The 576,716-nt window shown below is 47.9% G+C and overlaps 8 protein-coding genes, 2 long non-coding RNA genes and 3 other non-coding genes across 37 annotated transcripts in view; 7 read left to right on the top strand and 6 right to left on the bottom strand.

Moving 5' to 3' along the window:
- LRSAM1 (leucine rich repeat and sterile alpha motif containing 1) overlaps positions 1-25,951 on the bottom strand; it is a 33,841-nt gene extending 7,890 nt beyond the window's left edge. The window contains exons 1-20 of one of the 4 annotated variants that reach the window (XM_005213212.5): positions 25,903-25,951; positions 25,355-25,590; positions 23,659-23,762; positions 23,092-23,148; positions 22,561-22,605; positions 21,275-21,352; positions 20,139-20,207; positions 18,961-19,045; positions 17,843-17,964; positions 16,914-17,004; positions 14,192-14,322; positions 11,163-11,192; positions 10,752-10,874; positions 10,252-10,391; positions 9,139-9,183; positions 7,022-7,092; positions 4,405-4,504; positions 3,008-3,095; positions 1,944-2,018; positions 83-163 (exon numbers count right to left, since the gene is read on the bottom strand). In XM_005213212.5, the coding sequence (XP_005213269.1) occupies positions 83-163; positions 1,944-2,018; positions 3,008-3,095; positions 4,405-4,504; positions 7,022-7,092; positions 9,139-9,183; positions 10,252-10,391; positions 10,752-10,874; positions 11,163-11,192; positions 14,192-14,322; positions 16,914-17,004; positions 17,843-17,964; positions 18,961-19,045; positions 20,139-20,207; positions 21,275-21,352; positions 22,561-22,605; positions 23,092-23,148; positions 23,659-23,730 (1,503 nt within the window). In that variant the 5' untranslated portion in view covers positions 23,731-23,762; positions 25,355-25,590; positions 25,903-25,951. 4 annotated transcript variants of the gene reach the window in all.
- Positions 25,952-26,046: 95 nt separating this feature from the next.
- RPL12 (ribosomal protein L12) lies at positions 26,047-30,208 on the top strand. Of its 3 annotated transcripts, none has more exon segments than NM_205797.1 (7): positions 26,082-26,174; positions 26,713-26,786; positions 28,395-28,493; positions 28,805-28,886; positions 29,462-29,548; positions 29,888-30,000; positions 30,159-30,208. In NM_205797.1, coding segments are annotated over 7 exon segments (498 nt in total). In that variant the 5' UTR covers positions 26,082-26,137; the 3' UTR covers positions 30,165-30,208.
- On the top strand, positions 29,249-29,377 carry LOC112448918 (small nucleolar RNA SNORA65). Its single transcript, XR_003037377.1, has one exon. It is a non-coding gene; the product is annotated as a small nucleolar RNA SNORA65 (small nucleolar RNA).
- A 1,655-nt stretch (positions 30,209-31,863) lies between the features above and the next one.
- ZNF79 (zinc finger protein 79) lies at positions 31,864-47,543 on the bottom strand. 2 transcript variants are annotated; one of them, XM_059891584.1, is made up of 5 exons: positions 47,171-47,543; positions 40,374-40,462; positions 38,260-38,386; positions 37,641-37,736; positions 31,864-33,315 (listed from the first exon to the last, which is right to left on the bottom strand). In XM_059891584.1, the coding sequence occupies exons 1-5, from the start codon at positions 47,184-47,186 to the stop codon at positions 32,144-32,146; spliced, it is 1,500 nt and encodes a 499-aa protein (XP_059747567.1). In that variant the 5' UTR covers positions 47,187-47,543; the 3' UTR covers positions 31,864-32,143. The 2 variants fall into 2 exon arrangements, with proteins under 2 accessions (XP_059747567.1, XP_059747568.1); XM_059891585.1 differs by lacking the exons at positions 38,260-38,386; positions 47,171-47,543 and having other exon boundaries at positions 40,374-40,455.
- Positions 47,544-51,416: 3,873 nt separating this feature from the next.
- On the bottom strand, positions 51,417-60,447 carry SLC2A8 (solute carrier family 2 member 8; the record flags this gene model as incomplete). The annotated part of the gene is given in 10 exon segments (NM_201528.1): positions 51,417-52,023; positions 53,558-53,703; positions 54,052-54,225; positions 54,955-55,063; positions 55,162-55,305; positions 56,023-56,222; positions 57,654-57,753; positions 59,578-59,784; positions 60,039-60,201; positions 60,297-60,447. Coding segments are annotated over 10 exon segments (1,437 nt in total). The 5' UTR covers positions 60,353-60,447.
- A 438-nt stretch (positions 60,448-60,885) lies between these two features.
- On the top strand, positions 60,886-63,444 carry LOC100847606 (uncharacterized). The gene is made up of 3 exons (XR_003037281.2): positions 60,886-61,141; positions 61,250-61,359; positions 63,256-63,444. It is a non-coding gene; the product is annotated as an uncharacterized lncRNA (long non-coding RNA).
- GARNL3 (GTPase activating Rap/RanGAP domain like 3) lies at positions 62,433-229,088 on the bottom strand. Of its 3 annotated transcripts, none has more exons than XM_005213214.5 (30): positions 228,883-229,088; positions 208,835-209,005; positions 182,141-182,210; positions 153,095-153,169; positions 139,443-139,542; positions 137,721-137,839; positions 129,038-129,102; positions 126,609-126,672; positions 125,606-125,632; positions 115,417-115,492; positions 114,679-114,777; positions 113,511-113,614; positions 106,992-107,100; positions 104,805-104,850; positions 103,708-103,814; positions 102,575-102,690; positions 100,301-100,405; positions 99,071-99,145; positions 96,444-96,555; positions 87,575-87,673; positions 87,103-87,219; positions 86,368-86,543; positions 84,710-84,868; positions 78,440-78,506; positions 72,795-72,902; positions 71,462-71,580; positions 68,955-69,093; positions 67,722-67,937; positions 66,142-66,268; positions 62,433-64,224 (listed from the first exon to the last, which is right to left on the bottom strand). In XM_005213214.5, exons 1-30 carry the CDS (start codon positions 228,972-228,974, stop codon positions 64,047-64,049), a joined length of 3,237 nt encoding a protein of 1,078 aa, XP_005213271.2. In that variant the 5' UTR covers positions 228,975-229,088; the 3' UTR covers positions 62,433-64,046.
- On the top strand, positions 144,228-144,300 carry TRNAG-UCC (transfer RNA glycine (anticodon UCC)). Its single transcript has one exon. It is a non-coding gene; the product is annotated as a tRNA-Gly (tRNA).
- On the top strand, positions 159,700-159,806 carry LOC112448963 (U6 spliceosomal RNA). The gene has a single exon (XR_003037412.1). It is a non-coding gene; the product is annotated as a U6 spliceosomal RNA (small nuclear RNA).
- A 1,898-nt stretch (positions 229,089-230,986) lies between the features above and the next one.
- On the bottom strand, positions 230,987-533,619 carry RALGPS1 (Ral GEF with PH domain and SH3 binding motif 1). 14 transcript variants are annotated; one of them, XM_059891505.1, is made up of 22 exons: positions 533,389-533,619; positions 528,289-528,424; positions 520,165-520,243; positions 500,595-500,716; positions 496,833-496,940; positions 484,737-484,787; positions 430,121-430,204; positions 414,610-414,699; positions 411,655-411,747; positions 392,901-393,027; positions 285,703-285,840; positions 283,262-283,355; positions 278,725-278,792; positions 260,098-260,224; positions 258,685-258,842; positions 256,493-256,544; positions 244,314-244,397; positions 242,907-243,012; positions 241,027-241,119; positions 240,743-240,848; positions 240,060-240,151; positions 230,987-232,437 (listed from the first exon to the last, which is right to left on the bottom strand). In XM_059891505.1, exons 4-22 carry the CDS (start codon positions 500,649-500,651, stop codon positions 232,264-232,266), a joined length of 1,902 nt encoding a protein of 633 aa, XP_059747488.1. In that variant the 5' UTR covers positions 500,652-500,716; positions 520,165-520,243; positions 528,289-528,424; positions 533,389-533,619; the 3' UTR covers positions 230,987-232,263. The 14 variants fall into 14 exon arrangements, with proteins under 14 accessions (XP_059747488.1, XP_024854941.1, XP_024854932.1 ...); XM_024999173.2 differs by lacking the exon at positions 528,289-528,424 and having other exon boundaries at positions 230,987-235,586; positions 533,327-533,619; XM_024999164.2 differs by lacking the exon at positions 528,289-528,424 and having other exon boundaries at positions 533,327-533,619.
- ANGPTL2 (angiopoietin like 2) lies at positions 338,215-374,179 on the top strand. 2 transcript variants are annotated; one of them, XM_005213249.4, is made up of 5 exons: positions 338,215-338,597; positions 351,507-352,372; positions 367,909-368,102; positions 369,740-370,010; positions 372,476-374,179. In XM_005213249.4, the coding sequence occupies exons 2-5, from the start codon at positions 351,556-351,558 to the stop codon at positions 372,673-372,675; spliced, it is 1,482 nt and encodes a 493-aa protein (XP_005213306.1). In that variant the 5' UTR covers positions 338,215-338,597; positions 351,507-351,555; the 3' UTR covers positions 372,676-374,179. The 2 variants fall into 2 exon arrangements, with proteins under 2 accessions (XP_005213306.1, NP_001103284.1); NM_001109814.1 differs by lacking the exon at positions 338,215-338,597 and having other exon boundaries at positions 351,535-352,372; positions 372,476-374,178.
- Positions 411,746-420,543, top strand: LOC132346503 (uncharacterized). Its single transcript, XR_009496328.1, has 2 exons — positions 411,746-412,302; positions 413,366-420,543. It is a non-coding gene; the product is annotated as an uncharacterized lncRNA (long non-coding RNA).
- Positions 533,620-549,873: 16,254 nt separating the features above from the next.
- On the bottom strand, positions 549,874-576,194 carry ZBTB34 (zinc finger and BTB domain containing 34). Of its 3 annotated transcripts, none has more exons than XM_024999581.2 (2): positions 576,094-576,194; positions 549,874-564,525 (listed from the first exon to the last, which is right to left on the bottom strand). In XM_024999581.2, exon 2 carries the CDS (start codon positions 556,514-556,516, stop codon positions 554,891-554,893), a length of 1,626 nt encoding a protein of 541 aa, XP_024855349.1. In that variant the 5' UTR covers positions 556,517-564,525; positions 576,094-576,194; the 3' UTR covers positions 549,874-554,890. The 3 variants fall into 3 exon arrangements, with proteins under 3 accessions (XP_024855349.1, XP_005213224.1, XP_024855350.1); XM_005213167.3 differs by having other exon boundaries at positions 549,874-556,421; XM_024999582.2 differs by lacking the exon at positions 576,094-576,194 and adding an exon at positions 573,057-575,946 and having other exon boundaries at positions 549,874-556,421.
- Between the last annotated feature and the right edge of the window lie 522 nt (positions 576,195-576,716).

Here is a 576,716-nt window from a genome sequence, read left to right as displayed (position 1 = left end):
AGAGGGGTGGGGCACCAGCGGGAGGTCTCGTCAGTGGGGGTGTAGTGGGGGGACAGGGCAGGCCAGGGAGCCCTAAACGTACCTGCAGTGCCTCTGTGTCCAGGGATTTCCTCTTTAACTCCAGCTGTGTCAACTGCAATAACTCAGTTTCTATTAACTTAATCTAAACAGAAGACGAGACAGGGGTTTTTAATTCACGTTAACATGGTTCAGTCCTGCACTGCTGCTCCTGGATGGCCAAGCGGACCTAAGAATCCTTTCTGGGGGGGCGGGGGAGGCTCTGGAATAAAGGGGACTGAGAACCTGGTAAACCTTATCAGCGGGGCTTTAAACAGAATTCATTATCTCACGGGCCTGAGTGCTTATCCCGGCCAGAACTGCTGATCAAAAGCCAGGCACAGGGCCGGCCCAGAGGGGGTGCCCATCAGGGTGTGTGGGACGAAGGGGCTTCCTTCAAGGTGCGGGCCAGAGTGAAGAACAGACACGGAATTCTCAGAGCCTCTTGCCAGTCCAATTCTCTTGCTTCCTCTAGACAGCTGTACACAGAGGCGAGCGGAGGGGAATGGAAGGAACTGGATTACAGTAACAGTAATATGCTGCTGCTGCTGCTAAGTCGCTTCAGTCGTGTCCGACTCTGTGTGACCCCATAGACAGCAGCCCATTAGGCTCCTCTGTCCCTGGGATTCTCCAGGCAAGAATACTGGAGTGGGTTGCCATTTCCTTCTCCAATGCATGAAAGTAAAAAGTGAAAGTGAAGTCGCTCAGTCGTGTCTGACTCTTAGCGACCCCATGGACTACAGCCTACCAGGCTCCTCCGTCCATGGATTTTCCAGGCAAGAGTAGTGGAGTGGGGTGCCATTGCCTTCTCCGGACAGTAATATAGTTGCCGACATTTATAGAGATGGCACACGCTAGGACTGTGCTGGGCACTTTTTACGCGTCTTTGCCATCGCTTCTCCTTGCTGTTGGAGGTATTACTACCTCCATTTCACAGACAAGGAAACCGAGGCTCAGAGATATTAAGTAACTTGCCCAAGGACACACAGCGGGTAAATGAGTGTGCCTTTTCCTTGAGGTTGTCCCTGCTTGTGGTCTCCAGAGGAACAGTTGGCTTGGTGGGTCAGAACCACCCATAGTGAGAACATCTAGGGGATCACCACATACCTCCAGGGTGTGAGTGGGGGCTTTTAGTCCTGGGGGTCAGACCCCCCCAGCCAGTGACTTCTCTACTCTGTGCCTTTGACCTGTGACCTTTGCCCTTATGACCCCACCAACCCCTGGTCAGAGGAATGAGATTCATGTCCGGCAATGTAGGGTTGAAATTAAAGGGGAAATAAAAAGGTAAGTTGGTTTTGGCCAAAAAAGAAAAGAAAAAGAAGAAGAAAAAAAAACCATGCAAAATGTGAAATTGAAAGTGTGCTGAATACGACGTGATGTGCGTCCTGTAGCCTGAAAGCTCGCTTGTCTCCAGCCACCCTGCCACCTGCCCAGGGAAGAGTAGTGAGCCAGACACAGCCCCGCTGGGCAACGGCTCACCCAAGGTCACCCGGGGGTCAGCAGCGGAGGCCACTCGAGAGCACGTCCCCTCTTCAGGGCTCCGCCCACCCAGGTGGGGCGTCACCTGTCCCAGCTCCTCCATCCGGGCCACAGGACTCTGCGGTTCGAGCCGGCTGAGAGGTCCTGCCTGGGGTTGGTCAGCGTGGGGCTGCCCAGCTGTCAGGGCCACCCTCCCTCAGCTCTGGGCATCGTGACAAGTGGTGGGCACAGGTCCCACCAGCCAGCACCCACAGTGCTGTCTCAGGTACCTCCAGACACCCCGAGTAGGTGACGCCCCGTGCTGGGGAGACCTCCTGCCGGCCTGGCCTGGAGGAGCCAGGACTCAGACCTTAACTGCGGCCTCTGAATGCCCACAGGGCGGGCCTGGGGGGCAGGGCCGCACTCACCTGCTTCCGGATCTGCCGATGCATCAGGTCCTTCTTCACCTGGAGAGCCTCGAAGGCTGCCTTCTGCATGGCGCTCTGTGACAGACAGCATGGCCGCTCAGGGGGCCCAAATACAACCTGCCTCAAAGACACCCTAACCTACGCCTTTTCCTTCTTAGACAACAACTTTTCAGCTCACTTGCTTAATGTTTTTTAAAATAATACTTATTAAGCACTTACTACCTGTCGGCCATGTGCTCAGGGCTCTCCCTGTGGTGCATGTGGAACGACCGATGATGGGGGTCGGGAGAGGCGCCTTCACTGCCCCATTTCACAGATGAGGAAAGTGAGGTTTGGGAAAGTGAACTGGCTGGCACTAGCACGCAAGTCTGTCCAGCTCAGAGCCTCATCTTAACCCCAAGGCCTGACATCCTCTCTGAGAAATACAGCCTTTTCCTCAGACAATCTTGCAAGGACTAAGTCCACAGCATCGTGGGGGGAAGAAGAGAGAGATCAGAGTTGGGACGGAAGGAAAGGGAGTGATGGGCCCGTGATGGGAGGATGACGTCACAGAGGGAGAAAGGAGAGGAGATGAGAGGGTGGGGGACCCCTGACAGGGTCCATGGGAAAACCTGGGGCTGAACAATTTGGACAGAGGAGGGAGGAAGTCAGGAGGGGTCCTTCCTGGGCTGGTCCACACAGTAGCACCTGCTGTGCGCCCACTAAGCCCAAGGGAGAGCAGATACAGGGCGGCGGGACTGGAAGGGATAAGTCAGGGGCTCGTTCCGACTCTGCAGGGGAGGTGGGGGTGGGCACTGCCACCAGATCCTCAGGAGGGAGCCCCATACAGCAAGGGGAGGGGGTGCCCGGGAAGGACACCTCTCCTGACTTCAGTGAGCGGAAACCACCACCCAGAGAGCCCTCTCCCTGCCCCTCATCCTGACGGTCTGTGCATTTCTACTCTCTGAGCATCTTGGTTCTTACGCTCTTCAGAACAACGCCTCCACGTGGAGTTGAGCCGCCCAGCTCTCGGCTCCCTGCGCCCTTCCTGTGCCCCCGGCCCCATGCCCTGGGCAAGGGCTCACCTCCTGCAGGATCTGGCTGATGGCTTTGTTCTGATCCATCTGTTGCCATGACAGAATCTGCTGGAACCGCTCATCCATGTCAGCCATGCTGCCAGAAAGACAGCAAATTCACTCACCCTCTGAACATTTCCTGAGCACATACTGTGTGCCAGGCACCTTGGAGGAGATGGAGATAAACCATTTATTCACTCAACAAGGCTTATGGAGCACCCACTGGGGGCCATGTCCTGGGCTGGGTGGACATGGGAGTTTTGTCTGAATCCCACGGCCCTGGCAGGGCGGTGGCAAAGTCTGTGTCTCTGGAGCTGGGGAGGTGATCTCTGGGAATCCTCTCTGCGACACCCCCCTGAAGTGGTGGCCTGGCTCTGCCCACCCACCCTCCACCAACGGGGAGCTCACGACCTCTCAGGTTAACCCCGCAAGCTGAGAGAAAGCTGTCCTTCCCAGCACTAACATCTCACCCTCCACCCCCGTGTTTCTCAGCCTGGCCGTGGACCTGCTCTCATCCCCCTAGAACAACTCTAATGGCACAAAACCCAAAGCCTGCCACTTTAGTATGTCCATTATTTAGGGACAGTCTTGGTTTCGAGTTTGTGTCATGACGACAGCTGCTATCTATTGCACCCTCATGTGCCGACATTATGATCACCAAGGTCCATCAAGTCCTCCAGTAACTCTAGGAAGAGATACTGTCATTTATCCCCATTTTAGTGATAAGAAAATCAAGGCTGAGAGAGGGAAAATAACTTGCCCAAGACATCACAGTTAAGAAATAGAAGCGGGATATGAATCCACATCTGTCTGCCCCGAGTGCCCAAACACTTGGGGAAAACAGACAGTGCTCCTAAAAGCAAAGTCACATCACCTAGAAGGCAGGAGAACCCCTGCCTCTGCAGGAACGCGGGGAAGGCTGGCACGCTCCAGGTGCCCAGTGGGAGGAGAGACATAAGAGCGGTCAGAGCTGCTGGCCTGTCCCTGTCTGGGGCTCCTGAGCCTCGAAGGCACTCTGCTCACCTGCTGGGCACTGCGGCTCCTCCAGACACAAACACGGTGCCGGGGTGAACTTGGAGGGCCAGGCCCAGAGTGGCTGTCGGCGTGAGACAACCCGCTCACCATAGCCTCGAGTGCACCCCGCTCCTGACCTGTGACCTGGGAGACCGAGTCGCGCAGTTAAGAGTGCACTGCCTGGGTCAAACCCCAAGCTCTGCCACTGGCTGGTGGTGCTTCCTGAGGGTCCAGCGAGAAAAGCCACACAGACCAGCAGTCACTTACTGCTGAGGACCTGGCCCGGGGTGGGGTGGCCCACGCATGGCAGGGGATTCCTGCCAACGCTCACTCCACAGCTCTGAGCCAGCTCCCCCAACTTCCTCATTCGGGAAGCCCCTTCTTTATCTTACCTGGAACAGGCCTGCTGGACCAAGTTCTGCCTCTGAGACTCGTAGGCCATCTGGATGAGCCGGCTCTTACAGCTTTCGGTCAGCATCTGCTGCATGGCGGCTGAAGAAACACGTTGGGGGTGGGGGGCGCAGGGAGGGGCAGGGCTGAGCAGCTGCTCCTGGTGGCCTATGGGGTCAGCTGGTCACCCACCTGACAGTCACCCTTGGAAAAAAAATCTTTTTTTTTAATTATAGAAGCAATTTCAGCTTAAAAGGCTGATGAGTTGTAAGAGACTGAACACACACAGTCTTCTACAGTCTTGTCACCCAGAAATATTGATATATCTTCTGGTCAATTTTTAATGTATATTAATGGATTTAAAAAATTTTTAATGAAAGAATTAAAAGCAGGGACCTGAATATTTGTATACCCATGTTCATAGCAACATTGATCACAACAGGCGAAAAAAGGTAGACACAGCCCAAGCGCCCATTGATGGATGAATGAAAAAGCAAAACGCGGTCCAGGGACTTCCCCAGCGGGCCAGTGGAAAGAATGCTCCTGCCAACGCAGGGGACACGGGTTCGATCTCTGGTCCAGGAGGACGCCACACGTCATCAGCAACTACGCCCGTGTGCCACGGTTACCGAGCCTGCAACACCTAGAGCCCGTGCTCGGCAACAAGAGGCCACCGCAGTGAGAAGCCCGTGCGCCGCTACCCGAGAGCAGCCCTCGCTCGCCAAAGCTAGAAGGACAACCTTGCAGCAACGAAGACCCAGCACGGCCATAAATATCATTTTTTTTAATGTGCTCTATCCATATGTTGTAATATTTCAGTCTTAAAAATGAAGGAAATTCTGACATAAGCTACGACACGGATGAACTCTGAGGACGTTATGTGAAAGAAACTAATCACGAAAAGACACATGCTGTATGATTCCACTTGCACATGGCCAAGAGCAGCCAAATTCAGAGAGACAGAAAGCAGACTGAAAGTGGAGTGGTGATTCTACGGGGTCTGGGGAAGGGCGGGATGGGGAGTCCCTATTTAGTAGGTGTACAGTTTCACCTTGGGATGATGAAAAGGTTCTGATGGTGGTGATGGTGAATAATGCACCATCAGAGCTATGAATGCCACAGAACTATTCATTTACAAGTGGTTACAATGGGAAGTTTTATGCTTTGTATATTTCACCATAACACAAGAAAATTAAAATGCTTATCACATTAAATACACCTCCTTTCTCACCTTTCATGAATGCATCCCTATATCAACACAGCTGTGTTAATAGCTACGGAGTGCTATGGTGCATGGATGACCGAAAAGTGAAAGTGAAAGTTGCTGAGTCGTGTCCAACATTTTTGTGACCCCATGGACTATACAGTCCCTGGAATTCTCCAGGCCAGAATGCTGGAGTGTGTAGCCTTTCCTTTCTCCAGGGGACCTTCCGAACCTAGGGATTGAACCCAGGTCTCCCGCATTGCAGGTGGATTCTTTACCAGCTGAGCCACAAGGGAAGCCCGTGGATGACTGAAGTTTTAAGATAATCCTCCGTTTCATTGCATCCAAAGTCTTCTTGTGATTATCAAATGGTACTTCTACAAATATCCCTGCTCAGACATCTTTGGGCACATCTCACTATTTGATCATTTCCTAGAATAACTCTTAGAAGTGCACAGGTTTAAGGTCATGAATAATATACACACGAGTTACCCTTTCTGCCCTCCAGAAAGATCCAGCCAATTCATACTCCCTCTGGCAGCACATGGGACAGCCTGACACCACATGCCCTCCACCACTCTAGGTTACTGCCTTTTCATTACTTTTGTTGACCTTTTTCAGTTATAAAAACAATACAGGCTTTTTTTTTTTTTAAGCTAACTAATAGGGAAGTTGGAAAAGGTGAAAACAAAAGCCCCCTAACACTAAGCCTATTTCCAATCAGCTATTTGATAAACATCCATCTGGCAATACAAACACAATGCTTCTCTATAACTGGTGGACGACAGTGACCTTCAAATTGGGAAATTAACAATATGACACCTCACGGGGCAGGAGTGGGATGAGACGGTGTACAGGACGAGCCGGTCCACCGCCGGGCACGTGATGAACCTGGGCTGAGAGTGCACAGACATCCCATCTTATCGCTCAGGCTCTGAAGAACGGCGTGGCACCCACCGCCCTCGCTTGTGTGGACAGTGAAGCACCCTGGGACCCCTCGGGGAGCAGCAGGAAGGCGAGCTCCTAGGACCACGAGAGGGGCCGCCGCAGCTCTCAAGGCGAGCAGCCCTGACAGCCATCGTTTATGAAATGCTCGCTCTGCGCCAACACGATCTTATCGGACCCTCGTAATGACCTGACGAGGCAGATTATTACCTTCTTCCCCATTTTACAGATATGAAAACTGAGGCTCGGGAAAGTCAGGGATCAGTAATGTCCCTTAGGTCATATGGCTATGTGCCTGAGCTAGGATTTTTTAATCCAAGTCTAACCTGACCCCAGAGCCCATGCTCCACGACAGGATTTGACGGACCGTCTTGAGGGGCAACTTCCCAGCGCCCCCTAAATGTGACCAACAGGGGGATGGGATGGCTGTCCCCTCTGCTCCCAGGACCCCGCCCTACCCCAGGACTCACAGGCAATCTCGCGGCGCCGCAGGTTCTCCGTCTCCTCCTGCGTTATGGACATCAACTGTTCCATTCTTATTCTAGAAAGGAAGCGATCCACGTGCTGAGCAAATATAACATTTCCAATAGGAAATCTCACCAGATGACCACCACCTCCTTCAAGAAGTCCTCCCTTATGTACCAAGCTGGATGCGCCCTCTGATATGCCCGTGGCATTATGCACCTCCCCTAGGGCCCTGTTAACTTTTATAGTTAAGAGCTTGTGGCATAAAAAGATGAACATTCCCTTAGAAAAACAGGCCAAGGATGCAAACAGCCAATTCACTGATACTTAAATAAAAGTGACCTTAAAAAAAAAAAAAAAAAACACACATGGAAAGATTCTTAATACCGTTAGTGACGAAAAAAGTAAAACTTTCTTTTCACGTGTTGGGTTGGTTGAGCTTAAGAAAACTAGATAACCGCTGGCAATGGCAATGAAGGTGGAGAAATGGGTACTTCATATACTGCTGAGGACGTCAACAGTCAACTGTGCTTTGGAAGGCAGTCTGGCAATACCCAGCTAAGTGTTCCTCCAACACCTCCTTCTAAAACGTTCACCCAAGTGCCTAAGGGTATATCTAGAAGACATTTACTGTCATATTGTTAGTTAGAAAACACTGGCAGCCACTTGAATGTTCAGAGGGCTAATTACGATAAATTACGATATAATTATAAAGCTATAGTTATTACAGATAATGAGGTTCTGGCATGGAAATACGTCAGTGAAGTGAAAATAATAAAAGTAATTGCACGTGTGTGTGTGTGTGTGTGTGTGCATGTTGCCTGTGTGTACACTATTCCCCACCTCCCCGCCACACACACCAAACTGGCGCCGTGGTTGGGAGGCGGACAACCTTCTTTACATTTCTTGCAGGGTCTGACTTCATCAGAAGCAACACGAGTCACCTGAGCACTCAGCCCAGGCCACAGGCTGCTCAAGGGAAGACCAGCCCTGCTGCATCCCTGGAGCCCAGGCCCAGCCCAGAGGGCACCAGCTCAGTGTGCTGAACAGTCGATGCCGCCAGCCACAGCTCAGCTCGGCCTTGACCACCCCCAGCTGCCACAGCCCCCGGCCGAAGCGGGCAGGTTGGTGGGGCCGCAACCCCACGCGAGCCCCCGTGCAGGAGGCCTGCCCAGGCAGCCAGGAGCCAGGAAGGCTGGGCCCGTGGGAGGGGCTCCCCAAGCGCAGCAGCCAGGTCCGCACTGACACTCTGGGGTCCCTGAGGACCAGGAGGGACTCACACGAACACCCCAGCGAGTGGGGGGCGAGGCCACCCCACCTATCACCTTTTCTAATGACTCAAGTGGGCACCTTAACACAAAGGGAATGAAACAAAGTTCATCACCTCCAATTCCCACCACTCAGAGGTTCAGTGTAAACATTCGGGGTGGGTCCTTCTACTTTTTGAGCAGAGATACAAGTAGGTTGTCTTTAAGAAATGATACACTGTAGGTACCGCTTTTCCACCTAGCAATATAGTGCTTTCCTTAACAAGAATATTCTTCTATAAGACGTTTACTGCTTACAGATTACTCCTCTGTACATAATTCGTGTACACAAATTTTTTCTTTCCAGAAATTTCTTTTCTAACTATTTACACTAGAAATACAATTGGACATTAATATACATACATTCTTATTCATGTCTGAACTTTTCTCAGCATGGTATGTTTTAACAAACTTGAAGGCAGCGATTCTTTTTAATTCAAAACTCTGTAAGGGGGTGAATCTCCTCATGATAAAGTGAAAGTGTTAGTCGCCAGCTGGGCCGACTCTTTGTGACGCTATGGACTGTAGCCCCTCAGGCTCCTCTGCTCATGGGAGTCTCCAGGCAAGAATACTGAAGGAAGTTGCCAGTTCCTTCTCTAGGGGATCTTCCTGACCCAGGGATCGAACTTGTGGGTCTCCTGCATTGCAGGCAGATTCTTTACCATCTGGGCCACCAGGGAAGCCTGAATCTCCTCAAAACTCTAGGAAATCTTTCTGACATAGTCCTCAAGAATCACAAGACCTTCTCTCCCCAGGTCTGCTCACCCACAGGAAGGCAGGCAGTCATTGAGAATGTGCTAGAGCAAAACACTGACCTTTCGTTTTCCAGAGACTTCAGAATCTCGGAACTTTTCTTCTGCCTGTGAAGGAAACCATGAACAGCCGGCAGTCATTGTTGGGTCCGTTTCCAACAGAACTGCTGAGGGCGGCTTAGGAACTGGCCACTTAGGGCTGTGTTCTCAGGCCAATTCCTCAACCACTCCAAATCCCAGCTCCTCATCTGTGAAATGGGAAGAATAATTTTTTTAAAGCTTCATGGAGTATTGGTAAAGTGTGAACAAGAAAACAGACAGAGTACTTCACATGTAAGAAGCAGCCAACAGAGGGCAGTTTCCTGGGTGCCCCCGGGGATGGGCACGCTGCGCATGGCAGGCCAGCCGGCTCCCTCTGGCACTCAACCGCAGGCGAGGGAGGAGAAGGACTCGGAGGACAGTGGACAGAAGGCTGGAGCAGCAGGGGGTGTGGCAGAGCCTGTTTCTGGAATCTTTCCCCAAGAGACCCCCAGCTAAACTTTCTCAGGCTTCTTGAGACCTCTATCCAACCTGCTTTTTCCCATTGGAGCTTGATCCCTGTGGCTCTGGCCTTGGACAGGATCTATTAAGGCAAATCTCACTGTAAGGCGAATGGCTGACCTCAGAGTGACATGTGACTGGAAAGCCAAAATATTAGAGCAGGATGTGATTTTAACTTGTTAAACCCACTCACTTTACAGATGGGAAGCCTGGGAGGCAAAGATCCAATCAGTAGCAGCCCCAAGAGGCAAACCTGGTCATCCCTGGATCGGATTCTTTCAAGTGTGTTAGTTGCTCAGTCTTGTCCAACTTTTTGCAACCCATGGACTGTAGCCCATCAGGCTCCACTGACTATGGGATTCTCCAGGCAAGACTACTGGAGTAGATTACCATTTCCTCCTCCAGGGGATCTTCCCAACCCAGGGAACAAACCATGTCTCCCATGTCTCCTGCATTGCAGGTGGATTCTTTACCCGCTGAGTCATCAGGGAAACCAGACTCTCTTAAAGTCAGTGCCAAATGCAGCACCGAGACCTTGGGTAGAATCAGAGACGGTGAGGGAGAGATTGAGCCCCACGTGGGCATCATGTTAAGGGAGGTCTCTGGGTCTGAGGACCGGAGAGATGGGAGCCTGACCTCTGGTTCTCCTGCAGGAGCTTCTGGATCCGGTTGGAGATGTTCTGCTCTGTCTGCTTCAGCTGCTCCTGCAGCCGCCGACGCTCTGCATCCAGGAAGCGCTGGTGCTCGCTCAGGCCCTGCTCCAGCCGGGACTGCTCCTGCGGCAGGACAAGCAGAGGTCTGGGGTCTGCTGGGACCCTTTCAGGTACCGCAGAGCAGCCAGGGGCCCAGGGCTGAGACGAGGAGACCAGGTTTCCTCTGTCTTGCCAGCTCTGTGTTGACTTTGGACCAAGTCCTCCCCTTGCTAGGCTTCAGGGTGTCCACGCATGGGAAGAGCCTGGACTAGGTGATCTGTATGGATGACTCCTCCCCAGCCCTGTGTCCTGGAGGGTGGGCCTAAGAGAGGTCACCCCACTGCCTTCCCACATCAGAGGGACCGGAGTCAGGAGTCAGCCTGAGTCAGGAGGCCCCTGGCAGAGGAAGCAGACAGGCCTGACCCCACTTAGCCGCTCACGAACCTCCTTGACCGTCTGAAGGATCTCATCTTTCTGGCTGTTGCTCTGCTGGAGGAGCTGGGCGTGCTCTCGCTGCCCGAGCTCCAGGCGCCGTTCGAACTCAAGTTTCTCCAGCATCTTCTGTTCCTGCAAGAACGGAGACCCTGGTGATGCTGGCACAGGCTCTGGGGGGTTAGGACGTGAGAGCTGCAGGGGATGGGCTCAATCTCTCTGAGCCTCAATCTTCTCATCTGTAAAGTGGGGACATCCTCCCACCCACCAAGGCTGGGTGAGACCATGGGGAGGTGATATACGTGGGGGCAACTGTTACTTCACCCCCTGACTTAGAGGCTGGAAGAGCTCGTCTCCTCAAATGTAACAGTTGAGATGTTTAATGAGAAGAAAAGTGACAGAGGACAAAAGACATTCTCTTACCTTCCTCTTCTCATAGTCTGAGAACCTATTCTGGGAGGCAAAAAAAAAAATAGTGGTTAAGAGAAGGTGGGCAGCAGGGGTTCTCACTGGCCCAGAATTCCCAGGCAGCCTGACAGCCCTCAGATTTGCAGGTCCATCCAGAGGGACTGCCTTGGAGGGCTGGGTAGGGGGTGGGGGATGAAGGGGCTGGCTGTTTGATAAAGGGTTCTGGATGGTTCTGATGGACACCAGGGTTGAGAATCGCGGGGCTTGGCTTAAAGAGCTTCAAGTCTTAAGTTCTGGGGATGCAGCACAGAGAAGGCACGGGTGTTCCAAAAAAGAGACCAAGAAATGGGTGTCTGACCCCTTGTACGTCTGCACAGCACAGCAAGCTACCAGCTCCAGCCCCCAAGACAACTGCAAATGCACCAAGGTGTGTGTGCAAGTTCCTGCAGAATTGTTCAAAAGAGTGAAAACACTGGAAATAACTCCAATGCCCATCAGCATGCGATTGCTAAGTCACGGTTCATCCACACAGTGGATTATCACACAGCTGTCGAACGACGGGGCAAACGTGGGTGCAGCTACAGAAGGGTGTCTGCCAAATTCCACTGTCTGTACAGTGCGATTCCTCTCTTGTAAAAGCACCACCACCAAAACTCAACTCCCAGCTCTGGAGGGGCTGAGACAAAAGCCACGAAGGAGAGCCATTCATCAGTTCACGGCGACTGCCTCCAGGCGCTGGGACTGCAGGGTGGGAGGGGAGATGCTTACTCTGTATATTTCTGTATTGTTTAGATTTATAACAAGGAGCATGAATTACTTTTGTAGTCCAACATCAGCGCATGCATGCGCGCACACACACACTTTTTTTTAAAACCAGCCTTTCTATTTAGTTATTTGGTTCTGAGATCAGGATCAAGTGTTGGAGCTATAAAAGCAGCATTCTATAAAGAAATAAGATTTTCCCTATGCTAAGGTAGGAGTAAAATTTAAGCTTATCTTTAGTTATATAGATAATACCTGACTATATTCTCCTTGTAAAAAACTAAGCAAGGCATATAAAAGTATCCATTGACCACTCTCAGGCCTAATCCTTGTTCCCTCCCACCCTCCCTAGCCCTGCTCCCATGTAAATATCATTATCAGACCTAAGTCCATGCATCTACCTACCTACAGTTTGTGCCTTTAGAAAAAAGATATACGTTTGTATGTGTTTCCATATATAAACATATTTTTTAATGAAGGTATAATTTATATACTGTAAAATTTATCTTTTTAAAGAAGTGTACAGGTCTGAGTTTTGACAACTGCATACAGTCATGTGACCATCACCACAATCAGATGTGAAGCCTAGCTGGCTACAGTTGGTGCCCGCTCCCAGCCTCAATTTGTGGGCTCCCGTGGAGGAGCATACGGGTAGGGGGTGGGGCGCAGAGGTGGTTTCTGTCTGGCCTCACCGTCAGAGGCACTCTGGTTACTATGGACAACCCTTGCTGAGCTGCTTCCTGCAGCCCTGACCTACTCTAGGTCTCCCCCAGGGACCCAGGGGTCCACTCTCCTCAAGCTCCATCAAGCAGGGAGACAGGAAGCAAATCCTTTCTTAATTCTTCATGTAATTAGAGCTGTGGTTGTAATGGAGCAGGGCCCTGTGGGGCCTTCCCAGGACAGATCCCCTCCCCCTTCACAATGTCCTCCACCTGCCTCTTGTCTGTAGAGATTTTAGCCAAAGAAGTAACTTAAGAGAAATGAGAAAACACAGAAGCAAAATAGTCAAGCAAGACAAAATAATTGTTTAGCCATTAAACAAAGGCAAGAACCTTTAGTTCCTCCTCAAAGGCTACAGATAATGTTCTGAGTCGTATTACTCAGCTGTTTTGCAGATACTGAAACCCCCACCAGGTGGAAGAAATGAGCTACATGATGACCAGACTGCAGCCATGACATAAACTGCTCCATCTCACACAATTCCCAGAACTGGCCTCAAAGAAATGGGAACAAACCGACTCTGGAGTTACAGATAAACTGTACCCAAACGATCAGGATGGTGCTGATCAAGCAGCTGGACGACCAACTTCAGATGATGCTCCGCACACAGCCCCCTCCTCTGCCTCCACACCCCTGAAACCCCCCCTTTAAAAACCCTTTGCCCCCTGACCCACAGTGGGAAGTTGGTTCCTGGGGACGTGCATCCAGCTTCTCCACAGGATAACTAGCTTCCCCAGTAAAGCTATCCTTCCTTTCAGCCAACACTTGTCTTTCAGTGTTGGATTCTTGAGCCATGAGCAGCTGAACCCAAGTTCAGCAACACAGGTTCTCCCAGGAAATGCACAGGGTGCTCTGAGAACTTCCATAGATCTGACCTAGGCTGCTGTGTTGTGGAAAGCTTCTCAGAAAATGTGATGTTTCAGCTGGGAACTGAAGGATGAGACTGGAGCAAACGGGCGCAGAGAATCCAGTAGAGGGAACCCCCTATTCAAACACCCCAGACATTCAGGGACAGAGAGGAGTGGGATGAAGCTGGTGCTGGTGAGTTGGTGCAGTGAGGCCGCCTAGGAGGCCTTGTGAAAACTTCTACACGTATCTGCTTGGCTGAGTCACTCAGCTTCTGGGATCTCAGCTCCCAACCAGGGATGGAACCTGGGTCTTGGTACTGAAGGCCAGAAATCCTACCCACGAGGCCACCAAAGAAAGAATCCGCCTGCCAAAGCAGGAGACAAGGGTTTGATCCTTGGGTCAAGAAGATCGCTTGGAGAAGGAAATGGCAACCCACTCCAGTATTCTTGCCTGAAAAACCCCATGGGCAGAGGAGCCTGGTGGGCTACAGTCCACGGAGTTGTAAAGAGCTGGACATGACTTAGTGACTAAACAACAAGACCACCAGAGAACCCCCCGCGAGTCCGTTTGAAGGGAGGTAAATTCTAGTTTGATGGAGAAATCTGGGGGCCAAAGCTCTGAACGCCCCTGCGTGCGCAGAGCCCTTGCGCACACACCCTGACCCTCACCCTCCCCGCCGCCCAGCCCACAGGCCAGCAGGCGGTGCGCCTTACCTGCCACTCCTCCTCCTCCCTGCAGAGTCTGTCGGTGGGCCCGTCGGGGCTGTCCAGGGAGTTCTCAGCCCCATCCTGCTCCAGGACCGGCAGCAGGTACTGAGAAGGGGGGTAGTACTCCAGCCCCGACTCTGCGAGAGACGGACACAGGCTGACCAGGAGGGAAGGAGACCGCCTTGCAACCCAGAGCAGTCCACCGCTCCCCTGTGATGCTGGCTCTCCTGCACTGCTCATAGGCCTAACGCCCGGGCCGTAAATGTGGCAAGCACTCAATAAGCGTCAGCTGAGCGAATAAATCTTCCCGCCCCCTGCCTCTTTACCATCCACGTGAGAATGAGGAGATGAAAAATGCCTGAGCTTTGTAGAGAAGCCTGGGTTCAAGACCCAGCTCTATGCACAATTTCCTGGGTAGCTGCCTCCCGTACATTTGAAAGGATTCATACACTTTCCCCATTTGGCCTTATTCTTGCTGATTTATAAGTGCTCTTTACATATGATAGTTAATAACCTTGGGTCTATAACATATGTTGCAGCTATCTTCTTCCAGCTTATTTTTTAACTTTTTTATTTTGTTGTGTGTGCATGCTCTGGAGAAGGCAATGGCACCCCACTCCAGTACTCTTGCCTGGAAAATCCCATGGATGGAGGAGCCTGGTGGGCTGCAGTCCATGGGGTCTCGAAGAGTCGGACATGACTGGGTGACTTCCTTTTCACTTTCATGCATTGGAGAAGGAAATGGCAACCCACTCCAGTGTTCTTGCCTTGAGAATCCCAGGGATGGGGGAGCCTGGTGGACTGTGGTCTATGGGTCGCACAGGGTCGGACACGACTGAAATGACTTAGCAGTGCATGCTCAGTCATGTCCGACTCTTTGCAATGCCATGGACTGAGGCCTGCCAGACTCCTCTGTCCATGGAATTTTCCCAGGCAAGAATACTGGAGGGGGTTGCCATTTACTACTCTGGGAGATCTTCTCAAGCCAAGGATCAAACCAGGGTCTCTTGCATCTCCTGCATTGGCAGGCAGATTCTTTACCATTAGCACCACCTAGGGAGCCTGTCTTTTTAACTCTGATGATAGTATCCTTTTGAGGTAAAGGTTAGATGTTAATGTAGTCAATGTCATCCTTTTTCCCCTACCAAAGGATATAAATAGGCAATTCACAAGAAATACTAAAAGTGGACAGTAAACATGTGAAAAAGTATTCTAATATTCAAGGAAATGACATTAAAATAATAATGTTGTCATTCAGTCACTAAGTCGTGTCCAACTCTTTATCACCCCATGGACTACAGCACACCAGGCTTCCCTGTCCTTCACCATTTCCCGGAGCTTGCTCAAACTCATGTCCACTGAGTCAGTGATGCCATCCAACCGTCTCATCCTCTGTCACCCTCCTCCTCTTGTTTACCCATCAGGTTCAGGTCAGCTCAGTTCAATCGCTCAGTCGTGTCCAACTCTTTGCGACCCCATGGACTGCAGCATGTCAAGATTTCCTGTCCATCACCAACTCCTGGAGCTTGTTCAAACTCACATCCATTGAGTCAGTGATGCCATCCAACCATCTCATCCTCTGTCATCCCCTTCTCCTCCCGCCTTCAATCTTTCCCAGCATCAGGGTCTTTTCCAATGAGTCAGTTCTTCACATGAGGTGGCCAAAGTATTGGAGCTTCAGCTTCAGCATCAGTCCTTCCAGTGAATATTCAGGACTGATTTCCTTTAGGAGGGACTGGTTGGATCTCCTTGCAGTCCAAGGGACTCTGAAGAGTCTTCTCCAACACCACAATTCAAAAGCATCAGTTCTTCAGTGCTCAGCTTTCTTTATAGTCCAACTCTCACATCCATACATGACCACTGGAAAAACCATAGCTATGACTAGATGGACCTTTGTTGGCAAAGTAATGTCTTTTCTTTTTAATAATCCATCAGGTTAGAAGACTTTTAAAGATCTCACCAATTGTTAGCGAGGCTGTGGGGAAGAAGAGTCCTCAGATGCTCCTCATGGAACTTAAACCGATGGAGCCTCTTCAGAGGCAATACAGAGCGCCTGTCCCTGTCCACCTACCAACCCTGCTTCCCTCCAGGGGATGCTCCCAACATGCCAGAGAAGTGTAGGTTAAAGCGTTTGTTCCAGGGGCAAATGGGAAATAACTCTCAGTGGTTCCACTGGGAATACTCTACAGCAGTTTACAACAGACAGAGCCACACGTCATGGGACAGGAAAGGCCTGGGACCTATTCTTAAGTGAAAAAGGTAGGGCATAGAATTGCCTGGTGCAACATCTTCTGTGGGTTTTTTAAAATGTTTTTAAGACAGCAAAACCAAAAATTTTACAGACACATTTATACATTTATACCTGCTGTGCTGTGCTGTGCTTATTGCTCAGTTGTGTCTGAGTCTTTGTGACCCCATGGACTGTAGCCCGCCAGGCTCCTTTGTCCATGGGGTTCTCCAGGCAAGAATACTGGAGTGGGTTGCCATGCCCTCCTCCAGGGGATCTTCCCAACCTAGGGATCCAACCCAGGGCTCCCACATTGCAGGCGGATTCTTTACCATCTGAGCCATCATACTTCCTCACGTGACAATCATCTTCCCTGCTCCTCCTGCCAGATCTGCAGAGCTCTGGGCAGGCAGGGACCCTCAGCTGCCTCATTGGCACAGAGCAGCCCAGGGGCCATGGTTTGTGCTCGCTCAGCGAAGGAGGTGGGCTGCCTGGCTTTACCTTTGCAGAGGAACTGCTGAATGGCCTCAGTGCCAGCACCGCACACCTCCTGCGGGGGGTAGACCATGGACAACGCGTCGAGGCTCAGGGTCTGCAGACACAAGGAGACCCCTCTATATCTGTCGTTCACTTCACTGCTCAACACAATCAAGACATAAGATCTTTAAAGAGGTAATCAAGTTCAAAACAAAGTCACCAGTCTGGGCCCTAGTCCAGCATGAACTGGTGTCCTTAAAAGATGAGGCAATCAGGACTCAGACCCATTCCAAGGCAGGAGGATGGGAGGACACAGGGAGAAGACGGCCGTCCAGAAGCCAAGGAGAGAGAGGCCTGAGAAGAACCAACCCCACCAAGACCTTGATCTTAAGGCCCCAGCCTGAGGCGCTTCGTTAGGACACCCCCGGGAGACAACACAGTGCCCCAGGTGACCGCCTTGCTCTCCGCCCCCAGCTCTGACAATCACGGTTTCTGCAGCTCTGAGCTGAGGCTGCTCCCTCCCTGCCAGCGCCCTCCAGACACAGCGCCTTCCAACCACATTGGCTCCCCTGCTCCTCCCTGAACACGTCCTGGGCTTTCCCATCTCCTGCCTTTTCCCGAACTGTTCCTCCACCTGGAATGCTCCCATGAGCCCTGTCGACTTCTCCAAAGCTTTCTCCTCTTTCAAGATCTGGCTCAAACGCCATGTCTTTCACAGTGTTAATGAACCCATCAGGATTCAGCATGAGCTTTTCACTCTACTAGGAATATGCTTTGCTGCCTCCATTATGACAGCAAGTCACCTAATTACAGTCATTCACACTGTTCTCTCTGTGAGCCCCTGAGATCTCCTTGACCCCTGTATCCTGTGACCAGGGCAGGCCTCCAGGAATGTGGGAGGGGAGCGGCGGGCAGGCCAGGCAGGCCCCCAGGCGAGAGCACGGCCCACCTACCTCCAGGGTTCGGACATGTGCCAGCATCCGGGGCAGCCTCTGAATCTCGTTCTCACTGATGTCCAGAGTGCGCAGGCTCCGAAGCTCCCCCAGCGTGTCCGGCAGCTCCTTCAGCCTGTTGTCTGGAGGGGTCCCAGTGGCACAGCTCAGCACCCCACGGCCCCTTCACCAGCTTCTGGCCTGACACCCGCCAGGACTGGGCGGAGTTGGGTGCCTCCCTCTGAGCCTGGGGTATACCTCTGCTCCATGAGGAAGAGCGGTGGAGTTTCAATGACCCAGGTTCAAGTCCCTGCTCCACCACTTATGAGCTGAGTGACTTTGGAAAACTGATTTGACCTCCCTGGACCAGTTTCCGCATCAGTAAAATGGAGGTGCCCACACTATTTGGCCTTATAGGAATACTGAGGGATTCAAAGAGATGATGCATGTGAAAAGGTGCTCGGCACAGGGCCTATCACATGAGGTACCTATCACAGTAAGTGATCAGTAAATTGGGTGCTATTATGTTCATCATTAATTATATGTTACAAATGGGTAAATTATGGCATCCTGTGCAGAAAGAACTGGAGGAAAAGAAGAAAGAAGAGAGCTGGGGGTACAGGGAGGCACGTGTTAGAATTTCAGCTCAGTCACTACCGCACTGGCTGGTCTTGAGCAAGTCATGGCTCTCTGAGCCTCGTTTTCCTCATCTGTAAATTGGGGATAAGACCTCCTTCCTCTCTCACACACTTGTGGCACCCCCGAGTGTGGAAGCGCTCCTCACTGGGTGGGAAGGGATACTCAGAATAGCTCTCACCCATTCAGTCCACACTCTCATCATGCATCGCCCATGGCTCTAAACACGAATGACAGAGTCTTGGGGGCCTTGCTGTCAATGCTGTCTGCTCTCCTCCCTGTAAGGCCCCGACAGGGAGGAGCTGCAGGAACCCTCCAGACGCCCTGTCTCTGGTTACCATGGAGATACACCGACCACAAAGGAGGTCCAACAGTTTGAGTGACACGTGGGGGCTGGCTGCTCTTGTGCTCAATGGGTCCCAGGACAAGCACCCTGGGGACTCTAGCCGGGTCAGCTCAGAGCAGACCCAGGGTCACGTGGACAGGGCTTCCTGGCCCCCTACCTTTCACATTGAGGGTCTGGAGCTGGATCAGGTTCCCAATGGAACGTGGGAGATAGGTCAGTTGATTCCTTTCCATGTTCAAGACCTAAGAGAGAGGGAGAATGCCATGAGAAGGCACACACACAGACAATAACGCCTCCCCCTCTTCTGGCCAGCCATCATCCGGGCACCACACCCACATCTTTATCTCCTGACAGCCCTGTGAGGAAGACACCAGTTGTCACGATCCCATCTGAGAGATGAGAAAGCTGAGGCTCGGAGTGGTGAGGTCCTGTGTCCAAAAGGCAATGCTAGACTTTGAACCCGGTTCTTGCTGAGGCTGTACCATTTATACTGACCACAAACACCTGATAATAAGGGGATCCAGGTGAGGGGGCACGTAATGAAGCCTTGTTACCCTGGAGTGAACAGAAGGAAGCTGAGCTGCATACAGGCAGTGGGACCTGCCTGAGGCTGCGGGGCCAGCAGCTGGTGGAGCGGGGATTGAATCCTGGGCTGATGGGTGGCACCGTGAGGTGAGCAAGGCCGCCAGGATGACACATAAAGTAACCATTAAAAATAAACTGATACGATGGGAAGGCACACACGTTAAAAATAACGTGGCAGATGAACATTCGATGAACCAAAGGATGGCTGTAAGTTATTCTTATCAGGTATCCAAAAGTTACAGAACTGTGAATGCACCAATTATACAAAAATTCATGTGTAAAAATGGACGGTCTGTCCTTCTCGGTGAACTGGGGATGATGCTGATATGTGTTCAAAGAGGGGCTGTGAGCAATTGGTTGACGATGCAAGTGAAATGCTTAGCTTGGTGCTGGCATGCAGTGGGCGCTCGATAAATGCAGGGGCTGCCACTGACAAGAAGCGGAAGTGAGACACTGAGCCAGAGAGCTGAATTCATCACTTGGAAATGGTGGACTCGCTGGGTGCTCTTTTTCTGTAAAGTTGTGGAAGCTAATGATGCAATCCCAACGCACATGCCAAAAATTCGGTGGAGAGATGCCCACAGCCCAGACTGCAAGGCTGACGCCACCCCTGGGCATCTCAGTAGTAAAGGTGGAGAAGCCAGGGGCACCTAAGCCCTGGCTGGAGCATGACCAGAACATTCTGGGTCTGTGCGGCTGCAGTTTCTTACTTAGGGGGTCAGAGGTGGGTTGTGTCTCCTGCAGCCGTACCTGCAGGGCCGTCAGCTGCCCTATGTCATCGGGAAGGGCTGTCAGCTGGTTATCATGAAGATCCAGAACCTGCAGAAGGGAAACAAGTGGAACACCCGAAGTCCCTGACTGAGAAAGCCCCCGTGATTTCAGGCTCCAGGGAGACAGGGTGTGGTAGGGGCGCCTCCGTGCCTCTGGTGTTCAAACCAAGAGTACCAACCCCTTCCTCCCCAACTAAAGGACCACTCCATCTTTTTTTTTTTTTAAGTATTATACCATTTAATTCTTATTTATCCAGTATGCATACATATTCATGTTGAAAATTCCTCATAGTCTAGATATATATTTGCATAGTAAAAGACTACCAAATATGCAATAAAATATTGATAGCAGTTCTCAATCAAAATCAATCTCAATCAATATCAAAATATTGATAGAGTGTGAAATTATGTTTTTCCTTATGCTTAACTGTATTTGCTAATATTTTAACAGTGAAAATGAGCAAAATGGAGTAGGATATATATACATAATATATATATATGAAATACAAATATACATGAATATGAAAGCTTTTTAATGTTATCTTTCTTCTGCTTATAAAAATAAAGCATGTTGGACCAGAACAATAAAGAGAAGTAAGAACTACCCCTAGTCCCTACACACCAGCATTAGCAATAAAAATCACTTTGATGCCTCCATTGCCAGTCTCTACACTGCCACGTGCATAGCCTCGGTCACAGCTCAAGTTTATGGGGAACAGCCCGGGGGTCCTGCCTCCCGTCCACTGTGACCACGTCCCAGCCTCTGTCCTGGGGGAGCTGTTGGGAGAGAGTCACTCAGCTCACCGCGCCTCCACGCACTGGCCACACGGTGCCTGGCGTGCCTCCTCTTGCTTCTTGTCTGGGCCCATCGGTCTCCCTGTTCTCTGCCAATTCGCTTGCTATGAGTTTATGGTTTGCCTTTCCACCTAGCGGGTAAGCTCCCTGAGGGCAGGGCTTGCAGCTGGTTCTCTCTGCAACCTCACCGCACACAAGCCCAGACCATGCTGATCATGCCCAGAGTCCCGATGACGTGAGGCACATCTGGCATAAACTCTGACAGCCGAGACGTGACTGGAGGGGCGTGCTGGCTGCCCCCTGGGAGCAGGGCCCCGGTACCTTGATGGTGGCGAGACTCAGGAGGCTGCAGGATTTAGGGAGCAGGGAGGTGAGCACATTTGTGTGGACGATCAACACCTGCGTGGGAAAGAGTTTCGGCATGTTAGGCTGAAGGAGAGCTGCAGGGAGGGGGGCTGGAGGCGGGGCAGCTGGCACACACTGGACACCAGCAGTCAGCCCGGCCCAGTGCTCTCTCCTGTGGACATCACAAGCGACGTTTCCAAACACGGGAAAACCAGATGACCTTAAACTCTGGAATCTCAAGACTGAAAGGGACCTCAGAGGTCTAATTCTTCCTTCCATCCTGAGAAGGGATCCCCTTGCAGCTGTCCCGACCTTAACGTCCCTCAGCTTCAGCAGCATCTTGTGGAAAATGTTGTTGATGTTGTCTAGTCTCTCAGTCGTGTCTGACTCTTTGTGACCCCATGGATTGTAGCCCACTAGGCTCTTCTGTCCACAGGATTCTCCAGGAAAAAATATTGGAGTGGGTTGCCATTTCCTTCTCCAGGGGACCTTCTTGACCCAGGGATCGAACTCTGCATCAGCAGGTGGATTCTCTAGCACTGAGCTACCAGGGAAGCCCCTTGTGGAAAACAGAGAATGATAAACTCCTGCCTCTGAGGGCTGCTAACAAGCTAACAGACAGTAAGCACTCAGCCCAGGGCTGGGACATGGTCAGACGCTCAATCAGAGTCACATGCTACTATTTTTGTTAGGCGTTGACACCTGCATGGATACTTCCAATGTCAAGCCACTCCTGTTGGCATAGAACACATTTTACCTACCTGCTCTTAGACACTTCATTTAGAATACTGTTACCTACCTGCATTCAAGGCTGCAATGCCTTTCTGAAAAATCATTCATTCCACTCTTAACCTTCCCTAATTGACCAAAATGAAATGAGTGTGATTTTTACTATTAATAACAATGTGGTTATTCAGTGTCCACTATGTGGCAGGCACTCTACTCAGGCCATTTACATCTTTATCTCTACCTCCCTGTCACTCGTTTAATTCTCATAATAGCTCTGCGAGTGGAGAACGACGGATGTCTTCCTTTCACAGATGGAGAAACTGAGATGTAAGAGTGTAAGGAAGTTGCCCAATTCAGGAGGGGCCCAGCCAGAGCTGCCTGATGCCAGGGCCTGCTCCCCTGTGAGGACACCTGCTGCAGGTGGAAAGTGTGCCATTCAAAGAGAAGAGGGATGTCTACGCCAGGATCCCCGCCTGATTTCAAACAAGCAAACATGCCATGAATAATTTTCTGAAAACGTAGATCCGTCTCACCTTCTTCTGCAGAACTTTACATGTTGCAAAAGCCCCAAATGGAATCTAAAATAAGATAAAGAAGAATCAGTGCCTCCCCTCCTGCCAGTGTTTAACCTGTTGAGTGGCAGGAAGAAGGGACAGGAAGTAAGTAAGTCTAAGCCCTGGGAAGGCTGGGAGGAAGCCGCACCGGGTGGTCACCCCCTCCAATCAGCTGTCGGGTGACTTTCCCAACTACCCACCCCATCCCCATCATGAACTCCGAGGGGCAAAAGACAGATTTCTGATGTCCTACAGAGAATCCCAGGCTCTCCCAAGGCCTCAGGAATCTGTGGGTGCATTTTCTGGACTCTGTGACTCTTGAAGACCATGCTGAGGCCAAAAGATCATCTCAGTTTTCTTTCACAAGAACAAAAGCTAAGGAAACATCTCTTGACTAGAGCTTCTGCCTCTTAAAAGTCTCAGTCCACATCTATCGTTTCCCAGGGACAGCAGAGCCAGAAAGAGAGCAGATCAAACTTCACAAGCAGAACACCAACCACCCCACTTTACCTCGGAGAGTTCACATTTAGAGATGTCAAGAATGTCATCTGCTCCAGCTTCTTTTGCCTAGGGATAAAAAGAATTAAAAAAAAGCCGGTGGGGGGCAGTTTCCAGGACTTTACTGGTAGTCCAGTGGTTAAGACTCCGCACTCCCAATTCAGGGGGCCGGGGTTCAATCCCTGGTCAGGGAACCAAACCCCACATGCCACAACTAAAAGAGCCAGCGTGCCGCAGCTGAGACACAGTGCAGGCAAATAAATAAATAGTTTAAAAAAGAAGAAGAAAGAAAAAGAAAAGGGTTCGAGCAAAACATCCTTCCAGGGTGCACAAATCAGGCAAAGAAACATAGGATTAATGGCTTCAAAGAATCGCAGACACCCTCCTGGTTCAGCTAGTCCATTCTGAAGGTGCACCAACGATCCTGGCTTTAACTGGGCTTGAGGTTCAGCAGGGAATAGTGTGAACAAGTCACACCAAGTGTGGTCAGTCTGCAGAGGGGAAGTGCAGCATGGAGCCCTGCTGCCTGGGGCGGAGGTGGAGATGGGCATAGACTGGGAGGAAACCCATTTCCCTCACCAGACACATCTGGTACTCCAGGCGTTTCCGAGCCTCATCGCTGGGTTTCCGCTTCCGGAAGAAGAGTGGCATCCTTCCTTTTTTCTAGAGCGATCTTCACCACACTAGGGCGGAGGAGAGGGGTGAGGGCCTGGGGCATCTGTCACCGCCCCCCAACACCCTGGACAGGGCACAGTAACAAGAGCACAGAGCTCATCTGCTGGATTATATGCTCCTTGAGGGCAGGGCCATGTCCATCTTGACCATCCGTGCCCCGAGCCTGGCACAGTAGGTGCTCAATACCATTTGTTCTTTGTTGACTAAACAAGCAGCAGCAGGATGTAGAAAAGCACAACAGCAAGCCAGGTGACCTGGCTTTGAGCCCACATTTGCCCCTAACCCACTGTGAGCCCCTGACATACCCATTCCTGTTCAGGGCCCCCATCTCTCCTCCAGGTTAGACAAAGGGGTTGATCTGGAGACATTTCCTCAGGTCCTCTTCAAGGAGGCTCTTTGAGGACTCTGAGAGCCTTGGCTAATGAATCACTTCTAACCCCTGAAACACTATCAGAGTGGCATCAGCAAACCACCAGATGCTGCATGGCTTTAGCCACCTCTGTCCTTGATCCTGGGGAACTCAACTACATTGTAACCAAAGAGGTTTCTGAATTATCAATACATAAAAATTCAAAAGCAATTCTCAGGTAATTTGCCACTCTCCCAGTTATTATGATCCCATTTGATTCTCACCAAAGCCCTCTTTATAGTAACAAAAGTGATGCTCATCAAGTTCAGCTATCTGGTTATACAGCTGGACTGTAGTCCAAACCAGTCTGGAACCTCTGCTCTTTCAAGTCCTGATTCCACGGAGTTTGCCCAACTCCTTGGTGCTTCAGTAACTTAGCACACACTGAGTACACACGGTCCTGAGCTCACTGCCTGCCCGGTATCAGAAAATGTCAGCACTTGATATGGAACATCAGTGGGTCAGGATGCACTCATACACAGAAGCTTATGGCTAACAGCATGGACTCTGGGATGATTTTGTTTGTTTAACTGTTTTTGAATCCCAGCTCGGCCACCCACCAGCCATGTCTGCTTGGTTTACCTCTCTGAGCCTCAGTTTCCTCATCTGTAAAGTGTGAGTAATATAATGTTCCCAACACCTGGTTCTATTTGGAGGCAGTGATTTCCATATTTGTAAAGCCCATAACACAGTACCTGGCACAGTGGTAATCACATACCACCACACATCTAACAAACATTTATTCAGGGCCTAGGACAGTAGAAAGAGCCAGGCAGAAAGGGACCCGGGTGGAGATGCAGTTGAAGAAGACATATACCTCCTCCTCAGGGGAGTGGCAGAGATCACAGGTCTCTGCCAACAGAGGCGTGGGCTGTCTGGGGATCTGGCCTAGCCTGCAGGGCTGGCTCAGGCCCCTCTTGTCGCCCCACCTGTCTGCAGGGATGGGGAATAATTTAAAACCAGCCCTCCCCCATCTCTCCTTAATGACCAGCTCTTATCCTTCTGCTCTCCAATGACTAACCTTCCTTCACTTCCTCCCCAATGGCCACCTCTCTTCCATCCCTCCTAGAAGACCAGCTCTTCCCTATCTGCTCCCTGATGTCCATTTCTCATCCATCCCCTCCCTGACGTCCAGCCTACATGGGAAGAGCCACACCCGTCCTCCCCAGCCTGGAGTGGGCAGTGCCCAACCTTGCTGTGCAGATAAATAGGTCCCTGATGGTTGTTCCCTCGGGTGGACCTGAAGGCAGGCCGATCACTCGCAGGGCTTGGTCATGAACGTGGGGTGGCAGGCCACTGGGCACTGCACATCCCCTGCTGAGCAGAGTCTGGTCTCCTCCAAACGAAGGAACTGGGGATCGAAATTCAGAATCTCAGAAAGTCATGCAGACCAGGATGACGAAGTCTGAGACCGAAGACCGCAGAATCTTAAAAGAGTTAAGAGTTGGACCGGATTTAGACTCTTAACAAAACTGTTCTAATAGCTAAAATGCATACATCACGAAGGAATTAGAAGGTGGTCCGAGATCGCTGTGGCCGAGAGGTCTCGGAATGCGATGCGGACCCTTAGGAGAGGGGCGGGGCTCTGGGATTGGGTGACTGGGACTATGGGGTGACCCTCAGGATAAGGGAGAATGGGGAACATTGGGGCCTAGGATCTCGGGAGCAGTCCTCTGTTGTCTGCCTTCTCAGGGACAACTGCCCCGAACCCCTCTTCAGACCCCCTAGCCACAGCTCACCGCAGTGCCGGGTTCTCCAGCCGCTCAGGTGCCTGCCCACAAGCAATATGGCAGCAAGGGCGTCGGTGGAAGGTTGGGCGGAGACGGCAGTTCTCGCGACAGTCGCGCTTTTGGGTTATATCCGGCGCAAAAGTCCCACCTTCCGGTCTTTCGGCTTTCGGCTCGGGGGAGGCAGAGGTGCAACTTTCTTCGGTCGTCCCGAATCCGGGTTCATCCGACACCAGCCGCCTCCACCATGCCGCCTAAGTTCGACCCCAACGAGATAAAAGTCGGTGCGTGCTTTAGATGTGGCCGGGGCTTCGGGATGCGGCATCCCTCCCCGTATTCCGTCCGGCCCGCGGCCCCCGCCGCTATGGCCTTTCCCACGTCGGGCCTCAAGGCCGCTGCCTCCTAGGGGCCTGCCCTCTGGTGCTGCGTTCAGGGCGGTGTGCGGTCGTGGTCGAGTCTCTTGTTCTTTCTGGGCCTCGGCTTCCCCACGTATAGATGGGGAGGGAGGACCGGACGGCCTGTGGCGGCTTCGCAGCCCGCACGCCTTAGGGTAAGGTTTGTCTCCGGGCGCTTCTCCCTAAACTGGGTTGGCCGGCGGCGGGGCTGCCCCCAAACCGATGTGGTGTGGGCTTCGGCAGCGGTGGCCGAACCCAAGGCCGCCGTCCCACGTGGTGCTTGGAGCGGTTCTCGCCTTGGCGGGAGGGGTGTCGTGCCTTGCTTCCCGCTGAGGCTCTTGGCATTTTTCCGCCAAGAGGACTGCGGAGGGAGAGCTGTGATTTGGGAGCCCCTTCTGCGGAGGCACTAATTCTTTCTTTCTTCCAGTGTACCTGAGGTGCACCGGTGGGGAAGTCGGTGCCACGTCTGCCCTGGCCCCCAAGATCGGCCCTCTGGGTCTGGTAAGTCAAATTCGGGGGTTAGGGTTAGGGTTGCCTCTGAGGTGCCGTTGACAGGGACAGATTGCCATCCCTTACTAGGCCTCCAAGCCACTGAACTGGCACCAGCTGCCGCAGAAAGGTTGTATATAAAGGTGGAATCTGATACTTTGAACCTGTAGTTTTCCAGTGTGTCTTAGTTGCTGCTCTGAGGGTACATGAGGGATGGGATAGAGGAGGTTTTTGAAGTCAAGAGTGATAACTTGGTCTGTTTCTTAGGGAAATAGGCATATGGCTGCTGGAGGATTGAATGGGGTATGAAATGAAGACCTTTGTGAACGTTACAGTGAAGTGAAGTCGCTCAGTTGTGTCCAACTCTCTGTGACCCCATGGACTGTAGCCTACCAGGCTTCTCTGTTCATGGAACTTTCCAGGCAAGAATACTGGAGTGGGTTGCCATTTCTTTCTCCAGAGGATCTTCCCGACCCAGGGATTGAACCCGGGTCTCCCGCATTGTGTGCAGCCGCTTTACAGTTGCTAGTATTAATTCTGCTTTCAATCTACTGATTCATACTCTTGGCTTTACCTACTGTCCTGGAGAAGGAAATGGCAACCCACTCCAGTATTCTTGCCTGGAAAATCCCAGGTGAACTACAGTCTATGGGGTTGCAGAGAGTCGGACACGACTGAGTGACTAACACGTAGGGTTGGACTTAATTCGTCTCCTTTTTTCTTGAATATAATTAGGTCTTTATTTCTTGGGCAGTGGTCTTCTGTCAGAAAAGTTATCCCATCATGGTTTTGCTTAAGCAGTGGCCGCCTTGTCCCTTAGCTCAGCTAGCGCTCACTGGACACATCTCTAGTCAGTTGCTCAGTCATGTCCGACTTTGCGACCCCATGGACTGCAGTACACCAGGCCTCTCTGTCCATCACCAACTCCCGGAGCTTACTCAAACATGTCCATTGAGTCGGTGATGCCATCCACCCATCTCATCCTCTGTCATCCCCTTCTCCTCCTGCCTTCAGTCATTCCCAGAATCAGGGTCTTTTCAAATGAGTCAGTTCTTTGCATCAGGTGGCCAGAGGATTGGGGTTTCAGCTTCAGCATCAGTCCTTCCAATGAATATTCAGGACTGATTTCCTTTAGGATGGGCTGGTTGGATCTCCTTGCAATCCCAAGGGACTCTCAAGAGTCTTCTCCAACACCACAGTTCAAAAGCTTCAATTCTTCATTGCTTAACCTCCTTTATATAATTCTCCTCTTCAAGGAATTATAAAGTGCACATGCCCAGACCGCATCCTCATAGGTTGACTAGGATTGGTAAGACACCAGGAACATGGTATCTTTAAAGATCCCCTGGTGATCCAATGTAAAAGATACCACATAGATCTTTAGGAAAGGGTAGGTAAGGGACCTGGCCCCATTGTGGCCTTAAACCTCAAGGTTGCAGCCTTGGATAAACTAAACCTCATTTTTCCAGTTTAATTATGGTGATACCTTGATTAGGTAGGCACAGTTAAACGTGTTTCAGAAAGCCTTCTCGTGTGCCGCCAAGTGAGAGGGACTGGGTAGATTTTTCAGATCAGTTTTGGTTAGGGCACAGTGTGATTATATACCTTTTATTTCTACAGTCTCCAAAAAAGGTCGGTGATGACATCGCCAAGGCAACTGGTGATTGGAAGGGTCTGAGGATTACAGTGAAACTGACCATTCAGAACAGACAAGCCCAGGTACTTGGTTTGAGGGAAGGCAAAGGTGGGGATACCTGGGAGGCAGGTGCTAAAAGCAGTTTTATTTGTGGGGAGGGCTGTTTTAAGAGCATGGTTTAAATATTAACTCTTCTCACTTTTGAGACACTGAGCTAATCAGCATTTTCTGGGGTAGGGTAGGCTGTGTTTCTGGTTGTGAAAATTAGCTTGAATGTACATTTGGTAAACAGTGTCTGGCCTATGGTTCCTGAGAGCGAAAGTGCTTGTATTACTGGTTCTTTCTTGTTAGAGGGTGGCATAGGGCTTATTCACATGGAGAATCTCTTCTGCAGATTGAGGTGGTACCTTCTGCTTCTGCCCTGATCATCAAAGCCCTCAAAGAACCACCAAGGGACAGAAAGAAGCAGAAAAACAGTGAGTGGTTTTTCCCCCTGGTAATTTGTGGGTGGTGGTGTGTCCAATGTAAAAGACAGCTGTGCTTGCTCCCTTTAAGGAAACAGGGATGGCACAGGTGTTCGATGTTAAGCTGTTACAGAGCCAGGCACTGCCACCAAGTGCCCTGTGGCTCTCCCCAGTTACTGGCGTGGAACAGATCCCCTCAGAATTTACAGGAGGGAACTGTCAAACAGGGTGAAGAAACAGATAACCAATAATTGGGGAAGGGCAGCTTCCTAGCTGGATGACATATGGACAGCTTTAACAAACCTGTCACTTTTTTCTCTTCAAAACAGTCCCTACCATGTAAGGTTAGCAAAACTTGATTTTGTGTCTAGCCACCCGCCACTGCACCTGACCAGTTTTCTGTTGGCTGGTGCAATCCAGTGGTGAGCTAAAAATAACCCCAGCTTAGGAAACAGGGTTGTTCTTCATGTGGATGACTCTGTGCCGAAAGCATGGGAACAGGCTAGAAATGGATGAGGGAAGATGGACTGTGGTCTGCCCTGGCCTCAGGTGGTAACAAAGCTTTTGGTCTTTTTTCTTTTCTGCAGTTAAGCACAGTGGAAACATTACTTTTGATGAGATCGTCAACATTGCCCGGCAGATGCGGCATCGGTCTCTAGCTAGAGAACTTTCTGGTAAGAGCAGAACAGTTTGGGGCCACTTTAGTTGTAACTTGAGATGTATTCGTTTGGTGGCTTTTTCCCAATTAGAAGGGGATTTTTTTACTCTGTAAGACCTAGAATTGGAGTGTCTTTTGGTTTGAGTCTGGGTATCATGGGATCTGTGGCCAGTTTTGCACTTGGAGTTTTTAAATAATACTGAGTGCTGAGTTTTGGATTAGGGGAGCAGTAATAATTATTCCTGTAATCCATAAAATAGTTATTCCTTGTTCTCTCCTCACCTTTATCCCCTCTGTTATCTGAGAATAGCGAGGGACTGACTTCCCCTCTGATTCTACCTTTTCTTAATGACAGGAACCATTAAAGAGATCCTGGGGACCGCCCAGTCTGTGGGCTGCAATGTTGATGGCCGCCACCCTCATGACATCATTGATGATATCAACAGTGGCGCAGTGGAGTGCCCCGCTGTAAGTTACTTCTGCACTGATATGGTTAAAATTAAGGTGAAGACTGGGGGTGGAGCTAATGTATCCTTTGAGATACTGTAGAAAGTTCTAGAAATGCTCAATAGTGGGGATAAAGTTTTTTGTCCTGTTATTGAGAGGTTTCTTTTTTTTCCCCACAGAGTTAAGAACTGCAAAGGAAAAAGGAAAATAAAGGACCATTTGACAACCAGTGGACTTTCTGATGTAGCTTCTTCTTGGGGGGGAGCCTAGCCTTTGTGGTCACTGGGGCCAACGTGACAGATGAAGCAGCAGCCTGTTGATAACAGAATTCTGTCCTCAAGAAAATACTGTTGGGCAGAAAGAAAACTTGGGAGTTGAACATAACAGAAAATATGTGTAGAAGGAGCTCTTCCCAAACCAGTTTACTCAGTTGGTGGGTTGCAGGCCCAAGGCTTTGCTGTCCATCCCAGCACACAGCTGGGGCTCAGAATTACTGATGGGACAACCAAAGAACCTGATGTTTATGATCCTTGATTGGTCTCAAGTTGATGTAAAAGTTTAAGTCTACTAATGTAGTTAGCAGTTCCTGGTTTAAACCCTCAGGGTTTACTTTAAACTAGTAACAGACTTTTTCCTCAAGCCTCTCCTTTGTCTTTCCCTTAGTTCTCTTTGATTTTCTATCTAGAGCTCCTCACTTGATTTGATATGCAACAAATGAACATCAAACACTAAGTTCTGAGACAAAAGTTTGAAATAGCAACCTGGAAGGGGCTTCTTTCTGGGTACTTAACTAAAAGGGGTTAGGAATGGCAGCCCTACGATCTTCATTTCTGTTTGCTTTCCTCTCCCATTTTTGTGTTTTGTGTGTGCACTCAGATGCTTTGCAGCCCCATGTACTATATGTGGCCTGCCAGGCTCCTCTGTCCATAGGATTTCCCCATATAAGAATACTGGAGTGGGTTGCCATTTCCTTCCCCAGGGGATCTTCCTGACCCAGGGTTTGAAGCTGGGTCTCCCGCATTGCAGGCAGATACTTAACTGTCTGAGCCACCAGGGAAGCTTAGGTTTCCAAGCAGTTGTGGAAAACTTCCTTTACTGGAAAGGACTGAGATCTCTCAAGTGAGGAAAGGTTCCAAGACATGGGGCAAAGTTACCAAGGAATCAAAGCTGGAGGCCTTGGGTGATAACCATCTTAGTAGACCACTAAGGAATCAAGCATCCCTATCAAGAACACCAGGGAAGCCATTTATAGCAGCTAGGATCTACACTGCTGGCACAAAGGAGAAAGAAGCAGGCCAACAGGCTCAAGAGCTTGATCCAAGATAACTGGGCTGTCAGGAAGACGGGAAAAAGAAAAATGACCCAGGACAGCATGGCTGCCATCAGATGGCCCGTCTTGTTAGCCATCCCTCTAAAGTGAAAGTCAGTAAATGACTATTGTTAACTATACATATTACAATATATATTACAGTTAATAGCCTTAGGTTTATCTCCAGGTGGAAGAAGATAACTTTTATTTTGTGTCCTGGGTAGCCGTTCCTTCAGGGGAATCTTCCCAACCCAGGGATGGAACCTGCATTGTAGGGAGCTTCTTTACCAGCTGAGCCACCAGGGAAGCCGTCCCTCCCACAGGGACTGTGCACCCTCAACCTGGCTTTGACAGTAGTAACTAAACACTTGTCAGTTCCCTTGAACAGCTCAGGAAGTGCAGGCTGTGTGCATCAGGGAGTCTTCCATCCCCATTCTAGCAACAATTGGCCCTGGGATCCTCATCCTCACATGACTCCACTCCCCCACTGATACCTTAGTGGCCCTGTTACAGGGAGTACTTATTCCCAGCCACTGTTCTTGGTTCATTCAAGCAGAGATGACTACGACAGACCATTGCAAGATACCTGGCCTTTTAAGTACAAACCAAGTCCTTCACTCATGCTGTATAAACCAAGGTTTCTAAGTTAAAGGTAAATCTTGAAAACAGTGTAATTGGAGCTGGGCAGTCTGTGCTTACCAAGTGTTGATAAAGGAGCACCACATGCAAGGTGTAAAACAGTGACTATTACAAGGTGCTTTTGCGTGTGGCTCTGGGCTAAGCCTCTACATCAGATGTCCCCAGATGCCTTCGAATTACTGGTCAGGTCCCCATCCACTTCCGTTATGTTCCCAGTTACTCTCCAGCATGGAGTCTCTGATGTCTAATGAAAGCTGAACTACACCTGAAGGCCTTCCCACACTCTCTACATTCATAGGGTTTCACACCAGTGTGAATTCGCTGATGCTGACTAAGGGATGAGCTCTGGTTAAATGCCTTCCCACACTCATTGCACTCGTAGGGCTTTTCTCCTGTGTGAATTATATGATGCCGAATAAGGGCGGAGCTCTCACTGAAGAATTTCCCGCAGTCATTACATTTATAAGGTTTCTCTCCAGTGTGAGTCTTTTGGTGGATTATAAGGTTTGTACTTTGGCTGAATGCTTTCCCACACTCACTACACTTGTAGGGTTTCTCTCCAGTGTGAGTCCTCTGGTGGTTTGTGAGGTTTGCACTCTGGCTGAAGGCCTTCCCACAAGCGTTACATTTGTAGGGTTTCTCCCCCGTATGGATTCTCTGGTGCTGAATAAACGCCGCACAGTAGCTGAAGGCCTTCCCACATTCTCTGCACTTGTAGGGCTTCTCCCCTGTGTGAGTCCGCTGGTGGTTGGTAAGATTTGCACTGTGGCGGAATGCCTTCCCACAGTCGCTACACTCATAAGGCTTCTCTCCAGTGTGGATTCTTTGGTGCTGAACAAGGGCTGAACAGTCACTGAAGGCTTTCTCACACTCGGTACATTTGTAGGGCTTTTCTCCAGTATGAGTTCGCTGGTGTTTTGTGAGGTTTGCGTTCTGGCTGAAGGCTCTCCCACATTCACTGCATTTATAAGGTTTCTCTCCGGTGTGAATCCTCTGGTGCTGAATAAGAGATGAACTCTGGCTGAAGGCCTTCCCACATTCATTGCACTCATATGGCTTCTCCCCAGTATGGCTCTTCTGATGCTGAGAAAGGGAAGAACAATAACTGAAGGCCTTGCCACATTCGTTACACGTGTACGGCTTCACTCTGTGAAGTTTAACTGTACCTGCATTATTCCCAAAGCTCTCTGCGTGTGTGTCACATTTATGGGATCTCACTTCTGTAGGAACTCTCTGTTGTGGAGAAAGGACTGGTCTCATATTGAGGCTCTTCCCCAGTTCACTGTTTCTGTGCTCTGATACCCCAGAAGGCATCTCTACACTTGGATCTTGGAATGATTCTTCAGAAATGTCTTGCTCTGGTGGTGATTCAGATATAATCTTCCAATCTGAAGAAAATTTAGAAAAGTAATTTTAAAAATTCTTTTGGCAGTAGAAGATACTGCAATATGAAGGCTGAAGGAGCTGGGCTAAGCCTGTTTGCGGACTGGTTCCATGCTTCACCCCCTTCACCCAGGATGCGTATGTAAGTGTTAGTTGCTCAGTCCGACTCTTTGTGACCCCATGGACTGTAGCCCGCCAGGCTCCTCTGTCCATGGGATTCTCCAGCCAAGAATACTGGAGTGGGTTGCCATTCCCTTCTCCAAGGCATCTTCCCGACCCAGGGATTGAACTTGGGCTGCCTGTTTTCCAGGCAAATTCTCTACCACGTAAGTCAGCAGGGAAGCCCCAGGATGCTTCTGTTCTAAACTGTGTGACCAGAAAACTTTTCAGAGACATGAGCACCCTCTGCTCCCTTTCCTAAACAACAGCAGTGGATCCTGAGCCTGCCCCAGACGCACACCTCTCCTGTGCTTTTGCCAAGTCCTGGGGTTGTCCTGAGCTATCTTCTTACTCTCACAATTCTCAGTATGGTTTTGGGCAACCTACTTTACCGGGTTTTGATAATTCACTTTAAAAAGCTTATGACTGATGCCAGCAGGATGAATGTTTTCACCTTATCAAATCAGCAAGATTTCAAAAAAAATGGTTAATCCTAGAGTGCTGGTAAGGGTGTAGCAGGTGGGATGTCACATACTGTGTGGCTGCATAAACAGGGACGAGCTCTCTGGACAGCAATCCACTTGTAAGAACCTATCCTGAGGAACGAATGAGAAATCACACAGAGCTGCACTGACATCATTTGTTCTCAACACTGCATTATTTGTCAAATGAAAAGCAAATACCTAAATGTTTAATAACAAGGAATGACTATAGTATAGCCAATCAAGAGCCACTATTTAGCAGTTAAGTCATGTGTGTAATCCGTGCACTGTAATTCCTTTTGTAGAAAGGTATTTATTGAAAAAACCCTGGCAAACTATATAATGTGAAGGTAAGCTGTGTTGTCTTTGGGTTGTTTGGGACCACATTCATTTTAAGAGAAAACTTTAAAGTGTGAGTTAACGTATAATATTTGGCAAGCGTTAAAACTAATTGAACCCTCTGGTCCCAGACATCTCTGTCTGTCTCCATAGGAGCTTATAGCTAAGGGGAGTGGAGTTTTAGGGAGGGCAATAGAGCTTCTTTTCTCAAGGGTCAATTTTCCTGAAATGGTTCTTCCTGTTTCTACCTTATTTAAGAAAACAGGTTAGTTTCAGGTGCCCTGTATTTGAATTTCTATAGAGAACCTCGACCCAGGCTGCCTGGGTTCAAATCTTGGCCCTACCTCTTACTATTGATACGACTTTGGGCAAATTACTATACCCTGGATTTATTATCTGTGAATGTAGCTCTCTTACAGAATTATGAGAACTAAATAAGCTAAAACACAAATGACCCAGAACACACCTGAGAAACAGCAAGTATTCTATGACTGCTTGTTATTATCTTGAACCTCTGTCTTGTAAAAGTGTTTCCCATTAAGCAGTTTTCCCTGTAAGCTGCATGTGCATTTGAAGCCCAGTCTACCAAGAGCACAGAAGTCCCTGTTTCGGGTTGAGGGTGTCTCTATGTCGCTTGGTATTAGGCCTTAGATGGCTCTGACAGCTCTCAAAAACTGACTGTCTTATCTGAGTGAAAGATGGAAAGAAGAAAATTGTAATAAAAGAAACAGTAGGAGAAAGGAGCAATTAAGGTTAGGTTAGGACTAACAGGTTAGAACTGTGTTTCCATTGCAGGGGGCACAGGTTCGATCCCTGGTTGGGGAACTAAGATACGGCATGCCCGGCCACAGGGACCAAATAAAAAAGACCATGTGATGTTCATGAACTGTCTTGCCTCAGCTCACCTCTTCCCTGAGTGCCGGCTCCTGTATAAGACAGTCTAATAATATATCAAACCAAATATACCCAAAGATAGAAGTGGTGATTTTCCCTTTCTAGTCAGTGACTTAGTCAGCGACTTAGTCAGCCTTTCCATTCACCTGCTCAGACCAGAGTCACCGTTAATGCCTTGTCTCTCATATCCAATCCCTAGTGAGTCCTGTTGGCTGTAACACCAAGTATGCCCTGAGTCCTGACCCACCACCATCCTCTATATCCTAACTGATCTCCCTGCTTCTGGTCTTTAACCCTGAAAGCCTAGTCTCCACAGGTTATCTTCTCAAACACAAATCAAACATTATCCTTTTTGTGCTCAACACCTTCAGTGGCTTCCTATCTTCCTCCTTGGATAAAACCTGAACGTCTTCCATGGCCTCTGAGTCTTATATGATCTGCTGCTCTGCCCAGCACTCTCTTTTGTTTACTGAGTCCTAGGGTCTGCTGATCCTAACACAAGTTAAAACTCATTTCCACTCAAAGCTTCAACACACAGTGTGGCCCAGGATGTTCCTTATCCAGAAACTCAAACAGCTGGCTCATTCTCTTCCTTCAGATCTCAGCTCCAATGTCACCTCCTCAAAGTGGTCTTTCCTATTCATCTAATCTAGAATAGCCTTCACTAGTATTCCCATTCTTACAGTACTCACCACTATTCAACATTCTACCAGTTACTTTGTTTACTCATTTTATTTATGTTCCTCGCTAGTATATAAGCAGGGACTCAATCTTCTCCTCTGTTGCACCTCCAATTGCTATTAATAAAACAACCCCAGGCATGGACCAAGGAGTGAGGCAAAGGCACATCCAAGCTCTGGGTCTGTCTGTTACTGTGGAAGGCTGGGATGGAATAACAGGGAACCCTGAACCCGCCTATGAGGCTCGGCGATGCCCAGGTGCTCTGTAGGGCCTCAGAGCAGAGGTGGAACACCCCCAGGGGCAGTGTTTTAGTTACTCTAACAGCTGGATTTAAAACCCCTCCGATCACTTCACTTACCACAGAATTAATACAGTCCTACACTGTCAACAGCTTTTTCATATGTATTAGTGTGTCAAGTAAGACAGGTTTTGTTATCCACATTTTTGAGATATAGAAACAGATGACCACAATTTAGTGATTTACTCTGAATCCATGTACTTGATATGCAGCAAGCCAGCTCCTGGAGTATCTTTCATGGGTCCATATCCAAAGTTGCTTCCACACTAGTACTCTACTCTAATACCTTAAGGCACAGATTTTTCATGGTAACACCTTTTCCCAACTTTTGTTTCTCGTAACTTGGTGATCTGAATCTTCTTCAGAACCCCTCTGAGACTGAAGAAGCCCTTTCCCAGGAAAATGCAGTTACTGCCATAAAACCCTGCATTCCATCTCTGAAGTTCTATACAGGGTCTCAGGACTCAGGGGAAAAGGTCCTGCCTAAAAAGGATGGTGAGCTGGGAAGGCGTGTGGCGAGGGGGAAGGAAGCAGCAGGGGAGTCAGGCTCCCTGTGAAGGGAAGTATTTCAGCAAGTGTGAATGGTGCCTGCAGTTACAAGGACTGAGGTGACATGTGACAGGCTGCTTAGAGAGAGGCTAAAATGGGAAGAAGAGAGTGCAGATAAACCCTGTGGAAAATAAGCCAGAGGCTTTGTTTTGTTTTCATTGACTTATAGCAACCATAATCAGATATAAAAGCATTAGGCTGAATTTTTAGAAAAATTTTAAATTTTGTCACCTTAAAGCTGTTAAGTTCATTTGTACCTCTGATGCTTTAAGTTTCAAAATATCAAAAGTAGCTGCCCTGCCACGGCTGGGCCTGACCACAGGCCCTGCCAGAGGTCATTCACCTGCAAGGGCTGAAATATGAAGGTGAGGGTGGAGTGAGCAGCCTTAGATGAGCAGTAAGACATAAACATACATAGAAACCATGGTTTCCTGTGCTTTTGTTTTTCCTGAGTCTCTTAGTGTCAGCTCTTTAGAAAATTCCAGCATGGCTATGAAGATGGGGTGCAGAATTCAATAAAGAGTCAGTCAGGGGAGCAGCAGCAGGTGTCACAGCTGAAGGATGGGTAAAGGTGGGCACCTGAGATCCTCAGTGAGGTGAACCTGAAGCAGGGAATGTGCTGGGCCAGCGAAGATGACTCTCATTTCCTGGGGGCCAGCAATACCACCTGTGCTTCCAAATACCTCCCAGCTTGGGGAGACTGAGGTGATGGTATGGAACAGAGGCCTTTGGAGTCTGATTGGTGTTGCTTCAAACCCAGCCTGGCCACTTTCTAGCTGGGAGGCTCTGAACCAGTGAGTCAGCCTCTCTCAGCTTTATTTTCCTCATCTATAAAAGTGAGATAGCAATACTTACCTCCCCTGTTGTTAAAATTTTCAAATTTTTTCAAAGGGGCTTTTGCTCCTGAGACTCTGCCTTGCTCACTCACCTGGACAGGCGTTCCTTAGGCCGTCTCTCTCGAGCATCCATGAACCTTCCCTTTGTTCCAACTGGGAGTTCATACCAGGTTGGGACACTGGAAGTCCTATTTAAAGGGGAAAAGAAGTGGACTTTAGAGATCTGCCCTAAGTATAAATAGCTACCCAGAACTGGGGGAGATGAAACAGGCCATTCATTTCATTCACTCAATAAATATACTAAGCACTGACTTGGTGCTGGGCACTAGGGGACACAGCAGTAAATAAGACACATGATGGTGCTGGTCTTGGTACAGCATTTCAGAAAAGAGATAAAGAAATAGCCTCAAGGAGGGGTCAAGTCAGAGAGCTAAGCAAGCCCATAATACAAGTTACTTAGGAAGGTGGGAACTTACTGACTATGGAGGACCCCTCCTGGGAAGGAAGAAAATGTGGAGGTACAGCCTCGAGGGGAAACAAAATGAAACTGCCTCTTTCCCAACCCAGAACGCAGAGACCTTTCATTAGTGAACGGGGAGGAAAAAACACTGTCCCTCTGGTGCATCAGAGCCACCCAGGCTCACTCAAGACTGGGAAGTACCACAGATTTTCAGAACTGAACAAATTCTGAATTTTGAATGGTTTCCTTACCCAGTAAGACCAGGTTTCTGGAATTTTCTGGCATCCCTTCCTCGAACCTGTCCCTCGGAGCAGGGGCCAACTGCCTCCATCCCCCCTGGGTAAAATCTACAGTCACATTGCTGAAAGGTGTGGATCCCTGAAAGAACAAACACAGTGTCCTTCTTGCCCAGAGCCCTTAGAATGTGAGGAGGGAGGGAGGCTGGCGGCTCTGGGTGTGGTGGTTAGTGAACCTATTAAAGGTCTCTGAAAGGACTTGGGGTAGTTCCAGAAAAGCACCACTGATCACTTCCTATATGCTTAACGCTATACTGGACACTGATGCATGAAAATAAATAACAGTCTCTCTGTCTTCAATGTGTATTATTCTTGTAGACTTTATATATAAATAGAAAGAAATATATGTATATTATGAGCAGTAATGGGGCAGAAACTAACAGGTGCTCAGGAATTAAAAATACCAACATAGAGAAAACAAAATTAGAATGTGTGACTTTATGTGGCAAGGAATCAGCTGCAAATCAGCAAAGAACGTGAATGATGAATGTTTGTGGAACGTTTAATAAATATTCCCATGAACTCAGACATCTTACAGTAAGCAGGAGAGCCAGGCATGTCTGCAACCACCTGTAACAATGTGTGAAAGAGAGGGATATTCTAGTTACTAGGATAATGGAAGAGGAATCCTAGTTGGAGGGCAGGGGTAGGACACTCAGGGAAGACCACAGAGAGAGAAGGCAACCACCAAGTTGGCCTTGAAGGAGCAGGTTCCTCAGATGGAGAAAGAAAAGGCTATCCAAGGCAGGGGAGGCATCGTGAGCACAGGCGTGGAGGCGAGGACATCTTTATCTATTATCAGCTTAGGAAATGGTACCTTCATGTACCTTGCTGGCCATGTCAGACACCTGGATGTTATCTTCCCGTTCCCTGCAGTTCCCCACAAGTCAAATGCATGTTCATTCTTCCTCCCCAATTGCATGAGAATTCACACATTTCTGTCCACCCCCCTACCACTGCCTTGTTTTAAGCCAGTAGCATTTCCCAAATCTTAACTAATCTCCTGATTTCTAATTTTACCTGTCCTTCCAATACATCTTCACACTGAGAAATGCTTTAAATGGGACAGAGGGTCATTTTTAAAAACAATGAAATATTTAAAAACATGGGGGGTCTTTTTATAGAAATCAAGAGTAAAATCCACTATGAAGATATAAGGGTTATGAACCAAATAACAAATATATAATTCATAAGGGAAAAACTGTAGGAAATACAAGGAGAAACTTAAAATATGACAGCCGTGAGAGATGTTAAATAGCTCAGTTGCTGACAGAGTTAATACAAAATAAACCAAAAAATAAAGGTATGGAAGAAATGAGTAAGTTAATAATGTTGAGCTTATAGAGTTGTAAAGTCCTACACCCTGCAATTACACTATACCTGCATGTTTTGTGTGGAGAAGAGACACAAACTTTATCCTCCATGGGGCACAGACCAGACACATGTGCAGACAAGAAACCAAAGCCACAATTTTGGCACATCTAAAAAAATTAAGATCACAGCCAAAAACATTCAATATATCTGAACAAAAAAGGAAGAAAATAAATTATGGATTCAACTCAAGAGGTTAAAAATATTAATTTTAAAATAAATCTAAGGAAAGCAGAAGCAAAAAAATAAAACTACTAAAATTTTTTTTTTAATAAAGATTGGAATTGATGAGGAAATCCAAGAGCAGACTTTCTAAAAATGAAGACAGACCAATTCCTAGTCAAGAAAAAGAAAGGGAGAAGATAGTTCTTACCTTCACAGAAGGACTATGAAATGGAGTTTATTGGAAATAATTCTGTAAAATACTCTCAACGAAATGGGGGAAATATTAATAAGCAGGACAAATCGTCTCTGGGAAAACAACAACAAAAAAAGTATCTAAAAGGACACAAATCAAAATGTTAAGTGTTATTTCTTTGTAGGAGTAAGAGTGACTTGGGGGGTGGGTAGTATGTTGTCTACATTTTCCAGGGTTTCTACAAAGAACATGAGTGCCTTTTGTAGTCAAAAACCAAAAGCACCCTTAGTTTTTTTTTTTTTTTTTAAAGATTGCTTCTTGGAGTAAATTTCCAACTTACTTGGGGCCCTGCTGTGAGGAGACCAGCTGCCATTCCTTCCTCCTCTGTGTCTTCCTCTTGGAGAAGGGCAGGGTCTGGAGAAGGTGGTTCTGGAGGAAGAGAAAGAAACCAATGAGGCAAAAAAGTTCACAGCTCACCAAACTAGAAAGCCTCACATTCTCACTCTGAAGAGTGTGTTCAGATGATATTATAGGTCCCAGGGCTCAGTGGGGCTGAATTTGCAGAACTGCAATGGGGTATAAATTTTCGCATTTCCTTTTCCAGCTCAGAAGTTCCATCAATCCACTCAGACACAGAGAGGCATTAAAGCGTAAAGACTCGCAAGCATTCCAGATCCACCACTTTCCAGCAACTTCGCTATGTGATCCCTTGTAAAGTTCCTGTGAAGATGCAAACGCAGACAGAGCAGCTGACACAATGCCTGGAGTGTAAATATACAGCTTACAACTATTATCAATTAAGTTCTTTGGAGAAAGTGGCTCTGCAAATTAAAGACATTTGCTTAATCAAAAGAAGAGGTAGTGACCAGGTGGGATTCACCCCAGGAATGCAAGGTTGCTTCAGCACAGGAAAAGCAATCTATAATATACTATATTAATACAAAGGTGGGAGGAGGGGATCCCATACGATCACCTCAGTAAATGCCAAGAGGCTATTTAAGAGAATCTGATACCTTTTGCTATAAAATACCTCCAATAAACCAGGAACAGAAGGGGACTTCAACTTGATAAGAGCCATTTCCAAAAAGCCCAGAGCTAAAGACTGATGCTTTTCCTCTAAGATCAGGAACAAGACAAAGATGTCACCTCTTGTCAGTTCTAGTCAGTGTTACACTGGAATTTCTAGCCAGAGCACTTAGGCAAAATCAAGCAAACAAACAAACAAATCAAAGGCATCCAGATTGGAAAGGAAAACTTAAACTCTATTTGTGAATAGCATGATTTTGTACACAGAAAATCCTAAGAATCAACAGGAAAAACTAGCGTAGCTAAACAAGTTCAGCAAGCTTGCAGGATACAATGTGAACAAACAATAAACAGACGACTCAATTAAAAATGGGCAAAGAATTGAATAAATAGTTCTCCAACTATATTTCTATAACTAGCAATAAACAATCTAGAAACGAAACTTAAAAGAGCATTAAAAGAACAAAACACCTAGGAATAAACTGAATATAAGAAGTGCAAGACATTACACTGAAAACTACCAAATTTTTTTTAAAATCTTTTGTCTGATTCTTTAAATAATTTTTTAAAATTATTTATTGAAGGATAACCGCTTTACAGAATTTTGTTGTTTTCTGTCAAACCGCAAAAGAATCAGCCATAAGCATACATATATCCCCTCCCTTTTGAACTTCCCTTCGTCTCCCTCCCATCCCACCCCTCTAGGTTGATACACAGCCCCTATATGAGTTTCCTAAGCCACACAGCAAAGTATTTTTAAAAATAGCTATTTTAAAGATGGTCATGTAAGTTTTATGTTACTCTCTCTCCATATATCTCCCCCTCTCCCCATGCCATAGGTCTATTCTCTATGTCTTTCTCCACTGTTGCTCTGTAAATATATTCTTCAGTATAATTTTTCTAGATTCCGTAAATATGCATTTAGAATACAATGTTTATCTTTCTCTTTCTGACGTACTTCATTCTGTATAATAGGTTCGAGGTTCATCCATCTCATTAGAACCAACTCAAATGCATTCCTTATTATAGCTGAGTAATATTCCATTGTGTATAAGTAACACAACTTCTTTATCCATTCATCTGTCGATGGACATCTAGGTTGCTTCCATGTTCTAGCTACTGTAAACCGTGTGGCAATGAACAATGGGATATATGTGTTTTTTTCCATTTTTTTTCCCTCAGGGTGTACACCTAGGAGTGGGATTGCTGGGTCATATGGTGGTTTTATTCCTAATTTTTTAAGGAATCTCCATACCGTCTTCCATAGTGGCTGTATCAATTTACATTCCCACAAACAGTGCAAGAGGGTTCCCTTTCCCCCCCACAATTTCCAGCATTTATTATTTGTAGACTTTGGTGATAGCCATTCTGACCGGTGTGAGGTGATATCTCGTTGTAGGTTTGATTTTCATTTCTCTAATAATGAGCGATGTTGAGCATCTTTTCATGTGTTTGTTAGCCATTTGTATGTCTTCTTTGGAGAAATCTGTTTAGGTCTTTTTCCCACTTTTTGATTGGGTTGTTTGTTTTTCTGGTATTGAGTTATATTAGCTGCTTGTATATTTTGGAAATTAATCCTCTGTCAGTTGTGAAAACTATACAATATTTTTAAGGGTACTCTTTCTGCCCCCTTCTGATGCCTATGTCAGAAGCTTTCTCTATCTCCTTTATACTTTAATAAAACTTTGATTACACAAAAGCTCTGAGCGATCAAGCCTCGTCTCTGGCCCCGGATTGAATTCTTCTCCTCCGGGGGCCAAGAATCCCGGTGTCTTCGCGTGATTCAACAACAATCTTTCAACAATAGCTTTAGAGGTGCAGTTGTGCTTCCAAGTATAAAGACCATCAGTGGTTCCTTGGCATTCCAAATCTCTTCATGTCCCAGCTCCTTCCACGTTCTTACACAGTCTGGAGACTCACTGAACTCCTAAAGTTAGAGGTCTTTTGCAATTAAAGGTCATGGCCCTGGGGCCAGTGTACATGCTGTTGCCTGTCTTCCTCATCACTCACTGGGCAACTGTCACCTCGTTGGCTCTTAGGACTCAACACAGTAGGTACCTCTTCTTGGAACCCTTTCTCAACTGCCTTTATCTGCCTTTTCTCACTCTCCACTCCCACCCAGGCTGAAGTTGAAGCCTGTGTATGACTTTTCATGGTACATATCACATTATATTGAAATCACTCAAGGGTTTGATCTTTTTTCCTCACTGAACTTGAGTTCTTGGAGGCAAGGCAAATTTTTATCTTTGGTGCTTAATTCAGTGCCTGGAAGCTGGTCAAAAATTAAGTATTGAAAAAAAAATTAAGTATTGAATGGATGAAGGAATTCAACACAAAATATCTATTGATTGAATGTCAACTCTGTTCAAGCAGCTGTGGATCTGGGCACCTGGGAAGACAATGGAAAGCAAAAACTTAAAAAAAAAAAAAAATAAATAAATAAAATAAAATATTTTTAAAAGAAACTACAGAAGATCTAAATAAATGAAAAGCCATTCCATGTTCATGGACTGAAAAACAATAATCCTGAGATTGCAAAATTCACTAAATTAATTTGGAGTCAAGGCAGTCCTATCAAAATCCCAGCTGTTTTGTTCAATAAAAATTTAGGAGGTGCTCCTAAAATTCATATGGAAATGCATGGGACATAGAACAATCAATCTGGAAAAAGAACAAAAGGTGGAAGACTCATATTCACGATATCAAAACTTTCCACAAAGCAACAGTAATTAAAGTAGGGTGGTACTGGTAATGGATAGACAGATCAGTGAAGAAGAACTGAGAGTCCAGAAATAAATCCATACATTTATGGACAACTTATTTTCAACAAGAGTGAAGAAATTAAATTTCTCTTCAACAAAATAGAGGGGGGACACCTGGATATCTACAAGCAAAAGAATGAAGCTGGACTCCTACCTCACACCATCCATAAAAATGAATCCCAAATGGATCAGACTTAAATGTAAAAGCTAAAACTTTTAAAAGAAAATATAAATTTTCATAACCTCTGATTAGGCAATAGGTTTATTAGGCATGATATCAAAAGTACAAGGGAAAAAAACTGAGTGGGAGTTCATAAAAATCAAAAACTTTGTGCTTTAAAGGACACTATCAAAGTGAAAAGACCTGCAAATCATACAACTTCTAAGGGTCTAATATCCAAAATACATACAGAATTCTCTATATTAAAAAACTCAACAAAGAAGGACAAATAACCCAACTTAAAAATGAGCAATGGATTTGAGTAGATATTTAATAAGATACAAAAAGCTAGTAAGTATATGAAAAGATGCTCAACATCTTTAGTCACTGGAGAAATACATATCAAACCACTGTAAGATACCACTTCACATCCACTAAGATGGCTAAAATAAAAAAGACGTATTAAAATAAAGTACTGATGAGGATGTGTGAATGCCTATGTGCTCAGTCACTAAGTTGTGTCTAACTCGGAGACTGTAGCCTGCCAGGCTCCTCTGTCTGTGGGATTTCCCAGCAGTGGGTTGCTATTTTCTTCTCCAGGGGATCTTCTGAACTAAGGCTCAAATCCGTGTCTCTGGCATTGGCAGGGGATTCTTGACCACTGAGCCGCCAGGAAAGCCTGGTGAGGACGTACAGAAACTGAAATTCGCATACACTGCCACTGGAAATGATCTTAGTTTTCTGAATGTTGAGCTTTAAGCCAACTTTTTCACTCTCCACTTTCACTTTCATCAACAGGCTTTTTAGTTCCTCAGAAAGTTAAACAGAGTTACCATAGCTACACAGTAATTCCTCCTTTAGGCATAAACCCGCAGTTCAGTTCACTTCAGTTGCTCAGTTGTGTCCGACTCTTTGCGACTCCATGAATTGCAGGCATCCCTGTCGATCACCAACTCCCGGAGTTCACCCAAACACATGTCCATTGAGTTGGTGATGCCATCCAGCCATCTCATCCTCTGTCGTCTGTTTCTCCTCCTGCCCCCAATCCTTCCCAGCATCAGAGTCTTTTCCAATGAGTCAGTTCTTCGCATGAGGTGGTCAAAGTATTGGAGTTTCAGCTTTAGCATCAGTCCCTCCTAAGAACGCCCAGGACTGATCTCCTTTAGGTTGGATCTCCTTGCAGTCCAAGGGACTCTCAAGAGTCTTCTCCAACACCACAGTTCAAAAGCATCAATTGTTCGGCACTCAGCTTTCTTCACAGTCCAACTCTCACATCCATACGTGACCACAGGAAAAACCATAGCCTTGACTAGATGGACCTTTGTTGGCAAAGTAATGTCTCTGCTTTTGAATATGCTATCTAGGTTGGTCATAACTTTCCTTCCAAGGAGTAGGCGTCTTTTAATTTCATGGCTGCAATCACCATCTGCAGTGATTTGGAGCCCCCCAAAATAAAGTCTGACACTGTTTCCACTGTTTCCCATCTATTTCCCATGCAGTGATGGGACCAGATGCCATGATCTTCGTTTTCTGAATGTTGAGCTTTAAGCCAACTTTTTCACTCTCCTCTCTCACTTTCATCAAGAGGCTTTTTAGTTCCTCTTCACTTTCTGCCATAAGGGTAGTGTCATCTGCATATCTGAGGTTATTGAGATTTCTCCCAGCAATCTTGATTCCAGCTTGTGCTTCTTCCAGCCCAGCGTTTCTCATGATGTACTCTGCATATAAGTTAAATAAGCAGGGTGACAATATACAGCCTTGATGTACTCCTTTTCCTACTTGGAACCAGTCTGTTGTTCCATGTCCAGTTCTAACTGTCGCTTCCTATATAAACACTAGCAAAATGAAAACTGTCCAAAAGAAAAGGTTTGCATGCATGTTTATAACATTATTCATAATAGCACAAACTGGAAACCACTCAGATGTCCATCACCTGAGGCACAGATAACAAAAACATGGTATAATCCATGTGATGGAATATTTTTGGCCATAAAAAGGAAGTACATTTCTTCATGTTACAACATGATGAATCTTGAAACATACTACATGAAAGAACCCAGACACATGTACTGTATGATTCTACTTCCATGAAATGTCCAGAACAGACAAACTCATAGGGACGGAACGATGACTAGTTGGCCAGGGACTAGGGGGAAAGGAGACTGTGGAGTAGTGCCAGTTTCTTTTTGAGATGATGAAAATGTTCTGGCATTAAATAGTGGCGATGGTTGCCGAACTTTGTACACATAATAAAAGCCACTGAACTGTATACTTTCAAATTGAATATTATAGCATGAAAATTATAATCTCAATTAAAAAAAAAAAAAGAGTCTTAGTGTAGTCCTCAGAAACCACTCTAAAAAAAGTAAACAAGTCTGAACACTGGTCTTAGTACAGACTTCACTTTACTGAGCTGTACCTATCCATTGTACTTATTTTCACCTCTGGTACCATGTGAGGACGATAACCATCCTGCTTGTGTTCCCGGGTCTCTGAGGGAAGACAACATGAAATGCTGGATGCGAAACTGCACTCGGTGAGTGACAGACCAATTCTCGGTCTAGCGGAGGACGGCAGTGCTCCGTGGTTACTATTACATACACATTTGTTCTGTAAAGCACTCAAGGTGCTTTCAAAAGCATCATTTGATTTGATGCTTACAGTTCTTAGAGGTGAACGAGGTAGTTAACGTCATTTTACCTTTCCCTCAATGAAGAAACACAGGTCAAGAGACCTGGCTGGTACCCCCCAGCTTAAACAGGAATCCTATCCTTCTGATTCTAAATTCCCAGGATTCGCCAAGATTTCACAATCCAACTGGGTTGAACCCACCCTCAGTATGACGGGAAGACAACAGGCTCCCATTCTGAGTATCCCTGGTTGCTTCAAGAGGGCTGGAAGATCAGAAGCAATAGAGGAGGCCCTGAGCACGTCCCCCATTTTCCTTTCCAGGGCCCACTTCTACTTTTTAATGCCATAGGTACGTCCACAAATCAGAGTCAGGAACAGAATACTCAAAGAGAGGATTCAGGACTGAGCTCTTCAAATTTTTTTGACCCCATAATTATTCAAAAAAGGACCGTCCCCAATTACTTGTGGAAAGGATAACAGCTGAGTTCGGAACCGGGTCACACAGCAGTATTGGCGCGCAGGCTGGAAGCCACGAACCGCTCCAACACTCCTTCTCACCTCCTTCCTCCAGCATCTGGGTCCCAACTCGCGCCACCACCTCCCAGCAGTTCTCTGAGGGTCGGCGTCGCTTCACTGCGGGCCCAGCCCCGCCTTGGGCTCTTCTCTCAGGCCTCTCCCCTCAACGGCCGGATCTGAGACTGCGGGGCTGAGCCGGGTCCGTCCTGTCCGGCGGGTCTTTCATTGTCTCCACAGCCACAGCCAGGCCTCGGCTGGGGAGCCCGTGACGCAACCGCCGACTCGGACTCTAGCGGAACTCCGCTTGAAAAAGCCCGCTGCCCTCTACGTGAAAAGGCTCCAGGCCACGGCTACTGCTTGGAGCTCAGAAAATGCGGTCGCAGACCCGCCTCTGGGCCAAAGAGGGACGCGCCTTAAAAGCGTCACTTCCGGACATGAGCACATACCTCCTTGCGCACGGGACTCCAACTCCCAGAAATCGCTGCGCCCTGTTGCAAACCGATGGCTTTTTCTCGCTCTAGGTACAAGGCTGTGACCCACACACCTTCGTGGACCGTATTTCCTTCGTGACCGTATTTCCTAGCTAGGCTTCCGGCTGTTCCTGCTCCCAGAATGTGTTTCCCGTCACGCTTTGTTGTACGTGCCATGCAGAGGTCCAGCCACCGAATCGAATGATTCGGTCGTCTTGGATAAGGAAGCAACTTGGCCGCTAAGGCTCCGGGAGCGGTGTTTTTAGCGCAGGCGCTGATTCGCTTCGTCGCTGAGCGCCTGGTTTCTCCTCAATGATTTGAAGTGCCCAGGACTGCGGCTCAGCGAGGTCCTCTCGCTAGTCCTTCAGCTCAGGGCCCAACCCCAGCCACCTTCACTGGTCTTCGTGAGCCCTACGTAGAGTTTGGGGGCGGGGGATTAAAGGAAGTGAGGGCCCCCTCAGTGTGAACAGGGCAGTCACAGGTTGGCTTGGAACACTCAAAGTATCCATCAGCAGGAGGGAACGTCTTTCAGTAATTTCAGGGGCAGGAGCACACTTAATAGAGTTCGACCAGAATTATGGAGGGAGGAGTTTCCTGAATAGGCCCTTGGAGGCTTCTGTGCTGCCAAAGGGGATATTTCAAAGTGGGCTTCCTCAGAGTATTGATGAAAATTTCCCACAAGCCTGTTGATCTTCACTAATCAAGCAATTTTGTAATGGTCAATTTAGTTTTAGAGACATTTTTTTGACGTTAAGGAGATAAGAATGTATTACTTGGGCAGCAGAAATGAGTTTGGGGGTCCTGAACCTCTTTCCGTTTTGTCTCTGTCCCTCTTAATCACCGGTGGTAGTGTCTTTCCCAATACTAACTTTGTGGGGTCTTCTATGAACTTACTGGGATTCACTCCATGAGACAACTGACACCCACATATCTCTTTGAGATAAGCCCTTCTCTACCTCAGGCTTTCAGTGTCATATCTTTTTGGCTTTTCCTAGTGTTGATGTCATTCTTAAGAATACTGAAGTGGTTTGCCGTTCCCTTCTCCAGTGGACCGTTTTGTTAGAACTCTCCTCCATGACCCGTCCATCTTGGATGGCCCTACACGCAATGGCTCATAGTTTCTTTGAGTTAGACAAGGCTGTGATCCATGTGACCAGTCCATGGGGTCGCAAAGAGCCAGACACTACTGAGCAAGTAAACTGAACTGAACCTTAGGCTTGTGTGATTTTTAGGCTTACAACTTTGGAGATCAGAAGGCTGAGATGGATCTCCCTGGGATAAAATCAAGTTATTTTCCGGGCTATGTTCCTTCTGGAAACTCTAGGCAGAGAGTCTCTTTCATTGCTTTTTCCAGCTTCCAGAGGCTGCCTGCATTTCTGGGCTAATGGACTCTTCTAGCTGATGTGTTCTGCCCATGCCAGAGGCTAAGTAGGTGCTAAACCCCTAATAGCCACTGGGGGGTAGCAGAGGGTTTCCTGCCTTAGTCTTGCAAACCCACCTGTGGCCACTGGGAGGTAGCAGAGTGCTTCAGGTCTCTGTTTAGTCGCTCAGTCCTGCCTGACTCTTTGGGATCCCATGGACTGCAGGACGCCAGGCTTCCCTGTTCTTCACTATCTCCTGGAGTTGGCTCAAGGTCAAGTCCATTGAGTCGGTGATGCCATCGAGCCATCTCATCCTGTTGCCCCCCTTCTCCTGCCCTCAAATCTGTCCCAGCATCAGGGTCTTTTCCAGTGAGTCCGCTCTTCACATCAGGTAGCCAGCCACAGTATTAGGTCTTCAGCTTCAGCATCAGTCCTAATGAATACTCAGGATTGATTTCCTTTAGGACTAACTGGTTTGGTCTCCTTGCTGCCCAAAGGACTCTCAAGAGTCTTCTCCAACATCACACTTTGAAAGCATCAGTTCTTTGGCGCTCAGCTTTCTTAATGATCAAACTCTCACATCCATTCATGACTACTGGAAAAATCATCAGTCATTGCTCAGTCGTGTCTGACTCTTTGCAACCCCATGGACTGCAGCATGCCAAGGCTCCCTGACCATCACCAACTCCCGGAGTTTACTCACTCATGTCCATAGAGTCGGTGATGCCATTCAACCATCTCATCCTCTGTTGTCCCCTTCTCCTCTCGCCTTCACTTTTCCCCAGCATCAGAGTCTTTTCAAGAGTCAGCTCTTCACATCAGGTGGCCACAGGATTGGAGTTTCAGCTTCAACATCAGTCCTTCCAATGAACATTCAGGATTCATTTCCTTTAGGATGGACTGGTTGGATCTCCTTGCAGTCCAAAGGACTCTCAAGAGTCTTTTCCAACACCACAGTTCAAAAGCATCAGTTCTTCGGCATTCAGCTTTCCTTATAGTCCAACTCTCACATCATAGCTTTGACTACATGGACCTTTATTGGCAGTGATGTCGATTCTGCTGTGTCCACTGCATGGCGTTAGGGAATTTCTTGCCTTAGGTTCTTAAAAGCCAGGATCCTCCTGAAAATTGTTCTGGGGGTGCTAGTGGGTGATGGGATGGATGTTGGCTGGCAGCACACTTTTCTATCCCAGGCTAGGTAAAGCACAGCTTCTTCTGCACCTGTCCTCTGGGGACATTTCATCCTGCCCCACTTCTCTATGGACGTGTGCCGGATGGTCCTGGACTAGGTTCCTGTGGCAGATACAGGACTGTCAGCTGGGGCTGCCTTAGTCCCTGAAGCATCTCGTGCTGTCATGGGAAGGCCTCAAGGAATGTAAGGGGACCTCTGAAGAGTGCGTGTGTCCATAGTCCTTGGTACTGTAAGAAGGTGCTTGTAGCAATCAGAGGTTGCTGAGGGAATAGGGTAAAAAATAAAGAGAAAAACTTACAAAGACTTCAAATATTCTCCTATGAAGCATCCTTTGAGCCTCATATGCCGCTTTTCTTCTCATCTCCACCACAGCCTCCTACCCTCACCCGCACGGTCTCACCACCACCACATGAAACTGATTTGAGCACTTATTCAGTGCCATCCTCGCATCTAAGTGCTTTACATGATCATCTCCTTTCATCCTCGTAACAATCCCACAAGGGAGGTAGCATCATTGTGCCCATTTTACAGATGGATAAACTGAGGTTAAGGGAGGTTAAGTGACTTGTTCAGCTCTCTCCACTGCTCTGCCCTGGACCACTCCACGCTTCCATTGCCCTTCTCTCCAGTCTCATTTGGTCTCATTTAAACTTAATGTGTCAAGATGGGCACATGATGGGGGCTGCACAACCTGAATAAAGGGAATAAAACAGGTTCTGGAACAAAAAGACCCCTTGTGTGTAGTGATTCTGGAAAGAGTGTATGTCGGGGGAGAGATCTTTAAAGACAGAACCAAATTCTAAACAGCGGTTCTGTTTGGAAAGGTGCAGGTGTGAATTTTTTTTATTTATCTGAATAAAGTAGTTAATATAGAATAGTGCCTAGCAGATGGTTAACTGCTATAAAAATAATTATATTAAAGAAATCAGTGTTTTCTAATTTTCCTATAATAAACGTGTATTATACAACAGACAATATAAGTAATTTGAAAAAGACTTCTGGCTCCATTAAAGTTAATATGAAGAGAGGAATATTTTTCTGCAGGAGGAACTCAATCAAATTTGCTGACTAATGGTTCAGGGGGCTGAACCCGAGGAAGGAGTCAGAAATGACCTCCAAGTGCCAAAGGCAAGCCTGGCTGACCACGAGGAAGCTGATCCACAGATGTTCTTGGCAAGACTCAGTTCATGGGAGGCCTGCTTTTATGGAAGGGGCAAGAAAATGCCCTTCTTGACTGCAGCCCACACAAAGAGCTCATGACCTGATTTTCTGAGTCAAATATTTATTTGGCAAAGTTCCTCCCTGATACTGCAGCCACATGACAGGAGAAACCACAGGCCATCACCCAGTTGCCAAAGCGTGTCCGAAAACCAGGAACCAAGAGCCCCCCTCCTCCGCTGTCACGTTCATGTCATGATGGAGCCGGCATGTGGAGGACTGACCACAGGACAGTGAAGCGTCTCCGAGATGTTCCTTCTCCCAAATCACAGGGCAGCAGTAGAAACTGGACCCAGCAGCTGGGAACCTTGTCCCCACGCTTCACTGGGCAGGAGGGAGGGACCCCAGAGGACAAGGCTCCGAGGGGCTGCTGTCCTGGCTCCTGACTCCCTGGGGACAGCCAGGGGTTCCAGGCTCCCAGCTGAGGCTCGGTTTGGAGTCACAGGTAGGCTCCATCCCCTCCAAGGCTGAAAGCTGGTCCAGCAAGGACGGGCAGTCACTCACAGGAAGAAGCTGTCATCGCCCCTCAAAATGGGCTGTGATTTGCTCCAAAGTCTTCCCTTTGGTCTCAGGGACACAGGCCAGAGTGAAAAGGACACCGAAGATGCAGAAGGCAGAGGCCAGCCAGAAGGCACCGTAGGGCCTGAGCACCTCCTGCGAGGACAGGGGCGAGGCGTGAAATGACTCGGGAGCCCTCCTGGGTCAGGAGCCCTCCTGGGCCCAGGAGCCGAGGCCCCACCCCGCCACACCCAGGCTCAGGGATGTGGAGGAGGGCCTGGTGGGCTGTCCAGAAGCCCAGCTGAGCACTGTCCAAGCGTGTGGATGGTGTGCGGTGGGGACACTGAGCTCACTGTGACAAAGTGACTGCCCCCAGGTCAGAGGCCCACCATCAAGTGACAGCTGGCCTCCCATCCCCAGGGTCCGACTCCAGGGCCTAGAGACTTCCCTCTCCACTTGGTCTGGCCCTGCCCTCTGTGGTCCCTGCAGCCTTAGGAGTCTCTCTCCTTGGTGCCAGAGGAAATGGGTGAGCTCTCAGGGGTGGTGATGGGGCCGTGTGCACACATGGGGATACTCAGGACCCATGAGCAGAGGGGAGAGGCAGCAGTGGCCCGGGGTCACAGGCGGTGCACCCTCCCCACCCAGCCCCTGTGTCATCCCAGCTGCCAGAAGCAAAGGCCGCCCGCTTCCAGCTCCTCTGCCTCGGGCACCTGGCCACCCCGCCTCTCCCTCCTTGAAGCCTTTTTCTTGGCCTCTCAGTGATGGCCAGATCACTCTTAGGTCCCTTGCCGCCATCCCCTCCTTGACTGTCGGTCCCCTCCAAGCTCCTGGAAGTCACCTCCTCTCCAGGGTTTTGCTCTGGTCTTCCTGATGAGCTCCCTGGAGCAGTGCAGGCCCTGCGGGGTCCCGACCAGCCCCAAGCATTCACGCCAATCATGACTGGCCTCCTCTTGCCCCAGCCCAGCCTGCTGGTGGTTCATCGTCCCACCACTGGCCACTGTCGTGCCAGCCCTTGTCAGAAACGGGTCCCTGTCCATCTCATTCACTGCTGCTCTGGCGCCCTAAACAGGCCTGGACGTGGCAGGTACCAGGAGCCCTGGGGGGAGCGGGGGGAGAACGACTGAACAGACGGCTTGACTGTCTGCACCAGAGCGCTGCCCGCATTGGACCGGAGGCCTTGAGGCTGGGACCATGTGTGCATCAGCCCATCTGCCAGCTGGTGGCAAAATGTAGAACCGAACTGATGCTCCCATCAGCTCTAAGAGGGAGGCACTGTCCCCCTTCTCCGCTTTGAGCCAAGGAAGCTGGATCAGAGAAAGGGAAGCAGCACACTCAAGGTCACACAGCAGGAAGTGGCCAAGGTGGGGACGGGCCAGGCCTGCTGACTCCAAAGGTGGAGGTTCTCACGCAGCCTTGCTTCCCAAAGTCCCCAGAGTCCAGGGGGGAGGTCAGTCCTGCTGTCCTTCCACCTCGACAGCCGGGAGGCTCCCCAGTCGTCCCCAGACAGCCTGGGTTCCTTGACTGCCCCAGCCCGTCTGCTTCCCTGCACCCCCAACTAGGATGGGGTCGCAGGCTGGTGGGGCTTCAGCCTGCAGGCAAGGCCGCCAACCCCGAGTCTGTCACAAGAGTAATTCTGAAAAGCACTTTTCTGCCGCTGTGGCAGGGGGAGCCCGTCAGGGCCTGCACTCACCATGAGACTGCTGAACTCTTTGGTCACCAGAAAGGCCATGAACCAGTTGGTGAGGACGCAGACGCCGGTGGCCACGCCCTTGACATGCAGAGGGAAGATCTCAGACATGAGGAGCCACGGGATGGGCCCCCAGCCCACAGCGAAGCCTGCAAGGGCAGGAAAGGCCTCAGGTCCACGGGGCCGGGCGGTGCTCGGCTCGCCGAAGACCGCCCAGGCTAAAGTGGGGCCCGGATTCAGCCTGGGGACTCAGGTCACTCCCCTCACTCCTGACACATCAGGCCTTGGCTCTACAGAACAGCACAGGAACGGGGCCTGCTCGGAGGGCACTTGTGGGGATGACGTGAAAGGAGCAGAGGGGGGCTGAGCCGGTGCCCGGCACACGGTCAGAGCTGTAAACCCAGGGGTAAGGCTGAGCAGGCCGGGACTCCTGGGAGCCACGGGAACCTGGCAGCGACAGGGTGGCCCCCTCAACCTCCCCTCAGCACCCCACTCACCGGCGATGAAGAGGCACATGCTGCCCACTGCCAGCCAGGCCAGCCCCACGTTGGTATCGGCGGCCTCCATGGAGATGAGCGCCGGGAGGTCCACGTGGGAGGAGTTGCTGGGGCCGCCCTCGGTCAGCTTGAAGTAGGCACCAAAGGCGCTGGTGCTGAACACCATGACCACACCTGCGGGTGGAGGGCAGCGGTCGGCAGGGCAGTGGCAGGGCACGAGGCGGCAGACCACAGCCTGGGCACGGAGCTGTCAGGGGACTGGCGGTCAGTGCATGGTGTCCCCAGCAGGCGGCCTGGGCTCCTCCATGAGGGGCAGTGAGCGGAGCCCCACCGGGGCACCCTCGCCCCAGCCTGGCCCTCCCAGTCCCAGCTTGGCCCTCACAACTCAGTCAACCCCAAGAAGCTTCTGGAAGCAGACCCTCCCTGGCTTTGAGGAAGAAGGAGCAACCACCAGCAGCCAGGCCCACTTCCCCAGCAGCACCGAGGGCCCAGATGCCCACGAGGAGCCTCCCTCACATTGTGTGCTGATCCTCGCCTTGGCCTGCCACCACCTCCACCTCCGTTTCAGAGGGGAAGCCGGCTCAGGTAGTTACTTGCCCAGAGCGGGCCCAGGCTTCAGGGCCTCTTCACCCCCAGGCCGTCAGTTTCCTCACTGTTAACCGGGCCCTGGAGGGGCCTACTCCTAGGTTCTGCCGAGGTCAAGGCATGCCGCAGCAGAGCAGTGAGCGCAGGCCTGGCCTGGAGCCAGTGCTCCCCTGAAGTCCTGCCCGTGCCCTTGGGGACACTCAGCCCTTGTTCTCCTCCACAACGTGGTGACCTCAGCAACGGCCCTCCAGCCTGTGGTGGGAGGCTGGCCTGGGCCTCCAGTCCTGCAGAGGGCAGAGCCATCCCGTGGGGCCTTACCTGACAAGGTCAAGAGCAGCCTTCGCCCAGCTCTGTCCATGATCAGGGCCGCCGTGGCAGTGAACAGCACCTGGATGACGCCCACGACGACTGAGGCCAGGCTGCTGTCCTGGGGAGACAGGCCAGGAGGGTCAGGCAGACACCCTGGGACCGGGCCCCACCCACACTGTCTCCGGGTGAGGCAGGCCGGCGTAGAGGCCTCTTTACCTTGAACTTAGCCTCCTCAAAGATGGTCTCCGCGTAGAACATGACGGCATTGACGCCTGACAGCTGCTGGAAGGCCATCAGGGAGATGCCGATGATGAAGGGCTTGTAGACACCAGGACGCCGCAGCTGGGCCACGTGGAAGTCCTGCTCAGATGGACACCGGGCATCAGGGCTTCTCTTTACTTCTCCTAAGGGCACCCCGGCTCTGAGCTCCCTCCCATCCTGGGGCCTGCTGGAGCGAGGGAGCCTCTGCATTTTGTCCCAGCCCCACCTGTAGCCTCTGCTTCAGGTCCCAGCATCACTGTAGCCTCCCCATTAGTAAGGTGACAGGATCCTCCCCTCCTCATGTCCCTTCCTGATTTGCTGGGGGATCCACGGAGATGCTCTATGAGCAGAGAACCCAGGGTTCCCAAGTCCTACCAGCCTTGGGTCTGGGTCTGGGCCAAGTACCTTCCCTGGCCCCATTGATCCTTACCACCACCGCCAGGCACGTGCTATGACCCCACTTTACCAGGGAAGAAACTCAGGTTAAAGATGGGACGGTCACACAGCAGGTAAGAGGCAGAGACTCAACATTCTCCCTGGCCCTACAGCTCCCTGTTTCAAAATTCCGAGTCCTCCAGTCCCCACCTGCATTCTCCTCTGACATGGCCCAGCCCTTCTCTTCCAGGGACAGGGAGATTGGGGCTCAGACTTGGGTCTGGCCAAGTAGTGGTCCACAGGACATCACTCCCAAGTCCACGGGCCCTCGTGTGTACGTGTGTGAGCACACACGTGTGGAGCTGCGGTGCCGCTCTGTGTTGACCTCAGGGGCGATTCTCCCGGGTCCCCCTCCCCGCGCGCTGGCTCCCAGCCCCTCACCTGGTGCTGAGCCCCAAGGGGAGGCTCCTCCCAACCCTGGGCATAGCCCCACAGGAACTGCATGGCGGCCATGGCCTCCTGGTGCTTGTGCTGAGACAGCAGGAAGCGAGGGGTCTCAGGCATGAAACACATGAGCAGCAGCATGAAGGAGGGGGCCACACAGCCCAGCACGGCCAGCCAGCGCCACTCGAGCACCCAGCCTGAGGGTGGGGTGGAGAGATGTCAGAGTGGTGTGAGCCAGCCCGGATCTTCTCGGGGAGCGCCTGCCTCCTGCCAACCCAGGGACTCTGCTCAAAGGTGGGGACCCTAGTGTCTTTGCAGGACTCCCCAGGGTTTGTCATTGATGTTGTCGTTTTATTGCTAAGTGTGGAAACGAGGCGGGGGGGCGTATATCAGTGAAGGTTTATGCAGCCACTAAACAAAGGTGCTCGCTCTGTACTGCTGAGATATACGTGATATACGGCACCAGGGGTCTGACAGGGAGGGGCGGCAAGAGACCATGTGTGCACAGGCCTCCACCCGGTGGATGGACTGAGAAGCAGGCAAGGCTGGCTCCTCCGGGAAGAAGGGGGACAGAGAGGAAGGGGGCATTTTTCACTGAAAAACGTCAATCAGAACTCATAGAAGCTGAGCAGTTAAAGTGTGGCTTATGATGACTTGGAGGAAATCCTATAGATGTAACTACACCCACGTGACCCTGAGTATCAGTGTCTACACAGTGGCTTTCGGACACTGCTGGCCCCACAAGGCAGCTAGACTGCGGCCAGGACTCTGAATGACAGTCAGGATGCTAAGTGGGCAGAAAGGAAAGACCACGGACCTGCATGTTGTCCACTCTGAGGAACCAGAGGACACATGCCCCGGGCCCCGCCACTGCCCATCTGGCCCCAAACCCCCATTCCCACATGGTTCTCAGGCCATCCTTTGACAATTCTTATCGGGGCCTGCTGCTGGGCACTTTTTACAGCATCAGTTAATTTAATCCCTCAGCAGCCTTGGACTAGGTAAAGTTAATCTCCACGTGAAGACAGGGAACCTGAGGCTCCCAGGGGCAGTTGACTAGGCCAAGGTCACACAGCTAATAAGTGGCATATTCCCCTAATCCAGGGCTGTCAGATATGAAGCCTGCCTTTCCTCTACCCCAGTTCATTCCAGGGTGCCTCTGGAAGCTTCCTCTTGCTTCTGGAAGCTTCCTCATGCTGGCTCCAGCTGACCCTCGGGTTCTCTGGAACCTGCCGCCTTCAGGCTGCAAATCCAGTACTGATTCTGAGGGAGACACACATTTGCGCCCTCCAAGCTCTTAGGCTAAAGACTTTCCTTCCAGCCCCAGAATCCTAGCTGGTCACCGCACAGGGAGCTACTGCTCTAACTCGTCAGCCCTCCCTACACTCCTAGAATGGGCTTCTGCTCTGGGGAGATGAGGACATCACCTTCTCCAGCTCTCCTCAGAATACTGTCTCAAGACCCACACGACCCAGGGTTCTCAGGGAAGTGGTCTGGGAAGGTGGCATCTTGGGCAGTGGCTGTGTGACCTTGGGCAAGTCCCCTGACCTCTCTGAACTTCAGTTTCTACATCTGTAAGATAGTCAAACATCCATGAACAGTCACAAGAGATAATAAGAAAACCATACCTGCCAGGTAGGCTAGGAGGATGCCTGTGACTACCATCAGCTGCACACAGGAGCCGAGCAGCCCTCGCACCTCAGGGTAGGCAATTTCAGAGATATAGACCTGTTGGTAATTAAGACGAGAGTGTACATGGGGTCCAGGAGTTCTTAAAACTGAAAAGTCTCAGCCATTCAGAGCTGAGGAGAGTCTCGACTGGGGTACTTGCAGGCCCAGGGGACCCCTAACTGCAGGTGCCTGGACATCAGAGCTCCCCACCATGTAATCCACAGCACATGTTTGAAGGGTACATATGTGGACACTGTGTGTGTGTGTGGGGGGGGGGGGGTGGCACAGAGCTTTTCACACTTTCATTTAATTGTATACCCTTGACAAAAAGCAAATTCTAACATAGTAGGTGTGTAGAGCTTCCCTGGTGGCCCAGTGGTAGAGAATCTACCTGCCACGCAGGAGATACAGGCTCCATCCCTGGGTGGGGAAGCACCCCTGGAGAAGAAAATGGCAACCCACTCCAGTATTCCTCCCTGGGAAATCCCACGGACAGAGGAGCCTGGTGTGATATAGTCTGTGGGGTCACAAAGAGTCAGATACGAGACTTGGCAACTAAACAACAACAGATGTGTGGTGGGCCCACAATTCCGCCTGTCTAACCACCTCCAGGAGACACACAGCTGCTGACCCAAGGACCACACTTTGGGTGGTGCCCTTGGAGTGAAAGCAGGAACTCTCTGCCTCAGTCACCACCAGTGACTGCCACAGCTTCCTCTGGGCTCAGGAGCCAGAAAGCGCTTGCCCACGCTTCTGTGTTATTCCATATCTTATGTCCACGACTAAGTCAGGTGTGTTTTTGCGCAGTAAAAAAAAAACACCAAAAAAATCCAGATATAAAATCCAACCTAGCTGCTGCCTATTATCCAGCAGATGCAGTTGAAATGAATGGTAGGTGCAAAGGGAGGGATTCTGAGCTACTGCTTTTAGTCTTGATTGGTTAGGGTGTGGGTGGTGGTGGACCACTCAAGCCCACGACCAGGAGCAGGTCACAGGACACCCAGCAATCCCAGCTGCCAGGGTCCAAGTCCTTCCACCGGCCATGCCAGGGCCAGGGCTGTGTGTGTAGGCTCTTGTGTAGGCATGGCCTGAGCTAACACCGTCATTCCCACCTTAAGGGCTCACAGAGGTGCTCTGCCCAGGGCTGCAGTTTCACCCAGACGTGTCCAGCTCCAAAGGCAGCCTGGGCAGTGCTGGGTCAGGAGGTGGTGAGAGAGGAGCAGGGGGAACGCCTGGAGGGCCGCTTTCTGAGCAGTGAAGGGGCGCACCATGTCCCAACAGTCTCTGCCCCTTGGGACAAACCACAGTGGGATTTTCCTGCTGAACTGTAGCCACTGGTCTGAAGGCCAAGGGGGATCTAAGCCATCGTGCGAGGCTTCTGTTGACCATCCACAGAGGGCACTTCATTTGTAGAGCCAAAGAGAGGCCCTGTTAAGTGCCACCACCCAGGGTTCAAGAAGTAGCATCACCACTGACTTTGTGCTTAAACCAAGGACTTGTGGCTCAGCTGGTAAACAATCTGCCTGCAATGAGGGAGACCTGAGTTCGATCCCTGGGTTGGGAAGATCCCTTTGGAGAAGGGAAAGGCTACCCACTCCAGCATTCTGGCCTGGAGAATTCCATGGACTACAGTCCATGGGGTCGCAAAGAGTCCGACACGACTGAGCGACTTTCACTTCACGTTCCTTTAAGCTTCATCTGTAACCAGGGATGGATAACAACAGTTCTTTCCAAGGCCCCATGGGAGTGTAAGGAAGATGGAGCAGGGGAGGGGCATGGTGTCAGGCACTCAAGAGGCCGCAGCCAGGGAGAGAATCAGGCCCCGAGTTCGGCCCCTTCCCCTGGGTCCCAGGGCGCCAGACTGGGGGGAAACACACTCACCGGGGCCACGAGCGAGGCAATGCCGCAGGCCAGGCCGGTGAGCAGGCGGCCTCCGAGCAGCATCCACAGGTTCTGAGCCGCGGTGATGACGGCGAAGCCGGCCACGAAGGGCAAGGCGCAGAGGACTAGGCTCAGCTTGCGCCCCGCGCGGTCCAGGAGCCAGCCGCCCAGCACGCCCCCGGCCGCGGCGCCCAGGGTCACGATGGCCTGGGGGCGGGGAGACCGCCGGCTGAGGGAGGGGGCGCCGGGGGCCCGCGGCCCAACCTCGCCCTCCACCCCACCCTCAGCCGCTGCGGGGGCAGGGGAGATGGGCGACCCCTCTCAGGGGAGCCGGGACATACTCGGCGGAGGGTCTCCGTGCCCGCCCGAAGCCAGGCAGCGCGGGGAGGGTCCTGGCACACGTCTTAGGGGTGGGCGAAGTAGGGTCCCAGGAGGGCAGGAGGGTGAGCCCGAGGCCTCACCCCGAACCAGGAGGCTGCGTCTTCGTCGAGGTGCGGGGCCGGGGGCGCGGCGCGCCTCAGGCTCGGGATGGCCGGGGAGCTGTAGCCGAGGGCGAAGCCGAAGCTGAGCGGTCCCAGGGCAGCGGCGAAGGCAGCGAGGAAGACGCGGCGGCCGCGGGGAGCGCTGCGGAGACAGGGGCGGTCGGTGAGCCGCAAGGCCTGGGCGCAGCGGATGGAGTGAGGCCGCGCCAGCGGACCCGGGTTCCCCCTACCGCTCACCTGCCGCCGGGCGGCCGTAGGAGCGGCTGGGTCTCCTCTTGGTCCTCAGGCGTCATGTCCGCGATCAACGCTTGCTTTTAGGGCTCTGACGCCTTGAACTGCCACGGGTCCCGCGAGTGCGGCCAGCACCGGCGTTTCAGCCAGGGCAACCAACAGACGGTGAGGAGCGGCTCCAGGCCGGGGTAAGGGAGCAGCCAATGGGAACGCAAGGCGGGGTTAGCTTCTGCTCTAGGTGCCGCCCTTCAAGTGAAAGCGGACCAATGGAAGGAAAGAGCCTGAGGGGTCTCTCACTGGAACCGTCCCCAGGACGGCCATCCAATGTATAGGCAGGGGAGGAGCTTGTATATGGCGGGGGCTCACACAGCCACCCAATAGGAGGGTGACGCGAGCTCGAAGGCGGGGTCATCTAAGAAACCGCGACCCACGCTGGCCAATGAGAGTGGAGGGTGGGGATTACATTTGCGCCGGGAACCGCCTCTTAATCTAGCTTCCACCAATGCAGCTAGGAAGCCGAACGGAGGCTGGGCACGTGGGTGGCGTCCGGGACTGCCCTCCCTCTCTTTGCGCAGCGCCGCTGACCTCCCTGGTTAGGGTCTGCAGTAACTGCTCAGCGTTAACCTCTGCTCTGAGGCGTGGGCAGCTCTGCCCACAGAGAGCCGCAGGGTGGAAGGTCTCCAAACACCGGTTATGGGCTGGTCTGTTCTCGGATCAGCTGTGTTTTGGGAGGCGTGGTCCTGGGCGCCGCAGCCCAACTCTTGTGCTTGTTAAGACTTGGAGTGAGGGCGGGAGAGCCAAGGTTGCTGACTGCTACGGAGCCACAGACCGATGACGACCACGACCTTCGGGTACTGAGAACCCGTGTTGGGCGGGGTCCCCCATGCCGCATAGCTGTGACTGATCTGGGCCTAAATGGTGAGCCCCATGGTCTCTGTTAAATTCCGCTCACTTCACAGGTAATCCTGACTTTGGAATCTTCATCTTAATACTACACCTCCCAATTTTGAGTCCCCTGCGGATGTTAATAGCGTCTCTCTACGTGTGTGCACCCTGGTCATTGGTGGAGGTGAGTATGAAGAAGTCAGGGCGCTGTAGAACGTCGCGATTTGTATGCCACATTCCCTGGGTGCAGGCAGCTGCGGTGGAGTGCTGTGTAATTCTGTCAAGAACCAGGACTAAGAGAGTAACAGGCTTAGCTTCTAATCCCTCTCTGGGCCTCTTTCTCTTCTTCTCTAAGTGGAAATGATAGTATCTATCATTGCAGGAGGGTTTGTTGTAGGGGCAAAGTGAAAAGACCAAGTACATTCCAGATAACTCAAATATTAGGCAGTATAATTAGTGCAGTCACCAGATTGTATTATCTTTCAAGACATAGGCAACCATCCCTCGGTTCTTCCTCGGTGTCTTGTGCTCCAATCGTAAATTCTTATTACAGCGCTAATCATTGCTTGTGATTCACCTGTCTACTTCTCTCCCTTCCCCAATGGACATGATCTTCTGCTCCAGACAGTGGGTACTGGATGTTTGCAGAGGGGATGGATGCTTCAGATTCCAAGGGCAAACTGCTGCTGCTAGACAGTTTACTTGGCAGTTCAGCCTGAGGGGTATGCAGAGAGGCTTCTGTAGACATGGTGATCCAGTGAGCCTAGCTAAGGCCAGTCAGCCCTCCAAGCCATGCGTGTGCACTAAGTCGCTTCAGTTGTGTCCAACTCTTTCCAACCCCACGGACTGTAGCCCGCCAGACTCCTCTGTCCATGGGATTCTTCAGGCAAGACTACTGGAGTGGCCGCCAAGCCATGAACCGTTGCAAACCTGCTCCTGCCCTCTGGCTGGTCATCTCCCTCCCCATGAGTGTGCAGCATTCACTTGGCCTTTGTAAGCAGACATTGCTGCCAGAGCAGACTCCCGCCTTCCTTTTATAAGCTAAGTCCATCAAACTGTTTAGTAGTGCCCACCCCTTGCCCATTCTACATCCACTCCTCAGATCTGTGACTCTTGCAAATCATGGGGTGGCTCTGATGCTGCCAGTATCTTTGGAAGAATGGTCTAAATAGCCCTTGGTTTTTCAATTCCAGGCTGAGAAGCAAGAAACTTCAGGGGAAAGAAAAAGATGACAGGAAAAACACACATACAAGCTCATGAGGCTTACAAATTATTTTAACACAAAAAACACCAGCCAGATCCAGCTGACACAAGGCACTCAGCCTGGCTCTGTAGGGTGGACAGGGGACAGGGCACAGTTCTGGGGTCAGAGCACTCACAGGTTCAAATCACTACCCCCTTTTGAATCTCAGTTTCCTTATTTGAAAAGCAAACATAGTAAAACCCAATCCATAAAGCTTTGGGTGAGGTCAAGATACAGCATGTAGTTGATCTTGCGTTTTCCCCTCTTATATGAAAAGGGCATAACAAAACACAAAAGAACAGGAGCACTGACGCTGCAAAGACTGTGAGGAGGCTCCTTTGGTTATGGACCCACCTGGGTACACTGAAGAGGCACTGTCTTTAGCACTCTGACCTCCTGCCTTCTGCTGAAGGGGACCAGGCAGCCTTCAGCTCAGATGTATCATGTGGGACTCTCTGAGCCACAGGTGGAGAGGAGAGCTCTCCCCACAGTATGCAAGGCCCACAAGGAGGTAGGGTCTGAGATCTATCGGATGGAGTCATGTCCAGCACAGACCTCTGCAGTAAGCGAGAAGACCTGCAGAAGAACTCCTCAGAGCCACTTCAACTGGGGAAACGACCTCGTTTCTTTTGATGGGTAATATAGGCAAGACAAGATATAATAAAATGGAATCTGTTAGACTAAAGCCAAAAGTAAGTTATCTTCTTTACACAGATTAAAAAGTTTACAATTGTCAGTGAAACTCAGTTTTCCTCCTTTGATCTCCCCTGGCTAGAGACTGATATCTCACTGTTTCCTTCAAACTTGGCCAAACTCACATTTTCTTCTCTCTTTGAGGATGGAGCAACAGAAGGTGGATACATGATAAGAGGAAGGCTACTCATTTGATTCATGTGAGAGAGCAAAGCAGACCAGAACAAGAGGAGGGAATTTGAGAATGATAATTTTGAGGATGAAGTGTAACTGTTTCTAGGTTGTATGATTTCACAGTAACAATAAAACAAAACAAAATCTTGAGACTCTTAACAGGCTCCTATACCTTATTTTTTTTTTTTTTTGTGAGACACAAGGAGAAAGAAGCAGGAGTTTCTAAGATCTAAAAATTCAGCTTTTCTCAAAAGTCTATAGGCAGGAATGCAGCTGGTTCCAATCACAGTGAACTGAAACAGCAATAGGGGCCAGAGGTGCAGAAAGAAAACTTATTTATAATACATTTTTAAAGCAATGGCTTTTCTTTATCTCAATAAAAGAAACAAATTATGTGACAAAACAAAACTGTAATGAAAAAATAACTTTTCCATCTAAGTATATAAAATATAAGAGAAGGTTGCAGTAAATAAGAATGAATATTTTTGATTTATTCAAAGTTTCAATCTAAAACCTCAATGAAATCTACCACTTTATTACAAGGGAACTGATGGTTCCTGAACAGAAAGAAATAAAGGTCAAGAAAGATGGCACCGGACATTGGAGAGTGACCCAAACAGGCCAAGGGTGCAGAAGGTTTGGTCCAATAGATCATGGACAGGCTAAAAGCCACATTTTGTTGAGAAATGATGTCAGAACTGGCTAAAGAGTATAAACCTCTGTAAGAAAATTAAACATGGCAAACTCGATTGGGACTCTGTTTACTTCAAGTCAATCATGTCTTCATCCGAGAAAGCGGTGAGCTGAAAGGGGCAGCTGCCCCAGACAGGGCTGCCTTCTTGCTCGGCCACAGGGTCTGGGTCGGAGCTGGTCGACTGGTAACGCCCATTGGGATTGGCTTCGGAAGTGGAAGGACTTTCTAGGGAGCTCGATGTGATCCTAGAGGAGAAAAGTCACAGTGAACAGATCCTGGGGTGCACCACTGAGCTGGCTACTCTGTTTCCTCCTCCCCTAAATGCGAAAGCCTGTCTTTCCCACCCCCCACCATTGTGAGGGAGAGGTGGGCACATGCAGGTGGGTGATGCCCGCCCCAACAGAGCTTGTGTTCTGCAGGCAGACTGTCCGATCTCCTGGGTTGTTACGGGTTTTAAAGGCCACTTATATGAGATACCTAGAATAGTCAAATTCATGGAGTCAGAAAGTAGATGCCATTGGTATTGTACATTGGTAGATGCCAGGGGCTGGGGTAGGGCTATGGGGTGGGCAGATGGGGAATTAGTGGTTAATGGGGACAGAGTTGCAGTTTAGGAACGTGAAACATTCAGGAGACGGATGGTGGTGGAAGTTGCACAACAATGTGAATGTACTTGGTGCTGCTGAACTGTACAGTTAAATGTGGTTAAAATAGTATGTTTTATATTATCACCATTAGAAAAAAGAAAAAAAAATGGGAAAAAAGAAAGGTCAGTGGTGACACATATGTGTTTGTGAGGCAAATTGGGATAAACCCTCCCCTGGCTCCCCATGGCCTGAGGACAAGGCTGAAACACCTGTCCACAGGCCCACAGGCCCCACCCTGCTGACCCCTCTGGCCTCCTCCCAGCCCATCATTGCCCTCTATTTTCTCCTGCACTCAGGATGCTCACACTCTCAACACCTGCAAAACCAGTTTGACCAGGTTTTGATTCAGGGAGTTCCTCCGTTCACCAAGGACTCATGTAGCCTTGTAAAAGCCCGAGGTCCAGCCTCTGGTTGTTCTTGACCTCACCTCCTTATCTGTGCCAAGCTGACCCACTTACTTCCTTCTCTCTCTCTTCAGGGCTTTTGCCCCTGCTGGTTCAGCTACCAGAAGGGCTGTTCCCCCAGCTCCTTCTCATTCAGAGCTCAGCTCCATGCCACTTCCTCCAAGAAGCCTTCCTTGACTCCCAGCCCCCACCTCAAGTAGACCTTCTATCCACCCCACCCCCATCACTTTGTTTTAAACTTCCTTGCAGTGCTGGTCACGAAAGGAAGTGATAGAAATTGCTTACTTGTTCACAGGTTTATTGTCTGTTTCTCCACACTAAAATGTAAAGTCCATGAGGGTAGGGGCCTGGTCACACGGTAGGAGCTCAGTGAAAGTGTTGGATTAAAGCCTGAGTGAGTGCCTTCCTCTCTGGGCCAGGCTAATGGTTGCTTGATTTATGAGATTTGGCTCAGCCTTTCCTGATGTTTGGGACCCCTCTACCCCAGGCGTGGAATGAATGGCACACCTCATTCTTCTGTATCACCTGCTGCCCTGGAATGGTATAATTCTCTATAATTCTGGGGAAGGTTGGCCTTCCCCACCAGCCCATGAGCCCCTGAAGTTCAGCTCCATGTCCCCAGCTCAGTGCCAGGTGCTCTAAGAATTTGTGTTGCCTGAATGAATGGAACCTGAACACATGCCCCCTTGGCCTCCACAGAGAAGCAGGCAAGGTGTTTTATGAGGGACACAGAGAACCTCAGGGGACAAATCAGTGGGATTCAACAAATATTCATAGATGTGTGATACTGAATGGCCATCCAGAAAGGATCCACCAGAAGTACTGGAGAGCACTTTGTTTTAAAAAAGTCTCTGTCAATTTGGTGAGCAAAAGACGTCTCTGTATTTCAGTGTGCATTTGTTGGGTTGCTAGTGAGGTTGCCCCTTTGCCTGGGCCCCTTCCTGGCAGGCTGTGCTCTCTGGGGGTCCTCAGAGAGGATATGGCCGCTGAGCCTCTGCTGCAGCTGGCCCAAGGGGCTGGCCCACGCACCGTCACCCAGCAGAAGGGGCCTTGTGGCTGTCCCATGACTTGAGGGGCCACCACCCTGAGCAGGGGCCACGTCCCTCTTTACCTGTCACTGCTAGTGGACCGCACCGTCCCTGGCCTGGGGCCTCCTTGGTTTTCTTCCAGCCGCTTCCGGGCCTTTGACTTGGGCTTTGGTGCTCCTTCTGACCTGGATCCACCGTCATCAGAGAGGCCTGGATGGGAGGGGAGAATCACAGGTCAGAGGGTCATTACCATCAGACTGCCAAGAGACAGGAAATGCCCTTTTTCTCCTGGTTGGGTATTGGTACATTACGGGGATGGAGGCAGGAAGAATGATGATAAAAGTCTGTACTTTTAAATAATTGATTTTCTCATTGTCTTGTTGGTAAAAGGTCTTTTGTTTCTGATTAGAACGAATATATGTATTGGGAAAAAATGACTCAGAAGAGTTTAATGAAGGAAAGAAAATCTACAGTCCTACCACTGGAAATTGTAATTCGCCAACTCAGAGGTCCAATTTCTGAAAAGCACAGTGGTTTATACAACAATAGTTGGCAAGATCAAGCTTTCTTAGGGAATAATGGGTTAAAATTAGCAATACATACATTTGAAAAGCTCAGTGAAAGGGACCAACTTCAAGAGCCAACCGATTTTGCCAGTGTCAAGGTTGCCCTGTCAGGGGATCTGAATCCCCTTCTCCAGCTGGTCAGGAGACTTGGCCAGAGGACAGGTGTGTGTCCTCATAGTTTTACACCATGCAGATGCCAATTCAAGTTTTAAACCAGTTCTTACTGTTTTGCCATAATGCCTCCATTTTTCCTCATTTTGTTTTCACAACTCTGAACAAAAACCTTTACAACAGTCTAGCCTCTTCACGATTATCATGGTGCTCTTTATGTCTCTGGTCTGGTCTCTCACCTGTGAACTGACAGGAGGGCATAGCAGGGACCTGACATTGCTCCCATCCCCACAGACCTGCCTCCTGGCCCAGGGGCTTCGAGAGGGGATGACTGAACTGCACCACAAATATGCAAAAAAGGGAACAAAAATATGCAGAAAATCCCAGACAGATTTACATTTTGGATATATAAGTATGAAATGTTATCTGAGAGCTGCAGGCTGTAAGCCCTTCTAGACACTTTTCTAGGATTATACCTATTTAGATTACTTATATTTAAAGAACTGTTATCAGACTAGACAGACTGTTTTACAAACTGCCTCCCCACCTGCCCTTCATATGGTTTGCACACTTTCTATACCAATAAGTCTAGATTGACACATCATTGTTGGGCAGACTGTACAGTATTCCTTGGTGTGGGTGCAAGTTTATAATTTCTTTATAAATCCCTTATGATAGGGCTCTTTGCATTTGAGGATAATTAATATCCATAAATGGGCTTCCCAAGAGGCACAGTGGTAAAGAATCCCCCCTGCCAATGCAGGAGACGCAGGTTTAACCCCTGGGTTGGGATGGTCCCCTGGGGGAGGAAACGGCAGCCTGCTCCAGTATTTTTACCTGGAAAATTCCATGGACACAAGAGCCTGGTGGGCTACAGTCCATGGAGTCACAAAAAGTCAGACATGACTAAGCACAACCAATATGCGCAGATAAAATCAGCGGGTATCTTTACAAACATCACAAACACGAGAATGGACAGCCATTACCCAGCAGCTCCCTGCGGGTCCTGCTTGCTATTTCTTTGATCTCCATGCGGGACAGGGACAAGGAGTGAGTGACAGGAATGGCCGCGATGCCAATGCCGATGGAGGTGGGTGGGGTGATGACCTTGGAGACTAAGGGCGATTTCAGAGGCCGCTCGATGCTTCTGCCCACCAGGTTTCTGAGTGGAATCTTGTACAGATTTTTGGACTGAATTTCACCTGAAATAAGTGTTCAAAAAGAACATTAGGACTTTAAGAAGAGCTCATGTTATTCATGAGAGAATATTTCCTGGTTCCTCAACATAATTAGCATTAGCATGAAAGAAGAATTTATGTCACAGGCTGACGCCCCCCCCCCCCCCCGCCCCCGCCCCGCCAAGTTTCATTAGGGGCAATAAAGTGGTGGCACTCGCTGGCTCTGTCCTCTAACGGCATCCTGTTCATGGGTGAACGGGACAAAACACACCCACTCCTGGTTATGCGTGGGCAGGAGAAAGGAGGTGGCAAGAAAGGCACAGCTGTCCTGCTCGGGAGCTCTGAGCTCTCCTGGCAGCGAGCCATAAGGACGACTCATGTGGTGAGAAGTTAGGAAAAGCGTGAGGCAGTAACCACAGCAAAGGTTTGTGGGGTTCAAGGGCGAAGCCAGACGGAGTGAAAGCTGGGTGCTGAGTAATGTGTGGGTTTTATGATGATATCCTTTTAGCTATGAAATTCTATTATATCCTTAACATTCCTGAAGGGAGGATAACTTGCTGGGGCCAACTGCAGTCTCTCTAACCCTCAACTTCCTTCTCCCCTTTGAAACAAGTGTTTTCCTAATGGGAATTGTTTGGGGGTGGGGATTATCACAAGGTTTCTTAAGAATGCAACCACACTGCAAGTTTTTTTGTGGCTTCAAACAGTAATCACTGTTTGTTTCCTTCAACAGTAATCACATGTCAGTATTTGACAATGAACTACAGGGGCTTCCCTGGTGGCTCAGACAGCAAAGAATCTGCCTGCAATGTAGGAGACTTGGGTTCAATCCCTGGGTCAGGAAGATTCCCTGAAGACAGGAATGGCAACCCACTCCAATATTCTTGCTTGGAGAATTCCATGGACAGAGAAGCCTGGCAGGCTATGGCCTATGGGGTTGCAAAGAGTTGGACATGACTAAGCTACTAACACTTTCACCTTTCAGAGAAATCAGAACGGATCAAAAATGTCTATCATAAGACAGTAAAAACTAGACTTCACCTTCCCCCAGGGAAGAAGGAAACACTGGAGTATCTCGGCTTGGGGGTGTCTGAGGAGAATTGTGGGCACTGGCCCCCTTGGAGCTGCCTCCGGATGAGACCTCGTTCGCTGATGCAGTTGCTGTGAAGTAGATATCCGACTGGAAAGAAAGAGAAGGCGTTTCTGAGGTGTGTAGTTTTAAGGGCCCTGCACCCACCGGCCCTCCTGTCATCACTGCACAGACCCCCAGCTGTCCCACGGGGTCTTCGGTGCAGGAAGGAGCCAGGGAGGTGGCTGCCAGCTCTGGGCTCAGAAGGCTCCTGAGGGCTCAGTTCTCCCTTCTTATCTACTTGTTGACACAAAATAGAAAATAGTCAATTTCCCACACGCCTTCCACAAATACAGACACAATACACTTCCCTGAAAGGGAGCTTGGGCACCAGAGGTTAGAACTGGGGAAGGTTTGGAATCTAGTTATGTCTATGTCCCCGGTGGGGACATGGGTCCTCACTCACGATTCAGTAAATACTCAAGCCCACCCGCGATGGGTCAGCTCTGGGGCAATGGCGCTGGTGTGTGGCTGGTGGTGGGCGGCTCCTGTGGACTCAGGGCACTGAGTTTCAGGGGTCTTGCAAGCTGGCTGGTAAACATGGCCATTATTCAACTTAAATTGTGTTAAAAGAACAAAGGAACTAAATGTCAAAATTCAACCATTCCTCATTATTTTACTACACTGACAATTCTCCATACTCTTGAGGTAATTTATACAGTGTCTGTGTGTATGTGTGTTGGGGGGGAGATTGTGTAGTAGTGGCTCCTAATGCATGTGCTGAGGTGTCACACGGGAAGCTTGAGATCAATCATGGTGGGACTATTTACACTGTGGAAATCGGCAAATGCTATAAACCAGAGGTTGATTTGTTGTTTTGTTGATGGTATGGACTTCAAGTGATGGAGAAAACATTAATAATGAAGATTAAAATTAACAGTATGTTGTCCAGTGCTGAAATTGAAAGAAGTTTTAGTTTAATGACTTGTATGAGGGTGAAAAATAGTTTAATAGATCACATGTCAGATTTAATGACAAAAACTTGGAAAAAGAATGAACGGGTTGAGATATAATTCCAGCTGTAAAATTGTGGTTGAACTGCAGCCAGGGGTTGGCTATAGATAAAGGAAAATCAGTGAAAATTAAGAGTGGGACATGACTGAGTGACTAATTCTTGCTTCTTCTTAGTGAAAACAAAAGTGTTTTATGAGAGCCAATTGGCTAAAAGGACTTTGAGATAAAAAGCATTGTATATTTTATTTTTAGTTATAAATTGTAAGCTATTTATGTTTTTATAATCAGTAAAATTTAAATTTTAAAACATTTTAATCAGAGGCTTGCTCTACAATGTTGTGTTGGTTTCTGCTGTACAACAATGTGAATCGGCCACAGGCACACACGCGGCCCCTCCTTCTCGAGCCTTCCTCCCACCCTCCCCCATCCCACCTTCCAGGTCGTCGCAGAGCACCAGGCTGAGCTCGCTGTGTTATACGGCACCTTCCCACTAGCTCGCTGTGTCTCACACGGTAACGTATCCATGTCAGTGCGGCTCTCTGACTTCATCCGGCCCTCACCTTTCTCCGCTGTGTGCACAAGGCTGTTCTCTATGTCTGCCCTACTCCTGCCCTGCGAATAGGTTCATTGGTGCCATTTTTCTAGGTTCCATATATAGGTGTTAATACACGATATTACTAGTAAAACTTATAATCAACTGATGTCCATACATATATATGAGTGTGTGTATACATGCATACCCGTTTTCCAAAGATTAGTGGTTGCACACTTACCAGCACTCTACTGGCACTACGTTAGTGCAGAAGATGCTAGGGTCTGTCCTCACAGAACTGTCAGTGTGGGGGTGGGGAGTATGCAGCCTCCCACCACCAAATGTGATGCCCGTTAGGATGGAGCACCAGCTGGCCTGGCAAGGCCACGGAGAGGGTGTGGGGTGACCCAGAGGAGGGAACCAGAACAAGACCCAGTGGGTTATGCGCCTGCGGTAGAAGACACCTGGGAAGATCTTTGTTCCTGCATCCCTCGGTTTTGCTCACATTGTCACTAGGCATGAATCCGTCTGTCAGTCATGTATACGGGACACAAGTTCAAATTGAAGACAGACAGCAGCAAAGGAAGAAAGCACTACCTCAAGCTCTTAACTGTTCTAGCCTCGGACTGTCCTTCTGTGACCAGCAACCCAGGCTCACATGGAGGATTTCCGTTTTTGGCTGAGCACTGCTCCCCCTGCTACCACCAGCAGCGATGACTCTGAGCGCTAAGGAGGGGTGTTTTGCAGCCCAAGGTGCTTTGAACCCACATAGGAAAACTCAACCCAGGACTGTTTCCAGCTTTCTCATCTCAACACACATATGGTGCTGTCATCATCAGTCTCGCCCCAAATGTGTCCTCACCTGCCTGAGACCTCGTGGTGCTGGGGGCACCCGAAGCCCCTCAGACAGAAATAAACCCCAGCTCTACTCACCCTGGAGGCCACGAGCTGTAGCTGAGGCACGACGGCCGTGTGGACCAGGTTCCCGTTCACCACCAGGCGGATCTCCATGGAGTCGGTGGTGAAGGCCAGCAGGTAGGGGAACGCACAGACTGCAAGGCAGCGGGGTGTCAGCGCCCAGCCTGGGCTGCGGCTGGGGAGCTGCCGGGGCCCTCTCACACCCAGCTCGCTTCTCTGGCGGCGCCCAGCTCTCCCCTTCCTCCGCTGTGTCTGTTCCTTCGGGGGCGCGTGTCCCCTTGTTCTAGGAGAGCCTCCCTCAGCCACTGAGCACCTGCCCGTGGAGGAGTGCACTGTCCCGGCTTCCCCCACTGCAGTTCCCCACCTCATCTTCTGGGCACACTGCCCATCCGGGTCCCCAGGACCTTCCCTCTGTGGTCCAGACATGCCCTCTACCCACGTGCCTTCTGTCCAGGAACCTGGCCTTTACTCCTTCATTCCCTGTCCCTGAGTCACCCTCCCCTACGCTCCTCCTGTGTGTGTCTGGGCGGGGGCTGCGTCTTGTTCCTGCTCGCCTGGTTTCATCTGTGACTCTTCCTACTGCTCCCACGCCTCTAGCCTTGATCTGTCCAGTGGGTCCCCAGTGCTGTGGCTCAGACCTGAGACCCATTTCTAACCCTCCCCTCTCTGTCTTACCATAACTAATCTGCACCCGAGCCAACCCAGTCCTCCCAGTACCTGGCTCCACCCCTCTGCTCTTCAGTTAAAACTCTATCATGTTTACCTATCAACAAATGCTTCTACTTTGAGGACAATAATGTTAATATATGTGGCTCTGATCTGACTCTCGCCAGGCAGATTGTCCAGCTGTGGATCCTGAACCACAGAAACGAAGCACCACCACGCATGTCCTGACATTTCAGTGGCAGGTCAAGTACCAGGGTTTCTGTGACTCTAGACTTTCAAGCAGAATGTATAAGAAGGCTGCTTGAGTGCATTATGCTTCTCTCCCAAGTCAGTCAGAGGTTCAAGGATGGAATCTTTCTAAATTCTCATATTTTAGAAGTCAGAAAGTGAGGCCCAGAAATGAAAGGGTACTGCAAGATACCCAAGTACTGAAAACTGATATTTAATTGCTCGCAAAGGCTCACATCCTCAGGCACTGAGGAGACCTGGGAGGAACAATGAGAGACAATAGTCCCCGAAGGGGAGCAAAATGAAAAACAGTTACAGAAGAAGAAGACTGTTTACACTCATTATACTCAGAGAATTCATAGAAAATCTAGTGGTAAGCCAGCGCTCACATAGGATGGAACAGTTCAGATGAGTCTTTCTGGGGGAAGACCAGGATGACAAAAGGTTTCCTTACCAATCGCACAGGGAGCCTGGTTCCAACAGAACTGGAAATCTGACGCAGAGGGTTGAACCAAAAAAGAGCCACCATTAAATGGGCAAACCTTTTTGTAGATGCAACTGTCTGCAACGAAACAACAGCGACTTATTTTTGTTAGAGACGACACTCAGGCAACTAATCAGATAAATGAGACACAGGCCACAAGAAGAGCATCCTATCTACCTGTTCTTTCTGAAAGCCAGCACAACCACTGCCATGCTGCCAGATTCTCAGGGGCAGGAGGCAGTCAGAGCCAGAGTAATATTTCTGCCACATGTCATAGCTTCCATTTTGGGAGAATTTACTATGTGCCAGGTGCCGAGCTTTAAAACATTTTCCCATTTAACCTGTACGAACTTATGAAGTAGATGCTGTTATTATGCTCATTTTGCAGATGAGAGAATCAAGGCAAGGGGCGGTAAAGTAGCTTGTCCACGGCCTCACAAGTCCTGCATGGGGGACAGTACTGGTTGGTTTGCAGACAAGAAGGGGCACTTGATGGCACCCCTGGATGGAGGAAGCTCTCCTACAGGGGATCATTCCCCAAACCTCAATCAGCAGGACAGATGTGGTGGGACTCATACACTCCCAGAAACATTTTATAATGAAAACTTGAAGCCATATGCCTGTATGCCAGCATTAGAGTAAGGCCAGGGTAATTCAATTATCAGGTTCTTGGCCTGCTCTGAGCTCTAAACACAAGTCCAGGTGGTTCAGACCCTTGTAGAGTGAAAAAGTTCACCAAGAAACCAGTTCAGTTCAGTCGCTCAGTCGTGTCCAACTCTTTGTGATCCCATGGGCTGCAGCATGCCAGGCCTCCCTGTCCATCACCAACTCCTAGAGCTTGCTCAAACAAATGTCCATCCAGTCAGTGATGCCATCCAACCATCTCATCCTCTGTCATCCCCTTCTCCTCTTGCCTTCAATCTTTCCCAGCATCAGAGTCTTTTCAAATGAGTCAGTTTGTCGAACCAGGCGGCCAAAGGATTGGAGCTTCAGCTTCAGCATCAGTCCTTCCAATGAATATTCAGGACTGATTTCCTTTAGGATAGACTGGTTGGATCTCCCTGCAGTTCAAGGGACTCTCAAGAGTCTTCTCCAACACCACAGTTCAAAAGCATCAATTCTTTGGCTCTCAGCTTTTTTTATGGTCCAACTCTCACATCCACACAAACGGAAAAACAAAGGCCCCCTTTATTCCAAAAGCCTGCCACATTTTAGCCATGCAAACTAGTTTTTCAATTATTTTTAAAAACAGCTTTACTGAGATATAATTTATATACCATAAATTCATCCATTTTAAGCATTCAAGTCAATGAACTGTAGTCTGTTTATAGAGTTGAATAACATCACCACAATCTGATTTGATAACATTTTCATCACCCTAATGAGAAACTTCAGGCCCATGAAGCAGTCTCTCCCTGTTCCTAGTGTCAGAATTAACAGCTGTGGCCCCTCTGTGAGAGGGGAGAGGTCACAGAGCCAGAGCTGCTGCGGAGGCCTTCAGTGTGGGGCCAGGCTGGGGCGGTGGCCGCGGCCATCTGAAGCCCTGCCTGTCTATCCCTTTTGGAGCATCCTGCAGGGCTCAGGTGGAGGAGGCAATGGCACCCCACTCCAGTACTCTTGCCTGGAAAATCCCATGGACGGAGGAGCCTGGTAGGCTGCAGTCCATGGGGTCGCTAGCAGTCAGACACGACTGAGCGACTTCACTTTCACTTTTCACTTTCATGCACTGGAGAAGGAAATGGCAACCCACTCCAGTGTTCTTGCCTGAAGAATCCCAGGGACTGGGGAGCCTGGTGGGCTGCCGTCTATGGGGTCGCACAGAGTCAGATACGACTGAAGCAACTTAGCAGCAGCAGCAGCAGGGCTCAGGGGCTCTTTTGATGAGACCCCTGTGCCTTGTAAAGCAGTTTCCTTATGCTGTTTTATCATAGTTCTTCTAACAGAGTGAGTTATTAGGACAGAAATTCTTATCAGCGTCAGTTTTTGGTTTTGCTACAGTGGACTCACTAGGGGAGGAAAAGAAACCTCACTCTCAAAGACCTTGCTCCTGAGAAAACAAGTGCCCACAAAGGACGCCCAGGTCTCCAAGCAGCGCCTTCGACCTGCTGTGCGAGGTCGGCTCACCCCTCTCCCCTCTGTCTTATTTTCCCTTCTCCAGCGGATCTTTCCCAACAGGCTTAGGCATGCTGTTTATTCAACGTTTTAAAAAACAAAACCCTTTGCCCTTTCTTCCTCCTCTAGCTGCTGCAACCTTCCTTATTCTTTTCCCTTAAAGCAAAATTCTTTGAAAGGCTTGTCTGGACTCCCCAGCTCCACTTCCTCTTTCCCAAGCTCTCCTGACCTGTGCAATCAGGCTTTTGTCCCAGCCCCTGCCTGCCTCAGAGGGGGTCACGCAGGCCTGGAGGAGGTGACTGGACTGCAGTCCAGAGGTCCTGTCTCCCCCTTTTCCAATGGGATCCGCCCCAGGGAAGCAGAGGGGTCTCCCTCCCAGTGACGAGAGCTGGTGGTCTCAGACCAGCAGGTCTCTAATTCAAAAAAGAAGCAAAGAGTGTTTCTTGAACTCCAGAGCTTGCAGCCCGTTCACACCCATGCACAGGCACCCATGCGTGGCTGGCCCCAGAAGGGTGAGCTCACTGCATCCCTGGCAGTGCCTTCCACTGTTGTGTCTCCAGAGCCTGACACGGCCTGGCACAGAGAGGGCCGTCCCTTGTAGTTAAATGGGCCCTGAATGGGGATGAGGGGGACAGGAGTCTAAGAAAGTCACTGCCCTGGAAGCAGCTCAGTCTATGATCTTCCCTACTTTGACCTTCCCCATCCAGCTGGTGAAGAACAGTATGTAGATTTTAGTTTTAAAACAAATTTCTCTGAAGAAAAGTCCCTTTCGGCACGTACAAACGTTTTTAACTTATCTGAGAGAAAAATTTATGTATAGAAAACTCTGGGTTTCTGGAAGTTATATTTTAGAAAGAAGCAGACTTATAAAATTCAGCTTCAAACTTGGGGAAAACAATCTCCTTCCACAGCTCCTGGCTAGAAAGGGCCTTTCCTGTGGGTGTCAGTGACCAAGACAAGAACGTGGACTGAGATGAGCAGATGGGTGTGCACTGTGTGGGGGACGAATTACAGAAGTCAGCTGGTCACTGGGAGAAACCAGCTCATTCCCTGGATCCCCAGGTACCTGCCAACGTGCCAAGAGAAAGACAGAGATGGAAACTGAAAGCCAGATGCCTGACCCAAAGCAATGGAAGGAAGTGGCGAGGTCTGGGGAGACTGAGTCAGGTTTGGGGACCCCCCTGGGATTGCCAAGGCCTGACCCACCCGAGGTCAGAGATCATCTTCTGATGGCCGGTGGGTCTGTGAGAACAGATACATGCTGATCACATCCTGAGATGAAACCAGGGCCTGTAGCCAGGAGGTGATCAAAGCCCGAGGAGGTGGAACTTTTAAGGGGCTCCAGGAGCCAGAGGCCCAGTGTGGGACCACCCCCTCAAATCCCACCCCCTACCTCAGCACTGCCTGCTGACTCCGCTTCTAATTTTGTGTACAGAGCTTGCCATCCACATTGTTTCCATGCCCCTCTTTCATTATGGGACTCACGTTCACAGTCTAAAACCTGCTCTCTTTCTGTTTTTCTTTACCACCTAACATCACCCCCAGTTGAGCAGCTGGAAGAAAGAAGTATTAATATCTATATCAGTTTTTAAAGCCATATGTTTTTCAAATAGGTTTTTCAATAAAGTAAAAAGACCACACTTTAAAGAGATTAACATATTATAGAAGTGACCGCACACAGGTGCGCTCCTACTCTGCTCGTCCCTGCAGACCTGGGGCGGGGAGTGGCAGCAGCTGCAGCGGCCCAGCCCTCCGAGCGCCAGCAGCTGGGCAGCGAGGATCCACGCTGGAGCACGTGGCCTGTTGCGGTCACCCTATGTGTGGCCCTTCTCATCAGATGGGCCATAAAGACCTGCTGTTTTGAGGAGGGTTTTGACAGACCTGTGGATGAAATATCCTAAAAGAGTGATTCATTGGTGAAGTTCTTTGCTGATTCCCCATAAATCTCGAATTTTGAAAGAGGAAGTTTACCCAATAAATTTCTCTATGGAAAATTCTTACTAATCAAAGATTAATTAATTAATGTATCTGCCCCATGTGCTATAACCAGCATCACCACTCAAAACTGATACAATTCTAGGCTGAAAAAAAGGTTTTATTTAGTTAGACTGCATAGCCTGGGTCCAAGAAAATACCTCACTATCTTTAGCTTTAAAAAGATCCTTTTTTATTGTGGTATCACATTAGCTTTTGAAAAACTGCAAATCCTTAAGTCCTATTTGATATCTTTGGTCTGCCTGAAACCCATCTGCCACCTGACCCAAACTAATCCAGCTGAGGCCAGGCATGCCAGGCTGAAGCTGATTTCAGTAACATCTAAGAAATAGCAAAAAGGGGAAGAGTAACTTTCGGGGCACTGGAGTCAAGAGGGCCCCAAATGTCAAGAGAACCTGGGCTCTGCCATTTGTAGCTACACAATCTTGAGAAAGTCTGTTCACCACTCAGGTGCCTTATCTCCAGATGACAGACAGTAACAGAAACTAGTTTTTTTTGGGGAGGTCCAAAATCACTGGAAATGATGACTGCAGCATGAAATTAAAAGACGCTTGCTCCTTGGAAGAAAAGCTATGATCAACCTAGACAGCATATTAAAAAGCAGAGAGTTCCCCATCCGTCCACTAAGTGGCAGGGAGGGGGTACCACTGTCTACCTCCCATGCGTGTGGTGAGGATCTAAAAAAAAAAAAAAAAGCAGAGACATTACTTTGCCAACAAAGGTCCGTCTAGTCAAAGCTATGGTTTTTCCAGTAGTCACTTATGGATGTGAGAGTTGGACTATAAATAAAGCTGAGCGCCGAAGAATTGATGCTTTTGAACTGTGGTGTTGGAGAAGACTCTTGAGAGTCCCCTGGACTGCAAGGAGATCCAACCAGTCAGTTCTAAAGGAAATCAGTCTTGAATATTCATTGGAAGGACTGATGCTGAAGCTGAAGCTCCAATCCTTTGGCCACCTAATGTGAAGAACTGACTCACCAGAAAAGACCCTGATGCTGGGAAAGATTGAAGGCAGGAGGAGAAGGGGACAACAGAGGATGAGATGGTTGGATGACATCACTGACTCGATGGACATGAGTCTGAGTAAGCTCCGGGAGTTGGTGATGGACAGGGAAGCCTGGCGTGCTGCAGTCCATGGGGTCGAAAAGAGTCGGACATGACTGAGTGACTGAAATGAACTGAACGGAAACTGAGAAGTCAGTGAGCAGTGCCTGGGGCTGACGGAGCCCAGCCCAGTCACGTGGTAGGGGTTCCCTAGATGGAAGCCCCTGCCATCACTTCCACGTCCCAGAGACACCCCAAGGCAACTGCTGTACCATCTCACTGAGAGGTCTGGGTATTGGGAGATCCAGGTGGGAAGGCAATTTTTAGCTGCTCCCTGGAGTGCAGTTAAGGATCCAGGAACAATGCAACAGATAAATCTAAAGCTAAGTCCCTGTACATTGTCCAGAAAGAAAAAAACAACAGTGGATTTTAGCAAGTGGCGATCAAAACACATCCCTTACTTACAGTTGTAACACAGGAGCAGACCGGCTTCCCCGTCTTCGTACACATCAATAGCTGCAACGAAATTAACCTGCAATGAGAATGGGCAATGGTAGTGGGCAGGCTGGACACTGACACTAGGAAAAGATGTTCTCAAGTTTCTGTAAACTCAGGCACGACCGCAGTCCATGGTGTGGACATTCTCATCATCTTTTCAAAGCCTTAAGAAGCTCTATAGAGGAGAACTCTCCCTATTGGCAGGCCTCCCATTTATAGAGCAGGCTCCAGTCCACCAAGCTTTTCTCGCGGGTTATTCCTTTCACTTCCACATCAACCCTGGAAAGTAGATGGCATTCCATCCATTTTACAGATGAGGAAAGCGAGGCTTAGAGAGGTGAGTCGTGCTAGTCCCTTAGTGAGGAGGTGCCCCAGCCAGGACCTGCACCAGGTCCCTGGTTCTTTTCCAAGCTCAACAGCCTTGCACTTCAGCCACACTGCCTCCTGCCTCAAACACAGTCTCTGAATCTCCAGACCACCATGTCTGCACTTCTTTTCTCCCTTTTTTACTTCTTTCACTTCCTGGGAGGCGGCTTGACAAGATGCAGAGGGTGCTGGAAGCCCCAGCTCTGTGGCTTTGGTGAGCCTCGGTTTCTGCTTTTGAGAAGATGGTTCTCAAGTTTCAATCAAAATTCAGAGCCTCTAAAAATCTCCTCTTCTTTCGCTGCCTCACTTGTCTTCTCAGCCCTGTAGTCTGGCCTTCTGTACCACCAAGGACGCTGCCCTCTCTTAAGTTCCAAGAAGTTTTCCTTCTCTCCAGACTGAAGGCCTTTGACCATGGCTCATCTCTCCATCCATATCTTCACAACCTCTGACAGGGGACAGCTCCTCCCTCTGGCTTCTCTCCTACTTCAGATTCTTCTTCCATTTCTTGGCTCTTCTCTCATTTAGAAAAAGCCCCAGCTTGATAGCTTCAGATTTTACTCTGCTCAAAATCTCTAAATCTACAACCTCAGGCACACATTCTGAGCTCCAGCCCAGGTTCCTAAGTCTTTTGTTCTCTCAAATGCAGTAGGTTGAGAAGAACTCAAGGGGCTGGGTAGGGGAGCAGACGGGAGCAGGTCAGCAGCTCCCAGCTGCCAGTACCACTTGCTGCCTCTTGTGGTTTGTGGTAAACGGTCCTCTGGCCCCAGGTCTCCATCTGTAAACTGGTATAACAGTAATCCTGACACTGCTGGATTGTCATGAAAATTCCATGAAACAAGGCAAACATTGTTGCACAGGGCCTGACACATAATCAGCATTCCATGGAGGTCTCACATGACCAGTTTCCTTTCAAGCCTCCTCCTTTCTTTTAGCAGAGCTACCCTCAAAGTCTCGGAGGAGGTCCCTTTCTCACCCAAGTTCAGACCATCCTCTTCCTCATCTCACCCCTGCTGCACGCCGGGCTCGGCCCCGCCTCCCGGGCTGGGCCCCACCTCCGGACTCGGCCCCACCTCCGGGCTCGGCCCCACCTCCGGGCTCGGCCCCACCTCCGGGCTCCTCCGGTGTCTCCGTCTGGCTAGGCTCTCTTCAGCCCCTTCCAGCCTCTGGGCTTCCCCATTTCCCACCCCAGGCTCTCTGCCCAGCTGGCCCTCACTGCTCTCACCCAAACGCAGCCTTCTCCTCTGAACAGTCTGGCATTGTACGAGTCTCCATTAAACACACAGAAATGAAAGGACAGGGTTTCACCCCTCAACAAAATGTCAGAAAAGCTTACAAGTACATAAAATAAGTCATAATGGAGCCCATACCATAACCATGAGTTGCGGAGGCTCTGTAGGGGTGGGAGACAGTGAGTCCTAGAGGCCAAGGGTGTTGATTCTAGGGTCAGAAGGACCTGGGAGTCAAATGCCAAATACTTCCTCTGCCGCTATGTGTCACAGCCTCTGTTTTAATTATCTGCAGGGCGTGCACTGCCGTCTCAGATTCACTTGCTTGCTGGCACTCTCCTCCGTGCTGGGCTCTCAGCTCCATGAAGCAGAGGCCTTGCTCTGCTCATGTGACCCCCTCAGTCCCTGGATCAGGACCTGTCAAGTACCAGGAGCAGAAGGCATGCTACCTAGAGGCATGACCATGTAAATGAAATGCCAGCCCTGCCACCCGAGAGCAGTGGGCACGTGGTCGGGGTTTTAACCTCATGGAACCTCAGGGTCTTCATCGATAAAATGGGAGAGGCTGGAACATCTGCCTCTACGGGGGCTGAGGATTCCAGGAGGTCACACAGGGCCCGGTAAATGCTCCATAAATGTCAGCTGCTGGCATGACTTGGCTCTGGAACCCGCACCACTGGGGTGTATCACGGGAGGGAACAGCCCTTGGGCCCTTGGAGGGAACCCTCCTGTCCGTCCCCAGCACTCTGACTTGAATCACTTCCTCCTCAGTGTCCCCAGACTTGTCAGTTAGATAACACTGATGTCAGCCAGCGGCTTCCAGCCCTCGTGGGTGCTGCTGTGTCTGCTCTGCACTTTCTGAGGGAGCGGCTGAGCACCACCAGCTGTGTAACCTGGACCTGCTCTCCTCTTCGGGCTGTGACGGGGCTGTGGCTGCCATGTGCTGGGTTTGAAGGCGCAGTCTTGGGAGGCAGGCAGTCTGGGCTCAAGTCCTGCCTCTGCTACTTACTGGCTGTGTGGTTTGGGATAAATAAGTGACTTCTCCTTTCTGAGCCTCAGCCTCCTTTTCTGCAGAAACCGGGGAGAGAACAGCACCTACCTGTCAGGGCTATGGGGCTGAAATTTGGGGTCAGTGACCATAGCATGGACTTAATCACTCTCTCCTCAGGCCCTCAATCGCATTTCATCAGACCTTCATTAACACTGAGCATGGAGAAGCCCAGTTCACATGTACATGTTACATGTACAGATGTTGATATAGATGTTGGTATAGATGTTAGCTCCCAGGCGAGGGGCCTCAGAGGAGACATTCATGCAGGAGACATTCTTGACCAGGCAAGGACCTGAGAATTCACTGGGAGAGCTTTTAAAAGATACATATTCTGGGTTCTTGCTCCTGGACATCTTGATATATAGTAGGTCAGGGTAGGATAAAGACATTCACCTTTCATTTTTTACTTGATTAAAAATAGTTTATTTTATTGCATTTTAAAATAATAAAAGTAATATATGGTGGTGGTGAAAATTCGAAACACAGACTTGTAACAGGTGAAAGAGGTTGGCACTGTGAGGTCAGTGTCCAACCTTCCCACATGATTCCAGGGTGAGCTCTCAATGAAGACCAACTGGGGTCTGGGCAGACACTCAGGACGGGGACCTGGGCCTAGTGAATAAGCCAGAGATCTGGATCCTGTTACCCCCCTCTGGAGGAGGCCTCTGTTGGGGAAGGAGGCCAGAGCTGGCTGTTGGATCCAGGGCAGTACGTCGGAGTTGGCCTGTTGGTAGAACAAACTTGGTGTTGACTTTCAGAAGGCTGCTCTGGTGCTTCCTAAACAGCTCCTCTCTTGAGCTAGGATTGTCTTGGACCCTGAGGTGGTTTCGAAGCCTGCAACGGGAATTGAGGGGTCTTGGCTGAGACGAGAGGAGGGGCGGAGGCAGGAAACCAGGCCAGCCTGGCCTGCATGGTGGCGCACGGAGGAGGTAGGCATTGAGGGCTGCTTGAAGCACTAATTGGCGGTGAGTCCAGGAGGGTCAGCCTCTCTCCTGCTCCACTGAGCTCAGGGCTTGTCCTGCAGGAATGTCTTGGTGAGAAGTAACCCTGTTTCTGCAGGCCGCTTCTACCCGCTCATTGCTGCTGCTGCTAAGTCACTTCAGTCGTGTCCGACTCTGTGCGACCCCATAGACAACAGCCCACCAGGCTCCCCCCGTCCCTGGGATTCTCCAGGCAAGAACATTGGAGTGGGTTGCCATTTCCTTCTCCAATTCGTGAAAGTGAAAAGTGAAAGTGAAGTCACTCAGTCGTGTCCGACTGCTAGAGACCCCATGGACTGCAGCCTACCAAGCTCCTCCGTCCATGGGATTTGCCAGGCAAGAGTACTGGAGTGGGGTGCCATTTCCTTCTCCGACTCGCTCATTAGTTTGCTCATTTCTCTAGGGCGTATCTTTCCAACCAAACAGTAAATTCCACCCAAAGACAAGCCACTGTCTCAGCACCTCTGCCTGCTCAGCAAACATAGCCACTGAGGATTAACTCAGTGGGAATATACATACTGATTCACTGAAATCCCTGGGGTAGTGCTTAACAACACAAAGATGTTTTTAAGTGTTTTTTCTTAGAGAAAAGCTTTGCATCTTTGTTTTACAAAGCATGTTGAAGAAAAGACAGAAAATTTCTCATACCTTCCAGCAAAACAAAGCACAGAAGTCATCAAAGAAAACTGCTTTTAACTCTTTTTTCCCTGGATCTTCATGAATCTTAACAGAAAAAAATCCACAGACACACTCATGAACTATCAAGGTATTAAATATAAGTAAATAACAATAATTTCCAGGAAAAGCGGGTTCAGTCTTAGGAAACTAGTTGCCAGAGAAGGATTGATTCAACAAAGATCTTTTAAGCCATGCTTTTTCTGACTCCTACAGTTGGTTGTACAGATTGTATTTTTTAATTAAAAAGAATTTATTTATTCATTTGGCTGCACCAGGTCTTGGTTTTGGCACTCAAGATCTTCAATCTTTTTGGTGGCACGTGGGATCTTTAATTGCAGTATGCAAACTCTGAGTTTCGGCCTGTGGGCTCTAGTTCCCTGACCAGGGATCAAACCCAGGACCCTCTTCATTGGAAGGGTGGAATCTTAGCCACTGGGCTGCCAGGGAAGTCCCTGTCCAGAGTTTTGAAAAGCAAGAAGGGGCAAGAACTTTTAAAGGCCAGATTGGGCTCTGAGTCCTCAGAAGTCAGCTGCGGGAAGAGATGACAGGTTCCCAATTGCTGGGATGGAGGGGACCCTCCTGACCTTGCTAGGAAGAGTGTCAGGAGAGCTTCCATCTCTTGGGTCTATAGTAACATCACCTGGGGGAGACTTACAGTCTGCTGATTCCCATCCCATACACCCAGGACTTCTGGTTTAACTGATCTGGATGTGTCAGAGCACTGATCTGTTTAAAGCTTTCTGGGCAATTAGAGCCACAGTTGAGGAGCAGTGTGTACCAGTGGTTCCCAAATTTGCCCACATCACCTGGGGGCCATCCCAAAATTCTAAAGCTCACGTCACACCCAAGGCTGTGAAATTGCTGGGGGGTGGGACACAGGGCATCCGTAGCTTTGAAGTTCCTCAATGACTTCAACAGCAGATGAGTTTGGGTGCTACCAGTATACACACATGAATGGGCAGACTGAGCTGTGATTGATAACAGCTGAAGATAAGTAGGCCTCCTAAGTATATCTAGATGTTTCTTTTTCTGATTTTTCTATTTCTTCAAATTTTGCTCTCAGGTGTTTTCTTTAGAGTAATTAGCAACTTTAGTGAATATTTATGTAGGGCTGGTCCAAATTTAAATTGTATTTTTTTAGTTCTTGTAAAACATAATTAAATTCCTCACTCTCTGACACATCTGAACAGGACTGGGGGAAGCTCTCATCAGGAATGACACTCTCCCTGGGCGACATCCTTGTTCTGCCCTGTTCTCGTACCTGAGCTGGAGTGCTGGCCCTGCACCGTGCAAACCTCCAGGGGCTCAGCTGTCATCAGGCCTTGCCCTGGTTCCCAGCGATAACTGGGCTGAAGAACTCTGTGAGTTGCTTGTCAGGTTTTGTCCAGATCCAGCACATGGCTGCCCTCTGTGCGGCTCAGGCCAGGAGGTGTAGACCCCCCAGCGCCGATCTGCTTTTCCTCTCTCTCCCAGTGGTGTTTCATCCCATCTTCCTTTCCTAATGCGCCTCTAAGGGAATGCAGACTTGGGCTGTGCCCTCCCCAACCTTCCAGCCCCGTGCTGTGGGTCTGCAGGGCCTCTGAGGGTAACCCGACTCTCCAGGGGCCCTTCTAGCATGAATTACCAAACAACTGTTCTCATTACTCAGTTATTTACAGTGAGTTTTGACACTTCATTCTTCTTCTGTAGGGAAGGATGGAATGGCAGGAGGAGGTGTGGAAAAGCTAAAGAGGGCAATGGGCAGTTATATGATATTGAACCCATTTGACCTACAAAGATGGCAGCTTCACATGGTACAGCCTAAATATGTATCACAGGTTACAGATATGATAAAGAGCGCACAGTTTTAAAGAAACCCTCATCATGGTCTCGCAAAGTTAGAAGACACAGCTCCAGTCTTTTTGGTTCCCGTTCGCCCCCACGTCCGTCGACTCACCCTGCTGGCCTCCACGTGGTGCAGCCTGAAGGCCTCTCCCGTGCTCTCGTTCACCACGTCGAACTGGTGCCGGTAAGCCACACAGATGAGGTTGTCGCTCTCCTCCGTTGGCCCATCTACCAAGGTCATCACCGCGGGAGAGTCGGACAGACAGATCTCCTGTGTGGTGGACAAGGATGGAGGAGAAAGGGGTGAGGACAGAGCAGCCACCCCACTGCCTGACCCCATCCAGGAAAGGCCCCCTTGAAGAAGGAATTCATAGGGCCTGGGCTCCATCTTAGGCCTGTTCATGCTGATCATGCTCGGCCACTCTGTGTTTAGTGCCTATGAAAACAACAACAGAAGAGTAAGACCCCTTCTAGACAGGGGAACCTTGAAGATCGTATCTAGGTTACTCATCGCCTAAGAGAAAACATACACTAATTACCCCTTCCTTCAGATAGGCCATAAATTTTTCTGTATCTATTGGAGTGTAACCTTGGGTTTATTGATCATTGGCTAATTGTTTGACTGTTTGAGTACATGAGCGTATAGCATGTGAATGATGGGGTTATTGGGATTGTATTTTCCTTGGTTTATGTAAGTCTCAAGGAATTTGGAGTGGTGGGTTCAGACATGTACACATGGGCTATAAAAGATTTTCACAGATGCTGGTCGGGGTCCTTGGCCTAAGAGGAGACTCTGCCTTGGGCCCACCGGTGTTGTAAACTGCACTCCACTATCTGCATTGTCCTTCTGAGTGAGTTTGTTTCCTGGAATGCGTAGCTACAACACCCTCACTTCCTCACGCAGCCACCCCCCAGGCCCTCTGCTCCTGCAGAGTCCTGTGCCAGACTGGGGCAGGGAAAAGAGGGGCAGGGATGGGTTAGACTGCTCCTTTCTGCAGTCTGTCCTCAAGGCTCAGACCTCTGTTCACTGCAAAGAGGAGAGGTCAGGAGACAATTTTACAAAAGGGATTCAACAGTGTGGTCTGTGTTAGCTCTTAGAATGTCCGGTCCTTGTCTTGAGATTGAATAATAATAATAATGAACATTTTGGCCAACCTAATACATACATCATGAAATGATCATCACAATAAATTTAGTGAATATTCATCATCTCATGCAGATACAAAATAAAGTTTATTTCCCTTTGTGATAAGCACTCTTAGAATTTACTCTCTTAACTTTCATATGTAACATTCAGCAGTGTTGATTATATTTATCATGTTGTATATTATACCCCTGGTACTTATTTATCTTATGATAGGAAATTTTTACCTTCTGACCACCTTCTTCCATTTCACCCTCCCCTCAACCCCTGCCTCTGGTAACCATGAATCTGGTCTCTTTTTCCGTGAGTTGGTTTTTGAAGTATAATTCACTTCATGGCTGTGTTAGTTTCTGGTGCCCAGCATGATTCCAAGTTTCTATATTTTTCAAAATGATCCCCCCTAGAGCAGCATCTTTAGGTGTTTACTATGTGAATGAGCTGGATGGAGTCGGGAAAACTCTGTTCGCCTTAGTCTCCCGGGGTAACCAGGGCCACAGATGAGGGCTTCCCCAGTTAGTTACTGAACCGCAGGGCAACCCCAGTGAATGACACACCCTGGATGGAAGGAGGGGGTCTGCCTCAGGCACCTGGGCCAGGAGTGAAACAATTTGAAGGAAAAAACCTACCCTGATGTACTGGAATTCTTCAACAGGTGACTCTGACAGGGGAGATAACAGTGCCATGCCAGTCACCCCACTTGGCTTGTTGTGTTTCCTTGTGATCAGAAGCAGTTTATTCCGAATGGCAACGACAATCCTCAGCTCTTTGCTATGGTGAGTGTTGATGGCATACAGGTGGCAGCCTAGGAAGAGAAAGGAATGATGCTGAACACACAAGAGGTGGGAGCCCTCAGCTTTGACAATCTGGTGATATTTTTAAGAACCCTGGAAATTAAACATGAGACAGTGAAATGACTAAGGACGTTTTTGCCATGAGGCAAAGTGGGGACTTGAAATAAAAATTAGGTTGAGTTACAGAAAAATTAAGGAAGTCATATTCCCTCTATTCTAGAGTTTGTGGACTTAGATTCACATCCACTACACGACATGAAGTAAACTGAAAGGTGAGCAGAGTTCCAGGAACAAAATTCTAAAAGTTTCTTTTCATAAGTTTGCTCACAGAGCTTAACTCACCTCCCAAACTTGTCAAATAAGACCTAAAACTTCCTCTAGCCCTCAACATGTTTCTCTATAACTTAAGCTTCTCTTAGGGAACAAGTGATACTACCTTTGTGATGTTTCCAAGTGAAAAAACAAATCAAATAAAATTCCTACTCAAATTTTTTTTTTTTAGTAAAAGCTTGGCAGTCTGAGAAAACGATTAATTGGATAAAACCAGCAAAATATGAAGAATCGAGTCACCTTTTGTTTTCTCGAGCTTGTTTTCTCTACAGTCACACTTGCCCTTCACGGCTTGCTTGCCCTCGATGCCCCTCTGCACAGCGCTCAGCCTGAAGACAAAGATGCGGGCATCTTTCCCTGGTGGGATGAAGCAGATGGAGGAGATGGATGGAAAAGTAAGATGACCTGGAAGAACTGAAGGGGTGGACTGTGTAGAAAACTACTACTCAAGAAATCAGGATTTGAGGTGTTCCAGAACTGGGGAGAAGCCCTGCATTGCCTTCACCTAACAATGTGATCAGGGATGCCCACCCCTTCTCTCCCTCACCATCCCTGCCTCAGAGAACAAACAGGCTACCAAGGACCTGAGCCCTGGGCACCAGAAGAAAAACCTGGCACTGGTGATTCAGCCAGAGCCCCGAGACCCTTGTGTTGGCCATAGGCTACACGCTCCCCTTCCTCCCAGACAACATCCCTCGAGGAGGAGTAGCACCTTTGTCTGCTCTGAGGATCAGAAGGTCCAGCGCCTCCAGCACATGCATCTGCTTCACGGGCAGAGTCTTGTCAAACACGGGCACTGATGGGAGGTCGTCTGGAAAAGAAGCCTGGTTACCCAGCGCCACACCCAGCTCACACTCTCTAGAACCTACGAAAATGTGCCTATGGGTAGTTCTGGACCCCGTTTCTCCCTAGGTGAGGAAGGAGGTCAGCTTCTAGATCCTTCCTAAGGGCGACACAGAAAGTTCAAGCACTAGTCCCCTCTCAGCTCAGGGAGGACTGGCATTTCTTTCCCAAAGGCATTCACACCTCGTACAGGGAGCGCAACAGCAGGGTCCCGAAGCTAGAGTCTTCTCCTCGATGTTCATCCAAGAAAAGGCAGCATCTCTCAATCCCAATTTTGGCTGGGATTATTCCAAAGAACCGAATACCAAGTTTTAAAAAGTGCTAATACACTTAGTCATTTCTTTTAAATATTTTCTGATTTTTTTTGTGTCATATTTGAAATCACATCACATCTTAGGTTATTTTGTATACTTCTCAAGAAAGTAAAATAAGAATTTCCTTTTGTATTTAACAAACACCCTATTCCAACATGGCCTATGTCTGAATCAATAGTAGTTTACCTATCATTTTTCAGTATTTCTCCATATAGGAATAGGAAATCTTCTTTTTAGACAAAAATAAGAGAAATATCGATTACATTTCCAAAATAACATGAAAAAACTAATTTCCGTGGAAATATCTGGGAAGATCTCAGGGAAATGGATGATTTAAAGGATTTTTTAAAATATTATTTGGCTGTATTAGGTCTTAATTGTGGCACACAGGCTTAGTTGCCCCACAGCATATGGGATCTTAGTTCCCTCAAACCCATGTCCTCCATTGGAAAGCGGGTTTCTAACCACTGGACCACCAGGGAAGTCCTGGGTTTGTTTTTAAGCTTACTTACTGGGATCTTAAATTGTTAGCAATTACTTTGCTGCTTTGGATGGCATCACCGACTCGAGGGACATGAATATGACAAGCTCCAGAAGTTGGCGATGGACAGGGAAGTCTGGTGTGCTGTAGTCCATGGGGCCGCAAAGAGTCAGACCCAACTGAACGACTGAACTGAACTTTGCTCTTGGGAGTCCCTTGGGCAAAGAGGACTTAAAGAATTTAGGCAGTTCCATAAGCAAAGAGCTTCCCTGGTGGCTCAGGTGGTAAAGAATCAGCCTGCAATGCGGGAGACCTGGGTTCAATCCCTGGATCAGGAAGATCCCCTGAAGAAGGGAATGGCAATCCATTCCAGTATTCTTGCATGGAGCATCCCATGGACAGAGACGCCTGGTGGGCTACAGTCCATAGGGGAACAAAGAGTCGGACATGACTGAGGGACTAACACTTTCACTTTAAGCAAAGGGTCTGTTCTGAGCTTGACACAGAATCAGGGCAAGGCAAAGATGTCCCAGGACGTATAGACATTTTAGGCAGAAGTGTCTAGGTGATTCTTTACCTGATTCTTTGAAGACACTTAGGTCTTCAAGTGTTCTGCTGTGGGTTTGGGTGTTTCCTTAATTATAATTTAGGTGCAGGAGGCCCTAAGGATCTTGACTCTTCCAGAAACCTGTCTGTCTGGGAGTTTATCCCTCCGTGGACGGTGCCCAGGAGGCGGCAGAACTTTCGTCATTAGGATTAGTAACAACCCCTACCCCTCACCCCAACCCCGGGGAAGAGTCTCCCGCTCCTGCAGCCCAGTGAGAACACTGGATTTGTCAGAGCACAGAGCCTGATAAGCTCTTATGAAACAGATGGCTTGTCTCTAGTTGTCCTTCATGATGGGGGCAGCCCATCAAACACTCTCCTTCCTCTAATACCTCAGGCTTTCCCAAGTGGATTCATTCTGAGGCTCTTTGTGCTTCTGTGGGGGCAAGAATCCTTTTTTCAAACCATGAGATGATCATTCATTTCAGTGCCCATCTCTGCATTTGACTAAATAACTATGATTATTTCATTAAGGCCAGGCATTTATGCCCTGGGCTTCCTACATATCAGGCCTTAATGTAAGTGTTGTAGGTATCATTTAATGTAAATGTCCCACAATGACCCTATTAGGTAGGAATTTCTAATATTCCCATTTAACAAATGAGAAATCCGAGGCTCAGAGGTGCTAGGAAATTGTCGAAGCACATGTCCTGAACTTGTGGAACTCAAGTCCATGCAAGGACAAAGTGTGAGCTCTTAGCTGGTGTTATAACCTAAAAACAGCACTGCATGCCCATGGACTGATGGGGTGAGCAAGGGAACAGCCCTGATGTTCAGGTGGCTTTGTTGTTGTTCAGTAGCTCAGTCATGTCTGACTCTTTGTGACCCCATGGACTGCAGCACATCAGGTTTCCCTGTCCTTCACCATCTCCTGGAGCTTGCTCAAACTCATGTCCATTGTGTCAGCGATGCCATCCAACCATCTCTCCCTCTGTCATCCCCTTCTCCTCCTGCCTTCAATCTTTCCCAGCATCAGGGTCTTTTCTGAGTCAGTTCTTCACATCAGGGGGCCAAAGTATTGAAGTTTCAGCTTCAGCACCAGTCCTTCCAATGAATATTCAGGACTGATTTCCTTTAGAACTGACTGGTTGGATCTCCTTGCAGTCCAAGGGACTCTCAAGAGTCTTCTCCAACACCACAATTCAAAAGCGTCAATTCTTCGGTGCTCAGCTTTCTTTATAGTCCAACTCTCACATCCATCCCTGACTACTGGAAACACCATAGCTTTGACTATACAGATCTTTTTCAGCAAAGTAATTTCTCTATGTTTTGATATGCTGTCTAGGTTGGTCATAGCTTTTCTTCTAAGGAGCGTCTTTTAATTTCATGGCTGCAGTCACTATCTGTAATGATTTTTGGAGCCCAGGAAAATAAAGTCTCTCACTATTTCCATTGTTTCCCCATCTATTTGCCATGAAGTGATGAGACTGGATGTCAGGATCTTAGTTTTTTGAATGCTGAGTTTTAAGCCAGCTTTTTCACTCTCCTCTTTCACCTTCATCAAGAGGCTCTTTAGCTCCTCTTCACTTTCTGCCATAAGGGTGGTGTCATCTGTGTATCTAAAGTTACTGATATTTCTTTCAGCAATCTTGATTCCAGCTTGTGCTTCATCCAGACCAGCATTTCTCATGATGTACTCTGCATGTAAGTTAAATAAGCAAGGTGACAATATACAGCGTTCACGTACTCCTGTGGCTAGATAGGTTTATATATGGCACAGGAAGGAAGAGGAGGCAAGGATATGAGAAAGTGATGTGGGTTCAATGACTGTTTCAAAACTGTGGATTGCTTCTTGTAATCTCTTTATGAAGAAACCATCTTTTAGATGATCTGGCTTTTCTATTACCAAAACAAAACAAACGGTGACAGCATATTTATTCAGTACTTGGTCTCCTTCAGAGCAGGTTTTGCTATGCTTAGAATGCAAAGAATTTTTAATAGTGACCTTGAAAGGAGCAGACTCTCAAGGGGATGAGTCTAATGAAATTAAGCAGAGGCTAATCGAATAGAGTGGAACTTGCCTTGAAACGAAATGGGAAGATTCACTAATGGAAACAATTTGTAATAGAATTAAGTGTAGGCAAGACAGAGTAAACAAAGAAATAACAAGATAATTATGGCTTAAAAGCACAACAAAGAATACAAAGAAAGCCTTAAGGGTTATTCTCTTCTCAGCATAAGCAAACAGGGAAGCATTACTGCATAATCAGGACATGAAAGTAATAATCTGACTAATACAGGCAAGCTGGTGGTGGATATATATGGCTACCACCTGCATAGACAATGTTCCTCAAGTTTGAAAGAACAGGATTTCCTGGCAATCACAATAATCCTTATTATCTGACACTTCCATTACATTTTGTATCCATAAAGATGAAAATTTCATAAAGGGACTTGGGTAATCTTGGTTTGGATTTTATATTTACAAAGAAGCAACTCAAACAGAATTTTTTTCTGTTTTTAGACAGGTCTTACAAATAATCATGAAATTATTTCTCTTTCCCCAAAAGGCAAACAGGTACAATTTGGCATTCTTTTCATCATAAAAATTTTCATAATTGTTTGTCCAGGACCATGGTTTTGGAAATCTGTATCAAGCTAAAGATGGTAACATTGGTAGAGTTTAATTTAACTTTAATAAAATGTAGTTGGCTAAATGGAGAGAGCACTGGACGAGGAATCACCTCTGGGTTCTGGTCCCAGAAATGCCACTAATTAGCTGTGTGGTCTTGGGCAAGTCACATAATTTCTTTGAAAGAAAAGTGAAATTGAAGTCGCTCAGTCGTGTCCGACTCCTTATGCCCCTGTGGACTGTAGCCTACCACACTCCTCTGTCCATGGGATTTTCCAGGCAAGAGTACTGGAGTGGGTTGCCATTTCCTTCTCCAGGGGATCTTTCCAACCCAGGATTGAACCTGGGTCTTCCACATTGTAGACAGAGCCACCAGGGAAGTCCTAATTTCTTTAGGCCTCCTTTTCTTTATCTGCAAAACTAAGAGATTAGACTAAGCCTCCAAGGTCTGTTTTTGTTTTGTTTTTAAATAAATTCTTTTGTTTGGTTATTTGCTACTATCCTTTAGATGTCCAAGGAGCAGTGGCTGCATGGGTGCAGGAGGGCCGAGAGGAGCTACTCCATGTTCAAGGTCAGGAGGGGCGGCTATGAGGAGATACACCTTGTCCAAGGTAAGGAGCAGCAGCTGCGTTTTGCTGGAGCAGCCGTGAAGAGATACCCCACGTCCAAGGTAAGAGAAACCCAAGTAAGACGGCAGGTATTGCAAGAGGGCATAAGAGGGCAGACACACTGAATCAATAATCACAGAAAACTAGTCAATCTGATCACATGGACCACAGCCTTGTCTAACTCAATGAAACTAAGCCATGCTTTGTGGGGCCACCCAAGACGGGCGGGTCATGGTGGAGAGGTCTGACAGAATGTGGTCCACTGGAGAAGGGAATGGCAAACCACTTCAGTATTCTTGCCTTGAGAACCCCATGAACAGTATGAAAAGGCAAAATGATAGGATACTGAAAGAGGAACTCCCCAGGTCGGTAGGTGCCCAATATGCTACTGGAGATCAGTGGAGAAATAACTCCAGAAAGAATGAAGGGATGGAGCCAAAGCAAAAACAATACCCAGTTGTGCATGTGACTGGTCATGGAAGCAAGGTCCAATGCTGTAAAGAGCAATATTGCATAGGAACTTGGAATGTCAGGTCCATGAATCAAGGCAAATTGGAAGTGGTCAAACAGGAGATGGCAAGAGTGAATGTCGACATTCTAGGAATCAGTGAACTAAAATGGACTGGAATTTAACTCAGATGACCATTATATCTACTACTGTGGGCAGGAATCCCTTAGAAGAAATGGAGTAGCCATCATAGTCAACAAAAGAGTCTGAAATGCAGTACTTGGATGCAATCTCAAAAATGACAGAATGATCTCTGTTCATTTCCAAGCAAACCATTCAATATCATGGTAATCCAAGCCAATGCCCCAACCAGTAACGCTGAAGAAGCTGAAGTTGAACGGTTCTATGAAGACCTACAAGACCTTTTAGAACTAACACCCCAAAAAGATGTCCTTTTCATTACAGGGGACTAGAATGCAAAAGTAGGAAGTCAAGAAATCCTGGGGTAACAGGCAAATTTGGCCTTGGAATATGGAATTAAGCAGAACAAAGGTTAATAGAGTTTTGCCAAGAGAACGCACTGGTCATAGCAAACACCCTGTTCCAACAAGAGAAGACTCTATACATGGGTATCACCACATGGTCAACATCAAAATCAGATTGATTCTATTCTTTGCAGCCAAAGATGGAGAAGCTCTATACAGTCAACAAAAACAAGACCAGGAGCTGACTGTGGCTCAGATCATGAACTCCTTATTGCCAAATTCAGACTTAAATTAAAGAAAGTAGGGACAACCACTAGACCATTCAGGTATGACCTAAATCAAATCCCTTATGATTATACACTGGAAGTGAGAAATAGATTTAAGGGACTAGATCTGATAGATAGAGTGCCTGATGAACTATGGACGGAGGTTCGTGACATTGTACAGGAGACAGGGATCAAGACCATCTCCATGGAAAAGAAATGCAAAAAAGCAAAATGGCTGTCTGGGGAGGCCTTACAAATAGCTGTGAAAAGAAGAGAAGCAAAAAGCAAAGGAGAAAAGGAAAGATATAAGCATCTGAATGCAGAGTTCCAAAGAATAGCAAGGAGAGATAAGAAAGCCTTCCTCAGCGATCAATGCAAAGAAACAGAGGAAAACAACAGAATGGGAAAGACTAGAGATCTCTTCAAGAAAATTAGAGATACCAAGGGAACATTTCATGCAAAGATGGGGTTGATAAAGGACAGAAATGGTATGGACCTAACAGAAGCAGAAGACATTAAGAAGAGGTGGCAAGAATACACAGAAGAACTGTACAAAAAAGATCTTCACGACCCAGATAATCACGATGGTGTGATCACTCACCTAGAGCCAGACATCCTGGAATGTGAAGTCAAGTGGGCCTTAGAAAGCATCACTATGAACAAAGCTAGTGGAGGTGATGGAATTCCAGTTGAGCTATTTCTAATCCTGAAAGATGATGCTGTGAAAGTGCTGCACTCAATATGCCAGCAAATTTGGAAAACTCAGCAGTGGCCACAGGACTGGAAAAGGTCAGTTTTCATTCCAATCCCAAAGAAAGGCAATGCCAAAGAATGCTCAAACTACTGCACAATTGCACTCATCTCACATGCTAGTAAAGTAATGCTCAAAATTCTCCAAGCCAGGCTTCAGCAATACGTGAACCATGAACTTCCAGATGTTCAAGCTGGTTTTAGAAAAGGCAGAGGAACCAGAGATCAAATTGCCAACATCCACTGGATCATCAAAAAAACAAGAGAGTTCCAGAAAAACATCTATTTCTGCTTTATTGACTATGCCAAAGCCTTTGACTGTGTGGATCACAATAAACTGTGGAAAATTCTGAAAGAGATGGGAATACCAGACCACCTGATCTGCCTCTTGAGAAATCTGTATGCAGGTCAGGAAGCAACAGTTAGAACTGGACATGGAACAACAGACTGGTTCCAAATAGGAAAAGGAGTACGTCAAGGCTGTATATTGTCACCCTGCTTATTTAACTTATATGCAGAGTACATCATGAGAAATGCTGGACTGGAAGAAGCACAAGCTGGAATCAAGATTGCCGGGAGAAATCTCAATAACCTCAGATATGCAGATGACACCACCCTTATGGCAGAAAGTGAAGAGGAACTAAAAAGGCTCTTGATGAAAATGAAAGAGGAGAGTGAAAAAGTTGGCTTAAAGCTCAACATTCAGAAAACTAAGATCATGGCATCTGGTCCCATCATTTCATGGGAAATAGATGGGAAACGGTGGAAACAGTGTCAGACTTTTTTTGGGGCTCCAAAATCACTGCAGATGGTGACTGCAGCCATGACATTAAAAGACGCTTACTCCTTGGAAGGAAAGTTATGACCAACCTAGATATCATATTCAAAAGCAGAGACATTACTTTGCCAACAAAGGTCTGTCTAGTCAAGGCTATAGTTTATCCAGTGGTCATGTATGGACGTAAGAGTTGGACTGTGAAGAAAGCTGAGCACCGCAGAATTGATGCTTTTGAACTGTGGTGTTGGAGAAGACTCTTGAGAGTCCCTTGGACTGCAAGGAGATCCAACCAGTCCATTCTAAAGGAGATCAGTTGGGTGTTCATTGGAAGGACTGATGCTAAAGCTGAAACTCCAATACGTTGGCCACCTCATGCGAAGAGTTGACTCATTGGAAAAGACTCTGATGCTGGGAGGGATTGGGGGCAGGAGGAGAAGGGGATGACAGAGGATGAGATGGCTGGATGGCATCACCAACTCGATGGACATGAGTTTGAGTGAACTCCGGGAGTTAGTGATGAACAGGGAGGCCTGGAGTGCTGTGATTCATGGGGTCGCAAAGACACGACTGAGAGACTGAACTGAACTGAACTGATCCTTTAGATCCTTTATCACTCATTAGGAGTCTGGAAGAATCCAAGAGACCTGCTGCAGTCTTTGTCTCTAAATTAAATCCCCACCCAAAGTTGAATTCCCTCTAGGGCATGCTCTCCAAGGTCATGTCCTACTGGCGACTGATCCGTGGTGACAGGGAGTTGTCTGCCTCCCTGGGGCAGTTGACCGACCTGGCTGTGAGTTGAGATCTGTCTTCCTGTCAAAATCTTTTTCTTTCTCTATCCATCAAACAGGTTATCTAAGATCCTTATTGTTTGTTTTAGATACTGAGTATGTTCTGAATTAGAAAGCTTAAAAAAAAAATGTGCTTTGAGAGAGAGTATATCCCTGAGATACCATGTGCCCTTGTTGATTTAAAGTCAAACATTGGAATCACAAGTATTCCTGCAAAGGAGATTCTCCTTGCAGGTCGTTTGATGTGCTCAGTGTTCAGTCATATCTGACATTTGCAACCCCATGGACTGTAGCCTGCCAGGCTCCTCTTGTCCATGGGATTTCTCAGGCAAGAATACTGGAGTGGATTGTCATTTCCTTCTCCAGAGGATATTCCTGACCCAGGGATCGAGCTCGTGTCTCTTGCATCATTTGATATCCACAGATTAATCAGAGATTTGAGGAAGGGATGAAATTGTCATGGGTGCCTCCCCCTCTGGCTTGCGAGTTGAAAACAATGGGGTAGTTTTGTAAGGGGATGAGAGTCCGCTAACCTCACCGCTGAGGACACATGTATCCAAAGGGAGCCGACCAGTGGTCACCCATCTTAGAAGTATGACAATTCACACAGAGAGACAGCTAAAGGAGCAGCTACTCACTAACCATCCACTAGCAAGACGCCGGCATCAGTGGAAACCAGCAAGGCCTGGCCCCAGGGATCCGCACACACGGCCTCATGAGGGAAGTTACTGCAGAAACACTGTGGCTCCCAAGGCTGCGGGGCAACACAAGCGTAGGAAGGTTAAGAGCACAGAGAGAGCACACCGGCCCATCAGGGGGAAACGCACACATACCACCCGAAACGGTAGCACAGATGCCCCCAAACCCCGGGAGTTAGATGGGCTCTGACTCAGTCACCTTTCTTAAGAAAAAAATGTCTCCTTCCAGAAATCTATGCAACAGGAAAAGGCTGACTCACGTGTTTCTGGCACCGTGACCTGTATTATAATGATGCCCTCAAGGGCTAGGGAAGCACCAATAATGTTTTCTAACCAAACGTTTCTTTTTAATACTTAGAAGTTGGACCAATTGGCATCTATTCTTTTTTGGAGGTTTCACAATAGGTCTTTATAAAAGGAAGTCCCACCCAACTCTCTAAAAAAAGTCAGATTCCTGTGCTGCTGATTCGGCAAAACTATTAAACCATACACAATGCAAGAGGTTGCTATCATCTTAACATGAAAAGGCTTATTGACCCACTTATGGCTATGAAATCTTCAAGAAAAAAAATAATGTCTGTTCATAGGAATATGTCGAGGGCTCCAGTGAAACCTACTCATGTTCCCCCACTTGACACGTTCATGTCATGGAGCCTGCATCCTTGGTTTCATTCTACATGGATGGGGCAGGAATAGTTGGTACTGCCTTACTGCTCCCTCGGAGCTGTGGCTGATGCCTGGAACCATTAACTTCCCTCCAAAGCATGTGGCTTGGCCTCAAAGGACAAGGATGTCTGTACAGATTCTCAGGGATGAATTGAAGTCCTACATCTTCACTTTTACCTGATGCTGTACAAGAGCCTGTGTGCACATGTAAGGTGTGTACATAGGTGTGTTTGTAAGTTCTAAGTGAGCACGTGCTGGCACACTCAAAGTAGGAGTGATGGCTCTGAGGTGACCTGCCAGGGTGCTGTTTGGGATGAGGGTAAACACTGTGTGAATTATTCCTGTCTTGGAAAATCATGCTATACCTTTATGAAACCCACCAGCCTCAAAATGAGCGACCTCATTGCTGAGATGAGGTTTGGGCTGTTGTGAAAAGATCACACAAAGGACATGAAGATATTTTATAAACTGAAAGAGGGCTGCCCAAGTGCAGGTCATTACTTGGAGTGGCATTTCCCTAAGAACTTTTTAAGAAAGTTGCTGCTGCTGCTGAGTCGCTTCAGTCGTGTCCGACTCTGTGCAACCCCATAGACGGCAGCCCACCAGGCTCCCCCGTCCCTGGGATTCTCCAGGCAAGAACACTGGAGTGGGTTGCCATTTCCTTCTCCAATGCATGAAAATGAAAAGTGAAAGTGAAGTTGCTCAGTCGTGTCTGACTCTTAGGGACCGCATGGACTGCAGCCCACCAGGCTCCTCCATCCATGGGATCTTCCAGGCAAGAGTACTGGAGTGGGTTGCCATTGTCTTCTCTGTTAAGAAAGTTACTAAATCTTATTGGAATGTGCTATCTATGAAGTCCTTGACAACACTACAAATTCTACTATTCAAATGAATAAGCAGATAGTGGGAATTTTGGCAACCTTTGGAAAAGATACTTTGCCATCAGTTTTGTCTTAAATTGGCTGTGGGTTTTCAGCACCAGTTGTATTTTGAGCGCATAATTTTCTTGAAACCAGACTTTCAACTGTGTAGGTTCTATAGTTCAGATATAGATCATCTATACCTTTAGGGCAAAAATAGATATATTCATAATTCTTTTGCTTTTACAATGGCCACTTCTCCAGTGATACACTGTGGAGTTGTTCCATTTAATTATCTTTTACATATTCTGAACATAGATATAATGAAGTATGTAGGGTATGACTTTACAATACAAAATAATGCAAACAATAAGTTGATACTGTGATTTGTTTTTATGTTTTCTCTTCAATGCTTGATGACCACCTAGTTCTTTTTCCACAGGAAGTAGAAATGAGTAGATACACAGGCCATGTTGTAGAGGAGGCACTGATTGCTCAGCTGTGGTCCTCTGACCCACAGCATCAGCATCGACTTGAGAGAAATGCAGATTCTCAGGGCCCAGTCAGACCTACGGAATCAGAGGTTCTAGGGGGTGATTCTAACCCACACTGAAGCTTTAGAAGTACTGCCCTAGAGCCTTGCTGTTGAGCGTGTCCATGGTCAGCAGCACAGGCACCACATGAGACCTTGTTGGGAATACAGGATCATGGCCCGGCTGAAGAGCTGTTGATGAGAACCTGCATTTGGTCAGGATGTCCCAGCGGTCTGTATACACACAAGGCTCGAGGCGCGCTGCTGAGCTCAGTCTGCCTGTCCAGGCCTGGTCCAGCAGCTCTGCCCCTTTAAGCGAAGGTGCAGGCACACCATGGAAGCCAGGAGGCTCTCACTAAATGCTGCCCAACTTTACCTGGGGCTTTGTCTGCAGACTCTGCCTCAGACAAGCTCTTCTTCCTCCTGCCCCACAAAGCTCTTTCTAAGAATCTCAATAACTTCCCCGAAGACACAGGACATTCACAGTTGGACATGAAAGCATCAATAACTCACCTCCTTTTTACAGATCCCTGATGCCACCAAGCTTGATGGAGCATCCCCTCTCACGATGGATTTCAGCTTTAGTGCCTTACAGAACAGAGATCTCTTTCAGTTTATCAGGCAGTAAAAGCATAAGAATCAACAGTTATGACTTGAAAAAAACTTTTAAAAATGAAACAGGAGTAATTTCAGGCTTGTTTCAGGTTCCCACGCTGCCCTATCACTGAAGATAAGGAAAGGAGTCAGCTGGATCTAATGATGTCAAATGCATTCTGTCATTTCAACTGATCAGTATATCAGTACAGTGATTTCCAAACCACCAGTACTGAAAAAAATCCCCAGGTCCTTCCTCAAACTTGATGAATCAGATTCTCTGAAAGTAGAGTCGGGGTACTATCTTTGAACACGGACCGAAGTTGGAGGCCCCGGTGACACGGCTCCTGCTTTGGGAAAAGGTTATCTTTGCTGCTAAGCTTTTGTGATTGCCTTGCTGATTAGCTTCCACTTTCAGGTCAGAATCTTGTCTGCAGCAGACAGCTCTTCTCCTCCCTCTTGTGACATGGGACCAAGGCAGAAGGCTGTGTCACCTCCAGAATCGAGAAACACTAATGTCACGAAGGAGCCAGGCAGAGAGGGAGTGGCTTCCTCTAAAACCTGGAATAAGGTGATGCCTAGGAGCCACATCCCTGTGATGACTGCTTTCAAGCGGTAGGGGGGAAATCCGGGTCTCCTGCGAGGACAGCCCCCTCCGTGCTGACTCCTGCCAGGGGGCAGTTCAAAGTGCTTTCCCTAAATTGGCTCTCTACTCTTCAGAAAATCCCCAGGAGTCAAGCAAATGGTATGTGCTCCCTTGACAAGAGGGAGCAGGGACTGAGCCCTGTGGCCTCCTGCTCCCAGCCAGCATCACCCCTCCTCATATAAGCAACAAGGTCCTATTGTACAGCACAGGGAGCTATATTCAATATCCTGTTATGAACCAGATTGGAAAAGAATATGAACAAGAATATCAATATGTATAACTGAATCGCTTTGCTGTACAGCAGAAATTAACACATTGAAAATCAATTATACTTCAATAAAATTAAAAAAAAAATTTTCCTTATGGTTCCACAATGACCCTAAGAGAAGTGACAGAGCTCCTCCAGGAGTGTGCAAACATAACATTCTTCGCAGAAGGGCCAACTGGTTTGGATGGACTCACAACTCTGTGTCTTGCACAACAGATGTCAGAAAAAAACCCACCTGTCCTATTCTAACGAACTCTGCCTGGCGGGCCTCTTCTTTCTTCCTCGCTGACTTGGGCGATTCCGGTAAGACGTCACTGAAAGATCGTCTATTAAGCATGTTCTGAAAAAGAAAGACAAGTTATGAATTCCAAAGATGGTTATCAAATCTCATCTTTGCCTTCTCTTACTCCACAAACCTATTTGTCCAAATAGTCCTACTTCTGCCGCCTCTATTCATTCACTCAATAAGCATCTATGGAGCACCGCTCAAGTGTCCGCCCAGGTCTGTGTGAGCCGCAAGGGATTAAGGAGCCAACAGGGGGAGAGACAGCCCCTGGAAGAGCCAGCCCCTGGAAGAGCTGAGAGCAGGGGCTCAGAAAGCAAGCAAACCAGCAGCTCCACTTACTAACCGCCTCCCAGAGTGACTGGCCGCTACGCTGCACAGCTCCAAGGATGCCGTTCTCAGAGAGGGTACCCCCAGAACATGACACACTCAATTCCATGTGAACAGGGCCCCTGGACTTGTCAACTCTGTGGTCTTCTGGGTAATTTTGGGCAAGGAACTTAATTTCTGAGTCTCAGTGTCTTTGTGTGGCTAATACCTGTCTCTGAGGTGTGTTATAAGGACTAAGGAAGGAAATGTATGGGAGGTGCTTGAGTACACACTCAGTAAATGTCAGTTTTCTTCCAGACAGCAGTCAGAGAACTGGGTGCATGCTTGCAGTTAGCACGTAGTGGCTGATCACCTATGCTCTGCTGGATCTGGGCAATGTGGTGGACACAATCTCTGTCCTCATGGAGCAGAGTCTACGGGAAAGCTAGATTAAGTAACTGACTACACGACTGGCACATGGATAACTTCTATGAAGGGGAGGTACATAAAGCATCTGGAGGCATTAAACAGGGGCACTAGGCTTCAGCTGGGCTGGGGAAAGCCCGTTAAGGCAGTGATGCTTCAGCTGAGACCTGCAAAGACATCACATACTTCTCTTGGTACCCTTTCTTCATTGGAAGGACTGATGCTGAAGCGCCAATACTTTGGCCACCTGAGTCAAAAAACCAACTCTTTGAAAAAGACCCTGATGCTGGGAAAGGCTGAGGGCAGGAGGAGAAGGGGGCGACAGAGGATGAGATGGTTGGATGGCATCACCGACTCAATGGACATGAGTTTGAGCAAACTCCGGGAGATAATGAAGGACAGGAGAGCATGGCGTGCTGCAGTCTATGGGGTTGCAGAGAGTGGGAGATGACTTAGCAACTGAACAACAATAACTCTCTCTTCATCCTTCTTTGACCTTAAGGAAATAAGGAAATGGGCAGATTGCCAATTATGGCTGGCTATTTAGGGCCCTGGGGTTGGTCTGGCCCAAGCCCTGTAAGTAGCTGGGTGTAGAGACTGGCTGGAAATCAGGGGCACCTCTAAGAGGGCGGTGGTCACTGTGCTGAAGGGAAAGGATCACACGGTTTGTCTGCACCAGTGTGTTCTGATGTTCTTCGTCTCCCCAGGGTGGGGGTGGGGGGCACTTGAGACCAGACGCTGCATTTATGTTCACATTCAGTAGCAACTCCTGTGGCTGGAGTTTGTGGCCCCACTGATTCTAGGGGAGTGTTCCCACTTGTTCTGTGTTCTTTGTTAAATACGAGAAATGCTTCTAAACAATGATGATTTCATTCCGCATTAATACTTATTAGCCACCATGACACACGGCGATCTTGTACTGAGTCCGGAGGCCTCTAAAGAGTGTGGGGCCCTCGAGGTGCTGGGTTCCTCAAAGGAGGTGCTGGGTCTCATCAGTGTGGATACACCTTCAGCCTAGGAAGTGTCTGGCGCAAAGTGGATTTTCAGTAAATGCACAGGCATATTTCAGTGCCTAAATATGGTACTCGCCAGTAAATCTCCAGAAAACCTTAAGAGAGCGTAGTCTCTCTCCCAAATCAATACTTTGCCTGACCATCAGCTCCATGGCACAGGCAACACTGAGCGGTACTCCAAGGCCAGCCACCCCAAAGCACTCTACTGCCCCACGGACTGCTGACTGACACTCGTGCCCCAGCCTGCATGGTGACCTCTACAAGATTTTTATGAAAATCGCACTCCTTTATATGGACATTAAACGTCCCCTCTTCCCATGGTATCCACGAGAGAGCCCCAGCCCATGGCGGCCACAGTCCAGTGTTGACAGCAAGGATCAGGAGATGTTACACTCTTCTAACCAGGACTCATCACAAGGACTTGTGTTCTCAAGTCAGACCCCATGGGAAAGAAAGAAGACCATGGACCCAGGGTTACCTTGTGCAAATCTGGCATCAAATCCTGGTATAAAGATCGAATCAACATATCCAGAGTTCGTCGACGTTTCTGGGCGAATGTTGGGGTTTCCAAAGTGGCTTTTTCACCGTTAATTACTAAGATAAATCAAGTTACAAAGGGAATTACAAATGTTAGGTTATTGAAGAATGTCCTTCTCAAGGAAACTTTTCACAGTAAATGCCACCCATTTCCTAATACTGTTATTACCCTCCTTTCATGGAAGAATCCTTAAAAACTTGCTAAATTTCTCTGTACAAAGTCATACTCCATAGGTATATCTATCTTGCCTTTCCTGTTGGATTACAAGATTCCTGAGCAGAGGGTATAACTAATTACTTGAAGACCTAACTCGCACCCAAACCTGCCCTCATCCACCATTCCACCCACCTACTCACCCATCCACTAATCCATCCATCCATTAATCCACCTACCCACCCATTCACCCATCCATCCAACACATGGGCCAAACCATAGGATGCCATTCAATGGGATTAAATATATATTTGATGGATTGTGTTAGAAAAAATAACACCACCATTGCCCAAGCAGAGTACTGGAATTCTTAGCCCAATGAAAGTTTCTTCTGGAAGAAAAAGCTGGTGGTTTAGTGGACTACAGACACTGAGAGTCAATGAAGTGGAATGTCCAGTTACACATTAGAGCGCAGAATGCAAAGTGTGCAGTAGTTAGGAGCTTGAGGCTGAGGCAGTTATGGGTTTGAATCCCAGCTGTGCTGCTGTCTGTGCATTCTTAAGCAAATTATTTAGATCCTTGGGCCTCAATTTTCTATTATGTAAAATGAATATAACCATATTTCCTTATGGGGTTGTAAGAACGTGATAGAACACATAAAAGAGCACAGAGCTAGGCCTATTGAACTGAATAAATATTAGTTATTTGGTGGCTAGGATGCTAGGTATAGATGAGAACCCAGGAGAGACCTCCAAAACACCATCAGAAAACTAAATACGTTTCTCATGAAAAATTAACAGAACGTGGAATGCAATCAATGCTTAAACGATGATATCTTCTTTACAGTATCTTGCAAGAATTAGAAGAAATGTATTTTGATGTAGAACAAGGTACAAAAACATTTCAAAATAGAAACTTACATTTCACTAGCAAAAAGTCCCTGAATTCCTGGTGGTCTGTAAACACTGGTGGGGATGGCAAGGGTGGGCCAAAGAGTGGTACGCTTTCCTCTGAAAATATTTTCAGCCTGCGTAGAGAACATTGTAGAGTTAGTTGGTTTTTCTTAAAAGATCATCAACATCTGGATCTTAAATTTCTCCAGTTGCCTATGTGATGTCTTAGGAATACTTCCACAGGAGGAAGGCATCCTCTGTTCTTCCAGAACCTTGGCCACCATGCAGCAGTCCTATCTGCTTTAGGGCAAAGATCAGGTCTTCCTGGATCCTTCATGGTCCAACCCACCAAGCGGCGGGCAAGGTCACCCACTGCAGTAATGACAGCAAAGACCACCACTTGCACCCACTGCACAACAGGGAGCATACTTGGTATTTTAAGACATAGTATCCACTGATTCTCAGCAGCCTGCCAAAGTAGAGCTGTTACCTTCCTTCCACAGACAAGCCTGAGGCTCCAAGAAGATAAACACTTTTCCCCTAAAGCTTCCAAGTTAGTAAGCGACAGAGCTGGGATTCCAACCCAGGTCTATTTGCCTCACAGTTTATCCTCTTTTCACAATATCATGATAGCTTTTAACAGATTAATTTTTGAGAAAAGCATAAACAGGCAAGGATGTAGCCTAGGAAGGAGGGTGCTCTGGGCAAGATCAAACATATCACATTTGTGCCCTCTGTGGAGCACAATCACATTCCAAGCTAGCCCTGACCCTCGGGTCTACTGCACAGAGCAACACTATACGAAACAGGGGACTTCCCTGGTGATCCAGAGGCTAAGACTCCACGCTCCCAGTGCAGGGGCCCAGGTTCGATCCCTGGTCAGGGCACTAGATCCCACATGCTGCAGCTAAAGATCCTGAGTGCTGCAACTAAGACCCAGCGCAGCCAAATAAAAAAACCCAAATCAAAACAAAACACTATATGAGACAAGCTTTTCCTGAAGACACAGTCTTTCAAGTCAATCAAGAAACAGGTAATAAATCAAGAGTCTCATAAAATGAATGCCAAATTAACATGTAAACATGAGGATTAGAACAAGCCATCAAGATAAAGTTGTTACCAACCTGTAATTGTCCTTTTGCTGATCATACCTCACTAAGGCAAAAATATCTGTGGTGATGGTTAAGGAAATCAATTAAGGACCCGATGCGCACAGTCAAAAGCTTGTGTTTGGTAAACCCCGGGTACAGGATCATCTTGGACCTGCTCTCCTGGGGTCAGGGCACCTGTCACCCTTAGGTTGAGATGGAACTTTGTCTTCTATAAAAGAGACAGCCGGGGGAGACAGGTTTGACCTCTGCATGCTCGTCCTTTTGGGAAAGGGCTTCACCTACAAATCTGTCAGAAAAGCAATGTAAATAATGCTATGAAACCACTACAACAAAGCAAAACCAGAGCAAAAAGATCAGTTCCCTTGCCTGGAAATATATACAAGATCCCCAATGAAATTAACCAGATATGTCGTCTCAAACATTTTGAAAGGAAAAGCAGTTTAAATGTATCCACTGTATACTTTCCCTCTCTCTCCTTCTGGCTTTTAGTAGACAAAACAAACCCAAACAAACCAGTGTAGCTGGCGGCAGTCTCTAGGCAGAATCTACTTTGCTCGTGTTGGGCATGTTGAGTCTAAAATAGTACCACCTCCACCAGCATTTTTTTTCTTCTCCCATTCCTCCTTTTCCCCCAGCATCTCCCAGCCCTAGCTTCTCTTAGCTAGGGTTGAAATACCACCCTCCTCAATCCCTCAGAGTGCTCCCACTCTTAGATTTGTCCCTTTGGAGAAACAAACAAGCCCAGTCCCAAATCTAAAACTCATAATGAAAGGAAATTCTAAAAATAATGATGATCTCTCTGTTACTCTGAGTCACCTCCCTCTCCCTCTTGGAATTTTCTTTCTGTTCTGTAAGAAGAACTGCTGCACAAAAGGGGAAATATTAGTCCTCCATGCCAGTGACCAGAATAAGATATCACTTATTATTAATGTGTATGTGCATACCTGTTTTATTCCCTGTCCTCATGGCAATTTTCAGCTTTTAAAACTTACATACTGGGACTTCCCTGGTGGTCCAGTGGCTAAGACTCTGCTTGCAATGCAAGTGGTCTGGGTTCAATCCTTGGTCAGGGAACTAGGTCCTGCATGCCACAACAAGGATCAAAGATCTCGAGTTCCACAACTAAGACCCAGTGCAGCCAAATAAATAAATGTGCTCAGTTGCTTCTGTCATGCGATCTCATGGACTGTAGCCCTCCAGGCACCTCTATCCATGGGATTATCTTGGCAAGAATACTGGAGTGGGTTGCCAGTTCCTCCTCCAAGGGATCTTCCTGACCCAGGGATCAAACCCGTGTCTCCTGCAGCTCCTGTATTGGCAGGTAGATTCTTTATCACTGAGCTACCTGGGAAGCCCCCAGATAAATAATTTAAAGAAAAACTTACATTCTATAATGTTAGGACATAAGCGAACAAGCTAGAGGATGCAGAGCAATCTACTTGTAGATGTCATGAGTCACAGTGGTCCTAGCTCCCAGCATCTTTACTGGGGTCTCCAGGGAATATGAATAACTAGACCAGAATTTATTCTGAAAAACACCTGTAGGTACTACTACTTGCCTTTACTTATTATGGCCAGCATGACAGCTGGGTCTCACTGTCATGGCCAGTAGCCCAGGACAATGGGGCCATGGTTGGGGATGTGTCGGGCTGGCCATGCTCATGCCCCAGGCCTGTCTGAGTGCACTGAGCTTGGGCATTACTGAGAACTTCAGGTCTTTGGTGGCAAAGTGAGCTAAAGATGCACGAGAGGAAGTGGAGGGAAAGCAAATAAAAATAGGATTAATTCTATCACTTCTCAAATGTTAAGAGATGGTAATACAGCAGCCATTCCCAGGACTTAGAATCAACAAAGGCACATTATTTTGGCTTTTTATCTCAGCTTGCAAGTTTTTTATACCTAAAGCAAATTTCTCAGAGGATTCACTACCTATAATTCTTCTAATTCCCTTATTATCAGTGGAAGGTAGGAAGTTCCCTTCATTTCATAGATACTTGAGGAAAGGAAAAACAGTTGTGAAGTGAAGAATTCTCTGAGAATAAATAAGTCCATTCATCGCTGCAGTGGACAGAGAGAGTGGCTCTTAGGGTCTAGCAACCAAAACAATCAGCACGTGCCAGTCCACCATGACATCAGGCTTGAGGGTCATTTAAGGTCCAGCGAGGCTAACTTGGGAGGGTTCACTCAGGCCCAGGATACGTGTGAAGTGGGAGCGGATCATGGAAGGCTTGAAGGCAGGAGAAGGTTCCTCTCCTTCCTGGAACACTATGGTGACGATGTCGTTTCCAATGTGGCGCTTCCTTTCCACCTGGATGTAAATGAACAGCATCACTGAGAAGGCCGCTCACACACGGCACGTTCCCAGAGTTAATGCACTAACGCAGCAAAACAAACTCCAATGCTCACAGAGCCCTGAGCTTCATTATCTTTGTCTCCTTGCCTCCCAAACTTCTCCAGCCCATCTCCTGGCTCATCTGGCAGTCTCCTCCACTCCTCTTCCAACTCAGTCCTGCATTTAATCTTCACTACCCTCCCCCAGGAGCCTCCAGTCTCCTTGCCTCTATTCTTTCACACTTTACTGCTCTGATCAGGTTCACCTTCACTCCTGCTTCATCTCCTTAGCCTGGAGTTCAAGGCCCCTAGACCAGAGGCATTGCCTCAGAATTCCCTGGGGACGGGCTCAAATATGCATATTTAAAAATATAAATGAATGCCTTCACTCGTTCTGAAGCATATACTTGATGAGAATAGTGCCCCTATCTAATCTGACCCCAGCTGACCTTTCCAAAATGATCTGCTAGACCTAGGGCCAATAAATCTTTTTTAAAAAAATTATTTTTTAATTGAAGGATAATTGCTTTATAGAATTTTGCTGTTTTCTGTCAAACCTCAACATGAAGCAGCCATAGGTATACATATATCCCCTCCCTTTTGAACCTCTTTCTCATCTCCCTCCCCAACCCACCCCTCTAGGTTGATACAGAGCCCCTGTTTGACTTTCCTGATATATACAGCAAATTCCCATGGCTATCTATTTTACATATGGTAATGTAAGTTTCCATGTTACTCTTTCCATACATCTCACCCTCTCCTCCCCTCTCCCATGTCCATAAGTCTATTCTTTATGTCTGTTTCTCCATTGCTGCCCTGTAAATAAATTCTTCAGTACCATTTTTCTAGATTCTGTATACATGCGTTAGACTATGGTATTTATCTTTCTCTTTCTGGCTTATTTCACTCTGTATAATAGGTTCTATGTTCATCCACCTCATTAGAACTGTCTCAAATGCATTCCTTATTATGGCTGAGTAATATTCCATTGCATATATGTCAGTAAATCTTTTCTGTGAAGGTCCAGATTCTTGGCAGTCCCTTGTACTTCAAGGAGATCAAACCAGTCAATCCTAAAGGAAATCAGTCCTGAATATTCATTGGAAGGACTGATGCTGAAGCTCCAATACTTTGGCCACCTGATGCGAAGAGCAGACTTGTTGGAAAAGACCCTGATGCTGGGAAAGACTGAGAACAGGAGGATAAGGGGGTGACAGAGGAAGACATGGTTGGATGGCATCACCGACTCAATGGACATGAGTCTGAGTAAACTCCAAGAGTTGGCGATGGACAGGGAAGCCTGGCATGCTGCAGTCCATGGGGTCGCGAAGAGTTGGAGACAACTGAGCGACCAAACTGAACTGAACTGAGCAACTGAATGACAACAATGAAGGTCCAGACAGTAAGTATTTTGGGGTTTGCAGACCATACTCTTTACAACCATGCAGCTTTGCTGTTGTGGCAAAAAGCAGCTGTAGACAATTCATAAATCAACGGGCAAGACTGTTTTCCAACAACACTTTATTTAACAAACCACGCAGTCTGCTGGATCTGGTCCATGGGCCATAGTTTGCCAAGCCCTGTCCAAGAACTTTGCACAACTGGCCAAGGAGAATGATTCACTTTTCTCCGTGGGTCTCTCATGTGTCCCCTATTTTACATTGTAAGCTCCTGAGAACAGGATCTCTACCTGACCCATATTAGATATTACTCTCATTTTGCAAGTAAAAAAAACTAAGGCTTAGAGATGCTCTGATAATTTCACTTCAATTCAATTCAACTCAAAAAGATTTTTGGCAATTACTTCTTAGATATGACACTAAAGGCATAGCCAATGAAAGAAAAAATACATAAATTTGACTACATTAAAATTTAAAACTTCTGTTTACATTAAAAGATACTATCAACAAAGTAAAAAGACAGCCCAAAGAATGGGAGAAATATTTACAAGTCATATATTCAATCATATATAAAGAACTCCTAAAACTCAACAACAAAAACCCCAAATAATGTGATTAAAATATAAGCACAGGACTTGAATACACAATGCTTTAAAGAAAATATACAGATGGATAATAAACACAAAAGATGTTCAATATCACTAATGGTTAGAGAAATGCAAATAAAAAGCACAATGAGATATCACCTCACACCCATCAGAATAGCTATTTTAAAACAACTCAAATAACAAACGTTGTTACAAATGTGGAGAAACTGGAACTCATGCATTGCTGGTGGGAATGTAAAACAGAGCCACTGCTGGGAAAAATATTTAAAATTAAACACAGAACTACCATAGGATCCAGCAATTCCAGTTTTGGGTATATTCTCCCCAAATTGAAAGCAGAGACTCAAACAAATATCTGTACACCAATGCTCTTAGCAGCTGTATTGATAATAGCCGAAAGGTGGAAATGACTCAAGCATCTACCAATGGATGAATGGATAAAGAAAATGTGGTATAAAAATATGGAATACTACTCAGCTTTAAAAACGAAGGAAATTCTGACACATGGTACAATATGGACGACCCCTGAGGACACTGTGATAGTGAAATAAGCCAGACAAAAAGGAAAAATGTATGATTCCACTTACATGAGATTCCTAGAATAATCAAATTCATAAAGACAGAGAGGAGTGCGGTGGTTGCCAGGGGCTGGGGGAGGGAGGAATGTGGATTTACTGATTAATTGGTACGGGCTTTCGGTTTGAGAAGATGATAAAGTTCTGGAGATGGACCGTGGCGATGACTGCACAACAATGCACTTAATGGAATTAATGGCACTGAACTATAAATTCAGAAGTGGTTAAAACTGTAAATTTTATATTAAAATGAAAATAAGTAAGTGCTCATCCATCAGTTGATGACTGGATAAACAAAATGTGTCTATAAAATAGGAAATTATCCTGCAATAAAAAGGGATGAAATACAGATACAGGCTACAACATGGACAAACCTTGAAAGCATGCCAAGTGCAAGAAGCTAGTTACAAAAGACCACACATGACGTGATTCCATTTGTACAAAGTGTCCAGAATAGGCAAATCGAAAGAGAAAGCAGGTTGCTAGTTACCAGAGGCTACGCAGCGGGGAGTGGGAAGTGACGGCAAAGCCGCGAGAGATTTCTCTTCGGGGTAATGAAATATTCTAAAATTGACTGTGATGATAGCTGAATAACCATGTGAACATACTTAAGTGGGTAAAGTGAATGGAATATGAAATATGTCTCAATAAAGCTTTTATATATTTTTTGTAAAGTAATTATTTAGCTTCTGCTCTATATCAGGAACAAAACAGACAAAATTCCTGCCTTCATGGGGCACACACTCTAGCAGTAGGCACAGAAATTACACAGTAAACGTAAACAAGTGTTCTAAATAATATGTGTCATGTTAGGTGACAATATGTGCCATGGACGAGCAGGAGCTGTGCAGAGGGGCCTGGGGGCGCTGGGGGCGCTGGGGTTGGGTGGGTTGTGGCTTTAATTCAATCATGGGGTCATTTTAACAGCTGGCATTTGGGTAGATCTGAGGGTGGTCAGTGAGTCAGCCAGAAGATACCAGGTAGGAGAGAGTTCTAGGCAGAAGGAAGGGCAGCTTAAAGCCATGACGTGGAGCAGTATCTGGTGACTTGGGACAGGAAAGGAAGACGATATGACTGGAAGGGAGGAAACCAGGAGAGCAGTGGGTGGGGGGACCAGAGAGGTACGGAGGTCACTAGGGGCCTTCAGCCACTCTAAGGATCTGGCTTTGACTCTGAGTGAAGCGGAAGGCACTAGGGCTTTGGGAAGAGGCTGACGTGCATTTCTAAGGATTGCTCTGGCCAGTGGATTGAGAAACACTTTGTCAGGGCACCAGGGAGGCTGAGAGGAACTTATTCAGCATGGTAACTGAAGTGTGACAAAAGCTCAGGTGTCACCTGAAGGTCGAGCCCACAGGATTTCCTGACAAACTGAATATGGGATGAGAAGGAGAGACAGGAATCAAGAATGATTCTAAGGTCATTTTGCCCCACACACAGGAAGAGCAGAAGAGCCATCATCAGAGATAAGAAAGACTTTGGGAGGAAGAGGTCTGGAGGAGAGTAGGGAATTCAGCTTTGGACAGACTGGGTGTGAGACGCTGAGCCCAGGGGAGGCGTCAAGAAGACTGCATATTTGGTCTGGAGTTCCCCCTAGGCTGGCTGGAGATGTAAGTTTGGGTGTCTGGGGCATGGGATGGGATATGAATGGGTGTGTGAGTATAGAAAGAGAAGAGAAAGGAGCTGAGAACTGAGCCCTGGGGCTGTCATCACACACAAAGAGTCCAGGATCCCAGAGCCACTTTGAGGCAGAGCTGGGGCTGGGCCCAGGGCTGACACAGAGCCTGTGCTTTTATCTGGTCCTGAAAGCTGTAGTCAGGTTCTGGAGCACTGGGAGACTGGGTGTTAGGGGCGAGGACATCACAGATGTTAGGGAGAAGATAAGCCCCAGAAAGACAAATATCAATACCCCCTTCCTTGCCCCCACTGTGGTTTACTTCGGTGATAGAAGAAAGAGATGAAGGAGTTATTGTAAAACCAAAATCTACAAAATCTTTGTGAAAGTTTGTTTCTTTACATCAGATTTGGGATGTGGCTCAGACTGTTCCACAAGTGTTTTAGATGTTAGGAGATCAAAGAGCCACCAAGATCTTATGAGCCACCAAGATTTTCTGACCGTTACCTTAGGCCCCAAAGAGACCATGGCAGGTACAGAGAGAGGCTTGCGGTTACTGGTCCTTCTCTGCACCGAGAAGGTTCACTGTCATTCTGCACTTCTTTGGCTCTCTTCCCCACTGCTTTATGTTTCTGGTAACAGAGAGAAGGTTCATAGTTGTGATTTTCTTCACATCTACTGATGCTGGGCAAGTGGAAGGCCCAAGCACTACCCACAGATCCAGCCAAGATGTTGAGAACACCAGAGTTCATCTGGGAACATTTCAGTGCTTCTGGTGAGCCTGTTTTCTCTTAATATGCTAACAGCCCCTTCAAAAAGATAAGGTTAAAGTCTGGAGCTGGGCAAAGGTTGAACTGTCACATTCATTCCTCCTGTCTCCGGCTAATGCCGTCATTTGTCACAGGACACAGGCTATTTTAGTGAATGTACGGGGCTGAAAAGGTCAGGGTTGGGGGAGGAGGAGGGTTATGAAATATTTCAGTGGAATTTTTTCCCTAGCATTGTTGAGATGTAAGAGGTCAACATAATTCATGATGAGTTGGAGGGTCAGCTTGGTCTCTCTTTTCCATGTGAACCCAGGGTCCTAAGAGCTTCAGCTCCTAAGAAGTGGAGCCTGGTAGTGATAATATAGGTCACCTCAGCCACACAAGGGAAGAAGCTTGCAGAAAGGAACTCTTAGACACTTAAGCAAGCCTACTGGGCCGAGGCACTTCCTGCTTACGCCTGTCACTTGCCAGTTAGCCTTCTAAAATCAGAGCAAGCTTAAATTCTCCAGAGGGTCTCCACTGCCTGTAAGACAATCCACCAGCTCCTTATTCCAGGCCCCAAACCATCAAACAGAACTAGCTCTTCCTGAGCCCACCACCTGCATGTCCCCAAAGCATCGCTATGTCTCATGATCATAACATCACTTTTTAGCCCAACCATCTGCTTTGTGTCTTTCTCCTACTGGAATCTCATTGAAATAAGGATTATAAGTGTTTAGAAAAAATCCATTTTAGCACTCACGTACTGGCTCTAGGTTCACATTTCTCGCAAATCTTTGCTGAACAACTGTCGATTCATGTTTGTGATATTTACTTACACAGATGCCTTCAATGTGTAATAAAGGGATAAGAATCTCATACAAAGGTAAATGGAACCCCCCAAATCCTTAAAAAACCAGCAGCATGTATTTTTGTTATATCTGGATTTCATCAAATGGGCAAGTTTTCTCTGGAAACGGCCAATCTCTGCAGTGGCAGAGTGTTCTTAGGTAGTTTTTTCCGCAACGGGGCACAGGCCACTGGGGAAATGGTCAGTGTTAACCTCCTGCATTAACCTGAAAAAATGCTTGCAACCATTCTGACAAGACACAGGCACGTGGAGAGAAGTCACAGGATGCGTATATGCAAAACCGTCTGTCAGGGGTCTAGAAAACCACACTCACACACAGGCACACACACATGGTCACACAGACACACAGGTGCATGACTGTCTGAGCCTTTATCTCCTGAAGGGGCCAGCACCAGTAAGGGTAGTTCTTCCTAAGCCTTGGTGAAACTGCAAGCAAACAGACTGGAAACAACATCCCCAAACTGGTCCTGAAATTCGGCTCGTGTATGAACATCCACAGTCTCGGGTTCTATGAAGTTAGCAATGCGCTCTCCACACTGAGGTCACTGCTGAATGTTCTGCATGTTCACACGTACCTGCTGTTTGTTTTCTTTGGAATACGGCAACATGGTAGAAACATGAAACATGATCTCATGCCCTTGGTAGATGGTATAAACAGAATGAATCCCTGTGGTATCATCTGTAAAAATACAATACGCATTTAGTGGGCACAGGGAGTTCTGAGGCCGTAAGGAAACAGTCTTTATTTGCAGGCTAGAGGAATACAGAACAGTTAGCACATTCCAAAGATCCTATGATCATCCACCTGAGTGGAGGCAACAGTACGGATCCCTCTCCAGCTGAGGCAAGGCTACTGCCCACGTGGGGGCCTCTTCATCCCCCTCTAAGCTCTCTTGCTGTCTCATTCATGCCTTGCTTAGAGCAGAGGAGATCATGAGAAGTCTGAGCCCCAAAGGACAGCATGTTACAACTCCTTGCCTTCTAGTTACTGCTGGTCCAGGCCAAAATGAACACAAGATGACATACAAGTAATTATCATGTCCATAAAACAAAAGGAGCTATATCCCTGGCAGCATTGGATACTGACTAATAGCATGGAGTTTGGAGTTGGGCAGACTCAGATTCGAGTTCTCATTAGCTATGTTCCTTCTGACACATTACCTCACCTTTCTCTGAGCCTCAGTTTCTTAAAATTTGCAAATAGAGATAAAAGTAGTGTCTAACTCCTAGGGGTGTCTATCAGATTATCCCAGGAAAGGGAAATGAGGCTGATGGACTCCAGGAGTGACCATGGGCACACAGAGCTTGTTTCGGGGTCATGGGAGTGGGAAGCTGGGCCTGACCACTGGGGCTGAATACTTTATCCCAGCATCCACCAGTTAAGGTGGATAAGGAGAGCTCAGGGCAGCTCTCACAAACCGCCTGACCTTCCTGTATTCAGAATTTGTGAAGTGACTTCAGCATGGGCTGGTGGAGAGACGAGGCCCCCAGAGGCTCAGGACACCTGATTTGAAGTTTATCAAATTTAGGCCAATGAGCCTCACATCACCTGCCTGGCTTACCTCCAGGACTGGCTGTGAAGAGCAGATAAAACGACAGAAGTGCAAGCACAAGAAAAAACCCATAAATGCTGTATAGTTATAAGACAGCACACTCCACCCTGGGTATACATTCAAATTCAGATGAGGCTGGCAAACAAAACTTCTACAAAACACAGCAGAATGGAGGAGGAGGCAAGCTTACTTTTGGTGTCCAGACCACCACGGTAGCCTGTCCAGCCCTTGAGAGTGATGGTGTCACCCAGCAGATTTAAAAATTTTTGAAAAGCGTCACTTCCGATTTCTGTAAGAAGAGGTCAAGTGTGAACAAAGTGCAGTGTCCACAAGGTCCTAGTTTCTAGCTATGTACTGAAATCCTTTGAAGATTAACTAGGCTCCACGGATATTCCCTCTTCTGGAGACTGTGCAGGAGGCCCACAGTTCCCAGAATCTGAGGAAAGGAAAAACTACAGAGTCAGTCTAAGCAACCTGAGTGCTGCCAGGCTGGGGTCACAAGGATCTAGTAATGCAGAAGGAAAACATCATTACTACTCCTGTTAATAAGGAACAGGCCTCTAATATGAAAAGTGCTAAATAACAGGAAAAGAGGGCCATTTTCTAATTCTCTTAAGCATAAAAATCACAGAGAAAAGTTTCCCCGTTGCTCCTGAGATAACAAATCCCCATGTAATTTTCCAGTTACACTGAATCCCCCATGCCAGTGCTTGGCACAGATTCAGTGACCAGTGAATATTTGTCAAATGAACGAAACTGGGAAAACATATGTCCTACCAAATTTACCCTGAAAATTTACCCTTCAGCTTCATAAAAACTACTGGCTGTTTCTTTGCATTAAAGACTGAGCGGGTAAGATGAGTTGCAATTGTCTAAATTGTAATGAGGCGGGGCAGGGTTTCTGTTAGAAAAAGGGGGAGACACTCACCGTTGCTGAACATGTCATCATCTGTGAGCTGGCCGTCTTTGGCAAAAAGAACCCCGAACTTGAAATTCACAGAGCCCTTACAATGAGACAACAAAAGGTGCTGGATTTAATTTTCTCATCAAAGCAGACACAGTTATGCGACGTGCTGGTATTTAGGGACCCTACAGGGACCTCAGTGGCGACTTGCTGGATTACTTCCTCCCCTCCATTTCAATTTTGACCCATATTAACAACAATTATTTGTTGATTTTTATAGATTTTTATAGCTTACGAGGAAACCCTGTGTTCTTCTGTGAGGTCACTGGAAATTTCATTACCAATGGAGCCTGCAGGATGCCAGGTCCATTCTGCAGCAAAACAGTGCTCAAAGTAAACAGACCCCAGGAGCTCACAGGACTGGCACCATGCTCCGATCAGCCCAGCAGTGGCAGTCTGGAACCCAGCTAGCAGAGAGCTCAGGGTGATTCAAAATTTAACCCAACAATCTCAGGCTAAAAACTCGTGGACTATTTTAGAAATAGAAATGGAAACTGAAGACAATGTGGTCTAAAAGCTCATTTGCCCCAACTCCTAAAGCTATTTAATCTCAAGAAGTCACAAAACAGATGTGGGGAGAAAAAAGCAATCAGGAAGTAGCCAGTATAAATGTTCAGTCTACTATCCTCAACATTAAATGTAGGATTAAAATCAGATGCTGTGGGAGTGATAAATACCAAATGCAAGATGGCAGCTTCTACAGGTAAGAGAGAATAGGATCAGGGAGCTCAATTGTATTTATTTATTTTTTGGCTGTGCCACTTGCCTTGCAGAATTTTTCCTGACCCAGAACTGAACCCGGGTCACCACAGTGAAAGCCCAGAATCCTAACCACTAGGCCACCATGAAAGTACTGCAATTGTGTTTTTCATATAATTTTTTCTTAAACTGAGTAATAGGTTCATAGGTCTTCATTATATATAGTCTATGCTTTTTTTGTGTGCCTGAAATATTGCATAATTTTTTTTTTAATATTGCATAATTAAAACAAAAATCTGAGGTTGGAAAAGACCAACTTTTGCAAGGCTGTCTGATGAGGGGATTCTCAGTTGCCAGTTAAGGAGCCAACAAAGAACAAAGGTGAGTAGAATACTGCCGGCCGTACGGGAAAAAGGCATCCTTCGATGCCTCTGCCATTTGACCTCACAGAGATGGTTTCTGAACTCAGAGGTCGCTTCTGGAAAATAGGCCCTAGAGAAAGAGCGCAATTCTTAGGTGGAGGAGGGAAGGCCATTTGTGATTCCTCTTCTCCAACCTGTCACGGGCTTAGGCAAGGGCAGTATGGGCAGACTTGGCCTTGGGAATGTGGAAACTATTGAGACTGTAGAAAAACTAGCCTTGTAGATTGTTGCTGTTGGAAACAGCTAGGGAGTGGGATCCATTAAGATTAAAATGTTCAAAAATGACACATTATTATAGTGATTTGGTATTAAAAGAAAATTAATATCAAAAAAATTAATAACCCTATCCTCCAAAAAAGAAACTATACCCCACTTGGATTTTTAATGCAAGCCATTTCACTCCTGAGGCCTGGGAAGCAATCAGGGTAAGCCCAGCCTTTGGCAGAACCTAACCTACTTTTCTCCTTCCCAAGCCTTTGCAGGGGATCTCTCAAGTCATCTAGGGGAAGACCAAATTTAGAGAGGTTTAGTCCATTTCTCCATCAAGGTGTTCCCCTGGAGAAGGAAATAGCAAACCACTCCAGTATTCTTGCCTGGAAAATCTCGTGGACAGAGGAGCCAGGTGGGCTGAAGTTCATGGGATTGCAAAGAGTCGACGCCACTTAGTGACTAAACAACAACAAAGTATTGCCAATGGGTCAGAGGTGGGTGGGTCATGGCAGAGCACAGAATTCAGGATGGCTGGTCTGGGAGCATTCAAACTCTGAAAAGCCAAGGGGCTAAGGCTGTACTTCTAAACATTCTTCTGTCCCCAGTACATCTGAAGGACAGATACATACCCATCAGTAGTAATAATTTTCTATCTAGTGGTTTTCTCTGTAGAGTGAGGAAGAGGGAGGTAGCTTTCAGGATGGTGCCTCCACCCAGGGCTCTTGCCCACCATGCGGGTCTCAGCTCACTTGTCAATTCAGAGAGGACTTCCTGATCTCCTAACATGGTCACCCTCCCTGCACTGTTATTCTCCTTCATGGCCCTTTGTTTATCTTCTTAACAGGCCTATTCACACTCTGTAATTCTTTTTATTGAACTTGCATATTTGTCTGTTTCTACCACTAGAACTTGGGCTTCTCTGGAGGCTCAGTGGTAAAGAATCTGCCTGCAGTGTTAGAGACGAAGAAGACCTGGGTTCGATCCCTTGGTCAGGAAGATCCCCTGGAGTGGGGCGTGGCAACCTACTCCAGTATTCTTGCCTGGAGAATCCCATGGACAGAGAAGCCTGGCAGTCTAAGCCTGGCAGTTGCGAAGAGTCGGATGCGACTGAAGCGACTAAGCACGCACACACCACTAGAACTTAAGTCCCATGAAGGAGGGATGGTACATATCTTGCTCTCTGTGGAATCTCCAGGGCCCACTACCATGCTGGGTATTTTGGAGAGGGTTAATAAATATTCATGGAACAACTCTGTGTGTAATAAATGAGGAAAGAAACACAAGTGGTCAGATACAACTTATTTTCCACAGTTCAGTTCAGTTCAGTTCAGTCGGTCAGTCGTGTCCGACTCTTTGCGACCCCATGAATCGCAGCACGCCAGGCCTCCCTGTCCATCACCAACTCCTGGAGTTCACCCAGACTCACGTCCATCGAGGCAGTGATGCCATCCAGCCATCTCATCCTCTGTCGTCCCCTTCTCCTCTTGCCCTCAACCCCTCCCAGCATCAGAGTCTTTTCCAATGAGTCAACTCTTCACATGAGGTGGCCAAAATACTGGAGTTTCAGCTTTAGCATCATTCCTTCCAAAGAAATCCCAGGGCTGATCTCCTTCAGAATGGACTGGTTGGATCTCCTTGTAGTCCAAGGGACTCTCAAGAGTCTTCTCCAACACCACAGTTCAAAAGCATCAATTCTTCGGCGCTCAGCCTTCTTCACAGTCCAACTCTCACTGGTCCAACTCTCAGTGGTCCATACGTGACCACTGGAAAAACCATAGCCTTGACTAGACGGACCTTTGTTGGCAAAGTAATGTCTCTGCTTTTGAATATGCTATCTAGGTTGGTCATAACTTTCCTTCCAAGGAGTAAGCGTCTTTTAATGTCATGGCTGCAGTCACCATCTGCAGTGATTTTGGAACCCCAAAAAATAAAGTCTGACACTGTTTCCACTGTTTCCCCATCTATTTCCCATGAAGTGATGGGACCAGATGCCATGATCTTCGTTTTCTGAATGTTGAGCTTTAAGCCAACTTTTTCACTCTCCACTTTCACTTTCATCAAGAGCCTTTTTAGTTCCTCTTCACTTTCTGCCATAAGGGTGGTGTCATCTGCATATCTGAGGTTATTGATATTTCTCCCAGCAATCTTGATTCCAGCTTGTGCTTCTTCCAGTCCAGCATTTCTCATGATGTACTCTGCATATAAGTTAAATAAGCAGGGTGACCATATACAGCCTTGACGTACTCCTTTTCCTATTTGGAACCAGTCTGTTGTTCCATGTCCAGTTCTAACTGTTGCTTCCTGACCTGCATACAAATTTCTCAAGAGGCAGATCAGGTGGTCTGGTATTCCCATCTCTTTCAGAATTTTCCACAGTTTATTGTGATCCGCACAGTCAAAGGCTTTGGCATAGTCAATAAAGCAGAAATAGATGTTTTTCTGGAACTCTCTTGCTTTTTCCATGATCCAGCAGATGTTGGCAATTTGATCTCTGGTTCCTCTGCCTTTTCTAAAACCAGCTTGAACATCTGGAAGTTCATGGTTCACGTATTGCTGAAGCCTGGCTTGGAGAATTTTGAGCATTACTTTACTAGCATGTGAGATGAGTGCAATTGTGTGGTAGTTTGAGCATTCTTTGGCATTGCCTTTCTTTGGGATTGGAATGAAAACTGACCTTTTCCAGTCCTGTGGCCACTGCTGAGTTTTCCAAATTTGCTGGCATATTGAGTGCAGCACTTTCACAGCATCATCTTTCAGGATTTGAAATAGCTCAACTGGAATGCCATCACCTCCACTAGCTTTGTTCATAGTGATGCTTTCTAAGGCCCACCTGACTTCACATTCCAGGATGTCTGGCTCTAGGTCAGTGATCACATCATCGTGATTATCTGGGTCATGAAGATCTTTTTTGTACAGTTCTGTGTATTCTTGCCACCTCTTCTTAATATCTTCTGCTTCTGTTAGGTCCATACCATTTCTGTCCTTTATTGAGCCCATCTTTGCATGAAATGTTCCCTTGGTATCTCTGATTTTCTTGAAGAGATCTCTAGTCTTTCCCATTCTGTTGTTTTCCTCTATTTCTTTGCATTGATCGCTGAGGAAGGCTTTCTTATCTCTCCTTGCTATTCGTTGGAACTCTGCATTCAGATGCTTATATTTTTCCTTTTCTCCTTTGCTTTTCACTTCTCTTCTTTTCACAGCTATTTGTAAGGCCTCCCCAGACAGCCATTTTGCTTTTTTGCATTTCTTTTCCATGGGGATGGTCTTGATCCCTGTCTCCTGTACAATGTCATGAACCTCATTCCATAGTTCATCAGGCACTCTATCTATCAGATCTAGGCCCTTAAATCTATTTCTCACTTCCACTGTATAATCATAAGGGATTTGATTTAGGTCATACCTGAATGGTCTAGTGGTTGTCCCTACTTTCTTCAATTTAAGTCTGAATTTGGTAATAAGGAGTTCATGATCTGAGCCACAGTCAGCTCCTGGTCTTATGTTTGCTGACTGTATAGAGCCTCTCCATCTTTGGCTGCAAAGAACATAATCAATCTGATTTCTGTGTTGACCATCTGGTGATGTCCAAATGGTCACCTCTTCCATATAAATGTATTTTTGGTAAATTTCTTGGGATTTTGACAAGGATCTCTGTCACTTTGGGGTTCTTTTTTTTTTTTGTAGCTCTTCTTTCTCTGTTTTTGGAAATGATGATAGCGATCATATGTCTCCATGACTCTGACACCTCTTCCACTCTCAGTGGTCCCTTAACAAGCACCTACAGTGGTTTGGGGTCTGACAGATAACCTTCTTAGAATAACAGCACAGGGATTAAAGCAGTGGTTCTCCAACTTGAGCAGGCATCAGTATCAGCTGGGAGGCTTGTTAAAATAAAGATTGCTGGTCCCAATCCCAGGGCCTCCAATCCCACAGGTCTGGGGTAGGGTCCAAGAATCTGTATTTGCAACAAGTCCACAGGTGATGCGATGCTGCTGGCCCAGGGGCCCCTGTCTGAGAATCACTGGACTGGAGGACCCAAACAGCAGAAGCAACCAGCTCAGGGTCATGTCCAGCTGGGACGACAGCTAGCAAGCCAAGGGCAGAAGTACTGGGTCAATGACTGAAATGATGAGCCATGAACTAACCGCCCTATGCTCCACTGAATCCACGCTTTCACTTTACAGACAGGACAACGGAAGCCCAGGGAAGATGCAATGTGCCCAAGCCTGGGACTAAGTGGATGGCAGGACTGGAGCTGGAAGTCGGGGCTCCTGACTTGCGATGCAGTGCTCTTTTCAACACAGGGCCACAGTCTTCTCAGGATGGTTTTGAGTTGAGTGAAGCTGAGAGTTACAAGCAGAAATAGGGTCCATTGCTGCCTGATCACTGACTGAAGCTTTGGAAAGTTTTTCTGGGGCTTCTCTGTCATTGGCACCAGCATCCTTGCTGAGAGGACCCCATCCACTTCAAGTTCAGTTTAGTTCAGTTCAGTTCAGTTCAGTCACTCAGTCGTGTCTGACTCTTTGCAACCCCATGGACTGCTGCACGCCAGGCCTCCCTGTTCATCACCAACTCCTGGAGTTTAAACTCATGTCCATTGAGTTGGTGATGCCATCCAACCATCTCATCCTCTGTCATCCCCTTCTCCTCCTGCCTTCAGTCTTTCCCAGCATCAGGGTCTTTTCCAGTGAGTCAGTTTTTTGTATCAGGTGGCCAAAGTATTGGAGTTTCAGCTTCAGCATCACTTCAGCCTCCACTTCAGGTGGAGGCTCCCAAAAGACTGGTGTTGCAAGGCCTTGGTAAGCACTTGAAATTACAGAGTCTCATTTAGGTAATTTTGTTTCCAGGGCTTCCCAAATGATGTCAGTGACTAACAGAGTTGTCTCCTATCTCCAGAAATCAAGGTATCACTAAACAGAATGCACGGTATTTCTGGAGGAGATAGCTTTTATGAGGGGCTATTTGAGGAGGGCATCACTTGACTTGGGGCTACCTGACCATCACGGGTCATATTTTAACAGCGTTGAACTTGCTGTCATCAGTGCTTCATGAGGCTGGCTGCTATATGCAGCAGGGGGCCTTGCGGGATGGCTAGGAGTGCAAAGTCTCAAGACCATACCTGGGCCCCTGGAGGGAGGTGACTGGTGGAGGGAATCGTGGGAACTGGTTTTCTTGGGACTTCAATCCTGCTCAGACACTCACCATAGAGATAAGGTCATATTTGTAATTCCTACTTGTATGGGACTTTACATTTTTAAGTTCCAAATTTTATGAGACAAAACTCAACATGATTATAAACCAACGTATAGTCACATTTTGGGGAATTAATAGTATGCTAGGAATTATATTTCTTCTGAGGAAAGTGAAGTATGAGAGGGAAGAATAAAGGAGGAGATGGGGACAACAGAGGACGAGATGGTTGGATGGCATCACCGACTCAATGGACATGAGTTTGAGCAGGCTCTGGGAGCTGGCAAAAGACAGGTGGTGTGCTTCATTCCATGGCGTCACAAAGAGTCGGACATGACTGAGTGACTGAACAACAAGCCCCACGGATTCCAAAAGAATATTTTGGAATCAAGATATGATGTCTTAATTCAGCACTGGATACCCTCAGCTCCTCGTTACTCTTGTCTGGGCAATGCCTCCATATTTCCATGTTTCACATGTTCCTACACATCTGTCAACCCCTCCATGTGTGTTGCCTGGGACACCATGTTTTCTCTTGCCGGGGGGAGAGGAGGCTCTCCACACAATGGATTTCAGGACACCAACAACACTTTACCAAATAGCCAACCGTTCAGCAACATCACTAGTGTTGTTTATTTTTTCCCTGCTCATCTTTGCAGCTGATTATCACTATAATTGGGAAGAACCGGGATAAATTCAAGAAGCGGGTGAGATTAAAGAAGAGTGCCTTGGCCACACAGCTCTCAGGGAGGCTGCGAAGGATGCTAATCACTGGTCACACCTCCTCAAGTACATTATAATGAGTGCCCTTGGTGCTGCTAGCAAATATGCCCTGGTAAGGAAATAAAATTGAGAAATAAAGAGATGAGCTACTCCTTTTTCAAAATTTGGGAGGTTCAAAGATAAGTACGAGAGAATAAACCAAACAGCAACAGGGGTTCTTCAAGAGAGGGTGGAAGTGGTGAAGTGGGGGAGCATTCGTGTTTCCCACTGACGTGTATGTGTGCTTAGCTGCTCAGTCGTATCTGACACTTTGTGATCCTATGGACTGTAGCCTGCCAGGCTCCTCTGTTCATGGAATTCTCCCGGCAAGAACACTGGAGTGGGTAACCATTCCCTTCTCCAGGGGATCTTCCAAACCCAAGATTGAACCCAGTTCTCCTGCATTGCAGGCAGATTCTTTACCGTCTGAGCCAGCAGAGAAGCTCCTTCCTGTTTTCCACTGATACATTTCTGTATTGTTTGTCACAAAGGGCAGGTGCATGTACTGTGTGGGTGTGCAGTAAATATTTATGAATTAGGAATTTTGAGACATAAAAACTATACATGCATGCGTGCTAAGTTACTTCAGTCGTGTCCAATTCTTTGTGACACTATGGACTGTAGCCCTCCAGGCTACTCTGTCCATGGGATTCTCCAGGCAAGAAGACTGGAGTGGGTTGCCATGCTGTCCTCCAGGGGATCTTCCTGACCCAGGGATCAAACCCACATCTCCAACGGCTTCTGCACTGCAGGCAGATTCTTTACTGCTGAGACATGAGGGAAGCCTAAAAACTATACATGGTATAACCCTAATCTTAGATAAAATATAGAAAATATATCTCAAAATGTGATACTCTACCAATACTAGTTTTCTCTGTGATTTTAGGTGATATTTTGCTTATATCTTTTGTTCATTTCTGCATTTTTAAAATGTTTATCAGAAATGTGTATGACTTTCATCTTTTGCCTTTTACAAGTTACACATGGAGTTCATGGATTCTTCAGCAACAAGCATGATTGTACACGGATAATAGGTAGATTACAATGTAGATGTCTCCTTTTGCCCATTCTCTGCCACATCCTGCCCGACACTTCCACTAACCTGCCCATGGCGACTCCTGCCAACAATGTGGGGGGCAGCCGCTCAGCCTCCCTCCTCGACTTTACATTGCCATGTTCAGGAATCATGAGGTGTCGCTGCCTCAGAGAAACCTTCTGTTTGGCCAGTGGGTAAAATCTACTCCTTATGCTGTGTTACTATCTTGTTTACTTTCCCCAGAGCTCTTGGAATTGTCAGTAGGACTGTGTTTATGCTTGTTTATTTTCTTGCTTAGTTTGTCTCAGCCCAGCAGATTGTAGCTCCATGAAGAAGGGACCTTGCCTTGTTCATCAATGTATCCCCAACGCCTCAAACAGTACACAGTCAGAGGTCAGTAAACATTTGTTGAATCAAGGAATGAATGAATATACATAGAAATCTTTGCCTACAGAAACAACTAGGCTTATACTGTATTGCCCCACAAATTGTTTTTTCCTCGGTAAGTACTACGTTGTGGAAATCTTTCCATGCCAGTAAATAAAGATCTACCTCATTTCTTTCAATGGCATCATACGATTTCATTATTCACTCAGTCAGTGAATAATTCACATATTCAACCAAATATTTACTCTGTGTCCTCTATATGTACTATCCTAGGCTCTGAGGATACAGCAGTGAAGAAAAATGGAAGAAGTCCCTGTTCTAGTGGGGGCAACAGATAAAAACTGAATAAATGAAATCCATGTGTTAAGAAGATCAACAAACAGTATAGAAGGGCAGTGGGTGAGAGATATTTTAGTTAAGGGACTGGAAAGTCCTCCCTGAGCAGAGATGCCAATCAAGAGAGGGTGTGACCCAGGAGACGTCTGGGACGAGCATCCCTGCAGTGGGAGTAGCAGGCTTCCTGCAGACGAGGAAGCAGGAGGCCAGTGGCTAGTGTGGAGCTGAGGGTGGAGCAGAGGATGGCCTTATTACACAGGCCCTAGCAGGCTGCAGTGAGGACCTTGGGCTTCATCTGAGTGGGATAGGAAGCCAGTGAGTTGTGAGCAAAGGGAGCAGATGGCTTACCATGTTTGGATGCTCTATGAAAACTAGAAGAGAGGGCAAGAGAGGAAGCAGGCAGAAGAGCAGGAGGCTCTGCAGAATCCAGGTGGGAGATGGTGGGACTGGTGTCGATGGACTAGAGTGGTGGTGGTGGAAGCACTGAGAAGCGTGCGAGTCAGGGGTATGTTTTGAAACAGTGTCATCGGAATGTGCTGATGGATTAGATGGGGTGTGAGAGACAGGAGGTATTAAGGATGTTTCCAAGTCTGGCCTCAGCAACTGGACAGGTGATACTGCCGTTTACCAACAGGAACAGTGTACACACACTCTCATTGAGTAAATACTCAACTGTTGAGTGATAGTATTTCAGATATTTCTCTACGTTAATCATGCACTTGTAAAACCTAACATTCTTTTTCAAGTGGGACAACAGGGAATAGAAACATGCACATAATATGGCATTCTGAATGTGCTAACAAAGTACCTCAGCTTTAATTGAACGAAAATGAAAACCTCATTCCTCACCCTGATCATGGGATTAAAATTTGAATGATTCCAAGCAGATTTAAGCAGCTTGATTGTTTCTCTATCTTTATGGCTAGCTGCAAAGAAAATTCTGAAATACACCGGAGAGAATATGTCAGTCAAGTCTTTCAGTGATAAGAGACTCGCTGTGCAAATCCACGGAGAGGTGTGCCTGAGGGAAAGGCTGTGTTCCTGGTGAAGGGGAAGCTCATTGACAAACATCAAGGTGGGGTAGCAGGACCCGGCATCTCGCAACACTACTTACCTCTTGTTCTTCAAGGACCAGCAAGTCCTGTCAAATGAAGTTCAAAAAGTCAAGTCCAGGATTAATGGTGATCATTTTATGTTGACTTTCTGTGAAAGCCAAGCTTCATCTTCTGTCACTAACACCACTTTTCTCCACCTCAAAATATTCCATTTTTAAGCTAAAGTTTACTTATACTGTGTACTTTTTGGATCCAGTGATTTGTCAGAACTCTTTTCCCTATGCTGGAAGCTGGTTGCTCAAGCTTCCTAAGAGAAACCTACAGACACCTGATTACAACAGGGGAACTACTGCTGGTAAGTTTTACACATGCATGCATACACACACACACACACGGACACACACAGAGGATAGAAGGGAAGCTCATGAGTGAAAGGGAGAGTATGACAGTGTCTTTGGTGAAAACAGGCATAGAGGTATGACATAAATAGGCAGAAGGTTGCTATATCTCATTTTCAGATATTCCTCTGCAGGATGATTCTACTGGCTGCCTGCTGCCTCCCGGACAGAACCCAGCCAGGCTGCCTCTCCAACCTCTTCCCATGTCACCCCGCCTGGCAGGCCGGCTCCTTGAAGCTCAGCTCTGACACACAACTGTCACACTGTTAGTGATGGCTGCATTTATGAGTTTCAAGGGGAGAATTTAGAAGCGAAATTGATTGCAACTGCGAGACAAAAGTCTAGTTGCCATTCTTCTGATGGACCATTACCTTGATTATGACTCTAAACATTTTTCTCCCAAGGCAGACTGATTTCCTTTAACAGTAAGTCCTAAGAAAACAGGACAGCTTTCTGGATGCCTGCTATCCTCTGAATTTCTGAAAATGACAGACTCCCAGCCTCCATCTTAGTCAGTTCCCATCGGACTCTCAGGTGGGAAGTTCTTCATGATGAGAACCACTGGTGATTCTGGTTGGGATCCTAGGCTAAGAATCACTGACAATTTGCCATTTCTAACACTGTGGGCACATTATACAATACGAAGCACAAAGTTCTGAGTTACCTTTTGTATCTCAGGGTGAAAAATTTCCCTGGGGCCTTTCTCGAATTTGTCCAGATTCATGGCACTGCAATAGAATGGACAGAGTGAGCTGCAGTGTGGTGGAAACTTAAATAATGTGGAGCCAGTCTTAGGTCCTTAGAAAAGCCAAGTATTATACCCTAGAAGATCATAGCTGGATTTCTAGAGGGGCCAAAGGAGGTAGGAGCCAACAAGGAGCGATCAGTGAAGGAACATATCTGAGTAACCAACCTCAGAGGCTGCCCCTGAGCACACTCACAGAGAGAAGGGAGAAGTGGGGAGCACCTGCTGTAGGCAACCCTGGCTAATCTCCATGATTCTTACCTTTATTTACCAAAAAAAGAGATCCATTGACATTTACATAGTAATGAATGATAAGATGAAATGTAATTAAGATGACCTGACATGTCTTTCTTCCTTTGGTAATTCCTCTCTCACTAAGGACAAAAGGTTGTTCTTAACAAGATTATTCTTTTATGTTTTGCTTTGACCAAGCAACTTGAATTTCCTTGAGCTAAGTTCCTCTAGGACAAAACAAGGTAATTGAACAAAATGATCCCTGACCTCTTCAGCAAGAATCCTCATATCTGTAAATGAAAGGTAAAGCTAATAGCTATATTTACAGAGCATTTACTATATGCCAGGCACCCTGCTAAATATTTCACGTGGATTATCTCATCCAATCTCTATGAGGCAAGTACTATTTTATCCTCACGTTGAGGATGAGGATATTGAGGCACAGTAGTTAAAGAACTAGTTAAGGATAACAAAGCTGTTAAGTCATGAAGCCAAAATTTGAACTCAGCTTATCTGACCCAATAGTATGTATATTTTAATTTTTAAGTTTTCAAGTTGATGACTGTAACAGAGAATATCTTTTTTTCCATTGGCAGCAACTGTAGAAATTTTAATCTTTGCAACTTTAAAATACTTTCTTGCTGCAGCTTGCTGTGGCTATGAGTGGTGGGCCGAAAAGTGAAGGTCTCCTCAGATAACTAAATGAAATTAAAATTCATTGAAACCCCCAGTCTTTAAATATACAGAAGAAAGGAGCTGGAGAAACATCATTTTAGAAGAAGAAAATAAAAGGATTTTCAGAAATTTAGGCCAATATAATTCAAAGTATGACTCTTAAAGTTCAGATTTAGAAGCAGCAAGATACTTCAGTGCTCAACAAAAAGGTTAACCTCTCCATGGAGTCATTCTTAGCTCGGGCTTCAGACTGGCCAGGAGAAAAACCAGGGGGCCTACAGCAGAGGGGAGATGGTCTGCAATTCAAAGACAAAATCAAGCTTGAAAACAAGATACAAATGTTTTATTTGTTAATCTCAGGACCCTTTCATCAGGCAGTTGCAATCACTAATGGACAGTCAAGTTCATCACTGTAAGAGACATGCTGCCAAGTAACAGTAATAGGTGGGAACATGGAAAATGCCATCTCTGACCACCACCTGGTTGCAGATGAATAGAGACTAAACTACCAGGCCACTGGGATAAGCTCTCAGAGTCACACAGGACTAGTGTGTGACATTAGTGGTTGACAGCCCAAGCCCTGGAGTCACACGGATCTAGGTTTAAATCCCAGTGCTGTGGTCTACCAGCTGTGAGATCTCTGTAAAATCCCTTCACCTCTCTGAAGCTCCAATTCCTCCTATGTAGAGTAGTGGTAGTAGGTGGTAATAATAGATCTACTTTATGGAGCCGGCTTAAAGATTTCCTGACAATGCTTGTAAAACATTCAGCACAGTGCCTGACAAACAGAAGCTGCTGTTACTGTAACATCTTAGCTGGTGACAAAGCACCAGGCTGACCTGAGTGGCCACATTGCCAAGGGGAGGCTGACACCCAACATGGGGGAAAGAACAGAGGGAGGTGGAAAGGTGGGGGCATGAGAAGCAGCTGAGTGCCGAGAAGTGAGCAGTTCCTTCCATTCATTTAGCTTTCTGTTTGGTGAAGAAAAAGCACGTTCTTCTCTGAGAAGCATTTGCTGACATCTGAGTTTCTATTTCCAACAAGAAAAATGAAAGGAAAAAATATTTCTTGATTTTCTTTACAAAATCAAAGTATTTGCACACGTGCAGGGAAGAAACAGGCAACATATGCAGGACGGAAATGCTTGACAGCAAATTTCAGAACCAGCCAGACCTGGACTTGAGCCTCAGTTCCACTACACAGCAGCTGTGGCTTTGTCCTCTTAGGCCTCCATTTCCTCACCAAAAAATGGGATAATAGTACTACCTGCCCTACAGGGTTACTGTGACTACTGAATTAGGTACTGTGTGCCAAGTGCTTAGCAAAATGTTTAGTATATAGCCAAGGCCCACGGAAATAGCAAGCTGACATCAGAAAGTTCATAGGATAAAACCCATTTATGATTGCCTGCTGTTGGGTTTCTGCTCACACATACTCACCTTAAGATGGACTTCACAGAAAGTGTTTTCGTGGGGCTGTAGGGAAGGCATATTTTCTGAGTACCCTAGAAAGTCAAAACAGCAAACCAGTGAGAAGCTTGGCAATTTCCATCCCTGGAAGAGTCTTACCTCGTCACATAAAAGAAACCCATGACTAGTCTTGTTCATGTTTCTTTAAGAGGCACATATATGAATAAATGTATCCTACGTTGGAAAAATTCTTAATCAGGCTCAACAGCACAGGCTCAACAACATCCCCCATCCTTCCAACCCCTAGGCATTTACGCTTTAAGCATCTGGACTGCTGGTCTCAGGTGTCTCTGGCATTGTGATGAGCAGATGAGCTGCCTAAACCAGAGAAGGGGTTTGGTCTCTGAGCCAAGAACTGGATCAGCCTCAAAGATCAGAATAAGAAAACAGTCTCTATGTGTTCAATAGGACGCAAATATGATTCCTCCAGGTCAAAAACTTTTCAAACTAGAAATCATCTGGCGCTTTCCAAGTTTTCATAATGTATACTTTGATATTTTTCTGTGTTTACTTATTTAAAGTCTGTTTCTTCCTCTCTGAATGAGTACCCACTGTGACTATATCATAGAAAGTACTCAGTCAATACTGGCTGAAGGAAAGGGACTAAAGGAAGGCTTGCCTGAATGGTTCAGTCCCATGTCTAAGCACCCAGGACAGACAAGGCTAGCCTCTTTATAATCTCCCAAAAGTGGCAGCCACGCGGCACTGGAGCAGTGAGTGACGGAGAGGAGATACCCAACGTCCAAGGTCAGGAGTGAAGGCCATGAGGAGATACCCCACGTCCAAGGTAAGGAGCAGCAGCTGTGCTTTGCTGGAGCAGCTGTGAAGAGATAACCCATGTCCAAGGTAAGAGAAACCCCAGTACTGAGAGAGGGCATCAGAGGGCAGACAGACTGAAACCACAATCACAGAAAACTAGCCAATCTGATCACATGGACCATAGCCTTGTCTAACTCAATGAAACTAAGCCATGCCATGTAGGGCCACCCAAGACGGACAGGTCATGGTGGAGAGGTCTGACAAAATGTGGCCCACTGGAGAAGGGAATGGCAAACCACTTCAGTATTCTTGCCTTGAGAATCCCATGAACAGTATGAAAAAGCAAAAAGATAGGTCACTGAAAGATGAACTCCCTAGGTCGGTAGGTGCCCAATATGCTACTGGAGATCAATGGAGAAATAACTTCAGAAAGAATGAAAGGACGGAGCCAAAGCAAAAACAACACCCAGTTGTGGATGTGGCTGGTGATAGAAGCAAGGTCCGATGCTGTAAACAGCAATATTGCATAGGAACCTGGAATGTTAGGTCCATGAATCAAGGCAAATTGGAAGTGGTCAAACAAGAGATGGCAAGAGTGAACGTCAACATTCTAGGAATCAACAAACTAAAATGGACTGGAATGGGTGAATTTAACTCAGATAACCATTGTATCTACTACGGTGGGCAGGAATCCCTTAGAAGAAATGGAGTAGCCATCATGGTCAACAAAAGAGTCCAAAACGCAGTACTTGGATGCAATCTCAAAAATGACAGAATGATCTCTGTTTGTTTCCAAGGCAAACCATTCAATATCATGGTAATCCAAGTCTATGCCCTGACCAGTAATGCTGAAGAAGCTGAAGTTGAACGGTTCTATGAAGACCTATAAGACCGTTTAAAACTAACACCCAAAAAAGATGTCCTTTTCATTACAGGGGACTGGAATGCAAAAGTAGGAAGTCAAGAAATACCTGGAGCAACAGGCAAATTTGGCCCTGGAATACAGAATGAAGCAGGGCAAAGGCTAATAGACTTTTGTCAAGAGAACGCACTGGTCATAGCAAACACCCTCTTCCAACAACACAAGAGACGACTCTATACATGGACATCAACAGATGGCCAACACTGAAATCAGATTGATTATATTCTTTGCAGCCAAAGATGGAGAAGCTCTATACAGTCAGCAAAAACAAGACCAGGAGCTGACTGTGGCTTAGATTATGAACTCCTTATTACCAAATTCAGACTTAAATTGAAGAAAGCAGGGAGAACCACTAGACCATTCAGGTATGACCTAAATCAAATCCCTTATGATTATACAGTTGTCATGAAGTCACTCAGTCATGTCCAACTCTTTATGACCCCATGCACTGTAGCCATCAGGAATTTTCTGGGCAAGAGTACTGCAGTGGGTTGCCATTTCCTTCTCCAGGGGATCTTCCCAACCCAGGGATCGAACCCAGGTCTCCTGCATTGCAGGCAGACGCTTTACCATCTGAGCCACTAGGGAATAGCGACAGACGATTATACAGTAGAAGTGAGAAATAGATTTAAGGGACTAGATCTGATAGACAGAGTGCCTGATGAACTATGGATGGAGGTTCGTGACACTGCACAGGAGACAGGGATCAAGATCATCTCCAAGAAAAAAAAATGCAAAAAAGCAAAATGGCTGTCTGAGGAAGCCTTACAAATAGCTATGAAAAGAAGATAAGTGAAAAGCAAAGGAGAAAAGGAAAGATATACCCGTTTGAATGCAGCATTCCAAAGAATAGCAAAGAGAGATAAGAAAGCCTTCCTCAGTGGTCAGTGCAAAGAAATAGAGGAAAATAATAGAATGGGAAAGACTGGAGATCTCTTCAAGAAAATTAGAGATACCAAGGGAACATTTCATGCAAAGATGGGCTCAGTAAAGGACAGAAATGGCATGGACCTAACAGAAGCAGAAGATATTAAGAAGAGGTGGCAAGAATACACAGGAGAACTGTACAAAAAAGATGATCACGATGGTGTGATCACTCACCTAGAGCCAGACATCCTGGAATGTGAAGTCAAGGGCCTTAGGAAGCATCACTACTAACAAAGCTAGTAGAGGTGATAGAATTCCAGTTGAGCTATTCCAAATCCTGAAAGATGATGCTCTGAAAGTGCTGCACTCAATATGCCAGCAAATTTGGAAAACTCAGCAGTGGCCACAGAACTGGAAAACGTCAGCTTTCATTCCAATCCCAAAGAAAGGCAATGCCAAAGAACACTCAAAATACTGTACAATTGCACTCATCTCACACACTAGCAAAGTAATGCTTCAAAATTCTCCAAGCCAGCCTTCAACAATACGTGAACCGTGAACTTCTAGATGTTCAAGCTGGTTTTAGAAGAGGCAGAGGAACCAGAGATCAAATTGCCAATGTCCGCTGGATCATGGAAAAAGCAAGAGAGTTCCAGAAAAACATCTATTTCTGCTTTATTGACTATGCCAAAGCCTTTGACTGTGTGGATCACAATAAACTGTGGAAAATCCTGAAAGAGATTGGAATACCAGACCACCTGACTTGCCTCTTGAGAAATGTGTATGCAGGTCAGGAAGCAACAGTTAGAACTGGACATGGAACAACAGACTGGTTCCAAATCGGGAAAGGAGTACGTCAAGGCTGTATATTGTCACTCTGCTTATTTAATGTATATGCACAGTACTTCATGAGAAATGCTGGGCTGGAAGAAGCACAAGCTGAAATCAAGATTGCCAGGAGAAATCTCAATAACCTCAGATATGCAGATGACACCACCCTTACGGCAGAAAGTGAAGAAGAACTAAAGAGCCTCTTGATGAAAGTGAAAGAGGAGAGAGAAAAAGTTGGCTTAAAGCTCAACATTCAGAAAACTAAGATCATGGCATCTGGTCCCATCATTTCATGGGAAATAGATGGGGAAACAGTGGAAACAGTGTCAAGACTTTATTTTTTGGACTCCAAAACCACTGCAGATGGTGACTGCAGCCATGAAATTAAAAGACACTTACTCCTTGAAAGGGAAGTTATGACCAACCTAGACAGCATATTAAAAAGCAGAGACATTAGTTTGCCAACAAAGGTCTGTCTAGTCAAGGTTATGATTTTTCAGTAGTCATGTATGGATGTGAGAGTTGGACTGTGAAGAAAGCTGAGCGCCAAAGAATTGATGCTTTTGAACTGTGGTGTTGGAGAAGACTCTTGAGAGTCCCTTGGATTGCAAGGAGATCCAACCAGTCCATCCTAAAGGAGATGAGTCCTGGGTGTTCATTGGAAGGACGATATTGAAGCTGAAACTCCAACTTTGGCTACCTGATGCAAAGAGCTGACTCATTTGAAAAGACCCTGATGCTGGGAAAGATTGAGGGCGGGAGGAGAAGGGGATGACAGAGGATGAGATGGTTGGATGGCATTGCCAACTCAATGGACATGAGTTTGAGTGAACTCTGGAAGTTGGTGATGGACAGGGAGACCTGGCGTGCTGTAGTCCATTGGGTCAGAAAGAGTCAGACATGACTGAGTGACTAAACTGCACTGAACTGAACAGATTTATAATCTGCAAAGGATTTATACTACACGTTTATTTAGCAAAAGAGATTATGACGTGGTCCATATGTAAAATTCCCTTTTTAACTCTAAAAGAATCCGCCTGTCAGTGCAGGAGATGCAGGAGACACGGCTTCCATCCCTGGGTCAAGAAGATCCCCTGGGGGAGGAAATGGCAACCCACTCCAATATTCTTGCCTGGAGAATCCCATGGATAGAGGAGCCTGGTGGCCTATAGTCCACGGGGTTCACAGAGTCAGGCATGATTGAAGTGACCAAGTGTACAGCACCATGGAATAGGGAGGGAGGATTCAGCCCAGCCTGGATGCTGGTAACATCACCATAAGCTGCCAACACAGATATAAAGCCCAGGGCTCATGGGATTGTGCCTCTATACTTTTCTTCATGACAAAGAGGTAAAGCTCTTCTTCCCCATCACCTTTGTTTTGTGGCTTTCCGGGGTCACTCCAAGAAAAAACACCTTCCAGTCTATGTTTTCAGTGGAATTAACAAACGCACGGGAGAGTCAAGTACAAGTGCATATCCGGCTATACTAAGTGAGCACAGGAGGATACATGCATGTGTGTCAACATCAATCCATTTACCTAGCCTGGGTGTGTGTGTGTGTGTGTGTATGTGTGTGATGTCAAGAAGGACACTGCAGTGATTATCTCTGAGTACTTGAATTTTGATCCTCTCCTGTTTTACTTGCTGTATTGTCTGGATGGAATTTTTACAAGGGTGAATCATTTTTTTCCTTTGCATTTAGAAGGAAGACATTCAGAGATGCGTGAGACAGTTTCGAGCAGGGTTTAAACATTTAGCTGTGTTTCTGTTTAACTGGAGAATGTGAGCTCAAGGGAAGAGGGAGGGAGCGCTGAGTCACCTGCATCTTTGGATTCCCCACAGCCTCCAGCACTGGCTCTGGGCCACCAGGGGCTCAGTAACTCACCCCCATGCTGACATCCTGCTTTGAAATGTTCAGCTCCTCACTGCTTTGCAGTGGGCAGCGAACACCTACCCGGCCCTGCAAGATTCAGGACTGAGAGAAGAGTTCTGGATTTGGGCGCTGGCACTACTCAGAGGGGGTTGAATGCTCTTTCTGCCCATCCTAACTCCACAGTGGTCCCAGGTCTCAATCCCACCTCCCTGACTTCTCTCACCATCCAAGAGTCGTCCCAGAAGGCTCCTGTTCCTTCTGACTGCCCCCCGCCCCTCCCTCTACTCTCTACGTGGCCAGTTCCCTTGCATCCTCTGGGTCTCTTGAACATCAGCTCCTCAGGAGACGTCCCTGGACGAGCTTGCTTTGGCAGCCTCCCATATCATTCTCTGTCTTCATTTCCTTTAAGCGCTTACACAACTTATAAGGTAATCTAGACACTATCTTTGGAAATTAAAATAAGCAAAACTTTCCCGTGCATGTGCCCTACTCTTCCTCCGCAGAACCTGGCAACCGTCCAGAAAGTGAAGGGACAGTTACTTCCTGAGGGAAGAAGACCGGATTGAGAAACTCTCATTCCAGACAGAGGCAGCGGCAGTGTGGCACGACCCCTGGCTCCTGAAAGGGAGGTGGAAGGAAGGCAGAAGGAAGACAGGCAAGCTGAGGGGTTAGGCCCTGGGGCCCTGGGTGCCTGCCTCCTGAGGACAGACCTGGATGGGGGTGGGGTGGAGGGGCTGCAAGGACATCAAGGTAAGGCCTGGAGGCACCTGGACTAGCAAACTTCCCAGACATGGCCTTCCAGAGGATGTTCAGGTAGAACCTGTTTGAACACCCTGAGGGGTAGCTTCAGGCATGGCTGGTCAACAAGATTAGATATTGGAGATAAGGCCCCTCCCCTTCTGGCCCCAGGCCGAGAGGCTGGAGCACTTCCAGCAACTGGCAGAGACCTGGGATCAGGTCAGAGGCTTCCTGCATTTGGTGACTTCACTACAAGGAGCCAGTGGCCAGGACAAGGACTTCACGGACAGGCGTTCTCCAATGACCCCCTAAAAGCCAGGAGATTAGTTACATCTCAGAGGTTGCTCTTCTACAACAGAGACCAGAAAGAACCCAGAGGGTCCTGGGTGGACCTCCGGCCACTGTGAGGTCTCAGAAACCCTCTCTTATTGCACCCAAATATCACCTTCAAGAGGAACAGGGTTAGTGGACAGAAATCCGAAAGGCTGATTTTGTCCAGAAGAGATAGTCATCCAAGGAGAACGTTTAAGCCAGAAGAGACTGGAATACTGTAGTAGGCAAGCATAAAATAAGTCAGTGGAGGAGGGCAGAAAACAGTGTTTTTCTGCAGAAGATAAGAGGCTTTGGATGAAGGCACCCTCACTTCTCAGTAGGGAGCTAAGGAGAAAGATGATCATGCACGCTCTTGGGGAAAACTGGCACATGTCCCCCAGCACTATCTTATAAAACTGTCATTCAAACTTGGTTCAAGAGCAGCCATGCTGACGGCGAAACTAACCCCGATTGCACTGGCATCGGGGGAGTGGTAAGGCCAAAATTCTGCAGGAAATAATTCATGAGTAAGATCTAACTTTATTTTATATCAGATTTTTACCTTAAACCTGCTTAAAATTTTCTGAAACATAGATGTTTATATAAATAGCAGCAACAGAGTACACTGGTTAAGCTGGACTTCGTTAGTCATTAATCATGTCATTCATCATCCCATTAATGTATTCAACAGATATTTTTTGAGCTCCTCCTATGTACCAGGCACTGGGCTTGCTGCTAGGGATACTGAGGACCAAGCAGTTAAGTCCCCTCCTTTCATGGAGATCACAGTCTAGGGAGAGTGACAGCACGGGTCAAAGAATGACATCTAGGATTAACTGGGCACAGTGATGACAGCTCAGCATGAGCCTTGGGTTCTGCCTGGTCTGCCACCTACTGGCATGTAGCCTTGGCCATGTTGGTTAAGCTCCCTAAACTGTAATAACACCTACGTATTCGGAGGACTTAGCTAGCATATGGCAAGTGCTCAGTAAGTGTTAGATTTCACTGTTATTACTATTACTATTTTTAATCATTACAAGAAGTTCCTAGCCACAGTTTACTCTGTAGTGGTTACTGGAAATCCTTTTTGAAGTTGCTACTTTATTGCTCTCTATGTATGCATGTGTGCAAAAGTGCGTATATGTATATAAAAATTGCTGTTCTTTTAAGTTTCTGTCATGTCTTTTCTAAAAAGATCTACATAGCAATTTAGATATCCTATGTAGCTGAGACAAAAATCAGCATGTGATTATTTAAATACTGGATTTCAACAAAGGTACCCATCAAGTGGGAATACCAAATAAGAGAACTAACATTTTCTAAGTGCGGTTTGTTTTATTGTTTGTTAAATTATATGCTGTACTCACCAATCCAAGAATAAAATGTTTTAACCTTCAGGCATCTAACCAGTTTAAGATTTGATGGCTTGGGACACTGGGTAAATTTTCAAGATCTCACTTAATGTAGTCTTGTTAGTACTCATCATTCTGTCAGCTACATCCCAGAACCTTCCCTACTTTACAAAGAAGAAAGTGGAGGCTCAGAGGGCATGAGAAATCTTCTCAAATCCAACCCAGATGAACTTGTTATTGAGTTTTTTTTTTTTTTTTTAACCCTACTTTGCTTAACTCCAATGCTTTGCTCTTTCCAGGGTCCATATTATCTCTAAAAATTTCTCTGAGAGCAAAGAAAAAAAGACCAAGAGAAGCAGAAAAGGTAGAAGATGAAAGACAGAGGTCAAATCTAAGAATTACTAGAAAAAAAAAATCAAAACAGGAAAGAAGCAACATTAATGAACATAAAAAAACTTTCCTGTGTTAAAGAAAGACCTGTGCCTTGAGTTGAAAGAGTCTGCTTTCAGCTCAGTGTCCAGAGCCCACCGTGGGCAGCAGGTATTTGTTAAATCTCAGGTTGCTTTTCTACCTCGTGATATTGATGAAAGGAGCTAAGCCTCTAAGAAATCCTAGGAGCACAGCTGATTCAGTGGTTGAGATTGGCTGGTGGAAACAGGGGTCCCCTAGGGACTGGGCCCGTGTAACAGTATTATACTCCACTAAATTTTATTTCTTTTAGTTGAAGGTGAGTCAGCTTATCACTTTCAGTACCAGTAACAGCAAAGGTTAACACAGTCCTGTATTCCCAGAGGGCAGAGACTGAGGGGGAGGTACATGTCTGCTTAGTGGCTTATGTAGGAAAAGCTGATATTCAACTCAGAGCATGAAGGTCTCTCCTGCGAACAGAATAATCCTCAATAGGCCCTCTCAAAAATCCTCGTAGGAAAAAAGCCAACAACGACACTGATTAAACTCTGGAGTGGTGCTGAAACTCCAGGTGCAGGTCAGACACTCACTGTTTTCCTCCAAAGGATCGCACGGTATTGAGGGACACGCTGATTGTTTTGGTCAGAGAGGGTCACGGACAGGAAGAAGGGGCTCTTCTCGGCATCGTTTCCAATGTAGTTCTGATGGACTGGAAAAGAGGAGGATTCAGAATGTGAAAACGCAGCTGGCTCCTCTGGGCACTGGGAGCAGTGGGCACTGCAGGTGGAAGCTAGCCCTTCCCACAGGATCAGAGAATGGTAATCTCCAGCCCAGCTCAGGACAGAACCTGGCGACTCTATCCTAATCATGCTTTCCAGGTATGGGCTCAGGAATGAACATATGACCCGATTCTGGCCAGTGAGACAAGGGAAGAAGTGTGTCAAGGGGTTTCTGAGAAGTCTTCCTCACTGCTGAAGATGGCCTTCCCTTTTCCCTTGGAGATGGTGTCTAGAAATGATGCCTGGAATTACTGCAACCATCTTGTAACTCTGGGGAGGGCCAGCACAGACAACATCACTGAGCCTCTGACTCCAGCAACCCCAGAGCCAGCCCTATCTCTGGCCTCTTGCTCTCTCCCTTGAAATTTAAGCCAGTTGAGGCAACTGAAGGCATCCAAACTGATGGCACCACTTTTCTCAGAAGTTCTCACTACTCCAGGCAAAGGCTTTCAAGTAATTGGGAAGATAGCAACTCTCTCTCCATTTCTTTCTTTATAAAGAGATATGTCTTGCCAAATATATGAACTTAGAATAATACAGTGTCTGATTTTTAAAAAGATATCATTTGGGTCCAATCAAATAGCTCAAGTATCACATCTTCTACAAATAAATCAATAAAAATAAATTAACGAGTTAGCCTGACAAGCAATTTCTTCAACTCATTTCTAATCCTGCCATAGTGATTACTCTTCCATTCTCACTACCATCTGTTGCTAACCATGCTCCTATTTTCATCTTTCCATGTATCATCACGTGAGTCCTTCATGTCAAAATGTACACCACTATTCATGACAGAGTTCTTGGTATGTGCCAGGCACCAGGCTTACTGTGCCTCATTGATACTTCTGTTCAAACCTCCTAGGCATATACATATTAGTAACATCTTTGCTTTAAAGATAAGGAGATTAAGACTCAGAGAAGTGGGAGTAACTGGTATAGGGTCCTATATGGATAATACCAGACCCAGGAATCAGTCTGTAGTCCCAAGGGCAGGGATCATAACTACCTTTGCCAGAGCACAGTGTCTGGCACATGGCAGGTGACAAATAAACCCTGGTCACCAGAACCTATAGCATAATGCCTCTCTGTTCTGTACTGGCCCTGGAGCTCAGGGAATCGTTTCTCTCCTCATTACCTTGAATCAAGTGTTCAAGACCCACTGCAGACTGAGTACAGGCTTTGTTGAGTCTAAAGTTTTTTGTGCCCTGCAAATTTTTCTCATCTTGCAAATCACTTATTCAGACTACTTAATCCTCTGTAACTCCCCAGGGTCAAAAACAACTGGCAAAAAATTAAATTAAAAAATTAAAAATATAAGTAATAAATTTAAAACTGAGAAAATTTGCTAGGGCTGAGACTCGGAATTGAATCCTCAAATCTATAGAGGTTACAACTGACCTTGAAATGAACTGCCCTAACCTCAGTATCCTCTAATCCAATAAGTTTCACATATACAGGGTACCAGAAATTACACTGGCACTAATTTTCATTCTGAATATCTTTTCTTCCCAACCACTGGAATGGCATAATTACCTTGTCCTAAAAAATACTTGAAATACCATCTGGTGTGGTATTCTGGGTTCTCTAAGTGCACGTCTGTCCTTCGCCAAGTACCTGGCAGAGCAGTTGCGTTCTGTAATGGAACAAAGTTATGCCATTAAGAGACTTAGAAAGTAAACAAGGTAGCAATGAACCAGATGCCAAAGAAGCAGAAAAGTCACTGTTAAAAGCTTACCAACAGGGCTGTAACCACATGTTCTTATTAGAAAAGACACCCAGTCTAAACCCACATCATATAAATTTTCTGGAGGTCCTTGGGGTGGAGGAAAAAACACCAGGTGAACCAGTGAGTTAAGCGACTTCTAACTTAAATATAACTTGAAAGTTTTTTTCCTTTCTGGTAGGAAGCTTCCAGGATATCTGGAAGCTGGTGCCCCCTAGAGGCAGGCCCTTCTGATTGTTATCCCTGTAACAGGCACATTGCACCTGGAAAATATCCTGGCATCTTATCTGTGTTCATATTTTTTGTAAAATTTTAAAAAGTTATCACAAGTAACTCAATTGATGTGGAAAATATGGATAAACATAATGAATAATCTGAATCATTTGTCCAAAAATAATCATTATGAATGACTTGATATGGTTCCTTCTAATTTTTTCCCAACATTTTCTTACCAAAATGGAATCATACTGAATGTACAGTTTGAAACTCTACTGACATCTCTGTTGCACCATGTGCCAGACTACTGGCAGATTCTTTTCGCATTCTGACATGCCTCTAGAGATTTACTAGACATTTGTGGTCAGTGGTGCTTTCTTTATCATGCTGAAGAAGTTCCCTTCAATTCCAAGTTTATAAAGAGGCTTTTCTGAGAAATGGATATTGAATTTTACTGAAAGCTTTTTTTGGGCAATGATTGAGCAAATAGGTTAAATGGGGAAAATCACAGTAATGTAATGAATTACCCTAATGGCTCTTCTGATACTGAATCGTTCTTAGATTTCTGAAATACACCCTTCTAGGTATTCTTCTGATATACTTACTGCTGGATTTTAAAAAATGGCTATGTATCATATTTAGTAGATGAATCTATAGGTTTCTTTTCTGTATGTATTTCTGGCATGCCTTCAGGGTTACATTACTTTATAATGTAAGTCAGGATGCTTTCTGTCTTGCTCACTGCTCTGGAAATACTGATATTCACGGAAAGAGCTCTACATGCCAGGTCCTAGGCCACACACTTTACATACATCACCTCCATAGTGTCTCCACCAACTCATGAAACAGAGTTGATTTTAGCCCCCTACTTTCAGATGAGGAAACTGAGGCTTAGAGAGGCTAACTATGTTGCCTAAGATGGCAGAGATAATAAGCAGTGGAGCTGAAACAAATCAAATCCAATGTCAGAATTTTTTCTTTTTTTTAATCTTAACCATTACATCATCTTCTGCATGCTTTATTTAATGTTCTGCCTTTTTAATCTACCAAGGGGTAAAAAGTAGGCTAAAATTTCATATCTATCTATCTATCTATCTATCTATATATATCTTTATACCCAGGTGTGCCAGTTGGTAAAGAATACGCTTGCTAATGCAGGAGACACAAGAGATGTGGGTTTGATCTCTGGGTAGGAAATATCCCCTGGAGTAGGAAATAGCAACCTACTCCAGTATTCTTGCCTGGAAAATTCCATAGACAGGGGAGCCTGGTAGGCTATATTTCATGGGGTTGCAAAAAATCAGGCATGACTGAACACACACACACACGCATCCACACCCATATATATAACTTTCTATTTGGCAATAATTTTAAACTTACATAAAAACTGCAAGAATAAGAAGAGTGCAAAAAGCATCTGTCTTCCCTTTACCAAATTTACCTACTGCTAACATTTTACCCAACTATCCACTTGTTCACTACTTTCCCTCTACACACACACACACACACACACACTTTTTCTGAACCATTTAAGACTAAGTTGCATAAATAATATCCCTTTATTCTTAAATACCTCAATGTGTATTTCCCAAGAAGAAGAATATCTTTTTACATAACCCACGATACAGCTTTATCAACAATTGTAAATGTAACCTTGATATAATCCTTTAATCTGTTATCTGTATTCCAGTTTTGTCAATTGACTCAACAGTATTGCTTGAAGCATTTTCATTTGATTGTCATGTCTCTTTAGACTCCTTTAATCTGGAACTTTTCCACAGGTTTTCTTTGTCATTTGTGACACTGACATTTCTGAAGAATGTAGCACACACATACCTCTTATTTTTCTTTTTCTTTTTTTAAATAAAGCACTCCTCATTTGGGGTTTGTATGATGTTTCTCTATGATTAGATTCAAGTGATGTGTGCTTGGTTGGAATACAACATAAGCAAGGATTGTCCTTCTCAGCAGATCAGATTTCAAGATGTCCATCTGTTTCTCATTGGTGACAGTAATGTTGATCATCTGCCCAAAATGTTGCCTCTCAGTTTTGACCTTCTGATGTGATTCGAGAAGAGCATATAATTGGATTTTGTTCCTCATAGAATCTCTGGCTGATTCATTGTCAAAAGCTATTCGTTTTATAACCCTAAACCACGGGCAGTGCTCCTGGTCCACAGCTCTCTTCACTCTGCCACCATGTAGCACACAGCTATGACATCACCTGGAGTCCAGCAGTCAGCCTCAGGCATCATCTGACCAGACATCGGTGGGGTCCAGCCATGGCAACTGGCCTTACACCATCAGACCCACAGTGTACGGTGTGTGTCATGGTTCCAAGGCCCTGGATCCTAGAAAGCATCAGCAGAGATTGGAGAGGAAACTCTTCAGTCACCAGGACACTTAAGCCTCTGGAACCTCCAACACTTGCATGGCTCAGAGAGCTTCTTTAGCATCCCCAGTGATTTCTGATGGGCATTGAGAATCAATGCTCTATACCAAGGGTTCTAACAGAACCCAGAGGGAGCATGAACTTGGTTGGGGAAAAAAAAATCTTTCTTTTCCCTAGCTTTCAACTAAAATTCAGCATTTCATTCAATTATGAATGTATGCAAAAAAAAAAAAAGTAGAAGGAACAGCCTTCATAACCATGTCACCAAAAAAAAAAAAAAAGAAAAATCACAGATACTTTCAGAACTCATCCCAGTGAGTGCAGATCTCTCAAAATACTGCTCAAAATTACAACAGTTATGATATCTGCTGCTGAATTTGTTATTTAATATATTCATTGAAAAGCATGTATATTACAGTATTATAAATTAGGTTTAAAAGTAATTTTTATAACTATTTCAATACAACTGTTTTATAATTCCATGTATCTTGTTTAAAGCATAAAAAAATATTATTCTGAGGAGGGGGTTCAAAGGCGTAGAAAATGTCCTCCGACTCTAGACCCTCTGCAGCCCTGAATCTGCAGACTTGCCTCCTAGTGCTCTGAGTGTTGGCACCAGCGGAGTGGTGTAATACAGGTGAGGCAAGAGGCAGCATGCACCTGGGAGTGAGAGATGGGACTCTGGCCGGTGTCACACCCCAAACCTCCATTGAGTACAAACTGTCAATTATGAGTTCTTTTTTTAATGATCAAAAAGATACCTATTTAACTTTCATCTTCACAGAATACTAAACTGGGGAAAAACAACACCCAAAAAGTTGTGAGTCTCGTAGAGCAAGACACTTCCTGTCCCTTGTTAAAAGCACATATGATGAGGTGTAAAGACAAGAGTAAAGACAAGAAAACATGCAGGAACTGACAAAAGAAATGGAGGCTAAGCAGAAAACAAAAAAATCCCTCTGCTCAGGAGCCCAGAAGAAAGACTTTGAAAACCAGTTCCAATTCCTGATAATAAGCAGCAGTAGACAGGAAAGTGCACAAGTCTTTAGTGTACAGTGAAATGATTTTCAATCGGGGAAGGCAATGGCACCCTACTCCAGTACTGGAAAATCCCATGGATGGAGGAGCCTGGTAGGCTGCAGTCCATGGGGTCGTGAAGAGTGGACATGGCTGAGCGACTTCACTTTCACTTTTCACTTTCATGCATTGGAGAAGGAAATGGCAACCCACTCCAGTGTTCTTGCCTGGAGAATCCCAGGGATGGAGGAGCCTGGTGGGCTGTCGTCTATGGGGTCGCATAGCGTCAGACACGACTGAAGTGACTTAGCAGCAGCAGGATATATATATACACATATATATATATATATATCCTTGTGGGCTTCCAAGTTGGCATTAGTGGTAAAGAAACTGCATGCCAATGCAGGAGATGCAAGAGATGTGGATCTAATTTCTGGGTGGGGAAGATCTCCTGGAGGAGGTCATGGCAACCCACTCCAGTATTCTTGCCTGGAAAATCTCATGGACAGGGGAGTCTGGTGGGCTATAGTACATGGGGTCTCAAAGAGTTGGACAGGACAGAAGCAAGTGAGCACGCATGCACATACACCCTTTGTAACTACCTGATCAAGACAGAGAAGCTTTTCAGTACCCCAGAAGGCTCCTTCATGCATTTTCCCGGTCAACACTCAATCACACTCTGAAAGGTAAGCACTGTTGTGACTTTTATCACCATAGATTAGTTTTACTTACTCTTGAACTTCATGGAAACCAAATCATATCATCTGTATTCATTTGAGTCAGGTCCTTTGTTCTTAGACCTTACGTGTGTGACATCCACTTTATCAGTGAAGCAGTAGTTCAACCTTGCCTCACTGCTACACAGCAGTCCACGTATGAACTCCAAAATTCATGTATTCACTTTCCAGTTGATGGACATATGAATGGTTTCCAGTTTTTGGTAATTAAGAATAAAGCCATGATAGGGACTTCCCTGGTGGTCTAGTGGTTAGGACTCTGTGCTTCCAATGCAGGGGCCACAGGTTTGATCCCTGGTTAGGGAACTAAAGATCCTACATGCCACATGGTATGGCCAAATTAAAAAATAAATAAAACTCACACACAGAAAAGAATATAGCCACAGTGAACTCTCTTTTCTGTTGGGTGTACATCCTGGGACCCAGAGGATACAGACATTCAGTTTGAGTAGATATTATCAACAGTCTCTAAGAGGAAGGCACCAATTTACACAATTATCAATAAATAGAAGACTTCCAATTGCTCCACATTCTCTGGTCAACTCCGAGCAATTCAGTGCTTTAAATTTTAGTGGTTCTAGAGTAGGTGTGCATGTGTGCCTGCTATGTCACTTCAGTCATGTCCAACTCTTTGCGGCTCTATGAACTGTAGCCTGCCAGGCTCCTCTGTCCATGGATTCCCCAGGCAAGAATACTGGAGTGGGTTGCCATGCTTTCCTCCAGGGGATGTTCCCAACCCAGGGATCAAACCCACGTCTCTTATGTCTCCTGCACTGGCAGGCAAATTCTTTGCCACTACCACCCTGGAATGGGTGTAGTAGTACCCAATTGTTGTTTTAGTTTTACAATAAATTTTAACCATTTTAAGTATGACCTAAATTTTAGAGAAGATTCCAAAGATATAGAAACTTCCTACAGCACTTCAAGGTGATGATGAAACATTATTTACTTGATATCAATCAAAAAGAAAGTTAGGAGGAAATATTCCGATGAATACATTTATCAGACAACCAAACTTTAACATTGCAAATACCCATACTAATTGTATCCCTTTTTAGATAATCATTTGCTAGAAGGTATTGTGGAGCAATTAACTCAAATTCTTCTATACTGCAGACTTGCCTGAACACGTCAACAGGGTTGAATGAGTCTTGAGACTGAATCATTTCTGCATTAGATTCCAAAGCCCACAAAAGCTCCTTGTTGAGTTCCTTGTTTTGTTTTGCTTAACCACATATACTTGTGGGATGTGAAGGAAGATGACTGTATATGGCCAAGATACTGTGAGGAGAACTTAATAAAAATCCATGTGTAATACACCCATTTTATCTGAATGCTCTCTAATATTTGACTTTAAGCAGGGAGTCCACATAACACAAGCACTCCGACTACAAATGAGAGCCACAGTTTCATGTGATGCCTGTCATTTTTCAGAGTTCTTTCTAGAGTGAGTTTAATTAATGAGCAAATGTTTTAAAACTGACTTGCCCTCACTTTCTAGGCTAAATTGCAAAAGAACACTGGCAATAAAAAGATGGATCTTTAAAATAATAAACTAAAAAATGTCAACTTGCAAATATAAATATAAGCTGGTTGAAGAAAGTGAAATCACATGAAATTAAAATCCTTTCTTTCTCCCAACCCCCATGTCCTAATCTACTTTCTTTGCCTATAATAACCATGTCATCGGATTGGTTTGGATAGTCTCAGGTCCTTTTATGCATTTACAAAAATGTGTTTATACGTATGCACACACATTCACACACATACATATGAACATAGACACACATAACCCACTTTCATAAGTGGGGCAGGATTATAGATACTACACTGAAACTTCTTTCACTAAGAAAAAATCTTAGATTCTTGTCAGTACCTACAGATCTACCTTGTTCTTTTTAACGATTACATAGCTTTTTAAAAAAATTAAACACTTCAGTTGAGTATAGATGCAAAACCTATGTAAACATAAAAGGGCCTAAAGTAGAAAGTTAAGGTCCTCTAACTTCTTCCCTGACCTCCCATTTCCACTCCAGAAGCAATTACTATTAAATTCTAAGGTGTCCCTTTAGAAATTTTCTTGCATATTGGCAAGCATGCTTACCTTTTTTGTTTGTTTTTAAGGAAATGGGATATCAAACAAACCATTCTGGAGTTTGCCTTTAAGTCTAGTGCTGTATGGTGAACGTTTTCCTACGGTATTACATTTACCGCTACTTCATTCTAACAGCTACTAAGCATTCCATTGTATAAATGTATCATGATTTTCAAAATCATTCCTCTACTGATGGAAACTGAGGTTGTTTCCTGGTTATTTTTTTCCTATTTTAAAACAAAGCTTCAATGCACATCCTAGCAGTAGAACTGCTGACCAAATGGCATATGAATTTTTTCTTTTTCTTTTTTTTCTTTTATATTTTGGCCATGCTATGTGGCATGTGGGATCCCAATTCCCCAACCAGGGATCCAATTCACACCCACTGCATTGACAGTGCAGAGTTTTAATCACTGGACCACCAGGGAAGTTTCAGTATATGTGTCTTTAATAATTACTAATTGCCTTCCCAAAGGATTGTACTCATTTACATGTCCCCCAACAGTGTGTAATCCCATGGACAGAGGAGCCTGGTAAGCTACAGTCCACTGGGTCCCAAAAGAGTCTGACATGACTTAGTGACAAACAACAGCAGTGTGTAAGAGAACCATTCCCGTGCTAAGGAAGATAACTGTAAAAAGCTGAAAGACTGTCCCCCTGATTCATCATATACTAATTGCTACACACAAGTGAGCTGTAAGGGAGGTCTCCAGTGATCTACCCGAGGGTCAAATTCATTTTAATTAATAACCTGAATGAGTACGCAGATGGCAGGATAAGCACATCTGAAGGTAATACAAGATTCTCAGGGGGGTAAGCCTATTGGCTAACAGATGACAGATCAAGATGTCAAAAAAAATTTGATAATTAGCAATTATGGGACACATGAATAAGATTAAATTCAGCCTGGACAACTGTAAAATCCTACACTTAGGTACAAACACAAATTACACAAGTACATGGTGGAGAAGGCCAGGTGCTATAAAGTAGCAATTCTCTCTCTCTTTTTTTTATCCAGTAGGAGATGGAGGCTCAGCAACCTTGAATCCTTATCTGGTAAGTGGCGGAGCTGAGGTCTGAACCCAGGTTTGTTTGACTCCAATACATCTCCACTGCAGCATGAAGTTGCCTCACAGTGAAATAACAGCACACATGGAAAAGACTGGGGTGGGGTAGGGGTGGGGTTAGTATACTGTAGGTGCCTAATGAGTCCTCAGGCTTCGTGAAAAGAGGAGCGTGTGCATAGCAAGGAAGAGAAGGAGTCAGCCTCTGTGGCAGTGTGGGGCGAGCCCGGAGCTAGCTGCTCATTCCTGAGCACTTCCCCCTAAAAGATCCATTAACATGCTCCTCACATGTGTCAAGGAGCAGTGGCAAGGGTGATGATAAGTGGAACTGAGTCCACGTCTTAGGAGAAAAACAGCAGATGTCCTGGAATGCTGGAAAGCCTGTCATGTGGAAGAAGGCTCAGCCTTACACTACAGGCTCCAGAAACCATAAATAGAAACTCTGAGTGGAAAATAAAGACGGATGGATGCTGTTCAATAGAAAGAACTTTCTAGCAAAGAGAGATGCAGAAAAACGTAATGAACTTTAGAGTTGTGGTACGATGGGAAATATATATTTGGTCTTTGGTTCCTGGCACAGAGCTCCTAAAGCCCTTGGAACTTCCTGAGTAGTAAAGGTGACATGGGTATCTTTTGTCCAAATGAGGCAACTCTTGGTGGGCACCCAGCTAGCTTCAGGATGGGGCTGGCAGCTCGAAAGACCAAGCTTGATTAGAAGCTTGGAACTTTCAGCCCTACGCTGCAAACTTTGGGGAGGGGAGAGGGGCTGGAGATCGAGTTAATCAACAATGGCCAATGATTTAATCAACTACACCTAAGTGAGTTTCTGGGTTGGTGTGACATCAAGGTGCTGGGATGATGGTGGACTCAAAGAGGGACAGGAGCTCTATGCCCCACCCTCGATCCCCTGCCCTCTGAATCTCTCTCGTTTGGCTGTTCCCGAGTTGTATCCTTTCTAGTGAATGAGTATGGTAAGTAAAGTGCTTTCCTGAATTCTGAGAGTCACTTCAGTGAATTACTGAACATGAGGAGGGGGGTTATGGGAACCTCTGACTTAGTAGTCAAGTCAAACGGATGTGTGGGGACCCAATACTTGACACCGGTGTCTAAAGTGAGGGCAGCTGGTGGAACTGAGCCTGAAGCCCATGAAGTCTGATGCTAGCTCTGGGTTGTCAGGGTTAGAATTGAACTGAACTGTAGGAGACTCGACTCAGTTGGTGTCGGAACTGATTGGTATCCAGAGAGAACAAAAACCTATCAAGGAGAGATCAAGTTTCCATTCCTGGAGATAGTATATATTCAGGCAGGGACAGATGAGCTGACTGTTTGCAAAGCTGTCACAGGGATTCATGCCTTGGGTGGGGGATGGGCTTAGCTGAACTCTGGAGCAGGAAGGTATGGTCCACGGACTGTGCTGATGTGCCAAGAGTCTGTGATGGAGTCGACAGCAGTGGACAGCAAGTCTTAGGGGATGTAGCCAAATAAACAAATACATATTTTTAAAAAAGAACCATTTTTTAAAAAAGAGTGAACCAGAAAGGACCACCTCTTTCCCAAAGACTTCAAGGAAGGATGCCACTGTGCTGAGTGGAGTGTCTCTGAGGTGCTGAGACCACAAGCCAGCCTTCATGTAAACCTGCAGCTCCATTCTGTATTACTTGGGTGGCTTAAAAGTCTCGAGCTGGGAATTTAGTTTCAAGGTGTCTGGCAAAAGCAAAAGCAAACCCTTCCTCTGATTCTGAGAGTGATTCTAATATGTGGTTTTTCCCCACATGGCCTGGGTTGTTTGTGAAAGTGAAAGTTGCTCAGTCGTGTCCTACTCTTTGTGAACCCATGGGCTATACATAAGTCCATGGAATTCTCCAGGCCAGAATACTGGAGTGGGTAGCCTTTCCCTTCTCCAGGGGATCTTCTCAACCCAGGAATCAAACCCAGGTCTCCCACACTGCAGGCAGATTCTTTACCAGTTGTAATTCAACTCAATTCTGACACTGTCTGCCTAGAGATAGGGTCGGATCCCGAAGGTTAAGGGATCAGTCCCACAAGACTGCTTCTTCTCTGCAACTTCACATGCAAATTGCAGATCCCAGTTGTCACCTGTGCTTCTGATTAACTGGCTGTAGGTTGAAGGTTCTGACAAATCTCCCCTTGGGTTTGATTAATTTGTTAGAGCACAGACCTCAGAGAAACACTGTACTACCTAGATTGCTGGTTTATTATAAAAGAACATAACTCAGGAGCCGCCAGATAGAAGAGACACACAGGACAAGGTATGTGGATGTGGGCAGGTGTGGAGCGCCCATGCTCTCCAAGTGTGCACCTCTTCTGGAATCTCCATTGTTCATGCATCTGCAAGCTCTCCAAACCCTGTCCTTTTGGAGTTTTATGGAGGCTGCGTCACATAGGCACAATTGATTAAAGTATTAGTCATGGACGATTCAGCTCAATCTCCAGCCCCTCTGCCCTCCCAGAAGGTTGGGGTTGAACTGAAAGTTCTAACCCTCTAATCACGTGGCTGGCTCTAGTGACCAGCCCCCATCCTTAGGAAACTTAGGGGCTTTCCTAAAGACATCACGATCACCCTCACTAGAAAATCCCAAGGGTTTCAGGAGCTCTGTGCCAGGAAGAAGCTCAAGGACCAAATGATATATTTCTTATTATTAAATTGCAGTATCACACGCTCTACCAAGGGGCAACTCATCCTACACCTTCCATTATTCCTAAAAAGTCATCTTCAAGAACAACAAACAGCACACAATGAGGCTGCTGCTGCTGCTGCTGCTGCGTCGCTTCAGTCGTGTCTGACTCTGTGCGACCCCATAGACGGCAGCCCACCAGGCTCCCGTCCCTGGGATTCTCCAGCAGCCAAGCACAAAGAGAAATAGTACACCATGAGCGTGTGCCAGGAGAAAAGTCTAACAGACAGAAGGTCACCAAAAACCTCACATATGGGAATTATCAGCCACAGATAATAAAACCATTATACTATGTTTAAAGAAATAAAAAACAAATTTGACATTAACTGAAGGGAAGAGCAAACTATAAAAAGTGACCAAAAAAACCTTAGAATAGGCAATGGTTTCTTAGATACAACACGAAAAGCACAAGCAACAATACAAAAAAATAGATGAACTAGATGTTATCAAATTAAGACACTTTTATGTTTCAAAGGATACAATCAAGAGAGTGAAAAGACAACCTAGAGAATGAGAGGAAATTTTGGCAAATCATATCTGATAAAGCCCTAGTATCCATACTGTATCGAGAACTCTTAAATTGTAATAATAAGAGGAAAATAACTCAATAATGAAATTGCTTTGTAATTTTTGTTCACCAGCTTGAAAAACTTCAGACAGCTGTACTGAGCCTTTTAAAGCACTAACTGCTTTAACAAACTCAGAGCCTGCAGGTTTGTTTCCCTCTGAGTCTCAGGTTCCTCCATGATCTTTTATCAGGCAGGGTGCTAGCACTGTCCAGCGCTTTTAACTGAAGACCAGCTTGAGACTTTTTAAACCACCCAGGTGATACAGGATGGAGCTGCAAATTACAGGAGGGCTGGCCTGTGGCCATATAAAACCAGCCAAGGGGCTCCAACAGAGCACTCACGCTCATGGCTTTGGTGGAAACAAAACATAAGACAATAGCTGAGCCTTGGTATCGTATTTCCCACAGAAGCAATCCGAGACGGGACTGTGTTTTAAACACAACAGACGACAAGGATTTATTAAATCAGTAACTCCACCAAATGGTTTCAAGGATGTTAAGTGAACCACCCAAGGCTGTACTACTGGTGAATTGTGGGGCAGGATTTGAACCCAAGCAGCCTGACTCTAGAACTACTGCTGCCCATGATCCACTATAGGTGAGTTGCAGTCCCTGACCTTGTCCTCTGGTGTGAGGCATGGCCAAGAGACAGGGCCAGGTGAGGAGTGTTTGATAACCAAAGTATGTGGTGATCTTAGGACCACATGAAGGCTCCATTTAGGTCTTTCTGGGGAGGTATGGATTTCCTCTAGACACTGGTCTTGCTGCTGCTGCTGCTGCTAAGTCACTTCAGTCGTGTCTGACTCTGTGCAACCCCATAGATGGCAGCCCACCAGGCTCCCCAGTCCCTGGGATTCTCCAGGCAAGAACACTGGAGTGGGTTGCCATTTCCTCTCTTGGGGCCAAAGATGTGTTTATGTCTGATGGGACAAGCCAATGCAGTTTGTTCATTTCAGGCTGGGCTGAAGTTCTGTAAAATGTTGGAAGCAGAAAGATGTGCTGTGGTATAGTAACCTCTGGGTTTTCTGGGACTTAAGTTCTCCAAGTAGATACTCGGTGTGGTGGCCAGTAGATTTCCGAGCACTGGATAAAGAGCACTTGAGGCTTCTTCTCCCGACTTAGCTCCTGGGACACCCTTGGCGGCTTGACTCTGTGAGGATAGGACTGTCTTGTCTCACGAGCAGGACCACCAGGCGATGGCTGTTTCCAAGTTTCAGAAGCAAATTTCCCTGGGAGTTCTTTCTTCTATGCAGGTCAGCTGACATCATTCTGGACAAGAAGTATGTGGGCAGCTACTCAGGGGTTTAGCCCAAGTGGGGACTACCCCTTCTGCCTCCCAGCAAAGGCAAGTTACCACGTCTGGGTGAAGGGCTTTGCTAAGATAAGGCAAAGGTGAAGATGAGCAACAACTTACTGAATGCTGTGACTTTCAAGTTAAATTCATAGCCCATCACCAAGAACATGATTAAGGAGGCAGTCAGGAGGGCAAGGCTGGCCACCCAGCACTATCTGTGGGATCGACAACAACCATGATTACTATTACAGCTCTCACTCACCGAACTCTCACTGTATACCGGGCAGAGTGCTAATGGCTTTACAAGCTCAACTCGCTGAATCCTCTCAACAATCCCAAGACTGTTTCCTTCTCCCAGATGAAGAATATGGGCTCAGAAGGGGTCACACAACTAGGAGACGGGGGAGCTGGCATGTGAACCCAGGCCTGCCTGATGCCAAAGCTGGGGCTGCTGAAGCACTGCAGTGGGCCACCTCTCAGAGAGGCAGCAAAGAAGAAAAAGCTGGGGGGCTTAGCACTCTGCAGTTCTGGGGGTAGGCATTTAGGGATGGAGCAGACAGTGGAAGATTTATTTATTTATGGCTGTGCTGGGTCTCTGTTGCTGAACGTGGGCTTTCTCTAGCTGCGGCAAGCAGGGGCCACTCTTCATGGCTCTGCACAGGCCTCTCATTGAAGTGGCTTCTCTTGTTGCAGAGCATGGGTGGTCTCAAGTAGTTGTGGCACATGGACTTAGTTGCTCCTAGGCATGTGGGATCTTCCCAGGCCAGGGATGGAACCCGGGTCTCCAGCATTGGCAGGTGGATTCTTTACTGGACCACCAGGGGAGTTTGGCAATGGAAGTTTTAACAGAGAAAGGCCAGTGAGGCAAGGCCCTGTGGCCTATGGCACGGATGACCAGCAGAGCCTAGGAAGAAGGCTAGGGCCTCAGGCAGTGGCAGACAGGGACGGTCTCCTTTCCTGCTGTCCTCTGAATAAAGATAACGTTTTGTAATCACAGTCATTTTGCCTCTCTCTCCTGGACCTCGGCATTGCTCACATGGCAGTGCCAAGCTGACCAGTCCAGGAAAAGGGAAGAGCTAGGGTTCCGGGGACCGTTCACAAAGGATTATGTGAATTTGTCTTTGGCCCCATTCTGGCAGACCATCTTCCTGTGTCTCCCTGGCTTTATTACAGATCTATCAAAGGGTACCTTCACCCTATTAATAGCACCTTCCATATAAAGAACAATGGTACTTTCCCTTCCAGCAAAGCTCTGAAGAGCCCTACTGACCCTTCCCGGGCTCCCCTCAGGCAGGTCTTCTGTGGAAATGAGGATCACAGGCTGCTCACAGCTGTATCTCAGGTGCCATGATCAGGTGCTCAGTGATGTACAGGCCTCCTTACCTCATCTGAAGAGCCGTTTTCCACTCGAAACCTTCCGGCCCTTTGGATGGCTCCATCGGCATCACTGGAAATAAGCTGGGGAACAAAAGAGGACTCAGTTAGGAAGCTGTTTGCAACGCCCCTTCCATCTGTCTGTATCTGCCTAGAAGTTAAGTCAGATCCGGCAAGAGCTGGAGGGCCCAACCTGGAAACTGACCGTCTCTCGGAAGCTGTCAATCACGTTCTCACACAGGTGGCCCCATAGTCTTTAGGAAGCTGAAGAGTGAGGAACACCTAGCCCATGAGAGTGGACAGTAAGAGCATCAAATCTAAATTTGAACATATTCCAACATGGAAAAGCACTGAAAGGACGCTCCCTGAAAATCAACCTTAATAAGCGTCATAGGCGGACAAGTGCAGCTCACAGATGGCAAAAGGGAAAGCCAAGTCTCAAGTTCATCTGCCTTCACAGGAAAGCCTAAAAAACAATTAATGGCTGGCAGAAACTCAAGGCTCTACTAACATCACAGACAGCTCTTGTGCTTCATTCAGTTTCAGTTTCCAAAAGGCCAATTAGCCCTTTCCAAGGCAGGCAGACTGTATTTTAGCTCCAGCAATGTGATTCTTGCAAATAGTCTTCATTCAAGGAGCTCGAAGCCAGAAAGAGACATGCTTGTGTTCAGTCGCTTCAGTCCTGTCCGACTCTTTGCGACCCCATGGACAGTATCCCACCAGACTCCTTAGTCCACGGGGATTTTCTCCAGGCAAGAATACTGGAGTGGGTTGCCATGTCCTGCACCAGGGGATTTTCCCTGGCTAGAACCAAGGTTAGAACCTGCGTCTCCTGTGTCTCCTGCGTTGCAGGCAGATTCTTTACCACTGAGTCATCAGGGAAGCCCAGGAGTTAAGAGGAAATCAGGCCTTGGGCATCATTCCTCAAATCACTGACTCAAGATTTAACTTACCTTCTCCTAAATTGTCTGAATTTCTCAGTAGCAACTTGAGAGAATGACATGTCTTTTTTTCAACTTTTAAAATCTTCCCACAAATTTGCAGCAAAGATCTGCCAACGATTTCCATATCCCAGACCCATTAGAACATGCTTGCCCAGAGGGGCACTTCTCACCACTCTAATGCAAGACTCACTCAGTGAAAAGATACAAGGTTTCTTAAGAATGATTATCTCATGTTCTAACTTGTGTTTAAGAGACATGAAGGTGTGAAAATATGTGGAAATTTTTCACTTATCTTCAAGGAAACCTGTTTGTTTGAAAATGACTGATATACTTTTCCCATCATAAATACAAAAATAATAGAATATAATATTTACTGAGAGCTACTATGTACCATATATTCCTCTGGCCTTAATATTTGAGTCTCATAAAATAATACAAAGTAGATTCTGTCATTATTCTCATTTATAAGTGAGGAAGCTGAGGCAGAGGAAGGTTAAAATAACTAGGCAAGATTACATTTAGTCTGTGGTAGGCAGGCAGTGTGAACACAGGCAGTCAGATTCCAGAAGCCTGTTCTCCCCTGACCTCTACCCTACTTAACCATCCTCCATGGAATGTCCATAATAAGGTACAGTTTTTATACTTAACCTATATCCTGCAAAATAACTTTAAAAAAAAACATGAAGAAGATTTATGTATATGTTTAGCTTTGATGTTATCTGATCATTACACTGTTGATAAACTGAAAATGGGCAATAGAGGCTTTGTAGTAAAGAATTTAATTTACCCAGAGAGAGGTCTGGGGGTTTCCCTGGTGGTCTAGTGGTTAAGAATCCACCTTCCAATACAGGAGACTCGAGTCTGATCCCTGCTTAGGGAACTAAGATCCCATGTGCCTCGGGGCAACTAAGCCCAGGTGCTGCAAACTACAGATCTGCACACCCAGGAATCCAAGGGCCAAAACTAGACAGAGAAGCCCGTGTGCCACAATGAAAGATTCCGCATGCTGCAATGAAGATCCCATGTGCTGCAGCTAAGACTCAACATAGCCAGATAAATAAATACTTTTTTTTTTTTATTTTAAAGAGAGCAATACCTTTGTTCTGACCTTTATTCTCGGCTCCTGGGAGGTGATCTCTAAGCCCTGGGAATGTCCTACATGACTGTCTGTTTCTCTGGTGACTACTGAGCCACACGAGAGAGTATGGTGGGGGCGTTGGGTCTCTCGGTATCAGATCTACCTCTGGATACCAAGACTGAGATGGGCTTCCCTGGTTGTCACTACTCCACGTGTAGATCACACACGGTTGCCAGGAGGTGTTGATGCTGACCATGACACCATGGGAGAGGACAGCTGGAAGACCTGCATTTGGACTCTCCAGGCTCTGTCCCATGCGTTTGTTTCCTTGGCTGATTTTAATCTTTTGCTGTAATAAACAGTAAGTGAGCTTAACAGCTTTCTGCACACTCTGAGGTCACATCTGGATTTGGCAAGAGAAAGTGAAAGTCGCTCAGTCATGTCCGACTCTTTGTGACCCCATGGACTATACAATCCATGGAATTCTCCAGGCCAGAATACTGGAGTGGGTAGCCTTTCCCTTCTCTAGGGGATCTTCTCGAACCCAGGTCTCCTGTATTGTGGGCAGATTTTTTACCAGCTGAGCCACAAGGGAAGCCTTGGCAAGAGGAGAGAGCCGCAATCAATTACTAACGTCTGCCACTGGTATATAAAGAGAGAGGGTGATGCACACATCCTTGCATTAGAGGTTGGTAGACATACTCCTCACTCTAGCAGCGAGTCTCATCAGGGACTCAGAAGCTTGGGAGAAGGGCTGATCATCATTCACTGATTCACTCATTCATTCGCATAACAAATGTAAAGAGTGGTGGACTATATTCCAGACACTGCCGGGCACAGGCTATGATGACCTTTTCCTTGGCTGAGATTAGAACAAGAAGCTTATTGCTCATCTTGATTGACAGGTTCAAGAAGAAGAAAGGGAGGAAATATTGAATGATTTGATGGTTAGAAAGAATTCAGCTCCCTCTGAACAATCATCACAAAATTCTTGAAGACCCTGAACTTCCGCCTCCATCTAACACATTTAACGCTATCACCGTCACTCTCCCTACCACCAACCATCACCATAAGCTTGCTGTCATCTCTCCCTTGGGTGACTGCAACCACCTCCTAACTGGCCTGAATACCCCCCACCATCGCTTTTCTCCAAACCACACTTCATACCAAAGAGCAGGGATTTTGGCATCTACAAATCTGATTGCCCCGTGATCCCAGCTCCATCCTGGCAGCCCCTTCTTTCCCACCAGAGGACAAACACGCACGGGAACCCCTCACTTAGAAGGTCCTCCTCTCCCACCTTCCCCTCGTGAACTCCTCATCCTTCAATTCCACCACAGTCCCCACTTCTCAGACCCCTTCCCTGACTTCAATGCCCACGAAAACGCCCCCAGCAAGGCTCAGGGGGTGCTCAGGGTCCTGGTTGACGTTCTTTTGTGCCATTACCAGATTCATGCCTGTCTCTCCTCACTCCCTCTGAGAAACTCAGGAAGACTATTTTCTCACCGCTGTATCCCCAGAGCTATGCTCATTGCCTGACACAGTACTGATAATAAATATTTATTACACAGGAAACCCATCAATAGATGAATGCCAAATGCTATGGAAATGACCAAATGGATAGAAGACTGGTGGCAAGAGCACTTCCAGTCCCGGAAACCAAAGAAAGTTCGTTACTCACATACACGATTTCAAAGAGATTCTACCCAGTCTGTCATGAAAGAAAGACCAAAGGGAAGGACAGACCAAATCACAAGGCTGTGCAAGGGAAAGGCAGCCTGAGTAGCAACAGTCCAACTCGGCAGGTCGGACTGACGCTGCTGAGCTCACACTGCCAAGGCCTATCTGCCGTGAGGGCAGGTGTTCAGGCAGCAGGTGAGAAGGGGACCTACCAGTCCCACTGGGGAAGTGACTCTTGCTGGCACATGGAATGGCAGCCCCAGAGCTCCCCTGCCCTGCCACCCACCCCCCACCTCACAGCGGGCTCGGGTAGCTGGCTAAAAAAGCCAAGGGTGCCGTGGAGGCTGGTGCGGATGGGGACTGGTCCAGCAGCTGACATGAAAGGCGACAGTGCTCTAGTGAATGAGAGGTTGAAAAAAATAACACCGCAGGGGAAAAATAAATCCTTTTAATATGACAGAGAAGCTGTTTCCCTCAGTAGTTATCCTTCTATTACTCCTCATAAGCCTCTGATCCGGCCAGTTAAAACTTAAAAATCTATAAACTCTTCCATTTGTTGGAAGGAGATTGGACTTCGGAATGACACAACATCTACCAGAACCCATCTAAATGTCCAGTACTGCACAACCAAGGAGCCTCCCCCGAGTCTCTCCACGTGGTACAGAGTTCTGGCTGCCACCAAAATCCATTCTCACCATCTTCCACAGTAACGGAATTGTAGCCAGACACATAGCTAGACTACATTTCCCTCAAGGTGGCCATCTGACTTCATCTCCCCACTTGCAGGAGGGTCAAAGTCTCAGAGGCATGCAGGAATCCCAGCCCTTTAGAGAGGGGGTGCCCCCTGCCATGTGCTCTCTCCATCTCCATGGTTAAACCTCAATGGTGAAACCAGAGAGATCTCCAAGCCCACACTGAAGACAGAGGGTTCATTCCAAGCCTGACTATGTGGGACAGAGGCATCTGACAACTTAAAATGCTTGGCTAGTTGTGACAGATAAATATGCTTGTTTTTAACTGCATTTTGATATTCTAAACCATCAAGGAACAACAAAGAAAAAAATAATTAAACCTATGACAAGTCCATAATTTAAAATGTGGAAACTGATCTGAGGTATACGAACACATGTTCTAGAAAATATATTAACTACAAAAAGCAAAGGAAATTTGAGGCCATAGCTAATTGTAATAATTTGGGAGGATACTTGATCTATGAATATGAAACGATCTGTGATCAGCTTTCAGATGTAAAGCACAGTTTCTGAATTCGGAAATGGAAATCGCATCTCACAGGGACTACAGTGAATTCAAAGTTAGATACTGAGAAGAAAATGCCCCCCCCAAAAGTAAATTAGAATATCAGTTTGAGATAAACAGAGAAAAATGATTAGCAAAAGCACAGAGAACATACCTGGGAGGAAAATGCAAGGAATAATGGACCCAGGTGTTATTAAGATGGTCTTTGGGTAGACAACACAAGACTAACTAAATCATTACCTAGACCAACTCTCTCTGGTAAGGTCCCCTACTAGTGAGCTAGACCACAACTAGAGAACGCCTTTATTTGCTGCAGAACAGCCTGAGAGGTTCAGACACAAAGCAGAGAGCAGGCAGCCTGAGGTCTCGCCCCTCGGAGGCCAGCAGAGAGGAGGGAGCTGGCCAGTCTCCTCACACAGGAATATATCTGGCTCTTTGTTATTCTTTGGGAGAAAGGTCCAAAAAGGACATTACCAAGCATGCTCTGACCTCTGCAAGTGCTCTGCTGACCAGTTCAGTGACCATTAAGATGTTTTTTATTGGATCAATCCAATAAAAATCCAAACTCCTGAAGGATGGAATGAGGTAGAGGGGTAAAATGAGGACGTGGATAACGAGGCGACCGGAACTCCTCCTAGAGGTCATTAGAGAAACAGCACAGACACTACAATAAATATCAGCAGGTTACTCTCCCTGATAAAGGAAAAGACTCAAGGGTTGGGAATATAAATGAAACCCAATTCGCTGCGAGAAGCAACAAAATAGAACAATACAATAAGACAATAAATTATGAAAAAGAAAGGCAAAGTAATAAGTATTCATGGTAAGTTGTGGGGAAAATGGTGAGAGAATAATAAAATCAGAAGGTAGAACTTAGGAGAAAAGTATCTAATTTTAAAAGTAATGATACATGGGTAAAGAGATCTACTCACTCCCAACATATAATAATTATAGACACTCATTCTAAGACAAAACTATTATAAATAGATGGAGTTTCTAAAGTTATAATTATAATAGGGGATTTAGTATATTTTTCTCTGATAGGTCAAAGCAAAACTAGTAAGAAATTACAGAGAAATCAAATAATAAAATGAATAAGCATGATTTAGTAGACATATACAGAATTTATCAAGGTACAAACAGAAAAGACATACCTTTTAAGGGCGTCTATTAAAGCTGTAAAAACTGACCAAATACTGGATAGAAAACAAGCATGAATAAATTCGACAATAGAAACTGTACAGATGATTTTTCAGTACAGTGCAACTAAATGAGAAATCAGTGTCAAAAGGATACGGAAAGGGAATTTTAAAGCATACATCTGAAAAAACTCTTGGGTCAAGTAGGAAAACTAAGATAGGACACTATCCAGACATCAACAATAAGAACAGTACCTACCAAAACAGATAATGGGAGAGATGCTGTATTTACAGGAAAATTCATATTTCTAAATGATTTCATTGTTAAACAAGAAAGAATAAAAACAATAAACTACAGCATTAACTTCTAGAAGACACAAAAAGAACAATGAGATACACCCAGGGGAAACAGGGGCAAGGAATCAATAAAAGATCAGAGCAGAAATTACAGATTTAGAAAGACAGTAGAATCAATAAACACATCAGGCCAGGAAGCCTGATCCTGAAAAGCAAAGAGTGCTCACTTTGGGAGCACATATACTAAAATTGGAACAGTACAGAGAAGATTAGCATGGCCCCTGAGTAAGGATGACATGCAAATTTGTGAAGCATTCCATATCTTTATAAATTCAGACTTTGTGATTAACAGATACACACTGCTGCTGCTGAGTTGCTTCAGTCGTGTCCAGACTCTGTGCAACCCCATAGACGGCAGCCCACCAGGCTCCCCTGTCCCTGGGTTTCTCCACGCAAGAACACTGGAGTGGGTTGCCATTTCCTTCTCCAATGCACGAAAGTGAAAAGCAAAAGTGAAGTTGCCCAGTCGCGTCCAACTCCTAGCGACCCCATGGACAGCAGCCTACCAGGCTCCTCCGTCCATGGGATTTTCCAGGCAAGAGTACTGGAGTGGGGTGCCATTGCCCTCTCCCAGATACACACTACTGTACATAAAACAGAGAAACAACAAATATTTACTGTATAGCACAGGAAACTATGTTCAAAATCTTATAATAATCTATAATGGAAAATAATATGAAAAAAATATATACATAAATATATATATACATAATACGTTAGGTCTGTGAATCAAAGCAAATTGGAAGCGGTCAAACAGGAGATGGCAAGAGTGAACATCAACATTTTAGGAATCAGTGAACTAAAATGGACTGCAATGTGTGAATTTAACTCAGATGACCATTATATCTGCTACTGTGGGCAAGAATCCCTTAGAAGAAATGGAGTAGCCATCATAGTCAACAAAAGAGTCCGAAATGCAGTACTTGGATGCAATCTCAAAAATGACAGAATGATCTCTGTTCGTTTCCAAGGCAAACCATTCAATATCACAGTAATCCAAGTCTATGCCCTGACCAGTAATGCTGGAGAAGCTGAAGTTGAACAATTCTATGAAGACCTACAAGATCTAGAACTAACACCCAAAAGAGATGTTCTCTTCATTATAGGGGACTGGAAAGCAAAAGTAGTAAGTCAAGAGATACCTGGAGTAACTGGCAAATTTGGCCTCGGAGTACAAAATGAAGCAGGTCAAAGGCTAACAGAGTTTTGCCAAGAGAACAAACTGGTCATAGCACACACCCTCTTCCAACAACACAAGAGACGACTCTACACATGGACATCAACAGATGGTCAGTATAGAAATCAGACTGATTATATTCTTTGTAGCCAAAGATGGGGAGAAGCTCTATATAGTTAGCAAAAACAAGACCAGAAGCTGACTGTGGCTCATATCATGAACTCCTTATTACCAAATTCAGACTTAAATTGAAGAAAGTAGGGAAAATCACTAGACCATTCTGGTATGACCTAAATCAAATCCCTTATGATTATACAGTGGAAGTGAGAAATAGACTTAAGGGACTAGATCTGATAGAGTGCCTGAAGAACTATGGATGGAGGTTCATGACACTGTACAAGAGGCAATGATCAATTCCATCCCAAAGAAAAAGAAATGAAAAAAGGCAAGATGGTTGTCTGACAAGGCCTTACAAATATCTGAGAAAAGAAGAGAAGGTAAAGGCAGAAGAAAAGGAAAGATACACCCATCTGAATGCAGAGTTCCAAAGAATAGCAAGGAGAGATAAAAAGCCTTCCTCAGTGATCAATGCAAAGAAATAGAGGAAAACAACAGAATGGGAAAGACTAGAGATCTCTTCAAAAGGATTAGAAATATCAAGGGAATATTTCATGTAAAGATGAGCACAATAAAGGACAGAAATAGTATGGACCTAACAGAAGCAGAAGATATTAAGAAGAGGTGGCAGGAATACACAGAAGAACTGTACAAAAATGATCTTCAGTACCCAGATGACCATGATGGTGTGACCAGTCACCTAGAGCCAGACATCCTAGAATGTGAAGTTAAGTGGGCCTTAGGAAGCATCACTACGAACAAAGCTAGTGGAAGTGATGGAATTCCAGTTGAGCTATTTCAAATCCTAAAAGGTGATGCTGTGAAAGTGCTGCACTCAATATGCCAGCAAATTTGGAAAACTCAGCAGTGGCCACAGGACTGGAAAAGGTCCGTTTTCATTCCAATCCCAAAGAAAGGCAATGCCAAAGAATGCTCAAACTACCACACGGTTGAATTTATCTCACATGCTAGGAAAGTAATGCTCAAAATTCTCCAAGTCAGGCTTCAACAGTACATGAACTGTGAACTTCCAGATGTTCAAGATGGATTTAGAAAAGGCATAAGAACCAGAGATCAAATTGCCAACATCAGTCGGATCACTGAAAAAGCAAAGAGAGTTCTGGAAAAACATTTACTGCTTTATTGACTTTGCCAAATCCTGTGACTGTGTGGATCACAACAAACTGTGGAAAATTCTGAAAGAGATGGGAATACCAGACCACCTGACCTACCTCCTGAGAAATCTGTATGCAGGTCAAGAAGCAGCAGTTAGAACTGGACATGGAACAACAGACTGACTCCAAATCAGGGAAGGAGTACGTCAAGGCTGTATATTGTCACCCTGCTTATTTAACTTAAATGCAGAGTACATCAGGCAAAATTCCAGGCTGGATGAATCATAAGCTGGAATCAAGATTGGTGGGAGAGATATCAAAAACCTCAGATATGCAGATGACACCACCCTTATGGCAGAAAGTGAAGAAAAACTAAAGGACTTCTTGATGAAAGTGAAAGAGAAGAGTGAAAAAGTTGGCTTAAAACTCAACATTCAGAAAACTAAGATCATAACATCCAGTCCATCACTTCATGGTAAATAGATGGGGAAACAATGAAAACAGTGAGAGACTTTTATTTTTGGGGACTCCAAAATCACTGCAGATGGTGACTGCAGCCATGAAATTAAAAGATGCTTGCTCCTTGGAAGAAAAGCTATGATCAACCTAGATAGAATATTAAAAAGCAGAGACATTACTTTACCAGCAAAGGTCCATCTAGTCAAAGCTATGGTTTTTCCAGTAATCATGTATGGATGTGAGAGTTGGACTATAAAGAAAGCTGAGTGCCAAAGAATTGATGCTTTTGAACTGTGGTGTTGGAGAAGATTCTTGAGAGTCCTTTGGACTGCAAGGCGATCAAACCAGTCAATCCTAAAGGAAATCAGTCCTGAATGTTCATTGGAAGGACTGATGCTGAAGCTGAAATTCCAATACTTTGGTCACCTGATGCTAAGAACCAACTCATTGGAAAAGACCCTGATGCTGGGAATGATTGAAGGCGGGAGAAGGGGACAACAGAGGATGAGATGGTTGGATAGCATCACCAACCCGATGGACATGAGTTTGAGTAGGCTTCGGGAGTTGGTGATGGACAGGGAAGCCTGGTGTACTGCAGTCCATGGGGTCACAAAGAGCTGGACACGACTGATCGACTGAACTGAATACACATAACTGAATCACTTTGCTGTACACCTGAAACTAACACAATAATGTAAATCCACTATATTTCAATAAAATAAAAAGCAAAGAAAAACACAAATATATGGATTGATAAATAAAATATAATTGCTAAAAAGAAAAGAGATTTTTTTAAGATGTGAGAGAATACAATATGAGACTATGCAAATATTACCAAAAACTTCAGTGAAATGTAAAATTTCTAGGAAAATACATATAAAGAAGATTATTTGAAAAAGGAGAAAGAAACCTGAATATAGTAGCAACTATAGAACTGAAGAGGTTGTCTGCCCCAAAGAGGCAGCCCTGGCTCAGAGAGCCTTTGAGGAGGGGAAGGGTCCTGTCCTCACCTGCCAGCCATACCCTCACTCATAGTAATGCAGTTTCCCTGGAGAAGAAGCAAATAGCAGAGTTCTTTTGTATTTGTTTTGGTACACAAGTTCAGGGAAATGTATTAATGTACATATATATGTATTTTTTTAATGCGGACAATTTTTTTGAATGTTTTACAATACTGTTTCTGTTTTGGTTTGTTTGTTGGTGTTTTTTTTTTTTTTTGGCCATGAGACGTGAAGTCATAGCCCTCTGACAAGGGATCGAACCCTCACCCCCTGCGTTGGAAGGCGAAGTCTTAACCACTGACTTAACCCACCAAGGGTCAGGGAAGGCCCTTAACAAATATTCAACATCAGTAATGTTAAGAAGAAAAGACAAGCTCTTTATGTTATTTTACTTTGTTTTGTCTAACGTCTCTAATCTGGTCATACACCACATACACCAAAGGCTCAGTGCTGGGGAGCACTGAGCCTAAGAGAGAAAAGGGAAAAAGCAAATCATCAGTTAGGCTCTGCCCAGCCCTGCAAGGGATTCCTTTAGAGATCCTGCACTGGCCAGTACTGGGACCACTAGCCCCATTCAGATCTAATTTTAAATTAATTAAGATAAAGTAAAAACCACTCAGTTCCTCTGTGGCACTGTCCATATTTCAAGTGTTCAGCAGCCCCAGGTGGTGGCTACACTGGACAGAGCAAATGACAAATTTCCACAGTCGTGGAAAGTTCTAATGGACAGGACTGTGTGACATGCTGGACCTTGATGCAACTCAGGGTGACCAAGATCAATTCAGTTTCTCAGGCTGAATCACCTTCAGCTAGCTGAGTACACTAAAAATGGTGGAAATTCATGTAATTTAGTATCTGCAGTAGAGGCTTTGTTTCAATCTCAGCCAAACTGATTCATTGAACACTAAACAGTGTTTAATATTTTAGATGTTTTATTTCTGGTAAAAAGTAATCTCCAAGCACTTATAACCATCTGTATGATTCAACAAACTAACGTAAAAGAAAAAATTAAAAACAGGAATAATAAAGTGGTATTCATTAAGTACTATAAATAAAAGTATTATTAGCTTAATATTAGAGGCAATTAGATGAGAATATTTCCTAAATTAATACAAATACATAAAATTTCAGAAACATAAGGCTCTTCTCTCCACTGAATTGCTTTGTTTCTTTGGGCTGGTGTCTGTTTCCACACCTACAGAAGTGCTAGGATTCCCTGTGATTCTGCTTATCACACACTGGGTACTTGACATTCAGGTATATATAAGTCACAGAAACAGTATTTTAATCTAGGGAAAGATCTTTTAACATTTATGTAAGTTATATCTTTAAAAATAAGATTTCAGATTTCTATCCCCCATCCCCAACTCCTTTCTTTGACACGAGTGGTTACAAGTGTGGATTTTAGCACCCAACTTATCAGGTTCAGTTCCACACTTACTAGCTGCGTGACCTTGGGCAAATCACTTGATTTTTCCTCCCTAAATTTCATTTTCCTTATCTCTAAAATGAGGACAAAAAATAAAATGAAGACAATGACTGTAGCCACTTCTAGGTTTGGGGAGAGAATTCAACAATATAAAACATGGAATGATCCTAGAATAGTGCCTGAACATAGGATGTGTTCAATCATGTTATAACAACATGTATTTTAATAACATGTATGGTAATGATTAATATAAAAGGCCCTGATTATTGCTAGTATGAGTAAAACATTTCAATGCTGCATTTAAACTCTTGGAAAGTCTGTTTAAATGTTTGTCGCTCTTCCAACATTATTGAGAACCTATTTCCCCAGGCCTGTACTAACTGCTGGATTTATAAAGACAAATGCAACATGATCTGTACCCTAGAGGAGCACAGAGCCTAGTGGGAGAGACAGATACACACACGTAAACAGATAAATCACACACAACCTGGTTAAATGCCACGGCACAGAAGAAAGTACGGAGCACACGGGGAGGTCAGATGCTGCAGGGATAACTGCCTGGGGGAGCTGAAGGTCTCATTGCTATCATGCAATTTATTTATTTATTTTTAAAATATGTACTTACTTATTTGCTAGGCTGTGACGGGTTTTAGTTGTGGCGCTCGGGATCTTTTCAGTTTGGCATGCAAACTCCTAGTTGTGGCATGTGGGATCTAGTTTCCTGATCAGGGATAGAACTGGGCCCCTTGCACTGGGAGTGCAGTCTTAACCACTGGACCACCAGGGAAGTCCCACTATAATGCAATTTATTCTAGAAGATGTATAGGACCTTTAAGAAATGATTTCCAACATAAGCAGATTTTAAAAACTACCAATACTGGTCAAGCAGACCATCTGCATATGCAAATCAGACATGTACACACACACACACACACACACACCTGACTTAGAAATACTCAGAAGGGAAGAAATAGATTCAAAATGTTTGCATCAAAAAAAGGTGGGGAGATAACGCCTGAACATGGGTGGAAACAGCCATCCCCTGACTGGATTCCTTCTCCAGTGACTCTTGGTCACTTCCACTGCCTGCAGGGAGAGGTCAGAGCAGGTGTTCTCTTCCTCCCACTCTTTCCTTCATCCTATTCTGCCCGTGCAAAGGGGCGGGGAAAAGACTTGGGAGGTTGGGTGGCTGGAGTGCTGAGCACCAGGGTGCATGTCAGAGTACCCAAATCAGTTAGAATAGTCTCCAACTAGGACGATAAACGTTGACTGAAGAACCAGCAGGGTCCTGGATCTGGGCTCAGACTTATCATCCACATCTCTGGCCACCATCCTCAGCAAACTCTATATCCATCACAGTAATCTCTCTGATGTCTTGAGCTCGCACCCTTCTGCTTTCTCAAATCTAATGACCTCACTTGACTTCATGACTTTGTCATCCATTCCCAAGACCCCAAACCCATTCTCACCCACACTAGTAGAGTGTTGTCATCATAGTACCTGACATAAACCCACTCTGGCTCTCTCTGGTATACATGTTAGCTGGGGATCTATGGTTATTCACGTCAACACTGCATTTACAATCCCCTGAGTCAAATCCCAGCTCTCAATCACCCCCTACTAAGTAAACTCTCACTCTCTCCTTCTCTGTTCAAAGAAACAAATTTCCATGTGGCTAGGACTACGACAAGCTCATGCTCCTTGACCATGGCTAGATCCTCACTACCACTCTCCAGTTCTTTTACCCATTTCTTTTTTACTTCCCATTATATCTCCCATCTTGGTCCTGACTTAGCAATCACCAAGTCATCACTCCAGAAACACATTTTCTTCTAAGCAGTGACTTTTCCACCTGTTCTATTGAGAAATCTGAGGTAAGTCAGCACAAGTATTCTACTCTAACCTTTCATCTCGAAGCATATCTATCCATCTTGGCTTCTTCATTAAAATAATATCTGACTAGCAGTCTCTGATACTCAAATTCCCAGTAAAATATTTGGGAAGATTCAGCACAAAAGATGACAATTCATGAATCTGAGACTGATTTCCCAACCTATGGCCAGAATATTAGGACATTTTTTACCTATTCTATGGCCAATGGAGAATAACTGGGAAACCTATTTGGTCACTGACTTTGTTAGCTGAAACAGAACAAATCTCTGGTCATCACAGAAAGCTGGATGGCAATTTATTTTCTCTTCCCCATCTCCTTTGGGCTAAGAAACCCTGGATCTATATAAAGAATAACAATAAAACACTGGAAGTCATCTTTCTACTGCACGAGCACTGCATTTTAAGGTAGCTCTAGCCACTCCAGCACCTCTTTTTCCTCTCTAAGAAAACATCCGGTTAGATGGGGGCAGGGAGAGAGACAAAGTCTATGTTAGAAAATGCAGCCTTAGGACGTCCCTGGTGGTCCAGTGGATAAGAATCTGTGCTCCAAATGCAGGGGGCCAAGTTCCATCCCTGGTCAGGGAACTAGATCCCACATGCCACAACTAAAGATCCTGTGTGCTGCAGCTAAAGATCAAAGATCTCGAGTACTGCAACTAAGACACAGTACAACCAAATAAACAGATAAAAAGACAGAAAATGCAGTCTTCATAAGTGAAGGGCCATAGGCAGGGAGAGAGACAGGAAGGGTCCTGGTAGCAGAGCACCCTGGGGGACACAGTTTTGTCAATATGCCAAGCAAGTGGTCACACCAAAGTGTGGTTGGGTATGAGGGGATTTCACCTTGGTAATCTCCAACCAATTCTTTACACAGATGGTGTCTTCTCAAGTTTATGTAAAGAGCTAGGCAAACATTAATATTCCTCTTCCAACCAGACTGCTACCCATAGCCCTCTAAGTCCTGGCTATATGTATAAATTCTAGAGCCACCGGTTCAGAGAAGCAAAAAGCCAAGCATGGAGGACATCCTATCCCTTTCCAGCAGAGCTTTACTAGAGAAACACCAACTAGACCCTGGACAGTGATCAGGGAGCTTTGAATAACCACCAGCCATCCAGACGTTTGGTTCAGAAAAGCTGCGGGACCCAAAAGGACGAGAGCTCAGGGTCAGTTGTACATTTTGTCTGTTGACAATAAAAAGTCTGAATAACTCTTTGTGTTTTTCTCAAGATTCTGTATTATAAAAAGGAAAAAAAATCACAAACATGGGAGTTATTTAAAGTAATGCTACATATGATCCTGAAAACTGAAAAAAAGAAGCACATCATTTTTTACTATGAAACCAAAATAAAAGATTTAAAAAGCAGCTGTTGTCCTCAGTAAGACAGAGGACAATTTTTACAATAAGTGGGTAAAGGTTGTGGAAGTGGGCAAGATAAATGAGGACCAAAAAATGCAAATGTAGGATCAAAATTAAAAATCCTCATTGGAGGAGGAAAGCAAAATGTTTATTGTACAAAACAGACATAGCAATATGTTTATCATTTGAGATGCCTTCCCAGAATGAAGAGGAACAAAATATAAAATAATGAGAAAGAAAAGGCAGTGATAGAGGACAGAGAAAAAGACCTTCCTTACTATTTCAAGAGGGAAAATGAGAAATAAACAAATTTACATCTGAAGAAAATATTCATCCATGACATAAGACCTGGGTCGAAGAATCACAAAGATGCAATGTTTTAGGCAAAATTGCTGAGAAGACATAGAGAAACTATGGGAAACATTTTAAAAATAAAAGAAGAAAGTCTGAGAAAGATCAAGATAGGAAAAGTTACCAAGAAAGAAAATAAACTAAACTGTCACAGGCTTCTTTCTGAACACTAAAAGGCAGAAAGGAACTGTTCTGGCTTGAACGGTGTTCCTTGTGCTCCCACCCCAATCCCCGTCCCCCACCCCAAACACCTTTGCATCCACCTGGAATCTCAGAAAGTGAAAATGAAAGTGAAAGTGAAGTCACTCAGTCGTGTCCGACTCTTTGCGACCCCTTGAACTGTAGCCTACCAGGCTTCTCAGTCCATAGGATTTTCCAGGCAAGAGTACTGGAGTGGGTTGCCATTGCCTTCCCGACCCAGGAATCAAACCTGAGTCTCCCGCATTGTAGGCAGACGCTTTACCCTCTGAATCTCAGAATGTGCCCTTATTTGCAAAGAGGGTCTTTGCAGATGTAATTAGATAAGTTAAGATGAGTTCACTGGATTAGGGTAGGACTTAAGTCCAATGGCTGGTGTCTCTCTCTCTTTTTTAAAATTAATTAATTTGGTTGCTCCAGGTCTTAGCTGTAGCATGTGAGATCTAGTTCCTTGACCAGAGACTGACCCATACCCACTGCATTGGGAGCTCGGAGTCTTAACCACTGGATCACCAGGGAAGTCCCAGCTGGTATCTTTATAAGAGAAAAGAGGGTGATGTAGATACAGAAATGCAGGCTAGGAGGCCATGTGATGCAGAGCAGAAACTAGAGTGATGCAGCTACAAGTTAAGGATGTCAGGGATTACTGGCAACCCCAGAAGCTGGAAGAGGCGAGGGACGATTTTTCCCTCAAACCTTCAGAGGGAGTGCAGCCCTGCCAACATCTTGACTTCAGACTCCTAGCCTCCAGAACTATGAGAGAATAAATTTCCATTGTTTTAAGCCATTTTTGTGTTCATGCTAAGTCGCTTCAGTCGCGTCCGACTAAGGATCTTTGATCTTTGTTGCAGCAAGGAAACTCTTAGTTGAAGCGTGTAGGATCTAGTCCCCTGACCAGGGATCGAACCTGGGTCCCCTGCATTGAGAGTGGGAAGTCTTAACCACTGGACCACCAGGGAAGTCCTTTATTGTTCTTCTTTACTTAAAAACAAAGTAGTCTCTGGACTTCCCCGGATGTCAAATGATAAACTTGTAAGAAGTTCAGTCATTTTCACAATGGAAGATTGTGGGGAAAAAAAAGCACACTATTTGGCTCGTTCCAGATATGCCAAATCAGAGCCGGAATCTTAAATAAATTCCGCAAGTGATTTTTATGCACAGTAAGGGGTACTAGAGGCATCCCAGGTGGTGCAGGGGTAAACAATCTACCTGTCAATGAAGGAGACACAAGAGACAGCGTGGGTTTGAACCCTGGGTCAGAAAAATCCCCTGGGGGAGAAAATGGCAACCCACTCTAGTATTGTCTGGAGTCTTGTCTGGAGAATCCCATGGACAGAGGAGGCTGGTGGGCTACAGCCTATGGGGTCACAAAGAGTTGGATACAACTGAGCATGCGCACATGATGATGACAACAAAGGGGCATTGGAGCACAGCTTGTAACAATGGGGACATCACAGAACTTTTAAATAAGTACAACTTACTGTGCATAAGATGGGAGAGGGGCAGGCTCAACAACTTACAAGTTGTGTGACTTTGGACAAGTTAATTCATCTCTTTGGACTTTGGTAACCTCATCTATAAAATGGGGGTAACAAAAGTATCTATAAAACTATCAGGTAGTTGTGAAATTCATATGAGTACATGTGAAAAGTGAAAGTGTTAGTCGCTCAGTCGTGTCCGACTCTTTGTGACCCTGTGACTGTAGCCTGCCAGGCTCCTCTGTCTGTGGAATTCTCCAGGCAAGAATACTGGAGTGGGTAGCCATTCTTTCTCTAGGGGATCTTCCCGACCCAGGGATCCAACCCAGGTCTCCTGCATTGCAGGCAGATTCTTTACCATCTGAGCCACCAGGGAAGTCCCATGAATACATAATACATATTTCCATTCATATATATATACGAATCTATGTCTATCTCTCTCTTTTCTCAAAAGACTGTTTGGCATTGTACACGCACATCAATGTAAGAGAAACTTAGCCAGGAAATCTATTGAGAATATAAAACCAACAGGATTTGGTAAGAGACTGGATGTGGGCTTTGGGTGATTTCCTGGTTTCTGAAATTAGCAATGGTTAAGAAGGTAAACGGAGAAGGCTATGGCACCCCACTCCAGTACTCTTGCCTGGAAAATCCCATGGATGGAGGAGTCTGGTAGGCTGAGTTCCATGGGTCGCTAAGAGTCGGACATGACTGAGCAACTTCACTTTAAATTTTCACTTTCATGCATTGGAGAAGGAAATGGCAACCCACTCCAGTGTTCTTGCCTGGAGAATCCCAGGGACGGGGGAGCCTGGTGGGCTGCCGTCTATGGGGTCGCACAGAGTCGGACACGACTGAAGCGACTTAGCAGCAGCAGCAGCACCAGCAAGAAGGTAAAGCCATTCCCTAGCGGTGTGGGAGGGTAAAGAGGGATGACTGAGTTCAGTAGTGGGCCTTTTAAGGTTCAGTTGCCCACAGGGATGTCCTGTGGGCATATGAACAGATGGCATTAGATGTTGTTGATAGAGACCTGGAAAGACTATATGGATCTGTGAGTCACCAGCCTGAAGACGGTACCTGAAACCATGAGGGTAGGAAAGATCACGAGGAAGAGCAGATCAGGTGAGAAAGGTGTCTTGAGACAGAGCCCTGAGAAGCATCCAAATGGGAGGACCAGACGGGAAAGAAGGACTCCCTAAAAGAAGCAGAGGAGGTATAGTAGAGATGCAGGAGGAAAAACACGAGAGAGCAGAGGCACAGACACTGGGGGAGGGGAACGTGTTAAGAGGGCGCATGCGCAGAGCGGCCCGTGAGCTAAAGCCTGGATGAGTCACCTAGACTTGGTAGCAGGAAGGTCTTTAGCGACCTTGGCAAGTGCAGGCTTAGTGGGAACAAGAAAGGAGAGCGTTCAAAGGCAAATTAAGAAGAGAATTTGTAGAACTATCGCAGGGATCGAAAAGGGAATTTAGAGTGGCTGAAATGTATTCCTAAAGTAATGGTAAAGTCTTCACATCTATTCAGCAAACACAGCTTGAGATTATATTTTAAAACACTGCAACATAAAGATAACGGCAAAAGACCAATTAAAAGACTGAGGCCAAAAAACATACGATCCTTTTCTTACACATAAAGGAGCCCAAAGTAACGGCTTTAATATGTAAAATACTTCAATATAAAAAAATTAGAATATTAGTTGTGGCATGAAACTGGAGGCCCTTTTTGGTAAGTTGGTCACAGCAGGTGACACTGGGTTTGGGCATGATTTTCCCTAAATTCACCCAGTGGGGGGAATAGGGGAGCAAATTTTAGACCTAACAGATCTTCTCTCTTTCTACCAAGAGAGTGAAGCTGCCACCAGGGGATGGAAGGAAGGAAGGAAGGAAACAGGACTTGCCCTGAGACAGAAGAAAGCTGAAGGCAAGGGTCTCAGCTTGGGGCTGCTGAGACTCAAATGAAGCCTCAGATACTCTGGATCCCGCAGCCCTGGGGAAATCTGTCCCAAGTTGTCTGCGAGGAGGCAGCTAATAAGTTAAAAGTTCTAGACTTAGTTCTGAGGGTCTAACAAAGAGCTATAAATGTTCAGAGACCATATGGTGAAAGGTTGGCAAAAAGGTAAAATTCCTTTTCAAGGTAATACTACAAAAAGAAGTAAAAGGGTGGCTTTCAAATCCTTGGGTGTGTGTTCATGGTTGCCAAGTACTACATCAAGAAAAAGTTATTTGGCTGCACTGGGTCTTAGTTGCAGCATGCAGGATCTAGTTCCTTGACCAGGAATTGAACCCAGGCCCCTGCATTGGAAGCTTGGGGTCTTAACCGCTGGATCACCAGAGGAATCCCAAGTACTACATCTTTGATCATGCATGCAAGCATGCTAAGTCGCTTCAGTTGTGTCTGACTCTTTGTGACCCTATGGACTGTAGCCTGCTAGGCTCCTCTGTCCATGGGACTCTCCAGGAAAGAATACTGGAGTGGGTTGCCATTCCCTTCTTCAGTCTTTGATCACAGACCTGCCTAAATAAATAAGTAAATACTGGTTCTTAAAAATACCTTCCAGAAAAGGAAATACTTTGTATTCATAAAAACAGTATTTGTTGTTCAGTCACTCAGTTGTGTCCGACTCTTTGCGACCCATGGCCGGTAGAACACCAGGCTTCCCTGTCCATCACTATTTTCCAGAGTTTGCTCAAACTCATGTCCATTGAGATGGTGATGTCATATTTTTGCTCAAGCTTAAATTTTATTTTTGCTACAACTGATGATATATACCACCAAGCCTTGTTGTACTAAAAGTTGAGGTGGGCACATGACAGGACCTGGTGTAAGGCAGAGGTCACTTTGGCACAAGTGAGAAGTGAGAGGCAATAGATATTATCAAGCAGGCACCAAGAAAGACTGGGTGTCTGAGACACACGTGAGAGTTTTCCTCCATAGTATACAAGAGATCACAGGTAGAAAACTCAATTTGCTGTGAAGAATTAACCAATAAACAGTATGCCAACAGTTTGTATCTCTGGTTACACAAAATATAAACTGTTGTATTAAACACTGACCAAAATTTGAAAGTATTTATTTGTGTTTAAATATTTAATTATTTGGCTGTTCCCGGTCTTAGTTGTGGCATGTGCGGTCTAGTTCCCTGACCAGGAATCAAACCCAGACCCCCTGCGTTGGGAGCAAAGAGTCTCAGCCCCTGGACCACCAGGGAAGTCCTGAAAGTATTTTTATAGTGCACCAGGGACCTATATCCCACCAGCTGAAGACCACTGGAGTCACAGAACAAAGACCCCAGGGTTCCAGCAGAGGGTGCAGAAGCCAGAGATTATGAGCTGAGCTGACAGTGCAGTGGCAGGAGGGAGGGTCACCCCCAAGGAGGACGTGGGGCACACAGGAATGGGAGACTTGTGTGGCCACCAGCAACGTGGCATGAGCTGCCCAGGCCTGCGGAGGGAGGGAGTGGAGCGTTTGCAGTTCTAGTTTTGAAACTAGAGAGCACACCGGTGCCAAAAATCCCTGGAGTGGCTGTTTCCAGGGTTGATTTTGCTTGGAAAAACTTGGAGGACTTGTCTGATATTCTTATTACGGTATGTGTTTAGCTAGTTGATTTGGAAGACTTTTGGACCCCAATTAACACACGGCTCAGTGCTTAAGGCAGTCACCAAATAGCTGGGCAGGGGATGCTAATTCTCCCCAGGTGTAGTTGATCCTAGGAAAATAGGTCATAGGTCCCTGATCAAAAAGTAGGGGAGGGAGGAGACAAGGGTCAAAACCATTCTGTGAACTAGGTTACCCTCAATGGGGGACAGAGGATGTGCTGTTAAGAGCTAGAAGCTGAACACAGAAAATATTTTTTTATGCTCTACCTTACTTTTTAGAAAAGATTTAAAGCATCTTACTGAGATATCTCACTCAAAGGAGAAAATTAGATACAAAACAAATTTAGAACAAGGGAAAATTAGGTGTGGGTAAATAAACTGAAAACAAGAGAATAAGATTAGGCTGCCTGTTATAGAGTCCTTTAAGGCTGTTCAAGGCAAGCCATAAATAGGGTCCTGAGCATCCCAGAGGCCAGAGCAAAGAGGAAAAAGTCCATTTATTTAGAGGATTTCCATTGCATAAAAGGTTAACAATGAAGCTGCTTTTTGGTCCTGGGAGAACTTTTCTTACAGGCTTTCTTAAAGGAGACACTGTGTGACAGACCGAGAAATCCTCAAGAGCTTCCTTGCAAGCAACACACTCCAGAGTCACATGGCTCTTTTCTGATATGCCCATCAGTGCAAGCTAAAGGCATAACACAAGGGCACAGATCAAGAAAAACTCTTGCTTTTCTAAGAGGGGCCAAGAAAAGTGGTCCCTTTAAAGTGCGGGCCAAGTGTTTGTAGCTACGTTATGGTTGGGCCTAAACCAGGAATTAAATTTAAAACATTTATCGCACAGACATTTCTTAGGTAATTTTTTTTTGAACATTCTTCTTAAAATCAAACATTTGTTAAGATTTGGACCTAAGAGAGTTTGAAATTATATATTTCAGCTAAGACTTAAAGCAGAGCTACTCTATGCTGTTGATTAAGGACAGAGATGGGTTTCCCAGGTGGTGCTAGTGGTAAAGAACCTACCTGCCAATGCAGGAGACGTAAGAGACATGGGTTTGATCCCTGAGGCAGGAAGATCCCCTAGAGGAGGGCATGGCAACCTAATCTGGTATTCTCGACTGGAGAATCCCATTGACAGAGGAGCCCGAGGGGCTGAAGTTCATAGGGTCGTACAGAGTCGGACACGACTGAAGCAACTTAGCACGCACGCATCCAAGGGCAGAGATGTGTGCTCTAACAATCAACCCAATTTCCTTATAAAACAGCCTAGGCTCATAGGCTGAGAGATTAAGTACAGGGGCTCTTAGAGTCAGACAGATCTGGGCTTAAGTGTTACCTCTACTAGCTGTGGGATCTCTCTGAGATCACCTGATAAATGGGAATCCATTCAATGTCCACCAACATTTCCTGAGCAGCCACAGTGTGTGATGAAATAAAAAACTGCCGATGGTCGTTTGGGAGAATAGGTAAATGAATCAAAAGTGTTTAGCTCATTGACTGGCACATAGTAAACATTCAATAAACAGCAAAACTAATAAACATAATAAAAGATTTCCAGTTCCATTCTAACACATAAACATGACTAAGGTCTCAAAGTTCTGCATTACTAAAAATGGTTGCAATAATTTTAGCCTGGAAAATGTTCAATGTAAGCATTACCAATCATCCACAAAGGCATCGAAATATCAAAAAGAGCACCATAGTTTCTAACCATGTTAACTCACTGATGCACGCATATGTGCAAAGTTGCTTCACACTCTTTGCAACCCCATGAACTGCAGCCCACCAGGCTCCTTTGTCCATGGTATTCTTGAGGCAAGAATACTGGAGTGGGTTGCCACATCCTCCTCCAGGGGATCTTCCTGACCAAGGGATTGAACCTGAGTCTCTTCTGTCTCCTACAGTGGCAGGCAGGTTCTTTACACTAGCACCACCTGGGAAGCCCCAGCTCATTGATAATTCCAAGATAAATGTTATGTCTTGCGGTACCTACATGAGTCAACCTGCTATCAAAGCCTTAGATATAAGCCAGTTAAATAGAGAACATCTGCCAAAATTATGATTCTAGTTGTAGAAGACAGAAGTCGTGATGTTTTGATGTTCCTAGGGGAGATATTCTGGAACCTTCACTCATTTCTCAATTTGGTGATACTACATAGAATATAATTCTCCCACAGAATGCCTCTGAAAACAAAAAGCCTACTCAACCCTGAATAGAGAACAAAACTGTGCTGTATTAGGGATGCTGGGCAGGCAGCTAAATCACTCATTAGCCAAGAATCATCTAAAACACAACAGTCCCACAGGCGTAATTCAAGTTCGTGCCTGAGCAAAAATACAAATGACTATATATTAGACTTCAAAAGTTGTCACACAGTCAAAACCTCAGATATTAAAATCTGCAGATGCCAATCAAGTTCATGACAAACCTTTCTTCTGGCTGTACTCAGTATAGCCAGGTATCCTTTGAGGCCACTCTGAGTTCAAAACAACAAAACCATGCTATCCTCACGGAGAGACATTTATACATTTCTTTCTGATATACCAGGGGAGCAGGCAGCTGGTCCAAATGCAGGCTTGACTCATTTGAGTGCAAGTTTAAAAAGGAATGGACAACATGCATGTGTGCTAAGTTGCCTCAGTCATGTCTGACTCTTTGTGACCCCATGGACTGTAACCCACCAGTCTCCTCTGACCATGGGATTCTCCAGGCAAGAATACTGGAGTGGGTTGCCATGCCCTCCTCCAAGGGATCTTCCTGACCCAGGGATCAAACCTGAGTCTCTTACATCTCCTGCACTGGCAGGCTGGTTCTTTACCACTAGTGCCACCTGAGAAGCCCAATGGACAACAAACCCTCCTCTTTTATCCTGGATTTGAAATTACCTGCAGATCGTGGCTTCCCTACAATTACCCAGATGTGGGCTTATGTGAGGATCAGCAGCTGGGCTTGGAAAGGAGAGGCCCATATGGTGCCCATACCATTCATCATTTGTAACACATCAGTTTCTTACCCACTGAGTCAAAGGCCAAGAAAAGATCAATAAAAGCTACAAATAATCTTATGCTTTTCCTGACAGATTTCGATATGAAGTGATGAAGAATGGTCAATGGGGTAATAGCTGTGCCTTGCTTAGAATGCTGCCACGAGAGACCAGACTTTCAATTCATCAAGAAGAAAAACGGCAAACATTTCAGATGGAATGCACTGCAAACTGATGAGTCTAACTATATTGGGGAGGGGGGAAATCATAGAAGCTTGTTTTTCCTTTTCTTTCTTTATTTTTGATGGGTTAGGCTATTCTCTAATTCCAACCAAACTGAACCATTCATTCATTCAATTAATTTTTACTAAGTAACTAAAGCTAAGCACTGTGGTTGGTATGAGGGACACAGTGGTAAATCAAGAGCCTTAATTCCTGTCTTTAGAGGGTTTATAATTCATATCATTGTTTATGGAATTTTAAAAAGTGCCAGGGATAACAGTCCACCTGCAGAAGATGACATTTTAACCAGGTGCTTTTAGATGGAGCTTTTAAATCATCTGCTCTATGAGGAAATATTATAGACATATTGAAGCTCCCTTCTCAGCTCATGCTCTTTGAAACTGACTCTTCCCCATATCCTTTCCAAAGAGAATCTGCCCACAAACTTTGCTGAGGGGGTCTAGGAGGCCACATTTATACCACATGACACCCCCCCAAACCACCACCCTACCTTGAACTCAACTGTTGTTTGAATCAGGGATAGATAACTGGACCTGCGGAACCAATCCATAGCATTCTTTTTGGAATTTGAAATTAGGGTCCAAGAATGAATAGACTACAGTGGACACAGGGACTGCAAGACTAGGGATAGGGTGGGGGACTAGAAATCAATTTAGTAATTAAAAAAAAACTGAATGAGAATTTAGTATATGCCAGGGCCTAGAAATCTCAAGAAAGACACAGTTTCCACCCTCCCCTCTAGTGGATGAGAGGATAGTTAGTAAACAAATATTGATTGTGATAAACACCATTAAGTAAATAAAGAGGATGCTGAGTTAGAGACCTCCATAATGAGGAGGATGACTTCAGCGAGGGTGATCGGGGAGGCCTCCCTGAGAAGATGGCATTTAAGCTGAGATCAGCGGTGAGCAATGCTGGGAAAGCCCATTCCAGGAAGAGGGAAGAGCACATGCAAAGGACAGGTAGGAACTCAAATTGTTCTAGAGAGGAAAATCAGACCACCGAAGCACAGTGAGTGAGCAGCTCGTGGGAAGGTGGGAGAGGAAGGCAGAACAGGGACCATGAAGGATCTCTTTGGGCTTTGTAAAGGGTCTGGGCTTGCACTGCAATGGGCCACAGAAGAGATTTATGAAAGAAAAGATAGTATGTTGTCAACATTTTAAAACATCTCTTGAGCACATACCTGTATACCAATGTTGACAGTAACATTATTCATAAGAGCTAAAAAGTGGAAACAACCCAAGAATTCATCAATAGGGGAACGGAAAAACAAAATGTGGTATATATACACGATGGAATATTATTCAGCCAGAAAAAGGAACGGAATTCTGATATATGTGACAACATGGATAAACCCTGAAAATATTGAAATAAATCAGACAAAAAAGGGCAAAAGGTGTATAATCCCACATAGAATAGGCAAATTCATTGAGACAGAAGATAAAACAGAGGTTGCAAGGGAGCAGGGGGAATGGGAAGTCATTGTTTAATGGATACAGTGTCTATCTGGAATGATGAGAAATGTTCTGAAAGTAGATAGTACTGATGGTTGCATAACCCGGCAAATATACATAATTGGCCTGAATTGTACACTTAAAAATGGTAAATTATATTTTGTGAATATTTCACCATGATAAAAAGAAGTATTAAAAAAAACAAACACTGCTGCTAGGAGAAAATGGACTGGAGAGAGGCAACTGTGCTGTCATGGAAGCTGGCGTGCAGAGAGGAGACTGGTACTGACATGCAGAGCAAAGTGAAGCTGAGAAACCACAGGGGCCAAGAGAAATGAGAAGAGCTGCTTGATGGCTTCCCAGTCACATGCAGCCCAGCTGTGCTTCCTGCAGTGCATTCCGGCGAGATTCTCCCACACCCGTTCTTCGAATTACATTATACTGGATCTGGACTGAGTGGATCTCCATCCCTTGCAAGGAAACCATCCCTGATTCAGGCAGGGAACACAGCTAAGATGCAGCCTGGAGACTCAAAATTTGAGGCCGCTGGATTCTAAAGCCAGACTACCTCCAGCTCCAGGAGAGCAGAGCAGTTGGCTTTTTCCTCCCCGCTCAGTGTCAGGCACCATGCCTGCCCCATGGTGGGAGCCTTCGACCCACAGCTGTTGAATTAGGGCTGAGAAACTCACCTGTGAGTCTGTAGAGTAGGTGTCTGAGCGCCATGGTCTCTCACCAAATGTATACTCAACTGAAACCTAGGGAACCAAGCCCCTGCATCCCCCTCATTGCTGATTTGAATGGTCAATTTCACTCTTCACAAGGACTTCTATCTAATTCACTGAACATGAGAAGAAGTTTATGCTAAAATTTCAATTTTACAGAATCCCAAGGACCCCTCTACAAACACCCAAGATTGACTGGGTTCCCAACAATATTCATCAAATCAAGTGTAAGAAAAATTGAACTGGCTTTCTCACGAACATAGGACACATAATATGGTTTTTAATTTGATAATACTCTGTGTTCATAGATGGGAGAAAACATCTCCTTCCTTAAAACACTGGAGTCAGAATCTCAAGAGACCCTCACACGGCAAAACTGGAACTTGCTCACTGCATCATTCCCAACCCTTGCAACCTCTATTGTTGTTTAGTCACTCAGTCATATCTGACTGTCTGTGACCCCATGGACCGCAGCACACCAGGCCTCCTGCCCCTCAACCATCTCCTGAAGTTTTGCAACCTCTAGTACACGTCATTTCCAACTTGGGAAAACTAGAAATGACCTGATTTTACATAGGGAGGAAAATGGTTCCACAGATCATTGTTGATCACCTTACTGGTCTATCTATCACACATGGATTAAAATGGTAACTATATAACAAGAAGATACTTATAGAACACAGTTAAATGAAAAAGGAGGCATGCAAGAGTAAATATATAATTTGATTACAACCATGTAGAAATAGCACTTATAGCTATACAATTTGGAAGGTATCAAAGGCAGGTGAAAATACTTGCTGCAAGGTGGTGAAATTATACATAGAATTTTAAAATGTATTTAAAATTTACTTTAAAATATTTAAAAAGTCAGTTATAAACACACACACACACACACACAAAAACTGAGCTGGTCAATGAGCTGCCTCATCAAGCTGGGGATAACTGATGACCAGTTGGAGATTCTGTAAAGCAGGGTTTTTCCAAGGGTGGTTCTGGCAACAGTGGCATCAACATTACCTGGGAACTTGAGTTAATCCCAACTCACTGTATTTGAAACTCTGGGGATGGGGTCCAGCAATTTGTTTTAATAAGTTCACCAGGTGATTCTGATGCCTGTTCAAGCTTGAAAGCACTTCTCTCATGTATGTTCCCAGTCTGATATTCTGTGATTTCCACAAGTCTATAAAGGGTCCATCCTACACACCTATGTTGTCTCCCCCAAACACCACTCTCACTATTTATAAGCGCTCCATACTACTTACTAGATCAGGTTCAAAGTCTTCACCTGAGAGTCAACATCCTACTTGTGCTATCAAATTTCATCTTTCCTACTTTGGGTAGTTAACAGGGACTGTGCTTCTGTGCATCACCTCATACAGTCCTCCTGACAATCCTATAAAATAGATAATACTAATAAACCCCATTTCATAGATGAGAAAACTGAGGCCAATCATACAACTAGTAAATGCTGGAACAAGAATGACTTCCAAGCACAAACTCTTAGGCACCACTGAGGTTCAGCGATGTTTACAGAGATAATAAGTAAGGGAACTGGTATATGAAGCCAGGCCTGTCTGATTTCAAAGCCTACCTGCTGTGTAACCACTGAGCTCTTTAGCCCTATACTCTCTGCTGGGCAGGACCATGTGCTCATTGCCCTTCAAATCATCGTTGCCAAGAATCATGCTGTTTGCAAATATCCTCTATCTTCCTTGTCGCCAACTCACATCCCACAGCCTCCAGAAGGCCTTCCAGGCTGCTTCCCCGAGATGCCTAGCCAGAAGGGGTTGCTCCCTCCTTCTCCAACCCCCACCAGGCCCTGTCTGTGCACTTCTCACAATATTTACCAATTCTGAATTAGTTATGCACACGCTTCTTCAGTAGAGGTGGTGTTGGCATGGTATCACCAGTGACTGACATAGAACACACACTAACCAAGTCAACCAGGGTGTCTTTTATGTGACTAAATTCATTCTTTAGATATATTATGTATCTTATCTGCCCAGCAGGAGGACAGTAGGAGCCTTAAAAACAAGGACCTAATCTTTTACTTAATGCATATTTCCAAGAATATACCTGGGCCAGATACACAGTCAAATCTGTAATATATAGTTGAATTCAAGTAGAATGCTACTTGTACATGATTCCGGTACATAAATTTTTCTACTTTTTAAACCTGTAATTAATGTAGCTTATATTAATACTTTACAAATGGATCCCATCAACTCAGTTTTTGTAAATAGACAGAAATAATAAATTTAATGTTTTTAATAGTTAAATATTAACCAAGAGAATTTTATGAGCATATTTTCCTAAAAATTAGTTCAAATTTCCATGTAACTGGGGAAAAAACTCACAATTCTGTCTTTTAAAAAACTGAGGCTATGATAAAAAGAAAATGAGGCTATGATATATCTTCACTATTCCTCTTTTAAAATGAAAGCATACCCTTTTTAAAAAATCATAACACAAACCCCAATCTCTCTCATTAAGAAAAATATGAATATTTTCAATCCAGATATCTATTACCTACACAGACATTTATCTAGTCCAACATATATACTTGTAACAGGGGGGGAAAAAAGAGCTCACAGATATTCTAACTCCTATCACATATCCAGAGATGAAGGGTACAGAAAAATTGGAATATGTATTATAATAATATTTAAACCTCAAAAACTAGATTTAGAAACTTTTAGGAACAAGATAACATAAAAGCTAAATGCTACCTTTCCTAATACATAAATCATTTTATTTAATTACATAACACCATGAACAGGGAAAAATACCAAGCCACAACATATTTTTAACACACTGAAAGGCACAGATTAAAAGTACGTAACAGTAAAAACACAACAGATAAAGATGATCGATATTACAGCCTTTCAATAGTCATTCATTCCCATCCAGCCCTTATACTGTACCCACATGGTCTAACGGTAAATATACAACAAAAGATCTGAAGAGCTTGGCGATCCTCTCTAAATCGAAATCAATGTACTACCACTGAACAGACAGTGTAAACTTACCAGCTCCACAGATCCATAATGTTTCCTACTGAAATCCCCACGTCTACAGCCTAGGTCTTCCGAGACAGAGCTGGAACAAAAATGCTTCATCAGTATTATACATAGCGATCTGGCCACAAACCTTCTGCAAAAATCCACTACCATTTGCAAAAAGGGCTGCTATGGAACAGGCTTGCCCAGCTCCTCACTGCAGGGGAGCCTCCTTGCAACAGACACAGTCCTCAGCAGCCATTGCAGAGCCCGGCTTTCATGGAGCCCTCAGTAAGAAGAAAAACACCCGAGTCATCCTTGGAGGTATAGGCAATGATTGAATTAAATATTTAGTCATTTGGAATCGATTGACATTTCCCAGGCTACTGGTGGTTTATAATTTCATTTCTGTATAACCAGAGGGGAGAGAAATCCTGCAGTAAACTTGAGGCAAGAGACAAAGCTTGCAATTATCTTTCGTTTAGAGAGAGCCTCTTTGTCCCAAATATTCTGCATAAAAATAACCAGCATTATGGGATGCTATCTAGGAGACATAAACTTTAAATAGGAGGAAAAAAAAAACTTCAAAATTCTGGTAGGCCCCACCCCCCTCCCCTTTATGACAACATCACAATATGGAAAAAAGACTAGGACTAACAGAAAAATCTCAAAATCTAACTTCCAATTATATTTAGCTTTTTTGATGTGGCAGTAGCTAATACTTTCCTACCCCCTCCCCTTGAGAAATGCCTAAATCAGATAAGAAAAATCACATGCGTCTTTGAGGAAAAACAATTAAAACCAGGGGCAAAATTGTTACTGCATTTGCATCTTGAATGCACAGTTACACACTCAAAAGACACATATCTTATTGAATAGTTGGTACAGAGAGGGCCCTGAGCAGTACTCATGAAACCACCAGAGATCCACAAATACAAACAGTTTTATAAGTTCTGTTCTAATATGTCATGCAAATAACTCTAATAAAACAGAAAATAAAATTTCCCAGGAATGACACATTTAATATATCCCAAATATTTGGGAGTTAACATGCAAAGAAAGGTGCATTTAGTACCTTTTCATCCTTCCTTAAAAGGTAGGCTACATTTTCTAAATTACAGCCCTTCTGGCACGTTCAGAAAGAGACTGACTCTGATGCTTCACGGCCACAGAACTGACTCTCTGCCAGGACACTGTTTGATAGGCTCCAAGAAGGACAGCATGAGAGAAATGAGATTAGAGAGTCTAATGGTATTCCGCTTCCTCCATTTCACGGGGATGGCTGAGTTCATCGTATAGGAGAGATTTAACCTTTTGTAGTCCTCACTGCCTTAGAAGAAACTGTGCAACAAATTAATGAAGGCAGCTTGGAAGGGTGTCCTAGATACTTACCTAAGCTACCTTCCTGCTGCTAGTGACATGACTTTCTACCGAAAAATCTCTGAAAGAGATGTAAAAGCTTCCCTCCATGGCCAGCTCCAAGGTTAGCTATGTCCTCTACGCCCATTTTCTTGGCCCTTTTTGAAAACCCTCCTGGAGAATATTGCTGTTGCCTTACATAACAGTTTCAAGATCCTTCTCCAGCAGCCCTGAGTTACCAAGAGCAAGTGGGCTCCTGTAAGGGGTGCATCCACGCTCTTGAACAGGGGTTGGGCACAGAGCTGATGCTCAATGGTGGCTGACTGAGAGCTGTCTGCCTGGACCTCAGCCAACACCTTCAGTTAAGTCGGGCCTGTGACTCAGTCATCAACAGAAGCAGTAGCAGCGGTTTCTAACCCAAATGGCCAAAAACATGAACAGAGCAGGGATGTGGGGATCTGGGCCCCTCCCTGTGCCGCCCTCAGAACCACAGAGGGGGTTCCGAGACAGTGCCAGCTTCCTAACTTTGCCAATGCCAACAGCCAGAAACACACAGAAAACAGGGTGATGACCCTACATCTGGAGCAACCGCCTCCTTAGAAGCCTCACTGAGGGCAGATGATGTCCTAGGAAAACAACCGAGAGAGATAAACAGAATATCTGCTGTGGGCTTCCCTTTTCCCCTTCTAATTACATTTCGTCCAGTACACCGCAGAGAGGGTGCTTGCTGATGACAGGGCCACGCACAACTGTAAGGGAAGCATTTCTAGGAGGCACTCAAACCAGCCGTAGTAGAAAACCCACTCTCTTCCCCAACTCCCTGGCCCCTTGGCATCCAGCACAAGGGTTGTGTTTAGGAGGATCACCCAGAGCTCTAAGAGGAGCTTGGTTCTCCTCCAGGTCCCCAGAGTCTGGCCCATTGCTAGGCAAAGAATGGACACGCAGTAAACGTTTGTTGTTTACTCGCACATCTTTCGGATCTCACTAGCTGTTGCCTGATAGGGCCCCTAGTGATCACTGAGGCAGGCCACCTATTGACTTTCTCCCTGATAAGCCCCTGGATGTCACTCCATCAGTCCAGACAGTCCTGACCCAAGAGGCAGATATGGCCACATGTACACCAAAACCTCCTTCCTTTCCTCTGGGACTTGTCACTGGACTTCATCTCCTAGCCCCTCTTTCAGGGAGTGTGACCATGTGACTGATTTCTGGCCAAGAGAATACAGACCCAAGTGATATGCCATGGGCTCCCATGGGAAGCCTGCCTGCCTTCCCCGTGGCCAGCAAGAGAGGACCACAAGGACCCATAGGAAGGCAGAGGTTCGAGATGGAAAAAAGCCAGGTCTCTGAATGACCAAATGGAAGGTCATGCCTCCAAGAACATCTGTATTAGAATGTGATGTGAGCAGGAAATAAACATTTAGTTGTGTTCATCACACACATTTTGGGGTTTACCTGGTGAAGCCTCTGTGCTACCTGGACTAGTACAGAAGTTGGTATCTTGCACTGGGGTGCTACCATGGCAACAACCTAAAATATGTGGTGCAGGCTTCACAGGCAGGCAGCAGCCAGGGAGGAAATGGTCTCAGAGCCTAGAGAAATGGAGATCTCGGTTACACAGTAGCAAACTAGGTGATAAAACTCGCACCTACAATAACTGAGGCGGTGGATCTGTGCCTTCTGAGCCTGCAGCCCTAAGGAATGTGGCTGGACAGGTCAGAGTGAGGCCATGGGCTGGCTCCTACTGACTGACCTTAGCAAGGCTTTTTACAAGGAAGAGATGAGCCCAGGTTAGAAGTGGATGGATTTCAAGCAAAGATAGAAGGGACTAGAGAAAGTCTTGAGACCAAGGGCCTCACAGCCTTGAGAAATTGCTATTTCAGGACCCCACGCAATGAGAATTCTGGCCAGTAAAGTATGGGTAGAAATGCGGGGCACCTCTTCCAGACCAGGCCCATACAGGTTTCCCATGAATAATCCTGGCTCTTTCCTCGTCCACTGGCTCTGAGGATGGCTGTGAGAACCAAGAAGGATGAAGCTACACTATGAAGGAGCCCAGGTCCCTAAATGAAGAACACAGAAGAACCCAAGTAGGCAGACTCTCACTGGGCTGTGAGATGAGAGGACAGAACTTGTACTGCTTTAAGTCACAAAGATTCAAGGTTTATCTGTTACAACAGGTGATTTTATCTTCATAGATATAGCTCTCCACAGGCAACAGAAAGTACTGTAAGAATAAGCCCCACAGAATGTAAACTGATAGAGCCATTATGGAGAACAGCAGGGAGATTCCTTAAAAAACTAGGAATAAATCTACCATATGACCCAGAAATCCCTCTAATGGACATATATCCTGAGAAAGCTACAATACTACAAGACACATTTACCCCAGTGTTCACTGTAGCACTATTTACAATAGCCAGGACATGGAAGCAACCTAGATGTCCATCTACAAATGAATGGATAAAGAAGGTATGGTACATATATACAATGGAATATTACTCAGCCATTAAAAGGAATGAATTTGAGTCAGTGCTAGTGAAGTGGATGAACCCAGAACATGTTATTCAGAGTGAAGTAAGTCAGAAAGAGAAAAATAAATATCATATATTAATGCATATATATGGAATCTAGAAAAATGGTACTGATGAACCTTTTTGTAGGGAAGATATGGCGATACAGAGACGCAGATGTACAGAATGGACTTGTGGACAAGTGGGGGGAGGAGAAAGTGGGACGAATGGAGAAAGTAGCATCAACATATATACACTATCCTGTGTAAAACAGATTGCTGGTAAGAAGTTGCAATATAATGCAGGGGCCCAGCCTGGCACTCTGTGATGACCTAGAGGAGTGGGATGGGGGACGGGAGGGAGGCTTAAGAGAGAGGGGATATATGTATAATTATGGCTGATTTGCACTGTCATATGGCAGAAACCAACACAACATTGTAAAGCAATTTTCCTCCAATTAAGAAGAAAAGAAGTCCCACAAAAAAGGGGTCATCAGAGGGCTGGTGGGCCAGGACAACTACTGAGGTCAGCACACTGTGGCCTCCCCTGCTGAACACTAAGCTTTACTGAGATGCAGCCACACCCTCTGGTGACAGGCTGTCTGTGGTTGTTTCCATGGTTCAGTAGCAGAGCTGAGAACTTGCAACAGAGACCTGCAGGGCCTGCAAAGCCCAAATCATTTATGCTCTGGCCCTTCCCAGAAAGTTTGCCCAACCCCTGCCCATAGACGCACGAATCCCTTTTGCTGATATCAGCTCTACCCATAAACTGTGATTAGGATGCCAATGAAAATAGCAGTGTTTATTAGAGTCCATCAGAATCCCTGGGGGAGCTTTCTAGAAATGCAGATTCCCTGGCCCTTTTCCCAGAGGCTGTGATTCAGCCTGACTGAGATTTTAATAAGCCGTGGTGGTGATGCAGGTGGTTCACAGACAGTGTTTTGAAAAATACTGCTTTTCCAGATGACTCTGGAATCCCTGGGAAACCTGTTAGCCATTCTGTGGCATTTTTATAAGGAAGGACAAGGCCTTGATCAAGTTTTCCCTGAATGGGAGGAGATGTCACATAGTGCCTCAGGGCAAGGGCCTCAGTCACAGACAGGGGTTCTTAAGCCCCCTGGGCATTAGTTCCCATGTGTATAAAATGTGGCTGATCATATCAGTTATTTAACAGGGTTATACAGAATAAACTAAAAAGAGCAGATAAAAGTTTATTCTACGCATAATATCTATTACATGAAAACTACTCAATAAATGTTAGCTATTATTATTGCTCTTTTTATTAGTATGAATTCTTCTCTGGTTGTTCGAGAGTCCTGGAAAGTGGCTGCAGCCTACATGATTACTATTAATAACTTTTAAAGAACTTAAAACAAGATGCCTGTTTTTTCCCCGCTGTGGTAAAACGCGAGATCTGGGGCCAAGCAGCCCCCTAGGGCAGGGCTTAGGGCAGCATCACAGCCCAGCAGACCATCCCCTTCCTGAAAGTGTTGGCCTAGCAGTGCGACCTCACCTAGAAAATCCTTGGGCCTGAGAGCAGGTCACCAGAACAGGCAGGTGCAAAAAAGAACCAGTGGGTTCAAGTTCCTCATAGACAAGGTGGTCTGGCTCTAAATAGAAATTCTGTTTTAGCAAATTAACGTGTGAGGATGCCGGATCATGCTTTGCAAGCATGAAGAGAGCTGAGGACCATCATGTTACGTCTCTAAAGAAGGCCTGGGATGAGAGCAAAGATTTCCAGCCCCACACAGAGGCTAGAGAAATGACCATTATGTAAATCAGGATCCCAGAAAGCAGGACAATCCCCTGCAAAGAGTAGATGTTATGGAAACTGAAAAAGGCAGGGTGGGGAAAGGAAGCTGAAACTCAGCGATATAGTTCCTTACTCAAGTGGCCCGGAGATTAGTGACTGACCCTAACAACTGGCCAGACCCCACTAATCCAGGCCTCAGTCATCTCCAGCCCTGCTGGCAGAGTTAAAGCCAACAGAAGAATGAGATTCTTCCTGGATCAGCTGAAAGAAATAGTGAAAAGCAACAGGCTTACTAACAGCAGAGCTCAATGTCAAGAGTGCCAGGGCACCACCTCCACCCCCTTGATAAACAGATAGTAATAGACAGATGGAAGGGATCCCCCTATTTGAGGGACAGAGGAGCTGAAAAATGTGCCAGCTGACAGACTGAGGCTTAGAGGGAAAGCAGGGCCTCCTAACAACAGGTACTAGAATAGCTTATTGCACATAAGGGAGCAGTTGTCTCTCCTTCTGGAGATAATGACACAAAAAAGCAGAGCTGCAATTATACATTAACTTCTAATGATGAAATGGAAGAATCTCATCCTCTTTTGAAAAGATTTCAGACACCAGGAAGTAGGAAGTAAGCAAGAGGATTTCTGGAATGTTAGGGTCTCAGAAAAATCTAAGCCCCTGGATTCTTGCTCCAGACAGCATCCTGTCCCTCCACTGAGGTTCTGGGTTCCCAGCATCACATACTCCTGATCTTAAGTTTAACATCCATTAGCAAACTCCACCAATCATAAAGTGGTCAGACATGCCTGGATCTGAATGTCAGCTCCATGGCACAACAGCTCTGTAGCCCCTGGCAAGTTACTTATCCTCTCTGAGCCTGTTTCCTCATCTGTAATATGGGCTTAAAATAATCTGTTTCTGTGGGAGGATTAAAAGATATCATAAGGTGCTTAGCACATCTGACACATAAATAAAAGCTAGCTATTCTAACTGTCAGGGACCTTACCTACCTTGGTCATGACCATGCCCCATGTGCCTGGTTCAGAGCAGGCTGCTCCATGAATACTTGTTGCATTAATGAGTTATGAATTAATGATAACCTCTTAGGGCTTCCCTGGTGGCTCAGATGGTAAAGAATCTGCCTGCAACATGGGAAACCTGGGTTTGATGCCTGGGTTGGGAAGATCCCTTGGAGAAGGGAACGGTTACCCATTCCGGTATTCTGGCCTAGAGAATTCCATGGACAGAAGAGCCTGGCGGGCTACAATCCACAGGGTGACGAAGACTCGGACTGAGTGACTTTCACTTCACTTCTGCTGGTTTTTGCTCTTGCTGAATGCAGATGGGTTCCTGTCCCCTTCCCCCTTTCCCTCTTCCACCATCCATCTGCCATTGGATATTCTGACATTTCTTTCGGTATATTTGATGCTACTTCCACCATTATTCAGCCATCTTTCTCACTTTAATCTTCATTTCTGTAATATTGTGAAATGCATTCCTCCTACAGTATTTCTGTGCCCACTAAGTTTCTAGCACAGACAGGTGTCCCCAGAACTTACTGGATTCTCTGCTATTACTAAAGTCTTGTGGTAATTCACTGCAAGTTTCCTTTCAATAATGACCTCTACCAGTGTCCTTAGAGTTCTAACTAAAAAACAGCAACCACACCAAACACTGGCGAAGACACAGAGCAACCAGACCACTCATAAACTCTGGGTAGAAATGTGCAAGGTAAGCCAAGCCTCTCTGAAAACCAGTTAGCAGTTTCTTATAAGATTAAACATGCAGTTACCATATGACCCAGCATTTGCACTGTTGGGCATTTATCCCAGAGAAATGAAAATATATATTCAAAATACCTATACACAAATGTTTACAGCAGCTTTATTCATGATAGCCCTAAACTGGAAAAAGCCTGGAAATCCTTGGAAGGGCCAACGGATAAAGCACCTGTGGTGCATGCACACACTGGAATGTCCCTCAGCCCAGAAGAGAAACACAACACTGACAGATGCAGCAGCTTGGACAAGGTCCAGGAAGTCGTGTGGAGTGGAAAGGGCCAACGCTAAAAGGTTACATACTGCTGTGATTCCATCACACAACATTCTTGAGGTGACATTCTCAAAAATTATAGAGGAGGGAGGTGGCTTATAAAAAGGTATGTGGTGACGGAGCCATTCTGTGTCTGTCATCTGTGATGATAAATAAATGAACCTACCCAAGACAAAATTGCATGTGACGCCAGGGAAATCTAAGGCCAGCAGATTGTATCAGTGATAATTTTCTGGTTGTGACTGATCCTGCACTAATGTTATTATGCCAGATGTTACCACTGGGGGAAACTGGGGAAAGGATACCTGGAATCTCTCTGTGTTTTTCTGACAACTACGTTATTAAGAATCTATGACGCTCTCAAAATAAAACGGTTAAGTTTAAAAACACGTGTATCTGAGTTGAAATTCTTTCACTCATCCCATAAACAGTTCCTGAGCACCTAAGCAGAAATAGATGCCTTTCTAGAACTCTCTTGCTTTTTCCATGATCCAGCGGATGTTGGCAATTTGATCTCTGGTTCCTCTGCCTTTTCTAAAACCAGCTTGAACATCAGGAAGTTCATGGTTCACATATTGCTGAAGCCTGGCTTGGAGAATTTTGAGCATTACTTTACTAGCGTGTGAGATGAGTGCAATTGTGCGGTAGTTTGAGCATTCTTTGGCATTGCTTTTCTTTGGGATTGGAATGAAAACTGACCTTTTCCAGTCCTGTGGCCACTGCTGAGTTTTCCAAATTTGCTGGCATATTGAGTGCAGCACTTTCACAGCATCATCTTTCAGGATTTGGAATAGCTCAACTGGAATTCTATCACCTCCACTAGCTTTGTTGGTAGTGATGCTTTCAAAGGCCCACTTGACTTCACATTCCAGGATGTCTGGCTCTAGGTCAGTGATCACACCATCGATGGGAATACCAGACCACCTGATCTGCCTCTTGAGAAATTTGTATGCAGGTCAGGAAGCAACAGTTAGAACTGGACATGGAACAACAGACTGGTTCCAAATAGGAAAAGGAGTTCGTCAAGGCTGTATATTGTCACCCTGTTTATTTAACTTCTATGCAGAGTACATCATGAGAAACGCTGGACTGGAAGAAACACAAGCTGGATTCAAGATTGCTGGGAGAAATATCAATAACCTCAGATATGCAGATGACACCACCCTTATGGCAGAAAGTGAAGAGGAACTAAAAAGCCTCTTGATGAAAGTGAAAGTGGAGAGTAAAAAAGTTGGCTTAAAGCTCAACATTCAGAAAACGAAGATCATGGCATCTGGTCCCATCACTTCATGGGAAATAGATGGGGAAACAGTGGAAACAGTGTCAGACTTTATTTTTCTGGGCTCAAAAATCACTGCAGATGGTGACTGCAGCCATGAAATTAAAAGACACTTACTCCTTGGAAGGAAAGTTATGACCAACCTAGACAGCATATTCAAAAGCAGAGACATTACTTTGCCAACAAAAGTCCGTCTAGTCAAGGCTATGGTTTTTCCTGTGGTCATGTATGGATGTGAGAGTTGGACTGTGAAGAAGGCTGAGCGCCGAAGAACTGATGCTTTTGAACTGTGGTATTGGAGAAGACTCTTGAGAGTCCCTTGGACTGCAAGGAGATCCAACCAGTCCATTCTGAAGGAGATCAGCCCTGGGATTTCTTTGGAAGGAATGATGCTAAAGCTGAAACTCCAGTACTTTGGCCATCTCATGTTAAGAGTTGACTCATTGGAAAAGACTCTGATGCTGGGAGGGATTGGGGGCAAGAGGAGAAGGGGACGACAGAGGATGAGATGGCTGGATGGCATCACTGACTTGATGGACGTGAGTCTGGGTGAACTCCGGGAGTTGGTGATGGACAGGGAGGCCTGGGTGCTGCGATTCATGGGGTCGCAAAGAGTCAGACACGAATGAGCGACTGATCTGATCTGATCTCTGATCTGATCTGAGCACCTAAGATGTACCAGGTACTGGGCCAGGTGCTAAACCCAAGATGTGTGGTCCCCACAGTCATAGCACTTACGGTTCAGTGGCAAAATATAAAGGACATTGGACTTCACAGAACAAAAAGTGTGCAAGCACATCACACCTGTGGGTAGCAAAGCTGGTAACTTGTACAACAGTCCCCTTTGTCCCCTTCTTAAGTAGCATATGTCATCTTGGGATGTGGGTGTGCAGAGCAGAAGCCTGAAGGCTTGTCATTCTGCTCAGCTCAAGCCCCACCATCCAGGATTTCCCTGGTGACACAGTGGATAAGAATCTGCCTGCCAATACAGGAGACATGGGTTTGATCCCCAAAGATTCCACATACCCCAGAGCAACTATGCCCACATACCGCAACTATAGCATAGCCCCTGCTCACCGCAACTAGAGAAAGCCTGCATAGCAACGAAGACCCAAGCACAACCAAAATTAATTTTTTAAAAGACCCACCATCCAGAAAACCTGGGAGCTGCTACTTACAAATGATTCCTACAAAGTGTAATGTCCATACGTCTGCTCCCTCCCTCTCCACTCTCTAGTGACCTTGGATTCTTTCTTATAAGGTCAAGGCTGAAGGGATTTCCAGCTGAGTATAATTTGGTTAGGGAAACACTGCTCCACAGGACACCTATACATGCATGACCACAAAGCGTTAAACAGAAACTCGTTTAAGAAGAAAAAATCAGCAGACAACATATGTTGCTGCAGACCTGCCTTGATCACCTGCAGATTTAACTTCTTTGGGGAAATCCCTCCAAAGTCTGTCTCCCTAGGTTCTCCAAGCTTCTCTTCTGAGATTGCCAAACTGTGCCTCCAGCTGTACCCAGACTCTGAAGGCAGGCATGCTGTCCAGAGCAACATTTCTGAGCAGTACCCTGGCTAGCAGGAATCCTAGAGAACGGGAATCTCCCATCCTCACTACTCAGAGGGATAATTTTCCCTGAGTTGGTTAGAAATTCAGACTCTTAGGCCCCACCCCAGACCTAATGAGACAAAATCAGCATTTTAACAAGATCCCCTGAGGATTCAAATGCATGTTGAATTTTGAGAAGCACTTGATTCTGGTTCTCAAACCTAGTTGTATGTCAGACTCACCTGGATTTCATCTGTTTTATTATGAAATGGTTTAAGATGCAGAAAAATGAATATCATGAACATTATAGATACACTGAAAACCCCTGTGTACCTGTCCTTGATCTCATTTTCATCTTTCTCTCCTTTGACACAATTTGACTAAACAATTTGGTTCATACTTCCTACTTATCTTTGACATTTGTACCATGTAGTCATAAACCATTTGCAGTATTGTTTAGCATGACTTTAAATTTTATACACTTGTATATCAAACCATGACTATCTCCCTGCAACTAGCTTCTTTGAACACTGTGCTTTTGAGGTTTGTACACGTTGACAGCCGTAACTCTAGTCATTGACTCACAGTGCTGTGTAGCCTCCTGCTGTGTCAATATCCCACTGATCCTCCATTCTCTTACAGCTGGACATTTCATCAGTGATCATCTCCCATACTCAGCCAGCCAAGTCCTTCCATCTCATGGGTCCTCAGTATTTGATGTCCAGATTCCTATAACAGCCTCATCAGTCTTCCAGCCACTTCAACATACAATTTTAGGGTGGAAGAGACTTCCAGAAATGTCCAGAGACTTTCAGGTCCAGAGACTCAAGGATCACTTGGTGTCCAACCTGCCACCTATGGTAGTGTATTCTCTACCAGATACTTTAAATATGGCTAACAAGTCTCAATTACACGCTATCGTTGTTGTTATTGTTTAGTCTCTAAGTCATGTCTGACTCTTCTGCAACGCCATGAACTGAAGCCCACAAGGCCCAGGGCACTCCATTCTCCCTGTCAAACAATTTTGTTTCTTTTTTTTTTCCTGTATTGAATTGAAATCCATCACACTTTAATTGCCACCAGTTGGTCCTACGTCTTCACCCTTTCACTTCTTCTTAATTTCCTTATGATCACTTCCACACCCCAGTCAGTGGTCCTGTCTGGCCCACTCTCTCCTCATCTCAGCAATCCAGCCACACTGCCCTTCTTCCTTTCCTTTAGCCTGCTGAGCATCTTTCTCATCTTAGGACCTGGAAAGCTGTCTACAAACTGCCTCTTCTGCTTCTTCTTCTGGACTTTACCCCTACTCCCCAGACTAGAAATTATTAATACAAAGAGGATACTGGATTAACATCTGCCACCCCTACTAGAATATAAGCATCCACAATGACAGGTTCTCTGTTGGTTTTGTTCAGTGCAAAATCCTGACATGTTACATAATTCCTGGCACAGATATTAGCTCTTAGTGGGGTTTTATTGAATTATGAATGAATGAGTGAATGAGTGAATAATAGTCAGCCAGCCAATCCTTTGGGGCCACATAAAACAAGATCACTTCTACAGGAAAGCCCTTCAAATGTCTGAAGAAAGCCACCAGGTCCCCTAGGATTTTCCTTCTTTGCAAGGGGCTGGGAGAGACACAGGAGGGTGAGACCAGCCATACGGATAGGGACCCAGAGAAGAGGCAGGGCGAGCACAGGGACCACGTCATAGCTTCCTCAAGGATCAGGCCTGGAGAGACACCACCAGGCGCTCACAAGTCCGCTGTCGGCTGCTGCTGGAAGTGAGCAGCACTGTACAGCATGTTTGTGAAATTCATTTCTGAGTCAGACCTGAAAATACTGTAAATGTTGCCGCAGGTTAATCTCAATAAATTTACTTCAGAAGTGAATACAATGCCAGTAATATGAGCAAACAGAAAATGCTGTGGGGGCCATCACAGTGAATACATTGTGACATCATTCACTAGCCATTAGCTGACGATGAGGCTGGCATTTCCTATGTCTAGTGGCTGGCATCCTTCAATAAACAGGTAATACAATTAAGTGCAACAGATCACACTGTAGCATTATAAAGTGGATCAGCTGCAGGTGTCAAACTTATCCAACTGTGAACTTAGGATTCTTGCATTTTATTGCATGTAAATTATAGTACAATAAGAAATTACTTAAAAATGTTATACAGAGTAAAAAAGAAACTCTGATCCTAAATTTAAATAAATTAACATCTGTATGTATAGAGAAATTCCATGTGCATAGGGTTGCCTGATATTTACTCAGCCCTGTGATAACCCACCACTCATTTACTGCCTGATTTTTGGCAAGAAACAGCCTTTCATGGGGCCTCAGTTCTACAGCTGTAAAATGGGGCTTGATTTATGAATTAATTCAACAAATACTGAGAAACATGGGACAGTCCTCATGGGGCTGTTGGATTTAAAGAGAAAACACACATTAGCATGGCGAATAGTCGGAGCACAACAACTACTTGAAGAGACAGAGACTGTGCATCCATGCCTTTCATTAGCAAGAAGGTATGTGCATTTGAACAATACAAAGAAGGAAAAAAAGTCTCTTTGTGGAAATCCAGAGATAAGCTAGGCTCTCTTGTGATCAAAAATGCTCTAACTTTAAGAAATAGCAGTTAGGGAGGAAAAACTTTCCCTTTACTCTTCTATGTTCTGTAGCTGAGCCTGTGAATTAAGTTGACAAAAGACAGATGAACAGAAGAAAAGGCATACAAATTTTATTTCTAATTTTACATGCACAAGGGCTGCACAGAAAAGAAAACCCCAAATAGCAGTTAGACTCAGAGACTCATATACCATTTAAACAAAGGGCAATAAATTATGGAGAAGTGACTAGACATAAAAAAGGGGGCCAAATTTGGGGATTCTGGGAGGGTCAGTCATGGGAAGGGAGCCACATGGGGGAAAGCAATGATAGATAGGGTTACTTAGAAAGGTTTGTTTATGTAGACTCACCTTTGTGCAGTCTCTGTCTCCGGTAGCAAGGGCTGTTCTCCTCCTCTTCGTAAAGAGAGGGGAGGGGGTACCTTCACATAGAGAAATTAATGCCCTGCTTTTAGGCAGATGGGGGAGGGCAGACAGTTCTTCCTATATCTGCCTTTTCTCAGCTTCCTTCAGCTCAAAATAATCTTTATGCCAAAGTGGCATTTTTGGGGTGGTGTATCTTGATCTGCTTTACAGCCCCTATCAATATGTGAAAAATTCTTAGTCTCAAATGTAGAGGTAAATGCTTGTGGAACTGACTGAATTTTCCCTTGAAATAACCTAGGAGAGGGGGAAGGCTCCTCCCACTGCTTTTTAAATGACCTCTGTATTTTATTCTAATTTTTAGGACCAATTTAGGTCCCTTGTTATTTAGTCAGTCATGTCTGATTCTTTGTGACCCCACAGACTGTAGTATATCAGGCTCTTCTATTCTCCACTATCCCTGAAATTTGCTCACATTCATGTCCATTGAGTCGGTGATGCTACCAAACCATCTCATTCTTTGCCGTCCCCTTCTTCTTTTGCCTTCAATCTTTCCCAGCATCAGGGTATTTTCCAACAAGCTGACTTCGCATCAGGTGGCTACTCCATACTTACTTGTGCTCTGTTTTTCTCCAGATACATTCAGACCATGTGCTGGAAGAAAAGCAGCTTACTCTGTGCTTTTAAGGTCAAACTATATTTGTGAAAGATTTTCTAAAATGTTAACTTCACCAAGGTACTCTGATCCTGAGACAGTCTACAAAAATGAGACTTTGAGACCAAGGATGAGAGAGTAGACAGGGTGGGCGGGGGGGTGGGGGTGGAATATTCTTCAAAGAAAGCAAAATAATAGATAGACCAAATTTACAGAAATATAGAAGGCAAAAGGATTTTAACCAAGAACATTTGTTAATATAGGAGATGACAGGAAAACAACCAGCCTCCATCCAAAGCCAAATGGGATTTATAAAAATGAGGGTTAGTTTAGGTGAATTTAGGGCATGGCAGCCTGAACTATTTCCTTCTGCTTCTTATAAGCAATGATTACAAAGAGTCCTACTATCTACCACTATTTATAGCGTGCCCTCATGGTGTACTGTACTGTACTTTGAGATGAGGTGAGCACCAAAAATGGGTTGCTGGCCCTTGAGGACTGTAAAATTTGAAAGAATAGAAAATGCGAATAGTCAAAGGAATAAAATTTTTAGTAATGGCATAACCTCCTTGAGGAAAACTGATTGCTGTTAGTGATTGTTCCTCCAGGGGATGTGGGGCTCAGTGGTGCAGCTTCCATTCCCAGAAAAGGACCAGGACATCCTGGCAGAGGGACACCATACTCCTCCCTGACTTAGATCACACAGAGCAGCAAGGCAGCACTGAACCTTAAGCCACCCTTGAAAGGTGAATGTGGGTCCACATTCGTCTCCCTTCCATTTGAGTCACTCACCTCCCTGGGGACCTCACTACTCCTGTACCTTCAAATACTGCCTCTATGCTAACCCAAAGCAAATCTCCAACTCAAAACTTTTTCTCCAAGTGCAAGTTCTGACTTCCAACTGCTGGACGTGGTTCTGTGAACCCCCTGGGAGCCCCTAAAACATAACATGCCCCCAGGCACCCTCACTCCCACTCCTCACTCACATCTTGGTCAGCAACACTGCCGTGTTTTTCCTACTCACTTGAGGTTCAAGTTCAGGGTCATCACCCAGATTTTCCCCCATATCCAACATCTAATCAGTCTCCAAGCCCCGGTACAGGCCTGCACAGTGTTGCTTTTGACTGGTGCATGTTTGTATGTGTGAATTTGTATTTCATTATTTTTAAAAATTTTAGTCATGCATATTTTTGGTGTCCTTTTTAAAATTTATTTTTATTTGGAGGATAATTGCTTTACAATGTTGTGTTGGTTTCTGCCACACTACAATGTCAATTAGCCATAAGTATACATATATAAGTATACATATATCCCCTTCTTCTTAATCCTCCCTCCCATTCCTCACCCCATCCCACCTGTCTAGGTTGTCACAGGGAGCTTAACCCGGTACTCTATATGTCATTCTTTGAAGAGATAAAGCTCACTTCCTTCAAAATTCACAGAGTCCAAAGGGCCATACAGGAAAAAGTCTCTCGTCTCCTCCTTCTTGGCCCCACCCCCCTCTCCCATTTCCTCTCCCCATCAGTAGCCTCTACTGTTTGGTGTGTGTCTGCCAGAGATGCTGTGTGCACTTACAAAGAAAGAAAAACATATATTCCTTTTTGTCTTTGGTAAATACATCAGTAGTAAACCATTCACAATTCCATTCTTTTTGTTATTTTTTCATTTAATGTACCTTGGCAAGCTTTCCAAATCAGCACCAAAAGAGCCCCTGTAATTTTTTCTTTTGGCTACATACTATTCCATTGAGTAGACACACCATATTTTATTTAACCAGTTTCCTAGGTAAATGGTTTTAAACCTTTTGCTACTACTAATAAACTGCAATGCATAACCTGTACATGCCATTTTGCACTTGAGGATATTTCCAGAATTATACCATGTCTCGTAGTCCTTTGTCATTCCTTCTCCTTTTCATTTCCTTTCTCTGCTTTAGCTTAGACCTTCATCATTGCAGAAGGCTTCTAATTGGCATCTTTGTTCTATTATCTTTAACTTCAGTTCATTCAGTCACTCAGTCGTGCCTGACTCTTTGCGACCCCATGGACTGCAGCATGCCAGGCCTCCCTGTCCATCACCAACTCCCAGACTTTACTCAAACTCATGTCCATTGAGTCGGTGCTGCCATCCAACCATCTCATCCTCTGTCGTCCCCTTCTCCTCCCGCCTTCAATCTTTCCCAGCATCAGGGTCTTTTCAAATGAGTCAGTTTTTCACATCAGGTGGCCAAAGTATAACCTTTAACTGACCCAACAAATATTTAGTGAGCACTTTCTATGTGTCAGACACTTTGTAAAGACCAAGAAGAACAAGAAATTTTAAAAATAAATCAGGGGCCTTGTTTACCGAAACTTGGTCTCACCATGTCGTTCTTTCTCTTACCTTCTGGCTGAATTATTCAGCCTCTTTTCTACACTGAATTTCCTCACTGAGCTATCCTTATTTCAGCCTCTTTTCTCCACTGAATTTCCTCACTGAGCTATCCTCATTTTATTACTCTTTATATCCTTAATTAACGTTTAATTAAGCAGTTGTTTCCTGATCTTTGCCTACGCCGTCTCTCCTTCGAATACCCTGGATCAGCCGGGGCTGGTCCCCGGCAAATCCGTATTCTGCCCCAAATCCAAAAAAATCTGCAAGGGAAACAAACATGGGGACGTGACGGCAAGCCGACACGGAGCGGTGCAAGCGTGCGCAGCATGGGGACGAGATGGCAAGCGGACACGGAGCGGTCAGGAGTGTTTGGGGCATGGCCCGGCCTCTCTGAGAATCCCCCAAGAAGATCAGTGCAAAGACTTCTCCATTTAGAACTACTGCCTTCAGCCATTTGAATAACACTGAAAAGCACTGAAGCATGTGAGACCATAGCACCCCCATCAGGGATCAAAGCCGTGCCCCTTGCAGTGGAAGCACAGTCTTAACCTCTGGACTGCCAGGGGACTCCCGAGGTTCCTTTGCATTTTAAGTTTGGGATCAGAGTAGAGGACCATGTCTTAAAAAGTGTTTAGGGGAACTTAATCTAAAATTATGCTAAGTTGGGTTGGTGGAGGGTGAGCCATACATAAGGGGATGAAAGCCCTATTTCGGGTGGGCTTGATAATAATGCAAATGAAGATGGATATGAGAAAGAAGGTGAAACAAGAGTAGGGTTAGTATTTGATGAAATAAAACAGAACAAAACTGGAAAAAAAAATAAAAATAAAAATAAATCAATAAAACCTCCTTCTAGCCAGACCCATACAAATCCTAGCCTGCCTCACAATTGTCTGAGCTTTAGGAGGCTTTTAATAAATCAAACTGCTCTCTTCTCTGTATTTGGAATCAGTTGAAAATTAGTGACAGGAGTCAGGCAAATGGAAATTGAAACATCAATTTCCTTATTATTGGAGTTTCACTGGCAAATGTGGCCAAGACCAACAGCCACCTGGGCTTCCTACTACTTCCCCTCATTTAAACCCAGAGGCTTTCTCTCCAGCTCTGTGTTTTTAAACCAAGTAGACTTTTATTCAGGAGCAAACTAGGTTTTAAATAGCTTTTGAAAGCTATTTTAGAGTGTTTAAATATGTACTGTGGTCAGTTGCTCAGTTGTCTCTGACTCTTTGCGACTGCACGGACTGTAGCCCATCAGGCTCCTCTGTCCATGGGGATTCTCCAGGCAAGAACACACAAGTGGGTTGCCACGCCCTCCTCCAGGGGACCTTCCCATGTTTAAATATGAAATTGCCTAAATTTGTATAATGCTTTGATTATAAACTCTTTCAAACATGACAACTTTCTCCAAAAGATCAACAAGTAAACCACTGCTAATTCAGCCTAGTGATGGAAATGAATCTGAATTGTACTTTAAAAAAAATCCACTTGTTGCTAGGATATTGTAACTAATCATAGGAAGGACTGATGGTTTAAAAAAAAAAATAGGCAGGGACTTCTCTGGTGGTCCAGTGGCTAAGATTACCAAGCTCCCAATCAATGCAGGGGGCCCAGGTTCTATCCCTGGTCAGTGAACTAGATTCCACATGCTGCAACTAAGACCCAAGGCAACCACATAAAGAAATAAATAAATATTTTTTTTAAAGAGTGGGCAAATAATTCAGACGGGATTAAAAACTCTTCAAACTTTCTTTCCTCAGGTCCTGGTTGACATCCTTTTAAGGCAGAATGGCCCTGAATAACCATCTTTTCTATAGGTTTCCTTTGTCTTTTCCTAATGTATTGAGCTAACGAAGAGACTGTGCCTCTTGTTACTGGTGTTGATACTGGCTCCTTTTCCAAGCGGAGGTCACAAACGTAGTCACAAAGCTGCTTCAAGTCCTTCTCCGGCAGGTATTTGCATAGCCGCACTATCTCCACGTACTTGTCCTAGTCCAGGGGTGCCATTTTAGAAATACGAAGCTCCAACGGAGGCGGCAGTATTGGTGGTGGTACTAGACACAGCAGCGGCGGAGGCCTGGAGGCCGAAGCTGGAACCCTCCCTACCTCACATCCACCAGTGAGAGGCATCCGGCCTGTGAGAGGCGTCTGCGTCTATGTATGGATGTGAGTTGGACCATAAAGAAAGCTGAGCACCCAAGAATTGATGCTTTTGAACTGTGGTGTTGGAGAAGACTCTTTTAAGAGTCTCTTGGACTGCAAGGAGATCAAACAGGTCAATCCTAAAGGAAATCAGTCCTGAATATTCATTGGAAGGACTGATGCTGAAGCTGAAGCTCCAATACTCTGGCTACCTGATGAGAAGAACTCACTGAAAAAGAACATGATGCTGGGAAAGATTGAAGGAAGGAGGAGAAGAGGACAATAGAGGATGAGATGGTTGGATGGCATCACAGACTCAATGGACATGAATTTGAGCAAGCTTTGGGAGTTGGTGATGGACAGGGAAGCCTGGCATGCTGCAGTCCATGGGTTGCAAAGCATCAGACATGACTGAGCAACTAAACTGACTGACTTTGCTTCTTGTAGGGTCGGACACAGCCCTGAAATGAGGTTATGAATGAGGAGACACGAGGATGCAGAGAGACTTGTTGTGTGCCTCTGCCCTCCCTTCCCAGCTGAAACCGCTTTCTCAGAGAAGCCCCATGGCTTCCTGAATCATCAAACTCAACAGAAGATATCGTTTTGATCTTCAAACTTTCTGTTATATTCAACACCTTCAGCCCCAGGCCTGGGTCCCACCACTACGGATTCTAATTTATTCAGTTCCACCATCCATATTTTTTAAAAAACTTCCTAAGTTATTTTTGTGATTGGTCAGAGAGCACTCTCCTTTTGAAACTGCCCCTCTGGCTTTTCTGACCCCTTCAAATTATGTTTTTCTACTTCCTGAGCCCTCCCACTGCTCACCAGGGAAGCAAGAACTGCCTCCTCTGCCCCTGGTAACAGACATTCCCCCAGAACTAGGAATGGAAATGTGACCCAGGCTGGGAAACTCAAGTCCTTTCCCAGGGTTCCTCTAACTGAAGGGAAAATATATTTTTTAGTTAATTTATTTTTAATTGAAGGATAATTGCTTTACAATATTGTGTTGGTTTCTGCTGTACATCAACATGTATACATCAACATGCGTCAGCATACATACAACATGCCATATAGCAACATGAATCAGCCATAGGTATATACCAGGGCTTTCCTGGTGGCTCAGATGGTAAAGAATCTGCCTACAATGCAGGAAACCCGGCTTCTATCCCTGGGTCGGGAAGATTGCCTGGAGAAGGCAATGGGAACCCACTCTAGTTTCCTTGCCTGGAGAATTCCATTGACAGAGGAGCCTGGGGGGCTAGTCTATGGGGTCACAAAGGGTTGGACATGACTGAGTGACTAACACTTTCACTTTCATACGTATGTCAATGGGGAAGATTTGTCCTCTCAAGTTGGAAGTCTGAGAACATACCCCACGCTGCCCAATATCGTACTCACTGCAGTGGTGAAAACTCATGGATGGTAGGAGACATGGAGGTCAACAGGCAGAAAGAAAGCAGGCTAAGGAGTGGGAGCTTGAGGGTGTGGACTGACTGCTCCTGGATCCAGTTGACCCTGAGGCACGATCTGTCCCTTTCCCTAGTTTGGTCACATGAACCCACACATTCTCCTTTTATACCTAAACTATTTTGAGATGGGTTTCTGTCACTTACAACCAACAAGCCCCTCCACAGTTCATCTCTTAGTTGGTTTCTTGGCCTCCTCACTGCACACATCAGTGAAATTAACTTTTAAAAATCAGAGCCCAAACCATCGCCTGTCTATCTCAAAAACCACTCAGTGCCCCACTGTCCTGGGATTAAGTACAACACCTTTCACAATATGTCCCCCCGTCTGACTTTCCAGACTTCCTACTACTCCATACAAGTGGCAAGTCAGGATCTGGTCATCCAGAACACCCTTCTACCTCTGCTGATTAAAATCTATTCGAGAAAAAGGAAAGAAGGAAGGTTCTCCTCCTTTTTCAAGATCCACTTCACTTTACTCTAAGAAGACTCTTCTAATAACTTCCTGCCTCCAAAGATGTAATTATATCCCTCCTCAGAACTAGAAGTTCTCGGTTCACATATTATTGAAGCCTGCCCCAACAGCAGTATCTAATGATCTCTGTCTCATTCTGTCTCAGATTCTGTGCTGCCTCATCTCAAGACCCTCTCTTTCAGGGCAAGACCATCACTGAGCTGCCAGAGTCAAAACTCTGAGGGTCACTTCCTCACCTCACCACCCATGCATTTACTAGGTCCACTCTAACTTTCCTCTTAATTATTCCTTAACCCAATCCCATTGTTCCTGCCACTCATCAGAACACTTAATATCTCTTACCCAGCCACTCCGATAGGTCTCCCAGCTGCCAACATTTTTCTTCTGCAATCTAGCTGCCCACTGATACCAGTAATTGTTCCAGTATGCAAATCTGATCATGCTCTGCTCTAGCTAAGAGAGTCAAGACCAAACTTCCTAGCAAGGCGGTTAAGCCCCCCACTGCCCAGTGACTTGGCTTTTGTCTGCCATCCCAGGCTCATTGCTCACCACTCCCCAAGAAGCACCAGCCAGACCAGACTGTTTGTGGCTCCCCTCAAATCTTGAGTGCTTTAATGCTGCTGGCCTTTGCACAGATGGTCCCCTCTGTCTGGGAACGCCTCCCTGGCCTCTGCCTGGTAAAGGTCTCATCCTTTAGGTAGTCCCTCCGCTGAGAAATCTCCTTGGACTTCCCTAGGTAACAGCACTTCCACAAGCCCCAGCTTAATCTGGAAGGAGATGCTCCCTCTGCATGCCCAGTGCCTAGAACAAGGCCCAGCGCAGCACACAGGTACTCAGTAAGTTGATTTGTGATCACTCACCTAGACATCCTGGTGACATCCAGGATGTGTGAAGTCAAGACATCCTGGAGTGTGAAGCCAAGTGGGCCTTAGGAAGCATCACTATGAACAAAGCTAGTGGAGGTGATGGCATTCCAGCTGAGCTATTTCAAATCCTGAAAGATGATGCTGTGAAAGTGCTGCACTCAATATGCCAGAAAATTTGGGAAACTCAACAGTGGCCACAGGGCTAGAAAAGGTCAAGTTTTCATTCCAATCCCAAAGAAAAGCAATGCCAAAGAATGTACTCTACAATTGGACTCATTTCAAATGCTAGCAGGGTAATGTTCAAAATCCTTCAAGCTAGACTTCAATAATACATGAACCGAAAACTTCTAGATGTACAAGCTAGATTTAGATAAGGCAGAGGAACCAGAGATCAAATTGCCAACATCCACTGGATCACAGAAAAAGCAAGAGAATTCCAGAAAAATATCTACTTCTGCTTCATTGACTATGCTAAAACCTTTGATTTTGTGGATCACAACAAACTGTGGAAAATTCTTCAAGAGATGGGAATACCAGACCACCTTACCTATCTCCTGAGAAACCTCTATGCATGTCAAGAAGCAACAGTTACAACCAGACAATGGACTGGTTCCAAATTGGGAAAGGAGTTTGTCAAGGCTATATATTGCCATCCTGCTTATTTAACTTATATGCAGAGTACATCATGCGAAGTGCCAGGCTGGATGAAGCACAAGTTGGAATAAGACTGCAGGGAGAAATATCAATAACCTCAGATATGCAGATGATACTACTCTAATGGCAGAAAGCAAAGAGGAACTAAAGAGCCTTTTGATGAAAGTCAAAGAAAAGAGTGAAAAAGCTGGCTTAAAACTCAACATTCAAAAAATTAAGATCATGGCATCCAGTCCCATCACTTCACGGCAAACAGATGGAGGAAAAGTGGAAACAATGACAGACTTTTTTTCTTAGGCTTCAAAATCACTGTGGACAGTGTTACAGTCATGAAATTAAAAGACATTTGCTCCTTGGAAGAAAAGCTATGACAAACCTAGACAGTATATTAAAAAGCTGAGATGTCACATTAATGACAAAGGTCCATATAGTCAAAGCTATGGTTTTTCCGGTAGTCATGTACAGATGTGAAAGGTGGACCATAAAGAATGCTGAGTGCCAAAGAATTGATGCTTTCGAATTGTGGTGCTGGAGAAGACTCTTGAGAGTCCCTTGGACTGCAAGGAGATCAAACAGGTCAATCCTAAAGGAAATCAGTCCTGAATATTCATTGGAAGGACTGATGCTGAAGCTGAAGCTCTAATACTTTGGCCACCTGATGCGAAGCACCAACTCATTGTAAAAGACCCTGATGCTTTCCCTCATTGGAAAGATTGGGGCCAAGAGAAGGGGACGACAGAGAATGAGATGGTTGGATGGCATAATCGACTCAATGGAGATGAGTTTGAGCCAACTCTGGGAGATAGTGAAGGACAGGAAAGCCTGGTGTGCTACCATCCATGGGTTTGGAAAGAGTCCAATATGACTGAAGAGAGTGAACAACAACAAAGATATCAGAATACTTTCTGGCAGAAAGCAGGCCTTGGATAACCATGGTACCTCACATAAGGCCCAACTTTGTGCTTGGTCAGCTTTACTGATGTGCAGTCAGGTCCTGCTGTATTCTTCACTCCACAGAAGCAAGATACCCTGTGGACACTGACATGCCATAAACACTTTGCTCTTACTTGCACAGCTGAGGTTAGGAGAGTGGCACTGGGACTAGACAGGTGCAAATCTCTGCTCCATCACTTACAGAGCAGTGTGTGTTCTGAACACGTGTTTCTAACTCTTTTGGACCTTGGCTTCCTCATCTGTAAGATGAAGCCAGCAGTTGTTACCTCGTTGGATTTTTTGGTGAAGACTAAAAAGAGAAAACACATTTGGTATGTCTGCACAAGTGCCTGGCACAGGTAGCCAGTAAATCTGTTGAATGAATGAGTTAGTGAATGAACGGCCTGTAGAATGGCAGCAATTCTTAAAGACACATCTCTCTAGTCCGTTTTCCAGAAAACCCAACATCTGGCTCCCAGTGAGTCCAGCCCTGACGCCCCTGAATCTGGGGTGCAGCCAAACCCCGCCCTCCCTGTTCCCGAGGTAGTTTCGCCAGCCCTGCGGCCGCCAATCACCAGGACCGGTCCCACCCCTAAACGTATTCTCCAATAGATCCCGGAAGGCCCCTCCTCGGGCTGCAGCCGCTGCATCTCATAGGCTTCCCGGCAGCTCTGCCCGCCCCTTTGACTACGTCATCCGCTCGGTGTACTGTGGGGCTTGTAGTATAGACAAAAGCAGCGCCCACCGCAGGGTTCACTTTGAGGGCTGTGACTCTGGCCTGGAGCTTGGGAGGAAGGAAGAGCGCCATTCCCCCATCTCACCTTTGGCTGATGAAGCCCACCCAGGTTTCCCTGCTGTCCAGCGTAGAGCGCTGGGCCTGCCTGGACGCTAGTTACCAGCCACCTCCCAAGAAACAGGAGCATTTCGGTCAAGTAATTCAGCATTCACTGAAATTTTAGATTTCAGTTTACAGTCGAGGTGACATTCATTTCCCACATTCTCATAAATGGACCTACAGGGCCACTGTGGGAAGAATGGGGGCAGCTCTGAAAAGCCAGCAGTGACTCCAGACTTCTCTGATTTCCTGGAAGAACCCACTGCAGAACTAGCAATCCTGAATTTATCCAAACCCTGTTACTCCTTGGAAGGAAAGTTATGACCAACTTAGATAGCATATTAAAAAGCAGAGACATTATTTTGCCAACAAAGGTCCGTCTAGTCAAGGCTATGGTTTTTCCAGTGGTCATGTATGGATGTGAGAGTTGGACTATGAAGAAAGCTGAGTGCAGAAGAATTGATGCTTTTGAACTGTGGTGTTGGAGAAGACTCTTGAGAGTTCCTTGGACTGCAAGGAGATCCAACCAGTCCATCCTAAAGGAGATCAGTCCTGGGTGTTCTTTGGAAGGACTGATGTTAAAGCTGAAACTCCAATACTTTGGCCACCTCATGTGAAGAGTTGACTTGTTGGAAAAGACTCTGATGCTGGGACGGATTGGAGGCAGGAGGAGAAGGGGACAACAGAGGATGAGATGGCTGGATGGCATCACTGACCTGATGAACCTGAGTTTGAGTGAACTCCAGGAGTTGGTGATGGACAGGGAGGCCTGGCATGCTGTAATTCATGGGGTTGCAAAGAGTTGGACATGACTGAGTGACTGAACTGAACTGTGAACTTTGTCTATTTCAAACTGTATTGTCGCTTAAAATGATGCAAGCTATCAGTGGCTCCCCATTGCCTGAGATATAAAAATTTATACCCCTCAGGGCTTCCCTGATAGCTCAGTTGGTAAAGAATCCACCTGCAATGCAGGAGACCCTGGTTCCATTCCTCGGTCAGGAAGATCCCCTGGAGAAGGGATAGGCTACCCACTCCAATCTTCTTGGTCTTCCCTTGTGGCTGTGCTGGGAAAGAATCCACCTGCAATGTGGGAGACCTGGGTTCGATATCTGGGTTGGGAAGATCCCCTGAAGGAGGGAAAGGCTACCCACTCCAGTATTCCTGCCTGGAGAGTTCCATGGAGTGTATAGTCCACAGGGTTGCAAAGAGTCAGACATGACTGAGCGACTTTCACTTTCACTTTAGCTAGGCATATAAGTTGCTTCATAGCTATTTTGTATTTATTTATGCTAGGAAAGATTGGGGGCAGGAGGAGAAGGGGATGACAGAGGACGAGATGGTTGGATGGCATCACCAACTCAACGGACATGGGTTTGGGTGAACTCCAGGAGTCGGTGATGGACAGGGAGGCCTGGCGTGCTGTGGTTCATGAGGTTGCAAAGAGTTGGACACGACTAAGCGACTGAACTGAACTGATGTTAAATGTAACTGATGTTACATTTAACATTTCTCAACGTTTGCTGCATATGAGAATTCCCTGGGGAGCTGTATAAAATATTGGTATCTGTGTTCCACCCTGACTTGCGAATCTTGGGTAGAATGTGCCGGCTTTCTGTTTCAGAGCTCCCAGGCTGACTTTGTGCAACCAGGGTTGCAGAACCACTGGTTTGAGAATCACTAGTTTACTGCCTGTCAACACTGCTGGGACCCATTTCCACAGATCCAAGCCTTTGCTCTTCAGTTTCCTCTGTTTCAAGTGGCTTTCTTTCCTTTTCCTGCCTGGCTGCCAGTCATCCTGACTGGCTAAGTGCAACTGCTTCTCGTTTTCCTCCCTGTCCTCCAACAGATTCCTTCCTCCTGTAGCACTTTCTACATGCTCCTTTTCTAGTGGCAATGGAGTTATTAATATTTGGTTACTTTTCTGCCTTCCTGGAAAGGCTGTCCCTGGGTCAGAATCTCTGGGGTGGGCCTCAGGCATCAGCTATTTCTTAAGCCTGATAGGTGATTCTGATCCATGACCCTCAATGGAATTTAGGCTCGCAAAAGCACCAGGTACAGTAAGCATTGATAATTTTTGTTGCATGGAATCGATGAAGTATCTCTTGTTCTTAAGGCAATCATATTGTTGCAGCTAGTTGCCTTTGATTCCCCTGGAAAGCTAAGCACCCCTGTGTTGAGGTATCCTCTTCTTCATTCATTACTTATTCATTCATCCAGCAAATAGTGTACACCCTAACAAAGCCCTGGGGACTCAGGAGTAAATTTAATAAAACATAGTTACCACCCTCTGGGACCTAGAATCTATTAATATATTAGTTATAACATAGTTATTATTATCATTTCTTCTGAATAATAATTGGAATTTTCCCCTTCTAGATACTATTTGATATCCACAGGTGAGGAGATATCTTATTTCCTTATATCCTGAGTATGTTGCTGGCACACTGAGGACATCCTGTAAATGTTTATTGAATCAAGGTACCACATTTCATTGCACTTGTCACAATTTATTTGTGTGATTATCTGATTAATGACTATCTGTTCTATGAGCTATAAATCCCCTGAGAACAGGAGCTGAATCTATTTTGCCTGCCATGCCTGACACAAGGCCTGGCCAGAGTAGGTGTTCAATGATCATGGCTAAGTAAATACACAAATGCATATAAGGCACCATTAAGAAACAGAAATGAAATCTCCCAATCAAATATCCACTCCCTTCTCCCTCCATACTCTTCCCCCCAAAGATAATTTTCTTCCTGAGCATTAGGGTTTCAAGCTAGAGTGAGCATGAGCCCCAACTGAGATGATGCTTCTCTTACTTACTTACAGGTTGACCTGGGCCTCTACTTCAGGGTCTTTAGCCGGCCACGTCTGCAGGGGCTGGATGCCAAAGGACAGAGAGGACTTGGCTTTCCACATGAGGGTCTGTGCCATCTGATTCCCGCAGGGCCCTTTCGTCAGAGGGTCCATCAGGGGGCCTGGAGGCTGCAGTGCTGTACTGAAGCAGAGGGGTTGGGAAAGGCACTGAGGACAGAGTAGAACACGGGCCAGTGCTGGCCTGTTCCCTCCCTGGGGGCCAGCCCGTCAGTAATAAGGGGTGAAGACAAGACACTCCCAAGATCCAGGTGCCCCACCAAGACTGCACCAAACCCTTACTGCACACTGTGACATCACGGCCATAGAACCATCCAAATCCTATCACATCCCTTAGCAATGAGTGGAGGCCTCCACACTCCCAGGCAGTGGAGTCGAAGGTACAAGGAGGACAGTGAGTATGTGAACCATCACAGACTTATTTAGAAAAAGGCAGCATCCGCTGGGGAAGGGAAAGCTCGGTCTGGAGTACCTGCAGAGGATGGACCTCATAGCCATCGGTGTTTAGTCCAGGAGTGCCTGGTTTATCTCCCAACTTCCAATTAAAACAGCCAAGAAGAGCCATAAAAAGAGCCTATGCTGGCAACAACGCTGTAGTCAAAAGGACCAAAGTCACATTTCAAGAGTAATGGCATAGAGGAAGTAAGCAGTAACCACTTGTTGAATTAACGAATGGATGGTTTATGGGAAGAAATTGAGAAATGCATTGCTGAAACAAGCCTGTTTCTTTCTCCGGTGACACAGTGAGGAAGGTGGGAAGGTGATTCTGGGACAAAAGAGGGCAGCTTTGTTAGGAAATGTAAGCATCCCGCTTTTTCTGATTGTAATTATTTTCTGAGCCAATCAACAGCATTCTTCCCTCATCTCTATATAAAGTGACACACACATCCAAAGCAAAGAAAATCCAACTACTTGGAAATGGAAAAATAAAAATCAATCTTAGCTAACACTTATGTCAAAAGGGACTCTTTATACTGTCTTCTCAATAAACACTGTGATGAGGCAAAAGACAAGAGCCTTGGTGGTCTTATTAGTGAGGAAGAGGCCTCTGACAGGGAGCCCCCATCCTGCTGCCGGGTTTAGATGCCAAGAGAAGTGACTCCACACAGCCTGGGTGTTTGGAGCCAGATGGGCACTACCCACTCCCAAGCTGCTACAGTGGTACCAATTATAGGCTGCAGGCATGTTGCAAAAGAAAAAGGTCGCTCTTGCCAAGTTTATAAGTGATGACCCAGCTCCCCCCATCACCTTGCCTGGGTCTGAGAACACAAGCTACATGCCTGGCCCAGACCGCTGGGTAATCTTACCCTAGCTGGCTTCAGGCCACTTCTCTTGGAAGCAGCTCGACAGACTCGAAAGGCTCAAGCCTTCCACGTACGACAAATGGCAAGGAGGGAAGGTTCTGGTATGTTTGTTGTCAGTTATTCTTTACTCATTGGTACTTCAAGTCTTCCAAAACCCAGAGTCCTAGCGGTTATGGCTGCCTTAGCAATAAACAAACAAACAAATAACGAAGCAGGGTTCTGGGTGAGAGGCACAGTTTTTCTTTGAACCCTCTATAGATTTTTCTAAATTACAAAAATAACAGTTGTATGCAAAAGATTTATTAAGAAAATGTTCCTTTCTCAATTATGCAAGGTTTTTTTTTAAAAAGGAAAGAGAGTGCTCCTGTAAGAAACCGGTAAGGGAGTGAAGGAAGCCGGATGGGGAGGTGAGGTTTCATTGTCAGGCGAAGTCCTGTGAAGGAACAGCTTCAACTCAAGTGGAGGCAGGCTGTCCCATGCAGTAGCATCGTGCCACATGTGACCACTGAGCAAGGAAATGCAGGCAGGGAAAGTAAGACATGCGCATGTGAAACACACACCGGACTTGGAAGACTTAGTACGAATAAAAAAGGATGCAGACTGTCTCAATAATTTTTATGTTGACTACATGTTGAAGATAAAGTGTATGGATTTTAATGTGGCTAGAAAATGTAAAATCACATACAGAGCTGGCTTTTCAATCTGCTTGAGGTCGGTTATGCATCAGAGCTGTCCCACCTGCGACGAGGAGCTGAGGGCCCTGGGTCGCGGGGTGGGGGCTGTAAACTCCAGGCACACGGTGCTCTCTGCACAGGTGGGCAGAGCAGCTGCAGTAAGCGCGAGGGTAGCCCACCTAGGAAGGGTGGCCACCCAGGTGTGGGTGGTAGGGCAAAAGTGCACTGAAGAGGGGAGGGGAGAAGATTCCAGAAATGGTGAAGGGATCTGATGGTATGCATGACACCCCCACTTCCGATCCCTTACCTCTCCCAGTTCAGTTTGGTATGATTCCCATCACTCCTCTGTCTACATATTCACAACTTTTATGTGACATATGTACTGAGACTATAATAGCGCTCTGTAATTTGCTCTTCTCTCTAATCCAGTCTTGGATATCTTTGTAAATCAGTAAATACAGATACATCTTTAACATGGAACATTACAGAAGGAAATACCTCCTATGTTTATTATATTCTTTTAATCTTTAAATACTAAGATTTTTTCATTGTTTTAGCATGTCTAGCCCTTTCATCTTTAAAATTATGTTTAGAAACACTTAAATGTTAGTTCTTTTAAACCTTTTCCACTGTTTAATTTTGTCTTTTTGCCTAACTTTACTCTTTGAGTTTTTGAGTTCTTTTTTTATACTCTCATCTAATTTTTTAGCTTCATTGTTTAACTGTTCAGATGCTGTCTCATCACTGTTAATTTTAATCCTTTCCTCATTTCTGTTATCTTTTCTAGTCTTAATTTTCTAATTTAAAAAAATGTACGTTCCTCTTAATCGTCTGACTTATTTAATCTTTCTTGTCTCACTATTTAAAATATTCAGCAAAACACAGATTTTACATGTGAACAAAAATGTATGATATATAATACAATTACCAATCAACTGAATCTCAACTTTGTTTGTTTCTAATTTTACTCATTTTATCTTCAGTATGTTTGTGAGTTTGTAAAAGAGAGAAAAAGGAGAAAAGATAATGGTCTAGATCTACTTAAGCTTTACCAAGTCTATCTGTGGTAGAAAAACCAGAATGTAGGCACAGATAACACACTCACTAAAACTGTCTTAAACTTGTTACATATAAAGAGCCTGAGGTAAAAGCAACAGATCCAATTATATTTAGAAATAATTAATTGTCAAATCCTGAGTGAAGGCTATATTTCAATTAAAAATAAGCCAAATACGTTAGTATATGTTCAATAAGTCAAAGAAAGTCTTTCCTGCCAGTTAACTCTATCTGGGTGAGGTCCATTAATTTTCAAAATTGAGCACTGAAACAACTTACAGAAAGCTGCAAATATTAACAAGATCTGCACGGTGTCCTCAGAGATGGTGATCAAGACCTCAGAAAAAATATTATGTGGACATCAGGAATGACATGCCTTTCTGGTTTCTTTTCTATGTGACTAGCACACCTTTAGACGTTCTTATTACTTTATCACTGTATCAGTAATTCTTAGAATCATTTTAAACATCAAAATAAAATATAAGACTATTAAGGAACAGAAAAAAAAAAATAAAAAAATAAAATATTCAGCAGAGGAAGAACTTCTTGGAAAGATGGCAGAGGAAGTGCTCATCTGTATAACTCCTTGGAACCCATGGAAATGAGCAAAAATAGCCCAATACACAGAAGAAAAGCTACTGGAACAAGAGAAGGGAGAAACTCCATGCTGTAATTCTGAAGATCTGCTGTATGGGCAAGAACGTTCTAAAGGCCGACAGTGCCTGATCTGGAGGCATGAGGCCTGGAAGCATGAGCAGCACTGGGCAGAAGGTGTTTGTTCTTTTTTCTTTTTCATGGGCTCAGCTTTCTAAAAAGAAGCGGAGGCCTAATCTGAGGAAAGGCTGAAGGAGAGAAGGAAGAGTACATCTTAAGAGCCATTTGAACCTCTCAAAAGATATTACCCAAGTACATTTGAGCCCACTAAACAAAGGCCCGTGAACCATGGGGAACCCCACTGACCTAGGCCCTCTTTGGAGGAGCCTGTTTGCCCTGAAGTGAGTAGAGGATGGAGAGCTGAACATTCAAGGGAAGACCTGCCATGGGGTCACATATACCACAGGCACAGGGGACTCTGCAGACAGGAGGACAGGGTGGGGAGAGAGTAAAACCAGACAGCATGTCCCCATTGCCTCTGTCCCCTTCCCACTTCCCAAGAAACATCAAAGCCAGACCTCCAGCACCAGCTCTGAAAGAGAAGATGCACCATCGCTCAGAGAAGCTGGGGTCAAGGTTAATCTACCCATATTATCAGTGGGTAAATGCAGACCCAGACAGAGGTGCTTCTACCCAAGATGAACATGCAGGAGAAAACTAGCACAGGACCTGTGAAAAGAGGTTTATAAAAGACAGATGAGAGTATAGATGAGAAGATTTTTTTTTAAATAGAAATCAAAGGAAACATAACAATAGCTTGGTTTTCTCAAAAAAAAAAAAAAAGAGAGACAGTAAGAACTCAAAACAAAAGATCAGATGATACCATAGACAGACTTTTCAAGGTTCTAGTAAAAATCCCAGACTGTGGCAGGAAAAGGGTTGGTTCACAGTGTGGAGGTGCTTTCTGGGAGGGGAGTGGGCCTGAAGGGGAGGAAATGAGGGTGCCTGTGAGTGAATCTCCTGCGTGGGGCTGTGTATGTGTGTGCTTTCTTCCTGGACTGGGGATGGTCCTCAGATGCACACAGCTTACAGTCTTCTCCTCTGTGACTCCCAAGCCCTCAGGACGACTCAAGCATCCGTATCATGAGTCTAAAGGGATTGCTGTTGTTGTTCAGTCGCTCATTTGTGTCCGACTCTTTGCGACCCCATGGACTGCAGCCTGCCAGGCTTCCCTTCACCATCTCCCAGAGCTTGCTCAAACTCATGTCCATTGAGTCGGTGATGCCATCCAACACAACTGTGGCACGAGTGCTGTTTCATACGCTGGGAGGTGGGCCCCTGAAGGCAGCAACGTGGCACACAAGGCAACAGCATCTCAGTTCTGGCTCCTTCCACAGGGATGACAGCTCCTTTGGTGCAGCTGCATGGGTCCCAGAGCTGCACCCATAATTCCACAAGGAACATGGGAAACTTCTGGAAGCCACACATACTCCTTTGTGTTCTATTTATTTTTTCGATCTGGGCCATTTTAAAAGTCTTTATTGAATTTGTTACAATATTGTTTCTGTTTCATGTTTTGGGGTTTTGGCTAGGAAGCGTTATGGGATCTTAGCTTCCTGACCAGGGATCGGACCAGAGATTGAAACTGCCTCACCCACACTGGAAGGCGAAGTCTTACCCACTGGACTGCCAGGAAGTCCTTCCCTTACGTTCTTGATCTTGTATCTTATTTCCCGTTCAGATTGTTGGCTGAAGACAACCTTAGTTGCACAAGTCTTCATTCTTGCTTATCGGAAAACCATGATCAGCTTTTGGGGTCTGAGCCGGCTCAGCAGCCAAAGGAGCAGTAATTCCCACAGAGCTGGGGGCCCCGAGGAGACTTCTATCCCGAAGGAAACTGTCTCCTCTCACACAGTCACTCCCCATCTTGCCACTTTCTTCCTCTGCAGCACTCAGTGCCCTGGGAGTCATCCCAGCTACTGGTACCCTGTCTGCCTCCCACCACTCCCCCCACTAAATGTTAGCTCCATGAGAACAGGGCCCCATCTGCCTTGTTCATGGTGTACCCCGAGTGCCTAGCACAGAGAAGGGCTCGAAAAATATATGTTGAATGAATACGTGGCTATGAGAAAATGTAAAAATATGTGGAACGAGTTCATTCGGAATAGAGAGACTTCGTGGGGCTGTTTTGGCTCTTTTTGAATGAGGTCACTGGTGGCCCCGGTCAGAGCGCTGTTGGGACCTGCTCTATTTCTTTATCCATCTCTGACAGGCAGCTGGTCCGTGAGGACTGTGACAAGTGCAGGGAGCAAAAGGAATCCGTCTGCCAGGCATCAACCAGGCCTGATGTATGGCACTGATGCTAGGAAAGCCTTAATGGCTGGCAGCGCTTCTAAAGGCACTTTTCTCTCTGGTCATAAAATGTGAGACAGGAATTTATGTCCTAGCTTTCATTTGTATTAAAACTATGGAATCACTGACATTTAACGGTTGTAAAGTCATCTGAGGCTTGATTTCCCAGTTTTACCTCCTCGCCCACTAAGACGGCTCCAAGACTGGCGTGCCAGCTGCGCAGCAGCACACCAGTGTGTACTACCAACTTTGGATCAGTGTGTCTTATTTATGTTTGCTGTGATTGAAGAAAGATGCTGTCAGTGGCAGATACTTCGGAACAATCGCAAAAGTTGGAAGGCTGAGACATAATTTCTTAACCTGGTTGGCAGTTTAGGGTTCTGGATGTGATTTAGAGTCCACACTCTAAATCAGAGGCACTCGTGAGAGACTGATCGGAGCTGGGCAGATGAAAATAGAGGACACAGGGCACCAGCTTGCTTTTGGAGATCATGACAGAGCTGGTGTGGTCCTAGAGTCAGCAGCGTCTTGACTCTCTGGGTTTCTGAGGGAGCAGGGGCAGCTTTGGGGATCAAAGCCGGGTTGGTTCTGCTGCTGGCTTTGGTGGCAGCTGCTTCTTGATGGATCAGCTTCTTGTTATGCAGTGGCAGCCTCCCTGGTCATTGCGGAGCACAGTGGTTTTGGGGACAGGAGTTGTGCCTGGGAGCTCAGGCTAGAGTCTGCTCTCCGGCCCTGCCAACAAGTCTGTAAGCACTTAATTTCCTGTATTGCTATTAAATCTCATTCTGCTTCTACCAGGTGGAGTGGGTTCTGTTGTCTGCAACAGATTACTGACCAATAGGCCTTACATAGTGATGTGTGTCTCACTGGGTTTTGAGCTTAACAGTTCATGTGACCCTGTGCAGAGTGCAGAGTATGCACAGTCTTCAGGTGGGAGCAATGGTACAATCTCCAGTGGGCAAGAAAAAGAGACTGTGTACTTTGAAGGGAAAACATAGGCATTTGGCCTTGAGAATTTAAAAGAGCTTGCTCACAGCACTAGGCCTTTCTGCTCCAATCAGCAAAGAGGTGCTAAAAGGCAACCAAAAGAACACGCACTAACTGTGGACACTTCTAAAGTCACTGCTACTCCAGAGCAATGACTCTGTGATCACTCCCCGCAACTTGCTTCATGTTGTCTTCAGCCTTTTCCAGGTGTGTCACCAAAAACTGTTGTATCCGGAAGTGTACCGAAATCACAGAAGAGTTGAGAAATACCAGTCTATCCTATGGGCTTGCTTCCCAGGCTCCCCAGGTAGCACTAGTGGTAAAGAACCCGCCTGCCCGTGCAGGAGACATAAGAGGAAAGTTTCATCCCTGGGTCAGGAAGATCCCCTGGAGAAGGTAATGGCAACCCATTCCATTACTCTTGCCTGGAGAATCCCATGGACAGAGGAGCCTGGTGGGCTACAGTCAGTCCATGGGGTCACAAAGAGTTGGAAATGACCGAACCAACTGAGCACACACACAGGCTAACGGATAGATGGTTTAATGTCTCCACAATAAAAACTTTACTACATCTCGAGGTCATCATGTTAGTTTAGGCTGCACTGGCCACTGGATTTGTGTATTGAATCCAGTCTGTTTTATTATCCCTTGTAGCCACTGTGATTTTAGGTCTAGCCCGGGGTCATGCAGAGAGAGGGCCTAATTCCTTGTTCATATTCAGTTCAGTCAGTTCAGTTGCTCAATCGTGTCCAACTCTCCGCGACCCCATGAACCATAGCATGCCAGGCCTCCCTGTCCATCACCAACTCCCAGAGTTTACCCAACTCATGTCCATCGAGTGGGTGATGCCATCCAACCATCTTATCCTTTGTCGTCCCCTTCTCCTCCTGCCCTCAATCTTTCCCAGCATCACGGTCTTTTCAAATGAGTCAGCTCTTCGCATGAAGTGGCCAAAGTATTGGAGTTTCAGCTTCAACATCAGTCCTTCCAATGAACACTCAGGACTGATCTCCTTTAGGATGGACTAGTTGGACTTCCTTGCAGTCCAAGGGACTCTCAACAGTCTTCTCCAACACCACCATTCAAAAGCATCAATTCTTCAGCGCTCAGCTTTCTTTACAGTCCAACTCTTACATCCATACATATTACATCCTTTCAAATGTGAGAGGGCAGCTATTATATCCTCTGTGAATTTTCTCTTTTTCAAGTAAAACACCTCCCCCTCCCCTGCCCCGCCCAAGAATCTTTTTTTCTTTACTGGATCATTCCCACCAGACATAAATATCTTTATTAAACAAAAGCAGAACACACCAAAACAAAAAACCAAACAGTTTCAACTCACACCCCCTCCGGCCCTGCAAAGAGCTGACTGGGCTCACTGTTTCCAGTTCTGTCCTTTCATTGTCTCCTGAAGCCAGTCCAGTGCAACTTTCACCCTCATTGTTCTAAAGAAGCAGTTCTTGTCAAAGGCCACCTGTGACCCACATGATGCTAAGCCAATGGTCAATTCCTGGCTCTTCATTGGATGACCCAGCAGCAACATTTGACACAGAAAAATCATAACCTCTTTCTGTTTTTTAAAACTATTTACACTAATTTCCTCCTTCCCCCAAATTAAATTAGATCGTGTAGCCATGCTACACAGTGGTTTCACATATAAGTCTCAAAATCTAACTTTTATTTGGGGCTTATGTGAACAGTTAAGCTAAGTCCATCAAATCAGAGTCATCCTTCTCACTAATAAAGTTTGTTTATCGATTCCCTTTTCCTAAAATCTCCTGGTATTCCACACATTTTTCTCACAATGTCTTTACCTTTCCCTATTTCTCTGCGATTCACAGAACAAAACAAAAACCTTGATGCATTCTTTCACAGCTTTCCCACCTGAGAGTCCACATCTGCACTGTCCAGTAAGGCACGCACAAACCATACACGGCTCTGGAGCACTTAAAATGTGGCCGCTCTGAACTAAAATGCTGAAGCAGAAAATATACACCAGATTTCAAAAAGAAAAGGAAATTACCTTAATTATTTGTAATAATGAGTATATGTTAAAATGGTAATATCTGGGGTATACTGAGTTAAATAAAATAAGTTACTGAAATTAAATTTTATTATTATTATTTTTTTACCTTTTAAAATATGGCTACTACTGGATTTCCCTGGTGGTACAGTGGATAAGAGTCTGCCTGCCAAGGCAGGGGACACAAATTTAATCCCTGGTCCAGGAAGATTCTGCATGCTGCTGCTGCTGCTGCTGCTAAATCGCTTCAGTCATGTCCGACTCTGTGTGACCCCATAGATGGCAGCCCACCAGGCTCCCCCGTCCCTGGGATTCTCCAGGCAAGAACACTGGAGTGGGTTGCCATTTCCTTCTCCAATGCATGAAACTGAAAAGTGAAAGTGAAGTCGCTCAGTTGTGTCTGACTTTTAGCCACCCCATGGACTGCAGCCTACCAGGCTCCCCCATCCATGGGATTTTCCAGGCAAGAGTACTGGAGTGGGGTGCCATCGCCTTCTCTGAAGATTCTGCATACCGAGGAGCAATGAAGCCCTCGAGCCACAACTACTGAAGCCCGTGCACCTAGAGCCCATGCTCCGCAACAAGAGAAGACACCACAATGAGAAGACCACGCACCTCAAGAGGAGCCCCTGCTTGCCATAACCAGAGAAAGTCCTTGCACAGCAACAAAAAACCCAGTGCGGCCATAAACAAACACATAAGTAAAATCTGGCTACTAGAAAATCTGAAATTCCATATGTAATTTTACATACTTGCTATTACTAGAAGCTACTTATTCCTTTTCACTAAATAACCACGAACATCGTAGTTATCTTTCCAAGTCAGAATACAGATAGGTATTAATCTTTTTAACAGATGATTAGTATTGTACTGATACATTCCTGATGGACTTTTTTTCCCCACTTTTACAAGCAATCCTACAGCAAACAGCCTTTTGCATACACCTCCTTGGGCCGTCACGCCTCATTGCTAACTCATATTTGCTTCCTGTCCTCTAAGATCCTGGCTCTGGAGACAACCAGATATGTGGTTTATACTTTACAACATCTCTAACTTGCGTGCTGCTTCAGAATTTTTTTCCCCAGGAAAACCAGCAGTGAGCCTCACTGTACAAGCTAAATCTCCTAATTTTCCTATAGCGCTGTTTGTCAGACTTCATCTCTGTTCAGATCTTCAGCTCTGGAAACCAGACAACCAAATATAATTTCTCATATTAACCCTCCAAAGCAAAACTAATTTGACTATTGTTTTCCTCCAAGAAAGGAAGCTGGTTTATATTAACTTAAACTCTTTAGTGAATAATAAAAGTTGTTTTTTCCCTTCTCAGGGGAACAGACATAATATGAAAATTAATTTTCATCTGTTGGCCCTAAGAGCTCATTATGTCAACCCGATACAAGACAGCTCTTAATAGCCTTTCCCAGGAAGACTGCTGTTTTTCCAAAAGAAAATTGACAGTGGCAGATTTATTTGTGATTAAATACTTAAGGGGCTGACATAAACAAAAAGAATAATGACATAATATAGAGGAACAAAGGCTGTGAAAACAACTCACATTAAAATGCTTGTTTACACTACCTGGAAAAAAAAGTTCTCCTGAAAAAAAAAAAAAAAAAAAATCTAAGAGTCAGGGGAAACATAAGGAAGAAGAAAAGGAGGCAAGCAAATGCATAATGGATAATTGTTCTTTTTTGATTCTGTCTTGGCCTAGAAAGCCATCTTCAGGAATAAGAAAGCATTTGTCTTGGCATCAAATTTGTTCTCACAAGGCGTGGGCTCTATGCATTACTAATAAGGAAGTCACTCTGTAGGAAGCAGTACTTGGGAAAGTGAAAAATATGTTTTCTATTTGTAATTCAGAATCTTCTGTCTATGTAGGGCTCTTTTCTCACTGTGGCTAAACTTAGTAAGCATAATTTAACCACTCAACTAAGGTAGTCTTTTACAATGAGTATTTAAGAAATGCAGAAATCCCCATTCGGTGACTCTAGGGTGACATCTGGGAATCTGTAATTTGGAAAGCTTTCCAAATTTAATTGCATTTTTTTTTTTTGGATAGGGACGCCCATCCAGTATCCATTCCCCTTCTTCTGATGATAGCACTGTGATTTTTCCTTTGGGCAATCACTTCTTCATGGTCTTTGTGAAGTGATCTAACCCCGCTCCCCACCCCCCCACCCCCAACCCTGCCCAATTCTGGCTTGGGCACAGGACCCAGGCCCAGCCAATTAGCATGTGTTATCCCCTCTGGTCAAAATGATTGATTCACAGATGAGCATAGAACCCAAGAGATCCAAAGAATGTCAAGCCTGGGGCGTGTTCTAGAACCATTGAGAAGGAGGTCTTATAATATCTTTCTGCTGGGATAGTTCACTGATAGAAAGTAAGCCTGGAATCGTTCATTTTCTTTGTCCCCAGGTGGAAAGACTTTGAGAATCAAGTCAATCCAGAAAATGAAAAAAGACTCCTGAGGACATTATTTGAGCACCTGGTTCTACTCTTTCCTAAAGCTTGGTCTGGGCTTCCCAAGTGGTACCAGTGGTAAATATGCCTGCCAGTGCAGGAGATGCAAGAGACATGGGTTCGATCCCTGGGTTGGGAAGATCCTCTGGAGAAGGTAATGACAACCCATTCCATTATTCTTGTATGTAAAATCCCATGGACAGAGGAGTCTTGCAGGCTACAGTCCATGGGGTCACAAAGAGTGGGATCCTGCTGAGCAACTAACACTTTCACTTTTTAAAGCTTGGTCTTCCCCAGCATTTTGCAGTTTCATGAGCTGATGATTCTCCTCTGCTTGCCATTTACAGCCTTTGATAATCTCAAAAAAATTTGAAAAAGTGCTAAGGTACTAAACAGAAAAAGTGTGATGTATTACTAGTCCTTCCTGTAGCTGAAGAACAACTGTTCAATGGTGATTATAACCAAGAGGCCAGGAGTACGAATTACTTGACCACAATCCAGCCACCAGTTTTCACCTGGTATCAGAGCCACAGGCATTGCTACTCCAAGTGGCAATGAAAGCAGAATTATTACTATAAATGATGGGTGGTAAGAATAGGGAGGCAAGCTTTGACTTCACTATTAAGGAAAGATAATAAAGCTGCCTGATAACAAATGTAGTTGTGGGCTCTCTGACCTTAGATGTAATAAGCAGAAGTTGGATGACCAGCTCCAAGAGTTTCTGTAGAAAAGATTCCTGTATTATCCTAGAGGACTGGTTTTTAAACATGTCCTTGGACCAGCAATTCGGGCGTTACTTGTGAGCTTGTTACAAATGCATCCACAGATCCATCCTCACCCAGAGAATCAGAATCTCAAGGGGGGATGGGGGAAGGACAGGAAACTGTTTTAAGAAGCCCTCTCTATACAGTCAGCAAAAACAAGACTGGTAGCTGACTGTGGCTCAGATCATGAACTCCTTATTGCCAAATTCAGACTTAAATTGAAGAAAGTAGGGAAAACTACTAGACCATTCAGGTATGACCTAAATCAAATCCTTTACGATTATACAGTGGAAGAGAGAAATAGATTTAAGAGACTAGATCTGGTAGAGTGCCTGATGAACTATGAACAGAAGTTCGGGACGTACCATCCCCAAGGAAAAGAAATGCAAAAAGGCAAAATGGCTGCCTGAGGAAGCCTTACAAATAGCTGTGAAAAGAAGAGAAGCGAAAAGCAAAGGAGAAAAGGAAAGATATGCCCATTTGAATGCAGAGTTCCAAAGAACAGCAAGGAGAGATAAGAAAGCCTTCCTTAGTGATCAATGCAAAGAAATAGAGGAAAACAATAGAATGGGAAAGACTAGAGATTTCTTCAAGAAGATTAGAAATATCAAGGGAATATTTCATCTAAAGATGAGCACAATAAAGGACAGAAATGGTATGGACCTAACAGAAGCAGAAGATATTAAGAAGAGGTGGCAAGAATACACAGAAGAACTGTACAAAAAAGATCTTCATGACCCAGATAATCACAATGGTGTGATCACTCATCTAGAGCCAGACATCCTGGAATGTGAAGTCAAGTGGGCCTTAAAAAGCATCACTAGGAACAAAGCTAGTGGAGGTGATGGAATTCCAGTTGAGCTATTTCAAATCCTGAAAGATGATGCTGTGAAAGTGCTGCACTCAATATGCCAGCAAATTTGGAAAACTCAGCAGTGGCCACAGGACTGGAAAAGGTCAGTTTTCATTCCAATCCCAAAGAAAGGTAATGCCAAAGAATGCTCAAACTACCGCACAATTGCGCTCATCTCACATGCTAGTAAAGTAATGCTCAAAATTCTCCAAGCCAGGCTTCAGCAATACGTGAACCGTGAACTTCCAGATGTTCAAGCTGGTTTTAGAAAAGGTAGAGGAACCAGAGATCAAATTGCCAGTGTCTGCTGGATCAAAAAAGCAAGAGAGTTCCAGAAAAACATGTATTTCTGCCTCACTATGCCAAAGCCTTTGACTGTGTGGATCACAATAAACTGTGGAAAATTCTGAAAGAGATGGAATACCAGACCACCTGATCTGCCTCCTGAGAAATCTGTATGCAGGTCAGGAAGCAACAGTTAGAACTGGACATGGAACAACAGACTGGTTCCAAATAGGAAAAGGAGTACGTCAAGGCTGTATATTGTCACTCTGCTTATTTAACTTACATGCAGAGTACACCATGAGAAATGCTGGGCTGGAAGAAGCACAAGCTGGAATCAAGATTGCCGGGAGAATTATCAATAACCTCAGATGTGCAGATGACACCACCCTTATGGCAGAAAGTAAATAAGAACTAAAGAACTTCTTGATAAAAGTGAGAGAGGAGAGTGAAAAAGTTGGCTTAAAGCTCAACATTCAGAAAACTAAGACCATGGCATCCGGACCCATCACTTCATAGCAAATAGATGGGGAAACAGTGGAAACAGTGACAGACTTCATTTTTTGGACTCCAAAATCACTGCAGATGGTGACTGCAGCCATGAAATTAAAAGACGCTTATTCCTTGGAAGGAAAGACCAAACTAGATAGCATATTAAAAAACAGAGACATTACTTTGCCAACAAAGGTCCGTCTAGTCAAGGCTATGGTTTTTCCAGTAGTCAAGTATGGATGTGAGAGTTGGACTATAAAGAAAGCTGAGTGCAGAAGAATCGATGATTTTGAACTGTGGTGTTGAAAAAGACTCTTGAGAGTCCCTTGGACTGTAAGGAGATCCAACCAGTCCATCCTAAAGGACATCAGTCCTGAGTGTTCATTGAAGGATTGATGTTGAAACTGAAACTTCAATACTTTGGCCACCTGATGCAAAGAACTGACTCACTGGAAAAGACCCTGATGGTGGGAAAGATTGAAGGTGGGAGGAGAAGGGGACGACAGAGGATGAGATGGTTGGATGGCATCACTGAATCGATGGACATGAGTTTGGGTAAACTCCGGGAGTTGGTGATGGACAGGGAGTCCTGGTGTGCTGCAGTCCATTGGGTTGCAAAGAGTCGGGCATGACTGAGTGACTGAACTGAACTGAACTTGGGTTTCCCTGATCGTCCAGGGGTTAAGTATCCACCTAGCAATGCAGGTGACACTGGTTCAAGCTGAAGATTCCACACGCTACAGAGCAGCTAAGCCCGTGCATCACAGCTACTGAGCCCATGATCTAGAGCATGTGCTCCACAAGAGAAGGCCTGGAATGACATGCTTGTGCACCTCAACTAGAGAGTAGCCCTCACACTCCACAACTAGAGAAAGTCAGTGCACAGCAACAAAGAGCCAGCAAAGCCAATACATAAATGATTTTTCTTTTAAAAAAGAAAGGAATCCTTCCTGGTGATTCTCATATATGTCAGGTTTGAGAACATTATTAGACTTGAGAGCACTGATTCTCAGTTTCCTAAGCCTCCATCCCCAGAGATTCTGATTGAGTAAATTCGGGGCTGGGCTTGGGGACTTGCATTTCTAACAAATTCCCAGATAATGCTGATGCTGCTGGTCCAGGGACCACACTTTTGAGAACCACTGTTTGAGAGGGTGACCTAAGACATGTCTGAAGTTCCGTTCAGTGTTGAGATTCTCTGATCTTGAGGACTGACGCTGCAAATCCAGTCCTACTGCACGACCCTGTTAACGCTTCGGTTCATGTGTGGTTTGGCTCCATGCAGTGTTGCCGCCAAAATGACACAGCTCAGCAGTAGAAGAGTACTTTAAAATAACTCAGGTTCATCACTAAGTCACAAAAGATAACAGATGTATTTCTTAAAATATAACTTAGAGCAACAAAAACGATAGGGAAACCTATTAGCTGCCCTCAGACAAAGTAGGTGTTTCTGTATCTGACTGGTCAACGCTTCCTAAAGGCTTTTATTTGAGCAGTCCTAACCAGTGCCCTGTGGACCCACTGTCCTTTGCCTCAGTCCTTCTCTTCCTAAATTTACTGCTTCAAAAACTGCAAAGATGCTGGGCAGGACCCTGCTCTCAGGGCAGGGGAGGAGGAAAAACTGAACAGGCAAAGCTAGAATTTTAATGAGGCATGGGAAGGAAAAGGTTGAGAACTTTCACGTAGACATTAATCATTTTTGTCCGTAACAGTTATGATTTAGTCACGCTTTGTGCCAGACACTGTTTTTAGCACTTTGCATAAATCAGTTCACTTAAAGCTCACATCAATATTGTGAGAGCGGTGTTAACTGTCATTTTACAAATGAGTTAACCGAGGCTCAGAGGGGTTAAGCAACTTGTCCAAGGTCACACACAATACAGGTGAGATGTTAGAAACCTGAACTTGGGTCTGTGTGGCTCCCAAGTCCTTGTTCTCGAACACTGCCTGATAAGCCTTCCTACCAATGAGGACAAACACATCTAGGGCAAGCGGCTTCGCAGCACTGGGTTTCCCAGCTAGCCCTTCTCACTGCCACCTGCTAGGAGCCCTCACGCCTGGGCCCCTCCTTGCTCCTTTAAATCCATTATGAGCTGTGTCTGCCCGCAGTTATTGGCGCTGATATGGCAGAGTCAGCAAAGATAGCTGACATCTTGAAAGTAATGCCTTCTTTGCCATGATATCACCAAGATGAATGAATAAATACGGTCAAACCAGATTCTGAAAGGCCCTAAACACGAGGCACCGTCATTTAAACTTGACACAACAGGAAATGAGAAGCAGTAGAGGACTTTGGAGTAGGGAAGGCTAAACCTGCAACACACCCAGAAGTGAGACGGAGGCTCTCTCCCCTGGCTTTCCATCACAGTCATCTGCATCCCACACCCCATCACCATCCTGGACTTTTGGGAACAACAGGCCGGGGGGAGGGACCCACACACCTGTTTGGTTAAGATGTTTCACAGGTGATTCTTCTGTTGGCCCTAAAAGTCCATGATGTCAGTCCAGTACAAGACTGCTCTTCATAGTCTCACTTAAAAGTGAGATGATTTGGATTACTGCATGAAAGAGGTAATTTTTTGTTTGTTTTTAAAATTTTTAGTGTTGTGTTGGTTTCTGCCGTACAACCACGCCAATCAGCCATAATTATACAGCATACCCCTTCCTCCCCAGCCTCCCTGCCCCATCCCATGCCTCCAGGTCATTGCAGAGCACTGGGCTGGGCTCCCTGTGCTACACAGCAGCCTCTCACCAGCTAGCCATCTTACACCTGAGAGTGTGTTTATGTTGATGCTACTTTCTCCACTTGTCCTCCTCTCACCCTCCCCCACTGTGTTCAAAAGTCCATTCTCTACACCTGCATCCCCATTGGTGGTGGTTTAATCACTAAGTCGTGTCCATCTCTTGCGACCCCGTGGACTGTCGCCTGCCAGGCTCCTCTGTCCATGGGGAATCTCCAGGCAAGAATACTGGAGTGGGTTGCCATTTCCCCATTCCTTCCCTGCAAATAGGTTTTATCAATACCATTTTTCTAGATTCCATATATATGTGTTAATATAGTTAATATAGTTAATATAGTATATTTGTTTTTCTCGTTAAAGAGGTAATTTTTTCTTAAAGGAACAAAAACAACTGGAGAAATTGTAGATGAACCTTTAACTGTTTTAAGGCAGGGAAGCCTTTGGTAACTAAGAATAAACAAGATGAATAAATTAATAGATTTGACTAAACTTAAAAAAATAATTGTCTAAAAGCATTGTAAAGAAAGTTAGAAGGCAAATAATGAACTATAAAAATACTTGCTACATATGTGACCAAAAAATTAATTCCCTTAATAAATATAAAGTATTTCAATAAGGAAAGGATAAATATTCCCAAGGAAAAATGGACAATGTGCATGATATGTATTTCATTTGAAAAAGAAATACAGATTATGAGTTAATGTGAGAAAAAAGTTTCATCTCACTACTAAATGTGGGAATTCAAGTTAAAATAAGGTACCACTTCGGCAAATATTTATAAATAGTAATGCCTTATAAATAATGCCTAGCATTTGAAGATGAAAAAAAACAGGAATGTTTATATGCTCTTGGGAGAACTGTAAACTGCCACAACTTTCCAGCATTTTGGCCTTATGCTTCAAAGCCTTTAAAATGTTCATTTTCTTGGGTCCAATAATCTCCATCACTGCTATGAATTTCTCTGAAGATGATAACCTCTTACAGACTCACATACAGACAAATGCATGTGCATTCCATGCGTCTTTAGTACAAGTGAAAAACTGATAATAAACTGCATGTACAATAATAAAGTGTGGCTTAAATACATTGTCCTCCAATAAATTATTTTTATAATCAGAAAAATGGTAATTGTTATTTCTAAGGTTTATATGATACTATCATGGAGTGTTAAATAAAGGGAAAAACCTCTGGAGGCTGTGAAGTCATTTCAGGTATACGGTCATGAAGACAGAGGAGGAGTAAAAGTGAGATTCCAAAGGAAGAGAGAAACTTTCTAAACCAGTGTTGTCCAATATTGGAAACATTAGTCATAGGTGGCTATTTAAATGGACTCCCTGGTGGTTCAGATGGTAAAGAATCTGCCTGCAATGCAGGAGACCCAGGTTCAATCCCTGGGTCGGGAAGATCCCCTGGAGAAGGAAATGGCAACCCACTCTAGTATTCTTGCCTGGGATATCCCATGGGCAAAGGAGATTTAAAGTGAAATAAAATTTCAAATTCATTTCCTTAGTTGGATTAGCCATATTTCAAGTGCTCAATAGCCACAGGTGGCCAGTGGCCACAGAATCAGCACAGATTATAGAATGCCTCCATCATCACAGAAAGTTCTATTGGACAGAGCTGCTCTAAACATTCTACCGCAGGCCTGGATCCAGCTTTTGACTCATCTCTTCAGCCTCATTTCTTGGTACACTTCCCATCCTTCGTGCTCCAGCAAGAGTGTAAGCATCAGAAGGGCAAAAACCATACCTGCCTCGTGCTCAGGGAAAGGTAATATCCCAGTAATTATCCTCAGTGATGTGTGGAATAGTAGATCAATGTGTAGACTGCTGAGACAGCACAGAGCTCAGCCTGGGGTTCAGGGAAGACTTCCCAGAGGAGGAGGGAAAGGCATTACCCAAAGACTAAAGAAAAGACTATTTATTCTAAGAGCATGGTATGAGTCAAGGCACAGATGAGAGACAGCACAGCATAGGGGAAGAATCACCAGCTGGTCAGGCATTTATTTACTCAACAGATAGTAAACGTCTGTGATGGGCTAGGTTTGAGCCAGGCTCTGATGACAGAGCAGTGAACAGCTACAGTCCCTGTTCTCAGGAGATTGACACTCTTATCCAGTATTGTGGGAGCACCAAGGGTGAGGTGAGGTGCCCAAGAGCCTGGCATCTCATATTCAGGGTCCTGTTGGTTTCTTTATCCTAGCTTTTCTTCTACAGGAGGGCCAGAGTCCCACTTCCTTTCTTTCTCCCTTTTCTCTGCCTCAGCCCAGATGGAGGCCCTGGGGGATGGAGAACTCTCAGGAGTGGGGAGCAGGGGTAAGGCATGGGAAGGGCAGTGGACAGTGTGGTAAGGCTCTTCCAGCGGACAGCGAGGATGTGGATTGAAGAGGTGGAAGAGGGACTTCGCTGGCGGTGCCAATCCAAGAGCGCTGGGGGTTCGATCCCTGGCCCGGGGACTAGATTCCAACATGCTACAACTAAAGACAGAAGATTCTGCTTGTCGCAACTAATGCCAGGTGCAGCCACGGGGGAAATTTTTTTTGTTTAAAATAAAGAGAGGTGGAAGAATAAAGACAGAAAAGTGTAGTTGGGGGGCTGCTAGAGTATTCTAGAAGAGGCCAGAAACTGAAAAAACGGGAGGGCCCACTTCAGCGACGTCAGAGCGGGAGAGAAGGCACTCTAAGTTAAGAAGATGCCCTCCGAGGGAAGGAATCTAGCCGGGCAGACGGAGCGCCACCGAGGCCGGCGGGGGAGCGCGTGTCAGCGGGGCAAGGTTCCAGGGAGAAGGACCCGAACACCTCAGGCGAGTTCCCCAGGGGCGCGGGCGAGAGGGGCAAGGCAGCCCTGGCAGAGGAAAGGCGTCGGCGGGTCAGAGGGGTCGGGCACGTCGGGGCCAACGGCCAGGATGGGCGGGGCCCAGAGGCAGCAGGTGTGCTTACCTGAGGGGCCAGGCGGGGAGGCTGGAGCTGGCCCGGGTCCTGGGGCGGCGCAGAGGAACTCCCCCGGTGGAGGGAGACTTTCCTCCCTTAGACGTTAGGGGGGCTATTTCCCGACCTTGTCCTTGAGCATTTACAAGAGGCGGACAGCCCGAAATCTGCATACAGCCAACGGCTTTGCTCGGGGCCTGCCAAGGGACCGACGCTTTTGGGGGCGTCTCGTCGGGATGGGATTCTCGTCAGGCGCTTCTCTGAGGCGACTCCCTCCCGCACCTGCCGCTCGGGAGGCCCAGCCCCCCTCGATTCCCGGCCGCTGGGCTCAGGCTCCTTGCCGGATTCCCCTCAGACTCACCCAGACCCCGCCGAGACCCCTCCTCGAGCCGCGGCTTCGCGGCCCTCGGTCCCCTCAGACCGCCACCCCCCACGTGGCTGGCTCCCCACTTCCGCCCCTCCCGGCCTCACCCCTCCCGGACCGCTGTACCTGGGGCTCTCGAAGCTGCACCCCCTGCGCCGCAGCGCCGCCCTCTTCTGCCGCAGGAGCGCAGCGGCCGCCCCGCCGGGCTCCGGCTCCATCGCCCCGGGCGGGGGCCGCGGGCTCGGGCGCACTCGGGTGGGCTCGGGCCTCGGCGGGGCTCGGCGGGCCGCTCGGCTACCGCGCCGCAGCCCACGCCCCGCCCCGCGCGCCTCAGCCCGGCCTAGGCCCCGCCCCAAACTTCAGTCCAGTCCGCGCCCCTCGATCGGGGTGGGGGTGGGGGTGGGTCTAGGCCCCGCCCCTGCCCCGCCCCGAGACTGAGTCCCGCCCATTCTCTGCCCCTCAGCCGCTTCAGACCCCGCCCAACCCCGCCCCGAGCTGCAGCCCCCGCCCACTCAGCGACTGTCTGCAGGGTCCAGGCCCACCCCAGCTCCGCCCCGCGCTCCAGCCACGCCCCTCCCGCACAGAATCCCGCGGGGTTCGCGAGGCAGGCTGTCAGCACCTCGTCTAGGCCCACGAGCCCAACATGCCATGCCGTCCCCAACTCCGTACGGTCCGTGGCCTCGCTGCTCCCGCTCGGTGGCCCTCAGCACAGACCCAGGCCCCACACACCTACCTTCCCACTACTGAGCTCTTGGTCGAGGCCTCTGCCCTCACCCCCAAGAATCTGCTCCTTAGAGTCTTCCCTCCACGTCCAAGAACCTCTCAGCTCTTTCTAATATAGCGCCGTCCCCCCGAGGGCCGCCTTTCCCCGTGTCCCACCCATAGGCAAGGCCTTGCCTTTTCTCTTCCAGCACCCTCCACCTCCAACCCCACCTCCCCAGCCCGGGACTGAGGTCTCCCAAATCAAGCTCTGGGCCCGCCTCACCCCAGCCCTAAGGCCCCGCCCACACCCCCGCCTACTCCCCCTCACCTCCGCGGGTACCCAGGTCCTGGCTGGCTGGTTACATTTCTGGGTACCAAATCGAAGCTCAATAGGGATTCTACTTTACCGTCTGCGTTAGCTCGCGGATGTCGCCATCCATCAAAAAAAGAGTACTGCTTGTCTGCAGGTGGCATTTGTGATGCCTGCCTGCCTGCCTGTCGCAGTGAGGCCGAGGGGCTGGAGTTTTGCAGGCTACCAGTTGTGGGCTCAAGTCTTGACTTAGTTTCCTGCACTGTCAGATGCATCCATCTCAGAGCCCTCGAACAATGTCCTTCATCTGAGGGCAGCGACCCTATGCGGGTAAAGCTGGCGGTTATCGTACCACATAAGTAGTGAGGAGGAGGTGAGCTAGGGACCCTCAGTCAGGGGGGCATGTCATAGTGAGGAAGATGTGGTCATGCTGGCCAAGAACTGGTGGAGCAGACGCTGAGGAGTGTGTGTGTGGGAAGCGTGAACTTGGAAGACGCTAGCTGGGCAACTGCGGCAGGTGGGGCCAGGGGTCCCCACAATCAGCTTGGATCACGTTACCTCCTGGTGCCCACTCCCTCAACAACTTCAAGGTGCTTTCCCAGGTCTGGACTCCTTCACTGCTGCATATTCCAGCAGAGAAGTCAGTCTGGAGAAGGCAGGGGAGAGGACAAAATGTAGGGACTTCCCATTTCTCTTTCCTGCCCCTTGAGACTCCAACTTGGTCCTCCCCTCAGGTTTCCTATGAGACAATCCTTGTAAGACAGTCTCCCCTACCCCACTTTCCTTTTAAGCAAAGTGAGAGTGGGTTTCTGGGTTTCGTGCAGCATCATGAACTTCCTCCAACATACTTTTTCAGTCTTGGAGCCCATAACACCCCCAAATCCTTGACTCAGCGATACTGGGTTGCCTGCCTCCCCAACCTTGTCCTTTTCCTTCTCCTCTTGCATCTTCCCACCTTTCCTGCCCACCACGTGTTCAGCTATCTCTGAAATGAATCTGCAAATGGCACTGCCCTCTCTCTAAGGCTTGCCGCAATTCTCTGTGTCCTGCCCCCGAGTGGCAACAGCACTAACTCTGCCCCTCCCTGAGGGCACTGCTCCTGTATGTCATTCATGTTCTAGTAATCTCTTATCTGAGTGCCCATACCTTCTTCACGTCTGTCTGGCACAGCAACTGTTGGCTAAAGGAATGCACATGACTTTAAAAAACTGAGCAATATTCATTGGAAAACACATTTAATTTCAAAGTAAACAAAAATGTTTATACACTAAAGTACTTAATTAGTGAAACAATTATTATCCGCGTAACAAGCTGAAAAATACAGCGACTTGATACAAGACTGAGGTAACAAAATACTTCACCAAAAATCTAAAGAATCCCACAGAGGGCTGATGTTCAGTGGTTACTGCGGGTGAGACAATTCACAAGAATTAGGGAAAGTCCTTACACAACTGCATGCAAGGGGGGTCTGCTGGAAAAAAAAGACAGCTCGGGAGAGTGCAACAGATTGAACAAGAAATGAATTGAAATGTAAAAATTGATTTTCAACTTACTTGGAGGAATATGTAAGAAATTGAAAACTACTCTCTATGCAACATTTTGAATGCTAAGTGAAAAACCATGCATTTTGGCACAAAATTTATTGAAGATTTTACCACACTAAATTAATCACTATTGTTACTGAATGGTCACAGTCATTCAGAAACGGATAAAGAGATGAGTGATTACAGAACTCACAGGTGCTCCATCGTTGCTGCTGCGAGCAGGGGCTGGGGGCTGCCCGTGGCGCACGCACATTTGTGCCGCACCAGTGGTGAGGTGGTCCGCGGGACAAGTTCTCGACACCCAAGGGAAAGCAGCTCTCGCTCAAGCTGTACTTGTATTTAACATTGAAATTAAAACCAAAGAACTTCTGAAGTAAATACTGTAAGCGTTCTGATGTGACTCTCTCGTTCCACCTCGGAATCCTCACTGTGTCCAGCCATAGCTCTGTGCCTGGCTGTCCTGTGCCAACCGGCCACTCGGACAGTAACTGGACTCGCAAATTGAAGACTATTCAATCTGTTGAGCCTTTCGAAGCCTTTCTGGAGGAATCCACACAGGCTCTACCCAGTGCTGGGTGGGGGTTGTGGGGGGTGGGGAGCCAGGATCTTACTGGGAGAGAGGAAATGGAGTGGTGAGGACTATTTGTTCGTTGAGAGGTCAGCTCCATGAGGGCAGGGCTTAGGTTTATCTTGTTCTCGGGCACTTCGATCCTAGGGAAGAGTCTGGCACACAGGAAGCACTCACTAGAGATGATAATTGATGGACAAATGGGTGGCTTTACACAGAGGGTCTGTTATTTCAAAAGGACTCTTGTAGTTTTTTTTTTTTTCTCTTTAAAACGTGAAATTACCCAACATGTCAGAATGATGTGGGACTGATTAAAGTGATTTACCAAGTCACAATAGGTAAGTCAGGCTGTGTTTTCAGCACTGTTCACCTGATTCTCAGCATCAGTAATGTGGGTCCAGAACTCTAGACTCTCCACCTGTGGAATGAAAGCAGAGCTTGCTTGTAAGGGCTTCCTGCTTCGTGAACCATCTTCCACCTGTCAAATGGCATCCTAAAAGACGCACTTCTTGGGCTTGGAAGGTGGGAGGAAGACAATGAAAGAAATACTGGCCACACTGGTAAGGAAAAAAAAAAAAAACTTTATAAATTCAGTTGGCAAGAGAGAGTGGGCTCTTTCATAAGCAGAACCCCTTCAATGCCTTCTGTTCAGGGTCCACAGGGGACTGGGTGACGAACTGGCTTCTCCAGGGAAGGGAGGCAGGCCGCACTGTCCCACTGGGCACACTCAGATCAAAATTTCTACAGCTTTCCACCAAATCTGTCCTCCACAAACTTTCAGTTGTCAGAATGCACTTGGTTGACCTTGAGTTACAGAATGCGTTTGACGGAGAGGAGTAAAAATTACTCCTGGGGAGAGGTGAGTGAGCCGTTTGCATGGCAACATGATGATACTAGCCATCTACTCCATGGTTCGTAGACAGCACTCTAGAACTTTCATTCAGGGGTGCCATGATTTCTTTGCTTAAAAAAAAAGATGCAACATATGCATGCAAGAGACACCACCTTCAGTGTTTTCACAGACACTTGTGCACAATGGTGAGTCAGAGAGCAAGACCCAGGAATGCTTCCTTCCAGGGTGAGAACCCACCTGGGGACTTTCCCCTTTGGGGTTTGTGCCTAGCCCTACCTCTGGCCTGGCTTGCTAAGACTGGTGGCGTGAAGGACAAACCAATGTTAGGAAGATAGCAAGCGTGGCCCTGAGCCCCTGCTGGGAGAGCCAGGAGCCTTATAGCTTCATCCGCAGGACTCTTCTGGTAAGTTCAAGGTTCTTACCAGTTCTATGGAGAGTCCAAGCCAAGAATGTTTCCAGGAGGGGACATGGGATCAATTTCAACTAGTGAGAAGACTAGACACTTTGATAAGAACTGCAATTGTGCTATTTCAAAATTGAGCTCAGAAGAAAACATTTGTGAAAGATAAAGAAAATCTGGAAAGGGCAGGGAATGATCTGATTTAGTGGAGCCTGAAATTTAAAGGTTTTTGGATTGGCTTCTATGATATCTCATGATGGAAAAACCAGGACAGTTTGAGGAGTACAGAAACTCAAGGAAAGTAGTTCAAACTTTAGACTTTAAAAAAAAATTAGCAGGTAGAATCAGAGACAATCGGTTAAAGCATTAACACTGCATGGTTCTGGTGAGAGGTGTTGGGGTGTCTGGTGTGTTCATTCAGACTCCAGATGCTAGTTTGAGTAGTTGTTGGTATGAATTAGGTGCATGCATCTGACCCCAGCTGTGGGAGGGTGTGCGAAACACTGATGGACAAGGTTTGATGGCTTCAACTTCCCCATTGGGTGTTTCTCCCACCACTAAAGTATTCTAGACCTTGTTCCAAAGGAAGTTAGTTACTGAGCACAGTAAGGTGCCATCACAAAATAAGACCCCGATGACAATCACTTTCCTCACTAATTCATCTGAATTTTCGGTAAAGTGGTCACCTTTTGATCAAAATACAGGGGTGGGTTCTTTGGCAGTTTTTAAATCAACCTATTACATTTAGTGGTTAAGGTGTTGTTTTGAAGCATCTTGCCCAGAAACTCTTTTAAGAGTAGTTTGCTGTCTGATCAGTGTGAGCTCTGAAACCACGAGACTGACAAGGACCCAAAAATCCAGTCTCTTTCAAAAAATCATTCAGGTTTCCTTCTCAGAATCAGGACACCCAGATTAGAAAAAAGAGAGAGGGAAAGAGGAGGAGGAAGAGGAGAGGGGAGAGGGCAGAAAAGGGCTGAGGGGAGAAGCTACAGTGATAAAGCTACCATAAATAAAGCTAATCTTTGTTCATGACTTTAAATAAAAATGTATTTGTGCAAAGTAAGTCACTTAAAAACATGACAAGGAGTGATAGGTGAAGGATGTTGTTCACCTGAAGAGCTCTCAGCCAAAACCAGAGCTCTGACTGTCTGCTCCCCGGGGCTTTGTTCTCTCGTCACCATGGTCATCAACTGTTGTGCCCTTGGACTTGGATGATGGAGAATTTGCTGGTGACTGTGTCTGGGGGCAAGAATGGGGGAGCTTAAGGCCTCAGTGTCACTCAGGCTCCCCAGTGTAATCAGGAATCCCAGAGGCCCCGCCCTGGCAGTGGAGGCAGAGAGATGAGGAGGGGGGCAGCGAAAGCCTGGCCCTGTGGGGAGAGGTTGGTGCAGAGTAGCTTCTGTGCAGCGGGTCAGGTCACCGCGCACAGCTGGCTTCGAGAAGCTGGCAGAAAGCGGCTCCCATGCTGGCACAGGGCAGGGTGGGGGGAGGGGGGAGGAGCAAGTGGGGGTGGGGGGGCGCCTTCAGACCCTGCGGGAGGGGGCTGGGAGGAAGCAAGCAGGCCAGCGGCTGGCCCAGTCCATGGTTCCGAAGCCGGGTCCTATCTCAGAAGAGCCGACCGCAACAAGGCCTGGGAGGGCCTGCGGGCCCAGGGAGCAGGCCTTCCGGATGAATAGCACCCATAGGAACAGAAAACAAGACACAATTTAAGGCATTGTTTGTTTACAGTAAAAGAATGCGAGGGACCCTTAACACAGGAGGAAACTGGGCTCTCACTCTGACCTTCCTCGGTGGATGAGTCTATCGCTTAAGGTGAAAGCAGGGCCTCAGAGAGAATGAAGTGTGTGATGTCACGAGTCTTGTGCCAAAATGCATGTTTCTCGGATAGTCCACGCTCGCTCGCTTGCACGCACACAGACACGGCACGCACACGCAGAGGACGCTTCGGGTATACAAAATCTGAGGCAGCCCTGTGGGCAAGCGACCCCACGCGCTGGGGTGAAAAGAGCCAGTCCCCAGCCTGTCTTGTCCCTCTGGCCCTCACATGGGGGTCGCCGTCCACTCTTTGTGCAGGAGAAAGCCCTGGGGACCCAACGTGGGCCGGGTGCTCTCTGGTCGCAGCAGCAGCTGGTGGACAGACATGGGCCCAGGCTGGGCAGGCGGGCAGGCAGGGTGTACAGTCTGCGGACCGATCAAGGCCCTGCGAGGTGGTGCTGCAGAATGAGGGGCATGAGGATGGCTGGGGATCGGCAGGTGGACCCCACACCGGCAGAGCCCTCCGGACTGTGAGGCCGTGTCCCCTCAAGCCCAGGTCTGAGTCTCCCAGCACCCCGCCAGCGGCCTGTGCCCCGATGTGCGCTTGGCCACCAGTCCCAGGCTGGGCTCCCAGAGGCCTCCGAAGTCACGCCAAGTCCTGCAGAGACTTATTCAAATGACATAAGGTTTGCAGGTACCTAGAAGAGAAAGCTCAGTCTCTTGTCAAAGTTCCGACCTTTTGGAAGGGGCTGGGGCTGGGGGGTGGTGGAGGGGTCCCTAAGGGAAGGGTTCAGGCCTCTCCTAGTCAGTCTGTGAATGAGTGGGTGGGGATGGGGAGAGGACACAGCAATAGTAACAGCCGCCATATGTTAAGGGGCCACCATGTGCCAGGAAGGGCTCTGAGAACCCCATCAGTATTGTGTCCTGTGTCCTCACAACAACCCCAGGAGGCAAGTACTGGAATTATTCCCATTATAAAGATGAGGAAACTGAGGCTTAAGGAGGTGAAGGACACAGCGGGTGAGTGACAGGGCTGTGACATCACCACCCACGCTCTCAACCACTATCCTTGGGTCAAAGCACAAGTGCATTTGCAGGAGGAGGTGACTGAGCCTGTAGGGTAAGCCCATGCCTCTGGAGAGAAGAGGGGTGGTTAGCGGATGGTAGGAGTTGGCAAGTAGAAGCACAAGCAGAAGGAGGAAGTTTGGGGATGTCAGGAACCCCAAGACCTTCCCATGCTGTGTCCCCAGGACCAGATCCCAGCTCCCTTTACTGGGGGACCCTCAGCCCCAAGATCACGGTGCTTCTCCTTCCCTTCAAAGCTGCTGACATGCCCCCAGCCCCAGGCCTCCTCCCCAGCATGGCCGTGGGGTTCCAGGAAATTTGATGAGAAGCAATTTCATCAGAAACAAATCCATCTTGGTGTCAATTTGGTCAAAATGATGAATTGGAAAAAATGCATCTCCTTGCACCAGGAGACAGTTAAAAGAATGGTCGTGGCAGCACTGTTCAAAATAGCAAGAAGCAGGAAATCCTTCTTGGGATCACGGACAGGAGAAGTGATAAGAAATTACAAACAAACGAATCACAGCTACACACTGACACAGAGGAATCCTAGGATCATACAGTAGGAGAAAAGCAAGTCACAGAAGAAGCTATGCAGTAATAGCTCTGTGAAGAATCCGCCTTGCAATGCAGGGGACATGGGTTCAATCCCTGGCCGGGGCACTAAGATCTCACAGGCTTTGGGGCAGCTAAGCCTGTGTGCTGCAACTACTGAGCCACGCAACACAACTAGAGTCTGTGCGCGGCAACGAAAGATCCCGCCTGCTGCAACTAAGACCTGACACAGCCAAATAAACACATGAATCAATGAATGAATAATGAACATTAAAAAAAATTAAAAGTGCGCCCCAGATAATGCATAAAGCAATCAAATACGAGTGCCAATGCTTTACAGCAACAGTAAACAAACAAATCAGGAATGCGGTTATGGGGTGCAAGTGGGTGGGAGAGAGAGAACTTGGAAGACCCCCCTGGGAGGGAGGTGTTCTGAGGCCTGGGAAGTCTTGCCATTAGGCTGGGTCGGGGCACATGGTTATTTGCTTTATCGCTGTGGTTTACACCTTATATACATGCCATCAGTAAGTTTAAGCGTACTCGCTATTGGGCTTCCCCAGTGGCTCAGCGATAAAGAATCCACCTGCAATGCAGGAGACGTGGATGAGGGTTTGATCCCTGGGTCAGGAAGATCGCCTGGAGGAGGGCATGGTAACCCAATCCAGTATTCTTGCCTGGAGAATCCCGTGGACAGAGGAGCCTGGCTGGCTACAGTCCATAGGGTTACAAAGAGTTGGACACGACTGAAGTGACTTAGCACACACACGCACGAACGCACATATTCCCTATTATCACAGACGATTTTAAGAAATGCAATTCCACAAAAAAGTCATTCAGGCACTGAGAGTTTCAACGGGAGAAGATGCATTTCTGTATCACCTTTCTCTGCAGCCCCTTCGCGTGCCATCGCAGGCAGGTATTGTGGCTTGTTTCAGTAATCCCCTGCTGTGGAATATTTAGATGTTGCCATTTTTATTACATACAGCAGACAGCAGGAATATTTGGTTGAAAGTAAATTAGAGATAAAAAGTATTAAAAAATAGAAGACCTTCTCCCTTAGGTCTAAAAACTGGACAAAAATACTTCAATGTTGCAAAACCTTGCTGCGGGAAGACAGCACTTGCCAGACATGGTTTGCAATCCATTTGTCCTTCACACAAAACACCTCCCCTGCTAAGTGGGTTTGACCCAGGTCCCAGCTACCTGCTGCGGGGCTGCTGCCTCCCTCAGGCTGCCCCCCAGCCCCCAGATCAGGACACAGGCTCTTGTTCAGGGCAACCATCCCGCTCCTGACTGCCCATCTCCTCAGAGCCACGACTGTCTTTGTGGGGCAGACACCGAGGAAGGGCCTGCCTCTCTCTCCGCCCCACCGACTGTGGGGCCCACTTCAGGGCTTCAGTTCTTGTCACTCCTTGGGGCCACCTGGGTACAGGTGAGCTCCAGGCGCCGTGCCCTCAGAGCCAAGGAGGGGCCCTGCAGGCACTGTGTAACCAGAGCAGAGGGGGGCAGGAGGCTCTTCCTCTCCTAAGGGGACCTGAGGTGGCACTTTGTTTATCACCTTGAGGTGACTGTCAACCCAGGACCCTGGTCTCCTCATCACGGGGACGGGCAGTTACATTTGCTTAATGTGAAAAACATGCTCTAGAAACTTCAAAAGTGTAGTCTCCTGTATGCTCTTTCACTAACGTTACGTGCACCACCATGCATAGGATAAATATGCATGTGTGTTTTAATACAAATGAGATCATCCTGACATGCATTTTTACACTTAAGCTTTCTCACATGTGACTTGCAGCAGCTTTTAGGTAATCACACACACATCAGGGGCTGCACAGTAGGGACATACTGAGGGTCAGCAAGGTTTCCAGTGGCTTTTCTTTCTCTCTTTCTATTAAGGACAATGCTGCAGTGAACACTCTGACCACAAGCCTGTGTGTGTATGTGTGAGCATGTGCCCAGGGACAAATTCCTAGCAAGTGAGTGCTGCTGCTGCTACGGCGCTTTAGTCGTGTCCAACTCCAAGCGACCCCATAGACGGCAGCCCACCAGGCTCCCCTGTCCCTGGGAATCTCCAGGCAAGAACACTGGAGTGGGTTGCCATTTCCTTCTCCAATGCATGAAAGTGAAAAGTGAAAGTGAAGTCGCTCAGTCGTGTCAAACGCAATTTATCTTGAGTTTCCCTGTGGGGCCTCAAGTTTATCCCTGTGTCAGTCTTGCCCTCCTGTTTTAGTTTGTCGAGGACTTTCTGCTAATTCTACCGTCGAGCTTCTTATCATGTCTAATTTGATCAGCTTGTCATACATTTCCACATCTATGTTACAGATGAAAATACTGAATGAGCCCACACTGAACACAGAATCACGGGACATGCCACTAGAGACCTCCCTCTGCTTCGTGAGAACCACCCTGGGGGCTGAGAAGTCTGTGACTGAGCTGCGACCAGCACCACGGAAGCCCTGGCCCTCCTGGCCCCACACGTCTGGTGTGGCCTCCGCACCACCATCCTCCTCCTCAAAGCTGCCTCCCTCTAGTCCAGCTCCGATGCTGGCTCTCTAGACAGAGGAGAGGGACCAAGCTCCTCCACCGCCACCCTCTTCCAGCTCATCCTGGGGAACAGGTCAGGGAAGTTCAGGGCCAGGAGCATTGGTTCTGGTCCCAGAGGCCCACACGCTGCCTGGGCTGGTGTGAGGGTTGGGTGGCCACCTCTCTCACAAGCCTGGACAGTGGAGTCTCTGCTTCCAGGCCTCTAGCTCGATGGCAGGAGGCTGAGCAAGTCAGGGGCCCTGGGGATGCCTGTGGTGGAAGAGCTCAGGGGTGGCAGGTCTAGACTGTGCTGTCAGGCAGGAGGGGGTGAGACCTCACTCACCAGGGGGCCCTAAACCAGGGTCAACCACTTTGTGAGCCTCAGTGACCTCAGCATAAAACGGGGACAATTCGGGAACCTACCCCACAGGGATGCTGGGAGGATTCGGCCAATTCCTACACGTAAAGCATCTCGCCTCAAGCCTGGTCCTGGGAGCAGTGGCATCGGGGTGGGAGCGAGCCTCAAGCCAGGGCCTGGCAAACCAGCAGTCCCATTGGTTCAAATATGCCAAGGAGTGGGGAGCCCCACTCACCAACAGCCATGGCTGGCTCTCAACAAGTTAGCTATTATCCTTATTCCTAAGGGCTGTGGGGGGCAGGGAGACCCTTTGGTCAGGTTGGAGGATGCCCAAAAATCAACTTTCAGGGGGATGACCTCAATAGATGCTGTAGCCTGAGCCATGGGGCAGTACCCCACCTGTCACCTGTCTCTGATGGGATGTTTCTGTGGTGTTTCCTTTAGTAGCAAAGACATGGGAGACAGGTTCAAAGTTCTAGTCTGAAGCTGGGCTTAGTTGTAAGCCAGATGGGGGGTGCCCTGTCTCATGGGGAAAAGCTGATCAAAAGAGAGTCCCTGGGAGCCTCGCTGATAGTCTCTGGGGGAAGGAGGAAGGTGTGTTTTCTGTGGACCCTTGCCCGAGGGTGGGAGAGGGTATTTCAGGTGACAAGCAGGACTTTGGTGACTTTACCTGAGGCCTGTTGCTTTTACATGCATCATCCAAATGCTTGTGCCACAGGATTGCATGGAACCGGGAGCCAGTCTGGAACTTGTAAACATTGCCTGGTGGTGGAAAGGCCACTGGTTGAGAGGAAGGTCACATGGGAGGGTCTGCCCATGGTGTGAAGATAAGCGGGAACCTGGGTGACTGCCTTGGGGAAGGTCAGGAGCAGCCAAGGTCGGGGCGCGTGGATCAGGAGGCTTCTGTGCCCCTCCCGCCCCTATCTCTCTCAACCATTTTCCCCGCCATGGTGTCTTGGGCTCTGGGGAAGCCCGTGGATCCTTCTCAGAATAATGTGTCAAATGCATAAGATAAAACAGACTCCTCCAGCTTCAAAGTCACTGCCTTATCCAGCACGATGCTATTTATTCCAAGACCCCAAAGCCACAGCTCCAGGGGAGATGGGCCCCAGCAGCCACAGGTGAAAAGGATTCCTGCAGCCACTTGCCATGCGCACTGCTCATTGGACACACCCACCACGGTCTAAGCAGCTTTTAGGGACTAATGGGACCCTGTGAACATCAGTACCTAACGTGAAGGGAAAGCAGCAGCCTCAAAAGTTCCTACTTTTGTGCATTTCAAAACGCACATTTAGCCCCAGAAGGAACAAGGCAGAGAGAGGCTACAGGCACCAGCTCTGGCCTGCCACCTACCTTTGTCGGGGTTATTCAGCTGGAATATGTCCGGGTGCTCAGGGTCGTCGGGCAGCTGCACCATCCAGCCCACGACGGAGACCTTCTTACCAGGTGTGGATTTATACTGCAGGGGAACAACAGCATAGCTGGGAGGCCCGTGCCTTCCACTCCCCTAGGAAGGCCCACCTGGGCCAGGCAAGCTTCCCTCCCATCCCCACCACCTTTCCCCACCTTCCCCCCACACCCCTTGCAGTTCACACTACATGAAGGCCCAGCACAGGGAGTTCTTTCATGGAACGTACATGTTTTCTGTCTGTGCCCCGCAAGGACTTGGCTCCGTAGTACAGGAGGGTGGATCCTGAGAGTATGACCCAGTACCTGGTCCATGAAGACAGCTAGGGAGGAAGGGGAGGCAGAGTGACAATGTCACAAGTGGCAGGGGTGGAGTCCCCAGGCTGCCTGATTAGAGACGCAGGCACATGGGCGGAAGCGTGGCCCCTTCTTCTGAGCGGGGCCAGCGTAGGCCTCCTCTTTTCCCTGCCCTCCACCCCTCGGTGCCACGCCTCCAGGGCCCCGAGCAGCCAGCGAGACTCCTCAGCAGATCGTCAGCCCCAGCCCTGCCTCCCCTCCCTGGCTCCTTTCCTCCCAGAGCCCTTCCTTTTCCCACCATGTTTAGTGCCAAGGCATAACTTCTGTGAGTTTGGGTGACCTGAACCCAAGAACGTCCTGGGGAAAAATGGACAAGTGGAAACCACAGCGTGGAAGAACTGGAACGTCTGTGATGGGCACTCTTGGCTGAGGGTGAATGGCAGCACCTCGAAAGCATTTATGGCTAGAAGGGGTGATGCCCAGCAGGGCCAAACTGCTGGTGTAGCTTTTGTTTCTCTAGGCATAAGGCCTGGAATCCCCGGTTTGGGGCTCCACTCATTGGTTTGGAAAAGCCAGTTCTGCAAAAGCGAAGCAAATATCCCATCGCGGAAGGACAGAGGTTCAGCAGACTGCCCTGCATCACAGCCTGGGGGGCTCCTCTTCACACTGGTAGGGGCCGGGGTGCTGCGTTGTCTCAGATGATGAAAGCAGTGGCTTTCAGACCTTTTTGACGACACCCCCGCCAGGTGTGTACGACACACAAGCATGGTGTTGTGTGTTGACCAAAAGAAGCTTCATGAAACCATACTTGTCTTTATTATGTGTAAGAAACTCCAACATTTTCCAGTCTATTCTGTTCAAAACTATGGGTCAGGACCCCCTGGACTGCCTTCATCGCTTTACCAGTGGGCCAACCAGCATTTGGGACAACAGTGCTTTTAGGATATTGCCTCGCTCTGGCTTCAGGATGACTGGGGCCTGGATGTAGGTACACAAGGGTGGCAAGCAGGTCTGTACAGCAGACCAGGTACAGGGCCTCACGTTGCAGGGTGCTGTGTGACACTGAGTCCAGGGGCAGAGAGTGGCCCAGGGCTGGGGTGAAGATGCTTCTCCTCATCCGAGAACTGCCTGGAACCCGAAGATGGGGAGCTTTTAGACCGGACCCCAGACTACGGGCCTGGCATCTTCACACTGGGCATCAGTGGGAGGGGGCATCTCCAAGTGGCCTCATGGGCAGTGGATGAAGGCAAACAGCAACCAGAGACGGAGAGGGAGGCCAGAGTGGACACTGGCAGACGAAGCCTGGAGACTCAGCTCACAGGCAGGTTTGTGGGCAGCCAGTCATGGGTGTCCCAAAGAATGAAAACAGAGGCCTTTGCAAGGGGCTGAGGGGTCATGGAGCCAGGGGTCTCTGGGTTTGGCACCTGGCAGCTAGTGCTGGAGCCTGAGAGACCTCTTGATCCCTGGTCCCTGTCCTTCCCACCACATGTTTCATGATGGTGCTGAGCGGGTAGGGGATCTGCACTTCCCAGGCCGTGCTGACCATCTCAGGCACAGCATCCACCCTGACTGCCGGGGCCTCCAGGCTTCCACCTGCCCTCAAGATAATCACACGGCAACGTCCACTGCCTGCTCGCTCTGTGCAGGGCCACACACATGACCTTCCTGCCCAGTCCTCCAGGAGGTAGGGACTATTTTATTCCAATTTACAGATGTGGAAACTGAGGCCCTGCCCACCCTGTGGCATAGCCAGGGCTGGGACCCTGGTTGGCCTGTCTCTGGAACCCACGCCCTCCCTCCCCTCTGCACTCACCGCGGGCTTCCGTCCCTCCTTGAGCAGAGTTTTCCTTCTCAGAGGCCCCTCCATGGTGGGGGTCGCCGCAGAGCTCCCCAGTGTACAGATACATGGACCGGTGGGGCTGGGCAGTGGGGGGAGAACATGGGTCAGACATCACCCAGAGGAGCTGGGGTCAGGCACCCTCTCACCCATGGGGCCAACAGGCCCCCCACTGCCAGGTCCAGGATGCCACCACAGACTGAGAACTCAACAGGGCTGGGCCAGGCCCGGGAGGGAGGGCTCTGTGGCCACAGAGAGCCTGAAGGAAGATGGCTCTGGGTTTGCCCACAGCTCGGAACGTGCCTCGCCCTTGTCTTTCTGAGCGCTGAGCAGCTCTAGGCTTGGGGACCACGCTCGCTCCCTGTAACCCAGCTCCTAGCGTCACCCACACCGCATCCTGCTTCCTCTCCCGCTGCGGATCTTGGGACCGTGCAGCACCCGCTCCTCCTTGTGTTGGCAGGAGCTTGGGAGGAGCAGTGAGGAAGTAGGAGGGAAGGGGATGGGGGGACCCCAAACCCCATGCCCCGCACCTTTGCCTCAGGACGCCTCTCTCCCGCCTCTGCCATGGGGATTAGGGCGCCACCTGCAGGTGAGGAGGGCCAGTGCGGCGCCGGTCCAGGCCTCCCTCCGAAGCCCTGGCTTCGGCTCCCTGGCTCCCTGGATGGCACCTCCTTCAACGCCCCACCGAAGCCAAGCTGCTATCCCTCGGCATCCCAGAATCACTGATCTCATGCCCTAAATATGCAGGACTGCCCAGCTCAGCCACCCCACCCCCCACCTTACAGCAGAACTTGGTCATCCTTTGAGCAACTTCCCGACCCTCTCCTCTGGCCTCCCTGCGTCCACTCTTGACTTCCATGCGCTCTGCACACCGCAGCCAGGATGACCTGGGTCCTGCCACTCCCTTCCCTCTCCATCCCTCACCCCTTCCATCCCCCTCCCTCATGCAACCCCTCCAGAGCCTCTGCGACCACTCTCCTCACCGCCTGCTGGACCTGGCTCTGGTCCACCTCTCTGGCCTCACCCGGCGCCCTCTCCCGTCTCTCACTTCTTACAACCTGGACTCTCCTTCACTCCTGGAACCACCCTGCTCCTCCTGCCTCCTGGCCCCATGGACTATCCTTAGGCTGTGGGTCTTCTTACCCCAACGCCTCCCTTCCCTTTATCTGGCTAGTTCCTATCACTCTTCCAGTCTTTTCTCCAGGTTAGCCTCCTCTCTGGACCAGCGGCACCCATGATTTTCTATTCCATTTCTGTCTCAGCCCCATGGACCGAGGCAGAGGCTGTATCCGTCTCGTCGGCAGCCTTGAACACAGCGCCTGGCGCCCAGCAAGCGCCCTGGAACTACTTGTCAAGTACATGATCAGATGAGTAAATGAGTACCTGTAGACGCAGCTCCGGGTTCTGGGAGAATTCCGGACTGGAACGCGCCAGTTGGGCCCCAGCGTGGCATAGAGACGTCCCCTGCTTCAGAGGAAAGGAGCTGAGTTTTAGCAACAGCCTGGGAAAACGAGTCCCTCCGGAAGAGGCGAGGGCATCTCAGACCATGTGGTCATGAGCTCCAGAAACCTCAGCCCCAACTCCTCCCCTGGCCTCCTCGTTCACACTGCAACACATCCGGGGTACACCTGGAGCACAACACCCCTGGAGCCTCCATCAGTGCGGGTCCCCAAGTCTCCAGGTAAGTGCTTCCTCAGCCTTAAGTGTTCAGCTTTCTTCCAGTGACAAGGGGATGACTAAAATCTGGGCACACCCCTCATCCCAGTGTGAGGTTGAGAGAAAACACTGAGTGAGTGTGAAAGTCGCTCAGTTGTGCCTGTAAAGTCCCAATATTCCATGGTCAATCCAATTAAATGTGTACACTTATGGACACAGAACTGTGGGCTGTCCTGCGTGTTGGTCCAGGGCAGAGGGGGCGGGGCATGTATCTACCAGCATCAGTATCTACCAGGTGCTACTGAATTCCTCCGTTCCAACCTAGATAGCATATTGAAAAGCAGAGACATTACTTGGCCAACAAAGGTCCGTCTAGTCAAGGCTATGGTTTTTCCAGTAGTCATGTATGGATGTGAGAATTGGACTGTGAAGAAAGCTGAGCGCCGAAGAATTGATGCTTTTGAACTGTGGTGTTGGAGAAGACTCTTGAGAGTCCCTTGGACTGCAAGGAGATCCAACCAGTCCATTCTGAAGGAGATCAGCCCTGGGATTTCTTTGGAAGGAATGATGCTAAAGCTGAAACTCCAGTACTTTGGCCACCTCATGCGAAGAGTTGACTCATTGGAAAAGACTCTGATGCTGGGAGGGATTGGGGGCAGGAGGAGAAGGGGACGACAGAGGATGAGATGGCTGGATGGCATCACCGACTCGATGGACGTGAGTTTGAGTGAACTCCAGGAGTTGGTGATGGACAGGGAGGCCTGGCGTGCTGTGATTCATGGGGTCACAAGGAGTCAGACACGACTGAGCGACTGAACTGAACTGAACTGAACTTCCATCGGACAGGCTCCTTGCTGGCCCCAGACGGTCCCCAGCAAACCTGCTCTGTGATCCGTTTCAGGGTCTAAGAGTTGGTGCTCCAGAACCCTCCGTGGGCTCCCATCTGGCCTCTTTCTCACCCGTAGTTCCCCTGCAGTGAGCCTTTCCAGGGGAAGGTGTAGCGTCCAGGGCAGGTAGGGAGCTGAACCTATTTGGGGGTCAGGCTTCCATCTCTCTCTCTTTGCCCTTTCCTCTCTTAGCAGAATGACTTCCTGTGTCTACCTGGTTCTCAGTCTTCTCCTGACCTCTGCAGGGGTCTGCTGCTGCTGCTGTTTAGTTGCTAAGTTGTGCCTGACTCTGTGACCCTGTGGACTGCAGCCCACCAGGGTCCTCTGTCCATGGGATTTTCCAGCCAAGAATATTGGAGTGGTTGCCATTCCCTTCTCCAGGCGATCTTCCCAACCCAGAGATTGATCCCCCATTTCCTGCTTGGCAGGTAGGTTCTTTACCAACTGAGCTATGAGGGAAGCCCAATAGGTAACTCCTATCTTATTTAAACTGTTTCACTAATAGTCTGTCCCTGGGCTATAGCCCTCCATTGGCCAAACAATGATGCAACTCAATTTATAAAGCCAGACAAGGTCCACACTCTCTTTTCAACTATTCCCTCTATTGTCCACTGCCAGTCCCAGGTTCCTGCACGTTGCCCTGTGGCATTGGACACCTGGGTGGTATGGGGACGTCCTCATTCATCACCGCAGGTGCATCACACCATCTCTGAGCTCAGGTTCCTCTTAGGGGTGGCTGCATTGCTCCCTGCCCCTCCATCCTCTGCTCAAGAAGGAACAGTTCTTGACGACAATCTTGGGTTTGCTTTCCAGAGGCCCAAGCTCAAGGTTGGTGGGAGCCTGATGGTCATCCAGGTCGACTGCCCTGGGACCCTGTCCTTCTCATCCGTCAGCCACTCCTCTGTAGGTGACAAAGAGCTGCAGCACGTGCTCGGTCCCCCAAGTCCTCAAGCGTAATGAGTCTCAGCCCTTTCCCCAGCCAACCCTCATGATATGATGGTTGCAGGCCCACCCCGCCCCCACCGTGCACTCAGAGGCCCTGGCACCTTCAACCCCTGGCCCACAGGCCAGAGTGCCTCCTCTCTTTCTTCACAACTGGGTGTGACACCATGGCATGTCACAGCCCTGTGCTTGAGCAGGCAGCGCAGGGGCTTAGAGACTGCCTCCGGGCTTGCCTCTCTCCCAGCCATGGCCAGGATTCCTTATGAGGCAGGGCAGGGTCTGACAGTGAACTTTTCTGCAGCAACACTCCTGGGCCCAGAGGATGCCCCCTGGTTTGATGTGCATTGCTGCTCTGAGCTCTAATCTCTCTGGAGTTGAGGATGGAGCCTCCCTTTGCAGAGCTGGATCCTCTGGCCCCTTCTTCTCCACATTTCTTCTCATGAATCTTTGCTCCTGGCATCCCAGGAAATGTATGACGACAGTGGACTGTTCCAAAACAGGGCCATGTGGTGGTGGGCGCTGCCGCCTCTTCTCCTCTTTTGTGAGACAATCCATGGCTGGAAGGACTGACTATTGATAGAGGGCTTTAAAGACTTCTGTCCTCCCATGGATGGAGGAGCCCAAGGCTACATTCCATGGAGTCACAAAGAGTTGGACACGTCTGAGCAACTTCACTTTTCTTTCTACTTTAAGACCTGCATCTTCCAACCAGTTTAGCCTTCTAAGCAGTCTTTCCTCCTGTTCCTCCTGAAGGAGTGAGGTGACCCAGAGTGCAGTGGACTGGTGGGATGTGCAGGGATGCCGGGGGTCACTGGGGCAGCTCGTGGGAGAGTCACTAGTGAGTGACCGCTGCTATGCATCAGGCCATTGATTATCTCAGGGGAGCTTTGTTTTAGCATCGCCGAACGGGGTCCTGAGGCTCAGTTATGTGAAAACACTGAACTGAGGCACATTCAAAGCCAGGGTTTGAACCCAGGTCTGACCAACTCTCCAGGCTCCTTCCACACTTTTCAGGGTGGGAGCCAGGCTGAGCTGTCACCTTTGGAGGAGTTTGCCAGGAGGACTGGGTCGTGTTTGGAGCCAGCATCCTGTGGGTGGCTCCCTGGCCTTCTGTTCTCAGAGGCACCCTTCTTGCAGGTTTCTGCCACAGCACACGGTGAACGGGCTCTGTCAGTGTCTGAGAGGCGGGATGACCACAGATTCTTAGACCCTGGGTCTCCTGGGGTGGGGCCACCTGCCAGGTCCATTGACCCCCCGACAGTCTTCTCCTGGTGGTTTGGGCTGCCTGGCACTTAAGAGCAGCTGCCATCGATCACCTGCTTACCATGAGATGGCTGAGTGCTCTCTCACCCTGCTCCTCCCAGTTCCGTGGGGGGAGAGGGCACTGTTCTCACCCTGTCTTAGATGAGGAAACGGGCTCCAGGAGGGGTAGCCACCTACTGGCCTGTCATTAGGGATGGGGACACATGTGCTCACAAAGGGAGGATGTCTTTCCCACAGGAAGCCGAGTGCCCCTGTCAGTCAAGCTGCTCCAAGTCGGGGGGTTGGGGGGGCGGGGGTCAGAGCCCACTCTGCCTGGAGCCTGGGGAATGACCCTGGCCTTGAAGGGCAGTGGAATGGTGACTTTTTGCCAAGGCCAGCTTTTAGGAGACTAGAGGCAGGGTGGTGGCTGGCCTTTCCGCCCAAGGCAAGCCTTGCCAGGCTGGAGGAGGGCTGTGACAGGTGGGTTGGCTCTGGCTAGGCCTAGTACAGAAGAGCCAGGATCTTCAGCCACTGGAACCAGACCATCTGATCACATCCCTGCTCTGAGAATGTTATTTGAATGTTCAGGACCAGAAAATGCAAAACCAGTGGGCAGAGGTATTTAGTGAACTCCAGAAATCATGGGACTCTCCAACTGACACAGGGAGCTCCCAACTCTAGAATCACAGACACCTTTTCCAGCAGCACGCTGGGAACAAGTGGCTGAACAGAATGCATCTCAGGAAGGCCATTCTACGGGCCCCTCTTGGGGACAGATCTTGGTGGGGTGGAGGCCTGCAGTTGGCCACCTTCCTCATGGGAAGTTTGGTTGGGGGAAGATGTGGGCTCACAACCAAGCAGAACCTCAGTTCCAAAGGGTGTTCAAGAAGATGACAATGAAGAGGAGGAGGATAAAGATGATGGGATGATGGTGATGATGGGATGATGAGTACCAGATGCTAAGCAGTCCTGGGTCATTATCCTGTTTTATCACAGCACTGAGGGGCAGGCACTGTTCTTATCCCGCCTTATAGATAAGGAGTCTGAGGCTTAGAGAGGTGGAGTAACTTGCCCAAGGTCACAACACTGGGAAGAGAAAGATGGGAGGTGCCAATGAGGTGGAAGCAGCCAGGGGCCTGTCTGGACCAAGAGTATCCTGAGAATTCAGAGCGGCCAAGACAGGTCTGAAAGGCAGCTTTCCCTCAACACACACTAGGTGTTAGGTATCTCAGGGGTTAGATTTCATAAAGCTCTGAGTCCCTGTTGCTGGTCCAGGAATGGGTAGCAGGGAGGAGCCTTGGATAATAATCACATTGAGGCCTCAGTAATCTTGTCTTAGCAGAAGTAGCACACCGCCTCCCCCGTTCTTCTATCTTACATACAGAGACCCTGGTCAGGTGTCCTGTGGAAGGGTCCACACGATGCTGTCCATCAGCAGTGTCCACCTGCACCAGCAAACCCTTGCCCACTGGGCCAGAGCTTGGCCCTGGCCACTTCCTAATGACTCATCCTCATCTGCAGGCAGGAAGCTGCCTCCCTGAGTCTGCACAGCCATGCTAAGGACCACACATGTCCTCCGGCTAACAGCCCCCTGGAGGGAATCTGCAGCAGGCTCTCTGCTCTGCAGGCTTTCTGCAACTCTCACCAAGCAGAGATGCTGAGCCCCGACACACAGGCACCATGAGATACCTCGTGCTCCCTTGATGATGGTCACAGTGTTCCCGGGCCCCTGGGGTTTTCTTTCCACGAGGAGGCACTAACCGAGCTTGGGCAAACCAGCTAAAGCCCACCACTGCCTCCCTGCCCTTCCCTGCATGCCTCCTCCATCAGCTGCTGAGCCCCAGAGACCCAGCACCAGTACACAGGCCACGCAGCCATGGCCACCCCTGCCCTTCCTGAGCCCGTGCCAGCCTGAGGAGGGGGCTCCAGCCTAGGAGACCATGAACGCCCATCAGCAGCTCCCAGACGGGCAGGGGAGGCCCGGGTGGGCTGGCATCCCCAGCAGCTCTTCAGCCCCCTCCCCATGCTCGGTCCAGCCCCGACCCCGGTGTCGGGGGCTCACAAGGTCACCCACTTGTTGTCCAGGCTGAGTCCTCTGGGACTCCCTTCCAGTAGTTTTTGTTAAAGGACTTTTGCTGCCTGGTAGTCAAATTCTTCTCTAGGCAGTGTCCCTGATCCACTGAGTGGGTCCCTAGGAGCTGTATTTGTACTGGATGCTTAAGTAAGGGGACAGAACAACCCCTGATCCAAGCCAGGTCAATCAGGTTTAACTCTGGCAATGAGGAATCAGATAGGAGAGGCTGACAGTCAGGCTCTGCAGCTCAGTGAAGCTCTAACATGTAAATTTGGAAGCTAAGAGGCATCATCCCTAATGTGATCTGAGAGGTCTAGAAATCTGGGCTGCAGACACAGCGGAGAGCACAGTAGATATGCACAGAGAAGAGTAACTTGAGATGGAAGGAGGGGCCTGCCCACCTTGCAGGTCCCGACCCTGAGGGACTTTAGGTGCTGGACACAGAGGTCGTGGGCAGAGATTTCTCAGCTACCTGGGAAGCCGTGGCAGCTAGCTGGCAGGGCCCAAGGACAGGGTCAATCAAAAGGTCAGGGGCTGTGCCCACTCTTCTCTCCCAGAGGAGCCTGAGCTCCTGGGTGGAGACTTGCTTGCCAGACTTCAGTGCCTGATGCTGAGAGCAAGGCAAGCGATGGCACCTTTGGGGGGAACCAAAAGCAGAAGCTTGGCGCATCACCCAGCTGGGCTTCCACCCAAGGCAGAGCAGCAGAATGGAGGCACAGAGCGGGATGGGCCTGGGAAACCAGACTGAGGGGTGGGCAGGTGAGGGACACGAGCCTCGGGGTGGGGCTCCTGGGCCTCAGCCACAGGGGGATGGGGTGGGGTGGGGGTGGGGCAGCGAGGCCCTTGGTGAGAGTCATCCTGAAACATCACCCTTATGCTTGCACTTCAGTCGAAGTGAACCCCTCGCCTCCAGGATCACCCCCCAGAACCTTGCCTCCCTTTCCCAACACATGGCAGTTTGGGGCCCAAGAGGCACCCCTGAACCCTGGCCCATCCCAGGGCATCTGCCAGAGTCCCCTAACCTTCTCCAGGAGGGAGAGGACTGTTTTCAAAGGCTCTACCTTGGGAGTGGCAGGCCTGGGGCTCTGCTGCCATGATTCCATTTTCCTGGGACCTCCCAGAGGATGCTGGGAGATTTCAGAGGCTAAAGAGAGTACAGAGGCTAGAGAGAGGCAGAATCTGCATTATCGAATCTCCTCTACACCCCAGAGCACCTGTGGGCCCAAGTGTCGACAGCTCCCTCTTACAAGTGCCTTCCCCACAGTTTGGTCACCCTAGAGGCTGGCAGGCATGTGGACACCTGCCTTCACTGCAGTTCATCCATCCCAGGATGACTGAACTGCCACGTGGGGGACTCTCTCTTCACCCTACCCAGTCTTAGACTCCAGGATCGCTTGCTTGCTGACAAGAGGTTCCTACCGAGTGAAGTTCATACACATCCCAAAGTAAGTTCCCTGACGGAGCAACTGCACCTACATGCCCAGATCTTCCTGTGAGCATCCTCCCTGTAGAGTTGGGGGAATCCAAGTTTCAGAGAGGTTGAGAGACATGCCCAGGGTCACCGAGAGCGCAAGCAGCCCTGACCTCAGCCTCCCCCTCCCCCAACACGGCTGACAACATCCAGAAGCCACCATGACCTCCCCCTGCAGAGGCACACCCAGAACTCCAGAGACCAGGTTCATCGCGGGCCCTACTGCTCCTGCAGAGACTCAGGGATGCTCAGCATCGCTGGGCCACCTCTCCTCCCAGGACATGGCTCAGGCCTCGCAGCCTCCTCAGGTCCCTCGACCCCCGCCCTCGAGGGCCCACTCTAGTCCTTTTCACTTGGTGTCCTTGGGCTTCTGCTGAACCATCATCTCTACAGAAGTCACCCCTGAACCCGCCGTCTGACTCGATTCCCCCTGCTAGACTTTGCCATCATGTCCTCTTCCCGACCTTCTGTGCACTTGGCGTATCGACCAAATCTGTCTCCCACCCTGGCCGTGAGCTGTGACCAGCCCCCTGCTGCAGCCTCCCCCTCCCCTAGAAGGCAGGGTTTGGGAGGGCGGGGCGGAGGTTTGTGGGGCCGGGGCGGGGTTTGGGCGGGCGGGCAGGGTGGGGCGGGGTTTGGGAGGGAGGCCGGGGCGGGGTTTGGGCGGGCGGGCGGGGTGGGGCGGGGTTTGGGAGGGAGGCCGGGGCGGGGTTTGGGCGGGCGGGCGGGGTGGGGCGGGGTTTGGGAGGGAGGCCGGGGCGGGGTTTGGGCGGGCGGGCGGGGTGGGGCGGGGTTTGGGAGGGAGGCCGGGGCGGGGTTTGGGCGGGCGGGGTGGGGCAGGGTTTGGGAGGGAGGCCGGGGCGGGGTTTGGGAGGGAGGCCGGGGCGGGGTTTGGGAGGGAGGCCGGGGCGGGGTTTGGGAGGGAGGCCCGGGCGGGGGCGAGGGGCGGTGCACTTTCCTCACCTGCTCCCTTTCCCTCTCCCTCCAGAGGGGGCTTCTTCCAAGGGCCCCTCTGCCTCCCAGGCTTTCCACCACCCGTATTTTGGCCAGTTCGTCCCGTGAGAAGGCTCTTCCTCACAGGCTAGAGGAGACAGGAGGCTGAGTATTTCGTAATGAACTTTGTGACGCGCTTTCCTATTTTACCCCTTAAAAGGTGACCCATAAGCCTTTCTGATCATGTCCTGTTTTAAAAAAGTTAAATGTTACTTTTTCCTGGGTGAAAGAGAAACATTTACCACTTGTAGAAAATTTGGAGACTACAGAAAAAGAAAATAAAAGAAACTCACTCAATAACTCTAGAAGCAGAGATAACCAAGATGAATGATCCCATGCACTTTCTCTCTCTCTCTCTCTCTCTCTCTCACACACACACACACACACACACACACACACACGTGTTCATCCCTGTCATCCACTCTGCTTTCTCTAAAAGCCTCACTTAAAATGTTTAACTCCTGGGCTGATACTCTTGTTCTACTCAGGCACAAAGAAGCAGCTGTTACCCCTTCCGGACAGGCCTGCCTAACAATCCCACTCTCCTTCCCCTTCGTGAGGATCCTGAGGTTGGCTCGAGGCCAGCCTGGGGCAATGTCCACAGCCCCTACGTTTCAATTCATCATGGAGTTTCAATTTATCAAGGACTTGCTGCGCTGAAAATGCCTTCCAGGGCCGCCCCCTCCCTCCTTGGGAAGGCAGAGGTGATGCGGGGCTCTCTCGCCTTTGTCCCACTCCCAGGATGCCTGAGGTGAGAGAACAGCAGGTCTGGGACATAAGCTGGGTCCCACGCTTGCCCCCTCCCCAGTGACTCTCTGGCCTCTGGTTCCCTGGAGCTCCCTGAGCCAGGACCACCACTCTGTCCTCATTCTGGGCCCTGACGATAGGGGAGGGTCTTTGGGGGTCTCTGAGGGCTAAGAAATGACCCACACCACCCAGGGTCTGACCACTTCCGGGCTCTCATTTCTTCCCATCCCTCCCCAGCACCCAAGCCTGTGACTCGCTGAGGCTGAGCTGGATGAGGGACAGGAGGTGAGCAGAGCTCGGAAGTGACCCTTGAACCCCCATTCCACAGGCCCAGCAGGAACAGGACCCATTGGCCACACCTGGCCCACTCCCACAGAGAGCAGCCCAGAGGGTCCCCAGGATACTGGGGGCTCCAACACGCCTGCTCTTTAAGACTGGCCACTTCAGTCCAAGCTCTGGACTGCAGAGGATCGCCCAAGGGCGCCTTGGGGCCCCGAGGCTGAAATATCCAGGAGTGTGACCCAACCCGGAGAGACACTCACAAAATGGGCCACATGACCACCCCCTTAGCCAGACAATAAGAACCATCCTGCCTGTCCGTTCACATGGCCTCCAGGCTGACTGATATGGCCTCAGACCAATGGAGGGGTATGTACTGGTGGTGGGGGGGTGGTCACTGGCCTGGGCCTCCCTGCCACGCATCCTCCCATCTGCTTCCATGTGTCTCCCTAGCCAAGGCCAAGTTTGTCACTAGGGTTGGGGGACTGGTGGGCAAGTGAGTTGAAGGTTGTACCCTGTAAGTTTCAGGGCTGTGGGGCAAGGTGCCTCCCCTCCAGCCCCTGCCTTGCCTCTGGGGACTGGAGAACTAGGACCTCTTCCCCTGTGGCCCAGCCCTCTCCTGCACCCTTGTCTCTGGTTCCGAGGTCACTATCTCCTCACGCAGGTATAAGGATGCAGGGAGAGCGCATTCTTACAGCGTCTGCCGAGAACAGCAGGCGGGGGTCCAGGAGGGGAGGCTCTGTGGGTGCACCTGCTGGCCTCTGGGCCCAGGAAGAGTGAGGTCTGGTTCCTGGGGAAGAGGGAATCCGCTCCCCTTCAATGAGCAGGAGCAAAGTGGCATGGGGGAGGCCAGGGTGGAGGGGGGTCTGGTGGGTTGGGCTCCAGGTAGGCAGAGCCCAGGGGAACTTGTGGTCACTGCACTGTGAGAGAAAGAGCAATGTTTTGCAAAGATTTCGAAGGTGAGGTAAAGCTTCTCCAACTCTCCCGTGGGGTCTTTAAGAAAGTCTCGAATGTTCACATGCTTTTGAGGGAGTGGACTCTTTCTTGGGGACATGAGAAGAGGCCAGTGCAGGACAGCAGTGGAGGCTGGAGGCTGGGCCACGGGGGGTGGGGGGGTACCTGGTGTCTGGATCATCAGGGTCACCTTGAATCTCTAAAGCAGGTGGTCTCCTGTTCCCCTCAGGAAGGAGGGGCTGGACTGAGAGCGGGGTCCCAAGTAGATGAGAAATGGGGGTGGGGTGCTGTTCTGAGGGCCCTGGAGGCAGGCTGAGCATCTGCACAGCGGGCTGCGTGGGTGACAGTGCTTGCCAGGGAGCTCTCCAAAATGACCTATTAGAGACACTCAGATGCAGAGTCAATCCACCGCTAAGCTCTAAGTTGAATCTACCGCTAAATCCCAAGTGGAAGAGAAAGAAGCGAAACACCAAAGCGTGTGGAGTTCCCCTCTGAGTGGAACACGGCACTATGTCCCTGAGGCAGGAATTCTCTCACCCCCTTCCTCCCTGGCAGCTCCCATCTCAGTCGTGGGGGCTCAGCAGGAACCGTGTCCGCCACCCTCAGAGACTAGTGAGGTGTCTGGCAGGGAGCACCTGCTTAACACACAGCTTTGAATGAATGAGTGAGCGAAGGAAAGAACAGATGAGTGAATGAGTGAGCAAATGGAGGAGTGAATGAAGGAATGAATGAAGGAATGGAGGAGTGAATGAATGAACAGATGAATGGATGAGTAAATAAAGGGATGAATGAGTGAACGGGTAAATGACCGAAGGGATGAATGAGCCATGAGCAGGTCCAGGTCTGGGTGCTATTCAGGATAACTGTCGCCTCGTTGGCTTGTGTGTGGTTGGGGAGACGCTGGGTTGCCCCAGGAGTCCCCTGACTGGCGCTGAGAAGAGTCAAACTTCCGCCAGTCAGATCTGATGTCTGCCTGCTATCTGTCTGGCTCTCGCCCCGCCGCTGGGGTGGGCAGAGAGAGGGCAGCGGGCCCACAGAGAGGGGGCCTATGCTCCCCAAATCAGAGCCCAGCAAATGTCCCTCCAGGAGGCCTGGGGAGGGACAGAAAGAGGAGCTCCTCCCCCAACCCAGCCACCCACCTAGGGTATCACCAGGACAGACAGACAGGCTGACTGACGTGGGGCCAGTCCCTGCAGTGTCACAGAGGCTCTGGATGAGGCATGGTGATGACCAGGTGGGTCCTGCAGTTGGGGGAGGTGGACGTGGGTCAGCTCTGCCCCGCAGGGGTGGGTGAGGCAGGACCACGCCACCTGTCTGCGCCTTGCTGTCCACAGATATGAAACGGGGACATCTTACAGCTAACCCCCGTGCCGGAGGGCTTGAGGACTGGGAGAGACCAAGACAGCGCCTGGCACATGGGGAGCACTCAACAAAGCTCACTGTCCCCGTATCCCATCCCTCTGCCCTGTGCCCCTGCCCTGCGCCAGTGGGCTGCACCTCCTCTCTGACCATTTATGATTGTGGGGGCTGAGCACCACGGGAGGGGCGTGGGTGTGGCTGTGTATAACTGAGGGTGTGCCTGTGTGTGCCTGTCTGTGCATGTGGACCCCTGTGTACACAGGCTAGAGGAGGGGCTACTTTCCAGGACGATGCAAGCATACCTCTGTGTCACTGGATGCCCCCCGCTCTCCCAAGAACTTGAGTCCCCACAATGCCCGTCACCATCGGCGGTGCCAAGGTTGCAGGAGCTCCCTGTTCCCAGGGTCCCTGTCTTCCCAGAGCCCACCTGGTGCATGGCACAGAGAAAGTGCCAGCATGTAGAGGAGGGAGGCACAGGGAGGACTTCCTGGGGTGGACGGACTGGCTGCAGGGAACCTTGGGCAGAGTCCCCTTGGCTCACCAGCGCCCAGGAGGGTGGGTATCAGCCCGTGGCCAGAGGGGTGCAATGCTCTCAGACCCCACCAGGCGGAGCCACATGTCCATCTCCAGACCCATTTGTCAGGCTTCTGCTTTCGAGAACCCACATCTCAGACCGTATCTGTGCTCGGAGGTCTCCTTGGCAGCTCGGCCTGAGGGAGAGGCTCCTGGGACAACTCTGGACCCGAGGATGAGGGGTCCTGCCAGAGCAAGGGGCGGGACCCACCACCCCACGCCCATCCTGTTTGGGCAGCCTCCCTGCCCCTGGGCTGCGCTGACCTATGGAGCCATGGGGCAGCCCCCGACAGGCTGGGTGAGGAGGGTGGGGCTGGTCTCCAGCTCCCTGGGCCCCCCCTGAGCGACTCCCCCGGGAGGGAGGCCCAGCCCAGGCCACACTCACCTTTCCAGCCCTGAAGACATCTCTTCACTAAACTCTGAGCTCTCACTACTGCCTGGAAAAGGAACATAGATCAGTGAGCGGGGCGGCCTCGCAGGAGTGGGGCCACTAGAGCGGCCTGTTCTCCGCCGGGCCCAGGCCCCAAGCTGCACGAACATGCTGGAGGGACACCGCCTGACCCCGGGGGTGTCAGTGTGGCTTGGGCTCTGCTCTGCTGCTGCTCTGACACTCGGCCCACCCCGTCCCACGGTTCCCAGGTGGGCCCTCCTCTGCCTTCCCTGCCCGCTCAGCGCTGCGGCTGCCCACACACCAGTCCCCTGGGATCAGGACCCTTAGGACTCTGTCTTCCACAGGCTCCACCCCTGCCCTCCAGGGGCCAGATGACAACTTCTCCCTCCAAAGGTCAGGGCTGGACTAAATGCGGGCCACGGAGCAGCTACCTAGCACTGGACAGAGGCCCCCACGGAGCACCCTTTCAGAGCCCGGGGCAGTGTGCACACAGAGGACTCAGCTTTCCCCTGGCCTGCACCCCGAGGCTGACTGGGACTCACCAAGGCCCAGCTTCAGCCACAAGGAAGCAGAGAGATGTTCCTTGGAGGCGCCTGGGTTCTGCCCTCTCTGCCTGGGCTGCCTTGCTGGCACCACAGCCGGGCAGTGCGAGTGGGGAGAAAGAGGGGGAGGTCCCAGGCCCCTTGGCAGTTCCAGGACACAAGGACCAGTTCAGTCTCAAGCAGGGCACAGGCACACAGGGCAGCGAGCTCCCAGGCTCCAGCTCCAAACAGAAAAACCTCTGAGTGTTCGGAGTGGAGAAGCTGAGAGCCGCAGCGCCTGGGGATCTCCCGCCTGGATGCCGGACAGCACAGCGTCTGACTTGGTTTCTGTCTCAGGAATAGCAAGGCTTGGGCTCAGGCACAGCTCAGAAAGTTTCCTGGATGTAAAAGAGCTGTTCTACTGCTCAGCCCAATGCTCTCGGGCCGGCATTTCCCACGCAGGTTCAGAACCCCACCCCATGGGATTCTCCAAGGAGGAGGGTTCCGGCCCAGACAGTGTGGGAACCTTCGGGCTCAGCTGCCTCCTGGGAGACCCACGATGCCCATCAGTATGGTCCAGTTTCTGGGAAGAGACCTACTGCCCTGGTTTAATCCAGCCTTTCCCCAACTCACAGACCCTGAACTCTTCTCCCCAGGCGCACCTAGGAAGCCTGGGCTACACTGTCCCGAGCTGGCAGAAATCCCTGGCCGGGTCCAAGGAGAGGATCTCCTCCCTGGACGGACAGCAGACACAGGCCTTGCTTGTCACATGCTTTCTAGGAAGTGGGAGCCAGGTGCCCCCTCGCGGCGACGCTGCCTCAGAGACTGGCCCCGTTTCACGGGATGCGAGATTCCCGCATGATTTTCCTGCCTGTACTACCTCTTCTTTCCCATGCGCTGGGGCCCTCCACCCTACTGGCCTCTGTCTAACCTGCTGCCAGCCCCGGGAGGGCTCCCTGTTAGGACAGACACATGGACACACAGACTACAGAAGCATGGCACACTGAAAGGACAGCAGTGGACAGTACACCTGTCTGACGGCAGAAATGACCGGGTGGCCTGGACTCCACAGGGGCTGGGCCTGTGACCAGAGCTCACTGCCACCCTTAGGTCTGATACCACCCCTGCCAACCCTGGCCCCAGCAGCTCAGCCTCTGTCTTTCTATTGATATAAGCACCATTTCTGGCTGGAGTTCAGACATACATTTTCATCCCAGAAGGTCAATTTTTCATCCTCCCTTATTTTGGCTTCTTGGTATGAAGACAAGCGCATGGGGAGCACCCCGGGGCCGCCTTGCTGCTGTCCCCAGGCAGAATCTCCTCCTTTGCCCTGTGGGCCAGGGTTTGTGGCTCCCCAGGGACGGAGCCCCGCGGGGGCAGCAGCCACAAGGCTTTGGCAGTCGCCTGCCAAGGACAGTGGGTCTCAGGTACGTGTCTGTCCCCTATTTCTTGCCCCTCTCAGAGCCACTGGCAGGATGAGGACCCATGGCCCTTTGTGAAGTGGAGACCGGGAAGCAAAGGCCTCTTTGGCCCTGGCGATGCCTGTAGGGAGCCCTCTATGCGGGGGTGGGGTGCGGGGCCCCCGGGCACTGCAGTGACGGACACAGACACAGACACGCCGGGCCGTGGCCCACCCGCTGCCGTGTGCAGGCCGGGGACGCTTACCGAGGGAGAGTCCGTTGGTGACGGCGGAGGAGGAGGCAAGGGCGAGGCCCCTGCGGGGGCTGCGGGGCTCTAGGACACTGTCATCCAGCAGGTGCCTCGCTTTCTCCGACGGGAATGTCGCGCTTTTACTCTCAACTACACTCAACTGACACATCATACTGGAAAATGGAAAGGAAGAAAGAAGGCAAAGCTCCTTATCTACAGAGCAACAGTGGTTCCACCTGCCCCGGGGGCCTGAGCAGAACAGCACTGCTGCAGGACAAAGACCTTCATCCAGAACCGCGGTCCTATCTCCCCATGGCGTGACCTTGGGCAAGTCACATCATTCTTCTGAGCCTCAGTTTCTCTGGCAAATGGAAGACTCACGCTACTCACCCTGCCTGACTCCTAGGATGACTGTGAAGCTCAAGTGAGTGGATGGTGCTTTCGAGTGCTGGGGCCAAACAAGCCAAAAGATGGCTGACCTCGTGGTCAGCACTTCTGCTTCTGGAGTCATAGACCTGGTCCAAGTCCTTGCTCCAGCCTTACCCACTGCCCAGGTACCCAGCACCACTGCCAGGTGCTTCCCCTGTTGGACCTCCTGGCCTCATTCTTACAACACGAATCAGGCAGGTACTCCGGAGGCCTGCAGGGGCCCAGTGAGAGGATGCTGGCCAGGCACGTGACAGTGTAGCCAGCACCGAGCAAGCCCCGAACTCTCGGAGAAGCAAGGCTTTTCTTCTCCAGGGCTAGCCTGTGCTGGCTGAGGCTTGTGTCTTAACGGTAGGAGGACGAAAGGAAGGAAGGAACAGAGAGGAGAGAGAGGGAGGGAGAGAGGGCAGAAGGGACCCAACTGCTCAGGGATCTGTGCCCAACATCCTGGGGACACGCGCACATCTGCCCAGCCATGCTAAGGACCACACATGTCCCCCAGCTGGTCAGCCCCATGGAGCCGGGGGAACCTGCAGCAGGCTCTGGGCTCTGCAGGCTTTCTGCAACTTTTAGCAAGTGGAGATGCTGAGCCATGACACACAGGCACCATGAGATACCTCGTGCTCCCTTGATGATGGTCACAGTGTTCCCGGGCCCCTGGGGTTTTCTTTCCACGAGGAGGCACTAACCGAGCTTGGGCAAACCAGCTAAAGCCCACCACTGCCTCCCTGCCCTTCCCTGCATGCCTCCTCCATCAGCTGCTGAGCCCCAGAGACCTGTCACCAGTACACGGGCCATGCAGCCACGACCACCCCTGCCCTTCCTGAGCCCATGCCAGCCTGAGGAGGGGGCACCAGCCCGGAAGACCAAGAACGCCCATCAGCAGCTCCCAGACAGGCAGGGGAGTCCCGGGTGGGCTGGCATCCCCAGCAGCTCTTCAGCCCCCGCCCCATGCTGAGTCCCACCCTGACCCCAATGTCGGGGGCTCATGCGGTCACCCACTTGTTGCCCAGGCTGTGGCTCTTCCTGTGTCTCGGGACCGGGGGTGTGGGGATGCTGCCGGCCACAGAGGCGTCCGGACAGGTGGGCCGCCGGCTGAACCTTGCGGAACTGGAGCCACTGGATGGGCCTGTGAACAGAGCACAGAGAGTGAGGCGAGGGGCTGGGGAGGCTTAGGGGAGGTGGGTTTGCAGGGAGATCCCTGGCTCGGCTGACAGGAGAGGGCAAGGTTCCCCAAGCCCTATAGCTGTCTACTCATGAGACCCTGACCCCTCACCCCCAGCTGCCAGGCACATTGTGATACACATAATAAGCCTGATAACAGGCCATCAGGATGGCCAGCATCCTGCTGTTCAGTGTCCCTGGCCCGACAGCCCCACTGCTCACGTGGAGGAGAGCGCCATGGATGGACAGGGCAGGGGTGGAGGCAGGGGTCGGCAGCCTGGCCTGTTTTCCCTGGGGTGGTACTTCTCCATGGCCACCCCGCTGGGGGACAGAGTTGAACCTCACTAGTGTGACTTCCGGAGAAGGCAATGGCACCCCACTCCAGTACTTTTGCCTGGAAAATCCCATGGACGTGGGAGCCTGGTAGGCTGCAGTCCATGGGGTCGCTAGAGTCGGACATGATTGAGCAACTTCACTTTCACTTTTCACTTTCATGCACTGGAGAAGGAAATGGCAACCCACTCCAGTGTGCTTGCCTGGAGAATCCCAGGGATGGGGGAGCCTGGTGGGCTGCCGTCTCTGGGGTCACACAGAGTCGGACACGACTGAAGTGATTTAGCAGCAGCAGCAGCAGTGTGACTTCTGAGTCCAGGTCCAGGGCCCATACCCCTGTGCCCTTCCAAGGCCAGACTCTCTTCTGAAGCACATGTCCAACCAAAAGGGATGTGTGCAGGGCTCACTGGGGGCAGTGGATTAACTGGGCGAGACAGCACAGCCATGCAGGCAGGGTGTCAGACATCCAGGCCCGTCCGTTATTGCCTGGGTGACCTCGGATGGGTTGCTTCCTCTCTGAGTCTCAGTTTCCGACATCTGAAAGGTGGGAACAACACACTCACCCTGCAGGTGGCTGGGAGAGGTCTTGGGGTAACATACGCAGAGTTTCAGTTAGTGCTCTCTCTGGTTTTATTATGATTAGGTTACCCTGTCCTCCTCAGCCCCAATTATGGGGCCAATGCAAGGTCATCAAAGCCAGGGGGTTGGGGTCACAAACCCTACTGAGCAGCATGTGCTGAGAGACTGAGCCCTTCATGTTAGCCACATTCACAGCTATTTTCTGTGGGGCATGGTCTAGACCACTGTTGTCTCTTTAATTTCTGTGGTTGTGATTTGGGAAGGGAGGTCTTAAGGTGTTACCAAGCTGGGTTCTTGGACTCGAATCAACAGAAACAGATAAGAGGTTAGACGAGGAATTCAGGCAAGACTTTAATCAGGCTCACAAGGGAGCGAAAACAAGTAACAGGTTCCCTTCCTTGCTCCCTGTGGGTAGGTGATCTGGTTCCTTGAGTGGAGTGAGGGTAGGTGCAGATCAGTGGGTCAGGCCAGAGGGGCGGCCTAGGTGGTCTGCCCACCCCCTGGTGGTGCTGCACGAAGGGATCACGCACAGTACCCTGCTCCAGGCACCTCAGTGGTGGTTGGATTTTGACCCTTTTGTTTGAAATTTGCCCCAACTGCATATGCCTGCGGTTATTTTTAGTCCCTCATAGTTTCTTTGTATCTGCTGCTCAAATGTTTGTCCAGGTGCAAGCAGTAAAGAGCCCCAGGTCCCAACCTATGTCAAAGGGAGGTGACCCCAGATGATAGCTGAGCCATAGCTACCTGGGCCAGACACCGGAAATGGGAGCCAGGGTTTCTGCAAAGGGGCTCGGTTACTTCCTGCAGAGCACATCGAATGTGGGGCAAACCAGGGGGCTACTGCCTGGCTGTGCTGGGGAACATCCTGGAGGGCCTGTGAGGCCAGAGGTCCACCCAGGGCTCCAGATCCTCCACCAGAAGATGCTGCAGATCCACTAGTGACCTAAGGGTCCCCGTGTCCCCCAGCACGCTAGGTTCATTCTTATTTTGGCGTGCAAAACAACGACCCTTGTCTGCAGCCTGTGCACTATGGGAAGTCCAGCTTCTGGCACTTCGGAGGGTTCCCGAGGCAAGGAACTCACGAAATCTCGGGCTCTGAACTCCCACTCCCAGAGATCGTCCCACCCCACTGTGCCTCCTCCACATCCTCTCCTTCACTTCCCTGAGGCCCCACCACCAAGCCCTGCACTAGGTCTCCGCTGTTCCCTTCAACAACTATTCCCAGGTGTCAACCCCTCCTTCAGCCCCACTACACACCTATCAGACTCTCTCCCCTCCAAAATGCTGCCACTCTCCTGCCACGAGAACACGGTGCCTGTTGGGTTTGGTTGCCCTCAATCGCCACGTGCACCTCCGGAGACACCGGGCTTCCTGCCAGGCCCCCGTGGAACAGGAACCTCCGACCCAACCTCCTGTTCCCTCTGAGAGTTCACTGCACCGCTTCCCCTTCTCCTGCTCGGTCCATTCCAGTTTATGCATACACTCTTAGTTTCTCACCTTCTGCAAAAGAAGGTGCCCTGGCCCAGCTCTCCTCCCAGGCACCACATGGGATGTGGAGGAGGCACAGGGGGGTGGGACGATCTCTGGGAGTGGGAGTTCACTGCACCACTTCCCCTTCTCCTGCTCGGTCCATTCCAGTTTATGCATACACTCTGAGTTTCCCACCTTCTGCAAAAGAAGGTCCCCTGGCCCAGCTCTCTTCCCAGGCGCCACACTTCCTCAAAAACCAGCTGCCGCCCCCTCACTCACTCTTCAAGTCACTAAATCTGGTTTCCATTTCCTAATGACATTTCCATTGACCTCCTTTGGGCCAAATCGTCGAGCACTCATTGGCTTCCTCACCAGCGCCCTTGGTGGGTGATGCAGGTGATGGCTCCTCGTAAGCCTCTGCTTCCTGGGTGCCTGTGATATCACTCCCTCCTGCTTCTCCCTGAACCTCTTTGATGGCTGTCACTCAGCCTCCTCTATGGGTTCCTGATCCCCCAGTGGCTGGTATTGTCTATACAAGCCTCCCTCTTTGGCTCCTGGTTCTGATTTGATTTTAACTCAGCGGGTTGGCTGATGACTCTTAAACCTTTACTGCCATCCTTTTTTGTTGTTGTTGTTTGTTTTAAAGAGCAAGGGAGCTTATGGAAATCCACAATAGTTATTTATTTTTTTAATATTTATTTAGTTACTTGGCTGCACTGGGTCTTCATTGTGGCGTGTAGGATCTTTAGTTGCAGGCATGTGGAAGTTAGTTCCCTGACCAGGGGTCAAACCCAGGTCCCCTGAATGGTGAGCCCGAGGAGTCTTAGCCACTGGACCATCAGGGAAGTCTCCAGCCATCCTTTTTTTTTTTTTTTTGAGCCTGAGACCTGCATTTCCTTCTGTTGGCTTGATCCCTTCATCTGAGCTTTCCTAAGATATCGTAAGTTCAGCCAAGGTTGAACTTGAACCCTCTTCCTGTATTTCCAGCCTTGGCTGGAGGCCCTGCTGGCCATTCAGTCACCTGGCCTGGAAGGAGCAGTCGTCTTGGCTTCTGCAAGACTGTGACTTGCCTTTTCTCGTCTTACTCAGTTCAGTTCAGTTGCTCAGTTGTGTCCGACTCTTTGCAATCCCATGGACTGCAGCACACCAGGCTTCTCTGTCCATCACCAACTCCTGGAGCTTACTCCAACTCATGTCCATCACTTTGGTGATGCCATCCAACCATCTCATCCTCTGTCGCCCCCTTTTCCTCCCGACTTCAATCTTTCCCAGCATCAGGGTTTTTTCAAATGAGTCAGTTCTTCGCATCAGGTGGCCAAAGTACTGGAGTTTCAGCTTCAGCATCAGTCCTTCCAATGAACATTCAGGACTGATTTCCTTTAGGATGGACTGGTTGGATCTCCTTGCAGTCCAAGGGACTCTCAAGAGTCTTCTCCAACACCACAGTTCAAAAGCATCAATTCTTTGGCGCTTTCTTTAGAGTTTAAGTCTCACATCCATACATGACTACTGGATAAACCATAGCTTTGACTAGACAGACCTTTATTGGTAAAATAATGTCTTTGCTTTTTGATATGCTGTCTAGGTTAGTCATACCTTTTCTTCTAAGGAGCAAGCGTCTTTTAATTTCATGGCTGCAGTCACCATCTGCAGTGATTTTGGAGACCCCCGAAATAAAGTCTCTCACTGTTTCCATTGTTTCCCCATCTCTTCTTACTTGCCACACACAATCGTCAAGACCCCTAGGTTTTCTACACCCCCTCCCTGTCCATCTCTCTTCTCACTGACTGGTCTGAGTTACCACACTTTCTCTTCTTCCTGCAGCCAGTCTAAACTTCTCAAATCCAACCATCATACAGATTCATGAAAGTCTGATAAGTGAAAAGCCTGAAACTGTCAGGGGCATGGTGCTCAAATCCTGTTATATCTGGTCATTTTGGCTAATCTTAAAATCCTGAAGAAGAAGAAAGGGACAAAGTAGTCGCAACAAATTTTGAGAAGAACAGCACAGGACTTGTCCTACCAGTTATCAGACCAAAGCACAAGACAAAAGTAACTCAAACAGTCTAGTGCTGGCGTGTGGACAGAGAAACTGTTCAGTGAATCACAGGTGAGAGTCTAGACTTCTTCATGGTGGCAGCGGCATTACAAGTTAAAAGGAAGACAGGGTCTTCAGTACATGGGTCTAGAACCATTAGGTTCCATGTGGAGAAAGATGAAGTTATTGAGTCCTTTTACCTTACATTATGCGAGTGGATTAATTATATATATATGAAAAGCAGAAATGCAAAACTACTGGAAAGAAAAAGGAGACAATCCTTATGACCTTGGCGAAAGGAAAGAAACAAAAGGCATAAACCTTCAAGGAAAAAAAATGAGGGGAGAGAGGCTCAAGAGGAAGGGGATATATGTATAATTATGGCTGATTTGTGCTGTTGTTCGGCAGAAACACAACATTGTAAAGCAATTTTCCTCCAGTTAAAAAATAAATTTTTAAAAATGAAAAAAATTTGATTAAACATTTCTGTACCAAATCAAGCCAATAAACAAAAGACAGGAAAAGCAACATTAGATGGCAAGGTGTAGTCTGAGAGAAGCAATATGTCACCCACATCACCATCAAAGGGTTACGGTTCAGATTTACAGAGAACTTCAAATACCAGTAAGAAAGAGACAAACTACGCCCCAAGAAAATGGGCAAAGGAAACAAATGGGAAATTCACAAAAGAGGAAATGACCTCGATGACCAATAACTATATGGAAAGATGCCTTAACCTCACTGGTAATAATGGGAATGCAAATTACAGTAAAACTGAGATACATTTTCAACTTATTAGATTGTTAAAAAAAAAAAAAAAGATTAGCCTGACAATATCAAATGTGAATGCTAGTTAAGGGCTCATTTGAGTGTCCAATACTTGAAAAGCAATTAGCAATGCTGAGTAAAGGTCCTTTCATGGCATCACCGTGACCTCAGGATTCCAATTCTGGGTGTCTGCCTTCAGGAAACGTGCATCTGTGCACAAGGGGGACACATTTCCTTTCCAAGGACGTTCCAAGTGGAAACAACCTGCATGCCCCTCGGTAGAGAAATGGATAAGGGAGCTGCAGTTCATTCATTCAACAAATTCTGCAGAGCAGGAAAAAATGAAGAAACTGGATCTGCAGGTATCCGTGTGGATACAATGCATATGACAGAAACATATGGTAAGCAGGCAGAGCAAGTTGCAGATGAATGTTTAGGTGAATGGCATGATGCCACTTATGTAATATTTTTAAAAACTAGTATACATTTTTATATGTATGTGCGCATGCTAAGTTGCTTCAGTCATGTCCAACTCTGTGGGACCCTATGGACTATAGACCCCCAGACTCCTCTGTCCATGGGAGTTCTCCATGCAAGACTACTAGAGTGGGTTGCCATGCCATCCTCCAGAGGATCTTCCCAACCTAGGGAATGAACTCAGGCCTCTTATGTCTCCTTCATTGGCAGGCAGGTTCTTTACCACTAGTGCTATCTGGGCAGCCCATATATAGGTATACGTGTAGTAAAATACAAAAATCCACACAGGAATAACACAAAATGCTATGGGGACAGTAGATACCTCCATACAGAAGAAAGGGAAAGGATGGGGTGTAATCAATCTGTAAACAATTAAGGAGATGTAAAGCAAATATGGCAAAATGTTCGCTTCTGTTAAACATGGGTGGCAGGTACCATAGATATTCTCTTTGTAGAAAGGTTTCATGATTTAAAATGAACAGACTTGAAAAATGAGTGGAAACTTTCTCTGTACCAGGTGCCGTGCTAGGGGCTGTGCTGGAATCCAGGTCTATCCTTCCCCACCCTGTGCCAGGAACTGGGGGCTGCATGATGGGGCCTTGGCCAGTGGGCTCCCTTCTGCCTGGTTGCCTGGGCCAGGTGGCAGGAGATAGTGCTGTCAGAGATGCTCCAGGTCTTTGTTCAAAACCCATCAACCAGGACTTCTTGGGAGCTATTCCATCCCTGGCTGGGGAACTAGACCCCATGTGCCGCAAAGAAGACCTGGCTAAGTCAAATAAATAAAGTTAAGAAAAATAAACCCATCAACCTCCACTGTTAGCAGAAGTGTCCTTGCTTAAAATTTGTCAACTCTCCCACCTCTAGCAGGAGTGAATGTAAATCTTTACGTTAAAGGGTCCAGAGATAGGAAAGGAAACCGCACACACACACAAAGAAAAAACCAGATGGAACCAGCTGGGCCCAAGATGGCGATGAATGTGATTTCCAACAGACTCTGAGTCTCCTTGTACCTCCATCTGACTACATTAGCATATTAAATGACATATCCACTGGTGGCCAAGACTGGACATTAAGGACCAAAGAAGGATAGAAAGGGGGTGGCACCCTACTCCCTTGCAAAAGCCCCATCCCTCCCCCGGGGGACTAAGGCATCTGCCTCCCCATTATCAGCCTCACCGCTCATCCCTTTGTCTTTGTTAATTTAGTTCCCTTTTCTCCATTCTTTGGCCACTGAATAAAGCTGCTGCTGCGCTGCTTTCAGCTTCTGTTCTGTCATCTGCCCACTCAAACCTGAATGGGAGTAAAACCCTCCTCTACCGAGACAGAGAGCTCAGGCTCGGGCCGAGCAGGGGGATCCAAAAGACTTAATTTGATAAGAAGAGGGGGCGCTGTCTGAGGTCCCAATTCCAGCCTGCATGTGGCATCATCTCAAGAATTGGGGCTCCGACAGACCAACCAATGACAATGACGTCAGAGAGTTGTGGCCTGGACTTCGCCAACCCTGGGAGGGTCCATGGGAGCTGGCGAGGACTACGGCTAAGCTTTGTGTGCGCTTGTACTTTCCTGTGAGGGGTTCCACGTCGCCGTCAGCTTCTCTGAGACTCGTTCTTAACCAGGGCATGTTTGTATCAGAAGCATCTGGAGGGTGTGTGAGAATCGGAGCTTCTTGGGCCCAGCCCAGGAGGGTCTAGTTCTGCTGGCCTCAGCTGGGTCAGGGGTGCTGCTCTTCGGGTGATTCTGATGGGCACCCCGTGAAGAACTTCTGCTCAAAGCACAGGGATGAAAGCAAGTTCTGTCCCAGGGGAGACATCTCGTGTAGCTGCCGCGGGAGGAAGGGCAGCGTGGAAGCACCAGGCTTTGTTTCTGTTTTGTACATATTGCTCAATAAATGAATCCATGCGGAGGGTGGAATGTGGCTTGTTTATCAGCTGCCTGTACGCAGGATCAGTCTCGATGCCTGAGTCACTCTGGCTCCCACCCCGGGCTCAGTAAGTATTTTGTAAAGGTCATATCGCCTGGCTCCTCCCCATGGTTGGAACCAGTGGTGTCCTAGCATTAATAACAGTGATAATTGAGTGCTGCGGGCCTGGTCTCTGGCTGGGTGTGGTGCTGCCACCCAGAAGGTGAGTACTCGGAGGAGGCCAGCTCTGCAGGTGAGACAGCCCATGAGCAGGACCTGGGCCCTGTGCCACTCTCCGGGAACCAGGGGAAGGGGGTGGGGCGTGGGGGGTGGCCCATGGTGGGGAAGGAGCTCGAGCAGTTCAGAGGTCAGGCATTAGGGGAAACCTGAGGAAGGGGGAACACGGCGACACATCGAGGTGATCTGATCTAAGCAGAAGGCACTTCTTGAAGGAAACGTGTGGTGGATAAACGTCCCACTGCTGCTCCGGAGGAAGGGAAGGTGAGGGAGCACCTACTGTGCACCAGCTGTGAGCCAGGCTTGTATAAACACTCCATTGCTGAGTCCAGAGACTCTCGAGCCATCAACACTCCTACAGCCGTCCTGTGGAGACCTCCCCGCCCCCAGGTCACGTGGCCGAGGGGAGCTGGGTTTGCTCCTTGAACCAGCCTCGTGTGCAGTGAGAAGTGGACACTCCGAGGCTCTTCTGGGGACCTCCCTGGCCTCGGCTCTCTCCTCACCCACTCCCTTCCCCACTTGTTGCCCAGAGGTTCCTGCGCCCTGGCTCTGACCCCAGTCAGGCTCTCCTGAGCCTCTGGACTCGCCCCTGGTCGCTTCCACTCAGCTCCTGACTCTCCCTCCAGGCCAAGGCGTGGATCCACCCCCTTCTCCTTGCTGCTTTGGATGGGAGGCAGGCCTGGCCTCAGATGGCCCTGAACTCAGCTGGGGGAAGGTGGGGGGCTGTGATCTTCCTGGGCCCAGGGTCAGAGCTGATGCTGGTCTCAGTGCCCTGGGTCTCCATCACTCCCGTCCCTGCACTGTGGACCAACAGCAGGACTTTGACGCTGAAGCAGAAGAATTTCCATTCAGCTGGGACCTGGGGGGTGTGTGTGTGGGGGGGTGGCCTCTCTGCCAGTAAGTGACACTCTGCTACTGAAAGGCCTCACGTGCCAGCCCCACCAGGCCTGGCGGGGGGAGAGGGGGCACGTCATGTGACAGCACCCGGGACACGTGTCTTCTGGGACTGGTTCGGAGCTGGGTGCTAACAAGTTTGTTCCTCTGTGTCCTCGGGGTGGGGGCGGGGGCGGTGATAATGGGCTGGGGCTCTGGCCTGCCCTAGCAGAGTGTGGTCCCCGCTGCCCAGCCCGATATGGCACGAGCAGCTGGAAAAACTGACCACGCGGCTTGACTATCTCAGAGGATTGCTCTATTTTTCCTCAGCATAATTTTTCCATGAATAATCTTTAAGTGGCTGTTTCTTTAGCAGTTTCATTGGAACATATGAGAACTGACAGTCATTGGGGAACAAGATATCATGAACGAAATCTGGTTTTCATTACACTTCTCTCAAGAAACCAACATGCTGCCCAGCAGACCACTCACTGATTGGAAGAGAAAAGAGCACAGAGCCTTCTAACAAAGGCTCTGGAGTGGGCAGGATCAGGATGATGAATGGCTACAGCAAAGAACGTGGGACCCAAAGGCAGACAGGCTCCGACTGGTACCTGCCACCCCCTGGCTGAGCGACCTTGGGCGAGTCACCTCGCGCCTCTGAGCGTGAATTTTACGTCTGCAAGACAGGGGCACTAAGCCGGCCTGGTGGCACCCTGGTGAGGATAAAAGGACAGAGCGCTGGCCTCTCTCTTTCCTAACAACACAGGGGGGGTGCGCCCCAGCCACTCTGAATTAGAGAGCTGACACTCTGCCTTCGCAGAGTCACAGTCAAGTGGGGACAGAGACAAGCATCCAGATAATTACACCCAGGAAAGATATCTGCTTTGATAAGAAAAAATAAAGAAATATGATAATAGCAGTAACTACATCACTTGGATAACTATCACAACTGTGCCAGGGCTGGCGATGGTAATGGGTGACACTCACTGAGAATCTACCAGGGGCCAGAGACTGTGCTAAATGTTCTGGACAGAGGATCTGATGTCAGCGTCACAGTAACACTGCCTTGCAGGCCCTGTTGGCGGCATCTCAACGTTATGATGTGGCACCTGCAGTTGGAAGGGTTCAAGAGCTTGCCGGGGCGAGGGGCTGGTGAGCGGTGGGAAACAGTGGCCTTGTGCTCCGCTTGTAATTCTAAAGGAAGGCAGCTCAGAAGCCACACAGTACTCTGACCTCAGCAGCCTCGGTCTCGGCCGTCACTTCCTCTTCTCAGAGGTGGCCTTGGCCAGCCAGCCAGCGCTGAGACACTGTGGGGGCCACGGGCCTCTTCTGCCCACCCACGGGGGTCACAGGAGACAGATCTGAAACGCCCCCAGTGCCTCCTGTACATTTCTCTTGGAAGAGAAAGAAATGGAGGGAAAGAACTGGAGGCCCCTCCCATCCTCAGGGGTTAAATTAGACCCTCGCTGAGATACAGAGCCCGGCGTGGTGCAGGATTCACAGCCCCGAGGGTGGGAGTTCTCACAAAGAGGGTGACACCCCATCGTTCTGGGTGCACGTGGCCCACGCCCGGCCTTCATGGCACCCGTTCATCCGAAGCTAAGTAGTTGTGCGTGATTTCCTGCTGACTGTCCATCCCCATCCCCCACCCCAGGAGGCAGGGACCGTGTCTCAGTGACCAGCACAGGGCTGGGTGGGCAGCTGGAGCACCAGCAGCATGTGCCGAGAGCACCGGCATGGTGCCCACGGCTCTGCCGAGGAGGACACGCACCCGGGTAGGGGAGCCTCGTTCCCACGGGTCCCGGCGGCATCAGAGCAGTCCTGCCCTGGGTTAGCGCTGCCCGATTCAAGCAACCTGGCAGCCCGGCCGCCACTCACGGGCTGCGCTCCAAGTCTCGCACATCGGAGATTAATGGGAGGCAGCTGTGTCGGAGGGAAACGACTCAATCTGGAGTCACAAGACTCGCATTCCATCCAGCCAAGTCCCCGGGCTGAGCAGGGAGCTGGGGTCCATTCTCCTCCTGCTCTGAGCCTCCACATCATCCCTGGAGGCCAGGATCACCACTGCTGCGATCTGGAGCTTCGAGAGCACCAGCCTGAGCATCTGGGGCACGGGGCCCACATCCCTCCCAACTGCAAGGGGTTCCGTGTCTCCCCGTTTCATTCCTGTGTTTCATTCATTCTCCATTTCATTTTGTTCCCACACTGGGGCTCTCACCGGGTCTGCCAGAGCCCTGAGCTCTCTGGGCCCCGGGGGCCCCTCTGCAGAGGAAAGCCTGTTTGTGTTGAAAGCCTTCTCTGGCCAGGTTTCCTGGTGGAGCCTGGGAGCCGGTGACTTTTATGTTCACATGCGTTCTTTGTTTCTCATACATGCAACTCTTACGGGTCCTTACTGCGAGCCAGGCTCTATCTCACACGTCACTCGGTTTGCCCCGGTTCACTTCCTTCTGAAATATGGCATCCGATCACCTTTCAACTGCAGTGAGGCCCGGACGCGTTCTTCTCACAGCCAGAGGTCCAAGTTCCCAGCTGCAGCAGGGCAGCAGCTTTGAGTCTTGGTCCCTCTGCTTGACCTTGTCCTTAAGGGCTACTAGGATGGGAGACTCCAAGGACAAAGCAGACGCGAACTCCAGAGGGAACCAGCGAAAACTGGTCCCTGTCCCTTGAGTCCCTCACCTAGGGTCTTCTACCCACTCTGAGAATATGAGGGTAGAAAGAGGGGGTCACTGCCCTCACCCATGGGGGTGCTCTCTCACTCTTCTCAACCACAGTAAGGGGTCTCCAGGCCACTCGAGGAACTTGCTATATGTCCCCAGCAGCTGGGAGACCCAGGGGACTCTGAGTGCCTCCCTCAGGCCTAGAGTCCACATGGCTGTGGCCACACCAGGGTTAGCTACACTCACAGATTCATCCGGACCAGGAGAGGTGTGGCCTCTCCTGGACCAAGGTGGTCCCTGTGAGTGGAGCTGAGGGCTGGAGGGGACTTCAAGCAGTAAGAAACGTGGTGGGCACCAGCTGAGGGCCCGTGCAGTGCCTCCCCACCCCCAGAAAAAATCTGCATCTGCTCAGGTCACGGGGCTGTGGGGTCGCCGGAAAACCCATGAAAGCACCTGTGAGAGGAAACAGCACCCGGAGTTGGCACTCAGCCCGCACCATTCTTGGCAACCAGACCCTGAGGTTAGCCAGCCGAGGAAGGTAGAGGGAAGTCCAGAATGGGGGGATGGCAACACCCCCACTCCGCAGCCACAGTGGGAAGTCCCAGACAGGGCAAGAGGAGGACAGGATATGCCAAAGCATGTTTAGGATCTACTCTTACACAGACCCAGCCTTCTGAGGACCATGCTGGGACAGCATGCCACTCACAGTGTCAGTGGCAACGTCATGGGTGCGCCAAGGTGGTCACCCAGGGCAGGGCGCTTCCTGCACTGCACCGATGATGGGGAGCCCAGGGAACTCCGGGGCCCTCTGGTACATCCTGCTTCTTCCCTGTGCTGCATTCAGGCAACAACCAGTCCAGATCCCTGGGCTCAGCAACTGGCTCTGCCCCTTCCTCCAGGTGCAAGATGGGGGGAGCAACCCAGCGCCTTCGCCTATAGGGCAGGTATACCTACCTCACAAGGTAGGTGTAGATTCACCAGGCAAGCACACGGGATGGGGTTAGAGTAGTGCCTGGCAGGGAGTACTCGCTCAGTATGTGTCAGCTATTACTATCTTTAACCTGTTTCCCTACCTGTGGACCAGCTGGTGTGGTTTGTTTTAACACAAGTCCACAAATTCTGACACTCTCATTGAGGGCTCAGTCTCCCTGCCCTCTCCTTGGGCCTGGCAGGCCTTTGAGACTGCCTTGACCGACAGAAAGAAAGCAAAGTGCCGAAGAATTGATGCTTTTGAACTGTGGTGTTGGAGAAGACTCTTGAGAGTCCCTTGGACTGTGCAAGGAGATCCAACCAGTCCATCCTAAAGGAAATCAGTCCTGAATATTCATTGGAAGAACTGATGCTGAAGCTGAAACTCCAATACTTGGGCCACCTTCACTGATGTGAAGAGCTGACTCATTGGAAAAGACCCTGATGCTGGGAAATTGAAGGCAAGAGAAGGGGATGACAGATGATGGGATGGCTGGATGGCATCACCGACTCGATGGACATGAGTTTGAGTGAACTCTGGGAGTTGGTGATGGACAGGGAGGCCTGGTGTGCTGCAGTCCATGGGGTCGCAGAGAGTCGGACACGACTGAGCGACTGAACTGAACTGACCTACAGAGCATGGCAGAAGTGAGGTTAAATGATTTCCAAGGTGGGTCACACAGATGGCATGATGCTTTGAGGACCTCTGCTCTTGGAGGGCAATACCATGCAAGAGCTCAATGACTCTGAGGCTCCCATACATCAGGGAAGCCCATGTGGGCGTCCACTGGACGCCATGTGGACCTTTGGGTTCTGCCCCAGCTGACAGCCAGCGCCACACGTGTCCCGATGGTTCCAGCCCCAACATCTAGTCCCTCTCAGCCTTCCCGTATTTCCCACTGAGACCCTAGTTGTCATGGAGCAGAGACAAGCCACCCTGGCTGTGCCCTGTCCAACCTCCTAGCCCAAAAGTCTGTGCATGTAATAATACAGCCGCTTTGTGCCACTTGGGTCCTGGAGGGGCAAGTTATGCAGCCAGAGTACCTGGCACAGCTGCTGAGTGTGAGCTGGAACTGACGTGAGGGCCCCCTGGTGCCCCCGTCCAGTGCTCCATTGGCCATGCCATGCTGTCCCTCCATCTGGTCAGCATCAGAGCCTATCTGTTAGGGTCAGGAGCGAACATTCCTGAGTGGTAAGCGTGTGCCAGGCACTGCCTAAGGGTTTTTCTGGCCCAGCCACAGTCCACGAAATAAGCCTACATGAAGTATTTATGGTGCTTTAGTCGCTAAGTCGCATCCGACTCTTGTGACCCCATGGACTGTAGCCTGCCAGACTCCTCTGTCCATGGGATTCTCCAGGCAAGAACACTGGAGTGGGTTGCCATTTCCTTATCCAAAGTGTTTAGTTATTCCTATTCCCATTTCACCAATAAGAACACCAAGGCTCAGAGGGACCACGCCGATCACCCAAAGTCCCAGAGCTAGGAAGCACTGGAGCTGGCCCTGCACTCAGGTCGGCCCGACTCCAAGATCTGCCTGGCTTTTACCCACTGGGCAACAGAAGGAAGACAGAAAGGTGTTTGGCGAGCAGTCCTGAAGGTACAGGAACCTGCGGCCAGCCTGAGCTTCTCCATGGAGTTGCTTTGCTGCCAAAGAATCTCAGAGGAAACCTGTCAGCTGGTTCAGCCACATGGAGGCGGGGCTCACGAGATCTGGAAATATCTTCACCGGTTCCAAGGCACACACAGCACCAACTGCCCTCTCTCGGGGTCAACGTTCTTTATGATTTTTGCTCTCCAGGAAAATATTAGTTCATTTATATAAGCTAAACATTACATATGGGGGGAAATGGAAAACGTGGCATTCCTGGCCTTTTTTCTCCCCAGACCAGAAACTGAGAAGGTTTCTCCACTTCCTTTCTCACAGTCTGTCCATCTGCTGGTGTGGAGCTGCTGGCACGGCCGCTTCCCGGGGAGTGGAGAAGTGGGTGTGGGGGCATCGGAGGGACGCAGGGTGCAGCTGCAGCTCGGGGGACCACCTTGATACCAACTGAGGCCCCAGAGACCTCACAGAAGGGCTGCGTCCAACACAGAGCCTGTGTCTCCCAGGCAGGGCCGGCAAGCTGAGAGGGGGAGCGAGTGTAGCCACAGAGCGGGGTCAGGCAGCTCACGCTGGCCTCCTGGGGCTGCTGTTCCCCCCACCGCACCTATCAGTTCCTCACGCTGTCTGCTGCTTGCTTCCCCAGCTAAGGCGAGAATGAAGCCCACGAGGGCAGGTCTTCTCCAGGCTCCTCAGGGGGCCTGGCTCACAGTCGGCCCCTGGCATGTGAAGCCTCCAGTGAACAGACTCTCCTGGGGCCTTTCCTCAGCAGGTGTGGGGTGCTTGCTGGCTGGAAAGAGCCTGGGACTGTAGCCCCAGCCCCCTCCTGAGGAGCTGAGGGAGGCTGTGTTCCTCCCATTCTTGGGACTGCAAGAGGCACATTCCTGTCCCTGGTCTGGTCGGGCTCTTGCCATGCAGCCCCATCTAATTGCCAGACATGGAAGACCTCCCTGGGGCTGCCCTTTGTCCTGCCTGCAAGGGACCCCGCAGGTCCCCTCTGCTGTCTGGAAGCCGAGGCTGGGAAGCCGGGATCCCTGAGTGCATCTAAAGCCTTCCAGACACTTCTGGGCCCTCTGATGGTACATGAAAACCTTAATACCCTGCTTCGAGGCTGGAGCCGCAGCTGTGGAAAGTCAGTGGCAGATGCGCCTGGGTATTGAGGTCTGCTGGCCTCAGCACTTTGCTGGGAGGAGTGTGGAGTCAGCAGGCAGCCGGAGAACCAGGTGCCCACAGGCCCAGCTGGGAGCCCAGAGATCAAGCACCCCACATGCGGGGCTTTGGGAATTCCAGGCCTGGGGAAGGCAGACATGGGACAGGGAAGCACAGAAAGCTGTCTAGTTTCCACAAGGGAAGAACCCTGAAGCACGGAGAGCTGCAAGAGGGTGTAACTCAAGGTCAGCAGGCTCTGGAAACCGGCAGGTAGTGGATGTTTTAGGTTTGCAGACCTCAGGGTCTCTGTCTCAACCTCAACTCTGCTGCCATAGCAAGCAAGTAGCCAGTGCATCCACGGCTGTGTGGCTGTGCTTGGATACAAACCAGAGCGGTCTGCATCAGAGCCACGTGTGTCATTCCCCAGTGTAACAGCGGACCTGACCTGGTCGGGGAGCGGGAGGAGAGAGAGGAGGAAAGATTTCTCCAAACCCGAGTGATGATTCAGCGACAGAGGCAGAATCATAACATTGACAGTAATAACATCATCCTAATAAAGTTACATTTGATGAGGGTGTGTTCTGTGTCAGGCACACGTGATCTTAATAAATTCTCACACCCACTCTCTGAGGGAGGTATTACTATGCCCACTTTACAGGTGGAGAAATCAAGGCTCGGTGGGCACACGGGGTGTTCTGTCCGACCCTTCAGATGAGTCCTTCACCCTACTTGGTGCCCTTGGGAGGCTGGACCCAAGAGGCATCTCTTGGCTCCCTCACCCCAGGCTTCCAGCTGGGTTTGGCTGACAGGAGGCTCCAGCTGTAGATACGGTGGGAGGGTGGAGGAGAGAGACGGCAGGGCATTTCAGCTCCGCCCTTCCCCCTCCTTTACCCTTGGCTACCACAATTCCTGCTGAGCTGACTTGTCCTCTGCGACTCAGCACTTGTTGGAGTTGGTAACAGTTTTTCTTCTCCAAGTCCTTCAGCCTAGAGGTGCTGGGGACCCCGCTGTCCTTGTGTAAAGTATTTATTCCTATTCCCATTTCACCTTCATTAAGTCTCTTCCGGTGAGTCATCTGGGGGCAATTCTGTTTCCTGGCAGGACTCTGACTGATGCTGGAGGTTAGTTAACTGGCTGGCTTCTGGTTTCACAAGGCCAATAAGGCCAATAAACACCGGAGCCAGGTGGGGATGAGGGGGGATGGGATGGAAGGAGAGTAGGGCTGAACCTCGAGGAGGCTGGACGGGGGCCCGGATCCGGCCCTGGTACCGGTTTCCATCTTAGGCAGGGCTCAAAAGTGAGTGTAGGCACTTCCCCAGTGGTCCAGTGACTAAGTCTCCACATGCTCAGTGCAGGGGACCCGGGTTTGATCCCTGGTCAGGGAACTAGATCCCACATGCCGCAACTACAGATCCCGTGTGCTGCACCTAAGACCCGGTGCAGCCAAAGACACACATATCATATTGTTAAAAAGTGAACGGAGCTCCTCCTTTCCTGCCCCAGGGCTCGGGGAGTGGTCTGCTTCTGGAGGCCCCCAGAAGCAGTGTTAAGTTTCCTGTGCCTGGCTCCTGTCTCCACCTGGGGCACTTGGAGACAGATAAATCCTCCAGCTTGTCGGGCCGTGGGGACCTGACGGCACCTGGGGGAGGCCTGAGATGTACTCATCCCGTTCAGGTGTGCTAACCGGACAGGGTGCAGGGAACTCTTACTCAGACTGATCAGGAGACGGAAGGGCAGAACCCTCTGTATCCAAGCCCACTCTCTGCTCCAGAACCCTGGCATTCCCTCCGGAACAAAAAGCCTTGAGTGGTTAGTGTTCCTACACCCCTCTGATGGATCCCTTCCACCCCCACCCACGGTCGGGTGTATGTGAGCATCGGGAAGGAACACGGCTGACTAAGCGGGAGAAGGTTCTAAAACAAGAAGGCAGAGACGAGACCAGCGCTAGAAACTTCTCTCTGGTCACTGCTGGTGGGTCATCTGCCGTGTGCAGAAGGCAGTGGACGTGAAAGGAGACCATGGGAGACAGCTTCCTATTGGGCTCATGGAACCCTGTGAGGATCAAGTTTAGGCCAGGACTCTGTCTCTTGAGGTGTAGACAGCAGCATCCCCAAGCTGTGTGGATCAACCAGCGTCTCCGTCTCTCTGCTAAGTTACCGTGGGACCCTGGGGGCGGGCTAGGGGCAGGGTCCAGCCTACACACTGGAGCCGGAGAGGCTGGGAAAGGTAAGGCACATGGAGGAAACCCCGGAGTCAGGGCAGAGGCCTTGCCTGGCGGGGCCAGTGAGAGGCTGTGACATAGCCTCCTGCGGCCCTAGGGTCCTGACACAGCAGCACCACTGCACCAGCCTGGCTCCAGAAAGGGGAGTGAGTGGTTGGTTAGCAGGTCAACAGGTCGGGGGCAGGGGCCATGACACCAGGCAGAAGCCTGAGACAGCCACCTCCTCACCACTCACTAACCGCCTGTCAGATGTATCATTTCAATTTTGATATTCCAGTGACTCTGGGATGGGAGGCTTATTATCCCCATCTTATGGGTAAGGAAACCGAGGCCCAGAGGGTGTAAAGTTGCTTGTCCAAGACTGTAGCGGCCTGGCACCCAGGTGAGTGTCACATAAGCTCACACCAGGAGGAGGAAGTACGATTGGACCCCAGCCTGCAATCTGATCCTGCCCGGAACAGCAGCAGAGAGCAGCCCCAGCAAGAGTCGGACACGACTTAGCGACTGAACAACAACCAAAAGGAAACTGTCGCGAGACAACTCTGAAGCAGCCAACATCGCGTACACGTGGGCAGAGTGCTTTAAAAGCGTGAGTGGCCCAGCCCTCAAGGTGAGAGCTGGTTCCACCTCCACTTTGTGGATGAGGCCACTGAGGATCGGAGAGGTACGGTGACAGGGCTGGAAGCAGCACAGCTCGAGTTTGACTTCAGAGCCTGGGCCTCTTATCTCTACGGGACGCCACATGCATCCCAAATATGGGAATAACACTGATGCCCCAGGAAGGTGAGCCCTGTGTGTGTGGTGGGACCAAACGCCCCAGGCAACCTGTGCACCCCTCTGGGGCTTGTTACCCCAAGCCTGGGTGGGAGGCCTGATGACAAGCATCCAGGTGACCTGGAGAGTGTCCTGGGTTTCTCCACCCAGTGCAGGCCCCCAGCTTGGGCTCTGATCTTGCCTCTGTTGGGTCTCAGACTCTCCCAGGGAACCCCCAGCCCAGAGGTGCCCTATAGGAACCCAGTGTGATCAGAAGCCTGGGCAGGCTGCGTGGGGTGGGGGAGGCGGCTGTGAGCAGGGATGCTGAGGCTGCCAGCCAGCAAACTGGACTCTGGTCTTTGGCTCCACAGGCAAGGCCAACCCTGGCAGCCACATCTGGGCCATTGGTGAGTCTGCCCCCACCCTAGGGGCTACGATACCTGCAAGATCTTCCTTGGAAGAGACTAGTCTCGGGGAGCTGCTTCCTGGTTCAATTCGGAGTGACAGTCTGAAAACAAAGATTTTCAAAGGATTAGATGGGCTCTAGGGTGTCAGAGGGGGAACTGGACATGTGCAAGCTGGGAACTGGGAAACTGGACTGCTGCTAAGGGCTATTCGTCATGGAGCCAGCAGTGCTCTGAGGTCTGCTCCAGATCACAGACACAGCTTTCCAAGGTCCCCGGGGGATTTCCATGACCAAGAAATGATGGCTAGGGAAGACACAGTAAATAGTGCAATCATGGCCCCTTATTGCCGGGCACAGATGTGTTCCTGCTCAAGACAACACTATGAACTAGGAACACCATTCCCATCCTGTAGATGAAAAAAGTGAGGGGCAGCGAGGTCACACAGCTCCCCCCAGATGTGCGGGGCTAACAATTGGCCGAGCAGGGGATCGGGGCTGTCTGACCCCAAGCCAGGGGGTTTAATCATTACACTGCATTCTCAGATGCCTCCAGAGAGGCATGACATAGTAGTTATTATTGTTTTTCTTTAAAGCATCGATTAAGAAACTTCTGGCTGAAAATGACAGAGTGAAACTGGATGCCAGAGTTTCCCTCACCCAACAAGACCAATAAACAATTACAAACACTCAGGAGTAAAAGAGCTCCCCAGCTGCTGCTTAACAAGGGAGGGGGCATGAACTTCAAGAACTTGTAGCCAGGGAAAGAAAAAGTGGATCGTGTAGCTGAACAAGAGCCATCGTGTGGCCCAGCTCCCATCCTGACCTCGGACTTCTCAGGGGGTCTGAACGGCTCCAGATTTGGGAGAGACACGGATGGGGTGGTGGGTGGACGGCATGGGGGATGCTCTGATGGAAATGAAGTCTCCATGGTGCGGCGGGGGAGGTGGGGGTGCATCATCTGAAACCTGAGGGTATCCCTTTCTGGAATGGGATTCAGCCCCCTATTAGATGGAGGAAACACTGATGAAGGCCTTTTAACAGAGTCCCCTTCTCTAGAACAGATGGCTTGCTCCCTGCCTCCAAGGAGCTGGAGCCCTGAGTGCCCCCAGGCCACACAGAGGGCAGAGAATGAGAACCCCTGTGCCTCTCAGCACAGCGGAAGGAAAACCAGCCCATCCCACACAGCGCAGCAGAACCAGACGGCACCTCCTTCCATCAGAGCCGTGGACTAGCCAGAGGAAGCCTCTCACGTGGGAGCAAAACAGAAAGAAACAGTGGGGCCAACTCAAACATCCTCACAGAAAAAGGGGACAGAGGGAGAAGAGAGCACTGTCCAGATCGCTTGGCCCAGAGGGCAGCCCCAGGGGACACGGGGAAATCCCCCCAGGTGCTTGAGACTCTGGGTTGTATAGAACCAAACCTGGAAACTGAGATGGGAACACAAAAGATGAAAGGGGAGACTGGAGACCCCAGGGAACAAACCAAGGGCAGAAACAAGAGGACTGAAGGGATACCAAAGGAGAAACAGATCAACCCCAGTGACTGAGGATGAAAGAGATGGAAATTACAGCCATTAGAAAGAAGTCCATGGAGATGAAAGGCAGATAGCATCCAGTGTATGGATTCCTGGAATGCCGGAGAGAGAAAAGCCAAAAAATGGCGCAGAAGAAGTGGTCGAAGATAGAAACCAAAAGAATTCCTCTGTGATGAAGAAAGAGCATATGCCGTTCCAGGGAAAGCTCCACTAGGAGGCATTCCCCTTGCGAGGCTTTTGAACTTTAAGGAATTCTTCCCACGAGGTAGACAAAACAAGTCACTTACAAGAGGAAAAATCTAGACTGGCTTGAGACTTGTCTATAGCAGCACCCAGTGCCAGACGGCAGTGGGGCAGGTTCTCTGTGTCCTGCGGGAGGGAAACCAAGGAGCCCAGCAAGTTAGAGGCAGATGTTTTCACGAAAGACGTGCATCAGAGTGTGCAGGACTTGAGCAAACCTACTTCACAATGAAACCCAGCTAAATAAGGGACTGAGTTAAAATAAAGACTCCAGGAATGGAGAAGCGACAGGTGATAAGAACTGAAAACGTTTAACTAAAACGATTCCTAAAGAGTAGGAATCATAATTCCTGAACATGATGTGTGTGTTACAAACTTGGAGAAACAAGAAGATAACTAAGGAGGAGTTGGAAGGTGGTACAGGAGAGGTGAAGGGGGCAGGTGGAGCTTGCTAACGAGCTCATCTTTTATGACCTAGTCAATGGGCCCTGCTCACCATGGAAATCCAGTTAAAACAGAACTTAGGGACTTCAACCTCGTCATGTTCTTGCTGACCTCTTCTGTTAATCTTAGAAGGCTCTTTTAGGGAATAATATCTATTGTGGAGAAATGTTTATCTGAAGAGTGGCAATTCCTTATGTTTTATTTCAGTTCCTTTTTCTGGTTAAAGTAAAACTGAAGTTGTTTTAATTAAAAAATAGCAAGTGCAGTATAATCCAATTTCAATAAATTCTATTCTTGCATCCATCCATCTATCCATCCTTCTCCATGTGTATATATGCACTTTCTATGCACAGAAGAAGGCTCAGAATAATGCTCATTTAATGCCAACAGTCATGCTTTTCAAGTGGCCGGAATTTGGGGAATTTTTCTTAAATAAAGTAAAATAGACGAAAGACTGAAGAAGACAAAACACTGGTTGGGCTCCTTGGCACAATGTCTTCAAGGTAAGAGGAAGCCTGTGTCCTCGGAGATGGGGATCAAGCCGCTGGGTGTGCACTGGGCCATGGGGTGTGGGTCCCTCCAGCAGAGTCACAAGCCCCAGGCATCCTTTGCCACTCCGATCCAGGGTCCTCCTACGAAGGGACCCCCTCAGTGGTCTAGGCCCGGGACAAGAACACAGCCTTCCTTCCTGGGTGTGCCCACTTGGACCACAACAAAAAGCCTTTGTGAAATCCAGGCATTAAGTGCTAGGGGTGTTCATTGTCCTTCAGAATGGAAGGCGTAATTACTCACAATTTGCAGCTTGTCCAAGGATTAGCTCATGGTTAGAAGTATTTATGGACCATTTTTCTCCTTAAAGTATATTAGTGTTAATGAAAAACTACTGTCTTTTTAATAAAATTATTGGCACACGAATGGAAAATGTTATCCCAGAACCTAACTGGGAATAATTTCCCACTCCAGGGTACTCTTTTCAGGAACAGCAAATGCTTTGTCAGTAACAATGAGCAATTTGTGGCAAACATAATTTGAATGGTCATCTCTGGCCCTGATCTATTGCTGTTACGATTATGTAACAGATCAAAATGTATTACATTCTATTTTAACAAAATATTGTACAATAACAACTAAAGGTATCACCTCTATATTTCTAAAGACAGCCAACCACTAGGAGGACCATGTGGGGAGCTTTGGAAACAAATACAGATTTCCAGGCCCCATCCCAGACATCTGGGAGGCTAGAAGGCTTCCTGGGTATCTCTGGCCCACGGCCAGGGCTGAAATCCACTACCGCAGAGCTGGCGGGGGTGGTGTTACTTCAACAGCCATTCCCAAGGGCTTGGTGAATGAAAACGGGTAACCTGAAGGTGCCCCTAGTGGCCACAGTTTCCAGCCACTTAGATGAAGAGCAAATCATCAAGCTGACCTCATTTTTAAATGTAAAACTGGAAAAGATTAAAAAATATATTGGAGAGCAGGATTCAAAGAGATTATGCACGCTTTACTGGACGCAACCAATAAGACAAGATTTAAAAGAACACATGCAAAGCTGGCGCTAAGGGGGGAAATCAATCAATTACATGATGTCCAAGACTAGCCTTGATAATAGGCCGTGTGAAAAGCCCTGAGGTTCTGAGATGACCTCAAGCTCAAAATGAGCCAAGAATGTCCAATCAATATGGGGGACATGTAAAGGTACTATACTCCAATAACAATTCAGCAGGAAAAAAAAAATACGGTGGACAGACTCAGCATGAAAAGTCCTTCTTCTCCCTTTAATTACATAGAAATGCTGGACAAATTCCCAGCTGCCACAGATGAAGAGAGAACTGAAAGCCAGAGCAGGTGAGTGGGACACGAGGCCAGAGGGCCCACCGGGGTCTTCATGGGAACTGGGTGTATTCTATATGGGCTGCGTGGAATGGAGATGGAGCCTCCACCAGCGCCAGGTGGCGAGAGTCCAGCAGCAAGTGGGGGCCCCAGGGAGCTGCCTCGTCCGTGAACAGGCTCTTGAGAACTCTGTTTGGCAGCGCGGAGATGAGTCTAGAAAGCTGCCCTTCCGCTCAGCGCTCTGAGTGGGGAGTCCGTCATGAGAACCTGGAGCATGAAGCTTGCACCACACACTGCCGTGGAGCCCCAATTTTACCCTCCCCACTGGAAAAAGCCACGCCGAGAAGCTGATGGAACACCATCCTCTGTCCAGAGGGGCCTAGGGGGGGCGGACTGGGGTGGGAGGAGACGCTCAGCAGCCCCGCTCTGGGCTCTGTGGGGTCCAAGGGCCCCGAACACTCACGTGCTGGGGTGGGGGCATGGATGCTGCTGCACAGGTGGCCGGGGCAGGGCGGGCACTCACTTGTAGTTGTCGTCCTCCACGAACTTCTGGAGCTCTTCAATGTAGCGCACGGACTTCAGGTACTTCTGCACGTGGGGCAGGGTGGTGAGGTGGTCTGCAGGAGAAGAAGACCCAGAGGCTTCAGTCTCTCCCCGTCTTTGTCTCTCCCTGTCTCTGGGCCCCACCTGAGACGGGACTGAGACATATAGGCAGTCTTTCAACAGTTGGTGATGATCCCTTGGGCCAGGCCTGGGCTGGGCACTGGGCACAGATCCTCGAGGCATGCCCCCCAGATGGCTGGGCCACAGACCCCACACCCCAAGGTCACCACGGTTCCTTGGCTGAGCAAAGATGGGTCTTGGCGGGGGGTGTGGTGGGGAAAGATGGCCTCCAGCAAAGACCAGAGCCAGATGCGTGCCCTCAAACAGGTTTCCACTGGAATAACTGGACCAGTCTCCCTCACCCACCCCACTGGCTCCATGTGACAAGAATGAATGGATCCTGTTCAGCCTGGTGAGCAACCCAAACCCAGACTCGGGTGCAGCCTGAGAGCCTGGCTGCTGCATCCTGAGAAGATGGGGAGGGGCCTCGATGCTTGAGCACCTGTTCTGTGCCAGGCTCTGCACTGGGTGATTTCTAGAAGCCATCTGGCCTCAACCTTTGTACCTGCCTCATTTCCAGGAATAAGCTGCACAGAGGAGGAAGCCACGATAACTTGCAAGGTCACTCCACTGAGAAGTTTTGATCCGAGTCACCTGTGGCCTCGGCCACACTGCACTGTTTGTCTCTCTGGCCCAGGCTGATTCATGTCAAGTGCTCTCCTCAGACCATCATGGTCACTGCACTCTTTCTGAGGGGTCCCCACACCCTCCCTGATCCTCTCTGCCATTCTCCACCCGTTGGGACAGAACTGGTTGAGGAGGGAGGTGGAGGCAGTGGAGGAGGCCTTGCAGAGGAGCAGAAAATAGGGTGGGGAAGGGCTGCTGCTTTCCTGGGGCAGGGGTGAGGGGGTTGGCAGTGCATCTGGGTGCCAAGATGAGCCTCTGATGACTCTGCCCAGTAACTGAGAGATTCTCAGCGGGTCATTCGGTTTCTGAATGTGTTCTGGTCTCTGAAATGGGGATAAGAACCCCTGTTTCACAATGCTGATGAGGGGGAAGATACAGGTACACAGAACAGCGGTAAGAGTGAGCGTTTCCTGAGCTCTGATGAAAGGCTGGGGCGAGGGCCTGGCACACACACCTCCCTGTTGTCACTGATGAGAAAACCTCAGAGGAGACAGACTTTTCAAGAAGCAGGGCTGAGACATGAAGCCGCATCTTTCTGATGCTGAAGCCAAGCCTGTAATTGCTCTGCTGGCCAGCATGACCAGTGCTGAGCCCCCAGGAAGTGGAAAGGGCCCTGGGAACTCAGGCCTTTTCCTGCGTTCTGTGCAGAAGGAAAGCTGGTCTACAAGTGCGGCCTCCCCCTCCCCCGCCCCGCAGTGTTTGTTGAGGGGGTACTCCTGAGCGAACCTTTGGGTTTTGTGCCCGCCCCCCACAGTGGCCTTCCCACGTGGAGGCAGCTGGCTTCTCCCACCCCGTGTGCTGGAGGTAGGGTTGGTCTCTTCTCCTCCTGCTTTGCTGCTTCCTGACTTCTACTCCTCCCCCTCCTGTGAAGCTCTGCTCCACGGAGACACATTACTGCAGCTGTACCACCCTTCCCCTCTTCCCTGTGACTTCTGCCACATGGTGCCCAGGTCACTCAGGCCCATTCCTGGAGGACCTGGGTACCTGACTCCTGGCTGAGCCTATTCCCCAGTGTCCACGTGGCTGGCCCATCGGCGTCTCCATCAATATCTCCTCCATCCATCTCAGATGCACATCATCAGGGTCACCCTTTGGATTTGGTCACCTGTGGGAGAGCCTGGCTAGTTGTTGACCAAGTCAATGCTCTTTTCCCTCTAGGCCCACAGCTATGTTGCATTCCTACCTTCACTGGACAGAAGCAATGAGTGCCATGTGCAAGTCTGACCCAGAAGTCCCATTCTTACATGATTCTCTCTTCTTCTGCATCTGCCAGCTGGATGCAGAGTTCCGTGGAGGACTTGGCACCGTGGGACATGGTGGAACCACATGATAGAGGAGCCCCAGAATCTGCTTGGAGGAGAGCCACCCAGGAGCTGCCCACAGAGCTCTTCATCGATGAGACCTGGCTCTGCCACTGACTAGGTGTGTGCCCTTAGACAGGTGACCACAGTATGCTCAGCCTCGGTTTCCCCATCTGTGATACAGGGATGGTAACGTCTAGTCTGCACAGTCTTTGACGATCAAACATGCTTGCAATGGATCCAGCACGCATTTGATGCTCAGGATATCAAAACGAAGAGCCTTGGGTGGGGACTACCTGGTCTCTAGAACTTTCTCACTGATAATGTGCTGCACCCAAAAGATTTCACAATCCCAACAACCAGGGGGACTAACCGTAGCTGCAGGAAACTTGTAAGTCAGCAATTATTCGGAGAATATTGTTCATCTGATTGGATCTTTGTTCGTTTTCCATGATGCTGCCTGAGGCAGGATACGCAGAATCAATGTAGATTAAATCCAGAAGATAGATGCCTAAAATCAAAGAAGATATTTAATGATGGAAGGTGTTCATTTATCAGAATGGCACAGAACAGAACTGCTCTGCTAGAAGGTACACGGTGATTATGGAAAACTGCAATATGATTTGGACTTCAATTCCAATCCCGACTACTAACTGTTCACATAAACTGCTCAACCGTAAATCAAACATCTGAGCAACAACCAAAATGAATGCTGGCAAGATTTTAGCATTTTGAGTTCCTACACTCTTCCAGCAACAAGGGTTAGTCCCTGTAACCCAGCTGGAAAATAACAGGACACGAAAGGGATGAATGAATACTTGTGTTTTACCAACCACTGCTGTTTACTAGGTCTAAGGTGTCATACCCATGAGAACACTGTTTGAATTCAGGTTTTCATTTATTCACTTAACTGTTAGTCTGTTTGTTTCTCTATCTTTCCTTACGTGCACACACACACACCCCACCCCCAAATCATAAATAAAGGAACAAAAGAAGAAATCAAAAAAGCAATAGTCCTTGGTACAAAGAAGTAAGGCTAGACAGAGAATTCTCCTGCTAAGGGTGCTTAATAAGAAAATAACATGTGATGTGGAAACATTGCTGTGATAGGCCAGTAGGGAGCCTCAGCACAGCCTCAGGGAATCACCCCAAGGGGAACTGGGGGCAAGCTGACTAACCAGAGACGGGCGAAGAGGACTGGCTGTGCAGCGTGGTCCAGCTGACTGGCTTGCTGAGGGCCACACTTCAGAATCTCGAGGTGTGCGTGGACAACCGGTGGCATGGCCTTCCAGCAGCCCCCTTCCAGAGTACTGCCACTAAACCCATAACACTGGTGAAGTGCACAAGTGCTGATGCAAAGCAGAACTGAAGGCAGAACACACTGAATGAGGCAAAGAGGAATGGCTGATATTAATTAAAGGCATAGGCGATTGAGAAGAGCTAATGATTACTATCTTCTATGCACAAAGTGATACTGCACCAAAATATACAAAGCAAAAAAGTGCCAAAAATCAAAAGTGGATTCAACAAAGCCACAACTATAGAGGTGGCTTTTGGTATGTCTTTTCCAGAATGTGTGTGTGCGTGTGTGCACATATGTATGTACATACAAAAATATATACATATACATGTATCTATAGATATATGTATGTATGTGTTCTACATGAACGTATCTAAGTAATGCTGGGCTGGAAGAAGCACAAGCTGGAATCAAGATTGCCGGAAGAAATATCAATAACCTCAGATATGCAGATGACACCACCCTTATGGCAGAAAGTGAAGAGGAACTCAAAAGCCTCTTGATGAAAGTGAAAGTGGTGAGTGAAAAAGTTGGCTTAAAGCTCAACATTCAGAAAAAGAAGATCATGGCATCTGGTCCCATCACTTCATGGCAAATAGATGGGGAAACAGTGTCAGACTTATTTTGGGGGGCTCCAAAATCACTACAGATGGTGACCGCAGCCATGAAATTAAAAGACACTTACTCCTTAGAAGGAAAGTTATGACCAACCTAGATAGCATATTCAAAAGCAGAGACATTACTTTGCCAACAAAGGTCCATCTAGTCAAGGCTATGGTTTTTCCAGTAGTCATGTATGGATGTGAGAGTTGGACTGTGAAGAAAGCTGAGCGTCGAAGAATTGATGCTTTTGAACTGTGGTGTTGGAGAAGACTCTTGAGAGTCCCCTGGACTGCAAGGAGATCCAACCAGTCCATTCTGAAGGAGATCAGCCCTGAGATTTCTTTGGAAGGAATGATGCTAAAGCTGAAACTCCAGTACTTTGGCCACCTCATGTTAAGAGTTGACTCATTGGAAAAGACTCTGATGCTGGGAGGGATTGGGGGCAGGAGGAGAAGAGGACGACAGAGGATGAGATGGCTGGATGGCATTGCCGACTCGATGGACGTGAGTCTGAGTGAACTCCGGGAATTGGTGATGGACAGGGAGGCTTGGCTGTGATTCATGGGGTCACAAAGAGTCGGACACGACTAAGCAACTGAACTGAACTGAAGTAACAATTAAAAGCTTGGTGTTATATAAATAAAAAGACAATTATTTTAAAATACTCATGGAATGCTTATAAACACTGATTATATGCTAGTCTATTAAAAATAAAAGCTTAATACGTTCCAAAATATAAATGCCATAATATGTTCTCTTTGACCTTACATCTAGGATTTAATAAAAAATATAGAAAAAAATCTAACCATTTGTTAAACACACACTCATAAGGAACTCGCACAGAAAAAATGAGAAATCTAAAATAAAAACTTTATGCAAAGACTATGCAATGACAATAAGAACACTATGTGACAAAATTTAAGAGATCAGACCAAAGTGGTAATCAGAGGAAAATTTATAGCCTTAGAAGTTTCCTATTAAACTACTAAGAATTGCAACAAATGTAACTAACCAGGTATTTAATAGGCAAGTTGTGGGTTTTCTGCATGGCTGGACAGCACTGCACTGATTTTTACATTCACTGTGTCATTTGTGTTTATAAAACCCATTTCACAGAGGAGGAAAAGGAAATGCAGAGAGCATGTATAACTTGCTCCAGGTCACACAGCTGGTAAGCGATAGGGGTGGGAGCTGAACCCACGCCTGCCTCCCCAGAGAACATGCTTCCTGCCATCATATGGACTGCTGCTGCTGGATACCATGAGTCACTCGTCTGCTTTTAAAATAGCTACACGTTTTTTACGGGAAACTGTTAAATCACAGAAACATATGCTAGTACTTCTCCTAGGAGTCGTTTCCACTTCCTTTCTTTCTAGTGGCACCATGTTTCCAAAATTTAAAAAAAGTAGAAATCATCTCCCTTGTATCGAAGCTCCAAGTTCGGAAGGTTTAACTTCACAGGTTCATGATTTCTCTTACTGTGTTTTCCCTCTTCCCGTTTGAAAATCTAAGTTGGTTACCTCCCCAAGGATTTGGCAATGGCAATCCTGAAAATTCCATTAAGGCTTGAACCACAACAGAAAGCATCCCCTAGTGCTGAGCAGGAGGTGAGGGGATAAGGGACATGCTGTGCAGACCAAACCCACTGGCTCTGAGCTGCAGAGTGAACCTCGGCTCAGGAGCAAGGCCCTGAGGAGCAGGATATGGGAGACAGGAGAGGAACGATGCTTCCTAGGAATCTGCTACAAGACGGGAACCTCCTCATCTCCTGTGATCTTCCCATCGACCCCGTGGTGAGGGTTGAGTAGCAAAGTAAAGTTCAGGGAGATTAAGAAATTGGCCTAAGGCCTCAGGAGTGTGTTGGATTCGAACCCAGGTCTCTCTGGCTCCAGCGCCTATTCCAACTCACTCACTGGTCACGGAATTAGTCACCCTTTCTTGAATAACACCCTCACAGGGAAGGCTCGCCCTCCGCCACCCTGTGAGGACCAGGGCTGGCTTCTCTGCATCCTCTCAGGTCTTGGCTCTGCAAACAGAGGCGAGGAGAAGCTGAACACCATCTCCGCCCAGCCCCTGCCTGTCTCCTGGGGGCAAGGAGAGCTCATTACTTCACAGGAGCAAACCCCACTGTACAGTTGTTCCTTACCCCACTCCACGAAACATATCCGTTCCCCCAGTCCAGGCCGAGGCCACCACACGTGAGGTGGAGAGGACCTCCCAAAGGAGGCCCCCTGACCAGACCCCAAACCTCGGCACCACCTGACAGTCTGCATCTAAACGGCTCATCACTGCCGCAACAAAAACTGCTTCCAAGCAGGAAATCTACAGTTAATACTGCGTAAGTCCAGGAAAATTCTCAGTATTGTCATCAGTCCATAACTGGCAATATTTAAAAGCCTAAACTGTGATGAAATCATCAGAATAGCCCCGCCCACTTGGACTGGGCCAGTGCTCACCGCAATTAGATACTTATTGGGACTGTTCCTGTATCTGCTGTCTGATGCCCGCTTCAGACTTTATGTAAACCTTTCCGAAGAGGAAATGTCTTGCTCCACGAGCTCAAGTCCCAGCAGCTGGAACAGAGCACAGAGGAGCTGCCTGGTGAACATCAGCTGAAAGAAGGAAGGTATGAATGCAAGCCTACTTCAGTCCACAAGATAACCTTATGAAGTACATTCTTATCCTCATTTGGGAGCTAAGAAAGAGACACTGGGAGTCAAGTGATGATTATAATCTGAGTCTGAGCACTCACTATGTGCCAGCTCCTAAACTAAGAGCTTAGCCCTGTTGGTTGATTTGTAATAACCATTCTGTTTTCAGGGAGGCTTTATTTATATCTTTCCTTGGTGGCTTAGACGGTAAAGCATCTGCCTGCAACGTGGGAGACCTGGGTTCTATCCCTGGGTCGGGAAGATCCCTTGGGGGAAGGAAATGGCAGCCCACTCTAGTACTCTTGCCTGGAGAATCCCATGGACGGAGGAGGCTGGTAGGCTACAGTCCATGGGGTCACAAAGAGTCGGACACGACGGAGCAACTTTGCTTCACTCACTCTATTTCTACAGAGGAAGAAACGAGCTGAGAGCACGGCACTGCTTGTCTGAGGCCACACAGCTGGGAAGTGGCAGAGGCAGGATTCGAACACACGTCAGTCGGTGCAGGTGGCCATACTGTCAGTCATTCTCTGACCCCAGCCCAGGTCCTCTGGAGCCCGGCAGCAGGCGAGGCAGGACAGGGCACAGCTGAACCCAGAGGCAACCTGGCCATGGCTCTCCCTGCCCGGTATCCCCCTTGTAGTCAACATTCTCCAGGAGGACTGACCGCTACAGGGTGGCCGTGTTGTCCACTCCTCCCGTGGTGGCACATCTGTCTTAGGTCCCATCGCCGGTGGCCCCACTACAGGCTGAGGGCCCAGCCAGCTCTGCCACGTGACATGCAGCTGTGGTGGAAGTGGAGAGTGTGAGGCTCAGAGCCAGGAGACTGGGAAGCCTGGCCCTGCCACCAACCAGCTGGGTGGCCTCAGGGAAGCCTTTCCACCTCCCTGACGGTGACGGGGGGCAATGACAGTGGCTGTCAGAGCCTCTCAGCTCCGGGTTGGACCACTGAGGTGCCCTTGAAGCTGAGCCTGTCTCCACGGCAAGGCCCCACTTGGAGTGGGTGAGATGCGCCCAGCTGGGTTTGCCATGAACCGTGGATGGCGCCCAGATGCTGACCGCGTGTGGCCACCCACCTCAGGCGGCCAGCTCTGGGAGCTATTGTCTCGACTGGGACAGCACAGCTGGGCTGTCTCAGCTCCTTTCCTATTTACACAGCATTACGGCGGCAGAGGACACTGTGTTGTTGACCTTGTTAAGATGGACAGTTACTGGATCAGCCACTGGTCCTGGCAGCCATGAGGCTGAATGGTGCCGGGCAGGGGGGAGGCTAGCCACCCTTGGGAGGTACAGACGCGCTGGAGGAACAACCACAAGGGTAACAGCCACCATCTGCGACAGGAAAGGGCCGGCTTTGCTTGTTCCACTGCAACCTCACAGCAGCTGGCAGGGCACAATAGGTGTACTCATTTCTTCATTTTACAGATAAGGGAATGGAAGCTTTGAGAGCAAAAGTGACTTGTCCAAGACCACACAGCTTACAAGTGGCGGGAATTAGGATCTGAATTCAGGCCGCCTGACCCCATAAAGCTTTGGGATATGGATGCTGAAAGCTGGGAGGCATTGGCTGGCACAGGGACGAGGGTCCCAGAGTCAGAGCTGGCGCTGTGAGGACCCCTCTTGTGGCCTGCCGCCCACCCAAGGATACCACTGGCAGCCAGTATCCACCCTGTGGCTTGCCTGTCTGCAGACTCGACCTCCTGGGAGATGCACAGTTACCCAGAACATGTTCTGTTCCCTCTGCCATGCCCCACCCAGGGCCTGGTGACACTGCGGTGGCTGCAACAGGGGTGCCAACCAGCCTGCTGTGGTGAGGCAGACGGCCCCGGGGGCCGGGGTGAACAGCCCTTGGCTGGCTCTCCTGTGGACGTCTCCCCAGCTGGACTGGTCCCAATCCCAGGGGCGTGTGGCCAAACCTTCTTCCTGAGGGTGAATCCAGGCTCCCCCACCGGGGGTGTCCACAAGACGCCCCGGCCCTGAAGCGGGGGTGTCATGCTGACAAAGGAGGTGCTCTCCTGAACAGACCCTTCTCTCAGGCTGACGGACACCAGGCTCGGTGGCGTGGAGCCTGCTCGGAGCTGGGTGCTCCCAGCCTCCCAGAGCCAAAGCCCGAGGCTGGCACCGGGCTTCACCACCAGCCCAGAAAGTCACTGCTCTCTTGTTCCTTCCATCGCCACCCGTCTCTCTTCCATCCCGAGTCTGGTTTTGGTTTTTCTCACACAGCTATCTATTTAATGAGGAAAATTCTGCTGCGTTGAGGGGAAAAAAACCCTCCGCAGCATAAAAATACGCCACATTTCCATCTTATGCTTTCCATTTTCGCTCTCTCTCTCTTTCAAAGTTTCAGATGAAAGACTTTTTTCCATGTTCTCCTGCTCTGCTTTGAAAAGCACTTTCAAACTTCAGAAATGAAGAGTGCTGGCACCCAGAACTATACTTGCGTGGTTTGATCACATAAACTGTCCTGATAAATTTCAAATGAAATAACAGAGCAGCAGCTCATTAGAGTTTTTGGTTGTTGTTGTTGTTGTTTTTTAAAGAGAGCCCAAAGCAATGCCATCAACTGCAAAAGGAGATCTCAGCGGGCGGCTTAGGATCCCTATCTGATGGAGAAGACTCTGAGTGTTAATTAGGGCCCACTAATTAGTATCAACCCTGTAAAACATGGACTTCAGAACAAATCCTCATGGAAAGAATATTCCTCAAGTGAAAGGTGTTGGAAGCTGGCTGACATGAAGACAAATGTTTCCTGGGTCTGCAGAAAAGGGGTAGGGCCAGGTGGTTCGTGTCAGGTGGTCAGAGACCATGTTTCTTAGAGGAGTGCGTGGCCTCGTGTGCTTTTCTTGGTGTTGGGGCTTGTGCATCACAAAGGCATGCGAGCACAGCCTTATAGCCCCTGCAGAAGTACCTGTGGCTCGAAGTCCAGTGAGGGCACAACCACAGCCCCCCCCTGCCCTGGGGACTACCTGGTGATCTGCAGGGACAATGGGATGACCTACTGTTTGCAAAGGTTCTGGAGAGCTGCGGGATTGCGTGCCATGTGCTGGGATTCTGACCAGCAGTAAAGGAGGGCAGGACAGAGGGCATTATCCTGGTGATTATTATTCAGTTGGTTTTGTGCTGGACACAGTGCTAAGTAAACTACAGGTACTATCTCATTTAACCCTCCAGCAACCCTACCGGCAGTAGAGAAGAAACTGGCATGTCTGTCTGCCTGACACCTATTCCCAGTTCTTCGGGAAACAGCCTTCACCTTTCCTTTGTGGAAACCATACCTCCCATACTTGTGACTCACATGGTAAGCCTGGGGCAATTTCATTCCATCCCTTGCTCCGGGGGTAGAAACAAAATTTAAAAGTGAACCATTTGGGAAAGGAAAAGAAACACTGCAAATAATTCATAAAAAATTATAATCACAAACTGTCTACAGATAGGATGCAGTCAAATCACCTAACTCAGATAAAAATTCATAGTCTCAAATGCTTCTATTAATAATGAAGAAGTATTAAAAAATGAATTTACTGTTCATTATAGAGAACTAGGAAGAATAAGACAAAGCAAAAGAAAGTAGAAGAAAGCAATTAAAAATATAAAATCAGAAATAATGAATTAAAAAAAAAGTCCTGTAGAGTGATAAATAAAACTGCAAGTTGGTTCTGTGATAAAGTCAATAAAGTAGACAGTCATTTGGTATGCATGATGGAGGGAAAAAAGAAAGGAAAAAAACATGGATGTGCAATGATAGGGATGTGAGAAGGGATATGATTTTAAATATGGAGAAGATGTTAAAATAGTAGTATGTGCGATTTTCATGCCAATGTATTTGAACATGGAGTTGAAACGTGTGGTTACTAGGAAAATCTATTTTCCCAAAATTGCCTCAACAAGAGGCAAAACCCCTCAACTAACCAAACAAAGAGAAAAATATTGACAAGATTAAGAAAGAGACCATGATTAAAAAGTACAACATCCAAATGGTTTCATGGAACCCATCCATTAAACCTTGAAAGAAAAACTGAATGTTATTTAAACTGTTCCAGAGCACAGAAAAAGTCAGAAATATTTTCAGTTCTTTTTATGGCTTGAGTATAACCATGATACCAAAACCTGGCAGAGATGGAATAAAAAAAGAGGCCAATATCATTAATAAAGATCCAAATAAAATGCTGGCAAGTACAACTTACCAGAGTTTTAAATAATAATAGTAGCAAATCAAATTAGCAGTATATCGAAGAACAATAAAGCAAATAGGTTTACTACAGGATTGCAATGATATTTCAACAAGTAATCTTGAGAGATGCTGAAAAGTCACTGACAATTTCAATATCTATTCCTGATAAAGCACTGAGCTAGGAACAGACTTCCTTAATATGATAAAGATACATGGTAGAAACACTAACACAAGAATACTTGTCATCTTGCTGTCATTTAACACTATTCTGGATGAACAAATCAATGAGATAAGACAAATAAATGTGGCGTATATATTAAAGACACACAAAACACTGTCATCACTTTTAGGCTATATAATTAATCATCAAATCAGTTATGTAATTAAGTAATCCAGGAAAGTCAATTAAAAAATATTACAACTAAATAACAATTAAGTTCAAAATAGATATACATCAGTTCAGTTCAGTCGCTCAGTCGTGTCTGACTCTTTGCAACCCCATGAATCACAGCACGCCAAGCCTCCCTGTCCATCACCAACTCCCGGAGTTCACCCAGACTCATGTCCATCGAGTCGGCAATGCCATCCAGCCATCTCATCCTCTGTCGTCCCCTTCTCCTCCTGCCCCCAATCCCTCCCAGCATCAGAGTCTTTTCCAATGAGTCAACTTTTCGCATGAGGTGGCCAAAGTACTGGAGTTTCAGCTTTAACATTATTCCTTCCAAAGAAATCCCAGGGCTGATCTCCTTCAGAATGGACTGGTTGGATCTCCTTGCAGTCCAAGGGACTCTCAAGAGTCTTCTCCAACACCACAGTTCAAAGGCATCAATTCTTCAGCGCTCAGCCTTCTTCACAGTCCAACTCTCACATCCATACATGACCACAGGAAAAACCATAGCCTTGACTAGACGGACCTTTGTTGGCCAAGTAATGTCTCTGCTTTTGAATATGCTATCTAGGTTGGTCATAACTTTCCTTCCAAGGAGTAAGCGTCTTTTAATTTCATGGCTGCAGTCACCATCTGTAGTGATTTTGGAGCCCAAAAAAATAAAGTCTGACACTGTTTCCACTGTTTCCCCATCTATTATATAAGTCACTAATATTCTTGTATCAGCAATCATCAGCTAGAAAATGGTTTAAAAAAAAGTGATTTAGCATAAAAATAAAACTATAAAATTCCTGGGAGTAAACTTAAAAAAACATGTGTAAGACCAATATGAATAAAACTTATTTGGTAGAAAAACTATGTAACATTTAAGGACAGAAATGGTAAGGACCTAATAGAAGCAGAAGAGGTGGCACGAATACACAGAAGAACTATATGAAAAAGGTCTTAATGACTCATATAACCACAATGGTGTGGTCAGTCACCTAGAGCTGGACATCCTGGAGTGTGAAGTCAAGTGGGCCTTAGGAAGCATTATTACAAACAAAGCTAGTGGAGGTGACAGAATTCCACCTGAGCTATTTCAAATCCTAAAAGATGATGCTGTTAAAATGCTTCACTCAATATGCCAGCAAATTGGGAAAACTCAGCAGTGGTCATAGGATTGGAAAAGGTCAGTTTTCATTCTAATCCCAAAGAAGAACAAAGCCAAAGAACGTTCAAATTACCGTACCATTGCACTTATTTCACATGCTAGCAAAGTAATGCTCAAAATCCTTCAAGCCAAGCTTCAGCAGTACATGAACCGAGAACTTCCAGACATATAAGCTGGGTTTAGAAAAGGCAGAAGAACCAGAGATGAGATTGCCAACATAAACTGGTTCATAGAAAAAGCAAAGGAATTACAGAAAAACATCTACTTCTGCTTCACTGACTACACTAAACCTTTGACTGTGTGGCTCACAGCAAACTGGAAAATTCTTCAAGAGATGGGAATACCAGATCACCTTACCTGCCTCCTGAGAAACCTCTATGCAGGTCAAGAAGCAACAGTTAAAACTGGACATGGAATAACAAACTGGTTCCAAATTGGGGAAGAAGTATGTCAAGGCTGTATATTGTCACCCTGCTTATTTAACTTATATGCAGCATACATCATGCAAAAAGCCAGGCTGGATGAATCACAAGCTGGAATCAAGATTATCGGGAGAAATACCAACAACCTTAGATGTTCAGGTGAAACCACTCTAATGGCAGAAAGTGAAGAGGAACTAAAGAGCCTCAAGATGAAGGTGAAAGGGGAGAGTGAAAAAGCTGGCTTAAAACTCAACATTCAAAAACCTAAGATCATGGCATCTGGTCCCATCACTTCATGGCAAATAGAGGAGAAAAAGTGGAAACAGTGACAGATTTTCTTTTCTTGGGCTCTAAAATCACTGCAGACAGTGACTGCAGCCATGAAATTAAAAGATGCTGCCCCTTGGAAGAAAAGTTATGTCAAACCTAGACAATGAATTAAAAAGCAGAGACATCACTTGCCAACAAAGTTTCATATAGTCAAAGCTATGGTTTTTCCAGTAGCCATGTATGGATCTGAGAGTTGGACCATAAAGAATACTGAGCACTGAAGAATGGATGCTTTCAAGTTGTGGAGATGGAGAAGACTCTTGAGAGTCCCTTGGACAGCAAGGAGATCAAACCAGTCAATTCTAAAGGAAATCAACCCTGAATATTCATTGGAAGGAATGATGCTGAAGTTGAAGCTGCGATACTTTGGCCACCTGATGTGAAGAACTGACTCATTAGTAAAGAAGTCTCATGCTGGGAAAGATTGAAGGCAAGAGGACAAGGGGACAACAGAGGATGAGATGATCAGATGGCATTACCGACTCAATGGACATGAGTTTGAGCAAAATTAGGGAAATAGTGAAGGACAGGGAAGCCTGGTGAATTGCAGTCCACGAGGTCACAAAGACTCAGACACAACTTAAGTGACTGAACAACAAACATATTAAGTCAATAGGGAAGGGATGGGTCCTTTGATAAATGGTACTAGGAAAACTGATTATTCATTTAGGAAAATGTAAAGCTGATTGTCTACTTCATTTCTTAAAATATAATAAATTCCAGATGATTAGGATTGAAATCTAAATAGTTAAGAAGAGTGCTAAAACAAAAGAGAATTTTTTATAATCTTGGGGTATACGAAGGCTTAAGTGTGACATGCAACCCAAAAGCCATAAAAGACTGACATATTGTACTACATTAAATACACACACACACACATACACATGCACACTTGGGATGATCAAAAAACCAGATCATATGCAAGGCTGAAAGTAGGCAAAATATTTTCAATTTATAAGACAGTCAATAGTCAAAATATCAAGAGCTCTCACAATAAAGGCAAACAATGTTATAGAAGATGGTTAGTAAAGACGTGAAAGATGCTCAGGCCTCATTAGTGATCGAGGAAGTACACATTAAAACAAGAATTTTTTTCTCCATTTATCCAGGTGAAAGATTGGTACTACTTAATGCTGGCCAGAGTGCATGGAAATAGTCACTCTTCAATAAGGTTGTAATTGTGATAGAAACTTTGGAATAGAAATAAGGTTGTAAAGTGATAGAAACTTTGGGGAGGAGAATGTGGCAGTATTTATCAAAAATTTCAAATATGTATTTTCTAGGATACAGTAATTCCACTTCCAGAAATTTATTCTATACCAATACTCCTGCTGCTAAGTCACTTCAGTCGTGTCCGACTCTGTGTGACCCATAGACGGCAGCCCACCAGGCCTCCCCATCCCTGGGATTCTCCAGGCAAGAACACTGGAGTGGGTTGCCATTTCCTTCTCCAATGCATGAAAGTGAAAAGTGAAAGTGAAGTCGCTCAGTCATGTCCGACCCTCAGCGACCCCATGGACTTCAGCCCACCAGGCTCCTCCGTCCATGGGATTTTCCAGGCAGGAGTACTGGAGTGGGGTGCCATTGCCTTCTCTGACCAATACTCCTACAAGTTGGCAAATATAAACAAGGAATAGTCACTGCACCATTGTTATTTATAATTATAAAAGATTTCATGGTTTAGATGAATGAATGAATATATGTGTGCATGCAGGGGAATATTATGTAGCTATTAAAAAGATTAAATATCTATTTCTAAGCACTGACATGTAATGATACCCATAAGGTGTTTTTAAGTGAAAAAAATATGGTATGAGTGACTATACATACACACACATATGATAGAGAGAATATTTTGTCCTGTTAATGGCAACCATCTTCAGAGATTGAATTTTAGGGTTATTTTCTGTTTTATACAATTATATATTTTTTTGGTCTTTAGCTATGAAAATGTACTGCTTTTGGAAGTAGAAAAGAACAAGATCACTGTCTCTCTCTTTCCTCAAAAAAGCAAACACATTTTTGGCCAGAGAAGGGATGTAATAGTAGACCCAAAGGTTTCTCAAGCATTCTAGGCTCCTGTTGAAGACCCTGTCTTCAGTTTTCGATATAAAGGCCACAAACCTTTACTGACTGCCGGCAATCTGTCTCTAGGCCATCGCTCACACTTCTTTATTACCACTGGTCTCCACCTCCAATCCATTCTGCCCTGTGATTTTCTAAAACCCCATCATACCATGCCCTTCTCCAAGTTAAAATTACCCAAGGACTCTCCTGCTACAGTGGGTAGGTGTTCATGGCTCCTGGGGTCCATCCCTCGCCTGTGTCTCTGGCCTCCCCTTCCACCCTTCACTCACGGGATCCTCCAGCTGGGCACCGGCCCCTTGCAATTCCCGGGACCAGCCCTCTGCCTCGTGCCTCTGAGCTTGGCAGAGCCCTGGACTCCCCTGGCCCACTCGGCCTCCTTTCCTGGCTGTTAGCGGGCTTCTCTTAGACTCTCAGACTCGGCACCCTTCCCGCCATTACGGCATCTATCACACACTCTTCAAGGGCCAGGGTCCTGTCTTTCCCATCTCTGCCTTCTCGGGGTGCAGCACAGAGTAGGGGATGACCAAACAGGATGCCCAGTCTTTATCTGCACATACGTGGCTCTTCATTCCAGCCACCACTATCCCACTGCTTGGTGGATGGGAGTGGCTGTGGCTGCCAAGCACCCACTCCACAGCCACCCTATTAAGGTCAGCCCTGTAGTTCTGGTGTCTCCAAGCTAAATACCCGTATTTCTCAGGACTGGAAAGGGTTTCCAGAGTAGTTAACGTCACCAAAAGGAAATGCAAGATGATTCCCCCAGTGAAAGCCTCGGAAACCTGCCTCATGTTGGGTAGAACCGAGGCTGCCCACGTGCCAAGCAAAACACTCTCCAGCTTGTCTTTCCAACCCTGGCTCAGGGACTTGCGCTACTGTGCACGGAAAAGCTCCCTGGACGTCCGAGGCCGCCAGGATCCCGGCCAGAGAGTGAGCTCACGGACGGCTGCCTCAATCACCGAAGTATTTTCCACTTCCCCAAATGCGCTCACAGCATCTGTGACCACACTTCACCTAGTCTTTAAGTATAAAAAAACAAAACAAAACAAAAAAATCATGGAGGCAGAGGCAAAGCTGTCAGATTCAGTCATTACTCAATGGAAACTGTGTAACAAAACACGACACTGTAAACCTCAATCACCAATCCCTGCATTCTCTGGGAAAGGAGCAACAGATTTGCGGAGGGCTGGCTATATCCAAACTGATTTTTGCTCTCTGAAAGCAAATTCTTTTCTGATTCTGCTGAAATGAAATACCGAAAGACTCTCCTTGGGCCCCTTGGGAAGAAAGGAGGCATCTGACTAAGAATTTATTTGGGGTTTTCAAGCCCAGGTGTTTGGATCTCTCCCTGCCTTTCATAAGGATGGAGATGTGAGGATGTGAGTCCTGTAGGCCTGTCCTGGGAAACAGCATTCAGGGAGCAGGAGTTCCCGTGGCTCCACCTTGGGGGCTGTCTCTATGGTGCCTTTCTCCAGGTCACCCTGTGTATATGATCCACCTCGGCCCAGCCAGGTCCAGGGCCAGCCAGGCCCTTCCCAGTCCTGGGCCACGGTATGTGTCTGTAGGGGGCGCTACCCCAACAAAGCCAGTGAGCCAATCTTACCCGGGCACGCGAAGCACTTGCCCCCACCAGCAGGGGGCGCTGGAAGTAGCCATGCCTTTCCTAGTTCTGGGATTGCCTGCTGGGTGGGAAGGGAGATTGGAGGGGAACGCGGCTGCCACTGGCTGGGGTCAGGCATTAGACTGGAAAGCCCACCCACATCTACTCTCTGTGTGCTGCCTCTCTCCTGCCTGCCAGACTCAACACCCTTGGGAAATGATTCGAAAAACCCGACCCCATGACTCTGGGCTCTTGGTCACCTCTATGAGACCCAGACTTCTACTCTGGTTGGTTCTGCAGCACCAGCTTTTCTCAGTCTTGCCTTCTCCTCTTCTTTACAGGGCACTGCCGTTCTACCAGGGTTTGGGGCCAACGCTGCCCTTACAAATTCAGTTGCTCAGTCGTGTCTGACTCTTTGCAACCCCATAGACTGGAGTCTGCCAGGCTCCTCTGTCCATGGGCTTCTCTAGGCAAGAATACTGGAGTGGGTTGCCATTTTCTCGAGGGGTTCTTCTCAATCCAGGAGTCAAACTGGCATCTCCTGCACCTCCTGCATTGGCAGGTGGGTTCTTTTACCACCGAGCCACCTGGGAACACTACCCTTACTGAGACATTCATTCCTGGCTACATCATCAGAGGGTACTTTTCACCCTCTGGGAAGAGAGAAGCTGAAGGGGCCCGGAAGCACATCTGCTGACAGATCGGAAGTGGTGGGGAGCAAGAAGGAAGGTGGCAGGTAGCCGTGGGGAGAGGACGCTGTGAGCGCACAGGGTGACGCGCTTTAGAGATTAGCCCACTCAGCGACGTCCAGCATGAAAGGGCATTCATGCTACAAATATTACTGAGTGCTTCCCATATTCTGGGTTTCCCTGATAGCTCAGTTGGTAAAGAATGCTGCAATGGGTAAAGAATCCGCCTGCAATGTGGGAGACCTGGGGTTGATCCCTGGGTTGGGAAGATCCCCTGGAGAAGGGAAAGGCTACCCACTCCAGTATTCTGGCCTGGAGAATTCCATGGACTATAGTCCATGGGGTAGCAAAGAGTCGGACACCACTGAGTGACTTTCACACATCCCACATTCTAGACACAGGCATATAGTCAGGCATGGTCCCCAATATCATGATGTGTACAAGTCGGCAGAAACAGTCAACAGAAGCATTAGTCATACAAATAATTAAGGGCAAAAAAGTGCTTTAAAAAATAATACTCTAGTACAGGCTTACTTTGTAATTATCAATTATCCTTGGGTTCCCATGGGAGACCCCAGAGGAACCAGTGGTATGTGAGATAGAAACAGGAAGGTCCCTGCCTTAGCCACTCTCCTCAGTTCTAAAGGATAGAAAGGACATACAGATGTGGGGGCCTGAGGACAGAGAGCTGACCTAGGGAAGGGCATCTTCCCAAGGAGTGTGTCCCAGATCCCAGAAAAGAGATCCCTCCCTAGACATACCCTGGATAAATATCTGAACAAACAAACAAACAAATTCCTGCAAAAAACAAAAACAGAACTCCCCCAAAGGAAAAAAAAAAAAAAACATAGAAGTGACCCCGACCCTTCAAGTGAGTCGTAGGGGCCCCTTTAGGTTGGGTCTAGTTGAACCCGACCTTCCACCACAATGACTAGCAATGATGTATGGTAACTGCCTGCCCAACTGCTTCCCTGCGGGAGGAGGAGCTTCTCAAAGCAGGAGGGACTGTTTATTCATGAAATGTCAGAACATCTGGTGTTCTGTCAATTGCTTTCATTTTTTTAAGAAGAAAAATATTTTCTCCTATTTAATTATGGTACTTAAGTATAAAGATCCAAAAAGAGGATATGTGATTTTGGATGCCATGACATTTTGGTCAATGCACATTTTTTCCATAAGTTGATGGGAATGTTTCACCATCGAAGACTGAGGGTAGGAGGAGAAGACAAAGACTTATGGATGAAGTGTTATTAGCAGATCAAATGTGCTCTGACCACACTCCCTCGTCAGCAGTCTGTGAAGCCCAGAAATCCCTCCTGCAGACGCTGCCCAGGGGCTGGGACAGACAGCAGGCGCCCGCTTGGTGACTTGTATGGTTGTGTCGGATGTGGAGGGTGCAGGCGAGCTCCACGGAGAATAGCCTTTCTGCGGGGCCCCGGCGGAGAGGTCACCCGCGCAGGGACTGTAACAGCACAGGCAGAGGCGCCTCTGTCAAGTCCAGAGTGCGTGTGGGGAGGGTGCTTCCTGCCGACGACTCCCGGAGCGCCTGGCACCCAGGAAGCAGGAGCCTGCACTCACCTGGAGGTGGGCTGAGCGGGAGGTGAGGGTGCTTGGGGACACCAGTAAGAAGGAGGCTGAAAAAAGCTCATCTCAGCTAAAGCAGAAAGCCTGCCTCACGGCAACAGTGAAGGAAGAATATATTGCAAATGTCCTATTTCCTGGGGGGCAGTGGGCATGGCTCTGGGTGAAGGCCCACTCCGCTCCCTCCATCAGGGTTTCCTGACAGTATTCTGGCCTGGCTCTTACTCTCAGCAAGACCCTCAGGTGACCTGCTGACGCACAGGGACCCAGGAGTGGGGAGTTCAAAGAGGCTCCTGGGACAGGAGGCTGCCTCAGGGCACAGGGTGGGAGATGGGAGCCTCAGGCAAGCAAGAGCTGGGATCAACGACCATGGTCATGAGCTCCTACTGTGCGCCAGGCTCTGGGCTAAGAGCTGCCGCATCTGCGGAATCTCAAGGAGTCCTTATTTAGCAGAAGAGGAAGTGAGGCTCAGAGAGCCTAAGCTGTTTGTCCAAGATCACACAGCACATGCGTGGCAGAGCCAAGGATGCACCCCAGGCCTCACTTTGGAGTCTGGCTCTGACAGTCACCCGTCCTCGTCCCGGCCCCAAAGGACAACGCATGAATGTGTGAAGCTTGCCAAGGTGGGGTGGGGACACTAGTGTTTGTGGGGTGATCCTGAGCCAGGCCCTGTGCTCTGGGGCTTAGACAGCTCCTCAGTTCATCTACCAACAGGGCTCCCAGGAAAGCATCATCACCCCCATCACCCGGATGGGGAAACTGAGACGCGGGATGGTAGGGTGACTCTCCAGAGGTCTCTTGGACAGTAGATGGAGAAGCTATGATTGAAATCCAGGTTTGGCTGGTCCCAATCTGTGTTCAACAGGAGGATGGGGGGATCCTCCCGTTTTGTTTCATGTCAGGACCTGAGCCCTATGGTCAATGCCCTCTGAGATTCTTAGCCCAGGACTGGAGGGCTGAGTCATGGCCCTGTCCTCAGAGGGGGCAGCTGTCCTTCTGGGAAATGGAAACATCTCCAGGCCAGAACAGGACTTAGTTCCAAGTGGATTAGCAAGGGCTCAGGCAGGAGAGTTTGATTTGTGGCCCACCAACACACTCCAAATGGCGCCTGGACCTGGGCTCCGGGGATTAGTGGTCCCCTGGAGGCCAGCATGGGAAGGTAGCCTGGGGTGCCACGCAGGGTGGGGGCTCTGGAGCCAGGCAGTCTGTGGGGAGGGCCAACTCTGCCACTGACTTGCTCTCGGTTATCTCAGAAAAACTCCTTAGCCTTTCAGCTGCTGAGTTCCAGCCTCTGTAGCAGGGGACGGGGCTCTAATGGTTCTATCATCAAGCGGAGGGCTTCCCTGCTGGCTCAGATGGTTAAGATTCTGCCTTCAATGCAGGAGACCCAGGTTCGATTCCTGTGTTGGGGAAAATCCTCTGGAGAAGGGAATGGCTACCCACTCCAGTATTCTTGCCTGGAGAATCCCACGGACGGAGGAGCCTGGCAGGCTACAGTTCATGGAGTTGCAAAGAATTGGACACTGACAGACTAACTTTCCTCAAGTGGAGGTGGGATGAACCAGGTGAGGGATGTTTATCCCCCTGAAGAAGGTCACTGCCCAATCAAGGCTGGGGTGATGTGATGACATCAGCAGAAATGACTCTGTGGCAGATCCAGTCTACAGAGAGAGGAGGACCCAGGTTGCACCTTCCACCCTTTCACATTGTCTGCCAGTGCCCGCCCCCTACCCCACCCCACATCCTGTCACCTCCATGGCAAGGGCTGAACAAGGATGGGGCCACCTTGAGAACATCTTGTTCCTGGCTTCTGCCTCCTCTCTGGCCTCCACCTCTATCACAGGGCTGTGAGGGGTGCTCTTGTTTAGGGAAAGGGAAACTTTCTACCCTTCAGAATGGTACATGGAGTAGGGAGACCCAGGTTTGAACACCCAGCCTTTCGGATAACCCCAGGTGAACCAGCTTGGCCCCTGGATCTCTCATCTCAATTGCCCTGACCTCACAGGTCCACCCAAGCATCGCACAAGAGAATGTAAGCAAGCCGACACGGTGTCCGACACACAGCGGGTGGTTCGTCTGTCTGTTCACTTGTTCCATCGTTCATTCAGTCAGGCATGTATTCATTTTTTCATTCGCTGGAAAGTTGCTGAGCACTGTTTCCACCAATCTATGCACCAGGCTCCAGGGTAACTACAGTGAGAAAAACCAGACATGCTGCCTGCCTGCCCTCCTGGGCCTGATGACCAAGCGCTGAGTGGATTCTGGGGCTCCCTCTTTCACCGAGACCTTGGATCCAGCAGGGAGCTGGCCACTACTGGACCAGCAGAGAGAGCCCCGGTCGGTGGTCCACAGTGGGAGAGCCCTTCTGTACTCGGGGATAGGACCCTAGGACGGCTGAGTAACTGTAACTTCTGAGGACTTCCCTGCTTCCCATAGAATTCATTTCTTTATTTCATGTCTGCTTTATTTCTCAGACGCGTGTGCTTAAACAGGTATAACCGTACATCACATACACTGTTCCCAGCTTGTACAAGACGACTCGGCATTTTGTAGCTACTGACAAAGAATACAGGGAAGCGGCAGGCTGTGGGCTTTGTGGTCGGGTCAACAGTTCTAGGGGACTTGGGCAAATTATTTACTTTTATCTGAGTCTTGATTTCCAGTTTTGCAAGAGGAGCATATTCCAACCTTGTTTTGAGGATCAGAGTTACTGTATGAAAGCATTTACTATGTTACCCAGAACAAGTGATAAAAAGTGAAAGTGAAGTTGTTCAGTCGTGTCCGACTCTCTGCAACCCCATGGACTGTAGCCTACCAGGCTCCTCTGTCCATAGAATTTTCCAGGCAAGAGTACTGGAGTGGGTTGCCGTTTGCTTCTCCAGGGGATCTTCCCAACCCAGGGATTGAACCCAGGTCTCCTGCATTGCAGGCAGATTCTTTACCATCTGAGCCACCAGGGAAGCCCACAGTAACGATAATTACAACACTAATGACAGCTAGCCTCTGTTAGCACTTATTATGTAGCAAGTGTTGTGTTCAGTGCTCCCAGGCATTCATTTATCCTTTTATTCAACAAACGTCTATCAAAATGCTAGATGAGATGCTAGGGAAATGCAAGGAACACACCCGAGACAGCCTTTGCTTCTGTAGGGTTGACCGCCTGGAGGAGGGTCAGACAGTCAGCAAGGAACGGAACCTATAAACTTGTCAATTGAAACTGTGATGATAAGAACAAAAAAGGAGACGTACAGTCCTCAGAGTTAATGCCATCTCATACATTTTCTAGATGAGAAAACTAGTGATCAGAGAGCTGAGGCAACTGGTCTGAGGTCACACACCTGGCGAGAGGCAGAGCTGGGCCCCGCATCTCATTCAGTGAATTATTATGCCTAGAACGGCACCAGTGCGTCGAGATCACCTACAGAGAGCCCCCTGGCTCCCAGGGCTCCTCCTCTCGTTTAAGAGCCGCTGCTCATAGCCAAGGTGGAACCAGAGCCTGAGAGCAAAATGACTTAGCTGACTCTCCGTTGTGACCTGTGGCCCTTTCCGACCCCAGTCAGAAAGGGAGGGCTTGTCCAGGGTTGGGGGCGGGGTGGTCACTCACTCCTGGGAAGGCATCGGAGGGAGGAACTCTATAGTTGACAGATGAGTTTAGGAAAGAAATTGCCTGACTGTTGACAACTAACGGTAGCGGGTGTCAGCAGTAGGTGACACCCCAACTGGGCGGCTCCCAAGGAACCCCGGGTGAGAAGATGCGGGCCGCCGCAGGGTCTGGAGCGGCAGGGGAGGCGTGCCTGCCTGGCTCTGCCGTTGGCCAGGTCTGTAACATGAGGGGAATGAGGGCACCTCCTTGGAAGGCCCGTGAGGCTGCAGAGAGACCAAGGTACGCAGACACTGAGGGTAAAGCTGGGCCCTGCCCCCGCAGCGAGCAGCTTTCAGTGATGAAACAGACCTCTCTGGAAGGTGGAGGGTTGGAGCTCTGGTTCTTGGTGTGCTTTATTTACCGCAATATTATTTTAACTTCATTTATTTACATATCACCTTCATGATTTTTGCCAGCAGAGCACATCTACAGTATAATTTTTTTTTTATTGGGGTGAAAGTGAAAGTCGCTCAGTCGTGTCCGACTCTTTGTGATCCCATGGACGACGCAGTCCATGGAATTCTCCAGGCCAGAATACTGGAGTGGGTAGCCTTTCCCTTTATTGGTGTAAGTAAACACAAAATTCACCTTGAGTAACAATACCATCACAGTATTGCACAACCTACCACCGCTGGCTTGTTTCCAGAACATTCCCTCACTCCAGAAGGAAATCCTGGACCAAGTTTACTCCCCATCCCCCGTCCTAGGCAACCACTCATCTACTCTCCGTCTCTATGGATTTGCCGGCTCTGGACATTTCATACAAGTGGGATCATACAACATGCAGCCTTCTGTATCTGGCTTCTCTCCCTTAGCATCCTGTGCTCAAGGGTCCCCTGTGTGATCCTTCTTATGGCTGAATAACACCCCACTGTACTGCTGTTGTTCAGTCACCCAGCCATGTCCGACTCTTTGCGAGCCCATGGACTACAGCATGCCAGGCTTCCCTGTCCTTCACTGTCTCCCAGAGTTTGCTCAAGATCATGTCCATTGAGTTGGTGATGCCATCCAACCATCTCATCCTCTGTCATCCCCTTCTCCTTCTGTGTCCATGTGCCATATTTTCTTATCTGTTTATTAGTTGCTGGACATTTGGGTTGTCTCCACCCTTTCACTACCGTGATAGTGCTGCTATGGACACTCACATATAAGTTTTTGTGTGAATACCTGTTTTCAGTCCTTTTGGGAATATAAGAAGGACTGGATTTGCTGGGTTACTATATATTTTTAACCTATTTTTTTAAAGTGAAATCTCGAATTTAATTTGCTAATCACACTAATAATGACACTTAGCTATCAAAGTGAGTGAAAGCTGCTCAGTCGTGTCCAGCACTTTTCAATCCCCTGGCCTATGGTCTGCCAGGCTCCTCTGTCCATGGAATTATCCAGGCAAGAATACTGGAGCGAGTTGCCATTCCCTTCAGGGGATCTTCCCGACCCAGGGATCGAACCTGGGTCTCCTGCATTGCAGGCAGATACTTCACCATCTGAGCCACCAGGGAAGCCCTATCAAAGTAAGAGGGGTTATCTACGAGCCATCTAGAATCAGGGGGCTTGGGTTCAACCCTGGTCAGGGAACTAGATCCCATATGCCACAACTAAGAGTTCACATGCCCCAACGAAGATCAAATACCCTGTGTGCCTCAACTACGACCTGGCGCAGCCAAGTAAATACATCTTTTAAAAGTTCTTAAATAAAACGAGGAGGCCACAAGCAGTGCACGTCCACACTCTGGGGAGCTCAGAGCTCATGAACCCCCTCACCTACCATCCGTGAGGCTGGCAGCTCTGGGCACTGTGGGGTGGGATCCTGGGACCTGAAGCCAGGCTGGATGCAGTGGTTACACGATGGGTCTAAAGCACTATGGGGGTGGGGGGCGCCAGCCAGGCGTCAGAGCCAGAGAGGCAGCATCAGACCTGAGAGGTAAGCCTCGAGCCCCTGGAGTCATGGGAGTACGGGGCCCAGAGGAGAGAAGGAGGTGGTCTGGGGCAGGGGGGCGGGTGGGGATGGCCTGGGATTTCAGTAGCAACAAAGATGACTGCAGAGCCGAAGCCCCAGGAGGGGTCTGGGGCTGGTCACAGGCTGTCCAGTCCTCCATTGGTTGCTCTTCAGGCTGACTCTCTGGGGGCCAGGAGGACAGGGTGAGGCCAAGTGCAGGGGCTGGCCTTGGAGCTCCCTTCAGACAGGCTCCTTCCCGGAGTCCTGCCCCGCTTGGAGACTTGGCTTTGGTAATTACGGGACCCCTAGAAAGAAGAGGTTGTTTTTGATGGGGGCTCTTTCATCTCGGACTTAAATTACACATCATGCGCTAACATTTTAACTCTGATGTCTTCTGGAATTCAGATGAGACATAAACATACTCCCAGAAGCACAGAGTCTGCATTCATTACTGGGACCACCTTAACCAAATAAGAGGTGTCACCAAATCTATTTATAGCTTAAACATCTTTCCACTGTCTTTCCCCCTTAAAATCGATTGAGGTAGTTCCCGTACAAACAGGAAGAAAGTCCAGCCCCAACAGTCATTCATTCATTGGGGATTCATGCCTGGGGGTCGCCAGCGATCAAGTCGTGGCAGGGGAACGTGCAGAAAGAGCACAGGGGCTCTGAGCAGAGAGACAGAGTGGACACAGAAATGTAAATTAACAAATAAAAGCTGCCATTTAAAATCCATTACATCATTATATTTAAAATAAGACTGATGCTGCCAGCTAGCAAGGCTGTGGTGAGACGGGAAAACCCATACATGGCTGGCAGTCGGGTATGATGGTACAACCTTTCTGCAAAACATTAGGGATTAGAAAGCCAGAAGAATTTGGATACCTTTTGACTAAGTAATCCCACTTGTAGGAACATATTCTTTAGGAAATAGGTTTAAAAGAAAGAGGAAACCTTGCACACACACAAAGGTATCCACTGCAGGGACATCTACAGTGGTTACAAGCAAAACAAAACAGCAAAAATAAGAAGCATTTTGATATCAAACTAGGGAAATACCTAAGGAAATTAAAATGAATGACAGGATAAAAATATGGAAACGTAAGTGCTGGAACTGGTAGGGTTTTCAGTGCTTTTAAAAAACCAAGAGTCACCTGGTTGTCAGTGCATTTTTAAAAGGAATGCATTCATCTGTAAGTAAGATAAAACTTTATTCAAATCACAGTTATTTATTGTCAGTTGTTGCTCACCAAAGCAACAACAAACACATGTATTTGTTATACATACATGTAAACATGAACAGTCAACAAGTTCCCTACTTTGGGGTTTCCCCCCTAAATATCAGGAGACTTCATGCCCTCCCCTCTTCTCACTTATTTAATTGGTCAACCATCCCGTGGGGCACATGAAAGGCTGGTAAGCCTGCAGTGACTCTGGGAGCTTATTTGCAGCCAGGGGCACAGAGCTGGGAGCTTCTCCTTGCAGACGGGCCTGCTGACCTTACTCCACCCTCCAGGACGGCTCCTGCCGTCCCCAAGCAGTGCCTGCCCTTCCTGCTGCCCTACCAGCCTTCACCCACGCAGTTAGGTGGGACCACTCCGCCCAGCATCTCAGGCCCACACTTGCAACGGAGGCTGGCACTCGCTCGTGAACTTGCAGAACTGCCGTTAATCAGACACTCTACTCTGGGTGCCTGAGACAGAGGCTCCCACACACCTGCATGTTGGGCCTGTCTGTAAGGACCGTGTCCTTACTGGCCCCTGAGCCCCTCTTAGAGGCCCTCTTCCACCTGCTCTGTGGAAGGTGACCAGGCCTCTGATGCTCAGCCCTGGGCTTTTGTCACTGCTAGGTAGGATGGCCACCGCCTTGGCTAGACCAAAACCCGCCCTGCCACCGTGATTTACTTCCCAGCACCTGGGGAGAAGAAGGCAGAAGAAAAGGCACCAGGCCCATGTTCTCCCAGAATGTTCCAGACGGAGCAACGAGCATTTCAGAAGGCTGTTCCCGTTTTCAGCAATAGACCTCTGTGAAGCTGGGTTTTTGCAAACAGCTGTGAAAAACGCCAAGTCCTGGAATGGGCTGTTGAACACAGACTCCAAAATGACAAATCCTTACCAAAGATACATTTACATATAAGGCAGAAGCATGCAGTAAAATTTATGTTGTAATTTTCCATATTCAAAACATTTTAACTAAAGAATTCATTTTTTTTTTAAAAAATTTAAAAAATCATGTCAGCAAAAGGCTGGAAATTATTCTTACTTGGGAAAAAAAAAATCCTTTATTCTGAGATTATGGCCTGCTTACATTGTTGGTATTAAAATGTTCTTCCTGGGGGAAACAACGATGATAGTTAATATTCTCTTTATTCGCCATCAAAAAAAAAAAAAGTTGGCAGCCTTGTGAGAGTCTCTAAGCTTTTCTTTGTGCCCATGAAATGTGAAGCCTGGACCCACTGGCATGAGCACCCACGTGCGTCTCTGGCAGCAGCAGCAGCACGCAGCCCGGTGGCTGGCTCGGAGGGTGCCCATGCTGGAAACCCCGGAGGGTGGCTAGTGATTCAGGCCACCAAGGCGGCCAGCAGGGAGGTGGCTCGTATCTTGCAGGATCTCGCAAACTTAGAAAATATTTGAAGGTTGAGTAAGAAGGAATTTCAACTTGGCACCGATGTCTCAAGCGACTGAGCTCACCTCTTTTTTCCTGTCAGAGTTTACGTACTGTTGTAGGCTTGGCACCTGAACCCCTGTCTTACTTGGGGCCTCAGCCCCGCACCCCTCCTCGACCAGGTGAGTGCAGGTTGCCCGATGCTGCGGGAGGCCCCCAGCCAGTCCAGACACCCGATTTGCAACCTCAGCAGGACCCCAGGCCCACCCCACGGTACCCCACAGTCCTGCCCCTCCCTGGTGCTTCTCTTGTTTCTTTTGGTGGCTGGCTTGCCCCAGTGGCTGCCTACCCCCAGGCCCACTGTCCCTCCCTGGGGGCACCCAGCCTCCTAAGTGAAGGCCTGGCTTCCTGCTCTGTCCTCCTTTGCCCGGCATGCCTTCTCCACCCTCCTACCCTCCACCTCTGCCAGCAGGGATTCCCAGACTGACCCCACGCTTCTCTAGGTATCTTTAATGCTCCCTATTTATACTCTTTTTTTTTTAAGGTTTAAAAAAAAAGAATATTTCATTTCTGATTAAAGGGAATTTAGGTTCATCCTAGAAAACAGAAAAGCCTGATGAGAAAAATAACGGCCTGTAACCACACTGTTGTGAAATAAGCTCTCTTGGGACTTAGGTGTGTCCTTCACATAAACACACTCCTCTATACAAGCCGACCGCAAGCCGCCCGGAGATTCTGGTGGATGGTTCTGTTGGTAGAAGGCCCAGGGGACTCATTCTGCAGTGGAAGTGGGAAGGTCCCAACCCCGATAGGCTCCGAGGCATTGTGTTGTGCTGGACGCTCCAGATGCCTTCCGGGAAGGCCCCAAGCCCCGCTGCCAGCCCGTGGCACGCCCTGTCCAGCCCAGTCACGACCGCGCCCAACATCAGAGCTACGGCTTTACACAGGTGCTGGCCCGCACCAGGGTCTGGGCGTGGACATGCACACATCTGACCCTGTCAGTCAGGCCCTCTCTGCCTCACCACCTTCTCCAGTGCTCCAAAGCCAACACTTAAGGTGGGAGGAGGAGGAAGAGGACAGACCTCCTGGGGTGGAGAAGAGGGGCTGCAGTAACCAGAGGGCCCAAGCTCCCTCCTCCTTCCCTCCTACAGGCTTATTGCCATGACGATGGGAACAACAACCACAGTGGTAACAGCCTACAAGCTGACCTGTGTTCAGAGCTCACCACCTGCCGAGCCTCAAGACCAGGAATCAACATGTGTCACGGGTATTCACCAACGTGTGGACACACTCCACTGAGGGGACCAGTGGCCCAGGCGTGGACATCTGTGTCTATTTTAGCATGCTGTAGCACAGCAGACCCTCAATACCACAGAGAAGAATAAAGCAGATTTAAAGAGAAAACTGAGCCAGAGTATTAGAAGGATTAGTGAAGATGGTCGTGGGGATACACTGTATTGTCTCAGATCATCACAGCAGCTGTTCCATGGACGACAAGGTCTGGGGAGGGTCCGGGCACCCACGGAGTGGTGACTTGGGGTTAGGGTCTGAGCCTGCATGGCCCCGGTCCCCCCCTGCGGACGCCTCAGTTCCTCCGCCCCTTCGCCCTCGCTCTGCTGACCCAACCGCTACTCACAAAGCACATTCTCTAAGCTCTGGCCCTGGAGGGGTCACACGACCCAGATGGCTGTTCAGCGTCTATCTCCCCGCAGGTCTACCCCAGTCTTGTCCACCGGAGGAGCCTCTGTGGCCAGCACAGCTGGGCACACGTCAGGTTGGGCTCAGGAGTGTTTGTATGGCGCCGAGTAGGGACCCCTCCAGGGTAGAAGGCTGGGTGGCATGGATGGGTGAATTCTGCCACCACCCAGAAGGCACAGCTTCTTCCTCCCTCGGCGGAGTGACCCAGGCAGGGCAGGTCTATAGAGTTCTCCCAGCCCCAGGCTGCACCCGCAGCCTCCTGGAGCCCGGGGGCACAGGGCAGCTTGTGGGCTTGCCTCACCAGGCCCTGCACCGTGTCAGCGCAGGGCTGTGTGACCCCACTTCTGGCCAGACCTTTCTCTGAGGCAGGACGAGTCCAGACAAGGCTCTGCTGGCCCTGTGGCCTGAACACACATCCCCGGAAGCATCACCTTCCATCCCTTGGAAGGACAGACAACTGGGGTGCAGGGCAAGGCCAGCGGGAGACAGAGCCATCCTGTGGGAATGGCTCAGCTCTGCCAGCATCAGAACAGATACGAAGAATTCAGAGTAGGTTTGAGCTACAAATCACAGCTGATAAAAGTACTGTCTACCCACCACTCACTGTGACCCTACTGCACTAATAAACTAGCAAGTCCTCCTGGCTGAGCGCCTGGTGGGTGTCCAGCACTGGGCTTCCCTAAGGGGACTACCAGCACCACGCCCCCTTTAGAGGTGTGGATACTGAGTGACAGGGGTGCCCGAGGTCACACAGCTGAGAAGGATCCAGACTCCATCCCTCAGTGGCCGAACTCCATGGGACACGCCGCTCTGTGGGCTGACGGCTGGCACGAAGGGCTCTATTTTCTGGGGCCTCTTTGACAGCCTGAGGATGGCGGCAATTTGTGAGCTTGTCAGACACCTATTGTGCGGGGTAAGCCTGCACCCAGGGTGGTCCCGGCTTCCCCTCTAGCACCAGCCTGGTATGACAGGTGCCGGTCCGCCCTCTCTCATCAGGACTCCCAGCTCCCGGGACGTGCTCCCAGTTCTCCCAGCAGCTGGATGACCGGGGTGCTCCACAAACGCTGGCCCAGCTGCTGGCCTTGGGTTCTGGGCTCCTGTCTCAGCCCTGCCCCTTCCGAGCAGCCCAGCCCCATCCCTGCAGCCCCGCAACCTCAGCTGTGAGCTAAGGGGCTGGAACTCCTAGCTCTGACACTTAAGAAGGTTTTGACTCTGCAAAGACCAGTGTGCTACATACACCGTATCATGGAGTATAAGGCTGTGGACATGAGCACATGAGCACTGTCCCCACCGCCTGGACACAATCCACTCACTCTGCAGCTTGAGGCTCATGCTGCACTCCCTGCAGAGCCCCCCTCCCACCTCCGGCTGCTCCTCTGTAACAATCAGTCCCTTTGTGATTAAAGGAGGCAGATTCCCGTGGGCTTCCCTGGTGGCTCAGATGGTAAAGAGCCTGCCTGCAGTAAGGGAGACCTGGGTTTGATCCCTGGTTTGGGAAGAATCCCTGGAGAAGGAAATGGTAACCCACTCCAGTATTCTTGCCTGGAGAATCCCATGGACAGAGGAGCCTGGCAGGCTACAGTCTATGGGTTGGACTGTAAAGAGTTGGACACGACTGAGCGACTTCACATTCCCAAGGCCTGTGGCCAGCCCTACATCACATCTTCCTGAAACCGTGAGCAGCCTGGGCTCAGAGAATTAAACAACCCGTCTAAGGTCACCTGGACAGGAAGGGACAGAGTGGAGTCTAACGCCTCATCTGCCCAACGTGCTGATTACTGGACGCCTGCCCCCTCCAGGCTCGGAGCCCCAGGGCCGGGGACCACGGCTGCTCTGCTCCACCTCGGGCACTCAGGAACTAGTTCTTAAATGAAAAAAGGTGATGAGGCGGAGGAGGGGGAGATGTGTAAGTCAGGACCCCAGTTGCAAGTGACAAAAACTCACCTGAAACCAGCTTTTAAAGGGGGAAGGACTTTAAGAATCCCAGAATGGCTCACAGGACCAGGGGGCTGCACCCCAGAATGGGTGCCGCTGGGGGCGGTGGCCTGAGTGGGCGCCTGCGGCCTGCACACAACCCGCTCTCCACCCCTCGTGCTGCTGAGCCTCAGGCCCCGGCCTCAGTCATTCAGACACTCCATGGGCCAGAGGTGAGGCCACTGGGATCAGTGGTGTCAGGATCTGACCATGCTGCAACCAGGGCAGAGAGATCCCTCGTCCCTGGCTTCAGAGAAACATAACAAGACAAACAGGCAGAAACTCTGACTGGCCCGTGAGAGCCTCCGCCCCGCCGGGCTGGGGGCTGACGTGCTGTGCTTGGACCAGAGTCAGGTGTGGGTGAGGAAGAAGCTTGTGAAAGCCCCGGGCAGAGGACAGAGCTCAGTAACGCTCCAGAGACCCTCCTCCTGTTTGCATCCCTCTCTTCCCTCTTCACCCCTCACCTCCGCTGCCAGGGCGCCCCTGGCTGGCAGTCCCAGCAGGTCTCATCCCACATAGACACAGCACCTCCCCTACCCTTCTGCGCATCTGTGGGAAGTTCAGGTGGCCAGACTGGTGACTCCCAACCTGGGGTCCTTGGATGACTGAGGTTATCATTACTAGGTTATTGCAGAACTGGAGTCCGCTGGGGTCCAGACATGAAATGCTTTATTCTCTTCAACACCCACTGCCCGACTGTGCTGTGTTGACTGCCCTTTCCAATTCTGGGCACCTGGTCCCTCAGTGAAATCTGGGCCAGATTCTATAGCTTTGCAGCCACTTCCCATTATTAGCATAGTTGCATTTCAAGATTTAAGAGTGGGTTCTGTTTATCTGAAGACTTGATTCAAACTCAATTCAAAGCTCATCTTTGTTCACTCCCTCCTCCTTCCTGGGGGCCTGGAGGGGATGAAATGGAAGGTTCAGCTCTTCCGCGAGGCCATCTTCTTTGTTTGAACCTCCTTCCCCAACACCTTTCAGACTCCGACAGACCTCCCTGGGCCCATTCTCTGCCGGGGGATAGTGAGACACACTCACGGGGTCCACCTGTCACTGTTGGGAACAGCTGGTCTGGTCTGGTCCCTCTGATGCAGGTGATCTGGCTCTCCAGCCTGACCCCTCCATGGCTGAAAGGAAGCCAGGCATCCTTACCCTGCCACAAGGGCCGTGTGTCCCGACCCTTCTCTAGGCTGAGTGTCCCACTGCTTAGTGCAGTGGTCATCTGGGTGGCCGCAGCTCCTGCCCAACTGCCAGCCTCTCCCCCCTTCACCTGGAGACACAGTAACGTCTGGGGACGCTGCTGGCATCCTGGGAGGGCCAGAGCCAATGCGAGTGGGAGGTGAACCCATCTCTTCCCAGACACCCATGTTCTCTGAGCCTGGTGATCCCACACATGCCCCCTCAAGAAACCTCTACACCAGAAATAATGGCTTCCCTGGTGGCTCAGTCAATAGAGAATCCACCTGCAATGTACGAGACCACCTGCAGTGCAGGAGACCTGGGTTCAATCCCTTGGTCGGGAAGATCCCCTGGAGGAGGGCACGGCAACCCACTCCAGTATTCCTGCCTGGGAAATCCCATGGACAGAGAAGCCTGGAGGGCTACGATCTATGGAGTTGCAGAGTCGGACACAACTGAGCAACTAAACCACCACGACCACCATCACACCAGAAACAGGCACCAGCTTCCACGTTCAGGGTGACCCGGATTTCGGGGGCTGTATGTCAATCACCCTCTTTCTCTTCTTCCCCAGAGAGGGAAGGGAGCTGAAAAGAACGCAGCCCCCTACTCTCAGCTGCCGGGGGCATTACTACGCTCCATGGTAGGCTGAGGGTTCTCACGTACCTGGTCCCTCCACTGTAGGAGGCACCTGATTTTCGCAAAGGACTCACCCAGAGCCTCCTGGTTTGGCTCTGGGGAACAGAAGCACCCGTTTCATCTTAAACCACCCTTGCTGCGAATCCAGGACTCTCCCTCCTCTGGGACACCCCCAAGAGTCACCGGGGTGGGTGTGGGGAGGCAGCTGAGACTGGAGGTGGGACCGGAAACCACCACCTCGGTTCTGTTCGACAAACATCCTATAGTTACTCCCGGCCGGCCGGCCGGATTGGAAGGGCTGGTAGAGCTTGTTAACAAGAGGGTGAGGCATTTCTTTTCACCAAACACCAGCAGCGTGTTTCACAGAGACAGCCTGTGTTGCAACAGTAAAGAAACGGAGCTCTGTGTCAGTTCTGGGGGGACAAGACCTGGCCCCCGGTGACCCTGGGCGAGACTTCTGACTCTCTGAGGCTCGGTTTCCTCATCTACATGGTGGAGATCAGAGTCATCGTGTTCATGACAAGGAGTCATGGGTTCCCTGAGGTGATAAAGAGCTTCACCCGGGACCCGAACGTCACAGTACACACGGCAGCGACGATCATTTACATGAGTTCTCAAAACGCAGAGTGAAGGAGAGACATGGAAGGGGTCCTGAGTGCGGATGGGATCCCAAGGCGGCTGGCTCGGTGTCCTCAGGAGCCCAGCCCAGCGCCGGGCACACGTGGGCCTGTAGTGTGCATTTTATGGACTGGGTGGTGTTCTCCTGATTCCAGGAGACTATTAATCTGCTACTTATTAACGAGGTGCTCTGAACACAGATTTAAACTGCATTTGGTCCAGCAACCAAAAGAGACTGTGGGTCATTAAAAAAGGAGGAGGAGGAGAGACCCCTCTGTGTGTGGAGGGTGGCGGGCGGAGCCAGCAGCTGACTCCCGGCGCCTGCTGGAGCTGGATGGCGGCCGTGAATGCTTTCTTTCTTAAGTGAAGCTCCTCTCTGTGTGTGCTGAATCACGGCATTCACAGGGGGGAGCGGGGACAAGAGCATTTGCTAAGCGGATACCAGGCATCCGCGGGTGCAGCCTGGTGGATGGGTGAGGGGGCGCGGCAGGGGGCTGGGGACCTGGCGGGGCCCAGGCTAGGAAAAGAACCTGAAACCCACTCCTGCGTCCTCTGACCCCCCGCAATGGTGGGCGCAATGGTGGGTGCTGGTGTGGAGGAGGCAGGGAGCCCACGTGAACACAGTGACCACAGACCTTGGCGGGGGAGAGAAAAGGGGAGAGGAGGCCGAAAATAGGCTGCGCGAGTCTGGGCTGTCAGCTGGGAATCGCCCCTTCCAGCAAGTCAGGGCTCAAGCATTCTGTTTACCAAATCTGCACACATAGAAACCGGCTGGTCTGGGTTCCATAGTAGAGGGGACAGGGAGGGTGGGTTTCGAGGTGTTGAAAGCTGCTCCGACAATGCCAGGGAGGAGGGCCGGGCCCGGGGGTGCCCATAAGGAGCCTGGCAGAGGAAGAAAGGCCACAGCAGGCTGGCGAGTGGGCGGGGTGGGGGTTGCTGTCCCTGTCGGTGCACCCGCCCCCGCGCAGCCCAGCCTGGCAGGTAGCGGGAAGCGGGGTGACGTCTGCCGGCCGGGCCGGCTCTGCGGAGGGGAGGGGGCGCCACCGCAGCACGCTCTGGAGCCCGTGAGGGTAATCAGAACCAGCTGAGGCGGAGCCGCGCCGCCCCGGGGCTGCCAGGAAGAGGGGTTTCCAGTGGCAGGAGCCCGGGGAGGTTTCTCCACCCAGGCACACTCCCCTGCTAATCTCTCTCCTGGGCTGTGGGTGTTGGGGGGGCGGGCCTCCCCCTCGGGGTGCGCTGTGTCTCCCCCAACCCTCGCCGCCCCGTGTCCTCCTCGTGGGGCCAGGCTGCCCGCTCCACAGGCCCTGCAGACGTGGAAGCACCTTACATGTGTGCGTCCTCGCTGGTGACAAGAACTCTGCGACATGGGTGCCTGGGAATGCCTGCTTTGCAGATGGGGACACAGAGGCACAGAGGGGTGACATGAAGTGCTCAAGTACACGGGTAGGATGATGATGGTGAAAAAATAAAGCACTTATTACATGGCAGGCACTTTGGATGCCTCATGTCATCTGATTCTCACGACAACCCAACGAAACCTAGGTATCGCTTTTACTATCCCCAGTTTACAAAGGGGGAAATGAAGGCGCAGAAGGTAAGGCACTCACCCCAGGCCATTGGCCGGGGAGGACAGGCCTTGGGCATAAACCCAGGTCCCCCTCACCCCAGCACCCACGACTGTGCCACCAAGCCCTTCACTTACCCACCCAACAGCAACGCCAACTGAGCACCCACTGCTGTGTGCTGAGCACTGGGGACCCAGGGGTGACGAGGTGACTGCCCCACCCTTAGAGCCTGCTGGGGGAAGTGAGAACACCAATCATAACAGTGAATGAACAAATACACCCAAAGTTCCAAGTGTGAAGGAAAGTGTATCTGCCCTGAGTAACACTTCAGAAGGCTGTTTTTTTTTTTTTTTTTTTTTTAATGAGGGGGGAGGGTTGTTTGATAATTTATAAAAGTTAATTCTGGGGGCTTCCCTGGTGGTTCAGTGGTAAAGAATCCACCTGCCAATGCAGGAAACATGGGTTCGATCCCTGGTCCAGGAAGATCCCACATGCCCCAGAGCAACTAAGCCCATGCGTGACAACTATTAAGGCCGTGCTCTAGCGTCCGGGAGCCACAACTACTAAGGCCCCCACACCCTAGAGCCTGTGCTCCACACCCTCCCACACACCACATCTAGAGAGTAGCCCTCGCTCACCCCAACTGGCGAGACGACCATGCAGCGATGAAGACCCAGGGCAGTCAAAAATAAATAAATAAAAATTATTACGAAAGAGTACTTTCTACAAGATGATTTTTTTATGCACCTTTATTTCCTATTCTGTACCAGCAAAGCAGTTCGAAGTCAGAGAAACATTAATAAAATTGGTCAAATGAACCCTGTTTCATAGTTCAGACACCACTTTTCTGCTTAAACACTACATTTTCCCAGGTCATTTTGGTGGAGGAGAAGGGAAGGGTGACAAAGCCACGAGCCGGCTCCCAGGAGCGGTTGCAAAAAGCCAGACCACACTCTCCCGGCGTGGCGCGTACCAGGGCCCGCACACGTGAAATGGCCATCAGAAGTGGGGATGGTCTCAGCTCGGCACCTGGACGCAACTTCTTGGCAAGCTTGTCGACCCTGAGCAGTGGTTCCCACAGTGCGGTCCACATGGGAACTTCTTAGAAATGCAAACTCTCAGGCCCTACCCCAGACCTACAGAATCAGAAACTCGGAGTGGGGTGAGGGGTGAGGCCTGGCAAACTGTTCTAACAAGCTCGCAGATGATTCTGAAGTTGCCAAAGCTTGAGAATCTCTGAGCTGGGAGGGGCTGAAATGATGTGCACCACAGACCCAGCACTCCCTGACTGCCTAGTATGTGTCGAGGATGTGACATCTCAACCATCCCAGGGACTCTGGGCACAAACAGCGCTATCCTATAAGGGAAGCAACGAGGGTTGGAGCTTCCCTAACTTGCCCATCCTCGTGCTGCTGGGTGGCTGAGAGCATAAAGCCTGTTACGGTTGTGGACTTGGGAGGCAGACAGGCCCAGATCCTGTGTGGCAGTGGGTCGACTCCCTAACCCCTCTGTGTTTGACCTATGTTTATCATTTAAAACAAAAGACAGTAAATAAAACCTCTCCTGGGAGGTTCTCTTTTTGAGGATTCAGTGAAATGCTCCATGTGAAAGGCTTCCCACCATGCCAGGCACACTGTGAGTGCATGGCAGACGCAGATGTTTTGTGAGCGCACAGACCCCGTAAGCCCTGAAGGCCTTTGAGCCCCCACAATTGCTGTGATCAAGTACAGGCACTGACTCTCATGTACTTCACTTGCAAGAGAGCTCTTTAGACCAGGGCAGCGCCCTGCTACTCTTATTTAGGAATAATCCTATTGGATTTCTGGGACATCGGCTGGCGAGAAACAACAGATCCGGAGAAGGTTGGGAGGTGGGAAGGGAAGGTGACTGCTGCCATGGAAAGGAGAGCTAGAAAAGTAACAACAAACACAGCTGCTTGGAGCTTACAGGCAGTAAAGTCAGGCTATTCAGGATGACTGAGTCACCAGGCAGAGTGTGATTAGCCAAGATTTTCAGATGCTAGTGGGCGGTGTGTGTGTGTATATCTGTTGAGGGAAGTCTGTGTGAAAAGCTTAATTGAGAATGGATAAAAATTTCAAAGCATTGGATGTTTCGACAGATAACTTGGTAGCTTTTGGTCACCCTGATGATCTAAAATGGCTAGGTCCTTGGAGCTTGGAGAGCAGAGGCTTCCCTGTGACAGAGGCAGGTCACCAGAGTCTGAAAGGCCAGGCTCCTGGCACCAAACTGCCCAAGTTCAAGACCAGTCCACCATGTAACCATTCTGACCCTGGACAAGTCAAGGAACCCCTTAAGCCTCAGTTTCTTATTTCTCAACTGAAAATTGAGTAATAATAAAGGAACCAATCTCATGGGGATCGACAAGCCCTCAGTAAATGTTACAGGTCACGTCTGCGTGTGCACATGTGCACTGCCCACGAGCCTGCTTCCCACCAGGTGAAAAGGATTATCTTCCTTGGTTAAGCAGACTTCACATGCAGGCTGCGGATCAAGGCAGGGGCAGGGAGGCACTTTCATGACAAAAGGACTGCTGGTTGCAACGCCCTGCGGGAGTGGTTCGGGACCGAAGGACGTGCAAAGCAAAGAGGGAAGACTGAAAGAGGCCATCTGGAGAGACACCAAATGACCAGCGCTCTCCCGAAGTCCCAGTGTGTTAGAAACCCAGGGTAACAGGGCTCCTTACTGAAGCAGGAGAGCCAGTATTTACTGAGTGCCCACAGTGTGGCAGGTGTCGCGCTAGGGTATCTGCACTCACACGGATCCACGTACTCCCACCAGCCATCTTGGGAAGGTGGTATTGCCATCCACAGTTTTTAAATGAGGACACTGAGATGCAGGGGGGACAGGTAACTTTCAGAAGGCACGTGGTTACTAAGAGGTGGACATAGAATTCAAACCAGGCATGGCCGACTGCCCTCACGCCATCACGACAGTCACGGTCCAGAGGGAGGGAGCTGGCCATATACACCGTCCTCACTTTCTTCCCACCCTCTCATCAACTGCTGGTACCTGCCATTGGCCAAACCCAACCGGAAACGAGAAGGCAAGGGAGCCCACGGAGGCCATCCAGACAGGTCAGCCTCGGGGCACAGGGCAGGATGCTGAAGGGCAGATCCAGATGGCAACTGGAAAATACCCAGCACAGGTGAAGCCTGCCCCTTGCCTTCCGAGGTTTCAGCCGCAGAACTGGCCCAGGGTGGGCAGGAGGGAGGGCAGTGAGGTGGTCTGCAGGCTTAGCGGGGCTGAAGCAAGCCTTCCACGCCAGCTGTCCCTACTCCCTGCAGGGCCTGTATGGGGGCCCCTGGGATACCCACCCCAAACCTATTTGCTAGAGAAATCAGGGTAGGTCTGGGAGCCTTAAGCCCAAAAAGAGGGAGAAACAATCCACCCTGATTTTCAAAGGCCACAGCCACAAGTTCTTGCCTCCCCCTGATAGGGCCTGCTACAAAGTTCCCCTTCCGGTTTTGGGGCAGCAGAGCCATGAATCTTTGCTGAAAACAATTTTCAGGAAGCCCAAGAGGACCCTGAGCTGTCCACGTCTCTCTAGACAGTAACCTCATGAGCATCTATCTCAGGAGCTACCTCAAGGTTGAAAACAAACCAGTTCAAGGAGTGGGGTAACTAAATGGACTTTTCCAGTCCACGTCAGTCTGAGGGGACACAGGATCACATTAACAGCAATTCAGACATATTTTCTAGACCCCCACGAGCATATCCACAGCACCTCACCCTCATTCCCAAGTTCCCCCAGTTATTTCTGCAGTGTCTAGGTTGGGGTCTCCTCACTCTAGCTCCTTGTTGGTATCTGTTTCTCTACCCTCCTAGAGGCTGGTGTCCAACACAACTCAGCTGTCAGAGCTGGCTGTGGTCAGGGCTGCCAGGGACAGCTGCACAGGGTGTGCACTGCCCAACTAGATAGGGCGGTCATGAGTGTGGGTCACTACCTCAATTCCCGGAACTCTATTTCTATGGCTCTTACGTAGTAAATCTTCTGGGTGCTAAACAGTGCAGCTTGATCTTTACCGTATCAGAGTCATGTGGGTTTCTGTCAGCTCTTCCTCCAAAACCTAGCCTAGTCCAACCACTGGTCACTGTCTCCTTGACTCTGCCCTGGTGGCAGGCCCCTTGCTTCTCAGCCTCCTAATGGAACCATGCTCTCAGCTCCATTCTTATTCCCCTTTGGACCACTCTCCACCCAGGCCCAGAAGGGACAATGAGAAAATACAGAACAGTGCACCTCATTTTTCTGTGTGCAACCCCCCAGAGGCCTCCACTGCAGTCTGCATCCAACCCCGAGACCTCCTCTGGCCCACAGGAGGGGCCCACCTGCCTCCCTCCCCTCTCCTACTCAGCCCCTCTGCTGGGCCACACTGATCTTTCATTTCTCAGAAGGCCAAGTTCACTCCCATCCCATTGCTTGTGCATGTGCTATTCCTTTGCGTGGCTGCCTCCTTCAGGTCTCTGGGCCTTGGTTCACGTGAGCCTCCCTCCTGGAAGCCTTCCCTGAGCACCCTGTTTAAAACAGCCTCCTTCCCACCCCCATCTTTCCTATTCCAGTAACTGGTTTTATCAGTCTGGAAATTATCTCATCTCTTCATTGTCTGCCTCCTCAAAGAGAGACGCACTCCAAAGGGCCAGGGGCTATGTCTGTCTTGTTCACTGCTGTGTCCCCAGCACCTGGCACTGCAGAGACTTGTGGAATAACTGAGAGGACGTCCCCTACGAGGGCGGCGGCCTGGCCCTTTGCTCTGCTCCGTGGCTCGTGCGGAGACCTGTGGCCTCGAGTCTCACAGTTCAGCACTGCCCCAGCCTCACCACCACTGTAGTGAAAACAGCCCCTCCTGCCTCTGCTGACAGCCCTCGCTGCCCGGAGCTCAGGCTGCCCTCTGGAGGCCAGGCCAGACTCAGGCCCTTCCTGGTGGCACCAGAAGTCCCCGTGCCTGGGTCTGTGTCTCTGCTCCATCACTTCACCTGGTACGCCCTCAGGCAGGCCACCGAACCTGCCTACACCTTGTTTTTTCCTCGGCCCAGAGCTGCTGTGAATACAAACAAGGTAATTCACAGTAACCCTGAGCTCAGCGCCCGGCACTGGGCCAACGCTCACGTCGTGTCGTTGTCTCCATTACGAGGTGCCATGATGTTGCCACCATGCGTTCCTCCCCGGACCCAACAGCAACTGTCCTCCTCATACCTGCTAGAGCAGAGATACCACGCGCCCCGCCACCACCACACCAGCAGCGCTGGCTCATCACTTTGGACTCTAGTTCTGATAACTTTAGGGTTCACTGAGAAAGAGGGAATCATGGATCTACAGAGAAATACTTAACATCTGTATCCACAGAGACGCCCTATCCCTGAGGAACTTGCTGTTCAGGAGGGCACATCTACAGTGAACACGACCACGGAGGCAGGAGTGAGGGAGGGGGTGGTGGCTAGCACTGAGCGGCGGCCCTGGGGGCTGTAAACACGCTGCCCAAATACTACACAGAACCTCACGTCGAGTCAAGATGGATTTTTACCGCCAAATGAACGTGTGCCAAACTTCTTTAAAAAAAAAAAAAAGGCTTGCTGGGTTTTTTGTTTCTTTGTTTGTTTTAGTGATTTGGGATTCTGAATTTGTGGAGCTGGGAGTGTGGCCCCTCAGTCAGGGCTGAGTTATCCATCGGGTGCAGCAGGCACAGGGCTGGGGGTTCATGACACTATCAGGGGCCCCCCAAAATGTTCTAACTTCTTTCAAAATGAGAATAAACAGTGAAGTTTTAGGTCAGAAAATGCTTCAATATATAATGTTAATGTATTTCTCCTTACACCAACACAGTCACAGAAGATGGTTTTTAGTATTTGTAGTGGGGGAGGCTCTCACAGAGTGCCCAGGGCGGGGGTCGGGGGAGGAGTTGGGTCCCACCTCGGGCACCACCCGCACAGACCCCGGGAGGACCGAGTGAGATGAGGCCAGTGAACAGACCGGCACGACGCCCGATACGTAGTGAACAATAAATGATGACGGTAATAGCAATCGTAAGGTTTTCCCAGTCTCTGCTCCTTCATCTGTGAAACGGAGTATCTGCTGCTCTCTCCAGCCCCAGGCCTGCTGTGAGTCTCAAGGGAGATAACAAATGCCGAAGTGCTTGGGGACAGGCCATGCCATGCAGAGGAGAGGAGCTAGGACTGGGGACACCACCGTCACCCACTTGGACCAGGAACTCAAGCGAGGGATGTCCCTCTGCTGCCCACCTGCACCTGGCAGGGTGGCCCTGAAAGGCCCATGGCAGGTCCTGCCTTCCTTCCTGTACCAGCCTGGCAGACAGAGCAGGGAAGCGGGGAGGGCGTGGCTGGGGCGGGGCACCCAGGAGTCACATCAGTGGAGGAGGAGTCACCCAGGACCCCCAGAGCCAGCTTGGGGCGGACCCAGGGTAGTCCGTCAGTGGTTTAGACACAGCCTTGCTATGTCAGGGCAGCTGTCTTTCTCTCCTTAGTCTCCTCCCCACTCTCCTCCTAGCGTGCGCAGTCTCTCAGTCATATCCCATTCTCGGCAACCCCATGGACTGCAGCCTGCCAGGCTCCTCTGTCCATGGGATTAACCTGGCAAGAATACTGGAGTGGGTTGCCACTTCCTCTTCCAGGACCTCTTCCCGACCCAGGGACCAAACTCCTCTCTCCTGAGGCTTCTATATCAGCAGGGGGATTCTTTACTGAGCCATCTGGGAAGCCCACCCTCTTCCTCCTAAATAGACTCCCAAATGGGGGGGTCCATGCTGCCCTCACCCCTAAGACCCTGAGTCAGGAACCCGGGATGAGCTTTAAAAGGCTAGTGTTCCCCTGCAGTCATTCAACAGACATCAATCATGTGCTTCCACACACCAGGCCTTGAGTGAGATGCTCAGGCCAGAGCCCAGACCGAGACAGCCCTAGGCCCAGCCCCCGGATCTCTCTGATGACACCAGCCCATCTCCCTGCCAGCACCAGCATCTCTGTTTAGTGGCCCCACCTGACTTCATGCCTGGGAAGCTCACTCTACCCGTCTCTTACCAGAAGCCCTCATTTATCTGCTCTGCTGCCCTGTTGGGTCCCAGGACCAATCAGCCAGGTCAGCATCAGCTCAGCGGCTCCTAGGGACGAGAATTTCAGCAGGTGTCTGTCTGTAACGGGGTTGGGGTCCTCCCCCATGGACTGGAAGGCTGCCTCCAGCCCCTCATTTCCTGATAGGACAAAGGTCCTGCTGACACAGACCACAATGCTCCAGAGGCAACTGTTTTTAAATTGTTTATGTAAGATGGGGATGATTTTAAACAGCTTTGGAAATTTTCTGTGAAGGTTCTGTTATGAAGCTACAAAAGAAAACCAACGAATGCTAAAATTAAATCTCTCCTCTCTCTGCTCCTCGGTCTCCCGTCCTGGGGATGAGCCCCATGTCAAGCAACAGGGTGAGAGGGCAGTGATGAACCAAACAAACGAACATTCCCTAAAATATCGTTATAAAGACAAGATGAAACTCGTCAACTAAAGTCTCAGCAAATTTTCTCTGGGCAAACTGACCTGGAGCCCACAGGTGGTGCTCAGATGGGGCTTAATAAGTATCTGTTGCCAAGGTAGCGGATATGGCAGGTGACGTCCTTAGGACTGGCAGGTGATGTCCAGGCCTGAGGAGAGGCGCTGCCCTGACTCTGTCCTCCGGCAGGCGGGCTGACAAGTCAGGAATGAGATGGGACTCACGCAAGCTGAAAACAGGCTCTTCAAACTGCTTTTGTAACTGAGCATGTGCCCTGTGCTGACATTTGCATAGACTGACCTGGCAAGCACTTAACAGAAACAGTGACCTCAAAGGGCTTTCCGTGTGCCTGGACAGCCTCTGTGACACTGGGCGGTACAGGAGCACTGCCTTAGAATCTTCCCGTAAATGAAGCCCCCTAACTTCTCAGCAGGAAACACACGGCTACCCTGCCAAGCACGAGGCAGCAAGTCATAGGACCCGACCCCAACACCACCAGGAGAGGAGGGGACCAGCTGGCCCACTCTCAGCTCAGAGGCAGCTGTTTCATTGAATCAGATGGATGGAGGCTTCTGGCAATTTCACAGCCTTGCCAATGCTCAGACACTCCCCTAGGCCTTCCCAAGACCAGCTGACCGGGAGACGAGGGGCCCTGCCTTTCAATCCCTCACCCATGGGTCAACCTCACGGTAGCCATGATCACTAAAAACTGCCACCTTTCCTCGAATCTGAGAAGTCATCAACCATTAAATGGGTCGTGTTCTAGCAAAAAAGAAAGTGCTGCCAATTAAACCCTGACATGCTAGTACCTTTAAGATGCCCCCTGATTTCAGAGATCTCAAAAACAAGAAAAAAGCATTAAAAGGTTAGAATCAAAGAAATGCAATTTGTTTCCAGGACAACACCATAATGTGCCTGCCTGCTGTAGTGCTCCTGATGTAAGTCTTTATCTTGGTCCCATTTCTGCCTAGCAGTGTGGTCTGCTGTGAGGAACCTCACTTTGCCAAGCCTCACTCTTCTTGTTAGTAGAACAAAATAGTAAAACTTCCCTCATAGGGTTTCAAGAGAAGAAAAAAGATACCTGTAAAATACTAAGCTTGTTACCCGGCACATCACAGTACCTACAGTCAGTTCAGTTCAGTTGCTCTGTCATGTCCGACTCTTTGCGATCCCATAGACTGCAGCACGCCAGGCTTCCCTGTCCTTCACCATCTCCCAGAGCTTGCTCAAACTCATGTCCATCATGTTGGTGATGCCATCCAACCATCTCATCCTCTGTCATCCCCTTCTCCTCCTGACTTCAATGCTTTTCCAGCATCAGGGCCTTTTCTAATAAGTCAGTTCTTCGCATGAGGTGGCCAAAGTATTGGAGCTTCAGCTTCAGCATCAGTCCTTCCAATGAATATTCGGGACTGATTTCCTTTAGGATGGACTGGTTGGATCTCCTTGCAGTCCAAGGGACTCTCAAGAGTCTTCTCCAACACCACAGTTCAAAAGCATCAATTTTTGGCACTCGGTTTTCTTTAAGGTCCAACTCTCACATCCATACATGACCACTGGAAAAACCATAGCTTTGACTAGACAGACCTTTGTTGGCAAAGTAATGTCTCTGCTTTTTAATATGCTGTCTAGGTTGGTCATAGCTTTTCTTCCAAGGAGCAAGCATCTTTTAATTTCATGGCTGCAGTCACCATCTGCAGTGATTTTGGAGCCCAAGAAAATAAAGTCTGTCACTGTTTCCATTGTCTCTCCATCTATTTGTGATGGGACCAGATGCCATGATCTTAGTTTTTTGAAAGCTGAGTTTTAAGCCAGCTTTTTCACTCTCTTCTTTCACTTTCATCAAGAGGCTCTTTAGCTCCTCTTCACTTTCTGCCATAAGGGTGGTATCATCAGCATACCTGAGGTTATTTATATTACTCCTGGCAATCTTGATTCCAACTTGTGCTTCATCCAGCCTGACTGTTCACATGATGTACTTTGCATATAAGTTAAATAAGCAGGGTGACAATATACAGCCTTGATGTACTCCTTTCCCAATTTGAAACCGGTCTGTTTTTCCATGTTCAAACTGTTGCTTCTTGACCTGCATACAGGTTTCACAGGAGGCTGGTAAGGTGGTCTGGTATCCTCATTTCTTTAAGAATTTTCCACAGTTTGTTGTGATCCACACAGTCAAAGGCTTTGGCATAGTCAGTGAAGCAGAAGTAGATGTTTTTCTGGAATTCTCTTGCTTTTTCTATGACCCAATGGATGTTGGCAATTTGATCTCTGGTGCCTTCTGCCTTTTATAAATCCAGCTTGTACATCTGGAATTACTCAGTTCATGTACTGTTTAAGTCTAGCTTGGAGAATGTTGAGCATTTGCTAGCGTGTGAGATGAGTGCAACTGTGCAACAGCTTGAACATTCTTTGGCATTGCCTTTCTTTGGGATTGGAATGAGAACTGACCTTTTCTGGTCCTGTGGCCACTGCTGAGTTTTCCAAATTTGCTGGCATATTGAGTGCAGCACTTTCACAGCATCTTCTTTTAGGACTTGAAATAGCTGAGCTGGAATTCCATCACCTCCACTAGCTTTGCTTGCAGTGATGCTTCCTAAGACCCACTTGACTTCGCATTCCAGGGTGTCCGTCCAGCTCTAAGTGAGTGATCACACTATCGTGGTTATCTGGGTCATGAAGATCTTTTTTGTATAGTTCTTTTGTGTATTCTTGCCACCTCTTTTTAATATCTTTGCTTCTGTTAGGTCCCTATCATTGCTGTCCTTTATTGAGCCCATCTTTGCATGAAATGTTCCCTTGGTATCTCTAATTTTCTTGAAGAGATCTCTAGTCTTTCTCATTCTATTGTTTTTATCTATTTCTTTGCATTAGTCACTTATGAAGGCTTTCTTATCTCTCCTTGCTACTCTTTGGAACTCTGCATTCAGATGGATGTATCTTTCATTTTCTCCTTTGCTTTTAGCTTCCCTTCTTTTCTCAGCTATTTGTAAGGCCTCCTCAGACAATCATTTTGCCTTTTTGCATTTCTTTTTCTTGGGGACGGTCTTGATCACAGCCTCCTGTTCAATGTTACCAACCTCCGTCCATAGTTCTTCAGGCACTCTGTCTATCAGATCTAATCCCTTGAATCTATTTGTCACTTCCACTGTATAAAATCATAAGAGATTTGACTTAGGTCATACCTGAATGGTCTTTGTTGGTAAAGGTACTGATAAAGGTCCATCTAGTCAAAGCTATGGTTTTTCCAGTAGTCACATATGGATGTGAGAGTTGGACTATAAAAAAAGCTGAGCACCGAAGAATTGATGCTTTTGAACTGTGGTATTGGAGAAGACTCTTGAGAGTCCCTTGGACTGCAGGGAGATCCAACCAGTCAATCCTAAGGGAAATTAGTCCTGAAAACTCACTGGAAGGACTGATGCTGAAGCTGAAACTCCCAATACTTTGGCCACCTGATGCAAAGAACCGACTCATTTGAAAATACCCTGATGCTGGGAATGATTGAAGGTGGGAGGAAAAGGGGATGACAAAGGATGAGATGGCTGGATGGCATCACCAACTCAATGGACATGGGTTTGAACAAGCTCCAGGATTTGGTGATGGACAGGGAAGCCTGGCATGTTACAGTCCACGGGGTCGCAAAGAGTCAGACACGACTGAGAGATTGAACTGAACTCAACTGAGTAGTGTAGTGGTTTTCCACACTTTCTTCAATTTAAGTCTGAATTTTGCAATAAGCAGTTCATGATCTGAGCCGCAGTCAGTTCCCAGTCTTGTTTTTGCTGACAGCATAGGCTTTCTCCATCTTGGCTGCAAAGGATATAATCAATCTGATTTCAGTATTGGCCATCTGGTGATGTCCATGTATAGAGTTGTCTCTTGTGTTGTTGGAAGAGGGTGTTTGCTGTGACCAGTGCGTTCTCTTGGTAAAACTCTGTTAGCCTTTGCCCTGCTTCATTTTGTACTCCAAGGCCAAATTTGCATGTTACTCCAGGCAAATTTGGTATCTCTTGGCTTCCTACTTTTGCTTTCCAGTCCCCTGCAATGAAAAGAACATCATCTTTGGTGTTCACAGGTACTCTAACAAGGCGTTTGAGGACACACATTTCTTTTATCTTCTAGTGCCCTGGTGGGTACACTGAGTTGAAGCAACCTACAAATTACTGGGGCTGATATTTCCCAAAAGACTCTGACAAAGAACAGGGAGGGCAGACAACTGAATTAAGGACACCCACCAGCTGGTTCGTGTATGGTAGGACACCAACAAAAGCAGGCGTACAGAAGGTTGGGTGAGAAGGCAAATTCCACTGGGATGTGGAGAGGTCCAGTTCCTGAAAAGCAGGAGTAGGTTGTATTGAATTAACCCTCTCATCAGTAACAATGATGAAAGCTGGACAATATACAAAAGACAACTGCTTGAAAGCACTTGAGAGCAATTCAAAGAAGCAACCAATAGAAGCTGGAAGGGATACGGTCCTTGAAAGACATGAAGCACACTAAGGTATTTCCCTCTTCATGATGATACACTGAGTGTTGAAACAGAATGCAGCAGTGTTACCAGCTGGGAAGAAGAGGAAGACATTGGACCCTGTGGATGGAAACTGCAGGGGAAAACACTAGAAAGGAGATAGCCACAGAACGAGGAGCTCCAAAATTACCATACAGGTTCCCCTGAATCCTTACTTGACTCCTAAATTGTACACATGGAGAGAGAGAGTTCATAGAGCCCAAAACAAAGCAGTGACTGAGAGGCAGAAAGTTCAGCAGCTGCCTGAAAGATGGAGTCTGGAGTTCAAGCACTGCCAAGTTAAAAGGGCTTAGCCAACACTTATGGCTCCCAATTTAATCCTAGAAAGGCCATGCCTTACTATTAAACCCAGGATTAAGGGTTATACTCTAGGATTACGGGCTATACTCTAGGATTACGGGCAAAATCAAAATAAACCTACCTGAAAAAAACCTAAAAACCTAGCCTGCACAAAAGCAAGGTAATACGCCAGTAATTTAATTGCCTGTCAGAACAAAACACATCATTCTGGAGAGAAAGACAGTAACATGCTGAGTCTTTTCAACATAGGATCCAAAATGTCCAGCGTATGATTTAAAAATTATAGGCATGTGAAGAAGCAAGAAAATATGATCCATGATCAAAAGAAATAATAAAATTAGACCCACTGATGACCCAGATGTTGGAATTAGTATATCCCTATATAAGGGATTTTAAAATGTGTGTATGTGAGTGTGTGTGTGGGCGCATGAGTGTGTATGTGCTGAGATTCCCAGGTGGTGCTAGTAGTAAAAAAACACCTGCCAATGCAGGAGACCTAAGAGATGCAGGTTCAGTCCCTGAGTTGGGAAGATTCCCTGGAGAAGGGCACAGCAACTCATTCCAGTATTCCTGCCTGGATAATCCCAGAGACATGCATGCTAAGTTGCTTCAGACATGTCTGACTGTTTGCAGCCGTACGGACTGTAGCCCACCAGGGTCCCCTGTCCATGGGACTCTCCAGGCAAGGATACTGCAATGGGTTGCCATGCCTTCCTTCAGGGGATCTTCCCAACCCAGGGGATCGAACTTGCGTCTCTTAGGTCTCCTGCCTCTCTTACATCTTCTGGAAGGCAGGTTCTTTACCACTATCACCACCTGAGAAGGAAGCCCCTTAAAATGTGTCAGTTCAGTTCAGTTCAGTTCAGTCGCTCAGTCATGTCCGACTCTTTGCGACCCCATGAATTGCAGCATGCCAGGCCTCCCTGTCCATCACCAACTCCCGGAGTTCACCCAGACTCATGTCCATCGAGTCAGTGATGCCATCCAGCCATCTCATCCTCTGTCGTCCCCTTCTCCTCCTGCCCCCAATCCCTCCCAGCATCAGAGTCTTTTCCAATGAGTCAACTCTTTGCATGAGGTGGCCAAAGTACTGGAGTTTCAGTTTTAGCTGAAATCCCAGGGCTGATCTCCTTCAGAATGGACTGGTTGGATCTCCTTGCAGTCCAAGGGACTCTCAAGAGTCTTCTCCAACACCACAGTTCAAAAGCATCAATTCTTCAGCGCTCAGCCTTCTTCATAGTCCAACTCTCACATCCATACATGACCACAGGAAAAACCATAGCCTTGACTAGACGAACCTTTGTTGGCAAAGTAATGTCTCTGCTTTTGAATATGCTATCTAGGTTGGTCATAACTTTCCTTCCAAGGAGTAAGCGTCTTTTAATTTCATGACTGCAGTCACCATCTGTAGTGATTTTGGAGCCCCCAAAAATAAAGTCTGACATTGTTTCCACTGTTTCCCCATCTATTTCCCATGAAGTGATGGAACCAGATGCCATGATCTTCGTTTTCTGAATGTTGAGATTTAAGCCAATTTTTCACTCTCCACTTTCACTTTCATCAAGAGGCTTTTTAGTTCCTCTTCACTTTCTGCCATAAGGGTGGTGTCATCTGCTTATCTGAGGTTATTGATATTTCTCCCAGCAATCTTGATTCCAGCTTGTGCTTCTTCCAGTCCAGCGTTTCTCATGATGTACTCTGTATATAAGTTAAATAAGCAGGGTGACAATATACAGCCTTGACATACTCCTTTTCCTATTTGGAACCAGTCTGTTGTTCCATATCCAGTTCTAACTGTTGCTTCCTGATCTGCATACAAATTTCTCAAGAGGCAAATCAGGTGGTCTGGTGTTCCCATCTCTTTCAGAATTTCCCACAGTTTATTGTGATCCACACAGTCAAAGGCTTTGGCATAGTCAATAAAGCAGAAATAGATGTTTTTCTGGAACTCTCTTGCTTTTTCCATGATCCAGCAGATGTTGGCAATTTGATCTCTGGTTCCTCTGCCTTTTCTAAAACCAGCTTGAACATCAGGAAGTTCACGGTTCACGTATTGCTGAAGCCTGGCTTGCAGAATTTTGAGCATTACTTTTAAATATGCACAGGATTTTCAGGAAATGAAGGACAGAATGAATGAGTGGATAGAGAATCTCAGAAGAGAAATGGGACCCATAAAGATAAACCAAGTGGCAATTCTAAAACCAAAAGAATATAGCACCTGATGGAAAACATAATTTGGACATTAAGAGCAGATTAAACACTATAGAATTATGGATCTGCAAACTTGAAGCCAGGTAATAGAAATGATCCAAACTGAAGCACAGAGATTTTTTTGAAAAAGATAAATAAATGGAGCTTCAGTGACCTGTGGAACAACTCAAGTGTGTTAGGGGAGTTCCAGAAGGGGAGGGGAGAGAGAATTGTACAGAAGAAATATTTAAAAGAATAATGGCCCCCAACTTCCCCTGCACCATAACACATTCCCAAATTCAGTGAAAAATACCAACCCACAGATCTGAAAAGCTCAGTGAATCCCATGTAGAAAAAATACAAAAAAAAAAAAAAAAAAAATTACATCATCATCATATTGCTGAAAATCAAAGATAAAGAGAAATCTTAAAAGAAGTTAGAGGAGAAAAGACCCCCTTTCCATGTACACAGGAAGGACTACACAGGAAGAGAGCTGACTGCTCATTAGAAACAATGTAAGCCAGAGGACAATGGAAAGGGATTTCAAAAGTGCTTGCTGAAAGGATACATCAATTTGGGATACATGAAGCCTGAAATCCTGCTAAAAGGTAAGACTCTGAGGCTGCAAGAAACAGCAAAGCCCCTTCCCAAGCACCCCTGTTTATATAAGCACCCACATCATTTGTGCACTCCTACCCCACCCCCACCCCTCACACAAGGTTATCTCAGACCATCCCAACATTCCCAACAAAAAAAAGAAAAAAACTGTAACTATCAGGAATGTGACAAGATAGAAAAACCATGAAATCATTTATACAAATTGTGGGACACAATTAAGATTGCTGGTGTTCTGCCACCATGTAAATGTCACACTCTTCTTTCATTCTGATAAAAAGTATAAAAAAGGAAAAGAAAGATTCCCTGCTCCTCAAACGCGTCAGTCACAGGACACTGGTCCAGCACACAGGTGGAAATGCAGGGATGGTGCTCACTGAGAGGTCACCCTAGTGTTTCTCCCCCACTGCATGGGACCCTAGCAACTTAGAACTGGGAAAGCAAATCTGTTTAGCAACCAAGGGACTTGGGCTACACCTATTCCCAGGGGCGGGAAAACCTAGGAATCCCCCTGCCCCAGGGGTCCCGTGGCAGAGAAGGCAATGGCACCCCACTCTAATACTCTTGCCTGGAAAATCCCATGGACGGAGGAGCCTGGTAGGCTGCAGTCCATGGGGTCGCAAAGAGTCGGACACGACTGAGCAACTTCACTTTAAATTTTCACTTTCATGCATTGGAGAAGGAAATGGCAACCCACTCCAGTGTTCTTGCCTGGAGAATCCCAGGGACGGGGGAGCCTGGTGGGCTGCCGTCTATGGGGTCGCACAGAGTCAGACACGACTGAAGTGACGCAGCAGCAGCAGCAGCAGGGGTCCTGTGGCCTCCCAGTCACCTCTCTCTCCAGAGTGTCTCCACCATTGCCCAGCGGCTCTGGGGCCTCAACTGTAGGGCCTGTCAGTCCAGTCTGTGCTCAACGCCATCATGGCCTTAAAAATAACAGCAGGCCGGAACCCTGCCCTGCTCAGAACCTTTCAGTGGCTCCTGACTGCCCCTGGGAAGAAGTCCCCCTCTGACAAGGACTTGTCCTCCACCACATTCCCCTTCTCTCCTCCAAACTGCACCCGACTCAGTCCCTCACAGTCGCTCTTGCCTCAGGGTCTGCTTCTGTTGCTACTGCAGTGTAACAAATCACCACCAAAATTCTGTGGCCTACTCACACGCTAGTAAAGTAATGCTCAAAATTCTCCAAGCCAGGCTTCAGCAATATGTGAACCGTGAATTTCCTGATGTTCAAGCTGGTTTTAGAAAAGGCAGAGGAACCAGAGATCAAATTGCCAACATCTGCTGGATCATGGAAAAAGCAAGAGAGTTCCAGAAAAACATCTATTTCTGCTTTATTGACTATGCCAAAGCCTTTGACTGTGTGGATCACAATAAACTGTGGAAAATTCTGAAAGAGATGGGAATACCAGACCACCTGATCTGCCTCTTGAGAAATCTGTATGCAGGTCAGGAAGCAACAGTTAGAACTGGACATGGAACAACAGACTGGTTCCAAATAGGAAAAGGAGTATGTCAAGGCTGTATATTGTCACCCTGCTTATTTAACTTATATACAGAGTACATCATGAGAAACACTGGACTGGAAGAAGCACAAGCTGGAATCAAGATTGCTGGGAGAAATATCAATAATCTCAGATATGCAGATGACACCACCCTTATGGCAGAAAGTGAAGAGGAACTAAAAAGCCTCTTGATGAAAGTGAAAGTGGAGAGTGAAAAATTGGCTTAAATCTCAACATTCAGAAAACGAAGATCATGGCATCCGGTCCCATCACTTCATGGCAAATAGATGGGGAAACAGTGGAAACAATGTCAGACTTTATTTTTGGGGGCTCCAAAATCACTACAGATGGTGACTGCAGTCATGAAATTAAAAGACACTTACTCCTTGGAAGGAAAGTTATGACCAACCTAGATAGCATATTCAAAAGCAGAGACATTACTTTGCCAACAAAGGTTCGTCTAGTCAAGGCTATGGTTTTTCCTGTGGTCATGTATGGATGTGAGAGTTGGACTGTGAAGAAGGCTGAGCGCCGAAGAATTGACGCTTTTGAACTGTGGTGTTGGAGAAGACTCTTGAAAGTCCCTTGGACTGCAAGGAGATCCAGCCAGTCCGTTCTGAAGGATATCAGCCCTGGGATTTCTTTGGAAGGAATGATGTTAAAGCTGAAACTCCAGTACTTTGGCCACCTCATGCAAAGAGTTGACTCATTGGAAAAGACTCTGATGCTGGGAGGGATTGGAGGCAGGAGGAGAAGGGGACGACAGAGGATGAGATGGCTGGATGGCATCACTGACTCGATGGACGTGAGTCTGGGTGAACTCCGGGAGTTGGTGATGGACAGGGAGGCCTGGCGTGCTGCGATTAATGGGGTCGCAAAGAGTCGGACATGACTGAGCAACTGAACTGAACTGAACTGAAAATAACCATTTCCTTCCCCCGTGGGTTCTGTGGGTCAGGAACTCAGACTCGGAACACCAGGATGGCTTCTTTCTGCTTCCGGTGGCCTGGAGTCTCAGCAGGAAGACTCTCTAGCTGGGGAATGACTCAGTGGCGAGGGGCCTCTTTCTCCCGTGTCTTGGGGTTGGTGCCGGCTACGAGCTGGGACCTACAACACATGTGGTCTTCGCGCGGCGGCTTCTGGGTAGTTGGACTTCTCCGGGTCCAGCCTGGCCCACGGCTCCAACACCGAGTGTGCCAGCAAACAAGACAGACTGCCTTTTTTCACCCAGCCTTGGCAGTCAGGCGGTGCCACCCCCACTGCTTCTACAAGCAAGTAAGAAACACCCGGATATGAGGGGAAGGAGCAGAGACCCTGCCTCTCAATGGGAGCAGTGTCAGGGTCTCACTGCAGAAGGGAGATATTGCCGGGACCATCTTTGAACCTGACGCACTGTTCTCTCCAACTGATGGGCCGTCGTCCTTCCAAACTCACCACCTGCTGACTCACCCTTCAGGTTTCAGCACCACTTTGTACTACGTGCCCTGACTGCTTGTTCAGGCCTCCTGCTCAGATACTCCGTGTGCCCAGTGCTTCTCATGTGCCTCAGTCTGTCTGTCTGCCTCCCCTCCTGCCTGCGAGCTTTGTGAGGACAGGAATTTTGCCTTTCTGGTGTTGGCTCAGTGAAAGAATTAGTCACTCAGTAATGTCCGACTCTTTGCAACACCATGGACTGTAGCCCACCAGACTCCTCCGTCCACGGGATTCTCCAGGCAAGAATACTGGAGTGGGTAGCCATTCCCTTCTCCAGGGGATCTTCCCGACCCAGGGCTCGAACTCGGGTCTCCTGCATTGCAGGCAGATTCTTTACCATCTGAGCCACCAGAGAAGCCTGAGCAGATTCTGAAAAAAAAAAAAAAAAAACTTTCTGGAGAAGAGAGTCAAAGAGTGAGAGAGAGAAAGAGGAGGGAGAGAGAAGGAGGAGGGAGAGAGAGAGGGGAACATGCCTGCACACAGGCTGTCAAGGGTGCCGCTCAGGAGAATTCAGGCGCATCCCAGCCTTCCTTGGCCCCACTGCCCGGGTTCCACCAGGACCCTCCAGGCCCTTCAGAATACCCACAGAGTGAGTGGCATCTTCACCCCATAGTCCCTATGCGGAGGGTCTCTGTGCCATCCAGCTGTCTGGCTAATGGGGTAGGTAGCCTGCAAGATGCTGGGGTCTTCTGGCAAAGACTCACTTTCTAAAAAGGGATGGAACTGAGAGATGGAAAAGGGAGAAGGTCTAAGCAGGACAGGAGAAACCGAGGCAAGAAGAAAAGTCTGCTCCCTGCAAAGACCAGAGTGGCGATCCCAGGGAGGCAAGGACCTCGAAGGACCCATTTGCCCTGGACCAGGAACATGACACCCTGTGCCTAGGGGTGTGAAGAACCCCATTAAAGTTTCTCTCCCAACTGGTAGCCAAATATCATCACCACCACCACCACCATCAATCAATTTTTTTAAAAAGGAAAGAAGAGTTACCACCAACGTTGCACATGGCTGTTGTCCAGGCAGAGGACAAACCAGCCCCTGGACGCCCCTTTGCAGGATTTGCCTTGGTGCCCCCCAGCAGGCCTGCCCACCCCACGAGTCTGTATCATCGCTCACTTCATGGAGTCCAGGGCTGTCTCCTTTCCTGCTCTGACCCTACCAACATTCACGAGCTCGTCTCCGCTGCCCTTGGAGGTAGATTACTCATCTCAGCTCACTTACTGATGCACGAGAGGGATGTCCAGAGAGACGAAGTGACAATCAAGGCCGCTCAGGTGGGAAGAGACAGAGCGTCTCTCTGGCGCCTCCCCACCCCCAGCCTGTCCTGAGCCACTGCTTCTCTCTAACTTCACAGCGTGGATCCTGCTGACTTCTGTGAAGACAGCCTGGGGCTCCTCCCCCAGGGTTCAGAGGTGAGGGAAGTCTCCAAGGAGGGCGGCTGATGGGGAGAGGCTGTCTGTGCGGGACTGCCCTGCCTACACGCCACCCCCCCTGCCCCGCCCCCAACACACACACCCGGGGGCTCTGCAGGGCAGAGCAGGGGACAGGAAGCGACCCAGGGGGAGGACCCGGCTCCCGGCTGCCTGCACAGCTGGGGCGGATCTAAATCCATTACCTGAGTCAGAGGGGACGCTCTCTGCCTCAGCAGAGCGCACCCGGGGCTGCCCAGGCTTTTGGGAGCGGCTGGGCCAGCAAGCAGAGCTGGCCAAGCTGCTCATGCCAAGGAAGGAGGGGGCCGGCGAGGCCGCCAAAGCAGGCTGGGGCAGGAGGGGCCGGGCCAGCTGGGGCCGGAGCTAGTGTGACATCACCGGGCGGCCCGCCTCTGTCTGGGGCTGAGGGGAGGCCCGGAGCCTTTCTGGGGCCTGGGGGATCCTCTTGCACTGGTGGGTGGAGAGAAGTGCCTGCAGCCAACCAGGGTCAGGCTGTGCTCACAGTTTCCTCCGGCAGCATGTAAAGGCTCCACAAAGGAGTTGGGAGTTCAAGTGAGGCTGCTGCCCACAGCCGAGAATGGACCCTGAGCCCTGAGCGGTGCTGCCTGAGCCCCGGACCTGCAGAGCATGGCACTGGGGCAGCAGCCTGCCCCCGAGAGAGAAGGCAGGTTGTGAGCCACACGGCAGGACCCCCAGCCAGCCCCATCCCCTGGCTGGAGCCCCGCTACGGAGCAAGCAGAGGCCAGTGAGGCAGGGCTACTTGGCGGCCGGCCGGGTTCGGTCTGTGACTTGGGGACCCCTCCTGGAGGCCATGGCCAGGCTGCCCCGCTGACGGCCGAGTGAAGCATGTGAGGAGCAGCCCCGGAGCCAGGCAGGAGGGACGAGGTAAGGGGCGGGCTCTATGGCACCCCGAGGGACAGTGGGTGAGAGGCAGCAGCTGGCCCCGGGTCTCTGGGTTCAAGAGCCCTGACCCCTCTGGCTGGGGAGGCGGGTGTTTGCAGCTGGGCCCTCCTGCTTTCACTTGGGAGCCCAACACGGCAGCTGCCAGCACAGGACCTGTGGACACCTGGGCAGTGGGGGGCGTTCGGGGGGGGTGGGGTTGGGGGACCGTGAGGTCATGGCTGGGCTTGTGAGGGCTTCATCAGTAAGCCTCACTCTCCTTCAGACAAAGAGCCTTTGGGGTGAAGGTAGGCGGCTCCCGGCAGGGCTCGGCCGCCGGGTGCGGGGTGTGTGCGCGGCTGTGAGCTTGTGTGGAGCGGTGCCCTTGACGGGCCAGCGGGCCCAGGCATCGCGGCTGGCCGGGCTGGCCCAAGGACTTGCGAAGCTGTTTTTCTGTTTCGGGTTCCTGTGCACCCTGGCTGGCAACTCTGCCGCGGCAACAGCAAAAGCAAATGCTGTCCTGCAAGTGCCAGGAGCCCTTGTTCAGAAAGGTCCCTGGGGGCTGAGCAAACTCCGCTCCCACCCCTGCCAGGGAGGAGAGGAGCTGAGGGATCCAGAGCCTGGAGGCACAGCCTGTGGCTGTAACTCCGCACTGCCCCGGTCTCCGGGCGCGTCCCAGGACACCTGGACCCTCCTCGCAGGGGGTGGGACGGGACAGGGCCCTGGGTCTCGGCGGGCTGTCCGTGGGCTGGCCAGGACCCGGGAGGATGAGGCTTTCCCGGCACCAGGCAGCGGGACAGCGCAGGCTCCGCATTCCGAGTCCCTTGAAAGCACTCGTTAGATAACATTTCCAAACAGAAATTCTTCGCTGATCCCTCCCTTCTCCTCTGTGATATGTGTGTCACGGGTCAGCAATTGCCTCTGCTGTGGATTAGGAGAGCTCCCAGAGGCCAGTTCGGTTACTTAGAGAAGGATCTCCTTTCACCGGGGCTCTGCGGAAAGTTGAGAATGCCACTTCCGAAGCTGGCCAAATGCTCCCCACATGTATTTTTCTAAATTGAGACAGAGGGAGGTAAGGCTCACAAGCTAGGCTCAGACCCTAGCTCTTCTACCTAGGGCCAAGTGACGCTTGCCGATCATTTAGCCTCTCTAAGCCTCAGTTTCCTTATCTGTAAAATGGGGTAACAGTAGTGCCCTTCTCTCAGGGCACTTACATGGCGCTCACCAACTGGTAGAGTCCCCCACAACTACCCTGTAACACAGGTACTTGCTAGTCATCACCATTTCACAGGTGAGGAGACTGAGGCACAGAGGTTAAGTGCTGTGTCCAAAGCCACACGGTTAGTGTCGGCACCAGCGTCTGAGCCAGCACTCTGAGCTACACACCATTACTCTCCAGGAGGAGCACAGGGGAGTATGACCCAGAAGGCCTTAGCACAGTGCCTGGTGTGTGGCAAAGCCTCAGAAAACCTCTGAGTATTATGAGCCATAACTATTAGAATCACAGAGGGAAGAGCAGAGACCCGGACTCTGGATATGTCCTGCTGGGGTTGTCAGGAAGTTCCGAAAGGCCCAGTCAAGGCTATGACCACTACCTCCACCCACACTGGGGGGCCTCCCAGGAGCCTTTGGAGGGGAGCTTCATGTTTGGGGCCACATGTCCAAGTCCTAGAAGTTCACAGGAAGGAGGAGTGCAGATGTACCAACAAAAGGACCTCGGGTGCTTCTGATACCACCCCTACAGGAAGAGCATCCAACCCCTCGCAGGGCACTGTTCTCCTGCCTGCTGGTCTCTTCGCCTGAACCAGTGGGCGAGGCAAGTGAGCTACCGCCGCACTGCTCCAGGGTCCACAGCAGGAGGACCAATGCCAGGCCTGTCCTGGGGTTGCAAAGGAGAGGCAGCGACGCCTCCCCCAGTCTCCATCCCAATCACCAAATCTGCCCACAAGATGGCCAAGTCCGGCCAACAGTGGTGAATCTTAGCCCATGACAGTGGCTTCCCTCCTGTGGCCCCAGAGCTCTCAGTGGTCCCTGAACTCTTGGAAGCGTTTGGAAAAGCTGGCATCGAACAGACACTTCTCCAGCATATGGCCTCTGGGGCTGTGGAAGCTGCAGGTTTCCTGGCTCAAGCCTGGATCCATAGCAGCTCACTCTGCTCTCTGGGCGTGCATGTATGCTGTCACTTCCGTCGTGTCCGACTCTTTGCGACCCTTTGGACTATGGCCGGCCAGGCTCCTCTGTCCATGGAATTCTCCAGGCAAGAATACCGGAGTGGGTTGCTATGCCCTCCTCCAAGGGATCTTCCCAACCCGGGGACTGAACCCGTGTCTCCCATGTCTCCTGCATTGGCAGGCAGGTTCTTTATCACTAGCGCCACCTGGACAGCTTGGGCCAAGAAGAGGCTCTGACTGACCTCACGGGTCTAACATGAGTGAGCTATTCATTACTCAGTAAAGGCAGGCAAAGATGTGTGAAGCACATGGTCCAGGAGGGGTTTTTGCTACAACCTACTGGGAAAAGCAACTAAGCCATCTCTTCCTCCACTCCTCCATCCCACAGTGATTTACCAAGTACCACTGGGCTAAGTAAGGCACACACATATCTCATTTCATCCTCGCTACAACCTCAGGAGGTATGTTTCAGTTTTAGCGTCCCATTTGACAGAGGACAAAACAAAGGCTCAGACACGGTGAGCAACCTGAGCACCAAGGGCATACAGTTGGTGATTCTGTGGGACTTGAACCCCGGCCGGTGTGGCTCTGCAGGCCATGCCTCTCCCCACCTCACTTCACTGGCCTGTTCAGAGCATCTCACGGCCTTTGGTTTGGCTGGTGTCCTAGAGACACTGTACCACTCCATCTGAAAGCCACGTGCTCACCTGATTCGGGTGCGCCATCTGTTTGTCCTAGAAGTCTACCTCTGAGACAGTACAGGCCTCATCACCACCCCTCTTACAACTGAGCCTCATCATGGCTACATAGCGTGCTTGCGGTAGCACAGTTAACGAGAGGTGGGAACAGATTCCAAGCCAGACTGTCTTAGCTCTGAACCCTGCAGATTCACAGATAGGTGATCTGTGTGGCTGCCCCTCACCCCCCAACCACCCTTCACGGCAGCACCATGGAACTGCACCAGTTCAGAGGGGGCAGAGCCTTGGCCCCCAGTCATCCAGGGACTGTTTCCTGAGTCTCTGCTTAGAGACTCCAAGGGCTGCAGAACCTGAGCTTGGGTCTTCACGGCCTGCACCGGCCACACTTGAGCAAAGAGAAAAGACCCGGGAGCTGCAACTGGCAGCTCCAGCAGAACAAACAGAGCAGGCAGCAGCCCCGCCCAAGGCAAGCACATTCAGCTTCTGGCCTCTCTCTGAGTCACAGCCCACTTCACCCGAACCCATCTCGATTGAGAGCAGTCAGACAGGGGAGGAGGGGTTCTGCTTGCCTGAGCCCACAGCCCAGTGGGAAGAGGCAGAAGGTGAATCTAATTCACAGCAGTGGGAGACTCGTAGGGAGGAGGCGTGTGGTGCTGAGAGAGACTGTCCCATTTTACAGAAGAGGAAACTGAGGGTCAGAGGGTACAGCGCCTCTGCCACGGTCTCTCCACTGGCGAGCCAAAAAAGCGAGGATTCAAACCCAGATCTGGGCCCATTCCGCCCCAGCCTACTGCCAGCCTGGACAAACACACTGCGGGAATCTCAAGAATGAATCAATTCATTGAATAGCATTTCTTTTTTTGTGAATTTATATAAAACACCCCAAATAGAGGGGTCATTCAGACCCTGGCAGCAAGCAGTTTGCGGTGGTAGAAGGGTCACAGCAGAACCTCGTTCTGAGGGTAGTTTCTGTGACAAAAACCACATTCCCACACAACTCCAAGCCATACGACTGCCTTAATAACAGCCTTGGGTTGGGGCGGGGGGGTGGCGCTAAAGCGCTACAATGTCCTGTTCCACGTACACATCAACTGTAAGCACACACTCTGATCACAGACATGTTAACGTGCTGGGTGGGGGGAGCCAGGCCTCTCACAATCAAGCTATTGTGTCAGGTCAATGCTCTGGAGAAACCAGCCTTTCTAGAGGCCAGCAGCCCCAGAGCCCCCCAACCTCCCCCAGAAAGGCACGCCCAAGACCACCTCAGGAAAGCCCAGAAGGAACTTGGTTCTTGTCTCTGAGAGATGCCTGAGGACCTGCCCGGCTCCAGGAATGACCAAAGTCCTGCCGGAGATGGTCCCCCTCTACCTCCGCAAGCGGACGGTGGAATCTCTCAGTCACCGCTCACCTCCAGGACCCACTCAGGGACAGGCAGGGAAGGGATCTGAATGAATGAAAGAGGGAGGGAAGGAAGGAGGGAGCTGCAGACCCAGACGAAGGAGCCTCTTGCCTCCAGCTGCTATGGTGCTCCACCCCGGCTGTGCTCCCAGTCCCCTGAGCCGCCCTGTGGGGGCCCTGATACCCAGTGTCACCAGCACCTGCTCTCTGTCTCACCTACTCCTGTGGCCCGTTGAGGGCAGGCATCTCCCTTGCTCCTGCTCTATCTGGTCCCCAACACAGTGGCTGGCACCAGAGAAATGTTTAGGAAGTTGTTCATTGAGGGAATGCCTTGAATTTCCTATTTAATAATCCAGGTGCCATCCTGGCTACTGGGTATTCAGAGGGGGAAACCACCCTGATCTCACTTTTAAGAAGCTGATAGTTTGGGCAGAGAACCAGATGAGGACAAGCTGGGTCTTGGGTGCTGTGATAGAAGCAGCCTGGGCTGCTCCTGGGAGCAGAGGAGAGAGGGGGCCCCTCCCTGAGAATGGCCGGCTTCACCGAGAAGGTCAACTGAGCAAGGAAGGCAGGACATGGGGAAGGTGCCGAGGCAGAAAGAACAGCACTTGCCGGGGCAGGGAGGCAGGACAACACAGGCTCTGCCTTCCAGCAGGACACTGACGGGGCCAGCTATGAGGTTTAGAAAGATAGGCCTGCAGCAGTAGGCAGGCCAGCAAGGCCCGTGTGGGTAAGGAAGCTGGCTCTGGAGTCAACACATCTGTTCCAAGCCCAGTTCTACTACTTCGGAGCTCTGATGTCTGGGCAAGGCTCCACCCTTACCTCTGTTTCCTCATCTGTGAAACAGGGATTCTCACGGCCCCTGCCTTTCAGAGTTGCTGGGATGCGGGACAGAGGCACAACGTGCTCATCATCCCTGTGCTGGGGATGAGCCCTGCAACAGGGCCGAGGTGGTCGTGGGGCCAAACACTCAGCCTGGCCGGAAGAGCAGCCCCAGGCAAGGTTTGGATTTCCTGGGAAGTCGCCCCAGGGCACCGCTGTCCACCTGGTCCCCAGCTGCTCCCTGCTGTCAGGGGCTTCCCCCAGATCCAAAGCTCCAGAGCACATGAGGCACGGCCGGAAATGCAGCAGCCAACTCAGGAGCTGGGCTCCGAAATGGCTTCTGCAGCTCTCCGCCTCTGCTCTGCTGGCCAGGGCTCTTGGCACCTGAGGGATCAGTGTGCAGGCTTTGGGACCTTTCAAGATGGCTCCAAAATAATGTAGTACGGAAAAGGAACAGTGGCATCCTTATCCCCTGGCAAAGGAAACCCGCTCCCCGATGCTGAACCACATCCTCTCCTAACACAATGACCTCACAGGATGACCACAACCCACCTCCTCCATGAGCTCAGCCCTGCCCCGGAGCCAGCAACGCACCAGGGGCAGGCGTGTCAGGCAGGTTCGACCCTCCACTGACGCTCTTCCCAGCAAATATGTACAGTCCTACACTTCCTGCTTCTCTGGCTTGAGCCCGTGTTCCCAGCACTCAGGACAGGCCTGGACCCTGACTATAGCAACACACGATGGCTGGTTGGCTGGGAAGACTAAATGGATGGAGGGCTGGCTGGCTGGACAGACGGCTCATTCGAAGGTCTTATGAGAGCTGGACTGGCAGGGTCTGGCAATCAGCTCCAGACCCCCTGGGTGCCCACACTGCCTTCTGGCGGGGATGATTCACAGGCTCCCGGGCTGGGAGGGGACGGCAGTTGGAGATGTGGTTATTCCCTCCCTGGCCTCCAGGCTGGCGGTGAATCACCAGGACAAGCGATGCACAGTTCCTTCCCCAGGGTTTCTAAGGTGAGGACACCGCTGCACATTCTAGATGTCCACTTTGGGGTCTCACCACTTGGATGATCAAGCAGCTGTTTCCACCATCCAACAAGACTCACCCTTGTGCTGACGTGAAAGCCATTTCTACCTTGTCAGTTAAGAATGACTAAGAGGGAATCTGCATCCCGGCCGTTAAGCAAACAGACAGGCACCTATTATTCACACAGGTTGGAGAGATGCTCTTGATCGAAGTGAAGGCACAGACCTTGCAGTTGACATGGACTTCCCAGTCCAGATGTTTCCTTCAAGGGACCTTAGGCAAGTGACCTAACGTTTCTGGACCTGGGTTTCTTCTACTACAAATGCAGATAGTAATGCCTGTCTCCTAGGTAAGGGACCAAATAGTTTATTACCCAATGAGGACACTTGTGAGAATAAAATGGGGTGCTATTAATAATTAATAAGACAACAGGCCTCAAGGCGGGCCAACCAGCATGCCCAGTCCCCTACCCATAAGGCTGTTAATGAGGTAGAGCACGGCTGAGCACACTGGTCATCTATGACAAACAAATGGCAGCTGCTATCATCTATCCCATTGGTCATGTGGTCAGCTGGGCCCTCTAGGGCAGTATCTTCTGGAATATTCCTTTATCTGGATCCCTCTCATCCCAGATTACCAGTTGGCTTGGTACTGCCTGACTGACACATCATGTATCTCATAACCAGCTTTAGCAGGAAAAACCGTTCATCAACTTTGAAGTTTCGATTTTTTTTTTTTTTCTTTTCTGTCCTGATGCTGGTTTAACATCATGATTCATGCTCGGGTCCACCAAGCTCACTCAAGCACAGCTCAAGTTCCCGGCTTCCTGTCAGGGGCCAGCTGGGCACTGGGCCAAGGGGCAGTTCCAGATGCCCTTGCTGCCTTGGCAGAGGCCCCCTGCCCAGGCCTCCTGCAGGGCCTCTGGCCTGGACTCCTACCTGGCTTCCATCTGTAATCACAGAGTGATGGGGCAGGGCAGGCTGGGGAGAGAGGGACAGGCTCTGTGAGCCCCCAGGCAGGAATTCAACATGGACTAATGATGAAACACCATCTTGAGAGCTGATTCACTTCGGGGTCAGGAGTCCTGGGGGTCCCAAGAGCTCTCCTGTTGTCCTCCTTGCCTTAGAGGGGGCGTGGCTGTCAGGGAACAATCTCTCTTGAGTTTCCCTGTCACTTTTATGCATTCAACACAGATGTATACTGGGATTCTGTTACCGACTGCTACTTGGCTAAGCTGATGACTTAGGACAAAATGACTCATGGACTTTGAATCTTAATAGCTTCCTTGCCTGCAACAGGAACAACTGTCAGCTCTGCCATTAGTCTTAAAAGCATCTTTGTGAGAATTAGAACACTGCTGTGATTTAAATATACAAAACCACAAAGACTATGAATGTGAGCTGTGCTCTCTAGAGTTGCATAGTACACAACCTGGGTCACCATGCATGGCCACCCGAATAACAGCTTCCCTCCCGGGCCTGTTGGGAGGATGAAGTGAGGCAATGCTTATAAAGTGTTTGGGTCACAGTGATAATTAGCTGTCACTATTATTTTTGAAATTGTCTTATTCCTACCCTTTGCGGTGACCTCAGGAAAGTAACTTCTGCAGCAGGGTAGGACCCACAACTCTGTCTTATGAAAACAATTCTTCCCACAGAGTGGCCCCTCACCTGAGCCGTGGTGCTAAAGGGGACGTGGACACACGGTGTGTGGCCCCACCACAGCAGGCCAAGCAGGGACGCTCAGAGCTGCCCACCGGAGGCTGGGTGGGACCCAAGCCCTTGGGGAGGTGGCCTCCCTGCGTGCAGAGCCCGTCACGTGGCTCGGTCACACCAGCCCCGCTTGTGGGGAGGGAAACCCATGTATAATGGAAACTCCTCACAATACAATGTGGAAAAGCAATTTCAAGAATCGCTTTTATTTTCCTTTTGAAGCCAAGGAAAACAGTTGGATTTGCTTTCCTCGGTTGGTCATAGGAAGAAACTGAGGAGCATCTCTTTGATTGGAGTCGAGTTCTTCTCCAGGCCTAAGACAGTTGGAATGCTGGGGGATGGGGTAGGGGGTGGAGTTCCTTCTCTTGGGATGCAATTAGTTGAATAAATACCAGGAGAGCAAAAGTAAGCAAACTCATTACTGCCCATTAAGACCTGCCAAACTTGCAAAAAACTAAGGAAGGGGGCTGGAACCTTGAAGGAAAGTCAATTACTCTAAGGCAGAGGGGGCACAGCCCTTGGCATCAGGTTGACCCCAGCTCTTGACAGAGTCAGCACTGGCTCTTGTCTGCCATGTGCTCCCAGCAAATCACTTAGCCCTCTGGGTGCTGTTGCCCGCCTTTATAAACCTGGGGAGAACCAGTCTCGCTGGATTCCCTGAGACAGTGCCCTGGTTCCTTCCCATCCTTCTTCTAACCCGACTGGCTCCGCGTCACTCCTGCCAAGCCCACGCCTCATGGAAATGTGACAGTAAGACCCCAAATTGTGCAGCTTCATGACTGTTCCCACCAGCAGCAATGCAACAGGGAGCAAGCTACCTGACACCCCCTTGGGCTTCAGTTTCCTCACCCTCAAAATGGGCAGAATATTACTAACCAGCTCCAAATGTCGTGGTGATTCCATGAGATAATATGTTACGCGAGGGGCCTTGTGAACCTAAAAACTGAACGAGTGTTAACCATCAAGTTTGGTTCTCTTTTTAATTGAACAACTGCAAGAAATGCTCTTTAAAGACTGCAGTCTCTGACTGCGTCTGCTCATCTGGAGCCTCCTCGCTCTGCGCCCAGCGCCATGTGAGAGGCTACGGACACCGTGACAACCAGGACCAGTCTAACCACTGGGCTGGGAGGTGAGGCCAGACAGACCTCCTGGGCAGGCCCAGCTCTGCTACATAGAACAAGGCCCTCCTCTGTGAAATGAGACAGCTGGTCGTGGGATCTCCTGGGCGGTGGGTGGGGGAATGGTAGGATCCAAGGAGATGGTGCACGTGCTGGACACACAGCCCATGAGTGTGTGCTGGCAGACACACACTGTCGTTCGGTCAGCTGGAGCTCTCATACGGCTATCATGACATCTTCACCTCTAGTTTCGGAAGCACTTCCGTGGCCCTCACCAAGTGTGGGAGAGGGGTTGGATCACCCCATCTCATAGAAGAGGCTCTGCTTTCAGGATCTTAAGTCCAAGGGCACAGAGCTTTGCCCAGGGAAGCCGTGTGAGCCCACACTTGGGAGGGGACAGAACTCAACGGTAAACACTGCTACCCCGCCAGGTCTCGAGGCCTGGAGCCAAGTTGTCTCCTGGGACCATGGCAGTTTCTTGGCCAAGGGGAGCCCTCGCTGGCATCCGCAGTCAGCATCACAGAGCAGAGAGAGGCAGGTGAGCCGCCCAGGCTGGGAGGGCGGCTCCTCCCCATTGTTGTGGGTCGGGTGTGGCCCAGGCACAGGAGCAGCTAAAGAGCTTGGAAACTAGGCAAACACTCACAAACTCAGCCCGGTTTCCACCAACGTCACTGCAGCCCTAACCCCACAGCCCAACCCAAACCAGAGGCTTCAAACACCTTTCTCCGCCTGGCCCAAAAGGCCTGGACTGGCCTTCGGAACCAAGCTGGGGCTTTCTCAGTCAAGTGGAAAACAGCTCATTGTGGCCCTGGGGAGTACAGGATCTGTTTTGCAACCTCCCGCTGTCCAGGCTGCCCACCAGAGAAGCCCCCAAAGGGGTCTGGGGAAGACAAAACCTTCCGGTTCTGGGTTGTGGTTATTTTAGTGTAAACTATCGTGAAATCAGAAAGTCGTGACTTTACTATTAGAAACCAGATTAAGAAAATTTCTACGTAGTCATTAAGACTTGAAGGTTTGAGTACATAAGGCTGGGGCTGAGTCCTGGTTCTGCTACCTTCCAGCTGTGTGAGGTTAAACAAGTCACTTAGCCTCACAGAGTCTCGGTTTCCTCATCTGTAAAATGGAAATAACAATGGTATCTACCAAATAGACATTGTGAGAATTCAACGAAGCAGAAAACCCTTGCAAAACGTTGAGTGCAGGGTGAGGTACACGACAGGCATTCAGGAAGTGGATGTTAGGGACGGTGGTAGTAAATGTGAGTCACGGTCTCCTGTGCATGTCCCCGCACCCTCAGGCAGTCACTTGCCCTGGGCTCCTCTGGCCCTGTGTGCCCCTCTTCCTAGCACTCCCCACTGCGTGGCGACTGTTGGTGGATGTGGCTTATCATTCAGCATACAAATATTCCCTGTGTTGGGCGCTGTGGGGGCGGGGGGTGGGGGAGGAGTGATGAAAACAGACAAGCCCCCTGCCCTCAGAGAGCTTTCATTCACAGGCATGGGTAGACAGGCACCACATGTCTGATGGTGACATGGACTCTGCAGGGAGAAAGTGGCGAGGTCACAATTTTAAGTAAGCCGGGAAAGTTTCACTGGGAAGGTGATTATTTCAGCAAAGACCTGAGAGCAGTGAGGGAGCCGCCATCAAGGAAGCGGCTGAGTGTTCTGGACTGGAGCAAGTGCAAAGGGCCCTCGCCATCAGCGAGCCTGAAGAACACCCAGGAGGCCAGCGTGGCTGGAGCATGTGAGTGAGGATGAGAGGAGTTGGAGATGAGATCAGGGAGGAAACAGGGCCAGAGCTGGGGGCCTTAGAGACCTGTTAGCTGCTTCTCCAAGACGAGGAGCCACCAGAGCACTTTGAGCAGCAGACTGACCTGATTTGACTTTTTTAAAAGGCTCACTCTGGCTGCCGGGTTGAGGACAGCCTGTAAAGACAAGGACAGGAGCAGTGAGACCAGTCTGGTCCAGGCGAGAGGTGAAGGTGGGCTGTACCAGGGGAGGCAGGGAGAAGCTGTAGGATCCTGAGAATAGTCCCAGGATATTGCTGTGATAATCTGGTGGTGACTTAGATGTGGGGTATGATGGGAAGAAAGGAGTCAAGGACGACTTCAAGTTTGTTGGCTGAGCAATCAGAAGAACAGAGTCGCCATTTGCTAACCTGGGAAAAACTGGGATGAATAGGTTGGGATGGAGACTTGGGGAACCCCAGGAATTCATTTCCGGATAAGTTATGGCTGAGATGCCCATATGTCAAAGAGGCAGTTAGACATATGAGTCTGGATTCAGAGGGGCAGGGGGAAGTCCTCAGACTAGACAATGAGATCACTGAAGATGATCACCGAAGATGATCACTGAAGATGTCTGAGGACTGAGCCCTGCCACCCCCTCCCCACCCAGGATAGGACTGGACAGGGGGTGGGGGGGTGGGTGAACCAGCAAAGGAGACTGAGGAGTAGCCAATGAGATGAGAGGAAAGGGTGGTGTTTGGGGAAGGAAGTCCCAGGAGGGAGTGATTTGCCATGTCCAGCAGTGCTGAGAGGTGAAACATCCACGTGGACCAAGAACTGAGCCTTTGGTCTGGGAAGAGAGGCCCCTGGTGATCCTGTTCAGGACACTCGGAACCGAGGGGAGGGGGCAGGCCTGACGGGAATGAACTCAAGAGAGAACTTTCTGGAAATGGTGAGGGAGGGTGTGGGTAACTCTTCAGAGGGTTTTGCTAAAAAGGGGAGCAGAGAAATGGAACAGTAGCTGGAGAAGGGACATGAGGTCAAGAGAGGATTTTCTTTAAGCTGAAAGAAATCATGATCTAGGGAAAAAGTGATCACGCCAGGGAGCTGGGGAAGAGTAGACGGAGCCACATCCTTGAGTGGGCAGAGGAGTGAGCTGCGTCCGTCCGTCCCCTCCCTCTTGGCCTGGCTTGCTCCTCCTCATCCCTCTGGGGTCAGCACAAAGGTCACTTTCTCAGGGAAGCTTTCCTGACCCCTCTGGCTAGGTCAGTTCTCCGTTCTACCCTCCCATCACATTCACCACGTCTGCCTCCTGGCACTCAGGGGCTCTGAGATGATGGGTAAGCCTGCTGAGGGCAGGGCTGGCTCTGTCCTGTTTGCAGCTGCATCTCCAGTAGCCAGCACACTCCCTGGCATACCCCAGGTGTTCCATGGATATCTGGGGAAGGAACAAGTGGTCTAAGAACAGAATTGAAACCAATCTGGTGACACGTGTCTCTTTCCTGCTCCCACCTGGCTAAATCATGTTGCGATGATGGAGACAGTGTGGGTACTGCCTGTTGAAAATAGGTGCATTTAGCAGAGCTCAGTTGTCTGCTCTGCAGCTTGGCTAACACAGAGACTGAAGCCACATGACTGGACACATCTTTCCACTGACGTTGTCCACTATAAACCGAACACGTCGCATACCACATCTAGCGAATCATTCACTTAACAAACATTTGCAGACAGCTTCCTGAGTGCAGCATCCTGAGGATACAGGATGGAAACAGACATAGTGCTGGCCATCAGGGAGCATGGATCCATGAAGAGATCACACAAAGTTCAGATTCATCTCATGCGTGATGGGTGTTACAAAGGGCACGTCCAGGGGGAGACTTAACAGTCTGAGGCAGAGGAGGAGAGAGACAGGCCAAGCTTCCTATGCCTCCCCTCCCAGCTTCAAGTTGCCTCCTATGGTTCTTGGGCTCCAGGCCAGGTGCTCGACAAGAGGGCCGTGGGCACTGGCTAGCCCCAGGAGTGGTGGGGCCTCGGCCTGCTGCCTTGCACATGCCCCGGTCCCCTCCCGAATCTTTTCCGCCTCTGCCAGGCCTCCTGTCCCCTCCTGCGGCTCCCAGAAGGGCTGCCTCCTGAAGCAGCGTTTTTGGAAACAGCTGCCCAACGAGAAGGCTGAGCTCATTTATGGCACTGGCCGCTGGCCGTGACGTAACCATTACTGAGTCTGCTCTTCTGTTTACTTTCAGCGTTTCGTAGGCTCTGCTCGCAAAGACGAACCCCTGGTGTGCAAGGACCATGAGGCCGCTGTGTGTGACGTGCTGGTGGCTGGGACTGCTGGCTGCCCTGGGAGCAGTGGCGAGCCAGAAGGATGGCTTGGAGGGCACCGAGGAGGGTTCACCTGGCGAGTTCGTCTACCTGAACAGGTACAAGCGAGCCGGCGAGTCCCCAGACAAGTGTACCTACACCTTCATCGTGCCCCAGCAGCGGGTCACAGGCGCCATCTGCGTCAACTCCAAGGAGCCCGAGGTGCTCCTGGAGAACAGGGTGCACAAGCAGGAGCTGGAGCTGCTCAACAACGAGCTGCTCAAGCAGAAGCGGCAGATTGAGACGCTGCAGCAGCTGGTGGAGGTGGACGGCGGCATCGTGAGCGAGGTGAAGCTGCTACGCAAGGAGAGCCGCAACATGAACTCACGGGTCACCCAGCTCTACATGCAGCTCCTGCACGAGATCATCCGCAAGCGGGACAACGCGCTCGAGCTCTCGCAGCTGGAGAACCGCATCCTCAACCAGACGGCTGACATGCTGCAGCTGGCCAGCAAGTACAAGGACCTGGAGCACAAGTACCAGCATCTGGCCACGCTGGCCCACAACCAGTCTGAGATCATTGCCCAGCTGGAGGAGCACTGCCAGCGGGTGCCCGCCGCCCGGCCTGTGCCCCAGCCGCCCCCCGCCACCCCACCCCGCGTCTACCAGCCACCCCCCTACAACCGCATCATCAACCAGATCTCCACCAACGAGATCCAGAGTGACCAGAACCTGAAAGTGCTGCCGCCCCCTCTGCCCACCATGCCCACCCTCACCAGCCTCCCGTCCTCCACAGACAAGCCGTCGGGTAAGTCCTTCCCGACGTTGCGGAGACCCGCAACATCTGGGCCTCGGAGCTGGGCACCAGGCCTCACTTGGCTGTGACCGCAAGCGGGGGAGGAATAGCGGTAAGCTGAAGCCGGGCCAAAGGCTGTGTAATCCCCCAGCGGTCCCTGGGGCCAAGCCGCTGGAGCCGGCAGGGTGAGAGGGTGGCTGCAGTCCTCAGATGGAAGCCCCAAGGTAGAACCAGGAAACGGAAGTGTCGGAAGACAGCAGATACTTTCTGGCTTCTGCTAGGAAAAACCCCAGGCCTGAGTTCTCTGGGCTGTGCGTGAGGTGCTCTGTGCTACTAGATAGGATGAGTGCTCCTATGAGTGTTCGTAATGTGCCTGGCACAGAACTGGCATTCAGTGAATGTTGATGGAAGAAACAACAGACCAGAGGAAGAGAAAGTGTTATCACAGCAGAAGTAGGATGAACACGTGGTAGGGAGAGGCCTACTCCCCTCCCTAGGAAGAAGCACTTTCTAAAGCCCACACATTTCCTAGAGTCTGCTGCAGTCTAGAATTTTCAGTGATGATTCCACATACTCTTAAATACGTGTTTCATCTTAAAATATGGTAATTCTCAGAATATCGTGATGGGGGAGGAATGGGGCTGTTGGTAGGTTCTGAAGCTTGACCCAGACACTGACGCTGGGCACTTCCGGTGTATGTTACCTCTTTAACCCCTGCGGCTCCTTATGGAAGGTTAACTGAGAGGATGGGTGACTTGCTCACGCTGGGTCTGAATTCAGGCTTTTCACTTTAAAGCTGGGGCTGACCCCTCTTGTGCACTAGGACCCTGGGCATCTGCACCCTGGGCGGGGGGACCACGAGTCCAGCCCCTGGGGTTACTCATCCAAGACCTGTGAGTCTTCCAAATGGGCTGGCAGGTGAGGACTACATCCATCTTTGCAGAAAGTAACCACGTATCTGCTTCAGTCAGTGACATTTGTACCACTTCGTTATATAAGCAGGGAGATATTTTTACTGAAAATATCCTGTTTTACACTTATTTCACACTTCTGAAAATAACCACCAGTACTGGGAAGAGCAGCTTCTTGCTAATTCCAGAGAGGGACAGAACCTGAGTGCAGGAGGGTGGCCCACGCGAAAGACAAGGGCGGCATTGTCTGCAGGCCCAGGGAGGTGGAGTCGGTGTCGGGGAGATGTAGGAGCAAGGCATCTTACTCACAGCAAAGCCCTCTACTGGGTGTGCAGGTTGAGGACTTGTGTTCTGGAGCAGACTGACCTGAGTTCAAATTTTGGTTTTACCACTGATCAGCTCTGGGACATTAGGCAAGTCACTTTGCCCCCCAGAGCCTCAGTTTCCCCATCTGTTAATTGGCGATGGGTTTAAATAGTGCCTACCTGAGGATTAAATGAAATACTGCAAAACGTGGTTAGCAGAGTTCTGGGCCCATGGTAAGTTTCATTACATGGCAACTATGAGTTTCCTCTGATCTTGGTCTCTTTATCTTGAAACAGGATATTGAAATTTATTAATAAAAGACAGTCTATATTTAGCTCTGCATTCTACAGCTGATGACTGGTTCATTTATTGTTTGTTGTTGTTCAGTTGCTAAGTCCGACTTTCCTGTGACCCCACAGATTGCAGCCTGCCAGGCTCCTCTGCCCATGGGATTTCCCAGGCAAGAATACTGGAGTGGGTTGCCATTTCCTTTTCCAGGGGATCTTCCCGACCCAGGGATTGAACCCACATCTCCCACATTGCAGGCAAATCCTTTACCACTGAGCCACCAGGAAGTTCCACCAGAGAGGGCAGAGTACGCTAATACACCTGATAGAACACGCAGAGGGTAAAACACACCCATGGGCACCACATGAAGGCTCAGCTGAACACTGTAATTCTGACATGAGGCAAGCTGACCTCAATGTTTATGCAATAGACCTCCTCTAGCTTAAGCATCTCTGGTTTCTGACTCAACCATCCCAAGACATTTCTGAGCTTGAACTAAGCTGGCAGATACACAGTGGAGGAACAAAGACCTAACTCTGCATCCAGGGTCTACCTTTTGCTAACTGTTTGCTCTTGAGAAAGTTACTTAACTCCGCTGAGCCTTATTTTTCTCCTCTGTAAAATGGGGACAAGAGTCATAACATCACAGGGTTGCTGTGGAAACTCAATGCAATCAGGCATATGATATATATCGTGTAGGGGCAGCCAACAACAGCTGAGTCCCTCCTCTTTGCCAGTCACAGTGCTGGACTGTGTGAAAATGACAGTCCTAACCTTCAGGAATTTAGTCTGGAGGGAGGTGGCAGATTCATGAATGCACTGGAACCCATCTGTGCTGTGTGCTGTGCTTAGTCACTCAGTCGTGTCCAACTCTTCGCGACCTCACGTCTGCTGCCTACCAGTTCTCAACTCCAAGATCAGCACCTCAGATCTTACAAGGGATTTCGCTGAGAGGGAGCACCTGCAAAGCCAACATTTCCAGAATGTTGTGAGAACTTCTGGGACCAACATAGCAGAGTACCTGAAATCAGGAATGCAGTGAAAACCATGGACTGTGCAGTCACCATGGTAGCCCTACGGGGTGCTGGGTGACCACAGAGGGGCGGATGAGGGCCTACAGCACTAGGTCTACAGTGGGGCATGACTGAGTCTGCGTGGAGTAGAAGGGACAAGTTGGACAGAGCTGGGGATGGCGGTGTTGCCTCCTGAAGGATCTGTAAGCGTTTACCAAGTGGACTCAGGAGTTGGGCAACTGAGTTACAAGTGGGTCCCCTGTGGAGATAAGTCCGTGCAAAGACCCAAGGGCCTGGCCCTATCCTAGGCCCCTCAAGTGGCCCAGCTCCACTGCTTCTTCACATGCGTGATTCAGTCCAGACTGTGTGCATTCCAAGGCTCCTGGGTGTGACCAACCCCTTTTCCTCCCACTGAAGGAAGCCCATCAGCATGGAGGGAACAGCAGTGATTTTATCATGGAGATCATCGGAATGCACTATAGTTAACTTTTTTTTTTTTTAAAGCAAAGCTCTCCCAAACGTTGGTACTGATTGTTGGTGACTGCTTTCTCGTGACTCATCTGACCACTGAGCTTTCCACATGAGGCACATCCCCCATCCTCCCCAGACTAAACACCTGGCTGCGGAAGCTGAAAGGGGAGGGCAGAGGCTGCAGGCCCTCTCCTTTCCTGGTGTTGGACCGGGCAGGAGGAAAAGGCAGAAGGTCTCTCCAGCCAATCGGCAGAGAGCTCTGAGCCGCCCGTGCTGAGAGCTTGGAGCAGGGTCTGGTGTAGAGGAAACTTCCCTCTTTGCTCTGGCCTGACAGTTCCTTAGGCCCACGGACATCACACAGCCACAGACACCTCTGCAATTAAGCACTTCGGCACTCGCGCCCTGGCAGCTTCTAAATCTCTCATTCCACAGTCTCCGAGCCACCGCCTCTTCTCGTTGTCCCAGTCGCTCCGTCCGCAGCACGCCCCTCTCTAGGGGGCTGAGGCTGCCGTGGCCACTTATCTGACGCTGCACTAACCAGCTTGTTCCCGGCCAGACAGTAACAGGCTGGCCCCAGGCCAGACCCAGGCCGCTGGGAGCCTGAGTGATGAGGCCCAGGCAAGCTCCTGGCTTCCCTGGCGCCTTACTTGGGTTTTGTCTTGTCTCTGTCTGGCCAGACCTAAGGGCATTTCCATGAGAGTGACGTTTGTGACGAGACCTGGGCCAAGTGGCCCTGCCTGTGGCCCTTTCCCCCGGTGGTGGGCGGGGGGCGGGGGGAGTCCTATGGCCCTCTGCCAGCGGAGTCCTGGGGTGGCTGCCGCCCTCCCTCCTCTCCCTCCCCGCCACTCTTCCTCACACTCACGAGTCCCTGACCTCTTCCTCACCTGCATGCCCTGTGCATGCACGTCAGTCAGATCTGCACGCCAGTCAGATCTGCACGCATGTCAGTCAGATCTGTTAAAGAGGAGGAAGGCTGCAGGGGTCACTCTCTAAAAGTCCCAGGAAAGGACAGCATGGAGCCTCGGCTCTGGCCTGTTCTCAAGGTGGTCCTGCGAGGCCTGGGACATGACCCCTCAGCCCAGCCTGGGCACCACCACACACACGCCAGCCCTCCTGCCATAGCGCCATCCTAGGTACCGAGAAGAAAAGAGAGTGTGGCTTCCAGCTGCCACAGGGAAGCCATGTCTAAAATGCATCTTTAAAAGTCAAAAGGAGTAGGCATTTCCAGCTGTTTTCTCTCCAGAGAAAAACATAATCAGCTTGGTTTGTTTTCTCAGTGGATAGAGAAAGAACCTTAAAATCATAAAATTTTGGAGCTTGTTAGGAGCTTCTCGGGTCCCCTGGCATAGCCTGCTTGTTCCGGAGTCTGTCGGTGACAGAGCCAACGCTGGTCCCAGGACTTGTAACTTCCAGGATATTAAGGTTCAGAGAGGTTAAGCAACTTAGGGAAGACTACACAGCCTTGGCTCAACCAAAGTTCAGACCCAAGTCTGTCTTAATGACTCTGGGATACTGGAAATTGCCATGGAAAGCCTGGGGGGAACTGGTGTGAACATCATTCTGTAGATGCTTGACTTGACCTCCAGTGCCAGCTGCCTGGGACCTGACGCTCCATCACAACTTCATGTACCGGGTTCCAGACAGCTCCCCGTAAAAGATCAGCTAGATTTGTGAGGTCTGTTATTAGAACTCTCATGGTTCTGATAACAGAGACATCATCACTGTGAATATAGGATAAAGGAAGTAGACCTAAGCCAGCCTCATACTACAGAGTTTCTAAAACAACTGAGTTCTCCCACAGAAAACACGAAATGCACTTGACTCACCATCAGTGGACCCAGCTGGAGCTGTCAATACCAAGTCTGGGCCAGTTTTCCGGGGTTACTTCTACTCAGCATTTTAATGCCTAGTCTGAAGTCCTGACTTCTTTAACTATGTTAACCCTAAATATATAAAATTCAGTAGGTATGATTTGTTCTTGGGGCCACAACAGGTGGCAATCACTCTGCTTCACAGAGAACACATAGAAATCACCCATCCCTCACAATGGATACTCCCCGGCCATGGAGCTACAGACAACCCTAACAAGACTGTTTTCCTAGATGGATTTCTTATATATATAAAGAGAGAGAGACAAAGAGAGAGACACAGAGAGAAAGGCCATTTTAACATCACCCTGCAGCATGTGGGATCTTTGTTCCCCAACCAGGGATCAAACCTGGGCATCCTGCATTGGAGGCATGGACTCTTAACCACTGAACCGCCAGGCAAGTCCCCTCCCTTTATATTTTATTTCCCCCTACGAGGCAGGAAATGTGTACGTTTGGTTGTGGTCTAAAACAGAGAACGAGATCGGTCACTCGTGCCTTCCATTCCTTCTGGAGGTCAAGCAATGGTCTCTCCGGTGAGGGCTGCTGGTCCCACATGTGCCGGAGGCCTGGTGGAGGGCTGGAGCGAGGCACTGTGAGGATGGTGAGGGTGTGGCTGCCTGGCACGTGGTCTTCAGAGGCACAGAGGCTGCGGGAAAACCCAACTTGGCTCTCTCGCCTCCAGAGCCTGTGCTGTTTTGTTTCTAGAATGTTATTGTTAAACAACATAAGACTCCCAAATTTATTAGTAAAGACGTCATCCAGTGATATTTCAAAGAGCATTCTTTGCTAGCTTCTTCATAAACAGATGCCACTTGAGTTCGAGTGGGGTCATCTTCCTCCCAGCTTTGCTTTCTCTGCTCTCCTCCTGGGGTTTTCCAGGTGGCTCAGTGGTAAAGAATCTGCTTGCCAATGCGGGAGACGTGGGTTCAATCCCTGGGTTGGGAAGATCACTTGGCGAAGGGACTGACAACCTGCTCCAGTATTCTTGCCTGGGAAATCCCATGGAGAGATAAGCCTGGCGGACTGCAGTCCGCGGGGTCACAGAGAGTCAGACACGACTGAGCAATTGAGCATGTGTGCTCTCCTCCTGGGGTACCTTGGAGCACAGCACCATGGCAAGCTCTCCTCTGTTACTCAGGCATGTTCCAGGGAGGACATTCGGCTAAATCCTCAGGCGGTTTACAGCCCTGGGAGATAAACCATCAACTTGTTATTGTTACAAGTGGTGAGTTGGCATCCTTCGGCCTGGAAATCCCAACAGTTTGGCACTTGGCAGAATGAATGTAATCTAGAAAATCCTGGAGCTCAGAGCTCTCTGGCCAGCTCACCAGTCACAGGAAAGCATTGCTGTGGTAGATTTATGCGGTGGACTACATTGTAACCCTGGGATGCTCCCCCAGAAAAAAAACGATAAAGGAGGCAGAATTAAGTTAGCATCATACTACAGTGTCTAAGACAAGGCTGGCTAGGTTTGTTGAACGCAGTGGGTCGAGCACTGTTATAAAAGTCCCAGTGGTCTTGGTCAGCATCGAGGAAGGAAGGCAGATGTTGAGACTGCCCCAGGGACAACGAGACTACTATCCCACCTCTCCTGCAGCACTTCAGATGCCCCTGAGATGACTCTGGAGGAAGAACACATTGGATCCTGGTCTTTCATCACAAGATGAGCCAATAAGCTGCAAGGCCTGGAATGCTTTTATGTCATTTTTTCAAATGAATAAGTGATTTTCCCAGAATAGATTTTTCTAATAATTTGTTAAAATTACTGTACACACAGAGAGAAATTTTGCTAGGAAAGTTATAGTTTAAGTGACAGATAAAATAGCTTTTTTTAAAAAAAAATTCCCAAATGTTGAAATAAAGCAATCTTAGGTGGCACGCTAGAGTAACATCCAAAAGAACAGAAAATCCAATCACCTGGCCCTAGTCATGTACTCTCATATGTGAGAGACGGGCCATAAAGAAAGCTGAGCATCTCGGATTGTGCTGGAGAAAACTCTTGAGAGTCTCTTAGACTGCAAGGAGATCGAACCAGTCCATCCTAAAGGAAATCAACCCTGAATATTCATTGGAAGGACTGATGCTGAAGCTGAAGCTCCAGTGCTTTGGCCACCTGCTGCCAAGAGCCCACTCACTAGATGAGACCCTGATGCTGGTAAAAATTGAAGGCAAAAGGAGAAGATGGGGACAGAGAAGGAAATGGTTAGATAGCATCACTGATTCAATGGGTGTGAATCTGAGCAAACTCTGGGAGATAGTGAAGGATAGGGAAGCCTGGTGTGCTGCAGTGCATGGAGTCGCAAAGAGTCAGACACGACTTGGCAACCGAATACCACCACCATCCTGAGCATGAAGTGCAGGCATCCTATTTTAGGCTGTCTAGGCTTCCCCAGAAAACAGGTTTCATTTCTCAAGGTTTGATCTGGATGCTAATTGTCCTTTGCTGTGGAGCGGTCCCTGTAACTGGATGGATTTATTATTACTGATTCTCAAGCTGGGAAAAAAAACAGAATGAAGATGACAAAGGGAACACAGCTCACGGTGGTGAGAAGACAGGAGGCAGGGAAAGGTGAGGGAGGCGAGAGGTGAACCTAGGCGCTAAACTGGGTCAGCACATGATCACTGCCCTGAGAAGGCAGTAGGAAGAACCAGGGCATGGAAGGCAGATGTGGAATCCCCACATCCTCCACTTCCCAGTCGTGGGACTGCTCCAAACCGGGCCTCGTGAGTCTAAAATAAGAGTGTGTAAAGCACCCAGCAAGTGAAAGGCTCTACATCCATGGCAGTCATCCTTCTGACTATATTCCAGTAAAGACAGACATTTAAGGCTCTATGGGAACCCCGAGGACTGAGTAGATCTTCCAGAGGTGGGGGCAGGCTTCCTGGAGGAGGGCTGAGGACCAGGCAGATAGCTCTCGGAACCACTGCCCCCATCGTCAAGAAACCAGGAAGATCAGGCTTGATGCTGAGCGGATGTCCTGTGCTCAGAAAGAGGAAAAAGGATGAAGTACTAGAATTGCGTGCCTGTGGTCAAACCCCAGTGAAATTACACACAGAAAAGTTTATGAAGAAGGGTGCATGGCATTGGGAAAAGTGAAAGGTGATCAATGAAAGCGAACAAGGTTCTCTAGGAACAAGCCTGTAAACTGATTCCCTCTCTTGGGAAGGGTCAGCAGGGTGCCCAACCATAGGAACAGGGCGCCCAGCCAGGGCCTGCGGGGTCACAGGCAGGGGTCTACAGAGCTTCTCCACAAGGTGCCCTGAAAAGGCTCTCATCGCTGCAGCCAGAGGGTCCAGAGCTTCACCCCACCAGTCTGGGGAGCCTCAAGGAGCTGCTCTGAACCCAGAGAACCCCCCGCAGCCCCTCCTAACCTGACTTCTTTTCTTTTTGAATCGATTTGAAGTCGCCATCTGTCCCCTGCCCGAGGGTACTGGTGGACGCCCAGGAGTGGACGCTGTGCTTTTCCAAGTGTTCTCTGGGAAGCAGTGCTGCTTATCTGTCTATCCTGAGGTCAAACAGGCGAAATGGAATCCCTTCAGGCTCTTCCTGGGCCCCAGGGGCTCTCGTTAGGGGAGGTCTCAGAACGTACCAAGTACACTGAAATATACCCACCTTGCACATCCAGTGTAACTTTTACTGTAAAAATTTTGAAAGGAAATTTTTTAATAATTTAGCATTTGAAAGTATTTGGCCAAGAGCAGCACAATTAATTTATAGTTGGCTCTGAGTTCTCGGCAAACATCAGGCATGTTGAGGAATTCTTGGGAAGTGAGAAAAAGCTAACCTACAAATTGTTTTCAAAAGTAATAACATTTTTGAAGACTAAATTTAATGGACTTGACAAGTGTTACACTTTGTAGAAATTTAATTATATGCTTATAAATTTGGACTTAGCCCTTTTTTTTCCCCATTTTTTAGAGTTAACACATTTTTTTAGGCCTAAAACGCTTTTCATAAGCTCCTGAAAAGCATGTCAGCCCTAAGCAGTGGGCTGTGTGTCCGAGGACTTAAAGGGCCTGAACAGCAGGCACAAGCATCTGGACTCTTTCCCTAAAAGAACCAGAAACGATCCTCAGAGGGTCACCTCTGGGGCGGGTGCTGCAGGAGCCTGGCCAAGATGGCTTTGGGAATGTACCAGCTGTTCTGTGTTAGGTCATTGTTTTGTGCTCTGGATCACCAAAAGTGGTGACTGATGGAGAATATAGATGTTCACAACCAAAGTATGGTCTCCCCAGCTGTCTGCATGCGTGAGACTTGGGCAGCACCCCCTCTCCACATCCAGGTGTCAGCTCTCTGGCCTCACCTGGGACGCAGACAGGTCCTGACACTGTGCGGGCACCGGACTCACACCTAAGCAGTCCACGTGCCCCGGCGCTCAGACGATTGATTTGAGTGGAATATTCCAGATCCAATTTCAACAACTAGTCATTTCTCCTGTTAGAAAACTGTTTTCAGAGAGTGGCCAAAAGACTTGGAGGCAGACCGTCTGTGAGGATAACGGGGACCGGCACATGGTTCTCACGTAAGAGCAGTGCTTCCTGGCGACGCCACAGAAGCCCCTCCCCAGGGCCCACGTATGGACTAAGACACCCCAGAACTTTCCCCTCAGGCCACGGGCTCCTCTGTGTGGGCTCAGGTGGCCCAGTCTGGAGACATGGGGTAAAGACGCCTGGCAGGCTGTGGGCCGGCAGTGTGGTCTAGGCCAGCTCACGGCCGGGAAGGGCTCTGCCCTCTCCCCAAGCCTCAGGGCACCACAGAGAAGAGCCACAGAGGTCTGAGGTCCACCCACGTCTCAGCTCCTGGCCTCGGCCAGTCAGCCTGCTCAGATCTTCACGGGCCGTGTTCCCCTGGTGGAGGGGTGACTGTGGCCTCAGCTGGTCGGCTGGTCAGATCTTCACAGGCCTGTTTCCCTAGTGGAGGGGTGACTGTGTTGAAAACTGATGCAGGTGGTGAGCCCACTTCTCCACTGGGGTCTGGGTGGGCGAGTCGGGCTGAAGCTGGGCTGCCTCAGACCAACAGGGAGGACACTGGGAGTAAAGTCACCTGGAGGTCCCGGCTGACTGCGGGCTAAAATCCAGCTTCACAGAGAGGCCCCGCCGTTGGGGGTGCTGAGCCCCAGATGGGCCAGCGATATGTGGCTGGTGGCTTCCTGGGAGGTGAGGAATCCCAACAAGGAGGAAGGGAGTGGGAAGGCACTTAGGGCCCCAAACCTGAAGACCTCCAATGCTCGCCAGATCCTGGGACTTGGGGGCCCGAGACTTGTATGTTCTATGCTCCCATGGCCAACATCCCTTCTCCCCGAGGCCCTCCTGACTCCAGGGCCCGTGTGCCCTCCACTCCCTGTGCTGCTCCTCCAGGGAACCACGCAGACTCTGCTCAGCCATGGCACTTCTCTTCACGTGGAATGTTCTGGTCGCAGCTCCGCCGAGAGTGTAAATATGGTCTTTATAGAGAGGAGGCTGGGGTGCTCCCTGCACTCAGAGCCTTGGTGCCGCCGAGTTAGTGTTGGCCTGGCACTCCGGGCAGGGCTGCCCTTTCAGAAGGAGTGCCAAGTGAAACACCGCTGGGCACTCTGCGCTCTCTAAGGAGAGCCCCGCCCGCCGCACGCCAAAGATGCAGCTTCATTGACAAAAAAAGGTTTCCATTCTTCATCCCAATGCTTCTTTGTGGCCCTTGCCACTGAAATTCTGACTTTTACAATATGCCTTTATGGAAAACGTCTATCAGTAAATAAGCTTACGCTTAGTCTTGGGAATCAAAAAAGCAAATCCAATTGCTTGTTTGTGGTGGACAGCTCTAAAACTACCAGCTTTCAACTGTCAAAGGAAAGGAAACTCGAACCGTCTCTGGCAGCTGCCCTAGTCGGCCTTGTGCTGGGCACTGTCTTCCAGAGACCCTCAGAACAGTAAGGTCTTTTCTCTCTGATTATAGAAGAGGAGGCGGAGGCTCAGTGAGGACCTGCTTAAAGTCACACAGTGAGGAGATGTGGCCACCAAGCTTTGAGCCGAGGGCTCCTGACTCCAAGTTTGGGGTCCCGCCGCAGGCACACAGATTTCTGAGTCAAAGTCCGACACCTCGCTGAGTCCTTCACCACGATGTCACGCATGTGCTCAGTCGCTCAGTCATGTCCGACTCTGCGACCCCATGAACTGTAGCCCACCAGGCTCCTCTGTCCCTGGGGTTCTCCCGGCAAGAACACTGGAGTGGGAGCCACGTCTTCCTCCAGATACCACGCACACGTACCAGTTACAGGTTTCTCATCAGAGGCGGGTGTCTTGACTCTGTCATTTTAATGCAGCTGCCTGACAATCTCCCTGCTGCTGTTTTCTGCTACTTTATCATTTTATTGCTGCCAACATTTTAATGCCAAGTATTTTCCCGACTAATTTTCGTCCAGCATTTAATTTACTGACCCTTGCCCTGGCGCCTTTAAGAAGAAAAGGGAATGTGTTTGAATGCAGGAGCTCTTCTAGAGCTCTGCAGGGGTGTCTGAGGAATCACTGTTTGGAATGGGAGGTCCACACTCAGGATGGGAGGTCCTCAGGGTCATGTGAAGTGCAGCACGCAGGGGACACATGGAGATCTATTTTAGTAACAGCAGAAAATACTAAACATGTCTACACTATTTCACAGTTACCCCATGACTTTAGAAAGCATGCCATACCTACAAGACTTAAAGGAAAGAATGGCTAGGTTTGCCTTTTTTTAAAGAAGAGGAGGTGGTCCAGTGGTTAAGAATCCACCTGCCAATGCAGGGGACACAGGTTCAATCCCTTGTCCGGGAAGATTCCACATGCCATGGAGCAACTAAGCCCATGCACCACAACCATTAAGCCCTCGCACCCTACAGCCTGTGCTCCGAATCAAGAGAAGCCGCCTCAGTGAGAAGCCGGAGCACCGAAACTAGAGAGCAGCACCTGCTCGCCACAACCAGAGAAGAGCCCGAGTACAGCAAGGGAGGCCCAGTGTGGCCATAAACAAATAAATAAACACAAATTTAATGGTAAAAATAAATCAACAAAAAACATTTTAAAAAAGAAAAGGAAGGCTGGTATGTCATAAGAAACAGTGAAACAGTTAAAATAAAACAGGCAAAGGACACCAAAACGTAAGCACAGAAGAAAAATCAAGGAAGATTTTAAAAGGCACAACACTTTGACAAAGAAGAACTGTAAGTTCTTATTTTCTTAGCCTGGCTGCGGGGCAACGATTAAGACAAGTGTAGGACATGACTGAAGCGACTTAGCACCAGCAGCAGGAACACAGAGAGAACTCAGCCAGGCCCCTGCCCTGCACTCCAATCTGCTCAAGGAGCAGGAAGAGGACTTCCGGATGTGGGCTCTGGATACCACCCGGGTGCAGGTACCGCACCTTCCCCCTACCAGCCACGTGACCTCGGGAGTGTCACCCAAGGTCCCATGCTCTAGTGTCTTCATCTGTGGAAGGGGGAGCCCACCTGGCAGGTGTGTCAGGAAGATCTCAGGTGTGAACGCATGGATGGGGCACGCAGTGAATACCCAGCAGTGGTGGCTAGTAGGAATATTTTAGTATTACTTTCACTCCAGTCAAGCCTCTCTTAGCTCTAAGGTTTTACAATCTGGGGTTTGGAGGTTCATTTACCTTCTAATTATCAGCAGAATTGTGTGTCTTTCTGGATAGAGGATCTGGAGAATCCTCCAAATGTTTAAAAGGACTGGTGGCCCCAAAACATTTAAAAACATGTGCTTCTTAAAAAAAAAAACAGCCTTTTGGAGAAATGTCAAAGGCAAAGCTGGAACCGCTCCTGGAACCCAGACAGGTAGCGCAGGTGGGAGCCATGAGGCTGACTGCCCCCACCCCCTGGGCCTCAAAGACTCTCCCCGCGTGGCACCCCCGTCTTCCCAGCTGGCCTCTCAGCCTGAGGATCCATGGGACCCGCTGCAGCTCTGCAGGGAGAGGAAGAGGCCCAGCTGCTCGTCTTCCGTGGGTGCTGTTCTGCAGGCTGCTGGACCTTCTGTCACCTGCTTTCGCGTCCAGCAGGCTCTCTTGCGCGTCTGACTCGGTGTTGAGCTGGGAGGCCTCCCACCCCTGCTCCGCGCTCCGCTCCAGCTGCCGGGGACAGACTCCCATTCTCTGCCTGGGTCCCTGGGGCTGGGGGCCGAACACAACCCATTTTTTCTTTTTCTCCGTCATGAATGTTCTTTCTGGAGGTGTGGGCTCCCCTTCTCGGGATGGAAGAGGCACAGGCAAAGAAGGAGGTAGCTGTTTGTGTTGTATCTGCTACAGGGCGGGTGCTTGGAACCAAGAGGGCTGGCCGGCGGGTAAATGGGTGAGCAGCCGCTCCCTGGAGGATGCAGGGAGGGGGTCAGCAGTCAGTGGTGAGTGCCCACCTTTCTTCTTGGTGCTGCTTCTCAGCACAGAGAGTGAAAAAGGCAGCCCATGCCCTGCCATCAGGTTCCAGGTGGGGATGCTCACGCAGGAAAGGCCCACCTGAGGGGTCCGACAGAGACCACCCCCAACCTCACCCTGCTTAACCATCACAGAGGACTAATCCAGCCCCATCACTGCCAGGAGGAAAAGCTACTTACACCTGCTGCCTGTGCCTGTCCACCCCCCTCCCCCACGCGCAGAAAGGACTGGATCCACGGGAACGCAGGTCGAGAGAAGGCTTCCACCGCCCAGCACAGGACCTGCTGGGCCCAGGACTCAACATTAACAGTTGCTGAACAAACAAACGCACAAATGGAACGAGACGGCGTTTCCTTAGGACTTTTGGTCTGGACCACTTTCAGTTTAGGACTGCTTTGAAGACAAGTTGAAGCTGTGTGTGGTGATATTATTTAAAACTACACAGCTCAGTGGCTAGGTCCTGAAAAATATCTGAAGTTTCCTCAGATCAGTTAGGATGCATCCAGTTTACTTGGCTCCTAGTGACTCGGGTTTGTGCCCTCTTGCGGACAGGACTAACGTTCAAGCATGGGAAACCACGGCCGGGGGTCGGGGAGGGGTGAAAGACCTCTCACAGTGACCCCACCTACTCTGACCCGGCTGCCCAAGCTCAGGGAAGTCACAGGTCACAGAACCCTTCTGGTCTCAGTTTCAGAAAAGCCACGTATTGGGATGGGCTGGACACCATCCTTAAAGCTCAAGGACCTTGAAACGTGAGCTCTGAGTACCTTGGCCCTTGGTGAGCTTGCTCTAGAATATACTGACAGAGCTAAACAGAAATGTTTTTGTTGTTGCTCAGTCGCTGAGTCGTGTCGGACTCTTAGTGACCCCATGGACTGCAGCACGGCAGACTTCCCCTGTCCTTCACCGTCTCCCAGAGTTTGGTCCATTGAGTTGGTGATACTATCCAACCATTTCATCCTCTGCTACCCCCTTCTCCTCCTGCCCTCAATCTTCCCCAGAAAGAATGTGAATGTGAAAGTCACTCAGTCGTGTCTGACTCTTTGCAACCCCATGGACTATACAGTTCTTGGACTTTTCCAAGCCAGAATACTGGAGTAGGTAGCCCTTCCCTTCTCCAGGAGATCTTCCCAACCCAGGGATCAAACCCAGGTCTCCTGTATTGCAGGCGGATTCTTTACCAGCTGAGCCACAGGGAAGCCCAAGAATACTGGAGTGGGTAGCCTATCCCTTCTCCAGGGGATGTTCCCGATCCAGGAATTGAACTGGGGTCTCCTACATTGCAGGCAGATTCTTTACCAACTGCGCTATCAGGGAAGCCCAATCTTTCTCAGAATCAGGGTCTTTTGCAAAGAGTCGGCTCTTCTCATCAGGTGGCCAAAGCATTGGAGCTTCAGCATCAGTCCTTCCAATGTTTCCCTGGTGGCTCAGATGGTAAAGAATCTGCCTTCAATGCAGGAGACCTGGGTTCAATCCCTGGGTTGGGAAGATCTCCTGGAGAAAGAATGACAACCCACCCCAGTATTCTTGCCTGGGAAATTCTATGGAGAGAGGAGCCTGAGGGGCTACAGTCCATGGGGTCGCAAAGAGTCAGACACAACTGAGCAATGAACAAAAACTTAAGTCCCCTCAAAATATCTGGAGGCCACTGTCTGAATCCCAGAAATGTCCCAAAATTTCTGGCTACAGGTTCTGGGCACCAATGGGGCCCCTGTGACCCAACAGAAGCTCACTTACTAAAAACTGCAGCAACTGTCCCCAAGCACCGTCCCTGGGAAGGCTGGTGTGGAGTCAGCCAGGCCAGGAAGGGCAGCAAGCCAGGCTCACTGGCCAGGCGGAGCCCCACAAGGTGCTGACAGACGCTGCTGCCCCTCAGCAGGCTCACATATCCTTTTGCCAATAAAACAACTTAGAAAAATCACTCCCGGAATTGCACACAAATATCCCAGCCATCCATACAGTTCCATGAGGTAAACATAAGCTGCCTCTACAGAAGGGCAAAACAGAGGGCTTGGCAAGTAAGGAAGCTCGGCCAACCACACCGTGTGGCAGTCAGGGGTGAAAGTGTGCCCAGAACCCAAGTGTCCGGACCCCCAAGTCCTGGGTTCTTGTCTTTACATCACATTACTTCTCAAACTCACAAACCCAAAGCAGGCCCTGCAGGCCTGTGGCTTCCAGCCAGAGCCCGGCCCAAGGCTGTGCTGCCCCGGGTGCAGCCGGCGGTGGTGGGGAGGGGAGGACGCGACTCGGGGGCCAGGTGACAGGGCAGTCCATGACGCATGCACACCTGTGTCCCCAGGCCCATGGAGAGACTGCCTGCAGGCCCTGGAAGACGGCCACGACACCAGCTCCATCTACCTGGTGAAGCCAGAGAACACCAACCGCCTCATGCAGGTGTGGTGCGACCAGAGACATGACCCCGGGGGCTGGACGGTCATCCAGAGGCGCCTGGACGGCTCGGTCAACTTCTTCCGGAACTGGGAGACGTATAAGGTGAGGACATCCTCCCCCCCCACACACACAGAGCGCCAGGGCCCTCGGGGGGAGCCAGGTGCTGCCCGTGAGGCCTGTGTGGCCCCGAGGAAGGAGGAACCTGACAGAGCCGCCAGGTGGGGAGGACCAGCTGCTCCTCCCCTGCCCCACCAACAACTGCAGCGGGGTACAGAGTGAGGGGTCCCGACCACGAAAGCTCCATGGACGGGGAGGGAACTTGGAACCCAATCCTGATGTGGGGAGCACTGTGGTCCCGGCTGGGGCTCCCAGGGGAAGACCTGCCCTCAAAGCCCAGAAAGGGCAGGGCCTGAGGCTCCAGGGCCCTGGGTGGAGGGAACTGCGGAGATACTGGGTCGTAACCCCAGGGTTTAGCCTCGGGGCTCCCAATTCCCAGGGAGCTGAGCGCTCCTCCTTTTGGAGGAGAGGCTGAGGGCTCCGCCCACTCCTGGCTTCCTCCTCTGAACAAAGAGGCCGATGGAGGGCACCCCCGCAGGCAGGTGCTTCTGTTCATCACCTCCTTACTCTCAGGTCAGCCCCGGTGGGGAGAGGCTGGCCTGGACCCAGTTTAGGGATGAACGTCTGCTCAGACAGGAGCAGGCAGAGCAGTGAAACACAGCCGAGGCACAGCCTCGATGCCTGCACGCAGACCAGCACCAGGACCACGGCACCCACACTAGGCTCCGCGGGCCCCACTCCTGCCCTGCTTGTCCTCCAACCCGCCTCCTGACTAGCCTGTGCCCTTTGCTTCCCCCTCTTTCTCCACTGCCTCCTAGCTGAGAGGTTCTTGAAGACTCACTTCCCTAACTCCTTCCACCTCCTTTCCACGTTCCCTTCCTCAGAGCAGTCGGCACAGGGGTTACATCTGGGCTCTTGGCTCAAATCCTGGCTCACGTGCTCTGTGACTCTGGCGTCTCTGGGCCTCAATCCACCCACTCTAGGGAGGACACTGAGAGTACCCCGCTCACAGAGCTGCCGTGAGGATTAAGAAAATAACCTATGAAACGTTCTGATAAGAGTGCTAGCACATCATTAAGTGCTCACTGAACACTAGCTATTATTATCATTAACGAATTCAGCTATTTCCAAGACTTCAAGCAGCCACCACTTGGCCGATGACTCTTAAAACTATATGGAAAAACGGTAATATATCCACTGGATTCTAGATCTAGGAGGGATCATGCCTTTGTCAGAGCTCACACCTGTGCCTTAGTTTACAAGAGACCCTTACACACAGCCCCTCCCCAGAGAAAGGAACGGAAACTCAGAGAAAGTAAGGGAATTGCCCAAGGAACTCATGTTGCAAGCCTACTGTGTGCGAGGCTCTCAATTTACCAGGTTACGTGTGTCCCTATAGCAACCCTGCAGGATGGGTAATGAAGAGGAACCCATGTTCACACGCTGCCTAGCACGAGACAGGCGCTCTCTCAGTGGTCTTGAGTGACGCCTGACTGAGGCTGGGAACATGCAGACTCATCAAGTGACAGCCAGGTGGGGAAAGCAAGGGATTATACGCAGGCCTGCCTTCTGCTCTGCCTGCTTCCAAGACCCCGCATCCGGCACTGAGCAGCCGACAGCTGGGCCCAGCTGGCTGAGCACACTGCGTATTCCTCACTAATGCTTTCCCGCATTTTCCCCAGCAAGGGTTTGGGAACATTGACGGCGAGTACTGGCTGGGTCTGGAGAACATTTACTGGCTGACGAACCAAGGCAACTACAAGCTGCTGGTGACCATGGAGGACTGGTCTGGCCGCAAGGTCTTCGCAGAGTATGCCAGCTTCCGCCTGGAGCCTGAGAGCGAGTATTACAAGCTGCGGCTGGGGCGCTACCATGGCAACGCTGGCGACTCCTTCACCTGGCACAACGGCAAGCAGTTCACCACCCTGGACAGAGACCACGATGTCTACACAGGTAGGAGCAGTGGGGTCACTGGCAGGTGAAGGGCCAGGGAAAGGGATCAATCAAAGCCCAGCCTCTGACTCCCGGGCCTGAGAACAGGACCACCCCAGGGCCCAGCTGCCCAACTCTGTTCCTATCCCCGGAAGGTCTACTCCTCCGCCCTCTGCCCACAGATCCCCTTCGCAATGCTGGGTCAGCATGGCCTTTACGGAAAGGGGAAGGTCCAGAGGTCCCCGAATGACACACTGGAGGGCCACTCTGGGCCAAGCTGGACATTGCGCTGGGCTGTGCACCGCGTCACTCCCTGCCTAAGCACCGGAGTCGGGGCCACACAGCCTGCGGACAAGGCTGCCCCGCCTCCTACACGCCTGAGCCTTCGGGTGTGCCTCCCCATTCCTCTGGGCCTGTTTCCACATCTGGAAATGAGGACATACCTACCGGGCAGGGGGTGAGAAAGGGGTGAGAAGGTGAGAATGTGCCTTCAGTGCTCTGCCTGGGACTTGGGAGACTTGGGCTCTGAGCGGGGACAGTCTCTCAGGCGCTCTGTTAGTGCAGCGTTGTGGGGACCTACTGAGAGGAAACCGGGCAGGAGGGACGAATCCACCTGCCCAAGAGTGCAGGCCTCAGGGCCAGATCTTTAGTAAATAAAAAGCAAGAGAGAAAACAGAAAACTGTGAGAAGCACACACAGCCCGGCCCCGGGGCTAGACATCAAATCCCCGCGTGCATCTCAAGGCTCCACCTCAGCTCCTGGGGACGAGGGGCCCTGCGCCCTTGTCAGGTGGCAGAATTCATGGCTCCTCTGCAAGGGGCTGAGCCCCCCTTCAGGCCGAGGCTATCTATTCTCGTGGGCGAACCTGGCCCCTTAGTCCCAGGCTACAGGCTACTCCCCGCTTTGAGGACGCTAGTGGTAAAGAATCTGCCTGCCAATGCAGGAGACTCAAGAGACGCGGGTTCGAGCCCTGGGTTGGAAAGATCCCCTGGAGGAGGAAATGGCAACCCACTCCAGTATTCTTGCCTGGGAAAATCCCACGGACAGAGGATCCTGGTGGGCTATAATCCAGGGGGTCGCAAAGAGTTGTTCACAACTGAGCGACTGAGCCCCAGGAACTCCCTGCTCTTCAGAAAAGCCCAGCTGCCTCCCCCGCCCCAGGAGGGTCCCCACCCCAGGTCCCCAGGCGGCAGACGGGAACACGCCCACACCTCCACCTACTCCCTGGAGCCGAGCTGACCCTGCCGCAGGGGCCCCCAGGAGGTGGCATGTCTGCTGAGACCGGGGCTGCCCAGGCTTCAGGAAGATATAACCCTCTGAGCTGGTCGGACACTGGGGACAGAAGGCTGGCTTACAGCCATTATCGGGAGCAGAAGGCTGCTCTGCGACCCCAACTGTCAGGCCCGTCTGGCAACAGCGTCACTGGACACGAGGCAGTGAGCTCCCTGTCCCTGGAGGCGTGTGGGGCAAGCTTAGGAGGGGCGTCTGCTGGCTGAGGGAAGGCTGGGCTGTGGCATGCCCAGGGCCCTGCCCTCTGAATCCGACACAACCACTTGGAGTCTGTGACCTCGAGTCGTAGCCCAAAGGAGCCAGAGGAGAACTCTGGGAAGACCTGGGCTACCGGGGCTCTGGGCGCCTGGCGCTGGGACTCCTCTCCGCGTTCTGCCTCAGCCAGCCTGCTCCCTCCTCACCTCACCCCACGGCAACTTCTGGAGCGGAGCTGCCAGCCCCGCTGGGTCACCAAACCCACAAACCTGATAAGGCAGCCCGTCCCCTGAGTGGGGTGCCTCCCGGGCCTGACAGTGCCATCCCCACTCCTGGGAAGGGCAATGCCCCTGCATGCCCACTTGTGCCCTGCCCTCACTTTTACTGGTGTTCCAAACTGCTTGTCCTTGGCAGCACAATCCAGCATGATATGAGGGTGCCAGAAACTTTATGAAAATATCTTGCTTTTGTGAGAAAAAAAAAAAATTTGGCTGGATGACAGGCTAGGGAGGAATAATGGAACATTTCATCTTAAACACTTCCTTTGTCACTCTTGAAAGACTCTTGATCTAATAGTTTCAACGAAAAAGGAATTCCTAAGAAAAAATCTTTGGCTCTCAACCGGCCCACTTTGGGTGATTTCCGTTTCCTGTACAAACCCGGGGTGTGGAGCCCTCCCCGGTGCTTGCTCCACAGCTAGCCCTGGGCTAGTACTCGGCCTCCTTCAGCTCCCAGGTGGGTCCTACCTACCTTGTGCGGGGGCATCGCCTCATCCTTGTTTTACAAGGAATGTTCGAGGGTTCACCAAGGTTAGGTTGCTCACCCAAGATCACAGAGCCCCAGAGAGAAGGTCTGAGCAGGTCTGAGGCCCCGTGCCCTCTCTGGCATCCTTGTTCCAAATGCCCCCCAATGGGCAGGGGTCCCTCGGAAGCCCCCCAAGAGCAAACAGCGGACACAGGTCAAACCTCCTCCCTGATCTTCTCGCTCTTTCTCTCCTGCAGGCAACTGTGCCCACTACCAGAAGGGCGGCTGGTGGTATAACGCCTGCGCCCACTCCAACCTCAACGGGGTCTGGTACCGCGGGGGCCACTACCGGAGCCGCTACCAGGACGGGGTCTACTGGGCTGAGTTCCGTGGAGGCTCCTACTCGCTCAAGAAGGTGGTGATGATGATCCGGCCCAACCCCAACACCTTCCACTAGGCTGGCCCCCCTCAGGGCTGTGAGGACCGGGACGCTGGACTCTGATTCCCCGAGTCACCGCAGCAGATAAATGCGACCGATCTCTGTCCCTACTACTCCTCTCCACCTCGGACAGCCCTTCGTGTTTCCAGACAGGACAGGACTGCACACAAGTCTTTCCTTAAGTAAATTAAGTCCCTACAATAAAAACACACCTGCAAAGTACCTTCGTAATATACACGTGTGTGAGCCAACCTCGTGCACCTGTGTGTATGCCGCGTATATATGCGTTTAGATATATACCCATGCCATATATCTAGATACATATATATAGGTTTGCCGTATATACTGAAACACGTGTATATTCAACTCTCAGACGCTGAGGGCTGCTCACGACAGCTCTGCTCTTAGGAGAAGAGCACTTCGTTTGTGTTGTGTTACTTGAGTCTGAGGGCGCGTCGCGGACCGTGTCGCTCCAGTTCCAACAGCAGGGCTTGGTGTGCCCGTGCCTGGCCGCTCCGAGGGCCGGCCACAGTGCTACCCTCTCACACCGGGCTTCCCAACCTGCTTGCTTAAGATCCTCCTTGGCACCTAACCCAGTTTCAGAATACCCTCCCCTCTCTATTTCTAGCCTTCTCCTTGTTCTCAGGACAGTTCGCCACCTCCCCAGCCAGCCAGCCGCCCACCCGCCCGCGTGTTCACTCCGCCCGGTTCACTAAGTGCCTTTTGCGCTCCAGTCCCAGCCGCTCGAGTTCCAGGCACCTTTCCTGTTCTCCTCTCCTCGCCGACTTACTCCTCACCTTTTCTGTCCCCCTGTGCTTTCTTCCCGGGCAAGATTCCCTAGGCTCTCAGTAGGAAACAGTCTGGACTCCACGTGGTCAGGAAAGGGAAAGTCAGGCCCCAAAGCTCGCTCTCGACCACACGGACAATGGTTAATTTCAGTCTCGTACCTTCCAGTCACAATTAGCCTACCTGTCATTTTAACCTCCGCAGAAGTAACAGCCTACCTTGCCAGAAGATGCTCAACTGAAGAGAAAGCATCATCCAATTGCTGGGGGCCCCAAACGGCTACAGACCAAAGGTGCCGAGCTCTCAGGCCGACTGGCGTCCACATCTCGTCTCCAGACTACACTTCCCCAGAGACCAGGCGCCTCAAAAACTAGAACTGGCCACTTGCCATAAGTTACTGAATAACCAGGGGCCACGGAGCCTTCGGTCAGCACGTTGCTGGCCCTGAAGCATCAGGCTCGGTACTGCTGGGACTCTTGCCAAGCAGGGAGTGAGGGACGAACAAGAAGGTGAGACCCTCCTGGAGGGCGCATGGGTCAGGGCGGGCGGGTGAGACGGTGGAACGTTTGGTACTGTTTGCGTCCGGCTGTGTGCCTATTACCTCAGCAGTCTCACAAGTGTACCATGTAGCACGTTTTGTGTATATAAAAGGGAGGGTTTTTTTTTTTAATATATTCTCAGATTATCCTTGTAATAACACATCTGCAATAAAAGCCGTTTGTGCTATTTGGATGTATCTATATTGTGTGTTATTGTTTTAGAAAGCCTTCCTGGGGCCTCCGACACCACAGCCTCTTTGAGTAACACCAGGAAGAGATTCGTCCACTGAAATCTACTAAATGACACTCCACTCTCCCTATCCCTGGGTGCCACCCGTGCCCTCAGGAGTCCCATGACAGAACCTCAGGCCACGAAGGCTCTCTGGAGTCCCGCCTCCTTAAGTCCAGTTGTATTCTGGATGTCTCTGATGGATACAGGCAGTGCAGTCAACCCCTAAAACACCCTTCCCCAGATCTGGTCCCATTTCATCAAATGGCACCATCTATTTAACTGCTCTGGGCTTCTCTAGTGGCTCAGATGGTAAAGAATGTGCCTGCAAGGTGGGAGACCTGGGTTCGATCCCTGGGTTGGGAAGATCCCCTGGAATAGGGATCTGGAATACTCCAGTATTCTTGTCTGGAGAATTCCATGGACGGAGGAGCCTGGGGGGGCTACAGTCCATGGGATTGCAAAGAGTCAGACACAACTGAGCAGGCATGCCTACTCAACTGCTCGGGCCAGAAGCAAGGACTCCTCCCTCTCCCTGGCCATGGTCCACCATCCCTCCGCGCAAAGCCTCTTCTCTGCCTTGGTATAGGCCTTCCTCCCCTCTCCCCTTGACTGAGGCTCCCCACCAGACCAGAAGCCCTGTGCCTTCGCCTTCCTCGTTCCAAAATGACTTCCACACAAGCTGCCAGAACCATCTTCAGTGGACAGGGAAGGCGTTTCTGGGCATGACAGGAAACCCCAAAACCATAAAGGAAAAGACAAGGGATAGGATTAAAGAAAATACCATATTTTTTGCCCTCTGACAAACAAAGCAAAATAAAACATGACCAAGATTGAAAAGCAAATACTAAATGAGAGAAAAATTTAGGATTGACATTCATGCTGTGCCAAGAACTCTTTCAAATTATGAAGAAAGATATAAACACTGTTACAGAAAACTCGGTGAAGCACACAAACGCAGTGGAAGACTCACAAGTGGCCAGCAGACAAGAAAAGAGGCCAACCTCAGTAATCGCCAGAGCGCTGCATTGAATCAAGCAGAGACCATCACACGCGCCTGGTGGACTGGCAAAGACGACAAAAGGCCAGTCTCCACGTTGACAAGGGAATAGAGAGGAAACACGTACTCCGTGTACTCTGCATGGAAGTATAAACGGATTCAATACTTTTGAAGAGCAGTCTGGCAATGTATATATCAACATTTGAAATGCACTGAAACCTTTGGACTCACCAATCTCTCTTCGTGATAACCAAGCAATGGTGCCATACGAGAGCCTTTTCTGGCAGAGCTGTTGTGTGGAGAGACTGATGCTCACTGAAGCTTACTGAGTGCTGGGAACTGGACTTGTGTCCATGTATGTGACCTCACAGCAGCCTGTGAAGGAGGGACTATTGTTCTCACTCCACAGTAGGGGAGAAAGTGGGGCTTGCAGCCAAAGTGCTGGTAAAAATGCACCTGCAGGATTATTCCAGAAGGTTCTGGGAGTCAGGCTCTAAGGAAAGAGTTCTCAACTCCCTTCTCCCAAACCCCCAGTCAGTGGTGGGGGTCACAGTGGAATCTGGACACTTCCAAGGCTCCTCAACTTTGACCCAGACCATGCCCACCCCACCCTTGGATACCTGGAGTGGAGTGTGTGGCATGCAGGGATGGAAGATAGAGGAAGACAGAGCCTAACCTAACCTGTCATTGGTCATCTGTACAAACCCCGGAGCTGCAAGCTCGGGAAAGGGGGATGAAGAGTAGCAACTTTTTTTCTCAACTGGTTGGGAATCAAACAAAAGCAGGGCATGACACCACCGTTCTCCAAGCCCCACTCACCCCAATACCCAAAGCTGTTGTTGTCATTCAGTCGCTAAGTCATGTCCCACTCTCTGCAACCCCATGGACTGCAGCATGCCAGGCCTCCCTGACCCTCACCATCTTTCAGAGTTCACCCAAGTTCCTGTCCGTTGAATCGGTGATGCCATCCGACCATCTCACCAAGCCCCACTCACCCTGATACCTAAAACTGAGTCTTGGTCAAATCATACCCCAGCTACATGGAAGGAGAGGAAGGAATAAGCGCACCAGAGACTACGAAATCCACTCTCCCTGGGGTAAAACGGTGGAAGGGGAGCAGTTTACCAAACCAACAGCATCAAAGAAGAGAACAGGGAGAGGAAAGGGCGGTGCTCAGAGCACAGCTCCTGGTGCCCCGGGAGTTGCTCCCCAGCCAGCTTGCAGCCCATCAGCACTCGGCCCAACCAAACCCACATCCACACCCCTCTTCCTCCCCCATCCCGCCCAGGGACTTCTAAGGGGACAGTCACAGGGCTCCTCCTGCTACTAAGGGCTCCATGGTAAGCGGATCCACAGACAGACCCAGGAGGAAGTCAGTGAAACGCTGGTGGATGGAGGGCACCCGCCTCCTGGACTCCTGCGGGGAACATGGCGGGAAGACAGAGAGTGATGCTGAATGGCACCCCTCCCCCGAACCAAGCAGATCTGAGCCAAGACTGAAAACAGAAACCTTTGAACTGCTGCAAACATGGGGCAGGAATCCACGACACTCATAATCCACAGGTGCTTTGTGGGGACTCAAGGGTCCCCTGATCTCCCAGGAGCACCTCATCCGTTGTATATGGTCTGGGAAAGACTCTCAGTTGCAGTAAGGGAAAGCTAGAGAGCTGGCTTAAACAGAAAAGGGAACATTTTTTAAGTGTAACAAAATGTTAAACAGCCACTTTTTCTGCCTCAGTTTTACCTGAGGCTCGAAAGGCTAAGGACAAAATAATAGCTGCCAAAGATTCCCACATTCTGGAGCGAGGTGCAGGACCATCCCTGTGAGGGGTGGCTCCACAATGGTTCTGCAGCATCAGCTGACTGCCCATCTGTGGGCTCTGTGGGAGGCTCAGAAAGTGCATCCCAAGGAGTCGGGGTGGGCGAGGGGGAGAGGATGAGTTGTCCCCATGCTATGCTCCCCACCACCACAGGGAGGGTGGGTGCTCCCCACCCACCCTACTCAAGTCTAGTGAGAGGAGCTTCCAGGGACCATTCCAGGAGCCTGGCGTGGGTGAGCGTCAGCGCTACCATCTGACTCATGTCTCAAGTCTGCAGGCCGGGGCGGGAAGCAATGAGAAGCGGTACTGCACTGCGAGCCAAGGGCAGGACCACAGTGGGGGGTAGGGAGGCCCGGACATGGGTCCTAGGAACCAGGGGGCTGCCTGCATGGAGGGGAGGGGGCAGTGCTGGAGGCCCAGGGGCCAAGGAAGGGGCACTACTCCCACAAAGGGAGCTGAGTCAGAGGTGCCCAGGATGGAAATTCTGAAGAAGCAGCAGCAAAGAGGGAGAAAGGAAAGCAAAGTGAAGAAAAGACAGAGCGTGCGTGCTGGCAATGGGCACGCGCACAGGGCGCCAGCTCTGGTTCCAACCTCAGGGGCCACATCAGATGGGCCCTTGCCTCCCCCTCGTCTGTCACGTCTGTTCCCACCCCGAGGGCCACAAAGCTCAGTGGCCCGGGGGGAGGTGGGCTCTGGTGGACTGAGCGTGTGCCTCCCCACTCCAGGCCTCCTGCCTGGCCAGGCTGTGGGAGCCCAAGCTTCTGAGCTCTACCCTGGACGGTCTGCAGGGACGTGACTGTTAACAGCAGAGAGACTTCGGGGCCTGCTGCATTCCCTGGGTTGACTGGGAAAAGAGCTAATCCACAGAGCAGGCTGGAAAGGACACTGGGGAAAAATAAAGTCGGTTTCTTCTTACACCTGATTGAGTCCAGCTCCTTTAATAAGCTGGTTACATAAGGACACGAGGTATCTCCCGGAGTCCATGAGCAGGGACGCAGCTGGGCCTCACGAGGGCCAGGAACCAGAAACTGCCTGGAAGGCCTTCTAAGAGGCCAGGCGGCCGCCTCTCGGCCTCTCTCCCTTTCCTTCCCCTTCCCCTTGCCTGCAGGGTCTCTGTTTCTCATTGAGAGGATCTGCTTTTCCCAGCACGGAATTTCTGAGCTCATGTGTCCTCCCCAACTGAGTGCCAGCAAAGACCTGAAAGCCCTCTCCTCCCCGACTAGCTCCCAGCCAGGGGACCTGACTGGTCCGTTCCAGCTGGTCGTCCACCTCACTTCTATGGACTGGGCTCCAAAGCAGAGCTGCGTGGAAGGCACACGGCTGCTGGTGCTCAAGGCAGTGGAAGGAGTAGGGGAAGTTCCCACGGTCCCATGGGAGGAGAGGTCAAAGCTGGCGCTGTACCCGAGAGGGTGTCCAGGCGATACTCCAGCTGTGGTTGGAGACTGCACTTTGCCAGCTAGATGGATTCTGTCCATTACTCATTACATCGTGTCCTACCAGCTCCTCCCCTGCGGACGCTTGCCCTCCCAGGCTCAGCTGTGTCACTAAGCATGACACACAGCTGTGCCCAGATGGGGCTCTTCCTGCCCTTCCTGGATACGCAGTTTCTCAACAGCCTCCATGGATACAGGAGGCCACGAGTCCCCTGCTGCTGGGCTCTTCCAGGTATTATTTCCTCTAGATAACACTCATGCCACCCACCACCTGTGGGCGGGTGCTTTCCATGCGCCAGGCACCATGTGCATCTCTCTAAACCTTCACAACCACCCTGTGAGGTGGGTTCTACAATTAGCCTCCCTTCGACATAACAGAACTTGAGGCTCATGGGCCCTAGGTGACTGGCCTGAGAACATGTAGCCTGGGACACTCAGGGTTTGAGCTTGAGCTTGTCTGATTTTTGAGCTCCTGCTTCTGGGAGGATTAGATCTCGGTCCCCAAAGATGAAATGAAACCACTAAGGCTCCTCCCTCACTCCATCATTGTGTCCCTGTATGTCTGAGGATCATGAGGCATGAAGTCCGCTGCCCATAGAAGCAGATGTGTGAGATGGCCGGCCAGCCTGCCTGTGCAGAAGCAGCCGGATGGACGGTAGGGCCCCAGGTGTCAGGAAGTCAGGCTAGGGCTGTTTGCCCAATTTAGCCCCATGCTGATGGCAGAGAAGAGTAAGGGCAGTGATGGAGGACATTGCTCAGCTTCCTGGGGCTTCCAGTCCTTTGCCAGGACTCACGGGGCTGGCCCTGCCTTTCTCCTTTTCTCTTGTCAGACAATCTATGGACTAAGCCTCACCCTTTGGCACGGGGAGTGTCCTGCTTGTGGCTGGTCCGGCCGTCACCTCGTGCACCAATTCCATCTCATCCAAGCCTTGGTCTGCACCATCTGGTAACTGGGTCCCCACTGTGCTGGCTTGTCTCCCATCTCCACAGCTTCAGGACCCGGGCTTGCTTGGCTAGTCTCAGATCTCACAGTGAGGCCGGAATCAGCCCCAGTCTGGGATTCTGCCACTTGTGAACACATGTCTTGGTATCTACTATCCCTGGGGCACTCTGGTACTCCCATTTCTCCTGACCTGGGGCATCCCAGGCCAGCTCACCCACACATGGGAGCCCAGACACAGATAATCCCTCCCATCTGTGCAGCCTCCCCCAAGCACTTCCACAAGCAGCACCTCCCCCGCTTGCCAATGGTCATGATACATCTGTCTCCACGGGCTGGTCAGGGGTGACCCCTTCCACCTGAGGTGGTACGTGTGCCCTCCTGGAGCTGAGGGACGTCTCACATGAGGAAGACAGCTCCCTGGGCAAGGCTGAACTGGCCACACTGGCCCTGACCCGTAGCAGAGCCCCTCCCAAGTGGCTAAGGAGTCCAGAGGGAGTAGCTAAGAGGGAATGGAATTAGAATTGCCTCTGGAGCTGTGTTTAGACACAGGCCCACACCCCAGTCACCTCAGAGAGTGGGAGAATTAGACGAATTACACAGCTTCCTTGGAGCTGGGGAAGCCGACCCAGCCCGAGGCGAGTGTGCCGGGCGTGGACGTCTGTCAGTGCCTCTCCAAAGGGCAGCGCAGAGCTGTGCTGGGGATGCGGGGAGGGGGACTAAGGAAGGACATTCAGGGCGAGAGGCAGGAAGCAGGGACAGCCGGGTGGGAGGCCGGACGGCCTGGCTGCCTAGCCCAGGCCCAGGGACCACAGCCTTGAAGCAGGAAGCAGAGCTTATCTGCACAAAGAACTTGTGGGTGGAGAAATATGTATTCAAACTACAGGCCCTCCTTCCCCTGTCATTTCATCGTCAGTCACTGGTAGGTAAAGGCCGGTGCTGCTGGGAGTGGAGAAGACAGGCGGGCGGGCACGGCTGGTGGGAGCTCAGCGCAGCCCGGAGTGGTCCTCACCAGCACCACTCGTCGTCTTCACCCAGCAGTCCCACCTCCGCTCACAGTGTTTCAGAAATGCCCTGGCAGGTGAGCAAAGACACACGCACAAAGGCGTTCTCTGCCGCAGCATCCGTCCAGGGGGAAAAGTATAAACGACCTAAGTGTTTATCAACTGGGGCCAAACAAATCGACTCATGTCCAGGCCCCAGTCTGACAGGCCACCACGTGGCCATGGGTGCCACGGAGCCACGGGGAAGAATGCAGGAGTCAGGCGCTTGCTGCCACTGAACAATACCCACTGCACTGCAAGGGGAACAAAAAGTAAGGTGCAAAACAGGCTGTTCACCCAAATGTCCCCAGTTTGGTTAAAAAGGGCAAGACTCTTTGCCCACCCCCACGTGCCCAGATACTTGTATGTGTGGATTCAAGTGCCCAGAAGGACACACCCACCTGTCAGCACTGGCCGCCTCTGCAAAGCAGAGACTTTCTAAGGTAAATAAGTTTTACAACAAACAATGTTTTACTTCTGTCATTTTAAGAGTTTGTAAAAGGATCAGTGGGCTTCCCAAGTGGCTCAGTGGTAAAGAATCCACCTGCCAATGCAGGAGATGCAAGAGACGAGAGTTGGATCCCTGGGTCAGGAAGATCCCCTGGAGAAAGAAATGGCAACCTACTCCAGTATCCTTGACTCGGAAATCCCATGGACAGAGGAGCCTGGCGGGCTACAGTCCAGGGAGGGTCACAAAAGAGTCAGATACGACCTAGCGACTGAACAACAGCAACAAATGGAAACGATCAGTGCGAGCAGAATGGCACCACTGGGCACAGCCTTCCTGGCCGCACGAAGTGGAGCTCTCGCCCCCACTGCCCCCCAGCACTCCAGCCCTGAACAGGCACTCGTGGGACACTGAAGACCTGGATGCCTTACTCTAGGCCTTTCTGAGGATAACTTCCTGGGACCTTTCGGGCCTCATCAGCTTGTCCTCAGGCACCCTTCTTGCTCACAGAGCAGCTGGAATTCACCACCTCTGCCCTAGAGGATTTCCTCCTCTCAAAAATAGCTTCTGAGAGGGACCCAGAACTTCCTGCTTGTCCCAGAGAGCCATCTGACAGTCTCTTTTCTTATTGAGTTTTTTTTTTAACGATAAATATTTTACAGCAAACAATTATTGTTTACTCCGTGTAGAAGATTATCTGGGGTTCGCTGCATGCAACAATTTTCCCTTCCCAACAACCCCATGAGGTAAATCCTGTGATTATTCACATTTTAAAGACCATGGAGGGAGGCAGAGGGGAAGCAAGTAACATTTCCAAGATTATTCAGCTAATGAGCGGTGGAGTCAGGACCTAAAAGAAAGTGGCTGGCCAGCAGGCCCCTAGCTCTTAACTACTCTGATATACTGTCTCCAAAAAGTAAACAGAAAATAGCATACATCTAAGGACTCTGAGGATCAGTGGCTTGCCCTGAATTTATGGGTTCACAGAGTCCTCTCCATAAACAGTCAAGAGCAGGTAGGAAGTAATTCCTTCCTCTTTGCCCCTGCACTAGTCCCTTGTTGCAGACATCAGCTCAGCACCCACAGCCCAAGGGTACACACCTCCATCTTCACCACTAGAAGCCCAGACCCCAGAGACTAAAGACCAGAGAGAGGGAGAAAAGGAGTCTTTCCCTCCCTAAAGCCTGCTTTCCATAGTCTGGAGTTCAGCCTGAGGCATCTGCTCTGTTTGGGAGATTGTCAACAGCAATCACGTCCTTTTTCTGGGTCGGCCCTACCTCCACAAAGGAGCAGGTCTCAGCTCTGGACTTCCGTTGATACAGCAAACCCAAAATACATACAGGAATTGCTGGCTCGCTCCACCATCATGTAGGCCGCCCTGTGGGGTAGCTCAGCATTTCCTGATTCCTGCAGTTAGAACTTGCCTCTCTGTCTCTCTCTGGCCCTGACTGTAACCTGCTCCTAATGCAGTCCCGGGGCCTGCTGTGTCTCCTGCGGCAAGTCCGTGGGCACCTTGAGGACACTGTTTTGCCCTCTGTTTCTGCAGCATCTCTTGAATTCCCATGGCGGGTCCATACAAAATATGTGTGCAATGGATGAATGAGTACACTTCAGGCAGTTCAAGTCTGTTTTTTTCAACACTGAGACCCTGACAGTCGTTTGTGTGTTGAGTTTTGCAGCTCGTTTTGGTCCAGCACAGATGAGGAAACCACAAAGCAACACACGGGAGGCAGTGACACAGGTGGGGCCGTGCACTAGTTATCCATCGCTGTGCAACGCATCACCGCCCCCCACGCCAGTTAGCAGCTACAATAATGAGTATTTGCCATCTTGCAGTTCTGTGGGTCAGGTGTTTGGGTGTGTCTCAGCTGGGTGTGTCTCTGGCCGTGTCCCGTGGGACTGCAGTAAAGCTGTCGGCCGGGGCTGCGTCTCCTCTGGAGGCTCCGCTTGGGCGGGATGTGCTTCTGAACTCACTCACGTGCCTCCTGGCAGGCCTCAAACCCTCGCCACTGGCCTCTCCACAGGACTGCCAAATACTGAGCAGCTGGATTCCCCATGGATGTGTGCACCAAGAGGGAGGAAGAAGACAGCAACACCCCCCAGAGAAACAGTCCTTTAATAACCGAAGCCTGGAGAGATGTCCCGTTACTTCCGTCACACTCAACTTGCTGGTAGCAAGTCAGTGTGTCCCGCCGTGCTCCAGGGGAGGGGCTACAGAAGGAATCACGGGGCGCTGTCTTAGAAGCTGTCCACCACGTGAAATCTCTCAGATTCTCAGGGCTACTTTCCCTCCAAAAGAGACACCCCAACGGCCCCAGGTGAGTCCTGAGGCTGGAGAAACTCTAGCCTTTTCTGCATCCCTAACCCTTCACCTCTTCAGGGCTGGCTGACCCTGGCAGGGCCCTCCATCTCCCATCTTGAGCCCCCCGTACCACATAGGAGGGTCCTGGCAACATTCCTCTTTTCCACCCACTCTCTGGTTTCCCCAGAGGGTAAAGGGCTATTAGCGGGAACATTCGGCATCTTCTGAGGTTACCAGGCACTGGGGTCAGACCGGGGTTTGAGAAGTGGTCTCACCATTAGAAAGCGGCACTAGTAAGTGGTGAAAGTTTAGTGAGTTTTTCTCAGCTTGTGCAGCTATAAATAAGTTAAAAAAAAAAAAAAATAGTGCCTCCCTGAAAGGAAGAGGAGTTGGGAAGATTAAATGAAACAATGTGTGTAAAATGTTTGGTGTAACACCTGCCACATGGTGGAAAACGTGTGCTCTAGTCTTCATTATTATTACTGTCAGCTTCTAATTAGACACTCAAAGACTAAAGGTCAAAGGAGAGCAGTCATCCTGATGACTCTAACCGATTCCTGCTAGGAAAACACACCTTTGCTGGCACAAAAATGGCCTCATGCTCTCACGGCCTTCTGGGGATCACACAAAACTGCTTGACCCAGAGAAAACCTGACTGCAAGTCCTTCCTGTGCCCCAGAAGGGACCAGTGTGACAACGTGCTCAGCTCTGGGCCACAGAGCATGGAAGAAACAAACCTCCCCTCCAGCGTGTTTTCCTCCCACATTGTTTCTCTCCATGGAGACAGAGATGATAAACAGAGGATGCATAAGTTAAGGTGGGTGGAACCCCAGCCGTGAACAAGAAGTCTTGAGTTAAACTTGGTATCCAGCTGGCATACGACTTTGGTAGGTCATAAGTGAAATTGTAGGGATTCCTTCATTTGCAAAACGGGGGTTTTAAAACACATCCACTGGCTTTTTAAAAAGTTTTAATTAATTTCTTTATTTTCGGCTGCACTGGGTCTTCGTTGCTGTGCTCGGGCTTTTCTCTAGTTGTGGCGAGCGGAGGGCTACTCTCCAGTTGCGGTGCGTGGACTTCTCATTGAGGTGGCTTCTCGTTGTTGAGCACAGGCTCTCGGTGCGCAGGCTTCAGTCATCATGGTGCATGGGCTTAGTTGCCCCTCCGCATGTGGGATCTTCCTGGATCAGGGACTGACCCCGTGTCTCCTGCATTGGCAGGTGGATTTTTTTTTTTATCACTGAGCCACCAAGGAAGCCGCATCCAATAGCTTTTTGTAAAAACTGAGCAGGACTGTGAAGTCCCAGATAAATGGTGGATTTTCAGGTAACAAATCCTGAGATTGCAAAAGTAAAGGCAAAATCCTGTCTGGAAGGGAGAGGTCTGAGATCATATGCAGCTGAGGACTAGACAAAATAATGGGAAAGGATTCCTTCTATGCAGATGCGTTGTGTCTTTGTGTTACTCTGCTGACTGATAAGCACACAGCTTTCGCCTGCCTGCTGGGCCACTGAGGGGGTGGATGCCTTGATCTGGGGGAAGAAGAGACCTGATCTAAGGCTCTCCGGGCTCAGGAGGGAGGGCAGCAGGTCAGGGCCTGCAGCTTGCGGCTATCGGGTAGAGAAGGCAAGGAGCATGGCCCTGGGCTCCAGGAGCAGGCTTTCTAGAACGCAGGCTTTTCTCTGTGGCCTCGACATCCCTTAGCCAGCCCCAAGCTGTGCTTCCCCGGCTAAGGAAGGAGGAGCCTGGCTCCACACGGGTTCAGCTGGAGAGACAGGGTAGGAAAGCAGGAGATGACTGGAGGGAGGGATCAGAGGTTTGCGGCCAGGCAGCAGGCTGAGGCTCCAGGAACGACCAGGATGGATCTGTGGAACAAATGAGTATTCCTTGGGGATTCTTGCAAACACGTGGGGTGGGGAAACTGAAGGGAAAAAAGACTGGATTTCCTGCATGTGGAATGGAATTTTTTCAATTGGGCATTAAAGGAAAGGATTGCCCTTAATGCTGACAAGCCTGGGGACAGCTGGATAACACTGTGGTCACCCTGACTTGGGAACCACCCAACTTTGGTCCTGGTGTGGCGGGGGCCCCCACCAAGGGGGAAGCAGAAGCTCTGCTGGCATCCTTCAGCTCAAGCCCTCCTGCCTTGTGGAGGAACAATCAAGAGAGCGTTATGTCCGTGCCCTTTCGTCTCTGCTTGAATGCACACACATCTTCATCCCCAAAGCCCAGGTACAGGGAGACACCATCTCCCTCATCCTGATGATGCATCTCCATCAGGCAGACATGCTCACCGAAGTCTGTTTTAGGTCTTTCCAAGGTTTTGCTCAAAAATGAGCTGCTTTCAAAAGGGCTTTCCCTCTCCCACCTCCAACAATTTCTGAAATACAGTGATGTGCCACAGGCTTCTGCATGGTCACCAGCCCGGCCTTCCCCTTACAGCTTGACTTTCTCTAAGCCGGGCATCTGCTGTCGGCCAGGAGACCCATGTTCCAGGCAAGCCCAAGCCAGGCACGCCCGTACTCTTAAACCCTCCTGATCCTCCACTGCTCGTGGGGGTTGGACCCTGAGCCTCCCACTCTCAGTGTCTAGGCCCTAAGAGACCTCACCTCCCTCTCACTCCAGCTGCTTCTCACGACCCTCCTGCCCTGTGCCCCCAGCATTCACTACTCTCCAGCCAGTTTTTCCAACAAACGTCATTTTCCCCTACTTCGAGGCTCTTGCACAAGCTGTTTTCTTTGTCTGGGATGCTCACATCCCACCTCCTCACCCAGCTCACTTATCTTTTAGGGCTTCCGGCCCCCAGCTTGGGACAGGCCCCCTTTATTTGCTCCTCTGCCTTTCCCGCCACGGTGCTCAGCTCATTTGGTTTCTAGAGTGCGCTGCCGGTGATCAGAGCTGGGCCATGAGCTCCACGGGAGCAGAACCGGAGTCCGACACCCACTCTGCAAAGGGCTTGGTGTGTGCTGCCCTCAGGCCCAAAGCGGGAGCCCCTCTCTTGCCACCTGTTCTGGGGGCTTTGGGGCATCGGGATTAAATCCTTCTTTTTGGCCAATAACTACTTCTTTTCCAAAGTCCTTTAGATATCCCTCAGTTTAGGTCTGTTAACTTTATACTCTGAATCTGGAAACAACTTGCCTTTATTTTAAACTTCAGAGTCTCTATCTGAAAATAAAGCCTTACTTTTTTAAAAAAATGGAAGGGTTTGCTTATTTGAAGGAACAGCTTAGCTTCTAGAAATGTACTTCACATATTAGAAGTTTGGGTAAATTTACCAAGAATCTAAATGTTCTCTTTACTATTCAGAACTGTCAGGATGCCTAGTTTTTGTTCCTTGAGAGAGATCACCATTTTCCACATTGCCTATAGTTACTTTTAGAATCAGGCTCTAACCCTTTTAAAATCCATTACATTCCTAATTTGATTTAGCTATTTCCTGGAGGGAATTATAGGTACTAAAAACCAAACACCCTGTAAGTCAATAAAGGCTGCTTAGAAACAAATGCTGTTAGCTACTCTTCACAGCTCACAGCCTGCTTCTGTTATTATTTTGACCCAAACTGGGTATTTACAAGGAGTTGCTATCAGATAAAATTAAGCTACAAATAACTGACTCGACTATTTCCCACCACTGTTTTTGCACTCTGAAGTAAACGGGAATAAACTTTTTGAGACAAAGAGAGTCTTATTTTTAAAATGCAGTAAGTTTTTCCCTCCGTGTTTTTTAAATTATGTTTCACGAGAAACAGTGCACCAAAGTGCAGCCAACTGGCTCTAAAATTTGCATCGAAAGGAGCTGGAACACACACCCACACGGTTAATAACAACGGCTAGCACTACATGAGGCGATCTTTACATGGAGTAAGCGACACGGGTGGGAACGGTCGGTCCCTGGAAACCAGGCGGTGTTGAACCTTCCACAGCGGTTTAAAAGAATCGTTACCAAAGGAAAACCCATACTTGCTATCAGAGGCGAATAACCACTGAAGCAGCATTCGAGGTCTCAAGCAGGAACTAAACGAACACAGCAGCTGGAAATATCAAGGACTGACCTCAAGTTCCTCCCAAAGAATAACTCCCTCTCCCCCAGGGAAAGACCTACAGTGAGGATGTTGCCAGGGGAAAAAGAAATGGTTTCAGACATTTTTTCCTATATTGTACTTTCCAGGAATTATGTAACTTTTCCTCTTTTGATAAACAAATCCATCCCTAGGACAAGCTGGGTTTTCAAGAGGAATCTAGTACTACAACCACAACCTCCATTTGGGCAGGGTCTCTCCACAGCCACAGAGGGCAGCGAGGCCCCGGCTGCCCTCAGGATGGGGTCTTGTTTCATCCTGTTTAATGAAATCGTGCACCCCCACACCCCATCGTAAACCCTCACACAGCGTCCTGAGGACGGAAAGCACGGTGGATCCGCCTCCTGTTCTTTCCATCTGACGTGTACGTGTCAGGAGTCGTTCTGGTGCAAGGATGAGAAGCGCAGCCCAGCTGGCTTAAGAGGGGAGGGAGGGCCTCGTGGGGCTGAAGGGGCAGGAGCAGGCCATGGAGCGGGACTCACTCGGGGGCCAGCAGGAGGGTCTTCCAGGAGAACAGAGGCCCACACGGAACCTCTCAGGGAGGACCTGCCAGGAAGGCAGCTGCGATGCGATGACCAAGGACAAGCAGAGGGGGCCGTCCAGAAACTCAGTGGCGTTGGACTGGGGCACAGGCTATGTGTCCGCTGGAAGAGCGGACCTGTCCTTCGGCCTGACGTGGTCACTCATGAGGGGCATCTGGCCAGCGGTCTGAACAGGGGCTCATCTGAAGGGGAGGGGTCTGGAAGCATACGCTTAGTCTGACGAGAAGGGACATGGGTTAGCAAGGGGAGGCGGTACTGGTCCAGTCTGCCCTTGGTTGAGGTCCAGTGACCGACCCCTCAGAAGCCCAAGGCCGCACGGCTTTGTGGTCCACGAGCAGTGTCACAGCAAAGTGCCAAGATAATTTATCCTACTTGTATAAAGTGTATTGATCCCACTGTATTATTAATCGCAAGTGTATTATTAATCCCACCATACTAGTGCCCGATGGAGACCATCCACAAGTCATAAATAGCAGAGGACATACAGGTGACAATTGAAAGGGCGGGTAACGACCTGAGCAGTGGAGGTGGGGAGTCGGGAGAGGGCGGCGGCAGAGCCGAGGGCTGACAGCCAGGCCATCTGGGCCGAGGCCTGGCTCTGCCGTGCTCCTGTTATGTGACCCGAGGCAACCTCTCAGCACCTGCTTACTCACTGGGCCATGGTGAGCGTTCACTGAGTTGATGCATTAAAGCACCTAGCCAAGTGCCAGGCGCAGAGGAAGCAGGGGATCAACAGCAATTCTAGTGATCATTTTATGAGAGAGAAGAGGCCATCCTTAACCCTGGAGCACCTGTGCTAGTTAAACCAGGGGTTGCCCCCACCCTAATGCCACCAACCCATTTTCAGATCGATCAGCCTCAGGCAAGGCGGGAATGGGCTTGGCAGCTGGGCATGCCCAACCATCTACATATCTGAGATGGTGATTCACCCCCATGGTCACCTAGGTGGAAGGATACTAAGTTTACAGCAAGCTATAAGATGAGAACAAAGAAAGGATAAGAAAGTGTAAAAGAAAAGAATGATAATTCAATAACATTGCTTAAGTCTAAACACACGGAAAGACTTTTACTCCCCTACTAAAAGGCAAGATCTCTCATACTGGGCCCAGCTAAATATGATTTCTGGAGGAGGGCATGGCAACCCACTCCAGTGTTCTTGCCTGGAGAATCCCACGGACAGAAGAGCCTGGCGGGCTGCAGTCCACGTGGTCACAAAGTGTCGGACACGACTGAGCAACTAAGCACAGACAAGCACACACAAATATGATTTTCAAGGATCACACTTAAGACAAGACAACTTAAAATATCAAAATGAAAAATACAGTCAAAGATTTATAAAATGAATGCAAAGGAAAAATAAATCAGATTTCACAGAATCAACATCGATGAAATAAAAGCAAATAACAAATGGAATCAAGATCATTTTGTATGGGACCCTTCATAACAAATCTGCAACTGTTAAAAACATCTATTCAGTCATTGATATCCACATGGGATTGGCTCCAGGACCTCTGCAGATACTCAAATCCAGGGATGCTCAAGTCCCTTATGTAAAATGCCATAGAATTTGCATACAACCTACGCACACCCTCCCCTATACTTTAAATCATCTCTGGGTTACTTATAATACTTAATACGATGTAAATGCTATGTAAATAGTTGCCAGCATATGGCAAATTCAAACTTTGCTTTTTGGAACTTTGTGGATTTCTTTTTTCAAATATTTTCAGCTCAGGGTTGGCTGAATCCATGAATGCAGAACCCAGGGGTATGGAGGGCCAACTGTATACAAAATAAAGTAAGGCAGAAACTATTAGAAATGTAAAGTGACTCTAACATATATTTCTGTTCCTGATCGACCAGGTTGTCAAAAATGAAAATCTGAATGTTATAATGTAATTATAAGAGTAACTTGTGAGATTACATCTTCTCCAGCACCCATGAAACATTTACACAAATTGATCTTATATTAAACCACAAGATAAATATCAACATATTTTTAAAAACCTCAAAAGCATATGGGTCATATACTAAAACCAACATTGAAAAAATTAGAAGACTGTTCTTAAAAAGCAAAGCCCTTCATAGTGGTGTTATCCACAGTAACGCAAAAGTGAAACAACTCATACGTCCCTCAAATGATGAACAGATAAATAAAATGTGGTGGGGCTCCACTGGTGACTCAGTGGTAAAGAATCCACCTGCCAATGCAGGAGACACGGGTTCGATCCCTGGTCCGGGAAGATCCCACGTGCTGCAGAGCACCTAAGCGCATGGCCACAACTACTGAGCAGGTGCTCCAGAGTCCATGCTCTGAGACAAGAAAAGCGGCTGCAGTGAGAAGCCCGTGTACTGCAACCAGAGAGTAGCCCCGTTCTCTGCAGCTAGAGAAAAACCCACATGGCAACAAAGACCCAGCACAGCCAGAAATAAAATCAATAAAGTTTTAAAGAATAAAACGTGGAGCATCCATTCAGTGGAATACTATTTGGCAATAAGAAGGAATGAAACACTGATTATGCTCTAACATGGATGAACCTTGAAAACATAACACTCAGGGAAAGAAGCCAGTCATAAAAGACCACATTGTACAATTCAATTCATATGAAATGTCCCAAATAAGCAAATCTACGAGGCCAGAAAGTACATTAGCAGTTGTCTAGGGCTGAAGGTGAGGGGGTGGAAGGGAGGTGGCTAGAGGAAAAGGAGTGACTAGAAACAGGTTTGGGGTTTCTCTTTGGGGTGATAAAGATGTTCTAAAATTGATATTGCAGATGGTTGCAGAGCTTTGTGAATGTTCTAAAACCATTGGTTGTACACTTTAAATGGGTGACACATGAATTACAACTCAATAAAGCCATTTGAAAAAAACCAAAAACAAAAAACTCAAGCCCTTGGAAATTTAAAACATCACTACCTTAAATAACACTTGCATAAAAGAAAAATTGAAACTATAATTATTGAACACTTTTAAGACTATTGTGAGCATACTATACATTTAAACACGTAGGATACAACAAAAGCATCAATTAGAGGGAAATGTATACCAGTAACTATTTTCCAATGAAAGTGGAAAGAATAATGTATACACAAATAAGCCAATAATTTGTTTACAATAACAAAACAACTTTAAGGAAAGCAGAAGAGATGAATTGTAAGAGACAAAAGAATAAATTCCATATTTCATCAAATTTAGGATGTCATCTATTACAAATTTAGGATGTCATCTATTACAAATTTAGGATGCACCATTATTTTATGTATCGTAAGGAACACTGCTGCCAATTAACCAGCATCACAGTGCTTTGTTACCACCAGTTGAAAGATGCATCCCAATTTGAGAGGTTTAAAAATGCGGAGGGAAAAGGCACATCCTAGACTGATGGAATACAGCAGATTAGAAAGCAGGAAGACAGTGGACTGATACACAAACACAGAGTCTAATCCTTAGGAAAGACCAACAGACATACCTCTGGCAAAGCAAATTAAAAAAAAGAAAGAGAAAATGAAAATGCACGCTATTAGGAATGCAAAGCAAATATAACCCCATATACACGGGAGGTTAAAATGTATAAGCGGTTACACAAAACTTTTCGGTCAAAACAAACTGAGGAAAAACTTTATGCTAATCATTTTTAAAACTTGGATCAAATGAACAATTTTCTACTAAAGTTTAATTTTCCAAATTAGTTTTAAAGGAATTTAAAAACTGAATACACAATGCTCATAGAGGACATTTAAAAGTTGTCAAAAATGTTATCTCAAAAAACTTGCACTAGATTTCTGAAAATATTAGGGGTCATATCCATAAAATCTTAATTTCCCTTGTTCTTAGTATTATTTTATATCATAAAATTAGCATAACTGTGAAAACCAAACTATAAGAAGTATTTTTCACCTGTCAAACTGGCAAAGGGAAAAAAAGGAATGATAAAGGAAAAAAAGCACATGAAGACACAAAGCATTTGTGCACATGCGGAAAATAGGCAATTTCTTTGCCCTCTAATGTGAACATAAATTGTTACAACCTCTACGGAGAGCGTTTTGAAAATATATATGAAAAGGCATAAAATTTCACATCAAGTTTTGACCCAATAATCACACTTTCAGGAATCTCTTAGAAGATAATAATCATAATTACACATAGGAAATTTATCCAACAGGGATGGCCACTGCAGAATTTTAATAGCAAAAATGTAGAGACAATTTATATGTCATTATTAGAGAGCAGATTTCAGTTGGACAAATCCAAGTGGGACTGAGTCACAGTATAGAAATGCAGGTAATAACATTAAATGTTCACAATAGAGTAAACATACAGATTTTATATGCACCCAAATGAATGAAAAGATTTGAAGCAAATAATGTTTATCTCTGGATGAGATAACAAATGATACTAATCTTCTTATCTATTCCTAATTCCTTTCAATAAACACATATTATTTTTGAATCAGTAAAATCAATAATCATTATAATAATTTCATTGAGACAAATCTTACATAATATATTATTAATGCCCAGAGAACCAGAACACAGGGGTTTGGGCCTGAGTTCCCCCAGTTCAGTCTTCCCTAGAGGCTCAGAACAGTAAAGAGTCTGCTGACAATGTGGGAGACCCAGGTTCGACCCCTGGGTCAGGAAGATCCCCTGCAAAAGGGAACAGCAACCCACTCCACTATTCTTGCCTGGAAAATCCCATGGATGGAGGAGCCTGGGGGCCCCCATCCATGGGGTCGCAGAGTCGGATGCGACTGAGCAACTGACACACTCCCCCAGTTCAGAAGGATGGGGATAGACCAGTAAGAGTCTCGTGATCCTTCTGAGCTACAGGCTGCGGAGGCTTGGGATTCACTGGGCATCTGTATCAGCAGCAGAATATCCCTTGTTCCAGGACCCTCCTCAGGAAGTCCCCATTCTCAGGGAGTCCCAACAGCCTGTTCTAACCTGAAGAGCCAACCAATCACCTTTTTATCCATGACCCATGCTGCTTTGTGGAACTTTCTCAACTAGAAACTGTAAAAACATCTCATGTAGCACTGAGTAGGTTTCTTAAAAAAACAATAATCCTATTCAGACTCCTACCTAGATAGGGAATACTGGGAACCATCTTCAGGCTTCGGATATATTCCCGAGTCCGCTTGTAATTATCTTCTTTGGACATCAGGTAGTCCAGTTTCTCAAAGGTGGTCTTATCTTTTCGATTCAAAAGCTGGTGGAAGAAAAAAAGAGTATGAGAGAGAAGGCAAAAAAACTAGAAGAAGCTAAAGAGAAAGGATAACTGTGAACAAAAACTAAAAGGAAACGTGCTAAATGGTATGTCTGTGGTCTGCGGAATCCTGGGTGCAACTAAGCATTGTAAGAAGCTGTGTCTTGTGGAGATGAAACGTTTCACAGCTCAACTTGGTCATTTTTCATAAAACCTTACACTTAGAAGGAACCCTCCAGAGCTACCGAGTCCATTGTTCTGTCCGAGACTAGAATCCTCTGCATAATGACCAACACCATGGTGCACAGACCCCACAACAACGAGGAGCTCAGAGAGTAAAGCAAATTCCTCAAGGTCACCCAGAGCTATTTCACAGCCCCATTATGTCTCTCTCCCTGGGTCCACAACTTCTTACTCCTCCTCAACATCTCTGCCATTACTGAAGGCCCCCTCAAAATGTCACCCACTTTGCCTGCACATTCTGTGCACCTAGCCAGGCCATCTCTCCAATCAGGGCTATCTCCTCCAGATCCCCTGTGGTCCATGGCTGTGTCTTATTTACACTGGCGACAGTGTTTTAGTCAAAATAACCTACACCTTTTTTCTACATGCTGTCATCTAAGGGGTGATTTAGTTACGCAACTAAAGGATAAGCAGATACCCACAGCCCAGAGATTAGAGAAGTAAGATCTTTTATGACTGAGATCTCTGGTATGTAAAGCTGGTCACCAGTTAAAGGATGGCTCTGTGTTCATAAGGAGGCTTCCTGGAAGAAAGGAATAGAAACTGAATCCTGGTTCTCCAGACCTGATGCTGTGGTCATCCCGCAAGTTCTACATCAAGGCCCAGTGCCAGAAAATGGCAATGAGGCTCCTTGAATAAAATGGCTTTGAGGAAAGGAATCTAGGCCGAGAGCAGGCTTGAAAAGAGGATATGGGAAAGGGTCAGTGGAGAGGGTTGGCTCTGGCACAGCACGTGGCTGACGTTGGAAACCCCCAAGTTTAGCTTCCAGGGCCAGTGCCTCTGGGATCTGAGATCCATGGCTGAGCCCAGGAGCATAAGTGGAGAGGGACCCTAGGCCAGGAGCATCCTTGGTGAAGTGTGGTTTTGAGACCCCATGGTCTGTGCAAGGACCAGGACCAGCCACCCTGCCACATCCATTAGACTAACGTAGGCCAGTGGCCAACAGTTTCATCATACAGCAGAGAGAAGGAGAGCAGTACTCCCCAGCATCAGGGGAAGCCAGCCTTTCGAACTGAAGCGGCCTTTTGGGTTCCTGGGACCCAAGTCTGCAAATCCCAGGCTGAGGCCATGTCTGGTGCATCGGGGAACTCAGGCTGCCTTGGCTAATTCCTTGATCCTCAGCCTCTGGAGTCACAGAGGATGCAGCTGTGCAACAGCCCAGCTGAGCAGTGACAGCTTAAGGACTTCAGAGAGGAGAGGCAAAAGAAAAAGCTGAAAGGACGTCCCCAGTAATGAAGAAGTTGGAGAATAAACAGTGAGGTTTTTTTTTTTTCATTGAGAAATTCAGGACACATCAGGGGATGCTACACAGATGCGAGGAACAACGGCTGCTTAACCAGCTTGTTAATTTAAGGCTGTTATTCATCATATTAGCAAACGGACAGGAAATAACGCCATCATCTCCCATTTGCTGTCTGTAAAGCACCAAAACATACAACTCATCTGATCTTTACAAAGCCCAGGGACGAAGATGGAGCCAGGATGACTGCCGCTATTTCAGGTTCATAATCACAAGGATTAAGTGACTTGTCAGAGCACCCTTGGGGAACTTGATTCAGTAGAGGAGAGACATGTATATTACAGCAACATGGTAAGTAAGTAAGTAGAGATAAGAACTCAGACCAACAGTAGGTAAATTATGGGCAAGGGAAGCATCAAGGGAAGATATAAAGAGAGAAGCATTTGAAATGAATGTTTAAGGATAAGAAAGTCACTAAATAAACAACATATACCCAGAACAGAACCAGATCCTCTAGTTGTGAATGGCCCCATTGTAAAGCTGAGCAGGCCCCTCACCCTCTTGGCTGGGAGGTCATCTCTTTATTAATACAACCTAGAAGCCCAATGAATCCTGTGGCAGTCACCCATGTTCATCCAGCAGTTCAACAAATCCCTATGTCGTCCTCATACACACTGCCGCTGAGCCAAACTGGAGCCTAAGTCTGCCTCCACTGGGTCTCTGGACCCAGCTGAGGGGTTGCCCATGTCCCCTGGCACGTCTGGCCTATCTGCCTAGACTGTCAAGTACCTCGATGCATGGCACCACAGAGCTGATCAGGGGGTCATCTGTGTCCTGACATGGACACGAGGCCAACATGATCACAGTCCTGGAGGATGTCCCTAAAGATCACCCTGCAGACTGACCTCCAACCAACAACTGGAGTTCTTTAGTGGAGTGGGCCGACCAAAGGCAGCCACATTTGCACACTTCCCAAATTTAAAACCAGGCTTCTCCAGACCACACCTGCCTCTGTTAACCTTGTGTCTGTCTGCACACATACTTCCTACGCAACCTCCACCCCACCTACACACACACATTCGGAATGGCCGGGTCTAGTTAACTTCACTCATCTGCTCCATTCTGTGGCCACAAATGAGATTCAGGATGGCATCAGATTTCTCAGCGGGAATGCACAGGATGTTAGAAGACATGAAAAAGAACATCTATCTCCCAAGTAATATGCATACTATTTGAGAACTTCCCCTAGCAAAATGAAAGAATAAACCAAGGACAGGAGGATACGGGATGTAGGAAACAGTGGATCCAAACTAGCAGTAGTAAAGGGAGAGGACAGATGAGCAGCAAGGCTAAAGAAAGGCTGGTCTACATCCTTCCACCCCAGAAGAGGCCTCCAGAGAGAGAGAAGACTCGACAGAAAACCCAATGGGATAGCACATTGGTGGGGTGGAGGAAGGGAATGGACATAATTTATTATGTATAATAAAAATAAAATTAAATAAAATAATTTAAAGATTTTATGTACAATATACATAAGGCCTGGTAAGATTTTATATAGTATTACATATGTTTATATGTGTATTTTACGTATACATATAAAATATCTGGTAGATAAGCAGTAGCTAGAGTAAGAATTTTTCCTTAAAAGGGGATTAGAAATGCCAGGGAAACAAAGGGATATTCCAGAAAGAACATGTTATTCACACTTAACCACTTAAGTATGGAGGAGCCATTTATGGAAAACCATACTTACACATTCCTAATAATTAAAACAAGAACACTCATTTAACTAAAGTGATGTAATTATGGTAACATGAGTGTTTTTGAAGAATGAGGGAAGACGGTTTAGGAAAACTAAACCAACATCCATCTTACAAAGAAGTCACCATATACTGTCCAAAGTGAGTGGATCGAGAAATTGCAGCAAAAACACATCGATGGAAACATGGCAGAAACCATCAGAAGAAACTGCTAAATAACTGAGTGTTTGCCTCTAGGGAGTGACTGGGTTATGCAGAGATGGACAAAGGAGTGTTAGCTGCTTCACTCAGCCTTTCAGTATGTAGTGATTTTTAAAATTCATGCACACGTATTATGCTGAAAAATTATTTTAAGATTTAATTTTTTAATATAGGGTTTGTTTATTCAAAAAGAACAGCATTTACTTGTTCTAAACTTTTATTACAAGTAGTGCCATAAACTGAAAACCTCATATGCATTGAGGGTCCTTTAGATTTTAGAGTTTACAGGAAGCCTCAGGAAGAAACCATCAGAACTACATGCAAGAAAACAACTTATCTGCTTACCTGAGTCAAACAGACACTAAAAGCATTCACATTCAGGAAAGGAGAAACAAGATTAAACAACATACAGGAAATACTCACTAAATACAATAGGCAACTGTACTTCTAGTAAATTTTAGAAGTGCTGGGCCACCCTGAGATTTTTTCCTTCCATAACATTTATTATAATTGTGACTACTTAAACGATGACATCTGTGCTTCACTCAGCAAAGGATGACTCCCATGAAGGCTGTGACCATGCTGGTTATATTCATTCCACAATACCCTGCATCTATTATGGTTCCTGACACAGAGAAAACACTGCCTAAAAATCTGTTGAATAAAAAAAAGAATAAGAAAACTAACGACAACTTAAAAATTCAATTCTTTGGAAATTTTTGAATATTCCAATAATTCTTGAGTAAAAGAATAAATAAAAGCGAGGGTAATGAACTATTTATAAACCAGAAACATAAAGCACATACAGATCATGATATGTTAAACTATGTGATGAGGTCAAAAGTGTACTGAGAGGGAAAAAATGCATGGTTTTTAATTCATATAACTAAACAATATGAATATAAATAAGCTTAACACTCAACTCAAAAAGCTATGGAAATTCGAGGGAGGGGTGAAGTAGGAGAAATTGATTAATATAGATAAAATCAGAAACCATGTTTAAAACATACAATATAAAACTAAACACTAAAACTATAGACATGATAACTAAACCCAAGAGCTAAATTTTATTAATAGCAATAAAACAGGCAAAACCTCTATGAAGTAAGGCAAAATGAAAAAATATACATTAAGATTGAGAAATGGGCGTAGCTACGTATAGAAAGTGAATTAAAATTACAAGGTAAAAATAAATCCCAGCCTTTTGATTTTAAATAATTTACATGGTGACAAACATCTGCTGCAAGGGATAAATGGCACATCTCAACCACGGGTTAAAAGCCAGGATGATCACGGATCTTGGTCAGATGCCTGAAGAAGTGCGTTGCTTTTGGAAATGCCCCTTATCATGCTGCTAGAGAGCCTGTATGTGGCACTTATATTTGACTAATGATGAAAAATTCCCCTCTTCTGGTAAGTAGGCTCCGTGGAATAAAAAAAAAGTCCTCCAAATCCTCTTTATGAGGACGTTGGTAGCTTGTTCCCTTGTCTTGAGAGAAACAGTTCTTGATACGTGGAAATGTTTTTCAACAAAGAACGTGTTGCTCCAAATATGTTAAAACTGGCTCAAAATCCTACTTCAATTCCAGTGTCTACTGTTGGTATGGAAAGAATTTTTAGTGCTGTGGATAATCTATGGATCAATGGATTCAACAGACTGAAGATGCAATGAGAAAGGAATGAAACAAGGGCACTTCAAAAGAGTAATTCTTAAATTCTTCAGATATGAACTACTGGCTTCTGAAAAACAAACTATAAAGCCATATAACTAATGTAAAATAGCAGATGCAATGGAGACTATTATAAGTAATGTGAGGGAAAACTGTGACTCTGAAATTTAATAAGTGTTCTAGCAAGCTATCCATATCTGTCTTTGACTAAGGCTATTTTAAATTCTGTACAAATAGATGTTAACCTGTAGAAAATGTAGTAATGCAAATAATTCCAGTCCATATAAAGGCAACTGATGTCCCATAGTATCCCACTGATCATCATTCTGGGAATACTAATTTTCTATCCATTTTAAAGATGATTTCAGCATTCTTCAACTGACCATAAAGTATTCTCAGTTCTCTTGAAATAAAGTTGGCTTAAAACTCAGCATTCAGAAAACTAAGATCATGGCATCTGGTCCCATCACTTCACAGCAAACAGATGGGGAAACAGTGGAAACAGTGACAGACTTTATTTTGGGGGGATCCAAAATCACTGTGGATGGTGACTGCAGTCATGAAATTAAAAGATGCTTGCTTTGTGGCTCAGCTGGTAAAGAATCCGCCTGCAATGAGGAAGACCTGGGTTTGATCCCTGGGTTGGGAAGATCCCCTGGAGAAGGGAAAGGCTACCTACTCCAGTATTCTGGTCTAGAGAGTTCCACAGACTGTATGGTCCATGGGGGTCACAAAAAGTCAGACACGACTGAGCGACTTTCACTTTCACTTCACTCCTTGGAAGAAAAGTTATGACCAACCAGACAGCATAGTAAAAAGCAGAGACGTTACTTTGCCAACAAAGATCCATCTAGTCAAAGCTATGGTTTTTCCAGTAGTCATGTATGGATGTGAGAGTTGGGACTATAAGGAAAGCTGAGCGCTGAAGAAGTGATGCTTTTGAACTGTGGTGTTGGAGAAGACTCTTGAGAATTCCTTGGACTGCAAGGAGATCCAACCAGTCCATCCTAAAGGAAGTCAGGCCTGAGCATTCATTGGGAGGACTGATGCTGAAACTCCAATACTTTGGCCACCTGATGCGAAGAACTGATTCATTTGAAAAGACCCTGATGCTGGGAAAGGTTGAAGGTGGGAGGAGAAGGGGACAACAGAGGACGAGATGGTTGGATGGTATCACTGACTCAATGGACATGAATTTGAGTAAACTCCAGGAGTTGGTAATGGACAGGGAGGCCTGGAATGCTGCAGTCCATGGGGTCGCAAAGAGTCGGACACGACTGAGTGACTGAACTGAACTGAATATCTTACTGAATCTCTCACTAATTAATAAGTTAAAATAAAATATTTGACAAATAATCATTTTATACTTGTATAAGTCATTATTTTATCTTTTAAAAAAACAATTCTTTGACAGTTTATATGCACATATACATAAATACATGCAAACATAAATACACAATGTATAATCTTGTAGATCAACTTTAATCACGTTTCCAGTAATTTTGCTAAGTTTTAAATAAATTATGCTCATGGCAACCCCAAGAGACATTCCCAAAAAGCCCAAGAGTAGAGCCAGGAGGATGACCTTGGTCCTTGAATGGAAGTTTGCCAAGGGTCCATCCTGGGTCCAGAGCTGGTCTGCATGGCTGAGCCATGGAAAGGGCTGGCTAAGGCATGGGAGAGTCAGAAGCACTATGAGAGGGCTCTGGAAGGAGAGAACAAACTCCATTATGGGAAGGAGGAACCAGGAAAAGGTGATCCTGGAAATTAGTCTTGCTGGGCTTCAACTAGCAGAGATGAGGCTGGAGAGGCCCCAGAGGCCAAAGAAAGTATGAGCAGTGGGCTGGCAGTGGGAACACACAGCGATGCTCAAGGGAGCAGCAGTTTGGCAGAACTGTAGGCAGGTGTTGCCTTGGACAAGACTGGGAAGGTAAGAGAGAGATGGAAACTCACCATTTGGCAAAGTATGCTTTTGACTAGGTCATTTTGGATACCGTGGACATGTGATGGCCAATTTGACAGCTTATTCTCCTTTTCCAGATCTTTCAACTCAACTTGCCAACAGGGTGCAAATCACAAGCGGCTAAGCATGAACAGTTGAATACTAATCAAAGGGGAAAGAATGAGTTGATTGTGGCTGTGTTTGAGCAGGAAATTCCGCTAGCCAGCTCTTGCGTCTCTTCCGCACGTGACCTGGGGCTCTGGGTTGCTATGTTGCTGGTGGCAATAGATGCTCCACTGGCCACAGCTGAAAGGTTTATGATTTGTTTTTCAGGGCAAGGAAGTAGGTGTGAAGTAGGTATGAAAACTTTTGGTATTTGCTGCCATTGCCAAAATGCTTCTATTATGTCCTCTGCACCCTGCAAGAATCTCCCTACCCAAAGGTTCTCCTCAAATGCCTCATTCCCAAATGCAAGTTGTCCTGAGAAACACCCACTGGAACACACCAAAATCCCTCTATCACCTAAGCTCAGTATCTTCCCTAACTCGAAGGGATCACTGAAACCTAGAGTTAAAAATCCAAATGACAGCTAAAACTTAACTGAAAATATTCATTATTATAAAACTAGAAGTAGTGTAGTAGTGTGCATGCTCTGTCATGTCTGACTCTTTGCCACCCCATGGACTGGAGTCTACTAGGCTCCTGTGTCCATGGGATTTTCCAGGCTGGAATACTGGAGTGGGTTGCCAGTTCCTCCTCCAGGGGAACTATCCAAGCCAGGGATCTGTTATATCTCCTGCACTGGCAGGCAGATTCTTTACCACTGGCGCCACCTGAGAAGTATTGTTCAGTTCAGTCGCTCAGTAGTGTCTAATTCTTTGCAACCCCATGGACTGCAGTGTGCCAGGCCTCCCTGTCCATCACCAACTCCCAGAGTTTACTCAAACTCATGTCCATTAAGTTGGTGATGCCATCCAAACATCTCATCCTCTGTTGTCCCCTTCTCCTCCTGCCTTCAATCTTTCCCAGCATCAGGGTCTTTTCAAATGAGTCAGTTCTTCGCATCAGGTGGCCGAAGTATTGGAGTTTCAGCTTCAGCATCCGTCCTTCCAATGAATATGCAGATGACATCACCCTTATGGTAGAAAGTGAAGAAGAACTAAAGAGCCTCTTGATGAAAGTGAAAGAGGAGAGTGAAAAAGTTGGCTTAAAGCTCAACATTCAGAAAACTAAGGTCATGGCATCTGGTCCCGTCACTTCATGGCAAATAGAAGGGGAAACAGTGGAAACAGTGACAGACTTTATTTTTGGGGGCTCCAAAATCACTGCAGATGGTGACTGCAGTCATGAAATTAAAAGATGCTTATTCCTTGGAAGGAAAGTTATGACCAACCTAGACAGCATATTAAAAAGCAGAGACATTACTTTGCCAACAAAGGTCTGTCTAGTCAAGGCTGTAGTCATGTATGGATGTGAGAAATGGACTATAAAGAAAGCTGAGCACCAAAGAATTGATGCTTTTGAACTGTGGTGCTGGAGAAGACTCTTGAGAGTCCCTTGGACTGCAAGGAGATCCAACCAGTCCATCCTAAAGGAAATCAGTCCTGAATATTCATTGAAGAAGTAGTGCAATGAAAATTAAAATGATGGATTAAAAAGAGCAACATCAAAATTGTTACAACATACATCAAAAGGAATAAAATACCCAGGAATAAACACATCTGAGGAGGCAAAACACCTGTGGTCTGAAAACTGTAAGACACTGATTAAAGAAATTGAAGATAATACAAAGAGATGGAAAGGCATACCGTGTTCTTGGATTGGAAGAATCAATACTTAAAATGACCATACTACCCAAGGAAATCTAAAGATTCAATGCAATATCTATCAAATTGCCAGTGGTATTTGTCACAGAATCAGAGCAAAAATTTTTTTAATTTGTATGGAAGCAAAGAAGACCCTAAATAGGCAAAACAATTTTGAGAAAGAAGACCAAAGCTGGAGGAATTATGCTCCCTGACTATTGACTACACTACAAGGCTACAGTAATGAAAACAGTGTGGTACGGGCACAAAACAGACATATATGTCAATGGAAAAGGATAGAAAGCCCAGAAATAAATCCACACACTTATGGCCAATCAATCAACCTACAACAAATGAGGCAAGACTACACAAAAGAGAAAAGACAGTCTCTTCAATAAGCAGTACTGGGAAAGTTGGACAGCTACATGTAAGAAAATGAAATTAGAACATTCTCTAACACCATATACAAAAATAAATTCAAAATGAATTAAAGACCTAAATGTAAGACCAGATACTATAAAACTCCTAGAGGAAAACCTAGGCAGAACACACGTTGACATAAATCATAGCAATATATTTTTAGATTCATCTCCTAGAGTAATGAAAACAAAAATAAACAAATGGGACTTAATTGAACTTGAAGCTTCTGCACAGCACAGGAAACCATAAACAAAATAAAAAGACAATCTATGAACTCAGAGAAAATGTTTGCAAACAATATGACCAACAAGGGATTAATTTCCAAAATACAAAAACAGCTCATACAGCTTAATACCAAAAAAAAAAAAAAAAAATGAACAACCCAATCAAAAAATGGACAGAAAACCTAAATAGACATTTCTCCAAAGAGGACATACCAATGGCCAACAAGCACATGAAAAGATGCTCAACGGCACTAATTATCGGAGAAATGCAAACCAAACTACAACGAGATATCACCTCAAACCAGTCAGGATGGTCATCACCAAAAAGTCTACCAATAACTAATTTGTAGAGAAATAATAAATTTGCTGGAGAGGGTGTGGCAAGAAGGAAACCCTCCTACACTGTCGGTGGGAATGCAAATTGGTACAGCCACTATGGAGAATAGTACAGGGACACTCCTTAAAAAAATAAAATTAGAGTTGTCATATGATCCATCAATCCCAGTCCTGGGCATACACCCAGAAAAAAACTCTAATTTGAAAAGATACATGCACCCCCATGTTCATAGCAGCACTATCTACAATTGCGGAGACGTGGAAGCAACCTAAGAATCCATCGACAGATGAATGGACAGAGAATATGTGGTACATATGTACACTGGGATACTACTCCGCCATAAAAAGAATGAAATAATGCCATCTCCAGCAACATGGATGAACCTAGAGATTATCACAGTAAGTGAAGCAAGTCAGCCAGAGAAAGACAATTATCCTATGATATCCCTCATATTTGGCACCTAAAAAGTTGATACAAATGAATTTATTTCCAAAACAGAAAGAGACTCACAGACACAGAAAACAAATTCATGGTTACCAAAGGGGATAGAGGTGGTGGGGAGAGGGGGAGAAAAAAAGAAAAAGTCTCATGCAATTTTATGTTAACTTGTTCACTAATTATACAATAAAATTGCTGGAATACTTTCTTAAGAAAAAAAAAGAAAAACACGGTTACATCAGAGCATCCTGCTCTGGAGCAGTGGTGGGTAGAGACCACCCCCCACCCAAAGGATGGGGGGTTGCTAAAAACTGTCTTTAATCAGGCAAGTGAAAACACCAGAGCTGTGTCGTAGGACGATCACTCCATGAATGAACAGCATGAGAAAGGGAGTGAGATGAGAAGCAAGGGAACCACTAGAAGATGATGATGTTATCAGGTTATAAATCAGAGGACCTGGCTTACAGGGATGGTGGTCTCTGCCAGTCTATTTGAAAACAGTCAAAGAAAAGTTGAAAATAATAATAAAAGCAGCAGCAGCAGCTAATACTTATCTAGCCCTTACTGTGTGCCAGGCATAGTTCGAAACATTTTTTTCATATATTTACTCATTTAACCCTCACCATAAGAGGCAGGTCCAAGGCTGGCTGAGCCTGGGAGTCTGATTCAAGAGTCTACACTCCTAACCTCCACAGGACACTACCCCTCATTTCTTGGTCATGTGGGCTGAGAGCCAAGAACTACCTACCTGAAGTACAGGCTAAGGTGACATTTTCTCATAGGGACTTTTTCTACCTGTGTTCCCTTGGGGCTCCCCCAGGCTGGTCTGAGATTTTCCAGTGGGGGACACTTGCTGGCTCTCTGATTCCTGTGAGTAGCTGAGTTCCAGCCCGCCATAAGCGGGCATCAGAACCCTTGCCCCCTGACAGCTGGCAAGGTCTCCATCCAGTAAGCTCTCTGCGCTCTGCCCCCTGCGCTGACTCAGAGCATTCTCTGTTTCTAGCACATGGTGACTTCCCTTTCCTGGCTTCTGGCTCAGCATTGCTTCTTGGTTTATAATTTAGTTTATTTGTATGTGTGTTTGCAGCAGGTGATTGGGAGGGAAGAAAGGGCTTACTGCTCATCTGCCGAGTCTACCATATTGCCTCAAAGTCCAAACAGGTCCACTCAGAAAGCCTGGAACTAACCAGCACTTTCTGGAACCAGACTTTGATTTCAGACACGCCAGTGGTGAGCTGTCAGACAAACACGCGAGAAGAGGGCTCGTGGAGCTGGCGTGGGAACGTGGGTGTAGGGCTAGAGAGAGGGGCTGGGATGAGTGTGAGGAGGCAGCCCCCACAGGGGCAAGATGGGGCTTTCCAAGCTGGGAAGACCCCATGGGACAGGACTTGGATCAGGAAAGGTGAGAGCTGGGCCAGAGCCCCGCCAGACACTTACAGCCCGTGTGGTGAGAGGGACAAAAGTGGTCAGGGGTGGGGGTAGGGGTGGGGAAGGGAATAAGCTGCGTGAAGAGAGATGTTTCAGGAAGGGGGTGACAGATGTTGTGGCAAAGTGAAGGCAGACGAGGGTGCAGACATCAGCAGAACTCCTGAGAATGGAGACGAGGGGAGGGACTGGTGATGAGTCATCAGGGGATGTCCTCTCCTCCCCCACCTCACCTCCCCCCTGAGCCATGGCTCAGGAAAGCCTGGGATAGCCTTGCCCATCATGATGTCCTCCACAGCATCCAAGGGGGCACTCCATCAGACACAGAGGGGAGAGGCACCTCCCGCATGAAAGATGAAAATCTGAAATACACGAATGCCACCACCCATCCACCTTCCTGGGATACCCGCTTAACGACCCTGCACCCCCAGATGCCTGAAGTGAGAGTCCGGCTCCCAGGCGGGTCCCCTCCAGACCACCGCCCTGCAGACCAGGCCTCCTGACCCATCGGCTGTGACTTCCTTCCGGCCAAGTTCTTCAGTTTTCATTTTGCTGCTGCAGATGGGTCAGACTCTCTGGATCAATTCAGTAGGAAAGAGCGAATCACGATAGGAACGTGTACAGAGCAAGCAGTGTGTGTGTGTGTGTGTGTGTGTGAATCACAATAGAACATGTACACAGCAAGCAGAGTGTGTGTGTGTAGCTCATGACTGTAATTAAAGAGTGACTCACCCATACTCCGGGAATTCCATACCTTCAGGTCTCTCCTGTCTAAGTCCAGCTCCTCTTGGGACCACTCTGATCTGAGAAAAGGTCTCACCCTCGTCCCAGCTGTTGTTGCTATTGTTCAGTCGCTCAGTCGTGTCTGACTCTTTGAGACCCCATGGACTGCAGCATGCCAGGCTTCCCTGTCCTCTAGACAGACCCCTGTCCCGTGGGGTCTCCCTGGCTTGGAGAGCCCCATCTATCTTCTCCTCCATGCCCTAGTGGTAGCCGCCTCCTTGAGCTCATCCCAATCTCTCTCTAGCCCTAGACCTGAGTTCCCAGCTGCTCAGGCCTCAAACCTAGGAACCACTCTCCAGGCCCCTCCTTGCTTCATCTCTGACATCCCATCCTTCACAAATCCCGCCACCTCTGTCTGCAGAATCCCCCCTCTCTCACTTTCCTTCTCTCCCATGCACTGCCACTGCCCCAGTTTAGCCAGCACTGGCTCACTCCTGGATTCTGCCCTAACGCCCTAACCCAGCCTCATTTCCACTCTTGCCCCCCTGCACTTCCTCTGCAATCTGCTTTTCACAGAGTGCACGCATGCTCAGTTGCTTCAGTCATGTCCAACTCTTTGCAACCCTACGTACTGTAGCCCACCAGGGTCCTCTGTCCATGGGATTCTCTGGGCAAGAACACTGGAGTGTGCTGCCATGCCTTCCTCCAGGGGATCTTCCCAACCCAGGGATAGAACCCGAGTCTCTTAACCAGCCCCTGCATTGACAGGTGGGTTCTCTACCACTAGTGTCACGTGGGAAGCCACAGAGTTGAAACGTTAATTTTAAAAAACAAAACACAAAAAGCAACTGTGAACCAGATCGTGTCTGTCTCCTGTATGAACTTCTTTCCAGGCTGAGCCCCTCCCCAGCAGCCCCGCAGCCCGCCCACAGTATGCTCACAGCGTCCCCCAGGCCCACTGTGCTCCGGCCACACTGGCTGTGGAGTTTCTTCCACCGCGATCTCTGTGCTGGCTGCACCCACTTCTTGGAGCGGCTGGCTCCCTCTTGTCACTCAGGTCTGAGAGAGGCATTCCCTGGACACTCAGTTGATTCCTACCGATCCTCCTCTTTGGGTCTTCAGCATCACTTTTATTCCCATCTGACAGCTCTTGGTTCATTACTTCATGCATTCAGCACACATTTATTGATCACTTCCCGCATGTGCTTCAGTTCAGTTCAGTTACTCAGTCGTGTCCGACTTTTTGCGACCCCATGAATCACAGCACATCAGGCCTCCCTGTCCATCACCAACTCCCGGAGTTCACTCAGACTCACGTCCATCGAGTCAGTGATGCCATCCAGCCATCTCATCCTCTGTTGTCCCCTTCTCCTCCTGCCCCCAACCCCTCCCAGTATCAGGGTCTTTTCCAATGAGTCAACTCTTCGCATGAGGTGGCCAAAGTACTGGAGTTTCAGCTTTAGCATCATTTCTTCCAAAGAAATCCCAGGGCTGATCTCCTTCAGAATGGACTGGTTGGATCTCCTTGCAGTCCAAGGGACTCTCAAGAGTCTTCTCCAACACCACAGTTCAAAAGCATCAATTCTTCAGCACTCGGCTTTCTTCACAGTCCAACTCTCACATCCATACATAGACAGTATCTCCCTTGGATAACATAAAAGCCCATGAGACAGGGGCTTTGACCATAGCCTAAGGGCCTGGCATGGAGCAGGAAAGGGAGAGTTTGATAAATACTTGATTTGCAGAAATGAATAAGAGCCATATGGTACGTGTGCTCAGGAAATCAGAGCTGGCTGATAGGACTTCTTGCTTAGGTCTCGTGGCTTTGAGGCCACTGACATTCCAAAGTGGGCCCAGCACTGGGATAAATCAAACCCTGTCTGCACTTTCCCAGGCCAGCAGAAGGTGACTCTGTCCCTGTTGGCACAACCAACCAGCATTTATGAAGGGCCTGGTATGTGTGGGCCTGCGCGCAAGGTCAGCCTCCGTCTTGTCACAGACCACCAAGCCACTGGTGCTCAGCAGCCAGGCCGACAGGCTGCCCTGCCCACCCAGTAATGACCAGCTGGCCCTCACTGAAGGCTGTCCATGGGGAAATCAAGTGGCAAGTCTCTTCTCACACCTGTAACCCCCTTCCACCCAGGTTTCCCAGATAGCCAGGGTTTTAGGGCAACCCAGGGACAGCACTCAGGGAGCTGGTCACACCCTGTCGCCAGGGCCAGTGTGCCAATCTCACATCTCCAGCCTCACTTCCCGGGCAGCATGGGTGCCCACTCTTCCTTGCCCTGTGCCTGGCCTGACTCCAACATCAAGTTCTATCACAGACAGGTCATCCGGCAAACGGACAAGGATGTGGACGAGTGTCCCGTGAGGCAGAGCTGTGCTGTGCTGGCGCTGGCTCTCACCAGCTCCGTGATCTTGGGCAGGTCACAGGAAGCCTCAGCTTCCGTCTCTGCACAATGAAGCCTGTTAAAGCGCTGACCTTGGGGCTCCTACAGTTGGTGTGCCTGCTCCCCCTGCCCTGTGGGCCCATGTGTTCTCACCAGTCCCATATCAAGGGACAGGTGCGGGGAAGGGAAACAGCAGTTTCGGGGCAATTTCAATGGCTAATCTCATTAGCAGGAAAAGAAGTAGCAAAAGAAGGATGCAAATGAACACAACAAATGCATAGAAGTCAAACGACCCACTGTAAACTCAGCTGGGCACTGGGGAAACAGAGCAAATATCCAACTTCATCAAGAAGGAAGGCAGTCAAAGAGGGAGGCCGGCCTGTGGGCAGCACTGCAGAACAGACGCCCCATGTTCTCCGTCCCGACAGGCGGAGAGAGTGTCAGGAATACTGTGGCATCGCCAACTCCACTGGGCTGGGGGTGGATACGGATGAAGGAGAAAGATGGCGTGTTTGGCCCACTTCCCAAATGCCCTGCACCAGCCCCTGTCCTTGGACTAACAAGACAGGTGGGCGAAAGGGGAGAGAATGGTCTGAAACAAAGGCTGAACAGCGGGTTTGCCCGGAGCAAAGAGCTCCCCACACGTGGCCTTGGAGATGTTGTACTGTGATCCACCCCAAGTGGATCAGCTCCTCTCTCCCCAACACGACTGCTGGCGGCTGCTACATTTATCTCCTAGGAAGCTGCATCTCCCTCTCTTTTACCCTGGTAAGCAGCCCTGCGTAACCAAGAAAACAGTCCCGGTCCTCAGTCCTTAGGAAGCCATGGGGAGATTTCTCAGAAAAATAACAGCTGTTGCTGCCCTGGGTCCCTGTTCTCCGGTGACACACAAACTCAGCTTCCTGGCCTGTCCCTAGCTCCCACCGGTTAGATGCCCACTGAGAGGTCAAAGTCAGGGCCAATTCCAGGCGATTGCGGGGGAGTAGGCAGCTGAAGCCATGGACTAACCAAGGAGTAAGTAACCAAACGGAGAAGGCAATGGCACCCCACTCCAGTACTCTTGCCTGGAAAATCCCATGGACGGAGGAGCCTGGTGGGCTGCAGTCCATGGGGTCGCTAACAGTCGGACACGACTGAGAGACTTCTTTCACTTCTCACTTTCATGCATTGGAGAAGGAAATGGCAACCCACTCCAGTGTTCTTGCCTGGAGAATCCCAGTGACGGGGGAGCCTGGTGGGCTGCCATCTATGGGGTCGCACAGAGTCGGACACGACTGAAGCGACTTAGCAGCAGTAGCAGCAGCAAGTGACCAAAAGGCGGCCTTCAAGGCCTGGCTGCAGCTCCCTGCCTCACTGGCGTGTCTCCTCCCTGGGGCCCTCCGACTTCCCTTCCCCAGATCAAGGGACAAGCAGGGAGAAGGAAAACAGCTCTTTCCTGGCAACATTTCCCGAGCTAATCTCATTACCAGAAATGAATGGCAAAAGAAGGATGAACCCCAGAGGCCGTGGCCTAGCCAGTAGCAGCAGCAGCCAGAACAGAGGCTCCATGGCCTGGGGCAGCACTGACAGTCTGCTTATCTCATCTTCCAGGGTCCTATCGGAGCGCTGTGGACGAAGGCGACAAGAAAACAGGACCCCTCTCTTGTTCTGAGTGCCAAGAGGCCGTGGGTGCTGTCTTTCCTGCTGAGCTCCGTGGGGTGTGGTGGGGAAGCACGGAGACTCTGGAACAGACGGTTGAGTTTGGTTTCTGCTCTGCCTTCAGGCCAGGGAACCCTGCGTGTCCTCCCACCGCCCTGCGCCTCCGTCTCCTCATCTGTAACTGAGAACACTGACAGCAGTGGCAGCCTCGACAGGGAGCTGTCAAGAGGAAATGAGTTAATACAGGGAAAGCTTTTAGGGCAGCACTGGGCAGATCTGTAAGGAAGAACAGCTGACCCCTGTGGCCTGGAAGGGAGTTAGGTGAGGAAGCTCAGGTTTTCGAATGGGTCCTGGGTGGATATTTCATTCCTGGCTCCCTGGGGAGCTGTGGGAGATTTGTTTTCATACACAGCCGTGATGACTGGCCACCGTGGCGCAGGGCTCTGTGGAGCCACAGGGAGCGGTCCTGGGGGCTGCTCTGGCCTGACGCTGCCACCATCCAGGGCTGGGCACGGCATCTGGGGAGAACGCTGGTCAAAGCTCCATGGACGGGCCCTGCCCATTCATGACTGGGTGGCATCTCTGTGCCGGAGCCACCCTGGTCCCTCGTGCGCTGACCCCCTGCTGCTCTCACTGACTGTGCCACTTACAGGGGCCACCAAGAGTCCCTGTGTTACTGACAGTGAGCTCTGTGCACCGTGAGAATCATCATTCCTTCTTCGGGGCCCACACATAGCTCCCAGGAGTCCAAGAAACAATAGCAGCACCTAAATGATGGAAAATTCATTTGAGAAAGAATCTCCAAGCAACTTTTGAAAAAAGTCTCAGGGCTCAGATGCACTCGGGGAAATCACAGGGCTGGCAGCAACCACAGAGACCAGTGGCTTCCAAACTTGCTTCTGACCTCCAAAGCCATTGCTCAACTCAAGTTCACCCAGAAGCCCAAGACGTAAAACTGATATAGCCGAGCCGCTCTGGCAGGAATCGTGCCCAGGCGGCCTGCTGGACTCCCTCCCGCCTCTGCCCCAGGCCCTGCTGGCCCTGAGGCAGCTCCAAGGAGCCCCTGGGCTCCCCGAAGCACTGATGGAACACCACAGATTCAGGCCAAGCTCTCTGAGTAGACACAAGGAGACGAGACCCACAGAATCACTCTGCACAGATGGTGCCTGAACACAGACCTGGTTTTCTGATTCCGGGCTAACACCTCTCGTTCCACTTTGCTGTGGCTTCATCTATGGAAAATTGCAATTTAAAGAAACAAGGCTCACTTCTGATCACCTACAACATAATCCCTAAGTATTTTACAGGCCCCTGAACCAGCCAAGTCTGAAACAGAGCCCAGCCCCGCAGGCTGGCAGAGAGAAGTTCGGAAATGAGCTACAGAGGCACAGCTGATGGTTCCATACACTTTCCTTCAGTTCTGTGGGACATAAATAGGTCTTGAAAGGCTGGGGCTGTGTGGCCGTGAGAGACCCAGACCAGGAGTTGAGGCCCCGGACTAGAAGGTGAGACCCCGGACTAGGAGGTGAGACCCTGGACCAGGTGGGCCAGGAGGTGAATGCTAATGAGAGGTGGAGAGCCATGACTTCCCCCCCGTCAGGCATGGTGCCAAGCTCGGGAGGATAAAGAGGCCTGAGATATTTTTAAAGTATTTTTACAGCAGAAAAACTTTCCTACAGACTCAATTATATAACGATCAGACTCCACCTCTGAGCTGAAATTATCCATGGCCTTCAGGAAAAAAAAAAATCATTTTTCCCTACATGAAGGTCACAGGTTTCTCCAGAGAAACTCTTGAGATGTACAGTCAGCAGCCCTGGGGCAATTGCAAACCATCAGCCCGGAGGACTTCCCCAGGGCAGTTTGGGGCCAGGGGAGCAAACATCACGCCACTGACCCCACCGTCATATGTGATGCTGTCAGGTCCAGGAGGGGCCACTCTAGGGGCCCTTCTGACCCCAGCCACACCAGCATCCTCACAGCTTCCCTGTCCCAGAACTGGGTCAAGGTCATTGAAGGGGAGAGTGTGGCCACAGGACACAATTAACCCACAGTCATCCTGTGTTGGTGGCAAACAGCAGACCGAGAAAGGCTTCTGGGCCTCAGGAATGGAGAACCTCACCCAAGAAATGACAGCCCAGACGGAAGGAACAGTCTTAGGGAGATTAACTTACAGCCCAGGTTTTCGTCAGCCTGAAGATGGGTGCGCTCTGCAATGCTGACACCACAGACATGAGAGAATGAAGGTTGTTGAGTTCTAGAAGTTTCTGGGGGGAAAAAAAAAGATATGGAATTGATTTTTCTGCTGCTATAAACAACAGAACAAAAACATGCTGAAGTGTTACCAAATGCTGTCATATTTATGAAATTCAATTACACTTAAAAATATCTCATGTAGAAAATATAGTTCTAGGAAGTTCATAGGAACCATATGCTCTTTTTCTTTCAAATTGTCAAAAGGTGAGTGTGCATCTGAAACATGTGCCAAATTGCATAAGCTGACTAGTCTGGCTGCTGGACAGAAACGTGGCCTGGATGAAGTTTGATAGTGTCCTTTCTGCTCCTTTTTTAGATGAATCTCAACTGTCTCAGCAGGCTTCTGTAAACTGGAACCCCCGCTGTGCCAACAATATCAACGTGGGTCTTCTGTGATCACCTTCACACCCGGCATGAGGGAGGCTGAGGAGAGAGGCTATCAATCTGGGAACACGCAGCTCCGGCTTCCCAGACACGGACCATGCTCCCCTGAGTCAGACCCCAAATGAGTGAGAACATTTGGATTTAATACCATCTCAGACAAGTTCCTCACCACGAGAGTGAGGGTAAGCGCAGAAAAATGTAATTGCTCTGCTCTTGGTTCTACGCTGGGGAAAAACCTGCGATCAGGACCTGGGTTCCGCTTCTCACTCTCGGGAGTCAGTGAAGGCTGTGTAGCCGGCTGGCTCCATGGGACCGAGAAGTCTGGGGCCAACTCCAGTTCCCACTACAGGTGTGTCCTTTGGCAAGTTACCTAGGCCTTCTGAGCCTCCACGTCTTCAGATTAAAACGAGGAGCCTCTGCTGCATGGGCTGTGCATGTAACCTGCTTGACCAGAACCCCCAACCTGTGTTCCCACAGCAGCCTGTACATCTCCTCAGCGCCCTGGGAACACACAGATGGGGATTTCTACCTCCTAGACTTGGGAGCATGGTCAGGAAAGACATACTAGAGGGAGCGGCACCAGGGCTTGGAAGCACCCACGACAAGTGACGAGGAAGGGGTAGGGGTTGGGGCCAAGTCTTCCTGACGGAGAACGGGCAGCCCACACTGCACTGTATGCTGTTCCTGATGCCAGGTTCTGGTCAAGCAGAACTTGCCAAAGGACACACCTATAAGGGAGAAATCCCTGGGTAGGAAGAGCTGTGAGGACCAGGCATAGTCCTCCTCACATATTTGCTCATTTACTAGGTCCTGCTCTGTGCTGTCCTAGGCCCGAGGGCTGTGATGTTAGCTCCCACTTCACCCCTGCTCTCAGGGAACACACGGTCCCGGGTGAGAGAGGGGCAGATGAGAGCGGATTCTCATCAGGGGTGAAGTGGGCTCTACCATCACAGCCCTCGGGCCTAGGACAGCACAGAGCAGGACCTAGTAAATGAGCAAATACGTGAGGAGGACTATGCCTGGTTCTCACAGCTGTTCCTACCCAGGGATTTCTCCCTTACCACACTAGTGACTGCTGCATTTCACACATCTGTAACACTCCCTAACTGCTTCCTGTGGGTAATAATAGATCCTCTGAGGGAGCTTTTCATCCTTTGTATCTGAATTGCTGTGCTTGTCACAGGATTCCTTTCAGAGCTGAAGGTCCTCTGGGAGATTATCTAATCCACTCCTTTCATTGTATAGATGGAAAACCAAGGCCCAGAGAAAGGAGAGGCTCACACCAGACACACCCGGGGCACACAGCGTCAGCACGATGGTCCGCCATCGGGAAATGGCAGAGCTTAAGGAGGAATCGTTGCGGGCTCCTCAGGTGGGGACTGTAAACTTCCAAACTGAAAGCACCAGGTGGGCTGGAACTCCGTCCCACTTTCTCTCGTGGCCCAGCAAGAACTCATCGACAGCAACAAGTACCACTAAGCCCAGCGCGGTTCCAGGTACTTCAGGACATAAAAGTGTCTGTGCCCCTGCATACTTACAGCCGGACGCACTTAACCTTGCTGTGAAGAACAGACATGCTCCGACTGACTCTGAGGGGCCTCGGCATGGACACCCACCTCTCTAAGCCTCCCCTTCCTCCTCTGGAAATGGGATGATAATAATGTGAGTGTCAAATGCAATTATTTCTGTACAGCAGCCTCTATGGGGCCTGGCCAGAGAGGGGCTGCATATAAGTGAGCTGGCCTAGCACCCACCTGGGAAGACAGTAGCACACACAGGAAGCAGGCAGTGAGCCACACAGAATGATGCTCTGCTGAGGCAGGCAAGCCCTGTGGTCAGGGGTGGTGGACTGGGAGGAGCTGGCAGGACCGTGTTAAGTGATGAGTGTGGTCCAGGAAGGCCCATGGGATCGCATCCTGGGCTGGCAGAGATGAAGGAAGAGGAGGGGAAATGTGGGGTGGAGACGTGAGCCTGGTGCCCAGACACTGGCCAGGACTGATCCCATCTGAGCAGGGTCGGGAGGTGGGAGTGGGGCAGAGAGGTCATCAGGCCAGGCCTTGAGCGCAGGATGGGGTGCGGTGAGTTCTGCTGACTGGGGACAAATTGTGCAGGATGTGATGGTATCACAACCACTGATGCTGAGAGCCACCAGCACTGCCTGGATATGAATAGGAGGGGAACAGATCCCAGGGGTAGCCCTTGGTGTCACGGGGACAGTCTGTGAAAGGCCAGCTTATAAAGGGTGGTTGGCTGCCAAAATCACAGGGCAGAGGGCACCTGCCTGTGCGCACACAGGGGCTGGGAGGCCACGCAGGCGGTCAGGCTGGTCCTGCAGCTGTCTCTGCCTGGGGAAGTCAGGTCACTGCCGCTGGTCTGAACCCTGCCCCGCAGGTCCAGAGCGAACTAGCTCCCGAAGTACCAAGGAAACACATTTCTGAGACAAAAAGAGATAGGACAGGAAGGAAAGAAGTAATAACAAAACAGCTTACCTTGGCTATTTTCACAAAATGGCTCAGGATTTCTGCCCTTATTTTTAAAGTCTGTGCTGTTAGAATTTCTCGTACAACCCAAAAACTGACCTGGAGAGTCAAACACAGACACACACACACACACACCAAAAACGTTGTTAAATGACAGGCCACCCAAGTTGCCCTGCCTACCACTTCTGTGGGACTTCCAGGAGGTGGGGAGAACACACCCTAGGGCTGAGGAGGTTCAGGGTCTCTCTATGACACCCAACCCTGCAGGGGCCGGTGGGGGGGGGCGTCGTTGTTGTCAGCACCAGCTCTCCAACACACACAGCGATGCCGAGAGCAGAAAGTATGTCCATCCTTGTCCAGGGGACCTCCTGGGCCTGCATGACACATGGGTCTCCCTGAAGGGGGTGAAGGGAATTTTGAGATGAAACAGACAGGATTCTTGCTCAGGAGGAACAATGGATGGGTGGATGGATGGATGGATGGATGGTTGGATGGATGAATGGACAAATGGCAGACAAAGGGATATGCATGCTGGCAGTACCATCCATGAGATCCACATTCCCAGCCAGACCCAAGGCAAGAAGGACTCAGCTGTATACGAACAATTGTAACCAATTTAATTTTCCAGAAGAGGTTTGCCTAATTATTTATGTGATACAAAAGCATCTCTCAAAGTTCCGTAAAGCAATGCAGTTTAAAGGACACATTTTTCTGCAGACAGCATATGCCAAAAGGATATACTGGTACTTTTGCTTCAGAATATCATTCACATTTGACCATCCCCGAGGCCCTGAATCCTCTGGTGGGAAAAAGAAAGTCATCCACCAGTGTCTAGTTGACTCAATGAAACAGGAGGCCTTTCGTGCCAAGAAACACTGGGCAGTGGTTTGTCTTCCTGTTTACGTTTCACGACTATAAGAACAGTTTTTTTGTGAAACCTGGATGCCCAAGAGAGCAACAACAGCACCGCAAAGAAAGGAGAGATGGACAGAGTGCAGGGGATGCGTGGAATGAAAACTAGGCGTCTAAAACCTCTACACTGTACAAAGAATCAAATAGGAATACTCCAGAGTTAACAAGGAGTGTTTACTACTGCGACCACATGCCTTCTCTTTACTGAAATACTGTTAACTTTTCAGTGAGAAAACAAGAAAGGATTAACCAAGAATCAGAATTCGGTTTCTTATATTAAGCAGGAATATTATAGAAAAGTTTTCTCTCCGTAATCATCTGTGGTTGCCCCCAGGACATGCCTGGGTTTCCATAGAATCATTTTTTCCAAGGAACGGCCTAAAATTAAGTTCAGACTCAAATGTTTACTAGCCGGTTAAGGAAGAAAGATTTTCTTGATACTAAATGATATGCCCATAAACCTTATATTTTAATACATGCATACTTTTATGCCACATAAATCTCAAGTATGATCGTTTATATGTAGAATTTAATAGATGCTTATGTGCCAAAAAATTACACATATTTAATTACAGAATATGGCAGAGCTGGCTCTGATCTGCAGCACATGGTGTGCAGGGGCAACTCTGGATCAGCTCAGTTCAGCAGACTTTCACAAAGCCCTTACTATGTGCTCCAGGCACTGTGAGTCCCAGACCTGTCTGCCTTGCCTGACACAGAGGATACCGGAGGAGGCAGGATCCTCCAGAAGTCACTGTGTTAAAAGGCAGCTGGTGGCTGTGGCCATTAAGACGTTCAGACCAAGTGAACTGGAGTGTGCGGAAGGCAATGACAGAAGGCAGCTTCCTAGAGGAGGTCGACCTTGAGAGATGGGCAGACCTTCGGCAGGTAAGGAGACCAGGGAGAGCTGAGTGGGCCAACAGGACTGGTGTTGTAGGTGCCCCATGGTGGGGGGTTGGGGGGTAGGGGTGGGGGTGGGTAGGAGGGAAGCTGAAGCTAGAAGGGAAGGGAAGCGAGGGCCAGACTGCCAGGGTCAGGAGCAACAAGGGGACACTGTGCTGCATGGGCAGAGTTCCAGAGGCTTCTGAGCACAGGGATGACAGCCTAGACCCTTTTGTAGGGGCAGGGACCCCCATCAGGAAACTGATATGAGGGTCTAAATGAGAGATGGCAGGTTCGAGCTAGGGCCATGCTGCAGGAGATGGAGGGAAGAAGTGAAAGAGAAGGGCATTTCAAAGGGAGAATCAGCATAGTTTTAAACTGTTATAATTCTGTTTTTAACTACAAAATTTAAGAGAAGCTTAATGCAGAAAACAAAGGAACAGAGATAAGCACAAAAGACAGAAGCCATTTGCAAGATCATTCTCACATACAGACCCCCTGTTATAAACACTGTGATATGTGTCCTGTCATGTCTCAGAACATATGTTTGTCTAGTCTTAGAACATATGTCCTTCTAGTCATAGAACCAGTTTCTCTTTTTCAATTAAACTGGTATATATTAATCATACTATCACAAGGGTGTTTATAAGCAAATAAGACTATCAAGGACTTTCCTGGTGGTCCAGTGGTTAAGAATTCACCTGCCAATGCAGAGGACACAGGTTCGATCCCTGGTCTGGGAAGATACCACATGCCATTGGCAACTAAGCCCGGGCACCACAACTGCCAAGACAGCGTGCCCTAGGCCTGTGCTCCACAAGAGAAGCCATCACGATGAGAAGCCTGCTCGCTGCAACCTGAGAGAGCCTGGGCACAGCAAGGAAGACCCAGCACAGCCAAAGATAAATAAGGACATCACATTTTTAAAAATGCAAAATAAATGAAGAAAAAGAATATTGACTCTTTTTTTAGTAGCTGCCAAGTGATTCATCTCAGGGATGTCTCATCTCTAAGGAACCTCGTACTGCTGGGTAGCTTATTTCGAATTCTTTTGCTGTGATAGACAGACACACACACACACATACATATATATATATATATAATTATACATATATCTTTATACATTTTTAATGAAGATCTGAGGATAAATTCTTTCAAGGTGGGGTGAATTAAAATATGTGTACCTTTTTTCAGAAGTATGTATTAAAAAAACTTGGCCTCCACAAGGTTTATTTTGTTGATCCATCAAAGTTGAAGCAGAATTGTGTTCCCTTACACGAGCCAAGATCAGTTATTACGGTTCTTTTTTTTTCTTTACTAACATAATGGACAAACTAACATCTTATTGCCCGTATTCTGCATTTCTTTCATGATTGCTCAGTTAACATTTTTTTTTTCTTGCAGTTTTTTTCTCAGCTTTTTGTTGCAAACATTTATCAGCCATTTGTACTATCTGCCTGTGAGCTATGTGCTCTGGTCCTCCAGCCACCTTTCTATCGGGACACCCGTCCTCTAACTCTTGGTTAGTAAAAGGTCTCTTATACCAAAGTGAATGCATCACCCCTTTGTGAGTCATACAGTGTGCCAAGAGTGTGGAGAAACTGGTGCTCTTACACGCTGTTTGGGAGGGAGGTTATAAAACTTAAAGGGACATTTTGAAGAACAACTTGAACATGTCTCTCAAGCCGTTAAAGTTATAATCTCCCTAGAATATTTATCTTACAAAAATACAGAAATGTAAAGGGATATGTGCATTCCAGTTCTCCGAAGCACTGTTTATAAAGCAAAGGGACAGGCCCACCAACAGGGAGTAGGTTGCATAAGGAACACCATCACCTCACACTTTGGAAGGAAGTTGTCATGGAAGGAAAGAGACAGTTTATCTACAAGGATTATTTGGAATTCTTCTGCATAGGAGGTTTGTCTAGCCACCTCCATTTATTTATTCCATCATTTGTTTAAAGGGACTCATGAATACTTATTTTATACTTTTGGGTTATGATACTATGTTATTTATTTTATAACTATGTTATTTATTTCATACTCAAAGCCATTGCAGCTTCAGCTACTGACAGCTGGCTTTGACATGCCCTCAGCACTGGTTGGTTGGTTTGAGCACTTTTTTACTCTCTGCAACTACAAGATGTTACGGGACTTTCCTGGTGGTCCAGTGGTGAGGAATCCGCCTGCCAATGCAGGGGACATGGGGTCTGGGAAGATCCCACGTGCTGCGGGGCAACAAGCCTGTGCACCACAATTAGAAAACAGTCCCCGCTCATGGCAACTAAAGAAAGCCAGAGCACAGCAACAAAGACCCAACACAGCCAAAATTAATTAACTAACTAATTAATTAACTTTAAAAAATGCTACAGGTTCATCCTGTACATTTCTTGTCCCAGTCTGAAACCAGCCATTTCTCCAAGGAGCCTTGGCTCCTTTTATTAGATAATGGAATTAGAAACCAAAATCTGGGAGCATATACGCTTGAGCTACTGAGATATCACTGTTACTAGGTCCTCTCAGATGGCAGAGCAAGGAGGTGTGTGTGTGTGTGTGTGTGTGTGTGTGTGTGTGTGTGCCTGTGCACGTACTAACTCTTGTATATACACATGCCTATAAACATTTCTATATCTAACCATCTGTATCTATACTAAACTAAATGAGCACACACTAATGTCTCCAACTCTAATCCATCACCATATGGATCATTCTAGCCTTCTCCTCCTGTTTGCCTGTAACTTCCCACTCCAGCAGGTGGGAGAAACCGGGTTCCCGCCATCTGCCACCCAATTCCTTAACTGTTCAGTTCCAGTGTCCACGCATAATGGCTTCAGAATTGTTGCCCATCCCCATTTGGGAAACACCTTTACTAGAGTGTAAGACTACATACAGGTCCTTTCATTTTTAGTCTCTCAGGCTCCCTTCAATTCCAGAGTTTCTTAGGATTTCACCTTCTCCCCTCACCCTTCTCAGCGTGGTTGTTTCATACATTTATAATCCAGTGAGGCTCATGCGCTATGTTCTACATTCCATCCTGCTGCTGCTGCTGCTGCATCGCTTCAGTCGTGTCCAACTCTGTGCGACCCCATAGGCGGCAGCCCACCAGGCTCCCCCGTCCCTGGGATTCTCCAGGCAAGAACACTGGAGTGGGTACCTACATTCCATCCTAGGACCCCTCAATCTCCACAAGGAGTTTTCTAAAATCTGCGTACACTGAGGTTTACTGTTAGTGCTGTCAAGTTCTATGTGTCTCCACAAATGCACAGCAGCGTGTACCCAACACATGGCATCGTACAGAGCAGTTTCCACCCTAAAAATCCCCCTGCTCTTCACTTACTCAACCCTCTCCCCTGCTCACGCCTCTGGCAAACACAGATCTGCTTACCATCTCTACAGTTTTACCTTTTGCAGAATTTTTTTCAACATTTTCCCGAACTTTTTTTTTAAAAAATGGGGTAGGTAATCACATTTATGTTGCTTTCTTAGACTATTTTTCTTTCTTTTTTTGGCCACATCGGGCTACTTGCAAGATGTTAGTTCCTGTGCCCTTGGCAACGAAAGCACAAAGTCCTAACCACTGGACCTCCAGGGAATTCCCCAGGCTGGCTTCTTTCACCTTGTAATATGTATTTAAGATTCCTCCATGACTTTCTATGACTTGAGAGTGATTTCTTTCCTTTTTTTTTTGAATGAATACTATTTATTCCATTGTATGAATTTACCAATCTGTCTATGCTTTAACCTACTGAGGGACATCTTAGTTACTTTCAGTGTCTGACCATTACAAACAAAGCTGCTATAAACAACTGTGTGTATCTGCGTGTATGTGTACAGGTAGACTTAAGATTCCAAATAAACGGGATAAATATCGAAGAATGTGATTTCTGGGCTGTACCATTTTTTCATTCCCACCAGCAGCAAATGCGAGTGTATATTGCTCCAAATACTTGCCAAGAATTGGTATTGCCAGGTTTGGTGTAGGTTTTTGTTTTTTGTTTTTTTGGCTTGGAGGATTTTTTTCTTTTTGTATTTTAGGCATTCTAAAAGGTTGTAGTGTTTTGCATTTTCCCAATGGCAAATAACGCTGAGCATCTTTTCATATGTGTATATGCCTTTGGTATATCTTCTTTGGTAAAGTATTTATTCAGATCTTTCGCCCTTTTTTAAATTGGCTTGCTTTGTTATTGTTGAGTTTTAAGAATATAGTTTGGATTCAACTCTTATTAGATGTGTGTTTCATGAATATTTTCCCCAGGCTGTGCTTTGTCTTTTAATTCTCCTAACTGTGTCTTTTGCAAAATATAAGATTTTAATTTTAATAAAGCCCAGCTTACCAATTCTTTTCTTTCATGGACTGAGCTTTGATGTTATATCTAATAACTCATCACCAACAGTCATGTAGATTTTCTCCTATGTTTTCTCCTAAGTTTTATAGTTCTGTGTCTTACATTTAGGTCTATGGTCAATTTTTATTTCATTTTTACGGAAGGCCTAAAGTCTTGCAGGTTCATTTTTTCAAACACACAAAAGTACTTCCAACCGTTGCAGTACTATTTGTTCAAGAAATTACCCTTTCTCCACTAACTGCCCTCATGCATTTGTCAAAGGTCAGTTGCCTATATTTGTCTGGGTCTAGTTCTGGGCTCTCTATTCTATCGACCTAGGTATCTATTCTTTTGCCAGTACCATACTGTCTCAATTACTATAGCTTTACAATCAGTCCTGAAATCAAGCAGAGTGAGTCCTCCAGCTTTGTTCTTTTTCTGGTTATTCTAAGGCTTTAGCCTTTCCATATAACCTTTAGAATCAGCTTGTTGGTATTTACTAAATAGTCTCAGGAGACGGGGGTTCAATCACTGGGTTGGGAAGATCCCCTGGAGGAGGGCATGACAACCCACTCCAGGATTTTTGCCTGGAGAATACTGTGGACAGAGAAGCCTGGCGGGCTACAGTCCATGGGGTCACAGAGTGTTGGACATGACTGAGCACCTGAGCACGGCACACAGCACATGAAATAGCTTGCTGGGATTTAAAGAAAATAAGTTTATTTATTTATTTACTGCTGGCTGTGCTGGGTCTTTGGTGCCGCTCGGGCTTTTCTCCAGTTGTGGCAAGCAGGGGCTACTCTCTAGTTGCAGTGCGTGGGCTTCTTTTTGTGGGGGCCTCTCTCATTGCAGAGCACCATCTCTAAGGCATGCAGGCTCAATAGCTGTAGCTCACGGGCTTAACTGCTCCGTGGCCTGTGGGATCTTCCCAGATCAAGGATCCAACCTGTGTCTCCTGTGTTGGCAGGTGGATTCTTAAGCACTGAGTCACCAGGGAAGCCCAGCTTGCTGGGATTTTGACTGGAGTTGAATTGAGTCTACAGATCAAGAAAATGGAACAAGTCTACGGAACAAGCTGAAGTCTTAATAACGTGTCTTCTAATATATGAAGACAGAATATCTATTTCAATCTACTTTGACTTCATTAGGGTTTTATAGTTTTTCACATATAGAACCTGTACGTACTTTGTTAGAGTCATACCTAAGTATTCCTTGTGTGTGTGTGTGCACACACTACTGTAAATGGTGGTGTTATTTTTTAATTTCAAATTCCAATTCCTCATTGCTGGTACACAGAGACGTTTTTATATTGATTCTGTGCCCTGAATCCTTGGTATACTCACTTATGGTTCCAGAAGTTTTAAAAATAGATGTCTTTGGGATTTTCTGCACAATCATGTCATCCTTTTAAAAATATTTTTATTTACCTATTTTGGTTGCGTGGGGTCTTACTTCCAGCACAGATCGTCCACTGTGGTGCAAGGGCTCAGCAGTTGCAGCATGTGGGCTCAGGTGCTCCAAGGCATGTGGGATTTTAGTGCCCTGACTACGTACCCTGCGTTGCGAGGTGGGCTTTACCACCGGACCTCCAGGGAAGGCCTAATCATGTCATCTTTGAATAAAGGCAGTTTTAGTTCTTCCTTTTCAGTCTGAGTATCTTTTTATTCCCTTGTCTTACTGCACTAGCAAGGACTTCCAGTTCGATGTTAAATGGCAATGGTGAAAGAGCACGTCCAATCTTAAAGGGAAAGCATCGAGCGTCTTAACGTTAAGTATGATGTCAGCTGCAGGGTTTTCCGTAGATGTGTTTTATCAAGTTGAGGAAGTTGCCCCTCTATTTCTAATTTGCTGAGAGTTTCTTTGTAGTATGAATGCATGCTGAATTTTGTCAAATGCTTTTTTTTGGGTCAACTGATAAGATGTTATGCTTTTTCTTCTTTAGCCTGTTAATGCAGTGGATTACATTAATTCATTTTCAACTGCTGAATCAGTCCATGCACACATGGAATAAATGCCTCTTGGTCACGGTGCTAGTAAGCTTGTAAAACACATAAGCTATTACGATCACGATTACTGTTTTGGTGGTAGAGCTAGCACTGGAGTTAAGGCACTGGGGACTAAGATATCCTCGGGGAATTTTCACAGCAGTATTAGAAGTGAATAAAGCAGAACAGTTATGAACACAAAGAGCTTTAGCTAATCAACCACAAATGAAAACAATCAAAGCATAAAGTAAAGAAAAATCCAGGTTTTAGAATGCTATCTTTTCTTACAAGAAAGTGACTTTTGCTCCAAATTTCTCAATAAGCCCACTCATGGTTTCCTTAGAAACCTGGAGTAAGATGGGAAAGCAGAGGTCCCAGCCTCTCCCTGCTCCCACCACTAGATTTCTGGCGCTGCAATAAAACACTGTCTGGTCTCTGCCTGAGCCTCCATGGGCAGGGAACCACCCTGTATCAGGAGAAAGCAACCGCCTACCCACTTCTATCCCCTGCTCCCTGCACTTACTGATTAGGCCCCATAGGTTCTATTCAGTCCGTTTCCCCATAAGAACCCCTCAATTACTTGAAAACCTTAATTACCTCCTCTCCAAGTCTTCACATTCCTAGATCCTTCCTCTGATCCTTGTATAACATGCTTTCTTTCCCCTCACCCTCCGACCCTCTGATCACTGTGACATCCCAGTCTTCACATGGGGCACCGAGGTCCAGGCATAACTGTCTAGGAGTGGTTGGATAAAGCATAGTAAAGTGGGATTATCACACACCTATTAGAACTGAGCCATTCTAGTTTAAACTTTTAATTTAAATTTCTTAAAAAACGACAATACCAATTACTGGCAAGAATATGACGCAACACAAGCTTCCCTTCATTGCTGATGGGAATGCAAAATGGCACAGACAGGATCCAGTAACTACTCCTAGGTATTCACCCAGTTTATCTGAAGTCTTATGTCCACACACCAAAAAAAACAACATGCAACTGTTTATAGCAGTTTTATTCATAATTATCAAAAACTGGAAGTCCTTTAATAGATGAATGGATAGACAAACTGGTAAATCCAAACACTGAATAGTACTTACTTAAAAAAAAAAAAGCCATCAAGCTATAAAAATACATGAATGAATCTTAAATGCATGTGGCTAAGTGAAAAGACAGTCTGAAAAGGCTACATATATATGCGTCCCCTTTTTTTTCAGAGTCTGGAAAAGTGAAGCTTTAGAGATAGCAGGTAGATCAGCATCTGGACCACCACCTTCCTCTCCATAGCAAATCCTGCCTTATTCTTTGGGCAACTTCAATATCACCTAAGACCATCGCCTTGAGACCATGGCCTCAAGGTCACGTTATCATTTCGGCAGCTATTACCACCCACCACTCCGGTCACCTCCTTCTCCTAATTACCAAGGACTGCCCTGCATCAGAGACCTGAAGTTCCAGTCTTGGGCCATAACCTTTAACCCTTCTAGTCCTTACTTTCTCCTTGAGTCCACCCCCAGCCCTGTGCCCACCCTTCCCTCTCGCCAGACTCTGGAGTCCCTGGAAACCCTTCCCTTCTTAAAAGCAGACAGATCCTCTATCATTTGTCACTTCAGTCCCTTGCCCTGGGGTCCTTCAAAAAGAATCTGCTTTGCTAATTGTGGATGGATCCAACCACTTACCTTCCTGTGCCCCTTTCTTTTGGCTGCCAAGTGCAACTAGAATAAAACCATCCACCCTCATGCCCTGGGGTCACTTTAAAAGCCACAATCTCTATTTCATCTGGTCCACTGGCTCTACCCATGAGTCTTTCTATATTTCCAGGGTCAGTTTTCTCTTTTCCCTGGGTGGTTTTTTCAAGCTTTCCCCAGCTCCCTCAAGCTTCCCTGCTGTGTCCCCAGCTTCACCTCCAATTCCATAAGGAAAGAGGAGCCACGAACCTCCTCGCACCACACCTACAAGCAGACCTGTGTCTGTATCTTTCCTTTCTGCAGACTCGCCTTTTACAACGCAGAGTGCCCAGGTCCCGGCCTCTCCCACCTCTGCTGGAACTTCACTTCATTACGTATACCTGCTCTCTTCTCATCTTTAATTTTTCCTGGCCTACTGGCTCCCTTCATTCAAAATAAGAACATCCCCAAAGCTCTTTCCGCTGAAAAGAAAAAAGGACTATTACTACCTCCCTGAACGTCTTCAGTCCCTGCAGCCACTCCTCATCTTTCTCGTTGGGAGCATCGCCTACATCTGCTCTCTCCATTCCCTCACACCTCCTACGGCTCAGCCTGCTACAGCCCAGCTTCTATTTCACATCCCCACAAAACAGCTCCTGCTGAGCTCACCACCGCCGTGCTGCTAAGACTTTCTTTCCAGTCCTTTTAACTGACCCATTCTGTAGCATCCCCATATCCTTGAGACCCTGATTTCCAAACACCACTTTTTCTGGGGGATCTTCTCATCCCCGGGCTGCTCGTTCTCAGCCCCCTCTCCTCTGCCCTTCCCACTCTCACAGGGACTTCTCTTGCTCCCAGGGTGATCCCATCCACTCCTGTGCTTCGGATGCGGCTGATTCAATACCTGCATCTCCATGCTGAATCTTTCCCCTGACTCCCAGACGCAAACATCTGATACCTGCTGCACAGCTGAACTCACACATCCAAACCCTTCGCATCTCCTCCCTCACAGCTGCTCCTCCTCTGTGCTTACTATCTCAGAGAGAGATGCTGCCAAGGACCAAAGGGGCCCTCCTTGCACCTCCCTGTCATCTCCCTCCACGTCTCATCAATCACCAAGAGCTACCACTTGGTCTCAATATTCTGTTGAGTCCGGCCACTTCACATCTCTATTCTTCACCTGGATGAATGGGACAGACTCCAATCCAGTCTCCTGGCCTCCCTTCCTACTGCCCACACCTCTCCTCTGGTTTTCCCATCCTAATGCTGATTCTCCTGGACTGTCAGCCCCTCCATTACTTCTGTCTCCTCAGCTAGACTGTGAGCAAGGGCTACATCTAGTTTACTATTGACCACCCTGGACCAAAGACAGAGCCTGGGACATGCTCAGTCAATACCTATTAAATAAATAAATGAATGTAACTAGAAGCAATGAGCCTCAAATGAAAGTGGGTTTATACAATGAGGAAAGAACAATTGTTTGGAAGTAGCTTTTGGAAGGGAAAATGCTAACACTGCCTCCCAGCTCTGTGATAAATGAGGTCTGGAAGAACCAGGGGGATCTACTGGAGTCATGTTCAGAAAAATAGGGGAGGCCTTTCAACAGAGAAACTCACCAGCTATGTGACTTTGAGCAAGTTATTTCACTTTCCAGAACCTCAGCTTTCTCATTCATAAAATGGGTTTAAAATATCAGCCTCAGTGGGCTTTGTGAAAACAGAATCAAATGCAGGTTAAATGCTCAGTACAGTGTCTAACTCAGGTGAGTTGAGCCGAAGTGTTCAATAAACATTTTTTTTAAGAGTCTTGATTAAAGCCAAGGAGGAGTGGGAACATTCAGGGGTTAGGCTAATGACGGGAGTTGGGGGCAGGGGGGAAGCGGGCAGTTAGAAGAGTGATGGGGTATCAGCAGGAAAGCTCCGAGCAGGATGGAAGAGTGCAAGAGGGAAGAGGGTCTGTGGGGGCCCTGCCATCACTCTCAGCCACTTCCTGCCCGAGCACCGACTTTCCTGGAGGAACTGCCGGTCCTCCAGTCTCACTCCCTGCCTCCACCGGAAGGCCTGCTTCTGAGACTTGGCCAGCCAGGGCCTCCTGTTTCCTGTCAGGGCCATGAGGTCAGGGTGCACAGCAGAGGATCCAAACCACGGCCATCAACCCGGAGTCTCCAGTCCAGGACGTGGAGTGGAAGAGGGGCAGGTCTTTGCTGCGGGAGTTGCCCTCACAGGGAGCTGCCGGGAACCAGAGAGGAGGAGGCTGCTTGTGGGGAGCCGGCGCAGAGGAAAGCGGGACCCCCAGGTGGAGACGGCAGTACGGCCTGAGGCCCCCTGGAAATACGTTAAGTCTAACCTCTCCCTGGATTTGTTCCGTGAGCCAGTAGGGGTTTCCGTCATTAGAAACTATGTGTATATATCAGTCCTGAGTAGAGTGAAAGCCACCCTCCCGGGCAAAGCGTTGAGAACCTCTGCCCTGTCCAGTCCCTACTAATATGTAAGGATCTTATGACCCACACTTGGACTTGTCCAGGCCTTAGAACAGGTTAGCAGCAGAGACTAGACTGGAACCAAGTTCTCCCAATTCCCTGTCCATTTCTTCCAAATTCTTCATCTTCAGGACACAATCCCCACCCTACCACCAGCACTTGGGCCCAAAACTAACCTTCCTTTCAGCTTGTAGCTCCCATGATGCTGCTGCTGCTGCTAAGTCGCTTCAGTCGTGTCCGACTCTGTGTGACCCCACAGACGGCAGCCCACCAGGCTCCCCTGTCCCTGGGATTCTCCAGGCAAGAACACTGGAGTGGGTTGCCCTGTCCTTCTCCAATGCATGAAAGTGAAAAGTCAAAGTGAAGTCGCTTAGTCGTGTCCGACGCTTCGTGACCTCATGGACTGCAGCCTACCAGGCTCCTCCGTCTGTGGGATTTTCCAGGCAAGAGTACTGGAGTGGGGTGCCATTGCCTTCTCCGCCCATGATGGTACCACCTGTTTTAAAGCTAATTTGATTTGTTTACTGTGTGTCAGGTGCTGAGCTAAACCTTTTACATCCATGATTCTCATCTGATCTTCAAAAACCACTTGAAATGATTCTTCCTATTTCATAAATGAGGAAGGTCAGAGGCTGAAACACATGTCAAGATCATACAGGTAACAGGTCATACAGCTAAGATGCACACTCCAGTTTGTTGGATTCCACACAACCACAGCTTCTCAGCCTGCTGTCCTCTAAGGTATTCATGCAAAAACTCGGGGGCTGTGGGAGGCCAGCAGAAAATCCAGTCACTTAACTTAAATGCACTCACTTAAATGCAAATGTATACATGTGCCTATTTATCTAAGGGCAGGTTCATTGGTGATACATCAGATTCTCAACAAAAAACAAAACCCCATGATTCAAAAAGGGTTGAGAACTTCTGGCTTTACGATAAACTCCCTGGGGCCAAGACACAGGCCTGGCCCATAACAGACCCCTAGGGAACTCAGCCCAGCTCTTCCGTCCCAGCCATTCCATAAACAAATGCTAAGGGACGCAGGCCCCATGGAGGAGCAGCCACGTCCTCCGGGGCTGACCAGAGCACTGGCTCTGATTTGGCCACAGGGAGCCTCAGATTCCCCAGCAACCTCCTTCCAATCAGCTAATCTTTCTTTTTCCCCGCCCTGGCCAAAAAATGCTTGAATGCCTACTAGACACAGACACTGTGCTAAGAGCTCTACCTAGATCATCTCATTTAATGTTTGAAACAACTGTGCAAAGTGAGTACTACTATGATTTTCATTTGCAGATAAGCAAACAGGCTCAGAGAGGTAAGTGACCTGCTTGCCTTTAGCTGGAGTCTGATGAGCAGCTTGGTTGACACATATGAAAGTTGGCCAGGAGGGGATGGATACCAATCAGTTCATCTCAGGGAAAGCAGCTCTGGTGGCTGACAGCCTGGCCATGGGCCAGTTTTCAAGCCAGAGCTGGTACCAGGGCTACGTCTAGGAACTGCTCTCTAAGCGGCTCACAGGCCGGCAGTAAGACCATCTCTCAGAGCATCCTGTTTGGGAAAAGGCAGCTTTACTTCTGGCTTGCTTCACCCGCTTGGTCCGAGCTGGACACGAAACAACTGTTTGCAGAACAAGCCGCACTGCCCTTTGCCAAGCTGACCTGGCCTCCGCGTGCAAAGCAGATTACATCAGAGCCCCCAGTGGCCCTCCTCCGGGAGCACTGTGGCTGATCAGAGGTGGGACTCGGCTGGCTTCCAAATAGTTTTGCTAAGGAAACTATGAATCCCCTGATAGTGTGTACACATCTGGTTGTTTTTAAAAGACTAAGCTCAGTTGAAAAGGAAAAGATTTTGAAAATAAAGAGTAAAAAAAAAAAACACACACAAAAACACAAAAGGCTTCAGAATTTCTCTTTTCAAAACAAACGATGTACAGTCCCTACCGCAGATGCAGCTAGGCCTTCTGTAGTTCCTACTGTATCTCATAAAACAACGGTAACGTGAACTCCAGCCCTGATCAGCTGACTACAAGCTGGTGCCTCTCTGAGGGCTCCCGCTGTGCTCGGGGTGGTAGCCAGCTGAGGCTGGAGAGGCTGAATAATGGTGATGCATAGCACCCGGCATTTCCGAGAGGGATGGCCCAGCTGGAGGGAAGGCCCAAAGGGATCCCAGGCCCAACACTCCAGGCTCCAGTCACGTAGGCTGTGCAACCTCTAGGCCACTGTCCTCATTTGAAACCAGAAAAACAGAACAAAGAGGAAAGGCTGTCAACAGTCCCATTTGGAGGTTTGGTCTATTCAAGGGGGTCTTGCAGGGTACTTTCTACCGAAGATCATGTTCTGGCAGGTCTGTCTGAGCAATCAGAAGCCCGCGCCCCCAACCCCCTGGCTCGACTGGTCCAAGTCTCTGATAACATTCCTTTAGGTGGGGATGCAGCTTCTTACCTGGAGCAAAGCTTCTGAGTGAGCCTCGCTGGTCTGTAGTAGTAGCATGGGTGGGGCCAGTGACCAGGTCATCAGGAACTCAGAGAAATTCAATTTGAGGAGCATTTATTGAGCACCTCATTCTTACACGCTACACATACTTACTGAATACAGCTGACACTGGGTAAGGTGGTAGGGGAAGCAGAGATGAACAAGACAAACACAGTTCCTGCCCTCAGGGAGCCCACAGACTGGCAAGGAAGATGGAGACTGAAGAGCTACACAAAGTTCGGCCAGACGGGGAAAGGGCCACACGGAGACCCAGAGAAGCAATGAGGGCACATGTGACGGGGAGCCCTTACACCGGCTGGGATTCATGGAAGACTCCTGGAGAGGGTGACATTCTGGCTGAGATCAAGTTAGGAGCTGAACAGGGAGAACAGCACAAATGGGGGCCTCATGGGACTGAGACGTGATGCAGCAGGAAAGAGGGGGGAGGCCAGGAAGGCCGAAGCCCACAGAGTAGAGGGGAGGCATGAGATGAGGTCGGAGGAGGGGACAGAAGCCAGACCCTCGTGCAGGACCTTGCAGAGCACATTAAGGTGCTCAGAGAACCTCAGCTTCAGTGGAACTGGAAGCCACTGAAATGATTTAGATACAGACAAGATGTGTTCAATTCCATCTGTTGTGTGAAAAAGGACTGTGATAGCACAAGCACGGATGAAGGTAGGGGGTTCAGGAAGAGGGGTCTGGACTCGGGCCAGCGCCTGGGAGTGAAGCCTGGAGGGGCTCCCAGCCTACGGGGGACAACAGATTACTATCTGCATGCGCATGTGCATGGGATGTTCTTACCTGGTTAAACCTCCGGGTAAAGGCCACGACGTTGGGGGCGAGACTATGTTTCTCCTTCTTACTCCATCCACAGCTGGCTAGTTCCTAGGAAGCACAGAGTCAATTTCAAACAGTGATTCCAATGAGGATGCAAATACAGACGGGCATCTACCTGGAAGGTGGGCCCAGAGGTGGGGAAGGGCTGAAACCTTGGCCATCTGTGCCCTCCCAGGGTGCGGGAGAGTCTCCTCCTCCTCTGGAGAAAGGGGCTGGGTCCACAGGCAGAGGGCCATCCTGGGACCCCCAGAGGCGAGGGTGAGAAGCAGGTTACTTATCTCCACAACCCCAGCCACATCTCTCGGGACTTCTGTGCCCAAATTATTCTCAACCCGACAAGGCCACTCTGCCAGCTCCCTGGGACTAGAAGTCCCTTCTTACTGAAGACTGTCTGATAGAGGGTATAATGTTATAATAAGCAGGATTCACCACCCCCTCCCAGGGCTAACTTAAAATTTGGCTGAAGATTCTCATTGGCCCAGGGACATCCTCCATTCCTGGAATCAGAGAACATCCCATGCCAAGCCCATTGCTATCAGAGAATATTTTGGATGACCTTGGATTCTTTCCTGAAGCTGGCCTCTCCTATCTCTCACACAAGCAAAGAGGGGCAGGAGGAGAGGTGCCCTAATATCTCTTTCAGGAGCCTTGTCTCTTTTTTCCTAGCAAGTTTAGCATTATAATTTGAAGAATCAAATGACCTAAATATTACCTATCAGTGAGGCTGGTACCATGAACCCCCGCTATGTGTGGGCAGAGAACAGGAAGCCTCACTTTTTATCTCACAGAATTCTCACCATATCAGTTTTAATAAAGAAGAAGAGGGCTCAGTACTACTCATCCTCCTGAATGAATGCTCTGAAAATCACTCAGTCGTGTCCGACTCTTTGCAACCCCATGGACTATACAGTCTATGGAATTCTCCAGGCCAGAATACTGGAGTGGGTAGCCATTCACCATTCTCTTCTGCAGGGGATTTTTCCAACCCAGGAATCTAATCGGAGTCTCTTGCATTGCAGGCGGATTCTTTGTCAGCTGAGCCACCAGGGAAGCCTAAGAATACTGGAGTGGGAAACCTATCCCTTCTCCAACAGCTCTTCCCAACCCAGAGATCAAACCCAGGTCTCCTGCATTACAGGAGGATTCTTTACCAGCTGAGCTACCAGGGAAGTCCATTAATTTGGTAGCTGTTCCCTTCTCCAGGGAATCTTCCCAACCCAGGGATCAAACCCAGGTCTCCCGCATTGCGGGCAGATTCTTTACCAGTTGAGCCACCAGGGAAACCCAAAAAAACTGGAGTGAGTAGCCTATCCCTTCTCCAGAGGATCTTCCCGACCCAGGAATCTAACCGGAGTCTCCTGCATTGCAGGTGGATTCTTTGCCAGCTGAGCTACTAGGGAAGCCTTGGCCCCCCTTCTGTTCCCTTTCTTTTCACAAGTAGACATGAGTCTGAGCCGCAGAGTTTACCTCTGTTTACCATGATTCTCCTTGCTCTGAAATGTATATCTGGGTTTCTTTCCAAATGTATACTTGACCCACCTCTGCGCCACTGAGCCCTCCCACCACCCACTTTAGAACACATGCTTCCATCAGTCTGCAGATGTGCATCACTGCCCTTTTGAAGTATAGTTGTGAAGGCAAGAGCTTCTCTTCCTTCTCTCCTAAAGCCATCTCTGAAATGTATGGACTATAATCTGATAGAAAAGAGAATTTGTAAAACTGATGTTCAAGGACTGATTGTTGCCCAATTGCTGGTGACTGTTCCCCTCTTTGTTTTTTCCTGAACTCTTTAATAAACAGAAGTTATATACATATCCATGGGGGCGGTGCACATCGCATGTTTGTAAGTGCTCGTTTAATTCAGTGCTTGGGTCTTATTTTCACACCGTGTAGGAAGGCATTCTCAAAGGGAGCAGTGTGGACCTGACAGACAGACCGAGGTCAGAGTCTGCCCTCCACATATCAGCTGCATTCTGAGAAGAACCTCAATTTTCTCATCTTGAAATGGGTATGATGATATATTTACCCATCTTGAGAACAGGTAAGTGAGCTTAAAGCACACACAGGGCACCTGGTATGCAGCAATTACTTGATAAAGGTCGCCCCACTCCTCTTCCCAGCATCGGCCACGTGCTGTCAGACATGACTTTAACTCCAAACACTCCCTTCTTTATTCTACATGTGCTCTCACTGCTGTCTTGAATTACTAACAAAAATCTACCATTATTTCTTTTTCATTTTGCTGATGTCATGCAGGCAGGAACCAAAGCAGGTACTTAACACATCTGCCCCAAATTTGCTTGATTTGAACATTCCTAAGAACTTGATTTAAAAACTGAATGCAGGGACTTCCCTGGTGGTCCCATGGCTAAGACCCTGTGCTCCCAGTGCAGGGGGTCTGAGTTCAATCCCTCCTTGGTCAGGGAACTAGATCCCACATGCCACAACTAAGACCCAGCGTGGCCAAATAAATAAATAATTTTAAAAATAAATAAATAAATAAAAACTATGTGCAATTCTTGGACCCTTTCATGCTACAAGACATGTCACATTCAGAATTCAAACCTCAACAGGGTAAAACACTATGTTTGAGCGATCCCTTGATAAAAGAGAGAGAGTCCTTTCTTTGCTGCGAATCCCAAGCCTGTCACTCTTTTCCTTGGGGACCACTTTCCCGGCATCAGTTTCATCGAGACGGAGGAAGAGAAGGGTGCTGAGACTAACTCCACAGAACTCTGGTGGAGACCAAGAGAGACAAAGCCCGACAAAGGAGAGGACATGCAGGGCACAGGCCTGGCTCACAGCGGATTCATCTGGGGAATGCACAGGGCATGAGCCTTCCTCACGGCTGAAATCTCCCAAAACTGGTGCAGAGAGATTTATCAAGACGTCTAACGAAATAAGACCATTCTAACTGCACTAAAACAAGTCCTGGGCCCAGCCTCTTTGGCACCATTCCTCTTCTGTGTTTGGCCTTATTGGAATACAAGAGATTCCATCTGTGTGAAGCGGGTTTGGAAAATGTGAAGTAATAGAGCAACACTCTTCCAGTCACTAGTGCCTAAAAAAGGTCTACACTACGGAACTGATTTGAGCATAATTCAGTTAAAATTGACCAGAGGAGACGGGGCTGGTTCTGGAAGAGAGACGAGGGGCTGGGCTGAGGCTAGTAAGGCCCTTGTAGCCTCCATGCTGGAGAGCCAGGCTGCTGTCCCCGGGCCGCATGGGGCCCTGGTCTTGCCCAGGCTGCCCCTGGTTCTGAGCTGTCTGCCGAGGTCCACTGGACATGAAAGGACAGGAAGAACCCGGTCAGTCCTCCCAGCCTCCTGTAGCAGCTCTCCTCCATCATGCAGCTGTTGCCCTGGGTTTATCAGGGAGAAACTTTCTGCCACTAAATAAGCTGCCTCCTCTCCCTTCCTCGGGCTTCAGTGGAAGGCAGGTCCTGTCTTCATAGGCCCCATCTTCTGGGCTCTGGCTCCCTTGCCCTCCCTGCTCAGAGCTCTTGCTCTGATGCCTTTTCTGGTACCTGTATCTTCAAACCTCTTCTTCTCCAGTTTCTTTCCTGCTAGCATTTTAAGACGCTTAACATAAGCCTCTTCGGCAAATAATAATAATGGTGATGACATATCACTTTGACAGTAATAACCAAGGCCATCTTTTCCAGACCTCCGGCTCCTCCAGCTTTTACTCACTCTTTCTTCCCTTTTCAGGCACATCTATTGAAAGCGTTCCTGGCTGCCTCTTTCTTGATCCCCTGGCAGGGGAACCCCTCTGTTTTCCACTCTCTGTCCTCGCCCCTCAGCTCTGCATTCTTCTGCTTGTCTTCTCGCCTCTTGAGCCACACCCGCCCCTAATTCTGAGTGGTTTTTCAGTTGCTTTATTCTTTTCTGACCCATGTCCCCCAAGTAATGAAAGTGTTAGTCACTCAGTCATGGGGTTAACTCTCTGCGACCCCATGATCAGTAGCCCAGCAGGCTCCTCTGTCCAAGGAATTCTCCAGACAAAAATACTGGAGTGGGTTGCCATTCCCTTCTCCAGGGGATCTTCCCGACTCAGGGATTGAACCCAGGTTTCCTGAATTGCAGGCAGATTCTTTACCATCTGAGTCACCAGGGAAGCTCCCCATGTTTCCCAAGCCCCACATAAACCTGTCCAAGGTCACCTTCCAGGAAGATGTCTGCATCCCTTCCAGGAAGATCACACTTCCCCATGGCTTCCAGCACATGCCCATGTCCAGCCCAAGTTTCTCTTCTGACTCCAGACCAGTAGAGTCAGCCCCCTGCTGGCCACACCTTCCTTGGCCTCCCACAAACACCCTAAAATCAGAAGGCCCAGAACCAAAAGGGTGTCTGATCAGCTGCCTTAAATAAAGAACACCTAAAGACAAGAGAATCATTTAGACGTTCAATCAAACAAAGGACAGTGTTTATAACAAAAATGTCCATGGAAAAAATCCCTAGCCAGTGTAAAAACAATTTTGTCTTAATATCCCCATCTGTTAAGCATTCCTGGGTGAGAACAAGAGTCAACACTGGTCTCTGCTCACCCTGGAAGCTTCTCTGGCCACCAGCTTTGTGCTTAGGGTTTTAGGAGTCAGATGCCCTGAGGTGGCCTGAGAAAGGCCTGGCCAAACTGTGTCTGGGGTCAGTGAGGTAAGGCCCTGGAAGAGGCGATCTGGGAAAGGGGACAAAATTCTCCCAGAAGACCCCCACAGGATCTAAGCCACTGAGCCACAGGCAGCCACACAAGGCCCTTCCACGCATGAGCTAATTCTATCTACGATCTTCTCCAAATTACATTCCTAAAACATGCCCACATGGAAAATGTACCACCTCAAGGGAAGGTCACTAAATCTGACCTCAGGGACCACCACCAGGCGGCACCAGCCAGTGACATCACATTACCATCTTGCTCAACGGCAATCTTTTCCCCTTCTTCCTCTCTCCATGTTTCTCCCCACTCCTCCCATCCTACCCTCTGGGACAATCTTCAGAAGAACCGGCGGGACAGTCATGCACTAGTCAGAGTTTTAGAAACACCCTAGGGAGTGGGTGACCCACTGAGGTAGTGGGGAGAGACAGCACCAGTTTGTGGGTTGGCAGTGGGGGTCTAAGGAACAAGACATTTCAGAGCTCTCATACCTCACTGCTGGGAATGCAAAATGGTAGAGCCATTTGGGAGGGCAGTTTGGCTAATTTTTTGTGTGTGTGTGTGTGCCAAGTCTTAGTTGGAGCATGCAGGATCTTGAGTTCTGGCATGCAAACTCTTCATTGCAGGATGTGGGATCTAGTTCCCTGACCAGAGATGGAACCCAGGCCCCCTGCATTAGGAGCACAGAGTCTTACTCACTGGTCCATCAGGGAAGTTCCTGGCAGTTTCTTTTTCATTTTAAGCATATATTTAGCAAATGACCCAGCAATCTCACTAAAGCAAACATCTGTCCACACACAAAAGAAACATGTGCATGTTTATCTCAATTTCCTCAAACTGAAAACAACCCAGATTTCTATCAGGTGGTGAAGGGGAAAACAAATTGTGATCCACTGTTATAATCAGCCACTACTCAGCAATAAAATGTATGAACTACTGATACAGACATCAGCACAGAAGAATGTCAAAAACTATGCGAAGTGAAAGGAACCAAACAGAAAAATATTATAGGATTCCTCTTTTACGACATTCTGAGGAAGGTGAGAACTACAGGGACAGAAACTAGATTACCGACTGCCGGTGGCACAGGGAATGGGGCACAGAGAAGTGTTGAGGGGCTAGGTGAGTTCTCACCCTGGGTCCTGGTGGCCCCATGAGAAAATGGTCGTCCTGCCTACTGCATCCGCAATTTCACTTTCTGCAGTTTCAGTTACCTGCAGATCCGAACATATTAAATGGAAAATTCCAGAGATAAACAATTCACATGTTTTCAACCGTGCACCGTTCTGAAGGGTGATGACATCTCATGCCCTCCAGCTCTGCTCGGCTCAGGACATGAATCATCCTTTGGTCCACCGTGTCCTGCCCCTTCATTAGTCACTGAGTAGCGGGCTCAGTTATTAGACTGATTGTCGTGGTGTTGCAGGGTTTGTGTTCAAGTAACCCTTATACTTAATAATGGCCCAGGGATCTTCCTGTTGGTCCAGTGGTTAAGACTCTGAGCTTGCACATCGATCCCTGGCCAGGGAACTTAGATTTCACATGCCACGGAGTACAACCAAAAAAGGGAAAGGAAAAAAAAAATAATAATGGCCCCAGAGCACAGGAGGAGTGATGTTGGCAATTGGGATACACCAAAAAGAAGCTGTAAAGTGCTTCTTATTTAAATGAAAAAGTGAAAGTTCTTGACTTAATAAAGATAGAAAAAAAATGCACTGAGGTTGCTAAGACCTACAGTAAGAACAAATCTAGCTGTGGAATTGTGAAGGAGAAAGAAGAAATTCAGGCTAGTTTTGCTGTCGCCCTTCAAACTACAAAAGATATAGCCACAGTGCACGGTGAGCGCTTAGCTAAGATGGAAAAGACAGTAAATCTATACAAGATTTTGAAATATACCACATTCACCTCACTTTTAGTACAGCATCTTGTTATAATTGTTCTATTTATTACTGGTTATTGCTGTTAATCTCCTACTGTGCCTAATTTATAAATTAACCTTTATCATAGTATGTATGTAGCATAGGGAAAAAACATAGTCCATGTGATCTTTGAACAACACAAGTTTGAACTGCACAGGTCTACTCTGACATAGATTTTTTCAATAAGTAATAGAGTAGTACATGATCTGCAGTTGGTTGAATCTTCAGATTCAGAATCTTGGATATGGAGGAACCAGGTATTAGGTTGCTCAGTTGCTCAGTCGCATTCAACTCTTTGCAACCGAATGGACTGTAATCTGCCAGGCTCCTCGATCCATGGAATTTTCCAGGCAAGAATACTAGAGTGGGTAGCCATTTCCTTCTCCAGGGGATCGTCCCAACTCAGGGATCAAACCCAAGTCTCCTGCATTGGCAGGCAGATTCTTTACCACTGAGCCACCTGGGAAGCTCTTAACTAGTATATGTACATTTAAATAGTGTGTATTTAAAATGTTTACATATTATATATTTTAATAGTTGCACACATTTAAATATTTTATTTTTTCTCCAATATTAGACAATGGATGGATAAAAAGAGAATCTGTGGGTCCTTGACGTGAGGCATATTCTCTCCTGAATGGCGCTGGGTCATTAGAAAATTAACGCAACACTGGCACGCCACCTGGCTTGGCCCCAAATGACATCTGCACATTCACATTTACACAGCCATAAAAATGGATGCTGCCTGTTGGTTTGCAACGTTTAAAGTCAACCTAAGGAAGGACGGAAGGACTTGGTGCAGCTGCAAAATGTCAGAATGTTAATTTAATTGACTTGACGATGTAAACATAGCTGACAGAGGTGGTCAGTGGAGACGAAAAGGAGAAGCATAGGAAGTGAGCAGTCAACGGACACTATATAAAGCTGATGAAACAAGAAACAGAGGTTTCAGCGCACCAAATAAAGTTCCAAAAATAACCAGGGGAAGAGAATCCTCTGGGGAGAGGACTGGGGTAAAAGATCAAAGCCTGGCTTTATTAGTTCTTCTCTACTATTAGAATATCAAGAAATGATGACTCTGAAACAAACTTTAATAGGTGACATGTTACAATATTACACACTGTAAACTTTCTAAAATAAAATTTTAACAGTTGAGTAAACACTCAAATTACAAAATTTTTATAAACTCATAACCTGCTGATAACCGGTCAGGGTCAACATCTATGACATAAATGTGTCAACATAAACAACAGATAGTTTTCACATGACCTGTACCTTCTGAAGGAGTGTGCCTATCAAATCACGACCATCTGGACCTTCAGGAAGCATGTCTGTCCTACAGGAAACAGTAGAGCTTTACCCAAATGAAGCCCAGAGGAGAGAGCTGCTAACTGGGGCAGCGGGAAGGTTCCACCAATGGGGCTCCTGCCTTGCTGCCTTAAATCCTCACTGGGACAAAATCAGCTGTGATGAAAAATGGAAGGAAGAGAAAAGGGGACGAGGAAAGGCCAAAGGAGGCAAGGACAGAAGAAAGGAAGGAAAGGAGAAGAGAAAGGGAGGGATGAGGGCAGAGGGGAGGGAAGAAGGGAGGGCGGGGGAGCCAACTGAGCAGCAGGCCCCGTGCTGGAAGCAGCTCTAGGACCAAAGCTGAGGCCTCGAGGAGCTTAGTGAGTGGCCGGTACAGGAGACAAACAGGGACCCAAATCGCCACAACTCAAGACAACAAAGGGCGACGGCACTTTCCTGCTTTGTTTCTGAAGTCTGAAGCCCTAAAAGCCTTTCCTAGAGTGGAGTCTCCTGAGTGACGTCAGCAGAGAGAGAGAGAGGCATCTTTAGCTCTTTCTTGGGAGGAGAGGGAGAAGAGGGAGAAAGAAGGGGAAGGAGGGTGACAAGAAAGGATGAAGAAGGAAGAGAAAGAGAAGAGGAAGAGACAACAGTAACTGACGGTCTATGAAATGCATCTACACTCATCTGATATCAGAGTTAAAGGACTGGCAATGGACCAAACAAAACAGCAAAGGACGAAACAAACATGCTCTTGCTTTCTATGTTCCACGGGAGGGAAGAAAGATGAGAAATCTGTGGTAAGTCAGATGATGATAAATCCTTTGAAAAAATTGTTAACCAGGATGCAGGAATGGAATACTGGAGCAGATGCCTTGGGACGCCTGGCCGGTAAACCAGCTGGAGCGGAGACCGTGAACGAGGTCGGCAGCAAGCTCCGGAGGATCCGGGAGAGGGTTCCAGGCTGAGTTCCAGGAAGGAAGCACGTGTGTAAAGACCCTGGAAGTTCTGACAGCGCAAGGTGGGCATTGAGGCTGGAGCTGCTGGAGCCTGGGGAGATGGGAGGAGACGGGGTGCGAAGGAAGGGGGTGGAGGCCTGGAGGGCAGGTAGAGACTGGCGTTGACTCTGAGTGGGACGGAAGGATGGCGGAGGGCCTGAGCAGAGCAGCCCCAAGCCTCACGTGGCACGCGGGGTGGGTTCTACCCACGAGGTGGTGGCGCAGTGGACCCAACCTCCCCGTCAGGGGCTCCTGTGCTGTGCTACAGTCTAGCCTCATACACAGGCAACATCCTTTTCTCGTGTGAGAGCAAGTCACTTTAGCAATATGAATCAAGCACCTGCTGGGGGCTGTGTGCGGAGAAAAGGAGGAGGCTGGCCGGGGAGGAAGGCACACGAGGGCCTCTGCAGGGCTCAGAGGCCCTGGCCAGACAGACCACAGAGTGGGGAAGAGTCGCCAGTGCCTTCTGCGGAACTGGGGTGCATGTGTAGGGCAGGGGTCACTGACTGAATAGAAGGAATCCGCTTTTTCAGTTTCTATGCATTTCGATAGAGCCACACATTCACAGTCGCTACTGTTTCGTCAAGTCCTCAGACTACCATCTGCTGAGCAAACATGTAGACTGAGGGTCGTGAAGATGATGCAAACCTTTCCAGCCCCAGGGCTGTGCAGCTCGGCACAATTGGAACCAGCTGTCCAGTCAGGGCAGCGGCCAAGTGCAGCCCCGTGGACCGCCTCCAGTCCATGTGACGGGGAAAGGGCCCCGTGAGCAGAGCGCGGAGAGCCGCCCGCAGCACAGCCGCCTGGATTCCAGGTTGGTCACGAGGCCCACGGGGCCACACGTTCACTTCCCACTCTCACCCTGGGGACTGTGCTCAACCCCCTTTCTCCATAGTCTTGGGAAATATTTTTCCAAATAACATCATTCAGATGTTCTCTTTTTAAAAAGAGTACACTTTGGCTTTTTTTGATCAGGGACCTAGCACGTGTTCACTACAGAAAACTTAAACAACACAGAAAGCCCAGAGAAGAGACCTGAAGTCACCCATCAGCCTAACACCCAGAGAAACCAGAATTCACATTCGATTAATAATAATGGCAGAGACAACAACAGCTAACTTCCCTGAACGCTTACTAAGGGTCAGGCACCATGTCCAGTGTTTTACACACACGTGTCCATTGCTCACTGAATTCTCACAACAACCCTGCAGATGGGTACTATGACTGCCCCATTTTGCAGATGGAAGAAATGAAAGTTTAGTTAGAGGAGTTAAGCAGTTTGCTGAGATCCACTTATGTGGTCGATATGAGCGCCAAGATTCATACCTGAGTCTGCAGGTCTCAGGAGCCTGACCTCCTTGGCATCAGAGGGTGTCTGTGTCCAGAACAGGGACCCCTGCCCAATCCCAGGGCAGGAGGAGGAGGAGGGCTGCACACAGGCACACACTCACCCTCCCGATGAAACTCACACTGTAGGTGCGGTTCCGTCCTTCCCACATGTTCTCACGTCTGCCCCACTCTCCGTTCATAGGATTCCTCAGACACACAGGACATCTCCTAAAAACAATTCATCGTATTTGTGTCCTTTTGTTTTTCCTAGCTCTAGGAGGAAATTTCAGTCTGTCATTTAATTCTCCTTTGGTTTTCTGCAATAGTTGGTTCGCTGCTCACTGTTGCCACTGCAATTTAAATCTGGTAATCACATTCCCCGCTACCACCGCCCACCACCCCCGGCCCCCCACACAATTCAACCCTTCTCCATCTGGATCTCTGCAAACTGCACTTGTCCACGACACTACCAAGATGAAATTTCTGGGAGTACCTGCTTCATGGGGCGGGCAGGCTCTGACCTAGCCCTTGCACTGCCTTCTATTTTTTGGCCAACTCAAACTTTTCTATGTCTGGTGAGTATGCTAAACACCATGTCGGAAACTGGAAAAGTGAACTCAGAAGTTCCAGGGCCATGTGATTTTACCAGTGGGTCTGATCAGACTTCATCATTACATGTTTAAGTAATACCGAATTCTTACGCTAAATAATTTATTCCAGGCACAAAAGGTGATGGAAATAAGCCCCAAACCTGAACACCTAAGGAATGAGAACAAATGGGGAAAAAAAAATCATGCTACGTGGCCTGGTGGGTTTGTCTGAAAAAATGTAAGGCACTTGCCTGGTGGTAGAGTGAATAGGAATCCGCCTGCCAAAGCAGGGGACACAGGTTCCAACTCTGGTCGGGGAAGATTCCACGTGCCTCGGAACAGCTAACCATGAGCCAGCCACAACTCCTGAAGCCCGCGCCCTAGAGCCTGTGTCCCACAACGAGAGAAGCCCCTACTCGCCACAACTAGAGAAAGCCCGTGTGCAGCAACGAAGACCCAGCGCAGCCAAATAAATAAATAAATAATTTTAAATGTAAGGATAAGCTATATATTATGAAAACTATTAACATTATAATAGCATGCTGCTAAGTCGCTTCAGTCGTGTCCGACCCCGTGCGACCCCATAGACAGCAGCCCACCAGGCTCCCCCGTCCCTGGGATCCTCCAGGCAAGAACACTGGAGTGGGTTGCCATTTCCTTCTCCAAAGCATGAAAGTGAAAAGTGAAAGTGAAGTCGCTCAGTTGTGTCCAACTCCTATCGACCCCATGGACTGCAGCCCACCAGGCCCCTCCGTCCATGGGATTTTCCAGGCAAGAGTACTGGAGTGGGTAAATCAAAGAAGGAAAAGGGTCACTTTCCTCTCAGATACTGAAAAGTAACTAGCAAAATGCAACGTTTGATGGGATTTCTAAAAAGAAAAAAAGAACTTAGAAGCTTAGTAATATCTATCTCAAACCAACAGCTATCAATATGTAATATAACAAGAGGAGAACTACAGCAGTGGTCCCCAGCGTCTTTGGAACTGGGGACCAGCTTCGCGGAAGACGGTTTTTCCACAGCCTCAGTGGAGAGATGATCTGGGGACAATTCAAGCACATGACATCTATTGTGCGGTTTATTTCTATTATTATTACATCAGCTCCACCTCGGATCAACAGGCATGAGATCCCGGAGGCTGGGGACCCCTACACACAGGAATCTGAATTACAAACAACAGGTGTGCGACCTTTCTCAACAAGGTTCCTTATCTGAACTGCACAACACAGAAAATGATGTGAGTGACTTTCTTAACCCTCCTGAGGCTAGGACACTTGTAAACACAGTGGACCTTCAGGCACCAGGCTTAACTCTCTCATGGACCCCTGGTTGAAAAAGGCCTATACCCCAGTGCTGGCCAATAGCAATACAGTGCAAGCCATGTGTTTTAAATTTTTTAATAGCCATGTTTAAAAAAAGAAGAAAAAAGGTGAAATTACTTTCAACTGTTTTATTTAACTCAACATATCAAAATATTATCTTTTCAACCTGTAATCAATATAAAATATACAAAATTGTTCATGAGATAGGTTACATCTTTTGTACTAAGTCTCTGAAATCACTTACAGAACACCTCAGTTTGGACCAGCCACATGTCAAGGGTCCAATAGCCACATGTGGCCACCGTCTTGGACAACAGAGCTCTAACCAAGGTACAAAGGCAAGACCCTGAAGTATGAGAAAGAATTACCGAACTGGAGAGGTCAGGCAGGACAACCAAAGATAAGCCCAGAAGCCCCATCAGCAGGGCTGGGGCCGGCGGGGAGCCAAGGCAGTCAGTCGAGGACCAGGGAGGAAAGTTAGCCTGGGGAAAGCAGGAAGACAGACCAGGCGAGGTACCCACTCATGGCTGATCTCAAGTAATGGGTTCTTCGTGACCCTGCTGCTGAAGGTCTGTCCCTACCTCCACTCCCCTGCCCCCTGAAAAGGGAGGTGAGCTTGTCACTGCACTAATAGAGGAGGGCAATCAAGCAGATGGAAAGAAATACATTCAAAAAAGATGGAGAAAGACATGTGCCATTCACATTGTGATTTCACGTTTTCACGGGGACTTCCTAACCCAGGAATCCTGGGTTCTGATCTTAGCTGTGCCCTGAGCGCCCTCTGAGACTTTGGGCCAGTCCTTCCCAGTTAAGGGGGCCCAGCGTCCTGTCTATAAAATACAGTGGGCCCTCCACGGTCCTTAAGGTCCTCCCAGCTCTCCCATTCTATGAGCCTTCGAGGAGCAGAGGTCACACGTGTAGCTTAACACGATTAAGTAATACCTGCCCCCGATTAAGTAATACCTGCCCCCGGAGACTGAGTGATGGCGGCAGTTTTCTTTCCCAGTGTTTTGAGAGGCGCAGAAAGGCTGAGCCTGAGACACAGTCAGGAAGGGGCGGGGGCTTTGGGGCACCGCGCTGCTCCAAGGGACAGCCCGGGGAGGCAGGAGACAGGAACCAGATCAGGGGAGGAAGGTGGGGGCAGACGAACAGAGAAAACACAACTGAGGTTCCTGAAAGAGGGACGGGAAGGGAAAGGAGGGGAGGGGAGAAGGAAGGAGGAGAGGACGGAGGAGAAGGGAGGAAGAAGGAAAGAACAGGGGAGAAAAGAGAGAAGAAAGAAATGCATCCAAAGGTGTTTGAGGTTGAATCCGTGGACTGGGACCAGGAAGGGGAGAGGGTGCCCTGGTGGAGCAGGGCAGGGAGGGAGTGGTGTGGGGAGCCCCGAAGGGGCAGCCTGCTGTCCAGGGCGTGGGAGAGGAGCTTGGAGAGAGAAGCAGTGGCCACTCACGTGGCGCGCCCCACAGGCTGTCTGTGTCCCCAAAAACAGAGGCCTCTGAAGGTCTGCATGTCAGGAGCAGACACGACCTGGTCAGAGGCCAAAGAGGCAGCACTGGCCACCCTACACCAGGGGCCCGTTCGGGGAGGCTGAGACCCACACCGTGTGCCCCTCAGCACACCAGCCAGGAGGAGAGCATGGCGGGGAGGGCAGGGAGACAGCCGATCGCCAGCCCCACAGCTCCTGCTCCTTCTGCGAGGTGAGCAGACAAACCAGTCCTGTCCCCAGGCTGCAAATAACAATAACGATGAGAATATAATAGCAGCAGCAGCAGCTAACAGCTTACTTACTACAGGCCAGGCAAGGCTAAACACTATTCTTATATTACATCCTTTAATCTGTTAACAATGGCATCTACCAGGAAGAGCTATTCTTTGCCCCCAGTTTACACACAAGTAAAATTGAGATTCAGGGAGGATAGGTCACTTGCTTAAGGTCCCACAGCAAATAAATGACAAAACTGGGATTCAAACTCAGGTTTGTGTGACTCTAAAACCCAATCTCTTAACCACTGTGCTTGCAGCCTGGTCAAGCATTACTGCCATGATTTTTCACCAACTCTTGAACAACACTGTGCCTGCCTGGTGGATGGCACTGTAGGGGTTAAGAGTGAACAAAAGGGTGAAGGAAGAGAGCCGCGAGGCACTGCGTGCCTCCCACACCTCAGGCACTAACAACGTGTGGCTACTCTATTGTGCTCAAGTCTCAAAGCCAGACCGCGAAGTAGATTTTACTGTTCCAGTTTTACAGATGACAAAACTGAGGCTCACAGAGATGAAGTCATTCATGCAAGTTTATCCAGGTGGTAAATGGCAGACACCACAGCCTGGGCTTTTAATACAGAAAGGCCCCAGAGGTGGGCTTGAGGTATGAGGTAAGGTAACCGGACAGGGGGGCCTAGGAGTGGACGACTTCACTCAGAAAAGGCTGACCTCGCCAGGGGGTGGGGGTGGGGAGGTAGCTGTAGAAAACGTGAGGCTGGAGGTTGCACAGGGGCTCCAGGCTGTCCTACCCTAAGGACATCCCCTGACCCCCGCGCCGTGTATCAGGCCTGACTTCCGCTGGAGCTGCAGGAGGGGGCCACACGGTGTCTCCAGTCATCAAAGTCACCGTTTCATTCAATGTAGCACACTCAGCCTCCTCTCCCACCTCCCAGGAACTCGCTTTTTGATAGTGAGCACCGTGAAGCCCCCGCACAGAGCAGGATTTCTGGAAACAACGAGAGACTCCTGATAGACTCCAGTGGTGGTTCCGCAGCAGGATCCACCACAGGAGTGAGGCGGGTTTGACGTGGGAACAGTCTGACCGCGACCAGAGACGGCCAGTGCATGGGGACCGGGAGGAACGGCTCTTTCAGAGAAGCTGTTTCCTCTCCTGAGAAGCTGAAACAAGAACCACTTTTCACACGTTTGATCTACATGAGGATACTTGCTGGAATTAGAAGTGTGAGGAAGCCTTTCGCACTCTGGAGCCAACAGCCTCTGAGGTGTGAAACCACCTTTTGTAGGACGGGGAGTAAGGCCATGGCTTCCTTCGATCCCCGCCTCGGGCCTGGCCGCCCCTCAACTCTTGTCTGCAGCCCCATTTCACCAGGAACACTGACCGGGTAGTCTCCACCAGGGCCTCCCCTGTCTGTGCCAGGCTCTGGGCGAGGCTTGGGGGCTCGGACGGTGGACACGGCACTTGCCTCCTGCCCTTACCAGTGGAAGAGACCAGCATTCATTCAGAACATGCTGCTGAGGGCCTGAGGACAAGTGCAGAGTGAGGCAAGGAAGTAATGAGGGGCTTCACAGCTAAGGAGAGGGGGCCTGGCACTGAGCCAGGGCACTGGGACAGGAGGGCATGGAGGGCAGCCTGCCGGGCAGTGAACAGTCAGTGCCCGGGCCTGGCGGTGGATCCGAGGGCCTGAGAGGCAGCCAGGGCAGGGGGAGCAGACAGTGGGTAGGGAGGGCTGGACAGGAAGAGATAAACCAGGTCTCACGGGGCCTGCAGACTTGGGAAACCAGTGGACATCTTGAAGACACTCGGGGAGGTGGTTAGAGATTTAAAAACTGCAGGGTGGGCAACAGAGCAGGATGGGACAGAAGTGGGTATGGAGACGTCCCCGAGGAGTAGGTGAGAAGGAGGCGAGAGGACAGCCTACCTGGGAGGTGACTCTGGGGACAGAGAAAGGTGGAAGGAGTGGGGACAGGGCTCGGGGGACTGCCTAGGAGCAGAGAACACAAGAGAGAGGAGTCACCGATGACTTCTTGGAAGAACCACAGCTCTGCCTACAGAACCAAGTCCTAAGAGCCCTGGGCATGGTGTCTGAGGCTCCACGATGGGAACACCCCATTCTCTAGTCTAATTTTGCACGGCGCCCTTCCCCTCTCCTTTGCTCTGCCCGACCAAATCTGCTCACTGGTCCCTGTACATGGCCATGTTCTTCCCAACCACCTTACCAGGTTCAAGCTGTTCCCTCCACCTGAAATGCCCTCTCTTCTGGTCCTGTGTCCAGACCACAGTGATTTCTCCAGGCCGTGAGCAAGCAAGACCCCTCTGGGGGTGCCGTGTCCGTGCCCCGGCTACACGTATCAGCCCCACGCCCAGACGGTACTCAGTCTGCTCTCGTTAGTGTGGCCCTTGAGTCCCTTGGACTGCAAGGAGATCCCACCAGTCAATCCTAAAGGAAATCAGTTCTGAATACTCTTTGGAAGGACTGATGTTGAAGCTGACACTCCAATACTTTGGCCACCTGATGCAAAGAACTGACTTATTGGAAAAGACCCTGATGCTGGGAAAGAGAGGCACAGGGTTAGAGACAGATGACCAAATCCAGCTGCACACAGAAGTGTCTGGGCATAACATTTTGAGAGGCTTGCCCTCTCCAAAAGTTTATCCACGATGCAGAAGAGGAAAAGGGGAAAAAACAAGAGATCACAACTCATTTTACGAGCCGTTTTCATCCAAGAATCTCATATTTTCCACTGAAGGAAAAGCCAACCTACATCTAGAGTCAAACTTTTCAAGACCTACACTCAAGAGAAAGAAACGCTCTCCAGCCATAAATTAAAGGCCGGTTTTAAACTCTCATTTCCCCAGAGAGCCAGAGCTTCAGAGCCCTTCACGCCCTGCAGGCGGGCCCTGACTGTCCGCCCGTCTAGTCGGAAGGCAAACAACCCAGGCTATTTGTAATGACAAGCAAACACTAATGAATTTTGGAGCATGTCTGGTGCTTGCGTTTATAGTTCATAAAATCATCTGGCTTCTTCTCACCCATGCTGACATGCCAGTGAGGCAACCCCAAATATTTACAGGCAGGAAGGGGCTGCCAGGACCACTCTGTGAGAGGGGGCCGGGGGTACAGGGGACTGCCTGTAGCCTCCCCATTACACATAAACCTATTTTTATGCTCTGACACTCAGCCTCAATCTTGGCATGCGAAATCCTATTAAACACTATGTACTATTAAACACTATGTTTTTTTTAAACATCAATTTAACTGTCTCAGTTGCATACAGGTAACAACCTAGTCAGAAGTGACCAAAATGGCTCTTCTTTTAATATCAGCCAGATATAAATCAAGGATTTAAAATGCACTTAAGATTTTTCTAGGCAGGTATATAATTTGTCTAATACACACTACTGAATTCTAAGTGTCTGGAGGAAAATTACTTCCATAAAAAATAGGCAGTCGGTTTGGGGGCACCACGCGTATTCCCAGCCCCCAGGGCAGACCCCTCAGTGCCCATCTAAGGCAGAGACCCTTTCCTGGCAACACCGCAGTGACCACCCAGGGGGAAGGGACCGCGGAGGCTCTGGGACTCCTTCCACCCCGAGGAGGTCTCGAGGAGTCGCCACATAACCCAGATGGCCCAGACTGGCCCCTGGCTGTCTGAGTCCTCCAGAGGCCGGCTTTCATCCCCCAAGGAGACACACATCACAAACCACAGGAAGAGTTACTAACATGCAGAGTGAGCTCCTACATAAGGAGATCTTTCTTAACCTCAAATAGCTATGCAGCGTTCACTTCTTAATGGCCAAGTGTCCCACATCTGACCTAAGCCATGTGCAAATAAAGGTTGTCTGAACATGGGCTGTCTGAGGGCATCAATGGCAGAAGCCATCACTCATTTAACTGCGCCCCCCCTAGGCCCTCACTGCTCCCCCAAACCCCCCAACCCCAGGCTCCATTCAGAAGCCTGCACAGTACAAACAGCAACAGCGCTGACTGGGGCAGACAGGGTCTCAGCGCCAGAAGGTCCCCAAGAGGCAGGCGATGTATTAGGGCAAGGAGACACTGAAGGACACCAGTTCCCCATTACTCACACGCTGGAGTGTCTGCCCTGCTCTTGACCATCCCCACCTCTCTGGGAACTGCATCATGCCTGCAACCTCATCACAGGGGCAGCACCTTGAATGACATGAACCTGACCTCCACTGGGCCATTAATAATTCCCTGTGTATGAATTTGGGCTCTAGGTGGAGGGAGAGGGAAAAGAGTCAGCCTGCAGCCTGCAGTCATCCTGTGCATCCCGAGCCCTTCCACCGCCCCCCCCTCCCCCCCCAACCCTCCGCTCCGTGCCAACCAAGGAGTCATGGAGAGGAGTCTGGTCAGGCTTCTAAGCCCAGATTCCAGCTCTTCTCCGCTTCGGGTTCTAGGAGATACCCCTAAGGCTTATAGCAAATTCCCCTTTTTATTGGCAAACTCCCCTTTGTCAAGCTGGCTTGTGCTGTTTTCTGTTACTTGAAACTAAAAACATCACCTGGTCTCCCACTGTTCTGTTCTCACAGCCCAGCAGCCTGGGTGGCCTCAATGAAGAAAAGGTGAGGAAGCGGGGGCACAGCCTGACAGGGGCCAAGTCTCAGAAAGCCCCTTTCTCATGGAAACCAGTCAAATGGGAGGCCAGGGACTTCCTTGGGAGAATCAGGAGCCAGGAACCAGAGGCCAGGGACCTGGTTTCTGGTTCCCAGGGAGTCTGGACTCTGCTGACCCTCCCGATGTGAGGCTTTGCTTCCTGCTTCCCTCCAGAAAGGTCACAGAGCTAAGGTCAATGGAGTCAGGGCTGTGAGCTAATACCCCAGAAATGGGGAGGGTGGAGGTGAAGAGAACATCCCATCACACAGGCCTCCAGGGTGACGTGTGCCCCAGGGTGTGGAGTTTTGGGGAAGGAAAAGCTAGCCTGGGCTCAGAAGTTCAGGGACTCAGAGAAGTGAAGTGAAATTTCCTGAGGCCACACAGCAGCAAACATGAGGCCAGTTCAACCCAGGTGGGCCATACACCAACCTCCATGGTATCAGCTCCACCCCTTCGGGAGATTTCACCTACCAGTCCTCCTTTCCTGGGGCCAAGAGCAAAGCAGCATTTGTGACCCTCAATAAAAAGAAGAATGCAATTGTACCTCTTCTCCCATCCCCACCAGAGGGGTTATTTACAGTCTCAGTCCTCAACGAAGGATGGGCCTGTTGGATGGAGGTGCACTGTCTGACTGAGAACCTCAGTGGACCTGAGGCTGCACACTGGATTTCAGGCAGTGGGGAGCTGAACTGCTCTGTGCAGTCAAGGGACATGGATGGTCCTGGGAGGGAAACAAAGAGCTGGAAAGTGGCTGGGATCAGCTGAGGGCCCACAGCGATGGGGCAGCCGATGGGTATTTTAGAGAGTGTGATGGCTACAGCGCCTGCTCAAGTTGTTAGTGTGGCTCCCAAAGTTCCCTTTCCAAGAAGTCTCCATGGCTCCCTAGCACGCTGCGCGCAGATTCTTCAGGCGGGGGGAATCTGCAGAACTGTTGCCCCATCACTGTGGCTCAGGGCAGAACTGATGTATGTGTTAGGAATAAGCCTCCAGGGACTTACACAGACCTGAAGAGAAAGACTTGGCCTTCCTTAATCTACAGGGTTGGGATTCAAGATTCAAGACAGGTTTGTATCCATCTCAGAGAGACATCTGGGTGACTGTGATAATGACAACTATTTAAACAAAAAGAGGGAGTTCCCTGGTGGTCCAGTGGTTAAGAATCCGCCTGCCAATGCAGAGGACATGGGTTCGATCCCTGTCCAGGAAGATCCCACATGCCTCGAGGCAGCTAAGCCCATGTGCCACAACTACTGAGCCTACGTCCTAGGGTCCAGGATCCACACTACTGAAGCCTGTGCACTTAAAGCCCGTGCTCTGCAACAAGAACCACCGCAATGAGAAGCCCGCGCACTGCAACGAAGAGTAGCCCCCGCATACTGCAACTAGAGAAAGCCCGCAAGCAGCAAAGGAGACCTGGTGCAACCAAAAATTAATCAATTAATTAAACCAAAAAATAAAAATGAGGGCAAGGAGGAACACCAGCAGCAGCCACCTGCTGGGCACAGCTGTTGTTGCAGTCAGAGTGCTAAGTAAGGACTCAAATGCATTATCACACAAATCCTCCAATAGCCCTAGGAAGGGGATACGACCATCATGGCCAGTTTACAGATGCAAAAACAAAAGTCTAGAGGTGTTGAGGAACCTGCCCAAATCCACACAGCTGGTTTGTGATGGAGCAGGATCTCAACTCAGCTCTCTCTGAACCATCAGATCAGATCAAATCAGTCACTCAGTCATGTCCGACTCTTTGCGACCCCATGAATCGCAGCACGCCAGGCCTCCCTGTCCATCACCAACTCCCGGAGTTCACTCAGACTCATGCCCATCGAGTCAGTGATGCCATCCAGCCATCTCACCCTCTGTTGTCCCCTTCTCCTCTTGCCCCCAATCCCTCCCAGCATCAGAGTCTTTTCCAATGAGTCAACTCTTCTCAGGAGGTGGCCAAAGTACTGGAGTTTCAGCTTTAACATCATTCCTTCCAAAGAAATCCCAGGGCTGATCTCCTTCAGAATGGACTGGTTGGATCTCCTTGCAGTCCAGGGGACTCTCAAGAGTCTTCTCCAACACTACAGTTTAAAAGCATCAATTCTTCGGCGCTCAGCCTTCTTCACAGTCCAACTCTCACATCCAACATGACCACTGGAAAAACCATAGCCTTGACTAAACGAACCTTTGTTGGCAAAGTAATGTCTCTGCTTTTGAATATGCTATCTAGGTTGGTCATAACTTTCCTTCCAAGGAGTAAGCATCTTTTAATTTCATGGCTGTAGTCACCATCTGCAGTGATTTTAGAGCCCAGAAAAACAAAGTCTGACACTGTTTTCACTGTTTCCCCATCTATTTCCCATGAAGTGATGGGACCGGATGCCATGATCTTCGTTTTCTGAATGTTGAGCTTTAAGCCAACTTTTTCACTCTCGACTTTCACCTTCATCAAGAGGCTTTTTAGTTCCTTTTCACCTTCTGCCATAAGGGTGGTGTCATCTGCATATCTGAGATTATTGATATTTCTCCCAGCAATCTTGATTCCAGTTTGTGTTTCTTCCAATCCAGCGTTTCTCATGATGTACTCTGCATATAAGTTAAATAAACAGGGTGACAATATACAGCCTTGACGTACTCCTTTTCCTATTTGGAACCAGTCTGTTGTACCATGTCCAGTTCTAACTGTTGCTTCCTGACCTGCATACAAATTTCTCAAGAGGCAGATCAGGTGGTCTGGTATTCCCGTCTCTTGCAGAATTTTCCACTTAACTCATGCTATTAACCAGTAGGCCACACGGTCTTCCCAGAGTTAGGTGCCTGAGCCCTGACTCTTGCGCTTCCTTTCTGGAAGGCTCTAGGCAAACAGGGATCGTATCTGAGCTGCACCCCGCTCTGGCGCTCTGGCCGTCACTAGGGCCACGTCTCTCAAGGCTGCCCCTTCAGGTGTTTTCTTTTCCCAGATCCCACCAACTGTCCCAACTTCCAACGACACTTTGACCCCTAATGAGTCTCCAGGGGCAAGTCAGCCTTCAACATCCCTTCACAAGCCTAGGGGTCCTCCTCGAGGCAGGACCATGACCAGCAGCTCCTGGAATCTAGAATCTGCCAGAGGGCATGCAGATTAGTCCACAGAAGAGCCCAACTTAGACCTTCTGAGAAAGAAGTGATCTAATTTTGCCTTGTCATGCTCCTGGCGCCAGGCATCTCCTGTGGATGTCTCATAAGCTCCCCAAATGCAACACCCACAAAACCAAATTCCCCAAGTGCCCACCCTATGTCATCCGTGTCCTCTGCCAGCCACTCAGGTGCCCAGAGGCTGTGTGAGCCAGCCACGTGGGAGATTTCTTTCAGTGCCCTGTCCTCCCTGGCCTGGCCTCTCACCTCGGGCCTTGGTGCAAGCTGCCCCCTCTGTCAGGAACATTCCTCCTCCTCCCTAGCACCTGACACCTCCACCTTGTGCCCCAGGTTTACACACCATTCATAGACCATCTGTTCAGACCAGCTTCCCTGAGCCCCCACACCACCCGAAGCCAAGCTGGATGCTCCTTCTAAGCCTCCTATGGAAGAAGTAAGGCCCCTGACAGGAGCCCAGACTGTTCTGTATGCAGGCGCTTGTTGACTTCTCCGTCTTCCCTCCCTAGACCATCGGCATTGCACGGGAATAGCACCTAAGAACCTCACTTGTTCACCTCTGTGTGTCTGGATCCTGAGGGGGAATCCGGCCAGAGGAGGTGCCAAATAACTAACTGCTGACTGAGTTAGTGGCATCCAGGAGCAACCCATGGGAAGTAAAGTGATTTGACCAAAAAAAAAAAAATGAATGTTCCACTTTTGAGTGGCGGCTCAACTCTCTCAGCACAGCAGGTTTCAGTCAGTGAGTCAATGACAATTTACTCAACAGGAACTACGTGACAAGCACCACGCCAAGCATCTGAGGCACCAAGATACATGAGGCTTGTGTTTCAGGGTCCTTTGGAACCTAATGAAAACTACAGGCTCCCTCCTCAGTGAAATGCGAGTCACAAAATTATGTGAAATTATGTACACTATTTTTAAATTAAATTTAAATGAATAAAGATCTGATTTTCAGAGATCATTTCTCTTATTTTTTCCAAGCCAAAAAAAAACCCACAAAAATTAACACCAACTTCCTGAAAAGAATTAAAAGAAATCCAAACTGTGCCGATAAGACTGCCCCATGGATCCTGCTGCAGTCCGGTTCGTGAGGCAATCACCCGGGGTCAGCGTGTGGCCCCTTGAACCAGACCACCTGCATTCAAATCTGAGTCTATCACTGGCCAGACCTGGGACTCTGGGCAAATTGATTAACCTCTCTGGCCTCTCATTGGAAAATAAAGATCATAAAAGTGCCTACCTCCTATGCCTGTTAGTGAATGACACACCGCCTGCTCTCAGTAACTACAGGTATAGGTATTATTACTGAACACAAGAAATACACACCCAACACACACGATGCTCCTCGACACACGACACCCTGATGCTCAGTCAACTTGATGTCTTGGTTTACCAACAGATGTGGAACCCTGACTCCCAGGGGAAGGCAGTGGCACCAGACAGTCACTCCCGAGGCCCACGGACGAGAGTCAGCCAGTGCTCGACGTCAAGGACCAGCACTGTTCTCCAAGAGCTGGCCGACTGAATCAACGCTGCATCGCTTTCTTCTCTCTCAACCCACTGAGTAAAGCGATTTCAATGTCTCCTTCACCGACGGGTGGCCCCCAAGGAAGCACTTTTGAGTCCAGACTTCCCTTTCTTTCCAGGGAGATGTGCAGAGCTCTAGGCTGCTCCAGATTTCTGCTGCTGAGGGCTTAGTGTGACTCTGCCACTCCCGGCCTACACGAACATTCCCCCCTACCCCGGCTGTAGGAAGGCCACAGACTCATCCAGCCCAGTCTCCTTTTCTAGAGGGCAGCATGGCCAACATGGCCCCACTTTCCAGAAACATCTCTAATGGGGAATTAAACAGGTCTACCTCATTCACAAGGCCAAAAATATCTAGCAAGTAAGCCAAGTCATGAATAAATTCCTCTTTCTCTGTTGTGTGTGTTTTCCTTTACTTTCAAAGGAAAAAAATAGAACTTCAAGTACTCCAAGACCTGCCGTTCAGAGAGCCAGCAAACTCCTGGGCAGTAGAAGTCGCTCTGCGTTCTGCTCCATTTCATAGCGAAACCTCCTGAGGAGGCAGTAACCCAAGGCCCCAGCGCCGATGAAACTGCAGGCTTTCAAAGCAGGCTTTCAGAACCATTGCAGCCTTTGACATCAACACACACTGGCACAGAAGAGCCCAGCCATAGGGGCAGGTGGGCCTTCTTGCTTCATCAAAGCTACAAAACCAGATGTGTTGCCAGACAAAGCAGATGCTTCATCCATGCACAGATAGCCTTGACATTCCTTTCAGTCAAAATTTAGCTTGGCAAGGTAACTGTTTGCCATTCGTGAAGACTTGGAAGTTTCTCAAAGAGGTCTGCAATATAAGAATTCTTCTTGGATGCTGACCACACGCAGGTAACAGGCTGCAATAGGAGCTGGCTGCTCTGAGACTATCATTAGCAGTTTGTGTGATGAATTTCAAAGAAAACAAAAACAAAACACGGCAAAGTTACGGCTTTCCTCCATGACCTACTTAAAAATACCAGAAGATGGGTCAGCTATTCTAGAAATGATATCATCTGACATAAGAACTGCTCTAATCTCCTTCCTCTGCCCTGAGCCACAGCACAGATCAGCCAGGTCCAGGTTATGCAGCTCCACCCGGCTCTCTCCTGTCACCCTGGCTTCTCTTGCATGGCAATGCAATAAGCAGTCCTGAGGGTATTTCAAAACAAGGCTTTTGTGTTGCAGTAAGTCTGAGTTTTGGAGAATGTCCAGCCTTTCCAAGGCAAGACTTCTTCTCCCCCAGAAGGTCTCCCCTCCTCCAGGCACCTTTGGAGGTGGGTACTCCACCCCTTTTGAAGTGTCATGTGATCACTGATAAGGGTCCCATCCCTGCAGCCTCCACCTCTGGTTATGAAAGGAAGACCAAAGAATCTAAGCTTCACTGCTCTCTTTTGGTTTGACTTTTTTTTTTTTTTCCACTTAAGCTAGGATCATTGCTAACACAAACAGACATATAGTACAGTAATCAAAAGGTAAAGTACACTTTCATAAATTCCTTTCAAAGGAAAAATATTAGGTAACATAACACAGTGACAATGAAAACTGTCATTACCCAGACGCACGCATCTCATGCCAACCTACACACTTTTGGAGTAGAATGATACCTTAATATGATTTGAGAAAAATATCTGTTTTCTGCAGAAGACAATTTTTAAAATAAAAAATAATTTTCAAAATAAAGAAAGAGAGTTTTGATTCTAAGGCAATGGCACCCCACTCCAGTACTCTTGCCTGGAAAATCCCATGGATGGAGGAGCCTGGTAGGCTGCAGTCCATGGGGTTGCACAGAGTTGGACATGACTGAGCAACTTCACTTTCACTTTTCACTTTCATGCACTGGAGAAGGAAATGGCAACCTACTCCAGTGTTCTTGCCTGGAGAATCCCAGGGACGGCAGAGCCTGGTGGGCTGCTGTCTATGGGGTCACACAGAGTTGGACACGACTGAAGTGACTTAGCAGCAGTAGCAGCATGACAAAGTAAGGGCTTCCCATGTGGCTCAGTGGTAAAGAATCTGTTTGTCAAGGCAGGAGATGCAGGTTCGACTCCTGGATTGAAAAGATCCCCAGGCGTGTGAAATGGCAAGCCACTCCAGTATTCTTGACTAAAAAAATCCCATGGACAGAGGAGCCTGGTGGGCTGCAGTCCATGGGGTTGCAAAGTCAGACAGGGCTGAGCACACAAGCACTTTTCTTTCTTCTTTTCATGACAAAGTAACTAATATCAGATTAACCATAAAAATTGGATAAAATAACAGCAACAAAATCATGGCTATGTAACCATCTCAGAGAGCAACCAAAGGGGCTAGGATATGAGGACCCAAGATCCCAGAAAGAAGGGAAATGCCCTGAGGGGAGCTCTGTCTTAACTGTTACTGCGTCCTCTGATGATACCAAGTACCAGCAAAGGTGGGGAACAACTAGACTCCTCCCACTGATGGGAATGTGCAACACTTTTGAAAACAGTTTGACAGTACCTAGTAAGTGAACATACACATTCCTTATAACTAAACAATTCCACTTCTGGAAATTATATTCAAGAGAGAGAATCTAAAATATGTGAAGCAGGAGGAGGAGCCAAGATGGCGGAGGAGTAGGACGGGGAGAACACTTTCTCCCCCACAAATTCATTAAAAGAGCATTTAAACGTCGAGTAAATTCCACAAAACAACTTCTGAATGCCGGCAGAGGACATCAGGCACCCAGAAAAGCAATCCAACTCTTCGAAAGGAGCGCGACTAAACAAAGAGAAGAAATACAGCTCCACCCATCAGAACACCGACACAAGCTTCCCTAACCAGGAAACCTTGACAAGCCACCTGTACAAACCCACACACAGCGAGGAAAAGCCACAATAAAGAGAACTCCACAAACTGCCAGAATACAGAAAGGACACCCCAAACTCATCAATTTAAACAAGATGAAGAGACAGAGGAATACCCAGCAGATAAAGGAACAGGATAAATGCCCACCAAACCAAACAAAAGAGGAAGAGATAGGGAATCTACCTGATAAAGAATTCCGAATAATGATAGTGAAATTGATCCAAAATCTTGAAATTAAAATGGAATCACAGATAAATAGCTTGGAGACAAGGATTGAGAAGATGCAAGAAAGGTTTAACAAGGACCTAGAAGAAATAAAAAAGAGTCAATATATAATGAATAATGCAATAAATGAAATTAAAAACACTCTGGAGGCAACAAATAGTAGAATAACAGAGGCAGAAGATAGGATTAGTGAATTAGAAGATAGAATGGTAGAAATAAATGAATCAGAGAGAATAAAAGAAAAACGAATTAAAAGAAATGAGGACAATCTCAGAGACCTCCAGGACAATATTAAATGCTACAACATTCGAATCATAGGGGTTCCAGAAGAAGAAGACAAAAAGAAAGACCATGAGAAAATACTTGAGGAGATAATAGTTGAAAACTTCCCTAAACTGGGGAAGGAAATAATCACCCAAGTCCAAGAAACCCAGAGAATCCCAAACAGGATAAACCCAAGGCGAAACACCCCAAGACACATATTAATCAAATTAACAAAGATCAAACACAAAGAACAAATATTAAAAGCAGCAAGGGAAAAACAACAAATAACACACAAGGGAATTCCCATAAGGATAACAGCTGATCTTTCGATAGAAACTCTTCAAGCCAGGAGGGAATGGCAAGACATACTTAAAATGATGAAAGAAAATAACCTACAGCCCAGATTATTGTACCCAGCAAGGATTTCATTCAAGTATGAAGGAGAAATCAAAAGCTTCTCAGACAAGCAAAAGCTGAGAGAATTCTGCACCACCAAACCAGCTCTCCAACAAATACTAAAGGATATTCTCTAGACAGGAAACACAAAAATGGTGTATAAATTCGAACCCCAAACAATAAAGTAAATGGCAACGGGATCATACTTATCAGTAATTACCTTAAACGTAAATGGGTTGAATGCCCCAACCAAAAGACAAAGACTGGCTGAATGGATACAAAAACAAGACCCCTACATATGTTGTCTACAGGAGACCCACCTCAAAACAGGGGACACATACAGACTGAAAGTGAAGGACTGGAAAAAGATTTTCCATGCAAACAGGGACCAAAAGAAAGCAGGAGTAGCAATACTCATATCAGATAAAATAGACTTTAAAACAAAGGCTGTGAAAAGAGACAAAGAAGGTCACTACATAATGATCAAAGGATCAATCCAAGAAGAAGATATAACAATTATAAATATATATGCACCCAACATGGGAGCACCGCAGTATGTAAGACAAATGCTAACAAGTATGAAAGGAGAAATTAACAATAACACAATAATAGTGGGAGACTTTAATACCCCACTCACACCTATGGATAGATCAACTAAACAGAAAATTAACAAGGAAACACAAACTTTAAACGATACAATAGACCAGTTAGACCTAATTGATATCTATAGGACATTTCATCCCAAAACAATGAATTTCACCTTTTTCTCAAGCGCACATGGAACCTTCTCCAGGATAGATCACATCCTGGGCCATAAAGCTAGCCTTGGTAAATTCAAAAAAATAGAAATCATTCCAAGCATCTTTTCTGACCACAACGCAGTAAGATTAGATCTCAATTACAGGAGAAAAACCATTAAAAATTCCAACATATGGAGGATGAACAACACCCTGCTGAATAACCAACAAATCACAGGAGAAATCAAAAAAGAAATTAAAATTTGCATAGAAACGAATGAAAATGAAAACACAACAACCCAAAACCTGTGGGACACAGTAAAAGCAGTCCTAAGGGGAAAGTTCATAGCAATACAGGCACACCTCAAGAAACAAGAAAAAAATCAAATAAATAACCTAACTCTACACCTAAAGCAACTAGAAAAGGAAGAAATGAAGAACCCCAGGGTTAGTAGAAGGAAAGAAATCTTAAAAATTAGAGCAGAAATAAATGCAAAAGAAACAAAAGAGACCATAGCAAAAATCAACAAAGCCAAAAGTTGGTTCTTTGAAAGGATAAATAAAATTGATAAACCATTAGCCAGACTCATCAAGAAACAAAGGGAGAAAAATCAAATCAATAAAATTAGAAACGAAAATGGAGAGATCACAACAGACAACACAGAAATACAAAGGATCATGAGACTATTATCAACAATTATATGCCAATAAAATGGACAACGAGGAAGAAATGGACAAATTCTTAGAAAAGTACAACTTCCCAAAACTCGACCAGGAAGAAATAGAAAACCTTAACAGACCCATCACAAGCACGGAAATTGAAACTGTAATCAAAAATCTTCCAACAAACAAAAGCCCAGGTCCAGACGGCTTCACAGCTGAATTCTACCAAAAATTTAGAGAAGAGCTAACACCTATCCTGCTCAAACTCTTCCAGAAAATTGCAGAGGAAGGTAAACTTCCAAACTCATTCTATGAGGCCACCATCACCCTAATACCAAAACCTGACAAAGATCCCACAAAAAAAGAAAACTATAGGCCAATATCACTGATGAACATAGATGCAAAAATCCTAAACAAAATTCTAGCAATCAGAATCCAACAACATATTAAAAAGATCATACACCATGACCAAGTGGGCTTTATCCCAGGGATGCAAGGATTCTTCAATATCCGCAAATCAATGTAATACACCACATTAACAAATTGAAAAACAAAAACCATATGATTATCTCAATAGATGCAGAGAAAGCCTTTGACAAAATTCAACACCCATTTATGATAAAAACTCTCCAGAAAGCAGGAATAGAAGGAACATACCTCAACATAATAAAAGCTATATATGACAAACCCACAGCAAACATTATCCTCAATGGTGAAAAATTGAAAGCATTTCCTCTAAAGTCAGGAACAAGACAAGGGTGCTCACTTTCACCATTACTATTCAACATAGTTTTGGAAGTTTTGGCCACAGCAATCAGAGCAGAAAAAGAAATAAAAGGAATCCAAATTGGAAAAGAAGAAGTAAAACTCTCACTATTTGCAGATGACATGATCCTCTACATAGAAAACCCTAAAGACTCCACCAGAAAATTACTAGAATTAATCAATGATTATAGTAAAGTTGCAGGATATAAAATCAACACACAGAAATCCCTTGCATTCCTATACACTAATAATGAGAAAACAGAAAGAGAAATTAAGGAAACAATTCCATTCACCATTGCAATGAAAAGAATAAAATACTTAGGAATATATCTACCTAAAGAAACTAAAGACCTATATATAGAAAACTATAAAACACTGGTGAAAGAAATCAAAGAGGACACTAATAGATGGAGAAATATACCATGTTCATGGATTGGAAGAATCAATATAGTGAAAATGAGTATACTACCCAAAGCAATTTATAGATTCAATGCAATCCCTATCAAGCTACCAACAGTATTCTTCACAGAGCTAGAACAAATAATTTCACAATTTGTATGGAAATACAAAAAACCTCGAATAGCCAAAGCGATCTTGAGAAAGAAAAATGGAACTGGAGGAATCAACCTACCTGACTTTAGGCTCTACTACAAAGCCACAGTTATCAAGACAGTATGGTACTGGCACAAAGACAGAAATATAGATCAATGGAACAAAATAGAAAGCCCAGAGATAAATCCACGCACATATGGACACCTTATCTTTGACAAAGGAGGCAAGAATATACAATGGATTAAAGACAATCTCTTTAACAAGTGGTGCTGGGAAATCTGGTCAACCACTTGTAAAAGAATGAAACTAGAACACTTTCTAACACCATATACAAAAATAAACTCAAAATGGATTAAAGATCTCAACGTAAGACCAGAAACTATAAAACTCCTAGAGGAGAACATAGGCAAAACACTCTCTGACATACATCACAGCAGGATCCTCTACGACCCACCTCCCAGAATATTGGAAATAAAAGCAAAAATAAACAAATGGGACCTAATTAAACTTAAAAGCTTCTGCACATCAAAGGAAACTATTAGCAAGGTGAAAATACAGCCTTCAGAATGGGAGAAAATAATAGCAAATGAAGCAACCGACAAACAACTAATCTCAAAAATATACAAGCAACTCCTCCAGCTCAACTCCAGAAAAATAAATGACCCAATCAAAAAATGGGCCAAAGATCTAAATAGACATTTCTCCAAAGAAGACATACAGATGGCTAACAAACACATTAAAAGATGCTCAACATCACTCATTATCAGAGAAATGCAAATCAAAACCACTATGAGATACCATTTCACACCAGTCAGAATGGCTGCGATCCAAAAGTCTACAAATAATAAATGCTGGAGAGGGTGTGGAGAAAAGGGAACCCTCTTACACTGTTGGTGGGAATGCAAACTAGTACAGCCACTATGGAGAACAGTGTGGAGATTCCTTAAAAAACTGGAAATAGAACTGCCTTATGATCCAGCAATCCCACTGCTGGGCATACACACTGAGGAAACTAGAAGGGAAAGAGACACGTGTACCCCAATGTTCATCGCAGCACTGTTTATAATAGTCAGGACATGGAAGCAACCTAGATGTCCATCAGCAGATGAATGGATAAGAAAGCTGTGGTACATATACACAATGGAGTATTACTCAGCCATTAAAAAGAATACATTTGAATCAGTTCTAATGAGGTGGATGAAACTGGAGCCTATTATACAGAGTGAAGTAAGCCAGAAGGACAAACACCAATACAGTATACTAACGCATATATATGGAATTTAGAAAGATGGTAATGATAACCCTGTATACGAGACAGCAAAAGAGACACTGATGTATAGAACAGTCTTACGGACTCTGTGGGAGAGGGAGAGGGTGGCAAGATTTGGGAGAATGGCATTGAAACATGTGAAATGTCATGTATGAAACGAGATGCCAGTCCAGGTTCAATGCACGATGCTGGATGCTTGGGACTGGTGCACTGGGACGACCCAGAGGGATGGTATGGGGAGGGAGGAGGGAGGAGGGTTCAGGATGGATTTTCTTTTAAAAATAAATAAAAAAAATAATAAAAAATAAAAAAATTAAAAAAATTTAAAAAAAAAAAGAGAGAGGGTGCTTATTTCCAGCGAAAGACAAGTTCAAGGATCTTTTGTGGTAGCATTATTCATAAAAGCCCCAACCTGGAAACAACCAGGAAAGGACAAATAAATATCCATCAACACTGAAAAAGACAAATAAAACTAAATCTATACATAAATGGATGGAATATGATACAAAAATGAAAAAGGATAAAGCTCCTGTTACACACAAACATGATAAACCTCATGCATATAATGTTAAGTAAAAATAGACAAAAAGTATACACAATATGTCAATCTTTAAGGAAACCAACCCTGAATATTCATTGGAAGGACTGATTCTGAAGCTGAAGATCCAGTTCTTTGGCCACCTGCTGTGAAGAGCCAACTCGCTGGAAAAAGACCTTGATGTGGTGAAAGATTGAAGGCAGGAGGAGAAGGGGACGACAGAGGATGAGATGATTGGATGGCATCACTGACTCGATGGACATGAGTTGGAGCAAACTCCAGGAGATGGTGAAGGACGGGGAAGTCTGGCCTGCTGCAGTCCATGGGGTCTGGGGTCACAGCCAGACACAACTGAGCAACTAAATAACAACAAATACACAATATGATTCCATTTATATAAAATTCAAAAATAAACTTCGGGCTTCCCTGGCGGTCCAGTGGTTAAGACGCCATGCTCCCAATGCTCGGGGGCATAGGCTTGATGCCTAGTCAGGGAACTAAGATCCCACATGCTGCATGGTATGGCCAAATAAGCAAACAAATTGAAAAACAAAAACAGGCAAACTACTGGTAGTGATAGAAGTTAGAATAGTGATCATAACTTGGGTCTGGAGGTAGGCTTCTGGGGTGTTTGTATGTTTTGTATCTTAATCCAGTGGCAGCTACATAGTTTGCTACTTTGTAAAAATGCATTGAGCTGCATTTTTCAGACTTGTGCATTTTATGTGCTTCTACAAATCTCTTTAAAAGATAGCTGACTGGACTTCCCTGGTGGTTCAGTGGTAAAGAATCTGCTTGCCAATGCAGGGCACATGGGTTCAATCCCTGGTCTGAGAAAACCCTACTTGCTGTGGAGCAACTAAGCCCGAGCTCTGCAACTACCGAAACCCAAAGTGCTCTAGAGCCCATGCTCTGAAACAAGAGATGCCACAGCAGTAAGAGGCCTACACACCGCAACCAGGAGTAGCCCCTGCGCGCAACTAGAGAAAGCCCCCTAACAGCAGTGTAGACCCAGAAAGCCAAAAATAAATAAAAATTTTTAAATATAATGGACTTTAACAGGTAATTATTTAATGCAAATACAAGAACAATGTCTTGAGACTATTACATATGTAGAAGTAAATGCATGACAATACTACAAAGAATGGGAGAGAAGTAAATAGAAGTACACTATTGTAAAATTCTTATGCGTGCGTGTTTAGCCACAGTTGAGTCGGACTCTTTATGACCCCATGGATTGTAGCCCACCAGGCTCCTCTGTCCATGGGATTCTCTAGGCAAGAATACTGGAGTGGGTAGCCACTCCCTTTTTCAGGGAATCTTCCTGACCCAGGGATCAAACCTGGATCTCTTGCATTGCAGGCAGATTCTTTACTGTCTGAGCCACCAGGGAAGCCTGAAGTTCTTATATATGAAATGATATATTATCGCTTGGAAATGAATAGTTTTATGTTAAAGATGTATATTATACATCCTAAACCAACTACTAAAATAAATTATAGTTAGCCAGTAAAAGAGATTGTAGTCCATGGGGTCACAAAGAGTCTGACATGACTGAGCAACTGAACTGAATAAAAGAGATTAAATGAAATCATGGAATATGTTCAGTTACTTAAAAAGAAATCAGAAGAAAAGGAAGAATAGATTTAAATCCAAGCATATCAATAATCACATTTAATATAGTCTAAGTACCCAAATAAAAGGCAGGCATGGTCTGACTGGATAAAAAAGCAATACTCAATTATATGCTTCTTACAACAAATGCACTTTAAATATAAAGGCACAATAGGTTGAAAATAACAGGATTAAAAATCTACATCATGCTCTCTTAGTCTGTTCAGGGTGCTATAACAAAAATACCACAAATAGAATGGCTTATAAACAAGAAATTTATTTCTCACAGTTCTGAAGGCCGGGAAGTCCAATTTTAAGTTGATTGAGATTCATGTTATGGCATAAAATATGGTTAGTCTTGATAAAGTTCTGAGTGAATTTGGAAAAAAAAAGGTGTATTCTGCAGCTTCTGCATAGAGTAGTCTATGAATGTAACTGAGGTAAGTGGGTTAATAGTATTATTGAAGTCGTCTATTTCTAACTGATTACTTATTTGTTCTCTTGATTATTGACAGAAGAGAAAAGAGGATATGCTGGTAGACTTGGTGTCTGGTAAGAGCCCACTTCCTGGTTCACAGACAGCACCTTTTCACTGTGTCCTCACATGCTGGCAAGGATAAGCTAGCTCTCTGGGGTCTCTTTTAGTAGGGCACTAATGCCAGTCGTCAAGGATCTGCCCAAAGGCCCCATGTTCTAATTGCATTATCATGGGTGTGTGAATTCCAACATGTGAATTTGGGAGGTACAGTCAGACCATGGCACATGCTAACACTGGTCAAGAGAAAGATGGCTATATTATCAAACAAAGTGGATTTCAGAGCAAAGAAGAGCTCCAGACGAAGGTGGGTCATTTCATAATGATGAAAGATAAATTCAACAAGAAGACATAACAGTTGTAAAGGCTTATGCAGCTAATACTAGAATTTCAAAATGCATTAAAGCAAAATTGATAGAATTAAAAGAGAAATCAACAAGTCTACAATTATATAATGGGAGATTTCAATACTCTTCTCTCAATAATCAAGAGAACAAATAAGTAGAAAATCAGTTAGAATACAGATGACTTCAATAATACTATTAACCCACTTACCTCAATAGAATGCTTTATGCAGAAACTCCAGAATATACTTTTTTTTCAAATTCACTCAGAACTTTACCAAGATTGACCATATTCTATGCCATAACATAAATCTCAATCAATTTAAATAATTTCAGACCATGCAAAGTATGTTCTCTAACCACAACAGAAGCAGAAATCAATAGTATAAACTATCTAGTAAATCCCCAAGTATTTAGAAATGAAATAACACATTTTTAAATAATTTATGGATCAAAAAGAAATCAAAAGGAAAATTAGAAAACATTTTGAACTGAATGAAAGCCCAAAATATCAAAATGTGCGGAATGAAACTAAAGCAACACTTAAAAGGAAATTTACAGCACCAGATGCTTACATCAGAAACAAAGGGAAGTCTCAAATCACTGACCTCTGCTTCCACTTTAAGAAGCTAGAAGAGCAAATTAAACCCAAAGTAAGTGGAAGAAAGCAAATGAAAATGTGAACAGGGCGGGAGGGAGGTCCAAGAGGGAGGAGACATATGTATACTTATGACTGATTCATGCTGTTGCATGGCAGAAACCAACAGAACATTGTAAAGCAATTATCCTCCAATTAAAAATATATATGAACATAAATCAATGAATTAGAGAACAAAAAACCAATAGAAAAAAACTAATGGAACCAAATGCTCTTTTTTGCTATCAACCAAATTGATAAACTTAGCCAAAATCATCAGTGGGCGTGGGGGTGGGGAAAGAAAGGAGATACAACTTATATCAGGAATGAGAGAGTAGAAATCATTATAGATCCCACAGATAGTAACAGGATAAGAGAATATTATGAACAATTTCATGGGAATAAATTTAACAACTTAGATAAAATAGACAAACTCACTGAAAAATACAACCAAAGCTCACTAAAAAACTAACAGACTACTTGAATACTCCATATCTATTAGAGAAATTATATTCATAGTTAAAAAATGTTCCACAATAATCTAGTAATTGCACTCCATTATATTTACCCAAAAGAGATGAAAACCTATAGCCTCATAAAAAATACTGCATTTGGATGTCTCAGCAGCTTTATTCATAGTCACCCCAACTTAGAAGCAACCAAGATGTCTCTCAGTAGGACAGGTATATGGATAACTGTTGTATATCCAGATAATTTAACATTATTCAATGCTTAAAAAAAAAAAAGAAATGCTAACCAAGCTATGAAAAGACATGGAAGAGCTTTAAATGCATATTACTAAGTGAAAGAAGGTCATAAAACTGTATGATTCCAACTCTATGACAAGCTGGAAAAGACAAAGCTTGGAGACACTAAAAAAGATCACTGGTTGCTGAAGGTTAGGAGAGAGAGAGGGATGAATAGAGAGGATTTTTCAGCGCAGTGAAATTCAGTCAGTTCAGTTCAGTCGCTCAGTCGTGTCCGACTCTTTGCAACCCCATGAATTGCAGCACACCAGGCCTCCCTGTCCATCACCAACTCCCTGAGTTCACCCAAACCCATGTCCAACGAGTCGGTGATGCCATCCAGCCATCTCATCCTCTGTCGTCCCCTTCTCCTCCTGCCCCCAATCCCTCCCAGCATCAGTCTTTTCCAATGAGTCAACTCTTCGCATGAGGTAGACAAAGTATTGGAGTTTCAGCTTCAGCATCAGTCCTTCCAATGAACACCCAGGACTGATCTCCTTTAGGATGGACTGGTTGGATCTCCTTGCAGTCCAAGGGACTCTCAAGAGTCTTCTCCAACACCACAGTTCAAAAGCATCAATTCTTTGGCACTCAGCTTTCTTCACAGTCCAACTCTCACATCCATACATGACCACTGGAAAAACCACAGCCTTGACTAGACGGAACTTTGTTGGCAAAGTAATGTCTCTGCTTTTGAATATGCTATCTAGGTTGGTCATAACTTTCCTTCCAAGGAGTAAGCGTCTTTTAATGTCATGGCTGCAGTCACCATCTGCAGTGATTGTGGAGCCCCCAAAAATAAAGTCTGACACTGTTTCCACTGTTTCCCCATCTATTTCCCATGAAGTAATGGGACCAGATGCCATGATCTTCGTTTTCTGAATGTTGAGCTTTAAGCCAACTTTTTCACTCTCCACTTTCACCTTCATCAATAGGCTTTTGAGTTCCTCTTCACCTTCTGCCATAAGGGTGGTGTCATCTGCATATCTGAGGTTATTGATATTTCTCCCAGCAATCTTGATTCCAGCTTGTGCTTCTTCCAGTCCAGCGTTTCTCATGATGTACTCTGCATAGAAGTTAAATAAGCAGGGTGACAATATACAGCCTTGACATACTCCTTTTCCTATTTGGAACCAGTCTGTTGTTCCATGTCCAGTTCTAACTATTGCTTCCTGACCTGCATATAGGTTTCTCAAGAGGCAGGTCAGGTGGTCTGGTATTTCCATCTCTTTCAGAATTTTCCACAGTTTATTGTGATCCACACAGTCAAAGGTCTTGGCATAGTCAATAAAGCAGAAGTAGATGTTTTTCTGGAACTCTCTTGCTTTTTCAGTTATCCAGCGGATGTTGGCAACTTGATCTCTGGTTCCTCTGCCTTTTCTAAAACCAGCTTGAACATCTGGAAGTTCATGGTTCACATATTGCTGAAGCCTGGCTTGGAGAAATTTGAGCATTACTTTACTATTGTGTGAGAGGAGTGCAAAATCATTGTACAGTAGTTTGAGCATTCTTTGGCATTGCCTTTCTTTGGGATTGGAATGAAAACTGATCTTTTCCAGTCCTGTGGCCACTGCTGAGTTTTCCAAATTGGCTGGCATATTGAGTGCAGCACTTTCACAGCATCATCTTTCAGGATTTGAAATAGCTCAACTGGAATGCCATCACCTCCACTAGCTTTGTTTGTAGTGATGCTTTCTAAGGCCCACTTGACTTCACATTCCAGGATGTCTGGCTCTAGGTGAGTTATCGCACCATCATGATTATCTTGGTCATGAAGATCTTCTTTGTACAGTTCTGCAGTGAAATTATTCTTTATGATACTATAATGGTGAATACATGTCATTATGCATTTGTCAAAACCCATAAAATGTATAACACCAAGACTGAACCCTAAATTAAACTATGGGTGCTGGGTAATAATGAGGTATCAATGTAGGTTCATCATTAAAGCAAATGTAATCCACTCTGATGTGGACACTGATAGTGGGGAACTGCTGTGGGCATCAAGGGGGAAAGGAGTATATGAGAACTCTCTCTACTTTCTGCTCAATTTTGCTGTGAGCTAAAACTGCTCACAGCAAAGGAAAGGACAAAAACCTTTCCACAAAGAAAACTCCAAGTCCAGGTGGCTCTACTGGTGAAATCTACCAAATATTTACAAAAGAAATCATACCAATTCTACATAAACTCTTCTAGAAAACTGAAAGGAAAGAATGCTTCCTAACTTGTTTTATGAGGTCAGCTTTACACCGATATCAAAACCAGAAAAAGACATTTCAAGGAAAGAAAAACACAGACCAGTATTTGTCATCATGAACACAGATGCAAAAAATTCTTAGCAAAATTTTAACAAATCAACTCCAACAATATACAAAAGGGATTCTGCATCATGACCAAGTGGAGTTTATCATAGGAATGCAAGGTTGGCTTAACATTCAAAAATCAATCTTGTGACTTCTCCATAGCAACAGACTGAAAAAGAAAAATCATATGATTATCTCTATAAATGCAGGAAAAAATATCTGACAAAACCCAGGAGGAGGAAAGGGCAACCCAACCAGTATTCTTGCCTAGAAAATCCCATGGACAGAGGAGCCTGGGAGGCTACAGTCCACAGGGTCTCAAAGAGTTGGACACCGCTGAGCAACTGAGCACATGCATGCAATATCCACTGCAGATCAAAATTCTCAGCAAATTGGGATTAGGAGGAAAAATCCTCAATCTGATAAAAGCCATTTATGAAAAACCTACATCTTACAGCTAACATCTCTTTAACAAGTGGTACTGGGATAACTGGTCAACCACGTGTAAAAGAATGAAATTAGAATACTTTCTAACACCATACACAAAAATAAACTCAAAATGGATTAAAGATCTAAATGTAAGACCAGGAACTATAAAACTCTTAGAGGAAAACACAGGCAGAACACTGTCTGACATAAATCACAGCAAGATCTTCTATGACCCACCTCCCAGAATAATGGAAATAAAAACAAAAATAAACAAATGGGACCTAATTAAACTTAAAACCTTTTGCACAACGAATGAAACTATAAGCAAGGTGAAAAGGCAACCTTCAGAATGGGAGAACATAATAGCAAATGAAACAACTGACAAAGAATTAATCTCCAAAATATACAAGTAGCTCACGCAGCTCAATACCAGAAAAACAAACAACCCAATCAAAAAGTGGGCCAAAGAACTAAATAGACATTTCCCTCAAAGAAGACACACAGATGGCTAGTAAACACATGAAAAGATGCTGAACATCACTCATTATTCAGTTTAGTTCAGTCGCTCAGTTGTATCTGACTCTTTGTGACCCCACGGACTGAAGCACACCAGGCTTCCCTGTGCATCACCAATTCCCGGAGCTTGCTCAAACTCATGTCCATTGAGTCAGTGATGCCATCCAACCATCTCATCCTCTGTGGTCCCCTTCTCCTCCTGCCTTCAATCTTTCCCAGCATCAGGGTCTTTTCTAGCGAGTCAGTACTTCGCATCAGGTGTCCAAAGTATTGGAGCTTCAGCTTCAGCATCGGTCCTTCCAATGAGTATTCAGGACTGATTTCCTTTAGGATGGATTGGTTGGATCTCCTTGAAGTCCAAGGGACTCTCAAGAGTCTTCTCCAACACCACAGTTCAAAAGCATCAATTCTTCGGTACTCAGCTTTCTTTATGGTCCAACTCTCACATCCATGACTACTGGAAAAACCAGCGCTTTGACCAGATGGGCCTTTGTCAGCAATTTGTCATGCATTAATAGAGAAATGCAAATAAAAAACCATAATGAGGCATCATCTCACGCCAGTCAGAATGGCTGCCATCAAAAAGTCTACAAACAATAAATGCTGGAGAAAGTATAGAGAAAAGGGAACACTCTTACACTGTTGGTGGGAATGCAAACCGATACAACCACTATGGAGAACTGTTTGGAGATTCCTTAAAAAACTGGAAATAGAACTGCCATAAGACTCAGCAATCCCATTGCTGGGCATACACACCTAGGAAACCAGAACTGAAAGAGACATGTGTAAACCAATGATCATTCCAGCAGTGCTTACAATTGCTAGGACATGGAAGCAACCTAGATGTTCATCAGCAGACGAATGGATAAGGAAGTTGTACATATACACAATGGAATATTATTCAGCTATAAAAAAGAATGCATTTGAGTCAGTTCTAATGAACTGAAGCTGAAACTCCAATAGTTTGGCTACCTGATGTGAAGAACTGATGCACTGGAAAAGACCGTGATGCTGGAAAAGATTGAGGGCAGGAGGAGAAGGGGACAACAGAGGGTGAGATGGTTGGACGGCATCACCGACTCGATGGACATGAGTTTGAGCAAGCTCTGGGAGTTTGTGATGGACAGGGAAGCCTGGCATGCTGGAGTCCCTGGGGCCTCAAAGACTCGGGCATAACTGAGTGACTGAACTGAACTGAATGAGGTGGATGAAACTGCAGCCTATTTTACAGAGTGAAGTAAGTCAGAAAGAGAAACACCAATACAGTATATTAACACATATATATGGAATTTAGAAAGATGGTCATGACGATCCTATATGCAAGGCAGCAAAAAAGATACAGATGTAGAGAACATATTTTTGGACTCTATGGGAGAAGGCGAGGGTGGGATGATTTGAGAGAATAGCATTGAAACATGTATATTACCATATGTAAAACAGACAACCAGTGTAAGTTTGATGCATGAAGCAGGGCACTCAAAGCTGGTGCTCTGCAACAACCCAGAGGGATGGGGTGGGGAGGGAGGTGTGTGGGGGGGATTCCCGATAGTGGGGGAGGGGCGCATGTGCGCCAGTGACTGATTTGTGGCAGGGGCCACCATAGTGTTGTGAACTGACTGTCCTCCAATTAAATAAATAAATTTTTTAAAATGGTGGAGAGATCTGACAAAATGTGGTCCACTGGAGAAGGGAATGGCAAACCTCTTCAGCATGCTTGCCTTGAGAACCCATGAAGGGTATGAATAGACAAAAAGATATAACACTGAAAAATGAACTCCCCAGATCGGTAGGTACTCAAATATGCTACTGGAGAAGAGTGGACAAATAGCTCAGGAAAGAATGAAGAGGCTCAGTTCAGTTGCTCAATCATGTCCAACCATCTGACATGACTGAGTGACTAAACTGAACTGAAGAGGCCGAGCCAAAGCAAAAACAACAGCCAGTTGTGGATATGACTGGTGATGGAAGTCCGATGCTATAAAGAACAATATGGCATAGGAACCTGGAATATTAGGTCCATGAATCAAGGTAAATTGGAAATGGTCAAATAGGAGATGGCAAGAGTGAACATCAACATTTTAGGAGTCAGTGAACTAAAATGGACCAGAATGGGTGAATTTAATTCAGATGACCATTACATCTACTACTGTGGGCAAGAACCCCTTAGAAGAAATGGAGTAACCCTCATAGTCAACAAAAGAGTCCAAAATGAGTATTGGGTGCAATCACAAAAATGACAGAATTATCTCTGTTCGTTTCCAAGGCAAATCATTCAGTATCACAGTAATCCAAGTCTGTACCCCAACAACAAATGCCAAAGAAGCTGAACGGTTCTATGACACCTACAAGACCTTCTAGAACTAACACCATAAAAAGATGTCCTCTTCATCATGGGGACTGGAATGCAAAACTAGGAAGTCAAGATATAACTGAAGTAACAGGCAAGTTTGGCCTTGGAGTACAAAATAAAGCAGGGTAAAGGCTAACAGAGTTTTGCCAAGAGAACCCACTGGTTGTAACAAACACCCTCTTTCAACAACATAAGAGATGACTCTATACATGGACATCGTCAGATGGTCAATACTGAAGTCAGATTGATTATATTCTTTGCAGCTGAAAATACAGAAGCTCTATAGAGTCAGCAAAACAAGACCAGGAGCTGACTATGGCTCAGATCATGAACTCCTTATTGCCAAATTCAGACTTAAATTGAAGAACGAAGGGAAAACCACTAGACCATTAAGGTATGACCTAAATTAAATCTCTTACGATTATACAGTGGAAGTGACAAATAGATTCAAGGGATTAGATGTGATAGACAGACTGCCTGAAGAACTATGGACAGAGGTTCATAACAGTGTACAGGAGGCTATGATCAAGACCATCCCCAAGAAAAAGAAGTGCAAAAAGGCAAAATGGTTGTCTGAGGAGGCCTTACAAATAGCTGAGAAAAAAAGAAATGCTAAAGGCAAAGGAGAAAAGGAAAGATATATCTATCTGAATGCTGAGTTCCAAAGAGTAGCAAGGAGAGATAAGAAAGCTTTCCTAAGTGACCAATGCAAAGAAATAGATGAAAACAATAGAATGAGAAAGACCAGAGATCTCTTCAAGAAAATTAGAGCTACCAAGGGAACGTTTCATGCAAAGATGGGCACAATAGAGGACAACAACAATATGGACCAAACAGAAGCAGAAGATATTAAGAAGAGGTGGCAAGGATACACAGGAGAACTGCACAAAAAAAGATTTTCATGACCCAGATAACCACGATGGTATCACATGGTACCAGACATCCTGGAAGGTGTCTAGGCCAGACATCCCAGACTGTGAGTCAAGTGGGTCTTAGGAAGCATCACTACAAACAAAGCTAGTGGAGGTGATAGAATTCCAGTTGAGCTATTTCAAATAATAGATGATGCTGTGAAAGTGCTGCACTCAATATGTCAGCAAATTTGGAAGACTCACCAGTGGCCACAGGATTGGAAAAGGTCAGTTTTCATTCCAGTCCCAAAGAAAAGCAAAGCCAGAGAATGTCCAAACTACTACACAATTGCACTCATCTCACACGCTGGCAAAGTAATGCTGAAAATTTTCCAAGCTAGGCTTCAGCAATAGGTGAACCAAGAACTTCCAGATGTTCAAGTTGGATTTAGAAAAGGCAGAGGAACCAGAGATCAAATTGCCAACATCCCATGGATCATAGAAAAGGCAAGAGAATACCAGAAAAAACATCTACTTCTGCTTTACTGACTATGCCAGAGCCTTTGACTGTGTGGATCACAACAAACTGTGGAAAATTCTTCAAGGGATGGGACCGTCAGAGCACCTTACCTGCTTCCTGAGAAATCTGTATCCAGGTCAAGATGCAATAATTAGAACCAGACATGGAACAACGGACTGGTTCCAAATTGGGAAAGCAGTGCGTCAAGGCTGCATATTGTCACCCTGCTTATTTAACTTATATGCAGAGTACATCATGCGAAATGCTGGGCTGGATGAAGCACAAGCTGGAATCAAGACTTTCAGGAGAAATATCAATAACCTCAGATACACAGATGACACCACCCTTTGGCAGAAAATGAAGAAGAACTAAAAAGCCTCTTGGTAAAAGTGAAAGAGGAGAGTGCAAAAGCTGACTTAAAACTCAACATTCAAAAAATGAAGATCATGGCATCTGGTTCCATCACTTCATGGAAAATAGATGGGGAAACAATGGAAACAGTGACAGACTTTATATTTTCTTGGGTTCTAAAATCACTACAGATGGTGACTGCAGCCATGAAATTAGAAGCTGCCTGCTCCTTGGAAGAAAAGCTATGACAAACCTAGACAGCATATTAAAAAGCAGAGACATTACTTTGCCGACAAAGGCCTATCTAGTCAAACCTATGGTTTTTCCAGTAGTCACATACGGATGTGAGAGTTGGACCATAAAAAAAGCTGAGTGCCAAAGAACTGATGTTTTTGAACTGTGGTGTTGGAGAAGACTCTTGAGAGTCCCTAGGACTGCAAGGAGATCAAATCAGTCAATCCTAAAGGAAATCAGTCCTGAATATTCATTGGAAGGACTGATGCTGAAGCTCCAATACTTTGGCCATCTGATGCGAAGAACCAACTCACTGGAAAAGACCCTATGCTGGGAAAGATTGAAGGCAAGAGAAGAAGGGAATGACAGAGGATGATATGATTGGATGGCATCACCAACTCAATGGACATGAGTTTGAGCAAGCTCCGGGAGTTGGTGATGGACAGGGAAGTCTGGTGTGCTGCAGTCCATGGGGTCATAAAGAGTTGGACACGACTGAGCGACTGAACTGAACTGAATAGCTACATCATACTGAAAAATGGAAGAGCGGTTTTCCTCTAAGGCTAGAAACAAGCCAAGGATATCTGCTTTAACCACTTTTGCTCAACAGGGTACTAGAGATTATAGCCAGTTAATAAGACAAGGAAAAGAAACAAAAACATCTAGTTTAGAAAGAAAGAACTTAAACTGCTGTTATTCACAGAGATGGGCTTCCCAAGTGGCGCTAATGGTAAAGAACCTATCTGCCACTGCAGAGGACCTAAGAGATGCAGGTTCAATCCCTGGGTCAGGAAGATCCCCTGGAGGAGGGCATGGCAACCGAATCCAGTATTCCTGCCTACAGAATCCCATGGACAGAGGAGCCTGGTGGGCTACAGTCCATAACAGGATCACAAAGAGTCAGACACTACTGAAGTGACTTAGTACATTCACAGAGGCATCATCATCTGTGTAGAAATCCTAAAGAATCTACAAAAACAGCTACTAGAATAAGTGAAAGTTCAGCAAAGTTGTGGGATACAGATCAGTTTACAAAAATTGGTCATATCTCAGTAATGAACAACTGGAATTTAATTTAAATAAGATAACATTTACAACAGCACAGAAAACTAAATTTTAGGAATTAGTCTGACAAAAGACATCTAAGACCTATACATTGAAAAGTATACAACATATACTGAAATAAATTATAAAAGACCTAAGTACACAGAACTGCATACTATGCTCATGGTTCCAGTGACTCAATATTGTTAAGATATCAATTTTCCCCAAATTGATCTACAGATTTAACCCAAAGATTCAACCCAGTCACAGTCATAGCCTGGGGAATTCTATAAAAGCTAACAAACTGATTTTAAATTTTCTTTAGAAATGCAGAGGACAATAGCCAAAACAATTTTGAAACAGAGGAACACATTTTAGGGACTTATATTACCTGATTTTAAGAAGACAGTGAAGGCGGGGAGTAGGGAGAGGGAGGGACGGCAAAGAGCATGAGGAAACTTTCTGGGTGGATAGTATGTTTATTATCTTTATCTGCTGATGGTTTTGCATGTATATGCATACATCCAAACTCATCAAATCATTGACTTCATTTATGCATGGCTTATTATATGTCAGTTATGCCTCAATAAAGCTAAAAAAAAATCTCACTCGGTCCTCATGCCCAACTTTTTGAGGCCATCATATCATCGGCTCCATTGTGCAAATGTGTAAACTGAACCTTAGAGTAATAAAGCGACTTAAGCGTGGTCACACAGATACCAACCTATCCCTCTCACCCCTGAGCAAGGAAGAAAGGCTCTTCTCCCTGCTTCTCATTTATTCAACTAAAGATAAGTAATGATCCTATGACATGCCACTGTGGTTGGAGTAAAGAGACATAGCAGTGACAAAAGGTCCTTCCTCAGAGAATCTGACACACTGCTGGGCCCAGGGCCCTTCTAAGCTGACTTATTAGTCTGTCATTGCTTTTCTCCTTATTTCATATACTGACATCTCTCAAAAGAAGAGAAACACCTTGTTGGGTTTCTGCCTCCCTCCCGGCTGCCCATGCAATCACCATTAAGCATCGCAACACTATGAGATGGGTATCGCTGCCACTTTACAGCTAAGGAAACTGCCCAGGGAGTTGAAAGAACCTGCCGTGATCACAAAGCTGGAGGGCTGCAGAGCCAGATCTTCCTTCTCCCGTCCCAGCAAGTCAGGCAGTTGCTCTAGCAGCAAGAGCCCAAACGAACCTTGTTTTCCTCACAGACAAAAATCACAACCAGGTTCCAAGTCCCTGTGGACCAGAACAGCTGTTCACCAAACATTCTGTTTTGCACTATTAATTCATTTAAAAGGAAATTTGGTTTCTAACCAGCACAAATGTCATAGCCACACTCAAGAAGTTAGAGGGAAAAAAAAAAAAAATGAGTCTAGAAATTGCAAAGTGTTTGTTTTACTGGATCAAATGTGCTGCTGGCCTGTGTCTGTAGCCAGATCAGACTCCGACCCAGCCAGCTCTCCCCACTCTCCAGGCAGGTCTTTTTCTGGGGCTCAGAGAAGTTCTCCAACCTCTGTTTCCATCACGAAGGGAGTGAGCTGTGGGGGGAAGCCCACTCTGTTTCCACTGTGACAAGAAATTCTTACAAAGGACAGAGCAATTACTAGGAAATGAGAAGCAAATAACAAACGCAGTAACAGATGAGAGACAGCTGCTTGGGCTTCCGGTGCTAAAGAGCATCAGCACTGAAACGCAGAGCCGCCTCCCCCATGCCTGGGCCACTGGAGGCACCTGGCCCACCCCCTACTACCTAATTCAGTTTTAACAGAGAAGGAGCAGGACAGCGTAGACGTCAAGAGGGCTCAATGGGGCTTTACTGTTATTATTTTTACTACCACATCCTAAATATATTCAACAAGTAACATCAGGCACTGTGTTGGGTCAGAGGATATGGGGTGAATAATTCTGGCATGACCCCTGTGGCCATGCAGTCTATAATCTAGGAGGGAGGCAGACTTGAAACACTAATTATTCAGGCTTTCCAAAGTCATGACGGTTCAGCACAGTGGTGAAAAGGCCTGTACATGAGCAGCGGCAGACGGTGAGGTTGAGAGGGAGCAGAGGGGAGCCTGCTGTAGCCCAAGCTCTAAGCTGCTCACCCCACCTCCTGAGGCAGGAGGAAGAGTCGCCTGTGATGGGGACGAGAAGGGCACCCCGATGGAGGGCGCAGTCTGCAGGAAGGTTGCTGAGATGGCAGGGAAACCAGGGAAGGCTATGGGGCAGCACAGAGCAGTGGGCTTGCTGCTGGCCCTTTGTGCAGAGTCTGGCCGGGAAAGGGGGTGGGTCTGTATCCTTGGAGCAGTGGGGAGCCTCAGAGGGTTCTGGGCAGGACAGAGACACAGTGGGATTTTGGCTTTAGAAAGATGTCTCTGAATACAGAGAGGAGGTTGTCGGGGGGAGGTGGGAGGGAACCGACCATGCGGAGATGTGATCGGAAGATGGGTAGCAGTGACTCAGGCTAGGCTGGGGCAGTGAAGGAAAAGGTCTGAGAAAATGGCCCAGCATGTGACCTGAAAGAGGGGTTTTAATGATGTCAGCGAAACCGATCTCCTCTTTACAAATAACTGCCTTGCTGGCGGCGCTCTTCCCTTCTCCCAGGGCCAAATGCTCTGATTCCAGGAGCAGCAAAGACACACAGGGCTTGTCCGCCATCCAACACTGACCTCTGCTTTCAGGAATGCCCGCTTCTTCAGAGCAAGCAAGCAAACGGCATCCAGACAAAAGGCCAGAGGGTCAGGTTCCTGAACCCACAGGCAGTGTTTTCCTGAACTGCAACGTGTCATGCGGCCCCGAGCAAAGCATGTGCTTCGGCGGGGAGTCTCCCAGGCCTGCAGGCCCGCCCCTCAGCACAGCAGCAGACAGGGGGACCAGCCAGGCCTGAGCGCTCAGCCCTGATTCCGGGAGGGTGAAACCGAGTCTCTCTAGGGTGGGCACCCCCAGGGACCAGAGCTCTATCTGGATACCGCCTCCACTGTCTCCAAACACTTGTAAATGAGGCCCACCTCTTCCTCCTCACCGGATCTGCCCTGCCCCAGGGCCACAGGGAAGAAAAGAGCAAGGATCCAGGCTGCATGCCCACCCGGAATAGCCCCCCACCTGCCTTCCACCTGGCCCGTGCCTCAAACCCAAGTGGCAGCTGCTGGTGACACTCTGGCCCCATCCCTCACAAGGCTCCCAGGCTATGCCCACAGCTCTCCTCTGAGCCATTTCAGGGAGGGACCCCTCCGGCCCTCCGTCTCCCCTCCACATCCTGCCCACCTCGCCCCAGGATGCTCTCACCTTCAGCAGGGGCTCACAGTCTCCTCCCGGTCTCCCACCATCATCTGAGGACATCAGTCCACTGGGTGGTACCCTTGTGCTTCTGGGTCACACTGTACCTCAACCACCCCCCAAAAGACCTTATCCCCCTCCACCTCAGCTACCCAAAGGCGCAGCCAGCACCCCGTCCAGCACAGTCATCAGAGCGACCCCAGCTCTGACCCTGAACTCTGAAATCCTTCTCCCTCCGGACCTCCTGGCCTCCCTCGCCCAGACAAGATGCTGCCCGCTACCCTGCTCAGCATCAGGACGCTGGGCTCCCTGAGCCTCTTCCTGCATCCATGGCCACTCCCTCTGCCCTCTGCTCCCCAAACTCAAAGTGCACCCCTCTGTCACCTGTGTCTTCTTGCCTCAGCCCTCAGGGCAGGCCCCTACCCAGTCCGGGGCCAGGCACCTCCCCACCATTGAGACCACCCTTGCCTCCCCACAACTGCAGCACAGCCCCCAGACCAGTCTCCCTGAGCGCAGTCGGCTCTGTCTCCCCACTTAGAACAAAGTCCCTAGAATACAAATCTGTGCCCATCACTCCCTTCGTGAAGCTCCCCCATGATCCCCAGGCTAGCCACCTAAAGCTCTGCTGCCTGCTCCTCTCCACCAGCCACTCTCTGCTCAAGGCCCCGACAGCCCAAATGCTTCTAGTCCACTGTCTGTTTCCATATCTGCCCCTCACTCTTGCAGAAATGTGCCCACGGCCCCTCCACCTCTGTCTCTCCAGCATGTGGCTCACCAATTCATGAAGATGTCAATGAGTGAGAAATCTGGCAGTGGGGATGGAGCAACGTCGGCAGGGGCAGCGGGACTGGAAGAAACACAGGCGCGTGGAGAAGCTCCCCACCTCACTGAGTCTGGTACCCACTGCAGTTCGTTTCCATCACAGTCGGGTCTCTGGACACCCATCCATGCGCCTCTGTGACCCTGTGCTCCCCTGGCTGCCAGACGGGAAGAGAATGACACACTGATCTCTGGGGAGCTTCCAGCACACCCACACCCCCTGCAAGGACGTCCCTTAGGAGCACAGGACCCGGAGAACAACTACTCACTTTTTTTTCTCCCCAGACACTAGGTACCAAAAATAGTGTTAAACTTGGGGAAATACACCATCTGCCTTTGCAGTGAGTTATTCACTCTGCCTGAAATGTCGTTCCCAACCCCATTCCATTCCCCGAATCACCCATCAGACAGGATCCCTTTCAGCCTTCCAGGCTCAGTGCCAGTTGCTATTGTTGTTACTGTTCAGTCACTCATTCGTGTCCAATTCTTTGAGACCCCATTGACTGCAGCATGCCAGGCTTCCCTGTCCTTCACTATCTCCTGGAGTTTGATCAAACTCAGGTCCATTGAGTTGATGATGCCATCCAACCATCTCATCTTCTGCGTTCCCCCTTTTCCTTTTGCCCTCAATCTTTCCCAGCATCAGGGTTTTTTCCAATGAGTCTCAGGTGGCCAAAGTATTGGACCTTCAGCTTCAGCATCAGTCCTTCCAATATTCAGGACTGATTTCCTTTAGGATTGACTGGTTTGATCTCCGTGCTGTCCAAGGGACTCTCAAGTGTCTTCTCCAACACCACAGTTCAAAAGCATCAGTTCTTCAGTGATCAGCCTTCTCTATGGTCCAACGCTTACATCCATACGTGACTACTAGAAAAACCATGGCTTTGACTATACGGACCTTTGTCAGCAAAGTGATGTCTCTGCTTTTTTAATACGCTAAGTTCATCACAGCTTTCTTTCCAAGAAGCCAGTGTCCCAACACAACAGCAGAGCAAGTCTTTCTGTGGCCCTAGGACACCGTGGGATGTGTCTCCATCCAGACCTCAGCCTCCCCACCATTTGGGAAGCTCGGATATGAACTCAGGTCTGAAGGATTCCGAACACAATGCTCTTCACTGCTCTGCTACTCAGACCATCACCTCCTCTGGGCCACTGGCTCCCACCTGGGAATCCCTGAATGCTCTTCTGAGCATGAGCTCACATCCAAAATGCACAGAACCTATTCAGACCACGCGCTGGTGAGGAATTACAGCCTCGAGTGACTGGGAACTTCCCACACGCAGGTACTGCACCCAGTTCTTTCACGTGAGGTGAACACTATGGTTTCCCTCACTTTACACACTAGAAAACCCAAGCATAAAGAGAATGAGTAATTTTTTCACACTCCAAGCTGGGAAGGGTGAAGCTGGGACTGCACCCCAGCCTTGCCAGGCCGAGCCCATGCTGTCTAGCACCCCAAGCATGATCAGTGGGCCCAGAAGCTGGACTTGGGCAGAACCTGGGCTGAGTCGAGCACAGAGCAGAGCGTGCACATTCTAAGAACAGCAGTTCATCCACTGATGCTTCATGTTAAAACTAACAACAGGAACAGTTCCGACCTTCAAACTGGTCTCTGAGAAACCGGTGGGCCTTCGATTCCACAGGCCAGGAGGTGGGCATAAGGACAGGCAGATTCTGTAGGGAAGGCTGGCGGAGACAAAAATGCCACCTTGCCAATACCCTCTTCCAAGGCAGCTGCCATGGCGACCCCCCCCAGAAAGACCCCCTTCACCATGCAGCCCTTTTCCTGGGCAGCAGCAGCCAGGAATCCACCCATCCCTGCAACCCAATCCACCATGGCATGGAGGGGGTTCTAGGCCACAGCTAGCCAGGCAAATGTGGCTGAGAGCCATTATGCTGCAAGGTTGTATCTGCATTAACCTGCCAGGTTTTGATAAAATTGGTCACTTGCTGGAGTCACCAGAGAATAGTTATGACTCCGTATTTGCTAACCTCCATTTTCCTTGCTCTCTGCCAATCCTTAACTCACTGTCTGCCTGGCTTCCTCTGAGCCCTGGGCTGATGCTCTTGCGGCCCCGCTGGCAGAAACGAGCAAAGCCGCAGTTCTACCCTCAGTTATCAACAGCATTTGGAAATGTGAATCTTCAAAGACTAAACTCACCAGGCAAAACCCTGGCTTTGGGGGAAGTGGTTACACCGCAGAGCAGGCACCGTGGTAACCACCTCCCCTCCTTGGTACGCCCTCCTTGGCAACATGCCTGCATTTGGCCAGATACTGTTCCGCTTCGGTGCTTCTCTCCTTCATTCATTCATGCTCCACTCACTCAGCACATATTTATTGTGTAGATAGTACGTTCCAGGCGTGGGGATTACAACAGGGTCTCTCAGGATGCAACCCTCCAGAACCAAGTGAGCATAAACTCTTTCTCTGCCCTGGTGTGTTTAAAGACCTTTGCGGGGAGGCCAAGGAAGGAGACCCACCTGGGCGTGTAAGTAGTAGGAGGGAGAGAAGATAAGAAGAAAAGGAACTAAAGACAAATAGAACTGCAATTAAATGTTCAACTGTAGCAGTCTGTTAAATAATAATACTGATATTATTATTTTAAAACTATCATATATGTGTGTGTGTAAATGTGTGTGTGTGAGAGAGAGAGAGAGATGAATAATACAATAAAAATAATTATTTAATGTTGTTAGGAACCAAAATTGGCAGGGTAAAAGAAAACACACCAAAAAATCAAAGGAATTAAGTTAACAATCCCGGAATGCTAGGTTTGAACTGGAAAGACCAACACCGTACTGGTCGTGCTTCCACCGGATACAGTGGCCTAAGGGACGATCCTGAAACCTCAGAGGCTCACGGTGACAAGCAGGTCATTAGAGTGACTGCAGTTCAGCTGATCTCTGCTGGAACCACCGGGCTGTACCAAGTTGCGCTGGAATTCGGGCTTTGGGTCGGGGTCATGTCACCTTCCACATCCTCATCTGGGGACTCAGGCTAAAAGCACAAGAGCAATGGGTCCCTCAGAGAGAGTGGAAGTTCTGAGAGGGCTGGTGAAGCTTCCTGACTTTCAGCGGCTCAGCTCACCACTGGCGTCCCATCAATTGTGCCCACGTCACCAGTGTGGCCCAAAGTCCAGGGGTGGGGAAATATACACCACCAGCAGGGAAGCCATGATAAGGATGAGGAGGGAATAACATCGCCCGTCCAATCATCCAGTCATGAACTCATGACTTTCAGTTTTAAAAAATAAATATCTCCTAGCCCCACCCACCAAAAAGGCCTAAAAGCATCGGCAGTCCAATCGCAATGAAAATGCTCTCCCCGGGGCTGTGGTTTCTAAACACTGTTCTCCACTAAAAGAAACCAGGACCCCTGAGGGACTGCCTGACTCCAGGTCTTCAGCAGGAAACTGGTTTATCTTGTATCAAGGAGCAAGGAATTTCTCAAAAAATAATGGGATCATGTTAAAAGGATACAGGAGATAACATGAAAGGGCTCCCATTGGTTAAAGACAGGATAATTTACACATTATACTTTATACAGTTATACTTTGGCCACCTGATGTGAAGAGCCAACTCATTGGAAAAGACCCTGATGCTGGGAGAGATTGAAGGCAAGAGGAGAAGGGAGCAGCAGAGAATGAGATGGTTAGATAGCGTCACTGACTCAACGGACATGAATTTGAGCAAACTCCAGGAGATTGTGGAGAACAAGGGAGCCTGGTGAGTGGCAGTTCATGTGGTCACAAAGACTGGGACACAACTCAGCGATGGAATAACAATTTATGCATACAACTGACTGAAGGGATTCCCAGCCCCACCCGAAGCCTATGGAATCAGAATCTCCAGGCACAAAGGCTAGGCATCTGGATTTTTTTTTTTTTTTATGGAGCTCTCAACTGATTCTGAAGCACAACCAGGATTGCAAGGCACACGTTTCCTGACCTTCTGGGAATCCAGATCACCCAGGGTGCCCATCTCACTATCAGGTGCCAGCCTCTGCTCCCTGCAAAGTCTCATCTACATCACACTGACACGCGTCCCTTACTCTTTTGCTTCCGACTCTGGGGTGGTCCAGCTGTAACGTGGCAGACATCATCAAGGGGAAAGGTTCCAGTTTTCAGTCTGCTGACAACAATAACAAGAGCAGAGAAGCTGGGACAGCTCCCAGGGTGCTCCTTTTAACCACGGCTTTGACAATGACAATGAGGAAAAAACTTCTGTTTTTAGCTAACATATCACAGATCTAAAACGGAGAAGTTTGGGGTTTCTCCAGATACCTCGCAGCAGATCATTCTTAATCCTCACTTGGCAGCAGAATCAGCTGGTAAGCTTCTACAAAACAGGGCTGACCGTGTTCTGGACTCTAACCCAGAGGCTCAGATTCCACGGTCTAAGGTGGAGTCTGGGTACCCAGTGTCTCCAAGGCTGCCCAGGTGATTCTGATGCACAGCCGTGCTTGAGAACCACAGCTCCAAGTGCATCTTGAAAGCAAAACTTGACAGCAAAACTTAATGTCTTGTCACAACTTGACACGAGATATGCCCTGGATGAAGCACCTTCTGAACTGGAGTCCAGGCACCCAGTGTTTCCAAGGCTGCCCAGGTGATTCTGATGCGCGGCTGTGCTTGAGAACCACAGCTCCAAGAGCGTCGTGAAAGCAAAACTTAATGTCTTGTCACAGCTTGACACGAGATCTGTCCTGGATGAGGCACCTTCTGAACTGCAACGCGCTGGGGAAAGTCTCAGTCCGCTCCTGGCCCTGCCTCTTGAGAGCCCCCCACCCCTCCCCTCCTACAATCGGCCCGAGCAGCCATGCCTGCATCCCTGGGCTCACCGCAGACTGGGCGGCCCTCCTCGATGTTCAGGGCAGAGAATAAAGCTCCGAACGTCTACACAGCTCCAGGTCAAGCCAAAGCAGAGAACGTGAGCAGAGAGCTAATAATAATTCAGCTGAGGCAACTGTCGAGCAACTACTCCCCCAACAGGCTCCAGGGTGTAGTGCGCTGAGTGGGTGTTGGTTTTTGTTTTAATTAGAAAGAATGTGTAATCCTCACATTAGAAGAAAATAGAGAAAGACTTAAGTCAGCCAGTTCAAAAAATCAAACATAGTTCTGCCCCCCCAAACTTAATGAATAAAACACACACACACAAATACAAATCACTGCCACGTCCTCACACAAGTGCTGGGCACAGCTAGCAATACTACTTTCCGCTTGATTTATAGTGGGTTAGACGCCAGCTCTAGGAAGGCCTGGATCCTTTGTCTGGCTTTGTATTAAAATACGCTGTTTTCTCAAAGTCTTAACAACACCACACTGTCAGAAGAAGGGCATCCTGTTAAGAGTGTTCTGAGGACTTCCCTGGTGGCCCAGTGGACAAGACTTCACCTTCCAATGCAAGGAATGCAGGTTTGATACCTAGTCAGGGAACTAAGATCCCCACATGCCATGAGGCAACTGAGCCCAAACGCCACAACTGCTGAGCCTGCACACCGCAACTAAGGAGAAGCCTGTGCACCACAGCAAAGGGCCCGTGTGCCGCGACAAAGACCTGACCCAGCCAAAAATAAATAGGTAAATCAACAAATCAATAATTAAAGAGTGTTCTGGAATTCATACCGTGGTTTCGACATGTCCCCCGACCCACACCCCTCTTCTCTGAAATCTGCACCCCACTCACAAAGCTGGGTCCGCTCAGCTGTGCGTGCTCATCCTGGCCACACACTCCTGAGCTGAGTCACTGAACCAGTTCTGGACATGGGACTCAGCAGGGCTGGACTGAGACGGGCTGGGCCCGATCTGGAAGGTGGCTTCCACAGACATTGCGCAAATGCGGGCCCTTTGGAGAGGCCAGGTTGGATCACAGGGGCAGACAGAACAGGGCAGGAGAGAGGGGAGAGGGGAAGGCAGAGGCGAGGCAGAAAGCAGGGAGAGAGCTTGCGTCCTGCTCGGCTCTGTAGGCTGCCGGAACTCCAGGCCCACAGGTACAGAAAGTGCCCCCTTTACGCTCGTAAATTCTTCCTCTGCCTATTCAGCTACTTGAAATGAATTTCTATCACTTGATAACAAAACCAGAACTGGGACTAAAATAACTGTAAAGCCATGTTATCAACTGCTAGACATTTCCAGGAATTTTTCGAAAGACTAAATTCAACTTTTTTTCTCTTTATTGAATATGCTGTTTCTAAAAATATATGTATGCTTTTAACGTAAATACGTATACATTTTTGCTGCAGCAACTGGCTTCAAAATCAGAAACAAGGCAACCACCAGAATTTGGGATCAACAGAAAGAAAGCTCCCTAAGGAAATGTTCCCTCCCATCTCCATCTTGAACAGTGAGTGTCTCCAGCAGGGGTTGCCCGGGAGAAGGCCAGGCCTTAGACTCAGGTATGGAGGCCAGCCGTGGGCACTGACTGCCCCCAGCCGTGGGCACTGACTGCCCCCAGCCCTGACAGAGAGGGCCAGACACGGTGCCATCCTCTGGAAAAATCCAAACAGCAGGCTCAGAGGATGAGCCCCTTCGAGAATGGGATTCCTGGATGCTCTCTTTGATGGGGGCTTAAATCGATAACATGCGTTTATAGAGACTTCAAGAGAGAAACCAAGAAACTTAGTCCCTCTAATGGGACAAAATCCTCCCTCCCCGCCCGAGCACTGCTAGTACAGAGGACAGGACAAGTACAGACCTCCGGCTGGATGGCTTTAAACACGGGTATGTCCATTAGCGTGATCTGGCTCTGCAACAAAAGAGAACTGGGGTTAGAAGACACTAGAAACCAAAAACAGCTGCCATGTGACTTTGAAACTCTACAGAATAATAACACATTCTGAGAAGTCACACTTTCCCCCTTGAAATAAAAATCAAGATAAAGTAAAAAATTGGGTAGACTTTGAAAACACCTCTCCCATCCCTTTCTTCTTTATAAATCTTGATCCACACCCTTCCTTCTTGAATGTGAGATGGACTCCCAATTTAGGGATTGATAATAGTAGCTTGGAGGGTACATTTTTTAGTTTGGGTATTTTCATTCTATTTGAGCTTTTGTTTCAAGTCTAAGTTACTTCTACAACTTAAAAAAAGTTGCAGACACAATATTATAAGTTAGAATGTTAAACAGAGACACTCTCTATTACTCTAAAGTGATTTTTTTTTAAAATTGTGGCTTATAGAAAGTGTACATTTCTTTTGAAGCCTAAGCCACCTCTAAATTATATGGTGGAGTCCCATTTGAGACGCCCCCACAGACCAGTGTTGGATCACAAACTGTTTATTCCACCAGCCCAGAATGAGAGAACTACAGAATTTGAGAGCAAGCATTTGGAAACTTTTATAGCGATCCCCATGACATTTTTGTTATATATATTTTTAAAGTGTTAGTCCTTTGCTGTTGTTCACTCTTAGTCGCTAAGTCATGTCCAATTCTGCGACCCCATGGATTGCAGCACACTAGGCTTCCCTGTCCTTCACTCTCTCCCAGAGTTTGCTCAAACCTATGTTCATCGATTCAGTGATTCCATCCAACTATCTCATCCTCTGTCGTCCCTTTCTCCTCCTGCCCTCAATCTTTCCCAGATTCAGGGTCTTTTCCAATGAGTTGGCTCTTTGCATAAGATGGCCAAAGTACTGGAGCTTCAGCTTCAGCATCAGTTCTTCCACTGAATATTCAGATTTGATTTCCTTTAGGATTGACTAGTCTGACTCCTTGTTGTCCAAAGGACTCTTAAAAGAGTCTTCTCCAGCACCACAGTTCAAAAGCATCAATTCTTCAGTACTCAGCCTTTTTTATGGTCCAATTCTCACGTCCCTTCATGACTACTGACTGGAAAGAAAAGAAACTGGTCTTTTATCAAACCTAGCTTGCTGCTGCTGCTGCTGCTAAGTCGCTTCAGTCGTGTCTGACTCTGTGCGGCCCCAGAGACAACAGCCCACCAGGCTCCCCCGTCCCTGGGATTCTCCAGACAAGAACACTGGAGTGGGCTGCCATTTCCTTCTCCACACTAAGAAGCACTAATTTTGTCCATACAGAAAACACACATCTAGTTAAAAGGCTGTTCCTATCGCTATAAGCTCATCAGGTGATGGTAAGAGAAGGTGTCATTGCTGACAGTTTTGCAGGCCAAGGCATGGCCTGGGCTGCCTTCACATGGCCTATACCTCTCTCCAGATGCCACGTGGGAAGCCAGGACACAGTCAACAGACGCTTCTGTGACAGGCCAGGGCAAGGAGAGCTGAGAGCTCCGGATGCCCATGAATGAGAGAAGACACCTGTCCACTGTCCACAGGGCATCTGGGAGGACACAGTGCAGTGAACAGATGTGGGCTCCGGAATTCACAGGGCTCAGCGTGTGTCTGGACACCATCACTTAACAGCAACATTCTCTTTGACACATGACTTTTAACTTCTCCCGGTTTCAGCTGACACATCTAGAAAATGGTGACAACCATCCCTGTCTTATAGGATCACTGTGAGAATTCAAGACAAGAGGAGCAGAATGCCTGGCACCTAATTGGTACTCTCTCTATATACGTATATGTGTGTACATATATGACTGTGTGTGTGCGTTCACAGGTGCCAGGCATTCTGTACCTCTTGTCTTGCATATTCACAAAGATTATATATTTATATGCTTATGTATCATAATTTTTTGGCAAAAGGGGAGTCAAATAGATGGGTTCATGTTCTGGTATATGGTTCCTGCCCAAAACACCAGATAGGAAATAATGGACTATTAACATGTTTGAACATCCATGTTTCAAAGCTGCTCTAAAAAATATTTAAAGGAGGCTGTTATATTGTCATGAGAAAAAAGCCTCATATCAAGAATTTCTTTTTTTTTGAAAGTCGCTCAGTTGTGTCTGACTCTTTGCAACCTCATGGACTATACAATCCATGGAATTCTCTAAGCCAGAATTCTGGAGTGGGTAGATGTTCCCTTCTCCAGGGGATCTTCCCAACCCAGGGACTGAACCCAGGTCTCCCGCATTGCAGGCAGATTCTTTACCAGCTGAGCCACAAGGGAAGCCCAAGAATTTTGGAGTGGATAGCCTTCCCTTCTCCGGTGGATCTTCCCAACCCAGGAACTGAACCAGGGTCTCCTGCATTGCAGACAGATTCTTTACCAACTGAACTATCAGGGAAGCCCTGATGTCAAGAATACATTGGAGAAAAATAGCAACACACGTGGTATGTCAACTGTAACCACAATCCAGGGCTTAGGTAGAATTCTGGTCACCTCTTGGCACAACTGAAAGGTGACCCAAGATCAGTGGATTTCTGGGAAGCATGGGATGCATCCCAAAGCATACCATCCCCGGGGCTGAGCAGGACATGAAAATAAACAGGTGGCTTTGTCCCCCCAAGGGGCTGGGGCTCGTCACGGGCACTGAGGTGAAATGCTGCCGCTACTGGAAGCTCAGTAGTGACATGGATGGCAATGCAGAGTCCGAGCAGTTCCACCTCTGGGTCCATCCACCGAGAGCAAGCCAGCCGTGGACATCAGCACAGAGTGAGTGACTACTGCTTGGTGAAGCCTGTGGGCCTGCGTGTCTGAACCAGAGATACAGGGCCCAGAGCTCCATCCCAGGTGCAAACAGACTGGCATTTCTCCTGCCAGACTCAAGGAGATTGTTGGCCAAGTGCTCCTCACACGTGGATTAATTCTGCCATCCTGGGGAGCAGAAAGACCTCGTGAAAACATAAGATTTGAGCTGAGAGCTCAGAGGGCCTTGGAAATCTCTCCCGCAATTCAAGTTTACTCCCAATCTGGAAGAACTGGCAGGATGTTTGCAGTGTCATTTAGGAAAAGAACCAAAAGTCTGCTAATGTGAAAATGAGAAAACTTCCTTTTGATCCTGCCATCAGTTCTAGGGTTTGCTACATGAATTTCCAAATCATGTATTAAAACAGTAACTTTACGTTTCATAGTTTTTCAGATGGTTCAAGTTTCAAATATTATTATCCCTGCTCAGACCATCAGTCAAAAATGTGCTTATTTCATTCAAGATAAACCAGAAAAACCAGAACAGAGGTCACCAGGCTGAAAATAGACTGGTTGGTCCCAAACACACCATCAGAAACTATTCAGAAGAAGCTCTCCCATTTCTATATTCTCAGTTCTGGCCCAAAAGGATGCAGTGTCCAGAGCAAGAATACATCGATAGATAGGTAACATCATTGGGGTATAAATTACATGTCATTTTACTACAAAGCCGAACACATGTAGCAAGGTTGAGTAAGGTTTTGAGTAATCCTCCCTTTGAAGCCGGAGCACTGCAAGGCAGGTAGTTTTACCGAAGGGAAGGGTGTGTGTAGGAGTGGGGACTTGCAGGGCAAGATCAGGGTCCTGTCCCTTTTCACAGCTAGTCCCCAGGCTCCTAGGAGTATGGCACAGCCTCGACAGGAACAGGAGACAATGAGGCCCTCTGGTTCCTGCTGTCATGGGAGCATGTGCCTGTGATGAGAACACACATCACCATCTCACAGGTCTCATGACAAGTCTCTTAATGGCCTCTCCTTGTTTTTGAAAATAAAGCCTTCATACAGGATGTCCACTTCATGCAGTGCCGAAGAATTGATGCTTTTGAACTGTGGTGTTGGAGAAGACCCTTGAGAGTCCCTTGGACTGCAAGGAGACCCAACCAGTCCATCCTAAAGGAAATCAGTCCTGAATGTTCATTGGAAGGATGGATGTTGAAGCTGAAACTCCAATACTTTGGGCACCTGATGCGAAGAGCTGACTCATTTGAAAAGACCCTGATGCTGGGAAAGATTGAAGGTGAGAGGAGAAGGGGATCACAGAGAATGAGATGGTTGGATGGCATCACCGACTCAATGGACATGAGTTTGAGTAAAGTCCAGGAGTTGGTGATGGACAGGGAGGCCTGGTGTGCTGCAGTCCATGGGGTCGCAAAGAGTCGGACATGACTGAGTGACTGAACTGAACAGGATGTCCAGAGTACAGGAGCTCCAACACTCTGGCCACCTAATGTGAAGAGCCAGCTCACTGGAAAAGACCCTGATGCTGGGAAACACTGAGGGCAAAAGGAGAAGGAGGGCAGCAAAGGATGAGAAGGTTAGATAGCATCACCGACACAAACGTGAGCAAGCTCCAGGAGACGGTGAAGGACAGGAGCCTGGCGTGCTGCAGTTCGTGGGGTCGTAAAGAGTCAGACATGACTGACAGACTGAGCAACAGCAACAGGATGTCCAGTTAAACTGGTCGCCTGGCAACAACTTCCTTCACCCTAACCCCTTCCCCCATCTCCTTCCTCCTAGTCCAGGGCCCCCTAGAAATCCAGGCTTTTTAAAGAAACGGCCAATCTCCACATATTACAGGACAATTCTCTGGAGATGCGGCCTTTAGGACAAAGAGACCTAGCAGAGTCCATCACAATACGGCCCTAAAGCAAGAGAGCAAGGTGGTTTTCTGTGGATAAGTGACAGCAAATCAGCCAAAAAGAAAACAAACTGGTTTCTACATATGCTGAACGTATGTTTTCCCTCTAATGGTGGCTGACTAAATCCCCTCTTCCCAGCCACAAGCTTAGTACAAGGAAGGCTCCCTGCTCCACCCACACTGGGTCCAAATAAACAAAAACGTTGTTGGCAGAAACAGTGGGCTGTCTTATAATAAAAAATATCTATAAATTTGCATTGAGATCACTCCGAATGAGCCTTAGGATGGCTTCAGGGAACAAAAAGCAATCGGCTGCAAAGATGGATTCCTGCCTCTCCTCCTAGAACTGCTGTGTCTGACAATTTTAGAATCTTGTGTCAAGGAAATGCAAATTAAAGAGGAAGACACCATTCGTGGTCCAACAGCCATCACAACTAATGGGGCTATGAGTTGCTCTGTTCTTTTTGCAAAGTAATCTGATAGTAACCTATTAAAAACATTAACATTTAATTTCATTTTTAATGTCAAACTTAGAAAAAATCTACAAGAATAACATGATAAACTCTATAAACTTTCACCTCGCTTCACTACTGATATTTATTAACATTTGGCCTCATTTACTTTATTTTTACGTAAATAATTATATAAGTATATAATTTTTTTTTCTGAACCATTTGAGAGTAAAATGCAGCTATTATGACTCTTCACCTTTTAATCCTTCAGCAGTTGATTTCCCAAGAACAAGATGACCCTCTTACATAATGATAAGATTATTACACTCAAGAAATTTATTGTTGTTACATCAGTATTATCTAATATACAGTCACATTCAGAATTTTCAAATTATCCCAATCCTGTTTTTTATAGCAATTTTTTCTTCATCCAGGATCAAGCATTATGTTTAGATATTATCTCCTATAAGGTGAAATGCGCATACTGTCGACTCAGCAATCCCAACACCTACAGAAAGAAAAGCACTGGTTTATAAGAAGACATATGGAGAAAGATCTACATTTAGATACAGAGATGAATATAGATGTTTACTGAACCATTATTTGTAGTAGTAAAAATATGCAAGTAATCTCAAAGACCATCAAAAAAGGAACTTTTTGGAAAAAATTATGGTACATCCAGACTCTGGGATACTATGCAGCCTTAAGAACAGAGGATTAAATTTATACATACGATCTATTGATAATAAAGACAAGTTCCAGCACTGCTTTTTGTTCAGCTTTCAGCCACTGGGGAGAAAGCCTGAGATCTAGCTACAGAGCACCCCCACTAGAACAACTACAACCTCCGAAAGGAGTTTAACCCTTTTTACTGTAAAATGACACATTAACAGAAAACCACGCTAAACAAATGCATGGTTTGATGACTTACTGCGAGGCGAACACTTTAAAACCGCCACCCACATTAAGAAACAGCCACTCCAATAGATGGATACATGGGCCCAAACGTGTGTTATACACGCACAACAGAATATTATTTGACCTAAAAGAGAAAGGAAATTCTGACACATGCGACTATATAGGTGAACCTCAAAGACATTATGCTAAGCGAAATAAGCTACAAAAAGACACTGTATGGTTCCATCTACGTGAGAACCCTGCAGTAGTCACATTCACAGACACAGAAAGTAAGTGGTGGAGGTTGCGGGGATGAAGAGTTGTTTAAGGGGTACAGAGTTTGGGGCCGTCAAGATGAAAACAGCTCTGAAGATGGGCTGCATGGTACTGTGGATGTACTTAACACAAATGAACCGTACACTTAAGATGGTTGAGATGGTCATGTTTGTGTTACATATAGTTCTCCATGATTAAGAAAAAAAAGAGGAGTCACCCCAGAGTTCCTCCATGTGCCCTGTCCCAATCACAAGTCCCTCCCTCCGTGAAAAGTAACCACTATCTTGACTTCCCTCAAGTTCCTCTATAATTTTATCACCCAAGTAGTCTACCAAGACTATTGGTATTGACCATTCCGGGTTGCCTCATAGTATAATCTTTCAGTACGTAGGCTTGAATCTTTTATTTTGTGACCATCTTCTTATAGTTTAATTACCTGTTCAGTTTCCCTGTATTTTATTCTCCTCTTTCAGGGATTTATATTATGTTGGGTATGTTGGTATATGTATCCGATGTTGGGTCTTCTTTGCCTATCATTAATATTTATTGCTATTTTTCAAGGTCTTCTTATCTCTTCATTTATTTTGATCTTAAACTTTTTCCTCCCTTAAGGCATTTTCTGTTATGTTTATCTATTCTTGTGCTCAACTTTCATTTTCAAAATAAGTTTTATTTCCAGTGTTTTCCTAACTCTGCCACCTCATTTCTGAAATTTATATATGTCAGATTTATGTTGTTCATGACTCACAGTGTGATCTTAACTTCTTCTCTTAGCTAATTTTGAAATAGAAAGTTACAGTTTTCATCTGTTTTGTGGCATGTCTCTCTGGCAAGCTTTCATTATCTACAGGATTCTCTCCTTACTCTTTGTTTTTCTTGTAACAACTGAAAAACTTGACATCAGTAATTTTTGGTAGCTTTCCGAACTTCATATAGCTTTTCTTTTACTTTCATGTCATCTTCAACAACAGGCAGCTGCTTTTTGAGATTCCACACACACACAAACACAAATTCATTTAAACCTACCTTTTCCTTAACTGTAACTTTCCCTATCCTGATCATCTTTGGTCTACTCCCAAGCTGAATTCCTTTTTGGTACAGACCCTTGTTCTGGAAGTAAGCCCTGGTTGACTGGTTTCAAGAGCTCTTAAGGGTTGGTTCACAGATCTCTTCTAGCCGTCCATTATCTGAGTGGTCAAAATTCCTCTCAATTTCAGTTGCTATTCTCACGTTGACCTGCTGAACTTTCCGGTGAATTCCCGTTGGAAATTTTGGGGTTCTTCTATCCCCTAGTCTGTCAAATGCCCCAGTACGTACTTCTGCTTTCTTTAGACTGAAGCTGATGCTCTGCAGGGCTTGTTGACACCAGTGGCATATCCTCAAGCTACTGGTATTTGAGATTTGATAGGGATAACTTAACACCCAGTTTTACTGTAAATACTGCTCAAGGGTTTGAGGGTTTGCTATCTAGCTGTTATGGATGTTTTTATGTGGGGATTCAGGGAGAATAAAGAACTATGCTGCTGCCACTGCCATCTTCCCAGAATCACTCAAGTGATTTTTTTTTACTGGACTCTTGGGACTGGCTTTTTTCTTTCTTTCGTATTATTAGACAGGAAACTAAAATACCAGGTGGTCTGGTTCAGTTCCAACACCTGGCAACTCCAATGCTTCCCCAAAGACCAAAGACTCCAGGGGACCTGGCTTCACATCTAAGCTGAGGACATACTGGCTCTGGCAGGAGCAGCCAATTTTTAACACTGAGCTCTCAAAGCACTCACCGCCCTTCCCTTCAGTCTTCCCAGCTTGGGGCAGGTGGAGCAACACTCTAGGGCTGAGACTAGAAAACCGGGCCCGCAGTCTTGCCGAGGGGTCCTGCTGGACAATGCTGTTCTGGGTGCAGCCTGCACCCAGTCGCTCAGTTGTGTTCAACTCTTTGCGGCCCTGTGGCCCCATGCATCCACCAGGCCCCTCTTGTCTGCGGAATTTTCCAGGCAAGAATACTGGAGTGGTTGCTACTTCCTCCTCCAGGAGATGCTTTCAACCCAGGGATCGAACCCAGGTCTCCTGAGTCTCTTGCACTGACAGGTGGATTCTTTACCACTAGCACCACCTGCGAAGCCCCTTCTCTGCTATTCCATGTGGCGAGTAACTGCAAAGGGATTTTGTTGTTGTTGTTTGGCTGTGCTGCACGGCTTGCCTAATGTCAGTTCCCCAGCTGGGAGACTGAACATGGGCCACAGCAGCGACAGCCCAGAATCCTAACCACTAGGCCAAAGGGAACTCCCAAGCAAAGGGACTTTTAAACCTCATTGTTACTTCGTCCTTTTCACGAAGCAAGGGAAAAAAAATAATCAAAAATACAACAAGCAAATAAAAGCAAATAGATTATAGAAGCTACGTCATCAGCCAGCAAGGTCCATGACGTCTTCTAGAGGAGACAGAGGCACTACAGCCTGATGCCTGAGAGGACAGACTAGCTCTGCACCGCCCAATACAGTGCTCACTGGCCACACGTGGCTACTGAGCATCTGAAGTGTCGCCAGCACGCCAACTTCAGAAGACACATTGAGCTTTGAAGATTTAATGTGAAAAAATAACTCAAGGTACCTCAATAATTTCATGTTGCTTACAGATTGAAGTGACATTTTAGACATACTAAGTTAAATAAAAAATATTTTTTAAACAATTTCACCTTTTTAATGTGGCTATTAAAAATTTTTTAATTGCATATGTGACTCAGACTATATTTCTGTTGGTCTAAGAAATCAAAGGCTGGTCTAAGAAATCACTTCCTAGGTGGTGCCAGTGGTAAAGAATCTGCCTGCCAATGCAGGAGATGCAAGAGTCTCAGGTTCGATCCCTCGGTCAGGAAGATCCCCAGGAGGAGGAAATGGTAACCCACTCTAGTGGTCTTGTCTGGAAAATTCCATGGACAGAGAAGCCTGGTCGGCTACAGTCCATGGGGCTGCAAAGAGTCGGACACAACTGAGCTACTGAGCACACACACAGGATGCCGGAAGTCCTGGTTTTAAAGCCCAGACAGACAGTGCCGCTTACTATTCACGTGAAGGGCCGACTTTCCTCTCTACGTATTCACCTGCTCACCAACATACAGGGAATAATAAATAGACCTAATTTGCAAGCCTATTGTGAAAACTAAGTTAGATTAATGCATGTAAACATTTAGTACAAGACCTAGACAAAGCAAGTGCTCCAAAGTGGAAGCTGCCCTTGTTATCATCACCTAGCATCAGGTGAGAAACCAAAAGATGAAGGTTTCAGACCTGGCTCTGCCCACATCTGGTTCTATGATCCAGGTTTAAAAAAAAAATCTCTTAGATCCTCTATTTCTTTCTTAGAAAGTCAGGAGCTAATAATCTGCCTTATTGAGTTGTTCTAAGGACTGAATTCACCTCATCAACATGTATTTACTGAGTACCTACTATGAGTAGGGCACCGTTCTGGGCAATGGGGAGAGAGCAGTGAAGAAGTCAGATAAAGTTCCTGTTCTTTGGGAGTTGGCATTCTAGTGGAGAAGGGCCATGTGAAACACTATTACAGAATGTAATGTCTGGAGAGATACGAAGGAAACAGAGCAGGGTCAGGGCAGAGCTGTAGAGATGCTACCTTAGCGGGTAAAATGCCTGTTCCAGGGCTGACATCTTAAGAGAGATGGTGAGACGTGTGGGAAAGCGCCATTAGGACAGAAGGAAGAAGCAGCACCGGGCCCCGGGGCAGGGGGATGTCGGGTGAGCCTAGAGAAGAAAGCTGCAGCCAGTGTGCGGCTGGATAGCAAGGAGGGGCACGAGAGGAGGCTCGGCCAGACCCCGGGGCACTAGGGGCCTTGAGAGGAAGGCCAGGTCTCCTAGTACGAGCGGACCTCTAGAGAGTTTCACACAGGTTCTAAAAGGCTCCCTCAGACACACTGAGAGGCGACCCACGTGTGGGGCTCAGCGCGGGGCTTGCCTTGTTGCAACAAGGTAAACGTAGGAGCAAGTGATGGCAGAGCAAGGAGATGTGGCACACTTGGCTCCACAGGCCCCCAGAGGGCACAACCCTGTCAGAGCAAGGGGCCCTGGAATAAGCGGCCATGGTCAGCAACACCGGTGGCTCCCCAGAGACGTGCAGCGTGAGTCAGCACTTTGCAGTCGGGTCACCCCAGAGCCAGCGTCCTCCGACAACCCTCACAGTGCAAAAGGCAGACAGCAGGTCACAGCTCTATGAGGAGCCTGGTCTGCTCCTCTGACACAAAGCCCCACGGCCAGACCCGCAGCAACACACTGGCTGGTGGGAAAACGATTCTGAAACATGTGTAATTACAAAATCCATTCAAATGATATTGTCTATCATTGTAGAGAACAGTCATTGTGAAAATATAGAAAGCACAATAAAAAGAAATTAAATTCCAATCTTCTAGACTCTTACAACCAGAAACCACAGTCAGTAATATTTGGCTATATAGATATTCAGATACTTGTGAATATGTAAACATCAAATATTTTCTTATGTAAATATAAATATTTATGTGTTGTGCATGCTTTTTTAAAAACAGCACTATTCTCTATAACTTGTGTGGTAACCTGCTGCTTTTAACTTTTGTTGTTCAGTCACTCAGTCGTGTCTGACTCTTTGCGACCCCATGGACTGCAACACGTCAGGCTTCCCTGTCCTTCACTATCTCCCAGAATTTGCTCAAACTCATGTCCATTGAGGTGGTGATGCCTTCCAACCATCTCATCCTCTGTCGTCCCCTTCTCCTCCTGCCTTCAATCTTGCCCAGCAACAGGATTTTTTCCAATGAGTCAGCTCTTCGCATCAGGTGGCCAAAGCACAGGAGCTTCAGCTTCAGCATCAGTCCTTCCAATGAATATTCAGGGTTGATTTCCTTTAGGAAAGGTGTGACTGGCTAGCCAGGGTTTGACTGGCTCCTTTCACTTACTATTCATATGTATTGTATAAGCCTTCCAAGGTGGTTAAATTTCACCTTGTTTTTTTTTTTTTTACTCTTTCAAAGCCATTTATTATTTTGCTTTTATATAATTGTATAAAATATGCATCATACATTTCTTCCTTATTTCTTTTTCTAATTTTGATCTTCACACCAAGGCAACAAGTATTCAAATTAATTCTGTATACAGATAGGTATAGATAGATAGGTGTATATAGATAGGTATATATGTAGGTTTTTCTACAGATAGAAAAACAAAGGTTTTTCTCCTCAAACAATTTTTCCAAATCAGGTATTAAAATACATCTTCTGAAAATATTTATAGGCACTTAAATTTTCAAGAATTTTTACTGAAATATAGTTTACAATGCTGTGCTAGTTTCAAGTGTGCAACAAAGTGATTCAGTTACACTTACACACACACACACACATTCTTTTTTTACACTCTCTTCCATTATAGGTTAATCTGAGACACTGAGTATTGTTCCCTGGGTGTCCTTTCTGATTATCTATTTTATATACAGTGTGCGCTCAGTTGTGTCCAACTCTTTGCAGCCCCATGGACTGCAGCCCTCCAGGCTCCTCTGTCTATGGAATTTTCCTTAATTTCTCCCCCCGCCCACCCAGATAGCATCCTTTTTTAATGCTCCATGGGATTCATGAAGTATTCATAAAGAACACTTTATTCAGCAATACTTGGGTTGTTTCCAAGTTGAGCAAACAACTGTGAGCAGTCATCACCATCCCACCCCCCACCCCCGAGCTTCCTGTGGCGGTGCCCAGCCTCCCACATCTGTTCTGACACTTACGGCAAACTCCTCGGGAGTCACTTTCAGGACATCGAAGACAACGGCGTCGTAGCTCTTGCTGGCATAGTCGCAGCTCTGGCCCTCCAGAGAGTCTGAGCTGCTGCTGCCCTGCGGAGGACAGGGAGAGATGGGGCCCCCTGAGCAGTCTGGCTGACTCCACCATCACTGACGCCCACACCTCAGAAGTGAGAGCGGCAGGACGGAACAATGATAAGCGCTTCTGCTGTTCAGTGCTGTACTCCATTCCAGGCACTGTGTTAAGCCCTTCATGTGCATAATCTAACTTAATTCTCATAACAGCTCTCTGATGATGCACTATTATTAGTCCCATTCTACAGATAAGGAAGTAGAGGCCATGCCCCTTGCCCAGCATACCTCAGCCAGGAAAGTGAAGAGCCAGAGGCAAGCCCAGTCGCGAGTCTCCCCCAGTCACTCTACCCCAACTGCTTCCGGCTGCCTGTGGGTGACGGCTGAAAAGATACAGCCCACCCTTCACTCCTTAGGAGGCCTGAGGGGATCACCTGTTTTGTTACGTGTTTTTAAACATCACCTGGTTTCACCTTTATTTTTTCTACTTGAAGTTCATTGCAGGAAATTATTATACAAAATGTCAAATTGGCTCTCAAGGCTTGTTTCACGTAGGGGCCACTTGGAATTCAAAGCCTGTTAGCTGATGAGGTGAGAGGTAACGCTGGCTTTGGAGATGGCGTGAAAGTTATACTTAGTAGAGCCCCTTGTTAAGAAGAACACCGAGAGGCCGGCATGTAAAGGAAAGGTCTTCCGTTAAAGAGCAAGTTAAACTCCCCAGATGTGGCCAGTTTCATGAAACCCAACACTGCGGGGATCCCAGAACCTTGAACATACCTTCCTTTCAATTTTATTTAATTTCACCAAATTCTACTTTGGGGAACCAGTCGAGCTTACCACCCCAAAATTGTGCCCTGTTCATAAACACTTTTATTCGTTTCAACCTGTGAAGAGGGATTTTGTGGTTTCCATTAACCTCAACATCTTGGACTGAGATTTAGAGAATATGCTTTTATTAATTCCCCTTTATTTCACTCTTTCCAAAATGGCTATATCTGGAAAAACTTTGCAATCTTACTGGAAACGAGAGGGTTTTTAGGCCAGGGAGGGAAACCAATAGTCAACAACTGAAAATGTGAGGTTACAAGGAGGAGCTGAAACTTAAACCTGTAGACTTCAATAGTCCTGTGTCATTTAAAGGCTTACAAATGAGTCTACTATACCAAAATCTCTAAAATGATCTTAAGATGCTCTGAGCTCTGAAATCAGACAGGCCTGCTTAGAATGCCTGCTCCAAGCAAGCTGCAGTCTGACTTCTTCAGTTCGCTGTGCCTCAGCGACCATCGGTAAAAGGGCACCATTAGAACCTACTCCCCGGGCTGTGGCACTTGTATAAAATGCAGCTTACAAAGCAGCTGGCAGGATCCCCTCCCTGGGTGACACTGTTTCAAGGGACCTGGGAGTGGAGGGTGAGGCGACGGCCATTACGATAGGACATTCTCCCCTGAGAAGAATGTGTGCTGAACTTCTGAAAAGTAATCAAGACTAATCCTGAGTGCTTCTGGAACTGGCCGTCTATTCGATCGCTCAGTCTCATGAACTCCGAACTCTGAGCTGGCGGCTACCGATAAACCTCTTTGCACGCCCACGATCCCCTCCCACGGAGCAGCCTGGAGCAGCTGACGCAGCTGACTTTCTTCCAGGGAGTGTCGTGTCATCGTGGTTGGGACCAGTGGCTCCAAAGTCACAGAAGCCTGGCTGTCAATCTCTGCCAGCTGTGTGATCTGAAGTCAGTTCATCCACCACTCCTTGCCTCAGTTTCCTCACCTATTAACTGGGGGTCAAACAACAGCCTGTGCCTGCTGGGGTTATTGTGAGGATTAAATGAGATCATGCCTGTGGAATGCACCAAAAAAGTGCCCGGTATATGAAAGTGAAAGTGAAGTCCCTCAGTTGTGTCCAGCTCTTTGCGACCCCATGGACTATAGCCTATCAGGCTCCTCGGTCCATGGGATTTTCCAGGCAAGGGTGCTGGAGTGGATTGCCATTTCCTTCTCCAGGGGATCTTCCCAACCCAGGAACCGAACCCGGGTCTCCCGCATTGCAGGCAGACGCTTTACCGTCTGACCCACCAGGGAATATAGTAATACAGCTGCCCGGTATATAGTAAGCACTAAATCATGGGTGGGTATCTGCATAAATATGTCACTCAGTCACCAAAATGTATTGAGCACTTCAATAAGATATGTATTCGTTCATAGGTTCATTTGACACATATTATTGAGCACTCACCACTCTCTGGATACACTTGTACATGCATATTCGTATAGATACATATATATGTACACATATACAGCATGTATGTGTGTGGTTACACTTATATGTGTATGGATGCATATGTATGCTGCTGCTGCTGCTAAGTCGCGTCAGTCGTGTCTGACTCTGTGCGACCCCGTAGACGGAAGCCCACCAGGCTCCCCCGTCCCTGGGATTCTCCAGGCAAGAACACTGGAGTAGGCTGCCATTTCCTTCTCCAACACATGAAAGTGAAAATTGAAAGGGAAGTCGCTCAGTCATGTCCAACTCTTAGCGACCCCATGGACTGCAGCCTACCAGGCTCCTCCATCCATGGGATTTTCCAGGCAAGAGTACTGCAGTGGGGTGCCATTGCCTTCTCCGATTCATATGTATAAACAGAGACTAGAAAAGAAAGAAGTTTTACTCTAGATGGAATGTAAACTGTAAATGGAAATGGAAGTCTGATTCCTCCAGTTACCAAACAGAGTCCATTCCTGGAATTTCAGGTTTTATAACTTTCCTGTAACACCCCATTGCACTTGCCCCAAACACACACACTCATACAAGGGGCCTTATTAATCACAAGCTGCCCCAGATACATTCAGTGGTGGTGGTGGTGGTGGTGGTGATGATGATGCAGTAACTTTATTTAAACCTATATTGGCGCCATCTGGGAATTTTAACAGGTACCCTTAAGTCTGCTTTCAGAACCACAGATCAAACTAAGGAATTTTTTTAAAAGGGTGATAAGCAATGGATTAACCCCTGTGACTTCTAGCTGATTGCACAGGCTCATTTCAAAAGCCCAACTCGACTGGGAGGGCCTAATGAGAGCAGAACTCAGAGCTCCCCTCTTGCCCATTTGTCACAGGAGCCTGGCGATACACATCTGACACGACGGACTCCCCGAGCCTCAGATGACACCCCGCCCTCTGCCCGCCTCCGGTCCATTATGGAACTTGAAAACCAAACTCCCAAACCTCTAGGGCAGGGGCCGGAGCCCAAGCCACTCTCGACCACCAGCCCTTACAGCCGTTTCCTCCTAAGCAAGGTAAACATGAGCGCAAGGCCAGCTGGAAACCCTTCTGTCTGACTTCATCCTGGAATGTGCGACTTACTTATAATCAGCCGCAGCTTGGCCTGGGGAAGGTCTGATCCCTTCTTGCCACCAAAATGGAATGTGGCACTTGCTACAACTGGACGGGGCAGGTATTTGCTTTTCTTTGAAGAGAACGACTTCAGAAAACACCCTGATCCTCAAGGCTGACTGCCTCCCAAATCTCACGTCTGGCGTGGCCGAGGCCTCGGGAAGGCTAAGAATGGTGGCATTCACAGAGCCCTGCAGCCCCCAGGCCTTGACTCAGGGGGCCTGGGTCAGATGCAAGGGCCCCTCCCCACAGCTCCCTCCCCGCCAGCCCCGTCCTCCCAGCGCCGTACCTGTGGAGTGGCGGAGGTGACCAACACGCTAGCCATCAGACCATTCCTCTTGTACATAGTCTCCAGGCCACAGAGAGCTTCAGGGCAGCCTCTGTCGGTGACATAACCTGTCTGGAGAAGTCCTGCAAGGCAAAGGCACGCATAAAAACCAGCCTTCAAATCCAACCTAATCCCACCCTGGGAGAGAGCTGTGCTGGACTCGAGCACGTGACCCCAGAGGATACCCTCAAAGAAAGGTTACAAGCTGTGGTCTTCAGGCTAAATATGGCCCACAAATGTGGTCTGTTAGGCTTGTGCAGGTTTTAGGAATTTTTTTGAAATTAATCACCAACACTTAAAATGGAAAGGTTTCACATAGAATTCTGGGTTTCTGACTTTCCTGGTGGCACTGGGTCCACTTTCCTGCGTGATGGCCATCAGCTGGACTGAGCAGCGCTGCTCCTCGTACTGAAGGGCTTCCTAGGGGCGTTCCAGACTGCACTTGGCCTGGGTGGCCACTTGGGAGCCTGCCTGGCCCTGCTAGGTGCCAGTTTGTGACCTCTGTTTCAGTCTACTGTCCTCTAAAGGACCAACCCGCCTTACACATCTCAAGGAATTCAACTGATGAAATAACTTGAACTAATCAAGGGATAAAATCTTAATATACTGGAGACTTTATTTTCACACTTATTATTAAATGTTGGACTATATCATGAAAATGTTTTCAAGAAATCATTTTAAGTATACAGATCAGTGTTTCTTACAGGTGAAATGCTAAAATAAGCTGCTTATAACAGCTAGGGAATATATTTTTAAGTTTTTTAGAATATTAATAATTAACAACACAAAAAATGTTTAATTTATGAAACAAATATGTTCACATAAATTTGGGAGGGCTTTAGAAAGAATCAATATTTGAGAAAAAATCTGGTTCACTTACATTACATACACTGTATTATCCTTTCTCAGCATTAGGTGCCTCGTACTTTAAATCTGTGACAAACTATGACAAATTTTTAAAGGGGAAGCATTATTGTAAAATGGAAGAATTATGTAGTCCTAAAGGCTGTATCGCTGTACATTTAATTGATAATGTTCTACTTATTCAGACTTTTGAAGAAACAGCCTCTCTTCAATTAAACATTTTTGTAATGGAATGATGTAAACTGAAGTGATAAAGACTGTTATTAAAATAAAATGTTTATACAAGAAGACAGGTGACGAAGACAAACTGAATCTACCATGTTCCCTATGTACCAGAGTGTTTCATCAATAACAACATGAGTACTGGCTAAGACTTGCAGAAGTCTCACCACGGGCCATGCGCTTTACCTCCAGTAACTCCTCTAACCCTCACGACATCCTCGGGTGGGTCTTGCTACTACTCCCATATTCCATGTGGGAAATCTGAAACCCAGAGAGATTAAATAATCTGTGCCCTGATATCCCACCAAACCATCATCATTCAGGACCCAGCTCAAATGTCCAGCATCATTTCCCCTGGTTATCACACCTGAGCCACTCAAACCAGAACCACTGTTCACCTGCCAATGAGCGCATGCCCCTAGTAGGGCATTTATCACATCACCAAATGTCAGAGCACTGCAGCCACCACCAGCTTTTTAGCAGGAGAGAGCCCAGGACATAATGGGGGCAGGAAAGGAGAAGGCAAAGGGGCCGCCTGGAAGCCAACTGCAATTATCAGGCAGGCGACAAGGGGCCTCTGCGCTAAAGTGGCAGCAGTGATGTCAAAGACAAGCACACAGGCTGAGAGGCAGTAAGGACAGAAACACAACAGACACTGATGGGGGGAGGAGAGAACCAGCTGAGGATGCAAGACTTCTGGCTCGAGGTACCAGAGGATGCTGTGCGCCTCATCGAGAAAAGGAACAGAGGCGGTGTGGCAGGTTTGTGAGAAAAGATGATGAATCTGATTTAGGACATGCTGAATCTGTGCTGCCCACGAGAAAACCCATTCTGGGGAGCACGGTCAAACCCAGAAGTCTCTGGGAAAGATGGGCTGGGGGTAGATCAGAAAGAAGAAAGTACCAGCCCAATCTGGACTGCCTGTTATCATCCCGGAGCCCTCAGCCCATCACAGAGCCCTGTGCCACCAGGAAACAAGTCAACAATCAAAAGAGGAGGTCAATGCAACCCGGGCTCTGTCCCCATACGTCCCCAAACCACTCCATCTTCTTCTTCCACCATCTCCTCAACCACAGCCAGTGGGCCTCCTCCCTGCCCTCCTTTATCCCAGAACACTCAAAAGAACTAAGCTGAGCTATAAATGACACCTGAGGCTCAACTAGGGAAAGCTGAATATGGATATTAGATGACCCTGAACTGCTACTCACTTTCTTTGGAGTGATAACAATATGGAGGGTAAGGAGCAGAAGGGCTTTATCCTTAAGTGATGCACCTGACAATTTAGAGGCAAGTGAATTTGCAACATACTTTCAAATGTATCTGTAAAATACATGTTAATGTTAACAACTGCCATTCACCAACAGTTCTTTGTATCAGTCTCTCAATTTTCCTGAACGCTTGATAATTTTCATACTAAAAAAGAAAGAAGAAAGAAAGAAAAGACTGATCAGGTAAGTTTTTCCTCAAAGTTCAGTTCAGTTCAGTCACTCAGTCGTGTCAACTCTGCGACCCCATGGACTGCAGCACGCCAAGCTTCCCTGTCCATCACCAACTCCTGGAGTTTACTCAAACTCATGTCCATTGAGTCAGTGATGCCATCAAACCATCTCATCCTCTGCCGTCCCCTTCTTCTCTAGCCTTCAATCTTTCCCAGCATCAGGGTCTTTTTAAATGAGTCAGTTCTTCACATCAGGTGGCCAAAGTATTGGCACTTCAGCTTCAGCATCAGTCCTTCCAATGAACACTCAGGACTGATCTCCTTTAGAATGGACTGGTTGGATCTCCTTGCAGTCCAAGGGACTCTCAAGTGTCTTCTCCAACACCACAGTTCAAAAGCATCAATTCTTCAGTGCTCAGCTTTCTTTATAGTCCAACTCTCACATCCATACATGACTACTGGAAAAACCATAGCTTTGACTAGACGGACCTTTGTTGGCTTCAAAGTTAGGGTTAGGCCAATTTCATGCCAAGCCACTGACACCCAGCCCTGAAAACACACAGGGGCTCATCCTCACCAGGGAAGATGGCACCATCCATTTACCCGTCCATCTATCCATTCACTGAGCTCCTACTCCGTGTGCACCTTGTTCTAGCCAGGAGTTCCTACTATTTTTTGTACCTTGGACCCCTTTGGCCATCTGGTGAAGGCTATGGGCCCCTTCTCACAGAGACATTCTTAAATGAATAAAATAAAATTACACAGGAAACCAAGTATACACATGACTATGCATGAAGCAAGTTATATTAAAATTCAGTTATTATTTTCAAAGCAATTTATAATGTAGGAATATATATATTTCTTCAGGTAAGGTTTTATATATATATATATATCTCATTGTATTAAATAGCAAGATCTATTGTGGATCTAATAACAACCCTAATTTCAAAGTAGTCACAAGCATAAATATTCTGAGGTGAAAGTGAAGTGAAAGTCGCTCAGTCATGTCTGACTCTTTGTGACCCCATGGACTATATGTCCACGGAATTCTCCAGGCCAGAATACTGGAGTGGGTAGCCTTTCCCTTCTCCAGGGGATCTTCCCAACCCAGGGATCAAACCTGGATGCATTTCAGGCAGATTCTTTACCAGCTGAGCCACAGGGGAAGCCCAAGAATACTAGTGTGGGTAGCCTATCCCTTCTCCAGTGGATCTTCCAATCCAGGAATCGAACCAGGGTCTCCTGCATTGCAGGCGGATTCTTTACCAACTGAGCTATCAGGGAAGCCCAGTTTCCTGAGCTTCTGAGGTGCGTGCCCACAATAACTACGTGGTATGGAAGTAGCTCCCTGGTAGCTCAGAGGTTAAAGTGTCTGCCTGCAATGTGGGAGATCTGGGTTCGATTCCTGGCTCAGGAAGATCCTCTGGAGAAGGAAATGGTAACCCACTCCAGTATTCTTGCCTGGAGAATCCCATGATGGAGAAGCCTGTTAGGCTACAGTCCACGGGGTCGCAAAGAGTCAGACATGACTGGGCGACTTCACTTCACTTCACTTCACTTCATGGAAGTAGCTATGATTTTATTGGTGACAAGTCCCAGGTACTATAAATATTACTGTGATTTATTATCTATGTTAATAACTGAGGGAGATGCTAAACTTCAGTTAAAAGTCAGGGAAAATAAAAATGTCATTTTTTCCCATCCAAATTCAAGGAAAGCTGGTCAAGAACCCTGTTCCAGATGCAGGGAACACAAAGTGAACAGGTCTTGCTCCCTGAGAACTCAATCCCAGCGCAGAAGTCAGAAACCACATGTGGACCTAGAAGGCAACTCAGATCTTGAGGGTCTTCAAGGAATAAAATAGGGTGGAAGATGGTATTTGCCAGGGTGGTCAAGGAAGGACTCTGAAGATGCAGCATTTGAGCTGGAGTCCTAGGAAGGAGTCAGCCATAAAAACCAGTCAGAGTGTTCTTCACAGAGGCCACAGCGAGTGCAAAGCCCGTGAGATGCACAGGAGCTCAGCAGGTTTGTGACAGAGAAAGACAGCCACAGCTGGGGGGTCGTCAGTGGAGGCAATGGAGAGGCTGGGCCCTGCAGGCCATGGTGGGGGGTTTGGGTTTTACCTGGAGGCCTGGGAATGATTTCTGAGCAGGCGACTGACAAGATCCGATCTCACTGTTTTGGAAGATCATAGTGGCTACTGTGCAGAAAACTGGCTGGGGAAAAAAAAAAAACCTGTCTGGGAAGCCAAAAATATGGGCAGTGAAACCCAGCTGGGGTAAGAGATGGGACTGCTCTGACTGCTGGCCCCAGGGAAAAGAGCTGGATCTGGGAGGGGTTCTAGACGTGAGACAGGTAAGACCTGCTGATGGGCTGCACGTGAGGGGAGAGGAAAAGAGAGGAATCAAGGACGAATGACTTCTACCTCTGGAGCCCTTATGAACGGATAGATGGTGGCCCAAGAGCCACCTAGTGCTCAGAAGTCCATCCATTCGTTGGCTCAACACCCCCCCACTGAGACCTAGAGGACCAATTCTGGGGACCAGAGTCGACGATGGCGCACCCCTGCCCTCCAGGGTCCTGCAGGGTAGTGGGGGGAGAAAACCAGCAGGGAGCTACTCTCAGGATACCTGGTGTAACAGACAGGTTCACCTTGGGGGCTTAAGACACCACTGAGAAGAGCAATTGCGCTGGTCTTAAATGGATGAGCAGGCGTGTTTTCAGACACGGGTGGGCCGTGGGCACTCTGAGCATGTGCAGAAGCCCAGAGGTGTGAAACAACACTGAGATGCCAGAGTGCCAGGAGCACAGGGGGCAGGTTCCCCCACCTTCACCTGACTCCAGCCCCTGCCCATCCTAGACTAACCCGGGTGTAATAAGCCAGGCAGTGGTCCCCATGGAGTCAGCTTTAACAGATGGACCTAAGATTACAGCCACAGGAACAGCATCTTGCCTCCTGGTCACTCCCTTGATCCTTCAGTAAACTTGGTGACCCTTTCCCCAAGCCCTGTGCAGGGGAGTCAGACCAGCCCCCAAGGAGCTCACTGCAGTCTGACTGCTGTCATCCTGACAATCTATTAGACATTTACTTTGTTTCAAGCTTTGGCTAAGGATTTAAATGCATTAAAAAAAAATCTTATAGATGAGAAAACGGAGTTTCAGAGAGAGAAACTATGCTGTGACTTGGAGCTACATTCTCACACAGCTGCCTGCCTGCGCCCCCTGCTGGACATGGAGGCAGTCTGGCGTCAAGGAAAGGGCTGCTGCTGCTGCTGCTAAGTTGTGTCCGACTCTGTGCGACCCCATAGATGGCAGCCCACCAGGCTCCCCCGTCCCTGGGATTCTCAAGGCAAGAACACTGGAGTGGGTTGCCATTTCCTTCTCCAATGCATGAAAGTGAAAGTGAACTTGTTCAGTCGTGTCCAACTCCTAGCGACCCCATGGACTGCAGCCTACCAGGCTCCTCCGTCCATGGGATTTTCCAGGCAAGAGTACTGGAGTGGGTTGCCATTGCCTTCTCCAAGGGAAGGGCACCACCCTGCTAAGTTTGGCCAGGCTGACCTGTGCCAGACAAACCCAATCTCCCCACCCTCCCTGTACCTCCCTCACCTCTTACACACACACACATACTCACACACGCATGCACACACGCTCGCTCACTAGCTAAGCTCCCTGGAAACAAAGCACTGCAGGCAGGAAAAGCGGTTCTCATGATGTAACTTCGCAGGAACGTGGCAGCTGAATCAGAACCACAGAACCGCCCGCGTCTCTGGTTTCTGTGTGACAGACTCCGGTCTCGCGTGTGTGGGCTCTCAAAGAGGGAAGGGCAAGTCCCATATGGGAGGTTGGTTTCCTTCCAGGCTTCAACGTCTCAGGTTCAGAAAACCAAGGAAATAACAGGAGACAGTCTGCTGCAGACCACTGGGGAGAAGGCAGAAAAACCACTTTTTCCTGAGCGTGTGGAGGCTGTTTCAAAGAAAATACACACATCCGGGAACATTCGGTAACAAGAGAGTGCTGTCTTCCAACTGTTTCGGACAAGCTCAGAGGCAGACCCTGAGCCCCGTGTCCAAGCCCGCTTCCTCGCGTGACCGCCCTGCCCTCCTCTGCAGGCTTGGCCACAGCCACTCCATCTTCTGTGTCTGAACCGAAGATGCAGAGGACGGAAGCAAAGAGGGTTGTGCCCACAAGCCGACAGTTCATGCCATGTCAGGAGCAACGAGTGTGTGTGCTCTCCTTCTCTCCTCTCTCCGGACGCCTCGGCACGTCCGTTCTGTGTTACCAAGAGGTCTCCCCTGGGGTCACCATCATCCTAGAGCTGGACCACCTGCCAGGAGCCCAGGAGAGGTGCCCCGTGAGGGCTGGCAGCACTATGGCTCCCTTGCTCCGGCCCTCTCCAAGCTGGCCCAGCCTCCTCCTGGCCAGCAGCTTTGTCCGGCGGCTTTCAAAGTGAGGCCCTGGCTACATGAGCACGTGAGGCTCAAGAGGCCGTCCCTCTGGGCCAGGTTCCCATGTCCCACCTGCAACCGCCGCCACCCCTTTCAAGCCACCACCACATGTTCAACATCCCACATCTCCTCTCCTTGCTGAGGGCAGAGAGTGGGCTGGGCCAGCCAGACGGCTGAGGAGACACCGCTGTGTCCCAGGGCCACTACGGCTGAACCCCCGGCGGGGAGAGAAAGCGGCCGTGCTGGGCAAGAGGGCTGGGTTCCAGACTGAGAGTCCACAGACAGACGGAAACGAGAGAAAACTTGTGAAACTGAGCGAACCTGGAGAAAAGGACCAGGCAGGGCATCCCCCTAGGGAAGGGCAGCCCCTACGTATACGGAGCTGACGTGGGGCCACCCCCGCAAAGGAAGACGACAGCACGGACTGAGGACTCCCACCCCTCACACGCTGTGTGCCAAGACCAGGGTGGCAGAAACCAACCAGGGCCATCCGTCCTCTGAAAGTCCAGCCGAGGAATGCCCCCTCCTGGCAGGGAGAAGGGCTTCCAGAATTCTCTACATAAAAGTAATACATGTGCACACTAAAATTACATAAACTGGATAAAAAGGGGTAAAATAAACAAGAAAAGTCCCCATGACCCACCCCTAGTTCCTGTCCCCCAGAGTTAACATGTTCACACAGTATGGGGCAGCACTTGTGTACGTAGCCACACACGGATAGACACGTGTGTGTGTGTGTGTGTGTGTGTGTGTGTGTGTGTTTACACAGCCTGAGGTTCAATAGCCCCACCTCCAAGAGGCTGACAAGCTACAACCACAGTAAGACCGGCAGGAGCTAAGAACAGGACGGGCACAGAGCAAGCTCTCAGGCGGGAGAAGGAGTAGGTCACCTCTGTAGCTTAGAGAACAGATAAACCAGGATCTCCATTCTCACCCATCACTGACCTTGCGCCCTGGACAAGTTGCTTGACCTGGCCAAGCCTCACTTTCTTCATCTGTGAAATGGGGAGAACCGGGGTGCCGAGGGCACAGACGGTTGAAGGGATGCACAGAACGCTGCACGTGAGAAGCGGCCGTGGCACTGCATCTTTAACGACAACTGCCACTGTCATTCTCCTGGGGGCAGGGTTGGGCGAGGGCAATAATGCTCTCAGTATGAGACACAAGAAATCACCCCGAGGGTAAGGCAGTGGGAGGAGTGTGAATGAAAAATATGCAATGGGGGCGAATGATGAAACCTGGAAAAGGCCGCCAGTCGGTTCACAGTGTGGTACCTAAACTAATTCACCAGGTTAACCTGATTACTGTACTGTGGTTACGTGAGTTAACAGGGAGGTTGGGTGAAGGGTATGTGTAAGTGCTCTGCCCAGTTTTGCAAATTCCTGTGTAGAAAATTACTTCAGAATAAAAAGATAAATTTAAAAAGGGATCCTACACCCTCACCTCCCACCCCATAGGCCACCCCTCAACGCACACACATAAGCTCCACCACCAGGCCTGATGCCAGGGACTCGCCATTGCCCACACAAACCATGATCTGACGGTTGCGCTCTGGGGCATGGAGGTTTGGGTATTTTACGCCTGTTATGTGTGGGCCAAACACACACCATCTACGGTTGACAGAGGATGGGATGGAGGGCAGTTTCCTGTAAGGAGCAGCGGGACCCTGCCTTCCTCCTAGTCCCTGCCAAGGGCAGAGGAAGCACTGGTGTGGCTGGGGACCGTCCAGGTCACTGACTGGACCCCGTCTGTCAGGAGCATCGCCAGGTGCCATGTGGCACGCCTCTTCAGGGCCCCCTCCTCTCACTGCTGCTCTGGGATCCACGGGTGGATGGGGCTCCACTTGGGCTCAGCCGGCTCTGACTCCCACCTGTAAGGCCCTGAGCACTGCAGTGCCAGAGGAAGGCGAGAGTCCACGACACAGAGCGAGCTCAGGAGTGTGGGAGGGACCCCAAGCAACTGGGAGCCCATCACTTGCTTCAACTGGCATTGACCAGAGAGCCCTGCAGTGGGCACCAGGCACAGGTCGGTTCACAGAGAGGGTCTTTTGTCCTCTGCTGCTGTTTCCCCTCTGACCAGGTGCCTCAGAAGCTCAAGGTGAGGAGGAGGTTGGCGGGACAGGACACCCACACCCTTGGTCCTTCCTGAAAAATACCACTGAGTCCTGACCATCATGGACGGCCTGGCGCTTCCCACCAGATTAGGAAGGACACTGTCTCCGGAGAGTAAGCCAGGGCGGGCAAGACAGGGCTGGAGAATAGGGGCGGGCATAGCAGTGGCGGTGGGACGAAGCCTACAAGGAACAGAGGGCTCATCCCTCAGCGAGATGTGAGCTGGGGCTTCAGGGAAACACCCCCTGAGTTTTAAGTCATCTTCCAGGGCCTTCCACATTCTGTGGAGAACACTGAAGGGCAAAGGCAGGTGGGACGGGGAGAGCTAAAGGGCATGGAGAAAATGACACCTTCACATCAAACTATATGGGTTCAAGACAATGAACGAGGTTCACACACTTGTGGACTTTACTTTTCCTAATCTTGCCAAAATGAGAACACAAGAAACAATGTGAAATCTGTTGTATTAATAATATTGAAATACAGAGAATGATGACAACAACAAACCAGAAATTAAAAGTGCCTAGAAAGTTTGAAGCAAATGGAATCAGATCCAAGAGAAAGCTATGAACATTAGACACATGGCCACAAACCCAACTGTCTCCTCTATCCAAACGATAACTGGCTAGAAAAATGTAATGGCACAAGGGTCTACTAAGAAAGAAAATACATAGAAATAAACTGTAAAAGGAAGGTACAAAAAGCATTTGAAGCAAATTATGAAACTTTACTATTACACACACACAAAAAAAGACTTAAATCAAAGGAGAGACATTTCACTCCTTCCGAATAAGGAGAAGATATTATAAAGACATCAATTCTCCCCAGTTGATTTGTAAATAAAATGAAAGTTCATTCTAAATCCTAAGGGGACTCATTCTGGAATTCAACAAGTTGATGTAAAACTTCATCTGGATAATAACTAAAAGCAGCCAAGAAGTTTTCAAAAAAAGTAAAAACTATAATGAAAAGGGACCTGTCCTTCCAGGAAGCCACACTGATGATAAATGGTCAGCAGGACAGAACTTAGTCCGGAAAATAGGATCAATTATACATGAGAATTACTATCTGGTCAAGATGGCATTTCAAACAGTGGGGAAGAATGGATTATTCAATAAATGTTGATGAGGCAATTTGCTATTCACTTGAGAGGGAATTTGTTTAAAATTTTATCAATGTCATTTATAAGGACGTGTGTGTGTGCGCTCAGTCGTTTCTGACTCTTTGTCACCCCCAAGGACTATAGCCCGCCTCTGTCCATGGAATTTTTCAGGCAGGAATACTGGAGGGGGTTGCCATTTCCTCCTCCAGGGGATCTTTCCGATCCAGGGATTGAACCCACATCTCCTACACTGCCAAGAGGATTCTCGCTCCCGGCATCTGCTGTTGCTCTTGCTCAGTCACTCACTCTTTGTGACCCTTGGGACTGCAGTACACCAGGCTTCCCTGAGAAGCCCATATAGTCTGGATAAAGATTAACTGCCAGAAAAATACCAAAGGAAACACAAATCATTATGCTTTTTTATTATTATTATTATCCTGGGGTGAAGAAGTCCTCTCTAGGGTGATAAAAAGTTAGAAAATAAAGGAATTTATCAGCAGATTTAACTATGTTTAAAATTGAAACATTTGTATAGGAAAAGACATCAAGAAAGAGATGAAAGTCAGTCAGTAAATGGGATACAGTTCTGAAATGCTGCATGAAATGATGAAGTCCTGTTAATACAGAAAGAAGCCACCCATGGGATTTCCCTGGAGGTCCAGTGGTTAAGACTTTGCCTTCCAATGCAGAGACTTTGCCCCCAACTCTTTGCCTCCCAATGTTAAGACTTTGCCCCCAACTCTTCCTGATGGGGGAGGTAAGATCCCACGTGATTCTGTCAAAAAACTAAAACAAAAAACGGAAGCAATAACTGTAACAAATTCAATAAAAAATTTTAAAAATGTGCCACATTAAAAAAAAAAATCTTTAAAACAGAAAGAAGCTCCACAGGAGCTCTGGCTCACGCTCTGCAGAGCGGCCTTGGGCAAGTAGAGCAGTATTTACAGACACAGAAAGATGCCCGCAGATTCAGGACATATTCACTCTTACTCATTTGTTCATTCAGCAAGTATTTGGTAGACAGTCTAGTATGTGTCAGGTACTATTCTAGGTACTGGGCATAAAGCAATAAAAAACAGACAGAAATCCCCTGGGACATTCTAGTGGGGGGGAACAGACAATAAATAAAGCATTCGGTAAAATATATGGCACATAAGCTAGTGATAAAAGAGAGAGAAGTATAGCAAGGAGCAGGTACAGACAGAGTGGGGAAGGGGTGGGTTTACAATTTTAAATGGGGGCAGTGGTCTGAGAAGGGATTACTGAGAAAATGACATCTGGACATGTTTTGAAATACTTATATCTACATCTGAACACTCATACGAAAGTACAGAAGGTTATGTACTCAAGTCGTTGGCGTCCCTGGTGGCTCAGTGGTAAAGAATGTGCCTGCAATGCAGGAGACGCAGGTCCGATCCCTGGGTCAGGAAGATCCCCTGGAGAAGGAAATGGCAACCTACTCCAGTATTCTTGCCTGGGAAATCCCAGGGTCAGAGGAGCCTGGTGGGCTACGGTCCATGGGGTCCCAAAGAGTCGGACACGACTAAGCACCGAACATCAAAGCACGCACTCGCGCGCTCGCGTCTTAACGTCAGTGCTCACAGGCGTCACTGTATGGCATTGCTACTTTCTGCTTTTTGTACACTCCAGTACCATCCAACTTCTTCTAAAATAAGTAGGCGACGCATGTGTGAGTAACACAGCATCTGGAGGGAAAATTGAAAGTGAACCTCCACAGACAAGCACTTCAGGGATGCTCCACTGACAGGGATCTGACGTGGGAGGTTGGAGTCCAATGTCTGGTGCTCTGGTGCCACCTGGTGGTCATCTCCTAACTGAGCGATCTCATTTCCAATCAACCACCTCAAGGTAAAAAAGAGGCAAGATGCATAAAAACCGTGTAAAAACCCACCTGCCCTGTGGACAGGAACTGGAGAGGAAATGGGCAACAGAAGGAGTTTTGTTGGGGTGTCAGGGTCATGGTGGGATTTATGTAGCTTGGGATTTTCAATCACAGTTCTATGACGGTGTTTTATTCCTTTCTGTTGACTGCAACGGAGCCTTTCTACGGGGCAGCAGAACGTACTCACTCGAGGGACAGGAATGGAGTGAGAGGTGAGGTAAGCAACTCAGAGCTATAACCCAGGCCATCTGCACATACGTCCCCAGGAAGGCTGGGGATTCATAAAGTAGAGGGACAGGGCCTCAGGTCACACTGAGCTTGGAGGCAGAGGGGTCTTCCCCATGGGACCACCTGGGGGACAAGGTCCCAGGAGTCTGGCTGGGAGGGGAAGCCACATTCGGACCCTCAGATGATTAACCACTAACTGAGTATGTGCAGACCACCAAACTAGTGCCTCCTCACTGAAGCCCCGGGGAAACTAAGGTGCATCCCACGGGTGGGAGGAAGTGACAATCTCCCCACCTCAACAAGGGTGCTGCATGGAATGGGTTTCCTGGCCTTCTCCCACCCCACCCCCAGGCCCCTCCGTGAGCCCTCTGCTCAACCAGCTGTGGCGCCCATCACTCTGGCAAGGACATCTTCTCTCCGGGTTATCTCCCTGCTTGACCATAAGCCCTGGAAGGTGAGAGTCACATCCACTCATTCACCCTCAGAGAGACCTGGGTTTGAATCCTACGTGATGGCAAGCAAGCGCCCCTCTAAACCTCAGTTTCTGCCTCTGTAAAGTGGGGATACAGGACTGTCCGCCCCCCCGTGTGGCTATGATGAGGACCAGGAACAGCACCAGCTGGCACTCAGGAGTAGCAGTGGGTACCAGGCAGCAGTCTAAGCGTTTTATACGCTTTAAGTTCCTGAACCCAGGTCCTCTCTGTGGAGGGTTGATCACAGCGCCTAGCAGGGGGTAAGAGCTTAAACACTGTTACTTTATTCCCAGTCCCCAGCACAGTACCCAGCAGTCTGCCTTGTTCTCAGTAGAAATGAAGAAATGACTCCCCCACCCTAGTCTACTTCAGGAAGGTGCAAGGTCCGGGCAAGACTGCAATGCTTAGGCCGCTGGGACAGACACTTGAACTTCACAGTGGACTTCAAGGAGAGATCCCTGCTAGCCTGAGGAGGGTGGGAGACGCAGGGAGAAGGGATGCCAACTCCTGGGGTGGGGGCAGGGGAAGCAGCATCACTCTGGGCTCGGTTCGGCTCACGGAGGACTCAGGCAGAAGCTACCACCCAGAGGGGTGTCAAGTTAAAAGTGGCTGAGACCTGCCTTCACCATCCCTCCAGCTCTGATCCCAGGTGGCCAGGGCTGTGGTCCTGCCAGGAGAGGGTCAGCAGGCAAGGTCACTGAGAAAAGCTGGTATGAGGGAAGGAGGGGGGCTGACAGGTGCCCAACCTACCTAGAGTCACAGGCTCTGCCTGGGGTAGGGAGGACGTGTTCGGTGCTGGGCGTGTGCAGGCCCTCTGCCACCCCTCCCTGACCCGGCCTTTTGGAAGTGGCTTCTAGCCAAGGACGTGCAGGCTAGAACACGTGCCAAAAGGGTTTTGAGGAGACTGGTGGCCACACTCCGCAGCCCCCACCCCACCCTGTCCCCCACAGCCAGGTGTGCTCAGGGGCTGGTTCTCTCCCTGGACCTTCCTTGTCCCTCCTTCTCCTCCTTCCTCTCTTTTCCAGTCTCATTCTCAATGTTACTTCCTCTGGGACCCGTGCTGGGACCCCAGTGTTGCGTCCTCCTCTTACAGGGTTTTAGAGCGCCCAGGCCTCTTAGCACTCATCCTATTTGTCTTAAATTACATTCATCCTTCCCGGTGCGTCACAGCTGTGGCCGTGCTCTGCTGCCTCCCCAAGATGTCCAGCAAGAGGGTCATGCCGGCAGCATCAGGAGCAGCCCACGGCTTCTGGGGCTCACAAGCCGTTTCCTGAGCACCCTCCCTCCACATGCTTCCCATGTCTGACTCTGAGGTTACAACGGGGCAGAGCCTTCCTCCAGATCAGGGAGGACCACTGCTGCTCCTGTTATAATGTTTTGGTTCAAGAATGAGATGTTCAAACACAGAAGGTGTCAGAAGCAAACACAGTGGATGACCTGAACCTTCATCTTATAAAAAAGAAAAACTCCAGTCTCCTTGCTTTCAGACGTTTATAAAGACAACCTCAAAAGAAACAAACGACAAAAAGGAAAATGTAGTAATTTATCTGGGTTGTTTCTTGATGTTTCATTTTAAATTAAACTTTATTGTACTTTTGTTTAAACTACAAAAATAATGTATCTTTGTTGCCATAAGCCAAACCCAACAGGGGTGTACAAATAAAAAGCCATGAAACCACCCTCCCCCAGAGCCAACCCCCTTCCACACACTAAGGTAATCCCATTGGGCAGACAGGAGTGTCTTCCTCCAAGTTTTTGTGCCAAGCAATATGCTGCTGCTGCTGCTAAGTCGCTTCAGTCATGTCCGACTCTGTGCGACCCCATAGACGGCAGCCCACCAGGCTCCCCCGTCCCTGGGATTCTCCAGGCAAGAACACTGGAGTGGGTTGCCATTTCCTTCTCCAATGCATGAAAGTGAAGAGTGAACGTGAAGTCACTCAGTCGTGTCCGACTCTTAGTGACCCCATGGACTGCAGCCCACCAGGCTCCTCCCTCCATGGGTTCTCCAGGCAAGAGTACTGGAGTGGGGTACCATTGCCTTCTCTGCCAAGCAACATAAATACATGTAACTAAGTGGGACTCAGACCAGAAGCCAAGGTCGAACCACAAAGGCCTGTGGGGCCCAGCAGACTGTGTCACTGGCAAAGCTGCAGGTGTATTGGAATGAGGACAGATGGGTCCAGTGGCTAACTGCACCACTCCATTTTGAACATTTGGGAAACACTGAGTTGGCCATAAAAGCCATAAAAGCATTGGAGAGGCAGACTAGATAGTGCTCCTGGGCAGGGTAGCAGAGTTGGGAGGAGCTTAGACTCTGGAGGCCTGGTCACTTCCTGAGCCCTGTACCTATTGGCTAGGTGACCGCAAGATAGTCACTTAGTCTCTGTGCTTCTAATTCCTCCTTTGAAAAGAGGTGACCCAATAGTCCCTTCCTTGTCAGTTCACGGTGAGAAGAAAATTATGTAAAAAGCACTTTGCACTGGCCTGGGACACACTACTACTGGTCACCAGTTTGCAACCACTGCTGGAGACAAATTATTCTGCAATTTGTTTTTTTTAAACCTGGTGATGTATCACGGGCTTCCCTCACGTCAACGTGGAGAGAGAGATCTGGTTGCTTTTTCAGTTCAGTTCAGTTCAGTCGCTCAGTCGTGTCCGACTCTTCGCGACCCCATGAACTGCAGCACGCCACGCCTCCCTGTCCATCACCAACTCCCGGAGTTCACTCAGACTCACGTCCATCGAGTCAGTGATGCCATCCAGCCATCTCATCCTCTGTCGTCCCCTTCTCCTCCTGCCCCCAATCCCTCTCAGCATTAGTCTTTTCCAATGAGTCAACTCTTCGCATGAGGTGGCCAAAGTACTGGAGCTTCAGCTTTCACAGCATTCCCTCCAAAGAAATCCCAGGGCTGATCTCCTTCAGAATGGACTGGTTGGATGTCCTTGCAGTCCAAGGGACTCTCAAGAGTCTTCTCCAACACCACAGTTCAAAAGCATCAATTCTTCGGCGCTCAGCCTTCTTCTTGCTTTTTAATAAATGCCTAATATGTGGCTGATGGGGGTTCCCATCCCTTCCACTTTTTGCCACTACAAACAGTGGTGCAGAAAACAGCTTTGTACTGCCTTTTGCATTGGGGCTTCTGCAGGTCTTGCTACTCAGCTGACAGATATGGATATTTAATACTCATTCGATATTTTCAGATTATATTCCCCAAAAGTTAGAACAATTCATACTCCCAAAAGCAGTGTAAGGGAGCACTCATTTCCCTCAGTCACTTGCTAACATTGGTTTTATCAATTTTTGTTAACATTTTGCCACTTAAAAAGGTAAAACAGAACTATTTTTATTTGCATTCTGCTAGTGATGATCTTTTGAGGCAGAAAGTCCCAACTTCTTTCTTTCTCCTTTACTTCTCCAGCAAGAAAACTCCTATTAGCTAAGCACACCCCATGGTCCCTTGTAGCTCGGTGTGGCTAAGCTCTACTCAGTGAGATGTAAATGTTAGTGCCGGGTGAGACTTCTGAGAAGTATGTGAAAGGGCATGCCTCTTCTCCTCTTTCTCCTTCTGGCTTCTAGAATGCAAATGTGATGACTGGACCTCAAGCAGCCATTTTGAGTCAGGAGGCAATCTGCTATGGCAGCAAGAGCATCGAGACATTAAGGAACCTGGCTCTGTGGTGACTTTGATTCCATCACTCCAACCTCTTTACTCTTTCATGAAATAGTATAAACTCCTACATGTTTAAGTCATTGTTATTCTGGGGTTATCTATTACATGTGACAAAATCTAGTCCTAACACACCTTCTGATCCCCAAGTCAAAACTGAGCCTTTATTTCTCTTTCTGTAACACACATAAATAACAATGCCTTGGTTTTTATTTTCCCTATGTTTATTTAAGTCTCTTAAAAGTGGAACACTCATTTCCCAACTCTCCTATCCATTCTCCCACAGGCTTGGGTTTTACAGAGATGGTTTAGAATTTTCAGCCTATTATGTTTTCTCATACAGCTCTCCTCTATTTTAAAAGTTCTTAATAACACAAAATAAAAATTCCACGTCACAGTAGCAATATCCTGTGAGATTAGTCTCTATGAGCCAAAGGGTGCACTGCCGCTCACTGCCCCCTCACTCTCCACATCCCCCACCCCAGGAACTCTGCTCTAATTGTCCTTAGGCTAGAGAACTTCGCTGGACATTTCCCTCAGGCACACTTACCAGATGACTTATGCTTTATGTCCTCACATGTGTGAAATGCCTTTCTTTCACAATGACCATGAGTGACAACTCAATGGGCACAGCAAGGACTGCAGCCCTCTCCCTTGAACAGTCTGGAGACCCCGGGCCACTGTCTTCCAGCCTCCAAGGCTGCATATAGGAGGCCCAATGTCAGCCTAATTCTCTCTACTTTGACAACAATCTGTTCTTTCTTCCTAAAAAATTTTAAGATTTTTCTCTCTCTTCTTGGAGTCTAGGACTTTTACTAGAAAGTAGGTCTGAGTGTTGGTTTTTGTGTGGGATGAAAGGATCCATTTAATCTGAAGAATCAAATCTTTCTTCAATTCAATGACATTTTCTTCTATTGTCTTCCTATTACTCCTCCATCTATTCTTTTTTCTCCTTCTGAAACTCCCATGACTCCATGCCAGGTCCCCTGGATAAGGTCTCCAAGGCCTTTCCCTGCGGACAGCATCTCACATTTTAGTTCATTATTTCCATTTCTTTTTATTATTTTTCTGGGTTTTGAGGCTTTTCTTCTACTGGACCTTCCAAACCACCAATTAAAGCCATGTTTTTTAGTTCCAGCAAGCCTCTGGTACACTTTAATTGCATCCTCGTCGGAATTCTCTAAAGTTCTTATACATCTTCTCCTTCTATCCTGCCTCAAAGGACCCACTGCTCCAAGTGTGAAGCTTGGCTCCCCTCTTTCACTGGCCAGGTCCCCACAAAGCTGTCATGTGTCTTTGCCTCCCAGAGGGCGCAGGTTCACGTAGCCCATGCTCACGGCAGACTGCTCGAGCTACGGCGGCACTGGTGAGCCTGGACAACTCCAGCCTCTGTTCAAGGGGACCCACGTGAAATGGGCCGGCACACTGTGATCTTCCTGCTGAGACATGCGGAGAGGACCCCCTGCCCTCTGGTCCCCTTGTGATGACAGGGGCCAGGAGCATTTCTGCCCAGACCCCCTGGGATCCGTGAAATTGAGCAGTCCCTCTGAGGGCACAGGCAGCAAGTAGGTAGCTGCAGCCCTGCCCATGGAATCCATCTCTCATCCGACTCAAAAGCACAGAAAAGAGGAACCCCATTTCTAGAACTAGACTAACCTAGAGTCAAAACTCAACTCGGCCACTTACTTGCTGTGTGATCTTGGGAAAATGACTTATCTCCCAGTCTCAGTTTTCTCATGTCCTCTTACCTTTAAACCAAGTATTTCCAGCAAGCTCCTTAAAGGAACCAATCCCTCTGATATATAAGTTTCAGGGAACTTGCTTCTTCTAAGCACTGTATGAATTACTTGTACTGTAATCAAGGAAGCCTAGGGCCCTGGCAGGAAAGCATCAGAAACTTTACCTTCTACCACTTTGTGAGAGTAGCTTGACAGAAGGGTAAGGTACTAGGAAGAATCTGAAAAATATTGTAATATTTCAGCTTTTAACACTTTTGTGACTACTCCAATCTGAATAAGATCTCCTAGGATTCTTCTAGGCAGATATTCCCCTGTGGTCATATGTTGTCTCAAGACCTGAGAACCATGGCTGCAGAGGGGATGGGTGCTGAGAACCATGAGCGAGTCCACGTTGGTTCCCGTCTGGTGACACTTATTGAGCACCTACTGTGTGTAAGGCATGGAGCAAAGCACTGCATGGAACACAATAATGAGCAAGACACAGCCCCTGCCTTAAAAGTGCTTGACGTCTAGTCAAGGAGATAAGGGGGAGGTCAAAAAAAAGCAGACTGCGATGCAGACTGTGGCCAAGGCCACAAGAGGCCTTGATATGACATGTGTCATGACAAGTGTCATGACAGTTTAAAAGAAGGAAAGCTTAAGTGAGTCAGGAGAGCAGAAAAGCATGCTTAGAAGAGGTGTCGGGTAGGCTGGACAGAACCTCAGGGAGCGAGGCGGGGGGGGAGGAAGTGGGCAGGAAGACAGGGGTTGACGAGTAGATTAGAGTCTCTGGAAGACCACGATCATGTCTTACTCACCTTCGTATTCCTTCCCCCATCCTCCCAGGGCCAAGCGTGACTCACACCACGGTTGGCCCTTTCTGACGAAGGCTCTGTAGCAAGGCTAGCCCAAAGTGAGGAGGGAAGTTGAACTGAGAGAGAGGGGGCAGAGGTTTGTGGGGTAAGACAAGGACTTGACTGAGGTTTGGAGAAAGGAGATCACCCAAGTCACCCCAACTGTAGGGAGCATGACACAGAACGTTCATCTTCTGACCAACAGGAGCAAAAGGATGACACCGAAACAGTGTGGCAACAAGAGCTTTTGCACGAGGAGGAGAGAGAGGAAGGAAAAAACCCTGATCCAAGAGTCAGGGGTGAAAACCCCAGAGCCCAAGTCTCTGGGTGTGGCTCACTGAGGACACCCGAGTCCCAGAAGCCCCTGTGCCCTCCACGGCCCCACAGGCTCGCGGCGGGAGGTTCTCTGACCTCACACCCAAACCAGCCGCACCTCTGGGTGCCACACCCTGGCCCTCTGCTCAAGAGGGCACAGGGCACCAGGGTCAGTGAACCCACTTACCAGGAACACGTGTTGGGCTTCATAATCCCAGGCCAACAGGATAAACCGTCCCAGCAGGTCTCTTTCCAAACAGGAGCCTCTGAAAAAGCAGGGGGGTAATTCGATTTACATGATGTTCCTTGTTTCTCGACACTCAACAAGGTCAGACCAAATATAGTACAACAAGATCTGATTCTGAGCCTGTTCTGTGAAATGTCACAAGCCTTCCCCATAGATCAATATGTGATACCATTTAGCCGATCGGGTAGCAAAGCCTGCCCTAAAATCACCAAAGTTAACTTAAATCTCTGTGGTCACTATTCTCCTTTCCCATCATGCTTTGGATACACGCTGGTGGAAGCACGGGAGGATCTGCCAGGAGACTCCACAGGAAGATGCATTCTGGCAGCTGCAAAGCCTGGCCAAGACCTCAGGAAGGGGCCCATGGGGAAAACTCAGGAGTACCTGGCACAAACACCCCAACCCTCAGAGCAAGTGGTCAGGGAGGCAGACCACGTGGCACAGGACAGGCATCCCGCACAGCCGTTGCAGAGGGCCCTGGGGCCAGTCTGCCTTCCCTCCAACAGAGCACCCCCTCTCCGCATCCTCCACCATCCCCAGGAGGGCAACCTCATGACCTCTTCCACTGAGGAAAGCTGACTTCACCTCCCTTGGGTCCCTCCTTTAACCTGAAGTTTCCGCATCGTCTCCTGGCACCCGACTCCCAACTCTGAGGAAGAGGTGTCCGCCTGAGACCCAGGGCTACCCAGGGCACCGCCACCTCCCCTCCAGCAGCCCACTTTGCACCCTCAGCCTCCTCCACTCTCTTGATCCTTCCCCATGCCTGAGAACACCCGAAGTTCTCCCCAGTCTTTCAAACAGCTTCGGTCCTTGAGCTCCAGGCCTCATCCTCCCCACACCACACCACCTTCCCACCACCCATTAGGTCAGCAGGACCTAACAGCTGAGCTTTGAACACGGTGCACCAGTCCCTCATCTCTCAGCCTCAATAATGACCTCGTTCTCCCCCTCTCCTCCTGTCTCCTCTGCTTGCCCCCTTCCCTTAGTCCTCCCACTTCCAGAGTTTCCTCGCAGCCCTTCCCCTGGGGTCCCTGGGACCCAAGGCGCTCAAGAGGCCAGGCTCTGCTTCCCTCTCTGGCTTCAGGCCACCCCCACCCCAGCCCACACTTCGTGTTCCAGAAGCAAGAAAACAACCCAAACACAGGCTGCTGACCCAAACTGACTGAGGCTCCCTCCTCACCACCTGCTTCCCGCAGCCAGGCCCTTGCTTGGGCTGCCCCTTCTGTTATGACCTTGAGCTACAGCTCATCAAACTCTCCAGTCCTTCACTACTAACAGCTGAACATGCATTGAGCAAGTACCTCTTACATACATAAGCTTATTTGTAAATTAAATATATGTTCTAAGGTACTGATATGTTCGTTACCTTACAAAACAAATGCAAAGATCAAAGGAAGAGATAAAGATGAAGTATGTTAAAATGATTATTTTACTCATCAATACAAAAAAACTTCCATTCTCACCATTAATCATAATTTGAGTGGAACATGACTGATAAGCTTCCTTCCGTCAGCGTTTTAAACAAACTTCCCATGGAAATGCAACATGCGTGCAGAAGAAATGCATACAGAACACAATGCAAGTGCACAGGTCAAAGGGGTCTCACAAAGTGAACACACCCAGGTCACAGCACCCGGATGGGGTGAAAACACCGTGATCCCCTCCAAAAACCCACCACACCTCCTTCCATCTCTACCAGCCTCCCACGGGTGGCCACCACTCTGGTTTTCAACAGCAGAGATTACGTCTGCCTATTTAAACTTTCTATGAATGGAGCCATACAGGACATGATCTTTTGTGCCTGAATGAACATTATGTTTGTGAAATTCATCCTGATTTTCCATGGTTGTTCACTTACTGTTTTCCCACTGTGGGAGTTTACTGTTCCTGTCCACTCTATACCAACGGACACTGGGACTGTTTCCAGCCTGGGCCATCACAGGGGTGCTGCTGTAAGCCTTCTGAGTGGTGCCATGTGGTACATTCATATGCCTTCATGCTGGGTTGATACCCAAGAGTGGAACTACCGGGTCATAGCTGATTAAATGTTCAGCTTTGTTGGATGATGGCAAGCAGTTCTCCAGACTGGCTAAACTGATCTACACACCCAGCAGCAGGCTGTGAGCATTCTGGCTGCTCCACATCTTTGCTAGCACTTGAAGTGCTGGCATGCTCAGCTGCATGCCAATCAACTGATTCTTTGCGACCCCACGGGCTGCAGTCCTGCAGGCCCCTCTGTCCATGGAGTTTCCCAGGCAAAAACACTGGAATGAGGGCCTTCCCTGGTGGTCCAGTGGTTAAGACTTCGCCTTGCAATGCAGGGGGTGCAGGTTTGATCCCTGGTTGGGAAGGTAAGATCCCACATGCTTCGCAGCCAAAAAACAAAACATACAAGAAAAACACTGGACTGAGTCGCCACTTCCTTCTCTGGGGATCTTCCCAACCCAGGGATCAAACCCACATCTTTCGCATTTCCTGCACTGGCAGGTGGATTTTTTTATCACTGTGCCAGCACTTGAAATAGTCTTCTTTTTTTATTATTATTATTTTAGTGGCCCTGATCAGTAAGATATCACAAAGTCAGTATTATGATCACCTTTAAAGAAGACTGAAATTAAGTGCCTCTCTCGAGGCTCACAAAACTAAGCGACTCAGAGCAGGAACCAAGGTTTTCTGACTCCAAACAGTGTACTGTTGCAACCTGCAGCCACTTCTTCTCCTGGCTAACCCCAACTCCTCTTTCCTCTGAGAAGCAATCTCTGATCGCCCAGCCAGGTAAAGCCATCTGGCTTATGGCCTCTGAGCACCTTGTACTCTTCTTTTGTAGCCAGTGTCAGTGCTCTAATTAACCTTTCCAACACTTATTTGTTTTATTTTGGACTTATTTTTACACTTACATACCTCTGCTGCTGCTGCTAAGTTGCTTCGGTCATGTCCGACTCTTTGCGACCCCATAGACGGCAGCCCACCAGGCTCCCCCGTCCCTGGGATTCTCCAGGCAAGAACATTGGAGTGGGTTGCCATTTCCTTCTCCAATGCAGGAAAGTAAAAAGTGAAAGTGAAGTCACTCAGTCATGTCCGACTCTTCACGACCCCATGGACTGCAGCCCACCAGGCTCCTCTGTCCATGGGATTTTCCAGGCAAGAGTACTGGAGTGGGGTGCCATTGCCTTCTCCCATTCAAATGCTAGTACTTCCCAATTTTATACATTAAGTAGGCTTCCCTGGTGGCTCAGACAGCAAAGAATTCACCTGCAATACAGGAGACCTGGGTTTGATTCCTGGGTTGGGAAGATCCCCTGGAGAAGGGAATGGCAACCCACTCCAGCCATGGACAGAGGAGCCTGGCAGGCTACAGTCCATAGGGTTGCAAAGAGTTGGACACAACTGAGTGACTAACACACACACACAGAGAATAACCTTTCCTGGTTGGGCGTTGGCTCAGCCATCGTGCCCCCACCACACAGAGCCTCACTGGAAACTGCCTTTTGATGGACGTGGCCTATGAGCAACACTACATGAGAGGCAGGCAGCTGCTGAGAAACTGCAACACACAGATGGAAGTCCACAGGTTTTACAGGTGGAGAGTCAGGACGCCTGAGTCTGAAAACCCTGGCAAAGTCCATCCACCCTCATGTGGAAAGCAGGAAGAGCAGCCCTGATGACCTCTCACCTTCAGATCTGACTGACACTGTATCTGATAAGCACAAAGTCTGCAGCAGTGCTCACAGCAAAAGAGCCCAAGGCAGGTACACCCAGAGATAAATTAGAAAAACAGGCTAACTGAAGCAATTAGCATCTTTTGAAAGCATCAAAATAATGCTACATATCAGGGCTTCCCAGGTGGCACTCATGGTGAAGAAACTGATTACCAAAGCAGGAGAAGTAAGAGATGAGAGTTCAATTGCTGGGTCGGGAAGATCCCCTGGAGGCATGGCCATTCCAGTATTCTTGCCTGCAGAATCCCATGGACAGAGAAGCCTGGCAGGCTACAGTCCATAGGGTCATAAAAAGTCACAGAAAGCGAAGAGAAACTAAAGAGCCTCTTGACAATCACGAAAGAGCAGAGTGAAAAAGTTGGCTTAAAACTCAACATTCAAAAAACTAAGATCCTGGCATCCGATCCCATCACTTCATGGCAAACAGAAGGTGCAAACAGTGACAGATTTTCTTTTCCTGGGCTCCAAAATCACTGCGGATGGTGACTGCAGCCGTGAAACTAAACGACACTTGCTCCTTGCAAGGAAAGCTATGACAAACCTAGACAGTGTATCAAGAAGCAGAGATGTCACCTTGCTGACAAAGGTTCACATAGTCGAAGCTATGGTTTTTTCCAGTAGTCACATATGGATGTGAGAGTTGGGCCATGAAGAGGGCTGAGCGCTGAAGAATGGATGTTTTTGAATTGCGGTGCGGGAGAAGACTCTTGAGAGTCCCTTGGACTGCAAGGAAATCAAACCAGTCAATCCTAAAGGGAAACAATCCTGAATATTCATTGGAAGGACTGAAGCTGAAGCTCCAATACTTTGGCCATCTGAGGCAAAGAGCCACCTCACTGGAAAAGACCCTGATGCTGGGAAAGACTGAGGGTAGGAGAAGGGGACAACAGAGGGTAAGATGGTTGGATGGCATCACTGATGCGATAGACATGAGTTTGAGTGGGCTCTGGGAGTTAGTGATGGACAGGGAAGCCTGGCGTGCTGCAGTCCATAGGGTGGCAAAGAGTCGGACAAGACTCCATGACTAAACAATGACAACAACGCTACATATCAGTCAGCAAGTAACTTCTAGTCTTACCAAAAATTTTCCCAAAAAGAACAAATTCTAATCTTAGTCACCGACCAATCAGCACATACACCAATCCTGAACCTTCGTTGTGTACACGAAAGATCAGTGTTTCCTGATCTCAGACCTTAAAGCCATCGTCCCAAATTGAACTCAACTTTTCAAATTATCAGGAAAAAACAACTAAAACCAAGAGGAACTGCTGCAAGAACCTTTTCTCCATGAATCTATTTACCTGTCTCACCTGTGGCTCTTCCAATGTGTGTCAGAAACCACACCTCAAGGCAGCATGGGCTGTGAGAAAAGACACTTGAGGAGCCCTCTGTGTCTCCCATAGCTCCATCTTGGGCAATCTGTTCACCCTCTCTGAGCTTCAGTTTTCTCCTCCAAAGACCAAAGTCGACCCCCACCTACCCCGCAGAATCAATATGAGGCTAAAAAACAAGGTGTCGAGACTTTGTAAAGTGCTCAAATATTTTATGATGAAGGGACCTCAGATCCAACAGCTTTCTCGTTTTACAGGTTCAGATCAGTCACTGGGCTCTCGCCCTTTATTCCATGTGTCCCTGTAACAAACATTTATGGACTACTTACTCCGTGCCGGAAGCTGCGCCAGGCACGGAGGACCGGATGGTGGGCAGAGAAGCCACAGTCCGTGGTGTGACAGGATGGCACACACCGTACCGGGGGACTCACAGTTACGCTGAAGAGCAAGCTGTTACACCTGCGGGCCACGTAAACCATTTGGCTTTTTTCTGAGAGAAACCAGAAGCAGAGGGAACACCACACTCAGACTGTTCTGGCTGCCGGTTACTAGCCCTGGGCTAGGCCCTGAACGTGGAGAAAAAATGCAGACTGACTCTGCAAAGTCTGGGATCGGGGTGAGAGGAAGCTGAGGCCGGTCACACAGTGTTACTACCCGCTACACCAGGGCGCTGTGGGAACCCAGTGGGAACAACCCTAGACACCAGTGGACTCAAAGTGCTAGAGATACGGGGCCTAGAGAGGGGGGGAAAAAAAAACAAAACAGCTACAGAGAGGGCACAGAACAAGAAATATCAACATAGTGAAAGTCCCTAATTCCACATAACAGACTTGACTGCCACAAAAAGAGACACACCAAATTCTCCAGAATTCACTAATTTGTTTTCCATAAATATTTAGTAACTCAGAAATGTATCAAAAGCACAGATTTCCCCTGACCTACTTATCAAGCTCATACAAGAGTGGGTGAGAATTACTGTATCCAATAAATACGAACTTAATTATTCATCATTCTTTCTTTTGTCTCTAATAAGATGATTTTCATGGGAACTTTTTTTTTCAAGGAAACTTTTGACAGTTGAGGCCAAATATTTACATTTTCTTCTGATTACTCAAGTAACTGTCTTAACCTTAAAATACAATCAGATAATAAAAACATTTAAATCCTAATGAGGGAAAAGTATAATGTTGCATGAGTTTATATTATATATGAGTTTATACTAAAGTCCCATTATTCACATGGAATCACAGAACAGGGGGACAGCAAGAACTTGGGAAACCAGCCTTCAGTTCCTGGACGGGTCTGAGACAGGCCCACCCACGAGGTTGACTCCATCCTCCCACGCACCAGCATCTTCTGCTTTTGTGGGGGTCCAGGCTTGCGTGCACAGTCCCAAGGCAGGCTGAGCACTGCCTGCTAGCCGGGGTGCTCCCAGCAGCCTGCCACCCTCTCCACACTTTCCACATGCAATAACTCACATAACTCATAGGCAGTAAGTGAGCATCCCCCCAAACAGGCATCCTGACAGCCCTGGATGTCAACAGGTTAACAGAGCTCACCCTCACTGAATGTTCATGACGTGGAGCACTATGCCAAGCCCTGTTCCTCTCATCTCCTTAAAGTCAGGTAAGAACCAGGGGGAGGTAAGTATCATTGTGCTTCCCGTGTTGATTAGCAAACAGAGCATTGGTCACTTGCCTGAAGCCACAGGGCTAGCAAGTGGGGCCGGGACATAAACCCACACAAGCCTGACTTCAAGGTCTGCTAGAAGTGCTGCCCTGTCTGCTTCGCCGACACTGAGGCGGTGTCTCCTGTAGAGAACACATTGGACCTGAAAGCTCTGCAAAATAATGGGGGTGGGGGGAATGTGCCTCTCCGGGTCTGCACAGTCTGCTCTCCTCAGAAAGTGCAGGTGAGACAAGCCGGACTCATGCCTCCCGTGCGGAAAAGCCATGGAACTGATCAGTGCAGGGGATCAAAGAGAAGGGGCTCGGGGTGGTGCTGGGCTGGGACCACCTGTGAGAAGGCCCCAAGCAGAAAAGGGAGAAGAATCACTTGTGGGCCCGTGAGGAAAGCCCCAAGGACTCCTCGAGCACTCTATGACCTCAGAGCTGGTTTCTCAGACGCCGTGGCCATCACCTTCACCTTCACCACTGACTGGCACCATCACCGCTATACTGGAACCCAGAGAAAACAGCCAAACGAGTGCTTCCTGGTGCTGCCCCAACACTAAGGATAATCAAGTACAATGAGCACTCTGTAAGCATAAGTTTCTGTCAGGCAGGGCGCTGAGCAACCCACAGCATTATTTCACAGAATCTCCAACAACAGCCTCCAGGCAGGTAACCCTGCCATTCCCATTATCGTCACTGAGACTAACAATGGGAAAGACGCTTGCCCACAGTTACAAAGGTTGTGTGTGGATGAGTCAGAATCGGAACCCAGGTCTAGCGCCAGAGTTGGAATCTGCTTGGCCACATCACTTGGGGTCCTCTGTCGTCACCACTCCCCTTCTGGTCACGTTCTGTTTGCACCTGATTCCTCCACTAGCCGTCAGCTCCGAGGGTAGGACACAACTCTTCCATCTCCACGTGGCCAGCACTCAGCAAAGAGCTGGGCCCAAAGCAAGAGCACAGCAAGGCTGGTGGATGAATGCCCACAGGAAGGAAGTGGCCCCAGAAATGCCTCAGGATGCCCCTCGAGGAGGCCAACCCAACCACTGCTCCCCATCCCTCATCAGCAACTACAGACCACCTACTCAGCTCCCTGCGGCCTGCTCCTCCACTAGCCCACCTCAGCAGCCACACTTCTGAGGAAGGGGGAGGTGAGCTTCAGCAAGCGTGAGCAGTTCATTTTCAGACTTATCCTTCTTTCTGTTTCCCCGTCTTGTCCTGGACTATCTGGAGCAAATAGTTCTTCCCTCTCCCAAGACTCAGTAGGACAAGTACCACCATTCAGACCCAAAACCTACAGCTGGCAGACAGCTGTGTGTGTCTCGGTCAGCACTCAAGTACCTGGAGAATGAAGCAACAGAGTCCAGAGTCTGGGTTTCATCAGAGACCTGAAGACCTATCGAGAAGAGTGTGCCAGCATTTGGTAGCATGACTTGTCTGAGCAGAGGTCCATCACGAGGTCCACCAAGAGTCTACCCTGGAAACGCGGGAGCAAAGAAAGTAGGAGACTTTCCCTGTGCAGAGGAGACACGGGCATAAAACAACGTGTGCGATAGCGAGGTGTATGCTCCAATCCAGGTTACTCACACAAGAATGCCAAGGGAGCGCAGACAGGAGTGGTCACTTGCAGAAGAATTCAGTGGGTTTCACAGAGGAGGTGGCAAGCCATTCCCAAACCACAAAGGGAGAAGTCATTGTTTCCTGCCTCCATGACCCCCACACTGCCCAATTCCGCACCCCTGGGCCCTGTTCTAGCTTCAGTGACCTGTGTGCCAGTCTCCCTGCAGAGCATGTGAGCACCTCATGAGGGCAAGGACTTTGAGCATCTCCTGTGGCTCACCCTCCACCGCCCAGTAAGTGTCTGCTAACAAAGATTATTAATAACCCAGCAGCTACCCCTTGTGGAGCATCTACCAAGACCTATTCCCGCAAGTACTTCCCACACATGATCTCGTTTCTTCTTCACAAAAAGCCCCCAAAGGCAGATCCTATTATCACCATCCATTTAACAGATAAGGAAACTGAAAGGAAGGAAGATTAGGTAAATTGCCCCAAGTCATATCGCTGGTAAGTGACAGGGCTGGACTTTGAATCATGGGCTGAAGGGAAAACCAGTTTTCAATTACTAGTGAACAAATCCCTTTTCCTTTCTCTTTCTGTGTCTGCCTTGCATCCAGATACATGGACTGCCCTTTAGTCTACTGTTCACTGGAACTGGAGCCTTTTCTTCCCTCGAGAAAAACAAGGGCTGTCTCTTGTTAGTCTTCTAAACAATGACTGCTGACCATTACTGAGTAAACATCAGGGAGAGTGGGGGAGAGTGGAGACACAAAATTGTGCTCAAGGCGTCGGTGAAAAAAAACATCTATTAAAGAGGAACTGTATGTACCAATTAGAACATTTTCCAATGCTGGGACACTTTCCAAAAGAAATCAAGTAAATAAACACAGGAGCAAAAGTATGTATAGGATGCTATTCCTTGCGTAAGAGAAAGAATATATAACAAACAAGAAAATGATAATAGTGGTTACCACTAGAGAGAAGACTGGGAACTGGAAGCTTGAGACAAGAAAGACACTTACTTTACAATTTTCCCCCCTTGAAATACTTATCTTTTAGAAAAAAAAAAAAAAATCTATGTGTGATTTTTTTTTAATTCTTAAAAAAAATAAGATAAAAACATCATTTAAAGAAACTCCTTATTGCCAAGCCTTTTCCAAATGCTCACGTACATATGACTGCAACCATGAAAAAAAACTTGTATGTTTGTGAAAATTGGAGTGAACTTAATTTGTAGTGAAAGAGGACTGTGAAATAACTTTCGTCTTTCATGTTGAGCTTCACTAATTTCACGATAAAGCTGTTGCAACTTTTTTTTCTTCAATAAACAAAATGCACTTTGAAGGTACAGATACAACATCCATATAAGCAGCAGGGATAAGATGCCACACCTTCTTCTGAAAGTCCCTCATTCGTCCCTTCAACAAGTATTTAATGAGCACCTACTGTGTGCCAGACAAAGCACTCAACAGGTATTTTTTGATAAACAGTTCAGTTGGTAAAGAATCTGCCTGCAATGCAGGAGACCCTGGTTTGATTCCTGGGTTGGGAAGATCCGCTGGAGAAGGGATGGGTTACCCACTCTAGTATTCTTGGGCTTCCCTTGTGGCTCAGCTGGTAAAGAATCTGCCTGCAATGTGGGAGACCTGGGTTGGGAAGATCCCTGGAGAAGGGAAAGGCTACCTACTCCAGTATTCTGGCCTGGGGAATTCTATGGACTGTATAGTCCATGGGGTCACAAAGAGTTGGACAACTGAGCGGCTTTCACTTTCACTATGTGCCAGGCAAAGCACTCAACAGGTATTTTTAAAAGAAGAACTAAGTAACGGGTCATCAGTGTCCTCCCTCCTGCCCTGCGGGAAAACATGCTCATCAGAATGCCAGAGCTAGGACCACTCTTGCCTGATGTTCACATATCCTCTCTCAGCTAAGAAAACTGAGGCCTGGACAGGGGAAGGCCTGATAGAGGTCACACGAGAAGCGAAGGCCTCACAATGACCAGTCCTGCTCTCCTTACATAGGACGTTCTATTTTGTTGTGTTGAAAGATGGGTGGTCAGGGAGGGGCAGAAACAGACCCTAACAACAAAGGCCTAATACATCAGGTGTCTTCACGTATCTAGCCACGTGCACTCTTCACAGCAACCTCTCAAGGTGGGCATGATTATCCCTGTGTTATAAATAAGGAGACTAAAGCTCTGAGAAGTCAAGAAACTGGTGTGTGAGGCTTCGAAGGCAGCTCTGTCTGACTTCCGAGCCAGAGCTCTTACCCTCCATGCTGAAAAGGAAAATCAAGTTTAAAAGGTAGACTGGAGCCATATCACGGAGAACCCTGGATGCGATATTTTCATTAATGAAGTTTCTCTCTCAACCTTGAATGCGGTCACTCAAACACTACCAACCAAAAAGCCAATTCTCTCATTACCCAATACATTTTCTAGCTCTCGTGGACCACCAAGTTTGGGCTTTTCTTTGAACCCACAGAGCACGATCATTACCCAGAGCACAGCACTCTCTGAGTCATTTACATAGTTTCTGCTGGGACAGTACGGGATGCCTTTAGAGCCTCTGGGTCCTGCCACACGAGCACAGACCCCAGTAAGGACCCACATCTGAGACAACATCCCCATGATGCCACTGGGTCATGCCACACCAAATGGTAGTGAGAGAGGCCAGCACCATGGCAGTTGGTTCCCCAAAGTCCCAGTGCCTGAAACGAAGAAAAGTGCAGGTTCATTCAGGAGAAGCCTCCTCCTGCCGCTCTTCTGTCCATGCAACACAGGTGGGACGAACTGGTCACACTGCTGGTGAGCAAAGGCAATGAGGTCACACGCTTGGCTATGGGATACTCTTCCAAATAGGAGGGAGTCCCATCATCTTGCTTTCCTCTCTCCATCACATGGAAACCTAACCAAGTTTTGGCATTCCCCTCTTTTGGGTGTCTTCCTTCTGGAATGTGATAAAAATCAGTGTTCATACTCGGATGGGGAAGGGAAATTCCATAAGGCTCAAGTCTGAGCTTCGTGTTCCAATTCAGAGTCTTCACTGGAGTTGAGGTCTAAAGGTCAGCAAACAATTAAATGTTCTGGTGCTTTCCATCTGCCACAGCTGCCTCACAGGCCTCATAGGAAGCAGGAGTCACCATCCCACCACAAACCTCATCCCCACTACCTACCTCAGCCCCACCTCGAACAAGAAAGCGGTCTACCGATTAGAAATCCCCTCCACAGGCTTCCCTGGTGGCTCAGTGGTAAAGAATCCGCCTGCCATTGCAGGAGTCACAGGTGCTATCCCTGATCTGGGAAGATCCTACATACCTCGGAGCAGCTAAGCACGTGCAACCCAATGACAGCTTGTACTCTAGAGCCCACAGCTCTCTAGAGAGCCACGACTCCTGAAGCCTGCACGCCCTAGAGCCCATGCTCTGCAACAAGAGAAGCCTCAGCAAAGAGAAGCCCTCGCACCACAACAAAGAGTAGCCCCCACTCGCTGCAACTAGAGAAAAGCCTGCACAGCAAAGAAGATCCAGCAAAGCCAAAACTAAATTGATTGATTAAATTAAAAAAAAAATCCCCTCCTCTTTCGACCCTCAGTTTCCAAACACAATCTGCCCACTAGCACAGAGGCAGCAGACTCATAGCTTTACACAAAGATGTCCTCAGTCTGTCCCACCCTCACAAGCCCCCTGAGGGGAACACAAGGCAGGTACCAGGATGCACACCTCGCATAGGAAGAAACAAAGCTCAGAGGTGAGAGGCTGTCCCAGGCAACAAAGAGGCAAAAGCCTCTGAACCCTCATTCCTGTTCTGCCCCCTCACCAGGCTGCCACTTCAATCTTCTGGAGACGACCACTGTTAAGATTTGCAGCAGCCTCCAGGTCCCAGGAGCCAGTCGGCCAAGAACCCTTCCACCCTTCCAGCTTCACACTAACTACTCTTCAAGCACACACATTTCTCAACAGCTGATAGAATGAAAGCCAACGGGCGGCCCCCACCCCACTCCGCCCCAATCGAGGCATGCCCCCTGCAACAGCGACACGAAAAAGCCTCCCCGAGATTGAAAACCAGTGCGCCCCACGTCAGGCCACTGCGAGGCATAGGGGAAGCCGCCAGCCTAGTAACCAGGGCAGCTGAGACCCAAGTCCGACTCAGGAGGAGCACAGGCAAGGCCGAGCTGGCCCTTCCGGCCCAGCGGCGGCAACCCTCGAAGCCTCCAGAATCCTCAGAAAGCCCAAAGCTCCTGCTTCCCCTCAAAAAAAAAAAAAAAAAAAAAAATCCCGGCAGAGGAGAAAGCAGCATTCCCTTCTCCCCGCGACCCCTCACTCACCCTCTGGCCGCTGCTCACCTGGGGCCCCCGCTTCCGGACCTGCAACCACTCGGGGCCCCGCCCCCCACCCCCCTGCAGGTCTCCCCGGCCCCGCCCCCCTTGCACCTGTGGTGTCCTCAAGGCCCGGCCGGTCCGGCCGCTTCGGCCTCACCTCGCAGCCCCCTCCCCCTGGCAAACCTGTGGTTCCCACCTGGCCCCGCCCCCCCCGCACCTGCAGCCCCTCAGCCCTTCCTAACTGCCTCCTCCAGCCCCGCCCCACGCACCTGCGGCCTTTCCCCAACTCCAAACCCGCCCCTCCACACACACACCTGCCGTCCCCCAGACCAAAACCCCCATCCCCATCACGCACCTAAAGCCCCCCGGCCCGGCCCCAGTGCCCCCCAGACCGCCTGAAACAACCCCACCACCACCACCCCCCAGCCCCGCCTCCCGCCCCAAGGCCCCACCCCTGCCGGGCGGCAGGCACCCCCGCCTAAGGGTCCCGCCCCTCGCACCTGCAGCTCTCTCCGGCCCGGCCCTCAGGGTCCCGCCCCGCCCCGCCGGCCGCTCCTCTCACCGCCCGCTCTCGCCGCCGCAGTCCTGGCCGGTCACCTTGACGCGGGCCGCAGCGGCTGCCGCCGCCTCCTCATGGCCCTGGGAACGGCCCAGGCGGCAGCGGCGACTTCGCTCGGAGGCTGGAGCCGGGCCGAGCCGGGCCAGGGCCGGGCCGGGCGCAGCTGGAGCGCGGGCCGACGCGGGAGCAGAGCCGGTGCCCAGCCGCAGTAGGAACCGTCCGCTCCTGGAGGGGGGGGGGTGGTCTGAGCGGCGGGCCTCTCAGCCAATAGGCGCGCGGAATCGGACTCCTCTCCCCAATCAGCTCACTGCAGAGGCGGAGACACGCAAATCGGCCGGCTGGGCGCTCCAGTGCGCAGCCGCTGCAACCCAGGTCCTCCCTGGCCTCGGCCTCCGCTAGAAGCCCTCAGACGCGGTCTCCGCCTGCAAGGATGCTCTGCAGCCTGCACACTCCGATCAGCGCCCCGCCACGCCCATCTTCTTCCTAGAAATAGCAGTGCATCTTATTCCCCATACATCCTTCCAGGCCTCATACAGTTTCCCTTTGAAATCCCTACCTAAGATTCATTTGTTTTTCAACAACAAAAAAATGGCTTTGTGAGAAACATCACCTGAATGCCCATTCTTTATGACTCGGAGGTAGGCACAGAACACAGAACATCAAAGCCAGAAGAAACCTTCGGGAGCCTCGAGTCCAATCCATTTCATTTATATCTGGGCAAAATCAGGCCTCTCGAGGTAAAAAGACTTGCCCAAGACCACATAAGTACAAAGCTGGGAAATGGAGTTGTCTCATCTTTCGGCTCCCAGATCCTTTTCTCTGTGCCACGCACGATGAGATGAGCAGAAAGGTTAAGTCATTTGATCAAAAGACCCCCGAGATAATAAGTTGTAAAGGCGGCGGAAGCCAGTTCTGTGAAGCCCTGCAAGTCAGAACCACAGAAAATCTCTGTTCTGCCTCCCACAGAATGGAGGCTCTATGTCCTACGTTACTCTGAATGATTCTTGGATGCACAAACAAGTAGTATAAGTCATTTCTGACAACTTTCGAATTCATTCTGCAGTAATATCAGAGTATGAAAAGATTTGTTACTGTCTTCCCATAGCTGATGGAAGAAAAAGAGAGAAACAAATGAACAGAAGAGAAACAGGGTCAGTGGAAATTAATGCATTTCTAAATCTTCAGGGATCTCCAAGGGAAATTTCTGCCATCTTGCATTAAGATAAGAATAATTATCAAAGAAGCTACTTAGCTATTTTACTGAAAGAGAACAGGAGACAATACAATGCAATGATTCATTCTGCTCAGAACCTCTGTATTCAGAAATGCACAGGGTGGGGGTTGAGTGCTAAAGCTGGGAACTTTTGACTACCTGAGTCCAAACGCTGCTTCTGCCACCAGCAAGTTGTGTGTAGATTAGCACTTTACTTACTGTCTATGGGCCTCGGTTTCTTTCTTGAAAAATAAGTGTGCTGAAAATAGCACCCTCTTCAGAAAGACTGCTGGGAAGATTAAATGAGATGACATGTGGAAGAAGCCCTAGTACCTAACAGTAGCTCAGTAAACATTAGCTGTTGTTATTTCTACCTGTGTGACTTAGGGCAAGCGTGGAAGTTCAGCACAGTGTGTGTAATATATGCTTGCTAAATGGCATCTCTTATTTTTAAAATGATTATGCATAACTTCTAAGTTTTCTTCAATTAACATAGATTCTTTTGTAATATATCAAAAAGTTATTGTAAACCCAAATTTAAAATGAGAAAAGGATCTGAATCCAAATGCCAATAAGCATGTGGAAAGATGTTCAATATAATTAGCCATCAGAAAAATGTAAATCAAAACCACAATAGGATACCACTGCACACCCATGAGGATGGCTATAACAAATGAGGTGGACAATAACAGGGGCTGGTGAGGAGATGGCAAAACCGGAACCCTCAAACACTGCTTGTGGAAATACAAAATGATGCCACCACTTTATAAAACAGTACCTTAAAAGGTAAACGTAGGGTTACCATATGACCCAACAATTCCTAGGTATACCCCCAAGAGAAATGAAAGCATATGTCCATGTATAAAACTGGTACACAAATGTTCATAATATCCAAAAAGTAGAAATAACCTAGTGTCCATTAACTGATGAGTGGATAAATAAAATGTGGTATATCCATACAACGGAATATAAAAAGAAATGAAATTCCAATACTTCGATTAACATGGATGAACCTTGAAGCCATGGTAAGTCAAAAAGGCAGATCACATATGATTCCATTTATATAAAATGTTCAGAATAGGCAAATCTATATAGTGAGAGAACAGTTGGTGGTTGTCTAGGGCTTGGTGGGGGGTGGTGCAAGAATTGAGGGTAATGGCTAAGGCAGGTGGACTTTATTTTTGAGATAATGAAAATATACTAAAATCAGTGATTGCACAACTCTGTGAATATACTAAAAGCCATTGCATTGTATACTTTTTATGCATGAATTATATAGTATACGAATTTATAATAGTAAAACTATTATTACAAGTTATCAGAAACTCTGGTCAGGCATGTCAGTCTCATGCTCAAACACCATGTAACAGGATGTAGAGAAGATCCTGACTGCATCTGCTCAGATTCAGATCACCTACAGTGAAAGTGTGATGTGCTGGTGGAATAAGCGGGCTCTCAATGAAGGGAAGGAACTTTGGAGCTAGGGGAGGAAAGGAGGGCTGGAAAAATCACCAAGGCCAGGCCAGCTACCTCTGCATAGGCTTGTATATCATGCAGAGTGAAGTTTTGGGACAGTTCAAGCAGATTTTTTCATTAGAGCTGCTGATCAACAAGGAAGTTGTATAAACAGACTCTAGGGTGGCCCCCTGGAGAAGGCAATGGCACCCCACTCCAGTACTCTTGCCTGGAAAATCCCATGGATGGAGGAGCCTGGTGGGCTGCCGTCTATGGGGTCGCACAGAGTCGGACACGACTGAAGCGACTTAGCAGCAGCAGCAGTAGCAGCAGGGTGGCCCCCATAATCCTCACCTCACAAGTCTATGGGCTTGTGGGATCCTCTTCCCTGAATGTAGGCAGGACCTGACTTACTTCCAATCAGTAGAATAAGGCAAAGATTTTTCGATGTTTGTGATTATGTTCAGCTCAGTTCGGTAGCTCAGTCATGTCCGACTCTTTGTGACCCCATGAACTGCAGCACGCCACGCCTCCCTGTCCATCACCAACTCCCGGAGTTCACTCAAACCCATGTCCATCGAGTCAGTGATGCCATCCAGCCATCTCATTCTCTGTCGTCCCCTTCTCTTCCTGCCCCCAATCCCTCCCAGCATCAGAGTCTTTTCCAATGAGTCAACTCTTTGCATGAGGTGGCCAAAGTATTGCAGTTTCAGCTTTAGCATCATTCCTTCCAAAGAAATCCCAGGGCTGATCTCCTTCAGAATGGACTGGTTGGATCTCCTTGCAGTCCAAGGGACTCTCAAGAGTCTTCTCCAACACCACACTTCAAAAGCATCAATTCTTCAGTGCTCAGCTATCTTCACAGTCCAACTCTCACATCCATACATGACTACTGGAAAACCATAGCTGTGACTAGATGGACCTTTGTTGGCAAAGTAATGTCTCTGCTTTTGAATATGCTATCTAGATTGGTCATAACTTTCCTTCCAAGGAGTAAGCATCTTTTAATTTCATGGCTGCAGTCACCATCTGCAGTGATTTTGGAGCCCAAAAAAATAAAGTCTGTCACTGTTTCCCCTTCTATTTGCCATGAAGTGATGGGACCATGATCCCAGTCTGTTGTTCCATGTCCAGTTCTAACTGTTTCTTCCTGACCTGCATATAGGTTTCTCAAGAGGCAGGTCAGGTGGTCTGGTATTCCCATCTCTTTCAGAGTTTTCCACAGTTTATTGTGATCCACACAGTCAAAGGCTTTGGCATAGTCAATAAAGCAGAAATAGATGTTTTTTCTGGAACTCTCTTGCTTTTTCAATGATCCAGCGGATGTTGGCAATTTGATCTCTGGTTCCTGTGCCTTTTCTAAAACCAGCTTGAACATCTGGAAGTTTATGGTTCACATACTGGTGAAGTCTGGCTTGGAGAATTTTGAGCATTACTTTACTAGTGTATGAGTCTTTGGCATTGCCTTTCTTTGGGATTGGAATGAAAACTGACCTTTTCCAGTCCTGTGGCCACTGCTGAATTTTCCAAATTTGCTGGCATATTGAGTGCAGCACTTTCACAGTGTCATTTTTTAGGACTTGAAATAGCTCAACTGGAATTCCATCACCTCCACTAGCTTTGTTCATAGTGATGCTTCCTAAGGCCCACTTGACTTCACATTCCAGAATGTCTGGCTCTAGGTAAGTGATTACACCATCATGATTATCTGGGTCGTGAAGATCTTTTTTGTACAGTTCTTCTGTGTATTCTTGCTACCTCTTCTTAATATCTTCTGCTTCTGTCAGAAGATATTAAGATAATGGTTAAGAGTGAGAGTGTGAGCCAAAGTGTTCTGGAGGTAGCTTACAAAAAGGCTCTGATCACCTAAGGAAGTGAAAGGAAAGACACATTGAACAGAGGCCGAAAACTGGATTGTTAGTCCAGAGCTCCAGAGATGTTTGAATGCTCAGCCAAGCAAGTCTGCTTGGTGAAGGTCAGAGCCCTGGTGGGGAAAACCTGGGACTCTGAGTAATGGAGTGTAGACATTTGGATGGATGTTTCTGAGGATATTGACTCTTCAACATGCAGTTCAGGCCCCTCTGGGCTTGGACACTTTTCCTTAGTAAGGACTGGAACTACTACTGTGCTTACTGGTTCTATAGAAGCCCTTCCCTGCGGACAACAACTGCTCCTACCTGCAGTGTTGTCCCAACCTCCTCTCCACATGGCCAGGCTGCTGCTTCTGCTAAGTCGCTTCAGTCGTGTCTGACTCTGTGCGACCCCATAGACGGCAGCCCACCAGGCTCCTCTGTCCCTGGGATTCTCCAGGCAAGAATACTGGAGTGGGTTGCCATTTCCTTCTCCAATGCATGAAAGTGAAAAGTGAAAGTGAAGTCGCTCAGTCCTGCCTGACTCTTAGTGACCCCATGGAGTGCAGCCTACCAGGCTCCTCTGTCCATGGGATTTTCCAGGCAAGAGTACTGGAGTGGGTTGCCATTGCCTTCTCTGGGCCAGGCTGATAATCAGAGTTAAATTCCAACATAATCTGTCTGTTGATGCCCAGGGCCTGATAAGGGAAGAAATAGATGATATGCCTAGAGGATGCAAGAATTAGCCAACATGTACGGGTAGGAACCAGGGGAGTACCCCTAGGGTTGAATTTTGAGAGGGCTTGATCAAGGAAGCTGGAATGTAAGACCAGATAAACAAGAATTTATTGACTTGGGGATATTTTCTCAGGACATGGGATTTAATGCCCTAACAAGGACCCAAGCTACTGGAATGGCTCTTAGAAGCCTGGGGAGGGTTGGGGGGTGGAAGTGACCAATTCTCAGGGAAGTGGAAATACCTGAGTTGCCCTGGAAGATGGTAAAAGGAGTGGCTGTGCTGAAATGAACATACACTCAATCCTCATTATTCATGGTCTCCATATTTGTGAATTAGACTATTGCTAAAATTTATTTGCAATCCAGAATCAACACTCGTAGTGCTGTCAAGGTCATTTGCAGATGGGCAAAAATCTGAGTCACCCAATATGTGTCTGGGCAGAGGTCAAACCAGGTAACACTGCCTTCTTGTTTAGTTCTCACGCTGTAAACAGCTGTCCCTTTCACAGTCTACTTAGTGCCACGTTTTTCACATTTTGGGTACTCTTTCGTGGTGGTTTTACTGTTTAAAGTAGCCCCCAGGAATAGTGCTGAAGTGCTGTCCAGGGTTCTAAGCACAGGAAGGCTGTGATGTGCCATACTGAGAAAGTGATGTGTTAGATGAATTTGGCTCAGGCATGAGATACAGTCTGCTGGTCATGAGTTTCCTGTGAACAGATCACCAGTATTTATCATATAAAGTGCCTTTAAACAGAAAGACACATAAAACAAGGATACGTATTGACTGGTTGGCAAAAATATTGACTCGAAAAGAACCTAACTCTGTGTTTCCCTTAGGAGCAGTGGTTCGGTATTCACTAACTCAAGTGTTCTCAGTGACTTTATAGGGCATAACCCTTGAGAATAATAGATCAACTATACCTCTCACGAGTAAAGTCTATTAACCCTTCTTGCAAGGAATGCTGGGAAATGTAGTTCTCATAAGTATCCAGACCCTGGGATAGAGGGGAGGGTATAGAAGAAGCAGGGAATGATTCTAAGTTGCTGCAGACAAGCCAGTAGAGTAGGTTAAACCATCAGACATTAAAAAGATGTTAATGGTTGCCTTGTTGTTGTTGCTGTTCAGCTGCTAAGTCATGCCCAACTCTTTGCAACCCTGTGGACTGCAGCATGCCAGGCTCCCCTGCCCTTCACTGTCTCCCGGAGTTGGCTCAGATTCATATCCAGTCAGTCGGTGATGCTATCTAACCATCTCATGTTTGCCTTAAGTTTTCCAATATTATGATAATTATTCAGAGTCTATCTTCAAATACTATTACATCATTTCTCATGCAGGGTAAGGACCTAATGACCCTGAGGAAACATGTAATGATGGAAGGAAGCAGTTCCGGTTCCCAAGGCTGAAGGGACAAAGGAAAGTAAAGGTTCTCATAACCAATTAACTGTGTGGGAAGGGGTGTGGTTTTTCGCACAGCAACTGGCATTTCTCCAACACCATCCAGGTGTCCTACAGTACAACTCAGTTCTGATCCTGTCTATCCAGAGATAGCATCGAATCCCACAGGTTAAGTGATCAGTCCCGCAGGAATGTCCCCCAACTTCAGCCACCATCGAAAGCCCAGATTGTTACCTGCTCCTGACTAACTGGCTATAAATCAGAGGTTCCCACAACCCCCTCCCGGGCTTGATTGATTTGCTAGAGTGGCTCACAAGAACTCAAGAAACCAGTTTGCTCATGAGATTACCAGTTTATTTTAAAAGATATAGCCATTTGAAGAGATTCATAGGGCAAGGTCCTGAACAATGGAACTTCTGTCCTCGTGGAGTTTGGGGCCTGCCATGGTAGCACATGGAAGTTTTCTAGTGCCCTAATTTGTGAGTTCTCTGAACCCCACCCTTTTGGGGTTTCATGGAGGCTTCATTACATCAGCACCGTGGATTAAATCATTGGCCATTGGTGACTAGTTCAGCCTCCAGTCATTCTTTCCTCCCCAGAAGTCATGATGGGTGGGGCTAAAAGTTCCAATCCTCTATCCGTTGGTTCTGCTGGCAATCAGCCCCCTATTTGGGGAGGATTCCCAAAAGCTACCTTATTAATATAACAGTTGCTAATGTTATCATTATGATAACATGATGTCCACTTCATCTTTCATCTATATGGCCCTGAAGCATTTTTTTCCCTCCAGAAACTGAAGACAAGATACCAAATAGTTTCACAAAAGATGCTACAATTGCTCTAATTGCCTAGGAAATTCTAGGGTTTGTGGAGCTGTGAGCTAGGAATCATGGACGAAGATCAAATATATATTTCTTATAAATCACAATATCACAGAAAGATTCTGAGTCATCAGAACCTAAGAGCCCAATGAAGCTGATCCACAGAATCATGAGGAAATGAACTGATTATTGTTTTAAGGCACTAAGTTTGGGGGTGGTTTGTTATGTGGAAATAGAAAACTGATACAAATATCTTCACACTCTGTGAGCATTCTGAGAGGTCAGTCTTCATATTTCTTCCCAAAGTCCTCTTGTGACCATCTTCCAGTCCTTTTCCTTCAAATCCCTGACCATCTACCCAAACCGTTAGTCATTGCCCATGAGTCTATGTATACCTGTACTTCTTGTCCACAAAAAAATGGGCAACCAAATGCATCATCCGCTGGGAGGATTTCTCTTTACACCATCTCTTGCAATGGCTGAGATTTTTCAGCAGTCCACCGCTAGTGGGTGCCAGCACAGGCAGAGTTCGAGACTGATGTAGAGGAGGCCATACAGCAGGATTAGGCTGTTACAGGTATGCAGTCACCTACCCATTGTTGTTTTTCAGTCGCTAAGTCATGTCCAGCTCTTTGCGACCCCATGAACTGCAACACACCAGGCTCCTCTGTCTTTCACTATCTCTTGGAGTTTGCTCAAATTCAAATCCATTGAGTCAGTGATGCTATCTAACTATCTCATCCTCTGTCACCGCCTTCTCCTTTTGCCTTCAATCTTTCCTAGCATCAGGATCTTTTCCAATGAGTTGGCTCTTCACATTAGGTGGCCAAAGTATTGTAGCTTCAGCTTCAGCAATAGTCCTTCCAATGGATATTCAGGATTGATTTCCGTTAGGGTTGACTGGTTTGATCTCATTAAAATATAACATAGGAGCATCCTAATTCTAGACATCAGATCTTTAGTGACTGTGAGTCAGTGCTAGATTCAGACCCACTTGCCCTGTGTTCCAAAATCAGGTTTCTACATGGACCAGGCTGAGGGCTGCTCCAGACCTTGGTGGAGTCCCCAGACCATCTATCCTGAAGCCCAGTTGGCTGACTTTCCCTTGATACAGACCTCAACATCTTCAGCAATATTCTCTATAAAAAAGCCTTTTTCAACTTTGGCGTTTCTGTAATAGACACTCCATTAATGTTCATTGAACTGAGTTCTACTGCCTCCCCATGGCCACAGGGTAAAAATCCAAATTTGTTAGCTTGAAATAAAATATACTTGAAGATCTAGCTCCCTATTTATACTCATCTCCTAATTGTTAGCATTTGCAAAACATTTACTATGATTCATCTCATCAAATATGTGATCTCATTCAAAAATATAGATATCTGCATGTATACAGAGATCAGTATGTACATGTTATTATGTAATATCATATGCTGTATATACATGTGTGTATTTAACCTAAGTAGTCTCACACAATGTATGTTCTTTTGTAAGTTGCTTTCCCACACTCACCAATATGTCATGGGTATTTATTTCTCCATGCCTTAAAGGTTTTACACATTTATATCATCATTTTAGATGATTCTCTACAATAGCATTGTAGGAATGTATCAGAGTTACTGGTAGACCTTATAAGGGCTTACAACTTTTCAGTATTATAATTAACACTGGGATGAATGATATTTATATTTATACATCTTCTGTTACTTGTTAGACTATCTTCTTAGGTTAAATTCTTTAAAATAGTACCACGGTGCCAAAGGGAATATACACTTAAAATTTTGAAGCGTGGTACCAACTACTATCTTCCAGAAATGTTATGCTGACTTATAAAACCAACATCAGGGTGTGAGTGCCCAATTTTCCGCCACCCTCATCAATGCTGGGTATTGCCAACAAAATAATAGAAAAGCAGTCTCTTGTTATTGCTTTGAATGCTTTCTGCAGATGTAAAATATCTTTACTCTGTACATATTAGCCTTGAGTGTTTCTTCTGTGGTTCTTTCTTTAGGTCCTTTCTCTTTTTAAAACTGGACCATTCACCTTTTTCTTATTAATTTTAAAAAGCTCTTGTTCAATATGTTGCAGAATTTTTTCTTCTAAACCTGTAGTGTGTTTTCTTGTTTTGCTTTTATTGAACATATTTTACACTGTATATAGTCAAACCAATTTTTTTTTTTTTAGGATTTCTTCTTTTTGGTCTAAAGAAAATCTTCCCCACTGCAAAAGCAAATAAACCATCACCTCCTTGTTTTAAAACTAATTTTCTCATGGGTGCATTTTTCTACAATTAACTATTTAATTCACCTGAATTTTGCTTCTGGTCTCCCTGCTCTTCACTTAGCTGGGCCTCCTCACTCAGACTAAGTCTGTCCAGGTCCCCACTCCCACCAGCAGGATATGGCTTCTCAAGGAAGCTCAAAATTACTCACAGGCAGTTTTAGCCTTAAAGCTGAAGTCTCTATTTACAGAAAATATCCACTGGCTCCAACCAGTGAATGCAACTTATATCCAATGCAGAAGCAGCAGCATTTCAATGCTTTTTTGCAGCGCACCAGGACTGGCAAAGTTCATGACACTGTGGTCCTTTCAGAGACAGTAGAAAGGAGTGGTTTCCTGAAATCAAGATCGGGCCACCTGAGTTCTGCCATCCAAAGCCTGAGAGAGTGGTCGTGTTAGTGCCCAGAGCAAACGTGCAGGATACCCTGTCCTCTGCCCTCCAAGAGTTCTCAAGGCTACCAGGCCCTGTTGCTGGCTCTCTTGGGGGGAGTTGGTGAGGCTCTAGCTATCCACATAGACTCCCAGGAAGGACACCACTCAATTCTTTCCAGCTGGGCTTAGGACAGTATATCCAGATAGCAACTGACACTTGATAAAGGGAAACACTTCCACAAGGAAAAATCTTAAGCAAAAAGGCACTGGACTTACTTCAGGGTGGAAGTCTATAGTCGTTACAGGGACTGCAGCTGGTGGCAGGAGGTCCCTGGAGCCCTATTCTGGGGAAAGAGGGTCCATGCAGAAGACGGAAAGAGGACTAGCGGTTTAGTTAGTGAACACTGATAGCATCCGCACCCGACCACCAGCCTGGCCAGGGGCCAGCAGGCAGGAAAGAGTGAGTGAGGGCCCCTCGGGGAGGATGCAGTTGTGCTGAAAACGGCAAAGAGGAAGTGGAGTGAAGCCAGCAACCAGACCCGTGCCTCCCCTCCCAAGGACGAGACATGCAAGACAGGAATGCCCTGGTCCGGCTGTGTTAGCACCAGCCCTTGTGAGGTTCAGACAGCCTGAGCACCCAGCCCAGGAGAGTCAGCAGGCCCAGGGAGAGCAGGTCGTCAGAGGCAGCAGTGTGAGGCTTCCCGGGAAGTTCAGGTGCAAAGGTCCAGCCTCAGAGCCCACATCTACGAAATGAAAGGCAGCTTTTGATTCTCACATTAATATTTGGAGAAGTAAAGGGAGAGAGTGAAGGAGCTGGGGAGTAAAACAAAAATCAAAACAAAACACACAGCTGAAAATAGCTCCAGGGACCCAGATGTGTGATGAATGGAACATCTGGCAGAGACAGGCTAGTTAAACTAACAGTCCCACAAAAGCAATTCTTTTGCCAAAGACGTGTTCTTCCAAGTTATGGATTCCTCAGTTCCAACAAAATTGTCAGAAACATGCCTCCTAATAATATCTGTTGAAGCCCTGAAGTGGAAGGAGGTGGACAGACAGAAAGAGGAAGACTGTTCCCATGGCCTAGACTCTAGAGAAAATAGCTCAGAGTCACTTTCAGCCTAGAGAAGCCCAAAGAGGGGGCTGGAGGGAGTCAGGGAGGCTGTGATCTGCAGAGCGGAACAAAGAGCCAAAGGGCCAACTCCAGCGAAGCAGTTTTGGGGCTCAGGATAAGGAAGGACTTTCTAGAAAGTTGTTTGTCAAAGGGAGTCAGCCAGTTCCCACAAGCAAGTAGAAACTGGAGATTACTTACAAGGACTGGGGTAGGAGTCCTGGTCCTGAGAGGCGGGGAATAGATGGGAAGTGGGGGAGGCTTTCCTATTCTTAAGAGAGGGCAAGGGTGGGGAAGGGGGAGGAACTTGAAATGACTTATCCTCTGATTTGCACATTTTAAGAATTGTAAAAATAATTTTATTTATTTCTTTTTGGCTGTGCTTGATCTTCCTTGCTGGGTAGGCTTTTCCCTAGCTGTGGTGAGTGGGGGCTACTCTCTAGCTGCGGTGTGCAGGCTTCTCGTGGTGGCTTCTCTCGTTGGGGAGCAGAGGCTCTAGGGCACAAGAGCTTCAGCAGTTGCAGCTCCCAGCCTCTAGAGCACAGGCTCAATAGTTGTGGTGCTTGGGCCCAGCTGCTCCAAGGCACCTCACAGTGCTACACGCAAGCTTCCAGGATCCATCCTAGCTCAAAGGCCCAGGCTATGCACAGCCACTAGCAGAGTCCAAGGGAGTCCAGGGAAGGACAACAGGGAAAATCCTGTGGCAGGATACAAAGAAGAGGCCCAAGGCTCACCAGTGCCAAGGCTGAAACTGAACAGGATTTTTTTTTTTTTTAGATTCAGGATTTATTTAAGATTCAGGGTTTTTTTTTTAAACTTTGTGTGTGTGTGTGTGTGTGTTTTGACCCAGGCACACGGCAGTGAAAGCACCAAATCCTAATCACTGGACCACTAGGGAATTACCAAGACTTATTTATTTATTGGCCGTGCTGTGCGGCACGTGGGATCTTAGTTCCCCTGACCAGGGATCGAACCTGTGCCCCTTGCATTGGAAACACAGAGTCTTAACCACTGGATTGCCAAGGAAATCCCCAAATGGGATGTTTTGAAGACATGTTTTGAGTGCCAGCAATCTTGCTGTTACCACTACAAAGGAGGTGGGCTTGTCTGCATAGCCTCAGGGGACAGCCTGATCAGTAGTGACACCTAGCTAGCTGCCCCAAACAAACAAACTGGGATGTCACTAGTCCCTAGAAGCCTTTGTTTTTCAGTCTTTCAGTCATGTCCGACTCTTGGCGACCCCATGGACTGCAGTGCACCAGGCTTCCCCTTCACTAGCTCTCAGAGTTTGCTCAAACTCACGTCCATTGAGTTGGTGATGCCAGCCAACCATCTCATCCTCTGTCGCCCCCTTCTCCTTTTGCCTTCAATCTTTTCCAGCATCAACGTCTTTTCCAATAAGTTACCTCTTTGCATCAAGTAGCCAAAGTACTGGAGCTTCAGCATCAGTCCTTCCAATGAGTATTCAGGGTTGATTTCCTTTAGGATTGACTGGTATGATCTCCTTGCTGTCCAAGGGACTCTCAAGAGTCTTCTCCAACACCACAGTTCAAAAGCATCCATTCTTTAGTGCTCAGCCTTCTTTATGGTCCAGCTCTCACAGCCAGTCTGATCAGATTCGAGGGCTCCTTTAGGACAGAGGCAGGAACAAGAGAAGCCCTAATAAATGACCTCCTAGAAAGATGAGGTGAGGGGCACCTGTTTGCTATCTGAGTTGGAAAGAGACACAATTCTGTCTCTACAGACTCAGGCAGGGTGCCCCATGCGTGACTGCATTATAATCCACTGTTAATTTAAGTACATACCTCCCCGCACAGCTGCCACTTTAGAATCGTAGCATGTTCTCGACCAATGAAAGCTAGAGCAGCAAGCTTTGTTGTACACCTATCGTTGAGAAGAGCAGTCACCCAGGGAGCATTCCCCAGCATCACCCCAAGAGGGTAAGTTCTGCGACACTGGTTTCCTCTGAGGTGGCCTCCTTCGGCCATTTACTTTGTATTCTGAACTTTGGAGCCCTGTTTGCTGGCCAAAATTATGCTAGTTAGGCCTGCCCTGCTGAACAAAAGGAAAATGTCACAGAAATATTTAATTATGAGTCACGGAGGCTTGATGGGTTTTCAAGGAATGGTCAGGGGATTGGTGGGTACTGACATGGTAAAGGACATCACAGACATCCCTGAAGCCAGGTGGGGAGAATTATGAATTACAAGTGGAAGAAACCTAAGTGAGCACAGATCGTGACTTCAGGACAAAAAATGGCCAGCGACTGCCAATGGCTTCTGCCGGCAGGGCAGCTCAATGCTGTCTACATCACATCTGCTCCAACTCAGTTTATCTGCTTCAGGTTGTTGCTGTTCAGTTGTTCACACGTGTCTGACTCTTTTGTGACCCTGTGGACTGCAGCACAGCAGGCTTCCCTGTCCTTCACCATCTCCTGGAGTTTGCTCAAACTCATGTCCATTGAGTTGGTGATGCCATCCAACCATATCCTCTGTTGCCCCCTTCTCCTCCCGCTCTCACTCTTTCCCGGCATCAGGGTCTTTTCCAATAAGTCAGCTCTGCTTCAGGTGGTGTTCCCATTTCCAGGACCACGTCCCCTTGGGATTATTCCTTCGACTCTGCCAAGAGGCTTGCTCAATTCTTCGTGTTGGGCAACTTTTTCAGCCACGGCTGTGTCCAACTCTTTGCAACCCCATGGACTGTAGCCTGCCAGGTTCCTCTGTCCATGGGATTTCCCAGCCAGGAATAATGAAGTGGGCTGCCATTTCCTTCTCCAGGGGATCTTCCCAGACCAGGGGTCAAACCTGCATCTCCTGCTTGGCAGGTGGATTCTTTACCACTGAGCCACTGGCGAAGCCCAAAAGGAAAAAAGCAAACCTACAGAAGCCACTACCTCACAACTTACCTGAGCCATATGAGTCCAACTCCATCAGTTTTTAGACAAACTGCAGCAAAAGAGGCTGTGAGGCAAAGGTATGGCTAAAAGCTAGACCTCCAGATTCCCAGAAGACATTGCACTTTCTCCCTCACACCCTTAATGTGGGGTCCCCAGCTGGCAAGGAAGCCAGTTCCTAGGTGGACCTCTTACACCAGCTGCAGTCGCACTGCCCACTTGACTGTAAAGGTGAGAACCTGTTTTACAGCAAGGAACAAGTCAGCTCTATTAGCACAGAAGCCAAGTTTCATCCTGGCCTGCTTCCCAGTCCACTGTCCTGCCTGACCCTCCCAGAATATGTGTTTGCTCATTCATTCAATCCCAACTGCGCCTGCTGGGGTTCCAGGCCATGTGCTGAGGGATATACAGGTAAGGGAACAGCCCAGGATCCTTGCTGTCATGGAGGTTGCAGGCTAGGAGAAACATTAATTGAATCATCTCACTAATCAATATACAATTAGCAATTTTTTCAGAGCAATGAATTACGCTGAAGGGCAGGAGGATCACAGCTCAATGAGCGGCTCTGTTAAAGGGGCCTGACCTAGAAGGGCTGCTGCAGGGAGGAAGGCCTGAGCTATAACTGCGGAGGAGTTAATTGGCTTTGAGGAAGATCTGTTACAGAACCCAAGTTTGTAGGCCAAATGACAGAGTGTGGAGCAGTGAAAGTGAAGGCCACTCAGTCGTGTCTGACTCTTTGCGACCCCATGGACTACACAGTCCATGGATCTCCAGGCCGGAATACTGGAGTGGGTAGCGTTTCCCTTCTCCAGGGGATCTTCCCAACCCAGGGATAGAACGCAGGTTTCCGGCATTGCGGGTGGATTCTTTACCAGCTGAGCCGCAAGGGAAGCCTAAGAATACTGAAGTGGGTAGCCCATCCCGTCTCCAGCAGATCTTCCCGACCCAGGAATCAAACCAGGGTCTCCTGCAATGCAGGCGGATTCTTTACCAACTGAGCTATCAGGGAAGCCTGTGTGGAGCAGAGAAAGGTTTATTTTAGGGCCAAGCAGCGAGAATGGGTGGCTCGTGTTCAAAAACTTCCAACTTCCCTGAAGTTTTTTAGGCAAAATTGGGGTGGGGGGGCTGCAGGGCATGTGATTTCTTTCTGATTGGTTGGTGCTGCTGCTGCTGCTAAGTTGCTTTAGTCGTGTGCGACTCTATGCGACCCCATAGATGGCAGCCCATAATCCAGGACTCCGGTGCTCAGCCTGAAGTCCTCCACCTGGGTGGGGGCCTTAGCTCCGCAGAACTGAAAGGTATATATTGTTATGTATATTCCTAGAGGAACCAGAACTCTTGGTAGCTGCACTGGCTTCTTGACTGCTCCTGTTACTGCAATCCTTCCCTTCTGTGATCAGCAATGTTTGAATCCGCACTTTGGTGTTTGCGGACAGTCTTGGAGGCTGAAGCCTTCTTCCTGTAAACAAGAAACAGGGGACACGGAAAGGCTTCTGTATCCAGGAGGGCCCCACAGGGTCTCATTGGGTTTCAGATAGCTGTGTTAAGAGAAACAGACTGAAACCGCCCACCCTGACCAGGCACCACAGAAACCACTTGTGTGTTATTTAACAACAGGAGGTCCTGGTAAGGAACGGGGAACTAACAAGCCACCATCAACAGGAAGAACTGAGGAAAGGTCCAAAGTACATGCCATGTGCCCTACCACCTTCCAGAATCCTTCTCACTGGAATCCATCTTGGCTGGAATCCATCTTGGCCAGGCAATGTGTGCACCACCAAGAAGGACCCTGAGTCAGAATGATTGGCCAGAGACAACCAGGAAACTAATCCCATCACCATAAAACTTGAGATAGCAAGCCACTCGGCAGAGTTCTCCTGGTTCCCTTACCTGCAGTTCTCCACCCGGGTGCCCCTTCCCAATAAATGCTTTGGCAGCACGTATATCTCCTCAGACAACTCATTTTCAGTGTTAGACAGGAGCCCACTCCCGGGCCCTGGAAGGGGTCCCCCTTCCTGCAACAGCTGGAGGCAGCAGACAGGGTGTGTGCACCTCAAAGTTCTGTGCTGGGAGTGGACACTTCGTACTTCTGCAGGAAGATGGGGAAAAAAGAGTTCACCAGATATCTCGGGAGCAGACCTCAGCCCCCTGGCAATCCAGTCTCTGCCACACGTGAGAAAGGTCAGAGAGATATCTGCTTCTTTCTCTTTCCAGCACCACAGTGGCACAAGAGCTTCTTATGAAATTCTAACCTTTCAAAAACAGTGGTTACAGAAACTGTGACACCAGCGGATGTTTGTTAGGGCCAGTGAAACTCAGGAGGCCAGAAGGGGCAGATATAGACGGAGACCACAGCACATTTGCTCTAGCAGCATTTTTATTTACAAACAGCAATTTCCATTGACTTTATACCATAAAAAAGCCATTTACAAGCAAGAAACAAGAGTTCAGAACAAAATTAAGCAGCACTGAAATATTCAATGTCACAAATCTAAAACAAAATGAATACAAGAGTAAAATATCATTTGAATAAATAGTCTTAAATTCATGCTATAAAATAATCCTTAATGGCAAGTTACGAGTTGATACAGCATCCGCTTAGCTAGCTTCATTTACTTCATATGGCGATGAAGTGTGGAGTTGTGAGGTTACCAGTTTATATATTGCAAGATAATGACACTGTGTTAAGTCATTCAAATTGCTCAACCATTTATAACGGAAAAAAATGTTAGCCCTACTAATCAAAGTGGTGAGAGAGATGGTTTTCACATTAGGAAAATGGTCATTCTCGAACAAACCATACGCTTACCTCTTACTAGAGTCAGGGCAGCAACCAAAGGCTTGGGCAGCAAGTCCAAAGGTTGAATTCACAGCATACTTGTCACTGAGGGGGCAGCAAGAGGTCTGTTTACTGAATCTGCTGCAAGGCTTACTCCAGGACTTGATCGAGAACTACACCAGCCCTGTCTGTGCCAGACCCAAGGGAACCAGAGAGAAAAGGGTCTCTTGTGGCCGAGGAGTCAAGCACTGGGCAGAAACAGTGCAAAGACTCTGGCACTTACTGAAAAGACGTACGTGATGTGTGACAACCATTACAAATTTCGAACAATGTGAATGACTCTTCTGAACTTTCAGTTCAGTTGCACTGAGTAATATGAAATCTATGATTTATGAACTAGATAGTTTCATATAAAGAATTTACATAATTCCCCAATACTTTCATATATAAAATTTAATAAATAACCCTGACCAGTCTAGAAGCACCATTCAAGGGGCATGTGCCCTTGGAAAATAGTTTAGGTGTTGCATATTTGAGTCCCTTTCAGTGGAGGCTTCACAGGAAACCATTACAGAATTTTAACAATAATGAACAATAACAACAACAACAACAACAACAAAAGAACAAAACAGAAAATCACAGTAACTAATGGAAACATTGTTAAAATAAAATACATTGATTTCTTTAAAGTAAAGCTCGTTCACATAGATGATTTTACCCCATCCCAGCCCTTGTTTTGTGTTCCTGCAAACTCTTCCTAGAGGCTATAAAAACAAAAGTAAAAACAAAACCACACACAAAAATATGCAGGCCTATGGTCTGGGCTAAGGGACAAATAAAAGACTTGGTTATATAACTGCTATCATTAGAAAAGACATCTAGTCATGCTCTGGAAGATTTAGAAGTTATCAATTTAGCTCTACAGTATATTCTGCTTAACAGTGAACCGACAGTATCCTTTCTGCTGTTTAAAAAAAAAAAAAACAGCAACAACAAAAAACAAAACTGCCAAGGCAGAGCCAATTGGGAGGTTCTCCACTGTCCCCAAAATTAACTTGACTTCATATACTGTATTTACAAATATCATTTCTAAATGTATTTACAGTTTTAGTAGAAATTAGAGGGTAGAGAACTGATTAGAATGAAAATAACTGTTTAAAACCACAAACATTAGTAAAGTAGAAAATTCTTTGTTTTCACAGTTTGTAAGAACAGGTTAAACACCTCTAGAAAAGGACGCTGTCACTGTCTTCACATTGTCTACGTGTTAGAAAAGGTAGCTCAAGAAGAGACTCAATTATGAACGAACCTATATGGATTCAGGATATATTTTACTGTAAAAGACTTCTTCACATATCACTTTTGTCTTAAGTTTTTGCATTTGTTATAAGTGAAACATCTAACCTAAAACTGTACAGAAATAGGGATTTCGCTTTCCAAAAAAAAAAAAAAGAGTCGCTCTAAAGAGTTACACAGCGGACTTCGTCTGTGGAGACGTGAAGTGAACTTCGGGGAGGGAATGTTTCTGGTGTGGTCACGTCAATCCTCCTGGCACATCCTCATGTGACAAGGCACAATTAATTGCTGCTGCCCGGTCTGAACGGAGCTGAGCTTTCACTGGCCGTGCACACCGAGGAGCACGGCGCCCAGCTCTGCGCTGGCCTGCGCGCGGCCTCCCGCGAAGCCCTGTGGAACCTTACAGTACTGGGTTATGGCTTGAGAATTCATTCTGAGCACTGCTAGCAGTGGAGAAGGTAAAGTGTTAGCAACGTGAATGGGAGCAAGTGGAACTTGCAAAATGTGGAATCATTACTCGAGAGAAACGCAATCAATTTTTCTGCCCCTTAACAGTCCCATTACAATGTCTGAACCTGAACTGTACAATCAAAGCAATGTAGTTTTTTTTTTTTTGTCAAAGACAATTTTGGATAAGTCACTCTTTGGTAAACTCAAACCAGTTAAACAAATTTACACACACGAAGAACTCCATGTACATAAGGTTAAGACGGACACGGTGACAAGAACCAGGACGTTGGAGGCGCTTGCCCCAAGTGCCTTCCCTCACTTGTCTCGTGTATCACAGAATGCTCTGGAGACCTCTCAGGAGGAAGGCCCCAAGCCTGAGTGAAAAGGAGGTTCCTTCCCTGAGCCTGACCTCTCGTGTCCTCGATTTGGGTGTTTCTTGTCACAAACTTTAATTTGTATCACAACACAAATTTTTTGCATTTAATTCTTTGAAGAAAAAAAAAAAATCAAAACCAAACTTGTAAGGAAAAAAAAATTACAAACATTTACCTGAAACCCCAGAACATATTTAAGTGGGTAAACACAGGGGGTCCAGCCTCCCCTCGAGGCACAGGGCTTTCATAGGAGTTGAACAAGTGCTTCAGGGAGAGAACAGGCCCCGGACTTAGGCAGCCTGACAGGAAAAGGCATACTATATACCCGGTAGCAGAAGCCGCTCCTCGAGCAGCAGGACTCGCGTGTGTCTGGACGTAGTAACACTGATGTGGAGCGTGGTGGCTCACGCCGTGTGCACAGACCCCCTGTGCTGAAGAGACGCTACTGCACAGCTACCACCCTGGGGGGCGGTCACACACAAGGGCCTGAATGATTTTTTTTTCCCCCAGAACCAAAAAACAAAACAAAACAAAAATCCCCAAACACTCCCCCACCCCAACTCCATTCTTGGTATTTTAAGAGCCAAAAAAGCATGGGAAACCGGCAAACATCTATTTCTGTATTCCTTTTAACTCCTTGCTTCTGAGGTTTCACTTTTGTTTTTTTTTCCTCTTAGGGGGTTTGTGCTATTCTCCTGGGGAGACACACTGGTTGTGAGTTTTAGGGCCAAGGTTCTCAAAGCAGAAGAGTCTGGAGTGCTGATATCTTACCAGCGGCCCATGGCACAAACTCAACACTAAATTGCTCACGTTACTCTCTGCTGGAGTATACAGTACCAGAGCAATCTTATAGATCCTGTTTTGTATACCAGAAGCACATGGGTGAACAAAATATAAAACTCACGACATTTCCTCAAGCACTAATAAAACAGTATCCAAATAGGACTCGGGTTTTTTTTTTTAATACAGTAATGTGTTTGCCAGCACATGCTTTTGAGGTCTTTTTTCAAGCTATAAACTCAGGAAAGGGGAAAAAAAAATTGTAATTCACTTTTACCATTACATTTCACATTTTCTACAACTATACTGACCTAAAAGATACATAACATAAAAAATAGCACCACGTGACCAAAAAAATGGTGACACACAGAGATTTGGTGACACACAGAGTATCTTAGAGGGCTTTTTAACTGTTGGTTTCTTTAAGCAGGAAACACTGAGAGTGGGGGAGCCAATGAGGCTCTTGTCAGCACACACAATACTAAGATAGATATATTGCTTGCAATTCCCATAGAGTATATCTTTACAAAAAGTACAAATTCCAAGTTCTGCAGTTTCCCTGGGAACTGCATGTAGAAAAAGTTGCTGTGCACCTGAACTGGCTGTTTGAAAAGAGAAAGAAGGTTTAAAAACAAAAACAAAAACAAAAAACCACAACACTGCTTGTAGAGTTTTGTAGACAGAACTACAAATTCCTTTCCTTTACTGCGAGTACTAACTCACGGTAGAGTGATTCGATTTAGTTACCTGGTGTGTGTGTTTCTACAGTACGGAATGAAGGTAGATTCAGAGGCCAGTAAAAACATTGAAAACCACTGCTCCTTTGGGGTTGGCTAATATAACACTACATTATGTAAAAAGGTCAGCACCACGGGTCATCCAGCTTACCTAACTGGACAACTAACAAAATTCCAAATGGTTTCCAACTAGAGTTGAATACGTTTTATGGCATTTGGTTTATGTGTTTGTTATGAAGCAGAGCTATGAACACTGTGATTTGCTTTGCTTGCTTTTGGACACAATGATTAATATATATATGAAAACCTATTAACATTCTTTCATAAGGGAAATAAAGGGGCAAAACCCTAACATATTAGGTAGGGACGAGACAGAGTCCAAAGCCCTGTTCACATTGTATTAAATTATATATTCCTCTTACATTCACCTCAACCAGAATAAAATCAAATTTGAGAATGTATATATACTATATATATAATAATCGCTTTATTATATATATATATAAATTGTCTAACTACCCCCTAAAAGTAATTTTAAATTAGAAAAGGTTACCCATTTGTATCAGCTGACGGCATCCCAGTCTCTCTCCATGGAAATGCACTGGCGCCAGTGCACACAATGAGAGAGTATGCCTCTTGGCAGAGACGGAGGGTCGACCAATTGGCATAGCTAAATCACTGGCAGATTTTGGATGAAGAGTTCGGCCAAAGAGGAATACTGTCAGCCTGTTTTCCCTGGATACATTGCCCTTCATGCTTTGAGCTCCTTGGGGAAGGGAGGGCGGGGGGGCGGGAAAGGATAAACACCATGGAGTGTTCCTTCCAGAAACCTTAGAAAAACTGCCAAGAGACCAAGAGATTTCCAGATGGTTGGGAAAACCAAAGATGACAACAAAGCAAATCACAAATAGGCATTGATTAATGTGCTTTGCGTGGGTGCACTATTTTTTTTTTACCATCTTAATCAGGAGCATCGGACACCGTGTGAATTTCCATCCGGGAATCCAGGGCCATCTCTGAGGCCGAGGCATCGTTTTCTAGTTTTTGTTCCGCATACACGTCTGTTCTCTCGGGGGACTCCATGCGACTGCGGACTTCTGCCACGCCGGGGTGGTTTTTCCGCAGGTGCTGGTTGAGGGTGCCTTGGAAAGGGAAGCACTTCCCGCAGATCTCACAGCGGAACGGCTTGTCATCGGTATGGCCCCGGATGTGGTACTCCAACTGGTCCTTCCGCGTGTACTTCTTCCCGCAGAACTTGCATACAAAGGGCGTGATTCCCATGTGGAGTCGCATGTGCCTGTCAAGACTTCCCTTCTGGTTGAAGGACTTGCCGCAGTAGATGCAGATCAACCTCTCGTTGTACGGGTACCAGTGACCTCGCGCGCTCCTCTCCCGTGGGCTACTCTCGAAGCCTGGGTTACTCACCACGGCCTCGCTGTCGGAACCCTGCACCAGGCCCTGCAGATCACTGTGCAGGTGGACGGACAGGGCCCGCTTCTGGCGGGCCCGTCCTCCTCGGAAACAGCTCAGCATGGATCTGGAGGGGCTGGAGTTACTCAGACTTCCGAACGCCTCAGATACACCACCGGCCGGCTGTGAGGCTGCCTGGCAGTAAGAATAGGCGTGCTGGAGCACAGAACCATAGGAACCCACGTTCACGGCCACGACTTGTTCCCCATCAACCATCTCGGTGTGGTACCCGTCGTCTCCCAGGGACGAGCTGTCGGAACAGCTGGGCCGGTCGGACTTCTCCATCTTCACTTTCACCTCGGTGATCTGGCTCTCCCTCCCTAGCAGGTCCCCTTGCTCATGGTCCCCCTCGATTTGGATCTCGTACTCGGAGACGCTCCCACTGCTCCCTCGGTCCGAGTGCCCTTCCTCCTGTAAACGGCTGCTGCGCAGAGCTTTGCTGGGTGTGGTCTCCATCCGAAGATCGCTGCTTGTGGTGGGCTGCCGTACCTGAGAGCAGTATGGCGGGGAGATCTCCACCGGGTTGGCAAAGAAGCTGCTGTCTTTCACTCCGTTGCGGCTCTCCGGGGTCTCTTCTGCACCGACGGTCACGGAGTCCACATCTCCCACACTGATTTTTGAATGGATGCTCTCTAGGATCTGCGTGCACTTGTCAATGACACACTGCATCTGAAGAAAGCTAGCTGCCGTCAGAAAACTGACAACATCCTTCAGCTGCAAGGACATTCTTCCAGTGTAACAAAATGAAAGCAACTGTTCAAACACATTGGGGTTTTTAATCACTGATATTGACAAGCCACTCATGGTACTTAGTGCTGAATGGTCCCGGAAGTAGGGGGAGCTGGCCGCGAGGACGGCTTTGTGGGCTCGGAATGGCTGACCCTGAATGTGGACAATGATGTCACATAGTTTTCCTTGCAGGCGGAGTTCGTTTAGCTGGCTCAGGACGGTGCTGCTGTACTCGGGCACATCAAACTGAATAAAACTGCTGCTGTCCATTTCTACTGACATGAAGCGTAATCTGAGGAAAGAGAGAGTTTCATAATTCACCAGTGACTCCTCACTTAAGTACAAGCCGTATAAACACAAATGTACAAAAAAGACCACCACCGTCATCACTGTAGCTACTGTATATCTTAGGGTATGCCTGAGCAATTTTCCTCTTACTTATTTTCAGTCCTTCATGTCTTCATTTAATTCACCTAAAGCTAAATAATGATCAATTAGCCTAGAGTCTTAGCTGCCTTTCATCTTGATAGAAGTAAAACATGTTGCATATAGTAGGGCCATCTTTGCTCTAATTGAGAACTTGGTATCCTTTTGAGAAACATATTTTCCTGTTTCACCTACCTTTGAGGAGTTGTACTCTGTAAAAGATAAGTATATTCATTTTTTAAAATGTTCTGCTTTATGTGCATACTTTCAACTGGTGTTTTTCAAGTATACGGCACACCGGATACACTGAATGGAGCATAAGCCCTTTTTAGTTTAGAATTTGAGTTGCTGTCTTGATGTACATTTTTTCCCCTTCAGCTCTACACACCTTTATCTCCTTTGGGGTCGGTGATTCATAGAGCAATGCTTGATCTCTTTCAGTGAAGAGGTTTTAGAGGGTAGGAGCAAGAGTGATGGACATACCAGGAGTGTATCATCCTCTGCCAGTGCTTATGATGTTAACTGCCCCCCTGCCTAGAATCCACAGCTCTGATTACTCAAAACTACAGAAGGTGTAGACCTCAGGCTGCATTCTCTGACCACAACCAAATTAGATCTGACATTTATATTTCTGTTTTTAAAGCCCAATCAATAGAAATTTAAACACCTCCTGAATAAGTACTGAATCAAAGAGAAAAATCAATAAGGAATAAAGCTGTTTAGAAAATAAGAAAACTCACATCAAATCTGCAGTAAGAAGGGTTTAGGAATGAAATTTATTTATATGTCCAACTTAGTTGACAATGCATCCAAAAAGAACTAGATAGATATGTGATAAAGCAAACAGAGCAAAATGTTAACAAGTGTGGCATCTAGATTCAGTATACAGTTGTTTGTTGTATAATAAAATTCAACTTTTCTGTATGCTTGATATTTTTCACAATGAAATGCTGGGGTTCTCAAATAACAAATTTTAACAGGCAATATCAATGCCTTACAACACTTTTATCATTGAAGAATAAAAATAAAATCACTTAAGAGATTAGAAAAGGAACAATAAGTTAAATCCAAAGAAAACAAAAAAGTAATATAGAAGAGTATTTAATCACAAAGTTTTAAATTTTAAGATAAGACAATGTGCAACTAAATTTAAGACTCCTTCAGAAAAATATCCATCAGTGTGATAAATCACATTAGAATATTTTTTAATCACATCAGAATTTGTTAAAACATTTTAGAGAGGAATCCTGTGCCCTTATTTATTCTAGATTTATGATTCAAATCAATCTGAAATCTGAGTGGCATAAATATATTTTTAGGATAACAAAAACTGGCAGGATTAAATTAAAAAGAAACAGAAGTGCTAAAGCACAAATGACCTTCAGGCCATTCACACTGTTCTAGACGCATGCTCAAACCGGTAAAGCATCTCTGTTCATAGGGCATATGTCTGATACCAGGAAATGGCAAACAGCATAAAGACGACTGTCAACTTTACCTCAGTAAAGAGACTTCACTAAACAGACTTTCTTTAATATCCTAAAGGAAATATTAGCAAAAATAACTCATTAAAGGAATAATATATTATGATCAAGTGTAAGGATGGCTCTCTGTAGTCGCTAAGTTGTGTCCGAGTCTCGCGACTCCATGGACTGCAGCCTGCCAGGCTCCTCTGTCCATGGAATTCTTCAGGCAAGAATACTGGAGTGAGTTGTCATTTCCTTCTCCAAGGATGGCTATATATTATGAAATACACAAATATAATTTGCAATCTCAATAAGTCAAAGGTGAAAAACCATATGGCCGTATCAATTCTATGTTGAATATGCATTTTAGAAAGTTAAATTACTTTCAAAGTAAGGAACAAAATACTCAGTAAGCTAGTAAAGCAAGAACAATATTTTCTTAATATAATAAACAGTGTCTACTGCAAACCAATGGCAACATCACCTTGAAAAAGGAAACACATCTGCATTTCCCAATATGTATTCAGTAGAACATAAGCCCCAAGCTCACCATCACAACCTCCTAGGACTTAAAAATATTAGCATAATAACCCATCTGCAAAGTCCTATGGACAAGAATTCTATTCAACTCAGCAGTTTGCAAACTTATTTAACCATGAAGCTCTTCTCTCAAGGTACACATATTAATATTCCAAAGAATCAGTGTTCCCGGGCACACATTCTGGTAAACACTTTTGTAGAATTCCTGTTAATGCCTGCAAAGCTAGAAGGTTGTCTACCCACTACTTCTTTTACCTAACATTGTTCTTGACGTTCCAGGCAAAGCAAAAAGAGAAAACTAAGGCATATAGCCTTTAGAAAAGAGGAGGTGAAATTACTTTTCAAGGGAGATACGCTTATTTACACAGAAAATACAAAAGAACTGCTTGAAAAAAAATCTGTTAGAATCAGGATCTAATAACAGGAGGATTCCAAAAATTATTATTCATAAAAAACCAGTTAGGTAAGCTAATGACAAGTTACAACCAACAACAGAAACAAAAACTATAAAACACTTGGGGGATAAACAAAAAATAGGATCTACAAGAAGAAAACGCTAGCTCTTAAATAAGACAAAAACACATACAAATGAAGACACACACACGCTTCTGGTGGGAAGATTTGATCCTATGAAGATGAACACATTTCCTGCAAGTTAGGTTATAAATATAATGCAGTTCAATGGGGTATTTTATTAGAAATCTGACAAAATGATTTTAAAATTCATCTAGAACATTGCTGTCCAACAGAAATACAATGTAAGCCATGTGTAATGTTTTCTAGCAGTTAACATTGTTTAAAAGTAAAAATATAAACTTTAAACCATTTTTTAAACCCAATATAGCTAAAACATTACCATTTTAAGATCAACATTAGAAAGTTATTCATGAGATATCTTATATTCCTCTTTCCACACTAAGTCTTTTTTTCCCCATTATTATTTCCATTTTATTGATTAGGAAACTGAGATACAAGAGAAGGGTCTTACTCAAGGTTACATAGGTATTTCCACAACACTCTTAGAATTTCATATCTGTCATACTAAGTCATTGAAGCATGATGTATATTTTATATTTATAGCACATCTCAATTTGGAATAACTACATTTCAAGTCCTCAATAGCCATAAGTGGGCAGTGGCTACCATACTGGGCAGCAAAGATCTAGAAGAATAAATCCTGAAAAAATAATAGAAAAAGAAAACTGCAGCCAAACACACAGATGTCAAAATGGATGAGTAAGCTATAATTCATTCATCTTGTAAATATACACTGAGTGTATGTATTTATACACAGTATAAAAGTATGCTTGCCACTAGGGACCCAGGTGAGCTTCAATTCTTTTGTTGTAAACTGTGGTAAGAGCTGTAAGATCTTTCATAATGGAGGATAGAAGGATGATATCTCAGCTGAGACCTCAAGGAAGAGTAAAGGTTAGCCAGATGTTGGGGGGTGCTGCAGGGAAACGTTCCAGTCTTCCAGACAGGAGGAGTCACACGCACAGAGGAGGAGAGGCTGAGTCGGGAAGGAAAGAAGTGCTGGAGCACAGTAGCACAGCTAGGACGAGGAGCAAGGGCAGAGGACACGTGGGGCGACCAAGGCGGGCAGAAATCAGACCAGGATGGCCTTCAGGGGCCATTTTCAATCAGTGACAGAGGAAGGTTTCTGGAAATAGATGCTGCTGGGATAATATGAATAAATAATAATAAAGTCAGATCCCTTCTTCATAACACACTCAAAAATAACTTTGAGAAGGCGTTTCTGAGCACACAAAGACAGATATCAGAAGAAAGGGAGATTTAACTATTTAAGTATAATAAAAAACTTCTTTACATCTAAAAAATATATTTTTATCATAAAGAGATAAATTATGAAAAATATATAACATCCATGGCAGAGAATTATAAAACTCTTACAAATCAATAACAGCCAAATAGGACAACTGAAAAGTGAGCAAAGAATATGAACAGATGCTTAAAAAAAATTAAAATAGCCTTTAAACGTAGGGATAAAATGCTTAACAACTTCATCAATAAGCCAAAACATAAAAATTAACACAAGACACAATTCTTCTTTCTCAAATTGCCCAGGCTTTTAAAAGCACAACTCAGTAGGCAGTGATTATAGGAAGAGGGATGCTCTCATATACTCTGGTAAGCAAATAAAACAAAAGCCTTAAAACAGGAATTTCTCTCGACTTAGCACTCTGTACCATAAAAAAGTCATGAATAAAGGCACAAAAATTTACTCATAACTACATTCAATTACAAAGCAAATAATGGAAACAACCTGAATAAATGTTCAATGATAAGGGGATTATTAAAGTGCGACACACCTATATACCAGATACCAAGTCACTACTAAAATGATGTTAAAGAAGAATTCAGAGTTCCACAAAATACAAGTACTACGAGGGTAGAAATTTTTACCTGTTATATTAACCATCTGCCAGATAACTGCCTGGCACATGGTGGATACTCAGTAAAAATGTGCTGAATAAATATACAGTGACACAGCAAAAAATCAGATCAGCTGCAAATGGCCAGGAAGGGTTTTCAAGGGTGATGGAAATAGTCCAAAACTGAATTACGATGGTAGTCTGACAACTTTTTACGTTTACTAAAAAGTCACTGAGTCGTACACTTAAGATGGGCATTTTTATATGTAAGTTATACCTCAACAAAGCTGTCACAAAAATCAGGTGATCACAGAATATAAAGAAGGGTATTTCTAAAAGTATGTGTGTATTTACAAATATTAAATAAACATAGATAATATTAAAGAATATATACAAAAAATTTACATTAATGAAACAGTCAAGATGTTTTACTTTCTTTGTATTTTTCTGTATGATCCAAACTTCTATAGCGAACATGCATTTCTTGGAATGACATATATATATACACATATGTACACACACACACACACATACATTAAAATCCCAACTAGATGATAATTTGACAGACATTGGAATATAAAATGGTACAAACACTATGGAGGGCATTTCAATAGTATCCAGCAAAATTACAAATGATCCCCCATGACTGAGCAATTTTAGCTCTAGGAATTCATTACAGCATAGTTCATGACAAAAGACTGGAAACAAACTAAATTCTAATCAAGAGGAGCCTGACTAATAAACTATGATATGTCCATACTAAAGACTACCATACAAACAAAAAAATAAATAAGGAAGAGGCAATGGCACCCCACTCCAGTACTCTTGCCTGGAAAATCCCACGGATGGAGGAGCCTGGTAGACTGCAATCCATGGGGTCGCGAAGAGTCGGACACAACTGAGCGACTTCCCTTTCATACTGTTATGAAACCATCACTATAATATATTGCTGAATGAAAAAAATCAGATGCAGAGCAGTATATATGATACTATATTTGTACAAAGCAAAGTGAAAACACATATACCTGTGTCAACATATACAGATACGAGCACAATATTTCCGAAATGATGCACAAAAACAAACAGCCTATTGGGAGGGGGAAATCACAGAGTAGCTGAAAGACCCATTAGCTCTCAGTGAATCATTGTAGACTTTTAACATTTCTGAGCCATGTGGATGTATTACTTATCTAAAACAGGTAGCATTAAAAAAAAATTTAAGGCACGTCATCTAGTTTTAAAAAAATAAGATCATAATATATTCATTGGAAGAATTTGGAGTCAGATGTGGATTCAAACGATGCCGGATTTCCGTTTATAAAACCTTGGGCAAGGTACTTTATAACTTTTCCAAGTCTCAGTTTTTTTTTTTTTTTTAATGGTAATAGTCTTTGCCTCATGGGTTGTTATGAGAAAACATGTAAGAAGCAATCTGTACCATGGATGCTTGGCACACGGCAATCAATGTTATTAGCTACCGAGACTTTTTTTAGGGGACAGGATGGTGTAACAAAGAGAATTGGTTTTGAAATTAGACTTGTCTATGAATCCTGGCTGTGCTACTTTCTAGTAAAAATAACAACAATGAACGTTTAAATAATTATGTGGCCTCAGACAAATCTGTTCTTGCCTGGAAAATCCATGGACAGAGGAGCCTGGTAGGCTTCAGTCCATGGGGTCGTGAACAGTCAGACACGACTGAGCGACTTCACTTTCACTTTTTTCTTTCATGTACTGGAGAAGGAAATGGCAACCCACTCCAGTGTTCTTGCCTGGAGAATCCCAGGGACGGGGGAGCCTGGTGGGCTGCCGTCTATGGGGTCACACAGAGTCGGATACGACTGAAGCGACTTAGCAGCAGCAGACAAATCAGTTAACTCTGATCTCTGTATGAAAAGCTTGTGGAAGAACTATTACCCAACACGACTGATGTAAAATTGAATGAAGGAAATTCATGCGATGAATGAGTACAATAGCTTAGGTATAATGAGTGCCTATCTCGTGCTAAACATCTTACATAGGTTAACTTCTCTTATCAATCTGAGGGGAATACTATGATTGTTGCCATTTTATAGATGAAAAAACTGAAGAAAAGAAGTTAAGACACTTGCCAAAGGTCCCAGTGCTAATGGATGAACTTAGTCTGGAGCCAGAGGTCAGGCTCATAACTACACCAGACTGCTTTCTAGAACACACCCACTGCCTGGCACCTGCCAAGTGGTCAAATGTTACCTATTCATTACAGCATTTTCAGGACACACAGGATGTGTAAACAGTGACTTTTGGAATTAAAGGGCAAAAGGAAGGTGGGTTCAGGCTTTTAAAAGGTACAGAGTCCTGGGCAAAAACCAGTAGAAAAAGGAAAACAAAAAAGCATTTCTGAAATAGTCTAAAACTGAAAACAGCTCCACAATGAGGCTTCCTCCTCCTCTACGTGGCTTTTTCTCTTCTTCTCAGAAAGCAGAGAACTGCACTCGAAAGCAAATCACTGAAGAGAAAAATGAAAAGACCACGACTAACACCTAAGAGAGGAATTCCATTTTTCTGCAAAATGAGAAAGGAAGTGCTCCACTCTCTCCTTGACACTGACACCTCCTTTCGGCTGTGACAGTGACATTCAGAGTTCAGCCTCAAGCTGCTAACAAGCCAACACTCAAGGAGGAAGATTCTCAGAGACTGACACACAAGGAAATTACAGGGAATTTAAGTCCTAGTCACATTACCAGGTTAAAGGGAGTAAAGGCATAACTAATCACAAGTCTACACCCAGGCCTGACTTATCAGGTCCAGCGGTCCGGAAGCAACGGAAGTCAGAACTTCTTAGAGAGACATCAAATTCAAGCAGAACCCTCCATACTCCTCTGTATCCTCTGTATTAGCCATTTCCCAGCATGGGCTAATCACTGGTTCCTCGAGGGTCTTGACCTCTCCTGTGAATGGGATGACAGCGGGCCCACACCTAAGTTAGATCAACGTTTAATTTTATCTTTAAAGTAACATATATGCATATGGTCAAACTTCAAACTATAGTACAGAAAAATATAAAGTGGGCATCTTCATTCTCCTCCGGTCTCTTCTTCCAAAGATAACCACTGGGAAGCATTTGTGGGTGTTCTTTCAGAGAAAACTATAAACACATATCAGCATAAACTGTCCTGTAGGCTGCTTTTCAATCATGTATTTAAGGGGCTACCCTGGTGGTCCAGTGGTTAAGAATCTGCCTTCCAATGCAGGGGATGCAGGTTCAATCTCTGGTTGGGGAACTGAGATCCCACGTGCTACAGGATCAACAAAGCCCATGCACCACAGCTACTGAGCCCAAGTGCTCTGGAGCCTGTGCTGAGCAACAGGAAAAAGGCCACGGTGCCACAACGAAGACCCAACGCAGTCAAAAAAAAAAAAGTATCTGATACTCCTTAAAATCCTTTCACAGCAGCGCAAATTCATCGACTTCATCCTCTTTTCTGATTTCTTCGTATTCCATGGATAGCTGTGTCACCATGTGCTCAGTCGGTCCCCAGGTGATGCCAAAAGCAGGAAACCATTTAAATGGTCACAGCATTTCCTCCTAGCAGAGGGAGTGCTGGGTTAGTTTCACATCCATGGATAATGCCAACTCATCTCCCAAGAGGCAGCAGCAACTGTCCTTTCACAACGGCGCACGAAGGGCTTGTACCCCCATAACTGCCAACAACGAGTATCGAAGTGTCTCACTTTGGCCACGCTGACAGGTTAAAAGTGGCATCTCATTGTGCTGTGACTTAATTATAAGTGAGGTAGATCATCTATTCTGGTGTTCAATGGCAATTTGTCTGTTTGTCTTTCTGCTCATCTCCTTTGCCCGTATCTGACTCTTTTACTGAATTGTCCGAGTTCTTTACAAATTAAGAAAATCAGCCTTCTGTCAAACGTGCTGCAAGTATTAGATTTAATTGCAATCACTAAATGGCATACTGACTGGGAATTTAAATTATTTTTCTACATTTATAGGAAATATTCAATTTCAATCTTCTACATGCACATGACCAAAGGGAATTCAAAGATAAATAAGAGTCCCAGCCTTGTAGTTTGTTACAGGCTTACTGCAGATTCCTCCCAACTCTGAGAGATAGGGGAATGGAATTCATTTTTGATAATGCAGAGGAGTGATTTATATTGTTTTTCATTTAGACTAAGTTTGCAGCTGCTACAGAAAACAATAATGAATTTGATTATGCCACTCACCAAATACATCAGAATCAGTATTCTTTCACTCAGCAGATTTATCACAGCTCTTTCTGTCCCATTACAGTTCAGTCACTCAGTCGTGTCTGACTCTTTGCGACCCCATGGACTGCAGCACACTAGGCCTCCTGGTCCATCACCAACTCCCAGAGCCTACTCAAACTCATGTCCATTGAGTCAGTGATGCCATCCAACCATCTCATCCTCTGTCATCCCCTTCTCCTCCCACCTTCAATCTTTCCCAGGATCAGGGTCTTTCCCAAAGAGTCGGTTCTTTGCATCAGGTGGCCAAAGTATTGGAATTTCAGCTTCAGCATCAGTCCTTCCATCAGTCCTGAATATTCAGGACTGATTTTCTTTAGGATTGACTGGTTGGATCTCCTTGCAGTCCAAGGGACTCTCAAGAGTCTTCTCCAACAACACAGTTCTAAAGCATCAATTCTTTGGCGCTCAGTTTCTTTATCGTCCAACTCTCACATCCATACATGACAAAACCACCCCCAATTAGATATTTACGCTGCTATATTTTAATTAAAAAACAAGTATATATAAACTGGATATTTTTCTTCAATACCATTAACACTTAATTTTAACAATACTTATTTTGGTTTTGTTTGTAAAATTATACTTTGGATAAGAATGTGAAATACTTCTTTTTAAAAACATACCTAAAGAGGATATTAGTTAAAATGGTCTGCTGGAAAGTTCAAAATTGTCAGCTCCTCTATTTCTTCATAATCCTCTTCTGCTCATTCAACTAATGGATACACAAACCTTTCTGCTCTCCACCTTTACTGGAATCCTTTCACACCTCTGGAGGCAGCTCTCACCTTGCACACAGCCCCTGCCACAGTCAGCTGAGGAGACTCAGCCACCACTGGTCAAAACAGTGGGTTCTGGGAAGAATGTGGGCACCCTTGCCATCCATCCAACCACCCCCACACCAGCCTCGGCAACTGTAAAAGGGAATCCCTGCCATCTTCCACCACACTTCTGAGCCTCCCCTCGATACCTGGGAAAGTCCGTCACCACCATTATCAATAACCAGCGTTTCCTGAATACTCCATACATGCTGAGCAAGTTGTAAAGGCCTTATGTGTATTACTTCACTGAATCATCCTGACCTTCCACGAGAAGGCAGGTACTATCACCCTCACTTGAGAGGTGAGGAAACTGAGGCTCGAAGAGGCTAACTTTTTCAGGACTGTTGCAAAGTTTGGCCATCTAGAGCCCCTACACAATTATCCCTTATCCTTGTTTGATTTTCCCAAGGGTAACAGTAGGACCACTCAGGGAGGCAGGGGAGTTGAGGAAAAGGCAGGAGGAAAAGAAAGCTTGACCTAGCTTACACTCCTGCCCAAGGGTGGTGGCCAGAGAAAGGGATAGTGGCAGGTGACAAATATCCTCCCACTGCTGCCCAGGGCTCTGACTCCTTCCTCTGTGAAGAGGAGGGAGGTGGAGAAGGCAAAGGGGCACATTTTAGTAACGCCTGCCAAACTTACAAGTGCACGTACCCGGTGAATGAGCAGTCTTAGTTCTAGGAATTTACGACAGCACCCTCTTTCAAGATCAAAATCTCCCTCTTTTCTGGATCAAAGCCACGAGTAGAAGGAAGGGCCCTGAGCAGAAAAAAAAGTCCCAGGTGGCCCTCCAGCTGCGGTACATTATGCCCTCCACACTTACAGCTTTTACTCCCTCTTCCCCATCAGAGCCCTGCACCCTGGCTGATTTTAACCTGCTTTAAATAAACAGCTATCTTTATATGCTAAAGCCTCTGTTCGTTAGAACCCACGGATCTCGGGCTCAAGTCAGCGATCCTTCTGGTATTCCAGGGTGAAAGTCACAGAGAGCACATGCTGCCAAGAAGACACAAGTTCAGCCCAAGTTCAACAGAATGCAAAGCAGCGCTGAGACTGGACTTCAAAAAGCAAGAGCAGGGACTTCCCTGGTGGCCCAGTGGTTAAAACCCACCTTCCAGCGCAGGGCACACAGGTTCGGTCCGTGGCTGGAGCACTAAGATCCCATATGCCACAGGCAGGTAAGCCGGAGCCACAGACTACCGAGCCCACAAGCTCTGGAGCCTGCGCTCCGCCGCTAGAGAGAAGCCTGTGTGCTGCAACTGAGACCTGGTGCAGCCAAATAAATGAACATTTTTTTAAAAAGCAAAGCAAAAGCAGGGTGTGAGGGGCTACCCAGGACTGACCAAGTGGTGAGGAAGCCAGCTCTGAAAGCACTGAGGGAGCGGCAAGGCCAGCGCAGGCCAGGGCAAGCAGAACCACGCGGGGCCAAGAGTGGGCAGGCTCGAAGCCCACGACCACAGGCTGCAGAGCTAGGACAGACTGGAGAGCCAGAGAAGGGAGGCCATTCACTCGGCGAGGCAATGTGGGCACAAGCCACAGGGGAGAGGTGCTGGCCCATCAATTACCATTCAAGTCAGCCAGGGAGACTCGACCGGCAGGCTGGAAGTAAAAGGTGAAGGAGAGGGATCCTAGAAATAAATGTGCACGCACGCTCTGAAAAGAAAACAAAAATCTGATGCAAGACCATATGACAACAAGGCTTAGCGAGTAAAGCTGCCTGAAATCTTTTCGAGCTCCCACCCAAAAAAGGAACACAGGACCACACCCAGGCATCAGGACAAGAGGCTGTTCTGAAATGTTACAAAAAAGGGAATGATACCCCCTAATCAAGAGTCCAAAGCTCACTAGGAATACACACATTTTACCTGAAGGAGCTTTAAAAAGAGCCACTTCACAAAGACAGGGAAACTGGCCGACCATAATCTAATAGACACAGCTGACCCTGGGAAGGGTGGACAGACACCCGTTCATCACCACTCTGCTCTTCCCCGCAGCCTGCTCCGTCCACTGAGTGTGAGCAAATGAGGTGAAAGGGCCATGAGTGCGCTTCTCTGTGATCACTACAGGCTCACACAAAACGCCTGATTCATGGAAACTACAGCTCCCCAAGTTTCCAAAGGTACTGCACCCTTATCCATTTCTTATACAGCACTAGGGCATGTAAGAAGGGCCCTATTATTTCCATTTAATGTCATTACAGTCTTATGACAATATCTTTTTAAACTTATCTCGTATTGGGGTGCAGCCAATTAACAATGTTGTAAGTTTCAGGTGAACAGCAAAGGGACTCAGTCATACATACACATATATCCCTTCTTCCCCAAACTCCCCTCCCATCCAGGCTGCCACATAACACTGAGCAGAGTTCCCTGTGCTATACAGTAGGTCCTTGTTGGTTATCCATTTTAAATATTGCAGTGTGTACATGTCCAGCCCAAACTCCTTAACCCTCCTTTCCCCTCCCCTCCCCACCGCCCCCAGTATGACAGTAGTTTTTAAAGACGTGACTACCACCGAAAAATAACTAACTGAAAAGCATGGGTGAGTTTATTTACAATAAAGACATAGAGGCCTTTGCAAGCATGACATAAATCCCAGAAGCAACAAAGACAAGCACAAATACATCTGACAACATAGAAATGCATGATAACCCCCCTCCCCATCAAAGCCAAACGATAAACGACATTTTGAGGGAAAGTACACGCACCTCTGACAAAGGGCTACTTTCCAAATTCCTTAATTTATGTTATAACTCAAAGAGATTTGGGCTCACACAGATAATCCTACGGAAGAAGGGGCAAAAGATATGAACAGTTGAGAGAAAAAGTGATCAAAAAACATATGAAAAGATGTTTAGTTTTATTCATGATCGAGAAATGTGAATTACAAAAAGAAAAAATGACATACCATTCCTAGCCCATCAGACCTGCACACATTTTTAAATGTGTGACAACTATACTCCAATAAAAATTAATTTAAAAAAAATGTGCAGGTGTAATCCTTAGGGATAATCTGGTAACATTGATCAAGATATAAGAAGCATTTACTATTTAGTCCACAATTAACTACTAAGAATTAAGCCTACAAATACACAGTACTTACAATAGCATATTAGGATATATGAAACAAGGATGTCTGCTGAGCATTTTTATTCACTGTAGCAAAAAAAAGAGGGGAAAGGAGCTCAAAATTCATGGAGAGAAGACTGGTTCAAAAAAACAAAAACCCAATCAACAATGAAACACTACCCAGACATTAAGAATAGACAGGACCTCCCTGGAGGTTCAGTGGTTAAGACTCCTCACTCTCATTACAGGCAGCATAGGTTCGATCCTTGGTTGGGGAAGATCCCACATGCCAGAAAAAAAAAAAAAAAAAAGGAGGAGACAGATCTGTATCCTTTGACCTGAAAAGGAGTTCTAATATTTAGCCAAAAAGGTGGATGTGGGAGTTGGATCATAAAGAAGGCTGAGCACCGAAGGATGGATGCTTTCCAACTGTGGTGCTGGAAAAGACTCTTGAGAGTCCCTTGGACTGCAAGGAGATCCAACCAGTCAATCCTAAAGGAAATCAACCCTGAATATTCATTGGAGGAACTGATGCTGAAGCTGAAGTTCCAATACTTTGGCTACCGGATGCAAAGAGCCGACTCCTTGGAAAAGACCTTGATGCTGGGAAAGATTGAAGGCAGGAGGAGAAGGGGATGACAGAGAATGAGATGGGTGGATGGCATCACCGATTCAAAGGACATGAGTTTGAGCGAACTCTGGGAGATGGTGAAGGACAGGGAAGCCTGGCATGCTGCAGTCCATGGTGGGGTCGCAAAGAATGGGACACGACTGAGCAACTGAACAACAAGATATTAAAAAATATGTATGTATATATCTGATTCCTTCACGTACTTTTCTTAAAAGAACAAGTACATGCTGTTGTACCGATTTTGGAAGGAATCGCATGAAACCACTGATGTTGGTGACTTTTGGGAATGAGGACTACAGACTGGGAAGAAGAAAGGGGAACAGACTTTTATACTTTTTTGAATTTTTTATCATATAGCTGTATTAGTCTCACTAAAAGTTTTTTTTAAGATACATTATAGGATTCTACCTAAAAAGATGTAATTTTTAAAACCAAAGAATCTAGAGAAAGATAGGCTGCAAATGGATAATTACTGTATCAAGCAGACAATTACAGAGGCAGAAACAAAGAACTGAGAGAGCAATGACAAGACTGATTACTTTTGACCAAAGAAAAATCTTTAATCCAACAGAAAAACTTCATGGTGGAAGCAATATTTGAACAGGACTTTGCATTTCAAATGGCAGGAAGAAGACTCCAGGCAGAAGTCTGGGAGAATCAAAGAACAGCGGGGCGAAAATGTATGGTGTCTGGGGCAGTGGCCAGGCAGGCCCCAGGTACAAGGAGTGACCAGGGAAAGAGGAATGCCACGGTGGGAACATGGACGTCCCTGAATACCAGGCTGGAAATCTCAAACTGGATCCTGGTGGCTGCCAATTTGAACACGAGTCCAAAGAAGGACTCAGTAGGACTTGGAGACTGAGGGATGCTATCCACCTTGGAAGGCAAGTTAGCTCTGCCTCAGACAAGCTGCATTTAGGCTGCCCTCTGGGCAACTGAACAGAGTTGACCAATAAACCATTTGGGAGTAAACCAAAACTGTAGTAGCCAAGGACCCACGTGCTAACATGTGGTTACTCAGACAGAGAAAACGAACAAGACAGTTGAGAACAGACTTGCTCCTACTGTAACACGGTATCTCATGAAAGAGGAAACATCCACATCTATCCTCCCTCCAACACGCCATTTCACTGAACTAGCACAATTCTGCATCATGCCCTTTGTTAAGCTGTAAGGAAACTGAGTGATGAAAACCAGAACCTAGACGAGTGCCATCTTCCCACAGTGCTAACCCATTCCAAAGAGAACCTAAAGATAAGAAAAGACACTTGCACATCACCTGGGCAAAATACCCACATGAGTCTTGAAATCCCCTCGACAAAATCCTTGGGTAAAGTCCAGGAACTGCTTCCCCATAATGACAACATGAACAAAAGTAAAAGTGTAAAACCTAAGCAATTGCGATGTGCTGATTTCTGAGCCGGCTATGCTGCTGAGTGCACGCCCCCGGGGGTGAGCTCTCTGCGGTCAGTGACTGTGTGCCCAGAGTCTAGCAGAGGGAGGCCCTCAGCAACCCCAACCAAGCTGGTGGCTCAGCTTTCAACTTTTCCCGCTGAACACCCAAGAGATGTAGGATCGTCTCACCAGCAGGAAAAATCTAGCAAGGTAGTTCACTCCCATCTAACCCATAAACACTCTCATTTGCTCCACTTCATTTAAAAATACCCAGTGACACTTCCAAGAAAGGAAAGCAAGGTTACAAATTTGGAAGTTGTTTAAGGCACCAGGAGGTACCATTATTCTGCATCAAGATGCTCATGATTCCAAACCCAGATTCGCACCTGCTGGCTTCAGTCACTTGCTGATACTGGAGACACAACTCAAGCTAGACTTCATCAGGCACTGAAGACCCTGAAGATCCCTAGTTTTCATTCTTAAACAAAAAGTCATTAAAAAGACTGCAGATGGGAGCACTGGGGACAACAGGCATGGAAACAGCAGTAACAACACTATAAAAATAACTTTCCTAGGTATTTCTGCCTGGGTCTAGGTCAAAACTAAAATTGAGCTGTCATGAATTACAATCTAATCCTTCAGAAAGTAGCAGCCGAAAAACACCAGGCCTGCCTGAAACATTGTGGTGCTACTGAAACCGAACGCAAGGAAAAAAAAATAAATAAAATGGCATTCCGTGATGGATATTCATGAAGCACTCATCCTAATTTAAAAGAAAACAAGTCTAGAGTTCTTACTGCATTAATTCATGTGAGCCTGAAAGAACATTTTTATCCAAACTGTGAGATTTCCTACCAAGGCGCTAACATTCTCCAAGTCTGCTCAGCTACACTAATTCTGAGAGCTCAGTGTGCTTTGACAGTGGGGATTGTCTTTCAGTCAGTACAAAACATCAGAAGCTTCTTCTGAGCTTTCCAAGCAAGGTAGGAATGCACTCTGTAACCTGCCTGGCAATAACAGTCACTGAGCTCCACCTGTGTACTGTACGCTAAGTAAGCTCTCTACCCGCTCACCGAATCTTCATGACAACTCCATGAAACAGACTCTGCAGCTGCACCCATTCTACAGATGGAAAAACACTCAGAGAAACTAAGACCCTCTCCCAATTCATCCCAACTCACTAATGGCTAAGCCAGGATTTGAACCCAGATTTGACTGTCTCCAAAACCAGGATTCTTCTCTCCTATAACAGGAAAACTTTAATCCAGGCACAGTGGTGAGAATTAGGGGTTTTATTGCAGCTAGAGCCTTACTGATCACCTATGAGTGGAAAAAAAAAAATTCTCACTTAAGGCTGTATCATTACACCATTACACCAACACAGTAATAATTAAGGGGTTACAATTTCTTGTACTTTGCAGCCATTTCTCTGCATAAAGTCCATTATTTTTACTTCTATGAAGCGGGCAATTAGATGTTTAAAATCCTATCATGAAATAGAAACATTAGTTTCAGTTAAAGGAATAAATAAGGAACGTCCCTGGTGGTCCAGTGGTTAAGAATACGCCTTGAAATGCAGTGGACGTGGGTTCAATCCCTGGTCCAGGAAAATCCCACATGCCGCAAGGCAACTAAGCCCAAACATGGCCAATACCGAGCCTGAGCTCTAGAGCCCTCGTCACAACTAGAGAGAAGCCCGAGCTCCACAACGAAGATCCCCATGCCACAATTAAGACCCGATGCAGCCAAATAAATAAAAGTAGAAAAGAAAAACGAATAAATATGCCTTCCTGGGGCAAAGACCCCAATCAAGTCAAAGAGTTGCATCTTATCTGCACGCTGCTGGCATGTCAAGGGGCACTGGACTTGGGAAATAGATTAAATCCGAACCTCTTATGCTGAAAGGATTAGAAAAGCTCACCTTGAATCGCTTTCTTCCATGAGGTTTTCCATGCCATGAATACAACCAGAAAATAACCATTAGAAATTAAACTGACATCAGTTGAGCTTCACTAAGCTAAATTCAGCAGTTTGTCAGCTACAAAACATTAAATGGACACAATCAAGAAGTCTGAAAAACATGAAGCAGAATTCACACTTGAGAAAGATGGAAATTAATGGGAATAAAACATAATGACGCATTCCAGATTCGTGATACAGACATTTCTGACAACTACTTCAGCTGGAAGGTAGAATGAGGATCCAGAGACATGCAGAAACCCAGAGCTCAGTAGACACACTGAAGGTCAGCAACCTGGCATGTCCCCACCTTGACACATTTACACCTCACAATAATGATGATGATGAGAACTTACTAAGCGGTTACCAAGTGCTATAAACTTTGCCACCTCCTTCACATACTTTTTTTCTTCATTTCAAAATCCACAGAACCTTAGGAAATGGCTTTTATTATCCCCACACTACAAACGAGAAAACAAGAGAGTCAAAGACATTATATAAATGGTCCAAGCTCACATGGCTAGTAAGGAGCCCTGCTGGGATTCAAATCCAGACCTGATGCCCAAGCTCATGTTCTTTCTCCACAACCTCCCACTGAAGAATTACATGACTTTTTCTTTTCCCATAATCAAGAGCAAATATTTTAATGTTTCAAAGATTTGTTTTATGTTATCTGCACTCAAAGAAGGAAAGCTGAAAACACCTGCCTTAAATAGCAGCATTAGACATCAATGACGTATGACAGAGAAAACTGATAATAAAAGTCTCCCTTAAAAAGAGGGGATTCAAAAAAATGTTTATAAGTCATTTACCAACAAAAACCATTAAGTGTTTACATACCTGTTATAAAAATACAGCTACAATATTAGATAAGTATTAAGACAAAATGCCCTCCAAAAACACCCATTCCAACTGGGACAAGAGCAAGTTCAATAACCAAGGAACAAGTGCTGAGTCCTGTGCTTTAGATTCTGAGTGCCACAAAGGCATGGATGGGGGTAGGGCTGTCAGGGAACACCCTCTGGAGGAAGTATATCTTCACCAGGGGCTTGAAGGAAGTGAAATGGAGAATTTACACAGAGAAGAAAAAGGAGGCCGGTACTTCAGAAGGGGGAACTAGAGGAGCAAGGCCCTAGAGGCAGTCACAAACTCGCTTCTGCAGGAGACAGACGACAGACAGGGAGGAGAAGCAGTGAATAAGGTCCAGGGAGGCGACCAGGGGCCAAATCAAGGAGAGCCTTGAAAAGACAGGGTGGGCACTGACTGGACACAATGTGGCAGGCAGACGACTTTGAAAGTGGTATAAATACCATAGCCTTTTAGCTGATGTCCTGGCCCTGAGCCTCTCCCTTCCCCTCCTGCAAATGATCATGACCTCTAGTCTCTGGCCTCTCACCACTGACTTCAGAATGGTTTCAACTTTGGCCTAGTGCTCAAGTTCTTTCAGGAACCAGCCCAGACAATCTTTTCCTCTTATCCCTTCCTATATGCACCCTTCTCCACAAGAAGACTGGTCTATTCATTAACTCCATAGGATCACTGGACCTGACTCTTCTTTTCCTACTTGAGTCCTACTCATCCTTTAACAGCCAGCTCAAAACCACCACTCTCACTAAGCCTTCCCTGACCATTTGGCCTACAGTGACCTACATCCCTCCTCCCTCTTAATTCTATAGCTCACAGGCTTTTCTCATCAAATCAGTCACCTTTGCACAGGTAGAGTCTTTGCACCCAATGTAAAGCTGCTTGGATACTGTAAGTGTGCCTCCACGACTTTACCCCACCACATGGAACAGCGTCTTGACATTTAATAAGCAAGCACTCAACTCTTTTTTTGACTTCCAACATTAAGTTTGGCATTAGCATAAAGGAAGGGTGGGGGAGGTGGGGGTACTTCTGAAGTCTGAGACGGGTTAAGAAGCTGTTGCAATAATCCAGATGTCAAGCAAAGAGGGCCTGACTAGGGAACAAAGGGAAAATGGGCAGATATAAACAACAAAAAATTTTGTGCGTGCAAAAACTCTGCAGGACGTGACTGACTCCTGCCAGAACAAAAGCGAGGGATGAATTACGATAAGGCAAGGTTTAGAAAGGCTTCTTGGATTCATTTTAAAGACTGTCTGAAACCAAGTGTATTAAGTGGCTAAAAAGTCCAGATCTGCAAACTCTTCGGTGAAACTGCCCAGTATCTTGAACCAGGGACAGCCCTTCCAATTTCAGACATATATAGACTGACAGAACTGGAAGCGTCTCTAGAGAGCTCATCTAAATACCCTCACTGATCAAAGTGGGAATCTGAGGTCCAACATGGAAGAGGCTTGCTGAAACCTCAAGCCTGAGACTCGCAGACTGTCGACGCCCCAAGGCACAAGCCGCCTAGCTTAGAAGGACACTGTAGACACCCCCCCAGGCCAGGCCAGCCCTCCGTAACGGCAGGACCTTCCGAGGGCAAGAGTGACCATGGAGACATCCAGGGCCAAGCACGACGCGCCGTCGCCTGTTTACCTGGAGAAAAGGGGTGGCATGGGGGCAGGGGCTCGGTTGCAGCCACCAGCAGGGCCGACCCCACGGCCCGGCACGGCTGTCCAGGGGACTTAACCATCCGGCCTCCCGGTACAAAGCGGGAGCGCCCCCCGGAGCCGAGGAGCCCGGAAGCAGGAGATCCCGAGACGCCCAGGGCGGAGGCTGGGGGAGTCCGGGGCAGCTGGCTGAGTTCGACCCTCAGCACCGCAAGCAGCTTCCCGACACCGGGGGCCAAAGCAGGGTTGGCCCGTCGGGGGCGCGCGCCTGGCCGGAGCAGGTGCCCGGGGCCTCCCGACCCTGCCCGGCCTCGGCTCCAGTCCGCGCCACCCGCCCACCCGCCGGACTGACCAGGCGCGGAGGCTCCAGCCCCGCCGCGCCCAGAGCGAGCCGGACAGCGGCCCGGGACTGCCTCCGACCCCGCCGGCTACGCCCGCGCCTCGCCCGCTGCCCGCTGCCCCCTCGCCGGCGCGCCTCACCTGCCGAGAGCGCCGCGCTCACATCGCCCTCCCGCGGCGCCCCCTCCGCCGCCGCCGGCGCCAGGCCCGTCCCCGCCGCTCCGGCTGCCGCCCCAGCCCGCGCCCCCCGCCCCCGGAAGCGCTTCCCGGCCCCGCCCCCTCGGCGCCGGCGCTTCCGGGCAAGCGCGGAGTGCGGTGCTGCGGACGCGGTCGGGACCTCTCTCCGGGACTCCGGGTCCCGTATCCCGCCTGGGCCGCTTCCGGGAGCCTAGCTGCGGACGAATGGGCGAGCTGCAGCCTCGGTCCCGACTCCGGGAGAGTACCGGGGAGTGGCAGCTCCTCGGACCGCGACCTCCCCACCCGCCTTCTCCTCAGCGCCCCCTGCTGGCTGGAGGAGGGCTGCTCCGCGGGGCGCGCCCCGGGGCTCCCGGAGCGGAATGGGTGAGACAGCCAGGACCCTCGACCCACAACCGTCACCGGGGACTTGCGCCCAGCCTCCGCTTCCGGAACCCCGGCTCCCACAGCCCTTATGATGCCCTCCACTCACCCGGGCCGCGCATGGGTCGTCCGTGCGGTGGTTACTACTCCCTGCCAGACCGGGTCACTTAACTTGGGACCTTGGGCAGATGTCTCCCTCAAAGAGG

The sequence above is a fragment of the Bos taurus genome, chromosome 11 (genome assembly GCF_002263795.3).
Source record: "Bos taurus isolate L1 Dominette 01449 registration number 42190680 breed Hereford chromosome 11, ARS-UCD2.0, whole genome shotgun sequence".
Lineage (NCBI taxonomy): Eukaryota > Metazoa > Chordata > Mammalia > Artiodactyla > Bovidae > Bos > Bos taurus.
Note: the sequence above shows the minus strand (reverse complement) of the source record. Positions and strands in the feature narration are given on the sequence as shown.

What these genes read in the sequence shown, in the direction of transcription:
- RPL12 (XM_005213183.3), top strand. Translation starts at nt 26,138, where the DNA reads ATGCCGCCTAAGTTCGACCCCAACGAGATAAAAGTCG. An exon ending in CAGAAAGAAGCAGAAAAACA is followed by an intron (nt 28,887 to 29,461) that starts GTGAGTGGTTTT and finishes TCTTTTCTGCAG; the next exon opens with TTAAGCACAGTGGAAACATT. An exon ending in TCTAGCTAGAGAACTTTCTG is followed by an intron (nt 29,549 to 29,887) that starts GTAAGAGCAGAA and finishes TCTTAATGACAG; the next exon opens with GAACCATTAAAGAGATCCTG.
- ZNF79 (XM_059891584.1), bottom strand. An exon ending in TCCTCACAGCAGGGCCCCAA is followed by an intron (nt 38,387 to 40,373) that starts GTAAGTTGGAAA and finishes TTGTTCTTTCAG; the next exon opens with GGATCCACACCTTTCAGCAA. An exon ending in CAGAAACCTGGTCTTACTGG is followed by an intron (nt 37,737 to 38,259) that starts GTAAGGAAACCA and finishes CCCTTTAAATAG; the next exon opens with GACTTCCAGTGTCCCAACCT.
- GARNL3 (XM_005213214.5), bottom strand. Translation starts at nt 228,974, where the DNA reads ATGGAGCCGGAGCCCGGCGGGGCGGCCGCTGCGCTCCTGCGGCAGAAG. An exon ending in TGCAGCTTCGAGAGCCCCAG is followed by an intron (nt 209,006 to 228,882) that starts GTACAGCGGTCC and finishes CCTCTGCTTCAG; the next exon opens with TACAGCACTGCAGCCTCCAG. An exon ending in TGATGCCAGATTTGCACAAG is followed by an intron (nt 100,406 to 102,574) that starts GTAACCCTGGGT and finishes TTTCTTTTTCAG; the next exon opens with AACATGCTTAATAGACGATC.
- ANGPTL2 (XM_005213249.4), top strand. Translation starts at nt 351,556, where the DNA reads ATGAGGCCGCTGTGTGTGACGTGCTGGTGGCTGGGACTGCTGGCTGCC. An exon ending in CTCCACAGACAAGCCGTCGG is followed by an intron (nt 352,373 to 367,908) that starts GTAAGTCCTTCC and finishes CTGTGTCCCCAG; the next exon opens with GCCCATGGAGAGACTGCCTG. An exon ending in GGAACTGGGAGACGTATAAG is followed by an intron (nt 368,103 to 369,739) that starts GTGAGGACATCC and finishes CATTTTCCCCAG; the next exon opens with CAAGGGTTTGGGAACATTGA.
- RALGPS1 (XM_024999164.2), bottom strand. Translation starts at nt 500,651, where the DNA reads ATGTACAAGAGGAATGGTCTGATGGCTAGCGTGTTGGTCACCTCCGCC. An exon ending in TCACCTCCGCCACTCCACAG is followed by an intron (nt 496,941 to 500,594) that starts GTACGGCGCTGG and finishes TGTCCTCCGCAG; the next exon opens with GGCAGCAGCAGCTCAGACTC. An exon ending in AGGAGGGACGGAAGCCCGCG is followed by an intron (nt 241,120 to 242,906) that starts GTGAGTGCAGAG and finishes CTTCCTCCCTAG; the next exon opens with CTGTCTTCATGGACCAGGTA.
- ZBTB34 (XM_024999581.2), bottom strand. Translation starts at nt 556,516, where the DNA reads ATGACGGTGGTGGTCTTTTTTGTACATTTGTGTTTATACGGCTTGTAC.